At 45.5% G+C, this 576716-nt stretch overlaps 18 protein-coding genes and 1 long non-coding RNA gene across 43 annotated transcripts in view; 10 read left to right on the top strand and 9 right to left on the bottom strand.

The window, feature by feature from the left end:
- The first annotated feature begins 10229 nt into the window (after positions 1 to 10229).
- LOC119442159 (cyclin-dependent kinase 12-like) lies at positions 10230 to 109665 on the top strand. Of its 10 annotated transcripts, none has more exons than XR_007465666.1 (15): positions 10230 to 11658; positions 23534 to 24478; positions 25883 to 26019; positions 37884 to 38054; positions 45514 to 45703; positions 52696 to 52857; positions 56508 to 56834; positions 57788 to 58010; positions 72650 to 73140; positions 79795 to 80175; positions 94999 to 95040; positions 95443 to 95554; positions 95917 to 96246; positions 101278 to 101409; positions 103171 to 109665. XR_007465666.1 is itself a non-coding variant. In XM_049661931.1 (10 exons), coding segments are annotated over exons 1-10 (3561 nt in total). In that variant the 5' UTR covers positions 10230 to 10744; the 3' UTR covers positions 79796 to 81657. The 10 variants fall into 10 exon arrangements, 1 of the variants encoding a protein (XP_049517888.1); XR_007465664.1 differs by lacking the exon at positions 95443 to 95554 and having other exon boundaries at positions 103171 to 103364; positions 106761 to 109665; XR_007465668.1 differs by lacking the exon at positions 95443 to 95554 and having other exon boundaries at positions 103171 to 103364; positions 107822 to 109665.
- On the bottom strand, positions 95337 to 97494 carry LOC119442160 (M-phase-specific PLK1-interacting protein). Its single transcript, XM_037706924.2, has 2 exons — positions 97059 to 97494; positions 95337 to 96039 (listed from the first exon to the last, which is right to left on the bottom strand). The coding sequence occupies exons 1-2, from the start codon at positions 97374 to 97376 to the stop codon at positions 95719 to 95721; spliced, it is 639 nt and encodes a 212-aa protein (XP_037562852.1). The 5' UTR covers positions 97377 to 97494; the 3' UTR covers positions 95337 to 95718.
- A 3606-nt stretch (positions 109666 to 113271) lies between the features above and the next one.
- On the top strand, positions 113272 to 145079 carry LOC119442164 (inositol polyphosphate 1-phosphatase). The gene is made up of 6 exons (XM_037706926.2): positions 113272 to 114861; positions 123643 to 123742; positions 128060 to 128277; positions 129134 to 129395; positions 137878 to 138052; positions 141180 to 145079. Exons 2-6 carry the CDS (start codon positions 123718 to 123720, stop codon positions 141709 to 141711), a joined length of 1212 nt encoding a protein of 403 aa, XP_037562854.1. The 5' UTR covers positions 113272 to 114861; positions 123643 to 123717; the 3' UTR covers positions 141712 to 145079.
- Positions 115060 to 117483, top strand: LOC119442163 (NF-kappa-B-repressing factor). Of its 2 annotated transcripts, XM_049661933.1 has the most exons (2): positions 115060 to 115779; positions 115891 to 117483. In XM_049661933.1, exons 1-2 carry the CDS (start codon positions 115366 to 115368, stop codon positions 117322 to 117324), a joined length of 1848 nt encoding a protein of 615 aa, XP_049517890.1. In that variant the 5' UTR covers positions 115060 to 115365; the 3' UTR covers positions 117325 to 117483. The 2 variants fall into 2 exon arrangements, with proteins under 2 accessions (XP_049517890.1, XP_049517889.1); XM_049661932.1 differs by having other exon boundaries at positions 115062 to 117483.
- Positions 141710 to 159486, bottom strand: LOC119442166 (uncharacterized). Its single transcript, XM_037706927.2, has 4 exons — positions 159358 to 159486; positions 157741 to 157981; positions 155718 to 156226; positions 141710 to 141875 (listed from the first exon to the last, which is right to left on the bottom strand). The coding sequence occupies exons 2-4, from the start codon at positions 157833 to 157835 to the stop codon at positions 141862 to 141864; spliced, it is 618 nt and encodes a 205-aa protein (XP_037562855.2). The 5' UTR covers positions 157836 to 157981; positions 159358 to 159486; the 3' UTR covers positions 141710 to 141861.
- Positions 159487 to 160056: 570 nt separating this feature from the next.
- LOC119442168 (ras-related protein Rab-18) lies at positions 160057 to 171762 on the top strand. The gene is made up of 7 exons (XM_037706931.2): positions 160057 to 160270; positions 162607 to 162662; positions 163888 to 163949; positions 164624 to 164696; positions 165632 to 165750; positions 170501 to 170629; positions 171232 to 171762. Exons 1-7 carry the CDS (start codon positions 160200 to 160202, stop codon positions 171325 to 171327), a joined length of 606 nt encoding a protein of 201 aa, XP_037562859.1. The 5' UTR covers positions 160057 to 160199; the 3' UTR covers positions 171328 to 171762.
- A 1292-nt stretch (positions 171763 to 173054) lies between these two features.
- On the top strand, positions 173055 to 255023 carry LOC119442167 (collagen alpha-1(III) chain-like). 4 transcript variants are annotated; one of them, XM_037706928.2, is made up of 19 exons: positions 173055 to 173397; positions 173642 to 173758; positions 177976 to 178124; positions 181390 to 181477; positions 183012 to 183246; positions 197207 to 197463; positions 200261 to 200598; positions 206353 to 206550; positions 210161 to 210260; positions 216262 to 216635; positions 219508 to 219700; positions 220307 to 220413; positions 220586 to 221847; positions 239830 to 239896; positions 241846 to 241944; positions 249014 to 249209; positions 252993 to 253085; positions 254179 to 254264; positions 254994 to 255023. In XM_037706928.2, exons 2-17 carry the CDS (start codon positions 173642 to 173644, stop codon positions 253041 to 253043), a joined length of 3831 nt encoding a protein of 1276 aa, XP_037562856.1. In that variant the 5' UTR covers positions 173055 to 173397; the 3' UTR covers positions 253044 to 253085; positions 254179 to 254264; positions 254994 to 255023. The 4 variants fall into 4 exon arrangements, with proteins under 4 accessions (XP_037562856.1, XP_037562858.1, XP_037562857.1 ...); XM_037706930.2 differs by having other exon boundaries at positions 178006 to 178124; XM_037706929.2 differs by lacking the exons at positions 254179 to 254264; positions 254994 to 255023 and adding an exon at positions 249974 to 250111 and having other exon boundaries at positions 252993 to 253047.
- Positions 255024 to 255027: 4 nt separating this feature from the next.
- LOC119442171 (uncharacterized) lies at positions 255028 to 272331 on the top strand. The gene is made up of 5 exons (XR_007465671.1): positions 255028 to 255050; positions 260136 to 260240; positions 260907 to 261141; positions 263054 to 263246; positions 271908 to 272331. It is a non-coding gene; the product is annotated as an uncharacterized LOC119442171 (long non-coding RNA).
- A 4517-nt stretch (positions 272332 to 276848) lies between these two features.
- Positions 276849 to 289164, bottom strand: LOC119442169 (SPRY domain-containing protein 7). Its single transcript, XM_037706932.2, has 5 exons — positions 288954 to 289164; positions 287783 to 287899; positions 286152 to 286312; positions 283142 to 283244; positions 276849 to 280715 (listed from the first exon to the last, which is right to left on the bottom strand). The coding sequence occupies exons 1-5, from the start codon at positions 289063 to 289065 to the stop codon at positions 280618 to 280620; spliced, it is 591 nt and encodes a 196-aa protein (XP_037562860.1). The 5' UTR covers positions 289066 to 289164; the 3' UTR covers positions 276849 to 280617.
- Positions 289165 to 289354: 190 nt separating this feature from the next.
- LOC119442170 (RING-box protein 2-like) lies at positions 289355 to 291325 on the top strand. The gene is made up of 3 exons (XM_037706933.2): positions 289355 to 289533; positions 289742 to 289789; positions 290975 to 291325. The coding sequence occupies exons 1-3, from the start codon at positions 289383 to 289385 to the stop codon at positions 291091 to 291093; spliced, it is 318 nt and encodes a 105-aa protein (XP_037562861.1). The 5' UTR covers positions 289355 to 289382; the 3' UTR covers positions 291094 to 291325.
- A 5385-nt stretch (positions 291326 to 296710) lies between these two features.
- LOC119442172 (sister chromatid cohesion protein DCC1) lies at positions 296711 to 318345 on the bottom strand. Of its 3 annotated transcripts, XM_037706934.2 has the most exons (12): positions 318236 to 318345; positions 317847 to 318008; positions 317555 to 317726; positions 316030 to 316170; positions 315049 to 315139; positions 313074 to 313212; positions 311874 to 311920; positions 310467 to 310543; positions 309700 to 309777; positions 309182 to 309267; positions 297879 to 297941; positions 296711 to 296918 (listed from the first exon to the last, which is right to left on the bottom strand). In XM_037706934.2, the coding sequence occupies exons 1-12, from the start codon at positions 318247 to 318249 to the stop codon at positions 296807 to 296809; spliced, it is 1182 nt and encodes a 393-aa protein (XP_037562862.1). In that variant the 5' UTR covers positions 318250 to 318345; the 3' UTR covers positions 296711 to 296806. The 3 variants fall into 3 exon arrangements, 2 of the variants coding, with proteins under 2 accessions (XP_037562862.1, XP_049517893.1); XM_049661936.1 differs by lacking the exons at positions 309182 to 309267; positions 309700 to 309777; positions 310467 to 310543; ... (5 more) ...; positions 317847 to 318008; positions 318236 to 318345 and adding an exon at positions 305788 to 307259; XR_007465672.1 differs by lacking the exons at positions 296711 to 296918; positions 297879 to 297941; positions 309182 to 309267; ... (7 more) ...; positions 317847 to 318008; positions 318236 to 318345 and adding exons at positions 300893 to 301095; positions 302794 to 307258.
- Positions 318346 to 327496: 9151 nt separating this feature from the next.
- Positions 327497 to 340761, top strand: LOC119442174 (programmed cell death protein 10-like). Its single transcript, XM_037706935.2, has 8 exons — positions 327497 to 327636; positions 328179 to 328232; positions 328705 to 328828; positions 329690 to 329816; positions 330090 to 330171; positions 334129 to 334211; positions 337601 to 337699; positions 339248 to 340761. The coding sequence occupies exons 1-7, from the start codon at positions 327565 to 327567 to the stop codon at positions 337683 to 337685; spliced, it is 627 nt and encodes a 208-aa protein (XP_037562863.1). The 5' UTR covers positions 327497 to 327564; the 3' UTR covers positions 337686 to 337699; positions 339248 to 340761.
- A 14284-nt stretch (positions 340762 to 355045) lies between these two features.
- Positions 355046 to 382482, bottom strand: LOC119440579 (uncharacterized). Its single transcript, XM_049662973.1, has 7 exons — positions 382368 to 382482; positions 376835 to 376981; positions 372964 to 373071; positions 371154 to 371309; positions 362419 to 362518; positions 356225 to 356352; positions 355046 to 355080 (listed from the first exon to the last, which is right to left on the bottom strand). The coding sequence occupies exons 1-7, from the start codon at positions 382372 to 382374 to the stop codon at positions 355046 to 355048; spliced, it is 681 nt and encodes a 226-aa protein (XP_049518930.1). The 5' UTR covers positions 382375 to 382482.
- Positions 382483 to 409231: 26749 nt separating this feature from the next.
- LOC119442176 (dnaJ homolog subfamily C member 3) lies at positions 409232 to 419306 on the bottom strand. Its single transcript, XM_037706937.2, has 9 exons — positions 419107 to 419306; positions 418486 to 418596; positions 417337 to 417461; positions 417132 to 417206; positions 415018 to 415161; positions 412794 to 412975; positions 411776 to 412122; positions 410875 to 411150; positions 409232 to 409852 (listed from the first exon to the last, which is right to left on the bottom strand). Exons 1-9 carry the CDS (start codon positions 419180 to 419182, stop codon positions 409710 to 409712), a joined length of 1479 nt encoding a protein of 492 aa, XP_037562865.1. The 5' UTR covers positions 419183 to 419306; the 3' UTR covers positions 409232 to 409709.
- A 142-nt stretch (positions 419307 to 419448) lies between these two features.
- On the top strand, positions 419449 to 456777 carry LOC119442175 (ecto-NOX disulfide-thiol exchanger 2-like). The gene is made up of 13 exons (XM_037706936.2): positions 419449 to 419715; positions 419836 to 419971; positions 424430 to 424602; positions 425288 to 425423; positions 426578 to 426784; positions 429687 to 429920; positions 430685 to 430897; positions 436935 to 437041; positions 442304 to 442424; positions 442938 to 443167; positions 446073 to 446208; positions 447707 to 451087; positions 451481 to 456777. The coding sequence occupies exons 2-12, from the start codon at positions 419836 to 419838 to the stop codon at positions 447916 to 447918; spliced, it is 1905 nt and encodes a 634-aa protein (XP_037562864.1). The 5' UTR covers positions 419449 to 419715; the 3' UTR covers positions 447919 to 451087; positions 451481 to 456777.
- A 9081-nt stretch (positions 456778 to 465858) lies between these two features.
- Positions 465859 to 501177, bottom strand: LOC119442177 (ATP-dependent RNA helicase DHX33). Of its 3 annotated transcripts, none has more exons than XM_037706940.2 (24): positions 501065 to 501177; positions 499279 to 499936; positions 499105 to 499155; positions 496944 to 497015; positions 496818 to 496871; positions 496575 to 496630; positions 495877 to 495994; positions 492532 to 492630; positions 489625 to 489710; positions 489014 to 489099; positions 488076 to 488158; positions 487271 to 487368; positions 486035 to 486133; positions 485182 to 485256; positions 482742 to 482832; positions 480032 to 480097; positions 479480 to 479568; positions 477425 to 477491; positions 476841 to 476945; positions 475429 to 475562; positions 474194 to 474260; positions 473593 to 473702; positions 473167 to 473265; positions 465859 to 465996 (listed from the first exon to the last, which is right to left on the bottom strand). In XM_037706940.2, exons 2-23 carry the CDS (start codon positions 499894 to 499896, stop codon positions 473175 to 473177), a joined length of 2415 nt encoding a protein of 804 aa, XP_037562868.1. In that variant the 5' UTR covers positions 499897 to 499936; positions 501065 to 501177; the 3' UTR covers positions 465859 to 465996; positions 473167 to 473174. The 3 variants fall into 3 exon arrangements, with proteins under 3 accessions (XP_037562868.1, XP_049517894.1, XP_037562866.1); XM_049661937.1 differs by lacking the exon at positions 501065 to 501177 and adding an exon at positions 500767 to 500941 and having other exon boundaries at positions 473154 to 473265; XM_037706938.2 differs by lacking the exon at positions 501065 to 501177 and adding an exon at positions 500767 to 500937.
- A 73-nt stretch (positions 501178 to 501250) lies between these two features.
- On the top strand, positions 501251 to 503481 carry LOC119442178 (FAD synthase). Its single transcript, XM_037706941.2, has 2 exons — positions 501251 to 501480; positions 501592 to 503481. The coding sequence occupies exons 1-2, from the start codon at positions 501446 to 501448 to the stop codon at positions 503066 to 503068; spliced, it is 1512 nt and encodes a 503-aa protein (XP_037562869.1). The 5' UTR covers positions 501251 to 501445; the 3' UTR covers positions 503069 to 503481.
- Positions 503482 to 513736: 10255 nt separating this feature from the next.
- On the bottom strand, positions 513737 to 547990 carry LOC119442179 (uncharacterized). Of its 2 annotated transcripts, XM_037706942.2 has the most exons (5): positions 547417 to 547990; positions 543863 to 543930; positions 533150 to 533236; positions 517496 to 517588; positions 513737 to 513966 (listed from the first exon to the last, which is right to left on the bottom strand). In XM_037706942.2, the coding sequence occupies exons 1-5, from the start codon at positions 547592 to 547594 to the stop codon at positions 513937 to 513939; spliced, it is 456 nt and encodes a 151-aa protein (XP_037562870.1). In that variant the 5' UTR covers positions 547595 to 547990; the 3' UTR covers positions 513737 to 513936. The 2 variants fall into 2 exon arrangements, with proteins under 2 accessions (XP_037562870.1, XP_049517895.1); XM_049661938.1 differs by lacking the exon at positions 533150 to 533236.
- A 2184-nt stretch (positions 547991 to 550174) lies between these two features.
- Positions 550175 to 576716, bottom strand: part of LOC119442180 (uncharacterized) — an 88521-nt gene continuing 61979 nt past the window's right edge. For 3 of the 7 annotated variants that reach the window (XM_049661939.1, XM_049661940.1, XM_049661941.1), the window contains exons 4-13: positions 573816 to 573909; positions 572288 to 572410; positions 571884 to 571940; positions 570674 to 570808; positions 568520 to 569999; positions 566814 to 567048; positions 565227 to 565610; positions 563521 to 563788; positions 559193 to 559399; positions 550175 to 555520 (exon numbers count right to left, since the gene is read on the bottom strand). In XM_049661939.1, coding sequence (XP_049517896.1) covers positions 555239 to 555520; positions 559193 to 559399; positions 563521 to 563788; positions 565227 to 565610; positions 566814 to 567048; positions 568520 to 569999; positions 570674 to 570808; positions 571884 to 571940; positions 572288 to 572410; positions 573816 to 573909 — 3265 coding nt within the window. In that variant the 3' untranslated portion in view covers positions 550175 to 555238. Of the gene's footprint in view, positions 555521 to 559192; positions 559400 to 563520; positions 563789 to 565226; positions 565611 to 566813; positions 567049 to 568519; positions 570000 to 570673; positions 570809 to 571883; positions 571941 to 572287; positions 572411 to 573815; positions 573914 to 576266; positions 576409 to 576716 lie in introns of those variants that run through there. The other 4 variants (XM_037706945.2, XM_037706943.2, XM_049661942.1 and 1 more) reach the window with 4 other exon arrangements.

Consider the following 576716-nt stretch of genomic DNA (forward strand, 5'->3'; position numbering starts at 1 on the left):
GACCAGAAATTAAGATGAACTGCCTCTAAGTTTTCTTTGAGGATTGCTGTTTGGGCTTTCTGGGGATAAGGGCACAAAACTAGTATGTTTTGAACTTACAACGGCCAGATAAAAGAGGTTAATGTGCCAATGTTGAACTTAGAACTTTAACTTAGAGCTTAATTGAAAATTTAGCTCTCAACAGCCATGAGAAATCGGGGGTTTTCTTTGCAATGCAACAAATTTCACTCAAATTGGTTCAGAAGTTGCTTAATGAGGGCATTCTTGTTTTCAACATACATCTAATTGGGGAAAGCTTACCCTTAGCATTTTTCTAGCTATTACGTAAACTGTACCGACTCTTGGCTAACAGTTGCACTACTAGTACTCGGTGTTCATTACAAGATACAATTATGGTGCTATTTCAGCTACTGCTAGAAACCAAAATTTCCAAAACGTGTTTTTTTTTTTTTCTCCAGGCTGCTATAATGTCAGAATTATTGCATAAAGAGCAGAGAAATCAGGCTATAAATTTGGCCAGAAGCTAATGACAGATTAAAGCTTGCGCTGCCTGTCTTCAAGAATTGTATTAAGACCACAACATAAGGGGTTTTAAATTAGACCTTCTCCGTGGTTGTACAGAACCCATTTGCACAGAATTTGGACATTATTTCAAATTACTGTTAATATCATACAATGGTAACATCCTGTCGAATATTTTGGGCAAACGTATAGAGGTATTGTGCACCTACATCAAACTCCATTCGCTGGCACATTTGGTAAATCTAGGCTTATGTTTTCTGGTGTGTGTTTCAAAAAATCGATGATGTATTTTTGGTGCATTGTTGCACAAAAATATAAAATTGTAGCAGAAGGATGAAGGCCAAAAAAGGTAAGTGATGACAGAAGGAGATGAATTCTTGCATGTGTCTATAAAAGGAGGCTAGACAAACACACATTTCTCAATTTCAGAGATTATTTCTTTGCTCTATTCTCTATGCTTGGATTACCTTTCGGTAGTGCCACTAAATAGCACGACAGCATTAAGTAAGCACTACAGGGCAAAGTTAGAAAACTGCATTAACCCTCTGTAGTATGCGCTGTCACAACTGCAGCTGCTCACAGTAAGCTGGACGTGCCACAGTAGCTTAGTGGCTATGGTATTGGATTACTGAGCTTAATGCAGCGTGTTCGCTCCCAGCTGCTTGGCTGAATTTTGATGGGGGCAAAATGTAAAAATGCCTGTGTACTTAGGTTTGGGTGCGTGTTAAAGAACCCCAGGTGGTCAAAATTAGTCTAGAGTGCCTCGCTACGGTGTGCCTCGTAATTGGATTATGGTTTTGGCACATAATGCCTCGGAATTTAATTTTTAACATAGTGCAAGTGTGGAAATCAGGAAGTGGGAGGGGGGGGGGGGGGTGGCTTTATTTGCTCTGTGACCTAAATGCACAGCCTGTAGTTAAGTTTCACAAGTTCACAATGCCGCACACTTGCATGCAGAATTCTGCACTCAATTTAAAGGAACTGTCTACCACTTGTAACATGTCTTTGAATTGTGGTGGGAATGAGGCTACTGTCTGTTGTATTGGCGGATACGAGCATGCTTGTATCCCATAAACAAAGAATTACATTTTAATTTAGCTCTGAAAGTGGTGCAAGAATGACTTGTGGCGTCGCTCGATGGCAAAACAGCGCAACCAATCCGTGTACCGTCACTAACTAAAAAGCCGTGCAGGGAGAGTTATTTTGCTTGGATACAATATTGTATTGCCTGAAATTGTACTTTATGCACTTCTGCTAACTTTTCTTTCCATGGGAGAGTAATTTCTTCCTGGTTTCCAATTAGCGCGTGTTCAAAAGTAGTGGCGCCTTATGCAAACGAGCAGGTCATGGTGAAATGGAGAGCAACCTCCGAAATTGCTATTGTGTCCAGTAATCAGCCTTGTCGGCGTCTGTACACAGTTTTAAGAAGTGACTACCCAGATAGAAAAATTATATTTTAAATATTTCTACTCGCCTTCCAGAGAAAGCACTACACATTATCACTTCGAATGGTAGGCTTTCTATTGCGCTACAAAATATAAGGTCCTTAAAAAACGGTAGGCAGTCCCTTTAACAGATTGCAAGCATGGACAAAGATACAATATTTTAGCTAAGACACACTTTTTGCATTCCACAGAACTTTCTTGAGTGGGTGCTCATAGTGTATGCAGCACACATCATGCTTATGGAAGACATTCCTTTGGGTAATCAGCAAAAGTGTGTTGGTGTACCGACCGTGAGATAGAGGAAATGCGGTGTTTGTAGATAACCATTGCAATGATGTGCACTTAAGGCTTTCACCTTAACTCAGATTATATGTTCAATAGAGTGCCGCAACATGAAAATGAATTGCAAACCTTTACAATTTACAACTATATTTTTTCCATATTGGGACATAGTTTTTCCATATATATGCCCTAACTTATGTCCTAGGCATGCCCATTTATGTACAGCCAGGGCACATTCAAAACAGGATGTCCCCCGGACATCAGAATGGGATATGGAAGGAAGGAAGGAAGGAAAGAGTGGAGAAGGAAAGGCAGGGAGGTTAACCAGTTCAGTACAACCGGTTTGCTACCCTACACATGGGAGCGGGATGAGGGGGAATGAAAGATGGGGAGGAGAGAGTGAGTACATAACACAGCACACTCATCGTCAGTCACAGTCCGTCACTCTTGCGTGGTACATGACATCACTGTCACAGCCGCTTGTCCAAGCCCGTTTCTTTTAAAAACCTAAGTAGTCCCTTCGTCGCCTTCAGCTGTGATGTCTTCTGTCGACGACAGGTGAGAATTGTTTCAATTGACATTGGTCTATTGTCAAGGTGCGCTAGAACGGACGCCAGGGACTGTCTCGGAACATTATATTCAGGACAGTCGTATAGAATGTGTTCTAGCATCTCCTCGCAAAGACAGGCATTCCAAAAAGCGTTGTCGGCCATTCCAATGAGAAATGAATAAGATTTCGTGAATGCCACCCCTAGCCATAAGTAATAAAGCATAGTGGCCTCTCTTCGGCGGAGTCCAGTTGGCATACAAAGATGCATCAAAGAGGGCAGGTGGTATTGACGATTGCTCCGGTTGGTCTGGCTGCTTGGTGTGCACCATAGAGAGAGCTTGATCTCCTGTGCAAGCACTCGAAGTCTGCGGGCTGCGTCGGACCGTGAGAGTGGTATGGCCTCTTCCTGTGTATCGTCAAGAGCTGCCCGAGCGGCATTATCGGCGTCTTCATTCCCTATGACGCCGCAGTGACTTGGAAGCCACTGAAACGTCCCGTGGTGTCCTTTCTCATGTGATGTATGGAGTAGGTATATCATATTGAATACGAGCTGTTCGTATGGCCCGCGACGCAGAGCTGATAGCACAGATTGTAGGGCTGCCTTTGAGTCACTGAAGATTGACTATTGTCGAGGTGGCTCCCGATTGACGAAACAAAGTGCAGCGAGAAGAGCAGCTAGTTCCGCAGATGTCGATGTCGTTGGGTGGTCAGTCCTGAAGCTGATGGTAGTAGCTCTTGCTGGGACAACCACAGCACCGGACGAACACTGGAGGTTTGTGGAACCATCAGTATAAATATGTACACTGTCCGCATACCTCCCGTGTAGAAGAAGCAAAGACAGTTGTTTGAGCACAGGTGACGACAGCTCAGATTTTTTCGTGATTCCTGGTACACTGAGATGTACTGTGGGGCTAATAAGACACCAAGGGGGTATCAATGGTTTAGATGCAGCGGTGAATCGCGAGGGAAGTTAGTTGTTGTACTTGATGATAGTTTTAGAGAACGATGCTTGGCACCTGTCTGAAGGTAGTGTTGCAAGGTGGTGATAGGGGGCACGTGCAAAATGTCTGATGTGCTTTCTCAGGGCTTCCACTGTAATGCGAGTTTGCATGGAATAGTCCTGAGCAATCGCAATAGTTGCCTCTGTTGACGTGCATCTGGGCAAACCAAGGCAAACTCTGAGTGCTTGAGCTTGTTCCGCTTGCAGAACACGAATATTTGTCTTGCAAGTGTTGTTCAGTACAGGTAGACTATATCTTAAAAAAACGAGAAAGAGAGCTCTGTAGAGTTTCAGCATTGCGTCTACTGACATTCCCCACGTCTTTCCTGTCAAGTATATAAACAACTGGGAAGTTGCTGTCAGGCGCCGTTTCATGTAGGCCACGTGCGGGCTCCAACAGAGGTCTGGGTCAATGATTACGCCAAGAAACCTGTGGGTTCTGACATAGGAAATGGTCCACCCATTGATTGAGATGACATAAAAATCTCTTGTACGTCCTATGGACATCCGTGATAGATATTTAGATGGATGGACATTTTGACTTCTGACTGACGTAACGCGGATATCCGTGGTTGCTTGGGTAGTAATAAAGACTAAAAATGGAAGTGTTGGCTGAGGGAGGTACATTGCCCTTCCCTCTTTTCAGCATGTGTACACCACTGCTTATGCTTTCACCACTATCATTTCAATAGTCAGGTTCTTTGTTGCTAAACAGCACAATTGTTGAACCCTTAGTAGACAACCATGAGTGATGTAACTACTTACACCTCATTATAAGGCAAGCATGAAGTGAGCATTCTTTTCAAGCCACGATCTGGCTCACTTCATGCTCGCCTAACAGTGAGCAGTCATGTCACTCATGGGCGTCTTGTAAATGTGTGACAATTGTGCTCCTCATCAGTTCACTTTGGGTTTTTCTGGTGAAATTGGCTGGAATTCACTACTCTGCACAAATTAGTAGGGTCAGCTTTTTGCATGCTTGGAACCAGTTATGAACTTCGATGACAGGCTTCAAGTGTTGCATTAGGATCATTGTTCCCGACTCTTAAAAAGTACCCGCCGCCTCACCCACAACTTAGCGGGGAAGAGGCCACAGATTGGCATAAAATATAGACCGGGGTATACCCCCTTTTAAGATCGCTAAACGCCATGTACCCCTCTCGTTATAGGGCCAACTGTCCTTGGTGCGGTGACATCCTACCCTAATACATATAACCTGGGAGTGCACTAAGCACCCTCATAGGCCAAATACCAGTAACACAATGGAGCAGTGGGAGGCACAGCTCGCCCGCTCCGACCTGGCAAGACAAAAGTCCTTAATTAGCCAGGTCAGGCAGGCGGCAGAGGCCAGTGGGGCCCTGGACTGAGAGGCTCCAACCACCCCTCCTTAAAATCTTTTCCATTGCAATAAAGTTTATATGCTATTCAATCTCATTACTTGTCTAATTAGTGCTTTCAGACATTTTAAGATGCAATAAATGCAATTCTGCAAAAATCGCTTAGCACATCTTCCCTCTCCGAAATTTCGAACGTATTTTCAAAACGCTCTGTATATTGTGTCTGTTATACACAAAATGTCTGAAATTGTTGCTTATTAAATATTTCTGATAAATATAGGAGTTAGTACATACTGTATGAAGAATCCTAATTTTAAACCCCGACAGCTAGGAATTTTTCTGCTGTATGATAAGTGTGGACCTCAGGAGATAGTGATGCAATCAACAGCAGTCGAACAAAGGAACGTCGCTGAAGGCAATGTTTTGACAAGCGAACTTATCTTCATTGACCACTTCAAACATCCATCTTCATGCGAGTCTCTGTCTTGTTTAGCAGATGGTGACGTCATTTGATGCAAAGGGCAAAATCCCGAAAATGCACTGGAGCTAATTTATTTCTCATTGGCTTGAACACAATAATCTGCATAAATGATCAGCACACAGCACTGATACCATGTAGTATTTCTGTCTGTGAAGGCTGAACAAGGGGGAAAAAATAAGAAATAAAAAGTGTGCAGAAACCATCAACAATGATTGTCAATGTAAACGAATTGCCCTAACTAACGAGCGAGAGAGAGAGCAAACAAAGTTTTTTTTGCCGAGTCCGACCAACCATGGAAATGGCTGAAACAGCCAAAGAAAGCTATTCGCTTTAAATCTTGTCAGGCCAAGCAACTCAGCCAGAAACAGAACAACAGTTCTGCAGTGTCCCAGTAAACATTCCATCAACTTTATGCACATCTGTGTGAGCCATACTTGAATACAGTAATGCAAACTTTTGGAGTGTACCGAGGCCAATTTAAAACTTTAACACAGCGGAAAAAAGAGAGAGAGAGAGTTATAGACTGTAGAACTGCTTATATTGCAGTATGCTTGTAACTTCATTTCTTTTAAGTATTAGCAGCAGCTTTCTAGGCAACCTTTGTGTATATGTTTAACAACAAACATCTGTAGATTGCCAGTTTGAATATTGTATTCATTATAATAAGAATGGGTGTAGAATATTAGGAAACAATTAGTGTACAGCAATAAATGTTGCACTCCCTTGATATGTTTGTAGAAAGTCAACATATTCACAGTGCAGCATGTTAACAACTGATCAAGAAGAAACCATGACATGCTACAACACATTGGTATCGGACTTGCTTTTTTTTTTTTTTTTTCAGGACTGTTCACAGTCTGTTGTTTGCTGCTGCTTGGAGGAGCATACATGATCTCGTGCTCCTTTTGCCATAAACACATCCTTACACATTGACGTCACAGACTGGGGCCACTAGGCCAGATTGTCTCATGGTAACATCCCCAGTTACCCACCACGGTGGCTTAGTGGCTATAGCGTTGCGCTGCTAAGCACGAGGCCACATTTAAATGGGGGCGAAATGCAAGAACGCCCACCTCCCGTGCATTGGGGACACATTAAAGATCCCCTGGAGGTCAAAATTTGGAGTTCCCCACTATGGCATGCCTCAGAATCACATCATAGTTTTGGCACGCAAAACCCCAGAATTCAACATTTCCAGTTGGGCTCAAAGGGGAATTCTTGAGTCCAACTGAAGCCAGCAGAAACACACTGAGAATTTTACCACAGACAAATTATCAACTTGGTGCTTTAAAGCACAAGCCCTGAAACAAACAACCTGTGACAGGTTTACTCTAATGCAAATACTCAAGTTTGAAGCATCGAACGCAGGTTTCAGCCCCTTTCAGCCAAGCTCTCTCGCAAGAGACCCATTATTCTTGCAAACTCACTGATCTTCTATTGCCAAACACTGTGGCTATATATTCATCAGATAAGAACACTGAGCAAATTCTAAATGCACTGTCAAGGTGGGAATCTAACTCAGAGGTTGTATTTTCAACATCCAATCATTTAGTCAGTCAGTAGGCAAGATGAATGATAAATAAATCCCCTCTGCCTGGCGATCAGCAATGCATGGGCACACACACACCCACACAAATATGTATATACATGAACAACCCATGAATAACCCATGTATATATGCGTGATGACGCATATATACGTCATACAGTGGCTATGATTACGACCAAGAGGTAAGGAATAAAGATGCTAGGTCTCAGACGATGATGGTAATAAGAGGAAGCCTCACTTATCACACTCCTCGTTTCGTGCATTTGAGAGAAAAAGTCGCATATTGTAAGTCAATGTTGGAAGCAGGACTTTTAATTAGACCCTCACACTAATTTACAAAAATATGATGAAGAATGTAAAAATTCAGAAGACTGAAGCATTATGTTTACTCCTCAATAAAAACAAATGTTGAAATTCTGTAAACAAGTGACAAAATGCTTGAAGTGGACAGATTCAACGTACTTTAGATTGCACAGATTATCTTGTTTAGATGAGTTGTCCGTAAGTCTAATAAAATATAGCGAGAGAGGAAGAGGAACCGAGGGGCTCAATTTTTGGTTAGTCACAACCATATGAAGCCAACAGGCAATGGAGCCAAGGCAAGCATAGGGGAAATAAATGTGCTTTTTAATTGAAATAAGGAAATATAAATTAAAAGGATAATGAAAGTAGATGAAAAGATAACTTGCTGCCAAGCAAAACTGATAACTTGCTGCCATTTGTGTGCAAAAATAATGTAACTTTGCTTGCTTTAGACCTGTTATATTTAACTGCACACCATTTCTCAATAAAAAATAAAACTGTTTTCAAATCATGTAGCGGCTTCATACCTTTTTGGCAACACCAGATCTGGTGTAGTGAACAAGGCACACTTGTAGGCATTTAAATTGCAATGTGTTGAAGTTATTGAAAGGTAACATGTTTATAGAAACACGGCCCACTGATCAACACTTAGATCACTAAGAGTGATGCCACCTCGGTCACTGGCATAAACTTGTGGTGACAGTAGAAAGTCAATTTGTCGTTCTAAACAGCTTTATGATGTTGAACCTGTGTCAACTGAACAGAAAGTACGAGTGACTAAAGAAAAAAAACCATACAAGAAACTAGTTCAGTGAGACGTACAAAAGTCACGATGAGTCGTCCTCTGTTGTAGGGCCAAACAGGCTCTTGGAACTGCTGGGTGGCGAGCCCACACTGCTGAAATCACTGATCACATCAGTGTCACACGAAGAAAAGAGTTCACCTTCACTCTCAATTTCAAGGGATAGTTTTTCACCCAGAGGATCCAGCTGTGGTTGCAACACGTTACTTTCACTTTTGCGATTTGTAAGGTGCTTTTCGTTCTCAGCTGTTGTGGCTTGCTCGGTCGCGTCCATGAGCATGCTGCTGTCATTTCCAAGCGTCAATAGAGCCTCCATGGATTCCCTTAGCTCAAGGCAGGGCCTTGCGAGCACACCGAGCCCATGCCTCGAGAACCTGCTTTCGAGAACGACCCACCAACGGTTTCGTCCCGCATTTCTACGGACGGTCAGTCCGTTGAGCCGAACGTGCGCACCGAGGGGCAGCGCGGCGGCGATGCGGGACCACGGGCGAGCCACGCTAACAGACACAAGCTGCGGCCCGAGCAGCCTCCACGCCTCATCGTCGCGACGAATGAGTTCCGCAGTCTCGGGCGGTCTCGGCGGTTGTGTACCCCTCACCCACTCGGGAACAGTGCCGTCCCAGACGGTGAGGAAGACGTGCTCGCGGGGAGTCCAGACGCGGTGAACTGCAGCTACGACGCAAGCGACATCCACAGTGCGCAACTCGGCTAAACACGACAGCCGGTACTGCGGTCGCGGCTCCCGCTCCGGAAGTATAAACTTTGATTTCAAGTTGTCGACGGTTTCTTCTAGCTCTCGGAGTTTCTGCTGCTGAAGGTCATTCCATTTGCAGAGTCTGAGAACAGTGTCACTCTCTGCTTGGCCCTGTATTTGTAACTTTGCGTTGGAGCCCGGTGAGAAGGCCTCGACGCTCCCCCCTGCTGCCAAGGAGCTGTTCTTGAACACGGCAACGTTGGCGCACGCGACGACGACGGTGGGCGTCTTGCTGTACAAGAGCAAGCTCGCGTCACGCACTCGCAACACGTCGCCCGGTTCCGCGGGGAAGACGGTAATTTTCGCGTGGCAGTTTTTAACGCGACATGTCAGTGAGGCGACAGAGGGTTCAGCGATGTCAATCGTGACAGAATTCGTCTTTTTGTCTACGTTATTTGTGCTTCGAACGACAGCGTAAAAGTCGCCACGCCGCGCCAAGGTGAACCTTTCAACCAGGCTGCTGCAGGCGACAACTCTGTCATCTGTGTGCCTTCTGACTTGCCATATTCGGTGGCGCAAGTTGTGTTCGCGGCCTAAAACGAGCAGTAGCGTGGCGTCAAGTCCACGGTTCGGTTCAGTTCGAAAGCCAGACAAGGCAAGTCTCGACTTTAGGTTCACGTTGCAAAATACATCGTAAGAAATCGGACCAAAAATAAGCGTTGAGAACTGCTCCCCTGTTTCAGGCTCTCGAAGAGTTATCTTGATCCGCGCAGTGTCGGGCGCATCGATAGCTCCAGCGTAATGAGGGTGAATGAGCACGACATCCCCAACAATGAATACAGAGTTGTAGCTCTTATATTCTTGCAGATAGCTGACAAACGTCCTCTCAACTCCCTCAGCTATCCGTGCAAGCGAGAGCACTGAGTGCATGTTTAAAACAGAAAATTGTTGCCCAGATACCCCTTTTTACCAGGGAATAAAGATCAAGTGGAGCTGAGACAGGTTCTTACCATTTTAAATTTGCCCCTGCATGGCGCGTAGGTCGGCTAGGTTAACTGTGTGAAATGGGACTCACAAAATGTAAAACTTGAGTCTTACTTAGTGCATTATAACACTCTAGTTAAACGACAAGTAAACTTATTTCTATTACACATACAATTTTTATTTATAAATAATAATAAAATTTTGCTTATTGCTCGTAGCTTTCCGTTTGTGCTTTTTTCTAGGAAATGTACACACTGATGTGACGTCAGCATAGGCTTGCGAATCCCGTGGAGCTCGGAGCAGAAGCGATTGCGGTCTCTGGGAGATTTAGCATCCTTCGCAATCCTTGTAGAATATACATAGGTTTCGTAAACGATTCCAGAATTAAATACTTGCACTATCAAAGCTATTGAATGGTGTGCGTTTTGCGTCCACCAGCCCAGAATTAAAGGGCTTGCGAGATAAAAAAAGTCCTTCCCCTTGGTTGAAAAGGGTCCGTCTCGATTGGCGCTCGTTAGTCGAGCTGTACGAGCAGCAGCTCATTCGTGCGTTTTTTTGTATGCAAGTTAAGAAAATAAGTTGATCGGTGTAAATGCTGCCATTCGAGCCCGCACTGTAGGCGAGAAATTATTTGCGTCGCAATGAGACCGCAGTCACTCGTTTAGGCCTCGTTTTCGCAAATCCAATATGGAGGAAGCGCCACTGCGTCAGTGTATTTTGCTGTTGTGAAGGGCCCCTTCGGATCGTCTGGTCATGGATACGTGACGACGGCTCATCTCATCGACCACCAGCCACGATGCGGGGATCCGAAGAACGTTCGGCACGTTCCCGCGCCAAGGTGAAAGAGAAAGCTCGCAGTCCCGAGGAGAGCCGCCGCGTGAGCAGCAAGTCTCGGCACTCGTCCCAGAGCAGCAGTCGAAAGCACAAGAAAAGCCATCGGTCGCACCGACGAAAGCATGTAACGCGCGACTCGGAGCGAGCCGTCGTTGCCACCAAGCCGCTCGTCGAGTACGACGATGTGAGTTCGGACTCCTCGCTGTTCTCGGATGACGGCGGAGCGCCCGCCGAACACCTGTACCCGGCATCTCCACTGCCGGTGTCTTCCTCAAGCCGGCACGGCGGTGCGGACCGGCAATCTGAGCGGACCGACAGTGGCAGCAACAAGCGGCGGCACTCTTCGCGGCACAAGGCGAGCGATACCAAAGAGAGCACGAGTTCCTCGCGCTCTTCGAGTCGGCGGAACCACAGCGAACGGCCACCGTCTCCTCCGCCTCCACCGCCGTCTTCGTCGTCGCGTTCGTCGCGGGACTACACGACGTCGAGCGGCTACTATGACCGAGACGTGATGAAGGACTACGCGAGTAGCCGAACCTATATGAGTGCTTACAGGGAATCTTCGGGCGTGCTGGACCCGTACTATGGTGTGTCGGACTCCCACGGCGACTGCTACGGCAGCCGCTCGAGCGGCAGCCGTAAACGGTCCCTGTCGCCGGACCATCCGCGTGCCTACAAGAGCAGCGGTCGGAGCCCGGTGAGCTCGCCCAGTCCGCCGCCTAGCCGTTCGGCCAAGCGGCGGAAATCTCCGACATCCGACGCCCGCGAGAAGGACCGGCCATCGCGGAACTATTCGCCCAATAATTCCTCTAGTCTCTACTCGTCGTCGCGCAAGGCCTCCGCGTACTCGCGAAGTCGGAGCAGAAGCCCTGTCAGGTATGTGTTACTGAACCGCCATTCATTGTTCGGTGGGTGTTCTGGGGCTCTCGGTACGTTTTAGGCCACCTCATAACTGGCCTCTGTTTCGCACGATAGGCCTGCAGCTGCATGCTAAAACGAACATCACAGTGCGCGTAATGTCGGTGCCGACAGGCGAGGACAACAGGGCGTAGGTTACCGTTGCACTGCGCGTGACCACAGGACTTCCTTGTCGTTCACACCGCGTCGCACGTCTGCAGCATGGCATACCATAGCTGTGCAGTGGCCAAATGACCCAATCGCCCGTACAAACTGCAGATATGACCAAATTTTGCCGCATTTATGTACTTCCATTCCTTACCAGGCGTGCATAAATTTTAGATATACAGTTGCCCCATAGCTGTACATGAGTACGGACTCTTAAAAGGTGTTTTTATAGCCCTCAAGTGCCCATAGCAACAGATTATTATTCTTTCTTGCATGTAGTTCATTCTATTTTTGTAGTAGTTAGCATCATCAGGACTCACGGTTACCCTGCATTACATCACACATTAGAATGTTAGAGACCACTTAAAGGTCATAATGACCTTATCTGTCCGAGGAATTGTGGGCAATGCTGATGGTGTGCTTTAGTATTAAAACACAATAGGGCGAAGCCTTGCAGTTACTGTAAGGCAGTCAAAGGGTGAAGTCGATCCTTTGATTAGAAGCTTGGGCAAGTTTGTATGACCGTTTTATAGCAGCACAGTGAGAAAAAAATGTGCACACGAGGTAAAGGGACAGGACTAGTGCCGACTTCCAATGTGCCTTGAAGTCAGCATTTGTCCTGACCTTTCTTCACCTCGTGCCCACATTGTTTCTTGCTGTGCAGCTATAACACATTTTCTGATTACTCATTTTTATTACTACAGCTACAGCACATGTTGATGTGGTTAGTTCTGCAGCATGCTTTGTTGACAAAGAGCAGCGTACTGAAGGAACCTTTGTGTTCTAGTGACGTACTGCCAACTGCATATTTTAAGTGTCAAACTATGTGCATCTAGAAGCAGTGTATTAATAATTACAATTTAATTTTATTGTTAGGCTTTAGATACTGCTCCCGCCTGTGTCAGGGGAAAGACAGCTGTTTGTAATGGAAATATAGCTATGCAGCACTGTGCAGCAGGTTAAACACAAAAGGACAGTGAAAAAAGCACACAGAGTTTATTGTGTGCTGTTCTGCAACCAAATTATTGCTGTAGGAGTGTAAAGCACCGATTTTTCATTGCACTACATTTCACATCATTACAGTGGTGTGCTTAATTCACATACACTCATCCGTCACATTATTAAAAGAACTGCAATGTGGAGTGATACAATGAAAAAAAGGAGGTGGGAGTTGATTGTGGCAGCGTTGCATGTGGTTAATACTCTATGCAAAAAAATTAGGCAGGTTTGAACGTAAGCCTCATTGCAGATTTCACTCAAGTCTCTTGATTTTGAGACATTACAGCCAAAATTGTACTGTGAACAAAGCATTTGCTAGTTTCTTTAAAGGAAGTATGATGACATTAGGGTGACCTAGAGCCCCTCCATCCATGCGCCACCGACGTCAACCTTACCTGTATTCGTCACTCACACCAGCTCCGTTTCCACAATTTCCACTTGTTCTGCTTCCTAGATTTCCGGTTCATAAATTTTTGCTTGTTGCAGCTTGCACCTCTATGCAGCAGTGATGACGCTTCCGCTTAAAACCAGAAGCTGGGACTATGCAAGTTCAGCTTGACGCTGGAAGCTGAGGGGGTCAGCGAGGGTAGCTTGATGGTACTTAAATTGGTCCGCGAAAACGTGTATGGAAGGGCTTTAGTGGGGCCCATAATGTTCCACAGCTTCCTAGAAATCATAACACAGTCAGTGACATTGGAGTTGAAATGCGTGCTCAGCCAATTAGTCAAGTGTCCCACTGATTACTGGCCTTGGCAAATGAAAAGCATGATCACAAAAAGAGCTTTCAATGTTTTACTCGACTATGACGATTGCAGTGGGTTTTTGTCTCTTAGTGCATGTCCCAAGTGTCCCACTGATTACTGGCCTTGGCAAATGAAAAGCATGATCACAAAAAGAGCTTTCAATGTTTTACTCGACTATGAAGATTGCAGTGGGTTTTTGTTTCTTAGTGCATGTCCCACATGATGGTGAAAAAGCAAATCAACATTTCTTTCTACATAATTCTGCAGAGAATCTTATATAACATGCTCATCTGGAATAGTGTGCTATTATTTCTACGAGTAAAGTTAAAGCAAGGTTTTGTGTTGCTGCCAAGACTCCATGAACAATGGGTGGATTGGTGATGCTTATCTCTTTCCCGCTACAGTAAACATGCTACACTTTAGGCAGTTCTATCTCAGCATAGGAGCTGATCAGATTATGTGCATGCTGTTTCAAGCTTCGAATTTCACTCTGCTTTTGTAGACAAACTTTCCGTTTAAGCCAGTGTGCACATTGATTATACTGCACTTCATAAGTAGTGCTTTGGTTACTGCAGTGGCTTAGCACCTTCACCTCCTTTTTGCGTAGCTTAAGGCATTGTCACAGTTTTAACATTGAATATTCATTCTACAAATGAATATTGGAGGGGGGGGGGGGCAGCGTAAATTGCAAGCATCACCTGTAGGCTGGGTTGCTTTCCATGCTAGGCCATCTAGCAGCCTTAACTGCTTTCTGCTTTTAAGTGTCTTTTGTAGCGTACATAGTTTAGGTAGGGAAAAAAAGATTTGACAGTTTTTTTAAATATTTGTATTAGTGAGTAAGGGTGAAAAAGTTGCATTCCACAATTTGTAGAAAAGCCACATAAGGGACTTTATAGAAACTGCATTAGGTGTTTTTGAACATGCTCTGCAGTTTTTTTTCAGCACATTTTCTGTACGATGTATATTTGAAAGATTTCAATTGCAAAGAATATTCTCGGTAGCTGTAGATATGTGTGGGTGGTCACGTATGTGTCACCTTCTCGTCTCATCCTCATCAATTCATGTTGTTATTCGTTCACTATGAGCTGAAGATAACTGCAAACAATGTGCTTTTGGGCTTATCAGTCTATAATGTACCACGTTTGTGTTAAATGAAATGTGCAATAGAGAATTTTTGTTAACTGAGAAAATTACAACAGTAAAATGAGTGCTGCCATTGGAAAGCATGGAAGATATGTGTATTGAAAGATGAAAAGAGTTAGCTTCGCCACTTAAATCAGTTCATAAAAACTCGTATAAGCTCACGGATGCTATGTTTTGGCAGTATTGCATCAGTACCAAATCCTAAAACTTGCGTGTTTCAGAAGGTGGCAACAGCACATGCATGTAATCAGGCACACTGGTGAATTTTACATATATGCAGCGCAAAGTGAAAAAGAAGTGTTAAGGCCTAGAAGAGGCGTTTAGAAAAACTTTTTCTTGGTCTTGTTGTTACTTGCTAGGAGAACCAGCTGCTAAAAGGGCAGGTATTTAGTTCGCTGGTCATGCCTTTCACTGTCGAACACTGCTTAAATTGTATGTGTAAGCGTATATTTTTTACATATACTGTGGTCATTGTTGTATAAAAGAAAACTTAACTCTTGTGCACTTGGAGCAATCCATCTTTTGCTGTAGGTGAGGGGTGTAAGCAGTAGCTGTTGTATTACAGGGGGGGGGGGGGGCACAAACACACTTACGACAGTGAAACCTAAACAAAATACAAAGGTTAATTTATATGACCCTCTTTTATTGCAAGTTTCTCTCCAAGAAGGGTAAAATAGGTTGTATATAATTAATGAACAATAAGTACCATATTTGCACGTAAATAACAAGACCATGAATATAACGCTAAGGGGGACTTTCGGTCTCTTGGAAAAAGAAATACCAAGTGATGCCGCCAAGAAATAGAAACAATGCATAAACGCGGGTGCCCACAGGATACTTTATTCATCGTTACTGACCGTAAAATACAGTGAAAGGACGAGTGCATGCACAATTTACGCGTCACTGTTGAAAATGACGTCGTCTTGTATGCCACCAAAGTTATTGGACAGGCAACACTTAAGTGCCCGCGGCGCAATCAAACATGGCTGCATACACGGTAGTAGTACCTAGTGATTTAGGTCACTGCAGTTTGAAGCGCCGGGAGAAAAATAAAAACAAAGAACAAGAATATATTTGTGTCATATATGGAATATATGGGAGTAATTGTTATTAAAGTGTGGACTTCTGTAAACAGTGATATTTTGCAGCGTCGATAACAAAATTTTCGCTAGTTTTAGCATCATCTTTGCTGACAATTTAGTGTATGATAGCTGGCAAGCAGTGTTAACCACTGTTAGATACGGACCCTTTTCCTGGCATCACTAAAATTTCCCCACCACATCAAAACGCAGTCGCATTCCAATCGGGGTGCGTCGGGGCACATCAACCACGTTACCGGACCCGTCAGACAGGTTTGGCGACCCCCACCTCATGCGCTGCACATCGAGCTATTCTCTCCCCCCCTGCTTGACTCTTCCCGAAAGTCGACAGTGCAACGGGAGGCGGGCACAGTTCCAGCTAGGTTGACCTTGGTCCCGAGCAAAGCGTTTTTTTATGACTGTTCTTTACTTTGTGTTATCACTGTAAATAATGTAAATAAACTTCCATTTACCAAAGTCCGTCCTCGACGTCCCCCAACTCCCGCACTCAACGGCAAGATCTAATATCACCTACATGCGGAAAGAAATGAGATTATTGTATCATTAAATAATATTGTGCACTTCCCTCTATAGGATTCTAAGTATCTATTCACTATAAAAAATTAGTGCACTTGAAGCTATGCAAAAATAGCTCTAGTTGTAGCATAGAGGCACCAGCTTTACAAAGATTTGTACTTCATGGCCTTCCAATTACTTTTACGTCGTAATACTGTATTTGTTATTTATGTAAGCGTTTATCATTGGAATTATGATTTTCATTGTTATGATACTTCGATTTTCGTGAAGTTCTTGTTAGAAGCAATGTAAAAAAAAAACAGCAGCTGGACACGACAGTAAAATGAACTGCTAGAACAAGTGTAAGTTGGTTTCACGAAAAGACTGCAAACAAACCCTGCTAAGGCAAACAAAGCAGTTGTGATGTGTAACTTGGCAATATACAAGGGCTGCTTCAAAAAGACATTCAGATTTATAATTACATCCAGCCTGTCTTTAACCCTTTCAGTCCCGATTAAAGTGAATAGCAGGAAAAAAATCAATTCCTTTGTTATGAAGTTATCCTTGATTAAATAGTGGAGGAATAGTGGAGGCTCTTCGCACACTTCACACATTTATGGGCAAAATTTTGTTGCACAATTTCAATTGGAATCACTGGGACTTGTTGGTACTTAAAGGAGCGGGTCGTTGCATCTGAATGGTTGATAAGAAATGGTCAGACCTTGAAAGTGTGTTGTACCTGGGACATGTATCATGGGTGATTTTATTTTTGCTGTTTGCATGCAACCATTGTAGAACCTTTAACGAACTTGTTTTTTATCATTATATCAGCAACCATGCCAAAAGCTATCATATCAGTTTAGATAAAAGAACAGTACTATTTCTGACTGACATGATAAGCAGCATTCCTTTGTTTTTGTAATTACCTAATTGTCTCTTGTTCCGTTCGTACGTCTGAAACATTACATGGCAAAAAGATGCCAGCTTTCGGTTTTCATATCCTCCCTCCTCCCCTCCCTCCCCCCTAACAAAATGTAGCTGGTGTTTACCATTACAAAAAGTACAAATTCAGAGATAGCACGGGTGTACAGGAGAGTTAAAGGTTCCCTGAAACTGTTCGGATAAATTTTGTAGACACGTAGGATACAGCTACAATAAAACGTTCACACTATAATTTTAGTGATGTGTCTCATATTAAGAGAGCTGTGGACGATTGCAAGCCATACTTTTTCTTCTCAACTCGTTCGACGAGTGATCGGGGCTAAGCTCCGTCTTCTCTGGCTCTTCGACATGATGTGATGTCGTGTTGTCGACGTCCGGTTGTTTTGGAGCCAGCGCGAAGCCTCTCCAACCTGTCCGCTAGCCTCTGGCCGTTGATTCCCAGCGAGAGCTATAAAAGCAGTGTGTGTTGCGACCATTCTATTTCAGCGCTGAGCTTGTCCAGTACTCTGGTGGGCGGAGGTGTAAAAAAAGAAAGCTCCTCCATACTACTACAGCTGTGTTAAAGGAGCTTTAGCATAGGCTTAAATTGGCGGCCTGCACGATCCAGCCACCTGGTGGAGGCGAGATTAACCAACCAAAAACAAAGCTAATATTGCTGTAACCAAGCGTAAAACATTTTAAACATTTAAGAAGGCAACGTGTTAACTATTAAGCTCCTGCCAAAAATTTACACCGGCAGCAAAATAGAATACACTTGGTTACTGCTATATTAGCTCTGTGTTTGGTTGAGCTCTGTGCCACCGGGTGGGGGGCTGCACTGTGCAGGCTGTGCACATTTGCGCCTCAGCTCCGCCCATAAAATTCCCACATTAAGATAATTGGCAAGAGTTGGGGATACGTTAGCTAGAGAACTTTTGGAGGCCTATCACATAAAAGAGAGAGGCACGAGCTGTATTAGTGATACGTCTGTTTTTCTGTTTGACGAGATGCAGCTGCTAAAAACGTCGCTGTAATCGCCTTAGACGACACTGACACACGCATGCGCATTTGTTGAATCCCTCTTGCTCTGCTGTAAGAATAAAACATTTGAAGTTCAGCGCCTGACCTATCGTTTCCTACTTTTCTTTCCAAGTCTTTCTTTTCCTGTTCGCGCAACCATGCTTTCCTCAAATACCCAGTCCACTTGCGCTTGCGTTTACCCGACTACCGGACACGCTTAACTCGATTGTGGTCGTAATCCTTCAGCGTGAAGTGACAGCTGCAAACGCATATAAGTGCTGGTGCCGTTCGGATACCGACAGTCCGATGCTCTGCAACCACTCCGCTCATCTGCTGCATTGTAGAGGGACACAGCTTGACATATATCTACTGAAACCTAAAGCCTAAGGCACACATTTCATACATGCCTTGCGGAAACTACCCAGCAGATTCCAGTGATTCCAATTGGAATCATGATAGTCTGGAAGATTTTTCATGAACTAGGAGTGTTTTTTCTCCTAGAACACTTTGTTTGGGGCTGTTTTGAGGCTCACTAAATATAAATATGAGGAAAAGAAACAATTCTGAAGATGTTTTCTGGGCTGAAATTGGTGAAGAGCGCGAGGTGGTGCGTGCACGTGTGGAAACCCGCAAAAGTAGAATGTTTGCACTATTACACGAATGTTAGCATGTGACTGACTTGCACAAAGTTGTCAGTATACTCAATAAAGGCCTAATATTTCTAATTGGAGCAGTATTGTCTTGGAAAATTGAAGTGGTGAATTTTTGGAGTCAGTTAAATCATGGTGATCCCAAATGGAATTACTGGGCCTTAAGGGTTAAAGATATTTGTTATAACTTGCTACCAGGCCGGTGCAGCGTTCGGCCAGCCGGCCAGGAGCACAAGAACGGGAACACTGCGTGCGTTTATTCGGTGACAGCCCCTTTTTAAAGACGCTATCCCGCAGCTATGGCACGTGTGATGATGTCGGTCTGACGTCACGGCGGACGCGGTTTTCTGTCCTCGCTACCACTTTCACTTTGCAACAATATTCTTTACACATTACTCATTTTTCAATTCTGCTATTGACTGTTCTAAGAAATAGAGGCCCAAGTTAATGTGGTGTGCATAGTTGTGGTGTGCACAGTCCACTGATGGGAATAAATGAGTGCTCATGCTCTGCCATTTTATATTAAGGTTTATTGCCAACAAGAAGCTTTAGGAAACTGAGTGATAAATTTCGTGAGCAAGCACCTAATTTGAGGACTATCCAGACGTGGCCACATGAGCACCAGTGATGATCTCCAAGGAGGTCTACTACAGATACGAACTTCGGAGGAAACCGATTGCTCAGAGGAAGAAGATTGTCACTAAAGAGGCTTCAACTTAAATTGGGCAGAGCAAATAATGATTTCGAAATCCGGTCTTCAGTGAATCCTCGCAAAAGAACTTCACTACACAAAGTCTGCTGGCTGGGTTTCTTACCCTCTGCTGAAGCAGGAAGAGGAACAAGCTTGCGAGGAGTTTGTGAACCCACTCTTGCAAACATTGTAACTAGCTACGAAGCTTGTTTTTCAAAGTGGCAGCCGAACAGCTAAGCATGGTACTGCCCCACTGAGGGGCACTGCTGCCGAAAGAGAAATGAGCACTTGGAGCGAGGCTACTTGTTAATCCCATTTGGATGAAAACCGTATTGCTATCATCAGAAATGCAGAACTGCTAATTATAGGCTTGTAGTGCCCTCTCTGTGCTGCCCACTGACTTGCTAAGAGTGGCCAAGGATGGCTTTTGAGGTAACTAGTCGGTGACAAGCAGAGTTTCTGCACTGCGCTGTGAGACCCCCATATGCAGTGGGGCATTTTGATGATGGAAAGATAACATGCATTGCCACCTGTTTGTGGGAAACTTGAATTGTGAATAACTAACAAAAGAAATGCCGGTAGATTTCCAGAACCAGATTTTACTAGTCATGCTAAACTTAGTGTGCCTGTTGTACCCACGTGATGAAGCGAAGGACGTGTAAAGCAGCTAGGGGTTAGTAAAGTCTGAGCAAGTTGCTATTATGACTGGGACAGTTCGAAAGCACAGGCAAATTGTGACCTGTCAGGTATTGTGTTATTTCTTTCACACCACTTCAGCATGGAATTGCTGACTAAACAATGCCATGAATGTACTTGCCATATGAAGCAAATTGGTACATAAACATTGAACTGTAAATAGACCCTATGCATATTTGTGCAAGTGGGCATCTCTTGCATCTCGTTCAACACAGGCCAACCTTGTGTTTTATGCACAAGCAAGGCATGAGAATGTTGGTGGCATGCCTTCCCACCTTAGCTCCTTGCACGAAACCTATGGCGTCGACAGCACTTTGAGTGCAAGCTTGAAATTAGGTGGGAAAGCCTGCTCGCAGTTTTTTTTTTTTTTTTTTTTTTTTATAAAGGGCACTGCGTGAAGATGTGTGAACATAACAGTTCGCTGCTTTCAATCTTGACTAAAGGGGTTAAATGAAGGAGCACTTGCATCTGCATTGGCCTCTTTGCAGCCATGATTTTACAGTGTGGCTCACAGCTGTGTTGGTGCAGACCTAGCTTTTGTGTGTTTGTTTTATGTGCCATCGTTTTTTTTTTTTTTTTTTTTTCAGAGTAACTGGAAGGTGGGCAAGTTAATGCAGATTCGTAGCTATGTACTTGGGTAGTACTGTTGAACACAGACAAAAGCGGGACGACGAAAAAAACAGCGAGAGCATGCATTGTACCTAACCAAACTTTTATTAAAGAGAAACACTGGGTGCCCCAGATAACATTAGCCAAACATACAAAATATAAGAATGGTAGAGTACATGGTTATGAGACCTATACAGTGTACGGTCATCTGTCCTCTTCCACCACCAGCATAACTTTTGTGGACTCATTACTTCAGTGATTCGGAAAAAAAAAAAAAAAGAACAGCTTGGCAAACGTTAGCTGGGGCACCCTATATACATGGCTAACAGCTATGGAACATACAAAAGTAAGAGAATTGACAAAAATACTTTGACAAAAGCCAAACAGTAGCAAATCAATAAACCGCAGTACAGCCACTGTAACCGCAATCCGCGCTCGTTGAGTACTGCGCACGAGCTTCCCAGACATCTCTACGACTCCACCACCGAGAAACATTCGTCATGTATTTTAAGAAATTACATCAGCTGTTCATTGCAGCATGTGAGGGGAATGTTGAAAAGAGCCTGCGGCTCCTTCATTTCGGTTGTTACCCGCTGATAACACGTTGGGTATCATATTTGTTCGAGCTTTGTATGTAGTACATGTTGATGTATGCGGTCGTTCTGTGTTACTATTTTTGCACAGGTGCATCTCGGTGACTGCACCGTTATGTTTGCTTAGCTACGGACATAATAGGATTTGTATACCTGTTGGAGACAGGTTTGAAGTGCGGCGCTGAAACTTTCGAGCTTAATGATGCTTACCTACAGGGGTTTCGCGCACGACTTGCAGACTTCGGTAACAGCGATGTCTAGAAGTTCTTGATTGAGCTACGCGGCGTTTTTAACATAAAAACACCGATAGCCAATCATCGCCAAGTCATCGATAGTCAAGCAATAGCTAATCGATAATCGATCAATAATAATAAATTACGGAAAATTCTGGGGATGACTGGGTAGTGCTTAGCCTTACCCAAATATGTAGCCAATACCTTTGGATATCCAATCGATAGCCAATCAATAGCTAATCGATAATCGATCAATAATCAATAAATTCCGGAAATGCTGGGCATTACTTGGTAGTGCTTCGCTTAGCCCAAATACGTGGCCAATACCTTGCGATACCTAATCAATAGCTAATCGATAATCGATGAATAATCAATTACGGAAAATGCTGAGGATGACATGGTAGTTCTTAGCCTAGCCCAAAAACGTGGCCAATCATTGCGATAGGCAATCAATAGCTAATCGATAATCGATGAATAATCAATTCCTGAAAATGCTGGGGATGACTTGGTAGTTCTTTGCCTAGCCCAAATACGTGGCCAATACCTTGCGATAGGCAATCAATAACTAATCGATAATCAATCAATAATCAATAAATTCCGGAAAATGCTGGGCATAACTTGGTATTGCTTAGCCTAGCCAAAATACGTGACCAATACCTTGCGATAGGCAATCAATACCTAATCGATAATCAATCAATAATCAATAAATTACGGGAAATGCTGGGCATGACTTGGTAGTGCTTAGCCCAAACACATGGCCAATACCTTGCGACAGCCAATGAATAGCTAATCAATAATCGATCAATAATTAATAAATTTCGGGAAATGCTGGGGATGACTTGGTAGTGCTCAGCCTAGCCCAAATACGTGGTCAATAGCTTGGGATAGGTAATCGATAGCCAATAGCTAATAGATAATCGATAAATCTATAAATTCCGGAAAATCTAAGTACACGGGTGTTTTCGCATTTCGCCCCCATCAAAATGCGGCCGCTATTCGTCCCCGTATTTCTTCTCGCGCTGTGTAGTACCACTACCACCTATTAATCCGTTGGATCCACTCTCGAAGCTTTCACTCTTTAGAATATGGAACATCGTAAGGCAGAGAGACAAGGATAACACAGCCTATCACTTCTAAGTTCCATGAACTTTTTTTTTTCATTGGAACACGAACGAAAGTCTATTGCTACTTGTGTAACTGCTGCAAAATCAACTTAAGGAGCTTTGAAAAGCTGCACCTTGACACTCTAACAAAGGGACCACTTCCTAGACCAAAGGGTCTAGAAAATGGGCACATGTTTATGTACCAAGGTTTCAGGCAGACTGATACATTGAGTGTGAATTACTGACATGGAAGAAAAGGCAGGTTCTGCTCGCATTGCTTTCTTGGTTTAAAACAACACTGTAATGGAACTAAATTGCCTTGCTCACTTGACATGCAGGTTTCCAGACAACTAATAAGTTTTCAAAGCCAGTTTTCCTCTGTGCATTAGAGTGTGCCCTTCTGTCAACACTTCGTGCTCTGTTCCACATGCAGAATGTCAGAGTCCTGTGCCACTGTTCTCTCAGTTCTTTCTGTGGATAAATGACATTTGCAACCATAGCTGCATCAGTTGCTAGATACTGTCAAGCTTCTTGTAACCATTGCTGGTGTTTCTGCTGCAGATGTCCCACTTGTGGTTTTTTGGTGAGCATCCAAAGGGTGCACAAAAGTCACTGAAGACTTTTATGTTAAAAGGGTATAGGTCCTTCTTTAAGAAAAAGTTAACCTGGTATTGTGGCTCTTGGTTGCAGGTCCAGGCGTTCCCGAAGATCCAGAAGCCGTTCCCGAAGCCCCCCTCCTCAGCGCCCTAGGGTCGGCCGATCCCGGTCACCACCCTTGAGTCCTCCTGCTGCCTACCAGACGCATCGACGGCGGGAGCGCAGCCCCAGCTACGAAACCAAGTTCGCCTCCACGAGCCTCGGTGCCGAGTTGCGCAAGCATCGCAAAGGCCGCGAGCTTGAAAAGAGTCGTCACTCGGTCGGCAGCAGGGCAGCCCCGCCGCCGCCGCCGCCTCCCCCACCGCCGCCGCCACCTACTGCGCCATCCAATGGGCCTGCTTCTTGTGCAGACATCCCACCACCTCCTCTTCCACCACCACCTCCCAGCGATCCTACGCATCCACCACCGCCACCACCTGAAGCCCCACCGCTTCCTCCTCTGCCCCCTCCCCCACCCGCTTCTGTGGTGCCCTCTGCGGAAGCTCCACCACCAGTGCCTCCCAAGGCACCCTCCAAGCCTTGCACGCCCTCTGAAGGCTCCCCGGAGCTGGTCTCGTCGCCGGAAGAGGCAACCGCAGCACCATCCTCTGGTGGCAATGGGGACACTAGTGCTCCACACAGCAACAATGGGGTGTTGGAAGAGGATGATGAGGGCAGCCTGGGAAGTGGACGGTCATCTGCCGAGCAGGTGTCCGCACAGCCAAGCCCTACGCAGCCTGCAACAGCACCGCCTCCCCAGCGCAAGAGTATAAAGGAATTGCCTATGCCACCTGGCATGAAGGTGGAGGACGTGATGTCACCCGAAGTGGCTGACCGGGAAGAGGGATCATCACCTCAGCTGACTCAACAGCAACAGCAGCAGCAGATGAAACACGAATTCACCATGGCCACCCAGAGGGCATTGTCTGCAGCACCTGCTCCCGGAACCCAGCCACCTCAAGGGGCAGCTGCTTCCATGCAGGTGTTTCGCAGGCCAAGGTGAGAGCTACGTGCATGGTCACAAATGCATTTTTACTTTTTTTGGAACAAAGCTGTTGTTGCATCATAAGTACCGTATTTACTTGATTCTAACATGCCCTCGATTGTAACGCGCACCCATTTTCCGTGGCCAAAAAAGAAAGAAAAATCCTTTGCAGTACCGCGCACCTCATGCTTTCAAACAGAAATACAACTTTCTCTCATTTGGAAAAACAGATTTACTCGTCGCAGTTTCGCCGGAAAAGCGAAGCATCGAATGCGATAGCAAATTAGTAGACCGCTATACGAAGTAAGGATAGCAGTTTTATTGGCCGTATAAACTTGCAAACAATCGCTTACTAAATAAATTAGCAAGCATGTGTCACGCGCACAAGCACACATGAACACGTCTCGCTCGTTGACCGCAGAAACGAGCTGTCAAAACGCTGGAGTGACGAAGCACAGCCAATTGACCTTCGTGCTAGCATGCCTCTCGCTTCAACGCGACTTGTAAGCGGCAAAAACACAGTATGCGGCGGACTTTCCCCGTCGCAGATTGCATTCAAGATGGGGCCAATACGATCGTATCGCCGAAGTGGATCGTCGCAGATTACGTCCTGCTTTGGTTTACTGAAACTGTTCCGCATTGCTTTGCTGGCGAAAATCCTCTCCTTCTGTTTGCGCCAGTCCCGAACGCAAGTTCCTAACGCCCGTGATGCGGGCAGATTTCCGTCCGTCTCCGCACACATGATCGCTTTCCTTTTAAATGCGGCATCATGATGAACTCGGCACTTCATGCTGATAGAGCAGACGCAGAAAACGTGAAGACAGACGGTAGACTAATGCCTAAGCACATGTACTGCAGCACATGGAGCAAGCTACGGCAGCTAGGCTAGAGTGTACCTAGGCTCGACGCACGTGCGTGGCGGTCATTTTGAAATGCCAACGGCTATGTGGTAACGCAGATTTAGGGTCGTACTCGATTCTAATGCGCACGCAATTTTTGTACCTGTTTTATCGGAAAAAAAGTGTGTGTTAGATTCGAATAAATATGGTAAGCCAATTACCTAATCTGAGAGGTTTTCTGCTTCCTGCCCATATACGAGAAAATATTGGGAGTAAGTGGCTTCACACTGGCATTCTTGCATTGCAGTTTGAATGCTAAACACTTGAGGAAAGCTTGGCCTTCATTTTCAGTGCTAATAATCAGCTTTTTTTCTTGCAACGGAGTGAAAATAGGATTTTGAAATAAAACTTCAGCAGTCTAAATTGATTTCGTGCTTATTTACTGTTGTGTTAGGCAAAAAAAAAAAAAAAACTGTGTCTTCATTCATATTACTGATAGGTGATGGTACAATGGCATGTTAGCACTGCGTATAGTAAAGCATATCTTATGGTAACACTTATTTTTTAACATCTTTGCAGGATTCTGAACAAGCCTCCTTCTGATGATGAACGGTTTCCTAATTGGGGCGAGCGCTGCGTGGATGTTTTTGATATTGTGTGCCAGATAGGAGAGGGCACCTATGGACAAGTGTACAAAGCCAAAGATAAGGACACCGGTAATTTGCTCTTACTATTTCTTTACCCTAGTATTTTGTCTTGTTGAATGCATGAGAACAGGCTGAAATGTGACTTTCGAGGTGTAGTAACCTCAAGTCAGGGGTGGGGCTCCTGCACCAATTGCGACATTTTGATACAAACGCAGATTCCTGCTAAGGAGGCGCGTGCTGCGGTTGGTTTAGCGGACGGGCATCTCTATCCAAAGGGCCAGTATATCGTAAAAATTTGTTTCATGCCCATATGGGTGAGGTCTGAGCCATTTTGACACATCGCGAAGGGCTAATGACAGATTTGGAATAAAAAAGTCGTAGTTTCACCCGAAAGGTGACGCATTGATTGCGATAGCACATTAGTAGACAGCTATACAAAGTAAGGATAGTAGTTTTATCGGCCATATAAACTTGTAAACATTGGCTTACTAAATTAACAAGCATGGTGTCGTGCGCACAAGCAAACTTGACCCTATATAACTCGATGACTGCAGAAACTCGCTGTCTAAACACTGGAGTGAGGAAGTGCGGCAGCAGCAGCGAGCGAATTGACCTTCCTGCTGCTTCTTGCTTCAACGCAAACTAAGCAGCGGAAACACAGCGTGCACGAAGCTATGAGCACTTGCACTCTTCCCCCATCGTAGACCGTTTTCAAGATGGGGCCCGCGCCATACGCAGCAGCCACCGAAGAATGCCCCCCCTCCCCCTCTCTATTCCCCACACAGCGCTTTGCGCGCCACCGAAGACTGTGCGCTTCCTCCCATGCGCGCGTGATATTGAGCCACCATCGTCGGCTCACCCTCGGCACAATTTCACTCGCACATACGACAAGACGATGTTATTGCCCCAGGACTTTATACGGAACATCACGGCGACGACAGCGGCAGGGATGCACCTGGAGTGTCCATATGATTGCTATCGCAATAAAGACAAATAGGAATAGTGTTAAGTTAGTCAAACCTCGTTAATATGTAGTCGGCCGGGAACGACGTTTAGGTACGCACTAAACAATGTACGAATTAAATGCCAGTGCCAGTTTAGCGGCTACTTACCGGCCGGAAAAGACTTACGTCACGGTGCTCTCAAACACACGCACTCAGATAGGCTTTATTTGCGGGTACATATATAGGCAGCAAAAAATCTGTGATCTTCACTTGCCGCCGGGGTGGCCTTGCCGTGATGACGGCATCTTCGAACTCGATAAGGCCACGAGCCAGTTTGTCTATGAGGCCCCGCTTACAACTAAATTAACAAGCACGGTGTAACGCATGCGCAGGTAAACATGAACACATCTCGCTCGATGACCGCAGAAACTCACTGTTGGAACGCCGAGTGAGGAGGCGCGGCAGCAGCAGCAGCGAGCATGCCGTCTCTCGCTTCAACGCGAACTAGCCGTCGAAAGCGCAGTGCATACGAAGTTACCGGCGCTAGTTGCACTTTGTCTGCAGATCGCTTTGAAGATGAGGCCTGCCCGGGCGAGCACTTTTTCCACGTCGCAGATCGCTTTCAAGATACGGCGGACGCCGCCGAAGTAAACCCCTCCCTTTCTCGCCTCCCCCGCCATGCCTTGCGCGCGACAGAAGCAGTGCGTTTCCGCCCCGCCTTTCTTCCTTGCAAGGTTTCCCTCGCACATACAGCGTATGGCCCGCGGCCACGATGTTGCCGTGTTTGGACTTCATATGGAACCTCAAAGGGACATCCACAGTGACAGCATAACCCCTTCAGTCACGAATTATGATTGACTTTCGATAAATGTATGAAATTTACAAATATTTATGCCAAGGTACTGCATGCTCCATTGAAAGCAAATCTAGGTAGTGGAAGGACTCCTTGTGCATATTATGATGACTCATTATAATTATAGAGTTATCGAATATCTGCTTAGTGATCAGTCAGTCATACTACGTTTCTTCATAAAATAAATTTAGTAAACCGCTCGAATTACATACACAATTTAATTATTCGCTGCAAGCATTACTAGAAAGGAAAAAAAGTTATTTCACAGCTGCTACCAAACCGCTTCACGTCGAACAGCCCGTCAAACACGGTAGTGCCTTCACCAAAGCGGTCGTCTATAGTGACACATAGCACTCAGAAATAAAATGGAAGTGCGTTAGGGTAAGCGGAATTTTCAAGTTACTATAAGCTTAATGTTCGCGATCTATTCCTTGACACCACTGCAGAGAAATTGCGAAAATAAGTCGCGTACACAAATGTGTACGCCGTGACTGAAGGGGATAAATGCGCTTCGCAATAAAATGCACTTCTGCGCTGTTACTACTTGAATTGGATTCGACGATGATGATGATGATTTATTGGCATCCCCTTTGAAACGGGGCGGCAACTAATAGTCACCTAGCCTGCTTGATTTAAGGTGGTGGTCCCACTCCGGTGGCACGAGCCCCCCCCCGTTTTCAGTACTTTTGGAGCAACCGTGGCGGCTCTTTTACTAGAAATTGATTAATGTGATTTTGAAATAAATGTTCAAGGACAAGCATGAGATACATGGTTTTTGCGAACTGTGTCTGAGTTGTGACCATATTTAGAAGAAACTACCACACTTACTGCATTGCGGCTTGCTCTGTAGCTTTAGGACATATTTATCTAGTTCCTAGACGTAGCAAAATAATTTTGAATTTTTACTTGTTGGATAACTTGCTTTTGAAAATTGCCAAATAATGCAATCTTCTGTTGTAAACAGCCCGGCAACTACATGCTCAAGGAAGCTAAATTTTGGATAAAGTAGAGTTCAAGGAATTTCCATTTAGGACGCAAAATTTCATTGATGTACCTTTATTAGTTTTAAAGCGCAGCTTCGTAGCTTTATTACCTTCCCGCAAAAATGGGCAAAAATAAAACCAGAATTCTAAATATTGCTTAATTTCGGCTGCATTATTAGGAAAACTAATAAAGTTAATGAATGAAATTTTGCGCCGTAAATGTAAATTCTTTGAACTCTACTTTATCCAAAATGTAGCTTCCTTGAGCATGTAGTTGCCGGGCTGTTTACAACAGAAGATTGCAATATTTGTCAATTTTCAAAAGCAAATTATCCAAAAAGTAAAAATTCAAAATTATTTTGCTACGTCTAGGAACTCGATAAATATGTCCTAAAGCTACAGAGCAAGCTGAAATGCAGTAAGTGCGGTAGTTTCCTCTAAATATGGTCACAACTGAGACACAGTTCGCAAAAACCATGTATCTCATGCTTGTTCTTGAACATTTATTTCTAAATCACATGAATCAATTTCTTTATATTATATATAGTTGGAATCTACAAGAATTAAGCTTTTTATTGTTTATACGACAACTTCATATCCTAAGTAGAAGAGCCGCCACGGTTGCTCCAAAAGTACTGAAAAACGGGGGGCTCACGCCGCCGGAGTGGGACCGCCACCTTAATCACGTATACTTTACATGTTCCTTATCTAGCATTTTTGTATACCTCTCATTAATCTTTTTCTTTTTTTTTTTTTTCAAATTTACCTTGTACCGCTACCTATGATTTTAAGAGATCAGGTCGTATCCTTCTTTTCCCTGTTTTTTTCCACCATACTCTAATCGTCTCTTGCTTATTTCTACGGCTGATCTGTTGATGTTTCCTTCCACTTTAAACCCAAGCGCTTCTGGGAGTTGCAGATTACCTACGGTTCTCACTGGGTGGATCCCGTCGCATTCCATTAGGATGTGCTGAGTGGTCTCTGGATCTTTACTGCAGCATATGCATGCCTTACCTAGTTCCGAATATTTGCTCCGGTCGGCGACAATGAATTCGCACCCCCTACCGGCGGCTTCTTCGCATTACCGGGAGCTAATGTCGAAGGCCATGCTTTTGTGCGCAGCAATCGGCAACAGCTGCATGAGCATTAAATGCGTCATGGTGGCCACGTTTCAAGTTCACTATCGCTTGAGGTTCGTCCAGGCGTCGCAACTCGGGAATCGAACGTCTGCACACATGAGATTTTGCCAATTTTGTGCCTGCTCGTGTAGAACAAGAAAAATAGTACGCACTAACCGTTCAATGGACAATGAGCGACTAGTCAGCAAATACATGGGGTTCAATGGGGGCTGGGTGGGGGAATATTCACGACTACGTTTAAACCGCAATTACGCATTAAGCGGGTACGTATTAAAGAGGTTTGACTGCATACCAGCCCAGGGTTGAATGCGACTCTCTTGGTCTGCGGTGACATATCGTGACCGAGAAATTAAGTTAGCGCATCTATTGGACGCATACTTTGAGAACATTTTCCGCTGTCATCATGAACGCATACCTGCCAAGTCTCCGGGATTTAAACAATTTCTTCCGGTTGTACGGTTGACAGGAAAATCTCCCGGAAATTGCTGTTGTGTCCCGTTCCTGCGTCCAGCGCTTTGTCAGACCACATTGGCAAAAAAAAATCCAACCCAATCTGATCTAGTTAGAAGTGCATCACGCAAAACGTTAAGAAAGTAGTAGGGAAACCATATACATGGGCTATTTCGTAAACCACAGAGCCGCTCCTTATGCTGACGAGGTTGTTGGTGGGCCCTAGTGGTCCTAGTCTTATTAAGCTAGCCAGTGAATACTGCCTTCCGCAACTAACAACACTAGACTCTCCATCGTTCTGCTTGGCGTCAGCCGCTCTGGCATTGCGTAGGCCAGGGGTTCTCAAGCATGTTCATTTCGGGGACCCCTGCTAAGCTCCATCCATGAAGCGCTAAGGAAACCCCCCCCCCCCCCCCTGAATTAAAGTGTCCTAATTACACTAATGTCAAATTATCCAGAGTATCAAGAAAACAATAAATGAATGCTTACTACTTCAACACGCTTTTATTTACTGAATGCATCAGCAAATCTTGTTTCTATTTTGCACGAAAGCAGTGAGGAAGCTGAAATTACTTGTCATCTGATGACTGATTAAGGGCGAGCAGCAGCGAAGGCCTCGCAACATCCTTCGCAGCGCGGCCGCAGCACGCGTATTATCTGCAGACACTACCGCGCGCACATCCGGTTATTTTTTCGCTAGGGAGCTGGTCGCCAACAAATCGTCCGTCCATCGCGATGTAGCCAGTGCTCTTAATCTTTGACATTTTTGCACTGAGTCAAAGCACAACTACTGCTTGCCGCAACCGCTGCTGACTAAACCGCAGGCCGTTATAGACGCAATCATGGACGGCGACCTTGCGCTTCAGAAGGCAGGCGGCCGACGCACTCACCAAGTCAAAACGAAACTACCATTTGCTGCAACAAGTATGGACGAATCCGCAGTCGCTATCAACGCGATCATGGATGGCGACTACGCAGTTATGAAGGCACGCAGCCGACGCGCGCACTGAGTCAAAACGAAACTACTGTTTGCCGCAACCGCTGCAGACGAAGCTGGTGGCTATCGACGCGATTACAGATGACGATTACGCACTTATGGAAGCAAGCATACAGCTAGCCGCCAACGCGGTGTTACGCGCTGCGATTAACGCAACAATAAGGGCTTTGAGGGCACAGATAAGCACAAAGCATTCCGGCGTTGCTGTAAGTTGCGTATCGTATACGATTGCCGCTGAGGACCCTAACGATGCGGACTGCGCTGCTTCGTTTTTGGATGCTAGCGCTTTTTTGCTCTTTCGCGGTGCGCATTTGTGGTGCTCAGCGCATTAATTTTTTTTACTCCGACGTATATGTCAGTGCGCACGCTATCGGCACCTACCCTATCTACAAACAGGAGAAATGCGCATGTTGGTAAGTTACGGCCTCCGAGATTCAAGTGCGAAAGCTTAGGCACGCTGCCTGGTTTCGAAGGTTGGGTGGCTACAAGCTGCTTGCGGATTTATTGCGCAGTTCACGCACTGCTGTTATGTGCTGTGATGTGCTTTTTGTCACTCAGGCATGGGGAATAGAAGTTGTGTGGATCGGAGCGCACCTCTTGTTCGCTGTTTTAGCCACTTAATTGGCGAGCGCGGGACCACGGAAAATTTATCAGTGGCTCGCGGAACCCCGAGCAGGGGCCTGTGGAACCCACTTTGAGAACCCGTGGCGTAGGCCTACGGTCAGTCATGGCTTTGAAAGCAAGTAGCACTAGTGCAAAAAAGTGTCAAGTATTTTTAATGTAGTGCTCAGCCGAAGTGACGCTGGGTATTTTGTTAATACCACAGAGCAATGCGGAGTGCGAGCGGCAATTTAACATCGTGAAAAATACGAGGATGCAGTGCCGCTCATCCACGTGTCATGTCGCCCGTTCAAGACGCTGGGAAACGTCAACCTCACAAAATGTGAAAGAAACAAAGTTTCTTAAAATCAAACATTATCTGAAGAATTTTTGAACACCCTCCGTGGTTGCTTAGTGGCTTTGGCATTGCGCTGCTAAGCACGAGTTTGCGGGATCAAATCTTGGCCGCAGCGGCTGCATTTCGTTGGCGGCAAAATGCAAAAACGCCTGTGTGCTGTCCATAGGGTGCACGTTAAATAACTCCAGGTGGTTGAAATTAATCCGGAGTTCCCCACTGCAGCATTCCTCATAATGAGATGGTGGTTGTGGGTCGTAAGACCCAAGAATTTAATTAAATTTTAAAGAATTTTTTCAGGCAAAATTAGCAACAGCGAAATGCTTGCAAAAGTGAGACCTTCATGTTCATGGGGTCATTTGTATATCTGTAAATAAAATTGTAAGGAAGTTCTTCTGAGAGTACTTGAAAATATCGACATGATGGGGGGTAACCGACTGACCCCTCCCCTGGTCGGAAGATCTCTGGGATTTAGTTTCTCCGCACTTGGGCAGGTATGTGAACGTCGACACAAGAATATATAGTTCGATTGTAGTTCCACTGAAGTTCTCAACTTTACATGAAAGCATGCGCTGGGCCGCTGCTCGACCCACTCTTCCATATTCTAGTATGCTACAGCTACAAAGCATGCTTCTAGTCCGCGCTTTGTGTTTCTGTTTCATCGTGGTTTCGAAGTGGGCTGTCATATTCAATTATTTCACCAAAATTCAGATTGTCCTGCTCCAAAATGAAATTTACTCTGCGCCAAACTGCTTTTGCTCCAAAAATTGCTCCAAAATTACTTTGGGCAGTCCCGCCTCTGCAAATGCATACGTAACATTTGCAACTTGACAGTGAGCCCATAGCACATCAATATTGGGACGGGATTAGCCGCTAGGCTATTCAATTTATGTAACAGGTTATTCCCCGCACAATTTGTAAAAATTCTAAGTATGCTGCTACCTTAAGTTGCTAATATGAAAATGGCACAACTGCACTGTCTATTTTTCAGTCAGGCCCCGGCCAACGCGTTCCCACCATTGCCACGTTGATACTGCTCTGCCCGCAACGCCGCCTCCTCGGCTCGCCGTTGTCGCATGCGTTCGATATCTTGAGTTAGCTCGGCGTCGTGGTTAGCAGCATCTGCTCACCATTGGCGCTTGCATTCCACTTTGTGATTTCAACGTGAACGTTTCATCGCAGTCGAAGGCTAAGTGCCGCTCGAGAAACTTGGCTCCGGCGAACGCGTTCCTGCCATTGCCACGTTGACGCTGCTCTGCCCGCAACGCCGGCTCCTCGGCGTGCCGTTGTCGCATGCGTTCGATATCTCGAGTTAGCTCGGCGTCGTGGTTAGCGGCATCCGCCCGCCATTGGCGCTTGCGTTTCACTAAAAACACAAACATGTAACCAATAATTGAGAAACGCTTCAATACAGCATCGGGATTAACCCACTGCTAAAAACCGGGCCCGCACGTTTCAGCTTCGCTGGTAAACCATCTGTACGGAGTGCTTGGGCGGTGATTTTTTTGTAATGTTGTTAAGCTTCGCTTTTGCAGTACATTGTTTAGATTTGCATAAATGAGCACTTAATATAAAAATTGCTTTTCATAAAGAATTCCACAGTAAAACAATTTGGCCAATATTGGTTAAAATTTTGTATAATGGCTTGGCATGTAAAGGTTAACAGTCCAGCATTTTCAAAGTAGCAGTGCTTACAAATTGAAACTAAGCTACAGTTGCGGACCAATTTTTTGGATGCCTAGAACACAAGAATGTTTGACCTACTTGATTATCCAATTTTCCTATGACAGCCTCCACGTAATTCATAGAACCATTGTAAGATGACGCTTATTTTAGGGTCATTTTTAGTGTTTGGATTAACCAAGACCCACTTACTGCCTTCACATAGCTTGCCCACTGTAAAGTTCCATATACAGTTAAACCTGAATATAACGAAATTGACAAATTCTTGAAAAACTTCGTTATAAAGAGGATTTCGTTATATGCAGGTACGGCACGAAAATTCGAAAAATAAGCGTTTACCTATTTACTCGATTCTAACGCGCCCTCAATTGTAACGCGCACCCGTTTTCCGTTTTCGTCGAAGCACTCATCCTCAGAATGTCACACCAGGTACTGGATGCGTGGACACGTGTCGTTTCGCACACGCGCGAGGCATCGGAAACGAAGAGCGAGCGTGACACGATGGCGTCGTATAGTGTTACAGTAGAACCTCGCTGTTACGTTCCCGGCGGCTGCGTTTTCCCGGCTGTTACGTCGTTTTCGACTGGTCCCGGCACAGCTCCCATGGAACTCAATGCATTGGTAACCCCGATGTTGCGTCGCAACTGTGGGACCGTTCCCGCATCATACGTTGCGAACTGCCACCCCGCGCCGGCCCGAGCGGCCATTTTGACTTTTCATGTCGCTTGGCTTGGTGGCTTGACGATGGCATTTGCCGCCCAAAGTGCCGGGGGCGACAACTATGACGTATTTTCGGTTTTCGCCAGCAAAAGTATGGCCCTTGAGATCCGTATTTGCTATATAAAGATGGTGTCCATGACGCGTTGTGGCCCTAAAATTGGTTTTGGCTCATAGATATTCCGTATATAAGGGTACGGCCAGCGCCTTGCCGCGAGGCCACCGTAGCACGCGCATTTCACCGCGCGGCAGCGCGATAAGATCTCCCGCGCTCTCCGAACGGGCGAGCAACACCGCGAGCGCTCGTTGTTTCATGCGAGAGACGACGATCGTCGATTGAAAACCCGGCGCGGACCGGCGGCGTCCGGTTGTGATGGCTCCGTGACGTCACTCTCGTCGCTCTTAATTGGTTCTTCATCTCGCGGCACGCAGCATTTGCCGCAGAAATGGGTCTCGAACCCATTTCGCGCAGCATGCCGCAAGACCCCCGATTCCTGCCGCTTTTGCCAGCGCGCGGCATGACGCGCGTTTTTGCTGCGTGTTTTTGTCGCTAGCGTGACCGTACCCTAAAGTCCAAGGGCGATAACGCAGTCGCCGCGCGCCGTATGCTGTATGTGCGAGTGAAAACGTGCGAGGGGAGCCGACGACCGCATCTAAATCTCTCGCGCGCAAGAAAAGCAGGGAGGAAGCGCGCTTTCTTCCGTTGCGCTCGAGGCACCGGTGAGGGAGGCAGGGGGGTGAGATAGCGGGGCGGCGTGCGGTCGCGCAGGCCGTATCTTGAAAGCGATCTGCGTTGGGGCAGAGTCACGGTGTAAGATATATACTCTTTAGGTGAGGACACTCGCCAGACTCGATCGACCAGATAAAGTAGCGAAGGCGTGCGCCGATCGGCCCAGTGACGGCAGCGGATATCTATCGGCAGTACGACGCAACTTCAACACAGAAAGCTTTATATTGGTTTAATCTCCCCTTGTTATAGCAACCGGCGGTGCGCTCGCTTCGCATTCCATCGCGGCGGAGAAAGTGCTTCCGGTTGCTGCTCGCGCAAAAATGACATAATTTGGGGCGAAATCTCTAGGTGGTCGGAGGTGAAAATTAGTTATATCGAGGGGGTCTCCCGCTGCCACTTTCGTTACGTAGAGGTCTCAAATACATGTGCTTCTATGGAGTAACGGCGGGGAATCGAAAAACTTCGTTATATCCAGGAATTCGTTATAAGCAGGTTTAACTGTAATATAGTTTAAAATCACTCTCATCAACCTGCTCCAAAAGACCATTTTACTGCTCCTAAATGGCATGGGCCAGTAGCATCACTGAAATCTGAACTTCGCAACAGCTCTTGATACCCGTTGGGCTGCATGATGGGCAAATGCAAACGCATCCGCAGCATCGACCTTCACGAAATTCCAAGTAGACATTAGTACGGTCAAACGTCATTAGAACAAAATGGGACATAACAAAATAATTGATATAACAAAGTGAAATTCCCCTATACATCCCTATTGAGAAATTCATATAGCAATACATGCAATAATGGATATAACAAAGTAATTATGACTCCTCGTTGAACTTTGTTACAAGGAGGCTTTACTGTATTTCACTGGAGCACAACATTGAGCGCAAAATTACGAAAACAAATTTTTTGCTTTGCTGGCATTGTAAAAAGCAATATTGATTTTATCACAGCAATTCTCTCTTTTTTTGGATTGTCTGATTATGCAGACATTTGCGCAGCCCCGTCCGTGTCAGAACAATTGGTTGGTGACTGTACAGCTTTTCATTGGAGTATGAGAACACATTTTTTTAAAATCGTGAGTGGGTGCAAGGTAACTATGACGCAGCGCTAATTACTTGCAAGCACTGGCAGTCTAGGTAGTGTTTGTCAATGGTTCGGGAAAGCTGTGTAGGTATAGGTGGAAAGGCATGATTTCTTTCTTAAAAGGGTTTGTGTACCAATACCAAGGTGATCTAGGACATTCATAATATTTACTTTGTTCTAACACACCCTCAATTTTGCAATCTTTGATTTGCCTGTGGTGATCCGTTTTGTTTGCATAAGTCCTGTGCAAGCATGGCAAGGATTTGCACACAAACTGTGCAGGTTGGTATTGATCAGGCAGTCTTTCACGCAGGCCTCTGCATTTTTATTTTGGCAGCAACTGCTAGTAAAGCCAGGGGGGAAAGAAAGTGATGCGCCACTAGATGGTGCAACATGGCACTAGAGGGAAGCACGAAAAAAGTGTAACACTTCGTATTAGAGTGCACCTGCTAAGTGGGACATTTTAAGAGCTATTAAAGAGAAATTTAATTCTGGGCATTAGTCTGGTACCACATTGGACATCCTCTAATGGTCACTACAGTACCGTGATACTGCATTTCCTATCTCTTTCATGTACTTGGGAGATGCATAAATAGAACTGTATGATGACTGCGACGACTCCAGTGGCACTCACAAAAACTGCTAGATGCCACAACTGGATAATAAGCATGTGATTAGCTGGGGCTTTAATGTCTTTGTTCACTGTGTTAAAATAAAAAACTACCATGCTTCATTTTGCTTCCCCGTGTTCTTATAGGAAGCATTGATTTATTGTTGCTTATTTGCATGATACTTTATTGAATGCAAAAATAAGCAAGTTATGCCACTAGCCCTCTCAAAAAGCATACGGATCAGCAGTTTCATGCGAAAGAGCTTGGTTATATGTTGCTGACACCACAGTGGGAGTAGAACATGAGAGCTTCTGGTTCATCTGGTGATGCCTTTTTCTGACCAAACTTTCTAACTCGAATGCATTTATGTGCATTGAGTGGATCAAATGATACACTGCACCACATTGTCCACGCAGGTTTTGATACATCACGTTTAATGACATGCGCCATCATGGTAAACTAGCATTTGGCAGTGTGTATGTTGTGCAAGGAGAAAAAAGAGATTTTCTATGACCAGTGTACAAGTAACACAGTAGTCAATGGAACTTGTCTTGTAACCTATGTGTGATGCCTTAGTATTAGTTTGTGGGGTCTCGAAAGTTCTAGGAACAAAGGACATAGTACAGACCTGGATGCGCTCAATGCAAAACGTTCTTAACCAGTTGAATTTCAATGTTGGGGCAAAGAAACATGGTAGTGCAGTGTTATGATTGCTGCAGGTTCTAGTCTGTGGATGTGTCTTGTGATTCATGGTTCCTGATAAGGCTCCCTCTCTCTCGCAGGTGAACTGGTGGCCCTGAAGAAAGTGCGGCTAGAGAATGAGAAGGAGGGCTTCCCAATCACAGCTGTGCGAGAAATCAAGATCCTGCGTCAGCTCAACCACCCAAGCATTGTCAACCTCAAAGAGATCGTCACTGACAAACAGGATGCCCTGGACTTTAAGAAGGACAAAGGTGAGCACAACACGTGGAGTTAGCAAGACCATGCCTGGTAGGTTGAGCCTGTGACTATGTTTGGTGTGAAAGGCTGCTCTGGTGTGGAATTAAGCCACTATCCTGCCTTTTGAAATAGTTCCCACATGCCTTCTAAAGCACTATTCACACGGGGGACTTCTCCTGGGGATTAGGGAAGGGATCCTCCATGACGTATCCGGTGAGCCTCCCCTCCATCCCCTGTGAGCATCAAAGCCGTGTGCCACTACCGGGCACGGGCACGCGCGACGACTGGGCCCTTATCATTCCCCGGCCCTTGGGGAGCGTTTGTAGCTCTGGAACAAGTGCTCCCTGTCCGTACCGGGAGCTTCACGGGGCCGCGTCATCTGTTGAAGGTGTGACATTGTCATCATGTGGTGCACTCCCTTTGAAGCAGGGAGGTGTATTTCTTCGTGTGAATAACGATTAAGCCTCATATTCCACAAACTGTCTAGCATCAAGGAAACTGTCCAACTTTTATAAGGCAAGGCCTTTCAATGACTGTTTTCACATTCATTAGAATTGTTAATTATGTGTATTACTTGAAAGTAACAAATAGCGTGCATTACCAAAATTGTTTTTAAGGAGTAGGTAAATAAGTAGCTCTCTGTCACTTAGTGTTATACTGCTGAGCATGAGGTCATAGGTTTGGCTTTTGGCTGCGGCGGCCATTCATTCGGGGTGAAATGAAAAAAATCTCCTGTAATTACATTTCGCCATCATTATCCTTTATGTCCACTGCAGGACGAAGGCTTCCCCCAGTAATCTCCAATTATCTCTGCCTTGTGCCAGCTGATTCCATCTTATGCCTACAAATTTCCTCATTTCTTCACTTGGATTTTTTTAAAGGGGCCCTGAACCACTTTTTATCGAAGTGGAGAAAGGCATTTGAACTGAAAAAAGCCTATTTCAGAAATACCTTGTTGCAAAAAGTACTTCAGTGCATTCAGCAGAAGCTGAGTTATGGGCAATCAAACACGAACTGCGCTGTGCTCCCATTCCTTCTTCAATGCCTTGCACTGGGAAGGCTACGGTGGTGTGGGGCGTGCCCACAACGCTCCGCCTTCTAAACGTCACTGTGGCGCGCAGTTCAAATTTCATTTCGGATGTTCACGTAGACGCCACGACTTCCGATTTTGGTGCCCACGACTAAACGTAAGCCAAACGCGGTTGTCCTCAGCGAGCCGCATTGCGCTTAGCCATAAGACTCATGGCGGCCATGATATCTACGTTGCCTAGCCGACCGCAGCTACCAATAGCAGCCGTATATGGGAATCCACTTCATTACGAAATAAAGTGTCCAGAAGAGGGTGAGGAGCATTTGAGAGAAAGGTGACTTAGTGCTCCACATACGACAGCAAAACTTGGCTGATATGTCCACAGCAGCGTATGCTACCCGTGGACTACGTTATTTCACCAATCCCGAGGGGGTGGGTCAGGGCCCCTTTAAATCCCAGGTAGCCAAAGTTAATAGAGAGCCTACTGCTACAGTCTCATGTAGCTGTAATGTTGCCTTGGGACGTTGCAGAATAAGTGGTTCAGTGCCACTTATGGTAGTCTCATGTTGCCTGCTACACTGTCTAACCTTTATCTATTGCAGGCGTTCTTAAACTTTCTGGCCTTGGGGAACCCTACTAGCTTTCCCAGAGTGCTGCAGGACCTTTCCCCTCCCTCTTTCCACCGATGTGCTTATACACAGGCTCACTATAAGGGCTCATTAAGGCATAGGGAGAATGGAAGAGGGGTAGAGGGGCTCTTGGGGCTTGCACGCTAAGCACTGACGTGTCATGTCTTGGGGGAGGGGGCGGCAGATTCAGAGGGGAGATCCCCTCTGAATCTGCCGAACCAAATTAGCACTGCCGCTGCGTCTGCGTGTGGTCTCCATTATTTGCGGTTCGGCATGTTATCTCTAATCTCGAAGCTCATCACTCTTGATGAGGAACTCGATCACGATAACCCATAAACACGTGGTTTCGATCGGAGACCCTAACGCAGCGTGCGTCAACCATACGGCTTTCACTCTAGGCACCGCACACAATTAAACGGTGTCTTCTTGCAAACGAAGTGTCACGTACACAAAAACAAATGTCACAAGTCACTCGTGCTGCCGATTGCAAGGCTGTGCTGTATACCGATCACAAGGCTGAGCCTAAATGCCTGTGTCATCCAGCATGTAGCTTGTTGCCCCTTGCGTGCTTTGAAACGCTTTTCACGCATTTTTCTTACGCAGCCGATGCTTTGCAGTAGCAAACTGGTCTGTATCAAAACTGCACTATGCCGACACACACGCCTGAACCACAAATAATGCTTCGAATGCGCCCCATGTGTTCATTATATCATCATCCTTTGGCTAGAAGAGTCAATCAGGCAGACAGATGTCTCTCAGCTTGCAGAACTTCCCGAGTTCATTGCGCTCACATGTTGCAAATTGCACTTGCGAGTGTATATTAAAAGCGCTCAGCATGACACTGTGGACGCGAAAGTCGCGCATGATGAGTCTTGTAATTTGCTGCCGTGTGGGTAACTCGCTTTTGTAGACTACCGAAGTGTGAATGAGGCGTGCGATGGCTTCATTAAATGCAAAATGCAATGCAAAATTTTTTTTCTTTATATTGGTAAATTGTGCTAGTGAAAGGGTAAAAGCAGTATGGGATCGGATTCATGCTGACCGCTTGAGGAACCCTAAGGTTTGTGGAAACCAGTTTGAGAACCCCTGATCTATTGTATTTGTGCTTGCAGTACGAAATTTTGAGTTAGAATGTCTGTCAAAATTAAGGTCCATGTGCTTTCCAAATGTTCAGGCCCGAGTCTTTGAAGCCATGCATGCTGGACAAGACTTAAACTAGCACAGCAAAACACGGACAAGAAAAGAAACAGAAGACGAACTTCGTTTCTTCTCGTGTTCGTGTTTTGCTGCGCTATCCAGATACCATTCCATGATGACCAATCAACAAGCCCATATCGCCATTCTCGTCGATTAGCATCACCATTGTGTGAACTTTGGCCATCAGATGTTCATGCAGTCGAACTAGGAACTCAATAGTTACATGAAAAGTGGTCGTTGTAGCATTAGTTTGTTGTATGTGAACTCTCTCTTCAAAATGCGCAAAATTAACAACACTGCGCTTGACACCACTTGGTCCGAAAATAAGATTTTCGGTGCCATCATTTTGTTCCTAGCACTTCCCCACATCGAATTGCAAGTTTCTGTTCAAAACGCCATCTAAAGAACGAAATGTGGTAGCGTTGGTCCTTCGAAATGGCGCCCGGTGGTTCCAATCGCCTGCAATTTGAAACTACGAGTGGATTTGCTGCTGTTTTTTTGAGAGCTTGTGATATTTCACTATCAGCGGGAGATGAGTGGATTCGGCATATGATAGCAAAGTGTTTTAGTTGGCTGGAAGTGCAAACTGCTGCGGCATGCCGGAATTTTGTAAAACTCTTGTCATTACAGCTGCAGCATCAGCCATGCGCACTGATAGCAGTGCAGTTAGGTTTTTTAGGGGTGCGCAAATACCGAATAATAGATTTCAAATAGAATATCGAATTGAGAAAAAAAAATGAATATCGAATCGACAATTGCATATCAGAAAATTTAACACAATCTTTTATGCTTCCAAATTTCGTGCAAAAAGCACAGTCCAGCACATGCTCAGGAGACTAATCCCATTACTTAACACGAATCTTGCTATCTATCAGTAACCTAAATACCTATGAATCGAGATGTATAGTGTGCTCTACATTTATTAAAAGGGAACACCAAATTAGTATGTGAGCACTGATAACTCAGTTCATATACGAAGGTCTGGAAAATATTTTTTATTGATAGCATGTCAGTCAAAACTATTCAAGGGCTTTTTTCCCTCTGAAGCTGAAGAAATAGCAAAGTTGTCCTAAATATCACTGTGGTTTTCGGTTTAATAGTGGACCATACTGTGCTTAATGGCAATCTTCGTTGCTGCGACAGTACTGCATTCCAGTTTTCTTCCAGAAAACCAGAGGGTCTTTCCATCTTTATGGCAAGTGGTTTGTGTGGGTTATCATCAGCTCGATAAAGGGCCCCTCACCAGGCCACACAGCAAATTTTGGTTATATACTGGAAATTGTTATGTGCCCTCTAAGGGGTGTTCTACACTAAGAATTTTAAAAATTAGTTCAGTAATATCAGAGATAGAAATATTTGAAGTGCTGCAAACCCATGATTTCAGGAGGCGAGCGTCACCGCCAGCATACTCTCTCCACTTGCACCATCTAGCTTCCGCAAGTGAAATTCCTTCCCTGCGTTCTCTCATACTGGATGGAGCTGGAGGATCTCGTGACAATGCGTCACGGGTCCCGCCTTAATTTTTTTTCGCCCTCTTCCGCATTTTTGCTGAGTGGCGCACTTCTGTTGACTGTCTAGTACGCAAGCTGTTGTGTTTGTCTTGTTTCACACAGCAGACGATCTTGTGCGCTCTGCACGAGAACACCTGATTAGCTGTATAAGTCAGTGTTACAGTCGCGAGCACTGAGGCAGACACGAGAAGATAAGAGTATGATCGTGGCGCTGGAATACGGTAGAAAATGACAGTCTCATTCTCTGTGTGCGCGTGACTGCACGACGTGGGAACATGCAGATAAAATGAAAGAATGTCTTCTTACTACGGTACGAAGCAAAACAAGTGAACACACAGACATTCAGTTTGTGTGTTTTATTTCTCTAAACTGTAATGTATTGAAGCAACAGATGAAGCAAATAACTGATGTTGCCTTGAATAATTCTTGAAGTCGCGTCTCACTGAGTGATGTCAGCAGCACTGCCATGTACGTAGGCGCACTTGCACGATTGACGTTGATTCTTCGGCTCGGCTTCGGCTCGGCGCAGATTAGCCTGCTCCTTGAAGTTTCGTTTTCTGCCGTTATCTGGAAGTGAGCGTTTGCCGGCGTGGGTGCCAACGCCGCCGATCCGGCCGGCCCGGCGGCAGCTTAGGCCGCTCCCTGCAGTTTCGTTTTCTGCTGTTATCGGGAAGCGAGCGTTTGCCGGCGTGGGGCAGTTCGTTGGCCGGACTGAGCCTCCGCCGCTGCATGAAGGGGTCTCTCCTAAGCTTTTGCTCTATGGCGGTGTCGGAGCAATGCCGGTCGGAGGCGTCGCCACGTTATCTGGCGCATTGCTGAGAGCATTGTCGGTCCGCGGTATGATTTAATTAACCGTCGCAAATGCTTTCGCGTTCGAATTACCAAGCGTTTTCGCCCATTGAAATACACATAACTTTGATGGGACCAGAGCGTCAGTTCGAATTAGCGAGATTCGACTGTCCTATCTTTAACGTGCATTGTATGCTCTGTGCTTGTCAGCTCAAAATGGCCATATCTGCTGAGCAGCCTTTTAAGTTACTCTGCATCATAGGCAAAAGCGGGTAAAGCACATCACGTCACGCGGCACCGCTCTGCGCAGGCATATTGGCTTCACTCGAGTCGACCGTGGTCGCCGTCGACGGTAAAAAGCTCTCAAACTGCGAGGCCCACAACAAGACTACGCAACTCCCCCCAACCCCCTCCCCTTTTTTTTTTTTTTTTTTTTCTTCATACGCATCCATCTGCTGTCTAAATGCGTCGGAAGCCGGGGGTCTGGGCATTGTCACATGATATTTTCGAGCTCGCCATGTAAATCCAAAGCCAGTCGGAGGAGAAGGGTAGGCGGAGACGCGCAGGGTTCAACTCCTCTGGCAGTTGCTACGGACTTTGTGTGTACTATGGATGTACCGGGTTCATTTGGTGATAGAGAGGCCAAGCGCTGAGCTTGGACGGAGTAACATCTTTGTGTGTACTATAGATGTACCGGGTTCATTTGGTGATGGAGAGGCCAAGCGCTGAGCTTGGACGGAGTAACATCGCAAGCGGCGGCAAACTGGCACGAGTCGACCAACCCCGAAGTCGACGGCAAGCGCCGGGCATTCGCTGAACAAGACCGGCAAAAGGCGCGGGCTAGGCGTACCCAGGATGCTCCTGAAGAATGTCCTAGGCGGCTTGCAACAATGCGGGTGTGATAATAACGAGCCTTTAAATAAATACATCATCACTTGCACGCTTGGGCTGCACCTTGCTGTTGAAGATCCGGACAGACTTGCACCGTCTGTTGGTCTACTGCCAAAGACTTCGGCCTGGGGTTTCATCCTGCCAACCACATCTTCAGCCATCTTTAAAGCATTTCTAAAACATTCTATGTGCAATGCACACAAAGCGAATAGCACCCGTACATTTGCACGTAACCAGCGTTTACGAAATGAAACGTCACCATAACATTTGTTGTTCCCTCCGTTCGCGTACCGTTAATTGTTTCAATCGGTCCGGTTGACCTGGTCGAACCTTGTACCAATAGCTAGCGCGTGCCATGGGAACACTGTGCGCGTTAAGGCACAGACCACGGCCAGGTCATTCACTGGGTACTGATTAGTCAAAAAATCAATATATTCAAGTATTTGCACACCCTTAGTTTTTTATGTCGCTTCGGCTGAAAAGTGCAAAGTTTGAAAGGCAGAACACCCTCGTGAAGTGGCACCGCCCACTGTTTGCTGCTTCTACGTGGCAGTGGCGTGTTGTGCCGCATTCACGCAGACTGGCTGCATGAATATCGATAGCAACATTTGAGTGGTTGTTAATTCAAATTGGTTTAAATCATCTCAAATAGCGTACATAACATAGTGCACGTAGTGCCGTAGTTTCCAAGATTGCATGCGGTGCCACCAAGGTGCCGCACGGAGAACAGTGATAGTGTACCACCATCGTGGCCTCCAATCTTGAAGTCCACAGCCTCCGTATGCTGTACTTATTCGCCCTGAAGCACGCTTATCTTAGCATGGTTGAAAGCGAGTGACTTCCCTTACAGTTTCTGAAATTTGCATGTGGCGCTCGCCCATCTCGGCTGTTGAATCTTTGTCGCGGTCGGACTGGAGGAGCGGGGGGTGCGCTTCTGTGCTTCGGAACTTCACTGCACCCTTGCTTTACAGGGTCTGAAGTGTTCATTGTAACAGTGCGGCGCTTTTGAAAATGTTCCGGACTCAATTAAATTTTAAATGCCATGAAATATGGTCGTTATAACTGATAGTTATATCTGGGATAGTTATAAGTGGGTTCAACTGTAGTGCAGAGAGATAGCTGTTGCCTTAAATGCAGGAAGTTATGACAACATTGGAAAACCTGGGAATTTTTTCTGTATGGACAGAGTTATGTTCACAATTCATAATAAAGGGTTGACCGGACAGATTCTTACAGTATTGGTTGTATCACAGATTTGGTTGTAGCTTGTATTCCTGTCGCACATCTTCACTGCCCTGCACTCTTGACATAGTGTGCTACAGTCACATTCATTGCACACAATACAAATTACATGCTGTGATGTGGTCAGTGGTTCCCTTCACTGCCTATTTTTCTTTAAAGGAACATTGGTGTTGTTTGTGTGCAGGGGCATTTTACCTGGTGTTTGAGTACATGGACCATGACTTGATGGGCTTGCTGGAATCGGGGCTGGTGGACTTCAATGAGCTTCACGTGGCCTCCTTCATGCGTCAACTGCTGGACGGGCTTAGCTATTGCCACCGAAGAAACTTCCTGCACCGGGACATCAAATGCTCAAACATACTCATGAACAACAGGTGTGTATGCGTATGCAACAGGTCTCTATGCAAGTACTGAAGTACTTTCCACTTGAAACCTGAATTTAACTTTGATTGTTATCGTCACCATGTCTCCTTAAAGCCTATTCTAGTGATGTGCTGTTTGCAGTTGTGCAGCAGCGAATGAAACACCATTCATAGACCTCTGCAATGCCCAATTATTACAGCAAACCCAGCCTAAGTAGTAATGCTAAATCTCCTGCTGTAGACTACGGCCATTAACTTCCCAGCATGCATGCACCACAGTTTTAACAATCTCATCAGCACTTCGTTGCATAAATTTAAAGCATTATAGATATTGTGGCTTGCACTTCACTCGTAGTGCTTTCCCCAATTGGCACACAGTATACAGAAGGAAAGCGCAGTCGAGGACGGCAGAAAACTAGGTGGGGCGATGAAGTTAGGAAATTTGCAGGTGCAAGTTAGAATCTGCTAGCGCAGGACAGGGGTAATTGGAGATCACAGGGAGAGGCCTTCGTCCTGCAGTGGGCATAAATTTAGGCCAATAATGGTGATACAGTCACCGACCAATATTTCGAGCACCAATAATGGGGACAGCTCCGAGCCACCGCCACTAACCCCGTAGACCTAATGCATAAGGACGAACGAAATTTCGTACACCTTGCAGCTCACCCTGCGATAATTCGAACTATGACTGAACAACGGTGCACTACTTTGGCCACGGAGTCGAGGAGAGATGGTGATACAGTTAAACCGTGATGAACAGTCTGTAAAATTGGCAGTTTGCTTTGTTATATTGAAATGGGACCCTTTTATACAAATAACTAGAGTTGCCAGTGGATTTTTATTATAAAGAGGCCACAAAATTTTCCAAATCATTTGGCAATTGGAAAATACATTTTTCTATGAGAAAAAATTTCATTTTGTTGACTTTTAGAGTTGGCTATGAAAGGTGGTTTCATGCCATGTTGACGATATCTTTACATCGTCGGTAGGGAGCGAAGCCAGCCACGCTGTCACGTCCACCCTGCTCCCGCGGTGATAGTCGCGCCTGCAGTCAGACGACACTATCATGAAAAACGCCAGCATCCGGGAGTGAATTCTTTGTGTGCCTCTTGCTTTTACGTGTCTTCAAAACTCGAGATTACTCAACCTCCAGCACTTGATGTGCGGGAAGACAGCTGACATCATGCTGCGCATCTGCGCTCTCCCAGTTTTAACACACATGGCAAATATCCTCTAAAACAGGGTGCCCGGGCTGCAAGCGTATGCGCTAAACCATGCTGATAACCATGCGGAGCCACGGCTCGGCTAGAAAAGGAGACTCACGCCAGCCTTCCCCCCACTCCCTCCCCCTTGTGCCCCCTTTGATCGCGTTAAAGCGTGCAGCGCGCAATTTATGAGGTGCGTTTTCAAGCAGCCGCATGTAATTAAGCCATTCAACCATCTGCATCCATAGAAGTTTTCATTGATTGCATCGGTATTCCTTGCGGCAGTGAAATTTCGTTTGAAATCGTTTCTTTATACACACTTCATTATCTTGAGGTTCAATATACAGTGTAGACCACTTATAGTGTAAGTCATCGGAGTCTCGAATATCTGCACTATAAGCGGTACCGCAGCATAACCAAAACAACGATTTTATTGCGACACTCCAGGCTCATTTGTGCCGTCACTGTAGCCGTGAGGTTCTGTATAAAGTCCAAAGGCAATAGAATCGTCGCCGCGGGCCCGTAAGCTGTATGTGCAAGTCAAAGCATGCGAGGGTGAGCATGTGATCGCGGCTCAAGTCTTGCGCACACAAGGAAGGAAAGTGAGAAGGAAGCGCGCAGTTTTTCGTCTCACACAATGCTCCGGGGTTGGAGGGGGTGTCGTGCTCTACTGCGCTCTACAGTGCCAGACACACCGGTTGCATAATGTCCTTGGAGTATAGATGCTGGTAGTTTACTATCATGACGTCGTGGAGCTCAATCCACGCATTACGTCGGAGTGTATCTGCGGCTTAAAGGGAGTGTTCGCAGTGTCGGTTGACTGCTGAACTTCCAGGCAGCCATACTGTAACTGGTATTTCGTCTCCCGCAACTGCACTATAAGCGATACGCGTATACTACATAGAGTGCTATGGGAAAATTAACGGGAATCTGAAAAGACCGTATTATATCCGGTCCTGCTCTATATGTGGTTACGTTATAAGTGGTCTATACTGTACATGGTGTTCTATGGACAAGAAGTTATAGCAAGTTAAATACTTATATAAAGAACTTCGATATGTCGAGTTTTAAGTCAAACCTCATTAATATGTAGTCGGCCGGGAACAACGTTTAGGCACGTACGCACTAAACAATGTACGGATTAACCGCCAATGTCAGTTTAGCGGCTACTTACCGGCCGGAAATGAACTACGTCACGATGCTCTCAGACACACTCTCAGACAGGCTTTATTTGCGGCTAAGCAACAAAAAGTCGGTCATCTTCACTTGCCGCGACGACGGCATCTTCGAACAGAACACTACGACAACACCATGACCGCAAGCACACTGGCGGAATGAAGGAAAAAAAAAATGTTGCAGCTTCACTCAATAGGCGAAGCATCGATTGTGATTGCAAATTAGTAGACAACTATATGAACTAAGGATAGTAGTTTTATCGGTCGTGTAAAGTTGTAAACATTCGCTTACTAAGTTAACAAGCACAGTGTAAAGCTTGCACAGGTAAATATGAACAATCTCTCTCGATGACCGCGGAAACTCTGTCACAATGCTGGAGTGAAGAGGTGCGGCAAGAGCAGCGAGCGAATTGACCTTCGTGCCATCAACGTGAACTTAACGTCGAAAGCACAGCGTACACGAAACTACCGGCACTAGTTGCACTTGCTTCACATTGCAGATCACCTTAAAGAAGAGTCCCGTGCGGACGCACACTTTCTCCACGTCGCAAATTGCTTTCAAGAAAGGCACCCTCGCGCGCGTGAGATTGGATTGAGCCGCAAGCTTTCACTCGCACATACAGCGTATGGCGCGGCAACAGTGTTACCGTGTTTAATGGGGCTGGGTGGGGGATCTTCACAACTGCGTTTAAACCGCAATTACACATTAAGCGGGTACGTGTTAACGAGGTTTGACTGTACAGTGGAACCTCGATTATACGTACCCGGTTATGCGACAACCTACATCTTACGACGAATTGGTTTGGTCCTGGCAAAACCTCCATAGAGGTAATGTATTAAAAACCTCGATTATACGACGCAATTTTACGCCGACCCTGCCTCGTACGAGGCCTCTCTCTGTACCGTCCGAGAAAAAAGAAAAAAAAAAGAAAGCCTTAAGCAGACGCAGGCTGGCGCGTGAGTACACTGCAGCGGGCTGATAACGGGTGTGGAGTACCATATTCACCCGTATGTAACGTGACTGCGATTGTAACGCGAGGGGCGACTTTCCAGTCACGCGAAGTAATAAAAATATAACCACGAATGTAATGCGAGATGAACGGAAAGAGAAATGGTACCGTTATTCAAGGAATCTCAATTCGGAAACTTGTTCTCTTCTCTCATCATTGTCGTCTGAAGAGGAGACGGAGCTTTCCTTGGACAGTATTCTCTGGCGATCACTTTCGTAGATAGTTGCACTTTCGTGAAATTTTGTGTGACTCGGCACTGAAAGCGTCCCCACCAAGTGTTTCTGGCGCTGTCCTAAGCCACGCATCAGCGCCAAGAGCGCTGTCGGCCGTATATTTCGAGGGGTTCGGCGCTGGGACGAGCAGTCTCACGAAACCGAAACTATCTCTAGAAGTGTTAGCCCGAGAATCAGGTCATCATCTGTGCCGTCGAGCTTGTTTGAGATTTAAGTACTTCTTCAAAGACCACACAAACATTTCATTCAGGGTCAGTAACAGGCCACCTCAGCTTTCCACAGAGCCTTTCCGACTGGCATCGCACTTAAAGAGGGCCTGCCGCTGGTCCCGCCATCCACAATTCGTCGACGTCGAGACACCGAGCTTTCCGAGCTCCTCGGCTATCGAAATTGCTCGTCTCTCGAATCGGCCGTCATACCGAATGTGCTGCGTCGCCATAACGTCTCGAATGAACGGAGTCGAACCGTAAAACGCCGTATGGTATTGCGGCATCGTAACCAGGCACAAGCACAGCAAAAACAGCCTCAATTCCAATCAAAAACAGGTTCCGACTTCGGTTGACTTGTATATGGATTGGATCGAGACATAAAGTTGCAGGTTGCCAACGTAGCGCTAGAAATCGCGGCATTTATAGAATTTGTTTTAAAATGGCCAATTTTGTTGTTATTCGACTGTAACGCAAGGGTTGAGTTCAAGCAATGAAAATCGTAAAAAATACGGGCGTTACATCAATAAATACAGTACTTTCTTTATAATTTAATCTACCTTCCTTGGAGCAGTGCAGGTTCGTGCCGCAAGCTTATTCAGGCTGTCTGTACCTGTTTTTTTTTTTTTTTTTGGTCAACACTGAACGTCACTGCCTATATTCTTTGTCTTTCGATTATACGACGGTTTTGCGTGGTCCCCTGACCACGCAAAACGGGGTTCCACTGTATTTGTATTTTGATGCCTCACCAGTGCCTCCTCGAAACTGAAACTAGCAAAGCCAAGTGTCCAATCTAGTAGTTGCCAATGAGAATTCTGTGCATGCATTTATTGTACTTTTGTCTATCTGTACCAGTGGTAGTGGTACGGGCTGTGATTTTGTAGCAATGCCTTCCACTTGATTCTATGCCATTCTTATCCACTGTTCATGGCCGGCTGGTGCCATTGATAATGTGTGCGGAACGTCACTGTGATCACCGATCAAGTGCATAAAGCGTGAAACGAGGAGTGGCACTCTGTCCCTCTGTCCACTGACGAAGTATGGAAAGCATGAAACGGATTAGCACAGAATTAAGGATGGTCGAATATTCGGTATTGTCAAATATTGATCGAATAATTCTATATTCGTTATTTGCTTCAATTCGAATTCAGGTATTCGTTATATTCGAATAGGCAGCCAGAAGCCACGGATGGCCGGTACACATCTCGGAGGCTATGCTTCGCATCATGGCTGCCATACATCAACCATAAATCTCGAAAGCTATACGTTTTCGCATTAAAGAGCCCAAAATGTGCGACGCAAAAGAGCAGAAACGGCGCTAGCGTACAACCGAAACGAAGCGGCGGAGTCCGCATCGCCATAGTCATCAGCGGAAATCGTATGTGAATGATAGCAACGATGGAACGCCTCGTGTTTATTTGTGCCTTTATTGCGTTTACCGCCGCGCATAACAACGTGTTGGCCGCGGGATTTCATAGTCTCCATCCATGGGATCGTGTCGATAGCTGTCGCTGTTTCTTCCGCAACGGTTGCAGCAAAAAGTAGCGTGCCTAAAAAGCTGCTTAGCGGCCATCCATGATCGCATAGATAGCGACCGTGATTTCGTCTGCAGTTGTTGCAGCGAACGGTAGTTTCGTTCTGACTCGGTGCGTGCGTCGGCCGTGTGCCGCACCGCAAAGTCGCCGTTCATAATCGCGTCGATAGCGGCCGCGGTTGTGACAAACAGTTATTTTGGTTTGACTCGGTGCAAAGCTGTCAAAGATGAAGAGCACCGGCTACATCGCGATGGGCGTGCGATCTGTTGGCGGTCAGCTTACTGGCGAAAAAATAATCAGGATGTGCGCGGGGTAGTGCAAAGCGTGTCGCAAATGATGGCACGCGCCGCGGCCGTGCTGTGAAGGAAGTTGCGAGGCCTCGATCGCCGCTGCAAGAGCCAATCTGTCACGAGATGACGAGAATTGCAGTTTCCGCACCGCTTTTGTGCAAAATAGAAAAAGGATTTGCTCATCCATTACACTAATAAAATCGGGCTGACGTAAACATTTGCTTATTGTTCTGGGTACTCTGATAATTCGGATATTTTTTTTTTTCCCGTGAAATTCGAATTAACTATGTTTTACTGTAATATGTGATATATACTATTCGATTCGAAATTATTCGACCAAATCACTATTTGCTTCTAATTCGCCTCGCACCTCAAGTTCACTATTCGCCCATCCTTGCACAGAATGTCTAGGCCAAAGGCAAGCAATGCCGCGCGTCCTGCTGCCTCCGCAAGTTGTTCACCGGCGTGACAAATGGTTCGGTGGTGTTCCCTGCCTATCGCGTCCCGGTGTGCGCGCTTTGAGGGCTTTTTGGCCGTTTAAACTTTTCTTGAAGTAACTTTTCCTTGGCGGACATTTTAATGTTTTTTTGCTAGATTTATTAGCCATACAAGCTCCAAGTACATGCTTGAAATGGTTGAAAACTTTGTTAAATCAATACCATGTCACAATTTGACTGTATTTCAAACTTCCAATTATTCAGACTTTTTGGTGGGCGCCATCATGTCTGAATTACCGATCGGCGACTGTAGTTCTGCGGAAATTAAAAGTTTGTGCAAATCACTACTTTCTGTGAGTAACATATTGTTTGCACATAAGGATAAGGATGAATTAGGTATCAATAGATCAAGCAATCAATCACATTTCATTTCCTGTGAAAAGGAAGAGTACGGGACTAAAAGCTACAACAGCTTGACGAGGTCCTGGCCCCTTACGAGTTGGCGAAACGGCAGGATGACGATGAGTCATACATAAGAATTGCAAAGTTGACAAGCATTAGAGAGTGATGAGTAATAAAGAATGAAAGTAACGGATCGGCAGACATTCACACAAGCAAAAATGGTAGTACGAATAATCAACGTGAACAGCAGCGGTCAACTAGAACAGGAAAAAAAATGGAAGGCATATACTAGTCCTGCAAATAAATAAGCTGGCAAAAACGTTTGATAAGACAGTTTCGGTTACAGGAAGGATCAAAATTTGACGGTTTAGCAGTGAATGTAGTGTGTAAAGACAAAGAATGTTTGTCATAGGAAGTTCTAGGGGTGGGTTAGGAAATTCACCCACAGCATGTTGACGTTTCTCTATGCATGTTCATCACATCAGTAAATTATCCTGTTTCAATCTTTCAGAGGCCAAATCAAGCTGGCTGACTTTGGTCTGGCACGACTATACAGTGCCGAAGACAAGGCACGGCCCTACACAAATAAGGTTATTACACTCTGGTACCGGCCGCCAGAACTGCTCTTGGGAGAAGAGCGATACGGACCTGCCATTGATGTCTGGAGCTGCGGGTGAGTCGAAGCTCCTTGCTCGGCAACAGCTGGCTGTATTCATGGCACTTGACACAGAGTTATGATAGGATGCTGAAGCTAAATTTTACAAGTCGTAGCTAACAGTGACTTATGTGTTAATACTTTGTGTAGGGAAATCCACGTCCCACCGACATGGACTTGTTTGTATGACGCTTCAAATGCCGGCCGCAGCATGGACTGCCATGCATCTGGCCTTGATTGAGCGATCGTTCAAGAAAATGTGTCCCTTGCTTCAAGAACGCCGATTTCGGTACCGCCTAACAGGTGTCTCGTTCGGAATCAGCATCACCGGACGTAGATTTTCCCAAGGAGCCGTGTTCTCTGTCAATCGCTTTTGATGATAGACATGTCATGTTAGCGCCTATGAGTGACAACATGGGCTGGAGGAATGTTGTGTGTGTGAAACACTTTCTCCATGTCAAGTTGCCAGAATTTTTGCGAAAGTGATTGTATCCTTGGAAGCAATCGATTGAGAATTGCCGCCTGCCGTGGCAGCATAGCCGCAAAACTCGCCCGCTCGTTTCACATGAAAATGCCGGCCCACACTCAGTTTCTTATTCCGGTACCGGCAAATCCCCAACTGGATTGTCGCACGCCGCGTTCACAGCTATCGCCGCCAACCATGTTGCAATAAGCATCTTCACCTATCTGTTTGAGAGCGCGTGGTGCTGTTCAAAGCGTACTACATGCTTTTCAGCCGCTAGATCTCGCGTAATCAAGACAAGGTGCAAGGCGCGCACAGTCGAGAATAGTAGTCTCCTTTCTCACATGAAAATGCTGGCGGGCATACAGTTTCTTATTCCAGTACCAGCCAATCTCCTCTCAGGTTGTCGCATGCATTCACAGCTATCGCCGCCAACCCTTCTGCGATGAGCATCTTCACCTGTCTGTTTAACAGCGCATGGGGCATAGTACCGTTAGAAGCATACTGCACTCTTCTAGTAGGCGATAACACAAACGCACCGCAGTTCACTGCTGCAGGCAGCCCGATGTGAGCGTCACATTTTGATTCGGTGGCATCCGGCGTCGCCCACCAGCTAGATCTCGTTTCAATTTCCTATCACCGTCCTTAAACACTACGCAATAGAAAAACAATGAGAGTCGGGCCGCTGAGCTCCACCAGTTCGACGCACGTCAGTGTCTTGTGCCTCAATGATTTACACAACGCTTCGCATTACATAGATGTCAACTACAGTTAAGCCTGTGAAAATTTTTTAGTGCTTCGGATCGTACTTTTTTTCTCAAAAACGTATGACCAAGGTTCTCCTGAATTATGTGTGTATGAGATTTTTGTTCGATGTAGATAAGTATTCTTGCTTCAGCTTAACAGGCTTCCAAATTGTTTCTATATAAGACATAATTCAAAGAGGGCTGGCCACTATGCCGTGATATACGAGACGCTCATCATGCAAAACAACTGATAGTTTTGTGTCAACGTACCCTCTGAATGCTACTTTTTTCTGGCACATAAAGGAAGCCTGTGAAATATGGTAAAAAAGAAATTCATGCGTGACTGGGCTCGCTCACTATCGTATTGCAGCACTCTCAGCTGCGTTTCAACTGCCAGAACTTGTAGATACATGTAATTTTATGTGCTTATTTCAAATATCAGGATGCATTTTTTATTTGCGTTTGGTTCAGATTTTATTTAAGTTTACTCAATATTCCAGAAAATTTCTTTTGATGAATTGTTTTCACAGATTTTGCTAAACAGGGTATCGATTGATTCTGCATAGTTCAAGAAATCTATTAAGACCAATCTTATTGCTCTGTCTACCCTGGAACAAAGTTGCAAGCCAAGGTTAAACAACGAGCGTCTTGAAGTTTCACTTCTCATTCTGTTGTAGACTGAGCAATAAGATTGGTCTTAACCCTTTGAGGGTCGATATTTTTTTTGCAGATTTAAATTCTTTAGAGAGACCTATTTCGAAAAAAGATTTACCGTAATTTTTCTAAGGTGACTGTAAAGTGAGAAAAAAATATTTTGCATTGGTATATATGCACTGTTTATTCATGAATAACAGCAATAAAAATAGGAAATGAACTTGTAAGAATTAAAAATTTGATGCATTGTTATACCCATAGTTCAAAGGCTTAAAAAACTTGCACACGAGAATATTTCGCAAGTCTATATTTCGCACATCCATAGCGTAATCAAACTGCGTAGGTGAGCGCACTCAAGAAAACTGTTTGTGGGCCCGTCAGAAAAGCAAAACGTGCGACAAACTTCCGCCAATTCTTCATCTTATCACCAACCAGAGGCAATTAGTTTTCGTGAATCTCCAAGAAAGGAAACGTACGCACGGTGGCATCCTCTCTATGCGCACCCCTTTGAGCGATTAGTAACGAGATAGCTATCAGTTTTGCGAGCTCAAGAAGCCGAAACCGCGTGCAAAACAAAACCGGAACCGCCGCACGAGCAGTAGTTGACGCGCTGGAGTAAACAAACCGTACAACAAACACCGAAAGAGAGAGGCGCAAGAAAAAAATTCACTGTATTGCCCCCGTGGTGGCACCACATGCCAGGCAAGAAAAGGTTATGAAATTGGCGCGCTTTTTAAAGTTGAAACGACGCCGTAGATATACGGCATTGACCATTTTGTACTTGTTCGCGGCGCCGTGTATTTAAGTCATTGATCCTGAAAGGGTTAATGGATTTCTTGAATCATGCAGAATAATTGTGGTACTACCCTGTTTAGCAAAATGAGAAACTGATATTTAGTAAATTTAATAAAAAACGAAGGGACACCTGTAAAAATTTTGAACTAAATTAGATAAACGAAATAAATTATGCACCTCATATTTGAAATAAACACATAAAATTACACATTGTGAACACTGTTTGTGCATCTCACTTGTATTATACTAATCATAATCTTTGGGCTCGCCTGGTGCTCCGGCTGTCTCGTGCAGCTGCTCTGGAATAAAAGTATCTCGTCGGCCAGTGTCCCTGTTTATCAAGTTTTCATCACCTAACTCGAAGGGAAAGGGAAAAAAAGAAAAAGTGGGGAAAAAAAAAAGATTTAGAAAACAGCCTTTTCAAAGGGACACTGCAGACAAACATTAAATGAGCTTGTAGTGGCACCAGCAATGGCATTGCATTAAGACAGCTCATAAAGCTGATGTGTCTGTCCCTGTCTGCTCTCGAGTAGCTTTGCTTGTGCTGGTGGATTATTACTGAAGGTGATTATTACTTTAGAAAGTAAAGGCAACACTTCCCATTTTAAAGATTATTTTAATTGTAGTGTTGGGATGGCAGTATGATGTCGCAATGGCATTGTTGCCTATTTGACTCCTTTTTGTGCAAAGTATGGTTGTAGTTTTTACTTATTTATAAGCAAAGCATGAATGTTTTTTTTTTTCTTTCTTTTCTTACAAACAACTAGGTAACACCTAGTAGATGCATGTCATGGAAAGTTTGTTTGGGAATATAAAGAGGCTGTTGCCTCTCGTCTTTTGGTCGTTTTTGAGGCTTGACAGTGCTCCGCTCTTGCTAAAGCTGCTCAATTAGCAATTCTAGGAGTGCAGTCTGCTGTTCCTGCTTAGCTGGACATTTCTGTGTAATGTGAAACGGAAGGCCTTTGTTAAACAGCGCTTTGCTGTCTCCCTCCCATGTTTGCTGTGTGCAGGTGTATCCTGGGTGAGCTGTTCACGCGCAAGCCAGTCTTCCAGGCGAACCAGGAGATGGCGCAGCTGGAGGCCATCAGCAGGGTGTGTGGCACGCCCTGCCCAGCCGTGTGGCCACGGGTCATCCAACTGCCCCACTGGGCCACCTTCCGGCCCAAGAAACAGCACCGGCGGCGGCTGCGCGAGGAGTTTTCCTTCCTGCCAGGTCCTGCTCTCGATCTGCTGGACCAGATGCTCGAGCTGGACCCCGAGCGTCGCATCACGGCCGAGTCAGCCCTGCGCTCCCCCTGGCTTGCCCAAGTGCGGCCCGAGCATATGGCCCCACCTGAGTGAGTATGTGGCGCTGTCCTTGCCACTGTCTTGAGTCTTCCCATTACTGTAACCTGGTGTGGTTGCTCCTGAGCTGTCTTGCAGGCGTCGAACACGAGGTTGGGTGTTTGTGCTGTTATCTGCAATATACTCGAGAACAGACTGCAGGTACATACATAGATGACATGATATTAAAGAAGCCTTAATGGGCTAAATCAGCCTGTAGCCCTCGGCTATGGCACGCGCCTCATAGCCCAGCTGTAGCTTTAGGAACGTTAAAATGAATCAACCAAGACCTCATTGTCATGTTTCCTATAATAATCTTGGTAGGGTTCTCTGTCTTGCATGCTATTTTCCAAGAATTGATGAGACAGATGGCAACTGTGTAAGCAAGGTCTTTGGCCTCATTCTCATAGCACTGGTTTCCTCACGAAAATGTCAGTTTCTACTTCAGTGTGCATACCAGTGATGCAAGCTGCTGCTTTATAATTTTGTCACCACCTCAGTCATGGTGCCCCTGTCCATCAAAGACTGGCAAATAAACACCTGAGAGTGTTGTCTGCTGTTAAGAGCCCCCTGTGAACTTCTGAAACCACAAGTGCACTGGTTTCCATTGTCATGGCAGAAAGCTGTTATTCCCTGACTTGAAGCATGTAATTTCTTCAAGGAGTAGCCCAGGGGGCCTTAAAGTGGTGCTGAGGCACATTTATCTATCTTGAAATGCAAGCAACTTTTGCACTCAGTAGCATAATTATTTGTTTGCTATAGAAGTAAGCTGAAATGATTCAGCCAAACCAAAGTCTACTTTGAACACTGTAGCAAAATGTGCAACAGTTGGCAGCAGCACTGCCATCAAACACTGTTCAAACACTGTGGTTTCATAGGCTTGTATCTTTCCTTTGACAGTGGCAGGACCGAACAGGTGATGGTTATGGAGATGAGTCCTTACTCTGTGCCATCTGACTTCTTGCAGCCTCCCACACTGGCAGGACTGCCACGAAATGTGGTCCAAGCGTCGCAGGCGACAGCTTCGGCTAGAACAGGACATGGCAGGCACGTCATCAGGGCCCCTACCCTCCTCAGGCTTGCCCATGAACTTTGGAGGAGGCAGCAATAGTGTGCACTCAGCGCCAAGCACTCAGGACATCTCTCGAGACGATGGGCCCCACTTGGTGGACGGCCCCTTGTGCTCGATGGTGAGTAGTCGTAGTGCTCAGTTCTAGCCTGCCTTCAAGTTGTTGGTGAAGCAAGTACAGTTAAACCTCGATATAACGAAGTTGGCAAAGTTGGCAATTGCTTCGTTATATTGAAAGTCAACTTTTTACGAGAATAAGCACAGCCACCGATGAATTTTTCTTAGACGGAAGTGGCTGCAAAATTTTCCAAATTATCGAGCAATAGAAAAAAAATGCAAATTTCTTTTTTTTTTTTTTTTGGAGATTCGGCAACGAGTGATGGGGTTATCATGCTGTGTCGATATCTTCACATCAGCGATACGAAGCGAAGCGAGCCACACCTTTGCATCCACTCCACCGCCGTGGTTGATGAAACACGGTGGCGCTATCATAAAAAGTGCCGTCAGTGGCTTCATCTGCCTCTTGCTTCAATGCTTCTCCGAAACTTGACAACATTACGCAACCTCCAGTATCAAATGCACAGGAAGACATGATGCCACACCATCTTGGCACTCCTACTCCTTGCGCCAATAAAAACCACATACTACTTGACAGTTTTAGTTTAGCGTGGTTACCGGAATAGCGGGCGTACCGGAATAGCGGGATTGAAATACGCATGCGCAGAACGCTAAACGACCCATACCGTATACCGTGCGCACGCTATTTCTCAGAGTTAACTTTACCGTGTTAGCGTGGTATACGTAGTTTACATAGTCTACGTAAAACATGGCGGCGGTCCCGGTCGCCCGATTCGCACTGAATTTGGCGTTGTTTTTGTAGAATTTACTTAGTTCGTAGCAAATGACTGTGTAAACGGCTTTTGCTTAGTCTTATGCCGCTTCGCCGAGAGAGTGTTATGGCTAATCTTGACGAATTTTCGAGATTGCTTCTCGTTTCGAACGCGCCTAAGCCTAACGAGAGAAATTCTCTCCGAGATGCAAGCGCCACCTGTCGGTAAAGTCGGGAGATAGGCACGACGACTGCTTATGGCCTCTGAGATGGGAACATTTTGGAGGCTATGGTAGACAGCTTGTACTGCTTGTCTGTTTCGCTGCAGATCGGCGGACATGGGAAGTAAAAATACAACGCGCTCCTGGCTACCATTGCGCTGCCTCGCACTTTCCGGACGCACACACACATAGACTTAGGTGCCCTATGTATGCGAAATTCAAAGCGTAATGGAATAGCGTCCCGCATGTAAACTAAGCTATCACGCTATACTAAAACTCTCTTCCTGCAAAGTTAGTTTGCGGAACGGTAACTGTATTTCCCTTAACCCCGCCATAACGCTAACGTTAAACTAAAACTGTCTATTATCTTTGCACAAGATTACATCTAAAGCAGAGCACGGGCTGCGTATGTGCTCAGCTGCACTTTAAAAGTAGCTGCTTGTAATTCAACCATTTGACTATCTGTGTTCCTGGAAGTTTCCATTGTCTCGGTATTCCTTCGCAGCGACTGTAAAATTTTATTATATTGAAATCGTGTATGAACACACTTCGCTATATTGAGGTTCTAAATACATGGTGTTGTGTTGGGCTGCTGAGCATGAGGTCGCGGAATTGAATCCCGGCCACGGCGGCCACATTTCGATGGGGGCGAGGTGCGAAAGCACCCGTGTACTTATATTTAGGTACACGTTAAAGAACCCCAGGTGGTGGTCCAAATTTCTGGAGTCCCCCACTACGGCGTGCCTCATAATCAGATCGTGATTTTGGCACGTAAAACCCCATAATTTAATTAAAATACGTGCTGTTCTATGGACAAAAAGTTACAAAAAGTTATACTTCGTTATATGATAGTATTGTTTTGTTGGAGTTTGTTACATCGAGGTTTAACTGTATGTCAGAATGCGTGGGCCATGTTCTTGATTGATCTCGTTTGGCAGTGTGTTGCACCCAGTTTTAAATTTGAACAATTGTTTATGCAAGACACGGAAAAGTAGAGTAGAGCACGGAAAATATAAATGTTAATTGATGAGGGGGGTGGGGGAAATACTGAGTACGCACAATGTCATTGTAAATAAAGATCACCTGAGTACACTAAAGTCTTGTAACCGTGAAAATATATAAAATTGACTTTTTCAGTTCTAACTAATGTTCATTCATAAAAAATTTTTAAAACTGAGTTTCAAAATTTACATGCATGCAATGGTACCATATCACTGCTGTAGTGGACATCAGACAACCTTTAACTTGACCCACTGCAATGGCTGAGAAGCTGACTTTTTGCTGCATTGCACCCTCACGAGTTTGATTCCCGGCCATATTATAATGTGGCTGAACGCAGAAACGTTCACATATTGAATTCACTTGCAAGTTAACCCTTTCAGGGTCGTCGACGTACATGTACGGCGGCAAAAACACTGTACTCTGGTAGCAACTGCATAGTTTGTGCAGCGATGCGACGACTTCGGGGGCGGTCAACTCGCAGTCGGCCTGCCGCTGCTTGCGTTGCTGTTCCGTCCTTCTCGCACGGCGCTCGGGAACTCGATTACGAGTTCCCTCGGGAACTCGATTACGAGTTCCCGAGCGCCGTACCCACCACCTCGATAGCGTGCACAGAACCCGTAGCAATTAAGTCAACCAGCGCATTTCGCGTGGCCCTAACATCGAATCTGATTTTGACGGCTGATTTTCTAGGGAAAAAAACGTGCATGAGTCGCACCGTTCTATCAGATGCACCGACGAAAAATTCTGGGGGGAAAAAACTCCTCTTTTACACCGGAAAATATGGCAAATCCTAAATTGTCACAGCCGTACATGTTCGGCAGCAACTGAAATTTAGAAAAAGTGCGTTTTAGAAATTTTTATAGTGGTGCAGCTGCTCGGCTTCCATCAAAAATACTTTTTCACTTCGCTGCATGGTGTCTGCTCCCGTGGTAGTGAAGGAGCATTTCCGTGTTTCCTAGCTTATTGCCATGCACTGAAGCCCGCACTTGCGCAGTTTCTAAAGGGCTTTCGGGCATGTGTCGTTTCCAGTTAAGGGCATTGGGGAAAATTATTTGTATGTCAATTATTATTACTCAAAGCGGGACTGCAAGATACGTGCCATTCAAGCTCACGCGCAGGCACACGAATGTATTTTGTGAGGTGAGCAAGAACCCCCCCCCCCCCCCCCGCGGTCGTATGCTTTGCTGCATAACACTGCTGTATTGCGGCGAAGCTGACTTTAGGAAACCGGGTGCAGCTGTGTTGAGTAAAAGGTGTAACTGTGTTCGGTCATTTTCTTGTTCTTGATCACCAACATTGGCGCCGGGAAATCAAACGAAAGGCGATCATATCAACGAAGTGCTACTGTACAGTGCTATTAAGATAGTCCGACATTGCTACAACAAAATTAACAGGACACTTAACGCTTTAATTGAAGCAGAAATTTGAAGTCAACCTCCTCTCTCTTTTTTGACCTGCTCTATAATTCAGACTTTCACTCGCAACACGACCTCCTCCGAAGAACCAAAGTATGATGGCATTTTAAATTTTGGGCTCTGGACGGTGTGTTACTCAATTTTTCAGACTGAACTGCGTGTGCGATGCCACAAACATAGAGGCTGCAAACAAAGCTGCTGCCATTCAGGCCCATGCCCTCACTTCCGTTATGAAGGCAATTCCACGGCCTTTCCAAATACCGTACACTGGCTGCGACAACACTTTTATCAACTGGGCACCGAACTGTACCCTGTCTACTAAAACTGCATCCAGATATAACAAACATTTTCAAAAGCACTCCACTGTTACAATGAACACTTCAAACCCAGCAGCAGTAAAAGGAGGACGCACGCGAAGTTTCAAAGCACGCCAGCGTGACTCAACTGAGTGCAAGGCAGCACACCCCCCACTCCAGCCAAACCTTTACAAAGATACGACCGCCGAGATGGGCAAGCACCGAGCGTGAATTTCAAAAGTCACAAGGCATGTCACTCGCTTTGAACCGTGATAGGGTATTTCAAGGCATGCTTCAGGGCGAAGCAGTACAGCGTACGTGGCCTGAGGTAGCACTTGGCCTACAAGGTATCAGTTACTATGCCGTTACCAGGAGATCACAATTTGTCGTCCTTGTGTTTTATTGTGCTGCAGCTTTCGTAATAATGTACCAACACGCCCAAATCGCCATGTTAACCAAACTGTTACTTTAGGCTGACAAGGCGACACGTTAGGCCTAGCCAGCAGCTGTGGAGGGATTGACTGGGTACCAAACTGCAACTTTACGCTGACAAAGTGGCGCATGTTAAGCCTAGCCAGTGGTTGCAGAGGGTGGCCAGTCATTGCGGCAAGTTCGGCCTTGAATGTATGTACCTGCAGACCACAACGACGATCATGCATTTGATCACAGGCTGGACTGACAGTCAGGCTCATAAAGTGGAGCTTGTCTCCATGGGCAATCACCCGTCAACTACTGCTTACTGAACAGCCAGTAAAGCAACATTGTGGCTACGAGAAATGGCGCAGATTAAGGTTATTTTTGACCACCCAGGGATGAATGTGCACAAGCTTTTTTGCATTCATTCAGAACAAAATATAGGGTCCTTTTCAGATGACACATTCAGTTGTTACAACCATATGAAAAAAACAGACAATGCACTTGTAACTGTTGACCCTCTTCGCGGCGATCCCGTGAGCGCTGCCATGTTTGATCACGTGGTGACGCGTCCATTGCTTGCCTTAACTGCCTCCGTTGCCTCCGCGTTTACAATGGATGTGTATGATGCCGGCGCGGCTTACCAAAGCTCTGTTTTGGGAGATGTCGTACGCGGTGACAGGACGGACGACACGAAGCTTTGGCCGCAATTTCAGAGAGAACATGAAAAAGCGCCTTCGGAGCTGATTAAGCTATGTCCAAACGGCGCGAGCAGCGTATATTGTGCTTGCTCTAAAAGAGGGGCTAAATATGTATTCGAAGCTACCCAAACTTTCAGCTCATGAATTGAATCAGGATTACGGTGTTTTGGTTTTCGTTCTTTATTTGGCAAATATTTTGAAGCAACAGCTTGTCACGTTTCTGACTCTGTAGGGTTCCTCGGTGCGGTCACTATCTGATCATTTTCTGCCTAATCGCTCGTGGGTGTGTTCTGAGTTCCGTTGGATTTGTTCTTGCTGCACACAAGGCTTGAAACGTAACTGTTCGGCACATAGTAATACCTTGTACCAAATGCGTATTATCACTATAGTAACTCGCTTACTCTTGTGGACCGTCACGAAACATTTAGTTTCGACCATTCCTTCGTTATCGGTGTAGTACCGTCACTTATTGTGCATATATAGTGCGCATATATTCAAGTGTTCGCCCATTCACTTATTCTTGACACGTTGGCAAAAGAGTGGGTGTAAGTTTCCGTGCTGGTTGGGGTAGATGTGTGTAGATACTGTGCGCGAAACCTACTACAACAGAAAGCGGTGCTACTCCCATTATCGTTATTTAATGAACGGTACTCACTCTTGCCGACGTACCGGGGCTGAAGCGCTTTCTTTGAAGGTTAGCAACACAACGCTGGAGGATGAGCAAATTTGTGTATCCTCGACGATAGCCGTACATCTCGAAGTGTCAGAAACACGTACGGACAGTTGCAGCAGCGGTCCGCGAACTTGGCCCCACATTTTCATTACATTCCTTAATATGTCAGTCACTATTTTTGCAGCCAACTACTGCACACGTCTTCAATCCACATGATTCAAACCAACATGAATGGAGCACAGTGCGTTAGCGAAAACTCAGTGGCAATTCCGACAGCTGATCACACAGAAGCAAGGTAGAAGTGGTAATGGTTTCATATTCGTGTGCGGTCGCTGAGGAGACGTATGGCGCGCCGCCGTAAGCGCCATCTCGTTTCTCTAGAACAAACTGCTTCGCGAAAAGGGTTAATAACAAGAAATCAAGCCCCTTGGATCCTTTTAATAGTTTTGCTGATTCACTTTTATTTTCGGGGTCAGTGCAATAACACTTAAATTTTGATATAACCAAGTATTTAACTTCTTCATAGCTCAATGTCCTTAAACCAGTGAATTTTTAACCTCAGTGTAACAAACTCGAGGCCCTATGCAGCCTGGCCGAAACTACTGAATTCCTAATGAAATGTCTGAAAGAATTACTGCATTAGAAAATACTGCATATTCGTGTGCATGGGTCACAACGGTAAATGTGGGCCTAAATATTTAAATGAAAGGTTACAGTAAAACCCCATTAATAACTCCAAGTTAACCCGCCCTGGTTGCTCAGTGGTTATGGTGTTGGGCTGCTGAGCACGAGGTCGCGGAATCGAATCCCAGCCACGGTGGCTGCATTTCGATTAAAGCGAAATGTTTGCAAACACCAGTGTACTTAAATTTAGGTGCATGTTAAAGAACCCCAGGTGGTCAAAATTAATCCGGAGTCCCCCACTATGGCGTGCCTCATAATCAAATGGTGGTTTTAGCACGTAAAGCCCCATAATTTAAAAAATCATAGCAACTCTGAGTTTTAAAAACCGTAAAGTTTTCAATATAAACGAATTCACGGAAATATAAGCCCCTGGGCGCATTTGGACCTCATAGAGCTTTTTCGAAATCAGTGGCAGTTTCTGATAAATTTCTACTAAATGTTCAATATACCAAAAGCGGTATTTTCAGTAGATAACTTCTGCGAGATATTTTGCAACTCGGCACCCAACGCGTCGGGCATCTATGAGCAACGGCGATCCTCACACAGAGCCAAGCAAACACTGTTGCACGTAGGCACCGACTTGTCCAAAGCCTAGTCACACGAAATATCGCGGAAGTGCCCATGTTCTAAAAAAAAAAGTCATCGACTGGAAATACCGCCCCAGTGCCGCAATATTGTAGCCTTGCCTTCCACTCGCTTATACGCCACTGTTTCATCCACCATTCTAGGCTGGCTTACGTTGATAACGCGGGCAGAGCGTCGCTATGACCACGGACCAAGTGTGATCAGATACGGCATCGCTACAAGATCACAGCCTCGTTTTAAGAAAATGCCAAAAATATACCAAACTTTTGGCACAGCCGGCATAGCACGCTCCAGAAATGCGGAGCTCAGTGAATAAGCAAACTGACGACACTCTGCGCACACGTGAGCATGCATGTTGTGGAGGTCATGTGTACTTTCACTTGCTTGTCCCACTTTGTCAGGTGTAAGAGCGACACTCTGGCCGTGTTATCAATGAGATCGCAGCCGACCGTGAATGGTGGATAATAAGAGTGGCGTAGAGTGAAGTGATATTCGCTACAAACTTCGCGATTTTTTTCACTTTTTGGCAATATTGCAACTGCGCACATGCATGTTGTGCATACGTCGTTGCTTCTGTTCTTCCAAAGATTACATGGGTGTTTGACTGCAGCATTCTGTTCACGTTTCACGCGAGAACCTCGAGAGCTTTTCATCGTGTAATCTCGTGCACGGCGCGACTTTTGAGCAGCATGGTATTGGCACGGTGCAGTGGCATATCGCATGGCTTGTTGGTCTCCTCCTCGGTTGTTTCTACAGTCGTCGACTAAGCACCGGTCAAATTCGCATCTCAGTAAGTGTCCGATAGCACTGTGCATATATGTAAGCCACGTCACACACGGGCTCTTTGCACTTCATGCATGCTGAGGCACTTTTGTTCTACGTGGAAACTTTTGTGTGTGACACAGCGTGCATGCCAACATCTGAGACTGCCTCATCTTGTAACATAGGCTTACAGTGAACAAAATTCCAGTTGCTCCAGACATACTACTGTTTACGTGCTAGTGATTACGAACGGGGTAGCAAACAAAGCTAAAAAAAAGGCTCCCCAGGGTCGTTGCACACGGAAGTTTTTAAAAGCAGATACAAATTTATTAACTTCCTGCTTATGTAGGGGCCGCATCCATGAAATTTGGGTTCGCTACCGTCCCACTATTGCAAGAGACCTGTCATTGTTAGAGCTGAACTTTACAGTTCTCCAAACATAATAAAAGTTGTGTAACCTTTTGTTGTGCAAGCTGTTGCCTTCCTGCTGCACCACGTTACAACTTTTCTTGCAAACGACTGTTATGTTGCTGCACACCCACCACTCTCATGATGTGCATGTACGTCATGGTGCATGCAGTGTAAGGAAAAATGGTACATGCAAAATGAGACTGGAAGGAAAGGACAGAGTGCTGCTATCTAGTTTAATTAGTGCTCAATACCTTTCGTATTCCATATCATAAGCACCGTTTTCCTCACAGTCTTGTGCACTAGGCAAAAGAAGCTGTGTGGTTTCTTTGTATATCTGTAATCTGTGGTGCTTCGCCCAGTTCTTATCCAGTGGCCTGCTGGTTCTTGAAGACTGCGTTTCAGGGTAGCCATGATATGCGCTCATTCATCCCTTCATGTTGCTAACATTATGCGCGCCTCTCTTTACGGCTGCCTTTTAACGGGTGCCGGCCACTCTCCCCCTGTTTGTGTGTCGTGCTGCTGCCGTTCAAGCTCTGTGCTGTCACTCCTCCCCTCTGGTGCAGAACCTGACAGTTGTAAGTCTGCCGACGGCTCTGACAGCAACCCGGCTGCGCCCAGTGTGAACAGCCAGCAACTGCAGACCAACCTCAACACCATCACGGCTGCTTTCCAGAAGCATGAAACTCTCAGCATTGCCCAGCTAGCCAATTTGCTTAACATTAAGGTGAGCTTGTCGCTTGGCACAGCCCATTGATTTAGTTGTAGTTTTCTTTCCAAAAGGAAAGCAATGCAACTGTCGGCATTGTTACGGCTCCCTGCACTTTGTTCCTGTAATCCATCTCATCAGGTCCATGCTATGCAGCCATTCCTAGAGGCCACATATCCTCTTGCTGAAGTGACCACGCACACAGCGTGTCTCGAAGGCACGAATCTCCCCCATTATTGATTGCACGTGGTTGTGGGAGGCATTCATGATCTACCACTGCTTTGCATAAGAAGCATGCAACGATTTGGCCGTCTTACAATTTTTTTTTTGGTTGTTGATCACATGCACAACATGTAGATGATAATGGGGCTAAGCCAAAGAGTAACGGATGGCAGCCCACTGCTAAGCGGAAACCATTTGGAATGCATGTTTTACAAGTTCTTTGACAAGGCATCACCCAGTGTGCTCATTTAACACATTGTGGTTCTTGTGGCCAAAATGCTTGCTGTGGAGTATGTAGTTGCTTTCACTGATAACTGCATGGAACACAGTCTGGCTATATTGCCATGTTGTAATGAAAGTGCCGCAGCTAAGCTGAAAATGTGCCGGAAATATGTTCCATATGGTTAGCACTTTACTGCACCAGCTGTCACTTTATAGTTGTAGGTGTGCTAGGCAGGCCCCTGCCAATCCATTCATTAAACTACTCTTTTCTACTAGTTCATCTGCACAGCATATCACACAGTAGGCTGCAACGCATGGGTTTGGTGAGATGGGAGCATAGCTCTCAAAAGTATTAAATCATAACCTCGAGTACTGATAACTTCTTAGCCTAGTTTAATTATGGTGTAGGAAAGTTTAGAGCAGGCTGAAAAAGCAGACAGTAGGAAAGCTGTATGCTTAAGCCATTCAGGCATGACTTGCAATAAAATTTGGCATAAAGAGGAATGATTCTGCAGAACAAAAGCCTAAATATACCGGGGGGGGGGGGGGGGTGCAGTGGCAGGCATTTGTGTGACAGCATCTAGCATGAGAGCTTGGATTGGCTTACTTGTTTCACTACTGACAATTTTGCTGACAGTTGCCGACCAATTGGGACTCTGTTAGAGGGCCAACGAGCTGCTTCTAGCGCTATTCCAAAACTGAACGGCTCAGAATTGGTCCGTTCTGTTTGAATGTATACCCATTAATTGGGTACACTTCCAGAGTCTTGAAAAAGTAAAAAACAACCAAAAAACAAATGGAAGTCAACTGCAGCTGCTTTGAGTATAGCACATTCCCGCCTTCCTCTTGCTCTGCCTGCCTCACGCTGTCTCTCACGTTAGGTACCAAAGCAAAATCTGGTGCCCCTGTTCCTTTGCTTTTTCTTTAGCATTTTTCTGCCTCTGCTGTCCCCATGTTGAAAGTTTTGGAAACACGACCCTGAGGGTGGCTGTACCCACATTTATTGGTAGAGTGGATGCTGCGCAAGGATGGCTCTGGCTTCTCTTGGCGATATTGATGAACTACTCATAAAATAGCAAAGATAATAGTCTCATAAAAGAAAATTGGCATTAGGTAACTCAGGAAAGATGGTGAGAGTGTCAGTTGCAGGTTCCTATACCAGCTACCTTTGATGTAGCAGATTCTATCTCGTGCGGCCACTGTCTGTATGTGGTAGAAATAAAGGAAGGGAAGTTTGACCTTCCGTTTTGATATTCTTTGCTGATAATCTTTTTCCAGTGATAATTTGAAAATCTGATAGTCTGTGGATGGAAAACTTGCTCCTCACACAGTGTTTGCCATTTTTAGGGCCCTTTGAGCATTAGATGAGTAGTTCTCTCTTTGCAAACTTTTGAATGCACAAGTATCTGATTTCTGGACAATTGAGATTATGCACTTTAAAAGGTATTACGCCCTATGAGTTGTAAGTTTGTAATGCAAAAGTGTTTGTGTTCATTCGTCTGTGCACGTCTTTTTATCATTGTGTGCATGGTGTCTTTCTGTCTATACAGTGTGCTAGCGAGGGGAAAGACTCTGAAATGAAGACTATTCAGAATGGAAGACTATTTAGAAGTATTAAAAGTTGGGCGAGTCTGTATGAGCGTATTTCTTGGGTAATGGTGGCACAGAAAAAAAAGACAAGAAAGAAGTGTCTTCACTTCCAGTAATTAACGCTTGAGTGGGGGAGGAGTGGGACACTGGCTTGCAATATGTTATGTTTAAGTCATGGAGATGGAGTCCCATCCTGCCTCAAATGCTTTAACCCACCATTCTCATAGATTTGGCCAGTGGCTGCTAGCACAAGCTTTAAACAACCAGATCTTTTGGATGACGAAATGGAAGTTGGGGTTGGGGGTTGAGTTCACGGGCTCTAGGAAGGTAGTGGCAGAGTGCAAATTCAGTCGAGCCTTGTTACAGTGAAGTTGCATCGGCCACGAAAATACCTTCATTATACCCAATATTCATTGTAAGCATACACAGATATTGTCGGAATAAAAAATCTCGATCAGGTCTAGGCAGAAAAGAAAAATGCGCAAGCGTTGTGCCTCTGTTGGGCCAGCAAAAGGTCTCCTGCAGATTTTGATGGCCTGTCGGCATCTTGCCATGCTGATATGAGGCACAGGAGCAGCAATAAATACCATATTTTTCCACGTATAATCTGCATAACTTGCACCCCAAATACAGCAACCCAGAAAGAAAAAAATGCGTGCATATAACCAGCATAAATAGCTTCACACAACAACGCTCTAATCTATAAAAACATCTGACTGATGTACAACTTTGCCACGTTGTATTTTCAGCCAGCGGCTCTGTTCCCCATCTCTTTGGCGACGCTGATAATCCTCTGCTACACTGTTAAGACTGCTGCTGAGCACAGCTCTTGTGACCTGAATTCTGGTCACTGGTGCTGCCTGCCCTATTCGCCAGCTGCTCACACAGCGAAAATGCAAAATCATGAAACGGGAGACGGAGCTTCAACATTTGGGGATAGGCTTCTCTGGCACATCATGAAACTTTATTTAAATGGCGGAGAACTTTGCCTAGAGGTGTGCTTGTATGGCTTCGTGTCAGCACCACACAAAAGCCTCTTAATCAGCTTGCGCTTTTTTTAAGTAGCGTCAACCTTTGAGGAGGCGCCACCGCCTAGTTCCGGTTCCGCCGCTTCCAGTAGGCAGTTTCTGCACTGCTGTCTTCTGTCATGGCCTTCCATGATGTTTCCGCACTTGCTGAGAACACGCACACTCAAGCAATCCGTACGCATCCTTGTTTTCCGAGCATGAGTATACTATTTGTAGGCTGTCGCTCAGCCCCAAAGGGGCAAATAAGTTATTCTTTCGATCCTTCTGCAATGCCATACGCGTATCGCTCATCATCATTTTTCAGGCAGTGTCCATTCATCCCCTACACGCAGCTTAAATTTACCTCCCACACTACACACCTTTGGCACCATCAGGTCACGACAAAGCTTCATTACACTTCAACTTATGCACATACGACCGTCAGTATGCAGAAGAAAGCAGTGGCGGCTCGGCCATGGGCATGGCGGCACTGCTGCTTCTGTCGGTTGAAGAGGTGGAAAAGGAGAGGAAGAGAGCGGGTTGGCATTACGTAACTAACAGTGGTGGTGGTAGTAGTAGTAGTACGGAAGGGCCTTGCGCCACACATGGTGCCATGAAGCCACACCTGAAGGCAAAATGTGCATATAAGCTGCACCCTGACTCTACTGTTAGTTTGTTGAATTTTTGGTGCGAGTTACACATGAAAAGATACAGTACATGTGCGTGCCCTGCACCTCTGCGAATAGGCAACTGTGCATTTGGTGTCGTCAGATTGGCTTGCAGTCCAACCAGCTAGATCGCTGGCCTAAACACACACGCTTGTCCAATATGTGTTATTTCAAGTTGCTATTGCAGAGTTTCACCGCCAGCAGACTTTTCAGACATGGAGGGGACTGGGGATGGATTCGTACATCGCCGCTATGGCCGTCAGCGTAGCCTGTGTGTCTGATCTCGCTCTTGATTGCCTATGTGGCCTACGAGTTGGAACATATTGATGGCAAGCGCGCTGCAACAACTCGTCACCGGCCACTCTAAATTGTTAGATGACCGCATTGCTTAGGTCACTAGGCCTAGCCATTAATAAGAGGCACGTTCAAATTTGCATGCGCGATACAATCGTAATTGATTCTTCTAAACGAAACTAAATGATTCTAAATCAAAAAGGAAACCAATTTTTACATAAAAGAAAGAAAAAAGTTCAATGTATGGTAGCTAGCCATACTGCGATTGAACGGGTCTTCTGAAAAAAGCGACGTTCGGAGTCATTGCAAGGTGGGTCCATGGTGCGTGGAATGCCCTCTCGCAGGGGGTAGAGTCGTAAGCTTTCAAGAAGTGTGGCGTTTCTATTGCAATAAATGGAACTGAAGGTTACTCTCTGTGGTTCGTAGACAGCGAAAAGGAGGTGTCGTCAGACTCCGATAGCGACTAGCCGCTAAGATTCAGTTGTGTGCATGTCTGTGGGCCTTTGTATGCATGTCTGGGCCTTTGTATGTTCTAGTTTCAACACGGTACGCGTCGACTGCGGTTTCGTTACTTGATGTGCCGCGGTAGAATCGGCACCAAGTTTGATTTTTTTTTTTTTTTTCGGTAATATAACTGCACCTTACAAAGTGGCTCAAATATTGCCACCATGAATTCCTCACCCTGCCGCCATTGAACTTAATGTATTGTCTGATTGCTTAAGCCGTAGTCGCTTCGCATGCCAAATGGTCAGTGCATAGTATTTATACTTCATTTCTCGGCACATACAAGTTCAAAGTGCACTTTTACGCTCCGAAGGACATAGTCAAATTGCGACGCACGGACCTTTCATGGACTGCAGTCACCACCGATAGCGACATCAAAACATGGTGGCCATGCGTTTCCTGTTCCCGTAGCTTCTGGCCCTTCCATCTCGTCAACAGCGACGATGTGGATGATGGCCCTTCCATATCCAGCGCGGCGAGTGCGTTGACCATCATGAGGGCATTCGCGGAAAAGTGGGACCTGATGGAGAAACTGACTTGCAACCTTGCCTACCTGCTCGCCAATAAAAATTGTCTGCGTGTGTGAGTGAGAATTAGGACGTCATTTTTTTCTTGCTAGTAAGTCTGTAGTAGCTCATCTGCCGTTATCGGTTAATTAGTACATCGCTTAGTGCGAACCTGATCCAAGTTCCCTGCCAACTACATATTAACAAGGTTTTACTGTTATAATTTGATTCACCTTCAAACAAAGGCTTACTTCACTAGGACCGATACCTAGCTGGATAACACATTTGCAATTTCGTTTTGGCGGTAGAATACTCCATAGAAATAAATCGTGATAAAGTTTTATATTTTGTTAGGTCTGATAACAATAGTTATAGTTATGAATAGTTATGCTATTCTTGTTCGTTATGTCGAGGTTCGGCGGTACATGTATTTTATTCATCTAAGTTTTCATATGAGGGCATTGTTCTCCAGTTGTCTTTTTAACCCAGTTGGACACCGACTGAGCTACTGGTGAGAATAAACAGTTGACATTGCTCTCAGTTTGTGCACAGACTGGCCTTAACACTTGCCCAGTGTACATAACTTGATTATGGGAGTTGTTGGAACACCTCGGGTTGGTGAATGTTCAGTAGAGCATCCACTTTCTTTTTTAGTGAAGCAGAAGTGCTTGGAAGTCTGTGCATGCGTTATAGCTTGGTACCGGCGAGGTACAAACACGGTGTCATTTGGACAGAATAAAGTGTCATCATGGCCACTCCTAGTACAAGCAAGACATGACCTGTATAAGTGGTGCATGTGGCCAGTTTGCATGAAGCTCCTCTGGGGGGATAGACACTTTGCTGCAGGCCCAGAGGTTACTTCCTGCTTTCAGAGCAGACTATTGACTTGCCATTGCACCACTTTATGGAATTTTTGCCCCTCTTCAGTCAAGAACGATTTGACCGGGTCAACTTTGGGGCAGTATGTGCTCACCTGTGCACTGTGTTTTCACAAGGGTGCTCCATGCCGAATGAATGTTCCTTCCTGTTTGGTGTTGGCACTATGCAGGTTGATGCCTCCACAAGGCAGCTTCTTGAAAACCTGAACATGCAGCTGCTGCTGGCAGCAGCTGCCAAGCAGGCCCAAAAGGTGCAGATGGCCAGCCATCAGAGCAGGCAGATGCAGCAGCAGCAGCAAGTACCTCCGCCCCTTCAACAGCACCAAACGGCACCATTGCCACACACCCAGCCAGCTGCACAGCAGCAGCAGCAGCCATCCCCACAGTCTCTTGTGTCATCCTCCAGGCCTCAAGCGGACGTGTCAAGGGTTGACCAGATGGGTGGGGGCTTGGAGCATCCCAATGAGACAGGAGGGGGCCGCCTGGCACGGCCACTGCCGGCACCTGCGGTGTCGCCCCCACAGCTATCGTCCCGCAGGCCACCACCATCCCACCTTGTGGAGTCCCCCACACGTTCCAAGTGGAGGAGCGGCGAGTCGAGTCCCGCCTGCTGGCTCCTTGAGGCCACCTGTGCCACAGCACCCACTTCCACCTGCCTCTGGTGAGCCCAAGCCTGCTGCCTTGCTTCTGTGCATGCATCTGAAGTGTGTGTCTGGTGCACAGCATGCATAGAAGACCCCCCCCAAAAAAAAACCGCTTAACCTTGCACTTGGCCGCGCAACGCTTGAAACAGTGAAGCTGGGCGATCGTAGCCCAGCATTTTCCAGAAGTGCGCGCAAACTTTTCATCTTATTACTCATGAAGATGATATTTTCTTTTTGCGCGTATCGGACTTAGGGCCGTCACTGCAGGCTGCATAGCGCAGCTTGCAACATCGACACCGCGTTCCAGGAGACCCGCTCCGTGAATGCATCTCTCTCTCGCTCTCGCTCTCATAGTGCACAAAACCTCTTCACCTCGCAGAGCACAAGCGTATGAACGTGCCAGCTGTGGACGAAGACGACGACGCTCGAACGCAATCATATGGTTCGCATAAATGCATGTTCTGTAAGCGTGGCTGTATAGCCTAGTAGTTGCAACGCTCGCTTTGGGACCGGGGGTACGCGGGCTCGAATCCCGCCTCGGCAAGAAAGTTTTTTTTTTTTTTTTTTTTTTTTTCTGGTAGTTTCTTGATACACACCACAAATAACAGCTGGCTTAAACAGCTTCGCTGTTAAAAGATGAGAACACCGGTAAGGCCAACTAGTCTACCAGCACATTTTTACATTTACCATGGTAGAACATTTAATTTATGGAAGTGCCGGTGAGCACAACTGGCAGCCTTCAAGAACAACATACCAATGTTGATAATGCGCTGTGCCATTACTTCTTGCTTTTTGTTTGTGCACTGTACGAAATAAATATTTTACAGTCAAATTCCCCTACAACGAATACCGCTACGACGAAATTCCCCCCCCCACCGAAGATTTTCCGATTCCCCGTCAGCTGCCCATAGGAAGTAATGCAAAAAAGGTCCCTTCATAACGAAGGCGTCTTATTCGGTATTTCCGCTTAAACGAACTTTTCGAGAACGAAACTGGGACTAAATTGAAATTGGAACTGCCGAGTAGTCAAATTAGAAGGCCCTTCCAAAGCTGTGACAATCGTATGTCCGCTTGAACAAGGTTTTCGTGAATGAAATCAAATTCAAAGTACCGATTTAAGCCACTGCAATCCATAGCCACGCGTGGTCATCACGCGCTTGCGCGAGACTGCAGGAGATCACTGCAATTGATGCCGTTTTTCGAGGTCTGAGTCCGGTCGAAATGGCTAGGCCAACGAAGAAGCGTAAATTTCTCTCTCTGGGGGAGGAGAAGGCACATATGATCGCCAAGGCAGAAAGCGGAAGGAAAAATCTCCCAGTTTCGCCCGAAAGACGAAGCATCGATTGCGATAGCAGATTAGTAGACAGCTATACGAACTAAGAATAGTAGTTTTATTGGCCGTATAAACTTGTAAACATTCACTAACTAAATTACCGAGCATGGTGTCGCGCGCGTACAGGTAAACATGAACACAACTCGCTCGATGACCACGGAAACTTGGTGTCAACAGGCTGGAGTGAGAAGGCGTGGAAATAGTAGCGAGCGAATTTACCTCCGTGCCGTCTCTCGCTTCATCGCGAACTAAACGTCGAAAGCACAGCACACACGACTCTACCGGCACTAGTTGCACTTTGCCCACATCGCAGATCGCTTTGAAGATGAGGCCTGCGCAGGCGCTAAATTTGTGCATGTCACAGATTGCTTTCAAGATAGCGTTCGAGCGGCCGCGCCGCAGCCGCTGTTGTCAACAAGATGCTAACGTCTCGTCGTCTGGGGAAAATGACAATCTGCTAGCAAACCGACTCCGGCGACTGCTTTGAAAGTAATGGATCCTTTTCACCTCATCAGAAAAGTTATCAGAACCGACGACAATGGCTCTTTTAAAAATTATGGGGTTTTACGTGCCAAAACCACGATCTGATTATGAGGCACGCCGTAGTGGGGGACTCCGGAAATTTGGGACCACCTGGGTTTCTTTTACATACACCCAAATCTAAGTACACGGGTGTTTTCGCATTTCGACCCCATCGTAATGCGGCCGCGTGGCCGGGATTCGATCCCGCGACCTCGTGCTCAGCAGCCCAACACCATAGCCACTGAGCAATCACGGCGGGTGATGGCTCTTTTAACAGACTGTGAGACTCGCGTAACGCCTTTGCTTACCGTGAAGCGTAGGAAATCCAGGATGACAGAGTTCTGGAAATAAAACTTCAGTAAGCGCAAGCTTGCCAAGCTTGCCGACTTTGTCATAAATATGCAGTGAAATTGTGATAATTCAAACCGCTTCATTACGACGGTGCATGTGCCGCAAAATGAGTGTTTCGCGATCGGCCGGGCACGCGCGTTGGGTTAGGCGTCAGCTGACCCGCCGTGGTTGCTCAGTGGCTATGGTGTTGGGCTGCTGAGCACGAGGTCGCGGGATCGAATCCCGGCCACGGCGGCCGCATTTCGATGGGGGCGAAATGCGAAAACACCCGTGTACTTAGATTTAGGTGCACGTTAAAGAACCCCAGGTGGTCAAAATTTCCGGAGTCCCCCACTACGGCGTGCCTCATAATCAGAACTGGTTTTGGCACGTAAAACCCCATAATTTAATTTTTTTTAGGCGTCAGCTGCAATGTTATGGAAAATGCTGTAACAGCTGCGCAAAATGCATTCTCTCGTGAAGTTGACACTTGATCGAATGCCTTCGGTATGTCTCAGCCTTTGCTTCGACGCCATCGCAAAGATTTCCTGGACGATGGTTTCGGTTTCAATCGCAGCTTTGCCGTTTAGCGTACAGAATAGACATACCAATTTCACGTCAACGAAGTTCCGCCACAACATAATTTTTTACATGTCCTGTGAATTTCGTTGTAGCGGGACTTGACTGTATTTCAAATCTGTACGGTCAAAACTGAAGTACAAAAGCAGTTTAACAGCTTAATTAGCTTCATGTCAGTCGCTCATGTCCACTGTTACCAACTCGGCAACTCTGATAGGGCTAACCTTCTGGCTGAATACGATCGACATCAGCTCTAACTGTGTGTGCTGCTGGTGGGGGCTGAAGTTCGTGCTGCTGCCAGCAACGCAATGCTACCTGCCACCCATCAGTTGCCTGTCCACACAGAATGTAACTTCACCTGCCAGCTTCTCGACGCTGTTGGCGCTCTCGTCTGCGATTCATTCCTAGCATGCTCTGCATATGCCACCTTTTACGTCGTAACACAATGTGGCCAGTAGCTGAGGAGCAGGCAAGGCAGGTGGTTGAAAAGAATTAAACTTCATTTGCAAAAAAATTTGCCCAACTCTCAGACTTGCTTTTCTGAGGACCTTGCGGAAGTGTGCAGAGAAACATACCCTGCTAATTTCATTGACATCCGTTCACATTGAAAAATTGCCGCAGTTGCCCTTAACAATACCACTGTACGAAACATCCACACTTCAATAGTCACTGCAAGAAACCCATGTGTCAGCGGCAAGCACCACATCACTGTGTGATTTGCAAGCTCATGGTGTCCGCGCAAAGTGCTTTTCACTCGTTTGTAACATATGCAGGAATCAACTCTGTAAGTTCTGTAAGCTGCGAGCCACTTTCTAATTTAGCAGCGTCAGCCTAGTCTGCTGTTGTTGCCGACGGATGACAATATTGGCCATTGTGGGTGTCTCGTATACTCACAGGAGTAATGACCACCACAAGTTTCAGGCTTAGCAGTTGGCAGTGAGCGATTAATTGCCAACTAGCGCGCTGGCAACAAGCTGATGATTGTGATAAGCAAATCTATTCAGATTATGTAAATGGTGTGTCGATGCCGCTGTACAAGTGAAACTATGATGAGGCCCTCACTTGCTGCAAGTACTTGTCATTGGCACTAGATATTGTGGGATCTCAAATGTGCTCTTGGGACAAAGAATCGGCAACACAGTAGTGCAAACAATCACAGGGGCATTTATTCCACCTTTCCTACACCAGTGCCAGCTAGCCAAATCAAAACCAATAGAACATGCTGATGGGCGCTGACGAATCAGGAAAGTTCGGCTTGCCACGACATGATAGCGAGCGAATATGTCCTGTCCTTCCGAATGCTGGACACCAACGCCTATTCATTCGCGTGTACAGTTGCGCCAACGGTGGCATGTTCGAACGATCGAATTGGTCCATCCCGGTGCACAGCTCCGAAGGCTTTCTCAGGATGGTCCCACGAAGCTTGCCAGCCTCTAGCCAAAAAGAAACAGGCACCTTTTTGCACCCGAGTAACCCCGCCGCTAGGTGGCGTTAACAGCACAACACTCGCGCCATCTCTCGTACTAATCTGCAATTACACTGACTGCTGGCGGCGCCCTGCTATGCAGGCAAGCCGGATTACAGGAGATGCAAGAGCCATACAGGGAAAACATCGGGCCGCGTGAGAGTCGAGCGTCCCCATAATATGAATTCGAGTTACTGCACAGACTTTGTGCAGAATACTGTATTTTCGCACGCATAACTGGCGCCAACAATTTTTTTAATTTAACGGTAAAGTCAGGGGGCTGATTATATGCAAATATCACATTGAGGTCATAGGCGGGGCTTTAATAGCGAGTATCACTTGTCTAGTGCGGCCTTCGTTAGACTGAAAGTGTGACCCAGAGTCATGCCATCTATTGGAAGGCCAGTCACTATTGTGGTCTCTGTTAAATAGAGTAGCGCCCACTGTCCCATACCTGCCCACTCTTCCCTACACTTGTCTGAAACATTCACTCATCAGTCATCTAAAATCATCTACACCCATGTCTCACTGTTGCTGTGTGTTGTAGGGAAAGTTGCAGGTCCTGTGAATAGTCAACCAGGAATGATAACTGGCTGCACATTTCAGAAAGAGGGACTTGCAATCTTCTGGACCTCTTCTACTTGTGCTGCAGCGTTTTGCCAGCGGTCTACAATACAGTGTAGACCGCTTATAATGTAAGTCGCCGGAGTCATGAATATCTGCACTATAACCAAAACAAGATCTTCAAGCCCTGCACATACACATATCTAGACCAAGCAGCCGCGCGTATCCGAGAATCGAAGCGTGCGATTGGGAGTTTTGCATCCATTTAAATTTATGAACGTTGAAAGGTTAATGTCCAAGTACCCACGATCTTCGCATGAAGAAAGTAATAATTTTTATTAAATGTCTCAGTTTCGCCCGAAAGGCGAAGCATCAGTTGCAATAGCAAATTAGTAGAGAGCTATACGGAGTAGGGATAGTAGTTTCATCGGCTGCATAAACTTGACACATTCGCTTACTAACTGAATTAACAAGCGTGGTGTTAACACGCACAAGCAAACATAAATAGACTCGATGATCGCAGGCAACCATTGTCAAAATGCGGGCGTGGGGAAACGCAGCTGCTGCAGCGAGCGCAGGTTCGTGTGGTCTATCGCTTCAACGGAAACTGAGCGGCGGAAGCACAGCCCATACAAAGGTCAGAGCCGTGTGGAGATTGCTTGCAAGATACGGTGCACGCGACAACACCGACAGCCAGCACAGGCGCGAACGAATTTGTTGGCTGAGTAAAAGCAGCCCCTTCCTCCCATGCTGCCTTCCCATTTTGCTCCTTTCGCGTGGGAGATAGCGTCGCCAGTTCCCCTTGCGCCCAGTTGCAAGAAACGCATTTGATGCTGCAGCATAGTGTCGCCTCCCCTCGCTCCCTCCCATACCCCCACGGCCTTTCGCGTGATGGAAGTCGCATTTGCTCTCCACTGTGCGTTCGCTCTCCGTAAAGGCGCGCGTCTCCCGCCCGCTTTCACACGCACATACGGCGCGCGGCGACGATTTTGTCGCTCTTGGACTCATGCTCCGCGTCTCATGCTCCTCCTCCGCATTGCCCTCATTAATCTCTCCCATTGGTGGGCGCACTTCATTGAGAAGCGTGCTCGCTACCACCCTTGTCGGGGAGATTTTCCCGCGGAAGTCGCATTATAAACGGTATTTCGTCTCATGCGGCTGCACTGTAAGCGGTATGCGTATACATGGAGTGCTAGGGGAAAATTAACGGGAGTCTGAAAAGACCGTACTATATCCGGTCCTGCACTGTAAGTGGTTACGTTATAAGTGGTCTGTACTGTATTTTGTCTAGACATGCTCATACACAAAGTGACAAACAGACTCAGAAGAATTTAAAAATTTTGTACTTTCTTTCCCGTTTTTGTTCCGCACTGCATGTGTACGTCCTGTTCCTTTGTGCTGCTATGTTCCTTTGCATACTAAGTACTGTATTAGGTAGTTTCTTTTTGGGTGGGGGGAGTCATTGGTTGAGCATTTCATTGCATGTTTGCCTGTCCCTTGGGTAAACCTATCTTCCCCTGTTATATGCATAAAGTGAATTTACATTTCTATGGCATAGAAACCATGGTTTTGCATATATATATATATATATATATATATATATATATATATATATAAGGTACCATATCATATTCAAGTGTAACTGCAAAGTTGAAGGCAGCATGACCTCTATTAGACAAATGAATAATGGAAAATTAGAGATTACTTCTACTAGTAAGCAGCCATGTGGTTCCTCTTGCTTCAGATATTCATTGGAGCCACAGTACAGCTAAGGATAAGCAGCTGAAGGTCTTTGCCTATAGCAAAAATCTTGATAGGTATAACCTTTAAAGTAACATGGCTGAGTTCTTCTAAAATAGTGTGGTTGTGTGGTCACAGACATCCGTGGGCAGACCACCAGCCCTGGTGCCTACCTCTTCGATCGTGGGCCTCCAGGTCCACCCCTCCACATGGACGACACCCATGGTGACCGTGCCCCTCCTGTGCTTCCTCGGCGGGTTGAGGCCTCCACCGTGCACCGTGGAAGGCCAATGTCGCCTCCCATGCCTGTGCTTGGCCGAGGGTCAGGAGATGCCACTTCATACCACCGGAGAGGACCACCCGACGACACTTCGCCACCCTTTGAATCCGTGGGTCTGTCTGTCATGAGCTCCACCGCTGCGCAACAACAGAGCTACACCACTTCAGGCGTCAAGGCTGCATTGGCGCAGCTGCTGGAAGCGCAGGGCTTTCGCGTAAAGAATCCCAGCAGCCACTCAGGTATCCCCACTACTCCTCCCCCTCCCATTCGTACTCCGTCACACCAGCGCCACCACCACCCCTATCAAGGCTTTGAGCCACATGTGCGGGAAGAGGGAAGCGATGTCGGGTTTGGGGAGTTAAGGGGTTACAAGTTGCCAGAGTATGAGCGATCCTACCATGGTGGGATGGAGCCTCGCGGGGGCCGAGATTACTACGTCTCACCCCAAGCAGTGGTTGATGCGCGTGCTGCACTTATGAGCAGCTCAACATCACCTATGGGGCAGCAACGTCGGCACAGCTTGCTGCGGACGCCACCGCCTTCCCATGTGCACGAGGTGTCGCCGCCGGATGCGTACCCTTCCAGGATCGAAGTCTCATCCTACAGGGGAGGAGGCCCCCCCAGAGGAGCCGCACCAGCAGACTTCAGGGGTGGCAACCGCAGGCCTCTCCTCTAAAAGCACAGAGGTTCCTTCCTCTTGTTTCATGCTGTGATGAGAGCTGTCAAGGTTTTCAGGCATAACCAGCAGGTTTGGATGCTTTATTTTGTGGGTCTTTTGACTGCACCCTGCATTCTATTTCTTACATAGCCACTCCACGAACTGTGCACACTGTGGTGCCAAAGGAGTGCATTGTATGCGGTGGCCAACTTGATCCCTCAAGGGGCCGCTACCTAGCCGGAAGAATTCAGTGCTTCACCCTCCTCTCCTTGGAGCAGACCAGAGAGACTCATAAGCTCTACTGGACATGCTCCTCTTTTCTGCTTTTAAAATATGGAGGTGTCTTTGTTTTTTCAAAGTAATTCTGGTGTGCTACATCTGGCACAACAGTTCTGGCCAAAGGGTGTTTGTTTGTATTAATAGGGCCAGCTTTCCTATTTACTTGGCCAAATGGTGACAGCTGGACTGATTTACATGCTGCTGCTGCTGCTGCTGACGTCAGGTGTGACATCTGAGGGACTGCAAGATGGCAGCCTCATATTTCTGGCATTCCCCTACGTTTATTTCCCAGTGCATTGTACATATGTATCTAGCAAAGCATGACATGGTGTTGTGCTTTTCAGTGAGACTGGACACACTTTCTATGTGATTTTTTTTATTATTGTTATTTTTGTGTGTGTGTGTGTGTGACAGGAGCAGTATATGCCCAAAGGACAGCTTGTCAAGCTTTCAAGGTGTGCTTCCCTGAAAGCACAGGTGTTCTCCCATCCCTGTGAAAGTATCGATTTGATGAAGTTGGGCTACCAAAGGGACATGTCAAATCAAGGTGCTTCTTTCAGAGGCCACAGGGTGGAGGAAAGACATGAAATAGGTGGTCTTCAGGCTTCACTTTAAAGCCTCTACTACTCTGGTGCAAGGTCATCCAGAGGAGTGCACGCTGACAAGCATGCCAGTTGCAAGGGTGCTTGTTTGTTAGCCGTATGTGATTTTTGATTGCCGAAGGCTGCATCGTGTGAGTCACTTGTATGTAAAACCTGATTTGAGTAAAACAGGAGGTAACAAACATGTTTCTGTTTCATACTTTTTTTTTTGCGTAAGTGTAAGGTGAAACAACCACCCCTTCTATTTTTTATTTTACCCGCGAACAACAGCCCATGCTTCCATCTTGTACAGACATACACTTCTTCACGCTAAGGCATTGTATACATACACGGCGTCTGCCTTGAAGCTGTCATGTCAAAGCACTTGCAAACAAGTCTGGCTTGTGAGTTAGCTGTACTAGGTGGCAGTTTTTTTTAATAGTATGAGTCACGTCCAGAGAAGATTCATCTGAATGTAGATTCAGACAGATGGGAGAGCACAGGCTATACACCGCCAAAATCTTGCAACCTTGCAGTTTTGCCACTAAGTCACTTCGTCACACAGCAGTCTCTGGCTTTCACCTCGGATCTTCTGCCAAGCCACCAGGACTTGAGAACGCCATCGTGCCTTTCGACATCACTCCTTCAGACTGTGACGTGCGACATCTCTCATGACCGGCCAAGTGCGCGTGCTGCCTCTGTTTCTGTGTGTCAGTCCTGACTGTTGTGCAAAGACTCTCTGGAAGAGAAGTGCATCCCTCACATCCAAGGAACTGCGCTACATGTTTACTTCAACAAAAAAAAAATTGTTCTCCACTATAATCGCAGTTTCAAGGTGTCCTCGGAGGTAAGCATTGCTTTTCGTCTTTCCTGTGTTTCTTCAGCTAGGCGGTTCTGAAGTGTATAATGGCTGCCTGTGACTCTCCCAATACATTTATTTTCTGGTTAGACTTGCATTAGAAGTTCAAGAACTACCGTATTTACTCGAATCTAATGCGCGCTTTTTTTCCGATAAAACAGGACCAAAAAAAAAATTGTTGCAGTGGCTTAGCTCGGCTATGCCAGGATATACGTAGCGTTAGCAAAGGTTCAGCTGAAGGTCCGAGTCGCACTGGCGCTTTCGCAGAGTTTCACAGTATATTCAGTCGATCGGCGAGCCTTGACGTCATCGACGGCGTTTTGTTGTTGCTGCAGGGGTGGTCGGGCACGTCGCTCAGCCTCCTGGCGACGCCGCTTTGCTAGACGTTCGTCCCTTTGCTCCAGTGTCTCCGCAGCACGTTTAGCCTTCTTCTGTTCATTCCTCCTACGCTCAACCGCTAATTGCCAGGCAACTACTTCGGGATCCGATGAGTCAAGCTTCTCCGTTCTTCTGCGCTGTTGAGCAGCATTTGCGCTCTCCTTCTCCATGGCTATACCGCACTGGCAAACGCCAGTCAGAAGCGCAGCGGCTCCAGCGCAGTGTCAGACGGCGACTGCACAGCCACGTGCGGCCTGTCGCGTCGGGCGCGTTGCAATGGGAGCGAATGTGACAGCCGTAGTTGCATTGTCGGCCGCTTGGCTGGGACAAACGGCGCTAGTCATCGGCGATGGAACGCGCTGTCGGCTGGCACGCGCGACGGCGTTCCAAGCGCGTTCCTGACGCATTTGCTATGCCGATGCCAGACAGCAGCCCCCGACGTGTGGCGCCGCGGCGGATCACACCGTTTTCGATGCAAACGGCAGGCCGCACCTTTTTTTTATCCAGCGCTCTACCACGGCTACGACGTCACTACTCCTCTGGAATGCGCAGACCGGCGGCGGTGAGTCGCGCGCGGCGGCGGCGGAGTGCGCGAGAGGAGCCGGCTCCGGTGCGCAAGCCGTGTGACATCATTGATCCTTGCGCATGCGCAGCACGGCTCTTGATGTGCCGCGCGAAACGGGCTTGGCTAGGCCAGTGTAGCTAACGCTACAAAATTGCGTGCGCGTTAGAATCGAGTAAGACCCATCTGCGTTACCATATAGCCGTCGGAATTTCAATATGGCCGCCTCGCACGCGCGTCAAGCCTAGCTACTCTCGAGCCTAACTACCGTAGCTTCCTCAATGTGCTGCAGTACACGTGCTTAGACAATAGTCAACCGTCTGTCTTCACGTTCTCTGCGTCTGCTCTATCAGCATGAAGTACCGAGTTCATCATGAAGCCGCATTTAAAAGGAAAGTGATCATGTGGGCGGAGACAGACGGAAGTCGGGCCGCATCACGGGCGTTCGGAGAAACCGAAACTTGCGTTCGAGACTGGCGCAAACAGAAGAGTATTTTCGACAGCAAAGCAATGCTTTCAGTAAACCGAAACGGGACGTAATCTGCGACGATCCACTTCGGCGATACGATCTCCTTGGCCCCTATCTTGAAAGCAATCTGCGACGGGGAAAGTCCGCCGCGCGCCGTGTTTTCGCCGCTTATAGGTTGCGTTGAACCGAGAGACATGGTCGCACGAAGGTCAATTCGCTCGCCGCGCTTCGTCACTCGAGCGTTTTGACAGTTCGTTACCGCAGTCAACGAGCGAGATGTGTTCATGTTTGCTTGTGCGCGCGTGACACCGTGCTTGTTTATTTAGTAAGCGAATGTTTGCAAGTTTATACGGCCGATAAAACTGCTATCCTTACTTCTTATAGCGGTCTACTACTTCGCTATTGCATTCGATGCTTCGCCTTTCGGGCGAAACTTGCTACTTTTTTTTTTTTTACGCAACTTAAGTGCATTGGGAGGAAATCTGTTTTTCCAATATGAGAAAAAGTTGTATTTCTGTTTAAAAAAGTGCGCGGTACTGTAAAGGACGGTTTTTTTTTTTTTTTTTTTTTCTTTGTCACGGAAAACGGGTGCGCGTCGTGAGAATCGAGTAAATACGGTAATATTAGTGCAGTCCAGGCTTGAGTGCGGTTGGCTTGAGTGCAAGGTTGGAATTTCTGGATTTGAAGGTACACATTACATATTCTTTCGTAGAAAATTATAAACTACCAACCTTACTCGGGACAGCTTCTAGAACACATTTACCCTAGTAGAAAGTTGACGTGTGGGTAAGAAGGCAAGAAGCAATTGACGAGCACATCAAGCTGTGGCTAGCCATTCCTCTGTACCCTTGGGCATTGTAAACCGGAGCATTATCCTACTAAATTGAGTTAGCTCATGTAGGCTGTCTACCAGGCAACTGAACAAAACTATATGGCCAAATTGCACATAAGGCCACAATTCATTTGGACTGCATTACAGAAATAGTGTTCATCTATATACAACCTTGCACGGGGGGTTATTAGTAGTAACCGCTAGCGTTTAAGCATCATGTAGTTGCACTCTGGGCTGTGAGGAATGATGTAGTGGAAGGGCTACTGTATGCGTGTAACATAAGTATGTGAGTATTTTCGTTTTTTGCGCCCCTTGGAGTGCAGTGCACCATAATGCACTTGATAACGCCATTGCTTGCCAAGGTGGTTGTATGGGTAGCCGGATAACGTGTGGCCATTGACGGCCATACAATTTGGTGCTAGTTCATCATTCAGAGTGATATTGTTGCACAGTTTTGCTCACTTTGCCTGTCGGCGCACCCTCAAGAATTAAATCTCCGATTCGACAGTAGAATTCTCTAGCAGCACTGTTGCACACCTCGTTATATTGCGCAACGTTCTCATATCCAGCATATCCCCATTGACCTTGAGGCAGCTTCGTAGTGGCTAAGTACAGCCTGCCGTTTATCTTAACTAATCTTAATTGCCACTTGCAGCACAGATTTGCTGCATCGTATAATAAGCCTGTTCAAATGGCAAAAAAAAAAAAAAAAAAAAAAAAAAAACGTGTGATGACTGCTATTTCACAAGCTGCCCACTGTTGAACTTTGAGCCTCATTAATGCTGCCAAAGAAGTTGTCGAGCGGTAGGTGTTTCCGCGTGCGATGGCGGTGAGCCGCCGGCCGCGCCGGCGGAGAGCTTCGTTTTCGTCGACGGAAGGTGAAGCGTCCAGTCCGCCAGGCGACGATGTTCCCGACAGAACAAGCGTAGAAAGTTGCGCACGTACTCGGTATGGTTATTTCGTGGCTTTATTTAATGACATTCAGCACTCACCGAGCCGCCAGTTTGCTGCTGCAGGGGCACCGGAAGGGGGTTTGATGAAGGCCGCATTGAGGGAACAGCTGCTCGAGAAAGGACTGGCCTCTGGGGCACGCCAAGATACTTTCCGAGGGTGAGAAATGCAGATAGCACACCATCGGTTTCTCTGGCTCTTTTGCCGTTTTATCATCGGCAGAGCACTGAGCCATTGCGAACGCCGGGAACCGGGGCTCACCGCGCGACACCACATGAAAGGACACAATCGAGTCAACACTGCCGCTGCCCCTGAGCAAGCGCCTTGGTCCATTTATACAGCCCTCAACAATACACACACGAGGCATTTGCTGGCTGTTTCTCGCGAAGTCAACGTTTTTCGAGCCACGCAACACGCAACCAAACACCGTAGAGCGGAACAGGCGCGCGCGAAGATGCATTGACCAAAAACGAAACTACGATACTATCACGACCGGATGTATCGCCATGCCATTTTTTCTAATTTATTTAATTTTGTGCTAAACTTGTACTTCCTCGCTTGAAACTGTTTAAAAAGTTGGCAAATGCTGTTTATGTGCGTTTAAGGTGTATTTCATTTTGCGTTTTATTAACAGCGATAAATCGCTCTCGACCAATCGCGACCGGCCTGCATTTGTAATCTCCGACGTCAGAACGTGTAGTGCGGGAAATTCGAAGGGGCGTCAGCACCTATCCTTCAGTTTTTCGCTATTTTCTCGCCTATTAAACATCTGTTTGCAGTAAGAATGGTATGGCTGTGATTGTGAAAGGATAATCTACCATTTAAGCTCAACTTCCGGTTTCTCTTTAGTGTCCCTTTAACAAAGAAGTTGTGTGTTCACTTAGAAAAATATTTCTTCAGTATGGAACAGCATTTTGCATGCATAAATTGAGGGCGCGGTACTGTATTGTGTGCCTTTGCTGTTGCTGGGTCTTAAATATCTTTGGTACACCAATTTCAGAAGGAATCCACTGTGATGTGCATCTGGTGTGTGCTGGAAGACCTGGAGAGCTATTACATTTGCACTGTTTTACTCGTTGTAATCAACAGAGTGGCTGCACTGTATGCTAATAATGGTTCAACAACTTCTACCTGTGCTTGTAAACACAAACATTGCTATAACCATGCCGACTAAGGCAGGGCTTGATCAAGTGCTTTGACATGGCCAGCATGAATTAGCTCACAGCTCCTGTACTTTACTTGTCCGGACACAGAACACTTGCGTGCGTCGCGCGACTTCACGTGGTACATGGACCGAAAAACGCTAATCGGCTGGGCTGCGTTGTGTAACCGGCGTTGCGCATCTTTTTGTTGTACTTTTTTTTTTCTCTCCTCCTGCCATCGTTGGAATCCTGTACCAGGTGAGACCAACTCCCGCGATAAGTGGTGTCATCAAAACATGATTTAGCGTTGGCCTATCATGTGCGCAGGAAACATTTACGCGCAAGCTGTTGTCGTGTTTTGTAGATTAGTGCCAAAAGGTGGGGTACGTCCCCGCTGAATCAAGTGACTCAGAATTGCAGCAAAGAAGCGAATCGGCTTTCGCGTACCGCTATGTCAATACTAGCATGTACGCGCATACACCTATATCAGCGCCACCTACGACGACTTATTCACGCATGCGTGTTTACTCGACTAGCTCAACAGCTTCGAACTAAACTCTGCCTGAAAGAAACAGGCAGTGCAGTGATCCGTCATTGCATGCTGCATCTTTGACTCCTTTATACGGTTTGTTCTGCGTGGTATGTTCGCTGGGGCTACCAGCCGAGAATGCCGATGCTAGCAATTCTTATAGCACTGGCCGTAACACAACTGCGACGTCTCATTTTACAAACGTGTTGGCAACATTAGGCAGTAGCCGTTAAATTGTGAGGGGGGGGGGGGGGGGGGATGAAAAACGTGGCGCGGAAGCCAAATATTTGGCTCCCGCGCTTCCAAGTTCATTCTTGCTTCGAAGTTCATTTCGTTGCGATGTCGTACATTGCTTAAGGTATTGCTTACCGGCGGGTATCAAATCAATGAAGCAACCAAGATAAATAGGCAACTAAATGTGGGTACGATTCGAAACGAAACAGGTCTAAACTTCTGCATGTCCCGTGAAACGTACATCCAAGCAGGAAACACATGTATTAGGCGTTTCTTCGAATATTGTGCAGCGCTCACGTTGCAGTGAATTGTGTATGTTCAGAGTACAGAAGTGTTCGCTCGGCGGCAACGTGGCAATGATACCTATATTCGCGTGCGCATCTTTTGAGATTTTAAAGGCTGGCATCATGGGTTTATCGAAGATTATAGGGGATAGTGCTAATTGGCAAGTGAGAAGTGATTGTACTGCGGCTTCTGTAAACGCTTCCGTTGAACGAATAGCATATACAGGGTGTTTCATTTTAGCTGCACCAAATTTTTAAAGATTACCTGTGGCAGATAGCATAATTATAATACTTGAGCTAAACTACTCGATGAGGCGGCCATTACTTCCACGAGAAATAAAACCGCTTAATCGAGTAATTAACATAAATACGCTAATTAACTTTTTAATTTATTTTACGGCACATCTTTCAATCTACGAATTATAGCCCCTGAGTTCGCAAGGCGTATTCACTTGAAACGAATTCTCAGGACTGTGCCAGTTTCGAGATATTAATTTTCAAAGCGTCCCACGAAATACATGGGCGTTTCAGTTAACTTTGTGCTTCAATGCATAAAACAGCGTTTTCCTCAAAAAGTTAACTGGAACGCCCATACATTTCGTCGGACACTTTAAAATTAATATCTCGAAACTGGTTCAGTCCTGAGAATTAATTCCAAGTGGATACGCCTTGCGGACTCAGCGGCTATAACCCGTAGATTGAAAGATGTGCCATAAAATTATTAATTAAAAAGTTAAAAAGCGTAATTATGTTAATTACTCACTTACCCATTTTGATTTCTCGTGGAAGTAATGGCCGCCTCATCGATTAGTTTAGATCAAGGATTATAACTGTGCCATCTGCCACAGGCAATGTTTAAAAATTTGGTGCAGCTAAATTGAAACACCTTGTATAGTGGGTAACCGTAGAAGCGCACTGTGAATGGCAAAACCGCGCCTGGACAGATCAAGCTAACGTCGTGCTTTTTTTTTTTTTTTTTTTTTTTTTTTTTTTTTTTTTTAACGCACTGCATGTTATGCAATTGTTGAAGGTACAGTCACTGCGCGACGAAGTAGTCATATGGCGTCACATACGCCATTTTGTAGTCCTAATTCGCAGCTTCCAGCGTGGTGCTGAAAAGCTAATCTAGGTAACGCGCAACTTTATTACAATATGGCGACCGCGATTACGTCAGTTTATACCGCCCCTCTTGCGTTTAACAGAATGAGCAAGAGGTCCTAGGTTCGTTTCCAGGCAGCGGCGGCGGAGGAATGCAAAAACGCTCGTCTACCGCATTTCAGGGGTTCGTGAAAGAACGGTCAGTTTGTTCCTTCACTACGGTGATTCGCTTAACTGCTTAACGTTGTAATGTCATCAATCGGTCAAACCTGTGCGGAATTGATAAACAAAAAAGGGGGGGGGGGGGGATGCGTGGCATTGATGACTCTTCACGAGTCATCCAAGGAATGCACATCTTGCCGCGCTTTTGCGGTGGCCTACGGAGTATGCTGCTGCGCGCAAGGTCACGCGTCCTATACCCTGCCGTGGCGGCCACATAGTGCAGAAATGTTCGTGCACATTAAGTGTACATACGTTGAATAAACCCCAGCTGGCGAAAGAATCATTCGGCGCCCGCCGCTTTGGTGCTCCGGACGAATCGATTGAGCGTGAGATGATTCTCCGGAATGTTCCTTCCTGTCGCCGCACGTATTGTGGCCCTTTTCAGGTCGCAAGTGCAACATTGGTGAAGCGTTATTCCCTGGAAGCACCGCTGCCGAAGTGCCGGTCGTTGTCGCTTTGTTACATTCGAGAGCCAGGACAGCGATGGACTTGGGCGACGCGTTGTTGTCATTCCCTACTTCAGATAATGCTTAGTGTTTATCAGACGTGTTCTTGCGAACTTCGCCTCGTGTTTGAATGTGTCTCGGCTGCGAGAGGTCGTGGGTTCAGAACTTGCCCGCAGGGTACTGGCCAGCATGCAGTGTGTTTCGTGGATTAACCGCTCGAAGAACGAACCTTAACAGTGTATGCTAGCAAAGCTCTAAGCACAGCGTCAAACAATCCTCGTTATCTCCCGGGCAACTAACTACCAAGCGTTTCCTTCTGCTCCGTAGGCCAAGGAACGGCTGACGTTGCGCTGCTAAGCACGAGATCGCGGGTTCAAATCCCGGACTCGTTTCGATGGGGCGAAATGCGAGAACGCCCTTGTGCCGTGCATTGGGTCCCCAGGTGGTCAAAATAATCCGGAGTCCTCCACTACTGCGCCCCTCATAACCGGTGTTTTTTAATGACGTATTCGCACCGTGTGGTTTGAGGTTGGAATGCGTACCATGGTTCTGTTTGTGAAGCGCTTTTTTTATGCATATTCATTTTTGTCCGATGACGTTTTTGTTACCGTACACATTCAGTCGTGTAAATGCTCAAACGGCGCTTGTTAATGCGGGAAACAACGCAGAGCGAGCAGAGTTGATTTGTCGAGAGGATTCTACCTCTTGCACCCAAGTCCGCTGGTTTGGATGAATAGTGGTAGAATGTGAGCGTTGATTTCGAGTGCTCTGCACTCAGATGGATCAAATGGCGGCAGCGATCCACGCGCGCGCGCGCGGAGTAGCCCGTGTCATTTCAATTTGTTGGTATTTGCCGGTGGTAAAAACGTGGGCGCGATTAGTGACGCGAGGAAACCTTAAAGCAGCAGTCACATGACCGTTCGCGTCGTCCACGTAGTCTCTAGCAAGTAATATAGGTCTTTCTCGAAACGCTCCACGTTCTGTTGTATGCCCTTTGTTTGCTATTTTGCTTCTAGTGAGTGAGAACGTTGCGGGCGCGCAGCAGGAAGTGTATAGAGCTGGGCACTTTTCCGCGAACGCTTAGAACTCCTTTTCTCGCATTTTTTTTTTTTTTTTTTCGATCTGGATGCGCTACATTACGCCCTTATACACACATTCCTGTAAATGTTGCGGGTCCTTTACGCTCCACACTTTTTCTCTTTTTTTGTTTTTTTTCTCATGCATAACGAGTTTAGTAAAAAGCAAAACAAAGGTGGTAGGGTAATCGAGGCGTGCGTTCTGACGTTCCGCGTTAGTGCGTGTTCTCGACATCTGACTACACAACACGTGAAATAACGGTCATAATTGATGCGTGTCGTGATGTATGTCCAGATCGCCGTAACGACATTGCATAGAGGGAGGAAAAAGGGTGGGGGAGAGAGACGTGGCATAATTGGCAGTCTTATTTTTGTTTTGTAGTTAAATTAGTCACATACTTACGTCGTCGTTGCGAGAATGTCGAGAAATGACAACCATCTGCATTGCGGCGGTGTGGGCGCTGGACTACCGTATTTACTCGAGTAAGAGACGCATCCCGCACTATGCTGCACACAAATTTGCGGAATTGTTTATCAACGGGTATCGACGTTTGCGCCAAATCGGGCCAAGTTCGGCGAACGCGACTACGGGTGTATTGAAAACATTCTCTAGTGGGCCTTATTTGGTTGTGTGCGTATTAGTTTGCGACTGTCACAGTGCGGTATAATTAAGTGGTAACACAGGTAGTTGTAAACCCGACTCGTGTAATACTCGCTCCTTGCCGAGATACATATGCAGGAGCGGTACTTGCGCGAGTAGATACGGTGCACTCGTGCGGACACGATATGTCAGAATATCAGCAAATACTAAACGGTGTTGTGACGTCGTAATTAAGCAAATGTGAATAAAACGGCGATGACGTACCGTAGATATGCACTGCTCGCCCAGGCCACAGTTAGCATTGCTCACCGAAAGCGATCTGCGGTCGTCGGTACATATCGTGTGGTGCGGTGGAGTTAAGCCACTTGTTCGTGTAATTTGGTGGAAGGAGATTGTCGTGGGGTTTTTTACATGTCCTTGATTATCGCGCGCTCAGATGATATTTAACACGTGAGCTTAGGGAGGACCCAAATTGGGAGGAAGCTTGCTCTATATCTCGTTGAATGTGGAGATGTACTTTCTCAGGTCGCTACATTGTGTGTCAACATTTCATTGGGAAAACTTGTTGTAAGAGGTTCGGCGCCACTGTGACCTGCGATAAATGTCGAAAGCATGCGCCCGCCGTCACGGAAGTAGCCGGTCGCTATTGAGCACGTTGCCTCGAGAGTTCGTGGTAAAAATTGTACTAGGCGGCAGTCTTACGGCCTCTTTCGGCAATATTTACGGATGGAGCGCGAGCAGCGCAAATACTTGGTTGCATTTTCCCGCGGTTATGTCTTCTCTCTTTCTCATTTTACCAGTAAAAGCAAAATATGGCGGCTCGTCACGCAACCTCCCACGCCACTGCGTGATGACGCAGCTGGCGCTCCAGCCTGCTTCGAGATGGCAAGCGCTCATTCGCTTGACGTTCGCAATGAGGCGATCGTCGAGTTGCGTTTGATGTCCAGAATCGCGCTTGCTGCTTGTAGTTTTTTAATGAGAGTACAAGCTTGTGTGATATGCCGGAGATTAATAAAGGCAGAGGGCATCTTCGTCACTCGGGGTCGTCTCCGCAGTGGAGCGCTAATAGTGCAACGATATGTGCGTGTACCGAGAGAACACGTGAACTGTACCTCTGTAAATAACTACGTTGTGTAACATTCGCTTTTCTTGTTGCATTGATTATCGCTGCTAAAAGCGCGAAGGGACAAAAACGACAGAACACAAACTCGCATCAACTCGCCCAGTTCATTATATGAATTGCCGTTTAACGAAAGGTGCGTTTCGGTTTGAATCGCCACGTGCCGTGGCGACCTTGATCCATGACGTGCTTAACCTTCACCGATGGACCACGTGCCACATAGTCACGTACGTGCGGTCAAGAGAGAAAGACGTTTATAAAAAAAAATGTATTAAAAGGCCACTATCTATCCTAACATCAGCAAGCTGTTATTCATAGCTTTGCGGTGTTCAGGGGTCCCTCTTGGAAGGATCCAATCATTGAGTGTAAAACGACCAGCGAGGCAGGTTCTTCGCAGTGAGGATAAGCCAGGACATGTCCATAGCAGGTGGTTTGCTGTGGCTGGCGCACCCGCGGTGCAAGTTCCACAGGTGGGGTCAAGCGACTTGTCAATGTATTGGGCTTTGACCCCGTGAGGTTCTCTGACTCGAGTCTGATCCCCCCTGACTCTGATCCCCCCTGATCGCAGTTCAGTCGCCGCCGCTAAGAGTCCAACCGGCGACCTTGCTCTCGGCACCCAAAAGCCATAGTTGCCTAGCCGTCGCGGTAGAGACCATCTGCGAAACGTGGGATTTCTTCGTGTTCGCGATTCGCTCCTTCGCGACGAGATTTCCCGTGGCAAAGGCGGGCGACTTTACCTCTGTCTGCTTTGGTCTTGCAGGGTTGCGTGATGGGATGTGGAGACTTGCGCATTCTCCGACTACGCTGGAGCCCACGGGTAGCCCGTTGGGAGCGCGATTTTAACATTTTTATATCCACTCTGCTCAAAAGGGGAACAACTTGTAGTAAGAACTCCAGTATAAAGTGTGGGCTGTCGGCCTACCATGTGGGCAACACGTTCTGCTACTTCGGATTTTTCATGCGGGCACGCTGCAGCTGCAGCAACCCGACAATTCAACTTTTTTGAACAGTGGCGTTGAAGTTGGAAAAGGTGTATCATGGTTCATCCCCATTCGGTCGGCGCGTGCGCCGCATCGAAATTGACTCTCTTACAGACAAGTTTCGCAATCGACCATGTTTTTTTTTTTTTTTTTTCTTTTTTTTTTTTTTTAACAGTCCGAGATTCAGTAGCGCCCTTAGCTCGCAGTGTGCCGCGCTCGTTTCGCCGGTCTCGTGCCATGTGTGTGATAAAGAGGGGGGGGGGGGGGGGGGGCGCAGGCGCTCGCATGAGTAATGCGCGTGAAGGCGCAGTGTGGGCCAATTTTAACTTCCATGTTGCATTTCGCGGTTTAGACGAGGCGCGGTTTCCAATACAGCGTGCCCCACGGTAACCACATGAGGCGCATTTTTGCTCGTAGTCGACGCACCTACTTGCGCGCCGCGTGATAGCCGAGCCCTTTGAACTACATAAACACGTAGCGGGCTTTGATTCGAGTTGAAGAACTGCTTTTAGAAGATTATTCGTTCTCTGCTCGCGGAAAGCTTTATTGCGATAGCAATTGTATGGATTTATGGACACTCCAAGCGAATTTTTGTCGGCGCCGTGAGGTTCCGTATATATTTATATGTATGCTATATGACATGCGGTATATATGGGTTATATTATCGCACCATTCTAGCACAAATGTTCATATCAAGTCTTACATTCTTGCCAAAATGATTCCTCAGAATTTTGAGAATGGCAGCCCACATACAAATGTCGTGAAACAAACCACCGATAGTGCATGCCTTTTATATAAATCTTCTCAGACTTAATATAAATATTAAGAGTGCAAAACAATAGCAAAGCTCAAACTTTAAAATGTAATTTTATTCGTGCGGCTGTGCACTACCTCTGGGATCAGCTCAGGAAAGAGGTTTGAAACAAACGAAACGGAAAAGTGGTAGTAAAGTCTCTAAGAAAGACGTTGGCTTAAATTAATAAATGTGAATGAAATTTTCCGATAGCACGATTGAAATAGATGATCCCTGCACAACAGCTCATTTTTACTTGGTCAGCTTCCGTTAAAATTAAACGGGGTATTACATGCCAAAGCCACGATCTGATTGAGGCACGCTGTAGTGGGGGACTTCCGTTCAATTTCATACTGCCACTACAGCTACGAGTCTTACACTTTGTGTAATATTGTAACATGTTGCTATTGCAATCATTGCTTCGCCCTTATAACAAAATTGTGACATCTTTTTGGTTGATGGTGCACGGACGTGCGGTGGTGTGCTCATGCAAGATTGTGTAAAATGTAAACAGGCTGATGCAGTAGTTTGGAACTGTCGATTTATTACGTGCAACGGCTGGATTTTTTTCTTTTCCATATGAAAAATGGGAACACTTAATGAAAATCAAACATGTGCATGGGATAGTTGAACTTCCTGGCTTTGTCAGTTCAGTGCACTTTGGCTCTTACCAGTGTGGAACATCGAAACGTGTCATTGATGCATTTCAGTTTGGTATTTTTTACACAGGCATGTGAGGCCATTGTGACCTATATCGGTCTCATCTTACGCTTACATGTTACATTGCCAAGGCAAAAGACAAGGAGGTCTGGGCACCTTTGGTGTCTTTACCTGGTGATGGTGGTGGTGCTGGTTTGTGAAACCCCTGCTAAAAAAATTTCACTCCAGTCCTTGATTTCAGATATCTTTGCGTATTTAACTCTCGGTACAGGCACTAGACACTCACTGCCACTTTTGTCTGTGTTCAGGTACTCCAGTAAAGGCATCAAACAGCTGTGCTAGCTGAAATGGTAAGTTGTCAGACTACATTTCTTTTTGTGCATTCTTTTCTGTGTGCCATGCGTGAGCTTTTCTATTCTTAACTAGGAATCTGCTGTTCCATTCTAGCTACTTGGTTTGAGCTAGTACTTTTTGATGACCATCGAGAGTTGTCATTGCATTAAGAATGACCTTGAGGTTGCAGTAAGCACTACAGATTAGGCCTCAGTTAGAGACAGAGTATTTTTAGTAATGCCCATGTAAGTTGTATTTGAAACTCGGTGCACCTTAACGAAAGCAGCTCATGCACTTGCATAGCGGACAAACATTTTATGGAACTTGGGTTGTGCTTTAATACTGCAGTCCATTGCAGCCTTTCAATGTGAATATGAAATACAAACTACGAATGATACAGTGATGTGCTTTACTTACAGCTTGATGCAGTGGCATGGTACTTAACGTATATCAAGGAAGCAGTTCTTCCGAAGCATTTACATCTGTGAGCCCCATCTCGGAAGAGAGTAGAGCAACATGCAATTAAAAATGGTGAGCTGGCACTTATGCTGGGCACAAGCACACTACCACGCACTTGTGCAAGGTTCATGGGAGGCCAATGGCCCAGGTTCAACAAGCATGCCACACTTTGTGTGTGCACATGGGATGTTGACCTTCAGGAGAGCACATAACACTGGAGTAGTTTTCGGCCACTGCTAAGAGCACACATTTTCGTCTGTACTTGGCTGAGGTTTGGCTGACGAGTTGCTGCCTGTCTCGGCTGTACATTGCCCACTGTTGTCCGACTTTGGTGTGTTGACATCAGACGTGGTTCTTGCAGGTGACTCTTCAACAGTCTTGTTTGCGGACGCATTGCATGGTTGACCTTGTTTGACCTGAAGCATGTCTTGCAGCTCTGCCCATGGGTCTTCGACCATGGATGGCTTGACATAACTGTGGGAACTGCTGCTGGATCCGCGACTGGGTGAGGACTGGAACGGCGATCCAGACCAGCTGGATCCTCGGGAGCCTGAAGACTGCGACATCAAGAGAAGAACCAGAGAAATAAATGGCAGGCAGCGGCAAAGTGCACATGCAATGCTCTGCCGCTTCACCGAGCCAGGCAACGGCGCTGCACACTACATCGCGGAAGCAGCTGTACGCCGACGTGTGCACCTTTTGCTCCATTCTCATTGTCACCTTCCAACAAAACTTACTGAGAATGCTGCCAAACACACGAAAAGGTTTGTAGGACCAAACTGTCATTGATTCTAGGGGCATTTTCACAACTGTTGCAATGAAATCAGCACTAGGTATCATATACTGTTAATTCTCTCGTTTCATTCCCTTTCTTGTGGGAGTTGCATTTTAAAGGTGCACTGTTCCTGTCTACACTTGGGACTTCAAATGCCACAAAGCTGTTAGATTTCTCTGGGGCTTTAGTCATTTACTGATTACAAGATTAAGTGCCAATGAGGCGTACATATATTCTTGTCTTCTCCAAAACTTCAGTAATGAGAGAAGTGCTGCAAGACACCCGCCATTTTGGTGGCCTGTTACTTAGGCATTAGTGTGTGGCAAGGCAAGTGCTTGGTGGAAATGTGTATGAAAGAGACTTGTGCAGTGTTTGTGATGCCTTGTTGGATCCGGTTATTTAAATAAATTAAACTTAGTCATTATTATAAGGTCTCCTGGCATTTTGACGCGCAGATGGACTCGCTAGAAAAAGTAAGCACATTGAAAACACTAAATAGATTCTACTGACAGCAACCAGTTATAAATTACAAACGGCACAAAAGCAGTGCACAGTGATATCTACGGCCCATCTATGTATACATCGTACGGCAACGGTGATCGGAGGAACCGGAAAACTTTATGTAGCCGCGAATATGCAATGTTTTTCCTACTGCAGCTGAACATGGCAACTGCAGCAACAAGAAACAGCATTTCTTTTAGGTGGTTTATAATTACTCCGGCGCGCAAAAACGACCGTGTACCATATATCGGCAAGCTTTGGATTAGTGTAAAAGTCTTATGGGAACTCCAGAATGCCTACCCGTCGACTAGAGGAAAAGTGCTGGCGTGGTGTATAACCGTGGTAGCCTTGCTGTTGCCACGGCGATCGTGGCGAGCCGTAGTTTTCCCTTGGGTACTTGGGCTGTCTGGGGTGATGGCCATAAACGGGCGTGCTGAACCTTGGCGAGGAGAACGGCGATGGTGTACCCGAGTGTGCCTGATTTCTTGGAGAAAAGTTCGGCGGCTGCTGTTGCTGCCCGCTAGTCGGGCTCCGGTACGGTGATGCCGGCGGCGACGGATATATGACGCCTTGGGCAAACAGAGGCCGCTTATCGCGTGGAGCATTTTCGTTCTGCATTGCTATTTACGTGCTTGCGTGTCAAAAAGGCGCCAAAATGACTTACAGGCTCGCAACACGCACATGCGCCATATCAAACGGGCGCCATATTCAACTTTGTTGTGGCTGGCTTTGGCTGGCCAAGCGGCTTAGCTGTAACTGGCCGGCCGGCCGGCCGGCCGGCCGAGCTGCTGGCGCAAGCAGCGACAGTGATTTAAGGCTTGTCCGTAGCTTCGCATCAAGTTCTCATCTGCCCGCGCATCGTTTATTTTTATTTATTCTACTGTAATTCCCAGTTGTCTTAAAATTTTGAAACCGTAGCCGCAAGGCGCAGATGATTTGCCATGAAGTACGCGGAAAGCAAACGGGAGAGGGCGCGATCATTTTTTTTTTTTTTTTTAGCAGCGGATGCTGCATGGCATGGGCGTGATGCTGTCTGCAACGGTTTCATACATTTCGCTTTACTTTCTGTAAACGGCGACTAGAGGAATGGTAACAGCACCGGGATCGGCGTGATCTGCCAGTGCCATCAAGACCGCCGCGGCGCTTGAAAGGGCGCCAGCGTAGCCTTTACCCATTTGAAGTAGTCATCGCTGCCACGATTCGCTAGTCCGCGAACTTAGGTGTCACCGTTCAGTGAGACTGGTCGGAAGGCCGTCGGTCACATCTAGGTGGGTTCCAGTGGATCGTCCGGTTGTGGTGGACGAAGTTGCACTGTTGGTAGACGCTCGATATACAAGCAAGTTACAGGTACATCTTGTTTGTTGCCCTTCGCTGAGATGCACGCACAGTAGGATAGGACTATCGCAATTCTTTGTGGACAGAAGTTTGTTTCCAAGTGCGACCGGCCCGCCTTCCCAGCAGGCGGCTGTTTCCGTAGTTTACCGGCAACGGTGATGAGACCTGAAGACGTGAATGTGCAGTGACAGTGCACTTGACTCTTTCAGCTATTAGCTGCATTTCTGACCACGAAAGAAAAGCAAGGCCAGAGCGGCAAGAGTTCGAACCGTTCAGGGTTTGCACATGAGTTTAATCCAGGACGGATTTCCTTGTTGCAGAAAACTGTCAGCTGCAGTGGAGAAGCGTGTGATCCCGATCTACAGTCAAGATTTTTTTTTAAAGGTAGCAACACAAGGAGTGTGCTGTTAAATCATCACGGACATTAATCTTTATTCCTTTGCCAGCAAAACAAGACGAACACCTACTGTCGTGTAACTAGAATTATATGGCAGATTAGCAAGAACCATTTGTTGTTGATGTCAAAAAACGGGCTTGCAGAGCTACTGAAGCTTTTTTTTTTTTTTTTTTTTCATAAGCCAAAGCTTTGACTTTATAGCAATAAAGTGTGTTGTTTCCACGGGCAGTTGGAGTATGCGCCACGGTAAGTTTTGAACCAAAGCAACATTCTTCAGTTAACATAAGACGTTTGGAACATCACTGTTAAAGTTTGAAAAGCGTAATGTAATTTTGCATCCACAAGGGATTTGGAGATAGAACACATCTACATGCGGCTTTGAAAAGTGTCTCCCATGCTGCCAAAAAGTCTCATTGCATGCCACCAGCTGGGCTAGTTATGCTATTGCTTAGAATACAGGCAATGGTTTTGTTGGATAAAGGCACTGCAGATGTGGTGCAGTTTTCAAGAAAGGCTAGTTGACCATGCTAGCTGTCGGTTCTTGGCATGCTCGAATTAAGAGAGAATGACTCCAGAAGACCAAGGTGACCAGAAAGAAAAGCAAGAAAGTCTATAGAGATGCTTGCAGCTAAGGCTGGGCAAGGTAAACTACCAAGTAATTAGTGTTGGTATGGACAGAATGTCACAGTGAGGAGAACTTAGTATTTGCAAGTTCATCAGCATTGATCCAAACAAGAACAGGCTAACCCAAGTGCATCAGCTCATTTCTATAACCCTTTCCATTGTCAACTTGACCAGCACTTGTTGGAATTCGTGAACATGCAGGGAGATATTTAGTGTGCGTCTATTTCAAATAGGGACATGCTCCCATCAAGTTCAATACAATTTTCCAACCTTGCATGTAGTCGTCTGCGAGCAGAATTTGTGACAGTATGGCAAACCAGTACTTTATGTTGAATTTAAACATCGCATTCTTCCCTGATGAGTTAACCTTGCCCATGATTTGATCGCATTAGTCCTGAATTACTTTTCACTGGAGAGAGTTGAGGGCTACTTAAATCCTTTTCCAGCTCTGCGGGCGAATGAGCAGCTGTGTCTCTACAAAAACTTTGCCAACATTGTATTTTCTGCTAAACACTGTAGTTTGAAAAAGCATAAACTAATGACATTGCTCCCTCTAATTTTTGTTATAATGTGCAGGATAGCTTTAAAAAAAATAATCTCCCTCTCTGAATTTTTTTGATTTGATTGAATTTTGAAAGTCTTCCACTTTGCTACTGTAAAAGGGATAAACGGACTGCATCGCAAGTCAAGCCCTGGTGGCACTAGGCCAGAGCTTTAGTGCCTTGATCAGCAGCTTTAAAAATTGCAGACCCAATATATTGCAAATGCTGTCTACTCTGCTTACAAACAAGTTTAGTTGGACTTGGGTTCTGCACATGCATAATGGCACCATTACTATTTTCTTGGTACACTTTCTTGGCATCTGTAAACTGATGGTGCATGCTATTTCCAAGACTAAAAACTATGTGTGCATGGATTTTAAGCCGTTGCATTTCCAGCTGCCTGATATCGTTGTATGCTGGATACTTTCTCGAACAGCTTGTGAACAAGAAGATACCAAAAGTGTCAAGATGTGTCTTGCAAAAGGTTAGTAGAAAGAACAAGTAGAGAGAAAGAGCGCCAAACTTTCAGCTCCATCCATATGTTGTTCCTACTTTCCTTTTGCATGACACACCTTGACAGCTATTGTGCTCTGCTATTCTAACAAAAGTGCCTCAAGTCTTCCTTTGGCCAAGAGGGTGGATTCTCATTTCACGAGATCCTGCTCTCACTCTCCACTTGCCTCCTCAGCAAGCAACACCTCTTCAGTTGTGAGAAACTTCGGCTCAAACTTGGAATTGGCCATAATGGTCGCTGGTTTTTACTGGAGTCAAGTAAGCACAGTTGCCATAGTGAACTTAATGCTGCTGTGTGTGAACTTCGCCAAAGCCTTTTATATTCTGAATTTACTACACTAGCTTGGAGTGGCATGTGCTTGACATTAGGTGTCAGATGAGCAGTAAAAAAGTTTTATTGCTCTCACTCAGTAAAAACAATATGTGAAGCTATTGTGACAACTGCCAAAATATGTTGCTCATATAAATAAAGTTTATGGTGCTACCTTTGCAAGATAAATGTAAAGTCGTATGAAGTGGCTACATTGTGTCAACTGAATCAAGTGCTGATTAATGGAGGGGCTGGCATTCCATAATTATTAACTGGCAACAAAGCATGATGGCGTATGTGGTTTTATGACACAAAGGCCAGGAATGGCCAAATAGTGCCAAGATGGCGGCAAAGTAAGAGAAAGTGCTCATGTGAGAGAGTTTATCATGCCAGAAGTTGTAAGATCAATTAGTACACATGTTTAATAATGCCTTTGAAAGCAGTGACTGAAGTTGGTGTCTTCACTTTGACATGGAGTGCTTCACTTTGAGACAGTTGGTGAGGGTTCTGGCATACAAGGAGCACCATGCACCTATGTGTGCCTCTGTGTCCCTTGTTTGAAGGTGCAGCTGTAGTGAGTGCAGTGCCTGGTGGGAGTAGTAAAAGAAATGTTGCTGGCCAAATTGATTGCAGTTTCGAAAAGCATATTTAGAGAAGCTTTTCAGCGAAGTTTGTTTCACTCTGACTGGCACAGACAGCATCCTGGTTGCGGCATCTGTCTGCTGCAAACAGTGCACAGTGCCTTGCATTTGGATTGGCATAGCATTTGCGTAAAATCTTTGCACAACGTTTTTGCAGGTGTTGCCTGACTGGCTGGAGGACAAGGTGCCACAGACAAGCACGCTGCGTGCACAGCTGCCCAGGCTGTCGGCCCTGAAGTGACTGCAGAGGGTGTCATTATACGTCATTGGTGGCTTCCTGCAGGGAAAGGTGCAGGTTTTCTGCAAAAGGTTGGGGCCGTATTCTGAAACGTTGGCCTAGGCGAAATTTCTTTTTTTGCTTTCAGGCGTGCGCCGATTGGCTGTTTTAGCAAAATTGGATGAGCTGATTGGATGGTTGAGCCCGACGTCATTCAATTTTGCTCAACCAGCCAATCAGCGCGCACGCTGATTTCGCCTAGGCGAACGTTTTAGAATACGGCCCTTGAAAGCAGTGTTAATTAAGATGTGCTGTTTCTAAGTATAGACCTTTCCAACGAGAGCTTCTTGCGCACTGCCTAATGCCCTCTGGACTGTTGTAATCACACATAATCCCCCTGCAAAAGCACTGCAGAGTAGAGCTATCCATGTCTTTGTACTCCCATGCAACAGTCCAGAAAGGAGGTGCTCTCTTCACCGATGGAAAGGTCTATACGTAGTGATAAAATGCAATTGTGGTGCTTGGGTGATCTTGTACTACTTGAAGCACTGTTTAGCATGCCAGCCCTGGCACCAAAGACACTGGTGTCGTCTTCACTTCTCAGTTAGCCAAGGCGTTGCGCTGCTGAGCACGAGTTCGCGGGATCGAATCCTGGCCGATGGAGGCAAAATGCAAAAATGCCAGGGTGCTTGCGTTGTAGTGCACGTTAAAGAACCCCAGGTGGTCAAAATTAATCCGGAGCCCTCCACTACGGCGTGCCTCATAATCAGAACTGGTTTTGGCACGTAAAACCCCAGAAAGACGAAGAAGAGACAAGTCATCTTCACTTCCCATTGATGTCATGCCTTTGCAATTCTTCATATATAGGGCATCACTGTGGAAAAAAGGCTATGGTCGTAGTTCATCTGAAAACATAGCAACACGTACATAAACATGAAGCAGGCAATGGAGTGCTAAGGTTTCTTCTGATCTCTTATAATAAGTTTTCCGAATTGTCATTGATGTGCACTTTGCTTAAAGCTCCATTACTCTTTACCATTTTCATACAATAATGTATTGTTGAAAGGCTGGTAAACAACACTTCTGACTTGAAATTTGCGTGCAACAAGTCATAGGCAGATTATGAAACACCGAGACGCTGTATTACATTACGCTATAACACTGTTGTCATCCTTCAAGGTCTAGTCTTTATACTACCAGCTATGAGTAAACTAAAACTCTAGTCTGGTTTCTAGGGTCTTTTTCAAATGGCCAGAAGATGAGGCCTCAAGTGTGCCAAGGTCATGTAGGCCAAAAGAAATTTTCACCTGGGGCATGCTACCTCTTCAACTGTTTGTGAGTAGCACGCACTCCAAGAGCTACATTGGGCTTCTTCGATTGACTGTCCGCAAACTGTCCGCGGCTTCTGGTCTGACTAGCCCCGACAGATGGGCACGTCACAGTCACATGATCCAGCTGTAGATGACTGTCCGAGGTTTCACTCGTAAAGCGCCGTGACGGGAAGTCGCCGTGACGGGAAGTCATTCTCCTGGCTGCTGTCGTCTGCTCATAGCTACTTGTAGATAGCACCACTACTCGGCGTATTCATTATCATGGCCTCCAAGATGGTGCAGCCTGGGAGGCAGTGTTGCTAACACAACCATAACACTTGCATAGTATAATCGCAGCCTGAGCGCATAGAACATGCTCGCAAAGCGCAGTTTACGTCGGGCTCTCGCTCTTCAGGCCACTTAACTGCTCTATTTAAGCTCTCTCATTTCTTGCAAAATTTAAGCAGAATTCGCATACGAACCTCTGCAAAATTGCAATCGTACCATGTCTCTGTGCACGCAGAAAGTGCCCGCCAATATCCTTGAAGCTCGTGAGACAGTCTATGAAAGGCTCGACACGTGTCTCGGACAGAGCGCATGCACACCGTCTACTAATCCTCCACGTCAAAAAGCAAGCGCTCGAACTTGGCAACAGGAGAGATCAACCTATGTGAACAGCAATCGGCAAGGCTCCTATTGTTGCCATCCCAGCTACCGGTGAGAAATGGCCACCTATATGCAGTAGGATATGCTTCCCCATGCACCAATTTCACTCACCTGAAAGGCAAAATCTACATGTTTACTACATGTTTAGTGACGAGCATGACAGATTTCACAAAATGCATCAAGAGAGAAAGCATGTGTGCCTGATCACTGTGCTTGTCTCTTTTAAACAGCAGGACCAAAGCTGCAGAATTACATGCCTCATGAAAAGCTCGCATAATGGCACATAAAGCACCAATGTAAGATAGCTGAGAGCACAATATTTGCCGTCTGGCACACGCAAAGTACATGGAAGCAGAAGCCGTCTTTCTTAACATGGCGGCAAAGGCCTTGCGCATCTTTTTCAGACATGCGTCGTCAGCTAGCTGCTTGCGCTTGTCTGAGCAAAAATCTGCTGATCGCTCCGACAGTCCGTGGGCAGTCTGGAACTTATGGTCCGTGAGAAAACGAACATGCTTCTGACAACTCTCGGGCTAGTGGGTGGAGCTTCTGAAGCTGTCGGAGCAAAATCGAATGAAGGCACAGCAGTCCCAAGCAGTCCGGGACTGTCAGCAGCTGATAATCGAAGAGGCCCAGTAATAAATACAACTAGCTTTGCTGTCGCAGAAACCACTCGCATACCAAGGTAAAGCTTGTGTACATTGAAGCCACAGGTACATGTGCCTGTGTAGTATTGTTTAAAGTGTGAGGTGATTCTTGTATGACCTTTGTGTTAAGCACGTTTATATGGGGGAATCCACTTCCCAGTAAAAAGTAAGTAAACTAAAATTTAGAGAAGTGACCAGAACAGGAAGACAGGTTATTATTAATGCAAGGTCTTTATTTGGGCATATTCAAGCCTGTTAGGAGGGGTAGAACTCGGCAGCAAATATTGTGCCAAGTGCAATCCTAACTATGTGGTTAATGATCAGATTCCTACTTTAGGACATCAATGAGCACTTTCAAACAACCAGTAGTCATCAATAGAGACCGGATTTTAGGCAAATGCCTTTTTTGTTCCTTGCACTCCTATCACCCCACTTTGATATATGAGCATGAATTAGAGGATAAGGAGGGCCTTTATAGTGTTTTTATAGTGCCTATAAATGCCTATTTTGGCGTTTGTGCCTAAATGCCTATAAACGCCTATAAATGCCTATTTTAAATATCGGCGCCTATATGAACACGATTTAGCCTCAAATTTCGCTTTTGAGTGCAGTTAGAGATCGTTATTCCTGTTACCGGGAAACATTGTTCGGAACTCTATGGGGTTCAACCTAGTCCTCTAGTTCAACCAACTCCCGGAAAACAACCGCTAGCAGCAGTGAAATGGGACGCGCTGGCCAGTATATGCCGCCGCGCTGACATAGCGTGAGCGGTTGGCGAATGCGAAACCGCGGAGGGCCGTCAGGGGAAAGGAGAGTGAAGAGCAAACTAAGAAAGAAAAATGTGATGTGCATTGTTTTGTTTGTAATTTATTTTGTAAGGTGTTCACCGCCATTGAGCTTTCCTTCTCAGTGTACAAGATGCCAAGTGACAAGAGGCACAATTTTGAATCCAAAAATCTGGAGATGGTGATAGTTTGCTATTGTTTCCACAATCTTCACAGTGATTCTTAAACTACGTTCCGTGTGCTTTCCAAATAGATTTCTTCAAACATGTGCACTTCAAATGGGCGCAAGTGTATTTGGCAGTGTTGGGACGTGTTGCGTGTACAATTCGGATAATGTCATTGTATATGAGAAAATTGCCAGAGACCTAAGAGTCCTACTGTAAGAACATGTTAATTTCTTAATAAATTGTAGTCTCTTTTGCATTTATAATTTGTCTGTTTTTGGTGTATCTTAATTTAATTGCGTAAGGCAGACATAAAGTAGCACTTTTTTTAACCAGTAGTCGCAGCTTTCAAGTATTCTTTTTCATGCCTGTTTTACTAAATGAGACGCTCGAGTACAGTGGCCATTGAACATGAATATGAGCAGTGTGCTTGTTGAATTAAGCCAATTGATCGTCATTAGTCCAGTAGTTTTATGGGACAATTGCACGGCTATGTTCAACTGTTGGCGCATTTGTGCCATCATAAACAATAACATTTCTTGTTTTCCTTTCACAGATACAGGTCGCGCACGTCTTCGTTTGAAATTATACGCATTTATGAAAAAATTTATTGTGCCTATATTTACGACATTGGCCTAAAACAAAACGCCTGCGTATTTTTGGCGCCTAAAACGCGCTTTTTTACTGCCTAAAGATCCGGCCTCTAGTCATCAATACCACTCAGCAATGTGCTATGTGCGTCATTTTATATGATAACGACAGGCTGACCATGCTAGCAACACTTGTAATATAATCTGATATTGTGCAGGCATCTTGCACATAAGCAAACTGCGATAATACTCCAAAAACAAAAAGATAAGAATTATGACAAAGCATCCATGACGATATATTCATGCTGATAATGCTCAAATAAGCAGTTAACACTCACGCTTGCTTTCGTACAAAGGATGTACTTATTCGAATATAAAGCAAGGTTTTTTTCTCAGAATTCTTAGCCTAGTAGTCGCCCCCTGCCTTATATGTGAATTTTGCTTCACGCACGGCAGTGCAAATTACGCCTTGCAGTGTGGCTTTACGGCAGCGTGCACCACAATGTCGGGAAGCCACACCTAAAGGCTAAATTCGCATACTAACTCGCATGCCATGTGTTAAAGCTCCCTTTCCCCCTATTTCACAGTCTCCATTTTGCATTTTGGCTATGTTATTAATTCAGTATTTCGGGCAATCCCCGCTGAGTCTGAATAATTTGTCGGTGACCCTATACTGCTGTATATTAGTGTGCACACTTAAAGGGCCCCTAAATAACCTCTTACATTTTTTTGACACATTTCAAATAAACACTCGCATCGTGTATAAAATGCATTGACAATTATCTTTGGAGAACGTGGCAGAGCTACGCAGTGGGAAGACACTACATATCCAAAAAGCAATCCTGCACTCCTATTCTTGCCTTTTCGGTGCCTCTCTTCACATTGTGATGTTAACAGGGTACTCCAGGGGACGCCGACGGGGTTTGGTTGACCAACAAGAATGTACGACTTTCGAATGTACGTTCAAAAAAGAAAGAAAAAAGAAACATAATGCAAGTCCTTTCTTGCACCTATGCGATGCTTCAGCTTTTGTTTTTCTCGGAGGTGCCGATGATGTACACCCTGCAAACGGCAATAGCAAGTCTCTCTGGAACACGGCGGTACGGTATCGTGTTGCAGGTCTAGCAAAGTGCTGGCGAGTATTGGGGCCTCCTCCGTCCATTTGCTTGTACTTCCTCTTTTCTCTTTGTGCTGTGGGTTGTCGGGCCTCTAACAACGTATTTAAAACAAAACAGGCAGTGATCACATATTATCCACAACGCAGGGTCCAACACAGCACTGCCTTACAGAAGCACGGGGCACAGGCCAGCATGGCAGCAACAGCACATACCTGAAAAGTGTGGAGCCGTCGTAACCGGATGTGGACGGTGTTTTGAAACGAGGGGGGGGGGGGGGGGGAATAAGCGCGAGTGTGGCGTTTGTAACGATATAGTGTCCATGTGCCATGGTGAGGAGAGACCGCTCAAGGGGAGAGACACAAAGGAGAGGGAGAAACGAGCGGCAGTGGAATTCTTGATCATCGAACGCCTGTAACTGTGCTTCGATGGTATCATTTTCAGACGTTCTTGCGGCTGCATGCTTGCTTGGAATCTTACTTAACTGCCACTGTACAATAAATTTTCGACCTTTGGGTTGTTTAGGGGCCCTTTGTTTTTTGTTTTTCTTGAGTTCCCTAACTGGCACCCTTGCCTTATAATCATTACCACCTTATAATCAAATAAATACGGTATCCTAATGTCATAGCTGTCCTTAATGTGTACGTTAGGTACAACTGTGATACAAGGTGAGCCTGTGGTCAGTTTGGCATCTTACAGTTGCATTGCCATACACAATGTAAAGAGAAGCCTCAGCTTTAGGTAAGGTCTGGCAGCATAAGGTGCTGTTAGCTTGTAGCATCTGTATCTGAGAAACAGCTGGACTAAAATACATTTTATTGACAAAATGTAGCCCTAGCCAACAAATTCATCTGCATTAAAATAAGATCGGTGTGCAAAATGATTGTGCGAGCAATCTGCAATTTCTAGCAATTGAAGCAGGTGGCACCAACAGTAGCATTTGGCAGTAGTACCTTTTTACAGTTCTGAATTTTTATTTTGGTTTCACTCCCTGCGAAAACCAGCATTAGCATTGTGAACTGATTGGATATGTTGATGCACTGGCATTTGCTGACAGCATTATAGACATGCAGTGGCAAGCCACTTCAATGAAGAAGGGTACATCATTAGAAAGATGTAAGTGGGGAGCGGAAAGCAGGATGCTGAGGCGTGAATGTGCAAACTGACAATGAATGACTAAATCTAAACAGTAGTATTGTGGATATTGCAGCAAATGCTCAAGAGGATTGGCTACGGGATGAGATTAGCCGAGCAAGCTGTATCAACAAGAAGGTCACGATGATTGACTGTTGTGGTGCGACGAAATGAAGTCAATCTAAGAAGACGTGACAAGAAAATGCTGAGAAAGCTTTCAACACCAATGAGCTGGCAAAGGAGTGGGTGACCAATATAGTGAAGGGGGAAAAAAAAAAATCTGGAAGGACTCCATGCAGCAACTGTTCCCTGTATGCAGGCGTGCGCAGGATGGGAAGATACATTACAAATGTGTTGTCAGTAAAAATTGTCTGAAAAAGCTTTTGTGCTATAAGCTACCAGTAATTAAGAATTAACAAATGTGTTGACTAAGCATATACAGGAAGGCATAGAGATTACTGTGGTGCGGTGTTTCTGTACATTGGAGCACTGTGCCTTTAGATCTTCACACGGTACATACACGGTTATGTATGATCGAGATAGGCGGTCAAACAGCTTTTGACTGTGCGACTTTGTAATCAATGATATGTGCACAGATTGGGCTCTTATTTTTTGTGAGGCACATTTTCTTTGAACAGAGTTCCCACTGTAAACCAACTCTCATTCACGAATGTTATTTATAACTTTCGTTCTTTCTGCATGCCAGACATGTTATTCTCTTTACCTACCTCAAGAAAAAAACTGGTTTCTAGGGCTATTGACGTCGGAAGATATGATCACAATTATGCCAAAATCTAAAAGGCCAAAGACTCTCCCGTCTTTGTCACTCTCATGATGCACTTACGACTGCACGTCAGTTGGCAATCTTCATTCCAGATGTTCCAAGGAGAAAAGGCAGTTTCTTCCACATTTGTCTGCTTGTTTCATACTGTAAGCAGTAGCCCTAGTAAAGTGTTGGTGCTTTTTTTTTATCTCGTACATAATGACTGTGATAAATGGTATGACTGTGATTGCCAAGCCCATGTTCTCTTCTTATGTCTAAGCTTGGCATGTGTACAATTTACATGAAGCTTTCAGTGCAAATATGTAGGCTGGTTGCTTTACAAACCACTTTGGCCTCTCTGATTGTGTGGCAGCTTTTTATGCAAGCTGGCGATTTCATCTTTGATTGTTGCTATGTGTATCACGCGCATTTAAACGACCAACATCCTCCAGCGGTTGTTGCCGTTTTCACATTGTATGTGATGTAGGTGACTGGAACCACGCATTGGTCAATATGTAGTTAGCTTTTTTTGTGCCTATTGTTCATGTATACCTTTCTCTACGCATTGTTACAGTAAAAACTTTGATATTTTCAAGTGCTTTTGGTTACTGTGTTGCCACAAAACTTTTGCATTCAAGACATCACACAAGCTGTATGCTAGAAAAGGAAGTATACATGCCTGCTCACCTGCAAAATGGAAGTGTGAAGTTGACTTAGATTGAAGTCAGCAAACAATAGTATGAAAGAAAAGTGAGATTGCAAATTGTGATGTCTGATTGCTTGTGCTGTGTCAGGAAAATGACACAACAAGGCTCAGCTTTGCAACCCATGAGCTTAGGTTTACAAGCATTTTGTTAATTTTGATTCTTTGAATGGTGTGCTATAAACTGTGTAAGGGTGTATAGTAGAACTTCATTGATGTGTTTTATAGGCAAGCACTGAAAAAGAATGCATGATCCAGGAAAATGTAGTGTCTGATGAGCCAAAAAGCAATTGAAAACATGCTAAATAAAGCTCTCTATCACTGCCTGAAGGCTTAACTGAACATTAAACACATTCTTTTGTGTAGTTGAAGCCTTGAATGGCACTAAACGAAGCTTGTGATTTTCATCTGTTGGTTGGGTCGAATGTTCAATAAAACAGGTTTTTTTCGAGCACCCACGGCTCATTTTAATTTAACATGTAGTTGTGTGTGTGTGTGTGTATGTGTAATCTATAAGAACCCAACAAGCAGACACCAAGGACAACATAGGGGAAATTACTTGTACTTATTTAGTGAATTAAAGAAATTATAAATTAACGGAGATTAAAGTGGATGAAAAAACAACTTGCCGCAGGTGGGGAACGATCCCGTGTCTTCACATTACACGTGCAATGCTCTTACCAATAGGCTACCGCGGAGCCGTTTTCCCATCCACTTTCTGGGGTATTTATGTTTTACTACTAGATTAACTTTGGGAGTGTTAGCCAGCGCCACCACACACACACCGTGGCGACGGATGTGGAACATCCTTTCTGCCGCAGGCATCACGAGTGCGTGATCTTTTTGGGTGAAGCTAACTGGTCAATAAACCCACATATGCTACCTGAAGGCATCAATGTTCTGTAGTCATGACGCCTGCAGCAGAAAAGATGTTCCACATCCGCCTGCCAAAGTTTGTGTGTGGTGGCACTGGCAAACACTCCCAGGGTTAATTCTAGTAGTAAAATATAAATAGCCCAGAAAGTGGATGGGAAAATGGCACCGGGGTAGCTCAATTGGCAAGAGCATCGCATGCGTAATGCAAAAACGTGGGATCGTTCCCTACCTGCGGCTAGTTGTTTTTTTCATCCACTTTAATTTCCGTTAATTTATCATTTCTTTAATTCAATTAGTAAGTACAAGTAATTTCCCCTATGTTGCCCTTGGTGTCTGTTTCTTGGCTTCTTATAATATGATTACTAAAAATCGGGCCCCTCGGTTCCCTTTCTTCTCATTCATATATAGGTAAGAACACAAGGTATCGAAGGCCATGACAGCATCTGGGAATGTGCATGGGTGCAGGGCAACCGCTTGTGCCTGCGTCCACCTCTTCGGTTTTGTAGTCGCGAGCCACACAGAGATCGGTGACAATGCCCAACAAACTCTGTAGTCGCAGTGCCTCGGACCATCATTGAAGGACTCATATTCAAATTAGGTGACATGGGCTCTTTTTCGTGCCATAGCATCCTTTCTGCACCTTTTTGGCAGACTCGTTGGCATTATGAATGTATTGCACATCATCAGCATTTCCGTTGGCATTGCACCCTGCAACTGCTTGCCCTTGCCCATCCAAACCTTGAAGCCCTTTTGGAAGCATTGATGCATAGTCGCAACAGAGACCGTGTTCCATGATGTAGGGAGGAAATGCAATGCATCATCGGTTTAACGTCATCACAGTTTAAGACGTATGTAGCAACTTGGAACAATGTAGCAAAAGAAACACATACTCCTACGGGAACTAAGCAGGACCAGCATTTCAGAGGGCAAGAGCCGGAAAAATTTAACAGGAACATGCTAAAACTAACTTCAAGCTGGCAGATAGCATTAGTTAAATCCTGTTTCAGATTGTCTGTTTAAATTGGCTTACAGGTCCAATAATGGTTAATGGGGGATTGCTCCACAAACGTGCCGGTGAAGCTTTGCATACTGGGTCCATTTGCAAACTGAGTCTATGCATATTGCAAGCTGAGCAGGCCCATTTGTTGGATCACTCAAGGCAGCAAAATTCCTGGAACCAGAATTCATAACTGTTAGTAGCCAGCACGTTTAGGGGACGAAACACTGCAAAAATATTGGAGTGATTCCACCCTCGTAGCATACTCGTAGCATAGCTACGAGTGTGCAACACTAGTACCATACTACCAGGGAAGAAGTTTGAGCAGTGCTAGTACCAGAAAGAGAAGCAGTCAGTTGACAGCACCAGCGAGCACAACACCCCTCTGCTGCTTTGCAGTGCCTGAGCAGGCCCATTTGAATATAGGTAGGTTTTTCCTCGCCCATTTCAGCAATGCATGCGTGGAGTAAATTTCACATAACTGCTAGATGTTAATCACTACAGGCAATCGAAAAGTGCTGAACTCTCTTGCCAGCAATTTTTGCTTTAGGTACGTGTCTCGAGTCTGGAAAGAAAGGTGCCTTGAGACAGCAAGTACTGGCAGTGGCAATTAACTTGTAGGTGGAAATTGGTTGAAATGGCCCAGCCCCAATTCCCAGTTTACCTCGATCAGTCAGCCATTGATGGTGACATTGCCGCAAAGGGAGAGCCCACCACACTAGAATGTTGATGCAACAGTTCAATAATTGTTTTGCAAGATAAAAAAAATTACCGTAGCTTGCACTAGAGGTGCAATGCTAAAGAGACAGCGGACCTGATGGGCACCTAGCTAGTCCTGGCTTTTGGGCTAGGCTAAGCACTACCAAATCAACACCAGCATTTTCCGGAATTTATTGATTATTGATTGATTATCGATTAGCTATTCATTGGCTATCACAAGATTTTGGGCTAGGCTAACCACTACGAAGTCAGCCCCAGCATTTCCTGGAATGTATTGATTATTTATAGATTATTAGCTATCGATTGGCTATCGCAAGGTATTGGCCATGTATTTTGGCTAGGCTAAGCACTACCAAGTCATCCCCAGCGTTATCCGGATTAGTTATTGATTGGCTATCGATTGGCCCACATTTTTGGATTCAGCAGACAGTATGCCCGGCATTAAATCGATTTAGGCTCTATAGAAAAAATATTCATCGTGCGACGTCGAGCCACCGCGTGAGGAGCATAAGGTCACGGGCTCAGTCCCTGCTGCGGTGGTTCCTTTTCAGTGGGGGCATAATGCAAAAAGTGCTTGTTTACCATGCTTTGGGTGCGCATTAGAGACTCCCAAGTGGTCAAAATTAATCTGGAGCTCTCCACTACGGCATCTCGGGATACTCGGTATCTGAGGGATACTTCGGCATCCATCAGAATGCATCATCCACAGAGCTTTTCAGAAACCTCAACATAATGCCATTTAATGTCGTTAGGCAATATAAAAGTGCTACATTAGTACACAAAATAATTTACAAGAACACACCCTATCATTCATCAGTTTTAGTAAAACCCAGGTGTAACACTCGACAGGTGCATGGAACAAAAAAATCTTAATCTGCCGATAGTCCACAACGTTTACGGCCATCGAACAATATCCTTTGTTGGCGCAAAAATTTGGAACAATATACCTAGCTTGATAAAATGTCTGCCAAATATTGCGCCGTCGCTCAAGAGACTCTTTCTTTCAGGGAGCTACCAGTCACCATATTAATATTGTATTCGCAAACTCATGCCGCGTTGGTGCTGTAATTTTCATGTTAACATTGTACTCTCTAATTGATTCTGTACTTACACACCTTTTTGTTATGGATCCTAACTAGCCATATCGGCTATAGATCCAGATGCTGTCACAATCATTTGTGTATATCTTTTTAGTGCAATGATGATGAAAATGTATTTTTGATGATGAAAATGTATTTAGTGCAATAAAACCTTCTTAACCTGCTTTGCAGTTTCAGGACATTGAATCACACAACTTAATTTTAATTAAAAACAAAGTTATTCAGGACACTTGCACAAGCAAAAGATGTCCGCATGTTGAGTTCCTTGCTTGCTTTCTGTTTTTCAGAAAGATGACTGATTGACTTGCAGCTGTGAATCACGTGCCCTAAATACGGAATTTCAACCTGCCGTGGTTGCTTCGTGGCTATGGTGTTGGGCTGCTGAGCAATATAATGTACAGGATAAAACATTGTTTCCTCATTGTGACCAGAAAGTCAGTCCCAGTACAAAAAAGGAAGCACTAGGTCTCGTCACTTCCAAAAAATCAAGCCAATGCCACCTGAGTCTGCAACACTCAGCCGGCAAGGTTTTTTGGGACCAGCAAAAAGTAGTGATGGCAGGTTTTCTGCTAAAAAGTACCACTATAATAAGGACCTATTATGCCAACTTGCTGGAAACAATAACGGAAGCTATCGAAATTGACAGGTGTGGCATGCTATCGGAATGCATTGTCCTCTTGCAGCGCTATGCTCCTGCTCACAACTCAACTGCATGTTGCGCAAATGGAAGCAAAGTTCTCTGAATATTAAATTATTTACCATTCCCCGTGCTCTCGGACCTTGTGCCCTCGGGCTTCTGTCCCTTTTCATTTGAAGTTCTTTTTGAAAAGAAAGCAGTTCTTGATGACGTTTATTGCTGAAGTCAAGTCATATGGCCTCCTTGTCAAGTCGTGGCCCCAAGGCGAACTTCTACAAGAGTGCCATTGTACAAATAATGCCAGAAGTGTGCCAGTGCCTTTTGCTCGGCTGAAAAGTGGGTCAAGAGAAGTCTTTATTGAACGCTCGTGTTTTTGACGAAAAAACATGGCTATGCAGATGGGTACATGATGTGCTTGAGTAGAGCTGGATTTGCAAATTTAATGTATCGGTCACAACATTGTGTTATTTGAGAACATATAGCCTTGGGTTCTGTTCAACTGCTTTGCATGCATCCAATCTGTGGGCGCACAAAATTCGGTGGATGAGTCGCGGTATGATTCACATTCTGTGCTTTACATACAAAATTAATTCCACCTTCAGAAAGACGGCTTACTGATTCCAGAACAATGTTAATCCTGGTCAGCAGGAAATCCTCTGGTCGCGGGATGCGGCTGAACTGAAGTTAGTGTGCACCTGACCCCTGAGTTTGGCAACAGACTTCTACCACACCAGTCAGAACTTCGCCGCAAAAAGGTCCGAGTAGAATGTTGAACTGGTCCCGTGCGTACAAGTTGTATCCACTTGACTGTCCGACTGGTCCCGGTAAAACGCTCTCGCTTGAGCTACCGCCGCCAAATTCCTTTGCAGAATTTTGATAGGCAGGTGGGCCGATAAGTAAAAAAAAAATAAATAAATAAAAAACAGAAGAAAGAAATGGTGTTGGCAAAATTTGCTTCCGGCGTCGCCGCAGTACTCGCTTGTTTCAAAACGCCCGCCGTACTGCGCGCCCGGATTCGGAGCAGGATACCTGCCCCACCCCCTCTGCGTACATTTCTTGAACGACTTGCAACCGTGGCTGAATGCCGACGTTGTAGATTGTGGTTGCGCTGTTTGGCGCGAAGAGGGTCGAGGTGCCTCTTTACCGTATACGCTGGTTCCAATAGAGAATTGAGATAGTTAACGCTAAAGTCTGGCTATCCGGTTGTTTCGGTTTTGTGGCGCCATTCGAGTGATTTCCGGGCAGCCGCTACGGGAAGCCGAACAACGGGGCATCTGTCATCTAATTAGACGCATTTGTGCCTACTGAGCGATGCTGCAGGTAAGTGGATGCCCTTGTTTTTGCTATACTGTGAGCCTCGTTTGAAGCTCGCCTAAATGGTGGTTCTACCCGTTCTACTGCTGGTTCTGAATTGTAGACTCAACTTCTGAAAGACTGGTTCGTTCAACGCACCCATCGTTTCCCGTATTTGATTATTGCTTATTCGGAGACATTTCCTGAATCATAACTGCGCCAGTGTGCGCTTCGAAAAACTTTTCAGCTCGCGATATCTGCGATGGATTTTTATTCCGTCGTTCCAACTGCACATGCGAACGCTTGGATTCGCTGTAAAACTGTTCTCCCGTCGACCGATAACACTGAACCTACGAAACTTTCGCGAGTTAAGTCATTGCCTCCGCGGACCATGTTGTTACAGTTTTTTACAGCTTGATGGGCTGCGGCCAAGACGAGGCCATGCGCAGTGTAGGGATGCCTAGTTAAGGGCCTTTTTTTTTTCCCCTGAAACGGTTATATTTGTGTCCATTGCCGTGGTTGTCTAGCAAGATGGAAGACTTGGAACGGTTGCGGCAGCCGTGGGAGCCAAACGAGCACTGGGCCATGCGCCGAGAGTTCATCCGGCGGCACCGGAACAGATTTCCAGAGACCCGACTGCTCTGTTTGGCCCAGACATTTGTGAACATGGAACTGCTTGGGTGCGCCTACCCAGCTCGCGTAGCAGAGCTTGTGCGCGAGCTAGCGAAAGACGTGCCGAGGTCGGAGCGCGCCAAGGCTCCCGCAGTTGCGCCGGTCGCCTTCGTGAGGGCCAGCGACCTGTCGCCAGAAGAAGCTTCGTTACAAGCTACTGCAGAGTCGTATACCGCTGTGCCAGACAGACAGCAGTTTGTGGGCGGCTTTGCGAACAGGGCTGGCCTCGGATCCAAGCCGCGCAAACAACCGGCTGGCGGTGATGATTCTCACCTCAGCAACGCCGTGCCTACAAGGCAGCAGTTTGTGAGCGGCTTTGCGAATAGGGCTGGCCTGGGATGCAAGCCGCGCAATCAACCGGCTGGCGGTGATGATTCCCTCGACCCTAGCAACGCTGTGCCTACCAGGCAGCAGTTTGTGGGAGGCTTTGCGAACAGGGCTGGCCTTGGGTTCGAGTCGCGCAAGCGGTCGGCTGACAGTAGCGATTGTCCGGACTCTGCCAGCACCGCGAAGCTTGCGCGAAAGCCAACCGACAAGCCTTCGGAGAAGAGTGTCCTCGCGCGATCCGAAAGATCGCCGCCTCCAGTCGATTCCAAAGATTCTACTAGGCTCCCGAAATTCCAGGCCGCGGCGCAGATGATCAGAGACGACGTAATCAGCGGGCCCAACACGCTGGACAAGATGCAGCAGGTGTTCTCTAAGTGCGGCTTCAGTCTGGACGTGCAGTTCGAGGAGCAGCCTGCCCAGAAACAGAAACCACTCACGTTCGAATGTGTTGTATGCTCGGACGGTGAAACACTGGGAAAAGCGTCGGCCTCTAACAAAAAAGAGGCAAAGCGCCTCGCTTTCCAGGTAATCTGGGACAGTTTCTCCCGTGTTCCCGACAGCCCCAAGACTCCCGTACGCGTGCAGGCGCCGTTTCGCAAGTTCGAACAGAGTGGCAGCCGTGTTAATTCCGCAAAGCAGCAAACCAGCCCCGAGAAGGATTGCACTCAACAGAATTTGGCAGATGATGATGGCATGCTAAATCTAGAAACACTGGTTGTGGTTCAAGCATTGAATTCTTCCTGTGATGTTATGTCAACCTTGAGTAGGACAGCATGTGCAAACAGGCTGAGAGGCACTTTCGAAGTAGAGAGTACAGAATCTGGGTACAAATGCACATACATACTTGGGCACTGCGAAATCAAGCACGGTGTAGCCGAGACAAAGCAGGAGGCAAAGCTCGAAGCAGCCTCTGCATCCCTGGCATACCTTCAGAGTGTAGCTCCTACACTTAGGATGAAACGGCGTGTAGATGGACATGGTCCTGAGTTGACCAAGAACACCTTTGGCACTCCTGGTGAAAGCAATGCCCAGGAACAAATAACCTCTGAAAACATTGGCCATAAGCTGCTGAAGATGATGGGTTGGAGTGGTGGTGGGATAGGAAAGGAAGGTCTTGGCATTGTGGAACCTGTTATGCTTAAGGAAACATGTGGCCGGAAGGGCCTTGGCTTCAGCGGGGGCCCTGCCCGCATGGGTAGCAACTTCAAGACTAAGGTTCATCAGGTGCTCAAGGAGTTTGCAGACACAGTGGTGCTGCAGGACCTTGTGTTTTCGCCCGAGTTTGACAATGAGGAAAGGAAGTATGTGCACTCGGTGGCGCGCAGGTACGGCCTCAAAAGTGTAAGTGTGGATGGACCATCGGGCAGGTTTCTCACTGTGCGTCACAAACTATCTGTGCGGCAGCTTGTGGATACGATCCTTACCTCGGGACCAACAGAGAAGTATGAAGTTGTTCTGCCAGGACAGCAAGATTCTGACGAAGATAGTTGACGCTTATCACTGAGATGAGAAGTTGCTGCATAGTGCTGCACTGTATCGCGACAGTGAGTGAAAGAATGCGTTCCAGCAATGGCCACCGATAAAAATTGCACTGCAGCAAATGAAACCAGATTGCAATGATTGTGTGAATAAAATGGACTTACGCAAGCAGTTCTTTGATGAAGTGGTGTGAAGGAGGTAGTAGGGATTTGTGCCTAACACACATCACCATCAGTGGGGTTATTCCACCCCACGTAAACTACGTCCAGTATACTATGTCTGCTGTTTTATCATACATGTCACTAAATGAAGTAAGCATATGGCATTTATTTAGTTGTATATGCATACAATTTTGAGAAAATTACAAACATGAAACTTGCACTTATGTTGTGTGTTCACTGGGATGTTCAGTACATTTGGAAAATTGCAGAACTATAGGAAAAAGATGTATTCATAGCTACGAGCTGAAGCACTTCTTATGGATGTTCCATCAGAAATTTTCAAAAATACCATTCGTTTCAACCCTTTCACAAGTTTCGGGATGATAAATAGCAGGGGTGCGTAAATATTAGAAATTTCAAATACGAATAATAGTCTTTATATTCAATTCGTATGCAGCTCGACAGTTCACGATTTCAATTTGTCAAATATTCATTTTTTGTTCGGATATGAGGGATAACACTTATTGGAATCTCGAGGGACAAAAGTTCAATGCAAATGAGAACTACATTGAATTATTCTGCTGCAGGAGAGCTGTGGTAGTAGTGCAAGAGCACCAGTTCCTGGGCAAATGCACGAGACAAATGGCTGCTGCTTGTCTTTTTTACTTTGGAAGCCTGTTTTCAAGCATAATACCTCTTCTGCTGTGCATTTTCCAGTTATTCAGTAAGAATGCCTCACTTTTAGACAGCCCATATGCTGATTTGTCTAAATTTAGACAAAGCAATTTGTTATTGTGCAAGTCTTGCCATAGGCTTTCATCCATTTACAACAGTGTTCAGTGCTGTAGTAATATTCTCTCCTTCAATGAACACAATACGTGCATCCAGTGCATTTAACTATTCGAACTGCTGTTCCCTAGCTTGTTTCATTACTGTCATTGCCATAGCGCTTCATATTACTGAAAGCAGGTGTTTATTTACAAGCTCTCAGTTGCATTAATTTTCCTTAATTTTGCTGCAAGTGTAAACCTTGCGCCCACGTTCATCTCCTGCATGCACACATGTTGAAATCTGGCGCACGCACCTACGAGGAGGGGGAGGCGATAAGAAGGCGAACGCGGCACGCAGTCGCGTGACTTAACTAGGGACATCTCCGCCTCGCAAATCTAGGGAACCGCACAAGACGAGATCTGGCAACACTGGTGTGTTCTGGTGGGGATTTAGTCGCTCCCCTTTTATTCTCTTTACCCCTTTCCCCAGTACAGGGTAGCCAGCTGGTATTTACACTGGCTAACCTCCTTGTCTTTCTTTCCCTTTCTTTCTCTCTCTCTGTTGCATAATTCATGACATACATGTGTCAAATAATCTAAAGCTACTTCTTGTTTACAAAGTGAGTTGCACTCGCTTCATATTTTACTGTTTAAAAGTTAAAATTATTCAATATTTGGAGGCTGCTTTTCTAGAATATTTCGTTTGGAAATTTCAATATTCAAACACCTCTAGTAAATAAATAGTCAAATTGTGAAATATAGCAAGTATGTCTAGTATGATGCCTTGTGAACAGGCACATTGTCCTGCAAAATAAAACTTTTTTTTTTTCTGTGCAGAGCAAAGGTGCCTTTGTAATCCAAGTTTATTACGCGGTGAAAAATCGTGAAATTTTTGGATAGACAAAGTTTTGTAATATATTTCTTACGAAAGCTCTATAGTAACTGCATGGTAGCTCTCACTTCTGCAGAATTAGAGCTTTCACTTGTATAATACTATAGGGGGCTTTTCCTCATTTTCCTTCACAGCATTTACCTACTTCCATCAGTGCGTGCACCATAATTGCTGCGGCGAGTTGTATTAATTGTAGCAGCAGGCACTATGTTTGCTTTGGAATGGTATTTTTTTTTTGTGCGTTATTCCAGGCACTTTACGGCAGGTAGGTAGACGTAGTAGATTCCTGTCTCGCCTCATCTCAGACCTCTGTAATAAAGAGAAATGCATGACCGACAGTGGAATGGAACCTCTGCCTTTGAGCAGAGCAGCCCAATGCTCTAGCCAATAGGCCACATTTCTTCTAGTACTGAAAATGGGCAATACAAATCAACAACAGGGGAATCTATAACCAACCAGTACCTGTACTAGTCAGGGAACATGGCTGAAGGCTGTAGGGCTCAATGAATGCTGCTATTGATATGCAAAAATAAGCCTGTAGATAGTGTGCCAACATTGTCGTGTCTACGCACTATGTAGCCTCTCCATATCCTACACAGGCCCTAAAGCATTGTAACGTCAAAAGGTACGCCATGTTTGTTCTCAATGATATGCAATCTGATAGTGTGTGGGTCTAAATGAAAGTCCTCTTTTAAAGTGCTCTGTAGTATATCCCAAAAGAACCTTTCATATAGCAACAATAAATAAAGACATCCTCAGTGGTTCGAGTTTCCCACAAATAAAACAATTCATACCCCGCGCAACGAATATAATCCTTTTTCCTCCATCCAGGTTTTAACTGGCTGAGGACCTGTGTAAAGTTAAAGAAAAATGACTGCCTCAAGCGGGACAGGCATCATTTGAGAACGTCTTGCTCCGACCCAGAATTGTAGATAGACCGATTAAGTGGGACAGGCAACACAGAGTTTACTACAAGGTCTCTATAAAGTTGCTTTTTTGTCACTGAACTCGGGTACGTATGTCAAAGAAATATGCATGGTGAGCAACTTACAAGTGAAAACTTCTTTGAGGTAACTGAACATTTGCAGTAGAAATAGCAAGGTCGGGCAATGTCCATCCGAGCTGAACTTGACAGACCATGCGAAGAATTGGGTCCTAAGCCTCCCTCTCAAAGAGGAAGCGATTAATGATCTGCCATAGAGAGACCTGCACAGGAATGAGAATGCCTTGATGGATGGGCTGAAAAAGGTTTATGCAAGTCGTCCTCTCGCCTGCGCTTTTCTGTGATATTACGGAGTTCACTCAACTGCCACCTCCAGTACTGGTCACTGTGCCTGTTATTATTCAGCAGGACTCCCAAGTACCTGGGACTAGGCCACGATGTTGCACTTCTTGGCATGCTTTCTTGACATTTAGCACTTGTGTCACATGCCAGTTTCTCGTGTTCTTTCCTCGGGACAGCTTGCGCTTTGAGGTGCTGTGTGAGGCTGCACTGTCCTCAAGATCGGCAGCCATTTACCATTACTTTTCTAGAAGCAGCTAACACTACGTTGAAACTGTGTGATGTTGTACTGCCTTCATGATTGACCCAGGATGGTCACATTTTAACATTTCTTCACCTAAGTTCAAGTGCCATCAGCGTTTTGATATAGGCAACATGACACTTAGTGGCAGATCGCATCAGAATACGTGCATCTCTCACTTACACGCTTTAGATGCCTATGCAGAACTCATCAGTGAGCATGTCATATAAATTTGCGTCGGACGGACACACTAGGAATCATGGCATTGCCATCATATGATGATCATCCTCGTCTTGCTGCTATCATCGCACACAACTACTCGATTTACACTAGTGCGTTGGTCCACCTACCAACGCTTTGCAAAACCCCAAACAATGCTGGATGGCCAGCTGCCTGCAAAATGCTTTGTATAACATAGATTTCCATAGTGTGTGGGATCTGTGCAACTTTAAATTACCTTTGCGGCTATAGATCAGCTGAACTTGCTGCTTAAAATGGTATCACAGATGCAGCCGAAGGTGACCACATATCTCAAAGGTGGCGATTGACAAGTAATAACCATTTTGCTCAAGGATCTGCACATCTACTTACACTTGTGTCCAGTTTGTAATGGCCAACATGCCTAATGCACAGATGAAGCAAGAGATGCCATCATGTTTGCATAAGATTTTAAAACTCAGTGCATCTATTAAAAATGTGAAGTAGTTGTCTTTACATTGCATGTATTGTTCTATCCTTTCTTGCTTGTAGGAGGCTCTTGCATGCACGCTTCACTTGAATAAACTTCCACATGAGTGAATTCATTTTGATGTGCCTTCAACTATGTTCAAGGGAAGTTTTACTGCTTTACATCTCAGGAGATAACAATCATTAGTACCATATTTCTTGTGCTAGATAAGTGAGCTGTCATGGCCTTTTCTGGCAGATGCTTGAGTTTTGCGGGCAGTATTCAGAGATGTTCATATGTTTAAATTTATGTATGCATTAAAAACTCCAGGTTTGGGCACCTGGAGTTTTTAATGCATACCTAAATTAATCAATATCCACGACTACAGAGCCTGTCATATTTATTCCCTGTGTTGCTTTGAAATGTCAATCAATCAACCTATCAATCATCACTGCACACATGTATGAACATGCTTGCATCCTGTACATGCATGCTGGCACAATGACTGAAAGTGCTCACAGTGTTCAAAAGTGCAGGGCTTTTCTGTATCCTGTATTTCCTTATTCCTGGGTGTGCTGCTGCTCTGGTCTTCCTAGATTTAGGTTCACGTAAAAATATCAGGTGGTCAAAATTTATCTGCAACCCTCCACCACGGCATCTCTGATAACCTAAGTGTAGTTTAGGACATTAATTTTACCAAATCAATCATTGATCAATAAAGCAATCAAACAGTCTGCATTCTTCATACCAATGCAGTTATTCGTAAGCAGGCAAGTCCACACGTTCATACTGTATTAAACAGGATGCTGATACATGTTTATGTCACTTATAGCTAACGTGGCGACTCGTGTGTAGTTGGTGTTCCTAATTTTTGATGGGCTGCATTTTAGAGTGCAGCTTTTAGGCGGCCGTTCCTGCGGCGAGTGTTGGCGTCGTCCCTCGTAACTGAGCGAACGAGGGCAGCGAAGGAGGAAAGCAAACGCAGAGCGCAGCGGGAGATGAAAGACGGCGATAGCGAAGAGAGCGTAAGGAGGAAAGCGGAGGAGGAGGGTATGGCGAAAGCGTGAGAAGAAAAGCGTAGTGCCGTGCAAGACGGACTCTGCGGTGACGATGGCTACGAGATGGCGCCAGAGTAGCACACGTCGTCTGTATTGAAACAAAGCGCTGCATGAGCGGAGGTCTGTCTTCAGTGGTTGCTGGGAATCACGGCCATGTGTTGCCCATGCACTGCCTCTCGCGATCTTCCGATTAGCGAGGCAGTCACGCCACACTTCACTCCATTTGCAACGTTGCGCACGAGGCAGGTTGTCTGCGCCAGCCAATATATAGCAAAATGAAAACATGTATAGAGCTGCGCTCAAATTTTGCATTGGGGAGTATCGTAATCGTCAGCAAATATAATGCAAAAGCATTATATGCCCCATAACATGAAAATCCGGCGTTGTAGTCAGTGGCATCACCGCATGATGGTACCAAAAATGGCCAACAGTGCAAACAGTAAAAACACGTAAGAAATTCTCTGATAGACATTAAATTTCTTGGAGAGGTTCCTGTAAACAAAGTAAACTAATGGCTTTGAAAAGAAAATTTTATAAATTTCGCTCTGGGTGGGAATCGAACCCGGGCCTCCGGGGTGCGAGACGAGCACGCTTCCCTGACTCCATGGTGGCTCCATGGTGGCTCCATGGTTCTGGTTGACGAAAGTTGTGCCAGTGCATGCGTCATTGCACACGTCACGTCGCAGCCATCTGGCTTTCTAAATGTGTGGCCTAATGCGTGCATCGTTGGGCACGTGGCGGCGCAGCCAATGGCACCACGTCATGAGTGTATAAAGCGAGCGTATGAAATTTAAAAATCCATTAATAGTCCATTTCAACGGCGCTGAGCAGTCCTTAGAGTTATGAACTCCGCGCGGGTAAGCGAGTACGTTGAGACGCTTAGCGCGTTTTGACTCGGCCTTACCGAGGTGCAGTTAGAACGCAGGCACGTTCCTTGCGCAGACAAGGAACTTGCGGGGGGGGGGGAGGGGGGAACAAAAAAATTCCACCAAAGTGACTAATGCTTGCGCATTCCCACACTTAAGCATAAGCCTTAAGTGTCTGTTGAATTTTTTTTTCTTCCCGGTCATTACTCTTATTTTGGGGTTGCCTAAGTTAGCACTCTCACAAATGGCTTTGACATGTTAACTTAAACAACGGAGTAGAAAGCAGTGCAGCAAATTTTTGTTCTAGTGATGTACGGTTTAACTACTTTTTTTTTAAACAACACAAGTTTGTTCTGGCCTTTATGTTTTTCGTTCTCTTTTTTGTTGTTTCAGATTATCTTAGCTTATTGAAATTCAGGAGCTGACCTCTGGCTTGTCTGCATCCTAAAAGGATTTGGAGCAGAAGTAATGGCAGCCTCACTTGCATTACAAGGTGAGGACTGTGATGTTCATGTTGTATGCAGTTGGCTATGTCACTTTTTATATTACATTTTTACTTGTTTAGAAGTAAAGCTGGCCTGTCATTAATACCTGCCTCTCTCAGTTTAGATTAGATGTACTGAATGTGATTTTCTTGTTTCACTTTGCCAGCTGTCAGTGGGTCATATGCTACAGGCCTTCTGTGGCCTATCAGTGAGTTACATACAATGGAATCTCGTTGATACAATCTTCACAGGAACCAGAAAATAAAGTGTATCATCCGAAAATCGTATCAACCAACATATTATCCAACCAAATCATATTATCGGGAAAAGGGAAAAAAAAACATTTCATCCCGAAAAATGAATTATCAACAAGGTTCCACTGTACTGGGACTTGGATCCAACAGCATTAAGCATTTGCAAACATAAACTTGACGCTACATTGATCTGATGTTAGAAATTTTTGTTACCTTGCCTCAGTAGTTGCTGTAAGACACTCGTTACCGGCTGGCTTTTACTTGTGCCCAGTGTTAAGACATGACAAACACATGAATCACTTTCATGGACAATTGTGGCAGAATGTGAGTACAAACCTTACGCTCAAGTTTGATGGAGGTGGCTGGTTGCTAATCGGTGCTTAGCAACCAGTGCACCTCCTTCAAACTTTGTTTTGAGGTTTGGTCCAATGGCGCTTTCCAGCACGCAAATGGATTTTTTTCCCATGTGCCTCTTCATTTTCATAGGGATGGGCATCAATGAGGAAAGATGCATACCTGCCAACTCTCCTGCATTTTTCGATAGGTTTATGAATTTGGACTTGTTCTACGTACCATTTTATGAATGTTGTGTTAAGCTTTACAAAAAATAAATTCTGTTCACAATGTTTTCAAGCTCTCAAAAAATTAAAGCATGAAAAACGAAATTGTGATGGTACTAGTGCCGTATCAACCACAGAGTCAATTGGCAACAGCTAAGTCGCTGGAAAAGTCGCTGTTATCTAAAAATTTGTCGCTTGCCAGTACTGCCTGTTGAAAGATTTCTGCTGGTTGTATGGGGCTGAGTCTAAAGGTGCTTACTATCCCCTCGTCGTGTGTGCAGAGTTTTTGTGAATTTTATTGCGATAGCAATTATATGGACACTCCAAAGCAGATTTCTGCCGTCGGCGTCGCCGTCGCCGTTGCCGTCGCCGTCGCCGTGAGGTTCCGTATGACGTCAATGGAGATGAAATCGTCGCCGCGCGCCGCCGAACGCTGTATGTGCGAGTGAAAGGGCGCGAGGGACGCGCGCTTTCACGGGGAGTGAACCCACGGCGGAGAACAAACGCGCGTTCTGCGCCGTGCGTTCAGGCCTGCAGAAGTAGGCGTCTCTTTCCTCCTTTACAATCACCATATATGTAGAGCCAACGCGCCTTCTTCGGACGCACGAAAGGCCGTGGGGGAGAGGGGGAGGGAAGAGAAGCGACGTTTAGCTGCAGCACCAAGTGCCTATTTATATCAGAGGCTCCGGCAACAGTCACCAACGCCGCACGCATTTTGTGCGAACGCGGGCAAAACGCCGACGGTGTCGACAACAGTTGTGCTCATGGCCCGATTGCAAGGTATGAATATGTAAGTGTTCAGAGAGTAGCCAAATGTTAAATAATTACAGTTGGCTCTTGAGTCGCAGCAACTTTGCATCATGGGTCAGCATTGAATGTGGAATATTTCTGCTCAAACGCAAGCAAGAGATTGTCCAGGAAGTAGATGGAAGAAGCAGTGACCCATCTGACTCTCTCTCTCTCTCTCTCTCTCTCTCTCTCTCTATATATATATATATATATATATATATATATATATATATATATATATAAAATTTGGTGAACCATAGGGGCCTGAAAAATTATTTTGCTTTGCATTTATTTCTAGAAGCTACATAAAATCTTATGATGCAGGGACAATGGCAGTGAGTGCCTGACAGAGGTCTCTGATCTTGCCCAGTAGCAGTAGTGCAGCGCACATAAAAAGAGCACATTTGCTACAAACAGTTTCAATAATAAACAAAGAATTGTACTTGGTGTTTAAGTCTACAGCACAAATGTATCGCTAGTTAATGTAATAGTATTGTCGAGGTTAGGCACGACAAAGTACAATCAACATAAATGACTTGCAATATTCACAGGAAAAAAAGACAGCAGATGTGTGCATCCTTGGAGAATTACACCCAATTTCCAGCAAAGCTGTTTTTTCGAGCAGTTGCAATAAAAGTTTCAGTCCCCCGTAATTATATGACATACTTTAAAAATTTGCCCGTATATGACTGTTCCGTTTGAAACCTTGCCCGCGTATATTGCTTTGGAGCACTTCTTCTTGGAAATATATATAGGGATAAATTCTGCTTTGTTTGTAATACACATTCATAAAGCTCCGGATGGCTTGCATGCATAGTTTACTGTAAATGTCATAATTAGCCCCTGACTTTGGTGTTTGCCTACATATTGCGCATAACGTGCCCTTTATTTTTGCCAAATATAAACAAAGTGCTTTGTTTAGTTCAGCAAAGACATCGTTAAAACCAACTAGTATAGGCACGTCTATGACACATGAAAATAGGGAGAAAAAAAAGTTGTCGCAGTTTCACCTGAAAGGTGAAGCATCAATTGCGATAGCAAATTTGAAGACAGCTATACGGAGTAATGATAGCAGCTTTATCAGCTGTATAAACTTGGACATGCAGCAGCACCGGCAACACGCAGAACTGTTGTCGACGCCGTCGGCGTTTTGCCCGCGTTCGCTCAAAATGCTTGCGGTGTTGGTGACTGTTGCCGGAGCCTCTGATATAAATAGGCACTTGGTGCCGCAGCTAAACGTCGCCTCCCTTCCCTCCCCCTCCCCCCCACGGCCTTTCGTGCGTCGGAAGAAGGCACGTTTGCTCTACATATATGGTGATTGTAGAGGAGGAAAGAGACGCCTACTTCTGCAGCCCTTAAGGGAGCACAGAGCAGAACGCGCGTTTGTTCTCCGCCGTGCGTTCACTCCCCGTGAAAACGCGCGTCCCTCGCGCCCTTTCACTCGCACATACAGCGTTCGGCGCGCGGCGACGATTTCATCTCCATTGACGTCATACGGAACCTCACGGCGATGGCGACGGCGACGGCAGAAATCTGCTTTTGAGTGTCCATATAATTGCTATCGCAATAAAAAACGATGGCTTAGTAATTATTTGCAACGCTTCTAACTGGACAAGGAACGTAAAAATTGTACATTGCACTTCCCAGAACTTCTCTCCCTTTTCCTCGAAATATAAACCTGTTGCAACCTACAGCTATGTGGGGACACTGGGAAGCATAGCTGATAGCAGCCATAACATGCTATAACACTTGAGTAAGAAATTTTTTGCAAAGGCTGTATTTGATCCAACTGCATTTAACTTCGCACAGAATGTTTCCTTAGTGCACCACCAACTTTCGCTAAAATTGGTCTTGGTGGCATTTATAGTTCTCCCAGGGCAGTGGGCTCAATTCTGCCCTGCTCGTTAGAGACACTCGTAACGCTCTCGAGCCCTTGCATACACAATTTATTGCAAAAGCCCGAATTACCCGTCTATTTGATAGTTTACCTACGCATCAGCCATTACGTGGTCCTTACAGTCACTAAACATAAAGAAGCTTCCTCCTTTAGTTCAATGAGGCCACCAGCTGAACCTAATATATCACGCATGAAAAGGTAAAAAGAAAAAAAATAGGGTTGAATAATTATTCGTAACACTTGTGAATAAGCCAGAAACGTTAGCCTATTGCGACACATTGCATTTGAAATGCTGCTTATTCCTTCAAAGTATAAAATTTCTGAAACGCCGAGTTCTCTTGGTACATTGGGAAACATGGCTAATAACAGCAGCATGATACTTTCGAATGCTTGTTGACAATTTTTTTTTAAAGCTGTATTTGATCAACACGCATTTACCATCACACATAAACTTGGCGTATTGTTCCCCCTGTGTTTGCAAAATATGACCTCAGTTGTAGTTGTTATGCCAAGCACAACAGTCTAGGTTTTGCACCGTTCGTAACGCACGCTAATAATGCTGTGGACCACTTGCATACGTATAACTGAGAATGCCTACAAACAAGTGTACACACTGGTGTGACAGGAAACAGCATGTGGTTCATTACTCTCAAATTCAGGAGCTGTGCAACGAGTGTGGGATGTTGTGGGTGTATTGATTTGAGTGCTTTGAAACCCCATTTGTAATCCCCCCTTGCCTAGTCGAGCATTGTACTAACTTCCATGCAACCCTGGATTGAGAAAATAGTTTGTGTTTCATGCACCTGTCGGTGTTCCCTTGCACAGAGGACCAGATAGAGTGGTCCTTGCTGCTTGAGGCCCTTGTGTGTGCGGCTGAGAAGGGAGCCCAGCTGGCCAGGGCGTGCCGTGCAGAGGGGCCTCTGTTCCAGCTTCTGGTTGAGGAGAAAGCTGGCCCTGAAAGAAACCCACGCTTCGTGCACGATTTCAAAACCTTGGCCGATGTGCTAATCCAGGAGATGGTGCGACATGATCTCTCCTGCCTGGTGAGTCACTCACCTGCCTGTTGCATAGATGTTTCCATCCAAAGAACAGATTTCAGTTGGTAGTAGTTTATGCAGTACGTTTTTGCATCTCATTCTGCAATTCTTTCTTGTATTTTTTTTTTGTAACCTATATACTTCACTTGGACATGCTGCACCAACTAGCCCCTCTACAAGTCTTAATTACAAAGAAAAGAAGCGCTCAAGATAGGTGCTACATTCGAACTTAAAGTTTATCCAGAAGGCAAGCCATAATATATGCGCATTCACAACAAGAAAAGGTGAAAGGGAGAAAAGTGGTAAAAGCTGCCAAGTGTGTGAAGCAATAAATCCTGTGTGGAAGGAGGATCAAGAAGACTGGATGATATGTGTGTGCACATATCATCCATCTATCTATTTATCTGCACAGGTGGGTCAAGCATGCATAAATCACCCGTCTGTATATTTATCACAAGCATGCATCAGATTTCTTGAGGGTAAATAATGCATTGGTGGCTTCCATGGGGTGTTTTTTTACTTTGTGCAGTTACTGTTATTCAAAACATTTTAATGCCTTTTCTTGCATTTGCATTTAGTTGCTGCACATGAATACCAACTAGGCTGCTTGTCAGTTAGCTGTACCCGTGCCAGCCAGGTACTGGTGTAGTTGACTTGTACTAGTACTGGCTGGTTGGTACAATTGCCACATAGGTGTAAGTGCCGGTGTATATAAAGCTATTATTTTCACTATCCTACTGGCGTGTATATGGCTTGTACTAGTACACATGGCTTGTGCTGCTACTGACTGGTATCAGTGCCAGCAAGGTGTGAGGTGCCTGTGCACTTAAAAGGGTCTTTGTTGTTCTCCTTACAATTGCAGCATCCCGAGCTTGGCAAGTCTTTGCGGGGAGAGGAGAGCAACAAATTCACAAGCAGCCAGGGTGAGACCATATGCGTGGAAGTGCAGTCAACACAAGAGGAAACAGCGCGACTCTTGGAGCGTGTGCTTGATGGGAACACTGCAGCAGCAAGAAAGCTGGCCCATATTGTGCACTCAAACCCAGAGGTTTGCGAAGGCACAGAGCTCAACAATTGCCCTGTGGCCTGTGTTTCCTCTCTTGGAATATGGATAGACCCTATCGGTGAGTCTGCCTGCTACTAACATGCTGAGCACTGTTAGAAGGATAGTTCAGAAGGAAGGTAGCAAGATAAGTGCAGTATATCTGCTATGTCACAGAAGTGTGTCAAGATTTTTGTGCTGAACTTCCTTGCAAAAACATAGAAATGTGAAGTGCGGTGCAACTAGCACACATGGCTCTGGTGTTCGAAATGTGGGCTATGGGTTCACAGCTGCATGAGGATGCCATGGTGATCACACCACCACATCCACAGTTGAGCTTTGACTCAACGCTCTTACCTGATTTCAACGAGTGTATACCTTGACGTAAGTAGATGCTATGCTTTGTTAAAGGCACCCTGAACAACTCCTCGGGCTTGGTGAAATAACTTAGTCCACGGGTAGCATCTGCTGCTGTGAATATCTCGGCCAAGTTTTGCTGGCAAACGCGGTGCATAGAGCTCGCAAGCGGAGCGCGAAGTCACCTATCTCTCAGATGCTCTCGTTTCAACAGAAGCCATGCTCCTCACTCTTTTCTGGGTGCTTTATTTCGTAATAAAGCACATTCCTATACGTGGCTGCTATTGGTCTCTGCGGTCGGCTACACCACGGCCGCCGCGAGGTGCCACCACGAGTCCACTGGCTAAGCGCACTGCGACTCGCCGAGGACAGCCACATTTGGCTTACGTTTAGCTTGCAGTAGGCACCAAAATTGGAAGTTGTGGCGTCTACGTTAATATCCAAAATAAAATTTGAACTGAACGCCATGGTGACATTTTGAAGGCGAAGCGTTGTGGCGACGCCCCACTCCGCCGTAGCCTTCGCAGTGCAAGACATTGAAGAAGGAACGAAAGCACAGCGAAGGCTGCGTTTGATTGCCAATGACTCCACTTCTGCTGAATGCATTGAAGTGCTTTTTGCAGCAAAGCATTTCTGAAATAGCCTATTTTCACTTCACATGTCTGTCTCCTCTTCGATAAAAAGTGGTTCAGGGCTCCTTGGCAATTCTTGCAATCAGGAATTGCTTGACAACTGCATCTCTGCTCCAGTGTATTAAAATAGACAATCAGAGGACTTGATTATGAAATTTTACCTTGGTAACTGCCACAAAGTTTCATTATAAAGCACATTAACCATTCTACTTGAGGAGCTGTATTGCCCTTCAGTTTCTGGAGTTGAGGTGTAGTATCGAGTAGAGGAAGAATATGCGAGTTTGGATTAACTACAGGTGTTGTTTTGGACCTTTTGGAGTGTATTTAGTTTCCTTTTATACATGATAATGTGTGATAACCAATACTGTCAAATACAAGAAGATGTAGTACATATTTTGTATATACAATATAGAGTAGAGATGACACTGCAGGAGCCCTGATGCACATGTCATGAATCCAGACTTCCTGAACTTTCAGAAATGTTTCATCCTTACTTACTCAGAATATGTTTCGAAGTCCTATAAGTTATTTATTTATTTACTCTCACAACCAAGGCATTACAGAAAGGAGTGGGAAAAAAGTATTATGCAGAAACCATCGACGATGATTGTCAAATTAATGTAAGTTATAGCCCCAATGAACAAACGAGCGAGCGAATAAACGTTTTCCTTGCCGAGTCCGACTATGGACTAATCGCAAAAATGGCCAAATGAGCCAAAGAAAGCTATTCCCTTTAATAAAGGAAAAACTCACAAGTAATTACAATAGAGAGCAGGTACAATATTCACTATCAAGGCTTTTTTGAAGGTAGTGTTGTCACTGACCAAAGCCACAAAGGCAGGCAAGTGATTCCATTCAGTGCTAGTTTTCAAAATGAAGAATTAATGCATGAATTGGTACAGTTGCAAGGCACGTCAACTTAGCGCACTGCACGGGCCGTTATTATCGGCCCGGGCCCGACCCGGGCCCGGTGATTGTAAATGTTTACCCGCACGAGCCCGGCCCGGTGACTCAAAGCGAGACCCGGGCTCGGTCCGAGCCCGACAAAAAAGTTCACCTACCCGACCCGGCCCGGCCCGATCGCAAATCAGGCCCGACGGAGGCCCGAACGGAGGCCATCGAGAGCAAGGTGTTTGAAATAGCAACAACCAATGTTTTGTTGGCACATGCTTCGCTAACAAGTACTTTAACCTTCAGTAATTTATTTTACAAAGCGTCGTCGTCATGGTGGAAAAAGATGACCAGACATACAGGTACGAGGAGTGTTTATTCAGCTCCGGCATATTGCAGCTCCCTCTGCAAATACAGTGGTGGGAATCGTCAAGGGCGTTTTGGAGCAGATTTTGTATCAGGCAAAATGATTTGTAGAACCTGTCCCCACTTTAATAGCAGGTTGTCTTGTGGAGTTCACTCAGCTCCAGTTTCCCCTGCTGCAATTGTCCATGCATCGGCTGGAATGACCGTGAAATGCTTGTTCAGCTTTGACAGAGCAGACCGAGTGGCAGGGTAGATTGCCTCTCTTCCTCGAGCATGTCAGTTGCTTCTTTAAACGGTGCCAAAAATCAATTATCTCCTTTATAGTACTTTTGCTAACTTCCTCCATTAGCGAGCTTCCTCTGGAATCCAGACGTTCTACCACCTCGTACTGCATGTACACAGAATTCAGCATGGTGAAATGCTTGTTCAGCTTTGACAGAGCAGAACGAGTGGCAGGGTAGATTGCCTCTCTTCCTCGAGCATGTCAGTTGCTTCTTTAAACGGTTCCAAAAATAAATTATCTTCTTTATAGTACTTTTTCTAACTTCCTCCATTAGCGAGCTTCCTCTGGAATCCAGAAGTTCGACCTCCTCGTACTGCATGTACACAGAATTCAGCATGGTGATTTTTGAATTGCACCTGGTACTCACTTGATTTATACCGGGGGGTAGCTGGCTAGCCAGCCTGCTCTGCTTCAGGAAGGTGACGACGGCATTCACATTTTGCAACTGCCCACGCACGTGTGGTAGATGCTCATTCAAGAAACCATTCAAAGATGTGGCGGAGGATGGTGTTGAGGACGTGTGCGGCGCAGCTGATGCTCCTGTACGGTCGAAGTGCACTGATGACGTTTGCTCCTAACTGATGACATTTTCTCAAGGGGGGGGGGGGGGGAAATCATTCGTAAATAATAGCAAACTTTTTAGTTCCCGGTCGTCATTCACATAGTCAGCAGTGGCTGTGATGTACGCCGTTTTCTTATAATTGCCAGTTTTTAACGGCCTTCCTCCGTCACTGCCTTGGTCACTGGCCTCGGCGTTTCTCGTAAATCATCGGCCACTTCATCTGCCTTGCGGGACACTGTAGTGGGGTGCGCAAGTGATTCTTTGGCGGATATGGTTGAGTACCGCGCACCGGCAGCAACAAGCTCATCGGCAAACTTCAAAAAGCCATCATCTCGGACGACATCGAAGGGCCTCATATCTTTAGCGCACCATCTGAGGCACACTGTTGCCAAGCTATCTTTTAGGCTTGTAGGATTCGTTGGCTTTTTTTCAGAAAAGAAGGAAGTTAGCACAGCAGATCTTCCCGTTAATTTACACTTGTGCCTGTGTGGGTGAGACGTTCCGGTCTTACTGGTGTCAAAGCTTACAAAGGCCTTGCACTCTTTGCATTGCACACGTGCTGCTGGAGATAGTGTTGTAGTCAACAACCCAAAGGAACTTCTTCCAAGCGTTACCCTCTTGGCAGTGCTTTGACACAAGCTTCAGTTTCCCAGAAGCAAAGTACTCCTTCAAGTATGTATTCATTGTCCTCTGCATACGTGTAAAATTATCAGGTGCTGTTACGATTGCTGTTACGATTAGCAAAATATCAAGTTGGTTATTTTTGAAAAGGAATTCAGAATATACATGTGTGTTCTCTAAACATAAAAAATCAGCAAATTATTATTTGACAATTCCATTTGTATGGGGTACCTGTTATGCTCATATCGAAAATCTGTCTTTAGAAATTCTCTGGCTGCGCTCGAGCCATCTTAGGCTGATCTTATGTTGGGATTGGCCTATGCAAGCTGGAGTGATGCGCTGCTGCCTCACACGGACACGGTCAGCCTTTGTCGCCCTCAGCGCCCGATAGTTGAATCATTCAATACAGTAGCGAATACTTCCACGAGCTTCGACGGAATATCAGGATGTCTTGTGGAGACAGCGCTCTAAACAGTCATAGCAGCTAAAACTGAGCTGATTTAGGTGCCAACGACGCTATAGACAATCGCTTTCTTTGTCCACTTAATTTTTGTAAATCGAAGAAGCCCCTGCCGCATCCCAAGAGAAAACTCAAAACGCATAAAAAAATAACACGACAACAGTTGCGATGGCAACCACCTTTCCAGAGCCAGGTAGATGGAGATGATGAAACGACGCCGTGAGGAGGCAAGGCGAAGGGAAGAAAGTGCATGGACGGTGCAGTGCAGTGTTCAGTATAACAAGAGGTGTACCAATGCGAGCGCTTTGTTGGAGCTCCTGTATTTGTGACCTGAGTAGTATGGCTGCGCCTCAAGGAGGTTTTAGCTCTCGCGCATTTACTTCGTTGGGCTAGCATAAAATGAGCACTAAGATTTTGTCACATTGCTAATTGAACTCGTTCCTTGGTTATATCATCGAGAAACCGGCGAAGCATAGCATTCAATGTAAAGAGTTCCGTGCAGTTTGGTCAAAGTATACAGGGATGCACGCATTTATAATTCCTGAAGTGAATCGTAGTGAAACTGAAGTAAAATTGAAGTGTCAGGCATTCGTGGACGATGAAAGAATTGTGCCTTTTTTTGTTCACAACAGGAAATGTAAGCATGGAAAAGGGGCCCGTCCCGAAGCCCAGAGCAACGCCTCCTCTAGAAAGATGCCTGCGACGTCGCTCGCTCACCCATTGTAGCCGTCGTGCCTTGAGTTGCGGTCGGTTGTCAAGAGATGGCGCCAGCCACTTCCCTATCTCCGTCAAGGGGGTTGAGGTGGTGTGGTGTCGCGGCAGTAGCGGCGTCGGCGGCATGCTGTGGTGTGCGCATGCGCGCATTTGTGTTGCAAGTGACCACCGCAAGGATCGCTAGCTACCACTAGAAGTGGAAAGGAATAAAAGGGGAAAGGTAAGGGCAGCAGGTTTTTGGCGCACGCGGCAGGCATCTTTCTAGAGGAGGCGTTGCCTGGAGCTTCAGGCCCGGGCCCGGCCCGAGCCCTCCATGAAGGCTACTTACCCGGCTTTACTTGGCACAAGTTTTCGGATAGGCCCGAGCTCGTGCGGTATTCTACGTCAACTTTGAACACGTGGTCATTGCAGGCTAAAATATGTGGTGGTGCCTGCAATAGTGTCTTGAAGAGTTGAGTTAAAGTGGTGTATTTTGTGAAAGAAAGACGTTATATCTGTCAATGTAGTGAAAGTCTAGGTAGATTGCAACTTCTTTTCATGTGGCTGCTAGAAGTGGGGGAACAGTTAGAGTAAACAAAGCGAACAGAACAATTCTGTATTGCTTCTATACTATTTACTATTGAAATGACTTGTATGTGCATGCTGACAGTGCATAATTACAAGTTTAAATTGGACTAAAGCTTTGTGGAAAAAGAGTTTCAAGTTAGTATGATCCAATGAAAAGTTGCATCGAAGCCGCCCCAGTGTAAGGTTAGCATTTTTAAGAATACAGTTGATTTCTGTTAGTTCGACTCGGGGTCACTCGATTTTTCGGTTAGCTTGATCCTGACCAAAGGTCCCGGCCGTTACCCATGCCTTCCTATTGGACCAAGCTTTCGTTATTTCGATCCTAAAACTGGCCTTCGCCGGATAATCTGAACTTTACCAGTCAGCATGCACGTGCCTGACCCCTACGCTGACCCCAATAGTGACCCCTTTAGTGGCAGCATCTGTCTCTGTGGAGCTTAGGGGACAATGAATGCGTTGAACACACGTCATCTCCCATCGAAAACACCTATATTCGGCCTGCCCTAGAAAATTTTCAAGCAATAACCATAGCTCCCAATATCTGATCGCAGTATTTACCCAATTCTAACCAGCCTTTTTTTCCAGAAAATTTGCCTGAAAGTTGGGCGGTGCAATCGGACAAGACGAAACCTCCTTTGCGGCGGTCGGATACTCTACTGCATAACATTGGTGTATTGTGGCGAAGCTTACTTTAGTAAATCGGGGTTGTTGAGCAACACACATTAGACCCTTGCTCATTTTTGTTGCTAAAAAATCGGGTGCACGTTAGATTTCTACTTTGTTTAGGAGCTTTATGTCATTTCTGCATTAGTTTTCAACTTGGACACATATAAAGCAGGCACGTGATTGATTCGGAGGCTGTTGGAATCTGGAAAATACTGCCAAATGGCGTTTTTTCTGCAACTTGCTTAATTCCACCCACCCTATAATAGGATCAATTCCGCCGGTCTCGTCAGGATCGAAATAACAAAAGTCGCCTTTATTACTATACTCGTGGACTAGTTCTTGTGGCAATGAAGGAAAAGCTACAGAGGCAAAGCACGCATAAGAGCACTCCTGAAAAAAAAGAAAAGGTCCAGATTTACATTCGCGTCAGTTCAAGCTGGCAAAGAGAAAATATTGTTACGTGTAGCTTAACACCTTAATTACAACCACACTATAAGACAAAATACACAAGTAAGTAATAAAGTTCACTTATTTTTAGGCCTTTCTCTTCTGCATTTGGGAACATGCAAAACCACCGCAAGAGCTACGCTGATTCTGTATCTTCTCCAAGAAACTTGTAAAGAAAATGAAAGCACTGTAAAACTCTGCCGAACTACTTGGCACAGTAGCGCATGTGCAGAAGATCTGCCCATGTAGTTTTCCCTTCATTGTCACAGAAAGTTGTCCGCTAATATACACCAAGAAGAAATGTTATCAAATTCAGATTACAGGGTAATGGAGTCAGTAGCAGTTAGAAGTTTCTTCGTAAATCACAGCCACCTGCAAAAAGCTTTATTGAGGAAATGCCATTAGGTATAGAGTGTTAGTGTAGATAATGAATCACAGGTGTCACAGAACAGAACCCTGCCGAACGCTGCAAGTTACAGGAGTCAGAGATGAATTGCAATTGCTAGTGGTGAAAAACTGTGTGCTGTTAGAAAATAAACTTTCAATCCATGTTAGAATGTTATCTAGATAAAGAGCACTTTGTTTCAAAAGCAGTAACTTGTGACAGTCAAATGCTTTTGTGAAATCTATGAATATGCTATCAATGAAGTACAAGTGATCAATAACTGAAAACAAATTTTTTGTGAATATCAGAAGTTGTTTCACAGGAATAATTTTTTCTACAACCATGTTAATTATAGCAGAAGTTCTTTTCTATGAAAGTTACTGTCTGGCTGTAGATAACATGCTCCATAAGTTTGCAAGGTATCCTTGTCTGTGATATTTGTCTGTAGTTGTTAGGACTGGGAGTGTTATTTTTCTTTGCTAGGAGAACTACCTCATTCACCTTCCATTTGTCCGGGAAATTACCAGTTGTGGATAGTTCAGCAAACCAATTACAAATTCATTAACTATGATACTACTTAATTTGTACTCAAATGACATTTAATTGGTTTTTATTTTTCTATAAATGTACTTCCATGGTGAAAAATAAAGATGAGTTTCTCTGTTCTGATTTTCCTTGATGTCAAATGTTGCTTGGGCATTCTGGGGTCACATATTCGTTTTAAGGCACAAGTTGTTATTGGAAAGTTGCAGAGCATGTATGAAACATGCAATGAAGTTGTTTCCATGGCATTTTTACATGGTTCTTTTTTTCTGGGCTCTAAAGAAAGCGTGCACAAGATTTAAAAAAAAAGAAAGACATCCCTGTGCTCGGCCATGGCACTTGACGTACTTCAGAACATTTGTTGTGAAGATAGAATAAATGGTAAAAGATATGCTATTGCTGAACGTGAATGCAAACACTCTTGTCTGACTTCGTTCTGATATGGGCATGTGGGCTTCATTCTTTGGAAACCCTATCCATATATGCAAGAATGTAATGACGTCATATATTAATCTTTTGTGTACTTTCTTCAGAGTGCAGAAAAAAAGAAGCACATAAAAAATAACCTCAAGGAAATAACGTCGTTGGGTGCTTTTGGGCACGCTCTGAAATTTTTTCAATACAACTTCTGCCCTAAAACGAACATTTAATGTAATCAACTAACTAATCACACTTTGTAAAACAGTGAGTGATTTAGGGCGACTACGAACATTATGCTATTGGTTTCATTCACCTAAGATGAACTGCCTAAAATTTACTACCGAAAGTTTGGTTCAGATTACATGAAACACCTGGTATAGCCTCATATGAAGAGACAGGATAATGTGACCAGATGTTCAATGCGTGTCAAGCAGAGGCACCAGTCAAGCAGATGCATTTTTTATAAATTTTTTAATGAGCAACATGTTTCTTTACATTCTGTGTGGCATTGTGTTACAAAGTGCAACAGAAGTGCGAGTGCTCCTGGGTGTGGCATCTGATAGCGTGTAAACCAACCTAGACTTCACGTCTGATGTGACTGTTACCACTTTTGCAAAATACACTCTGGATTCTGTGTTCTTTTGTTTTAGACTCTACATCTGAATACATTGGTGGCAAGTGGGGTGATGAAGATGAGGGGAGCAGCATTATTAGCTCAGGTCTGCAATGTGTCTCTGTGCTGATTGGCGTTTATGACCGTGGAACTGGCCTACCAGTCGCTGGTGTTGTAAATCAACCCTTTCATCACCTGGACGACCTTAACAGGTGGGCTCCTTGTGTGTGTCTGTGTGTCACTTTTGTCATAAGTAACCTTGTTTTAAGCTCTGAGCTGGTGCAAAAGGATGAAAGCTAGCATTGATACTGAAATGAGTCTTATGAGCCAACAAGTCTGGCCACTGGATGGTCATAGCACACATCTCTAGTCATAATTTTAATGCTGATATATTTTATGCAAGTTAGTGATTGATTTTAGGCCTTTTTACAGCCGTGCTACGTACATCTTCCATTTGCAGTTCATTTCCCCATCGCGTAGACGATTCATTGAAAACTCATCACCACATGCATGGCGCTTTTTGGCCATATCTGGCCCTTGCGCCATTAAACCCCATACATCATAATCTAGTCATTGAAAGTTATATAGCTTTTCTTTGTTATCACATACACCTGCACCCTGATTTCTGATTGCATTTCACTTTTTGTCTAGAGTGAAATGTTAAAAGCAAATGGCAGCCACAGACAACTCTTTGTCACAATTGATCTATATTGGCACAGTATTTAGCATAATTGTTACTTAGCCACTCAGTGAGTGACAATATTGTTATGTGGTGGTGATGACAGGCACGCTGGCAGGCAGGTGTTGTTTGTAAACTAGCTGCTTATTACGTGTCCACCAAACAATGATGTGACTAGAAGGAAATAGCAACAATCACAGTTAGTGGGTTTAATGATTTGCCTTACAGTTGTTTCCTATCTATAAAGCATAATCATGTGCTCTATATGTCAGCAATCGGTGTGACTATTCAAGACTTTTCTACATGTGTAGTGCACATCTGAGAATGATGGACCTGTCATACTTGAAGCAGCTACTGTGTCTTAAGGGGGTACAATAGTGTAAATGGGTCATCTTGGTTTCAACTTGATATCTCAACAACTGTTCCATATTTTATTGTGAAACTTAGTGTGTTGAGTAAGAATGCTTTTGGCCTTTGCTTGAAGTAATTTTTTCACTGCAGCCTTCTTTATTATTATTATTATTATTATTATTATTATTATTATTATTATTATTATTATTATTATTATATTTGAGAACCAAATTTTGAGCTGGGGTGTAAAATTAAATGTAGCTTTTCTCATAAACAAAAAAAAATAATAGTACCATGAAGTTTTGCACACTAATCCCACATGATAGTGGCTTTAATCCGAACCTAAAAAAAACTGGGTTCCTACATTCATCTCGCAAGAACAAAAATGTTGCCCTCACTTGTCACGTACCTTGTGAGAGACGTTCCAGTTAATTTTCAGAGTTATAACTCGAACATTTTATCAGTTTTAGGTTCAGACTAGTTGCTTGGGATTTCAGTATAATCTGAGAAAATTTCAGCATAATCGGTCGGATAGTTTTCCAGAGAAGGTACATCAAGGTAAAAAAAAAAAAAATTCAGAAAAGTGGTTGTGAGAAAAATGCAATTTTATGTTTATTTTTAAATACAAGGACGCGTGCTTTTTGGCGTCATTTTTAAATGGCTTTGAGTGCTCCTCCATGCTCGCCACTGCATGGTTTTGCTCTGCACAGTGTGTATTGTATTTACAGCAAAGCTGTCAACGGCTAGTTCCCCCAGGATCGTGTCCGCATGTAGAAAAAAACTATCATCATCAGCATTGTTTGGCTCCATGTGTGTGTTGGTTTCCCGCCAGTTGTACCTTGGCACAGGTGTCAAAACGGATGATGGACGGCCCAGTGTTATACCCCTCACCCCCGCGATGCCTCTTTCACAAGTGTCGCAATACTCGGAGGTGGCACTTCCACCAATCGTGCCCCTTTGTCTCGTGATGTAGACATCACACTAGTGCTGTTATCAGCAGTTGCCTCTTGGACTCGCTATGGGACAGACGCTCATTTAACCACATCTTCCCAGATCCTGATGTCAGGATCCTGACGATGCAGTGTAGTCTGCTGTGGCTATGAACGCTGTGGCTTATACTCTAGTCTATGACGATGGGGCAGATTTGGCGCAGCAAATGCATTACTTGGCCATCACACCGGGTGAAAACAAGACACCGGTGTCCTTGCTCTTTGATGAACATACCGAAGGTGGTAAATATAGTCAATAATGATAATATATAAATTCAATATAGCAATATTCACTATAGCAGACCCACCATAGTCGCATCTTCGCTGGCTTCCATCTTCACAGTGGAAGGGCTCTGAATTTTTTTTTAGTAATGAAATTTTTAAGTCTTTCTTTTTGATGGAAAACATGTAAACAAGCCCTTGTGTCCATCATTTTTAAGTACGAGAAGGCGCGGTTTTTGGCGCATTTTGAAATGGCTTCGAGCACTCCTCGCGCCCACCACTTCATGGTTTTGCTCCGTACAGTGTGTATTATTTTTTAGTAATGAAATCAAAAAAAATTTTTTTAATCGATTTACCCTACCGTAACCCTTCAGGCAGAAGTGAAACGATACACTGACAACATGCCCAAAGGAAAAGAGAACAGCAAAATAGGAAGAACACAAGGGAAGTCAGTGCAGCACTATCTTGTCCTGGGCTCAGTGCTGGGGCTCCTGTTGCTTGCCTGGCATGTTAAAGCTTAGGAGGACGAAGAGATTTGCCCTTCTCTTTAATACACGCAGCTTTGGAGCAATGAGACTTTTACATGGGCCTCGGTGTGACAAGTCTGCTTACACACGCAGTGGCTTTGAAAACTTGTGACAAAGATTGTATACATTTTTTTCAGCCATTGGTTGTATCTCAAATTTTTTTAGCGCAGCAACGTTTTCTGCAAATTTGGCACCAGTTTGGAATGTAAATAACCTTTGTACAAATAATTTTTTATTAATGAGGCTTACACTGTCGGTACTAGAAGTAGCATGTACCGTCTAGTGCCCGATTTCATACAAGACAGTTTATTCTGTCGTATTTATAAGGGTTAGTGGATACCATGATTCACGGCCATCATTTCTAGGCATCTTTCTCAAGTGTCACTGTGAAGGCATCTCAATTCAGCCAGTTCATATAAGAGTATAGATTTGTAAAATAGCGCACATGAAGGAACAATACCAATGAGTCAACTTTCTTTTTGTTTGTTTGCTTGTTTGGCATTGCTAGTTTATTTGTTAAAAGAAGTAGCAAAAATTGTGGTAATCGTTTGCTGCATTTGGGTGCATGTAGGCCTGTAGGACGTTGCTACTGGGGCGTGGCTCTGGGTGCACACCAGTGGCACAGCCGGCAATTCTGTGAGGATGAAGACCCCGATCCGCTGCGAAGGCGCCACCATCCACGTGTGCTACTCAGTGCCAGTGAGAGCAGTGCCGTCGTTCAAGCCCTGGAAGCTGCCGGCTGTGAAGTGCGCTTTGCTGCGGGCGCCGGATACAAGCTGCTGTGTGTGGCACTGCTGCGTGCCGATGCATACCTTGTCACACAGGGCACGACTTTTCGCTGGGACACATGTGCACCGCATGCCCTGCTCCTGGCTCGAAACATGGGCCTCTTTGCGGCTGTTGAAGAGGCTGGCGTTCCTTGGTGTGTGCCTGCACCTGTCAGCTATGCTGATCCCGATGAGGAGCTCTGCAACAAAGTGTCTGGGGCCGCTCTCTGGCGCAACAGCCGGTGTCTGTTTGCCTGCCGCAACTCTTTCAACTCGAGGCTAGTTTTCGATGCACTCAGAGCGTCTTCTGTTAAAGTTACAAGTGGGGTGTCGTGAGCAGTTGTCGCATGGGCCACCATGGTCGGTATCAGAAGCACACACAAATCTTTGCGTTCACCACATTCCTGTGGCCAGACTGTGGAGAAGTCTTGCTAGAGTGTGTACTTTTAAAGCGGCCTGGATAAGGTAGCTTGGTAGCATTAGATTTCATACAGATAATGCTGAAAGGATGAAAATGAAGATAGTTTAGCAAGTTGCAGTTGGCGTGCACATGAAAAAAGTGAGACGGAGTTGCAAATGCTGCAATTGTGAGAAATCTGCGATGTCATGGTTTACTGAATCTGAAAGACTGCATTTTGTTATCTACAACTGTCGCCTAGTATTTCTTCGCAGATTTGCCTGATGGCTACAACACGTTGACTTATATAACAGTGGCGAACTTCAGATGCTTATCTGGACTTAGCTCACAGCATATGTTTTTTAGAGCAGTTCAGTAGATGTAACTGTGGAGATGTTTAGAGCCATGAGTGTTTCCTTCACTAGTTGGCTAAGCAGATGGAAGTGGAGATGGTGGTTGCATGCATTATAGACTGCACTGTTTAGTTTGTATTGTATTGTTGTTAAACTTTTTGTTCATCAAATGCATTTAACAGCAAAGTTGATGTTCAATTCTAGGCTTGCATATCTTGCTCCTTGTTAGCAGCTATGCAGTGGCAGAAGATGAAAAATTGGTAGCAAAGATAATGAACAGGACAGATATGTAAAACAGTAATAGTGATACTGTGATGCACAGAGTGTGGGATGTGGCATTTTGTTGTCACAATTACCAGTAACTGCATTCAGTGCATATGTTCGTGAAACAAATAGGACTGATCAGCATGTCCAGGAATGTTGCTTAAGGAAGCGTAAGGGTAAAACAGGTATATTTCAAGCATCATGCTCTGCTGTTCTTGATAACTTACTTTTGCTTGTCTTGTTTGGCTTACAATTTATTTTTCGCCAGGTTTGTCTGTCCTACAATGTTGCTGCATTATTAGCATTTTCGTTATGGGTTCAGGTTAGGATTTCAAGCTACATAAATTTAGCTTGTCATATTTATTGCGAGGAAAGAAGTGTTATTTTAATCTATAATCTGTTTTACAACTAATACTGGCATTGAACGAGAAAGAAGTGACACCATAAGAGTAACTATATAAGAGTAGCAAACACTCAGAAATTATTTTTAAACATGGAGGAAATTATACCTGTCACCTTCTGCGGTGGCTTAGTGGCTACGGTGTTCTGCTGCCAAGAACGAGGTCACAGGTTTGATTGGTGGCCAAAATGGCCTCTTTTCAGTAGCGACGAAATGCAAGAACATTTGCATACTTAGATTTACGTACACTTTAAAGAAACCCAAATGGTCAAATTTGATCCTGAGCCCTCCACTACAGCGTCCCTCATAACCCACTGTGTCGTTTTGGGACGTTGAAGGCCAGTGTTAAAAATATATATATATACTTGTCATTAGTCATATCTGAAACATTGCATCAAGTCCTGTGCCAAGAAGTGTTTACTTGCCGTGGCTCCTTCGAAAGGCCCAGCCAGTAAGTGCTGGACTTGTAACGAAACTGCGTACTGCATTTCTAATTTTAACTAAACTCAGGAACATAAAGGGAACAAGGAAACCGGGCAGTGTCCGCTTATGTTTCCAATGCGCATATATACAGAGTTCACATTAGCTGTGGTAGACATCATTCCATGTACAAGGAAGCATGCATTTTCACGATTGCATAAGAGAAATTATGAAAGTCGTGAAATGCAGTGTATTTAGTCTCGCCAGGTCCTTTTTTTCTATTGACGGGTGTGCGTCTACGCTTCTGTTATGTAAACAGTAGCATAACACAGTCTGCGAATATCACAGCGCAGGACTTGTACAAACAATCTGCATGTACAACCAGTCGTATTTTCTATAATCAGTCATATTAACATTCACTAGAGGTGGCCAAATTTTTCTTTTTCACTGTTTAAAGGACACTAAAAAGAACATATAAAAAAAGAAACAAATTTGACTCAAAGTGGCAGGTTATTCTTCCAGAACTCTTGTCTGCATTACTGTGACAGAAAGAGCCTTATGTCGTACCGAAATTGTGCCACTGACGATGTCAAGGCGAGGTCACGGGTTGTTTATTAGTTCCAACATTTTTGGGTCCCCTTTACTGGAGAAAGAAAAGTCTTCACTAGTTACCGCATTGAGTCTGATATTTCCTTGCTTTTTAATGCAATGTTGTCGATAAACCGTTATCATTTGATAGGCTGTTACCAGTTCTCAATTGTATGCTGCCGAAATCAATGATGCCTTGGGGAGCTGGTACGAGAATGAAAGAGTTGCATCACCATTTCTGATTTTGCATTATCTCTGACTGACCAAGCTTCCACTTATGGTAACACAGTCCTAATTGCAATACCAGAAGTCTTATCTACCAGTCTAATTAATCTAACCAAACTTAATATTTCATGTTTCTATTTAGTGTCCCTACCGCAGGGATGGCCTAGCGGTAGAGCATCCGCCTCGTATGCGGGAAGGTACCGAGTTCAAATCCCGGTGCCGCCGGGAACCCACCGGTTTTTCTAATGGGTAGAGATGTCCCCTGGCCTGGTGCTCGGCTGTCGTGGGGGTCCACATCTCGAGAGAGGGCCCAATAGAGATTTCAGCTCTTGTCTCTGGGCGCCTCTTGTCCAACCACAGATGGCCTTGTAGACGAGCCTCCGCCGCGGCTGTGGGAGGCAAGTGCTGCCGCCGGGCACCTACCGGTAAAATAGGTACAAGCGCGCTCCCGGCCTGGTGCTCGGCCATTATGGGACCTCAACGCTTGGAAAGGGGTGTTTGACCTCAACGCGAAGGCGGCCCCTACCTCAATACTTGGGGTGCCACATGGGAAATGACCGCCATGGGAGTGGCCCAGACATCACTTTTTTTCCGTGCTCACGTTGGTTTCGACGGGAATTCAGGACGCAGGCTCCTTTCCCGAGCGCATGACCCCAGAAGAAAGCCGAACGCCAGGCCGGGGCGCGCTTGTACCCATTTGAACCAGTGGGTGCCCGGCGGCGGTGGGAATCGAACCCATAGCCTCCCGCAGCCGAGGCGGGCGCTCTACCACTAGGCCACGGCTGCGTAAGTAGGACAAACAACACCAAAATTGAGAAGAGCCTCGAAGCTATGTGGATGTTGACATTGGCTGCCAAAGAGCATAGAAATCAGTTTAGCTGCGTGTTGAAAGCGGAGTGGTAAGTAAAATAGTTTAAGCACAACAAGGTCCATACTGCATTGTAGCATTTTATTGATGCTTTTAGCTCTTGTGTGTGTGTTCTCTGGAGATTTCTGTGAATTGAGGATGAAGCTCCACAATTATTGCCTGTATTAATGGCATCAGTCATACTTTTAAACTGGCAAAGCACATTGTTTAACCGTGTTCTTTAAAAAAAAAAAAAAGAGTTAATTTGACATGTTGGGCCATCACTTGAACTTTGTGGAGCTGAAGCTTTGTGGAGAGTGGGTATCATATTCACTTGTGCTTGATGTAAATGTAATATTGAGCCACATAAAGGTTTTTAAGCTTCTGTTATCCTTGTATATTCTACACAAAATGCTAACGTAAAACTTTTGCAAGAGGTACTCTGCATTTTGACACTGCAAATGTAATTTGTAGACAATGTGAGTCAAGAATTGTATGGGTGGTAGCATGTGACTACAGTAAACCAGCTAGCATTTAACATGAGTCATGATTTTAGTTTGTGCATGAACCTTTTGTGTGTAAGTTGTTTGACTAGTGTTGCGATTTCGCCGATTTGTGGCATACACATCAGGAAGCAACTTGCACACGAGGAACATGTAGGCACTTCTAGCATTTCACAAAGTTCACTTTAGTAATATTCCAAGTTCATTATCGTGTTATGGCTGTTGTACAAATTGTAGGTAGTGGTTTGTATACATCATTTTTAAGGAAGTGTTGCTGCACAACTACCCGCTGTCAGAAAGTGCACATTGAGTATAGGGGACTTGCGTAAGGCCGACAACTCTGTGTTGCAGTCAGGCGATGCTGGTTTTCGGCCACCATTTTGAAGATGGGTACGGGCCGACTCTATAGTAGCCAGTTGCTTACCACACCACATTCTTGTATGTTCTGCGTTGTTTCTCCAGCAACGCTTCACTGAAATTCCACATGCTGATGTACAGCTTCGTGCTATGCAACCACTGTGTACAGGTCCGGCCATAAGGTAACGTACACAAGTGTGCAGAATTCAATATGGTATTCAATGCACCGACTTCACCTCAAACTCGGCTGTGCATGGTTGTGCCGATCCTTTGCCCGTTTTCACACTAATTTTCACACAGTCACACGAGGCCAGTTATTCGTTTTTTGCAATCATGAGCCTACAGTACTGATGTAATGAACAGTGTCACTTGCCTAAAGCTATGTAGGTGACAGCAACCATGTTTCTCGAGTCAAGGATGAGATGCTGGAACACAGTGACTTGTGATAAGCTGACAGGATCGTATGGCCAAATACTCCAGCGTTAGCAAGGCTACACCTCATCCATACTAGATGACTGCACGGAACTGCTACACAAATACATGACATATCGCAGCATGCCGCGCTTCTTGGTTTGCAACCCGCCCCCCCTTCTTTTCCCTCTTACTCTGATGTAATCCGGAATGGTGTAAGACTACAAAAATGTGTAGCTCCTGCAGTCAGTCTCCTGATCACAGCCTTTGTCGACGCAACCATCATGGTGCAAGTGTGGGAGCATGCCAAGACATTCCGCTTACCCCTTTGCGGGAAATCAAGCTTACATACTCAGGATCGTGTTATGTGGCAAACACACTATGTGCATGCCAGAACACAGCAGCAAACTTAATGAGACCTGTAGCAGAGCGCGTGCTGCCCCCATTAACATTCTACATGGCTCCTGCTGTTGCCCGCATGTCTATCCTTCATGATTATGGCTGGAACCCAATGTGTACAGAGGGTTGTCGACATTATGCAGAAGGTCTATCGAAGTCATATCTATTACTGTTACATGTATTGCTCTTTTAAACCTTGAAACAGAAACATAACCTTTCAGAGTGCAGTGCAAATGAACCATTTGTATGAAAATAGACCTTTTTCTGCCAAGCAAGCGCCACCAATGGCTGCGCAAGCGCTTATGGGAAATCTGTGTACGCTGCGGAGGCGGGCATCATGCTTTCGCTTTCCTCCTGCGCCATACAAGCACCTATCAGCAGTAATATCTGAAGCAAATTTGGCAAGGTGGCACATGTTACTGCCTAATTCAAACAAAAATGTCTTATTTATAGTTCAGCTGCTACGGCCTCGCCTCTTTGCAATGCCAACCATCTAGCGTTCACGCACCACTGCCTTTTTTTTTTTTTCTTCTTTACAGCTGCACTGGGACCCCATTTATCTATTTAGTGCACACACCCTTCGACTCCGAATAATCCTGGGTGATGGCCAAAATTGAAAATTAGGTATAATAAACAAAGAGCAGATTGGCTACTAAACTCAGTACCACAGTTGCAGGGGCAACTGTCAGGTAGACTTGGTCTAGGTCCACCTTGTCTAATGTTCAGTTCTTTATATGTGAACATTTTTCAATGTGAGGTAGAGGGAGAGGAGTTCGCTTCACAGTTCCTTGCACTATTTTTTTTACGCTTTTCATTTTATCTCGTTCTGTTTGTGGTGCTGTAATGTAAAGCACACCATTTCATAAATGCCTAGTGCCACGCCTGCAAGTGATAATGTAAATTTTTTTTTACATGCTCTACAATGATGCACATGTGTTCTGACAAAGCATATCGACAAGTTGCGATTGGTGGTTTAATGTCTGAACTATGCTGTATATAGGATGTGCCCAAAAACATAAGGAGAAGGCCTGACTAAGTTTTTATGTAGTGCAGCTGATTAGAATGACTTTCAAAGAGATTGTCATTGTGAAGCAGTAACCTATTTTACTTTTGACCAATGCGCTCATATGAAACCGGTATTGCAACTTATATTTCCTAATTCTGGTGGATCGCGGCACACGAACATTACATATTTAATCGTAGCCCAATATTTTCTCGTGAAAGAGACAAGGAGTGTAAAACGAATTTTTTTTCTTCCTCTTTTAGTTTATTTTAGAAATAATAATACTATAGCACCCAACCTACGAGCAACCAACCAGCGAGTGCCCTTGCTGTTTCTAAAGCCTTTTAACATATATTCGCTTCTCTTGTCAGACCACTGTGGCAGTAGAAGAGGCACAAACACGTATTGTTTTAGGAAGCCATGCTCTCTTTGTTTACGCACTGTCCGACAATGCAGCATTTTAAAAAAAAATTTTTGAACGATGGATGTTTATGGCGAAACTTAGCTCTCCATATAGGGCGGCAGCTCGGTGATAACCGCATAGACGGTGTTATTTCTTTCCCATTTCTTGCATAGAGATACAAATGTAGATGCTTGTGGGCAGTTTACTTATGTCATTATAAGCGTCAAGAAAGAAGCGGCACCTTGTTTTTTCTTTCAGTTTCTTTTTTTTTACGGCGTCAATTCGGCGCACGGGTGCCCAGGCGAGCCTGCTTGCTGGGCATACACTCTTTCCCCATAGTGCACTGTGCGCCTGCAGAGCACTGTGGGATTGCCTGAAAAAGGTCTATTGGTTCTACCTTTCTGTTTTCATGCATAACTTCTTTTTTCTAGGTTAGGTAAGAAATACGTGTAGTCGGGTACAACTTCAGAAGGCAGCGGCATGTGCCGCTCAGAGGCGGATGCACACGAGCCAACATGAATGGGCGCACACTCTAGACTGACGTCATGAGCCGGATGGCCGGTGATGCCGCCGACGGACATGGCAGCCCATGCTTCAAACTGGGCCGAGTCACATCAGTGGGACTATTTCTTTAGTTGCAGAGGCAATTGGCTGCCGGGCTTCGGTCATTCGGGCAGGGCCTTTCCTGCCTTCTTATGTTGTACCTGACTATAAGCGATAACATCTTTAATCTTGCTTTTGTTTTATGTAGGATGGTATTGAATTTAATACTTAATATATTGTCACACTGCTAAAGGGCCCTTAAACATGTTTGTGCACGTGTAATGCTTGAGCGCAGTGCAGACCGAGGTACCTACAACTTTCTGAGGAAGTAGTGTATGCAGTTTGAAGCTCCTGATGAGGCAAGTTAAATTATTCCAAAATATCCTGCCAAAATGCCATCACTCAATAACATTTATTTATAAGATATGTTAAAATTTTGACTTGGCCTTGGCCATGACTTTTTCGAAGTTTTCTAATGTTTTAAAGAAAACTTCTGCAGGGTAACTTTGCACAGTACAGTGAAGCTATGAGTACATGCTAATATATTTTCAGGAAAACATGGTTCAGAGGCCCTTTGTCAGTTTGACATTATTGGAAACAAAATGGAAACAAAGATGTTATAAACAGTATTAGTCACTGCAGATGAATGCTGAGGGGTTTATTACTTATGTGGAAATTTATTTATATTTCAGTGTTATAGTGCACATTTTCTATTTCATATTTGTGACGACTGGACTGAACAAGTTTGTTATGCCAATTGCATTTGGCTTGATGTCTAGAGTTTTTTAGACCTATACAACTGCATAATATACCCACACTCTTATACACAAATATTGTATGTATAATCTGTACATTGTCAAAATTATTTACCATGTTCTAAGCTGTGCAGTGTGCATTTGTTGAATGTTAACTGTTGTCACTGTGATGTGCACGTCAATTTGTTTGCACGCTGTTAAGGTTTGTTTTCAAGTTTACACTGTTACAATCTTTTACATATGTTGAGGAGTAAAGTGTCTAATACAAGAATTTGCATAATAGCAGCCATAGTTGCCGATTTGCCCACTTTCATTATTGCAAGGCAACAGGCTAACAAGGCTTATTTATCCAATATGCACATACTTTTGGACAAGAGACAGTCTGCAACAGACATAGAGACAGACGGAAGTTGGAAGCAAGCATCAAATGCCCTCAAGAGGGCACTAATTCTGCAAGTTGTGAATCATTGTTCATTGCCAGCAGAACATGCAGAGACAGCTATCTTGGCCAGCTGTTGTTGCCCGCTGCTGTCTACAATACTCCTGTGAACATGACATGTCAGTGTTGAAAACGATTAAGCTTTAAGCTTCCAAACTCACGAAATGCTTCCTGTCTCTTGATGCCAAACAGTATCGCATATATGCAGATGTATGTCTGCTTAGTAGAAGTAGTAGCCTGTTCTTTTTTAGCTGACTTATTCCCTTGTCAATATTTGATCCCCATTTTTTAAACCTTGCTGACATTATTGCAAGCATGGAATAACAGGGCGTGACCGGAGCAAGAATTCTTGAGGAGGTGAGACAGCGCTGTCTCCCACATCCCAATGTCGCAGTGCAGGGCGTGGCATCGAGGTTCCATCTGCTGTGCAGAATTTGCTCGCGGCTAAAGGATACATGTGCAAATTCAAGGCCATTTGCTGCTTGCTACAACTTCACATGAAGGCTGTATTCTTGCACCTCTTCGATAATTCTAAATGTCTCGGAGTAACTCAAACAACTGTGTCAATTACAGGGCAAATAAAAGCATGACATTTTTCTTATTTTTAAACACACGATTTCAGTATTTGTCAGTGCTCGTACAGTTTTTGCCTTCTTTTCTGCAATAATGGATATCACAGTGATTAACTTGCAGGAAGCGTTGACCATAAGCCGTATCTGTTACATGCCGTTACAAAATATGGAGCTGCCATGAAATATGGAGCACTAGCAGAGTTTCTCCCCCTTATTTTTGCAGCAGAGCATTTAAATGATGCCGTTTAAATGATGGCAACATGCCTGACATGCCACATGTCATGCTACATAGGAGATTATGTACTTCCTCCCTTGCTTCAGAGTGACAATATTGGGCTGCTTGAGCACGCTGGTGTGGGCAAAGAGGTTCCTCCTTAACACTTTACCTGTTGTGCAGTATGAAGAGCCGATTTTTGTACATGTCGGATACTCCATTTTTATCATATGCCAAAGAAATAATATGGCCAAGGGAAAATGACAGAACAATGTGCTTTCTAGTCTCTATGGTCCTCTTGTTGCTGCTATGAATGCGTTGGCAGCCTACCTTCCTATAGGGTTGAATCTGCTAAGCATGTTAATTATACTGCATAATCTTATTCTGCTTCGAAAAAACTGTCGCAAGTACCAGCAACAACTTACCCATGTCTTGGTGTTTAGGGCACTCAAAGCCGGCACATCATTTCTGTCTTCCAAGCTTTCTTCTTTTTTTAAGGCAATACAGCATTTACTATTGCACTCAGTATGAGCTACAACACATGAGCGTGTAGCCAAGTGCTCTCCCAAGCTGAATACTGGTGTAGATTGGTGCCATGTTCTCGACTTAAAGGGAGAGGGTCCCGCTGTTCTTCGTTTAGAACATAGCACCTTTATGCTTGCTTTTGCACTCTCTCCCAGGCTTCAGGAAATCCTTGTCCCATGAAAATAATCAGAAAAGACCGGTGACTACCTTTTATGCGAGCTGTATGTCATTCATGCAACTGAAAATGAAGACTGCCGTCACCTTGGAATTTAGTGCTTGATTTATCGCTCCTCAATGCGTCATCACACAGGTTTCTGCATTACCGCTTGATGCCTACATTTGCCCTTTCCCTCCTTTTGTGTGCAATCGCAATATTAACGTCGCTGTGAGCTTGCTCTATCTTAGATATCTGATGTTTTACCGCACAAAAAGTGGCCACCGTCTGCCCTAATTATTTTTGTGAGACGAAGATTTGGCACATGAAACCCTGGGAGAGGGCGAGAGCAGGGGCGATGTTTGAAGCAACTACAGCATAACCCTTCTCCCTTTAAGTCAGGAACACCACACCGATAATGTTACTGTGCACCTCGGTGGACATACCATGTCCCTTCTAACAGGTCTGAAGCGTGTCGTTAAAGATTAACAGTACAACTTTGTATTTACAGATAAGACATTTCCTCCCCCGTTGCAACATGTTATGCAGTTTTTTCTACACTGCTGCTCAGTAAAGAGCTGCAACCATTTTCTCCATAGTTTTGTTTCGCACATGCATTGTAGAGCATTCCAATGTTTCACCTTCCTCCACTGTCCAACTTCTGCAACACCAAAACCAATAAGGACATCTCCTTGTGAATGGATGAGCACTTATTAATTTTCAACTGTTTACTGCTTGTGCACTTTTGCTATGACACTTGCTATAAACTGTTCTGCCATTAACCACTTTGGCATTTGTCAAGCTTTCCATTGCATGGTACAAAAATTTCAGTGCTTCCTCACTCAGAGAGATGTACTGCAGCAGCCAGAAGCGTCGTTTGTATGCACACAGTTTATCTAGCTGGAAGCACTGCCACCAGCAACTAGTCTTGTCATGTTATTGGCGCAGTCACCACATTGCTTGACATTATTCTGCTTGATGTGCAAGAAAGATGCCCCTTCAGGTGGCTGGCATGTTCTACTTGCTATGCTCGGGAGACGGCACAGTTCAGAGGTCAGCATCGTCAACTGGCACCTATTTTACTATACTCAAAATGCCACATTAAATACTATGAGCTGCCATGCCGGTTCAGTCTCAATGGTATTTTAGCATGGATAGCCTGATTTCATGGATGTCATAGATGCATGGCAACCACATTCACATGGGCATGGAATGCAGAAACGTTTGTGTGCTGGTTAAAATGAATCTAGAATTTGTAATAGCACACAGTGTTGGGAAAGTAAATATCAATTATTGTGGCACAAAGAATTCGGGAGGTGTTGCTACATACAGTGTAGACCGCTTATAATGTAAGTCGCCGGAGTCGTGAATATCTGCACTATAAGCGCTACCGCACTGTAACCAAAACAACAGCACGTAGGGAAAACATGTAGACCGCGCGTATCCGAGAATCGGAGCGTGCAACTGGAAGTTTTGCATCCGTTTAAATTTACGAACATTGAAAGGTTGATGTCCTAGTACCCACGATCTTCGCATGAAGCAGACAAAGTAATAATTAAAAAAAACATAATGACTCAGTTTCACCCAAAAGGCAAAGCATCAATTGCGATAGAAAATTAGTAGAGAGCTATAAGGAGTAGGGATAGTAGTTTTATCGGCTGCATAAACTTTACACATTCGCTTACTAACTGAATTAACAAGCGTGGTGTCAACGCGCACAAGCAAACATGAATAGACTTGATGACCGCAGACAACCACTGTCAAAACGTGGGCGTGGGAAAACGCGCCGCCGCAGCGAGCGAAGGTTCGTGCGGTCTATCGCTTCAACGGAAACTGCGCGGCATAAGCACAGCGCATACGAAGGTCGGAGCCGTGTGGAGATCGCTTTCAAGATACTGTGCGTACGACAACACCGACAGCCGGCACAGGTGTGAACGCATTTGTTGGCAAAGTAGAAGCAGCAATCTTCCCCTCCATCCCTCCTGTGCTTCCTTCCCGCTTTGCTCCTTACGCGTGGAAGATTGCGTCGCCAGCTCCCCTTGCGCCCGGTTGCAAGATACGCATTTGGTGCCGCAGCACAGCATCGCCCCCCCCCCCCCCCCTCGCTACCTTCCATACCCCCACGCCCTTGGACTCATGCTCCACGTCGCATGCTCCTCCTCCGCATTGCCCTCGTTGATCTCCTCTCCCATCGACGGGCACACCTCGTTGAGAAGCGTGCTCGCTACCGCCCTTGTCGGCAAGATTTTACCGCGGAAGCCGCATTATAACCGGTATTTCGTCTCAAGCGGCTGCACTGTAAGCGGTATGCATATACATGGAGTGTTATGGGAAAATTAACGGGAGTCTGAAAAGACCGTACTATATCCGGTCCTGCACTATAAGCGGTTACATTATAAGTGGTCTATACTGTACATGGTGCACAATTGAAATACAGGTGGAGAAAAATCGGAGATGCAGTTTGGTTGGCCTGAGTTAATTAGTGCACTCTAGCCTACTTACCGATTAGACATACCTGTCATACGGCATGCAGTATGTGCCTTTTTTGAAGGTTATAAAGTGCCAGAAAGAAATGCCAGATATTGCGACAAGCATTTGATGGAGATGTTTATCACTGGCTGAGTCATTGCAGCATATTCGGAATTGCAGAGCATATAGCAAAAATTAAGAACCTTCCAGGCACACTTGTGTAATTGTCACGAATGCCAAAAGCTCCTGAAAATTTATGAACTGCAATAAACTGTTTGTTGTACGTGCGGTTCCATGTTTACTACAATGCACAGCGTTAGGCAACTTCCCGAGTGCTCCCAATAGAAATGTTTCTTGTACAAGCAGTCTGTACTTGCAGACAGCTTGTCTACGATGCCACAATAGAACATATTCGCTTCCAGAATGCTGCTGTAGCCAAGCACACCAAGTTAAGGTGCAGCTTTATCACATGTTAATGGTATCCGAGTGTAACAGCTGTGGCAATGCTGGTGCAAGCCATCCATATATGCTGCAGCAGAACAGGCATTCTTGACATGCGCTCTTGCACAGTGAACTGAACACGTCTATATAGTCGTTACCTTAAAGGAGGTGACATTAGAGTGTCTTAGCATAGTGTTACCGTCTTGCCATTCCCATTATGGATACTGGTTGCCGTGACAGCGCATGCATGGAGTTACCGGGCTCTGATAAGTTTACCGAGACGGCTCGCACTGTTTACCATGCTTGTGTAACATGGCAGTGCCCAGGCTACCCAATTCATATTGTTGGCCCGTGTTACTCTTTGTCTGTCATGATAGCAAGAAATAAATCACAAACTTGGCCTTTGCTTACTCTCATCTCGCGCTGAGGACAAAGTGTAAGCAATGTCTTGTAATTATTGACATCAGCTGTTTGTTCTGAGGCTGCTAAGCCTAGCGAGAGGGCACAGAGATGGTAATGTGTGTCAGTTTACACCTAGCATATGGTGCCATATGGCAGGTGGAAATTGACTCAATTTCCTTGCCATAACAATTATAACAAAGCTATCAGCTATAACAAAGTAAATATAAGTTTCTCTGATATAAGCATGTAACAAATTTATGCTTATAATGAATATTGGATATAACAAATGCAATTTAATGTTGGATGCAAATTCATTATAACAAGGTTCAACTCTACTTTAAAATATATTGTATATCACTGCTAATTAAGCAGTGGCCACATTAGATACAAGCATTCAGTGTATCGAGGATTTTCAAAATGTCAAATTTGATAGGCCACTTGTAGGTGGTTTAATGCACTGTTTACCTCTTGAGGATCAACATAAGCTAGCTTCATGCAAAATATTGGTGTACACGCAAGAAATCCATATTTTGCTCTCGTGCGACTCTTCACAACGATGCTAAATAAGGTGAATTCTGATATGCTTCATCACGGTAAACAGTACGCACATTAGAGCCAATGACTGGAGGATAGCAAACAGCAAGCAAAGCATGCCAGGCACTTTCATCAATGCACCAAGGTGACCAGGGTCAAGATAACTTAGGACTATTTCAATTCATTTTTATTTCAAATTTATCATTAGCCAATGGCTGGGGCCTAGCCTATACAAGGGAGGCCCAAGCCATTTTGAGCTATCACGGAGGTCTAATGACAGATCTGGAATGAAAATAAATTGGAACAGTGTTACGTTATCGTGGCCCAGATGAATTCAGGGAAGCAAGTAGATGGCTCTCTCAACACAAGCTGGCAAAACATTTCATACAGGGCATTTATTTAAAACTCTCCTCGTTTCAATTAAAAATAAACTGCATTATTGTTTCACGCACTTTTTAGGAGTCAGGTGCGCCTTTTAATACAGTGCAAGAATGATCAAAATCGAAACATTTAAACTATTGTTTCTTTAACAGAAAAAAATGCAAGGAATGGATGGAATGACAACAAGCCTCGAAAGAAACTGGTACAAGTGACTCACTGAAAGCAACAAGTCACTGTAATGGGTAGCACTGATATATGCAAACAACCCATCTCTTCCAAAAGCGTGTGCACATGGTAAAAGTCGGGAGAAATTTACTCTCAAGTAAATTAAGCCATCACGTACCGCAAGGCCCCTGGTTAGAGCGAATCTTCATTTTTAACTGACAGTTTTCAGCATGTGCCTTGTTGAGCTGGCTTTGCAAGTCGTGGCACCTCTGCTTGAGCAACCTTATCTCGTCGCACAAGGCAGACATTGTCACTCCGGTCATTGTAGTCTGTGTCCCAAGTGTCCTGAGTTCATCTAGGCAATCTGCATCCAGTCCACTCAAAGCACTGCACTCGTCTGTGACTGGAGGGCACTGCTTGCATGTTGCCACTCTGACCACCAGTGGCCGCGTAGAGGCGGGAGCCCGAGCATCTTTTGAGGCTGGCACGTGCTCAAGGGTTTGCTGTGTGGTCGGCTCTATGGGCGGGGTATGTGGTTCTTTCATCGCCATGTTTTTTCTTTTGCAAGGCTTCTTAGCTGTAAGGCTGGTAGAGTCTGCAGCTTCGCTCGTACTGGTTGTCGAAGTGGTTTCCGCAGATGGCTTTGTATCATCAGAGCTATTGCACAGGAGGCGTTTCTTTGACCTGCTGGAGAGAAAATATAAAGAAAAACAGCTCTCGCAGCATTCTTAAATACATAACTGGTAGTCTGCAATGCTCAAGTATCAAAGGATAGCATGTACATTGATTTGCATTACTAGTCTACAAGAACAATGTTGTATGTCTGAAAATGTGAATTTTGTTAAATGAACCCTGACATGGGATTGTAAAGTTGAGCTGCTGCTATGATTCAATTTCAATGTACAGTCTTGCGCCATTCTCAGGCTGAACACAACAGTTCGTGAATAGACCTAATTTCTTTATGTAGCTAGTGTGGAAGCACTGTATTAGAACTGCAACAGGCTCCAAAGGACAAGCTAAGCACTTGTGCATTCATTTTAGCAGTGGACCTCACTGTAAGTGCATCTTCTAACATGCATAACAAAATCAGCAGTTTTTTTAATGTTAAATACTTTGAACAAAGTATCAACAACAGACTTTTGTTTCACGTTTAAAGGGACACTAAAGGAAAATATTAAATCGGGCTAGATTGAAATACTAGGCTTCTGTAATAACAAATTCATCATTCGTAGCGAGAACAGAGCTTTTGTAACAAGAAAATGATGAAAAAGAAAAACCGTACCGGTGCCACCTGTTGTGGGCTATGGTACCTTACATGTGACGCCAGCACTGATTCATAGAGAACATAATAGAGGGAGGTGTTCACTTGCATGAACACTGCACAGAATGTGTGCTGGCCTCATAAGTAGAATAAGACTGGCAAAAAATTGCAGATGCTCCAATTGATGGAATACAAAATGGGACTGCAATGGCTTGAACTTTCCCTAACGTTTTTGCATATATTTGCCTGCACCACCCTTCGTACCTCACCTTGCAATTATGACTGTATATCTTGGATGCCATTAACATAAATGAATGTCTGTCTGTGTGCAGAACTATCCTAATGAACCCACGCAGCATTGTTTTCCACCACAATGGCAGGGGTGTGAGCTCCCATAAAAAAATTATTGACAATATTGTCGCACTGATAAGCCCTAGGCTTTATTCAAAATGAGTACCACATCCACCATGACGTAGCAAGCTGAAATATCCATACTCCGATGTGATTCCACGTGGTCGTCATGTGAATTCATAAACCAATAAAGTGCCATATCTGTACCAGTTACACAGCTTGTCTTCCAGCCGCACACGTTATGCCGTGTTACCTTGCCATAAAGTGAGGTTGATGCTTCTTAGCAGGCTAGAATTATCACTGTCTTGGATATAGTAGGATCCACTGCATAACTGCAGGTTGGAAAGTTTCACTACTAACAGTGACAAACACGAATGTTGCAACTTGCAAATAGAGTTGCTATTTGTCTGTTCTATTTCTTTGTTTATAATTTAGTAACTTGGAGCTTTAGAAATCTGGCACAGTTGTTCAATAGTGATTTGTATCATGTGTTCCATAGCACATATCCAAAGTAAGATTTGCTTTAGGCCCGCTTGAACTGAAACTGCTTGAGATAAATGCAGGCATTGTGACAGGGAACTCCACTTACGGTGGGTGCGTCGAAACTGTAGGAAAAGCTTCTGAAAGGCGTCGCTGCGGTAGGGTGCTAGCCTTCCGTCTGATGCACTCAGCGGAGCGCTGCATGTAGGCAGGGTATCCCGGAAAGATGGAAGGCACTGCATTGGGCTTTAAGCGACGCCCTTTCAAGCACTCCTTGTAGTCCTCCAGCTTGAAGTGGATGCTGCACACCTTCGCCGTCTCGTGTGGCTGCCACAGAGTCTTGTTGGGACCTGGAACAAGATTGTGCGTTTACATTATTCTCCCTTCACATTAAAAAAAAAAGTAATTTCTGGTGTTTTACAAGTCACAACCAGGACATGATTGTGAGGTATGCCATAGTGGGGGACTCCGGATTAATATTGACCACATGGGGTTATTTGACGTACACTTAATGCATGTGACACGGGTGTTTTTGCAATTCGAACCCATTGAAAAATGCACATGCCGTGGCTGGAATTGGGTCCCGCACCCTTGGGCTTAGCAGTGCAAGCCAAAGCCACTACACCACCAGGACAGGTACCCTTCACATTAATAGCACGAAATGTGCCAAGGTGTTGATACTTATTACAGTACAAAAGAAACAGTAAATGTGTGTAAACAGCGAGCGTTTGGTATTACGTGGCACCACCTATTGTGTGGTCACTGACTTTATTAACAGGTTGCATCATCGCTCTGCTAAAGTGATGTGAGCCACACGTGCTTACAACTTTCAGTATTGCGAATCTAACCTGCAGATGCATCGAAACTCTGGAACCTTCTTTTTGCTTCATTACTAAGTGCAATCCATTTCTGCTGCACTTCTTAGGCACTAATATAGTGAGCAAGCTGTTCAACAAGGATGACAAAAATTTTTACATAAAGTAATAGTTGAAATAAAGTGTTAGGTTATTTGCTTTCTATTGATTTACAAGACCAAGAATGAGCAGTTCAATGACATTTAACAGGTGGTGCATTCACATTCGATGCAACTAATGAGAGCACCCCCATCCCCTCGCAATAAAATAAATATATGGTGTCCATGTAATTTAATACAATTAATAACCTCTCCAAGCCGACAGAAATGTGAGCACCACTTCAACGTGATGGTCATTCTCTAAAAATATGTTCACCCTGTATGATTATGGCTTACTACAGTGCAAAGGAAGAAAAAAAAAAAAAACTGTCATTATTGTTGCCATAATGCACAACTATGACAACCAGGTCACGTCTAGCTGTCCAACACAGGAAATCTATTTCTTTGATGTCAGTTAAGGCATACTAATCTATAGTGGACATTTCAACCAATACTTGACGCTAATCACACCACTTTTCGTCTGCAAAGCAACATGCAACTATTTATCTGCATGCAAGTCAATTATAACAATTAATAACGGTCCTGACGCATTACTTTTCAGGAGCCTTAATTCGCTGGCAACCATTCTAATGGGCAAAGTACGAATCAGAGCTATTCACGGGTAGTGTAGAGGAGAGAAATTTCAACAGTATTTGGCACAGGCTATTCGAAATCTGCGGCGACGAAGTCGATGCTGTGGAGGCCAACGTTACTAGATTGGTGGAGGCTATCGCGCACACAAAATGATCTTGTCACAGCAAGCTTTCGCCTTGCCTTCGCGTGAAATGGCTTTGATCCATGCTTCTCTAATGTCGGTCACAGGAAACTCGTGGAACGACACACTTGGCTTGCCAGTCAAGTCTTGATTTTCCCGTATATGACGAGCAGTAAGGCACGCAGCAAGTCATGATGCTTTCGGCCCTTTCGGTGCGACAAGCGCAACCGCGATTATCACAACTCTAGCAAAAGCATGCGTCAGTTATCAGCTGCCCACGTAATATAATCGACAATACTTCGGTCAAATGTGACTACCGCGCTGAAAAACTGCTTAATGAGTCCTACGCGTTCACTACAGCAAGCAACGCAGGCAAAGCGCGCATTAAACCGCCATATGAAACAGGCGAATCTAGCGAAACCGAGAAGTGCAGTAGAGCACGGAACATTTCTTTCTCTATGACGGAACAACATATGTTGGATCAAATAACAGTCGATAAAGTTGCGTATTAAGCCAATGATTAAGCTTAAGTTAAGATTAATTTGTAGTTATCAGTCATGCAAAGACTGATAAAAATGACAATAATACGTAACTTTTGCTAACTTAATTACATAATTACTAAATAACCATCGGATATTATTTTCTAACGACTTCGTAGTTTTTTTTTTTTTTATCTGCAGATATTGGCAGATCAGAGGCATTGGGCAAATATGCTAACCACGTGGTGCTGGTTTAGTGCCTTGTGACCACTTGTGACCATACTCTTCCAATAAACGTGTTTTTATTGTGGCGACTTCAGCGACCCCTCGCGTACGCTCGTATCAGCTGCTCGCCCTTCCCACTGAACGCACGCATGTTTACATCGGCGCCTCCCGAAAAATTCGCGCACTGACCAGAGGCCATGGACGAAGACGGAGTGCTCACGACGCTTAAAATCCTCATCATAGGAGAGAGCAACGTCGGGAAATCAAGGTGAGCGAATGGCAAGTCACCGCGATGTTGCCTTATCAGTTATTTCTTCCGGGTAAGCCTAAGGATTTTGTGATAGTTGCGCCCTAACGCTTGATTCATTGCTGTTGCCAAGTGCGTCGGAAGAACGTGACGTGCGTGGCTCGGATGAGAGACAGCATAAACAATACGAGACTTTCCCAATAGCCAAACTTCGCTGTTTATGTGCTGGTTATGTCTATGTGTGCGCCACTGTTTGACATGATTAGAGATCGAATTAGCATGTCATCCGTTCACCCCACTCTCCTCATCAAACGGTGGCCTGTCGATCATTCTAGCCATGACTCATAGGAGCAGCAGGTGATACTGCGCGCGGTGGCTTAATTAATGTCAGTTTTCTGTTGACCGTGTCGCGAACAGATTCGTATTAGAAACGGATACCGTATCGAGAAGTTTTGTTTTCGTTTTGAGATTTCAAAATTATTCGTATCGTGCCTTCGTGTCTCTTGTAAAACAAATTAAATGGTTGTACTTTTGTACGCAGAGAGAGCGCCGTCATTTAAAAATCAAGTTTCATAACAACGAAACGAAACTTTCTCGCCAACGTATATGCCTTTCTGGAGGTTTACGTGTGCGCAACGCGTATAACATAATAGCTTAACTGAAAACCAGAGTGCCTAAAAGGGATGGCATAATTTTCTGAAAAGAGTGCTATTATAGCGGGCCATTATGAGTTAAATATGGCCATGCACGCTGCGTAAATCCTCGATATAACGAATGCACTTTCAAATTTCCCATTCATTTCAATAATGTCATATATGGAATGTTCGAAGCGCAGCGCAAGCATATCATTATCGCCTAAAAATGTGAGCTACTTATATATGCAGAGAAATAAAAGTGTTGATTTTAGTGGCATTACTCAACACGACTGTCGTGATTGTGTGTGTGTGTGTTTATATAAAAAGACCTTCACAGACTTTAGGATGTGCTAACAACAATGCCTGCAGGAGTGGCCCTTTGAAAAATGCTTTGTATTTGCTATGTATTGTTGAATAAGCACAGCCACTGATGTACAGACATTTAGAAGAATGGAATGCTAGGCAAATTGGTAATATTTACTGAGGAAACTAAAGAACTTCCACACTCAGGAAGGGGCCGGGTGAATGAAGAAATGAAAGACAAGAGGAAAAATTGGCAAGGCAGCCTACAATGAAGAGCCGGGGCAGAAGTAGGCAACACCTGTCCTCCTAACTAAATGAGTATTGAAAAAATGTTCAATCTGGAGATATATTCATGGTAGAGAATATCATCATATACTCAAGTATTGCATCAAGCTATAAAGCAAGCCTGCATGAGTTCTGCCTCTTGTATGTGCCAGCCTTTGCACATGTTCCACCAAACTGAGCTGGCATTGTAGGCATAAAACGCTCTTTGTAGCATCAGAGAAAGGTATAACTTGCAGTGAAAAAAAAAAAAGAGCTTTATAAGGTGTGCTGTAAATATGCTGAAATGTCTGAAAAGAGGTGCTACTTGCACCTGAAGGAAGTGCTTACAAGGTACTAATTTCATCCCTTTATTATTACTACTATTATTATTATTACTATTAGTGCTGTGCACTTGTGGGAATCGGAAATGTTATATGTTACCAGTAAAGAGCATCTGTTCACATCTTGTGCGTTTCAGGTACTGTTGTCTTGTAGGAATGAAACTTCCTGTGTTGCTAGATCTGCTTTATGGCACCTTTGCTTTTATGTAAATGCTGCTTACAAACAGGACTGCAATTCTGTTCAAAGAAAACAAATCACCTATGTTATACTATAGTTAGCAGTTTAATTAGTTGATTTCTGGTATTTTATGTGCCAAAATATGATCTTATTAAATGAGGCACACCATAGTCTCTGGATTAAATTTTACCATGTGGAGTTCTTTAAATGGCACCTAAATCAAAGTACACAGGCATTATTGCATTTCGCCCCATCAAAATGCGGCAGCTGCGGTCAGAATTGAACTCGCCACCTTGACCTGAGCAGCTATGGCAATGCCATAGCCACTGGCTACCACGGCAGGTGTAATTAACAGACGCAAGGTACATGTTTTAGAAGAAAGGACAGTGCTACTGCTCGTTAATGAAAAATTCCAGGCCAACACAGAACCCAGATGGTTAAACCTGTATTCAGCCATAATGTAGCATCATTCTTTCACTGCCTGCTTTTTAATAAAACATTACAATTGGGCTAATCGTCTAGTAAGTAGGTAGCTGTCACTTGAGTGGCCTTCTGCATGTTTACATGATGTGCTGTCGCCATAGCACCATTGACATTAGTATGCACTAATGCAACTCGTCTTCCCCCCCCCCCCAGTTTACTGCTTCGATTTACAGATGATGTGTTCGACCCGAACTTGGCAGCTACCATAGGTGAGCATTTTTATTAATTAAGTTTGTTTTGGCTGTTGGAATCTGTGCTAATTTCTTGCACAGACATTTCGTGGTGTAAACAGTGATAGTGCAATGCTAATCGGCTATCTGTTGAGAACTTCAAGCTACACCTGGCAGGCAACTGTTTGAGCAAACTCTGTCGAGCTGAACAGTTTGAGGCTCCTTGTTTAGTTTCAGAGACCCGTCTGTTAAGCTTAGCTTCTGATAAGATTAACACATTTACATGATTCCTTTGTTTCTCTTAACTCTGTATGGCCTGATTTATTTTAAATCCAATTTAGACTGATCCTTCTTTACATTCAATAAATGTGCATATTAATTTTAAGCACCTGGCAATGAGGAAACAAAGTCTAGGTGTTTTACCACTTGGCAACATGGCACTGTTACACTGCACATGCATTTCATACTAAGTACCTAAGAGCCAATTATCCTGAATGCTTCTAAATGTGCTCACTAACATTTTTATGAAGCATACAGCACAAAAATGTTACAGAGAAAAAGAAAGTTATGGTCATGGTGAAGGTCATGGGAGTTCATGCATTGTTTTCATAAGCCGTCATTCATTAATCCTAAAAAGAAAAATGTAAAAATAATGATCATTGCAAGACTGGCATTATGAGAGAGTAGTGTGACAGTGCATTGGAAATGCATTGCAGCTACAGTGCACATCTCTTATGATTTCAAGAAATGTATATTACCAAATGGCAACGTGGCACCACAGAGGGTTAAAAGGAGGGGCCTAGTGTACATTCTCACAATTAAGCCTTAGTTAGTGTATTGTTGTACTGTTGGTTGTATGCGTTCACCTACATTTGCCTTGGAGGTAGACTTGTATGTTTTTTAAGTTTGCATCTATATTGTTGTGGTGATTTGTGGTAAGATTATTTTCACAAGTTATATTGATAATACCACGTTTCTTCTTTTTATCTCGACAAATAGCATGCCATGAGCCAAACAATAGACAACGTATGTCTGTGCATTGGCGATTGGTGTGCTAGGCCAAATTCCTGCAATAGGGGTCATATAAGATCAGAAAATATTGTGAAAAAAAAATGCTAAAAATAGCTTGCAAGCCTACTGTGTAACTGTAGCCTGCAACTAGCTGACTAATTTAAATGATCATCTATTGATTGTTTGTTTATTAGGAGCTAGCCTGTTGCCTTTCCTTACAGCTGATTGTTGTTTCCTTTCTCTCTTTCTGCAGGTGTCGACTTCAAAGTTAAAACTCTCACTGTAGATGGGAACAAAGCAAAGTTAGCCATTTGGGTATGATTGCATTATAAGAGTACTCCTATTTTGCACTTTTCTTTTGAAAAGTGATATTTGGAATATCTTAGCACATCAGTCATGTGTACCTGTTCTTTTACTGTGTGTTGTCAGTGATACGCGTGGCCGGGCAGCAGCAGCAAGTTCATAAACCATGAAGTCGACGCACAAAGCGTTCCCGAAGAATGCTGGTGGCCGATCTTGTCGAGGTGGATGCGAATTGCTGGGCTGGGTTTCCCGGGAGTCTAGATTGGACGTCTTCTCTCAAGCAGGTTGAGCTAACTTGAGGTGAACTACCGTGAGCTTCGTTGCAGACGCTGGTTTGACGTCTCGTACGTCAACAAGTTCCTCGGAGTTCCGACATGGCCAGGCGGCCCAGGCGATACTGGACGGCACTCGCCCCCCGATGGCTTCTCAGCAGCGCATGGGTTCAGCTTCTAGACTAATCAGCAGGGCCCAAAACATGCGCTTAAATAGCCTCTCCTTTCCCTAGTTCCCTAGGTAGGGAAACTGCCACTATGTAGCGTTCTCCGAATTCAGCGCTCTTAGCTCTCAACAATCTTGGCCGCACTCCTACTATGGACGAAGAACCGCAGATCAGCCTCTCTCCCACTGTCAAGGGCCAAGGTTGATCCCAGTGCAATCTCAGATTTCCTGTTTTATTTCAATTTCAGGATACAGCAGGTTCAGAAAGGTTTCGCACTCTCACACCAAGTTATTACAGAGGAGCTCAAGGTGCAATCCTTGGTATGTTGCTGTTGAACCAGCTTTGCTTTCTGTTTAACGAAGTCTCTTCCATTTCTGTTAAGAAGGATCTTTATAGCCCCCAAAATGACACACCCAAACAAGAACAGGAAGAATGAGTGCTACTTGATTGTCCACAAGTGTTGGTATAGCACCTGTTCAAGAGAGAGTGTTTGCAAAATTTTTGTATGTCTTTTTTGAGCTGCACTTCATGTCCAAACCTCAACATGTCTGCAGCTTGCGTCACAGTAAGTTGTCAAGCTGGGAACGCTGTCGGCTGACAGTAACAGTACTGCAGCAAATGGTCCTGATTGTGAGATCATGCTGCGGTAAATTGGAGCAGGGACTGTGTTTCACTCGGGAAAGTTGCTTGTTGATAAGTCCTTCGGTGCCACAACATTGGAGGAGTTGTACTTCAGTATAAACTGCAAATAAGTCATTCTCTTGATCAATATTACTTTACAAAGTTACTAGTTTGTCTTTATTTGCAACTTTCTCTACAAGCTAGGCTATATTATTGTGCAGATGGCTATGCATTATTTGTAGTGAGTTCTCATAGCCTCCCACATATTGCAGAATGTAGTGGTCAGACCTAAATTTTGTATTTCTCTGCGGCAGGAATCGTGGCTCGAATGGCTACTGCTGTATCTGCTTCAGTGATCAAGCACGCACCAGAGTATATGAAAATTCACATAACTGCCAAAGAGGAGAAATGTGTAGCTTCTCCAAGGCGTAACTTATTCCCTGCTGAAGCATATTGCATCATGTTCTCACTTTGTGCAGGTTCGAGAAATGGTAGCAAAAATGTCACTGAACTTGATAATCTGTGGGCAATCCTCTTGCCTGCCAGCTTGTAGTGCCAAGAACTGTACTTTCAAGTAAAGTATCTCTAAGGTGTGTGCTCTGTCTCTCTTGTTTGCATGTGCACACAAGTGCAGTGTACGATGTCTGCAACTACAGCACGTTCCAGAAGCTAGACCACTGGCTCGCTGAGCTGGAGACGTACTGTACACGGAACAATGTCGTCAAAATGCTCGTGGGCAACAAAATTGACAAGGTGGGTGAAATGATGGATGAATGAAAGCCATTGGAGCAGCAAAGTGCTCCTTACACTGTTTCTGCACTTGCCCGTGGAGGTGAGAGGTATCTGTGATCTGCAGAAATTGCATTGCTGTGTATGACAGATTTTCTCTTAAGCTGAACAGTGCTAAGCTGAATACCATTGTTCAGTTTCCCATACATGCAGGGTACCTTTTCTGAGATGAACTTCTGCTAAGGCAAACTTTCATTGGAGGGAACAGATTTGCAAGATGTCTTCATATTTGCATGAAGGAGAGTCTACTGTAATTGTCATTAGTTCTGCTACTATTTGCAAAATAGGACTACACAAGCAGTTTAGCATTCCATCTTTGTCAGAATGCAGTTACCATGACTGGTAATTGGACCCACCACCTTGTGCTTGGCAGCACAATGTCATTGCCACTTGGTTTAAATTTAAAGTGCTGCTAAATTTAACTACACAAGCACTTTAGCATTCTATCCCTCCCAGAATGCGATTACCTAGGCTGGGAACTGAACCGACGACCCTGTTCTCGGCAGCACAATGCCATATCTGCGTGCAATGAAACACCTTTATAACATAGGGCTTGGGATTTTCAAAATCCTTCATTATGCAAGTCGCTTTGTTGTAAAGGTTACGCACCGTGCTGTTCACAATATAGGAGGCTAAGCACAAAAGAACGCCTTTATTTACCATGAATTCAAGAGAGACTTAACGAAATAAGTCTGTAATTGATTATGCACACTTCGTCTGACAGAATGTGCGACTGCAGCCAACCTTATTGCACCGAGGTTCACGGCATGCTTCGTAAAGAAAAGTATGAGCTGCGCAAAGTAAAGCTGACATCGCCCATTGCGGCTTCCTCACTGTTGATTGCGCGTCCTTTCTGCACTTGGTGGCTTAATACCCCTGACCCACAGGCAAAAGTAAAGTCTTTTGCAGGAAACCCCTTTTGTTACTCCAAAGGACCCTTTGCAGAAAGGAGTTGCGCCGATGACACACGGCATCGCACTAACTTCTTTAAGTGGTTCCTCAGATGAACGCAGAAAAAAAAAAAGCTTGTTTGTTAACCTTTTCCCTACCGTAGACGAGCTGAGCTCGTCCACATGGTTTGTACCGCTCCCACCGAAGACGAGCTGGGCTTGTCCACGCTGAAACAAGCGCTTGTGCACTGCTGCCTTCAAGCTACCCTGATAAATTTTGCTTAATTCTCTTTGGCTTCAACAGATGGCACAGTAAAAAACAAAAACGTGCTCAAAGTATACATCTTTGCCGAAAAACGTTTCGATGCTGGCAACTAGGATTTAAAAATGGTGTCCTCCTCTGTGTGTGCGCGTGCCTACAATGGCTCCGCTTCGAAAAAACAAGTGGTAGAAAAAACGTTTATTTGTGGACGTTTTGCCGGACTCGGACAGTGAATAAGTTTGGTTCTCTTCCGAGAGTGGCAGCGACGACACTGAGCGGCATATCTTCTCGGGATCATCGGATTCTGACTACAGCGTCTCGACGTGTAGGCAGTGGACGCCAATAGATGTAAAGAACCCCCGATCGCCGCCGCCTAGGTTTGTTTTCACGGCCGCGCCTGGCATAAAGGTACCCGTGACAGAGGATGGAAACTGTGCGCGGTATTACTACAGAAAGTCGGACAATCTCCAATATACAGTGCAGTGAAGCCAACCCTCTCTATATTTTCAAAAAAATGTTTTGCGTGTATCTTGCAAATAAAGTGCCTTTAGGTATATATTTTGGTTGTTTCAAGATACATAGAATTAATTAGGCAAATAAAAAAAATCTGTATTTTTGTATTACTTTTGGCCGAAAATTGGTAAGGAAAGGTTTAAATAAGCAAGAGAGAAAACATTTATAAAAAGCTGTACATGTTGATTAATTCCATTTAGTGATTGTAAAACCTAAAAACATTTTTAATGATAATGCGCATATTCGGAATTGAACATAGCGGCGCTAGCGACGTGGTGCAGGCGTTTGAAAGTATAGCTAGAGTAAATCTTCACTGTTCGACAAGTCGCATTACCGCTAAAAATTTTAAAATTTTTGAAGGGAAAAAAGATACTTGCGGGCACCGTAGTTATGTAACAGGTTTTCTTCTATTGATTAGTTGTGCAAGCTGTATGCGAGAGCACACCTTTCCGTTCGAAAAGTAGATGCCCAATCTTCTTTCCCGCAACAGAACTTTGCCAGGAGGGAGATACTCCTTTGTTGTGTGTCACTGTGCTTGAACGCCTTTCCAGTAGATGTCCCCTTACCTAAAGGACTTGATAGAATGCCCATGTGTCAGGGGTATTAAAGACCTTGTCGGTCAGTTACGATTACATCGTCACGTCGTCATCAATTGCGTCATACATATTCGTATGCCTTATGACAAGCAGTGTATGAGTTGGCCGATTCCTGGATCATTGTAGCAGGATTACTTCTGATATTAGCATGCTCATCGAGTGCATAGATAGAGCTGCCATTAGTGCTAGTGCAGAGTGCACCGGTGATGTCCGTTTGGAGGGCATTGGCAGCACCAGTACGCGGCGTGCATTGTAAAGCAACAAATAAGCCGTCCAGGATACCTAAATTCCTTTGTTGTACGGACAAATTTGTTGTTGTGGTCTTCGTTGTAGAGGCGTTCACAATACAAAGGTAGGAATTCGGGCGGGACAAAACCAGTCTTTCTTCATGAAGCTTATTTTGCAGAGGCGTTCATTGCAGAACTGTTCGACTGTATGTAGTCATAGTCATATACAACATGTTTGAGGCATTATTTAACATAAAATATTGGAACTTCATGTAGAGACTAGCACTACTAAAACACTCAGTGACAGAAAAGACGGGAATGCAGCATCTTTCTGCTTTTCTTTATGAAAATTAGGATTGTAAATTTGTGTAGGATGATGGCAGGAGGTATACATTTACTTATATACTGTGACTATTAGAAAAACCTCTTGGGTTTTACTTGCCAAAACCATGATTTGATTATGAGGCATGCCATAGTGGAGGACTCTGCGTTAATTTTGTCCATCTTGGGTTCCTTAACGTGCACCTAACCATAAGTAAACTAGTCTTTTTGCATTTTGCCCCCATCAAAATGCGGCGGCTGCAACCGAGATTGAACCCAAGACCTCACGGTCGTCAGTGCAATGCCGTAGCCACTGGGATACCATGTATGCTGCGACTGTTCAAATTTTGTCAAGTGCTTAAGACTCACTGGTTGTCTTTTCAGCTTCTTGAAAGTTTATAATTCGGTGTTTTCTAGTGCAGTTTTGTCTATCAGTGACAGATGAAAGCCTTGTAATTTTGTCCCTCTGTGGCCTCTGCATTATGAAAATGTAAGAACAATTAATATGCTGATGCCCATTATGCAAATAGGTACTACAGTGTAGACCACTTATAATGTAAGTCGCTGGAGTCGCGAATATCTGCACTATAAGCGGTACCGCACTATAACCAAAACAACGATTTTCAAGCCCTGCACGTAGGCAAAACATGTAGACCAAGCATCTAGGCACGCTTTGTACTATCGCGTGCACATCGCGATTACGTTTTCGCCAGTGAGCTGGTGAAAACATAATCGCGACGTAGCCGGTGCTCTTCAAGCTTGACAACTTTGCACCTAGTCAAAACGAAACAACTCTTTGCCGCAACCGCTGCGGAAAAAACCGTGACCACTATCGACGCGATTATGAACGGCAACTTTGCGGTGCTGAAGGCACGCGCCCGACGCATGCACCAAGTCTGGACGAATTAACTACCATTCGCTGCAAGAACTGCAGTCGAAACCGCGGTCGCTATCTATGCAATCATCGATGGCGACTATGCAGTTTTTTAGGCACGCGGACGACGCGTGTACCGAGTAAAAACTAAAGTACTCTTCGCCGCAACCGCTGCGGAGAAAACCGCGGCTGCTATCGACGGAATCGTGGAGGACGACTATGCGGTTACGAAAGCCCGCGGCCAAGACGGTGTTATGTGCAGCGGTAAATGCAAGAATACAGGCTTTAAAGACACAAATAGGCTCGAAGCGTTCCGGCGTTGCTGTCGTTCACGTACGATTTAACTGATGGCTGTGGCGATGCAGACTCTGCCGCTTCGTTTCGGTTTAATGCTAGCGCCGTTCCTGCTCTTTTGCATCGCACATTTGCGGTGCTCCTCGCTGACCGAGCTCCGAAAGTAGTCCGAATTAACCGATGTGTGACCAAATAAGTCCAAATTAACGAGAGTTTGATTGCATTGAATAATGCATACGCCGGCCGGGAGCACGCACCTTATTGAGAAGCATGCTCGCTGCCGCTCTTGTCGGCGGGATTTTCCCACGGAAGCCGCATTGTAACCGGTATTTCGTCTCATGCAGCTGCACTGTAAGCGGTATGCGTATACATGGAGTTCTACGGGAGGGTAAACGGGAGTCGGAAAAGGCCGCGTTGTAGCCAGTTCTGCACTATAAACGGTTACGTTATAAGTGGTGTATACTATATTTCATTTGGATATAGTATTTTTCTTGCACATCTGTCTTGACTTGTACGAATTATTTATTCTACACCCTGCTTGCCCGCAAGAACAAAACTGTGGAAAATCTGACTTTTTGATTTTATAACTTGAAACACTCCCACCTCTACCAAACTCTACAAGTGGTCACACTATCTCCTGTATTTATTTCTATAGTGTGTTTCCCATCAATATGCCAGTGATGAACATTGACAAATTTGTTCAAACCTGCTTCCTCACTCTCGTTTGCCTTGCTCAGCATGAAAATCGTGTGGTGACCAAGGAGCAGGGCATGAACTATGCCCGGAAGCATTCCATGCTCTTCATTGAAGCCAGTGCCAAGACGAGAGATGGAGTCCAATGTGCTTTTGAGGAACTTGTAGAAAAGGTGATTTGTCATTCTTTCTCTCAAATTTGGACTTCTGTACACTTGTACTACAGCTGCCCTCCCAGAGCCATACATGGCTATTTTATACACCTTGTTCTCGCCTGGCAAAACCAAAACACTTTGTTAAGGAGCTTATGAACACTCGTAGCGTGGCAATACCTAACCTCAAGAACTTTAATGCAGCCAAAGAGAAAACCGAATGTTTATATAATGACACAAAATTTTAGATTATGCAATATATGAATCTGTGCAGAGTAAGAGCACATTCCTTAACCACGAAGAATTTAGCTTTTTCTGGGATGAATCGGGTAGCTTTTGGTGCATCCGCTTAGGTTATGCTGCTCTAAAGGTTTTAGGCTTTTTACTTTTAGAGAATTATTCTCTAATGATAGGAATATTTCTATTCACATGGCTAAATGAAGCTTCCAAAAAATCTTTTTTTCTCCTGCAGAAAAAATGCTGACCTTTTTTAAAAAGATGTTTATAAAATAATCAAAAGTAATAGTACACAATGAATGTTATTTGTACAGTTTATTTTACTGTAAAGAATAAATAGTATACATTCATGCTCACTTACACTTCTTTTTTTAAACATGTTTCAGATCATCCAGACACCCGGTCTGTGGGAGAACCTCCGCACCGATGCAATTCGGCTCGGTGAACAAGCATCAAAGGCTGGCAGCTGGTGCTACTGCTAACACTGGCTGTTTGTTGGTGTTTTCATGCTGCAGCTGTATAGACTGTTGTGCACGAGCAAATGTATATTTAACAACTGCGGCCAAAACTGTAGCAGTGCACCGTTCATTTTGTGGCGGGTCCAAAAGCATACAGCTGCGTACTGCTAGAGTTTTGGCACGTACACATTTTTAATATATGAAAAGTAAGAAAGCTTGATGTATTTTACCTGCTTTGTTTAGCCTTGTTTAGTCCTTGTTTACTGCACTGGCATACAATGATATTAAAAGAACTTGCCAAAGAATTTAAGCTCTTTGAATTACATCCGTTTGTTAATACAAGTTGTCTGTTAGTTTTCTTCTTCCTTAAAAAAAAAAAAAAAACGTACTAATCAGCTTGCTGCTGCTGCGCAGACTTGCGTGGCTTCATTTCATGATAATAAACACTTCATCGGTGGTTTTCTGAGTACTTGAAACACTTATTATTGAGCAAGAACTCCAATATGCGAACTGGTGGTTGTCTATTGACATCTTTTTCTTGAGCAATGAAGTTGACAATCTTTTCTTGTTAATTGCTTTTGTTGAATGAAAGTACTCTTCAGTTACACTTTGTCAGCTTTCTGCACATTTTAAAACTCTGTATGACTAATGTGGATCTGTCGACAGTAAGGTGGCTGGGGTATCTATACATTTGATCATTTAGTGTGGTTTAAAAAACTGCCGGATGGCTTAGGGAGATCGGACTCGATCGCGATCGAAAGTGGCTGTGTGGCAACCGTGTAAGATTGCCAGCAGCTCTGCAAGCATCGACCGCAACTGAAATGCATCCTTGCCAGCATCAGTGGACAGCTGTGCAGTCGAGATCAAAAGTCTGGAGTCTATATATGGCATTAGCAGAAGTTCATAATTTCTTCTAGCACAGTCGCGAAACGTGAGATTGTCTTAATGCTCGACGGTGGTGGAACTGGCACACGTAGGCGGTACCACTTTATTTCAGCCTTTATGTCTAGGTTTCAAAGTAAAAAGAAAAAAAAAAAAAGCCGGAATCTTTGGTTTATGTACACCTTTAGTTTATGTATAGGCCCTCTCAAAATCTGTGTTAGGAGTTGTCAAACGCTTCATTTTGATTGTTCGCCTTTACCCATTTTGTACCCTGTTGGGAGTATGTTTCAATTCATCCAGTGTGGCCAGTCCCCCTCGTGGGTACGAGCCATGTTCTGAGGCAACAACCACCACCACCTCTGGTTCACTAACATTTGCTCTCGACTGTACATCTACTTTTCCTTTATCTTGAAGTTTCTTGGATTGTGGGAGCCGAGACGTGCGATCAACCGGCTGGATTTCCTGGTAACCGACACGTCGTACGACACATTAAGCGGTTTTTCCATTCTTTAGAGGTACACACACCATAAGGAAACGTCGGCCTGTGTTTCAAGGAAGTCACGATTACGGTGGGCGGTGCGCCCTTGCTTACTAAACGGCGCGTCTTGGGCGCGTGGCCACGTGAAGCGAGCGCGTTGCGCAATCGTTCTAGTTGAGAAAACGTAGGTTTGCAAGTGGAAACAGCTTACTGCACCTTTCGAATAACGTGCAACGCAACTACAGTGTACTACCCTTCTAGTACACTGTAACGCAACTCCTTGTAAGTTTGTCCCACCCGAAAATGAGGAATTGCCTAGCCGGCGTTGCCTTGCCGGAAGTTCAAAAATTCGCGGTGATAACGTGATTCAGCATGTTAAGCTTCGTGTTCGAAATGCTTTCTTTTTAATGAATCCGACCAGCAATATGGCTTATATCATAAAACTTACAGCTCCGATGGTTGATACTGGCAAATTAATGATTAAAAAGAGACTTTAACAGGTTAGTCCGCCAGAGACCGCCAGGCTAGACATATTTGGCGGCGATCTCATGGCGTCGTCTATCTGTATTTTCGTGTGCCGTGTTTACTTGTAACCTTCTTCATGATTAACGTGAAACAGTACCCGTAACCACCTTCACCTGTTTGCATTAGTCAAGATTTTTGTGTAATAATATTTTCCTTCACCTCGAAGGAACAACGCCATGTGATGAACTCGGCGGCTGCAACGATCGAAGGTGAAGCACGCCACAGTTCTCAAACCTCCGTCACACTGAGATCAACGTCTAATGTGGCCGAACTGGTGCAATAATCGGGTCGATTACTATTCATAATTCATGTACATCTATTCCCGGATTCGTGGATGACAACTGTTCAGTATTCACAATTATCTTGCTTGGTGGCGACTTGTTCGAAGTCGCTTTGGCTTGTGCTCACGAGCGGTTCTAAAATCAGTGTTCCATTTGTCATCGCGCATTATAGATGTCAAGTAAAGTTCAACGCAAGGTAACAGTGGAGAATGTAAAGGAAAGCGGCGACGGCCCCAGAAGACCGAGCGTTTTTGATCGACTAGGACCTGGTGCTGTGCCGGCTCAGGAGGTACGTAAGCTTCTGGTTGGTTGCTCTCTCCCGGTTAACTTGAAGACGGGGGAGAAAAGAGAAGTCCTCGGCCTCGTTGACTTTGTCTGAAAGAGATTGTTTTCAATGGCGCTAGTGCGAATTTCGCGTGTGTCACTGCACTCAAACAACGATTAAAACAAGCCGCTAATCGGAGCTTGCAGGCAACACATGGGCGTGTGATACAAGACGTTGCTTAGCTATGTCGCCTGATTATCTTTGCATTTTATGCATTACTTTAGCATATACAGGACTTCGGTATGGTGTATGCCAGTGCACCTCAGTGACCACTTAAGGAACTGTACGTATAACGTGCGTGCTTCACACACATGCTTCAGGCTCATTTTACGAATGAAAAAAAAAAAAAAAAGTGTTTACAGTGGCAGCTAGTGGCTAACATTTTCGAACAGAATGCCGATTTCGACTGCTACAGTTGTTTGAAAGCGTAATTTTGATTAAGACATGCTCTAGGAACGTCAACAAGATATATGCCGTGAATTACTGTAGATAGTTACGTCAGGCAACTTAAGGTAGTAAACTTTTTTGCACAGAACAGACACCACAGAGAGGAAGACAGACAACAAAATGCCACATTGTTTTGGAAGCTTAATGCATGACATATGGTTCCAACAGCAGTAGCTGGCTCTATTAGCCAGCGAAACACATAGTGTAATAAGTGTAATGAAATGAAATACATTGGGCACTACAGCTGGACTTTATAATGAGCATTAACATATCAAATATTGCTTGTAGCGAAGTGAATCCCAGGTTTATTACATAATTCTGTCATGCTTTTACTGTAAGCAGTAAAAGTACTCAAAATCGGGTTTACCTTGTATATCAGTCCCATCTGTCCACATATTCCATTACACTAACGACTGTTGTCGTCGTCGACAGCACACGACAACTTCTGTCATCGCTAGGCCACCTCTGTAACCACTGAGCTATCGTGCAACAACAGTGCTAGGCAATTAGTGTAAGGCCACACAGACTCTGAGAGCAGTGTCACCTGTACATGTATTTTGGAAGGCAGAATCGCCATTAGTATAGTGGACAAGCATTACATTAAGTGAATTGCATAGAATCGTTCTTGGCGGCGTGCTTGTCATTGTAGTGCTCGTGTGTTTGGTGCATAGCACTTGCCCTGCCTTTACGTCCTCCCCTCTTGGTGATTGTGGATTGTGGCACTAAATTTTTGTTGTGAATTTAAGTTTGTTCATGTCAATTCTTTGTTGTCAAGTTCGTGAAAACAGCGGTGGTGGCACAAAGGAGGTGTACGTGACAATGATGATGATAAGCCTTAAACATGATGCACACCTGCAATGTGGTATGCGCCGAGAATAAGCTGGTTTGGTGGAAAACAATGTCTAAAGCATTGACAACATCAATGCCAACAGCGACGTCACAGCACCACCGCCACATAGTTCATACGGTAGCTAAAAACCAGGTGCCCTATATAGCAGCACTGCAAATGTAAAGGGAAAGTGAAGTTGTTCAAATCTCATAGGTGGCATTGTGTTATTTTGCTCATGTCATCAGTTGTTGTAGTTTTGGCCTCAGAGTTAATCTCCAGTCGGGACTTTCGAAATGTGTCATCGAGACTGAGAAGCAACAAGCCTTTGACACCCCACTGACTCCTGACCTGCGGTCCAAATATTTATTTACGCAATAACTGAATTTAAGAAATGGTTTAAGGAGACTGCATTCAAATTTCAAGGTCACGTCGATCAGGTATGCACTTGGACATGGACATACGAAATAGATGCGTGCTCACGCGCTGCTACTCAAGCGCCTCCAAGCGAATAGCCACGGTTACACGGCTTTACTAGTGGCGGCAGCTCGATACAGGGCTTCACGCTATTTGATGCTCGCGGCATCATGAGAACACGTCGTTGACGCATTGATAAGTGTAGTGGAGCCGTAAGGGGGGATTTTGAAGCCGGGAAACTGTGACGGGGCAGATCTGATGCTTATCGGAGCCATCCTACATGACGAAGCCTTGTACGATGCAGTGATAAACGAATGCATTCGTATATCTTTCAAAGGTTGCTTGGAGGCGCTTGAGTAGCGCGAGCGCGCATCTATCAAAAGCCTGCATATTTCGCAGGCTTTTGTTTTTTCTTAGAAAAAAACAACCAGGCACACTTCACCACGAAATAAATGCTTGATTCGGAGGTTTTTTTTGAGGTGCCCTACAACTTTGTAATTTGCATGCTTGCGATTCAAGCAATAATTAAAAAGTTCACTAATTAAAAGCAATTAATTAATTAATACTTCGTGATGAAAAAAATGCTGGCTGTAAGTACACACGACTGTCGCTACTATGCAGTTGGTATGATTTCTCTCGAGCTCTTGGTCTTTTTTAAAATCTTGGTCCAAGTTAACTGGGACATCCTGTATAGCGCTGATAGTTCGCTTATAACATATTGTTCATTTGTTTTGGTAAGGACAGAAAAAAAAATATATATATATGTATATACATAACGAGGGCTCGAATCCGGCAACAATGATGCCTTCAGGTAGCATATGTGGGTTTATTGACCAGTTGCCATCGCCCAAAAAGATCACGTGCTCGTGACGCCTGTGGCAGAAAGGATGTTCCACATCCGCCCTATGGTTTGTGAGTGGTGGCGCTGGATAACACTCCCAGGGTTAGTTCTAGTTGTAAAACATAAATACCCCAGAAAGTGGATGGGAAAACGGTTCCGCGGTAGCTCAATGGTGAGAGCATCGCACGCGTAATGCGAAAACGTGGGTTCGTTCCCCACCTGCGGACAGCAGTTTTTTCATCCATTTTCATTTTCATTAATTTATCATTTCTTTAATGCAATTATTAAGTACAAGTAATTTTCCCCTATGTTGTCCTTGGTGTTATTGTTTGTTGGCTCATTATGATATGCTTATTAAAAATCGGGTCCCTCGGTTCCCTTTCTTCTCGTTCACACACACACACACATATATATATATATATATATATATATATATATAACATTGTCACAACAGGCATACATTTTGAAAGGATAAAGAAACATTCTGCAGATGAACAGAACAGTGGGCCTCTTCGATTATCCATCTCTGACAGTCCCGGACTGTCTGAGAAGCTGCACACGTAATGCTCATTTGCTGAAAGCACTGTCTCGGGCAGTCCGCGACTGTCAGGGATGGATAATCATAGAGGCCCAGTGAGTACACCTTACATCACGTGGTGTCCATTTCATGTGCTTTGGTCCAATTCCTCTGCCACATTTGTTCCAGAGCTTTCTAGAGTTGGATTTAGTGCTCTTTATAAAAAAGTACTTGACATTTTTGGGGTGCTTGTTGGTTATTGCATTTTGTTATCCTCCAAAGCAAGCATATTACTGATTCTTTTTTTTTTTTTTTTTGTACTGTGTAACATGTCAACTGCAGATACAGTCGAATGTCGATACAGACGAAGTGCTTGAGGCCTCCAAAATTGTTCATTAGACAGGTCACTTCGTTGTAAAGGCTGGGCACCGCACCACTCACAATATAATTGGGACATAATTATTCCATCGTTATAAAGGTCATCCCGTTGTAGAGACGTTCAACTGTATAATGTGTGGAAGCAAACAATGGTATTACCGACTGACCACCACACAAAGTAGTGTAATGCCTGCAGCTCTTATTTCTTGGTTCTGCACTAAATGTTGAGGTGTAGGTACAATAAATAAGGGTAGATATGACAGATAAAAAGTTACTTCTTAAGTCTCAGGCTACTTTGCAAAGGCTAACCTCCTTGTCCTCACAAAATAAACTACTATACAGACTCATAGAGGCTGATACATGTGACACTGGCAAGTACAAAATGGACTGATGTACTACTCCGGCTGTGGCTTGATGCAGATAAACTGAACATGTTGCATTCCTCTCTGGAAAATAGCCCATTCCACAAACTACCTAAGGTTGGGGTGCGCAACCTATACACAAGCGAAATCTGAGGTTCCTTTTGCGGTAGTGTAATTTTATATTTAATTTAAGAGTGTGACATGCAATGCACACTCTGCATGCATGTCACACAATGCACTGATTGTAGCCCCACAACATGCCTAATCACCTCTTTTGGGGTGTGTGTGTGTGTTGTTTTAAGTTGGGTCTGTCTGGATGTGCATGACAGTCTCGTGCTGCATGACTGAGCATGCTGTTGTCTGTGTATGCCTGTGTCGGCCTCGCCGCAACAGAGGCGCAGTCGTGACGAACCGGTAGTGCAGTGCAAGAACTGGATGCGCAACGGAGCCTGCAGCTATGGGTCCCAGTGCCGATACCAGCACGAGGCATACCCGCCATCTTCATCATCTTCCTCGTCTTCCAGGCTGCCAAAGTCTGACAGGTGAGTTTGACCGTCACTATTAAAGGCATTCACACAAAAGTGTGCCTGAACCAGGAGCCACAATCTCGTCGAGCCAGATTTAGTGAAAATGTGCCCAGCCTTTGTAGAGAGCAACAACTAGGACAGCAATCTCATTGGATTGATGAGCATTCATTGACTCTGCAGTGTTCCTGCTGCTGGTCCTCAGTGTGTTCATCCATGTCACGTGAGAAATTACACTTACAGGAAGTGTGCCTGCCCTCGAGACGAATTTGTTGTGTCTATTTCCTCGTGCTTAGCTAATCAGCATGATCGTAAAGAGTTGCCCTTGAATGCAGTTGATTGAGAATACAGACTCAGGTGACAATATTTTGGGTGCACTGGACAGACTTTTGTGGATGGTTTCAACTGTGATGGAATGATGGGAAGGCTATTGTAAAGAAAGGCGCTGAAGACACATACAAGTGGGAATGCACAAGTTTGTTGTCAGCATTTGTGATGTCTTTTACTCAACCTTATCTTTTGCACTGTTTGCGGTCTGGATCTTAAGGGGACACAATGGGTCCTAGAAACAAAAAAATTCACTAAAATATTGAGTTTTTGTTTTTATTATTATTTTAATCCCCATACCTGGACGCGCCTGTTGGCAAAAAACTAGCTCTAGATGACACGTCGTTGAGGAAGAAAACGCTGTATTTGTCCAATGAAATGGTCAGTTTTGCCCATGAAAAGTGCCGACATGGTTCATTTTCTGTCATTTGACATTCCAAAACAGTCTATCATAGCCAGGCCATCTCGGTCTTGTTTGAAAGAGCATGTTTGTAGCTTGCGTTCCTGCCAAAACGAGCCTTCAATGCTGCTTCAGTAGGAAACTACCTGGTTTTGTAGTATAAAATGCTATTTTTGTGCTCTCTAATTTTTTGCATTTTTCTCAACAAATAATTTTTCCAAGTCTAAAATTTTGGGAGCAGCACTGTGTCACTGTTACTCATTCAATCTTATTGATTTCTTTTTTGCCTGAATGCTAGAGAGTCAGAGAGTGAATTCCAACTCTAGAATTGTATAACTGCAGCTAAAACATGGATATAATCATTAAAATGCAAGCTTGCACTCTTTGAACATTCAGAAAAATACCTGCTTAATTTTAGCTCTCTTGGTGGAGTACATTTTTTGCAAGTCACATCCCAAATTTATAACACATAAATAATTGGAACTTTTTTTTTTTGATTGACTTGAAAAAAACTAACCTTATATTTCTAATCAGCACACAGGGTTGAATATATCCTGAAAATTTCACATGTCTAGTGTCAAAAACAAAAGTGTTTTTATCCGGGATCCATGTCCCCCCTTAACTAGCTCAAATCAACACCTTAAAGGGACACTGAATAGGAATGTCAAATTAGTCTGTATTTGTAAATTATTTGTCTACAAACAGCTAAACTTTCGCTCTTCCTGTTAAGGGAGACTAGGTATGCCAGAAAAAATGCAAAAACAAAAGGCAAGCAGCAATGTGATGCTGATGTTTACGCTCTGGATTGCTGTCATATCATGGATTATGACAGTGTCATATAGAGTCTAGTTAATCATCGCAGAGAAGTACTGAATGTAATAAATACACCAGAAAAGAGGATAAAACGTTCGGATAAGGCAAAATTAAGATAGCAGTAGGGACTACTAACCGGGCCGCGGGCAGTTTCTAGGTCTTTAACTGTGCAGAAATCCGCGTTCTCGCCTGAAAGAGAATATATGTCAGAAATTGCTGAGAATAACAGTTTACTGACATTTTCAAATGTACACAATATAGCCAATATTTTCATTTAAGAATGTTTTTATTATTTTTTGGCGGGCAGTAGGTGTCGTGCTCAACTAAATCACCGCTGAGGCTTCCTCTGTCTTGACTTAGTTAACTTGCTGATAGCTACACAAGATGTTTCACTCGAAAAAAAAAAAACGCTGAACCTTGCACTCGGGCGCGCAACGCTTGAAACAGTGAAGCTGGGCGATCGTAGCCCAGCATTTTCTGAAAGTGCGCACAAACTTTTTATCTCATAACTCATGATGATGTTAATTTTTTATGGCGCGTCTCGGACTTACGGCCGTCACTGCGCGTTGAAAGCGCAGCTTGCAACACCGACACCGCGTTGCAATGTCGACAACGCATTCCAGCAGACTCGCTCCGTGAATGCTCTCATAACACGCAAAACCTCTTCACCTCGCAGAGCTCGAGCGCGCAAACGCGCCAGCTGTGGACGAAGACGATGACGCTCAAACGCAATCATATGGTTCGCATAGATGCATGCTCTGCAAGCGTAGCTGTATAGCCTAGTGGTTACGATGCTCGCCTTGGGGGACCGGTGGTTCGCGGGTTCGTATCCCGCCTCGGCAAGAAAGTTTATTTTCTTTTATTTCTGCTGGTTTCTTGATATGAACCACAAAGTACGGCTGGCTTAAACAGCTTCACTGTTAAAAAATGAATCCCGAGACTCCACTGAGCATGTTTTGAGAATGCTCTGCGCCAGAATAGCCCAAATATAAAAAAAAAGATATTTTGAAATCCGTGACATCACACTGATGTACCAGTACTCAGGTTTCAGCATGAAATTGGAAAAGGAAGCTTCCTCTCTTTGGTGCAGCTGCATTTAGGAAAAACATGTTTCGCATCCTATGCCATCATTGGAGACAGATTTGAGTGTCTTTAGGAAGAAGTTTAAGACACTGATGATTCCACACCACAAGCCTTGCACACCTAATGCCCTCCTATCCAACATAGTTTCACAAGTTTCATTTAAGCCCACTGCATGGTGCAGAGAGTGTACTAGAGGGAATTGTCATGCAAAAATAATTCAAAGGATAGAGGCATGAAATAGAAAACATTGTGGTAGCGGTGGAGCAATTGTGATCTGTTATGGAACAATCTTAAAGGACAGTCAAGAACTGTGGCGTTTAAATGCTTGTTGTCTGCTACCTATTTTTTTTTAGTACGGTGAAGCGCGAAAGACGGGACAAAGTGAGGCGAGACGAACGGGACAAACACTACTCACTTTGTCCCGTCTTTCGCACTTCACCATACTAAAAAATGCATCACCAACTGGCCCAAAATTACACTCTTCTGCTACATATTTCTTCAAGGCGAATAGGTCAAGCTGCTTTCTTCACTTCTGCACAGTGACTAAATTCGAGGTGTTGCTCCTCACCCTAATTTGTTGGTTTTATGAATACATTGCAAGGACACTAAGTATATGCCAGAGCAGTGTTTGCAGCCATGTCTGATAACCTTCTTTTGCAGGGACTCTTCTCAGAAAGACTTAAGGCACAAGGTACGTCACAAACAGCAAGATGCCAAGGAATCTGACAGCCGGTCGCCATCCCCCAAGGTTTGTGCGTGGATGCTAATGTGCCTTGACAAATTGTTGGTGACTTAAGTAAAACCATGGGAGGGAACCAAAGTTGTATGACACTTGTTATGCTCTGTTCTGTTATGAGCTTTAACTTTAGCCAAAAAGGAAGATGCAAGTTCAAGCTAGTATAGGCCCTTCACATTTCCCTTCATGGTTCTTTCACCTTAATTATGTGGTCATTTTTACTGTTTTTGCCTGCTGCTATCCAGGGCTATTGCTTAGTTGAAGTGCTCCTTTTCTCTTTCATTGGAGAAACCTGCCAGCTTTTAGAGTGTGTCGGGTAACCTTATTGTGCTTGTCTCCAACCTATGCAATAGAATGTACTACATTAGTCGGCATCAAAAGTTTACAAACTGTGGGATCTGAGAAAATTTTCTGTTTCCAAGCAGTCTGTGACGGTTGCCAGTAAAACCGTACAACACTATGTTGTGATACACAATGCTAGTACAGGCTGGAAATAAGAATACCAGGCTTGGTGCCCGGGCTGCGGAAATATTAAGCTTTGAAAGAATAGGTTTCCTTTCCTCTTTTGCCTGTTTTCGTGGTTGGCTCTGGTTGGTGGTCAGTGGTCGGCGGTACTTGACGGTCGGTGGTCAGATTTGCGATAGATGTGTTTTCCGAGCGTGAAAGAAGCCAGCGAATACACGTAAAATTTCCACGCGACTGGCCGCTCGAGGCACTTTGCGTGTATTCGCGGGCTTCTTTCACTCTCGGAAATACACTTTTATGTAGCACGTATTGCGCAACAGAAACCGTATCGGGAGTTTTTCATGTTGCTGTACAATTTTCTCATTACACATTTCATATAATTATAATATTTGAGAAGTTGATTAATTAAGACTAATTATGTAATAAGGCAGAATGCAAAAAATAATCTGAGTATCTCCAAGCGATGGTAAACATTACCTCGGTTCTGTCTAGCTAGGTGACATTTGCATATTTTTAAATCTTAGTGCATGATAGTTGGGATACCCTGTATGTGTGTGTATATATATATATATATATATATATGTGTGTGTGTGTGTGTGTGTGCGTGCGTATAAACAAAGTGAATGTTTCTTCGGATGATCCAGTTGCTTTAAAAACATACAAAAGGAAAAGGTGAATGTGCGCAATGTTTATTTGCGTTCGACGTTTCAGCCAGGGTCGCTCTTTGTCACAGAAATCTCTCCGTCTAACTGTGTGTGTGTGTGTGAGTGTGAGAGAGTGGGCGCAGGAGGCTTGCCCCCCCCCCCCCCCCCCCCTCCCCACTGGAAAAATAGTTTATGTGCCACCATCACGGGTTCGGTCCCGGCCTTGGTGGCCACATTTCGATTGGGGCGAAATGCAAAAATGCTCCTGTTCTACGGTTTTGGTGCACGTTAAACACTCTCAGGTGATCAAAATTAATCTGCAGTCCATAACTGTGGTGTGCCTCATAGTCAGATTGTAGTTTCGATACTTAATACTCCAGAATAGGTTTTTCTGCTCTAATCTGCGTATTCTTTTTTTTTTTTTCCCTCTCTTCCAGAGGAGGAAGGTATCCACCAGCAGTGGCGCAGGTGGTGGCAGTGTCACTGTCACCACAGCAGTGGTGGGAAGCAGTAGTGGAGGTGGCAGCAGCCGCAGTCGGCGTACAGATGCTGAAAGCAAGATCAAGTCAACTGTTGTGGTGACTCGACCACGGAGCCCTTTATCGGGCGAGGAGGAAGCACCAGCCAAGGACCCCAAACCACCCAAGAACTGGGAGGGGGCAGCCTCAGATGGTCAGTGTAGCAAAGCATTAATTTTTTTTTTATGTGATTAGCATTCTTAGCCTACTTTGCCCACTTTGACATGCTACGGCTGTCTGCTATCTATCCCCTGAAATGCTGCTCTTGCTTGCGAAACAAAAAAGGACATTACATGTCTGGCTGATGAAAGTGAGACAGCATTCTTTTAACTGGCAATGAAAATTAAAGTTTTATGCCTGAAAAAGACGCTTATGCAATCGCACCGTAGTTAATTTGAAATCATAAATGTTGAACCCCAATTCTACAATGCCAGTGAGACAAAACTGGCCGCTGTTGCGAGGCAGTGTTTAGTGAAACATTCTTTGGGGTATCTGAAGGTGGAGACGCTGTCGTCTGCAGCGACACTTAGGTGTATAATGGGATTAGCATTCCTAGCCTATTTCCCCCACTACATATTGTAAAAAGAAAGTGCCTTCTGCAATATGATATATCGCTACATTGCTTGAATGCTAATTGTGTTAACGTCGACAGCCATTGTACTGTACAACAAACTTTTGTTTGACTCCAGAAACTTTCATTATTTCAATCTTGGTTTATCTAATAACCCAAGATTGAAATAGAGAAGGTTTTGGCCCATATGAATGAGTGGATGGTGGCCAGGATCTTTAGTCAGGGTCAAATCAATGAAAAAAAAATTGTAATAATTTGATATTGACTGAAGATGCTGGCCAGGCATCATTCATTTCTATAGGCCAAAAATTTCCATATATCGATCTCAGGTTTGGCCCTCACCAGATAATTTTAACTTGATTGGTCAGCACACACACACCTAACACCACTGGTGACCGCACTCATCACTCCAACAGCTGCAGCGTTGGTCTTGGCAACGTCAGGGGACATTGAATACTGTATGTTGAAAACACGTTACCTCCTGCCAACCGGCCAATGTTCGGCCTGCCTTTGGCAGATGTCGAAGCGAAAACGCCAGCTCACATGAACGATTTCTATATTTTTAATGGATTCTAACAATCGCCTTTTTTCCAAGAAAATTGGTCCGTAAGTGGTCTGCACATTATAATTGGATAAGCAATCGAAAACGCAGAAACAGCATTTGTAACAGCCTACTCTCAGAGCCAGGGTCATTGCGCTTGTCATCACTAGATGGTGGCAGAACAAGTTTTTGCATTAGGTGGTGACACTGACACGCTGTCTTTAGGCTTTAAGTACGAGCTCACTCACGTGCTCATTCAAATGCAGAGCTAGCGGCAACGCGGTCACATCCTGTGTTGTCGGATGGCTCGTTGAGAAACTTTATTTTGTGTTGTTGGTGCTCAAGAGAATCGCACAGGTTGCAGGACCAACTAGTGACGTGGTTAGTCTAGGTACGGGCCACTATTGCGTTTTCGATTGTAACGGAGTAGTTCACAAAATGTGGAGTATCAAACGCAATGAAATGCAAGGAGGGCATAATTTTGTGGTCCATATGCAGCGATAGAAAGCTGTCTGCTATTTACGACAATAGGCGTTAAGCTTAAGGGGAGACACCCCACTTTTTTTTTAATTTTTTATTTATGGCCACAATTTGATCAAACTTCCATCACTTCAGTATTTTGACATGCTGATTTCAAATATGCAATTGGTTTTTGCATGCAACAAGTACTTTTCAAAATATAAGCAATTCATGTTTTTTTGTATGGACTAATTTGGAGGTAACTTCTCTCTACAATGCTGGCTGTTATGAAGGAGACTGGCACATCAAAATGATGTTGAATGATCAGAGGTTGCAGTGCTACAAGAATGAATGTTCTAAACTGATTTATGCCGAAATTACAGCATGTCAAACTTTTGTAAGCAGAAGGCATTAGTAAAACCCTGGAGAAATTATAACTTTTTCAAAATTTCTGTAATGATATTTGTTCATATTTTAGGCCCACTTCATTCCCAGTTTGTCGACCTTTCTGACAAAAAAAGAATTATTGCGATAAGATAAGTAGAACCAGAGATATCGTCACTCCAAAACTACACTACCATCAAAAATGTCGTTTTGAGAAAACGAGGAAAAACATTTCACGACATGTTTGTGGTGATTACGGCAAATGCTTGAACACTAAATTGATCTGGGATGATACAGGGGTCCAACCAGGCAAGAAATAATGTTTTTCACAAATTTGGACCAAAATTAGAGCATGTCAAAATTTTCAAAGTAAAAGCTAATGCAACTGCCAGGAAAAATTATTTTTAGAAATTTTCTGTATTAATATTTATTCATATTTTAGGCCTACTTCACTCACCAATTCACTACCTTTCAGACAAAAAAAGAATTACTGCGATAGGATAAGTACAACTGGAGATATTGTTGCTCCAAGACCATGACACCATCAGAAATGATGCTATGAGAAAACGGACAAAAATATTTGCGTTTATTGACAGACACCCCCACCAATATCTCTCAAAATGAACCAGGGGAGTAGTCAGGATGCATGCTGTCGTGGTGCTTTTTTTTGACTGCCTTAGCAAGGCCAAGTGATGCTGCCCTTTTTTTGGAAGAACTTGTGCTACGCCGCAAGTCCTTTTCTTTTGCCCTGCTGGACCCAGTGGGTGTTATATTCATGTCCAGCTGTGTTAGCACTGCTGCAGCTGCATACTCGTTGCCGGCATTAAAACGCAGCACAGCTTCTGCAACAGCTGCCTGTACTGCAACTAGAGACCAGTGCTGCTCTTTTGCTAGCAGGCTCCAGATTACAGAGTGCAGAGACTCGTTCGAATTCTGAGTCCTTCCCCTCAGGCACCTCTGCAGCAGGCTCTTTTCTGACAAGCGCTGGTACACTGGCAAAAGAGCTGCAGCCACATCACTAGGCAAATTATACTTGTGCCTAGGCTCTGGCTCCCCTTTGGCCTTTGCTGCATTGTGGGGGCACCAAGACTGCTCACCAGCCGGGCACAGGGCGTGGTTTGGGCAACTGTCAGTGGAAGTCACATGATAAAAAGTTGCCATCACTGCACGGCTCATGGCTTCCACATCACCAACATGCGATTTTAGGGCTCGGCCATAGTAGATAGCCAACCTGTCGACCAGCTCAGCTGTCAATCTCCCCTTGCCACCGAGGCTTCGTTTGCCTTCACCCTTGTGTTTCTGTAATAAGTTGCGGAGTGCAGTGCCCATGCGTTTTCTGACATGGTTAACGCAATCCTCTTTTTCTACTTCAATGTAACCGTAAACTTTTGCCTCTCTAATTGCATTGTATGTGCGGCTGTCACCGTCACACAACATGGTGGTATAACGAAGGTTATGTCGCTGAAGCGACCTCTCAAACAAGATTTTGCCTGCTTCTACTTCCATCTGGCCAGACTTGCAGCTTGTGTTTTTCTGGCACTGGTGGCTCAACTTCCAAAGGTCATAGCCCTCACTGTCTGGCTTAGGACCATTCTCGCACCCCAAACAAAAGTTAGACATCACATGATAATCGAGCACATATCCAGTGAAGAGCTCCACAACAGTTCCAACACCAGTATGTGAGGAATGTCCCCTTGTCAACCAAGTTCCGTCGTAGCACACGGCAATGTTCTTTTTGTGTCCAAAACAAATGTCATCATACAGTTCCGTGACTTCTTTCGCGCACCGAGTCATAACGGTCGCGGCAGCTCGGGTGGCAGCAGGCTCTAGCGTCTTCTTCAGGTGGCGCTGAAACGTTTTATTGTGGAGCCCCCGGCGCGAAAGCCCCATCGACGCGAAGATGTCGTTCATGGCTGTTTGGCCATTTCCACTGCTGAGCATTGCACGTGTGGCTAACATGTTAATCTCAAATGGATTACATGTCTTTTCACCATCAACTCTGCGCGAATTCCATTGCGCCGCAACTTCACCACAATTCTCGCACAACACGACCAGTTTCTTGGCGAGGCCGTAGTCACGGTCGCCCGTGACTAGTTTCGCACACCCTCCGCATACCTTGCACTGCAGGGCAGCGAGCAGCACATTCAGAAGGTTCAGGTCAACAATCGCGTATAAAGCAGCATTGTCCACGGCTGAGGCCGATGACGCGTCACTTGCATCAGTGAAAACAGCAGTCTTTCGCGCTGTTGCCGGCGTCGACTCGAGTCTATCAAGCGTGACTTGATCACGGGCACTCACTTGAGCTATTTCGCTGCTCGTGACAGTTTTAGCGTCAACTCTCACACGGCCGGTATTGGCGCGAAGGATGCCGTCGTTCTGCAGATCGGTATCACCAGCGTCGCCGCGAGCCGCAACTATCACACGGCCGGAGTCGGTGCCAAGGAAGCCGTCGTTCTGTAGATCGCTATCACCAGCGTCGCCGCGTGCCGCAACTATCACACGGCCGGAGTCGGCGCGAAGGATGCCGTCGTTCTGCAGATCGCTATCACCAGCGTCGCCGCGAGTTGCTTGCTGACCCGTTGTAGAGCCGCGCGAGGTTGTGCCCTTATTTAGCGGACTGCCGTTGTCGGATACCCCAGCACCACGAGTCACTTGCGCATCGGTTGCAGGGCCGCGCGATGTCGAACCGCTATCACCTCCATCGCCGTTGTCGGGTGTCTTAGCGACGAGGGTCGCTTGCTGATCCGTTGCAGTGTCCCGCGATGTCGTGCCCTTAGCGCGTTTCTTATTTTTCGCTCGCTTTCGGCCGAACTGATACACAGTGTGGAACTTTTTCGGTCCTCCAGGCATGTTCGTCGTAGCGCGGTCGCAACCAAAGGCAAAATGGCGCCTCTACCAGCCAGATTTTTCAATCCAGTGCCCTAAGCCAATAAGGTGACGCCATCTTAGCCACGTGATCCCAACTGGCCAATGACGACTTTCTATGGGCACTTTTTTTTTTTCCGTTTTATTTGTGAAGGCGGCGACAACATGGTTGCTTACCGAGTGATAAAAAGAAGCCAAACGCACAAGCTTTCCGACGATACCAAAATGGCCGCGGTGGAGCTAGCCGTTCGCGAGTTACAGGCAGCCGAAATAAGTGCGATTTGTCCACAATTTAAAGGTCTGTGGGTGTGCCAACGAATCTTTGAATTGCTGTTACGCCGTAAATACGTGGTATTTTTTAATAAAAAGTTGCAGGCAGGTGCGGGATGGTAGTAGGAACACAAAAATTACAATTCTGAGAACTCGATTTTTGGGCAAATTTTCGGCTCCTAAGAGCCGTGTCTCCCCTTAAATAATTATTTATTCACTGAAGGCAAACCCTGCAGGTTTCATGCTATCTCTTATTGCTAGGATCGGAGGCGTTCTACATAAATGTGTTATAAAAGCGGGTGTGCATTAGATTTGGTTGAAACTGTTTTCTTGTATGAACCCCCCAAAAAACAGGGGTGCGTTGGAATTGGATAATTAGTGCCCAATAAAGCAGTGATGTTTAGAAGATTAGTTTTCTGCCTGTTAATTGAACCCACCAGATAATTCAGTCAGTTCTGCCAGTCCTGTCAAGGTCAAATTAACAGAAGTCGACTGTAGTGAAGTTATGTTCAATATTAAATGAACTTGGAGGTTCTGAGTAGCATTGTCATCACTGCACCACCATAACTCCTAATGACAGACGTGCCACATGTAACTTACTGTAGTGTGTTGATCACATTTATTAAAACATTAAAATGGCTACAAAATGAGTCCTTGTCATGCTGTCTGGCAGAGTGATGTAGGGGAACAGTTTAATGTTTTTACAGTCGAATCTTGATAATTTGAACTCGAAGGGGCCTGAAAATTTTTTTGAATTAAAAGAAGTTCGAATTAAAAGAAGGACTTATTTTTGATGTATTTGTGCACCATAGCGCACGAACGGTGTGAGTCGTGAAATATCGCGACGCGCAAGCACATAGCGAGCAAGGGCCACGAAACTGCCCATGCCGGCCAACGCTCGCATCCCGATAGCGCCTCTTCCTCTTCACAACCCCAATCTTCTCTCTCGCATCCTGATAACGGCAGTGAATGAAACTTCAGGGAGCGGCTGGTGCCGGCACGGCGACGCGTGCGCGCTGAGACCGTCGAAGGTGAGAGAGGAGGGTGGCAGGGAAGTGCATTTGGCCTCGGCAACCCCGTCGCTTCAGTGGCTCCCCTCGCCCTCCCTCTCAACTCCCTCGTAGATCCCTCACCTTCGACTGTCTCCGTATGTGCCTGCCGCCGCTCCCGCCGGCCCGGCGCCAGCTTAGCCCGCTCCCCAAAGTTTCGTTTTCTGCCGTTGAAGCGAGTGTTGGCCGGCGTGAGCAGTTTCGTTGGCCGGACTGTCCCTCCGCGTTGCTTCCCTCTGCACTGCAGCCGCAGCGTTGGCTGAGACGTCGGCACGTACACGCGTGTTCCGGCGCGACGCAGAAATGGCGACCTTGCCATTTGAGAGAGTGAAATTTTCGCTGCGGTACTTTTTTCCTTTCTTTTTTATTTCTCCGCGCGGCGTTGAGGGGTTGTCCGAAGCTTTTGCTTTATGGTGTTGTCAGAGTAATGCTAGCGTGACCTACAATATTGGAGAGTGTCCAAAGCAACGTGTGAATGCATGGGAGGAGCGAGGACATTTTCTTGTGAACTTCCATGCCACGGCGCTGCTGTACCTGACCCAGTAGACTTTCTCCGCTGCGGAAACCGCGCCAAGGGGGCGGGCATCTGCTACGAGCCTGATATTTTGGTTGCTATTAGCCAACATCGGGATAATTTGGGATATATTAAGTACCACGTCACCGCAAGGTAATACCGCAGTGACTCACCGCACAGAGAACGCGCTTGCCGGCTTCGAATACGGGTATTTTGTCAATACGCTTCTAGCTCGCTTGGTCCGCGCTTACGCGGCTGTTTGAGTAACGCATTCCGCGCACTTACTTCATTTAGTTATGTGTGGAATTAGCAACGTGAACGTGCTGCAGAAGAAAATAAGCTGGAGATCGCAATGATAACCAGGAGAACGGGGCAGATATGGCTAGCTCATGCTAACGCCTTTACACCCTTCCCTTTCTTTTATTTCATGCATTTGATTTGTTTTCCAAGACTGCCTCCCGCGCTCTGCTGTTTCTGTATTAAAGCGAAATCGTTAACTGGCTCTTGGGAAGCGGAATGTGTCCGTCGGCGGAGCCATGGTACCAAAAATAAATACAAACCGCGTAACTCTCACATCTCGTTCACTTGATATATATACCAAAGTATAGCGTGAAAAGGCACAAATGTGTGACTAAGATGACTGATGGGTCATGGCATTAGTAACTTGACATACTTGCATTCACGTTGCGATTAACGACAACAATATGATGTGTGGTGCAAACCCACACTTTTCGGCCAGAAATTCCTCTGACGGTGTGGGTGTGACGATAAGAACGTGTTCAATTCCAAAGGGTACGCGGCAAAAAACAAGACAAACCAAAATAAATGAAACGCTAACAGTGCAACATTGTGTACGTATGCCTCATTTCATAATTACGAGCGAACGTCAGAAAACGAACGTGATGCTTTACGGATGTGCAACTCGTCTTTCGCCTTCTTGTGTTGCAAGAGCGCGAAAACTAAGCAAATTTTAACATGAAAGTAACTTTAGGAATATTTATTGCATATGCTCGCTGGTTCATACTCAGCAAATATGCTTACTGATAAATAATTAAGTACTTGCAATGTCGTTACGTAATGAAAGAGGCAACCAATCACCAGAACATAAACTTTTTGTTTTACTGATTGAAGGTAACTATTTTAGGGATATATAGAATCAATAGCGATATTTATAGTGCATCAAAGACAGTAATTTTCATGGCGATCTTCCACTCAATATAATGCAAGCACTAACATCGTCACGCGCCATGAATGCTTGTTAGATTGCGTAAAAAATCGCACGTTAAAGGGATACGGACACAAAATCGGAAAATTTTACGAAAATGCTGAAAATAAATTCTCAATGTGGGATTACATCGAAAAGAAGTAGGCACTTAGCTCATTTTTGAGCTGATGGCTTTATTTTTGGCATATTTATGAGCGCGCTGCGCCTTGCCGCCTGACCCACGGGAGTTGGAAGGCGTGACGTCACGACACCCTCGTCGGATAGCCAGCCGGCCGGCCGCGGTCATTCGAAGCGCGCCATCGTGAGCATGGATTCGAATTCTGGTGCGTCTACCAGTGATGAGTACATGTCTGAAGACGAGGACCATTCCAACTTGGCAAGAAATATTACTGCTTATGGTTACGAGCCTTCCACGTCAAGCGACGAAGAAGAGCAGGCGGCCGTGGAAGTGCCGGTCAGGTTTTCGTGAACTGTAGCGCTAAGATTTCGCTCTGCACCAGACACTTATGCAAGAATTATTGGTCATTTCCTGGTGTAAATTTTCGGCAGTGGGGTAATCGTGTTGCTGCCGAAGATTTACACCAGCAGCGAAGTAGAATACACTTGGTTACTGTGTAGAGAAGCGCTCTGGTTTAATTAATTAGAGTGTAGAGCACTGCAGGGGGGGGGGGGGGGTGAGAGGTTACACAGCTCAGGCTACACAGGCACAAAGCTTCGACCAACTCGTTGTTGTCATCGTCTTTCTCGAAGCAGTGCATACTGCTCGTTCTTCTTCAGTACAACTGCAATATTAGCTGTTTTTGTCTGTTTAAGCTCTGCGCCACCAGGTGGCAGCACCATACAGGCCGCTCGCGTTTATCGTTCCGCCCGAACGCTCCAACACCCACGTTTACCCGATTACCAGACAAGCTTAAGCTCTCTAATAGGCAAGTATCCAAAGTTTCCACACCTTCTCGTCTCTGGGAAACGTGTGCGACAGCGTGTCATGACCGACGATGCTGTTATAACAGCAATGTCTGGGCATTTCCTTCCACCTCGACGAACGCATCAATACCGAGCGACGACCGCAGGAAGCCTCATGTAAGACGCACCACCTGCGTGGAGTGCCGACGGGGATAGTGTTTCAGACGGACCACGTGCGAAGATCGCCGAAAGGGGTTAAACAAATGCTGCAAGAGACCGACACCCCTGGAAACACTGCGACAGCTGTGGCCGACCTTGGCCGCGGGTGGGTGTTATGACGTCAAAATTCAGCTTCTGCCGGCGGCTGCTTGGAGGCAAGGTGCAACAGAAAATCGCAAAAGAAATATGTTTCTCGTTCTTTTTTTCAAAGCAGCTTGTTGTATTCGTCATTTTCAACAATTCAACTTTTGTTCGGACGCAAAAAACCACCCGCCAACTTTTGTGTCCGTATTCCTTTAAGCAATAACTATGATATCATGAGAAGTTACATGTTGGTAATTTCAGAGATGATTCACGGATTATTAAAACGAGGCTGTTACACCAATAACTTTTGCATAACAAATGAGTAAATGGCTAGGCCTGTAGTAGCTATCTATTGATTTAAATGTAGAAAAATATATATTTGTTCACCTTTTTTTATGTTTGTTTATCTATTGGCTGGAATGGCTTTTCTTTCGAATGTCTGAATTTGAAACAAGCTTCGCTCACGATGAACCTTAAGGTACATCGTGCGCGAAGTTTGCATTGAAGAGATAGCGTACAGCAAGAATTGTTCGTGCATGCTATCTCTGAAGCGAAATAGGCCAACAATATTGCGGCATTAGGGCCGTCTCTGCTCCTTCTCTGGTTTCCCTTACACTTTCTCACTGCGCTCTGTTCATAATAAAGTATTGTCGAGGCTAAAAAATTCATGAATAAATACATATGCATATGGCTCTAAACCACTTTTGACCGTGAGTGAAAAGCGCGTAGTGGTGAGCGCAGTGGTCACTGCACGCGCGTAAGTATTTCACTTGACTTCGCGAGTAGTTTACTTTTTTCAGTACTTCTTATTCTTGAAAGCATGGTGCTATTGCTGCCCATGTAACCATGAGAATGACGTTTTTTTTTTATGTTCTTTCCCTGCGCGCACTCATTTAGGGCCTTTCTACACAGGCACAGTTACCACATTGCCATTCTCGAACTCTAGTGCCGGAGCTAGTCGGCGCTGATGAGTTTGACGCATTAGTTTTTGCATTCTCTTGCTGCCCAAGCACAAAGACAACGCTCAAAGATGGGTAAGCTCCATGCAGCACCATACCGTTAAGTTAAATAGAGTTTAATTGCTTTGCGTCGAAACTGAACGCAAAAAACTACAGCGTGTAGCAGAAAACCTTCGCTTCCCGCGCGCTTCGCGAGCGCGAAAAGCCCACAGGTCCGGAGCAGCAGCAGCGTAGCGCGGCAGTTCACAGAAAAAGACCCTCGCCGGAGCCGACGCTTTGGACACTCCCCTATTATTATAGGTCACTCCAGTAATGCCTGTTGGAGGTGCCGCCACGTGATTTGGCGTGCTGCTGAGAGCATTGTCGTTGCGCGGTTATGTTCGAATTAACCAGGCAAATGCTTTCGCTTTTGAATTGCTGAGTGTTTTCGCCCATTGGAATACACATAACTTTGATGGGACCACAGCGTCAGTTCGAATTAACGGGAAGTTCGAATTACGCATGTTCGAATTAACGAGATTCGACTGTATTACTGGAGTAACTCTAATGTCTTATACAATGGTGACATCAAGCATTTCACAATAGCTGTGCTGTATACGAAGGAACACACTTGCAACAGAATAGTATAATTCAATGTCCTTGTATTTATTGCTTCTTGCTACTTCGGGTCTTGAATTGCAAGATGATGCAAGCAATGTGCCTAGTGCTTAATCCCTGTTTAGTTGCTATTTAGCAGAAGAAGTTGTCTTTGCTTTCAGTTTGTGGTTATCTAAGTTGGCCCTCTGATTTGGTTATAAATTATTCTGGGGTATAGTGAACTCCTTGCTCCTAAATATGACTATTTCATTCTGGGGCTTTACTGTGAGGAGGGAAATGTAGTTTTCCATCTGTGTGTAGTTACTAAACAGTGAAAATGTGGAAGTAGTTGGGTCCAGTTTCGGCTCTGCAGTTGTATGTGCTTGAATTGCCACAAACAGAGAGATAGAAAGGGAACACAGCTTGATGTGCTGCTTTTAAAAAATGGCGATGTCACGCATATCAGTGACACTTCAACATAGTTATACACCAACAAGATTATGTAGCTTATTTGATCATGCGTTGGGCTTTTATGCGGGATGAGGGTTGATCTGACTAGCCTTTCTGTTGCTGTCTGTTGTGTGCTGTGGATTTTTCTTTTCTTTCTTTTCCTTTTTTCCCACAAAATTGTGCACAATGTATATGCGTGCATGTTGAGAGTGTGCCTGCTGTTAGTGGTTGCGCATTTCCTGTGTAGCCCTTGTTTAGCTGCAGGCAGATGCTACCACGTCCATGACATCACAGGTGGTAGGTGCAGGAATTTCAATTTAAATATGAAGTCACCAGTCATCCTTCACTCTTCTGTCCTTTCTTTCGCTCTGAGCCTTCACGAACGTTGTCTTGCCTGTTTGGTACATGTAGGTTTTTTGCCGTGTCCTTGCTTTTACATATGGCTTGCTGTTCACATATACACTGTACTGCGCGATACGTTTCGTATGCATATGCACTTCTCCCATGTACAGTGGAATCTCGATGATACTATCACGGCTAATACGAATTTCCGGATGATACGAATTTTTCTGTGGTCCTGGCCGAGCCCCATTACTTTGCAGCGTGCTAGAGAACGGTTGTTACGAATCCATTTTTGACCCGCGTCGGTTGATACGAATAAACGCCGCCCCACCGACGGCCGCGAAAGAGAACAGTGTGCAGTCACGCGCTTTCTCCCTTTCTCTTTTGGTGTGGAGGCACGGACGCGACGCCAAACAGCGCAGAGGCCGCGACTGGGCGCGAAGAGTTTGAAGCGGTGGCATTTTTGTTGCTTTTGTGCTTTTCCTCCTTTTCCGCGTGTCATCGGACGGAGTGGCTGGTGTGCTTCGGGCCACATTCTTTGTGTTTGCGCCATTTTGCCTAGTCGCAGCGAGCTATGTCTACCGAGATACGATTTCAGCTGATTCGTGTGGCCATACGGCGAGGCGCGGGAGCCTCCGTTGGCGTGTCTTCCGTCGACCGTGTTATCGGTGCCGATGGCACAGGGCGATTGTCAGTTTCGCTGCTGGAGTCGCGCGGTGCAAGATAGTGTGACATGTAATCCACGGTGCAAGGTAGCGTGTGCCGTTCAGTCGGGTGCTCCTCCGCTTCTCCCGCTAATCGCCGTATTTTTCTTGCCGTAGGAGGCTTGCGCTTCTGTATTCTGAAGGCGTGCTTCGTCCAAAATTTCTTCTCCAACGAGCGACGATCCATCACTAACTTGCGAGCTCTCAGTAATCCGAATTCTGCGTGGCAAGTGAAGACACCGGCGTGGTTTACGAAGCAGACAACTGCGGTTGCCATCTTGCAAACTACCACAGCAGCAACCAATGGAGAGACGCCATTCAGCACAGCAGCCAATCGGAGGCTCGCTTTCATCGGAGGGCCCGTGAGACTACCTATCGCAGACCCGCACTTCTTTTCTGTTTGTGCGTTTGTTACAAGATGGCGACGACGGACGAATTGAGAAGCGGAACGGCGAAACTTTGAGTTTTCGAACGATGCCAAGATGGCGGCGCTCGCTGGCGGGAAATACGCGATATGTCTCCGTGAACTGCGGTGTTTTTGCGTGATTTAAAGCTGTTTTCTCGCTCTGAGCACTGATGAATTAATGTTTTTTGGTCACTTTTAGTGCGTTTTCAGCCAAACCATTTTGACATAACGTAGATTAGGCGTTTGAGATACCGAAACGCGTAGTTTTCAAAAATTGATTTTTCTTGCGATTTTCGAGATCTGATCCCCGCGTGCCTCCTTAATTTAGCTAGTTTGAATTGTGTTTCGATGATACGCATTTCGGCTAATACGAATATTTTTCGTGACCCCGTGAGATTCGTATCATCGAGATTCCACTGTACACTTTATTTAGAATGGACTTGCTCACACTGCTCAAGGGAAGTGCAGGTCCAGCTGGTCTATATATAGCACGGCTGAAAGCGCCGCTCTTTGCTGGTTGAAGCAAGGGCAGTTGCAAAGAAGGTGCGTGATTGTTTTAGTGCAGCTGCAAAATTCTCATAGTGGACTATCAGCCATTCCAATGAGCAAGGAATACACATTTGAAAATACTACTCCTAGCCATAGACTGGCAAGAAGTCATGTTGGGAGATGTTGGCCAGATGTGTAATCTACCACTCTTGCTTACACGGTACACATAGCTTAGTATTTACTTGCAAAATGATCGTACACTCAACATGCAGCTGTGAAGCAGGAAACACAGTACGATTTGGCATCCTATACGGCGTACAATGTGACTGAATGGCAGCCAGATCTGAGGCGTTTTGTTGGGCCCTAGCGCCTGATCAGACGCACGGCCTGCAACAAAAGTAGGAGACGCACAATATGATGTGGTGTCGTCCGTTGCATCGGAATGGCCGCCAAATCTGAGGCGATTTGCTGTCCCATAGTGTCCCAAACCGCACCACGTGTTTCTTACTTTTGTCGTACACTGGGCGCCCGATCCGGCGCAGCGGCACAGCAAAACACCTCAGATCTGGCTGCCATTACAGCGCGTTGGACGTTGCATCGGACGCCGTATCGTACCTTGTGTCACCTACTTTTGTTGCACGCCGGACGTCCTATCTGGTGCTATGGCACATTGAACGCCAAATCGTACCCTGTCTCCTACTTTTGTCAGATGCCGGGCATTCGATCAGGCACTACGCTGGCAAAATGCCTCGGATCTGGCTGCTGTTCCGGTGCGTCGCACACCATATTGGAAGCTGAATCTTACTGTGTCTCCTACATTTTAGAAGTTTCCGCAAATGGCCGCGAAAGAAGATAGCTCGAAGTTTTAGCCTGCAGAATGATAGCACCTGCAACCTTGCGCAAATCTTCCGGGGAAAAAAGTGCATTCAATTTGTGTGGGCAGATACGGTACGTCTCTGTCGACATAATAAAGTTATGGTTTGTGTGCTGCTTGCTTTGGAACATTTCAGCACAGTCATTTTTTATTATTTACTGCCGCCATTTTCATGCAATCACTTTACTGGAGAGGTATCATGCTGAAGTTTTTGTTTGTGTTCTGGACAGACTGGCCCATTGATGATGCGCTTCTGGACTACAAGGAGGAGCTGTCCCTGGAGATGAAGCGCCAGCAGCTACAGAGGGAACTGGACCTTCTGCAGAAGGAGAACCATCCCTCAAGCAGTGGCAGTGCTGGCAGCAAAGGGGCTGCTGGCGGTGGCAGCGCAATCACTGCGGCTGCTGGTGCTGCTCCACCACCACCACCTCCCAGCCACACACCTGGCACCACTAAGGCTGCACGCTTGGCACATCCCCCTCAGCAGGTGAGCCTGTACTTGCTTGCTGTATGTGCATTGAAGGAATTTGTAGTAAAGCCTACAGGGGACATAAGCGGCTTTTATAATTATTTTACCACATTAATACGGTTGAACCATGATATAGTTATCATGGATATAATGAATTATCAAGTACAAAGAAGTAAATCTAAAATATGATTGTGGTTGCTAGGCAACACCGTGATGTCATAGCTCGGCGAGGTTTTGTGGCAGGCGGCACTATTTACAGTTGGCTTCACCCTGCCTAGGCGTCTGCCACGAGCTCTTGGGCTCTGGCGACGGCGGCAGCCCGCTGGACTGCCCACAGTTAATATTCTGGAGCTGAGCTGAGCAGCACAGCACACTAACACTTGTAGAGGCTTTCGCTACAGGCTGTCTCCTCGTTGCTACTCGTCAGCTCGTTGCATTCCCAGAGCATATGCTCAAGAGTTGCTCTTGAGCCGCGTAACTTGCATTCGTTTGTCTTGTATATATCTGGATGAATTACATTCCACATTACTGGATTACAGTATGTCCTTGTTTGTAACTGCCGTCACTGGACAGACTGCGATTCATTTAATTTTTGATGAGGTGGTGGATATTATATATTAATAAATAATTTATTTTCCAGACTTTCATATACTAGAACTGAGCTGTAGTCAGTGTAGGCATACTAATTTGGTGTTCCTATTAATAAGGGTAAACCATATCTTGATTTCTATGTACCTAAGTTACTGATAGATTGCTACATTCTTGTTATGCAATGCTAGAAGTCTCCTGAACATGTGCAGCACTGTATTTTTTTGTTAAAAATTTGTAAGCATTAAATTTAGTGAAAGTATTATTTTTCATATTCGATATTCTATTCAATATTTGGCTTTTATTTATTTATTTGATTCGACATTCGATTCGAAATCTACTATTTGGAATTCGCACACCCCACTTATCGGTGATCAAATGTGGGATCAGATGCACCGGCCAGATTTATGGCCGTAGTAGCCGAGTTCGGATCTTTGTGCGGTACCCTCTATGCCCAAAAAGTACTCGGCAGCGATACTCGACTGTAGAAACTTGAAACGGTGCATACGAGATGCATGTGCACGTTTTGACTAGCAGCTTGACTTGGTTGCACTGCAGTCAGCTTACCATCGTGCCAGTCCCCCTTGATAACACCACTTCCATGATTGCGTATTCAGGGCGGTGCAGAGTGCATGTTGGGAAGTCTCAAACGTGCCTTTGGACAAAGGAATGACAGCACAGCAGGGAAAACAAACAAAAGGGTATTTATTGTATCTTTTATACACCAATGCCAGTTAGCCGAATTACGACAGATGGAGCATGCTGATGGACGCTGATAGACGCTGATGAATTGAGGAAGTCAGAGTCATTGTGACAGGACATTGAGCGAATATGTTTGCCTCATGCCGGATGCCAACGCCTACATTGTTTGCAGATGAAGTCTTGCGGACGGAGGTGCCTACGAGCAAACTAGAAGGCGGTGGCAGGGCAGCCCTAGAAAGCGGCCTGTAGAGCACACGCGCTTACAGACCACATGCGCTGAGTTCTTGCAGGGAAAGGGGAGGGGCATACTTCCTTGTGCGCATGAGTATCCCCTCTGTCACGTGGCGTTAGCAGCGTATTATGCGCCATCTCTTGTACAATTGCGCAACTACGGACGCCGCACGTACCACGCAGAGAGGCCGGATTCCAGGAGACACGATAGCCATGTGGCGAAAACAACATCAGGGGACATGAGAGAGTCAAACCTCCCCACAACCTCTGAACTTTAAATCGCTACACACTCCTGCGAAACATGCTACATAGTAACATCAACGCATACTTCACGAACAAGATGCAGTACATGCAGCTATGGCTGCACCGAGAAAATGCCCTCATACTCTTGTCCATAACACCCCCCGACATTATTGCTGGTGCACTCCGCCGGCATCTGTTGCTCACAGAAGCAGCACTGCAGTCAGTGTGTCAGCAGCCTCAATGACACGACTCCAGGCCAGGACTCTGTAACGATGACAGTGTAGCCAGAGTGTCGCTCTCATCAATGGGCCTTCCCGTCGAGAGAGCTGCAGCAGCCTTTGGTGAGTGCTGGGCTCTGTCTCGCTGCTGAGGGTTAAGAGCCAACAAAGGCGGCCACTGTGCTGAACTTGCCACCGTCATCTCCATTGCCTGGGGTGGTCCGATCATAGTTCGAGGCAGCAGGTGGCAGCACGGACGATATGATATGATGTATGGTGATGCCACTATGCTGGCTGTCGTAAAGCTACATGTTGTGTAGCTCAAACGTGTTGTCTAGAAGTGCATTAAGTTTTACTACCATAGATGTTGTGCCAGTGATTAAAACTTACTCCCAGTCAAAAATAGGTTCGTTATTAAGACTAGTGGCTAAATGACACTTGGAATGCAGAGAAACTGCCCAACTGCAAGAAATGCACCTAGTTCTATCATTTACAATAGTGGCACTCACAGTATAGTATCCACACGTTTTGCAAAACAAACAAACTTCTGCTCAGCATGTGAGTTTTCAGTGGACATTTTTCATTGGCATGATAAACCACATTTTGGTGCCGGGTTTGAACTGCTGCTGAGCATGCGAGTTTTCATTGCCATTTCTCATTGGTCGAATTATTGGAGGTCTGCTGGTAAACAGAGGGATTGCAGGTTTTCACTGACACTGAGGTAGACAGGCGAGTTCTTGTGCTAGGGATAGGGTTAAGGAAGTTTCCTGTCATCAGTGAGTCTCAAGAAGATGGCTACATGGGTGGGGGGGGGGCATTGTGGTTTGTCCCAGGGCCAACCAAGTGGCAGCAGCGAATCTTCAAGCGAGTCTGATGACTCATCGTCTTCGGACTCTTCAAGTTCCAGCTCTGATGATGAAGATGACGATGATGACAGTGAGGATTCATCAAGCTCTAGTTCATCCGGGGCTGCATCGCCATCAGCTGGCCGTGGCAGTGGGGGTGCTGCACCACCGCCGCCACTCGCGGAAGGCCAGCGACATCACCGAGGTCATCGCGGCAGTGCGGAAGAGCGTGGCGCCACTGCACACCGTTCTGTTGATGGTAGGAGTAGTAGGCAGCCACCTCGTACTGGATCGTCTTCACGTGGACATGACAAAGATGCTGGCCGGTGAGGAAGCATGCTTTTGTTTATATGTTGGCTATAGCTTAATAAAAAAATACAGTTGAAACCCACCATAACGTAATTGGCGGGGGAAGCAAAAACATTCACTGCTGCGAAAATGTCATAGTTGCGAAAACAGACAGCTCGGGAATGCGTCGCGAAACTAAACATTACTGTCTAAATTCCGTGATACCAGCATTAGCGAGGTAGCCGCAGTGGATGACGCGCACAGTCTTGTCACCTGTAGCTGATAGCTGTTGGTGTCATGAGGGTAAAGGCAATGGATGATGCTTGTCTAGGGAAGAATGTTAATGGGAAGGGTGTGCACAGAGAAGCATGACACATGCCTAAGTACATTTAGGGCTTCTGTACCTTTTGGGTCACATTGGCATATTTCCTTGGATTGGTCAAGAATGGGCACGTACCAAGTGGCACATTGCCAGTTACACATATTCAGTGGCCCAAGTTGTTTATTCAATGAGAAAAATACCGTATTTACTCACATAATGAACACACTTTTATTACCGAAAAATATGCGCAAAGTTAAGTGGTGTGTACATTATGTGGGGTAAGCTTTTGAGCGATTTGATTTATGCGGCCACCTCTAAAAAAGTCGCAGTTTCGTCGGGAAGGCAAACCATCGATTGTGATAGCAAATGCGTAGACCACTATACGAAGTAAGGATAGTACCGTATTTACTCAATTGTAACGTGACCGCGATTGTAACACGAGGGGTGACTTTTCATTGTGTATATCAGAAAAAATAAAACCGCGGAAGTAACGCGAGGGGTGATGATTGCGTCCGGCAAAATAAAATAAAAAAATTACAAAGAAGAAAACCGCTGAAGTAACGCGAGACCACCAGATGCATAAAAAGCCCAAAAGGCGAAGCATCAATTGCAATAGCAAATTAGTACAAAGCTAAACGGAGTAAGGACAGTAGTTTTATTGGCTGTATAAACTTGGACACATTCGCTTACTAACTGAATTAACAAGCATGGTGTCAGCGCACACAAGCGCTGTCAAAACGCTAGCGTGAGCAAGCGCGCCAGTGGCAGCGAGTGAAGGCTCGTGCGGTCTATTGCTTGACCGGAAACTGAGCGATTAAAACACAGCGCGTGCAAAGGTAAGAGCGGTGTGGAGATCGCTTTCAAGATATGGTGCGCGCGACAGCCCGCAGCCGCGCAAAGTACAAGTACGCATCTGGTGGCAGATAGTGACTTCAGTGGCAGAGTACAAGCCGTGCCCCCTCCCTCCCTTGCTGACTTCCTGCTTTCCTCCTTTCGCGTGAGAGGTTAAGTCGCCAGTTGCCCTTGCGCCCAGTCGCAAGATACGCATTTGGTGCCCCAGCTAAACGTCGCCTCCGCTCCCTCCCTCCTATCCCCCCACGACCTTTCCCACGATGGAAGACTTCGCGTTTGCTCTCCGCTGTGCGTTCGCTCTTCGTGACGCGCGCTTTCACTCGCACATTTCACTTTCACTTGCACATTTCACTCGTTGATTAGAATTGGGTGCATCGTTGCAATTTTTAGACAACTTGAATTTTGGTATTCGATTGTAATGTGAGGATCGACTTCAGGTAGCAAGAATCTGCAAAAAAACTCTCGTTACAATCGAGTAAATACGGTAGTTTTATCGGCCATATAAATTTGCAAACATTCGCTAACTATGTAAATTAACAAGCATGGTGTCAGCGTGCACAGGCAAACATGAACACATCACACTCGACGACCGTGGACACTCGCTGTCAAAATGCTGGCGGCTGGAAGCGCAGCAGCAGCAGCGAGTGAAGTTACCTTCGTGCTGTGTATCGCTTCTATGCAAACTGAGCAACAAGAAACCGCACACATAAAGGTATGAGCCACCGGCAGATTCATTTCATGATAAGTGCGCGCGGCTGTGCAAAGTACGCAGTTGGTGCCGGAGTCAACCCCCCCCCCCCCCCCCCCCCTCCCTCCTGCGCTGTCTCCCGTCCTGCGTGCGCGAGATTCCCATGCACGCACTTGCGAAATACGGTGTATACTTACTAGGTACAAAGAAAGCTTCACTTGAGTAATGCTGCGCTGCTGAGCTCGAGGTCGCGGCTTCAAGCCCGGTTGGGGTGGCTACATGTCGATGGGGTGAAATGCAAAAATGCTGATGCATTTTCAGGGTTTCCGAAAAGTAATGTTAGTGATTATATTGTGAAGCGGCTATACGTTGCAGTGCGCTAGGCAGTAGCGTACCCAGGATCTCTGCCAGGGGGGGGTGACAGTTTGCCAATACCATCTAAATAGCACTAATTTCAATTTCTTCACGGGAAATTGTCAAAAAATGCGCTTTTGTGAGTGTGCAGACGATTGCGCGTCTTACATCTTAGTTGCAGTACTCAAATGCGCAAAGAAAGAAAAGGGGTTAAACAAAAGACGGGGGTTAACTCGGCCTCAAGGGGGGGTTACAACCCCCGAAACCCCCCCCCCCCCCCTCGTCGGTGCACCACAGGCGCTAGGACCGGTTGGGATTGGTGGAGGGGGAAGTTAGCTTACGCAAGCGCGGTCGCTTTATCGTCTGCTACCATCTGGAGAGTAAGGACAGGCTTTTCCGTGAAACTCGTTTTCATTTCCCGTGCAAGCCACAATACAGTGCTCGTTGGAACAAAGGATTGCCTTCAAGATTTGTGTGAAACTCAGCAAGTCCGCAGCAAAAATATTTCCTATGATAAAGACGGCCTTTGGTGATAATTGTTTGTAGAATGCAAGTCTACCAGTGGAGCTTGAAAACTCCCATGAAACGACATCATTTCGGGACAGTTTACAAAGTCAAGGAGGCTTGCACCAAGGCTCTAAAGGACATTCCGGAGGAGGCATACTGTTACGTCTTCGTTGCCTGGAAATCTCGCTGGAAGCGATGTATCGATGCAGGAGAAGCCTATATTGAACCCTTTTTATGTATTGTACTGATCTGATCAATAACTTCTTTTTATTTGACTCACTGACATTACTTTTCGGACATACAGTGTAGACCGCTTATAACGTTAGTCGTGGGAGTTGTAAAAATCCGCGTTATAAGCGATACCGCGTTATAACCAAAGGATGCTTTTTTCAGCTTTTCCTTATGCCAAACGGGCAAACCAGCTTTCAAACACAATTTATTACATATTTCACCCATACAACACAATCGCAACACAGCACAGAAACCAAGTTCTAATAAGTTTGGCATCAGCGGAAGAACGCTGTTATTTTCGTCTGGAGACTCGTCTCCACGCGCACGCCCACGCTTCCACTCCTGAAAAAAAGGGGGGGGGGGGGGGAGTGCGCTACCGTTCTACCCCGCACTACGCACACCCTGATTAGACGCTGCTACAGTGATCAAAACACGCGCCCTTATTCCTTCAGAGTCTCCCACCCTTTTCCTTCTTTTTGTTTCGCTTTCCGCCGCTGGTTTCCATGCGCGCGCCCACGCGAGAAAGAAAAGACAAAAAAATGCTGTATGCTGCTTTATGCCGTATGCTGTATGTGCGAGTGAAAGCGCGCGAGGGACGCGTGCTTTCACGGAGAGCGAACGTACGGCGGAGAACAAACACGACAACTTTCGTCGTGCGGAAGGCCGTTGGGGGATGGGAGGGAGGGAGGGGAAGCGACGGTTAGCTGCGGCACTCAATGTGTATCTTGCGACTGGGCGCGAGGGGAACTGGCGACTCAAGCTCCCACGCGAAATGAGAAAAGCACGAAGGCAGCGCGGGAGGGAGGGGGCGCGGCTTTCTGCAAGCCACTGCGTACTTTGCGCGCCTAAGGGCTGTCGCGCGCACCGTATCTTGAAAGCGATCTCTACACGGCTCTGACCTTTGTATGCACTGTGCTTTTGCCGCTCAGTTTCCGTTGAAGTGATAGACCACACGAACCTTTAGTTGCTGCTCCTGCCGCATTTGCTCACGTCAGCGTTTTTACAGTGCTTGTCTGCGGTCATCGAGTGCGATCTATTCATGTTTGCTTGTGCGCGCTGACACCATGCTTGTTAATTCAGTTAATAAGCGGATGTGTCCAAGTTTATGCAGGCGATAAAACTACTATCCTTACTCCGTATACTCTACTAGTAAATTTGCTATCGCAATTTATGCTTTACCTTTCGGGGGAAACTGCGACTTTTTGTTTCGCTTTTCGCCACTGGTCTCCACACGCGTGCCCACGCTCCCACTCCTCGCGCTTGCGTGCCTGCAACCATGCGGCCGTGCGGGGCGTGCTCAACGCCTTCTAGAAAAGGCCGTGCTTCGTGCACAGATTTCATGGTGGCGCGCTTAAAAGAACCGTGCTATAACCGGTATTCTGCTTCGCGCGCCTACGCAATAAACGGTCCGCCTATACATTGAGTTCTATGGGAGATATATCGGTGGCCAAAAAAACCCACGCTATAACCGGTCCTGCGCTAAAAGCGGTTACGTTATAAGTGGTCTGCACGGTAACCTGTACATTTAGGTGCAGTTAAAGAACCTCTTGGGCTATAAATTAATCTGGAGTCCCCCACTCATAATCATATCATCGTTTGGTGCGTAAAACTCCAGAATGTAATAAAAGAAATTGAAAATAATGCTGCTGCATATCCTTGTATAAAGGCCTAACATTTAATTACAGTGCGACTTCCAGAGGTGTATTCTGCACATTGTTAAAAGTAAATAAATGTGTCCTTGAAAATCAACTGGTGCATGCCGCAATATATGATGACCTGAAAAGCCTTTTAGGGTTGGTCAATGTGTGGTCGTCCTCATTAATAGTGCCCTGCGGAGCTGTGAAAGCAAAGAGGAGACGGGAGAGGAGCTTCCTTTGTGCAATATCCATGTGCACCACACCAATAACAGTGCAGAGATAGCACAACATGTGCAGCTTCATCAAATTTAATTTTGTTTGTACTTATTGTGCACAGTTGTGAAATTCGTTTCAACCATCATCTATTTTTGTTAGGTAGGAGAAGCACACAAGGATACTTTCAGTGTAACATTGTTTTGAAGCGTCTTTTCAGAACACTGGAGTAGGTCATACCATCTGTGAAATAGGCGAGATTAAGTCTGAGGCTTCTGAGTTGGGAGAGGGAATCGAGCGCCTGGGGAAGAGGGCACCTAGAGGTAGAGAGGAGGAGTGCATGCCATGGAGTGGGGGAAGAGGAAGGAGGCAGAGTGTCGCCGAGGAATAGGGTAGGCGGAGGCATGCTGGGTTCACCTCCTCTGGCAGTTGCTATGCACTCTATGTGCGTTATGCATGAAAATGTGCTTATGAAATTTTCCCATAAACTGCGCTCCAGTGTTCACTCATAAATTGCTGAAGCCAAATGTTTTTGAATACTGTTCATGCATACAACACAGGATATGTGTGTAGATTACATACATACAGTAAGCCATAGCAACAGTACTTTATATAAGCTCTACCATAAACAAGTCATGCTGCAATAACTGCAGCAGCAGAAAGGACCTGTGATTGACTGACATTCTTGAAATGGTAGCATACCACTGACTTCTGGACGCTGCTGCTATTTGACACTGCCATTGGTGTTACATACTGACATTGGTGATACTACCAGTGTGCAGTGTTTAACATCATCTCCCACGCTGTGAAACAATTGCATCAATGTACTTGTCACTGTACAATCAAGTAAACATGCCATCATTATGCATGATGATCAGAAAGTGCTTTGATACTGTCCATAATAATACTGTCCATGCTTTAATACTTTAATGTCCAGCATTTTCAACTTGTCAATGCTTGATCTTCCATGTGTCTCGACTTTCTGCAGCCATGGTCGTGACCGGCATCGGGGGCGGTCGAGGGAGCCGCCGGAAGCAGGCAGGATGTCGCCAAGTCGTCGAGGCGGTGGTCCTCGGGATGGTGGTGACTATGACGGGTACGCGGGCCGGTCTCGCGGCCCCCGCACCCCCAGCCCTGGGCCACCCACCGATTCCAAGCGCAAAGCCGCCAACAGCACTGCCCAGCCGTGAGTGTTTTCTCTAGCATTATGTATATTGTGGGTTTTGCAGCTTCACAACACTGCTGTGCATTGTGCTTTCTGCATTGTTGCTTAGAAAAAGTGCTGCATGGCTGCAACCTTATTATCTAAATACTATAAAATCTAGAATGTAGTACAAACCTGTATATGATGAGGGGTATTTTGGGGCCTAAAAGTTGAATGGAAGTACAGTAAAACCTTGTTAATTCGGATGTCACAGGACCAGAAAAAATGTCTGAATTAACCGGATGTTTAATTATTGAGGGTATAAAAACAGCAATAAACAAATGCTTACTACATCAACACACTTTTATTTACTGAATGCATTGGCAAATCCTGTTTCTATTTTGCACAAAAGCAGTGTGGAAGTGGCAGTACTTGTCATCCCGTGTCTGATTAGTGCTCGCAGCAGCAATGGTCTATAGACTTCCTTCGCAGTGCGAACGTAGGGCAAGACCTGCATCTTCATCCGAGACGTACTTTTCACTACCGCATGCACATCCCGATTATATTTTTGCCAGTGAGCTAATCGACAAGAGATTGTCCATCTATTGCGATGTAGCTCGTGTGTTTAATGCCAGAGTGAAGGTTTCGGTAGAATTACTCTTCATCCTTGACACCTTTCACAGTGTTTGTGCCATTGCGCACGCGTTGCACCGAGTCACACCAAAACTACTGTCTGCTACAACCGCTGCAGACGAAACTGAGGTCGCTATCGATATCATGTTGACTATGCAGTTCTATAGGCATGCGGCGAACGTGCAATGAGGCGACGCAGAACTACTGTTTGCCACAACTCCTGTGGACGAAACCAATGTCGCTATCGGCGTGATCATGGATGATGCCTATGCAGTTCTGAAACGTGGCCAATGCGCACTGAAAAAAGGGAAGCTACTGTTTACCACAACCACTGTAGACAACACCGTGGTTTGTGACTACACAGTTCTGAAGGCATGCAGCCAACGCGAGCACCAAGCCAAAATAAAACTACTGTTTGTTGCAGCCGCTGCAGACAACACTGTGGTCGCTATTGATGGGAGCATGAATAGTGACTGCGCAGCTGTGAAGGTACGTATGTGCCCAACGCAGTGTCATGTGTGGCAGTAAACTCGGGAATAAAGGCTATAAAGGCACCATAGGCACGAAGCCTGCAGACGACACCATGATTCTGAAGGCACGTGGACAACCTGTGCACCGAGTTGAAATGAAACTACTGCTTGCCGCAACTGCTGTAAAAGGCACCATGGTCGCTATTGACGGGATAGTTGATGGCAACAGTGCAGTTATGAAGACACGCAGCCAACGACGCGGTGGCAACCTGAATTTCGGCAAATTAGTGGCTGCCATCTTGGCGACATTGCACAGGTGAATCACGTCTGAAAATTTCAGTGACACAGCATGCAGCATCAAAAATTTTGGTCAGTCTTATACACTAGTTTTATGGAATAAGTGGCAGCGCCGTTGGGAAATCCAAATAATCAAGCAGGTCCAAAATACAGTTGTAACTACAGTTGTTACTTCAAAGGTGCCCTGTGTGCTTTGAGCAATGCTGTAGTGAACATATTTGTACCAGCTGGCAATTCTTGCACATGCTCCAAAATAGCCACTATTCTGCTCACAGTGTACCAGTGGTGATAGCCTTGTTTTTCTGGGAAAACAAAACTTGTAGTAAGTGAAGTATCTGGGGGCAAATATCTCAGTGCTATGTTGCTCTGTCTCAGCAGGACAGCCAGTCCACACTTTGACTGACGGAAGGAATTTGTGAACTGTTGATGAATTCTGAATGGGGAGAAAGTGACAACAAAGAACCAGTTTCTATGTAGTGTGAAATGTCTACTGAATGAAAATGCGGGAAAAAGATCGACAGGGGCTGAGGAATGGAAATTGAGCCATGTCATGGCCATTGTGGCAACTTGATCGCTCCAGACTATGACAGATGGAGGAATTTATGAACTGTTTACAAATACAGCGGAATCTCGATGATACGATCACGGCTAATACGAATTTCCGGATGATACAAATTTTTATGTAGTCCCGGCCGAGCCCCATTATTTTGCAACATGCTAGAGAACGGTTGTTACGAATCGATGTTCGACCCACGTCGGTTGATCTGAATAAACGCCGCCCCACCGACAGCCGCGAAAGAACAGTGCGCAGTCACGCACTTTCTCCCTTTCTCTTTTGGTGCGGAGGCGCGGACGCGGCGCCGGACAGCATGGAGGCCATGACTGGGCGCGAAGAGTTTGAAGCGGCAACGCTTTTGTTGCTTTTGTGCTTTTCCTTTTGTGCTTCGGGGGGAAGCGCGGCCGCTGCAGCGAGCGAAGGTTCGTGCAGTCTATCGCTTCAACGGAAACTGAGCGGCGTAAGCACAGCGCGTGCAAAGGTCAGAGCCGTGTGGAGATCGCTTTCAATATACGGTGCACACGACAACATCGACAGTCGGCACAGGTGCAAAGTACAAGAACACATTTGTTGGCAGAGTAGAATCCGCCGCCACCCCCACCCCCCTCCCTCACTCCCGCGCTGCCTTCCCGCTTTGCTCCTTTTGCGTGGGAGATTGCGTCTCCAGTTACCCTTGCGCCCGGTTGCAAGATACGCATTTGGCGCCGCAGCACAGCGTTGCCTTCTCTCTCCTCCCTCCCTCCCATACTCCCATGGCCCTTCATGCAAAGGAAGTCGCGTGTGCTCTTCGCTGTGTGTTCGCTCTCCGCGAAGGCGCGCGTCCCCCGCGCGGATTCACTCGCACATACGGTGCGCGGCGACGATTTTATCGCCCTTGTATTCATGCTCCATGTCTCATGCTCCTCCACCGCATCTCCCTCATTGATCTCCTGTCCCATCGGTGGGGCACCTCGTTGAGAAGCGTGCTCGCTACTGCCCTTGTCGGCGAGATTTTCCTGCGGAAACCGCATTATAACCGGTATTTCATCTCACGCGGCTGCACTGGTAGCGGTATGCGTATACATGGAGTTCTATGGGAGCGTAAACGGGAGTCAGAAAAGGCCGCGTTGTAGCCAGTTCTGCACTATAAACTGTTACGTTATAAGTGGTCTATACTGTACATGGTGCACAATTGGAATACAGGTGGAGAAAAATCGGAGATGCAGTTTGGTTGGCCTGAGTTAATTACTGCACTCTAGCCTACTTACGTGCCTGAGTGAGTTCACCTCAGACTCTTTAATTTAGCTAGTTTTAATTCTGTTTTGATGATACGAATTTCGGCTAATACGAATATTTTTCGTGACCCCTTGAGATTCGTATCGAGATTCCACTGTACTGAAGTAGGAGAAAGTTATGACAAAGAACTAGCTTCTATGTACCATAAAATGTCTATTGAACAAACATTCAGAAAGTAACAGGGATTGGTTGAGAAGCAGTTGGAAAAATAGCCAGTAGTCCTGGAACTGAAATGTGCACTCTGTACTTGTGCACACAATCAACGTGCAGAACACCCCAATCCTAGGTTGTGCCACAAAACCGCAAAGAATTTTGAATATTTTTTTCACTGTTCTAGTGCTCCAGAAATTTCTCTGGTCATGTGTATATGCAGCCTTCGTATATGACGTCGTATTGACACTGGCTCCGGTCTTGTACGCAGCAACAAAGGGCCACCACCACCGTACCCACCCGGAAAGCCACGAAAGAAAAAGAAGTCTGGCAAGAGGCGCAGGGACCGAGAGAAGCAGCTCAGGGCTGAGGCACGTGAGATGTTTGTGGTTCACGCAGGATTGACAGCCAGCAAAACATGGGCACACGCCTTTTTCTGTGTGGCCTGGCACTAAGTGTTTGACAGTGTAGGAAACTTGGGAGGCTTGTCAAAAGTTGCTATGTGCCACCCACAATCGACAAATAGGGTTCTTCTCTCACTAGTGAAGAAGTTTCCGCATACGCTATCAAGTGTCATTACAAGGTGGTTAGTCTGATGAATTAGCAACCTGATGCAGGTTTTGTGTCAGCTAGTTAAAATATTTTTTTTAGAATACAGAGGCATATTGTGCATTGTGGAACTTCATAGAAGGAATATCGACAGGAAAAGGGGCCTGGGGCTTTTTTAGCACTACGCTGGTAGCATTTTTTCATGAGACAGCATTAATCATTGTTGAAAATAGTTCGGAACACACCCAATGCTGTCAGGGAACGGTCGCCTTCAAAATAGAAAAAAAAAGAAAGAAAAATTCAGATCCTGTGCACTGTGAGAATCCGGGTAAGTGAAGGTTTGGTGAGCTGGCTAGACAGAATGGTGAATCATGATAAGAAATGCGCAGCGGATTTCGGCGACGAACGAGACTCTTAACAGTCATCAGTCATGGTGGTGTACCTTGCAGAGCAAAGATAAGTTCTTATTCATGGGCGGAATTTTTGAGCAATCATTTTCGGCGTTACTCTCAAGTTCACGAGATTCAAGTGATTCATCATCAGTCGTGTCGAAGTAGACAGGCGAAAGCATTCATGACACTGTGCTAAGATAATGAGCTTGGCATACTACAAGAAACGCTGCTGGCAGTGTTGCCAGGTCCAACGAGGTGACGTAGCCAAAAGCTAGAGAAGCTGTAGCCCAAATGTAGCCAAACAGAAAAAAAGTGCAAAATATTTTGTAGCCAAATATAACCATTTTTATTTACAATTTTATTTGTGTATACATTTTCACATTCGACTACGGCAGTGCTTTCTTGCACAACCCACCCGTCGTAACAAAATGTTCGTGCCGCAGTGACGGTCGGCCCTTTACATCGACAACAGCGACATCATGTTTGCACAGAACACTTTTTCGTTGGCTTTGGAAGCTCTTAAGTTCCAGCAAATCGCTGCAGAGGGCGAAATCAGTTCTTTTATTTTATGATAGATAGTAGCAAGTTATTATTTTTAGTTATTTACAGTAATATTAACTACGAACTCTACTTTTTAGCTGTCCTGAACGCAAAATAATGCTCAGCGCCATCGATCTCTCACGTTATCTACACCTACGGGGTAGAAGTTCAGCTGTCCTGCGATCTGCGACGGCGACGTGCTCACGGCTTCTTTTTTGATGAGCTAAAACAAGTCTTTCGCGCTATGATATCTCGCATTATTTGTCGCGTCGTCCTATCTTGTTTTCTTGTTCTTTTTTTGTTTTTGTTTTTCAATGAGCTTGGGCCGGATTAGCTGGGACACACAATACCTATATAGTGTCACTTTACATCAACGTGGCCGCCATCTTAGGTCTCTAGCACGCCAAGAACATGCGTTAAGAAAAGGGACAGGTAACAGATGCCACTCACTGTCTGAATAGGTGTATGCGGAGCTTTAAAAGATTACTGTGCAAACCGGCACACTAGTGTAAAAAGTGCGCAGTCGTTTTCGGCGACGAGCAACTCGCTCGAAATGGTAAAAGCCGCGACGGCACACAAAGAGCAATGGTAAACAACGAATTGATAACACTGGTAATGCTGTGAAAACTGGTTACTGTCAAAAAGCAAACCATGTTGATGGCTAATAATGTTTTAGAATAGGGGCCCTAAAGTTTGGGGCCCCAAAGAGCTTTGCAGGTGTTAGCGTCGGGGCATGCAGGAATGAAGAGTTTTGCAATAAGCGTTTTGCGTTTGCCGATAGCGTGTTGCGTTTGCAGCGTCACTACGGCATCAGAGAAAAGCTGTTATAAATATTAAAATAAAATATACCATTTTGTGATAAGAAAAGTAATTTAGACTTTCATGTTTTCGCCTTTAATTTCAATTTCGAACTTATTCTATTAGCAGCATGCAACTTGTTGCGCTTAGTTTTTAGGTAACAAACTTTACGCACCTTCACCCAGCCAAGTCAATCTGTGACAGGCCTACGAGCCATGAAATCGACAATTGAATTCGGAATCAGTGGCATATAATGAATCACTCTTCATTACACATGTTAGTTGAGAGAAAGCGATAACCGCAATCACTTCTATCTTACGAACTTCACGCATTATCACGAATCGAGCCCAGTGTTGTGCTAGGTTAGAGCCGCCGCTTAGATGGGCGCCGCCATGTTTGTTGACGAAAGCTTTTGGGCCAGCTTTTGGGACTCCCACTAAATCGATGAAATAGCGTGCCCGATGCAAAACCCATACACAGTTTCCGTCTTGCGCATGCGCAGTGGCTTCGACGCTATTTCTTTGGGGCCCCAATACATTGAGGCCCCTATGCTAAAACCCTAATAATTGCTGGGGTTTTATGCGCCAAAACCACGATATGATTGGGAGGCATGACGCCGTGGGGGACTCCGGAATAATTTTGGCCACCTCGGGTTCTTTAACGTACACCTAAGTACACGGGTGTTCCTGCATTTCGCCTTGATCGAAATGCCGCCGCCGTGGCCAGGAATCAAACCCGCGTCCTCGAGCCAGCAGCACGACACCTCACAAGCTAAGCTAACACGGTGGGTGACGTTCATGTGACGTGGTGCACTGATGTCATCGTGGCAAACATGTTTCGATATTAACAGAATGAGTATCTGCATCCTCGACGTTACGGGCAAACGATCTAGAAGTAAAAGCACCAAAACCCACCTTTGGCGCGGGGTCTTGCTCCCATTGTTTTTTATACTTTCTCGCATACTTGGCCCACTTGTCGCATACTTGGCCAACCTATCGAAATGAATATCGAATCTAAGCACGAAGAAAGCTTCATCTAGCAGGAAAAGGAAAATGGCAGTAAAGCTTCGCGCCAGAAACGCGGAGTATGTCGAAAGCTGTGCCCGGCGCGATACTTCATCCGGAAGACATGGCCATGAACACACTGGAGCGTATCATCCACCCGTGCTTCCCTTCTTTCATGTCGGCGCCACGATCGCCCGGAGGCCCCGACCCTACGTTATTGCTCTCCCTTCCTGAGCATAGCCATGTTAGTACAGTGTACTGTGAAAAACCCACTACTCCCAGGTTCATCCCGATGCCCGGGAATCCGGTTCCTAACGGTCAAGCAGGGTGTAAGTGCATAAAAGATCAAAGCCACCGGCTCAGACAACGGCATGGAGAGGGAAGAAAAGGCGGGCGGGGGGGGGGTCATTTCGTGCAAGCACACAAGCACAGCCACGCGGCCGGCTCAGCCAGCTAAGACACAGCCTTCAAGATTTGCTTCTACCCGATCAGAGCCACCTTTGGAGCATTGATTAGGGCGCCACTTATAGCCCAAACACAGCCAAGTCGCAGATTTTCAGTAGCCCGAATATAGCCACATAGCCAACTCGTCCAAGTCGACACCAAAAAATTTTTCCTGCAGCCCAATTTGGCTATATGTAGCCAAACCTTGCAACACTGGCTGCCGGCTGTGCAGCTCAATGCGTCTAGTGCCTGCCATATAGCGCGAAACTTATGAAAGTTTTCGTATCGCCGACAGCGACAGCTTCCACTCGGCAAGACAGCCGACGACAACATGTCAAATCGCACTTTGTTTTAAATGCCTTCAGTTCCTCTATAGGTTCCTTCGGTGCTAATAAATGTTATTTCTCTCTCTCTCTCGCTCTATGGTACTGCATTTAAGAAAACGCTGATAGCAGTGTACTCTTTAGCGTATTGCCTTTAGGCAATCCTTTCTTATCCATGGCTTTTGTGCTTCTTGCGCTTGTGTTTTCATTACAAAAAGGAAACACTTCTGATATGTTTTCTTATACCGTATTTATTCGCATAATAAACGCACTTTTCTTCCCGAAAAATATGCGCCAATTTGGGGGGTGTGTTCATTATGCAGGGTAAAATTTTTAGCAATTTTTTTTTCTGCGGCCACTTCTAAAAAAGTTGCAGTTTCGGCTGAAAGGCGAACCATTGATTGCGATAGCAAATGCGTAGACAGCTACACGAAGTAAGGATAGTAGTTTTATCGGTCGTATAAACTTGCAAACATTCGCTAACTATGTAAATTAACAAGCATGGTGTCAGCGCGCACAGACAAACAAGGACACATCACACTCGATGACCACGGACACTTGCTGTCAAAACGCTGGCATGAGTAAGCGCGGCAGCAACAGCAAGCAAAGTGACCTTCGTGCTGTGTATCGCCTGAGTGCAAACTGAGCGGCGAGAACTGAGAACGCACAGAGGTATAAGCCGCCATCGCATCGTCAGCCTCAGGAAATTTATTTCTCTGTGCCCCAACGCAGATCGCTTTCAAGATAGGGCGCGTGAGGCCCCGCAATGTGAAGTTGCTGCGCCGCCGCCCTTCCGCCCCTTCCCCTGGAGCCGTGCGCGTGACAGAATACGGCTTGCTCCCCGCTTTCCTCCCTTGAATGCGGGAGATTGAGCTGTGATCGTTGGCGCCGATAACTAAAATGCGCCTGGAGGATCCATATAATTGCTATCGCAATAAAATTTAAGACACACGCTACGATTCAGGGTCCGATACGGCGTCGGATACAATCGTACCCTGCCGGATGCCATATCAGGCGCCGAATTGTATTGTGTCTCTCCTGCTTCACAGCAGCAAGTTCAGGGTGCGTTTATTATGTGAAGAAAAGAAAGAAACACACTTCTTGATTGGAAAGGGGGGGGGAGGTGCGTTCATTATGCGAGTAAATATGGTATATAGCGATAAATTCATCATATGCAACATCTGGACCTGACTTTGAATATACGCTCTCCCATGTCGCTTCATCCAGATGTTGCTTAAAATTCTGCAGCGTGAATTTGTTTCTATTTCGAAAATGCGACGACACAGTTTGATTGTGTTTAGTGCAAGATAGCTCATGTTTGATGAACATGTAAATAAGTAAATGGTTGCTAAAATCAGCTGCTATAACACCAGAAGTTAAGATTTCTTATTTGTATTTGTAACGAACACGTCAAGTAAAGTTGATTTGTCAAGCGAATATGTGTAAGTAGGCAGGTGTATGGCACATTTGAAGGCGTTTGCTTCCAGTAAATGGAGAAGTTCAGTAGTTGAACTAGTTGCACGTAAAGGGACACTAAAGGCAAAAGCTTAAGTGATGGATTAGTGCTCGAGTATCTCTAAGGCATAAATATTATTGTGAACAGAGCCTTAGTATTCGAGAAGTTGAGGCAAATGCAGGACACTATTAGAGACTCCCCCGGGACATTCAAGTACTTGCCCGATGACGGAGGCACTCCTCATTTAAATTCTGTCCCTAGTACTCAACCACTCGTTATAAAAACATCATTGTACTGTATTATAAGACAAATGAAAATGCTACTTGACCAGTTATATTTCATTTTTAGAAAAAAGAACTCATTGACATTATACCGTTAACAACAATGTGGGCGGTCAAAAGGTTTCATTTTTGCGCGACTCAGTGCCGCCCACGCTTTTGTGTTTCAGTAGTTTTGTTATCGCATAGTGTTGCGCTGGTTTTACTGGCTCGCGAAACTTGCACAAACTGCAAGTAGTAGAGAATTCCACTTCACGCCACTTAACCAAAAGTAGCTGCAGCGGCGCATCGTACACCGTTTGTCGGGCGCCATTTTACTCACCGACGGCAGCAAAGGGGGGTGATGGCATATGCAACATCACCACTCCTCAGTTGGCGTGGCGGGAGATTTGAATTGCCATAAAGGTATTCAGACCCTTCAGATGCATATTTCTCGTAAACTAAGCAATTTCTTTGCACGAAACAGGCGTTGCAAGGTTTCTGGAATGGTATTTAAACAGTCTACGTCGAATTAGTATTTGCCTTAAGTGTCCCTGTAAGATGTTCAAATCACTGTTCAAATGTGGCCTCAATGTTTTGTTTACGCAGTGTGCCCGTGTTGCTCAGTCACACGGTGCGGCAGCGTTTCCGGAGAGTCCATCTCCTGAACGGCCATTGTCGCCTCCGTCGTCACGCCACCGCGGGATCCGCGAAGGAGGCATGCGTGGTGCACCACCCTCATCACGCAGTGGGCGCTACGGGCCGCCATCTTCTGGCCGCTCCCCTCCTCCTCCACGTGAGAGCTCAGCCGGAACCCCTGGACACAGGGGTGCTGGCCCACCCTCCAAGCGCCCTCGCCGAGAGACGCCCCCACCACCCCCCTCTTCAAACCCCCCACAAGGAGATGGATCTGTTCCTCCACCTCCGCCAGTCGCTCCACCTTCCCAGCTGTCATCAAGAGATTCTCGAAAGAAAGACGGCGAGTGAGTACTGCTTCATAGCACTTGTGAGCATCATTTATAAAGGAACGTTTTTGTCTGGTGTTTGCTGATTTTCATTACCTAAAGGCCAATTGCAATGAAATTTTACTTGGGCTAAAGTTGTTATAAATGAGTAGTACTGTATTTACCTGTCTGAAGTCCGCTTGTTCTCCCTTTTTTTTTTTTTTTTGGTGGTGCAGGCCTTGCACAAAGCAGAATTATGGCTGCTTACTGAAATCTCGAAGTGTGCTCGAATTGATATGGGGGGGGGGGGCAGAATGACGAAACCAATAGCTGCCAATCGACCTTGTTGGTTTTGCTGCTCTCGTCGTTTGGCAAACTCAACTCAACGACACCCTCCGAATGCTGGTCGTCATCCAAGATGCCTTCCATTACTGTTTGAGATTCCTATCACCTTACATTAGAGCCTTTGACGGCTGTCCTGAACAAAGCCACACGCCATGTGTTCAAAATCTATGCGCGCACTTTTTGCAGTGTTGGCCTTTCCATTCACCGGAAACCATGATGCAACTAAGCAGTGCATGCGCAGCAATTCAGCCAATACCATTGAAGCGTACTGCAACTGTGTTGCATGTGAAACTCACTTTTGCATTCTATAGTGGTGGTGTGTGCCTTACACGAGTAAATACAGTATATACTATAGGATCAGTCTTGGCAAAATGGCTGGGCTGGTAACTCTCACATTTTTATCAACAGACTTCAAGTAACACTTTAGCAGATATGAGCACCTGGAGCTATGCAAAACAGTCGTCTTCCCTAGGTAACTAGACTAGGGAATGTGATGACTGTGTCTTGGCCAATCATAATCGTCGAATCATTTGCAAAATCCCACCCATGACGTCGCACCGTTCCACTGTACTCTGCCTGCAATGTTGCGGGATCGCCCCCACGTACGAGGAAACCATGTGGCAATTTGGGAACCTGAAGTCGACGCAGTTGCCACGGAAGTCCTCGACGTTGGCCTCTTTGGCCTCTTGCATCAATTAGTGGGTTCTCCATAGATCAGTTTGTCAGGAGACTGGATTTCACGGTTGTTACCGCTTCCACGGAGGGCAGTGGTTGTTGTAGCCTCAATATGAGCTCCTTTGTTTGCGCGTCACGGTCTATGTGGGGCCCCGTTGCCATCTGGGCGGGCGCTGATGAAAAGGCTGCCTCGGGAGGAGCACCCAGAGAATGTGCACGGCTGATTTGGGGCGTAACAGAACATTGGGGAAAAGAAAAAAAAAACACTACATTGAAAACCTTTTCTTACAGAGTTTAACTAAATTGATGTTCGGCTCGTCAATAAGCACATGTGTACATGTGGAACTCAGTATGTGTGTCTTTTCTTGACTTATTTATTTATAGATTGATTGACTTGAACGTACCACAGCAACACACAAGCAGAGGAATACGTCATGACGTCATAATAGGTGTCTTTAATCTGATTTTGACCACCTGGGGTTCTTTAAGGGGACATGTGGGTCTTTGACCGAAGATTTTTAAAAATCTTTATTCTTTGAGTTATAGCACTGGAAACTCGTATGTATATGTAATTCTTTGTGCTTATTTCAAATATGAGGTCCATTTTTGTTTATCTCCTTTGGTTTCAATTTTATGCTAGTGTCCTTTAAATATTTTCTGCTAGATTAGCAAAATATCCGATGCGTATATTTCTCAAAATAGGGTATCAATGACTTTTGTATGATTCAAGGAATGCCGTAAGACCAACCTTATTGCTCTACCTTACCTAGAACATGAGTTGTGTGGCTTTGAAGCTGAAACTCGAAGGAGTGTTTTCCTGGTGCTTAACTTTGAAGTCTCGCAACTCGTGTTGTAGTTAAGGCAGAGCAATAAGGCTGGTCTTACGGCACTCCTTGAATCATACAGAAGCCATAGATACCCTATTTTGAGAAATCTAAGCATAAGATATTTTGCAAACCTACGCAAAAAATTATTTCAAGGAAGCTAATATAAAATTAGAACCAGGCGAGATAACCAAAAATGGACTACATATTCAACATAAGCACGCATCATTGCACATAGGTACAACTTTTCAGCACCATATCTCGAAGAGTAAAAATTTTTTTTATAAAACCCACTTCCCCCTTAACTTGCACCAAAATCAGAGTACACAAAAGCTTTTGCATTTCACCCCCACGAAAATACAGCCGCTACGGCAGAGAATCAATACCCACGACAGCAGGTTACTTGCACCTTCATGGTTGTGTTCGTGTAATGCTCATAGCCACGGTTTAAAAAGGAAGGTGGTCCGACGGCGGTGCGAGGCGCGGCCACTTAGTGTGACTCTACGCACGCCGCTGCCGCAAGGGGCAGCACCTGTTCTGGGGGCCACTTTTTCGCTCGCTTTGCTGGCGCTTTTATGGGCACGCGCGGCAGAAGTGCTGTATTTCGATGAATATATGTCGTTCGCCTGCTTAAAATGACTCTACTTGGTTGGAGGAATGTCCCTTTATATTTCTGCCGACATTCCGATTGACTCCGATGCGGCGAGCAGCGGTAAGTGCAGCGCACCGTCTGCTCGAGCAGACGATGCGTCTCTCTCGTGTTCGAAATGAGGGTATTTTGACTAAGTGGCATGAAACCTTCTACCTGCTCAGGATTTGGTGTCTAAATAACAAAAAATTGCATATCTTTGGGTATGGGTGTTTAAATGCTGACGGAGGTCGTAAATTATCCACTATTCTGCCGCTCCTCCAAGGCCTCCTGAACACGTGCTGCCCCCAGCGCGGGCGCACCGTCGGAACACCTATCTTCTTACACCGTGCTCATAGCTGCCTCAGCATGTCGGATTGTACGTTTGCCTCTATGGTATGACCTGTGTGGCAAACATTTGCTTCTGTCCTCGCACCAGCCGTCATGGGCGTCCAGAAGAGTATGGTGGGAGAGGTGACCCTAAAGGCTATGACGGGCGCTATGATTCTGATGGGGCTCGAAGTGGACGCAAGCGAGGAGAACCTGGGCGTGCTGACCAGCCACCGCCACCACCACCTCACAGAGGCAGCCGGCACGATCTGCCACCTCCTGAAGATGCTGACATGCTTGAGGTGAGTTTGTATATTCGTTGCATTTCAAGCAGTCCGCAATCCATCCTTTTTTAATGTGACAAGCTTAAAGTTGTGGGGTCTTGTTACACCAGACTATAACGAGTCCTCTGCAGTTTGATGCAGTTTGCACAAGTTTCTTAAGTCTACATTATTCTTCAAAGATGTCAATCATCTCTTTGCAGAATATGTGAATAAACTTTCTAGATCAGCCTTGGAAAGAATCGTACAAATTGCTTTCTGATGGCACCTGCTCTAAAACATTTAAAGTGGATTGGCTGGGTGTGCGACTGCCAAAACAATTAAGAGACATAGCTGCTTGATGCTACCTGGGCACCGCTACAAGGGTTCTCAAGGAGAGTGGGAGACATCAGTGTTAAGTGGGTGCACATTGCCTCTGTATTATTGCTAACTTTCACTGTAGTGCCAACTGTCAAGATAGCATGATCACTCTGATAAAACGTTTGGTTTGCGAACCCACATGCTGAAAAATTTGTGGGGCATTTACCACAACACATTTCCAACTGAAGAGGGTGGGAAGCGGCATGCCTCATTGTTTGTAAAAGGCAACCAAGTCAATTTTTACATCACTCCTGCCCTTTTTTTCAGCCAGGTGAAGTGCTGCCGGACCACACAGAGCGTTATGTCGCCGAGCGGAGCCGTTACGACCAGGGCAGGGGCCGTGATGGACGCAGAATGGATCACCATCGCTCACGGCATGTTTTATTATTGCTTGATTTGAGAAGTTTCTTGCACATTCTGCATTGTGCTCTACATGCATGTGTGCCTGAATGCAAAAGGCCTATCAGATGAGACAATTTAATGTGAATTGGTTGTGGGAACATGCTTGAGACTGGTGTCCTTATTCCAAGACTTGGATGCTTTCAGGTCACCGTCTCCCGCCCTGGCCGGCCTGCCACCGCGCGGGCGTATGGACGTGGAGATGCATCGCATGGACTACCCACACTCACCCCGCTCACGAAACCAAGACAGCAGGGGCAAGTCGGACTTGAGGGGCTCTGATGGACGACGTGGTGATCCTTACCTCCGAGGCGCTGATCCCAGAGGAGACCCAAGGGGGGACCTGAGAGGAGACCCGAGAGGAGACCTGAGAGGAGACCCAAGAGGAGACCCAAGAGGGGATCCGAGAGGAGACCTAAGAGGGGATCCAAGAGGGGACCCGAGAGGGGATCCAAGGGGTGATCTCAGGGGTGACCCAAGAGGCGATCTCAGGGGAGATCCCAGAGGAGACCCCAGAGGCGACCCTAGAGGCGATCCAAGGGGCGACCTCAGGGGAGACTTGCGACGAGACCCTCGGGGAGGAGATTCACGGGGAGACCTCAGAGGCGACCCGAGGGGTGACTCTAGGGGCGACCTACGTGGGGGTGACCCCTACCGTCGAGGAATTGATCCGCGGGGTGACGCAAGCAAGCAGGATCTTCGTGGTGGCGACTACCACGGCCGTGGCGATTACCATGGACGAGGCGACCTGAAGCCCGATTATCATGGCAGAGGCGACCCCTACTCCAGGGGTGGCGACAGCCGGGGCCCGTTGGACCCCTACGTGCGCCCTTCTGACTATCGCGATGGTCGCGATCCACACTCGCGCATGGACTTGCGCGGAAAAGACCTGCCCCCACCGCCGCGCATGGACCGGGGAGACCTTCCGGGATATGACCCACGTTCCGACGACTACGGGCGCCTGGCCGAGGACTACTACGCGCGCATGGACCGCCGGGACTACTACGCGGACGGCTACGGGCCGCACCGCTCTGAGCTGCGGGACCGAGGGCCGCGAGACCTTCGGCGTCCAGAGCATATGAGCCGCATGGACGCCCGGGGCGGAGGGGAGCCTCACCTGAAGGGTCGCCTGGAGCCCGGCGGAAGGGGCGAGCACCGCCGCAACGACTCGCGGGGTCGCGACGAACGCGGATACGGGTCGTCGCGCAGCCGGGGAGACCCACGGAGCGGAGACGATGGACCGAAGGCCGGTGGCCGCGGTGACCCGTACGAGCGCGGGGAACCGCCGTACAGGGGCGGCGGAGAGCCTGGCCACCGGGGCGAGCCGAGGGGCTCGGATTCCAGGGGGGATCCCGGGAGGAGAGGTGGTGGAGATTACAAAGGCCGCGGGGCCGCTCCTTCCAGGATTGGTAAGTGCCCACCCGAACAAGGTGCTTCAAAAGAGAAATGCTTTAGGCATAAAAAAAAAAAACTTCATTTGTGCTAGTAGTCTGTGCCGCACTCTGGGAAGGTGCACTTAACCATAGCGCGTAGTCACATTGCGAGAAAGCACACATTATAAAAGTGCGGTGCAAATGTCTTTGTTCGTTTCTTTTTTTTTACTTTGAAAAAAAAGCTATGTTGATTCAGAAAACTGGTATAGCGAAACATGTGTATTACTTACTTAAGCATATACACCAATCAACACCCAGTGCACGACCGTTCTTTAGGACATGCCCGATAATTCGGATGCAAAAACCCTTCACCAACCAATTTCCAGACATTTTGCCATGATTGCAGGTCCGAAACACCATTAATTGAAGCCACTACCACTGCCATTTTGATTATCTCACAGCCCGAAGCGGCACTCTCGCGCACAAATCTGCTGGCCGCCGTAGCCACCACCACAGCAACGCAAGGCCTAGGTGCTTCCACGTTGACTACCAAGCTGTTTGGTGCCAAGTTTTTCATTGAAGCAATTTGCCGCTGTCAGCAATTGCACCAACTCAGCCTTTGTAATCCTCGCCGATGGTTTCGAAATGCAGCGGGCACAACGCGTTGCATAATGTCGGTTTTTAAAAGTCAGTTTCACTGCAATACAGCGGTGTTAGGCGGTGAAGCATATGTGGTGTATTGTGGTGAAGCACACCAAGAGTGGAAAGGGGCCACTGTCTTGAGACACAGTATGTACCGTACTTTCCAGTGTATAAGACGCGCTTTTTTTTTTCAGAATTTTTCGTCGGTGCATTTTATAGGACGGTGCGACTTATGCACATTTCTTTTTTAGTTTTTGGAAAAACTGCCGTCAAAATCGGATTCGATGTTATGGCCACGCGAAGCGCGCTGGTTGACTTAATTGCTGCAGGTTCTGTGCCCACTATCAAGGTGCCGGGTACTTTCTTCTCATGATCGGGTTCCTGAGCGCCGTGGGAGATGGACGGAGCAGCAACGCAAGCGGCGGCAGGCCGAGCGCGAGTGAGCCGACGCCGAATTCGTCGCATCTGCAGATCGCTGTCTAGATATGACGCGCGCCGCTGCGCAAACTGCGCCCCTCCCTCCCGCGCCGCCTTACCCCTTTCTTCCCTTGTGCGCAATTCGGCTCACCGTCGGACGCTTTCACTCGCACATACAGCATACGGTGCGCGGGGACGATGTTATCGCCCTTGAACTTTATACGGAACATCGCGGCAACCATGATGGCAGAAATGCACCTGTAGTGGGAATATTCACGGAGTGAAATGTCACTGTAATCTTTTTAAATTGCTTACTGAACGAACAGGTGCGTCTTATACACCTGTACGACTTATATACATTTATTTCCCGTAAAAACTGCCGTTTTGAAGGGGGGGTGCGTCTTATACAAAGGTGTGAGTTATAGACCAGAAAATATGGTATGCCTTAATTATACACGCATATATAGAAAGAAAATCAGTTACATCAATACACTCGGAAAGAAAATCGGTTACATCATTCAAGAGTGCTGATGGACAAGTGATTGCTGCAATTTAGTGGGAAAGGCCGTTCCATTCTGATGCTTCGTGCAGAAAAAATGAAGATGAAGAGGTAACGGTGCGGGCACGTATGTGTGACACTTGCAGTTCATGGCCGATGCAATTGGATATGCGGACAGGTGATGCTATGTAGGGTGGTTGGCCAAGAGAACTGTAAATAAAATTATGGAACAAGGACAGCATGGCAATGTGACGGCAAAGATAGAGATTTGATAAACCGGATTCTGCTTTTAAAGCTGATACACTAACGTGGTATTGATAAGTGGAATGTATGAATCTAGCAGCGCAGTTTTGAACTGCTTCCAGAGCAGTGGCGAGGTACTGTACTAACAGGTACTGTACTAACAAACTGAAGGAAGTGAGTGAAAAATCTGGTACCATTGATAGTCTAAATGATCATGTCATGAGACTTCAAAACACTATCATGCAGCAACAAAGTAAGCTTACTGCACTGGAGGACCGAAATCGTCGAAATAACTTGGTTGTCTTTGGAATTACGGAGGGGCCGAATGAATCTGAAGAAGTACTTAGCCGCAAAGTTATAAAGGAAGTTTTTTTGATAACTTGGAATAAATTGCGAATCAGTAGCTAGAATTCACCGGCTTGGGAAATACTCGTCAAACCGTCCGGTTATTCTTTATTTTCAAGACTATCTTGAGAAACAGAAGGTGCTCGGCAGATCTGCAAAGTTAAAAGGGACGCACATTTTTATTCAAAATGATTACTCTTTGGAAACCCTAAGAAAAAAAAAACAGCTATGGCAAACTACGAAACACGAGAAAACGGGAAAGAAAGGGTCACTCGTAAATGATAAACATCGCATTGGAAAAACGCTTTACGTTATGGGATGATGCATCTTCCACACATATTCCAGTTCTAGCTGCTGACAGCCAGGCTTCCGAATCATAGCGATTACAGATATCTGACAAATTTTTGCGTATCCTTTCCTTGAATGCAAGGAGCATTGTCAACAAAATAGATAAACTGGAAATTTTGTTACTTACTTACGGCCCTCATTTGGTGGTTTTGACTGATACCTGGATAAATGAAAACATTTGTGATAGAGAAATTATTCCGCCTGGTTTTACGATATATCGACGCGATCGTGGTTCACGTGGTGGGGGAAATGCAGCGATTTCTAAGTCTGGTATAGATGTTCATGTCTTGCAACAAATCGAAGATCATGAGAGCTTGTTTCTAAACATCACAACAAATGAATTGTGGTTTGTACTCTGTGCGGTTTACAGGGCACCTGATGCTGATGTGTCTTTTCTTCCTAGACTGTGTAATCAATTGTTTAAGTTTTGCAAACGAAATATCAATTGGTTAAGTTTTGCAAACGAAATATCATAATAACAGGAGACTTCCACTTGCCATCCATAAACTGGAAACATTTGGCGTACGGTGAATGCGCTAATATGGATGCTATTCTTGATATAACACTTGCTTTGAATGTTGAACAAATTGTATGTGATTTTACTAGAGAGCACTGCTGGACCTTTTTTTTTTTTTGTCAATGAATCTTTTTATAAATGTACTATTGCTGTTGAGCTGGGTATTTCAGACCATACATTTTTTTTTTTTTCACCTGGTCGTGTCCCAGGGACGCAAGATGCAGTCGGTCTAGTGCGACAAATCATAGAGATTTTGAACGAAGTGATGATACCTCAATTATTGATTATATAGAGAAAATACTAGTTATTGATGCTCATTCTGGTAATGTTCATGGCCTATGGTGTCATCTTAAACAAGTAGTGTCATTCTGTACTAAAAACATTGTACCTATAGGAAGGACTACTAATAATCGCAAAAATCCGTGGGTTAGTCGTGAAATCATCCGCATTAAACGTAAACTAAAATGATTGACAAAAAAACAAAATATGTGTAAGAAGACCCTCATGGAACTGAGGAACAAATTGGCAATTAAAGTGCAACAAGCAAAGCATAATTACTTCACTTTTTCACTTCCAGAATTTCTTAAAACTGATCCATCAAAATTTTGGCGTTACCTCGAAAAGACAAATGAGTCTATTCAAAAAATGTCAGTAAATGATCACCTTGTCGATAACGCAGCTAATATAGCTCAGGCATTTAATGTATATTTTCACAGTGTTTGTTCCCCTAATGACAACTACAGCATACACAAGGAACTTTCGAAGACAGATATACTACCAGTGATAACAAGTGACGCGGTTCTATCTATGCTACGTAAATTGAACGAAAAAAAAAAAAGCGCTCCCCCGCAGGGGCGTCTGCGCAAGCATGCGTTTGGTGAGTTGCGCCACCACGGACCCGAGCACATGAGGGTTGGACCCTCCCGCGTGTAGCCGTGCGCGGCTGAGCCGTGTCTGGGGAAAGGGGGATCCTGGAGGTTGAGCTGATGCCGGGTGTTCGGACCTTTAAGGCCCCCCGGCGGAGGCAACACACCTCTTCGGCCTCTGCTTCACATAGACGGCACCCCTGGGCTGACCCACCCAGGGGAAATCGGCAGTTGCCTTTTCCTGTCCTCCTATTAAATCTTCGTCTTTCTCTCTCGCTTTCAATCTATCCTGTCTTCTTTTCACTTCCCTTTTACTTCCGTTTTCCCAGGCAGCTACAGGGCACCTGATGTGGGTAGCCAACCTTGGATACTTCATATTTGGTTATAGTAGTGGTGTACAGCTGGCGTTTGCAGGACCTGGCTTTTCCAGTCTCTGCAGCGTCCCCTCGTTGGGCTCCATGGTGGATGGCTGGCGTCGCTGCCGAAAAATGCACCAATACTTATGGCTGAACCATTCCCCCCACTCCATGATCACAGTCAGAAAAGAGGGCGCCCTGAAGATGTTTTCCAATTTTTTGGACGCCAAACGCATAACTGCCCCCGCTTTCATGTTATTCATTCTGAAAAATCGGATAAATCAGTACGAACAATTTCACCTTTTCTTGTCTCAAAGTCTTTGACGGATATTTTTGGACCAGGCTATAAAGCATCCAGGATGGCAAGCGGGGATCTCCTCTTGGAGCTCCGTGATCTGAAGCAGTACGAAAAACTTCCCAACCTAGTGTCATTTGGAGATGCTCAAGTAACAGTAACCCCGTACCGTACCATGAATACCACCCGTGGCGTTGTATCAGATGATGACCTGTTGCAGCTGAGTGAGGCTGAACTCCTTGAGGGTTTCAGTGATCAGAATGTCATCAATGTTAAACGGATTAAAATGAGGCGAGACGGCAAAGAACTCCTGACCAAGCATCTAATACTTACTTTCAACTCAAGTGTCCTGCCCGAATCCATCGAGGTTGGATACATCAAGCTACGGGTCAGACCCTATGTACCAAATCCTCTTCGTTGCTTCAAGTGCCAGCGTTTCGGCCACAGTTCCCAGAACTGCCGAGGCTGACAGACATGAGCTAAATGTAGTTCCGGTGACCATGCCTCTGAAACGTGCGAAAACACTCCACACTGTGTCAACTGTGATGGCGAGCATGCCGCCTACTCGCGGTCATGCCCGTCTTGGAAGAAAGAAAAAGAAATAGTCACGATCAAAGTAAAGGAAAACATAACTTTCAAGGAGGCACGCAGGTGGGTATCGTACCTGCCAAAAACCAGCTTTGCCGAAGTGGCGCGTCAGGGGGCAGCGACACATCGGCCCCCGGCGGCTGTCTGGCACACGCGCAGTGGGCCGGCGGCAACGCCATCCGCCCCCTCGGCGGGTGCAGCCAGCGCTGCTCTGCCATCTCAGAAGGGGCCATCGACCTCCGGGCTGGTGGCCTCCAAGGTCTCGTTCCTCGAGACGAGGTTTTCACGTCAAACTAACCGCTCGCAAGAGCGCGTGTCCAGCGCCTCGCAAGATGCGATGGACACAACCACCGGCCAGACGGCTCCACCAGTGCCTAAGGAGCGGCGAGAGTCTCTCGACCGCTCCAGAAAAGAAAGATCTCGTGTCACGGCGCCTGCAAAGGGCCCCGCGAGCTAATCTTCATCTCTTAAACACACAGCACAAACACATTTATCATTATGGAGACACAAATACTACAATGGAATGTCAGAGGACTTCTTCACAACCTCGACGACATTACAGAACTCCTACACAAACACAACCCAAAGTTGCTGTGTGTTCAAGAGACACATCTGAAACCCACAAACACAAACTTTCTCCGTCAATACACTATCTTCCGGAAAGACAGTGATGAGGCTAATGCCTTCGGCGGTGTAGCTATAATAGCAGATAAGTCTGTAGCCTGTCAACATGTCGCCCTTCAGACACCCCTTGAGGCAGTGTCAGTTCGGGCAATTCTTTTTAATAAATTAGTCACTATATGTTCCATATACATACCCCCAAACTATCATCTCGGAAAAACCGATTTCTATAACCTCATTGATCAGCTTCCGAACCCCTACATAATCGTAGGTGATTTTAATGCCCACAACACAATTTGGGGAGACTCGCGATGTGACGCAAGAGGTTGTCACGGATTTCGGTGGACTAAAGACAGACAGGGACAAGTCGTACGTTTAGGACAAACATTTATAATTGAAAAAACTAACGACAAAGAAAACAGCACGAAACAAACAATATACAGCACGAGTAAATTCTAGAAATTCCCCAGAGTCCTCAGATATTAAAATTCATAAGTCCAAAGTATTTACATTAAGTCCCTCGACGTGGCCACGTCACGTCGTCGTCGCTGCTTCCGGCGACACGTTGTTGGGCCCGCTGATGCGTCGTAGAGTCGGCGTCGCTGATTCCGACGTTCGGCCCTCGGTTGAGCTGGTCAGGAGGTCAGGATGGTGGGGTGACCAAGGCGCCTGGATCGCCCGGTCAACTCCGCAAGCCTGCGGATCGTAGCCGCAGGGAATCCGGAAAACGGTGCCGTCAGCCTGTAGCTGCGGCTTCCGGTGGAACGTCCACTCAGCTCGCGGGTCGTGGCCGCGGCAGCTGAAGAACAGCTTCCATTGGGTTGCCGCCGTCTCCGCGATCCACCCGTCCTGTTCGGCCTCCAGCTCCTTCTGCCCCTCGTCGTCCCAGAGCGTAGCTGGGCTGCTCTCTTCGGCTACGTGTCTCTTCTCCCATTGGCCACGTAGCTGCGCGTGCACTTTTGCGCTTCTTCTTCTACTTTCATATTGCATTCCTTTTATTCAGCCGCTCTTATTTTGTAACTTCTTTTTTCTTTATTTCTGCCACCAACTCCTCGTGTCTTCTTGTTCTCTACTTATCTTCTGCTTTTTCTTCTTCTTTCTTTCTTCATTTTGTGGCTCATGACATATGCTCACCTTCAAGAGTTTTTCCATTTGAAAAACTGCTCCTTCCTCCTTGTATCGTCGCCTTTATACGTTGTTCCAGCACTAACACTTGATGGCTTTCACCATTTTCGTCATTTGCACGAATCTGTACACTCACCGCACCTCACTTCACGCGTTCACTTCACTGCACACACCAGAGTTCACGATTTAACACGAAAAAGTCCTTGTCGCGCACTGCTGTATCACAGCACTACTATACCACTTGTTTCTGTAGCACTCAGTGGTCCACTGCTTCACACCAACACTCACACCGCTTAACCCACTACATCACTAGTGATGTAGTAATAACTTACTACATCACTAAAAAGCGCTCCTATAACACTGCTCACAGTTACCAATGAGCCTTCACACGACTATACTCATCCACACCGCCCACAACTGCATAATCTGCATTACTAAACTCTACAAATGGCAAAATACTATTTGTGGTTTTCGCCCCACAAGTACTTTACAACATATGCGTTTTCACACAGCATTACCTTAAATATATTCTTAGGATATTACATACCGCAATGATGGCAACATATGAGCATCTTTAAGAGGACTTGTTTTATCCATACGTACCCCTGCCGCGGTAACAACCACCGTAGATCCTAATGAAAGTATTTATTACATTCTACCCCCCAAATACCTTGGTAAGAAACATCCGAACCCAAATCGAAGTTACACTCTCATTTTATACGCCTAACCTACACTGTGTCTTAACCAGCACTAATGTTTCCAATCAATTTTTTAATCTATCCGCACCTCATAAGAGCCCGTGTCCTTTCCCTATTAGAATTCCGTTCGATACCCTCAATGTTGTCGAAGTGCTTTTCTCTTGTGTCGCTGTCGAGAATGCCTAGGGTGCTTACTTCTCTTCTCAGTTCTCTTTCCTGCGGCTGCACGGTTCCTGCCTGGCTTTGAAAGTCGCCTGTGTAGTTCAAGTTTCGCTTCCTTTTTCATTGAAGGACAATGTTTCCTGAACTCATGTTTGTTCATGCCCCATCTCGCTCTCAGCAATCTCTTCATCTTCCGTTTGTACTTTCGGGATGTCTGCCTTCTTGAGCGATTAGTGGAGCTGCTGGTTTGGTCCTTGAACTTGAAAAAGTCACTTTTTAAAACCTTTTTCTTCTTTTGGGGGCATGCTTGGGATCTGCAGTTAAATACTCGTCGCTCTTGCTCTGAAACTTTGCGACGTTCTTCGTAGTCATCATCTTCAGATGTTCTGCTGCTTGTCACCCCAAATTTAAATCCCCCTCTCATGGTTGCTTTGCAATGAGCAATGCCATAAAGAGTCGCCCATCGGTGCTTTCTTCGTGTCTTCTTCTTGGGTGGTGATTTCGTCTTTTTCTTTTCCTCGAAGCAATTTTTCGATCTGCTCTTTCTCTTATGCTTCTTTCTTTTCTCTTTCTCTGTTTTCTCTACTAGCTCTATCCCTCTGTATGCTGTCATCGCTTCCTCAATGCGCCCTTCTTTCTCGCCCCGCTTAAAACTTGAGCACCTGTGTTCGTCTAGACCAGAAACGTCTTGCTTGCTGGACACTAGCTTGTGTTCACAGGGGTTTCTGCAGTCGAAAGTCCCCATCTCTCCAAAAGCCTTGCCGCTGTCGAGTACTCTCCCTTCCTGCATGACATCGTCAATTGCTCTGCTCTCAACACACACCGTGTGCAGCGATGCGCTACTCCCTCTTTCTTCAGTGTCCTTTTGGTTCGTAGTTTCTGAGGATAGTTCGCCTTCATGAGCACGACCTTCTGGTGCGTATACTGCGCTATCGAAAATACACTCATCATTCGGGTGTTGTACCATTTGATCTCTAGTACAATAGAATTCGGTGGTATGGTCATCCTCAGCCTTACAGCGGTAGCTATTCTGTAGCAGCAGTTCACTTGTGCGAGGCTTCTCTTCGGGTATGCTACGATTGCTATGTATTATTTTTAATGCCTCTGGCATCTCTGTCTCCCTACCCTGGAACTGTCCCCTCTTCTCACATGCTTGCCGAAGAGTTTCAAGTTCCAAAGATCGAGCGGCACGGACACGGTTCATTTTATCCTCGATTAGTTTGAGGCCCTGCTCCTTGCTAAGCTTTTTCTCGCGAACCGTAGCTAATATGCTGTCCCAATCCATCTCCAGACCACCAAAAATCTGTGACAGGGCCGGAAATGGTGGAATATCCTGGCAGGCTCGCCAAATTGTCACGGATTTCGGTGGACTAAAGACAGACAGGGACAAGTCGTACGTTTAGGACAAACATTTATAATTGAAAAAACTAACGACAAAGAAAACAGCACGAAACAAACAATATACAGCACGAGTAAATTCTAGAAATTCCCCAGAGTCCTCAGATATCAAAATTGATAAGTCCAAAGTATTTACATTAAGTCCCTCGACGTGGCCGCGTCACGTCGTCGTCGCTGCTTCCGGCGACACGTTGTTGGGCCCGCTGATGCGTCGTAGAGTCGGCGTCGCTGATTCCGACGTTCGGCCCTCGGTTGAGCTGGTCAGGAGGTCAGGATGGTGGGGTGACCAAGGCGCCTGGATCGCCCGGTCAACTCCGCAAGCCTGCGGATCGTAGCCGCAGGGAATCCGGAAAACGGTGCCGTCAGCCTGTAGCTGCGGCTTCCGGTGGAACGTCCACTCAGCTCGCGGGTCGTGGCCGCGGCAGCTGAAGAACAGCTTCCATTGGGTTGCCGCCGTCTCCGCGATCCACCCGTCCTGTTCGGCCTCCAGCTCCTTCTGCCCCTCGTCGTCCCAGAGCGTAGCTGGGCTGCTCTCTTCGGCTACGTGTCTCTTCTCCCATTGGCCACGTAGCTGCGCGTGCACTTTTGCGCTTCTTCTTCTACTTTCATATTGCATTCCTTTTATTCAGCCGCTCTTATTTTGTAACTTCTTTTTTCTTTATTTCTGCCACCAACTCCTCGTGTCTTCTTGTTCTCTACTTATCTTCTGCTTTTTCTTCTTCTTTCTTTCTTCATTTTGTGGCTCATGACAGAGGTCGACTCATTGAAAACTTCCTTTTAAACTCCGGTGCGTGCCTGTTCAATAAAAAGGAACCAACCTATTATAATCTTCATCATAATTCTTATTCATCAGTAGACCTGTCGATTGGCTCTGCTTCTATTTTCCCTTACTTGGAATGGAATGTAACCAAAAATCCTTATGGAAGTGACCACTTTCCTGTAATGTTAAATCTAATACAGAAACACGATTGCCCACCACATGCTCCTAGGTGGAAACTAGCCTCTACCCAATGGAATCATTTTAAGCAATCGACTTACTTGTCACAACATTTTATTACCGATCTTACTATAGACGACGCAGTAGCGTATTTTACCGCTTTTATCATCGACGCAGCAAACAAGTTCATTCCACAATCAAGTGGTAGCTCATCCAAAAGACGAGTGCCTTGGTGGAATGATGAGTGCAAGGAGGCGCGGAAAAACAAAATAAAGCGTGGGGCATACTCCGTCGATCCCCAACTGCAGAAAATTTGATGGAATTTGAAAACATAAAATCACAGGGAAGGCGAACGCGATGACAAGCTAAAAGGGCAAGCTGGGAGAAGTTCCTGTACAGCATCAATTCATACACACAGGAGGCAAAAGTATGGAACGGACTAAGGAGGCTTAGGGGACAACAAGTTCATGCGTTGCCCGTGGTGGATAAAGAAGAAAACACGTTGGAAGACCAGGCCAACGCACTTGGTCAACACTTCGAGCATGTGTCTAGCTCCACCCACTACTCAGCAAGCTTCCTGAAGTACAAAGCAATAGAAGAATGTAAGCCACTGAACCGAAAATGCCGCCCAAATAACCCTTATAACCGTCCTTTTGGCATTGCCGAACTTAAAGCCGCCTTGTCAGCATGTCAGAGCTCTGCTCCGGGTCCGGATCAAATCATGTACGATATGATTAAGCACTTGCACCCCGACACGCATACCACACTACTCACACTTTTTAATACTATCTGGGCTGCTGGGTATCTGCCAGCTAAATGGAAAGAAGCTATTGTCATCCCAGTTTTAAAGCACGGCAATGATTCATCATTGGTGACTAGCTACCGGCCTATAGCACTTACGAGCTGCCTTTGCAAACTTTTTGAGAAAATGATCAATCGCCGTCTTGTACATTTCTTAGAGTCGAACAAAATTCTTGACCCATTTCAATGTGGCTTTAGGGAAGGCCGATCTACAACCGATCACCTCATTCGCATCGAAGCAAACATCCGTGATGCTTTTGTACACAAGCAGTATTTCTTGTCTATATTTCTTGATATGGCAAAGGCGTACGATACGACATGGCGGTACGGTATCTTACGAGACCTGTCGCACATGGGCATTCGAGGGAATATGCTTAGCACTATAGAAAGCTACCTGTCTAACCGTATTTTTCGAGTTAGAATTGGCAACGTATTGTCCCGCCCATTTACTCAAGAAACTGGTGTACCTCAAGGAGGGGTGCTCAGTTGCACGCTGTTCATTGTTAAGATGACCTCGCTGTGTGCATGACCTCCAGCAATCATCTATTCTGTCTATGTAGACGATGTGCAATTAGGCTTTAAATCTTGTAACCTAGCAGTTTGTGAATGACAGATACAGCAAGGCCTAAACAAAGTGTCTAAATGGGCAGACGAAGACGGATTTAACCTTAACCCCCAGAAAAGTTCCTGTGTCCTTTTCACAAGAAATCGAGGACTAGTCCCAGATCTTAGTATCAAAGTGTCTGGGCAACGAATACCTGTGAACAAGGAGCACAAGTTTTTAGGTATTGTACTTGATGCAAAATTGACCTTCATTCCACACATCAAATATCTGAAGGCAAAATGCCTAAAAACAATAAACTTAATGAAAATTCTCTCATACAACGTGGGGAAGTGATAGGAAGTGCCTAATTAACCTCTATAAGAGCCTTGTTCGATCACGTTTGGATTATGGTGCCATGGTATACCACTCAGCCGCGCCAAGCGCGCTAAAAATACTGGATTCCGTCCAGCATCTGGGTATCCGATTAGCCACAGGCGCCTTCAGAACAAGCCCTATTGAGAGTATACGTAGAATCAAATGAGTGGTCCCTTCACCTACAAAGAACATACAGCAGTTTCACATGTTTCCTCAAGATACAGTCTAACCCTCGACATCCTTGCTACAAACATCTTAACGATGTGGCATGTGCTCCACTATTCCATAATCGACCCTCAGTGAGAGAGCCTTTCTCAATGCGGGTCAGAAAACTTTCCGATGAAATGAATGTCCCAATCCTTGAACATTGCCTAATGGCTCCAGTAGAGATGTTACCGCCGTGGCAATGGCAAATCGTTGAATGCGACACATCATTTGTAGATGTAACAAAACACGCCCCAGAGGCGCACATACATATGCACTTTCGAGAGCTTCAGTCGAAGTGCACCTGTCCAGAGTTTTACACAGATGCTTCGAAATCACAAGCCGGCGTTTCTTACGCGGCTGTTGGCCCATCGTTTTCTGAATTTGACGTTTTACATCCTGAAACCAGTATCTTCATGGCAGAGGCCCATGCGTTACTGTCGGCTACTAAACACATCAAGAAAGCTAAGCTCCCAAAGGCCATTATATTCACAGATTCCTTGAGTGTCGTGAAATCTTTGAAATCGCTACGAAAACAGAAAAATCCTGTTATAAATAACCTCTATTCACTGCTCTGCAATATGTATGCTTCTAATCAACAGGTTGTAATATGTTGGGTGCCTGGGCACAGGTGTATAGAGGGTAACGAGCGTGCCGACAAAATGGAAACTTCCATAGCAACAAAACCTAGCAATTTGTCCATACCCGTTCCTGCCACAGACCTAAAGCCATTTCTACGCAAAAAACTCAGAAACTATTGGCAACACTTATGGGATGAATAAACACAGAATAAACTCCATGTAATTAAGCCCCTTTTGGGCAACTGGTCATCATTAACAAATTCACGACACACTGAAGTTCTCTTTTGCCGTCTTAGAATAGGACATACATATGGTACACATTCATACCTTTTAACTGGTGCTGAACCTCCCCTCTGTGGCAGATGTGGGGAAAGGCTGACCGTATCCACGTCTTACTGGAGTGTCGGGAAGCCGAAACAGAGAGAAGGAAACATTTCCATGTAGCGTACTACTATCATATCCCTCTTCATCCTATGATGTTTATTGGTGAAGAACCTCTTTTAACGCCAAATCAGTCCTCCGTTCCTTGAACGATGTTGTACTACACGTTATTAGCCCAATAAGTTCGTAGCGCATCCTCTCTCCAGAGGATGTTGCTGTGGTAGTTTTTTTATAGCACCTGCCTCCAGGTCCTTGTGTCTTAAGGGCTCTGTTTAGGCACTTGTGCTTCTGGCAAATTTTTGGATCTGTAATATTTTGTAAGTCATATCATTCCTCCGCAATGTATTGTTTATGTCTATAGTACACATCATTAGTCATTGCCATAATCTTATTACATATAGATTTTACGCACTTTACAGCGACTGATTTTAGGCCCCTTTACAGCCATGCCACATCTAATGTTCATATAATTGACTATTCATATACCACTAACAAACCATTACCATCGTCTTGGCGCTCTTTGGCCACATCTGGCCCTTGCGCCAATAAACAACAATAATCATCATCATCAAAAAAAGCGCTGGTAAGGATGGTATCCCTACTGCATTCTTGAAACGATTTGCAGCGCAGATTGCAGACTACTTGACACATCTTTTTCAGCTTTCTTTAACCGCTAGTGAGCTTCCTGATGACTGGAAGATAGCACTCATTGTGCCGATTTTTAAGAAAGGCGACAAGCTTAACATACCAAATTATAGGCCCGTGTCGATTATATCTACTTGTTCGAAACTTATGGAACACGTCATAGCTGGATATACAGTATAGACCACTTATAACGTAACCGCTTATAGTGCAGGACCGGATATAGTGCGGTCTTTTCAGACTCCCGTTAATTTTCCCATAGCACTCCATGTATACACGTATAGCTTATAGTGCAGTTGCGGGAAACGAAATACTGGTTACAGTATTTGTCAATGAAGTTTGCAGTTTTAACCTCCGGCACCTTCAGTGAAAAGGCCAGACAAGCCATCGAAAAGTCTTTTAAGAGTCACGAAGGAATTTCCATGCAGAAACAAAAAAGCGAAGTTAAGAAAATATGTTCGCGGCTCAACCTTGCACAGCTAAAGAAAAGCATAGATAAGAGTTGCAAGATCCATCTTGAAGTTTTCTTCACAGTTAAAACCCACAAAGTAGACGCCCCCCTTAGGGTCATTGTGTATGAATACGACACATGGCAGAAGGCAATGGCCAGGTTCTTGCAGAAAAAACTGGAACTTTTACCAGTTGACGACCCGTTGCTCATTAAGAACTCTAACGAGGTGTTATGGTTCATTAACTCACACCCAGCGAAAAATCTTAAAGGTTTTTCTATTGACATCACCGACCTATACTACAGTTTACCACATAAAGGTTTGTTAAGATGCGTGGACCACGCTATTGACACATTTGGGGGGGTTGCTTTTCAGAATGAGTCCGGTATTTCAAATGAACAATTTCTGGAACTTCTCCAGTTTTATCTCAAATCTACCTTCATCAAATGGGAGGACAGATACTACCTACAGAAAAAAGGCATCTGCATAGGTTCTTGCATAGCACCAGTCCTAAGCAATTTATTTTTATCACAACCTCACAAGTCGTTAGTCACTGAACTTCGACCCACTAAGGTGGTTAAAGGGTTCCGATTCGTAGACGATTTTTTATTTCTTTTCAAGTGTGACCCGACAGATTTTAGCCGAGAATCCGCAAAAGTTCTTGCTCTCGCAGAGAAATGCCTATATCTATTACAAATCGCCCATGAACTTCCAACTGAAGACAATATTCGTTTTCTTGATGTCAGTTTCGCTTTTAAAGAAAACTGCGTGTGCTGGAGCTATGAACCACGAGCAAACAAACCCCTCCTCCCGTTCAAATCAGCCCATTCAAAACTAATAAAAAGGGCAATCGCCAATCTCTGCCTTAAGAACGCCCTGGAAAAGTCTTGCCCACACATGACGAGCCGAAGTTTGGGCCAGCAAACTTCACGCCTTTTAGAAGCAGGTTACCCGAGGCACTTGTTAGTGTCCGTAGCAGAGAAGCAACTTAAGAATATCAGGGCATCTGGCTCCACCGTGGTCCCCACCTCCCAAGAGATGGAGAAAAAAAAAGGAAGTTCACTGTAATCCCATACATCCATAAAGTGTTGCACAACATCAAGAAGATCGGCCAAAAAGCTAATGTTCGAGTCGTGTTTTCCGCGCCGAATAAGCTTGAAAAAATTTGCAAAATTACTAACCCGAACAAGAAAGAAAAGAAAGCATGTGGCAAGAATCACCAAAACGAATGGGTGAAATGCAGTGTCGGCGTAGTATATAAGTTACCTTTATCATGTAAGCGTTTTTATGTCGGACAAACGGGCCGTTGCATCAACGACCGGCTCCGCGAGCATGCTAACAATGTAAATAACAAGACGGGAGGGTGGCTGGCACTTCATTGTGATGAATGCGGCTGTAGACCAATGTTCAAAGAGTGCATGATCCTTGAAAAGTCGAACAATGACATGACACGCCTCATTATTGAGGCCCACTGCATCACAACTTTAAAAGATAAGCGTATTAGCATGACATCTATCACCCTATCAGCTAAGGAAATAGCGTATTTGAACAGCACGTCACGCGCGTGTTGATTTTTTGTGTCGGTGTGGTTCCGTCCTTGGTGTCGTGCGCTGTACTGCCTGTGGCAAGGTATAAAAAGGTCACGTCTTCTCGCAATAAATCTGTTGATAGTTTGCGCTTCATGTGTGTTATACGTGTTCCCTCTTTTGTCCATGTCATTTTGCGCGCAATGATACACAGTTTAGGGAGACCAAAATGAAAGAATGAATATTTGGCGCAGCAAATTCCTTCAAGTAAGGGCTCTGAGCGGCGTAGTATTTTTTTCCACACGTGCGCATTACCTTTCATTTTCACTGCACGAAAAAGCCGCTTTTTATTTTCTAACCTTATGAGTGATTTTGTAAATCATGGCGTTAGGAGTTAGTGCGGAAAGTAATTTTAGGAGTATATTTATTTACAAGCTCGTCCATTTTAGTGTTGTAGAAGATCCAATTTAGTTTCAAAAAGAGGAAGGGACTCAATTAACTCGTCATTTATAGCTTCATAGTTGGCTTTGTCGTAGAGGCGAGTAGTCTTAAAAAGTGTGGCGGAACTGTCGAGGCTAAATGCGGCTTGAACAACTTTATGATCCCTTATTTCTTTGAGGTAAGTAATTGACTAGAAGCTTTCAGGACAGTTTGTGAGTGTTAAGTCCAAGATGTTTGCCGATTCCTCTGTGATGCGTGTTGGTTTTGATACTAATTGTGTGAGGTTAAAATTAAGGCAAACATGAATAAAATTAGTTGCTTTACAGGTACTATGGAAACTTGGTTACGCCAGTCAATGTATGGGTAGTTCAAATCACTGAAAACAAGAATGTTAGCATTAGGATGCGCTCCAACAAGCTGGATTAGTATATTAATAAGTTTCTCTGGGAAGTTTTGGCTATTTTGGGGGGGTCTATAGCATACTCCCAGTATGACTGTTTTTGGTGTAGCGCGACATAAAAGTCATATTAAACGCAGCACGTCAGCCGCTGACTTGCAGCGATGAGAACGTCTCCACCTCGGGAGACCTTGCGGTCATTCCAATATAGATTGAAGTTTGGCAAGTCAGCCAAAACTTCAGCGTCGCTTACGTCATTAGTAAGCCAAGTCTCTGTTAATACTAAAAGATTACTTGTGGATGTGGAACCAAGATTAGATATGATTTCTCATTTCGTCAAGAAGACAATGACAGAAAACGAAAGTTCATTTGAAGGGGTGGCATCGTACAAAAGGGCATTTTTGTTTTCAAGATGATTCCTAGGTGGTAAATTATTTTACCATTTGAGACTATGAGTCAAATGTGTAACGCTGCGATCTGATGAAAAGCATTTTGAATCGAAAGGAAAATAGAACTAATTTGGACTTGGAAAATGCCAGAAGGCGTGTGCGCGCAATGCATTTGGCACTGGAAGAATCTTCGACAAAGCTGTAGTTGGTTTCCTTGAATTCACAATCAAAGGAAAGAACTGTGCATTTAGTTTTATGAAAAGCGAACTTAACTATAATAGGCTGACATCAGTTTTGGGTGAATTTACAGAGACAGTGTGCACAATCAATATCTTTAGGATCTATGTTGGTATTTAAGTGGTTGAGACAGAGGTCAATAATTAGTTGTTAGGTGTTCCGATTGGGTGAAAATTTCTTTTGTGTTGGTTTCAGAGATGCCGTAAAAAATCTGGTTCCTGCGCGAGTGATTTTCGGCTTCATCCAACTGTTTGCAGACCTGTGTGGCGAAGACAATTGGATTAGTCATCATCATTGTGGCGTAGCCACCACGCCCACGAAGTGTTGAGCGCAGGGAGCGTTCCTTTATAGCTGGCAAAACGGGGACTGTTGATGACGACGGTGGTTCCCAAGCTGAACTGAGGATCGAGTGCCCAACAGACAGCGCTGTTGGAAGGGTGGCGCGTTCAGTGTGCAGTAGTGAGCTTGCTATAAAGACGAATGGATTAGTCGTCATCGTTGTGGCTGCAACGACAAATTTACTGATACTACAGCTAATAAGTGTACTGGCTGGCCTTCAGAGCTATTTCTGACTTGCTTGTGGCAAATTGAGTCCTTGGGGGCAGTAAAAGTAACTTGACGTTTTTTACATTTTCCCGGCCCTAGACAAACTGAAAAATCGGATGTTGACTGTATGTATTGAGGCCGGACGCCAGCTGCAGCACTACTACTTTGGTCGAACTTCTGTAAAACTCTTTAAGGGTGCACAAATAGCCTTAACACCTCTGGCCCATAATTATAACCTAAATTTCTTTTCTAGTAATTTCGGACACTGAGCATGGCCTATTGCTTTTGTATAACCAAAGCCACTTTTATTGGTTATCCGTGGACAGATCATGCAGTAGCAACTTATTCGTAGAACAGTTTTGCCAGTTGGGTTTAATGTTAATAACCCTGTTCATTCCTCACATGTTAGACCTTTTTACACATTTGTCTGTCAAAATTCTTTCTTCAGACGACTCTGGTCCAAGCCGTTACAGCAGAAGAGAACCTGACCCACTCCTTGACTCCAGAGACTCGAGGTAATAGAACGAGTGCAAATAACTTGCAATAATTTGAACTTGCATTATTAAAAATTACGGTTAATACAAACAATACTTAAGACTTTAATCTGCTTACAATGTTTTTATTGCATTTTAGAGTCTCAACGTTTTAGGGCAATTGAAACTTTTTGACATCCTAGAGTCTAAAACATGGAAAGTACTGATTCATAAGGCATGATTACCCAAAGTGTGTGCCAGCATTTGATATTCATGTGATGTAAACATTCACCACTGTGAAATAGTGCCACTGAACAAGCTGGATGTTTCGTAGCTGGGATACTTTAAGGTACAATTGCATTCAATATTAGCAGCAACACCAGTGCCCCTGCTCGGAGGAGCACCAAAAATGCACGTCAGCTCTGACATACGAAAAATTTGCCCAATAACTATCTGTAATTGGAACAGTGCTTAGTTCTGGATTTTTAAAAAATTTTTTTTAGTATGTTGCGCTGCTGTGTAGTCTTGGGGCACCTTTTATCGGCACCAGTATTGCGACTCATATGGAACATAATTGTACATGCAATGCAAGTGGCACCCTCTCCCTTCGACAACCAGGAACTACTACTCACTATTTTACATTATTTAATGGGCAAATCTGTTTATGTTGTAACCACTTATTATGCTTTGTGCTTTATTTTATTTGACATCGGATAATTATGTAGTTATGGTTTTTAGGTGTTCGAAGTAGCACGAGTCAACAGTACTTTTTTTTAAATGCGTTAGCCTTTCTAGTCTCCATTCTAACTTTGCTGCCTAGTTGCAGTGCATTACAGTATGCACAGAAGCACACCCGGCCAGACATTGAAAACGTTTTTTCAGAACTAGCACATCGCTGAGGGGATGTAATATGAAAACTGGGCACAGGGGGCAGCATAGATGTGGGGAAGAATGGGAAGGCATCCATCCGTGAACGGGTGGAAATAGACGGCACATTGTAATAGAGGAGAAGGCACCAACTGCTGAGTGCTACTCCTGAGGGCAACTCCGGCATTTTTGTAACCATTTAAGGATATTGTCATTTTCAAATGGCATTGATAATCCTGTCACCACGAGGGTAGTTCACTTTGCTTAGAAACTCATCAGTAATTTTAAATAATCAATAAACGAGATCCTGAAACCGAAATGGGTAGCTGGTTCATGAGACGTCGCAATGGGTCGATGGCGTCAGATCCTATACTACCGTAATGTAAACATGCTAACGCCAAAAATGCAAAACTGATAAAGTCTTCTGACGACATGGGGAGCTTTTACAGCTCTTTCGAACTAGACCGACAATTTCAGCGACCAATTCAATGACAGTATGAGCGCTGAAGGATCGCCGCTTGCTTTTGACCAGCCGCCGCTATGGGAGGCAGCTGACGTGCTCAAGCTCTAAGCATTGTGGTGTGGCAAGATGAAGAGAAGCGCCTGTTATCACGTCTGTCAAAATGATGATTGTGGGCGTCGTCTCGTAGCAAAAGGAGCCAGTTTTGTCGTTTCTAGGCGAAGTAAAAGTGTAGTCTCCGACGTCACACACACAGGGTGGCCCATAAAAAGTCGTACATTCATGGGGATGAGTCAGGAACACGCAACCAATTTTTAACATTAATTTTCCGCAAAACTAAATTTCTTGCAGCCATATTATTTGGCATAGATAATCAGAGTCGAAAGGAGAAGGTATATTCAAAAATATACAGTGGACATTGAGAAATCACGACAGTTGTCCTTTAAGTAACCTGTAAAAACAGTCTTACGGCGTTTATCTGGTTAGGCATTAAAAATTCTTGTTGTTTGTCTGGTGAAGCTAAAGATTATGCAAGTAAAAAAAAAAAAGTTAGTTTCAACAGTTGTTCTTAATGCCGTTCATGTTCGAACCTTTAGAATTGCCATTTTTCCATGTGTTAAAGCAAGCTGTATTTATCTCTGTGTTGGGGATCTTTCTACCGCAGGACGGGTACAAGCCGGGATGGACGCGGGGGCGGACGGTCACGTTCCGTTCGCCCAATCGCGGTTACGAGCGAAGGAGGCCGCCAGCTAGGAGCACCAAGGTGGCTGCTGTTTGAACTTGCTTGTGAACAGTAGGGCAGTAGGGCTTCGGGCAGTCCATGGTAGTCGCCATTTGGCTGTTACACATGAAATGGAGTTCTCTGTCAATCAGTCTTGGGGATATCACTTTCAGTGGACTCTCATCTGCTAACCAGTGGGCAAAACGCCTGTCACTCCAGTGTGGCATTGTGCCATGTGCCAGGTAACATGAAAGTAAAGCTGTTGCTAAGAGTGATTGACAGAGAATACAGCCCACAGTTGTGTGAGCCATATAGTTGCACTTAGCTAAGCTTTCACTTAGAATGGGCTAAGTGAGTAAGATTACTGCAGGGGAGTCATATTAATGGCTCCAACTGCAAGGGGATCGACACTGCTAAAATAAAGCATAGATTCGATTGTTCGGGGCCCCTTTGATACATTCTATAGTGAATTCTGCCATACCTGATGGTGCCACAGCATCACTCCCCTCCTCCTCTTGTTGCCAAATTGGATGCTGCAGCAGCTTGCCAACTATTCCGCAGAAATTGCTTGCGCACCATGCATCTTGTACAAGCTGTAAAAAAAAATGAGCATGTACTTTTTAATTCTAGCTTGCTTCGTTTCTGCAACTTCAAGTGTATGTCATGAGTGCGATTCTACAGTGCGTGTAAGCAATTTGGAAACAGCTGTATGTGGCCAGCCTGTGCTACCCACCGTTTTATTAGGCTGTATTCTTGAATCCAAAAAAAGTTACAAGGTGCCTGTGCACGTTAAGCACTGCACTTTATTTAAAAATTACGTAGCTCAAGTCAATTTTGCACAGGCAGCCAGGGCAAAGAAATGAAAGTCAACTGTATTAGTAATTGTTTTGCAAAAAAATATTATATTTCTTATTTGAAGTTGATTCTGTCCTCTTCTTAGCTGTCTATACAATAAACATTGTTTCGAAGTAGCACGTACAATGAAAGCAAGAAAAAAAGATTCAGTCAGTGTCTGCAACTACAGTAGAACCTCGTTCACACGTTTTGAAAAAAAATGCACAATGCGAAATAACTAAAAAAATCGACAGACTCAACTGTAGTTGACATCTATATATTGTGGAGCGTTGCGCGAATCGTTGCAGCACGTGGCAGGAGGAGACACTGACACAAGTCGTACTTGTGTGGGCATCGGCGACACGATATGCGTTTTGTTGTTTTCTTATTGAGCAGTGTTTTAAAGGGGCCCTGAACAACCCCTCGGGCTTTGTGAAATAACATAGTCCGCAGGTAGCATACGCTGCTGTGAACATCTCAGCCAAGTTCTGCTTTCGTACGCGGTTCGGGGAGCTCGCAAGCGGAGCGCAAAGTCACCTTTTTCTCAAACACTCTCATTTCGAAAACCCCATGATCCTCGCTCTTTTCTGTGCGCTTTATTTCGTCATAAAGCGCACTCCAATACGCGGCTGCTATTGGTCATTGCTGTCGGCTACACCGCGGCCGCCACGAGGTGCTGCCTCGGGTCCAGTGGCTAAGCTCAATGTGTCTCTCTGAGGACAGCCGCGTTTGGCTTACGTTTAGCGCGGCGTTGGCATCGAATCAAAAATTTGAACTGCGCTCCACGGTGATGTCTCGGACATCACGGTGACGTCTCCGCCGTAGCCTTCGCAGTGCAAGGCTTTGGAGGAGGAAGGGGAGCGCAGTGGAGGCCGTGCTTGATTGTTGATAACTCCGCTTCTGCTGAACACATTGAAGTACTTTTTGCAACAAAGTGATTCTGAAATAGTCTATTTTCACTTCAAATGTCTTTCTCCACTTCGATAAAAAGTGGTTCAGGGCCCCTTTAAGATGGTGATGGGAACCAAAACCAAATAGAGCCGGTGGGCAGTGCCAGATGCCACCGGAGTGAAATGGGACGCTCACATCGCACTGCCTGCAAGCAAGGAACGGCAGTGCATCTGGGTATCGCCTACTTAAAGTGTTTACAGTTAAACCTGCCCATAATGAACCTCCATATAATGAATTCCTGGCTAGAACGAATTTTTCGATCTCCGCCGTTACTCCATAGAAGCACATGTATTTGAGACCTCTACGTAATGAAGTGGCAGCGGGAGACCCCCCCCCCCCCCCTCGAAATAACAAATTTTCCTCGCCAACAACCTACAGATTTCGCCCCAAATTTTGTCACTCTTGCGCGAGCAGCAACCGGAAGCACCTTCTCCGCCGCGACGGAATGCGAAGCAGCGGCGGCGCGCTTGGCACGCTCAAATTCACGGTGACTGTGAGGCGAAATCGAGCGCGCATGTGCGTGCGTGCATGCTGCACAAGGCGGCCTGCATCCCTCGAGCCGGCGATCTGCCGCCGCGAGCGTGACCTTTCCCCCTCCCTCATTCAAGCTTGAGCCCGCCGCGTGCTGCAGCTGGCCTAGCCGCCAAGCCGCACTCTCCTTTTCCAGTTGATGTTGCCGAACGAAAAGAGAGAAAGAAATGTTTATTGTTTGCCGAAAGAAAAAAAGCTTTTTTTTCAAAAAATTGGTCAAAATTTCTGCGCGTTAGAATAGAGTACGGCCCTAAATTTGTGCTACCATATCGCCATCAGCATTTCAATATGGCCGCTTCCTATGCACTTCAAGCCTAGCTCCCGTAGCTTCGACCATGTGCTGTAGTCCGTGTGCTTAGGCATCAGTCTACCAGTTCAGTTAAACAGCGAATGTTTACAAGTTTATACGGCCGATAAAACCTATCCTTACTTCGTATAGCTGTCTGCTAATTTGCTGTTGCAATCGATGCTTCGCCTTTCGGGTGAAACTGGGACTTTTATTCATCGCAACTTTAGTGTATTGGTAGTATTATTTGAGCAATAGTTGTGTCCATATGAAAGCATGATGTGCGCAGTACTGTAAAGGATTTTTTTTCCTCCCTTTTGGTCACGGAAAACGGGTGCGTGTTACAATCGAGGGCACGTTAGAATCGAGTAAATACGGTAAGCGTTTTTTTTTTTTTCGAATTTTTGTGCCGAATCTGCATATAATGAAATCCTCTTTATAACGAAGTTTTTCGGTAATTGTCACTTTCGTTATATCCAGGTTTAACTAGTGCACTTCCGACGGCATGATGCTCCCTGCGCTGTAAAACAGTTAGGTGAAGATTGTGGGTTCTTGGTGTCTCACAGGAGACCAACCACCGCGGGTTTGAGCTTAGCGAGCCACAGGGCCGCGTCAGCCGTCGCCTCCAGCACCGCTCGCGCGCGAGCTCAGAGGCCGCAAGGGGCTACCGAGCGACGCACGCAAAAACACAGTAAAGCCCTGAGTTGACGGAAACTGTTTACTGAAACCGTCGGCACCAGCACTGCACAAACCCGCACGGAGGGGAGCCAAAGGGGTCCCGCACTGGGGCGAAAATACAATAACAGGCGCCTATAGCACGTCGCGGCGAGAGCACAGGCTCAAGCTAGGACACGCCGCTAGGAAAAGTCCCGGCGGCTATGCTACTTGCTCTGGCGATAACCAATGGGTCAACTCGCGAGAGCAGGGCAATATCCTTCGGCTTAGGCTTTCGGCAAGTGCGGCTCGGCGAGGTACGACCTCGCGCGAGCACTAATGGCACCGCTCGTCGGCTTAGCGTCGGGAAAGGATCAGCACAAAGTACGCGCTCCCCGCACGGGCAAAGGCACCGTGCGCGAGCTCAGTCCTAGTCACAAAGGTGTCGGCGGACGAGAGGAAAGCATGACGTACCGTGCGCTGGTCCCGGAGAGAAGTCCACGCTTCCCGCTAGCAGCCCACAACCGGCCGCGTCGTGACGTCAGCGCTCCGCCCTCACCGCAAACCGCCTAAAGCCCCTTGATGTTAGAAAGTAGCGACACGCTTGATCTACGCCGCAAACACCCTCGCCGGCGCGGTCAACCTCCTCTTTTTCTCCCCTCTTTCGCGGAGGGAGCGCATCCGCCACGCTGAATGGCTGCGGCGCTCGAGACTACCCCGTCAGGTGACCCTGACGTCACGAAAACGGCGCGAAACTTGCTTTCGCGCCGCCTTTAGTTTCTCCCGCTCGCCACGAGCAGTCCAAGTGGTGGTCGACCTGCCGCTCCGAACGTGTGTTTCCCAAGTTTTTCCATCCTTTCGTAGGAATCTGAGATTCGTTCTCGTGGAAATGCCTTGCTGCTGCGCGGTTCAATGCAGCAGCAGGCCAGAGAAGGGCAAGCCTTATTTTATCCCCGAGGTGAACGGAATGTCGTGCGTCGGAAGCAGTGGCTCCATAACAGGGAGAAGGGATTTCGTCCTTCTAAGCACGCCGTTCTTTGCGAGGTGAATGTTGCAGCTTTCCTCATATTTGTGGATGAAGTTGCATGGAGATTTTAATGCTCTTCGCCCCATAGCCGGACTCTTCGTTCAGTTCAATACAGAGCACCGATAACTGTGCCTATAGTTTTTTTTTAAAGTGAGTCGGCTGAAATTTTCGTTGACTCTTCGAGCCGTGACAAAGCTTTTGTGTTTTCGCTCGTGCGTTAGTTTTCAAATGTATGTAATTTGTGAGTTAATGCCTGTAACTCTATTTTGTCGTTGTGTGTGTGTGTGCGTGTTTGTGTATGTGCGTGCTTGTGTGCGTGTATGTGGTGCATGTATGTGTGTGCATGTATGTGTGTTCTGTATGTGTGTTCATGTATGTGTGTTCATGTATGTGTGTCATGTATGTGTGTTCATGTCTGTGTGTGCGCCTGATACTTGTGAAGCCAAGGAACTATTTTACTCTTATTGCGTGCTTATTGTATCTTTGCAAAGTTTCAATACTGCGAGCATTTTTTTTTCTTTATGTACTTTATGTTGCGAAGGCATGAACCGCAATATATAGGTAGATAAGTGGTATTATGTATTATTCGCGCATGCTCATTAAGTACAAGCCACGCGCTTCTGATAATCTCCCTCAATTCTGATAAACTTGACATCTTGAAGTCTGTAAGTTAATTATCAAGTGCCAGTCTTAGCAGTTTCCGTGTAAGCAATCAGCCTTTTTTTTTTTTTTTTTTTGAGAGAGAGACTTAGGTTACTCCCAGATGTAACCTAAGTATCATGGAATGTAATTTCTCGTCGTTTCATAGTGACGGAATACAGGTGCGTGTGTAAAGTTCTATGTTGGCTGTTTCGCAAACACAGCACGTATTTCGCACAGTGGCATTGGTACAAGGCTTTTGGCCACTCATTTTGGCGAATTCACTTTAAGTAACTACATTTCTTCTTGGTTACCTTCTCTGAGCCTTTTAAGAGCGAAGATAGTGAACCAAATTCTCGTTTATACTCGCTGCTTATATTGTTGCACCAATACACCTCCGCGTTACGGACAACCCAAGTGGCGACGTAGAGGTAAACAGCTCAGCCACTGCTTGGTACCAAGTTTTTTCGGAGCGCTTCCGCTTGTATTTATCGAAGCGTCCTAAAAGAATGGCACGACGTTCTATCGGAAACGTACTTTCGTCATGACAGTTTCACAAGGAGAAATTCCCATACAACGCTTGAAAGGGCCGAATAAACAAGCGCGCGCATTGATTCTAATGCGGCTGCAGCGAGCCACTGGAGGGGTCAGCGCCGCGCCGGCCCGTGAGGGGAGAAATCCGAGGAGAATTGAGGAGGAAAGCGCGCGCGTGGGGGAGAGTCGCTACTTTCTAACATCAAGGGGCTTTAAAACCGCGCGTGCGCAGCGCCAACCGCGGGAACCGGTTAGGCGGCGCGGGCGGAGAAGGAGGCCAGCGGGGAACGATGGCGAGGGATGGCAGAGCAGTGAAGCCCGATTGCCGGCGCAACCCTCAATCCCCACAAGATGCTTATCGCAATAGGGTTGGCGGCGATAGGGTTGGCGAACGACGGCATGCGACGACCGAAATTTGCTGATACGGAATAAGAAACTGAGTATTGCAGTGAAGCTGCCGCGGTGGGCAGCTACTCTACTCGATCGCGTGTGCCTGACGCATTGTCTTGTTTACATGGAATCTAGTGGCCGGAAAACGTATCATACGATCACAGTTTGTCTACGTACTGAACGTTGGTGCCGAAAAATTGTGTTTCCCGGGAATGTAAAATAAAAATATCCATAACTCTAATGCGTCTTTTTTTTTTTTTCGATTGCAAACGTTGGCGCCAAGATATTGTACATAACGGGATTGCATCAACGAGGTTCTACTGTATTTGAAAAAGAGCCCACATGCTTATAATATGTCTTTCGTAATCCTATAACATTTTATTATGTTGGCTTGATGAATATTGATATCATTTTCTTTTATCCTTGGGGGAGATATTGCGGTGCTCCTGGCTATTTTACCATTTTAGTTACAGTTACTGGGCACTGTTGTCATGAAGACGCTGTGCTGTTTCTGTAACACAGAAATATTTTATGACTCTTGCATTGAGTGGGAGCAACACGTGTGCAGTAGTATAGAAGAGGGCTCAATGCAAAATGTTGCTTTCGAAAGGCAAGTGAATACATTACAAAAGACACACATATATATTGATGGCCTTGACAATGATGCCAGAAAAATGACACTGTTACCATTTGCTGGAAGTGACACAGAACTCCGAAGATTCTTGGCCTGGTCCGGCACACCTGCTTGTTGCTTTGCGCGTAGAGCACATGTTTTGCGGCAAGTCCAAGGCACTTGCATATTTTGACACGGGACCCCTGTATGCCATGTACTGCCTGAGCCATGTACTGCCGCGTACTGCCCAGTCTTGTTATCTACTCTGTGGTCTACTCTTCAAAAGGTGTCACCTAACTGGTAATTAAGCCATTATAACTAAAGCATTTGGTCAGTTTAATTAGAAAAAACATGGCTGCTGTGACACATTGGGCATACAGGTATGTGTGTGAGCAGAATAGTCTGCATGCCTCCATGTCATATTGCAGCTGTATTCAGTGCTAGAAAACGTCGCCACTATAGCATGGTCACAGTTTTTTGGTTCTGGAAGCATCTTCATCATTTTGATGTGCACAAGAGAGCATTGTACTTACTTTTCTTGATTTGATGTCTTGTATTATGTCAGCTCACTGTAAAACTGATGAGCCGATTGTGTTAAGCAGCGGCATTAGTGTGTGATGGTATCCCATTTGCACTCACGCCCCAATGGCAGGAGGTATCCAAGCGCGGCGAGGGAGATGGGAAACCTGAAACGGATGACATCAGGGAAGGCGGATCAGGGGGCAGCCGTGGTTCATCTCCACGACGTGCCCGTGAGAAGGCGCCAGCAACCAAAACTAGCCGCAGTAGTAGCCAGGACGAAGCTGCCGAGAGACCTGACCAGTCACCTGATACCAGCATGCCTGAAGGTGGGTGCAGCAAGCTATCTGTCTGGATGCTTGTCTCTTAAGCTGCTGCATATTATTAGAACCTAAATTGTGTCTTCCAGAATACAGCATGGTGCACTCATTTCTCAGTTTTGCATTGCTCAGTACCTTACGCTCAGTTCTAGTTGTGTGCATAGTGTGCAATGAGGGTTAGGCAGCCGAAAGGAATTTTTGCCAATACAGCAGGCCAGTTAACTTTTCAGGCACTCAAATAGGCAACCGAAAAACGTCTTACCTTCACTTTGATGCTGTGGTTGTGTATGTTGTGGATCTGATGATATAAATATTTTCTGAGGTCCCAAGAAATCCGTATCATCGATTTTCTGTTCTTTGCGGTGTGCGCAACAAAGCTCTGAGCTCGTGTGATCACTGTGATCGAATGAAATGCTTCTGGTGGTATTTTGGTAGGAACACCACATTGCACGGGTGCTTGCCATACCAGTGCACCCACACCGCAGAGCAAATAGTTGGTATCGGAGACTGGGCCCGACCAGCTGGTTCTTCAAGCCAGCTGGTTTTGACATTTAGTGCCAGGAGCATCCTCTTTTTGGTTTGCACTTGAAATACATTTTGTCCCTTGGCTTTTTTAATTAAGTGATTCATTAATTAAACATTTAATTAAGTAGTTAAGAAACTTTGCTCTCACAGCCAGCCTCCTGTGTTTTGTGTGCTGCTGTGTGGAATGCGGTCGCATTGAGGCCCCCCCCGCCGTGATCCCTTGTTTTACTCTGGTGTGCTGCTCGCAGCGGCAGTCCCTAAGGTGGCGGTGGCATCCCCCGTGAGCGAGGAGAGTGGCGGGGAGTCACCCACCAAGGCTGAGATCTCTGACAGCAGCAAGCACATGGTGCTCGTCGAGGAGTGCAAGTCTGAGGATGACAATGAGGGTCTGTCTCGCTGGTGCTGCCACTTGTCCCCCCTGTCCACACTCCTTCTCTCGTCTGTAGGGTCCTATAGCACAAAGCACCCTTTTTTCGACCCTCGCGAGATGACTACTTTCCTTATGCGCTTCGCTTGGGCATGAAATGGGTATTCTGCATAGTGATCTCAAAATTTTGCAACTACTGGTAAACATGAATGTGTCAGATATCCCCGGTGTCTGCTTTGACATCTCTTGTTCTGCATGGCAGCAGCTACTTTTCTTGATTTAATTAAATTCAGGTCCGTTTATCAGTCAGGAACAAGTCCTAGGTTTAAAGCTGCATGCTTGTGGCTGTGTAATGTTGCATGTAAAATTTTTTGTGGCAGTAGAATTTACAATTTTCTTTTGCTTACTGCTGCAATCTCGATGGCGACACTCGTGGCTGTGCATACAACTTTCGAGTCTGGAAGCATTTTCTGACCAGAAGCTGCACTTCAAATCGAGGTCATAATTCTGCATGACAAATAAAGACACTGGTGTCCCTTCTTTCAGAGCTAACTGCTAGTGCTTGGTTGCATGTCTACATAGAGCTTAACCAATTTTCCCAATAAAAACTATTAATGAGTTCTATTGCTCAGCCAAATAAAATGTGCTGCCAGATTCTTGTGCAGATTAAAAACTCATTGAGAGGGACAGAGTTCATGGTAAATGGCTGATGATGTCGTTAAATGGAGCTCAGAATAATGTAACACTGAAAAATGTGAAACAACACTCTGTAAAGGTTGTCAGGCCTGCATACCTGTCACAGGTGCTCCAGTCTGTGTCCCCCCTTAATCGTTGCTAAATAGTTCTGCTTTTCATCAGGAATTACTTTTTGCCATGATCAAGGCTATTGCACTTTCGAGTGCATGCAGTTTGGCTTGCATGCCTCCTACATGCTTTCTATCCTGCTCTCCTTTTGATGCCCTTGTGGATTATATTTTCCACTTGCTTGTTGTCTTTCTTTTCTTACACTAGTCAACATCTGGCAAGTGCCTCCACCCCCATCATTCCTTCATTGTTGCAGTCTTTGAAACGCTTGAAAGTCCTTGATATTCACAATGCTATTTTCAAGGCCTTGAAAGCCCGAAGTTTCGGTGCTATAACAAAGTCAGTGACGTCCAAAAGCTGAGCCAATGCTAACCGTTTAAAAGCCTTGTGGTTGGTGGTGGTTTGTGCACTTCACCTTTTTCGAGTACCTTTATGATTTGTGTGCAGTTAAACGAAGTTAGCATGTTGATTTTTTTTATGGCTTTTAACATCTCAAAGCAACACATAAACTACAATTGATGCCTTAGTTAAAGGTTGTGATTACCGTATTTTCACGGGTGTAACCCGTCCTTGCATATAAACCGCACCCCTAACTTTGAACTCCACGAAAAAGAAAAAAATAACCTCGCGTATAACCCGCACGTGTATCCGAAAAAATGAGGACTAGGAAGTTACAACTACGTGCAGTCATCATTTCGTTTTCAAAACAAATTTATTTCAAAACGACTGCCGCAACGTTGTCAGTGCTGTCGTCCGATTCACTGCCAGCCATCCGAGGCTTCATCGACGCTCTCAAAAACGGAATCGTCTTTGGAACCATCTCGCAGCAGCTCTGTTGCCGATTTCTTCAGCAGCGGCTATGATCTTCAGTTTCTCTTTCACTGTGAAAGACTGCCGCCGAGGCACACTCATGATGCCTAAACAAGGTTGGCCAACTGTGCAAACTGGGCTTACGAGAAACAGCACCTGACTCATGCGAGAAGCATCTAACCAGACTATGGATGTGGATCTGACTATAACCTGTGTTGGTCTCTTATTGGCATAACACACGTCGATGTCCATAAGCATGTGGACAACGCGGACTCTGCACGGCAGGCCGCGCGTTGCCTTGAAGCCGACCCCCACCCCCCTCCCTTCACGAATCTTCGTAGATAACCCGTACCCCCACTTTTTAAGCATTTTTTTCCAATTCTTGGTGCGGGTTATATGCAAGAAAATACGGTATTTTTGACCATCTAGGTTTCTTTTCTTGTTTCTAGTTGTAGTCGAGAATGTTTTGTTTTTGAGCGTCCAAACATACATTGCTTTACTCATTCAGAATGCTTCGATAGGGCTTTCAATGTTCTTGAAAAGCATTAAATATCTTCGGTAAAAATTGCTAGAAACCTTGGAAAAGAAAAATGTCTCTACGCATTGGCATGTACATTATTTGAGAGGTCTGTTAAATTTGCTGACAATGACTATCCCGAATTTAATGATTATAGAAACTGCTTTCTTTTGCTTCCATGTTTCACTGTGGTCACTACCATAACTCTCAGTAAATAGTATTCCAGTTTCTGTGCACTGAAACTACCTGGGTAGAGAGAGAAACATGCTTTAATGTGATGCTGGAGATGTTACCCGGCTTTTCGCCTGATATGCTACTCCAGGTGCTGGGTGATGATTATGATATATACAGCGATAAAATTTAGCAGTACATACAGTCCACACACATGCATAGTACACCATTTACAAAGTTTCGTTAAGGTTTGTGGCCCACAAGAATGTTACGAGCGCTTTCGTGGCGCATAACGCACGATGGTGCTTTGCATGGGCCGAGAATATGCCACATTTCCAAGCTCGAGTCCTGTTTAAGGGGTAATGCCGCCTTTAAAGACTTCAAAGAACACTGAACACCCGGGTAGTGTATTATTGGGAAACTGCATAAACATTTTCACGCTTTTCTTTTTTTGTCTTGAATGACCACTGCATGTCTAGGTAAGTCAGCGATGAACCAAAAAGCAGCTCTTGAAAATTGGTTGTTGGTCCCTTTAAGAAGCTATGTGTCTGATACCATTTGCAAGCTTTGTGATGTGGGAAGTACTTGCGTTTTTCAGAAGGACAGGAAGCAAAAGCTGGTCCTGCAGACACTTACAGGACTGGAGTGATGACGACGATGATGACATCTCACAAGGGGCGAGCAGGCAGCGGTGAGCATCTTGCAAGTTGCTCTGCGTGAAAGAGATACTAAAGGCGTGTAATAAGTGCAAGTGTATCAGCAGATTGACACTTTTGCAAAGCAAAGTGGCCACTCTTCTTGGGAGAGGATGCTTGGTAACGAGAGAGAATTAGTGCAACAAAAATGCACGCGGGATGAAAATACAGACAAGCGCTTGTCAAGCGTTTCTTCCTGTGTACATTGTCTTTTTGTTTGCGCAAATTTTCCTCGTCGGGAATGCAAGACCAACTAGCCCAACAATTCATTCTTCTAGATGCTTGGGAAGCCAGAAAAACACACAAAAAGCGCACCTGCTTGCCATGACAGTATTTTTTACAGTGCCTGCTTGACTCTAGTTAGTCGTTTATCGGCAAAGAAAAACTGTATTGCATTCTGGAAAAACCAAGATGCATAACTAGTAAATTTTGAGAACATTTATTGCACCATTATGACCAGAATACAAGGAAATACTTTCAAATTTCAAACACCACGCTTGCGCACCAGCGGTGAGGTTTCAGTGCGAAATTCAAGAAAGAGAAGTTTGGCCCTTAGCTCTATCCACTGGTAATCAGCCCTTTTCCATCAAATGAAGCAAGTCAGCTATGGAAAGAACAATTTTTCAGCCTTTAGTCAGATACATCTTTAGAAGGCAGTGGAATTCGCTTCTCAAAGATGATGCACACGGGCCTCCACCAATGGGCATGCACTCTAGACTGACGTAATGAGCAGCCGGACGGGCAGTTACCCCGCCGACGGAAAACATGGCCGCGCGCACTTCAAACTGGGCAGAGTCGTGTCAGCTGTGTGCGTCGGCTTCTCGTCTGAATGAATTCCCAAACTGTTTGTAGTGGTCTATCATACCGGAAATATTATTGCAAGCTTATGATGCCCATTTGTCCGCGTGCGTTTGTTCTGAGCCGGGATCCAGCGAAGAAAGATTGCAGCCAGCATCGGTGAGATTCCAAGGGTCCCTTGAGGTTCCTTGATGTTGCAAGATTATCTGGCAAATAATGTCTGTGCAACTTGATCTTAGTCTTTGCCTATCTACTTTTTATGAATGTTGCTTTCTTTTCCACCCGCTGCAGGACCTCGACAAAAAGGATGCGTTATCTGATGCTCATATGGACACTGCCAGTCGAGACAAGCCAGAAGAAGCTGGAGACCCTAATCTGTAAGTTACCCACTTTGAAATTTGGCAGAGTTGCAAAAAGTACTTCAAAAAACAAATTAATGCTTAGTTATTCATTTACCAGGCTTTGATTTGTCAATTCCTATTGTACAGAAAGCTTTAGATACTGCTTGCGCCAAATTTATTGTTAGGGTTCTAAGCGTTTGTGCATATCTGGTAAATCTGAAAAACACTTGCTGGCAAAAACTTCTTGGAATCGTCATTATCCATAAAATGGAAATTTCGGTACTGTGTGTGCAGACATGACTGGCCTCTGCATATATTTCTATGGCAGTGGTTGTCATATACGAACTCGATGTTTGCTTGCTTCTATACAACTGTACCTTCATTAGTAAAGATGGGGTAGGATTTGCTGCTTTGTTTATTCTGCAGACATACCCGCCGTTCATTAATATGTGTAATACATAGAATAGTCAAATCTGACTAAAGCATTTAATTCAGAGTTGCCTGTCTGTGGCCCTGTCCCTTCATACATGCTTAAGGATTTAAACTGAATAGAGCTGCATGGCGTTATGGCACCTGCAATTCATTTCAAATCAAAAGCCTGCCTTTTTAATCATATCAAAAGCACAAGCCTCAATAGAGAAGATATGTTAAATTCCTCAGAAGCTGCTACTTTACCTCCTGCAATTTTTCTGAAATATTAAATTATTGTCAACATTGAAAAGCACCGTCTCTTCTTTCTTAGTCTTCTTTACTCCTTTATTTCAGCATTGAAGTGGATGCAGTGCCCATCAGTCTGACGGTCTCCACGTTCAGTACATGGAGGTATGTAGCCAAGCTGAATGCAGTGTAAATGTGTTTACTAGCATACATGCAAAAATTTCCTGATGCCACCAGGGTTCTCTCCTCGGTGCTGCCCACCGCTCTGGTGTACCGCCCACTACTTTGAGGGGATACTTTGCAATTAGATTAGCTGATTTGGTCAAAATTTCTGTCTCCCTCCTCCCCCCCCCCCTCCCTCTCTGCAATACTCGTGTTTTTCTATCACGTGGGGAACCATTAGAAAAAAAAGTTATGTATAAGTTGAGAAAATAACTGTTCCAATGCGCTGTAGACAAAAATCGGGCGTCAGAAGTTGCCATTGCACCGTAGAGGGCACATCTTTTCAGTGATGCAACACCGCCTTTTTGGAGCCATTGCAAAGAGGAAAAGTCGGAGCTTCAGATAGCCACACTGCCATATTGTGCCGTGCAAAAATAAAAAGCAGAAGAAGCGAACAAAAAGTGGAAAAATTTGCATCGTGGCTTATTACTGCTCCCACGTGGACTCCGAATATGCTTTGATTGGCTACCACATATTTGAATCGACTAGCCCATGTGTCGCGTACATTTTGACAGTCATTTTGTACATTTTGTCCCAGCGAAGTGTGGCGATCGTATTAGGATGCGTCCCTGGCTCACCTCTATTTCAATAATGTGTGCAAAATGCAACATGGATAAATGTACAATTGAAAATGGTAGAATGGTCGTATTGAAAAGAAAAAAAAAAGGTCGGGGGGGGGGGGGGGGGGGGGGGGGGGCTCAGTTGCGTGTGTAACTAAGCATTTTGTCCACCCCTAAAAAATTTCTGGGGATGGTCCTGCCTGACGGTCCTGCTTGACGCCTCAATAAGTTTTGTAGACACACTATGTGGTGAGTGCTGCAATGTAATTAGATGCCTTTTTGTCAGTGTTGTCTATGTATGAGCCCACTGCGCTTATATTTCTTTCATCCTCATACTTAACTCCATAGGTCAGCATACTCACTCACCAGTACACTGACTCATACTTGCTCTACACTCCTTTCACAGGTGTGAAATGAGCATTATTGAGCGACACAGGGTGTAAGCAGGGGGGGGGGGGGGGGTTATTCTGTAAGAGTCCACCTAGTGGACTGTCCACTAGGTGGAGTCTTATAGAATACCCCCCCCCTCCCCCCCCAAGATGTGAGCATGAGCAAATACCAGTGAGTGCCGGCTGATGTGAGTGTGAGTGCCGGTGAGGTGGAGTGAATGCGAGTATGAGAAAAATCAAAACAAATGTGTTTCTTAGTTACATTTTTTGCAAGGAATTTACGTAATATGACGTGGTCATTAAAATTGAGGATAAATGCAAGCTTCCGTGGAGCCACAGCTCATTATTGGCATCAAGCCTGGCTCCGGAGCATTTCATCCGTACGTTTTTGCAAATCGAGCCATGCACACCGCTATGATGCGCACTGTAGATGCATTGACGATAGCAAAGCGCTCACTACAGCATTAGTGTCCACGACTGTTTCTATTTGGCCTGTTGGGTGGCCTAGCCATGGTCCCCTCCCCCTCATTTGCAAAAGAAATTAACACTCACACTTTTTTTTTTTTTTGCTGGCACGAAAGTGTTTTATGCCGGGTTTCACAACTGATTTCCTCCAACGGATGGTAACGGATGTGACGTCGGCTCCGGTGCCACCATCTATGAGCGGTGAAGCAAAGTACTGCATCACGACACTAACGAGCGCCGATAGGTAGCGCTTCAGTGGTCACAGCGTAGCGGAGGCTCCAACGAAGTGTAGCCATAGAATAAAGAAAGTGTGGCCTCGTGCATAGAGTTTCATATAAATAATTATTAACATTGTCCTGGCAGCATTCGACACAGGACCTCTAGCAGAGAAGCCCGATATTGAAACCATTACGCCACAGACGCATGCACCGACAAGCGAGATAAAATGCCCTTATGGAATTAGCACGGGCAACCCGGTAGAGCTGCGACGCGCTCAGCTACAGGAATGCCAGTGGCAGAGTTCGTACCATGCGCCACGAACGCACGAAGGCGTTCTGCTTCACGCTGGCATGTTTCTCGCCAGAGCAAAGCGACATTCGCCCGGCAGTGGCATTGCCTTTCTGTGCCACTTAGCACAGCAGTTGTCTTAGGTGGTGCCATCGCAAGCAAAGCAGTAGGCGATGCACTGCTGATGCATGTTGAGGTCATTGAAGCAATGACACAAGTTCCATGTAGCAAACACCTCTCAACCAATGCTTGTGATTTGTTTGCTAAAGTCCACCACAAGTTGTACAAGCAGAAATGCATTGAGAGGCTTAGTGCATTTCGATTTGGCTACCCCGACAAGCTGAACCATTGTAATTAGTAGCGATTGTGCGGTTTCGCAACGTCTTCTACATTTCGAAAAGTATAGATTGCTCTGAAATTTACGACAATGAAGGCATATAAAGCACAATAAGCTAAGCCACAAGAATGTCTAAATCCCAAGCACAAACATCGGACATATCCATGTACTTCCCATCATTCCCATCGTGGCTGAATGATTACAGCGCCAGAGTCTGTGGCCTCGTGTAGGCAGCTACCGCACATGGTTTGGCTTCGCGTCGGATTAGCTGTGGCGCCTCGTTGCCTATGGATTGCGGCTTCAACATGCATCAGCAGTGCATCGCCTACTGCTTCGCTTGCAATGGCACCACCTAAGACAACTGCTGCGCTAAGCGGCACAGAAAGGCAACGACGCCACCGGGAATCTCGCTTCGCTCCAGCGAGAGACATGCCAGCGTGAAGCAGAACGCCTTCGTGCGTTTGTGCACGGTGCGAACTCTGCCACTGGCATTCTTGTAGCTGAAAGCGTCGCAGCTCGACTGGCTGCCATAGCCACTACGGAGCAGGACCACAATGCTCGCACCTTCACTGAAACCACTCGCCAGCAGGATGGCGCTCGCCAACAGGACGCCGCACGCCAAGCAAACCGCAATACGGCCAACGGCCCCCAGATCGTGTGCCTTTTGCTGCAGCAGACCGTGAGTTCTCGAAGCCATGCAACAGCTTCTGTGAAGACACGTTTCACTTTCGTGTTCTACAGATTCCTAAGAAGAGGGATCAACCGCAATTTTTCTCTCTTTTGGAAGGGGATGGGGGAGGTCATTGAAGCAATGACACAAGAAGTTCCATGTGGCAAATACCTCTCACCAATGCTTGTGATTTTCTGCTAAAGTCCACCACAAGTTGTACAAGCAGAAACGACAGAAATTCCTCAGGCATATCAAAGGGCGTGACAATAGAGGAAGTCGTAGAGTCGAATCCCCTACAACGAATGCCGCTACAATGAAATTTCCGCCGCAACGAAGATTTCCAATTCCCCGTCAGCTGCCCATAGAAAATAATACAAAATGTATCTCCATAACGAAGGTGCTTTATTCAGTATTTCCGCTTCAACGAACTTTTTGAGAATGAAACTGGGACTGAATTGAAATTAGAACTGCCGAGTTGTCAAATTAGAAGGCCCTTTGAAAGCTGTGACGATCGTATGTCCACTTGAACGTGGTTTTCGCGAACGAAATCAAATTCAAAGTATCGATTTATGCCACTGCAATCCATAGCCACGCGTGGTCATCACGCGCCTGCGCGAGACTGCATGGGATCACCACAATCACTGCCGTTTTCTGTGGTGTGTGTCCGTTGAAATGGCTACGCCAACGAAGAAGCTAAATTTCTCTCTCTCGAGGAGAAGGCACATATGATCGCCGAGGCAGAAAGCAGAAGGAAAAAATTTCGCAGTTTCGCCGAATGCGAAGCATCGATTGCGATAGCAGATTATAGTAGACAGCTATACAAACTAAGGATCGTAGTTTTATCGGCCATATAAACTTGTAAACATTCGCTTACTAACTAAATACCTAGCACAGTGTCACGCGTGCACAGGTAAACATGAACAATCTTGCTCGATGACCCCAGAAACTCAGTGTCACCATGCTGGAGTGAGAGGAGGTGCGGCAATAGCAGCGAGCGAATTGACCTCCGTGCTGTCTCTCGCTTCAATGCGAACTAAACGTCAAAAGCACAGCGCACACAACTCTACCAGCACTAGTTGCACTTTGGCCACATCGCAGATCGCTTTGAAGATGAGGAGCGCGCGGGTGCGCACTTTGTGCACGGCGCAGATTGCTTTCAAGATACGGCGGCCGCGCCACAGCCGCTGTTGTCAACATCATGCCAACGTCTCGTCGTCTGGGGAAAATGACCACGCGCTAGACACTCTTGACTCCGGCAACTGCTTTGAAAGTAATGGTAATGAATCCTTTTGACCTCATCTTAAATGTTAAAGAGCCCACAACAATGACATTGAGATCGCTCTTTTAACGGACTATGAGGCTTGCGTAACGCCTTTGCTTGCCGTGAAGTGTACGAAATCCAGGCTGACCGACTTCGGGAAATAAAACTTACGGTAAGTGCAAGCTTGCCCAGTTAGCCGACTTTCTCATAAACATGCAATGAAATTGTTTTAATCCAAACTGCTTCATTGCGATGGTGCATGTGCCGAAAAATGAGTGCTTCTATCGCGATCGGCCGGGCACGCGCGTTGAGTTAGGCATCGGCCGCAATGTACGAAAAAGGCTGTAACAGCGGCGCGAAATGCATTCTCTCGTGAAGTTGACACTTTATTGACCGCCTTCGTGCGTATCAACCTTTGCCCCACGCCATCGCGAAGATTTCCCGGACGATGGTTTCGGTTTCGTTCGCGGCTTTTCCATTTGGCACACGTATATACATACTAATTTCGCGTCAACGAAGTTCCTCCACAGCAAAATTTTTCGCGTGTCCCGTGAATTTCGTTGTAGCGGGACTCGACTGTATTTAACTTTTTTGTAGCCATCAAAATCATATGCACGTTACAATCAAGGTTGTGCTAGGATTAAGTAAATGTTAAACGTGTTCGAGGATTATGTGTGCTGAGAATTGCAGTAGCTGCAACTAGCTTGGTGCAGAAGGCTGTTTTGCTACTGCAGTAGAATGACACTTGCCCACTTCTGCTGCTTTTTCAAGTTGTCCTGGTTTGCCCTGGCACTAGGTAGGTCCACAGCTGAGCACTTATTTTAGCCATCTCTCTGCAGAAGGTGTCACCACCTTGGAAGATGAGTTTGATCCTATCAGCGATGATGAACTGGAGGCCCTCATTGATGAATCTCAGGAGAAGGAACCAGCTCCTGAGCCTGAACGTGAGTGTTCATTTGATGTCTGTACTGTGGTTTTGGTTCTGGTTTACGTATGTTGGGAGGAAGCGTTAAAAAGAGCGCAGCATTTGTGCACACCATCAAAATGCCTATTAGCAGAAAAGCCCAAGTTGCAAGCCATGAATATAGTGCACTGCCAGCTCATTAAGTGGCATGATGGAGTCAAACACATTTACTACCATAGCCACTAGAGTAGCGCTTTTGCTGGAGCAAGTGAAGGAGTGTATCTAATTTCTTATCGTTGAATCATAAGAGACCACGGAAGAACTTCCTAGAACATTTGAATTCAAATCTTCATGCATTCTTCCACACCTACAGCGTTTTCAGGATGTGAAACTGAAATCTCTCACTTTCACAATAAGGATTTGCCATCCATGTGTCAGCTGTCTTGATTTGACAAACTTAGTCATATTGACACATTACACAGATGTCTAATGGTGGAAGATTAGCTTTGTCCTTTCTTATTGTAGTAGTGCATAAAAGTGGGTTAGTAGGTTGGTGTTCATTCTTAGGCATCCTGTGTGTGTTTGCACTGTTATTGTCTTTGAGAATTGTGTTCAGTACAAGCTGTTACACCATTAAGCAGGGTAGCAGCAGCAGCAGCGAAGAAGCTTGTTTCCCTCCAAAACCTTCTGCGTTTGTTGCGTGCAGCGGCCATCTCAGACGTGCTGGACATTGACTGGTCAATCTTGGTGAAGGAAACCAGCCGGCCCAAGGAGGGCACCGCGAGCGAGAAGCGTGGCTCTGCTCGCGAACGCTATTCGGGAGCTCGTGTGCTGGCACGCATTGGCATCTCGCGAGACCTGGCTGGTGAAGAGCTTGCTCAGCAGGTAGTCGTTCTGCCAGAAGGAGCTGGCCAGCGACAAGAAGGAACCAGATGAGCAAGGTGAGCCCTTCAGATCTGTTTTGACACTAAGCATTCTGTGCTTCTTACCAGGTACTTGGGTTAGGCAGGTTCCCATGTCGCCTAGTGTAGGGCCTCTTCAATAAAAAATTATATCTCCGATGGTGAGATTTGAACAAGAGTTATGAAATTTAAAATTTCACTAGTTTTAAAACCTGACTTGGTGTTGCTTAGTACTTAAGGGGAACACGGGTCTTCGAGACCGAAAAATCGCGGGTCAGTCCTGGTCAAGTTGGATAAGGATTGAAGGTGACAAGGCCTGTGTGTATTTGAGAACCTCTCTTGAAACCTGACTTGGGATTGCTTAGTACCAAAGCACATTGGCAGGGGTCAGTGCTGGTCAAATTGGATAAAGATTGAAGGTGATGAGGCCTGTCTACTTAAAACTTTTGTTTCTGCTGTGCATGGTCATCCAAATTTTATGAGCTTTTTGTCCTGGATTTGGGAAATGGTGGGGGGAGCAGAGCACGCTAGTCCTTGGTAGGGCAGACACATTTTTAACCCAAGCTCCCCCCCCCCCCCCTTTTTTTCCTCTTCTGTTATTTGGGGGGGGGGGGGGGGAGTGGCTTTCTGGACGGTTTACCTCGCTCAGCCAACTGGCTATGGTAACCTTCGGATTGCATTACTTCTAGTGTTAGATTCCTTCGCTCTGCATGGATGGCTTTTTGGCTGAGTAAAGTGGGCCAATCCAGGAGACTTTATTAATCAATGGTGGTAACCTGGTGGACTGATCATGATACATAGCAGTGCATGATATGTGTCCTCACAAGGTTTTAATGTACGACGGGCTGATTCTGGGGGCTGTGCAATGCCACAGCACCCATGTGCCTTATTATCCCATGGGGCTAACCAGTAGGTGTCCCCAGGAGCATATCTCAGCAGGCCTACCAGGAAGCTGTCGCTTGACTTTGAGCATCATCCTCGATGGTTTCTGTCCAATTTTTTGTTGAGAGATGCGCTCTTCAAGGAGGTCAGAGTGGATCTTGGTATTAGCGCACTGCTACTGTCCTATTGACATTGATGACATTGTCCTATTGAGCAACAATGGAGAGGAATTACAACAAATGATTGAGGACCTTCATCGAGAAAGTGCAAGAATTGGGTTGAAGATGAATATGCAGAAGACAAAGATAATGTTCAATAGCCTGGCAAGGGAACAAGAATTCAGGATCGCCAGTCAGCCTCTAGAGTCTGTAAAGGAATATGTTTATCTAGGTCAATTACTCACAGGGGACCCTGATCATGAGAAAGAAATTTACAGAAGAATAAAATTGGGTTGGAGTGCATACGGCAGGCATTGCCAAATCCTGACTGGGAGCTTACCACTGTCGTTGAAAAGAAAAGTGTACAATCATTGTATTCTACCGGTGCTAACATATGGGGCAGAAACTTGGAGGTTAACAAGAAGCTCGAGAACAAGTTAAGGACCACACAAAGAGCGATGGAACGAAAAATCTTAGGAGTAACGTTAAGAGACAGGAAGAGAGCGGTGTGGATCAGAGAACAAATGGGGATAGCCGATATTCTAGTTGACATTAAGCGGAAGAAATGGAGCTGGGCAGGCCATGTAATGCGTAGGATGGATAACCGGTGGACCATTAGGGTTACAGAATGGATACCAAGAGAAGGGAAGCGCAGTCGACGGCAGAAAGTCAGGTGGGATGATGAGGTTAGGAAATTCGCGGCGCAAGTTGGAATACGCTAGCGCAAGACAGGGGTAATTGGAGATCGCAGGGAGAGGCCTTCATCCTGCAGTGGACATAAATATAGGCTGATGATGATGATGATGATGACTGTCCTGGTGGAACGTGTGGAATAGAGGTCTATACAGCATTCTATTTACTGTGCGAAAAAGCATGATCATTCCTGGTATGCATGTTCGTGCCCTTTGCAGATGAAGGAGCAGGAGCAGGGAATGGAGCAGCACAGAAGGACGGAGATTTCCAGCTGGAGAACCTGACGGCAGGCTTTCACGCGGCTGCTGTGGCGGCACGGAGGCAACAGAACCTGGCACTGGAGTCATGCGGACGCTACTGCCGCGCCCTCTCAGCACGCCGGGATCTCATGTGCGCCGGGCACTCTGCAAGGTGGGCTTGTCAGACTGTGCACGCCATCTATGTCCTGAACATAGCACTCAGAAACTGTTACCTTTGTTGTGTAGGGCAAACCGCGGATAACTATTTCTAGTTTAAAGACCGTGGAAAATGCATTACTTGAATTTCCTGCTTATCGTGACAAGAGATTTTGCCTCAGCGACAAAATGTACATAATTTGTCACGCTCCACTGACATTATGTGGAATCTTAGGTTCTATGCCCTGCCCTTCAAAACAATGAGCCTCGTCGATTTTCGGAGCTCTGGCAGCCCGCTGGCAGCCAGACAGCAGCCAGCTAGTTCCGGTCCTGATAGAAAGTCACGTGGGTTGGAATCCCAAGACAACCCGAAACTGCCTGAAGTTTGAAAAATCCAACGCCGGAACAGCTGGCCGCAGGATAAACGTTAACATGCTATCAGCACGGCAGCAGCCGGTGAGGCTTGCACGCACTCAGCGTAGTCGGCCCGTTTATGCGTTGCCAACTTGAAAATATATATAGTTAGTTGCATTCAGGGGTACAATAAATTTCGTGAGATTTTATTGCGACACGGCACAGGACGCGCACTGGTGCACCTCACTTTGCACAGCGCAACTAACAGCCTGTGATGCGTCCCATGCCAAGTCGCGAAATCACAAGCAAGTGATTGTACACCCGAAAAAGTCGCTCGAGGATGCCTGCTTGCAACGATCATGTTGACCAATGGCGACATTGATGAGTTGGTTCATCATTTGACAAGACATGAAAATGCAGGATATCAGGTACGTCTTATACGCATAAAATGCAATAAGCACCGAAGTCTGCAGTAAGCGACCAAAGTTTGCAATAAGCGGCCAAAGTTGTATAAGCAAGGGGCTGCACATGTGCACAGAGTAGTCGGTAAAGCACCCGAAGTAAAATTTTCATCAGTTAAAGCCTACCGGGAACCACGTACACTGGGCCAGATCCACTGAGTGCAGCATTACATTTATTTTGTAGCCAGCAAGGGTCTTATATGTGTAGCATAATCGCTGATTCTTTAAGTCAGCTTTCCCACATTGGAGCCGTGTTATGTGGTGAAGCATAAGCAAAATGTTGTAGTCGAGCATATTAGGAGTTGAAAGGGGCCACTTTCGCGAAACATTGTACATGTCCCTTAATTATTCAGGCACTCAGCATCTGCCTCAGTCGCAGTATGAGCGCTGAAACACCTAATAACTGTACTGGCAACCATTCGGAGCTGTTTCTGACATATCTGTGGCAACTGGTGGCCTTTTGCACAGTTTACTTTTCCCCGGCTGTTACACATTTATAAGCGGTCTCTTGAGAAATGTATCACGGGGTTCTAATCTATACGACGGAGAGACGGAGCAAACACTGGTTAGCTGCTACACCCTCGCTAATACAGAAAAGGGACTAATCCCGCATATGTGAAGCTATGTGAAAAGGGATACCACCAGAGAAAATTAACTGTAAAGTCACCGCAATGTGTGGGAATGAGTGTCTACAACTTGCATGGAACACAATGCCGATATAATATGCACGCATGAGAGCCCGCACGTTGTTCATATCTGGGAAGAAGCCTTCACGGGGACACACCCCAAAAAAAGCTTCAAATGGTTCGCGCACCCCTCCTCTCGCACCGCCTCACAAGGCAGAACGATGCGTTAGGGTCCTTAGAAGATACGCTAGAAGTAATGAAATCCGAAGGTGACCGTAGCTAGTTGGCTGAGCAAGGTAAAAGTCAAGCACCACCCCTTTGCAATCTGCCGAAGTCCCCACAAAGATGGCGGCAAGCAAATCATCACCTCTTTTGTCGTCTGCTAGCCAGAGAACTTCCAGAGAGCAGCTAGACGAAAATCGTCCTGGCTGGTTCTGGCAGCCCGCGGGTAGCCAGAACCATCCAGCCAGAATGAAACGAACGCCCAGCGGAAGTGCAATCGTGCAGCGGAGCGAAGCACACCCGAGAAAAATGAAGGCACTTTGGGCTGGCTCTGGCAGCCCGTAGGTTCTCAGAAGTGGAAAATCGAAGAGGCCCCAATGGTGGGCCTTGGATTCATTGTTCATTACGCTTCAGAAATTGGCCTTCTCAGAAAGCTTTAGCTAAAGTTCACTTGGTGATGTAGAAGGGCCTGAATTTTCTACCATTCTCTCACAGATAAATGTCCTTATCAGGGTTACTCATACATTAGAAGAATATTTTTCCCTTTTTCCACTCTTCCTCTGGAATCTTTTAATTATGTTCCTCCTCCCTATAGAGAGTAGCATGTCAGGGGTCATTTGCATGCCATCAAACATCTCTGCCTTCCAATAAAGAGCTTCTCTTCCATCTGGGGCATGCATCTGCTTACACCTCACTGTAAATTGGAAAGAGCTATGGATTCAATAACAGCAGGCAGGAGGGCAGTTGTCTGTGCCCCGGAGCAGTTTTCGCGAAGTCAGTCAGTCAGTCAGCCACTGATAAGCACTAACTGCACTTTCTGAACAGGTTAACCTCAAATATAATTAGTTTATTTGTGGATGCAATGTGAACACTCGTCTGAAAGGCATTGTAGACGTGCTAGATGCTGCCACTATTGAAATGAAGTGGTAGACTTGTATTTACAGTTAAACCTGGATATCACGAAATTGACAAATTCCCGAAAAAACTTCGTTAAAAGAGGATTTTCTTTATATGCAGTTCCGGCACGAAAATTCGAAAAAGAAACACTTACCCGTATTTACTCGATCTAAGCGCCCTTAATTGTAATGCCGCAATCGTCTTTCCATTTTCGTCGAGGCACTCATCCTTGGGAATGTCACACCAGGTACCGGATGCAATGGACGCGCGTCGTTCGCACAAGCGCGAGGCATCGGATTCGAAGAGCGAGCGTCACGATGGCGTCGTAGCGTCATATAGTGTTACGTAGAGCCCTGCTGTTACGTTCCCAGGGCTGGGTTTTCCCGGCTGTTACGTTGTTTTTCGGCCGTCCCGGCACAGCTCCCATAAACCCATGCAATGGTAACCCCGCTGTTGCGTCGCAACTGTGGGACCGTTCCCGCATCATACGTTGTGAACTGCCACCCCGCGCCGGCCCGAGCAGCCATTTTGACTTTTCATGTCGCTTGGCTTGGTAGCTTGACGATGGCATTGGCTGCCCAAAGTGCCGGGGGGCGACAACTATGACGTATTTCGGTTTCCGCCAGCAAAAGTATGGCCCTTGAGATCCGTATTTGCTATATAAAGATGGTGTCTATGACGCGTTGTGGCCCTAAAATTGGTTTTGGCTCATAGATATTCCGTATAAGGTCCAAGGACGATAACGCAGTCGCCGCGCGCTGTATGCTCTATGTGCGATTGAAAACGTGCGAGGGGAGCCGACGACCGCGTCTAAATCTCGGGCGCGCAAAAAAAAGCAGGGAGGAAGCGCGCCTTCTTCCATTGCGCTCGGGGCACCGGCGAGGGAGCGAGGGGGGAGGGATAGCGGGGCGGCGCTGTACTGTACTCTGGCATCAACTGCATACTGCGCGGAGGCGCGCGGTCGCGCGGGCCGTATCTTGAATGCGATCTGCATTGGGGCAGAGTCTATAGGCACCGGGCGGCCGTTGTAAGGCGCCAGCGGCACGCCGGCGACATGCTGGGGAACAGCGCCGCGAGCGGCAGCTGTCGGAGCACTGGCATGTGAAGCAAACGACGAAACGAAGGCACTCGGTGCTTCCATGATTTGGCACTGCGGGTTTTAGGGGCTGACGCACCGGAAAACGCATTTTCAGGTGTCTGCTTTTGAGAAAGGTCGTCACTTGTACGAGGCAGATCACATTCGTGGAATCAAGTAGTATATAAAGCAGAAAACGAGCGCAAATTGTGATGCAAATGCACCACGCGAACGGAGCTCCGCGGCAAGCCAAGACGTGGATCTCCAGCACTTATATTGCAGATGTTATTTTGCTGTGCGCGTTAACATTCTTGCGTATTTAATCATGTAAATAGGCGAAGAACACAAATATTATGGACAGAAAAGAAGAAAGGAGACATACGTCTTCCTTATTCTGTTTCTTGAGCTGCTTTGCCGATCGCACATGTGTCAGTAAGTTCCCGTTCTCTGTCCGTTGTAGTTCTTTTATCTTTGCAAACGATTACCCATTCTTATTGCTTATAAACTAGCCCAAGCTTCAATCATGGCTCATTTTATATAGCTTAGCGCGACGGTAGCCGTCGGTGGTGGTGAGTGTGAACACGCCACTTGCGTTGGCGTTCGCCGTCGATGCACAGCACAGTCATGTGCCGGGCGCAACCAGAGTTGGGAATTGCTAGAAAGGAAAATGTACATTAAAGGAAGACTGATACACTGATAAGACGGCAAAAATGACTACAAATCTGAGTGTTCGCCTTCAGTGCCCGCACTCCGGAGCCGTTACAACTGCGGAGGCGAAGACAGGCAAGTGGGAGACGAAGCTCTTGCGTATGAACGGCTCTTTTATTAACGTTAGAACAACTAGACCATACCAAATCAGGGTCCAAAATGTACAGTGCCCAGTGATTGAAGCACTGGCAGCGCGCGGCTGCCGCCGTTTTTTTTTTTTTTTTTTTTTTTTTTTTTTCTTTTTCGCTCCACATGTGAGCGCCGTGAGACCAAATGCAGTCATAATGCGTTAACGAAGGTTTCTCGCTTTCACTATAAACACAATGCATCAGTTTGGGCGTCCCACAGTCAGTGCAAAAAACCGCTGGCGACACAACCGCACATATACGACTTTCCGCCTGAAAAACGCGATGCCGCGATGAACAACGATTGAATTGAATGGCCTAACCAGCTTCAGTCATGTTTCAGTAACTGTTGGTGCACCTAAAAACGTAACATGTTTGATCAGACTTGGTTTCACACGGCAGCGCCTGCTGCGCGCGGCCCCGGCCGCCACATGCCATTACATTCGCGGCGCCGCCGCATAAAGGCGCCACCGGTCCAAATTCATCCCGCGCCCGGTGCCTATATCAGTATAGATGCGTCGGCGGCTCGTAGCTTTGTGCGTGCTGTGTGTTCTCGGCGCTCAGTTTGCGTTGAAGCGATAGACAATAGCGTATCACACATCACGAAGGTCACTTCGCTCACTTCTCCAGCGGCGCTTCCACACGCCACCAGCGTTTGACAGCGCGTGTCCGCACTCATCGAGTGTGATGTGTCACAGCATGTACCAGCGCGTCGGCAACATCAACTGGAAAAGGAGAGAGTGCCGGCTTGGCGGGCTAGGCCAGCTGCAGCAAGCGGCAGGATCAGGTTTGAATGACAAGAGGGGGAAAGGTCACGCCCGCGGCGGCAAGATCACCGGGTCGAGCGATGCAAGCCCGTGTCGCACACGTGCGCTCACTTCGCATTCCGTCGCGGCGGAGAAGGTGCTTCCGGTTGCTGCTCGCGCAAAAATGACAAAAATTTGGGGCGAAATCTCTAGGTTGTCGGAGGGGAAAATTTGTTATATCGAGGGGGTCTCCCACTGCCACTTCGTTACGTAGAGGTCTCAAATACATGTGCTTCTATGGAGTAACGGCGGGGAATAGAAAAACTTCGTTATATCCAGGAATTCGTTATAAGCAGGTTTAACTGTAGTATGTGCACCATTGAAGACAGGAAGGGATGCTTTGCAGTGTTTACTGTGATGTGAATTGTTAAGTGGGCATAATGGAGGTGGTCACATGACCTGCTTTGAATATATAGAGAGAAAACATTCCTGGTGACCACAGTGTTTGAACACAAGACCTCCAGTTTGAAACACCAGTGCCTTAACCAAATGTCTACTCCATCAATGTACTAGTATCTAGCAGAATAAATATCAAGCACTTGTATGCCATATGTTGAAAGTGGAAGCCGTGCCTCTTAATTGTAATGCTTGTTACAGCCTAGACTTCATCTGCAATAATATCAGTTTGAATTTTGATGTGGTCATATTGAAAGGTTAATTTCTATATTACCACGAAGCAGGCTGAACATACTGCAGTGGTTAAAAACTTTATATAGGACAACAGCAAAACCACTCCTATGACCTGAACAGGGGCTCTTGAAAGCCTCTCCAAAGACTTGCAGTAACGGGAAGTATGAATAACGAGATGACCAAACTTTTAGTGCGGAGATTGGCTCAAGTTTTTACACAGCCCTGTGTGTTTCTCCTTACACCTGTCATCCTGATACATAACTTCACTTTTACATTATTTGCACATTTGAGTTTTACTGCATGCAACTGATAACAGTAATGATGCACTTCATTGTACCTCACAAGTGAAATTAAATGACTGGTCATAGAAGATAATTATGCGAAAACTCACAGTAGTTTGGCTAGTCTCGACACGACTTATTGCATCAATTTAATGTCTTGGGGGTCTGGCCGAGTCCGTGACGTTGGCCGTCCATGGTGTGGCCGTCGACCTCGGCAAGTTCGAGTGAGGCTCCTGGACCGGCTGCAGCCTCTCACGGCAGGACCGGGCACCCCAGAAAGGACCCCTCTTCCAAGGCAGACGGCACGCTCGATGATCCCCGGAACGCCACGTCGGCACTCGGGAAAGGAGCGAGACGGAAGTAGCGGCCGAGGACGTCGCTAGGCCTAACCCGTCACCACTCCCTGCCACGTCAGCAGCGACCGGGTTATCCAGGCTCCTGAGAAGAGCGAGTTGAAGGACCGACCGCAAGGCAGCAACGACTATACGACAGTCGACGGAGGCACCGACATTAAGAAAGGCCCAACGAGATCCCCGCCGGGAGAAGACGAGCAACGAGGACGAACTCCGTAAGAACGACTTTCTTGCGTCGCCACAACAGTAGGCCAGTGATGCCAGACTTTGGGGTAGGAAGGGCCTAGGACTAACGGAGGCGAATTTTGTCAGGGAGCGGGCAGTTTAATTCCCGTATAGCTAGCACCTTTAAAAGTGCTGTTCCGCAAAGTTTTGTATTTAACCAAAAATGGTAATAAGCGATAGAATGGTTACATTCTAAAACTGCTATATATATATATGCACACTCTTCTGACTTCCTCAAAAATATCTTGGCATGATTTTTTGAAGTCTTTAAAAAGAGCACTGACTTTCATTTTCAACTCATCATTTTTTTGCAAAAAAAATTAAGGTCTAAATCCTCTAAACCTTAGAAAATGTACCAATTTCTATCTCTGAATCAGTTTGGTTTCTGTACTGGGGAGGTGGGTGTAGGTGCAATCATGAAGCCATGATACAAACGCTGGCTTGGTCCATTTCTGTAATCCCTGTGACTGCCACATACAAGCACAGCCTGAATAAACACGTGCAGTACTCAATCTCATTACAGCGAAGCTTTTTTTAGATACTCTGCCAGCTTTGCTTGGCAGTGGTTGTCTGGCATCTCTTGAGCATAGCGCTCACAGTACAACACACACAATGCATTTATCGTGCAAAGCGCTGTCAAACACAATAGACTCGAGCATGAACGCATCAATCATGCCAAGCAGTGTGCTCACGTGTTTATGGGCAATCTTATGGTACAAATCCGAGTAGTGGTGAGACGAGACCACAAGAGATACCTAGGCAGACCTCCAAAGAAGCGGAAAGCCGAAAGAGAACATCAGCACTATGCAGCAAACGTCAGGCATCAGCACCAGGCAATGAAGTCCACCCAAGCATCTCGAAAGTTTCACATTCTCATGGTTCCGGCACAGGCGTTTGACCTGCGCATTTTTTTTTTTTAATAAGGAATGCCATCATACCTAGCCTTAATGCTACATGGCTTCTTCAAATTTTGCTCTGTGTCATTACATCACGATAATATTCAGACAACTTTAGTACCAAATTAAAATATCCGATGTTTCTCAACCTTAATACTTGCCAGTAATCATGCTTTTATGTGTGGCAAGCCTGTGGTAGAATTTATATACAAATACAAAAATATGTGTGAGTACTTTAAATATTCACGAGGCATATTCTTGAAAACCTGTGCACAACCGTATTGACATTATTAGAGTGTTTTAGTTGAGCGTCTTTTACGGTCCGCTCCGCTCAGAGTTGCTCCCCACTAAGCCACAGCGGAGCGGCGGGGCAATTTTCCCGCGTTTTAGTTTATGCGTATAGCGTAGCGGAGTGGACCTTTCGTAGTTGCAGCGCCCTCTGGTCCAAATTCAGCGTAGTGAAACAAAATTTTTAAAAACGTTTGTCACTTTTACAAAGTACAACGAATATATATAACTTAATTGTTCATGAAGTATCTAGACGGGTGCTTGTAATGCGTTACCGGTGCATTTTATCGAGTGGAAAATGAAGCTTCGACTTGGTGAACCCCAAGTGATAGCCAGCGAGGTTGCATTTTGAATCCAATCCAATCCTTTGTGACGCCAATGCGCAGGCGACGTTTTTGTTAGCTGTGCGTTTCACTTTATTTCCTTAAAGAACAAGTTGGAGATGTATTACACAAGTTATTCGCGCTCGCACGACTGGTGCATCGATGCAAGGTGCTTCGTTGCACGCGCGAGAGAGGGCGCGTGCATCGCCCACCCTCGCTAGTGAAAGACGGCAGCAACGCTCCCCGCTCTGCTTAGGCAGCTTGTAAGCGGACCGTGATTCTCGCTCCGCTAGCCCGCTTGCGGCTAAGCGGAGAGCGCATGCGCATTCGTGCTTCCGCTCTGCTCAGCAGCTAAGCGGAGCATAAAAACGCTTAACTAAAACTGTCTATTCTTTACATGACTGCAGGTGTATGAGCCAAGTTCCACGGAGCCAGCTACGAATGTGGATTTGCAGTTGTACAAGCGCAGCCTGCAACTCTACCAATCTCGTACCCAGGTGCAGCTCGCATGTTAAACCTGCCCCTCCCCTTCTTCCCAGGCGCTATTTCTGCAGTTTCCACTTTGTTTCCACCATGTATTAATTGGTCTCACTGACAATTGCTGAACAATTGGCCCTTCTTTGCTCTGTTTTCCTTTTTTCTGTGCCTTCACAGTCGAGCATAAGTGGATAGAGCCGTGGTGGAGAGGGTACATTCTTCAATCAGTCTTATTAAGCTCCTTGGTGCTGCTTTTGCGTTCTTTACGTTTCATCTTTCACTTTGTTCTCTACCCGCATTTCATCCCTCTCATCATTGTTGCCCTGTCTGGAGAAGCATTAAAAATGTCAAAATCACCGCTGGTGTTTGGAGTGTTCATTTTTATATTTTGCCTCTGTGCAGCCATGGTGACCAAATTCTGATGAAGGTGGAATGCAAGATCAATTGATTGAACTTAGGTTCATGTTAAGGAACCCCAATTAGTCAAAATTATTGTGGAGCTCTACAATATGGCATCTGGGACGGCCCAAGTTTTCTTTTTGGGGCATTAAGTCTGTTTGATCGATCTTCAGTGAATCAATCAATATACATGATCTGCATTGTAGCACATATCTCTGTTATTGCATTTTTCTTCAATTACGTTGTTTTGCTTTGTTGCATAAGCAGGAAAGACAGCATTAAGGATGAGGGTAAAAGCTCCTACAAGTCTGGGAGGGACCATTGGTGTGAGTCATGCATCCGGCATTGAAAATTTGGTACTCTCAGCATGCCTAATCTATAGTCTACCACACATTTCAAACATTTCCACATGTCAAACATTTCTAACAATAAAATTCTGCTTCCTTGCTCACATTCCTGAATTTTTACTCCCACACCTACCTAATGTGGCATTGTGAAGTCCTGCACAACTGTTGAGAACCAACCTACCGAAGGCTAATCCCACCCCAACTGTGGGTTACCTCTCGCAGCTGTTGACATGCATGCATGTCTATACTGTTACTGCATCCATTTGCTGATTTATAACTGTGGGGTCCACTTGAAGCAGTTTAGTCTCTATGTATACAGGCCACCAGTATCTGCATCATCATGTTGTGATCGTGGCATTGTTGATGAGGTCAAGCAGCAGTGATTCGATGCACATGCTTGCATAAAAAAAAATTACAAGATGTGCAAGTGCATTAGTTAGTTTTGCCGAAATGTTATGTAAAAAAAGCCGGCAGGTCCCATGCCCTGTGGGAATCGATGTTATGCGAAGCAGTGTGCAGGGAGCCTATCAAGTTAACGAATCGATCATGAGAGCACCAAGATGTAGGTGGCTTTTTCATGACCTGCATGACATGCATGTCATGACATTCACGTTACGAGTCCTCGGGAGTCCCTTTAGCAACACCTAGGAGACCTGAAGGCGAAAGCCTTAGCCATGCTCAAGACTATGACTTCAACTATTGACCTTTAGCCTTTTCCTTCACTTAGTAGCACGTCCGAACCCATTTCAGTGGTTTTATTGCGATAGCAATTATATGGACACTCAAAAGCAGATTTCTGCCGTCGCCGTCGCCGTGAGGTTCCGTATGACGTCAATGGAGATGAAATCGTCGCCGCGCGCCGAACGCTGTATGTGCGAGTGAAAGGGCGCGAGGGACGCGTGCTTTCACGGGGAGTGAACGCATGGCGCAGAACAAACGTGCGTTCTACGCCGTGCTCCCTTAAGGGCTGCAGAAGTAGGCGTCTCTTTCCTCCTTTACAATCGCCATATATGTAGAGCAAACGCACTTCTTCCGACGCGCTAGAGGCCGTGGGGGAGGGGGAGGGAAGGGAGGCGACGTTTAGCTGCGGCACCAAGTGCCTATTTATATCAGAGGCTCCGGCAACAGTCACCAACGCCGCACGCATTTTGAGCGAACGCGGGCAAAACGCCGACGGCGTCGACAACAGTTCTGCGTGTTGCCGGTGCTGCTGCATGTCCAAGTTTATACAGCTGATAAAGCTAATATCATTACTCCGTATAGCTCTCTACAAATTTGCTATTGCAATTGATGCTTCGCCTTTCAGGTGAAACTGCGACAACTTTTTTCAGTGTTAATCTTTTTTCGCTGAGTCATGGTCATGACTATGGCTTCTACCACCATCCTTTAGTGTTTCCTGCACTTAGTACCCACGTAGGAAACCATTTAAGTGGTTTCTGAGTGTTAATCTTGTTTTGCTGAGTCATTGTCATTTTTGTTGTGTCATGCTCATGACTATGACTTCTACTACCATGCTTCGTGCTAAGAATATTGGAGGAAATCAGCAAATTCATGCTAAATCTGTAAAAAAAATTAAGAGCCCTTTCCCTGTAGAGGAAATCTGGGTAAGCGAAGCTTGTGGCAAGACGACGCTGTCGCAGGCGTTCTGCTTCGTTTGCCCTAACTCGGGGTCCGCGGCTCTTCGCTGACGTTTCGCCTGGGCTTCAGAAGCCCTCACGCTAGAATCGGCACATCTTTGACGAGCCCTTTCCCGAGCGAGTTCGCGGCGCCGTTGCTCAAACGCAGCTTGCTCCTCAGCGGAACGCACCACACGCGGCCTTCCCATCCGCACGCCGAAACTGATCCGAGGCGAGGGAAGCCCGGCGGAGCGTGCGCCAACCCCCTTTCCCTCCCCGCAACACCAAACGACTCTGATTGGCCGCGCGCACGTCACGTGATTTCGGCGCTGGCGCAGCTTTCCCTGCACCTGCTCTCCCACCCCCTTTTTATTTCTTGTCCCTGGCTCATACCCGCATATCCAATGCGGGTATGCGCCATATGTGACGTTTAGCGTGACCGCCGCCACCGAAATATGCAACGCAATACAAGCTTCGCTTGAAAATCCATCATCATCATCAGCCTATATTTATGTCCACTGCAGGGCGAATGCCTCTGCCTGCGATCTCCAATTGCACCTGTCTTGCGCTAGCTGATTCCAACTTGCACCTGCAGATTTCCTAACTTCATCACCCCACCTAGTTTTCTGCCGTCAACTGCATTCCCTTCTCTTGGTATTCTGTAACTCTAATGGTCCACCGGTATCCATCCTACGCATTACGTGACCTCCATCAGCTACTCGCATAGTGCTGAACAATTGCAGTGCCAGATTTCCCCTGGTATTAACATGAAACATCATGGCCACATGTGTTCAAATGACTGAACGTGCAAGTCTACAAGCAAGTGGCAAGGGCATCATCACAATTACTGTATGCTTATCAGCAACTCTGCGCACGCGTAGTATTCGCAGTGTAGCAGTTGAATGGCTACACTGTGAATACTATGCGTGCTTGCAACTTCCCTAATAATTCCTGTTGCTATCATAAGATGGTGCTGCAGACATCACTGGCTGCATAACTGCATTCTTTGCAACACACTGAACCAATTTCGATTCTGATCAGGTGTCGATAGAGCTGCGATGGTATTAATTTTTGTGTACTACAGTAGACTTCCGTTAATTCGACTGCGGTTAATGCGATCCCCGGTCGGCACCCACACATTTCTATGGGTTCAAATGTTCGTATTTCGACCCTAAATTGGCGAGAGTGAAAGCGCGCGAGGGACGCGCGCTTTCACGGGGAGCGAACACACGGCAGAGAGAGAGCAAAACGCGCATTCTGCGCCGTGCTCCCTGAAGGGCTGCAGAATTAAGTGTCTTTCCTTCTTTACAATCACCATATATATATATATATATATATATATATATATATATATATATAGAGAGAGAGAGAGAGAGAGAGAGAGAGCAAACGCGACTTCTTTCGTCATGCAAAAGGCCGTTGGAGGACGGGAAAGAGGCAGGGAAGGCGACGTTTAGCTGCGGCACCAAATGCGTATTTATATAAAAACGTTGCGAGGCGAGAATGTGGTAAAGACTTCCGACGCTGCTCGATGAGTGTCCCATTCTGATCTCATCGAAAACCTCCGAGCCGCTTCCAGAGGCACCGGCAACAGTCACCAACGTCGCGCGCGTTCGGGGCGAACGCGGGCAAAACGCCGACGGCGTCAACAGCAGGCCTGCGCGTTGTTGGTGCTGCTGCATATCCAAGTATCTACTATCTTTACTCCGTATAGCTCTCTACTAATTTGCTATCGCAATTGATGCTTTGCCTTTCGGGTGAAACTGCGACATTTTTTGAGCCCGTAGTAAGTAGATTTTCAAGCAATAACGGTAGCTCTTAATGTCTAATTGCGGTATTTAGCAGATTCTAACGCGCGCCTTTTTTTTTTTTTTTTTGAAAAAAATTGGGCCGGAAATTGCCTGAGCGGTGAAGTCGGATACGAAACCAAAACCGCCTTCGCGGCGTTCGTACGTTTTACGGCATAGCAAGAATGTATTGCGGCGAAGCTGACTTTAGGAAACTGGCCGCTGTTGTGCAACGTTTTAGACTCCTGCCAATTTTTCGTGCTAAAAAATCGGGTGCGCGTTATTCATTTGTTTGACAGCTTTAATGCATTTCTACGTTAGTTTTCTGCTTTGAACACACAGAACGTACGTTTGATCCGGGGGCATGCAAGACTCACGCAAATACTGCCAAATTAATCAGCGGTGCGCTTTGGCATTCATTATGCGCCGGATAATTCGATCAATTTCGTCGCTCCTGTAAGGGTCGAATTAACGGAAGTCAACTTATTTGCCTTAACTTGCATGCAAACTCTTCTGTCTACCAGAAAATTTGGGCAATTGAAGTAATGCTGCTGATTATAAAATAAAATGGCAACTGGTTTTTCATGGGCTAAGTTAGCTGTACATGTCCATATCGTTGCTTCAAAATGACATGTGAGCAGCAGTGGAAAAATAAAATGCCTCCAGACAAAAGGTTTTCAAGGTATGTTTTTCTATCATGAAATAGCAAAACGTAGGCCGTAAGAAAATTTATTGATACAATGAGACTAGCCCAAGTCCTGTAAATAAAATAGCTGACATGGTGAAAAATGTGTGAAGGACAATAGAAAATAGACAACAGAGGCTCTTTAATTCTGTCCTAATGTTCCCACTTTTCTTTTTCACGACACTTTACTAACTCTACAAGGCTGCTTTTCAGACATCTCACAAAAAGTTCACATTGGCATTTGATTGATTGGATTTTGCATCCCAAAGCTAAACTTATGCTACAAGGGACACTATGGTTCAGGGCTGCAAATTAATTTTGTGGTGCTGCAGTTGCTTATGTAGGCCAAATTCTCATTACGAGGGCATTTTTGCCATTCCACCACCTGTCAAACCCAACTATCCTTAGCAGCAGAAATCGATACCTGCCAAACCAGCATGGTTCTACCCAACTGTCTAGGTCAGGTGGGTAAAAGACATGGAACAAACTTAGCATGCTGAATAGAAGATGCCTTAGCCCGTCGGTGAGGTTACCAATTTTAACCACAAGAAAATCTCAGTGTGTTAATGTCTTTAATAACCAATAATTTCCAGCATTTCAACCTCCAAAACGATGTGATAGGAATGACAATTCTACGCATAAAACCAGCGCTAGTGCCTTCAGCTATATGCACAGGAAGCCTGAACTATTTACATGGCCATAAAAATGGGACAGGACATTGCATGGCTGCCAACAAGGGTGGCATTTTCAGGCAATCACTTTTGCAGATGCTTTCACTTTTGCAAGAGCAGCACTAGACACGTAGGCATCTATGAACAAATGTTCCTGGCATGCTGTCTTGACATAGTGCCAGAACACATTGGCCTGTAGATGCCATATGCATCCAGCGCTAGTCTCATGAAATCTTCCAAAAGTGAAAGTCTCTCCAAAAGTGATCATCCGAGAATACCGCCCCAGAATGACCATTTTGTTGCCTGGGAAAAAGCAGTTTCTTTAACAGTGCAATCACCTGGGCTCAAGGCTAATGCTATGATGCATGTTTGCATGCTTGCTTATTCTTACCTTGCTTTTAAAAAGACGGTGCTTAATTTTAGTTCGCTCAAATCTCTGAACCTCAGGCAGCCATATAGCAATGCTCTCTTGCCTGTACAAATGGGGCCATACAAGATAAAAACCATAATGTCAATAAGGGAAACCCACACACTAAATAGTTCTTCCAGCTAGACCACAGACTCAATTGTGACCAAATTTGTGAATTTTGGACAGTACCATGCTTAGATTCAGTACACATTGGTTACTTCCAGAAGAAACAAGAGTTTTGTTGGCAGTGATGCTGGACAAGAATGTAGGTAGCATGGCCAAGTGTGACAAAGCTGTTGCAACTTCTGAGAAAGAGAGGATTTAATTTTTTGACCTGGCATCAGCACAGATGCATGCACCTGTATTGTTTTCAGTGAAACAGCCAAGTCTTGCATCCAACTGCGGTTTATTAAACAAAATGCCCCTGATTTGAGCACAAGACAGTCCAGCAGATCAGCTGGAAGAACTGTTTTATATAGCTAGTGTCCTTATCACAATATTGAGTATACAGTGAACATAAAAATGAGCGCCAGCTGGCATTTGGCATGACCCGCTCTAACAAAGCCTTTCCGAAAGCATTCTGCCCACAGCAAAGACGCAGAATGGCAAGTGTTAATGGAGAAGGCAGTCCCACTTGTGCATGTAAGTAATCATAACCATTAACGATGGCAGGCACATTCCATTCACAGTGCCAGTTTTGTCTTCAGCCAAGCATCTACTTTGGATACCTGGACACTGTTCACACTATATAAATTATAATTGAATTATGTTACAAGCAATGTACACAAAGGTTTGCTGAAACTGTACAAGCAATAGACCCTTTCCAATTGTTAGGTTCCTTCGCATTGCATTCTTGACAAGCTAATCATGACTCTCATCATTGCTGAAACAAAAGACAAAGAAAAAATTGCATGTATTGCCACTTTCTGGCTGCAAATGTTGTCACAAAAGCCACATCACATTTGCTCTACCTCATAGAAAATAAAGTATGGTCTGCTGTTATGGGTCGAAATGGTGCATCACGTTGATGACAGAATACAAAACATGACCACAACCACTACAGTCAAACCTCGATATAACGAATCTCGATTTAACAAGAATCTCGATGTAACGAACTATTTTTATTTCCCCATTTTAGTTCTATTGAATTAACGAAACCTCAATATAACAAAGTTTTTCGATGCAAGTACAACTTCGTTATATCGAGGTTTGACTGTGTCATGCGGGCCAGGTATAAGGCAGAGCTGGTGGAAGAGAATGCAGACCTGATAGCGGGATGCATAGAGCACATCTGCACTGAAAGAAAGCCTGACAAGCAATAGCTATTGCTGCACCACCAGATGCTAGCCAATTGTGAGGCCATTCTTATCAAACCATCACCAATGATTTTGCCACAAAGACCACTTCCCATGAGACCTGCAGACGATTGGCCGAGATGTGCCCAGCTCAGTGCTCAGCAAGGGGAGTGCAAGAGGTTGGACGAGGTGAAAGTGAGCAACCTCAAGGTACCAGCAAGACCTTGAGAGTAGCATGTTGCACAAACTGTAGCAAAACCAGGCACTCAAGAAATCCTTCCTGTGGGCAGACATGTTCGGCAACAGGCTCATGCAAAAGTTACTGGCCTAAGGACAGATAAACAAGAACACACTGTTGTGAAGTCGATGTCAATGAAGCGAATCATCACTCGCCACAAGAATGCTGCACAACAAATGAGCACACCTAGAAGCAGGAAGTTGAAGTAAGCAACACTGTAGCCAACTTTCAACTGGTAACATAACCAACAACCTGCCTTTTAAGCAACAAGTTATGGCATAAAAAGGAATCTCCCCTGCATGTTGCACAACACCGTCTCATTCCAACCTGTCTGGTGCTGTGACAAACACTTTCGGTGCTGGTCTTTGCTGACAGTCTTCCAAAAAGAGCAAGACGACAATGAGTGGTGGTCAGTTGAGAAAGGAGAAAAGTTCTGGAAGCTGGGACATGGTGACTAGCATGAATAACAACCTTTGTTTGTGCCCACATAATGTTCACTGTAACAATATGTGCATATATCTTGCCAATTTAGAAATTCTGTTTTGCCATTAAGTTGACTAATTCCTTTACTTTTTAAAAAGCTGGTCCAACAATTAGGAAAAGGGTCTATTGTCTGGTGAAACCAGGATGCCCAAAACGGGGCCAACAGTCTCTGTACAAGCTAAAAGAATGTCCAATGCATACAAAAAGGTTTCTAAGCTCCCTCTGCACACCAAGCTCCTTACAGCATAGCTTGGTAGGCAGCACCCGACTTGAAACAAGCAAGCAGTACCAAAAAGAAGGCAACGTACAATAGCGGGGCTAAATTCTACGTTCTCACATTAAAGTTGTTCCACCTAATTATGCCTTTTTTTATCATGCATGACAATTCAAACAGCTTTCTTCATTTGCTGAACACCTAGCTTGCTTTTAAGGCTGTATCCATGCGATATCCATGCCTTTTACTAGCCCCCGTTTAAATTAATGCTAACAAAGCCAGCAAAGAAAAGAAAAACACTGCCAGCATGAACACATGACACGCTTTAGCAAGCATCAAAAAATAATCTGGGCTACAAAGTGACTTTGTGATGACAGCTCAGTGGCGGAGAACTTTGCACACTCAGGCATAGATGGCAACAGGCCCATTCCGCAGAGCAACACTACCACGAGTGTGCTACGATGTGCCAGTGATGGTCTGCACACAGATTAGTTTTTCACAGTAAGGACTGTTCCACCATGATTTGCTCAAAGCCCTGGGGTGGAGTGTGGAAGAAAGAAGAGAACACCGCATCCAAGATGGCTCCGTCGTCGACTAAGGGAAAAACATGAAAAGAGAAAATGTGGCAAATGTAATAATGGTTACAGGCTTTCAATGCAGCGTTTAACCCTTTCAGATGCGATGTACACAATTGTGTACACCAATGCAGTGCATCAACAGCAAAAACATTGATTCAAGTAACAATATTTAAAATGTGTCCTGTACATCTTGAAACGCTTCTGATTGAAATAGTGCTGCAAATTTCAATTACACAATCAAACTGTTTCATTAAAACAAGTATGAAGGCAGATGGTTGAGTCTTTTGCTTGGTGTGGGTATGTCATTGTATGTAACGGGTTCACTTCTTTCATTGTTTTTCACAATGTATTGCGCCAGCCATAATTTTCAAATGGCTGGATAGGTGTTTTTCAAGCCTGGTAGACATAAAATAGTTGATGTTCGCATATCTGATGTTTCTTTAGCGAGTTTTCACATGGAGTCCGCATTTTGTAAACTTGACAAAACTCACTAAAGAACTGAAAACCCTTAATCTATTCTGCAGCTGTAAGCATTTTATGATGCTGAAGATCTAAGAAATGCGATGAAAGTAAGTTGTCAATCAAGAGAACTAATTGGTGTCTGAAAGGGTTAATGGAAATTACTGCTAATGCCTTATTTACAAATAAACCAAGAGGGCCTTCTGCAATAAGTGTCTACAAGTCACGCATTATGGCGCACCCTCAAACTTACTGGAAAGTGAAAAAATAAAAAAATTTTACTCGTGCCCAACTAAATGCATGTCATATACTCAGAATTGCAGGTAAGCATGACTGTCACGGAGCGGCATATTTTCGAATGTTTTGGACGCTGATTAACGACACCCCGAATTACGAGCGTCAAAAACGTGGGCTCCTGACTGTGCAGCGTATAATGCATTCGACATCGACACGCCGAATTACGGGCGTCAAAAGCGTCGTGGCCGCTCGAGCTGCCATCTCGATTCCAGACGCGACACGCCGATTACGGACCCCGAAGTGTGCGTGTACAGCCACGTGGTAGTGCCGGGCTCGACCTTGGGCCTTGACATTGGGAGAGAGGATAATCTGCGGTTCTTCGTCCATAGTGAAAGGGCGCGGCCAAGATTGTTGGGAGCTAAGAGCCCTGAATTCGGAGAACGCTACATAGCGGCAGTTTCCCTACCTAGGGAACTAGGGAAAGGAGAGGCTATTTAAGCGCATGTTTTGGGCCTTGCTGATTAGTCTAGAAGCTGAACCTATGCGCTACTGAGAAGCCGTTGGGGGGCTAGTGCCGTCCAGTATCGCCTGGGCCGCCTGGCCACGTCGGAACTCCGAGGAACTTGTTGACGTACGAGACGTCAAACCAGCATCTGCAACGAAGCTCACGGTAGTTCACCTCAAGTTTGCTCAACCTGCTTGAGGGAAGTCGTCAGATCTAGACTCCCGGGAACCCCAGCTCAGCAATTCGCATCCACCTCGACAAGATCGGACCGCCAGCCTTCTTCGGGAAAGCTTTGTGCACCGACTTCCACGGTTTATGGACTTGCTGATGCTGCCCGGCAATGCGTATGACACCATTTGTTTTCTTTTGAACTTTGCTTTAGTGAAATACTGTTAAGTGTATTCTTGTATATCTGATCCGCGCCATGTTTCATATGTATATGTTCTGTTAATTGCTCGTATTTATTGGTCTTCATCATTGTGTGATATTAAGGTCAGGTGTGTTAGTCTGTCTTGTGTTTTTTTCTTAATATTTTATTTTTATGAACTTGTGTATATTTGTCAGCCGGTAAATATCTTGTTTTTTTGATTACTCCCGACTCTGACTCTTTTCACTGTGCTCGCTTGCGTACGGAACGACCAACCAGCTTGTCTACCCCGTCGATCGACTTCACGCCGACGACGAATCGGGGACAGCTGTGACAATGACATGCTTCCTCCTTGATCACAAACAGGTTATGTACTGAACCACCAGCTGCCTCGTTTTCTTACGTTTGTTTAATCAGCCTCTCATGCTGTGGTTGTCAATCATTACCATTCTCAGTGCTACGATGGGCTGATGACCTAATTAAAGAGTGCTAGTTTTGGGATTCTGAAGACACAGGTTCTGTTTGTGGTGATGCAGTATTTTATTTCAATTATCACCTGACTATCAGGCCAGGCTGTGTGTTTGGTTCCTGGCACAACCAGTAGGTGCAGAACTGTTGTGGCAGCCTTAAAATTATTTTGACAGGCAACCTAGTTTTTTTTGTTTGCTCTTTTTACATGGTTACTACTATGATGGTGTCGGCACCTGTTTCAGTAATTTTAAGATGGCAATATGATCAGTCTTGCATCATTTTTGGTACACCAAGTCCAGCACCTTCTATCAAAAGCGTAATACTCAATCCACCTTCACTTGAGGTTTTCCCTTAGAGTCCTTCTAAAACTGTCTTTTCAATCTTGCACTACTTTGCTACTTACCATAAAGAACAGGAAAAACTTCTCCTTTGACACCTGTCACAGGGATATGTAAATCTGTTCCATTCAGGTAAAAGTTCAGCTCCAGGTGGTCATACGTGATGCCCTAAAAAAGAGCAAGATAAGTGAGTGGAAATTAGCAGGATACCTTCGCAGAGATAACAGTTGCAGCAAAACTATCTAGACGTAATATAGATTAGTGGTTGCTCATACAGTTGGCCTCTATGCAACAAGGCTTGATTCTAATTTTCTATAAATCAATCCTGTTCAACAAAACCAATAGATGCCCATGCTTTCTTATGGAGAAAACTTGAAGCCCAAATCACTTGAAGCCACTTGAAGCACTTGAAGCCACTGAATCACTTGAAGCCCAAAATGGATGTCACTGGCAGCTGGTACATACATCACTAACTACAGTAAAATTACTGATAATTGTCAAATAAGTGTGGATACACCGCCAAAATGCCAGTGATCACATCTCTTACAATGAGTGTGGTATTGCACATGCTGTCATACGATTGTCTACTTGTAAGCACTGGTTGAATCCTTGCATGCTGATCTTCAGCTGCTTTCGGGCATCAGTAACACAAAAGAGTATGTAGAATATTGCCACACATTGTTTTCCATGCCTATTCTTGCTCTTCTTAGCCTTTGTATTTTACCAGTGTTACAACACTCTCAATTCCTGGTGAGACATGCTTGCAGTCTCAGGCCATTAATATGTCACAAATCTTGTAGTACTTAGTGCAATTAGCCCATTGTTATCAGACAGAACCGAAGCACACAGCACATTCTTGAATTGTGAAGGGCACTAGAATTTAAAATGAAGCTTTATATTTAAGAGGCAAGTGTTACTCTTTTTTTTTTTTTTTTTTCCCAATCGTCAGTGCTGTTGGCACCACAGGAGATGCTATTGAGTCGTGCCTTTTCTTTGTAGAGAAGAGTTCACACAGTGAAGTTGTCCTTGAAGATCTACATCACTTGCCTGTGTACCTGCACTTGTCACTGCCACATGACAGTATGTATGCCAAGAGGAATTGTGCTATAAACAGACTGACATGAACAGGACTAATTTTGCCTGCACCACACCATTCATTACCAGGCCTTCTAGAAGACAGCAGCTATGCTGACAAGAGGTCCAGCAGGCATGACTGACTGTGATTAAGCACAACTACAAGATCACACAAGACTAAAATGCTGACCAGGCTACACAGTGTGTCTTGCGAGAGATTATTTACATAGTGTGTGCTTGCTTACACGGGTATAAAACCATAACAGGCTTGCAATAAATTCTTAGTCCGATGCAACCATTGAATGTGTTCATTTCAAACTATGGATAGCATGAACCAGATTTGTGTATGTCCCTTCAAGGTTAAATGAATAAAAGCATGTGACTGTACATGACAAGTAAAACAATATCAGAAACGAGATAATGTCTCACTATCACACCTTAGAAAACAGGTCAGCACGAGGCTGAAACAAAACTGTGAACAACGAACTTTCCAGATATGAAATGGGGAACCGATCACTTTCAGTGAGCACATATGCTGCAATGACGGCATAATGAGACATTTGCACCTGAATGCACTCGGTGGCCTGAATACAGAAGGCTTCCGATGATGTTCCCAGAAAAATGCCATTTCAGAACACTTAGGACAATGAATTTGAAAACTAAACTTTCTAGTTTTTAATATGGACTGTCTTGTCAATTGCAAATCCATCAATAATAGCAAGGACACAAGCCCTTTACTGAATTAAAACGTAAACTTTATCACTTTTAAATATGTGCCTAATATTTGCTAGGGCAATGAAACCTTTTAGAGAAAACAAGGTTCAGAGCCAAAATCCTCTATCACGCTTGCCAATCAACCTCTGCTTTCATGACAAACTTCAAGTCACAAGTAACACATCATTTCAGTAAAAAGTCTGCGATGGACGAGGGAAAAAAAGAATTTCAAACATTGCAGCTGTTTATGAGGGAAAGCCAGGTTCCATGACTGAATTGTAGCACAACATGCATTGTGCTTTCTAAAGTTATGTCCAATGTTCACCTTTACCTATTGCAAAATGTCTTGACTTTTTTTCTTGCATGTCATTTACAGAACTGATGGACATGTTCTTCATGCTAATTGTCTCTGCATTACCCATGAATGGAGGTCATCATGTAGGCAATGAAATGTAGGCCACAGTCCCTGATGCTCATTTAAAACATGCATACCTCCTCCACACTATGACACCTGCCATGCTGACTCAATGGCTACAATTTTTTGTTTTTGCAATCAAAAGATTGCAGGTCGAAAACTGGGCTATGGTAGCAGCATTGTATGATGGGCCGGAAAACAAAACAGCTCATGCACATAAATTTAGGTGCACATTAAAGAACACCAGGTGGTCAAATCAATGTGCCCCCCCCCCCCCCCCACCATGGACCCTCTCATAGCCCAGGTGTTGCTTTGGGATGTAAAATCTAAAAGTGTTAATCCACACAATAATATTACAATGATATGGTGCCTATGAAAGCCTATTACTGCCTACGGATTACCAAGCAGTTCTGCAAAAAGCTATGCCCTCTGATGTGTCTGCAGTATCTTCCTGCGCTACCCTTATCATAGATTTCTGTGATAAATGTGCAATGTCTTCTCTTGACATGGCAAAACAAAAGACGATGATAGAGAAAAAAAGCTCTGTGTGCAGCAGATTACTGCAGCCAGCAACTGAAGCTATATCAGCAGAAGGAACAACAGATACAGAATCAAGTAGAAGTGCGAATCTTTTTCTGTCAGTACAGCAACAGTGCACAAGTGACATTGCAAGCGCTATTGTTTATATATATGGAGGAGGTCCGGATATTTATGCAAGCAAGTGTTTTGTGCACAGCTATGCAAACAAAAACTGGTCAGCAAATCCACAGTCAAACAGTGATTCTTTAGCACAGAGCAGTTACAAATAGCAAACAATAAGATGTGAATATTTTTATCTGCAAACTGCATAAAGGGCAGACAATGGGCCTTACTATGACGTCACCTTCTTGTACTGTCTGCTGGAGCTTGTGGAGCACTTCTTTGTTACACACCACAGTGCCCTCACTAGTGAGGACACAGCTCTCCAGATCTTGTCCAAGTGGCACCCTGTTCAGGTCTGTTTTTTGCGTGGCCACTCCCACACCCCACAGGCCTGAAATCCGAGGTATCAGAAAAAGAAAGAAAGATGTGATGCTAAGGCTGCACCAAAGCTACCTTACAAAAGCTTTAAGCACAACATTTGACAATTGAACAGCATGGCAGTACGTAATAAAATGTGGTGGAAAAAAAAAACGAAAGTAAAAAGAAGGCAAGAGGACATGCCAGTACATTAACCAGCCAACCCATGCATTCTTCTCAGCATAGAACTAGTAAATGCAAAACAATAATAAATCCTGTCCCAATAACATAATCATTGTATGTGTAGTTTTTATACAGTTAAAACTCGAGTTAATGAAACCCGATTTTACGAAGTTCCCGATCTAACAAAGAAATTTCCATTCCCCGGCAGGTACCCATAGGGTTCAATGTTGTCATCGACCCGAATCAACGGAACTAATTTGGCCACCAAACCCGACTTAATGAAGTTTTTCCTTAAATAAATTAGTAAGAACAGTTGATTTCTTTCTAATTTTGACACAGACGGGTTTTTCTCTGTCGAGTTAAAACATCATAGTGCCCTAGTCACGGCCCTAGCTTTATTTTTACGAGGCTGCACGCCACACCCGGAAGACCCCGAAGCTCCTGTGCCCACTCCAAGCCAGGTGAAGGATGCCGTCGATCTCTTGAGATGGTTTGCTGGGAACCGAGAATGCATTGAAAGAGCTTGGGGGCTATGAGAAGTGTGTATGCCCACTGCTGGTGAAGCGCACGCAGGTGAAAATCACATTTTTTTCACTGCTAAATACTAAATTCGCAGTTCTCTCCAGAACAACGTGTGCTGTTTTTTCTTTAGGTTTTACACAGAAGCAATTTCGGGCCACCCTCGCGGACTTTTCAGACGCAGAGGCGTGGGTTTGCGGCAAATACAATGCCGCGGTAGCTTTTGGGTGTCGCCATGTTGCAACTCTAGATTTCAAAGCACCGAACAATCCCTTTCTCAATTTACGAACTTCCTTATTTAACAAAATAATTCGACCGTGGTCATCATTTCGTTAAATCGAGTTTCAACTCAACATTGAACCACTAATACTTTCAAATTAAATACTGAAATCTCAGTAAAGGAGTGTTTTTTACTATCTCACTGCTTCAGAATGCTACCACTATGGCCAGCAATTTAACCAGTGACCTCGTCGCACATCACACCGGGGACATCAACATTTATGGCAACATGCTGATACGCTTGCCAGTTATCTTTCATTGTTTGCATCCCTATAAATGTCACAAACACATCACAAACATCTTGGCATGCAGTACACATCCTCTAAACAGCTTCACAACCTCATCTTAGTATAGCAGCATGCTTGTTCTCACCAGTGAAGCATCCACTAGTGGGAGGGTGCAACTCACTGATGTGAAATCTACTAAATGTGAAACACAAAATAATTCCGCATGTGTAGCATCAGTGAGTCCATTAAGTGACACAAAAAAATTCAAGGTTATAGACAAGAGCACTGTTTCTCACCTGCCTGTTGTACCTTGACTTCAAAATAGGACTTGTTTTGAACTAGAGGGGCATTAGCTAGTGCTGCACCACTGCCGCAGATCCTTTGTCCATTCTTTACGATTACGACATCCTGGCCTGCAAAAGATTGCATGTCCTAATCAGCCACACCTGGCATGCCTCAGACAAGTCAGATGCATTAAACACCACAAACACTTAACTTGTGCAGATAACACTGAGCCCGTTCAGAAGTTTTAGAGCACCTGCTTGTGTGCTCAGGCAAAGCTTTTGGCAGCAGTTTTGCCACCTACTTTCGTAGTGTTTGTACACGATCCGATGAAAGCATTTTCATATTAACCCATTACAGTGAAATGGTATGAGAAAGATCAACCAGCAGTATGGGACAATGTAGTTTTTGTATGGCAGTTGTCCTCACAAATTGTGGTTCCAATGAACACAACTATAAATGTGGTCCAGGAGCCAAGCTGACTTACATGGCAAGTGCAACCTCATATTTGGTCGCTGTCGGGTCAATTGCTTGAAGCAGCTGAAATTTGCATTTCTGCTCAATTTCACCACTCATAGACAGCTAAAACGAGATATCCAAAAGAAAGTAATACTGATTTCACATTTGGTCTGCCTAATTGTAGCAATTGCCAGTCCTTCCCTGTATCCTTTTAGCAAGGATGCTGGCAAACAATCACGAGAAAGAAACAGCAGAGCCGTTCAAGAAATCTCACAGTACCTTCGATTTAATTTTTTTCAAGGCACCACCTCGTACTTACGTTACAGGTCTCTACGCGCAGTGAAATCTAGGAGGTGCGCAGTGCTGCGCCTGAAATTCGGTGTTTGTGAACGCCGGCGACATGCACCTCGCGCGATAACTGTCTTGTCTTCGTATGTAAAAGTTCACGACTGGCACACGACAAGTGCAGGGGTGGCAGAGGCACAACTGATCGTCTGTCTTGATTGCAGGACTCTGCACATAAATATTACATGCCGGAGTTTACTGGCACGTTGACGTGCAATACAGCCCGCACAAAGATCGCCCACCGAGGAAGCTGCCGAGGAGGAGGCGGAAGGCAGAGAAACTAAATACATACATACAGAACATGAACGGTTATGATCTTCCACACAGACCACCGCACACATTTCAAAGAATCTGCAAATAGTGTTTTCCAAACATTTATACCCATATGAAGCATGTCCAGAACCACCGTAGGCAGGCGATTTCCCTGGGAACTGCTGGCGCTGAAACCGCCGGCGTTGAAACACCGGCGGATACAACCGAAACAAGTTGCCATCTGAAATGACACTTGGTGCTTCGTCCCTGTTTTACGATGGCACACAGCCCACACAGGAACAACACAGTAGGCGGCTAGCTGCAGCAATGGATAAAACACAAGACACCGACATAGAACGTAAAGTAAGCAAAGGCGCTGTTGAGTAAATTTTAAAGTTTGTGTAAGTAACAAATGGCTTAAATTATTGCAGTTTTATTAAGTGCTTGTTTTTGTTTTTAAAATTTTAGCTTTACCAGATTAAAGATACACTTAACTTTTAGTCCCAAACACACATGCGCAACTGACACTGCATCGCGGCAGAGAGCTGGCTTTTAAAAATGGCAGACGAAGATGACATCGACAAGGATGGAGATAATAACGGGCAAAAACCGGATAAAATGTTCGTTCTCAAAAAATGGAACGCCGTGGCTATGTGGAGCTGGGACGTAGAATGTGACACTTGCGCCATATGTCGCGTTCAAGTCATGGGTAAGTTTCTTGGCGCTGTTTCTCGGCTGATGCTTGATGTATCTCGCTTTGTTGCACCGTCACTCGGGATGTTTTGATAGCTGCTGTCGGTTGTCTCGTGCTTACAGCGCGCCGCTGTTGGTTCATTGTGAAAAAGTGGCGTTTTAATTACTTCCTTTGTTTACGGAGCAATCCTTTTTTTGTAGCTAATTTTTTTTTTCGTCTTTAGATGCCTGTTTGCGATGTCAACACGAAAACAAGCAGGACGATTGTGTGGGTAAGCAAACAGTTATCGCTTCATTGCCTTCACCGCTGTGCATTTTGTCCGGCGGGACATAATAAAAGTAGCTGTGTGTCTCAAAATGATACCTCTAGCGTGTGTAGCTGCTTGAGCTTGGCATTCGCGGCATTTTCTTTCCCAAGACAGTGAGCGTAAAAATTGGAGAGCCATATCTCCCACGTCACATCCACTACTTGCATCTTTGGTTTGCACGGCTATTCTATATATTGCTGCAGTCAGCGAAATGCAACCAATTAACTATTTGCTTTCGCCGACAAAGGGAAAGCCGATTCACGTTATGACGAAGCGAGTGGACAACGAAATTATTCGATGTAACCACTGTTTCGCACTGCTTTGCTTAGCTGACTGCTATACTACTTTTGGGCACCCAGTACTCAGTGACTGTTCGCAGTCTGGCAGGCTATTACGATGTGCTTGTTGTATTTGTGAGCATGACTTGCATATGCTCAAAAAACCTTAAGTTCGTCAGTGTTACACAAGTGGTCACACAAGTGAAAGCATCTTCAAGGATGCCTTCACTTGTGGGCGGCACATCGCCCAGGACAACGCTTCACGGGAGTGACGGGCATCCCACTACTTGAGGATTCGGTAACATGAAATTAATGCAGATGAGTGCGCCAGCACTGGTGTCGCATCTGCCTTGCTGTACTTTAATTAGCCATTCAAAGCACACTGAAGATTACACCACTCTGTAGATGCCATACAAATTTGGACTTCATTGTTTGCAAGAAAATATAAGATTTTATCAATGATGCAATATTGAATGCATTGACCCCCTTATGCACTTGCAGGGCTGCGATATTGTAGTGATGCCTTTTCCCAGTGCCTTTTGGTACTTTTGGCATTTGTGAGTAATCAAAACGACGCTCCTCCCATCGCCTAACAAACATGAAAACTGCCAACAGCCATTGGGGAAAAGGCATCACTACAAGATCATGGTCCAGTTTTGCTTTTCTCATTCTCATAGATTTGCACCATCTACAGTGCACACTTTCTTCAGGGCTTCTTGGCAAATTGCAGTGTGCGAGAACTGCTGGATGCTTGGCGCCTCTGATAATTTGGATCATGCACTTGTCTTCATTTAAGGCTGTTCAAATTCTAATTGGCACATGCTTACAGACGTCTAAGTAAACAAATGCTTTTTTTTTTTTTCTTTTACAGTGGTGTGGGGTGAGTGTAACCACTCTTTCCACAATTGCTGCATGTCCCTGTGGGTCAAGAAGAACAACCGGTGTCCTCTGTGCCAGCAAGATTGGATTGTACAGCGCATTGGAAAGTGATTGTGAATCGTCGCTTATAGTCTTCATGTGTGTGTGTACAGTTATTTGTATATGAGTGTGTGCGTGTGAGTAATACACAAGGCATCCAAGTCACCAGCTGCCCTGTGACGGCCAGTAAACCTGATACCACAAGGGAACTGCGGAATGTGATGCCAAGAAGAAATGATTTCAGTGTGTGTTGATGCCTTTACACATCTTTGTGAATGTCCGAAGTAAAACAGAATTGTTTTGATGTCGACAATTGTTGTTAAATTAGGCATGTAGTCTCTTCGATTTTCTTTTCCTTTTTTTTTTCTTGGCGATATTCTTTCTTCAATAAGCTTACACTAAACACCTTGAGCAATTATTGCATGTAAAGGAGGATGCAACAAAGAAATGCGCCTCTCAATAAATTGTTTCTTTTCAAATGTATTGAGAGTAGCGATACAAAACTATCGATAATATTATCAATAGTTTTGTCATTATAGAACTATTGAACTATTATAAAACATATGGTACCATCGATAGCAAACTATCAATAATGTAAAATCGCGTGACGTACCACATGTAAACGCTGCAGCATGAACTAGGCGATGTTTCCCTTTCCAAACTGCGTGAACTTAGCGTTACTGATGGTCAGTTATCACAAAATTTAATTATAAAACTATCGCAATATCGATAGTAGTATACTATCGATAGTTTCATGGCAAAATATTGTAATACTATTAATAGTAGTACTATCAATAGTCCTTTTTACACTGTCAATTGTTTAAAAAACTATCGATGGTCATTTTACCAATAGTTTTGCTTCACTAATTGAGAGCCGTTGCACTTCTATACAAATTAAAATCTTGCATGTGTCATTAATGTAATAGGTGCTTTCTTTTTTACTTGCATAGCCTCCTGCAAACTGAAACGGATTGGTTTAGATTCAGGATACCAGGCAACAATCCCGAGTCAAATGTTGGCACATTATTTTCACTTTGGCTGCCAGCTGCAGGTGTATGTAGTCACATCTCCAAGAATGTTGAATACTACTTGTTTTACTGCAAGGTCACGGTATGATGTGGAGGGAAGGCCCAAGTTCATGGGAACAGGTCAGCTCATAGCTTCAGTAGAGTGTAACGTGACATGCGGGCAGCTTCGTAAACATACTGTGTGTGTGGAACACAGCAATAACTTCTGTCCTGCTCCCTTCTTCTGTCTTAAATGCACTAGAAATAGCCACTAATGTCTCAGCTGCACCGTATACGACAGCACCAGGCACATTGCTGTGAAGACAAATACACTTGCTGAAAACCACTGGCTTATCTGTTCTCACTGTGAAGAAGCTCATGTTGAGTGTTTGAAGATCTCACTTATTGACTTTCTAGAAGTCCATTATTCCACCAAACATATAGGAATTTTTCTTTCTTTTTTTCAAGACAAGCAGAGTTCAGCACAATAACGCATGACTTGGTAGAGGCATTGCAGGCCTGTAGTTAGGCTGCCGATGCCTGTGCTGTGCATATATTGTGAATGACATCCACATCTGCCATGGAATATTTTCAAGCCACGCAGTTGACTTGTTTCTGCTAAGTTTAGTCCCCACTGTAGTTAGTCTGAAGTCGGTGATCAGCAAACAAAGTGAAAGTGATCACCAGACAAGGGGCACTATAATGTTAAGCTCTTTCAAACTATCTCTATTCCATGTCTGCCGTTAGCCGACTACAATTGGTAAAAAAATTTTAGGCCATGCCTACTTCACCTGTCTGTCGTGTGACATCAGGAAAACTGCGAGAACTGCCCATCTGATATGATGTGTACACACTGATAATGTATGATTAGGTCGAACAAAAGAAGAAAAAGTTATTTCCGATTCTACGCATTTTTCGCCAGTAGCCCTCCACTATTGGTTAAAATTGTTCGAGCTGCACCCACTTCGCCTGTCTGTTACGCAACCTTACGAAGAACTCGCCATGTCAAAGTGACATGCATGTATGCACTAAAGATGAATTGCTGCCGAACAGAAGTGAAAATTTTTTCGGAATAACCAGAGACTGCCGCGTCCCGAACGGCATACAAGATGGCTACCTGCCGATCACTGTGGCACTGGCTACTTGGAGCTGCCAGCAAGGATGAATTTCTTTGCATATAAATACAAATTTTTACATGGATGTATAACGCTGTCGTGCCTTTACGGCACCTATACGACATTGCCCTGTCAACTCCTCTTCCCTGAGAACCCGTTTTAACAGCATTTTTAACTCTGTTGCAAGCCGCCACGATTTTCAACCAGCGACCACAAGCTAAACAAGGAGAAGCAGACTAATTGCAGATGCAAGTACCACTCTCCTCACCTATTTATCTACTTACACTGAAACCTCCAATTCTGCATGCTCCTTGCCTCTTGTCAGCCTATTCAATAAGAAAACCTGTCAAGGTGGGCAATGCTGTTTGCTTAAAAAGGAAAGAAAAGTGACCTCCTATAAACAAGGAAAGCATTTGATTGAGCTATTCAAACAATGCTGCTAGTCGCCACCCGATGCTTGCTTCGTTGGTTATGTAAATTTAATGTCAGATTAAAATAAAACCGGAATGGAATAGTTTACGTTATACGGCCCCAGCTACATTTCTGCAAGCCTTTTGTGCTTGCTACATCTAGTTTCTCTATTTTACTTGTGTCCATGGTGCTACAATGCATCAACTAAACTTGCTTGAAATTTCTACTGCTCTCATACAGTTTACAAATGATTCACCCATTACTGCACCCCTAGATTGTACTACCTTATGTTAAAAGTCAACAAAGCTTTTAATAGCAGGAGCCCCATCACTTGAAAATGATTGAATTTACTAACGTAGAACTAATGCTAGTGTTGTCACAGTGCACATCAGCATGCCCATTGTTTGAACAAGTACAGTAGAATCTCAAGATTGTAAATGAGCGGGGTATAAGTGCTTAGCAGTATAAGAGCTTAGCAACTCTTGCGAAAGCAGGGGTTAAAGCTTTCGAAATGAAAGTTGAATATGTTTTCTTCCTGAAATGCAAATAGTACTACATTCCTATCCCCAGCCTTAAATATTTCTTCACAAGTGAAAATATAAGTATGCCGTCTTTTACTTTATCTGAAAAAATATTAAGGAAAAGGAATGTGCCACAGACCAGACCAATAGTTAGGCTGGCACAGAAAAAACTCATTTCAACTTTGCCCCTGCCCGTTGTAGTTGACTTCCTATACTGCCTGTTATTAACCCTTACCTTAAAGTTCAAGCTTGTTTCTTACATCTCAATGTTTTGCACGTATGTCATCATTATCATCAGCCTATTTCTATGTACAGTGCAGGACCGAGGCCTCTCCCTGTGATCTCCAATTACCCCTGTCTTGCGCTAGCCGATTCCAATTTCTGCCTGCAAATTTCCTAATTTCATCACCCCACCTAGATTTCTGCCATCCTTAACTGCGCTTCCCTTCTCTTGGCACCCATTCTGTAACCCTAATGGTCTTGTCCACCCTACGCACTACATGGCCTGCCCAGCCCCATTTTTTTCTCTTAATGTCAATGAGAATATCGGCTTTCCCCGTTTGTTCTCTGATCCACACCGCTCTCTTCCTGTCTTAACGTTACACCTAACATTTTTCGTTCCATCGCTCTTTGTGCGGTCCTTAACGTGTTCTCGAGCTTCCTTGTTAACCTGCAAGTTTCTGCCCCATATGTTAGCACCGGTGGAATGCAATGATTGTACACATTTCATTTCAGCGACAGCTGTAAGCTCCCAGTCAGGATTTGGCAATGCTGGCCATATGCACTCCAACCAATTTTTATTCTTCTGTGAATTTTCTTCTCATGATCAGTGTCCCCTGTAAGTAACTGACCTAGATAAACGTACTCCTGTACAGATTCTAGAGGCTGACTGGCGATCCTGAATTCTTGTTCTTTTGCAAGGCTGTTGAACGTTATCTTTGTCTTCTGCATAATAATCTTCAACCCCACTCTTCCACTTTGTCAGTTAAGGCCCTCAATAATTTGTTGTAATTCGTCCCCCATGTTGCTGAACAGGTCAATGTCATCAGCAAACCGAAGGTTGCCGAGATATTCGCCGTTGATTCTCACTGTCAGTCTAATGGCTTGAATACTACTTCTAAGCATGCAGTGAATAGCATTGGAGCGATTGTGTCTCCTTGCCTGACCCCTTTCTTGATAGTAACTTTCTACTTTTCTTGTGGAGAACCAAGGTAGCTGCGGAATCTTTGTACTAGGTATTTGCTAAGATATTCACGTATGGCCCCCTGCACTCCTTGGTTTCGCAGTGCCTCTACGACTGCTCATATCTCTACTGAATCAAATGCCTTTTCATAATCTATGAGAGCCATATAGAGAGGTGGATTGTACTCTGCAGATTTCTCAATTACCTGGTTGATGACATGGATGTGATCCATTGTAGAATATCCCTTCCTGAAGCCAGCCTGTTCTCTTGGTTGACTGAAGTCAAGTGTTGCCATGATTCTATTGTAAATTATCTTGGTGAATATTTTATACAATACTGAAAGGAAGCTAAGGGGCCTATAATTCTTCAATTCTTTAACGTCTCCCTTCTTATGGATTAATATAATGTTGGCATTCTTCCAGCTCTCTGGTGCAATTGAAGTCGTCAGGCATTGCGTATAAAGGGCGGCAAGCTTTTCAAGCATGATGTCTCCTCCATTTTAGATTAAATCGACACATCGATTAAATCGGTGCACATATGTATTCTGATTCAAATGTACATTGTGTAAAGCACTAACACCAGTAGCTTATGATAACATTGTTATATACAGTAATACTTACTGTTTTGGGCAGTATGAGCTGCAGAAAACATTTGCAGCATCACGCAATGTTTTAGAAACTTGCAGCTTTTGGTTTGTCCCCTTCTCATCCTGTCTTTTACTTTGTACCACTGGCTTCATTTCTTGTGCACCATGGCGTGCACTAATACCACTGGCTTGCTCATGAGCCAACACCAGCTTTGGTGCTCACACTTTGTACATGTCCTCCAAATACAGTTGCTTGAAGCATCCACTTTTGGAGGTGAAAGTTCCTGTTTTGATAGCACCTGAGGTGCCTTCTTTTCTTCGGTCTTTTGTAAACGGTTTACTGTCACCGTTATGCATGGTGGCAGTTCGGTAGCGCCTGAGGTGCCTTTATTTTCTCCAGTCTTTTGTAAACAGTTCACTATAGTGTTATGCATGATGGCAACTATTATCAGTAAACTATCAAAACGATTCTTTACAGTGAGAACCTACAGTGTCTCTGTGAAAGCAGTGAGGAGCCGCTATAAATGGGCTGCGAGTTGCTGCACATGCAGTTTTTTTTTTTTTTTATATTGTCTAAGCATATGATGGTTCACCTTGAAAAACTTGTTTTGCAGTCATTCAAACTATGAACTTCTTATGTCAGCAGTCTACTGGCACGCGTCCACTTTGTGCAGGCCTCGTAGTCCGCCATCAGTTGGATACTAGTGCTAGGAAAACAATAGGCTGCAGTAAAACAGTATGTTATTGCAGCACAACAGGACTAAGCAATGGTTGATGCTCATAACTAGACAAAAGAACACATACCAAGAGCACTTTGAACCATGGTATTTATATTTACATTGCTGAAAATTCTTCTTAGCAGCCACAGCTCAAGGCTTTTGAATCTCAAAAACTGAAATGTGAAGGTTTTTCTTGTTTCCAAAACCCGCATGCGAAGTGGGTGTGTGCTAAGGTGCAGCATGCTATCTGATGGGGCGCTTTGAAGTGTAGGTCCGCACACCACCTCTCATCGCTGCTCGTGCGTGCCTCATGAGAAGTGCATTCGCATCGCCCTTCTGGCCAACACAGAGATCTCTAGAGGAAAAACAAATGAACAAAACTGTGACACATTTCATGACTCAAGAAGCAAGGAGGTTGCTTAAAGCATGCTGTGTGCTTAATTAAGTCACTTGCTCTATTTGAGTGCTGCTGCTTAACATAGCTCGTACTGTAATGAGACAGCATCTCTGAGTGCCTCAGCACGGATAAACAATAAAATTTTCAAAACGTTAATGTTGCTTTCATGATTAAAAATAACTCTTGGTAAAAGTAACACTTTTGACATTTTGAAACATCAATAAATCACTCTAGCTTGACTTAATGTTCATCTTTAGCATCCCTTTAAAAGGGCTGTTCAACATATCTTGAATTCTGTAAGCATACCAGCCCAGTTTGACGATGTACTGATGAAAGTCTAAAACAGAAATTGCTCTTCTAGAAAATGCTAAAGCCTACTCAGAGGATGATAATCTTCTCCTGCAGTTGTTTGAAATTCATGCAATCCTTCAAGTGGCATGTTGTCAGCTTGTGAGACAAAAAATACGAGTTGAAGTATGACAATGTATCTATGAGAACAGAGCTTGACCTTGCTAGCTGGTAGTTGCAGCCCAGTGTGGCAGAATAAAGAGCTTAGAGGGAATGCTTATAAGGAGGGGAACAGCACCCTTTGTTTTTAAAAAAAATATGTTGGTGCAAAACACACTGAAATAATTCTTGCATAAGGGCATTTGTGGAGCGGTTCCGTTCTATAACCAATAAGCCTTGCAACTTTACTAAAAAGTGCTGCATAGACTCTTTAAATGCAGCATGTAATTCTGGTTATGGGGGGGGGGCACCATTGAAAAAGTACTTACACACCCTCTTCCTTGTGTAGGCATTGGTTTCTGTTTTCTAATGAATTGTATGAAAAGGCATAGCTCCACTAAGTTACCAGAGGTGTTAATGTGGCATAGTTAAACAAAATAGTGCATGCGGAAGACATTGAGAGGAACTTACTCTATGTACGGCTTTATCTCATCAAGTGTCCATCGCTCTTTTGTCCTAAAAAGGATGTCAAAGCTGTACCGGGTGAAGGGGAAAAAAAGAACAAAAAAAAAAAAAAACAAAGGAGAATGTAGAAGCAGAAGTAGTTGGCAAAATGTATCTTTCAACTTAATTGTGAAACAAAACATACATAACCCATTCCATTGAAAATAACATTTTATGTAAGGAACAAGCAATGAGGTGACAGAGTTCTATCCATTTCAATTCCAGTTGAACCCTCGCCTCTTTCCAAAGGAAACTGTGTGCAGTGTTTTCCATATTTTCAAGGTGCCATATTTATCGCTACAACCTGCCAAATGTGGAGCACAGCCACCTACCTACTTTGTGGGATCAAGCATCCGGTATGGGAGCGCCTGAGTCTAATTCAAGTACTTTGCCTAAAGCTCCTGCATTCAGACATTGTGCTTGTATTCACATGCACATAATGTGATGTGCAACTTAGAAGGTGAAGAAATAGAAGTATACGAACTACAGATATGCTAATGCAACTGTGGCCACTCACATGTGCAAGGGCCCACCCTGACACGTATCATGGTATCTTATCGCGTGACGTGCTAAGGACCACGATGCGTGAACATAATGCACCATACGTGTGCATGCCTGGACAGCTCCCCTTTCCTTGCAATCCCTACAACTTTGTGTCGACGATTGAAGTTTAGGTTTTTCTTTTCCCCGTGGAGAAAGGTTTCCCTTCCTCCTTTAAGTCTTCCATTTCCCTTCATTGCACTAAACTCACTCAGACCTGTGCCGACATTCACGCATTTCCAATGAGCACCGAAAGACTGGCTTTCCTGCACAGTGCAGTTGCATGGTGGTTGAGCTTCACATTTTGTAAGTGCTTAAAGAAACAAACAAATAAAAAGGACATGGTTCTGAACTAAACACAAGGTGACTTAGCAAGCTTCTGCTAACAGAAGACCAGATCCCTTGTTACATTAATTCAAATATGTTGCATCAAGCCAAAGCCACTCATGTCCTGCAGTCACTGGTGGATTTTCCCAACGAAGTGGGCAAGCTCACACTCTACAATTTGACCATTCCTCCTTGTCACCCTCATTCCCTAACCTAAGGCAAGCATGCTATTGCTTCGTATTGCTATCAGCCTGACTGTGGGTATTATCAGCATATCGATGTGCTTGTGCTTGCTTAGTAGAGCTTGCTGCAGTATTTGAATACATGACACTATGTACAGTCTGAATCACCCTTGTCTAGGTTGGGTCAGCCAAGTTGGCCGCTATATTTTGCAAAAAAAAAAAGAAAGCACATGCCAACACCCCCACTCGACCATGCTTGGTCATGCTGCATGCTAGGTCCGTGCGCTATAGGACATGGAACCTAGCAGCTACCGCAAGGTAGCAGCTGCAGCCAGCCACTCGACCACTGTAGACAAATGTGGTTCAAACTGTACTACATGAGCTTTCTTGCATCTTCCCAAAGGAATGTGGCCGCCACAGTGAGGGATCGATGCTGCGACCTTGTGTTTGATCAGCAACAGTATGCCATATCCAATGCATTGAGGAGAATTCTCGAAATGCCATCCCAACCATTTTTTTTTTTTTTTTAATTGACTCGCAACCACCAGAGCGACAACCCTTTCTACAATGACAGCAACAACTAAAATTGCACCAATATTAGTATCGGCTATACTTTTTGCAGAATGCTGTAATCGTGGTCATCTGTAAGGGAACAAAGCCAAAATGTGGAATGGCACCTAATGTAATGCAATGTCGTCAAATCTACAGGCTTATCTGGATATTCAAAGATTCTGTGGAGATAAGATTTAGTAGAAAGTTTAAATCTACACATCATAATGCTTCTATGCATTCATTTTCATGACAGTGTGCTTCAGGCATATACGCTTGTTACCTGGCCTGTCACATTTTGGTTTTTACTTAGCAGCATTGTCAGAAAACAATGTTCCCATTATTTGTTGTATATTACACGACACTGTGCTCTAGGTCTTTTGAGCACGAGCTGCAGTCTGGACATCGACAACTGCAGCCTAGACAGGAGAACAATTAGGACTATTCAGTTGGTTTTTGACATGTCACTTACTCTCAGAATGTAATCTATTGAGCACTTTAGCTCTGGCATTCTGGTGATGACATACTGACAACACTGGGTCATAGGCACCTTGCACCGACAATTACATGCTGTGGCAACTGGCCAACGCACTCTTGCAGGACCGAATATAATTGTAAATGAGTATCCTGTTGGCAGATTGAGTGAAACACCGTGCATTGGGACGCAGTTAGAAATGACCAATATCTAGAACGCGAGCTAGCACAAGCCACTCTATTGTTCCCATAAAAGTAAAGTTATCCAACTACCGTATATTCAACTTATGCTTAAGAACAAGCATGAAAACAGGAACACAGACAGCCCCACTAAAACGTTGCTTGTCAATGTGTCCTGCTGCTTATAGCATCACTGAAACCTGGTCCACGCTGTGCTATTAGCATGCTTCCTGGCTTGTTGTACTGTGGTCCCATGAGAAATGCACTGGAGGAGTTGCAGTCTACTTGTTTCTCAGCTTCTGTGCAGTGAAGAAAAAGCTTCTCAAGACTCGCAGCAATTTTCCAAGTAATAAATGAGCGGTGAATAACTGTTCTTGTGACCTAGTTCATTTATTCAAAGCAATCTAGAGGCTTCATCATTATTGTGCCATTGATTCAAAAGTTTTTTAGCATTCACTAAAAAAAGACATTCGGTTTCACCCATCATGCAGAGCAGGAAGCTCTTGCTAGCATAACATTACAGACACCAAGACTCAGACTGCTTGTGCACAGTATTATTTTTGGCATGATGTTCAGAGACACCCACTGTGGTATGACAGGAAAAAGCGGTAACATGCACACTGATGAATTTGGTGTTTTGTGGTGCAAGGGACAAGTATGGCCAAAGAGCGGCAGGTAACATGCACACTGCTGTGTGCAGTAGGACACCAACATGTTTAAGTTAAGCAAGTTTATTCACTCCAACACTGCAAGTACCACATTGTGAAAGCTAAAGTAGCTTGGTAATGGCACGCAGTACAGTTGCAGGGTCACTTTTCCTCCCGAGATGAGATTGAGACAGCTGCTGCTGTAGGTAGTAGGTAAAGCGCTGCCCGAAAGCATGTACAAACCAACTTCAATGGGAATAAACACAAAAAAAATGTGGTTGATCCCTCTTATATAGGAATCGGTATAGAACACGAAAGTGAAACGTGTCTTCACAGAAGTAGTGTAATGTTTATTGCACATTGATATATAATGTCTATTGGTGTTTTGTGGCTAAAGCGCCCTTAGGCGTTGATGCACCCACGCTGACGCCTGGTGGCACGTCTCCTCCATCACGACTACCAACGTCGATGACCATGAGCAACCGTCGTGCATATGGAAGCTGCACTACGCTGCACACGCTAGCACAACGCGAAAGACGAAGCACGTAACTGACACACTAATACAACGCGCAAGACAAAGCACGTAACTGAATCGTCACCGAGTCAAATCAGCGCGTACAGCGCGTCGTAATTGCAGCCTCCGCGATCAACTTCAGAAACATTTTCAGAGCTAATTGCGGAGGCCACGCTCCGCTGTGCTGAGTACGGTGAACGCCACCTAGGTGGCGTTGGTAGTGCTTCTTGATGCCAGCGTCCCTTCGAATGCTGGCATCGAGGCGTCGTAGTACTGAGACCACCGAAGCGTTCACTGTCGGTGCGCGTTAAGGCCGGAATACATGGAGCGAATAACCGGCGTCCGAGCGAAGAACTTCGTCGGGCGGCGAACGTCCGACGGCCGGCGTCAAGAAATTTGCCGTCCGCAGCCGATCTGCCTGTCCAAACATTTTCGTCGGGCGAACGCCGCCGCCGGAAGCGTCTAGCGCGCAGCGGTGGACGACAGCCAATCAGGAGGCACTAGTTCCGGTCGCAATGCATGCTGGTGTTTCGCGCGCGCGCGCCTTTTCGCGTCGTCTGCAATCGCGTTGGTGTTGCCGTGTCTGCATGTCTCTGCACCGATTGAGTAGTTCCTAGTATGATCTCTCAGGAATCGCGTTGTATTTGTACATCCCATATCCGCTGATCTGCGAGGAAACAGACAAGCAGTGCAAGCTCTCTACAACAACCTTCAACAGAAATCTTCTGATCTCAGAGGCCACATGCTGTCGTCATGCCTATCTCCCGACTTCCCCGATAGATGGCGTTGGCATCGGATATTTCTTTCGCTAGGCTTAGACGCGTTCGAAACGAGAAGCGATCTCGAAAACTACTCAAGGTTATCCATAATACTCTGTCGTCGAAGCGGCCTGAGACTAAGCGAAAGCCGTTTACGCAGTCATTTGCTTCCAACTAAGTGAATTCTACAAGGACAACGCCAAATTCAGTTCGAAGCGGGCGGCCGGGACCGCCGCCAACACGGCGGCCAACGCGCGGCGGCGTTCGCCGCATGTATTGCAACACAGCAAACATCCTGCGTCGTGTCGCCGCGTCGTTACTTGACGCGTGAAGTTCGTCGAGAAAGTTCGCTCCATGTATCCCGGGCTTTAGTGTCATAATGCAGTACTTCTCTTTTCTGCTCATAGGCGGCGGCACCGCCCCGAGCAAGAGCGCGGGTACACGGAGGAGTGTTAGATATATAAGGCGCGTCTGTGTAGCTCTCTGCGAATGCGTTTGTGGCGCAATGGGTTAAACGCTCGGCGATCTATCGTCGCGGACCGAGAGGTCGTGGGTTCAATTCCCAAATTTTGCATGTTTGTGGAACTTTTTCTTCTGGTTTCTTTCTTTGTATTATGTTCTATGACGTATTTCCGTGACGGAAATACGTCAGTGAAGTCTTGGTGGACCCCGGAATAAAACACTTTCGTGTTAAAAACATTCTTGTGATACATGACATCAGCACTGAAGTCTCTGGTAGCGAGTCCCAGTGCATTCTGAAATTATACTGCAGGGTTGTTCCGAATCGTGAACATGGTGATGTCATGCTTGAATATTCCAGGTGAGAGGTCCTTTCAGAGGTCCCCACAGCACATGTGTTGCCACAGCTTACTTGAGGGAAGAAATCCCTAGGAAACTCCTCACAATTCAAATTTGGTTTCCTTTAAAGGCTCATTACCAATACCACAGCCCTATGACTAGCTCACTTTGCAACATTTCTGTAGCTGTGCATCTTGAACCTCTGTCCAGGTTTCAGAGGGGCACAGGAATGTGATGGGTGAGATGTTCAAGGCACATGCAAACAACTTGACGTGTCATGTTCAAAGAGGACAGAGCCGGTTTGCGGTTGGTTGAGCAAGGTAAAATGCTGCATGCCGAGTGTGTCAGGGCAGCGGTCTTGAACCAGCAAAACTCGGAAGACAAGGCATGATCCGGGCTTATCTTCCCATGACAAAAGGTGAAGTTACATTCACGGTGGCCCTGCTATGGTGTATTTACATCCTCTATACCATCAAGTCATGCAGCAGCAGCATCAATTGTGAACATCAGAGAGAAAGAAACGTTTACAAAAAAATGTAAAGTTGCAGTAATCACACGGGGATAAATGCATATAACTAAAAATAACCTTTAGCTACCCTATGTAGAAAATAAGGTGAGAGCATGAAATGTGTGCATGAAGCCACAATCATGTTCTCGTCACCTGACCTGCACTTCACCGGTCTCAAAGTCCAAATTTCATTGTTAGTAGCAGCAGGTAGCCACCACTGTGTGGTGAATTGTGACAATTCGTTTTTGCTAGCTCAGTATTTCATCATTTTTGTTACTGACCACTCCAATTTCACCTAGTTTTAGTCAGTGCTAGTCAAGCGCTTACTATTCTTGCCTCTGAAACACACATGTACCCAAGAGACATTGCTGAAGGTGTGTCGTACACCTCGCGGTCTCCAGACGAACTATTAAATCGAACCTCAAGCGACAGCTCAGTAGCAAACATGTCTGCCTCTCGGTGGCACTAGAACACTGTAATCTCACCAGAGACATTTTACCGCAGCAGTTAATGGCTGGCTCTGCCATGATGTTATTTGAATACTTCAGAAAGTGACACTCGGTGACAACGTAAGAATTCAGTACGAGCTCAGCCCACAAACAACTGTGCCTACCATATGTGGCTCCTCACTCCAAAACATAGAAACCGAGAAACTGCAATACTGAAAAAAGTTTGCCTCTGCTGTGACATTACAGTAATAAGTGAATGTAATTGACTAGCACATCTATACAAACTTTGAAGCTGGCCAAGAGTGGATTTACCACTGTGTTCTTAGTTTGTCACCCACTGCCAGCATTACAACCGATGAATTAATGAAGAATACATACAGAAAGAAAGTGTAGGGACAGATACAAAAGCACCGATTGAAGGCTGTTTTACATGACAGCAATTTCTGCACAAAAGCGGTACGACAGCTATCGCGGGAGCCCCAAAGCCTCTTTTTCAAGTAGCGACAGCGTCTGAGCAATGGAGGAGCATCTGCAAGCAGCGACATGAGCACGTGACAGGGGTGTCATTGAGAAGCTTGCATGCTTGAGCTGACAACACTTCTCTAGCGGAACCAAATGACAGAGATTGATGGGGTGCTTCTATTCGCATGGCGTGAAATCATGCATATGCTGTACTATTTTTCTTTTTGCCATTTTTCAGATAGTGACACCCATATGGACAGAGAGGACTAAACGGCAACTTATGCTTCTCGTTCGAATTTCAAGCAGCTGTTTTTTGTTTTTGTTTTTTTTTGTTTTTGAAGGCTATGAATAGGCATGCTCTTAGTTGTGAATGTTTTTGTGTTTCTTCAGCAAAGGGTCGCTGCAAGCTGTACCACAACCAAATGGCTACCACCCTTGTGCTAAAATGACCAGAGGTAGAAAGGGAGATGAAAGATTGGTTAAAATCCGACTATGCCTCAACAAGAGACGCCGACAGGCTCATGTTTCACACCATTTCTCGATAACAAGAATTGACCCCTTCTTTCAATCCTCTTCAGCTACAGATTTTACTTTGTGAAGGCTTCGAGTCCTTGAAACAGGAACTAAAACTGAATTAAACATTAATATTAAAGTTGCATTAGCAGCTTGACACAGTGTCTATTTTATTCTAGCACCATTTAAACAAGGTAACACGAAGCACTGATGTCGCCTTTGGAGACGAACGAAGCCCACTGCTCATATGCGCTGAAGCTTGGAGCTTCCTCTCTGTCCACGTTTTACGAACTGCTTCACTGGTATTAATGTCACATCAACCGACCCAAGCATACATTCCAGTCAATATCATCATTTTGATATCTACTGAATCTTGCATTGGAAAGGAAGTTGGGTAGAAAAAGATTTTTCATTTAAACCACTAATGTGATTGTGCTCACACTTTGTGGTGCATTTCGTTTAATATTATGTTGGGCTGCAGTATTTACTTATCATGTGCGACAATACCAGACAAAATAATGTGGTCCACTTGCAGAAGGAACAGCAGCACCATATGTGTCACCAGAAGGGCAAAGCTGCTCTGTGCATATCTTATTTGCAGTGATTGCTTTGCCTACCTATGATAGAAGGTGCCACCGTAACCTTCATTGCAAAGATTACTTTTAATATGTGCACTGCAGTTGCAAGTATGTATAAGGCATAAGATGCAAAAGGAGACAGTGAGATGGAGGCAGAATAAGACATGCAAAGTGCTCTGTGTCCTCGTCCTTTTGTGCCTCAAGTTTGAAGATGCAAAACCAAGTTTCCCAAGTTTACAGACAGGCACATATATCTGGTTCTGTTTTTTCTTCAGTTGGCAAAATCCAGGATGTGAGAGCAAAAGAAACTTTCGGTAACTATGCGGCACGGAGGAAAGTGCTATGTGGCCCTATTTTTAAAATGAATGCCAAGTCTGTACATCAACTTCCAATGCACTTGCACTGTGTAATGCTCTGTAGGTCTGTTGTGCCACGACTGCTGGTAGCACATATAACAGCGTATAGCCGCTGCAGGCTCTCCACCATGCGTCGTCGTTGTTTTGAGCGCGCGTCATGTTCACGCACTGAAGGGCATTGACGCCGTTTGCAATGTGCTTCGGCCTCTTGCGCACGTACTACACGGTCTTGTCGGCGTTGTCGCCTTTCCTCTGCCTGTTGCTCCCGCCCTGCCGCCTCTAGCTGCCGTTCACAATGTGCCTTGGTCTGCTGCACAAGCACTGCGCTGCACTGTCGCTCTGCCTCTTGTTCCAGCGCTGCCGCGTCTTGGTGCCATTCATGACGTCCTTCGGCCACCTGTTCCCACAATGCCATGTCGTGGCGCCATGCACGATGTGCTTCGGCCTCCTGCTCCCACCACACTGCAACCTGTTTACACCATTTCTGGCTTTCTCCAGCCTTCTGATCCCGCACTGCCGCGCTTTTGGACCATTCGCGATGTGCTTCTGCATCTTGCGCACGTACTGCATGGTTTTGTTGACGCTGCCTCTCCTCTGTCTCCTGTGCCCACATTGCAGCGTCTTGGCACCGTTTGTGATGTGCTTCAATATTCACACGCATTGTGCTGCACTGCCGATGTTTTAACCTAGCCTCCAACTTCTGTTCCAGTAAAGCTGCGTCTTGGCACCGTTTGTGATGTGCTTCAGCCTCTTGCGCACACAGTACAAGGTCTCGTTGACGTTGCCTTGCCTCCGAGTCCAGCACTGCCGCGTCTTGGCGACGTTCGTGATGTGCATCACTATCCTGATCCCGCACTGCGTCTTGACGCCATTCGTCCTGTGCTTCGGTTTTCACACGCACTGCAGCGCACTGTCGATGTCGCAGCTTTTCATCTACCTCCTGTTCCCGCACCGCCGCATCTTGGCGCCGTTCGTGCTGCACTTCGGCGTTCACAAACACTGCAGTGAACTGCTGTGGTCTTGCCTCTACCTCCTGTTCCAACACTGCCGCGTCTTCGCGATGTGCTGCAGCATCCCGCGCACGCGCTGCAGCGTTTTGTTGGCGTTTTCGTTTTTCCTCTGCCTCCCGTTTGATCTCTTCTCTACGTCGTACGCGTTCTGCGGCCTCTTGTGCCCGCACTTCGGGTCTTTGGCGCCTCCGCCGTTGCGCTGCAGCGTTCATCGCGCGCACATTGGCACGTTGTTCCTCGGTCAGGGCACGTATGCGGGCGCGTCTCGCTTCGGCACAACGAAACCTCCGCTCCTGCTCCTCGGATGGCGTTCGCACGATACGCGGAGGCGCCATCTTCCCCGTTCTTTACCGCATATGCGTGATATGCTTCCGGTTTAGGGTTTAGTCACACCAACGAGTCACATCACACCAAGGAGGAGAATTTGCATCACTGCCTCCTCACACCTACCAAGTGTTGCACAGGCGTGCTGACGCGCGCAATGACGCGCGCAAGAAGCTCGTGACGCATAAAAGCGGAAGCGGCGGCGAAGGCGCTGCAGTCGCAAGCACGCTCCGACTGTTGCACGGCGCGCAGCCGATATTTCCAATATTTCTTTCTTGCAATCTAAATGAGAAGCGTACATGCATTAGTCTGCAACTTAAGCACCGTTCGTGGATTGTCCTGGGACAAGTGAAGCAGAAGATAAGGTGAGGCTCAGTGCATCCTAGTTTCGGACGCCTCGAAACGTCACCATAGTGGCGGCAAATATGAATGAGAATGCTAGCGCGCGTAGGCTTCTGTGCATGCGTTTGTGCTAGAGTGTACCATAATAGCTTGTGCCTAGCCCGAAGCCAGCTTTGGTGATGAATCATCGCCAAGAACTAATTATTGTCCTAAGCACGCACCTTCTGTGGAATACGTAGGCGCTATATATGACGATGATTTACATTTAGACACAGCACACACGTAGCAGCAAATTCGGAACAGCAGAGACTGACAAGTGACTCATTGTCTTGAGATCACCATGACTTTTCTGTGATTATGCCGCTGCCAATTTTGCCTGCTAAGGAACTTGTCTGAATAAACTCGCTTGAAACAAATTTTTCTCCTTTCACCATCGGAAGACTTCCAAGAATATCATAGACCGATGAGCGAAACTTTTTCGCGGGCAGAATTTTTCGCAAAGCTTGACGCAACAGTTGTAAAATTGCACAACGAGCCCAAATTCGTAAACATTACGGAAAATTCAGGAGAGTTGGCATGTATGTTTAAACAACCGTAGCTGCGCGGAAACAAGCAGTTTATTCTTAGTGACAAAAAATAATGCACCTTTCGGAGGTTTCTTCGATATCTGCATCGGGGATCTGGACATCCCTGTCAAGATCAGATTTGGCATTGTGGCAAGCTAGGCATGTTATGTACCTCAGCCGGCATCCTCAGCATGACTAGAGGGACTTGAATGCATCTAAATGTAGTAATCCCAGAAGAGTTGAACTGCATGGCACATAGTCATACCACTTCTGTATATTTTAATTAATTGAGGCATGCATTATAATGTAGATTGTTGCCAAACCTGGCCATCAGCAGCACACAGATATATGTATATATGGGTAGCTTGGACAAATATTTTGCCATCACTATTTTATAGTACCATTATTGCAAGAAAAATATGTTGCATTAGTTCAGCTTGTTTATCTCCAGTTTATCTGCAGTAGCATAGTGGGAACTGTGAAGAGAAGTAAAAAATGCCAGCTGCAACCTTCCATCTAAACTTGCATCATCCAAAAACAATGCACTGGCTATTCCTTCAAATATTCAACCAAATTGAAACTTATGGTACGTAGCAAACCCGAATAAACCTGGGTTAGCAAATGATGCGAGTATTGAGAAAATCTTTAGAGGTTGCATAACAATTCTTCGTGCATTTTCTCTCTCAACATGAGTCTGCTAGGTCAGCAGTTCTCAGTGAGATGAATTTTATCGCATGGCAAGCTTATATTGGCTGTTCTAGTACAACCCAGCATAACAACTACCACTTATCTATAGTACATAAGAAGTTCAAGAAGTATACTGACATTACATTTTCGACTATTCATTTCTTGCATTACACGAAGGTCCTGAACCTCAAAACCCTAGTAAAAATATGAATAAGCGTCAAAGTGCCCTAAATTCTAATAGCTTTTCTACAAATTAGTTTCGTTTCTCAGGTAGTGTATGTGTCGTAGCGTCACGACACAGACGGTGGTCATGTGGGAGGACATCATAACATTTTGGCACTCACTCTGGCTTGCTTGATCGCCTGCTATGCTGCTAGTCATTGTGCGGCCCAATGTAACAGCCTAACATACCACTGAGCAAGCCGGAATGAATGTCAAAACGTCGCAATGTCCTGTAAAAAATGTCATATGTGAGTAACCTTTAGAGACACAATGATTCCATGTACCGTTCATTTGCATCATCCGGCAGATCCCACTTGTCAAAGAGGTAGATGCACTCAGGTGTGGATGTCCGGTCTGTTAGGGCTAGCCCCTGCGATTAATAAAACAAGATTAACACAATTATGACACACCATTTGCCTTGCTTTCAGTCATTTGTGTATTGCTTTTGTTTAGTATTACTCCCTCTTACAGCTCATGCACAATTCTGACAGTGCCATTGTAAGATCGTCAACACTTAGAATGCCTGTGCAGAAGATGGTATCTAGTAAACAAAAGACAAAAAGTAAATTGGACAGGTTCTTTAATAATAGTATAAAATGTTACTCTTTGAATATACTAACTGCTTTTAAAATATCTCTTATGTGCATTTTTTTTATTGCTCACGCTTATTAGTTTGAAAAGGTAAACATAAAACAAGTTTGGGTTAGTGATGTTTTATATTTACTTCGAACATCATCAGACACTGTAGCAGCTGTGCTAGCTGTGGAATGTTGTGCTGAATAAATCGTAAGGTGGATTTTACCTCTAACTGCTTGATATTCGTCTGCACGCCTTCTGGAACACTGTTCTGCCACACCTCAAGGAACTCGCTCAGGTTGAACTGCACAGAAACATAAACAAGAGAAAATGATCACAAAAAAATGGATGCTTGAATTTATTAACAGTGCATAAACATGAAAAGCTTCAGCTTGGAGCAAAAATTTCAACAAGGGGACTTATCTTCGAAGTAACGACTGTTACCCTGTTCAGTGACGACTGTTCAGCTCAAATGAGCTTTCTATTTTGTGTTTTCAGTGTATTTCTGAAATAACTTCGACAGCGCTGTGTCATGCACAATGCTTGTTTGGTCTGACAGCGTGGATAACCAAACAAAATCAATGAGAGCTAGAAGACACTTCACTAAGTAGTGGTCGCAACAAATTTTTAAGTGCCAAAAACCATTCCAGCTGATGATCATATGTTGATCATGTCCAGGGCTAAGTTGAAACATTGCTGAAGAGGTTGCCAACACTCTTTTTGTTGGCAAACATGACCCCAGTGTGAACATGCGTAACACTTTAGCTGTGCCATCTCATCAGCGAGCACAGAGGTTCCCTCCACCACGACACCTCACCTACACAATGCCACAATCAAAAACAGTGATGTTGGGATATGCTTCTGCACCAGAAAATAGAGGGGTGTGGTGCAGCACGCTCTGAACTGGTGCACAAGGTGCGGTGAACCACTTGTGAATTTAACAGGCCATCTGTGGGCTTAGTACTTAACAGTGACACAACAATCCCAACAAACCTTTTCGACACTTCGAAGGAGCACATCAGCTGTTGCCTTGCAGATGATGTCGCCATTTAGGGTGTAGAACTCATCACCTGCAAGCAGCGCACAGCGATTGTGAGTGTTAATAACAAATAAGTAGAGCAAAAGATGAATAAAAATTACACCCTTCCTCATAAAATTAGCGCAAGAACTTTCATGAGATGTGCTGTTGAGGAGGCATGAAAGGTAGATGCTAAATGAAGCTAGTTTAATAAATTAGTGTTAAAAATAACAAATATGCTATTGTCTAGAGTAGTGCTTCAGTAAACAACATAGTGACTTAAGCATGAGGGAGGAGTGATACGACCACTTTGGAAATTCAGAACCAGCTTCCATTAGCAGGCGTAATTTTGGAAACAATTCGTCGAAAGCGATAAGCAATTGATAATAAGCATTGCAGTTGAAGAGTGAAGAAAATGCAGCTTGGCCACTTTTATCGGACATTCCTACAGAAAGCTCACCAACACTTTTTCTTCACACTGGCCTGCAAGCACCATTTGCTATCCCATAGCGCCCTCTATGCATCATCTTCTGACTCAAAGATCAACAGAGTATGATGTACAAGACTCTAGGAGCAGAGGGCAGTTCCTGCACTGTGTTGTATTGACATTTAAAGTCATGAATGCTCATTTTCATTCATGACCGAATAAAATTGAGGAAAAGACATTTAGTCGGAGGCAGTTCTGCCTCCGACTAAATCTTCTCTTGGCACAGAAAAAATTTTCCACAATCTTCAGGAATGTAACCCCACCGTGTCCCCTCAACATTAAAGAGACACTAAAGGGAAACACTAATTTCAACTCTTCCAAAACTATATTTTCGTTGACTTTACGGCAATAAGGTGATTACTATGAGAGGAAACCAAGGTCAAAGTTCAATTTTTTAAAATTTGTGCCGGAACCCCAGCGCTGGTACATCACTGTGACGTCACAAATTATAAGGCAACTTTTTCTTATTTGAGCCATTATGGATCAGTAAGAGTTCTTGAAATTCAGTAAGTTCATTCATTGCCTCTGTCAGAACACAATGTAGTCCATCTTGCAACTCAAAACATTATTAACTAGGCCTGTGCAGACGTCAAAATCCAGGACGTCACGGCGAGCTTGTGCAGTAGCTTCAGTGTGGCATTGCCACCAGTCTTTCGCTCCTGCATCTTTTCTGGCTCACCAAGCCTCTCCACGTGGCAAGAGTGTCTACTTTGATATCGCAGTAGGATAATTGACTAATACAGCTCAAATTATTTTCCTATTTAGTGTCCCTTCAACAAACCACTTGAAGAATTTGACGAAGAAAAGTTGATGTTTCTGCCACAGAAAATCGCCTCCAATTTTGATGTCAAATATAATGCATAAAACAGACAAGTCAAGAGAATTGCTTATTTACCACTGTTTGGGGTAGTGCATCTCCGAAACACTTCTGCAACAACCTCCCTGCAAGAAAAAAAGAAAGATGCATGTACTTTGCAAAGATTTCTATGTTTCAATCTTTACCAGTAAAGCTGCATTCTTTCATTAATAATTTATACACTGAAAGCATTGTCTACATCACTACATGGTATCTCATGCGCATGTATGTGATGTCTCTTTGGTTCACAGAAAAACAGGCAGTGAAGGTTAGCCTCAGGAACAAAAACTTCTTCCAGAAAGTAGGGTTTACACTAAGACACTATGAAACTGCCCATTCACAAACCGAAGTACAGTACATATTGACATCCGTACATTGTTTATATTTTACCGGTGATCCTTTTCAACGCTTAATCACTGTTACGAAGTTATTGCTCAGTGCAAGATGTGCATAAATTTATCTGAAATTTTCAAGCTGGTGTTGGCAATTCTAGAGTGAAAGAGTCTTATCTAATCAGATTGCTTGCGCAAGGCAAATAGTTGAACGTATCCTCGAACATATGTGAGCACCAGCGATTACGCTGAAATGTACAAAGACCGGGCACAGTAAGGAGTTAAAGAGTTCACCAAATAATGAGTTAGTTTCATGACTAACAGTTTTGGCTGTCTGCTTTTTCACCGTCACTGCAATGTGACAATATGTCATTGTAAGTACACACATACCGTATAAACTCATGTAAGGGCCGCACCCCCAATGTGGTAGCCGAAAATTTGGAAAAAAATTTTACAATGGAGAAGCAATCACGTTTGGTGCCCCGATGCTGCGCCCGCACACCTGCGAATTTTTGCATGCTGCGTACTTCCACGTGCCGCTACTAGATGGCGAGAGCTGCGCGTTAACCTCTGATGCAATTGTACATCCGGGGTTACTGGCTCGCCGGCACCATGTTGACCAAAAGGTTCGGTCCCGCATAAGGGCCGCATCTCGTCCAAATTGTGAGAAAAGAAAGTGCGGCCCTTGCTCGAGTCTACACAGTATGTACTGCTGCTACCGATAGTGACACAATGACCTTGCAATTTCATGGAACAAAGGAAATACAGACATGAAAGAGGTCTTTTTTTTCTTTACTACCATGAGATTATCTTTGGTATAAAATTTGAGTTTGTACAACTTGCATATTTTAGAGTAATTACAGCGAAATCACTGCAGCAAGACGACGATTGAGCAATGTTCAGCTACCGTGGTTCCAACTCCGAGATCTTGTCGACAACATCACCAGCAGGTATCTTGTCCAATTGTATGGACTCTGACTCGATGTAGTTGATGATGAAATTCTGCACTCGGTAGTAATACTCGCCATCCAGAAGCCTGTAGAACCCTGCGTGTGCAGAACAAACATTGAGCAGATGTCACCTTTTACTAGCAGCATGTACATGGTGACCTCTCCCAAACTGTCGAGAGTAAGAAATGTTGTGGAATGGGCAAATGAGGAGGAAAGGGCAGCAGAAGGTAAAAAGACACAGGGTGGTTAAGAGATCAAGTGAATGCAGAGAAAAAAAGCAAGGATAACAGCAGCAGCTGCGGCAATGAAACAGGAGGCCGAAGGATTAGAAAATAGACCGTGCAGTGATGGCATCAAAGGATCCAGCGCTTGCTGTGTATGTGTATGTTGGGAAGCACACAACTGAAGGTTATTGTACAGGGCTGTACTGAAGGATTTTACTGAAGGGCTGCTTTGTACATGAATGTACAATGCAGCACATTTAACTTCTTTATGTGTTATGGTATATATTATAAGAAGAGAGCTTTTGTGTGCATATGTAGCTCTATTTGATATCAGCATATAGTGAAGACACCTGCCAACAATGTTAAAAAAAAAAATTCACACATTGATGTGCCAACCTCAAGACCTACTTCAACGAGCACAAGCCACTGCTGTGTGTGTACTGACAAGATGATATTGGGAAGATCATTAGAGATGACTCAAAATGTTGCACAACGTATTGCATTCGAAGGTTTGAGAGTTGTATGCATTGATTACACCACACAACGAAAATACCACTCGCAAAGCTTTCCAAGAAGCAACCACACAAATTTCACAATCAAACCTATTGCCTGTCATCCTTCTTTGCAAGCTCTGCTGAGAGAACTGCAAGTTCTCTTTTTTCAGAATGTCCTGCCCTGGTATTTTAGCGTGGCATCCGCTCACTTGAAGTATGTGTGCCTGGTGTACTGAGAATGCAGGTTTACCGAATTTGCCTAAAGTAATAACCATAGGATTAGCACAACAGACACACGACAGGTGACAGGATAAACTCTATGTTAGCATTCATCCCGTAATCTTTCTTGTGTCTCTCGTGTTAACGCTACTGTTATTGCTTTAAAGGTCCCCATAACCACTCTGAGCTCGAAGGCGAGTGAGTGGTTTCTCTCTCACCTTCGTTACCCTTCCCACAGGTGCTCTCTCCTCCTTGCTATGTACTTCTCTAGAAGACACATGGACACTACTTCAGTACCAAACATCACATTAGCACTCTTTCGTGGTTCAAAACATCAACTTCCACTTATTGGGACTGCAAACAGTTCATCTAAACGCTGTTGCCATCACACACGCAGTGCAGTACATGCCACAGTTGATTGCACAAGACAGACAAGTGAGACGAAGAGAAAGAGCAGGCGGACAACTTCATGGCAAAGGAACGCTAGAAGACAATCGGACCCCCGTGTATGGACCAATGCACAGCTTTTACACCAGACACATTACATGCATGAACCTGTTGGCATCACAATGTTTGAATAAAAGGCAAGAGGAGAAAGAGGTCATGATTGTTTTTTTTTTTTTTTTTTTTTTTTTTGCTTATTCGAGGTGGTTTAAGGGTTCTTTAAAAGGTGTGAATTGACCAGCCCAAAAACATGTTCTTCTAAATCATTTTACTTGCTCTAACATGGCTACCATGCACCATGTACCTTTGGCACTTCACACACTCATTAGAGGCTAATGGCTGCTCCTAAACCCAACATTCAGCTCTTGTCAAAGCTGCACCCTAGATTACTGTCAACCGGCAGGGTGGTAATCCTTGTTACACACTTTATCTCATAATTTCCTTGACAAGGTGTCTTTATGCAAGATTAGAAAGGAAATGGGGAAGAAAGCCTGCACAAAGTATTTTCGACTATTCAGTTTCTGAATATGTGTATGCAGAAAAGGTCTCACCATCGATTTCAACCACTGGCAGCTCCTCAATGGCCTGTCTGATTTCAGCTTCGCTTGCTTGCACCCTTTCCAGTATGTTCCCGAGCGTATACTGGAAAATAAAGCAGATGAAGGGTATATTACACCGCTGTTGCAACAGTGCTTCACCGTATATTGCCATTTTAGTTAGTTTTCTTAATTGCAGTCATCATTTAAAGAATATTATACAAACTGTGATGCAACAACACCAGTCTTGCAGTTTTCTGGTTGTTCTAGCTGTCTAACTGGTTTTAAAGAAGCACTAAAGAAAAAGCCATTCAGACTGATAAAGTATTCTTTTTTAACTCTGCATTCGTTCATTCATGGCAATAGGTTGTATATTAAAGAGAAAATAAATGTCACTTTTTTTTTCTTTTTTTTTTGTACTGAAATCCCAGTGGCGGTACATCATTGCAACATCATAGATTTCAAAGTATTTTTCATAATTAGAATATTGTTGCTCAGTAAAAGGTTTCGAAATTTGCTAAGTTCAGTGTTTGAGCATTTTAGAATATGATGTAGTCCATCCTTGCCAAGTGAGTGAGTGAAACAACTTTATTGACGATCCGGCATAAAGGGGGGAAGGGGTAGGGGAATTAAAGCGAGACACTAGCGTGCTCGAACCATCCTTGCCAATAAAACAATAACTAGGCACAAGAAGATACCTCAAAATCCATGATGGGTGATGCGAGAACTTTAAGACAGCGTTGCCCTTCGTTTTTCGTTCTTAGGTCTTTTCTGCTTTACCAGGCCTCTTCTCATGGTAAGAGTGGCTTTGTCGGTATTGTAGAAGCAAACTTTACTAATACAGCTCAAATAATTTTTCTCTTTAGTCTCCCTTTAATAGAATAAATCAGATGCTCACTTACATAGACTGATGTTCAGCTGACCTTGCGTGACACATTTGTCAGAGAAACTGGCTGACAGGAAGTAAAGAGAAGTGGCAAAGGCAGGACAATGTACCTTAGGCGTGGCTTCATTGTCATCGATAATGTGCTCAAGCTCTGCGCCTTTGTATGGACTCTGGCGAAGTAGTTCCAACAGCTTTTTCAGTCGGGGGAAGCACTGGCGGAGCTCCAGGTAGCTGTGGAACGTCTGGAGAACCTGCGTGACACAATCTGTTTGTAGCAGTCCATATGAACTACACCTTCTTTTACTCGCGACATCTATTTCAAGGACATCATGGGGAGTGGAAAATACAAGTATGTTGTCATCTGTGGCACAAATCAGTACATTCATTTCAGAATCGACCTAGCTTTTGAGTGCAAGGCCTCCTGGAGTTGAAATTCCGCAGATAAGGACGCCTCACAGAGCAGCCCCAGGATAGTGTCCAGAATTCTTTTTCTGTGCTATCAATCCCCTGTTGGCTTCGTCCATTGCTGTAAACTTGCAAGACAGAGGGCTACGAGCTGCCCGCTTATATATAGTGTCGGTGCTGGGTGAAGGATGTGCAATCTCACTTTAACTTGCTCTATCTAAGTTCATCTTCCTCCCAAATGGTCACCACCAAGAAGGAAGGTTGTACCCATTTATCATAAATGAAGCACTTTCAGAAACAACTTTCTGGAGCAGCTCAGTAAGTATTCCCACAGGGCTTTTTCAATGTTGCTATCCCTGGACAAGAAAGTGAAAGGCAGCGCTGAGGTATTCAAGCGTGGAGCAAACATTGGGTCAAGGTGATGGAGGAGAAACATGGCTTGACACTTCCAGAATGCAGCTGCATAACGTCAATGCAGATCAGACTTGGCCAAACGCAAAGTGCACCACAGTTGAGGCAAAATGGCGACGTCTAGCGTTTCCTGAAGCATAGACATGTTCAGGGCACAGAGCACAAGGAGAGTGTGTGCACATAACTACAGGAACAGCAAAATGAGGCTGCAAACCCCCTTTGAAACAGCCATCAAGGAGCCAACACACAGCGCACATCGCACACTGCCATGTCCCGTACATTAGGCGTGTGCCACACAACAATAAAAGTACCAAAAGAATGCCTTCAGTCACAGTATTTGATCATGAAGAGAACTATAGTTTTGTTTTATTTAGGTAGTGTATTTTCAATTTTATTATTCTTTAGATTTCTAAACAAAGAAATATTATGGATTAAATATATTTTTTATTAGCAATCAACAACAAATGTTTCACTGTATCTCCCTAGTGCAAGGTTTTCTTGAATTTTTTTGTTTTTCTTTTGAGTAGTGGAAAGCGCCTGTTGTGATAATCTTTCATCTTCTCTGGCACTATCAACTCTGTGATAAGTCAAAGCAGAATGCCCCATCTGCTATTGACTGCGAACTTAATTCTGGCCCCCAGAAAACTTCATACCAATATTTCATCCTGATGGGTATCATGTGGCGTGATGTTTTTTTTTTTTTTTTTTTTTTTTTTTTTTTTTTTTTTTTTTTTTTTTACAATTTTCTGTACAACCTCAGACTCTGCCGTCCATTCGTGTCATGGCAAATTATATAGAACATGCAGTTTGACCATGTACCTGGCAAGAGCAAGCTTCAGGAGTCGAATCGGCGTTTCCGACCACCTCAGATGACAGCCGAAGCGTTGGCACCAGCAGGAGTGAGTTGGATATGTCCGCCTCGCGGACTTCGAAGGTGCGGTCGCCGGTGCACACGACGGCAGGAGAGTCCTCTTCACCACGAAAAACCAGCCTGATGAGTTCAGAGTATTTAACTTGTTTAAAACGTCATGAATACGCAACCTGATACGGACTGCGTAAAACTTTAAACGTCTGAACGTTCGCCTTTAAGGAAACTGCAAGACATACAAACCTCTCGCCTTCGCATATCGTCTTGAGCAGTTCCTTGTCGACCTCCAACAGCCGGAGTGTGTTCTGGTTTTCTTGCGCAAACCAAAGCGGCTGAGCGACGGGCTGCAGGTCGCTCCGATCCAACTTGGCGCGCTCCAGAAACGCTTGCACTTCTTCGTCAGTCCTTGAAGCAAGATGAACGCATTACGAGAAAATGTAGAAACGCACATTTCCGCGGAAACAAAATGCCAAGGACGGCCAACTTTGAACAGTGCGCCGCTATGTCCTAGCAGACGACAGCGCTTTAAAATCTGCAATAAGGCGTGCGCGTGCCAGAGTAACTATACGTTAGGATGAGAAAATACGGCTGCTTCTTGAAGTTTACGTTTTACATCCACTGTATAAGCTCACCTGATCATGGCCATATGTCTTACGCCAGATGTAATGTATTAACAGCGGAATTTTCCCGCGAGACATACGTCGGTAAGCGCAAATAAAAAGCGCGCGAAAGTGAGTAGGCATTGCTGCCAGACGGTTGACAAGCCCCGCCAAGGTTCGCAACTTATTTCGCAAAATAAAATTTTGACACCTTGCGTTTATAACATAAGTAGTATAAAAATTAAGGCTATAATAATAATGCGTAAGAAATGTCATTTTAAACGGTCGTACTTATACGAAACAGAAGCGAAACTATTTTTTTGTGTGTTTGTGTTTAGTGCCCTGTTCAGATAGTCCCGCTGGCCCTGCTGGCCGGTCTGCGTGCCACGTTGTCCGATCTGTCAGTGCCGTTTTCTTCTAAAGTGCAAAATTAGTGGAATGTAGAAGCAAGATTTAAGTTGCTTGTTACGTTTTATTTCAACTAAAACCTCACAAAATGAATGTGTAAGGATTCCGTTGTTAAAATTTGTGTAGGACGTAGGAACTCTTTTTTTATGGATGCGTATTAACACAAGGCAGCGTCGCAAGGCTCATATAAAAGCAAGTTCGGAGGCATGAGGCTTTCCTCCGCGTTACTTGCGTGAGAGTTTGTGATTCTGTGACTCGCCCCGCATCCCAAAACCACAACCTTTCACCATGGTCAACAGCCAGAGGATGCGCATGGCCAACGAGAAGGCCAGTAAAAACGTCGTACTACGAGGCAACGTTCCCAAGTCGACGGTAAGTAGAGCACGCCGGTGTCGCGCTTCTCCCATTTACCGAAAGCAAAAAAAAAAAAAAAAGAGTGGGGAGATCGCCCTCGAGCGATCATCAAACTGTTCGCGTACGCGAAATGCGTATGTCGATTTAATTGCTTGAACGCATTTGTGCATCAGCTCTGGCACTTCACTTCAGTCGTGCGCGACCGTATTTGCGTGCATTGACCGGAGAAGTTGCGGCTCGGCGACGCGTCATCTGCACCGTCGCTGACGTTGCACGCCGTTCTTGTAACGCGTCGTTTTAATTCTCGTGTGCCCTAAAAAAAATCCTGTCCGGCCTCCGCGTGGCAATCGATATTAAATATCTCGGTGATCCGATTTCACCAGTTGCCGGGTGTGTGCCGCTGTGCCAGTGAAATATGGTCGTCTGCGAAGCTAGACATCTTTGCCCGAAAAGATAGCGAGCGCGATAAAAGTATCGGCCGAGTTCACTTTCACTGTCGCCTCCTTTGCGTCTCGAAGACGAACAGTTTAGTTATATATCGTACGTCAGCTACAACTGCGAACTCCGGTTCTCCAGCTCTGCGCACCCCTTGTGCTCTGCATGTGCACTGCATGTGTACTGCTCGTTCCCCAGCTTGTCTTATCTTTGCTGTCGTTGTTTCTGTTCCCTTTTCGTTGTTTAATTCGCCACCGCTTGCGGCAGGAGGAGTGCGAAAGCGATCACGGACGTGTCGAAGGAGTGCGCGTTTTTCCATGTTTCCGGTGCCGTGCGAAATGCGAACACCTGTTTCGCTGTTGCGCATCTGTCTCGCTTTTTATGTCGTGCTGACGCACAACAGTAGCTTTTCCGTGCTGCCCTTGTTTCGCGCATCTGTCAGAGCATTTGCACTGACGTTTCCCTTATTTTTTCTCTCACTCTCTGCCATTTACGTAACAGAAACCCCAGGACGAAAAGTACCCGGTTGGCCCTGGCTCCTCGCATTCTTCATCTTCGTATCTGCGGCTCCGGTGAGTGACCCGACCCATATGGTGGTGCGTTGCACTCTGCCTCAGAACTGCGACGTTTTTTCTGCCAGTAGGCGAAATCCGGAAGCGCAAAGTGAGCGTGACATTTGCGACACACACGAAATCATCGCGACCAACGATCGCTCGATTCGATAGCAGACGTAAGTATTCGTGCCTTAGTAGGATGCTGCTAGACTTATATATATATTATAATATATATATATATATATTATATATATTAACTACTCCAATGCTTATATCTTCAGCATCTTGCATGCCTAATGCTACGCAGGATTTTCGAGATTAATCGTGCTTCACATCCTGTACAATCAAGGTTGTTCACCAAAGTTACTTGTTCACTAAATCCTTAGGTGTAACTGCAGTCTACTGAACTTGATTAAATGAGGGTACGTAGGTAAAGCTCCTATGCATGTGGTGTTCAAATGACAGTTTTACTGTACATTTGTCGTGTGTAGCTGATCAGCTGGCAAATTCTGTCCAAATTTGAGTCAAGAACTGTTCAGCAGATTGTGGCAAGCATAAACCCTGTGTAGCTCCTTGCACAGCCACACAAAATCATTGAAATTGCCATATGTGCCCATTTGTACTAGCACTGAGTAACAAAGGTGCCTCGCTCGCAGATTCTCCCTGAACTTTTCTGGCAATACGCTGCAATAAATAGTTCCAAAGAACACGGGCCTATCCGGTTATCTTTAAATGATATGCAGAAGTGGTGTATGTCTATAATGTTATAGATTTAAGAATCACTGAGGAGTGTTATAAAAAGCAGAACTAGTTAACCTCAATGGACAACACTGCTGCCTTCTAATCGGCAGATGTAAGGTATTGTGAACACCAAAGTAAATGTGTACTGTTTTGATGCACGACAGGGTGTGAATTGTATGGTTGAAGACATGGGGAAGAGGGGCATTGCCTCTGTAGAATTGGGTGAACTTGCATCAGCCACTGCTTTTTTGTCTTTCACCTAGAGAGCAGTGTTGGGAGAGGGAGGTGATAGATATCTTCACTGTCTTGCTTACCAAAGCAGTACCTCTAACATCTGGGCTTTTTCAATATACCATAGTGCTCAGATAGTGTTTGGAGCAGCACTTACTTTTAGTTTGGTTAACATGTGCGATTCTGCGGTAACTTTTTTAATTGTGTGGCTCTATGCCCATTTTATTGCTTCACACACACCCATTTACATTTTTCCACCTTTTCTTGGCTCCTTTGCAACCTCATTACAAGTTCATGAAAGTGTCTTAACCTTTCTTTAAGGTTTTCATAGCGCAAATTTTTTCTACTCTGTACCCGTGTGAATATTCCTGTTCACATCAGTGACTGTTGATACCACCTGTCTGGGACACATGCTGTTTTGTCATGCACAGAAGTACAGTCTATTCTATTTCTGCCCATTTAGCCTAAAACCGTGCATTTCATTTAGGGTGCTCCTTTTTTTTTTTAAATTCATGTGACTTTAGTGGCACAGTTTCATCCTGTTGCTTTAGCGAAATTTAAGCTCAGCTCATTAGTGGTCATCATGTGTGCATACATAGCTTGCATGCAGAGATTTGTAGTATAAACCAGCCAACACAAGCATAGTCATGAGAGCTGCAAGGTAAAATACTACCGTAGCTGTAGTATCTTCACAGAGGCAATGACTGGACAATGTCCAGCGTGGGTTAGTTTGTTTTTCATCTCTTGCTGCGCCACGCACCTGTGCTCCTGCAGACCAGTATGTGTCGTCAGTACCTGTTCCAAGTTCCCGTACACAGGTTCTCGTTTTAAGCAATGGAGTGCAATGGTGTTTTAGGTGGATCATGTACTTATTTAATAACGGCCATATGTGATGATCCTTGTTCACTGTAGATGCATAATGTGACACTGTCTCAATAGTGTTTGTCTTATCATTCTCCAGATAGAATGTGCCAGTTTCATTACTGTTTCCTCATTATTATTACGGCTTACAACTTAACCAAATTTTCAGTATTTCAAACCTACTTGTAATTTCTTAACAAATTGGCCATGTTCTTACTGAACTCTCTGTGTGTGTGTTTTTTTCTTTTTTTTTTTTTCAGCATTTTCCAGATAATTCAGAGCATCAGGTTCGCTGAGCGGCCTCCATTCCAGAGACTGTGGACCATGACAAATCTGCTTCCCGTCCGCAGTGGCAGTGAATGTGGAAAAAACAACACTGTCCCAGTAATGCTGGATTATGGAAAGACAAACTGAAAATTGTATACATTTAACTCAACCACGTCTACCTTTGTTTTAATACATTGTTACAAAGTGTGCTGTACAAAGATGCTCTGTGCTTCTGGTGATGCTTTTTAAAAGATATTTTCAGAAATAAAGCTTTCCTTTTTTTTTTAACTGTAACAAAGAACTGTGCTTGGGTAACTTGATTTTTTTTTTTAAGCAAGGCAAGTATGCAAAAAGCTTTTGCACATCACGACTTTTCTTCAGTTTTGTGCAAAGTTTCACTCATTTCTGCTACACCTAGATGTACTGAAGATCAGGACACTTAAATCTGTCGAGTACTTCGGTATAACATATTCCGGAACTCTGTGGCCATTGTAGCAACATCAGCATGGCATGTGATCATTTACAGTACACCACAAAACCTGTCATGCTGTTTACGTACAAAATGTGTGTGCAGCTGCCAATGAATGCAGCTATTAGTCGTGGTACAAAAGATGTGGCTTGCCAAACGGGATGGTAGTCCCTTGAGTGGTCCAGTAGTGTACACCTATGTTTGCGAGTCGACATTGCTTTTGAGTGGACGAAGCTTGACAAGGTCATTTGGACACGTTGGTACGACATGACCAAACTTGGGCACTCTTGGGTTTATTGCTTCCTCTGTCCGCATTTTTGATCCTTTACGTTTTTATTCATACTTGTTGCCACATGTCACATAGACTGACTTTATCTCCACTTTTTTTTTTTTAATATGACATCTGTATGGTGCAGCAATTATTTTTGTTAGTCGCGTCAAATCCACAAAGAACGTTGGTCCTTGGTAATGGCCATTTTACACAAATCTGGCTCGATCTTTCAACAGGTGAAGCTGTAGGTTCCTGACGGACCACTACAGACAAGAAATTCTCGCGTCTAATTAAAGATAAGTGACGAGTTACTCTGCACAGTTTGGAATAATGCAGGATAAAAAAAAGCTAAATTGAAGTCAAAGGACGCCGAATTTGACGATTCCATGCAGATGGTTATTGAAGGCCATTCTTCAAGCGAAGCAAAATTTTAAACTGTCGACTACACTAGCAAATATTTCTAAGTACCTGCACCAATCGTAGAAAAACTTCAAAGCAAATAAGCGTTGAACCTGGTGCAGTGTGTAAGAGTCAAACCGGCAGTTGGAAACAATTATGTGCACGCAGAGGTACGAAAGGGTGTGTGTGTCGTGACTTGTGAGAGAAGGGGAAGTGCGCACTATGCGAGCTACCACTAGAATACGGTCGAGTGGGACGAGCGGCTGGGGCGGCGCAAGTTGGTTCTTTATTCTATGCGCCCGATGTGGAAAAATACTGTGGCGGCGCTGCGATCGAAGTGGATAGGGCCGCATCAAGGTCGCGCCGTCTTGAAACTGCTGGCGATACTCGGCAGGGTCATTCGTACTACTTCGCGCGCTGATATTTGCGTTCAGACCGCTCAAATAGTGTTCATAATTGCATATGACATGTATTTACGCCTTAAGAATTCCTTGCTTTCTCTTCTTTATTTCATTTTTAATGCCGCTCGGTATGCGCGTGCATTGCGGCGGGCAGTGTCGGCTTCATTCTACTATGTTATTGTACGGTTCCCTTTGGCGAACAAATATTTTCTCGTTCTTCAAGCAGCATGTATCTCACGTGCGTATTGTTGCGCAGGTTGCGCATATAGTTTTCAATCAGTAGGTCTTGCGAAACGCAGACGGAGAAACACATGTAACCTTCCTGCTTGCCGCTTCAAACAAGTACACAGCATATCTGCCCCATCCGGCGCCTTGTACTCAGATTTACGGGAAGGATTGTTATAGATCTAAAAAAAAAAAAACAGTAAACTGCAGCGCAACATTCCATTCAAATTCCGCCTTCCTCGCGGAACAGAATGCGGAATAATTGGTACGGGGTCATTAATTGCGGTAGGACCTCGAGCGCCGAAAACAGTTTTAGTTAGTCATTCTATGGGCTCATTATTGGCCGTATATAAGCCGTGCGTGGAATTTTTTTTTCCTGTCACTCAAAAAAAAAAAAAAGGAAAGAAAGAAAGCATGGCGCGGTAGCCTAATTAGTGGATATATATAGTGTGCACGGCGTTGGGCTGCTAAACTCCATGGAAATCGCGGGTTCAATCCAGGGACGATATTCTGTAAGAGTCCAATTAGTGGACTGCCCATTTCGGCTGTCGCTCATTGGACTCTTACAGAATACCGTCCCAGGTCGCGGAATTGGAGGGGAGCGAAATGGAAGAACACTCGTGTACTTAATTCTATATTTAGGTGCGCGTTAAAGAACCCAGGTGGTGAAACTAAACCTCATAATCATATCGTGGTTTTACCGCGTAGACCCAAGAATTTATTTAAATTAAAGAAGAGAGAAAAAAGCATGTGGCTGCGTTCTTCGGCTTTTTTATAGGGGTGTAAACAATAAAATAGTTGTAAATTATTCTCGAGTCTGATTTCCGAAAAAAAAAAAAAAAAAACATGTTACGCTTATCCTATATTTCATACGTAAATGTAATGCCGTTCCCAAATGTATGACCGCTCAACTCAGCAGCTTGTATAATATAAACGGCTGCTTTCAGTTATCCGGTGCACTATCATAACGACCATCATGAAACAATTAAAGGACTCACATACACGTAGAGATATGTGCAGATCTGTTGCGTTCGTTGAAGATAAGTGTGGTACCACATGGGGCACCCATTTTTAATGGGTTGCAAAATGGTGAGACTGTCAAAAATTTTCCTTGCCTGAATCAAGTTAGCAGATTTACAGGCTGCCCCCAACGGGGGGTTTATATTGAATGACAGCTAGGAACTTGTAAGCAGGACTTGTTAACACCCGTGCGTTAATTCTCCCAGGAACTGCGCCTCTGCGCAACAGCCACGACTACCCGGCAGCACAATCATTCGGAATAACAGTCCTCACTTGCATCGGTCACTCACCTTTGAGACTTCATGCGCAATGGTTCTGTTATGCGTTACATTCGAAGGAAACGACTATTCGGCGTCGTACAGTATACAAATAACACTTGCGATATATATATATATATATATATATATATATATATATATATATATATATATTTTATATATTATATATAAGATGGTTTTTGCGTGCTATTGAATATTTCCTGCGAATGATAGGTTTAGTCAGTATTCCACTAAGAAGTGTGTTTGTTACTGCAACACGTGCGCTTATTCCGGTCGGAGTTCTCACTTTTTCAATTAGTGCATTAGAATATTTGTTATTTTTTTTCCGGTCCTTACACATATATCGTGCAAGATATAAGTCTATGTACCCTTGATTTAATTGCCGTGAAGTACATTCGCCCTCTTTCGCGCCACGCAGTTAATAAACCTGGTTTATTTCACTCTAATATTGTTTTTCTTCTATCATTGTCCCTGATCAATATCCACAAACAAGAAGCGCGCGTAAATGACACGATATCATAATAAATGTTCTTACGTAGCTTTATGTTGCAGAGATACCAGTTACTTTTAGAAGACAGTGGTAAAAACAGCAGTTCCCTTGGCTAAAACTACTTGGTACCGCCTCCCAGAGTCATGGCGCACCAAAGCAACTAAAACACACAAAAAATTTACTGCACAGACGTTTCTGCTACAGTGGCTAGTTCTGCAAGAAAAACTGGCGTCCACCATGTCCGCGTAGCGAACGCGCGCTCGCTAGCAGACGAGGCGCTTGACAACGACAGCAAAATTGAAGACGTTGCGTTGTATCATCCATGCCTAAAATATTATGTTGGCAAAATGGTGCAGTTGAAATAAACACTATTTAAGAGCGTACTATGCGCAATCGGCCTCGGCGCCCGCAGCGAAAGTACGTTGAATATGCCGCGAGCGCGTCTCCGCCCCAATCCATTAAATCTAGTGCGCTCGCAGCGCCCTCGCATATTTTTCCACACGCGCGCCTCAGCGGGAGAGCGCCGTTCGGCCCACTCGACCATTGTCAGTACACTCTACAACCGATCTCTACCATTGGGTGCTACTGCGTGACGTCACAAGCCGGTTTTCAGTTTTTTCTTTGAAAACCGAAACCAGTGAGTAAAGCTAATAATAATAATAAAAAAAAATGGGGGGGGGGGAGGCAGGCGCGTAGCCAGGGGAAATAGCCCCCCCCCCCCCCCCCCCCCCCACAAAATTGTGATTTTCCATGCTTCACCGAAAATAATTACTGAAAAATGTTTTCCCTCACATAGTCGAGGCCTTCAGCAAGTGCCCCCCCCCCCCCCCCCCCCCCCCCCCCCCGAGAAAAATTCCTGGCTTCGGGCCTGAGAGGAGGTTAAAGCTAAGTTCACAACGTGCTAGACCATATATTGCTTCATGCCAACAGCGCTTGTTTAGCTCATGTGTATTCGCAGCTGCATTTTTCGTGAGCGTGTGCGCTCCGTAGGATCCAGGTGATTCTCCCGCGGATTTAGCACGGGTACGCATGTTTGCCCTACGCAAGAGAGAGGGAGAGTATCGATGAAATCGAACGAGTATGTACTGTGCGTTTGCTTTTCGTCCTTTCCACGAGCTGTCGTTGTGCCGTGCGTGCTGCCCTCGCTACAACGGCTTTAATACAAGCGACAGGTCACGAAAACAGGTTCTTTCTCTGCTCTCCGCTTGCGTTGTGTCACCTACGGCGCAGCGATCGTCGTGATATAACTCTGACGGACGGAAATGTTTGATCAGTGTAAGGAAGGCTTCTCTAGAGGCACAGTAAGGGCAGGCAGAGGACTTCGCGCGCAGCGTAGTCACGGTTTCTTTTTTCTTTAATTCACTGACAAATGAATGTGGAGCTACCATCTGAATGTATGTTTCAGACCAAATAAATTGCTGCGTGCATCTTTAATTGATGGTCTACTTTCACTTGAAGTAGCACAAAGAAGTTAATGGCTCAGATCGCATCCAGAATTGTCATATTCTAGTTCGCAGATAATTCTTCATTTTCCGAAGTCAGTAAACCTCGTCTCTCCCATTCTTACTACTAATAAATTTTGCTTCACTGTTTTGAAAGATTGTCAGACTATATCCTGTTGGTACACTCTGGCAAACAAAGGTCAGGCGAGTGAAGTTTTGCTGTTACCACGAGCTGAGTGTGCTCCGACCAAAATTTGTGCGTTTGAGACACTGCAGCGCTTGGACGTGGAAATCTTTCGGTGGGCACGCGCAGGTAGCAGACGACGTCGCTTCTTCCGCTCCGACACCGAAGCAGCGCACGCGATTGACGCGTCACTAGGCGGCGGCGCGCCGAAAGTGACAAGTGGCGATGTTAATCGGGCCAGCAGCGTAGGTCGTCGGCAAAACTTCAGCTGATCGTGAAATCGATCTCGCTTTCTTCCGCGTGTCATCGGTCCAGAGCACAACACCCGAAGCATGACAATGGGAGAAGAGTCTCCTGTCTCGTCCCTCGTGCTTCCAGTGCTGATTCGTCCTATATTGGACAAAGTAAGTGCCGTCTCCGTGTCGTTTCCGCGGTGCCTTTCCGCTTCAAGCTGTCAACGATATCACTCGCCTACCGCAGCCACCAACGCTACACCCTGACTTTCGCTGTCGTATTAGAGAACTTGGCTGCATACTTTGTTTCGTTCTAGTTGTCATCGTTTCTTGGCGCCAGAATAATAGATATATATAATCAAGCTGCCGAAGGAGTACTTGGCTAGCGCTGCCTCTGTAGGATGTCCGCCGTTGGCCTTTCTGCGAGAGGGTTTTTTTGAGGTTTTGTTGTGGACTGACCTTCCGACACGAAGCGTTTATGCACAGTCCATTTCCACTGCTCATGTCCGTTTCTCTGCGTTTTACTTGTAACGTTGATGCGCGGGGCCTCTGCCGGAAGCGGGAAGAGATCGAAATCGCTCGTCCGTTTTGCTGCCGTAGCCTCTGGTCTTTCTATGTTGAGCGCTGAAAACTTCGTGATCTGCACTCCTCCATGCACCTGTGAGTGCTCCGAATGTGTTCTTATGCTTGATTGTCTGTGCTTTTACTCACAGTTGGAAAGAAAAGATCTAGGGGCAGCCCAAACTTTAAAAGGAGCCGTCACCAAGGTGAGCGTCCTCTGTCTTTTGATCTCGTCGATTATCTGAGGAGGCATGGCAGTATGTCACGTTACATTGCCAATGCTAGCATACAACTTGCTGCAGTAGGTGTCAACTGTACAAGTTAGAAAAGAAAGCCCAGCGCATGTTTGTGTGTAGAGCTCAATTGGCTACATTCAGCAGCATTATTCTGCAAAATAAAGAAAATTGCTTTGAATCTGAACTAAATATTTGACGCCACCATGACTAAGTGTCACAACTACACATTAATATGATTAAACCATACTAACCATGACGCCTGCAGTTAAATGGTGTATGATGTCAGGAACTAAGGACTAAACATTGTTGATGATTATTTACTCATTTAAACGGCTTAGCGGTGAAATCCCGTTGTATTAGATAACTGTTAAGTGTGTGGTAGCAAACTGTCATATGTCCTGTAAACCATCAGTTAATTATTTTTATTTCTTATTTTTTAAAGGTTGAAATGGAACATCCTGGCTTTTTGTATGACCTTGTAATGGGACTGATTAAAGAGACTGATGTTTCCGTGAATGTCACAGAGTGCCTGCTGAAACTTCAAGGGTCGATTCCTGACAATGAAGGTATGTACAACATAAGTGCAATCGCAACAATTTTCGAACTTCATTGTCAGGGGCCCCATTACCTGCTCGCAGGTCTAACTGTATGCTTGTCTTTACGTAAAGGTATTCCCAAAAGAGTCATTAAGCTAAGGCTGTGACAATAAAAAGCATACGTGCAGCTCCTAAGCTGCACATATGTTAATTCTTTACCTTTGATTACCAGTTAAGTTTTTCAGACAGTATGTTGTGTCAGAGGTTTCAAAATTGCAAGTCCCATTCACCATCAACCTGTCTGTTGTTTTTGATGGGCGAATGTGGAGAATGCCACTTTACGCAGATACTAATGCCTTTTTATTTTTGAGCTCAATACTTCACATTCACGGCATGTTCTTCAATTTTGGCAAAAGTGGCAGCCACTAAATGTTAAAATTGGAGGTCTGGATTGTGACACAAGTGTGAACAATTTGAGAAGCCACATCTCTCTAAATTGCGGGCCATGTGCACAAGCTATGCGAAGGCGTGGCAAATATTAAGTATATACAGGAAGTGTCTGCAAATACATTGTCGGATATTTTGCTTGCCCATTCAAAACGTAATGCTTGGGATCAGACTTTGGACTTTTTACAGCTGTCTCCATGTGCCCCTTGAACTTTCTATAGGACTCTTTGTTGCCGCAAACTGCAGTTCAAGAAACACTGCATTATTGAGGGATGTGGTAAAGATAAAGAGTTTTACTGGTACTACGATTTCAAGCGGTGTGAATAAGTAATTAATTACTGCATGGGAGTTTTCTCATGCTGTAATCTTTGTTGAGCAGTGGATAACCAGGTGCAAGCACTTTTCATGTGGCCTTAACAGCATTTCTAACTATTTACATTACAGACCTGAAGTGCTCTAGGACAGAGGATGCTTTCCAAGAATTCAACCGGCGTGCGTCATACCTCAAGAAAGTTCTCAGTCGAATCCCTGATGAAATCAATGATCGCAAGACATTCTTGGACACAATTAAGTGAGTGTGACATGTATCTGTGTTGTGCAGTCCAAGTTGTGAAATTTTTATTTATGTGCTGTATGGCATTCGTCATATTTTTGTTATGCATCCTGTCGAACAGCAGGCCGTAAGCCACAATAATAACCCTCAAACCGGCTATAAACATGAGCTCTGACTGAGATAATTGAAACTTGTGCCAGGATCAGATGTACCCTTTCTCTTTGAATTTGAGTAATTTATAGCCATGTTGTGGGGGCGTTTTTACTGATCATAAACCTCACTCATCTGCAGGGAGATCGCCAGCGCAATCAAGAAGTTGTTGGATGCTGTTAATGATGTTTCCACCTATATTCCATCTCCATACAGGAAGCAGGTGCTTATTCTTTTTATATTTTATGTATAATTGAGTGGAAATTGAAAAAGAAACTAGAATTACATTTACGCTAGATGTTTAAACAGTAGTAGTGTGCAAATATGTAGAATTTTTGACTGAATCAACTATCCATGTCGATGCAGGAGCAAGTGAGAAGCGAAACTAGGCGAAATAAGTGTTAACCTCTACCGAAAATTGGCCTAGGTTAAACAAAACATATGCAGATATAGAGATGCTGCTGGTTTACACTAGATTCTTCCACTTTATTAGTTTAGCACATCATGCTGAAGAATAGTGTAAAAGCAGAACTGAAGTTATAAGTTGAGTCGTACATTGTAACATTGAAAGTTATTTTTGTATGTCGGTGAAATGGAGCATTGTCTTCTGTTGTGCTCATGAAACATTCTGAGTGCAGGTAATTAAAATAAAGTCATACACTTCAAGACTGATATTGAGTGTTTTCTGCACATCAGTGTTAAAGTGTACTAGAACTGTCGAGTGGCGCGACCGAAGCCGGCGCACCTTGCATACCAGCGTCCCCTCTTTTGCAGAAAGTAGTGGTGGTGCTGGCGTCGCACACTCTTGAAGCAAGTTGGCGTATTCCGCTTTGTAATGCCTGTGTGTGCGTGCGCGTGTGCGAGCTCTGCTGCTCATTTGTGACTCAAATGAAAACAGAGTTCAAATCACTGCTATGCGTCCGGGTGCATGAATGGGTACGGTCGCACAGACCAAGGCCGCAAGGTATCGCTTTTTAAAGCTCCAAGAGATGAACGACAACTTGCGTGGGAGAGAAATCTGTGCAGACTTGATAAACCCCTCGACGGCGATTGCACTGTGTGTGAGCTTCACTTTGAGCCTCATTTCGTCGGGAGAGACTGTGTGCACATAATTAACAGAACAGAAACTCTAGTGCGAAGAGGGAAATCAACTCTTCGACCTGACGCTGTGCCGACTATTTTGCTGAATGTGCCTTCATATAACCAAGAATACACTGACCCAGCGGCCACTGACAAAACGGCGTCAGTTTGCTTCTGATAATGACGATTAAATTTGTTGCATGTAAGAGAGAATCAACTGTGTGTAGCAGAATTTTGAATTCAGACGCTGTACTCACTACTCACGAAATTAAGTGCGTTAAAAAAAAACTGAGAAAAGCTTATAAATCTGTAAATCTGTTTTTTTTTTTTAAATATATCGCAGCTGTGCAAATTGCATCTGTTAGAGCATCTCAAGTGTACAAATGCGGTAAATAAATGTACAGCTTAGATGAAATATTTACAATGTCCTTGCAAAATCCTTCTCAGAAATTATGGTGTATTTAACAGCAAATACATCAATTTTGCACACTGTAGACGTCCCAGTAGATTATTGCAGTATACAAATGTGGGATATCTTTGTTTAGTACTGAGTTAAATTTGATGCTTGACTTTTTTAGTTTCACAATATTTGTATGTAAAAGATTGACAGCATTAATAAAAATTCTGCTTCCTTAAGTTTGATAATTTGAGAGCTCTCTTTCAAACCCCATCAAAAACGGTGCAGTGCAATGGATGCTGAGCAAATTGATCTTTCTTTTCGCGAGCATTTAGGTAGGAGGTAAGTGTAAGCTTCTTGAAGTTCCAATAAGGTTTATGATAACAGACAATATCCACCAATAGCCTTTGGCAGAATTTCAACTAAATTAAGCATTATTATGCAGTCATTGCAATACTACTTGCTCTGCTGAGCTCATTAGAATGTGTTTTGTAGAGGAACTTGATAATAAACAGGCAATAAGATGAATGACTGGCACTGGTCACTGCAATAGTGACGTTTGATCCAACTTACGAGCAGCAGTTTAATAATACGGTTTTCTAGAATAACGTTAATGTCACGCTTCACCACAGTCAGTGATGTTTGCGCGTCATAAAGGAACCTCTCCGAGCCTGCCAGGTGCTCACCTGGCGCAGATTATAGTTGCAGCCGGGACAGTAATGTAGTTCAATTGTGGTGAAATAGTCATTTTCACGTTCCGTTTGTGGAAACTTGACATTTCTGCAAGCGCACCGGCAAGCAGCCGCCTGCAAGGCTGAGCGATGCTTTCAAGAGTGGTCGACTACAGCACCGCCGTTACTTTTCTAACGAAGAAGCCCTCTCCACGGCTGCCGGTCGTGCCACTCAATAGTTCTAGTACCCTCTATCAGTATTGAAGGTATGAGAGACATCTCCAACTCTGAGCTGCATGCTACCACCAGGGTAATGAACAGACAAAAATACTGCTTCAGGTTTAGCATGTTCCAATTTTTGTTCCGGTTCGGATAAATAAAAATTTATAACGGTTCGCAAACCAGTTTGCAAAACTGAACTGATTCGCGAACTGGTTCTGCTCAGTAAACTTTATTCTACTGTATGGCGTAATGCTGCAGAGCGCTGTCGACTTCTCTGCTCTTTGGCGCATGGGAGACAGAATCAGTGTTCTTTTTTACATAAATATCAATGAGGTTTAATGTTAAACATAAAGACTGTTATCTTAGGCACTGTCACTCCAAGAGTATGCGGCATGCAATGCGGCGCCTCGACACGTCCTCCCTCTTTCCTGCATTTAATTGTCATCTATACCGAGTATGGGCAAAACATAGAAACTTGCAGAGGTGTTCAAATAGCGAATTTTTTAAAATGAAATCACGAATACGAGGAGGGGAGTTACAGATTTGTAAACGCAAATTGTCACGGTCACAATTAATTTATTCAAAAAATTTTGTTTTCTTTGTAAATGACGCATTGCTATTTAGCGACATAACATTTCAAATTTAAGAAGGAAAAAAAAAACTGTCTTGTATGTGTATAGCCAAAAATAGCACACATTATTAAGTAAATTATAAAAATTTAGCACATCTCAGGGATTCCTCACTTAGTTCTCTCACTTTCTCTTCCCGGGACACTGTCTTTTTTGCGCTCTTTGTGTCCTGGCACGTGCGTTTTATGGTTTATCTGGTAATAGTAGCAAGCTGGTTGAAGTAGGAACTTCGACAGAAATGGCGATTCTGCGGTGCCCCTGAAACAAAGTTTCGGCAAAAGAATGTGACTGGCACGGCTGACTTTTTAAGTGTGAGTGTCTGTGCCGAGGTGGCTGATACAATGTTTAAGTTGCCAGAATGCAGCGCCCCCAAGCAGCGCTGCCCTTTTGTGTTGCTGCTGCGCCATGCCTAGCGGGCTAGTGATAAGTGGCCGCGGTAGTCGTCGTTCAGACGCAATAAACATGCGAGTTCATCGAGACTAGGCATGCTTGGCTTGTTTCTTCAGTGACTGCACTTAGCGGGCCAACTACTAGGCGTGCTTGGCCTGTTTCTTTGGTGGCTATACTTCGCGGGCCAACATGGTTCACATTCAGTGAGCCATACGCAATTGTACCAGTGGCTGTATAGTTACTGCACGTACCTATCGTCTGTCTACATTCTCGTACACAATGCAACTCATTGGTAGTCGAAACAATGTTCTCGTGGGGTGCGCCATCTGAAAAGTACTTATTTCGACTAATCACTTATGTATGAGCACCTGTTCGCACCCTATATGCTTGAACTGTTTCATGCTGAACCGGTAACCATTATCATTTTTTTTTGGTTAAGCTGCCGGCACATCCGAAGAATATTGGTTCGTGTTCACTTTCGGCTAGAATTCTGGTTTGGGTATGATTTTCGGTTCGGGTTAAGTTTGACACGCTGGCTGCCACATCTCAAAAACTTCTTTGAATGGTTGTCAGAACTCTGTACAGACTCACCTGAACAAGTCATGAACTACCGTGTTGTATGCAGTCTAACTGACATGGAGGCTTTTCCTATATTTTTAGAGATAAAATAAGTGGACGTACCTAGCACTGCCACACAGCTACAAAGACCACAAGTTCATTGTGTCTTTCGAGCTAGAAGAGAAACTGATGTGTGTTGTTTGCTTCAATATGTTTACCATTGTTTGTCACAGGCATTGGAACATCGAAAACGGGAGTTTGTAAAGTACTCCAAGCGCTTTAGTAACACCCTAAAGGAATTCTTCAAGGAGGGGCAGTAAGTGGAAGTTTGAAAACTCATTTTTTTTTTTTCATTTTCATTGTAGTGCACAATCATTGTATTTCAGTCATTGTATTTTCATTGTAATGCATGTACGTTTGTAAATACATACATGTGTATGTTTGCATGTGCACTCTTGAATCTTCAGCAGGATGGGAAAGTCAGGCTAGTTGGTGCAGTTGCACAATTTTGACAGTGCAGAACACACACGACAATTAATCAATAATTTCATCTTAGCATGTTTGCAAATCTTATGACGACTGGATCATGCTACTCGGAATTAGCATGGATTTGAAGCACATTGGTGATTGTGTAGGTAGGGTATACAATCAGACGCGACTTGGAGGCAACTGTTAAATAGACATATCTGAACTTTCTCACAGGGATTAAAACCAAAGTGATGCCCTTCTTTTTAACATATTCCACCTCTCTGCACACTGCCTTGTCTTGTTTTATTGCGATAGCAATTATGTGGGACACTTCAAGCAGATTTCTGCCTGTCGGCGTCGCCGTGAGGTTCTGTATAAAGTCCAAGGGTGATAAAATCGTCGCCGCGAGCCGTATATGCGAGTGAAAGCGCGTGGGGGACACGCGCTATCACGGAAAGCGAACGGACGGCGAAGAGCAAACGCGACTTCAGTCTCGCGCGAGAGGCTGTGGGGGTTATGGGAGGGGGGGCGGGGGGGCAACGCTGTGCTGCGACACCAATGCGTATCTTGCAATTGGGCGAAGGGGAACTGGCAATGCAATCTCCCACGCGAAAGGGGGAAAACGGGAAGGCAGCGCGGGAGGGAGGGGCGGGCTTCTACTCTGCCAACCAAATGCATTCTTGCACTTTGCGCCCGTACGGCTGCCGGTGTCATCGCATGCACCATATCTTGCAAGCTATCTCCACACGGCTCTGACCTTTGTATGCGCCGTGCATTCGCCGCTCAGTTTCCGTTGGAGCGATAGATCGCATGAACCTTCGCTCGCTGCGGCAGCTTCACTTGCTGCCAGCGTTTTGACAGTGGTTCTCTGCGGTCATCGAGTGTGATCTATTCATGTTTGCTTGTGCGCGCTGACACCATGCTTCTTAATTCAGTTAGTAAGCGAATGCGTCCAAGTTTATGCAGCCGATAAAACTACTATCCCTACTCCGAATAGCTCGCTACTAATTTGCTATCGCAATTGATGCTTCGCCTTTCGGGCGAAAATGCGACATATTTTGTGACAATTTTTATTACTCACCTGTACAACCAAAACTCTTTCTTATGTAAAGGGAATGACAGTATTCAGTATGCTTCCGTTATCATAGACTGTGCAAACAGCACTAAAAGTACATGATGTATGCTCATCGTTGAGAGATAAAGTGGTCATCGAATGGGGGGGTTGACCTCGTTTTGAACTGCCGAGGTTTTAAATGAGCAAGATCTGAATCACATTTGGCCTTTTTGGTGATGGTGATGTGAGAAAATGTTTACAGCTGGAAATATTGTTTTGCACAGATGCTCCTAGTATCCAGTAATTGAAATTTCTGATTGGAGAACACTGGTTCAGCTTTATATGTTCACTTCACATGTTAATTACAAGGGGTTTTCATCTTGGTGGGTGGTACACTCTATAGTCATTTACAAACAAAAAAATTTAGGAGGAACACCTCCTATTGAAAGCATGCTGCGCTTGCGGTCTGCCCCTCTGCACTTTAAAAAAATTGGCAGATTTAGTGATTCCTCCAGCTCTGAACTTATTTGAACCCATCTCTCCGAACATTGTGCAAACCTTCTGAAGTTCTGTGCGAACTCTCCAATCTGGGAGTGGTGACAACGCTGTGGCATGCTGATGACACTGCCATGTCAATAATGGCGAGATGACAAAGCCGGCGTGATACGAACGGCAGCATGACAGTGAAACTATGTTGACTGACATCTAAGACAGAGAAGAGCTGTCTTCGTGAGAGTAACAGAGAACAACTGCTACATCAACACCATCTACGCCGAGAAAGTGTGTTGCCTTCGAAATGTGTGTGCCAACGCCATACGTGTTCGAGTCTGCATAGTGCGCGCTAAAGCTCTGCACAAAGTGCCAAACATTAAAGCTCTATAAGAGTGGAGTGGTTGTGGTGTCTAGCTCCTAATCGTACATCTCCGCTATCTGGGCTGGCATGAGTTTAATGCCTAGTTACAGCAGTGGGCAGTGCTTTCGAGCACTATAGGGTAGAGTAGAAGAAGGTTCAATATCACAGCAACAATGATTGTGGTGGCCTAAAGACAACAACGGACAGGGCAAACTAAGTTGCGAGCTCTAAACAGCTGTCGCAGTAAATGTCTTCTTGTCTCACACAGACACGGAGGTGAAGACCCTTCTGTGCTTTAGCAATAAATGGACAAAGCATGGTCTGTTGCACACAGCCATGAGGAGTATACAAAATGCTTCACTTGCAATAGCACCAAGTGCACATAATTGTTGCAGCTTGAAGTGGAGCCAACAGGATCAAGCATAAAGCTGTGAGAGAAACAACCATGTATCAAAGATGGCTTAAGCACTCAGGATTGCATGTGCTGTACATGCACACACAGTGCATCTCATGGCGCAGGATCTGTGCCTTGAATGAGGAATCTGTTTTCACCATGTAGTGCATTGCACAAGCATGTAACAGATGACAGGGAAGGGCTATTGAAACAGCTGCATTGATGTAGGAACACAAACTTTTGCACTCCAGAAGAGATGAAATGAGCAACAGTGATTTGCATTACATTGAGTATACAGATTCCCTTTGATGTGCTTCCACTGTTGCATTCTTTGGTTGTCGCTGACTCGGACAGCAACCTTACTATACAGCATTTCATTTGCTCTGGGGAATCGTGGCCAACATGACTAGAGCTGTGACCCAAATTTAGATTGTATTTTCAAAATAACTCTAAATATTGGCAGACGTCCTAGCAAAGGGCTGAGGCTAACATCACTTGTTAAGCACATCACGCATGTGCTTAACCAACACAGATGTCCTCTACGATTGAGAAGAGCTTACCACCCACAATCAAAACTGCATTACACAAGCTTCTCTGTTAATATTATGGATATGTACAAATTGTAAAATTCATCAATCAGCTCACACCCCTAGTCATCTGTAGCTGGTTTGAAAATAATTCTTTACTTAAATTGTTGCGCCTCAAGTAGCATTACTTCGCAATGGCATATCAGTTTATGTGGTGTGGTTGATGTGTGGTAGTTATTGGTGCCACCGATGTCGGGAAATCTCGTACCAAAAAGATTGCCAGGAAATGTTTCGTGTGGTTGCAGCCATATTTGTTTTCATTCAGTGTACATTGAGGCTCATTTCAGCCACATTAAGTGCACAAATTGTAGCAGGAGCCTTTGCCTCACCTCCATGCTCTCTCTTCCAGGGTACAGGCAGTTTTTGTGAGTGCAGTGTACCTCATCTACCAAACAAACCACATTATGGTCACCGTCAAGAATGAATGTGACTAAGGGCAAATGCTGAGGTGAGCTGGCTGTTTCTCCCTTCAAGTGAAGGGCAGGAGCTTCCACGAGTTTGAAGGGCTGCTTCTGAGCTGATTGGTTCACGATTATTGCAGCATTTAGCCTAGGTTTGTGGACAAGACACACAGAAAGCAAGGCATCGCAATGCTGACTGACAGCTGGCATCTCTATCCTCTCTTTCAAGCAGGGGATGCGCTCTGAAGTTGGCTCATTTTTTCAGGCACGGAGAGTACCAAAGATGCACTCTGAAAAAAAAATCTCACAGAAAAAATTTTTCGTTGTTTTTTTTTTACAACGCAGTACGAAAAACTTGGTTACATGCTTTTGCTTAGTGTTGTGCGCCGGTGAAACAGCACCAGCTTGAAATTTCGCAAGAATAGAGGCTGTGAGGCTGTTTCATGCCTGCCCATCACACAATGGGTGTCATGCATAGCTACAATGCTGCAAAGTGTGAATGTCACATGCAAGGTTGTCACTGCACAATGCTGTCAGTTTAGGCTGTGTTGCATCGAATCCAGTTTGGAACTTTTTGCATACACACCAGCTAGGTGCCATACCGTGTGGTACTCATATGATCTTAGTAGGTGCTTGTAGTAGTTGGCCAGTTTCCATCAGACCCAATTGCCACTTTGACTGCTCAGACTAGACAGCCTGAGCATTATCTCAGGGCTGTTTGCTGCTAACACTGGTAACAACTGATACAAAGATATTAGCGACATGCTTTCTAGAACAGGTTGATGCTGGCTGGTGGTGAATTTGATAATCTGTATCTGGGCCTAAACAGTGCCATTTCATTCGGGAATCAGCAATGGAAAGTTGTGGTTTGGTACCAAATTGATAAATGTTTCTTCAGTCACCAAAGGGCACCCGGAAAGCAAAGTAATTGCATTGCCAATGAGGGCAAGGGTACAGACAAGGGTACTCAAGTGGTGTCAGCTTTGTTCACAGCTGCTATGTTTGCAACATTGTGCATGTATGTCTGAAAAATTGAGTGACACTATGCAGCATCCAAAATTTCAGTCGGCAATGTACATAGGTTCCACGGAGTATGTGGCAGTGCAACAGAGATGTCTGAATAATTGAGCAGGTCTGCCAAACTAGGCAACCAAAAATTTGATAGGCGACTATACATAGAAAGAAATTGGAAGTAAGGAAATAAATTTGTTCCAATAATGTTAAGGGCAGTCTATTATATCTGTGTAAAGTGGTGGTTTCCCTCCAGAGTTGCCCTCCAGGGTGGTTGTATATTGACTTTTGGGCTAAGTGAAATGAGTTGAAAGATATGGCCCGACATATTGTAGTTTGCAGTTGCTTGCATTGCAACGCTGGGTTGACCAGGCGCACAAGCTCTCGAAAGCTCCGAAACACCATTGCATTCAGCAGGCTGCTGTCATACAAAAGCATGACATCAGATGACAGTTACGCACAGATTGTTTGTGCATCACTGTGAATGTCTAGTGCTACTGAGCATGCTTCACATAATACTGCACAGTGATCGCAATAATTTGCTTGCACTTAGTGTGAAACTGAAACTTAATTTTTATTTGCAGGATAATTGCCAGCTTTCTGAATGCTGGTAAGGCGTCAGCTTCATAGTCCACGTGGATGTCAAGGAAGTAGAGTTGGTTGCCAGGGATCAGTTGTGGTGCAGTCATGGCTGACGGTGACAGTGCCCAAATCCCATCAGTGCTGTGGCTGAGACCCGATTGTGTTGCATTCGCATTTACACTGTATAGTGGAGCTACAGGGAGGGACACTAACAAGAGCTTTCCCACACACACGAATGTGTGATATAACACCAACATTGTGTCAGTGGGCCTTGTCTCACTCGCCTACGTTTCTTTGGTTGTGAACTCCTGCATTTTCATTTAATTTGTTCATCAACGAACCTAATCAGAAGGAACTGGCATTACCTGCTCACTAAGTTCCTTCTTTAATAAATAATTTTCTAGCAGTTGTGTATTTAGAGCAAGCAATTGTAAACAGGAATTGTTTTGAAATGTTACATTTAGCATTGATTGAACATATATGTTTTGTTGACAGTTACATTTATGAAATGATTTTCATGAATAACTAACCAGTGGCTTTTTTGGAAGGTTAGTTTTGCCAGGACAGAAATGTGTAATTGTTAAAAGGGTATTTAAAAGTGGGGTTTCTTTTGTGGTGGTAGTCTCGTAGACGAGAGCAGCTGGCGCAAGGGTGCAGATTATGAATGGCAGCTGTTACGGGTGCCCATTCTTTAAACATATCCGACAGGCTTCAGCTGCCAACTAGCTGTTTCTGTGCAGTTGTTAACTGCAGAGCATGTTGCTTGTACTAGCTTAAATATACTGACATTTCTTTAATTAAAGAAAGTTACCTTTCATTGAAGCCTGTGAATGCATGTACTTACCCTGGTCGGCAATTTCACTAAATCAATATGTTTTGTGCAAGTCTTCTAAAGGCAACAGTTGTAATATATTCTCACTATTCAAATGCACATGAGCAACTTTAAAGTGTTCTTCCTGGAAATTTGCTTGCCTGTGTAATTGATTCTTGAATGATGCACTTTCCAATATGGCCACATGTAATTTTGTTACCATAGAGTGCAAAACGAAGCCTCTGTTATGAAAGGGAAGAACAGGTCGCAACACATAACAGAGCAATAGATTGCAGAGACAGTTGTGGAAACTAAAGTTAATTTCTAGCTGTTTGCCAAAATTACTTTTATGACCCCCCTGTGGTCTTGTAAAATGGGCAAAAAGTAACAATAATCAAACTCATGTGCTGGAGATGGGGGCAGCTCTTTATTTTTTAGATACACAAGCTCTTTAAAGCAAGCTTTAAAGCCCAGCTCTACTGCTTTGGGAGTGAGGCATATTGTACTGTGACAGCCAAGTGCAACTATGCAACATATGTTGACTGTACTAGCGTTATTTTCCATCACCAGTGCATTCACATAAGATGTGGCATGCGTTGTTCATCTTTCCTCCCCCCGGTTGACTGTTGACTGCATGGGAGACACAGATGTTGCACGTCCACGTCTCTTCATTTGGATGTGACATTATTAAAGAAAATACCTTTACCAATGTGTTCAATGACCTTCACTCCTTGGATCACACTTTTCAATATTAGTTAAGAGATGCTTCTAAATTTTGCATTCATTTTCAAGTTCATTGTGTGGGTTGGTACTCAAGGAGTGATATAAGGTGTCTCGGTTCCATTTGTGTGATGACGGATAGGAGGCAGGTGCATCTTGCATTGTAGTACATTTGAACCTTGACATAAGGAACATGGATATAAGGAATTGTATATAGCAAAGCACAATTTTCATTGGCCATGCTTCCAACTGCCTTTAACGAAACCAAAAATACTAGATTCAAGACAAAATTGGTTTCAGCGAAGCGAATCGGCTTACTTGCAGCTCGAAATATGTATTCTGGCAGCAATGATGTCGATTTGGCAGTAAGAAACGACACTTTCTAGACACGCATCTGCATTTCGGCGACCGGCTTGGCTGGCCCACAGCCGGCAAGCCAACATACCGAAGCCGTGTGACCACTGTGATCGCATATCTGCATAATTAACTACGACACAAAGCACGTGTTTGCAGTCTAGCATTGTTTGCGTGCTATGTATATATATATGCAGTGCCGTCATCTGCTACTATGCCAGGTGCGCCCTCAGCTAGAACAACGAAGGAAATAAAGATGGTAATGGGGCATATAGGCTGTGATCAGCTCTTCAGCATACATGTCGTCGATCTTCCTTTCTCGCTCCATAGTGGTGACCTAGGACTGAAACATGACTGAACCTAGCGACAATGCTGCACGTCAAGGCCTCGCCTCCCCGATATCGCCGAGGTGCGATTTTGGCTGCCACCCTTTTGGATGCAGAATTCCCAGGTGTGGTTTCTACAGGCCTAAACGCAATTCCACCTGCACTGGATTGCTTCGCAGACTACATAGTACTAAAAATTGATCTCGTCACTAACATGTAGTAGTCAACGACCTCATTGATGTCCTCACCCACCCTTTGGGTGAAAACCCCTATGAGCGCCTCAAAGAAACGATCCTGATTCGTACCGTACATTTGGAACGCACTCGCCTGCAACAACTCTTGACCAGCGAAGAACTTGGTGATAGATGCCCCTCCAAAATGATCGACATAGGGAAATTACATGTACTTACTAATTGAGTTAAAGAAACAATAAATTAATGGAAATGAAAATGGATGAAAGAACGACTTAGACAGGCAGACAATGAATCCTTTTGTCATGATTTCATTATGCTACAGAAAGAAAAATCTCGCTGACACAAGGAGACCATTAAAGTTCAGCACTCGGCGTCCAGCCACGCAGTTTAGCAAGACGGCAAGTGTCTGAATGTTATTTTTCTGTAGTGTTTAATGAACACGTCTTGGTTACATTAAAGCATAGTAATTAATATGCATGCATCATGCGATGTTTATGTAACGATTGGTGATGAAGGTGGTTCATAATGTACATTTACAGCAGGCCCTGCACACTGACTGTCGAGAAAATTACATAGACATTTGCACGGCCTCTGAATAAATAATCAACGCAGATGAACAAATTGGTTAAAAATGGTTAAATTACTGCCTCGAAAGCACAACAGCCAGACATAACATCCCGCGTGCCTTTCTGCAGTAGACAGTCTGCATTCAGTGTACTTAGCAAAACTACGCAGGCTTAATCTTGCGGATGTCCTTTTGCAAACCGAAACCAGACATAATACTTCCGCAGGTCATTTTGGGCGGACGTCCATAGGATTTTCATTTTCGGACAAACAATATCGCCCAGACTTTTACGTCTTCCGATAATCCGTCGGACATCCGCTATCGGCTCCGGACGTTCGGTTCTTTCCCGGATGTCCTGCCGATATTCGTTGTCGAATGGGAAGTGGTGTGCTTGGAGAATGCAAGGAAAAGGAAGGGAACGAGCGCTGCAATTGAAGAGGTATCCTTGCGGTCCCGGAGTCGTGTGATCGCGCACCAGCTGCATCGCATTTAGGGAGTGTGTGTTGCCTGGGCAGATGTGTCCTCCAGGAGCTTCTAAGTGCTGTTCATCAACCAGGTGGCCATCGTAACACTGTCTTGGGGGGGGGGGGGGGGGGCGCTATTCGAACTGAAAGAAAACAGAGAGAGTGGAACTTTAGTATTCGCCAAGTTTAGGAGAAAAAAATGTGTAATACAACACCACTACTTCCAGGATTAGATAGTCGATGCCTTGAACGCGAAGCCCGCCTTATCACTGTCATGGAGGAAAAAAAAAAAAAAAAAAAAAAAAAAAAAAACGGGCGAACGATGCCTTCCTCGCGATGCCTGCTCCGCTGTTTCCCAACATCCATAGCAGAAGCTGGATGTGGATGACACGAGATGTGCTCCATCAAACTTGCGGTAAAAATGCACTGTCAATTCACAAAAAACGCCGTTTAATGGATTGAAGCACAACAGTAATTCAACCCCCAATGTATTTCTTTGCAAAGTTCCGGAATTAATATCTCGAAACTAGTGTCATCCTCGGAATTCCTTCCAAGTGGATCCTCCTTGCGAACTCCCCGGCTACAATTTGTAAGTTGCAACATGTGCCGTAAGGCCATTAGTTGAAAGCTTAATTCGGGATTTTTTTTAAAAAGTTAAGCAATTATGTATTTAGATTTTTTTTGTGCAAATAATGTCCGCCAATTGTAATCCCGCTCAAGGATAACAATTGTACTATTTGCCATAAGTGATCTTCAAGAATTGGTTAGAAATACTCGCCTAAACACCCGGTATATGGATCATTGACAAACGCCCGAATAAATAATTTTTAACGAGCCAACTTTCCAACCAAGTTATTTCTTTGGATGAGAAAAGTACGTCTGAATAATTTCGCTGTGCGGCGAAAAGGGGGGGGGGGCGAGGACTTAAGACACAAATACTACGCGCATCTGCAAGTCCACGTGTTTTTCTGTACTTCCAGTTAATTCCAGGATGAAATCTCGGGACTGAATCATCTGAAATAGACTGCCTACTTATTTCTGAATAATTAGTTTTAGGCAGTTGCTGCAAATAAACTGCAATTTCGGCTTGGCTTTAGAGGTTTTTACCGAAGGACCAAGGTTATCGTACCATAAAGGAGCTTTGAGAGAAGTGGCAACTTCAGCCTGATTGGCAGCTCACACTTTGCCGGCATTCAGCGGGCTCTCCGCACTACTAGATATGCGATCCCAGCACGCGGCATGCGTCGACGCGCTACCCTGCGGCAACGCCAAACACGGCGTACGCGCTTCGTGCAGTGGCGTCTTGCGAGGAAGCCAACAGCACATACGACGGGGGCACGTGGTGGGGGAGAAGGGATTCGCCTTCCGCCCTGCCCGCTTTCAAAAGCATGGTTTTAAGTCGCAGCTCTAACCATAGGTGTTAGCATAACCTTCCTATATATATGTATATATATTGTGAGCGCGAACCATAACTGACTCTTCTTCATCTCTACACATCATCACTTGTACAAATTCCTCATCTGTATTTATCATCATCAGCCGCACAGCTTGTTCTTCGTCGTAGCTCGAGCTCGGCTGGAATAAACGGTTCCTTAATTATAAGTGGTGGAAGGTGCCTTTCTTTCCCCGAGACCTATCGCTTTTCTCACTGGAGCTCCGCTAGGGTCACCGCATTCCACCTAGCTTCTGCCATGTCTGCCCAAGACAATCCGAGCACGTCCGCTACTACCACCCCAGCACAGCCTTCGCCATCCGTCGTGGCCATCCACAACTGCCACCGTGACCCACCAGTCTTCGCTGGTCTGCGGGGAGATGACGTCGAGGAATGGCTCCAAAACTACAACCTGGTAAGAGACTTCAATAAGTGACATAACATGGACATAACTCACAGAAGTTGCACAGTGTTGCCTTCTACCTCACCGATGTTGCAAAAACCTGGTTTTGGAGCCATCAGCCTGATCTCCCCGACTGGGAAACGTTCACGCAGCAACTTCGTCAGATGTTCGGCGCTTCCGGTGTCCGCACTGAGGTCGCGAAGAAGAAGCTCGGTGAGCGCGTCCAGTTTCCCGTGGAATCGTACACATCATACACTGAGGATGTACGTACGTACTAGCTTTGTACACACGTGTCAACGCCACTATATCCCAGACCGACCGAATACAGCATATTATTAAAGGCATAAACACCATCGTCTTGAGCGCACTCGCCACGCAAAATCCTGCCACCATCCAAGATGTAATAGCCACTTGCCAGCGCCTAGAGGAACTTCAATCTCTACGGCTATGCTCGGATAACACAGATATTCGTCTGTCTTCAGCAGTAAAATTGCGCACGATCATACGTGACATCGTTCGCTGCGAATTTGATGGGCGGTGCTCTTCCTCTGCGACAGAACCTGGCGTCGCCCCTTCTACCGGCTTACCCGAGATAATCAAGCAAGAGATCGCCTCTGCGTCGCGTCTAACGTGCGCCGACGGCCCCTGCGCTCGACAGGTGCCAACATACAGGTTTTTTTTTTTTTTAGCTGCACCAAATTTTTAAAATGAGAAAAATACATATCTTGGTCACGTTATGTTTACCATTCGAGTGCACCGATAGGCGGCCTCTAGATACAGAGAAATTTCCGCACTTACGTGTGTAATTAGCGAAGTTACGCTAATTAACTTTCTAATTATCAACAATAGGTGACTACAGCAAATGAGTACTTTAGGGCCCGTCCTCGACACTACCTATCCCAACGATCAAATTTTGAATAGCGGAGTTCATGTGGGAGCTACGCGAACACTTAACGCTTCAATGCCGGCGGGCCGCCAAATTTACTTCGTCATTCCGTCGGGCGCCACGTTGCGCTGTAGCGCCAACCCCGCTCCTTGGGCTTTTAGATACTGCAGGCACGGCGTCATATCAGTCTGTAGCGTCGACTGCGAACGCCGCAGACAGCAAGGAGATAACGCAAGCTGCTCGCGGGTCGGATCGGCGCTTACCTCGGAGACGTGACGAAAGGCAGGGTGGCGGCGACATCGACGACACAGACGCTCTTTTTGCGGCCAGTTTCGGTTTCAAGGAGCCTGCCGAGGGGAACTAATTGGTCGCGTAGCTCCCACATGAACTCCGCTATTCAAAATTTGATCGTTGGGATAGGTAGTGTCGAGCACGGGCCCCAAAGTACTCATTGGCTGTAGCCACCTATTGTTGATAATTAGAAAGTTAATTAGCGGAACTTCGCTAATTACGAACGTAAGTGCGGAAATTGCTCTGTATCTAGAGGCCGCCAATCCGTACACTCAAATGGTAAACATAACGTGACCAAGATTTACATTTTTCTAATTTTAAAAATTTGGTGCAGCTAAAAAAGAACACCCTGTATATGCCAACGTCGCGGCGCTCCCTCCGGTCACCGCGGCCCCTCTACCAACGAACCACTATGTTCCTGTGGCTTCATTGTCGCCACCAGGGCACGTACAGCCTTACCGCTCCGCTTCCTGCTCGACCCATTTGCTACTACTGTGGCTACCTGTGGCATATCTCCCGGTTTTGTCGACGGCGTCAACAGGATGAGATACGTGGTTATACACCCGAAGAGCGAACAGGCGTCTGTCCAGCAACGGGCTACCAGAGATCCTCCTACCGCTCTTCATTTCACCGATCATCCTCTCCTCCGTACCCTACCAACACGCCTCTGGGGAATCTCGCCGCATGTCGCCTTCTCCACGTTGTCGTTCCGTATCACCTCTCTGACCTACTTCTCATGTCTCCAACGGCCACTCGGAAAACTCTCCGATGCAGTTTTAGGAGGGGAAACTGCATCTACCGGACAGCCTACAATTCCTCCAGAGCGACCGTCGAACTTGTTGTCAGTGTTTACGGAAGGTGTGCCCGTCTAGCTCTCATTGACACAGGTGCCGCCATTCCGATTATTCGGGCAGACTTTTGTTCCCCCCTTTGGAAAGTGATGACGCCTTATTGCGGCCCGTCTCTTCGTGCAGCGACCGACGCCGTTCTTCGTCCCATCGCGCAATGTACAGTTCGAGTATTCATTGACGGAATACGTCATCACATTGTTTTTGCTGTTTCCCGAGTGTTCCCACGAAGTTATTTTAGGATCGGATTTCTTGTCTTCGGCGTTCGCTGTTATCTCTTGTCGCGAGCGTGTCGTGCACCTGAATGCCACCGGTTACTCTCTTCCTGATTATGAAGAACGCATGCGTCTAGTCACCTCCTCCGATTATGTTCTTTGGCCATCTAGAGAAGAAATTTTAAGTGTCAATTCCGGTGACATTCAGGATGGTGACGATCTCATTCCTCTTTACGGTCATACGCTATCTAGAGGAATTCTTATTACTCTTGGCCTTATTCGCTTCTATTATGGCTCTGCATTCCTCACCGTACCGAATTACCGAACCTCGACTGCTACCCCGCGGATCAAGTGTCACTTGCGCTGTTGATACACCGCCTAATGCAGTTGTTGCCCTTTTTACTGCGCTACCGGAGTCAACGTCATCGCCACTCACTGCCTCTTCCTCACCGCTGTCGGCAACCATAAGTCCTGACCTGATCCCTGCCCAGAGTCGCGATCTGCTCGCACTATTAGAAAAAAAAACATCGTTTCTTGTTCGACATCAATTCGCCAGCCCCCGGTATGACAGCTGCTGCGACCTATCGCATACACACTGACGGCTCCCGCATTAATTGTTCACCGGCGGCCATATCGCGTGTCTCACAAGGAGCGCGAAATCATCGAGGAAAATGTATTGGACATGCTTCGACGGAATACGATATATTACGACCTTCCTCGAGCCCCTGGTCCTCTCCAGTTGTTTTAGTGCAGAATAAAGACGGTTTAGTGCGTTTTTGTGTCGATTACCGTGCTCTGAACAAAATCACGCGCAAGGATGTTTACCCTTTGCCACGGATCGACGACGCACTAGATTCTTTACAGGATGCCGAATATTCTTCTTGTCTTGATCTTAGATCCGGCTACTGGCAAATACCGGTGTCAAAGTCCGACAAGGAGAAAACCGCTTTTGCCATCCCAGATGGGCTATACGAGTTTAATGTGATGCCCATTGGGCTCTTCAATGCGCCTGCCACCTTCGAAGGCATGATAGATAATGTCCTGCGCGGTTTAAAATGGAAGACCTGTCTTTGCTATCTCGACGACATCGTAGTGTATTCAACCACGTTCCCAGAACACCCGCAGCGTCTTGAACAAGTCCTAACGTGCCTCGCAAACGCTGGCCTACAGCTCAACAAGAAAAAAATGTACTTTCGCAGGCAAGACTATCAAAGTTCTGGGGCACTTAATCAGCAAAGAAGTCATTCGATCGGACCCTGAGAAACTTTCCGCCGTCCTTGAGTTTCCTCGTCCTCTGCGCCAAAAAGACCTGCGCAGTTTTCTCGGACTGGCTTCGTACTTCCGGCGCTTCATACGCAACTTCGCTGCGCTTGCGTCTTCGCTCCATCAGCTCCTCTCAAACAACGCGCCATTCGTTTGGTCCGCCGAATGTGAAAGTGCCTTTTTGACGCTCCAGCAATTCCTGACGTCCGACCCGGTACTGCGCCACTTTGAACAAAGTGCAGCTACTATCATTGACACTGACGCCAGCAGTCATGGTCTCGGTGCTGTTATCCTGCAACGTGACACCACCTTGCGTGAACGAGTCGTTGCTTACGCCAGTCAGACGCTGACTGCTGCCGAGAAAAATTACACCATAATCGAACAAGAGTGTCTTGCTGTTGTTAGGGCAATGCAATAGTTTCGGCGATACCTCTACGGCCGCCACTTTACAGTCGTCACTCACCATAACGCACTGTGCTGGCTATGGTCGCTAAAGAACCTATCGGGTCGCCTTGGTCGCTGGGTGATCCGTTTACAGGAGTATGATTTCGATGTTACCTACAGGTCTGGAAAGAGTCACCAGGACGCATATTCACTATATCTCGTTGCCCTTTGCGGAGCAATAATGACACAGCATCGCCTAATCGTACTGATATACAGCTCGAGTTTCCCACCAACGTGCCGACCCATACTGCCGAACTATTCTCGACCGCATGCAAGGTTCTGCTTCACCTCCGAACGCTCGAATCCGCCGACAACTTAAACAATTCAAACTTCACGATGGGGCTTTGCATCGCTATATTTATCACGTCGATGGCAACAAATGGGTACCCATCATATCACGTTCTCTGCAACGTGAGGTGCTTGAAGCCTTTCATGATGATCCGACGGCACGTCATCTCGGATACCGTAAGGTATACGACAGAATACGAAGTCGGTGCTCTTGGCCTGGCGTCTCTTCTGCCGTAGCCAGGTGCGTCGCATCATACGTTCTTTGTCAATGCCGCAAACGACGTTCGACTCCTCCTTATGGTCTTTTGCAATCTCTTCCTTGTCCCGTTTCGCCTTTCGAGGTCGTCGGAATATACTTGTACGGTCCTCTTCCCAAGACCTCCAATGGCAATTGCTGGATTGTTACGGCCGTAGACAATCTGAAACGCTACGCGGAGACAGCCTGTATACAATCTAGGAGTGCCGCTGAAGTCGCCTATTTCTTTCTACGCAACATCCTCTTACGTCACGGAGCTCCGCGCGTTCTCCTCAGCGACCGCTGCAAAGCCTTCCTCTCGTCTCTTCTTACCGAAGTTCTGCGCGCCTCAAACACCGTTCGCAAGACCACTTCGAGTTACTACCCGCAGACCAACGGTTTGACAGAGTGCTTTCATCGTACTCTATCGGATATGATTGTAATGTACATCAGCCCCGACCACACTAACTGGGACGCAATCGTGCCGTTTGTGACATTTGCTTACAATACGGCTGTGCAAAACACCACCGGCTTTTCTCCATTTTCGCTCATTATGGCCGCTCACCTAGTTTCGTTCTGGACGTCTCATTCCTTACGGCTCCCGTGTCTTCAGCAACGCCCTTCTCAGAACAATTTTTGTCTCGTCTCGAAGACTGCCGTCATAGAGCCAACATTAACACCGACATCGATCAGGATGTTCACAAGCATCGCTACGACTCGACTCACCGTGTTGTCACTTTTTCCCATGGAGACGAAGTTCTTCTATGGACTCCTGTGCCCGTTCCCGGTTTATGCGAAAATTTCGCCAGTCGTTTTATTGGACCCTACACGGTCATTGAGCAGACATCTCCGGTCACCGCGTTTCGACCCTTGGAATTTCTTCCGACCACCGTTGCCGTGGTACAGAAATCGTGCTTGTATCGCGCTTACCGTACACTCGCCGCGTTTCATCATAATGCCGCGCGACCAGGCGGCCGCTTCCACATTAGTGTGAGCGCGGCCCGTGACTGACTCTTCTTCAGCTCTACAAAGGCGTTGCCACGTTGGCTCTACACATCATCAGCGTTCGTGGACTGCCTCGATTGCGTGAGACGTCTAAAAAATCGTCGGGGAGGTCGGGGATTGCAGCACCTCCACCAAATGTGATATGACGATTTATCAGACGTCTCACGCAATCGAGGCAGTCCACGAACGCTGATGGTGCGCATAGCGACAGACGCAAGAGCACTTCTTCCTCTTATTCACTACAATATATATATATATATATATATATATATATATATATATATATATATATATATATATATATATATATATATATATATATATAAGCATGTCGCTAGCGTCCTCCCTCGGGAAGCGCTCTTCATGTAGTGCGCTAGTGGGCCTAACTGAAGCTTGGGAACCACGTAGCAGTTGTCGGTTGGTCAGTGAAAGAAGACGACGTGTCTATGCTCGTGGGAGTTCGCCTGTTTGGCGTAGTGCTCGCCTGAGTGGCAACGTCCGCCTGTGTGGCTATGTAATCTTCATTCTATTAAATCACCTTCTTCTACTACGACTTGTGCCTGAATCACCGACGGCAAGACTAACATATATATGACGTCAGAGTGCACAGGCCTTCTGGTGTCTAGCAGCTGTTGCTACAGGCTACACGAAGGCTGCACCACATGTCCGGTTTACTACGCTCAGTGTGCGTAGCATGCGTCACTTGCACGTAGCGGTGCGACGTGGCGCTTATTAGATGTATACGCGCTGAAGTGCCTCGAGATCGCAAGGGTGTTGTAACGCCAGCACAGTGAAAAAGCGGCGCCTTATTTCGATCCTCCTTTGTCTCCAGCTGCGAAAATGAAATATGGTGTACCTGTATCGTATATGAGAACACAAATCTGCCGCGCACCTGGCGATACAGGTTGGCGACACGTTCAACGGCAGGCACTTCTCGCCGTGACGTCGCTGCAGTGTGTGGAGGAGGTGAATCACGTGCCTCTTCGGTTACTCCTCTTGTCAGTTCTCACCGATCATAGGACATCTAGACGGAAACAAATTTGTAAGCATGAATGCAACATTTTATTGCGATAGCAATTATATGGACACTTCAACCGGATTTCTGCCGTCGCCGTCGCCGTGAGGTTCCCTATAGATAAAATCTTCGCCGCGCGCCGTATGCCCGAGCGGAAGCGTGCGGGGACGCCCGCTATCACGGAGTACGAACGCACTTAATCTCCCACGCGCAAGCAAGGAAGCAGGAAGCCAGCGCCGGAGGGAGCGGGAGGGGGGGGGGGGGCACTTCTACTTTGCCAACAACCGCGCTCGTCGCTCGCCGGCACCGTCTCTTATCTCCACACGGCTCTGACCTTTATGCGCCCTGCATTCGCCGCTCAGTTTCCGTTGAAGCGATAGACCGCACGTACCTTCACCCGCTGCTGCGGCGTATGTATGCGCTTGCTGCCAGCGTTTTGACAGTCGTTGTCTGCAGTCATTCAGTGTGATCTATTCGTGTTTGTTTGTGCGCGCTCACACCACGCTTGTTCATTCAGTTAGTAATAGTCGGGCCACATTTTCCAGCGCACGCTACACATGCAATGCTGCCCGGATCGGCAGTGCAGCGCTACAGGTGTGTCCCTTCGCACGCGCTGCCCACGGGAAGCGCTTCTCATCAACACCACCGTTTCACCCGCGCCTTCTCGTGGTCATCGATCTCTCTTCATGTCGGTCTACTTACGCCGCAGCACACCTGCTTACTTAATCAGCTCATGTTTACTACAACTCATATTGCTACCAAAGCCGCTCACCTTACTTCGTATGACATTGCTGTGTTGCTATCGCATTCATTGCTTCGCCCTTAGGGCGAAACTGTGACATTTTATTGCGTAAGCTGCGATAAATTGCGTTACGGTCGACCTATTTTTTCTATTGCAATAACAATCGCACGGCGCCCATAGTTGGAGGTCACGCGATCTGCTGAGCTTTTGGAGGCGCGGCACATTCAAATGGTGACGGGAGCGGCAGCATGGAACACAAGTAAGCGCGCTCCCAGCTCTTGGCGTTCACCGCGCCAGCGTTGCGACCACGAGTGGTCGCGGCCATCGAGTGAACTTTGTTCATGCGTGTCTTTGGGCGAGCGACACCGCACGTGTTTAATTAGTAAGCGAATGCTTACTGCAATTGTACTGGCCGTAAAACTACAAGCCTTACTTCGTGTAATATTCTAATCCCTTGCTATACCGCTTTCAGTAGTTCGTATTTCGGGCGAAAGTGCGACATTTTTCTAGTTTTTACGATTTGCGTAAATGTCCACGTAGATGACGTCAGATGATACTCACTTGCTGTCGCGAAGTTCAGGAAGCCTTCGCGCGCCTCTCGCGCACGATCTAAGTATTCAGGAATCTAGGTATATTCACTAGGCACGACACAAGCTCGTTCGATATATCGAATGAGCCGGGGCACTCAGTTTACTTTTACGTGTTATTTGTGAGTGTGTATGTCCGATATTCGGTATAAGCAGTAATTCGAAATATACGACTTTTATACATTTGCATTCACGAGCTCGCCTGTATTGCGCAGCGCAGCTGTAGAAGCAACACATACAACTCGTAGAATTCGCGTGGAGCCGTCCACTTACGTTTTAATCGGAGCCAATTTTAGTGTAGCAACTGGTGGTGCGCTTTGAGGCGAGTGTTTGCTTCAAATTTCACCATGATTAAAGTCACAACAATTAATATACGGCTCAAAATACGCCAGAATATTTTGTAACACTGACGCCTTGTCGCGACGATGAAGCTATAATTATCTGCAGTATTCTTTCATTACTACGCAAGTGACCTGATCGTGGACAAGACGTCATAATCACGAAATCACTGTCGCTGTGAAAGAACGCATTCTGTCGTGACGGTAGGTCAGATTTTACGATAATAGTAAAACTGTTGCTATAGCATGAATTGCAATTGGTGTTGACGTATGCAGCATTACGACTTATAGTACTACAAGATATCCGCTCTTATACGGCAGAAAATTCCCTTTAGTCTTTTTTTTTTCTTTTTTTTAGGCAGGGCATATACTATATCATTCCGAATGAGGACGCCAAACAGCGCCTGTGGCTTATGCTGTTTTCATGCCGTATCCCGTGAACAGTCGACCGCAAAGGTTTACGGGATGCTGGCTTTGCTGAATTCTCGCGATACATGCAGGCGCACAATCTCGAGTTCCAAATGTCAATCTGTAGTAATTTTCGCGACCAATACATGGGGTAATAGATAAATTAGGAGAGCCGAGCCTTAACAGCAGAGCAGAAATTCACATGTGTTGTGAAATCGGTTTTTCGTAAGCTTTTGTGGCTGACTTATTCCCGCACGTGAGGCCGAGTTGGGTTGAGGCGAAAGGAAGAAGAGGACGACGGATCTTTTTTGGGTGCGGAGCGCAGGACGAAACCGGTGCTGGACTGTTTTCCTAGACTCATCCATCACCTGTAAAAAAACACGCCTCATCCGTAATATGTGTATATATATGTATAAATATATACACACATATACATATAATACACACACACACACACACATATATATATATACTATATATATATATATATATATATATATATATATATATATATATATATATATATATATATATATAGCGAGAGAGAGAGAGAGAGAGAGTCTGAGTGCCGCAGTCATGCGTCAAAACGGCGAAACATTTTTGTAATTGACTTCAAATCTATTTATCTAGGTTGCGTTATCATTTCGTGGCTGTTTGAAGCCGACGCAGCTGCACTTGCTCAATCTTTACTGGAATAAATAAATAAATAAATAAATAAATAAATAAATAAATAAATAAATAAATAAATAAATAAATAAATAAATAAATAAAGAGAGGTTGCGAGCTCCGGTTGTAAAAGCGGCGTCTCGTAGGGGATGTTCTCACCCAGCAATTTTCGAGCCTCTACGCAACATGCGCTATTGATTTCTTTACTGTGCAGAGCCGGGATAAGGTTTTTAATGCTTACTAATTCCAAGTGTCCCCTGCTTCAAGCAAAATCTACACAATAGCTGTTAAAGCGTCCTTCCAGAACACGCTTCCCATTTCCTGCATCTGATGTCTGTCTGTTACCGGTCGTCTCAGTGAGGGTAATCCGCACCTGTTGGTGCATCCGTCTTTGATATGTTGACACATTATCACTGTAATATTAGCTATAGACTCACTACCTATTACCCGCCCTCTCTAAAGACTTCGCATTACCGATTACTGACTAGCTACAAGTTAGTTTGATGAAATCGTGATCAGAAAGGTTGCCTACTTACCTCCAACACTCGCAGGCGCTATCGGCCAACAGTGCTACCGCAACGCCGCTTGTGACGTCACAAAGTGCTCCCTCCATTGTCACACGTTGCAGCTCGGTTCCCGCGTGCTATAAACTGCTACAATGTAACATAGCTCATACCTTGTACCGCGTGCATCTCAAGTATTGAGCGGTAATTGTTTGTGGACAATAGGAAAATTCGAACAACAACAATCCAACAGATTGTACGCATAGGCGAAAACAATGAAATGTACACACAATGACTTGGACGGAAAGGTTGTTGTCGCAGGCTTTTAACGTATATACGCTGCAGTTATTGTTCACCGAGACCGAGAAAGAAAGAAGTACATCGAACGGTGCAAATGACATTTCTAACACATCATGCGCGCATGCAAGCTATATATGTTCAGACAATTACAGCCGCCCTTACAAAGTGACTGCACTTGTAATGCGCCATAAGACCAAGTGGCACTGCCACTATCCTTACCAATATGCTGAGACGCAGCTCTTTCGGCAGCTGAGAAATAAAAAAAAAGATATATAAAATTAGAGCCCGAGGGTTACCAGGGTGCGGGCATATATATATATATATATATATATATATATATATATATATATATATATATATATATATATATATATATATTAAAGAGTTGCAATATTTCACGTTCATCATTCATTACTTATTCAGCTGATATCGAGACGCCTGAAACAATATGTGCAGACCGGAACCTGGCTACTTATACTGTTTCGAGATCTACACGTTTATATGGATATCTGCAGATGCTGCAGATGAATAGCTGCAGATGGATACATGTGAAAGAAGCCCACAAAGGACTAAAGAAGAGACAGGCACAAGCACTCAAGGATGCGAAGCTGTGCAGCATAGTTCTGATATAAAACACACGAAGATCTCTCTCTCTCTCTCACTCTCTCTCTCACGCACACTCACACACACGCACGCACGCACCTGTTTATTGCACAAGCGCTGTCTGTGATATATTTTACATAAATACAATGCGTCAGCACCAACAAAAAATTATTGAAAAGTATGCCTGACTTCATTGTGGTGGTGTCTTCCTATCCGATTCTCCGGCTAAAAAAGTTATGCTTAAAATGAGCAAATAAGTGGTGGAAACGCTCCGGGTACGCGAGGAGGATTCGCTATAATAACGTGCTCTCTACACGTGGGTTTCTCTTGATACACTTGTCACGAGAAAGGCAGCTCTCGGTAAGCGCACGTGAAAGACAAGCCTGCAGTTCTTCGTTCAGCCGTCAAATTATTCTTCTCGCTGAAGATAATCTCGTTCTGGGCTTAGTTATCTCAATGTAAGAGAAGGTACATGTTCAAGAACTGGCTATACAACCACACCACCGATTTTATACTCTTAATGTCGGGCTCAGAGCTTGCAGCGGAAGATATTGTTTCACATATACGGTTGCTGGATCTTATAGCGTTACATTATACATAAGTCTTGTGTACCATATAGCGTGATACACTCGAGCCGAAGAGTTAAAATTGTCACCGCAGATTTTTAGCAGCGTCCCCAGATTTTCCAGTAGAATCCTCCACACATTTCTGCCTGAGCTCGTGGCAACACAGCAGCTACAAAGATCCACGTTTTATAAAAATAAAATGGTCCCCGGCTATCGTGCCCGTTTGTTCAATACAATCGGGCATCCGCTGTATGACGCAACCGGGCCGGAACATTTCTCGATACCAAGCCTCGCGTACGTGTACTGGTTTCCAAACCACTTTATCCCTCTAGGCTGATAAGCATCCGTCATAATAAAGCTTTATCATCATAGTTTGAGTGAGGCCGTACTCTCCCGAGGCGCACCTCATTCTATTATTATTTTTTTGATGCTGCCCCGTGTTACAAAACCCGAAGGAAAATAAAAAATAAGATAAGATAATGTGAACATTTCTTGCTCTCGACTCACCTGCAATGCGCGCGATGACCGACCGATAGGTGTAGGTGGTGCCCAGAGCGGCCACTGCGAGAAGCAGGAGGCCCGCGCATGCGCCCAGCACCACCACGGGCACCAGCCACCACGAGGTGACTGAGCCACTGCGAGCACTGAGCATGAAAAGACTACTTGACGCGGAACTCCGGTAGTTATGACGGGCGTCGGGCGATTATTACGAGAAAAGATACCTACCTCGTATCTGGAAGGAGCAAAAAAAAAAATATTGTTGCGATAAGATAGGACTTACTTTCCCGGCTACACTGAGATACGCAGAGAAGGATAATGACACTAGATTCATAACTTTTTATGGCCGTCAGGAGTTTATGAAGACCACAAACAGATTGACTATATATCGCCAACTTGTCCAGCTGTCCATCCCGCTGCTGTACGCGAGGTTATATAGTTCACGTAATACGGTTAAGGTAGGCAAGCAATCCTATGAATGTCTTATATGGTGAAACATGTGGTGCGTAAGACGACGACGTTCCACATTGTCGCGCGGAGCACTCAGTGTAAATACAAAACTCATCGCTCCGAAAGCGCGTCATGACGCTTCGTTCCTTTTACAGCGAATAGTTTTCTTTGGCTCTTTGGCACGTTTATTGTGGTGGTAGGTATAGTGGTCGAACTTTTTGTAGCGTGAGCTACACTGGCCGAGGTTGAGCAGTTGGACAGCCGTGCTGCGCTTGCGCGGTTGCGCATGCCGAGGTTGGGCAGCCATGCTGCGCATGCGCGAGGAGCAGTGACGTCACACGGCGCACAGCTGGCGCGCCGGGCGTTTGCGCTGGGCGTTTATTTACCCTTTTCGCGGAGTATTTTGCTCTAGAGGAACGGGATGGCGCTTTCGGCGGCGCGCCATACGTTGCCTCAACAAATGCGCACTAATACACGAACCTATTACTGCTTCTGTGCGATCAGCTGTCGGAAATGCAACTGGGTGTTCGCTAATGCACTGTGCCCAATTCATGCTGCAAAATGTGTTACGATAAAGGGAAGACGTGTGCGGTAGTTAGCTGCAAAAATAGTGATTCGCATATTAAGGAATGGAATCAACCTGTGTCGCCACTGCCACATGCATAAGCACTGCCATGTGTCGCCGGCCCTTCGCGATGCACGGCTTTCCTCGAGGATAAAAAAAAAAGATAATTCATCCGCCTGTGCTGTATAGCTAACCACTAAAGAAAGGACTTCAACTCCAGAACGTCCGCTCGTTACAAAAGGAAGTACCGCCACATACTGGCATGGTAAGTTTCTCGCACGTTATCTACACATACCCACCCCTATACTCGCACACAAACTTATATACGCCCACCCTATCACCAACGTATCAATAATAAGTGAATGAGCGCACACTTGAATCAATGTGCCGAAGCATGAATGACGGCGACTACACCGACAAGACAGGAATGTTGGAAGCTGAACGTTTCGTGACGGTTTTTTGAGCGCCACCTGATGTTGTTAATATACGTAGAAATTCTGTGTATATATATATATTTTCAAAATGTCTTTATTATTTTTATTTGTATTCCGCACAGTAGCGCACCCAGGATCTCTGCCAGGGGGGGGGGGGGGGGGGGTTGACAGTTTGCCAATACCATTTAAAGAGCGCTAATTTCACTTTCTTCGGGGGAAATTGTCAAAAAATGCGCTTTTTGCGAGTGTGCAGACGATTGCGCGTCTTACATCTTAGTTGCAGTACTGAAATGCGTTAGGAAAGAAAAGGGGTTAAACAAAAGAGGGGGTTAAGTCGGCCTCAGGGGGGGTTACAACCCCCGAATCACCCCCCGTCGGTGCGCCACTGATTCCGCATGCTCTTGCACATGCTCACTTTAGTCAGACTGGGTATATATGTGTAATTTCCTTCCAAAAATAAAAATGAGTTGCGAGTCAGCGCCTGTCTGTTACCTTTGCCTTATTGTCCTCGTTTCTTGTGTGCGCGCTGCAGTTTCATGATGAACGGTCCACAGAGTAAGAGAGGGACTACCGATAATACGCCCTTTGATTACAAGCTACCACAAAGTACAGAACATTTACATTCCAAGCTTTGTGCGCAGCAAGAACAAATCTATCGCAGCTGAGCACACCCGCGAGCGATTAGGCTGAAAATAACCAATCATTACTGAGTCAGAAACATGACAAGCCGCTGCTTCAAAATGTTTGCCAAATAAAGAACGAAGATCACACTGATCCTGATTTGATTCATAAGCGGAAAGGTTGGACAGCTTGGAATACATTTCTAGCCCAGCTTTTGGTATACGCTGCTCGCGCCGTTTGGAGAAGGCGTAATCCGCTCTGAAAGCACTTACATGTTCTCTGACGTTGTGGCCAAAGCTTCGAGTCGTCCACATTCATCGTGTACGATATCCGTCGAAACAGAGGTTTGCTGCGCCGCACCGGCGTCTTGCGCTTGCATTGTAAACACGGAGGCAGCTGAGGCAAGCAATGGGCGCGTCACCACGTGATCAAACATGGCAGCGGCCCACGGGAGCGCCGGGAAAAGGGTCAATAGCCACGGAGAAGGAGAGCGAAATTGCTGCTCAGCGGTGCAGAAGAGTGGAGAAGCGTAGCTCATCGGATCTCGAAGTAGTTGCCTGGCAATTAGCGGTTGAGCGTAGGAAGAACGAACAGAAGAAGGCTAAATGTGCTGCGGAGACACCGGAGCAAAGGGAGGAACGTCTAGCAAAGCGGCGTCACCAGGAGGCTGAGCGACGTGCCAGACCATCGTAGCAACAGCAACAACAAGACGCCGTCGATGACGTCAAGGCTCGCCGATTGACTGACTATACGGTGAAACTCAGCGAAAGCGCCAGTGCGACTCGGACCTTCGAGACGGACTTCGTAAACAATCCGTTTGGATATGTGTGCGACGTGTGTGAAAGACTGTGGCACATGAAAGACTTGACGCCGGTAAGTAGTGTCATGCGTGAAATGTTGAGTTTAGCGGCGGCGCCTGATTGGGGTGAAACCGTGGCGCTGGTTTGTACAACGTGCAAGAACTTTCTCGTTAAGCAGAAGAGTGGTCTACACAATCGCCCTGCTCAATGTCCGATCGTTGATTTGCCATATGGCGGACGTTTGTGGTGACCGTCTCTTGACCAGTGCTGATTTTCTCCTCTTTACAAAGGTTGGTGTTGCCACGGGAGTAAACTGTCACAATCCCTGAGTTTAGCATGGTTGCTTATGCCAGTCGTGTTGACGCTACCAGAAGCTCTGGAGTCTGTATCTATGTGAGGAATGGGATTGCTGCCAGTGAACTGCCAAACGTAGCGGTGCCCAAGGGTGAAGCCTGTGCCGTTCAGCTTGACGAAAGTGGTGTGGTCATCGAAGCCGTGTACGTGTCGCCGAACAATTCAGTTAAACACACTATAGACGTAGTGGCTAAGTCTATACCTAGTCGTGCGGCAAGTGAACTGTGTGTGGTGGCTGGTGACTTCAATCGTACTCGACTCTCTTGGTGTTCCTTTGAAGGACACGTTTAACCTGGACTTAGCCAGTGTTCCAACTGTACAGACGACCCAATGGGGAACCACCATTGATCTTGTGTATCACAGACAGACAATCAATTCAAAATACTGCGTTAGGGCCATAGAGACGGCAGCATGTTACTACACTGACCACCGAGCCGTCTTTGTGGCAATAGAGAAGCAACCAGACGTTCAGCAAAAAAATAAATATACATGTGTCACATAATGCGTATACCGTGTGTGTGTGTCATTGAAGCAGCAGTAAGCATGATAATCAAGCTAATCCTATAGACAACCAGGAAAGCTAAGAATAACCAGCTGAACCTTCGCTCACGCTACGTATATCCTGGCATAACCGAGCTAAGCCACTGCTAAAGGCTTGTGCTCCTGCGCAACCGAACTGCGGGGCTCGTTCGTCACCGAACGCCAGCTATTATAGCTCTTTGAGACGCTGTGGCGGCTGCGAGAGAGGAGGATGATGGTCGCGTTACACACCGGCGCTCCCGCCACCGGAGGCAGCACACACATGAATAGTCACTTAAACGACAGCTACAGATGTGCTGGTTAATGGCTCTGTTCTCAACGGAATTACGCTTACGCAATGAAACAACGAACACTGCCTAAACGTTCTCCCAGCGACAAATATATACGCCTTCACGCGCATCATTCCTTTAATAAAGCGAATAGCTATCTATAAGCTGCCTATAAGCTGCAGAGCTTGACCAGTTAGGCTGGTTAAGCTCCGCACCACCAGATGGTTGCACCGTGCAGGCCGCTCACGTTTACGCTGAGCCGCTTCATCACAGCGGCAGTAATATGGAATAACTTTAGTTTACGCCTCCGCCCATCCCTCAAAACGCCCAGCTCGCCTCCGGTTACCGGAATGCCGGGCACACTTGGCGCTGCGACAGAACGCTCGCAATGCGCACGCTGCTTGGATAGCTCTCGCGGGGGATCGGCGGCCAGGCGGCTAGCGGAGAGGTTGGAGAGGCTTCTCGCGCTGTCTCCAAGACAACCGTAAGTAGGCAACACGACGTCACATCATGACGCAGAGCCAGTGAAGGCGGAGCTCAGCACCGATCACTCGGCGAACGAGTTGAGGAGAAAAAGCATGACTAGGGAGGAGGGTATATCGTAATTGTCTGTAGCTCTCTTAATGTGAGACGCTTCATTTAAATTGTGGCGCTAATGTCTCACTGTAGCTGTACCCAACGCGTCTACAGAATTTGTCCAAACCGCTACAGGGGCGCTTTAAAGTATGAAGGAGACGACGACTTGCCAGAGCAATTACTATTTAACTCACGGCAACGCAGAACAATTCTGCGAGCACTAGGCAGCGTGGCTCTAAATATGTAGATGAAAAATGTCGATAGGGACGCATCTATAGACCGATGGGCTGTTTTTCACTCAGGAATGCGAGGAGAAAGTGGACGTCGTCGCCTTTCACAAGAGACGGATCGCATGGACGCTCAAAATACTTACGCTCAAGTGAAAAGAATTCTGCAATAAAAGTTCGTGAGCATCGCAGGGAAGCTTACATATTTCACTGCTACGTGCGCTGAAGCATCCGGCCTGTTAAGATGAGATGTACAGTGCTGTATCGATTAATCCGCTTAGCTTAGAAGCTTGTCTAGTGTGACGAATATCACAGGGGTAATGACGCGAGGCGAGGCTACATGTATTACACTGCCCGCGAAGATATAGTGCCACTTTATAAGCTTACGGCAATTCATCTCCACTGACAGCTCCATGTCCTGCAAAATTAGCCATTGGGGATGAATTGCCGGAAGCACTAAGGCAATACCTGATGAAGTTCACACTACCACCACACGTAACTGATGGCAATGCTCGCCTGTAAAGCGTGCTTTGCCTGCATCACTAGTAAGTTAAGCAGTGAACCAAAAATGTGCGACGTGCGACATTTTTAACGCAGAAATGTTCTATGGCTCGCTATATGATGGCTTCCCGATTCTACAATGGAAATGAAATCATAGATGGCGCAGATGTGAATAAATAAAAACAATGTTAAGAAAAAAAAGTAACAGATGGACCACTGTATGCATGTACGCCTTGTTACGCTATTGCCTGGGTAATTAATTGTTTAACATAAAGATAAACGAAGCAGGAATATTTTTGTCGTAACGACATTTTTTAGGATTGTTTTGAGACGCATATATGTCCGCACGACATAAATGTATGCGGTAACGTTATAAATTTTTTGCGGCACAACATGACGTCCTGTCGCCAAACAACGGTAAATTTTGTCGTAACAAGCTCTATTTTTATATAGTATGCTCTGGAGCTGTGCGACTGCAACAAAAATTAGAAGTTTATGTAACAATGCAGGCGTCAGGCACACTTTTAATTACCGCAATAATGCTAAACATATAACACCTCGCGATTATATGCATGTTTGATATACCTTCTGACGACCACAAACCACAAAGAAAATGCATTGCTGAATGCGTTTCAATTCTTTGCACCCTCCCCATGTTCGAACGTCCGGCATTTCGATCATAGTTCGGGTAATAGTGGTACTGTAGGATATTTATTGTCGTCTTCCTCAACTGAGATTCACCGTTTGCTTTTCTTCCTTCCGTGTTTATTTTTTTGAGCTAGGTTCTCGCGCATCGCTGGACAATTTCGCCTTTCCTGTTATCTTCTGCCCGTTGTCGTAGCACTTAGAGACTGAGTATGAGCCACCTTTTGTATGCCGATTGTTCTCTGTAGTTCAAAACTGAATTGTCACCTGTGGTGTGATGATTGTCGGTGGTGGGATCCTCTCCGTCTCCGGATCCAGGTGCTAAAGAGAGGCAAAAAAAAATGTAGTCGCCATTGGATACAGGGTCAGTTTATGGAGTTTACATAAACTCCAGAGGCGAGTTTATGGTATAGTCAGCCTCTTTTACCGCGAGAACTTTCAGGGAGAGAGGAGGAACAACACCAAGTGGAAGCTGTCCATCACAAAGCTATTGCTGCTGTCGCTTTGGTGGCACAACATAGCCTGGACTAATTATTTTTACCACACAATTAAACACATAAAAGAATCTAATTTCCGATCCGGTACAGCATGTTACTTTGTTGAAACCATACCTCACTTCAGGTTTTCTACGTAGGCGGACACGTAAAAAAAATAATAATAATGAGAGAGAGAGAGAGAGAGAGAGAGAGAGAGAAAAGTTAAGCGTGATTGTCGCTTTAGTCCTCCGCGCAAAATATCGTCCAAGCGTTACCCAGCTTATATGCATGCCACATACTACTTTGCCTTGTTCCTTTCGCTAGCATTTGTGTGTGCCTGAGTGTCCGTTGCTTGAGTACGATTTTCGCGTCCGTCATATTACCACGTCCTCAAAGCAACAACTCGTTTAGCAACGTCACGTTTTGCTAGACTTCCTTTCTACGTTTCAGGAAGTGTATGCTTCGCCCAGACATTTAGTCCTGATACGTCACCTCGATGTTTTATTCGGTTTCCGTCGTACGCTCCATTCACATTCCCGCGAAATTTTTATTGCTACTATTGCCCTTCGTCACCGGTCACGTGGTCGTCGCGCGATCGTCATACGCCTTCATCTCCCTTAAGCTTCCGTTGCCGCGTTCCTGTATTACATTAGCACGCAGGTAGGGACGCCCCACAGGGCCGGGATAATGTAAGGATTCTATTGCAATTATTTTTCTTTCCGAGCTTCGTCAATGGTACGAGCGCCGCTCCGCTCACGCTATCACCGCTCACGCTATTAAATAATAAAAAAGGGGTCCTCAGACCCTTACATTTTAATATAAGACAACTTATATTGCCCCTGGAAAAACGTCTTCCGAGCAATGCATTTCTGTTTAAAAGTGAAGCCGACTTTAAGGGGATCGGCGTAAGATTGGTCTTTGTAAGCTGGCTTTCCCACGTTCTGTGTTGCAGTGAAATCGACTCAAAGAAAAAATGTCACAGTTTCGCCCTAAGGGCGAAGCAATGAATGCGATAGCAACACAGCAATGTCATACGAAGTAAGGTGAGCGGCTTTGGTAGCAATATGAATTGTAGTAAACATGAGCTGATTAAGTAAGCAGGTGTGCTGCGGCGTAAGTAGACCGACATGACGAGAGACTCGATGACCACGAGAAGGCGCGTGTGAAACGGTGGTGTTGATGAGAAGCGCTTCCCGTGGGCAGCGCGTGCGAAGGGACACATCTGTAGCGCTGCACTGCCGATCCGGGCAGCATTGCATGTGTAGCGTGCGTTGGAAAATGTGGCCCGACTATTACTAACTGAATGAACAAGCGTGGTGTGAGCGCGCACAAACAAACATGAATAGCTCACACTGAATGACTGCAGACAACGACCGTCAAAACTCTGGCAGCAAGCGGATACGCCGCAGCGGCGAACGTACGTGCGGTCTATAGCTTCAACGGAAACTGAGCGCATAAAGGTCAGAGCCGTGTGGAGATAAGAGACGGTGCGAGCGAGCGACGATCGCGGTTGTTGGCAGCGTAGAAGTGCGCCCCCCCCCCCCCCCCGCTCCCTCCGGCGCTGGCTTACCGCTTCCTTGCTTGCGCGTGGGAGAGATAAGAGACTGTGCGGACGAGCGACGAGCGCGGTTGTTGGCAGAGAAGTCCCCCCCCCCCCCCCCCTGCTCCCTCCGGCGCTGGCTTTCCGCTTCCTTGCTTGCGCGTGGGAGATTGAGTGCGTTCGCTCTCCGTGATAGCGCGCGTCCCCGCACGCTTCCGCTGGGGCATACGGCGCGCGGCGAAGATTTTATCTATACGGAACCTCACGGCGACGCCGACGGCAGAAATCCGGTTGAAGTGTCCATATAATTGCTATCGCAATAAAATGCGATGTGAACGGTCCCGATAACGCTATCGCGTTCCACTCTTAAAGGCGAAGATTAAGCGTCCTCCAATTTTTTGTAGCGATAGCTTCATTACGACAGGTTTTCGCCTCTTTGCCGTCGCCGCGCTTTGAGCCGTGGCCGCACTGTGACGTTACACCACGGCCCTCGATTCTCCAGCAACTCGGCTCGTCGCGGTCGCCGCACGGCCACCGCTCGCTGCGCCCTCTGTATGACGTCATACCCCGCGCGCCGCAGCTGTGACAACCGGATAGAAGGGGAGAGCTCGCGTCGCCGGGGCGTCGCCGGGTAAGCGCAGCTAAGCGCAGCCGGGGGTCTGTAGCTGTCGCTACTCGACTAGGTTTAATCAGAGCGAAACCACAGCCAATTTTTCCTCTCAGTGTGAACTTGAATATTGGCTACCCCGGTTTCCACCATCACACTGCCGTCTTCCTGTCTCTTATCGTTACGCCTAACAATTTTTATTGCGATAGCAATTATATGGACACTTCAACCGGATTTCTGCCGTCGGCGTCGCCGTCGCCGTGAGGTTCCGTATAGATAAAATCTTCGCCGCGCGCCGTATGCCCGAGCGGAAGCGTGCGGGGACGCGCGCTATCATGGAGAGCGAACGCACTCAATCTCCCACGCGCAAGCAAGGAAGCGGTAAGCCAGCGCCGGAGAGAGCGGGGGGGGGGGGCACTTCTACTCTGCCAACAACCGCGATCGTCGCTCGCCCGCACCGTCCCTTATCTCTCCCACGCGCAAGCAAGGAAGCGGGAAGCCAGCGCCGGAGGGAGCGGGGGGGGGGGCGCACTTCTACTCTGCCAGCAACCGCGCTCGTCGCTCGCCCGCACCGTCTCTTATCTCCACACGGCTCTGACCTTTATGCACTGTGCATTCGCCGCTCAGTTTCTGTTGAAGCGATAGACCGCAAGTACCTTCGCCCGCTGCAGCGTATGGGCTTGCTGCCAGCGTTTTGACAGTCGTTGTCTGCAGTCATTCAGTGTGATCTATTCATGTTTGTTTGTGCGCGCTCACACCACGCTTGTTCATTCAGTGAGTAATAGTCGGGCCACATTTTCCAACGCACACTACACATGTAATGCTGCCCGGATCGGCAGTGCAGCGCTACAGGTGTGTCCCTTCGCACGCGCTGCCCACGGGAAGCGCTTCTCATCAACACCACCGTTTCACACGCGCCTTCTCGTGGTCATCGAGTCTCTCTTCATGTAGGTCTACTTATGCCTCAGCACACCTGCTTACTTAATCAGCTCATGTTTACTACAATTCATGTTGCTACCAAAGCCGCTCACCTTACTTCGTATGACATTGCTGTCTTGCTATCGCATTCATTGATTCGCCCTTAGGGCGAAACTGTGAACCTTTTTTAGTTTCATCGCTCGTTGCGTGGTAGTTAACTTGCTCTCTATAGCTTTATTTTGTTAACCTCCAAGTTTTGCCCCGTATGTTAGCACCGGTAGAATGCAATGATTGTACGCTTTTCTTTTCAAGGATAGGCGGAAGATGCCGGTCATGATTTGGTAATGCCATGCAGTAAGCCTTTCAACGCGTTTTTATCCACTTGTAAATTTCTTTCTCGTGAGGAAGCGTTAGCTATACTGCCATAATCTAAAACGCGAACAAGCGGGAGCAGGACTGCAACATTTCAGTGTGGTCGCCGCTTGTGTGATATGTTGTTCACGTCGGACTTTCGGTATGAATATTTAGCGGCCGGACATGAGGTGACAGAATGCCGCATTTTCAAGTAGCGTATTTATTAGATTCCGATGCGTGCTCTCTCTCTCTCTCTTTCTCTCTCTCTCTCTACATATATATATATATATATATATATATATATATATATATATATATATATTACTACAAAAAGGCATGCGTGTTAGATTCGAGTACAGTATCTACAATAGCGACAAAAACTATCATGATTAGCATTACTAAATTTTGCAATCCAATCCAATCTACACGTCGCTGCATCTGCATTATAGCTGCGGTAGGTTTGCGCCTGCGTCGGAAGGTCATTAGGCTATAGTATATTCTGGACACTATAGTTAAGCAAGCCATGTGGCCTTCAAGGCGTTTAAGAAATGCAGTATTTCAAATATCATAAACGGTGTGCCGAAGACGACATGATCTGGACAGTTCATAGCGATAAAGGAGGCCTGCGACAGCGACGATGAGTGGTGCCTGGTCAACTGTAGCTCGTATACCATAAATTTTCTTTTTTTAAGTGAGCAGAAATCGCCATTGCTCATTCTCTCTCACTCCTAAATTGAAAAACCGGCGAGTGAACTATCAAGGGTACTCATTCTATATATAATTTCTTGCAGTAAGGAAATCGGGACGCGTGTTACAATCGAGAGCTCGTTAGAATCGAGTAAACGCGGTAATCTCGGACATGCTCTGTAGTATTCAACTTCCTTCTTCAATGTTTGTGCACGGCCGCTAGAAAAAAAAAAAACACATTTTTTTTTGTTATCCAGCGGCCGCGGCTTGTGGTTCTTAAAATGATCGATTGCGTAATAAGACGCGCACTATAGTATATACGAGTATAGCCCAATTCATTAAATTCGTCTATTCCATCCCTTAACAGCAACCGTCAAACAGGTTGCGGGCTCTCGGCCATAACGATGGCGTGGCCACGGTCGAACCACTGAAGGGAAAAATATGGCATGAATCATTCACCGCCATCACATGATTCCGCGTGGTTTTTTTTTTGTTTTTTTCTCAAATGATCGCAAAAGACGCCATACGGGGGAATCAGTCAGATGTGTACTCGAAATGTTCAGATTGAGGCCCATAGTTGTTGCCGACGGTTCCAAAGCACGCGAGGAGATTACGCTATGTTGGGCGGCTAATATGGGCGTTGTCTCAAGCTGCAATAAAGCTTTCCACGCCGAAAGAAGTGCCGACGCCAAGAAAAATTGGAGGACGCTTAAGCTTCGCCTTTAAGAGTGGAACGCGATAGCGTTATCGGGACCCGTTCGCATCGCATTTTCTTTGAGTCGGTTTCACTGCAACACAGGACGTGGGAAAGCCAGCTTACAAAGACCAAGCTTACACCGATCCCCTTAAAGTCGGTTTCACTTTTAAACAGAAATGCATTGCTTGGAAGACGTTTTCTCAGGGGCAATATAGGTCATCTTATAATAAAATGTGAAGACCCTAGGACCTTTCTTTATTATTTTATTAATTATTTGCTATTGCCCTGACGCGCGCGCGTGTCCAAAACGCATTAGGCAGGCCAAGTCCCAATTTGACCTGCCGTAGGGTGCCTCGATGCCAGCGCCGCCGTTCAGGGTGGTGCCATCCTTTGACCGCACCCGCGCCGCCGCTTTCTCGCTGCGACGCCATCTTGAGTCACAGCGATCGGTTGCGAGCGCTTGGTGCCGGTGCTTAGTTCGAGACACGGTGCGCGCGAATGCTTCGCTGACGCTTCTACTTGCTGGACAGTGTTCAGCCGCATGAATGACAAGCTTGTCAAGTGTATCGAGTCGACATGACGGGCTGTTGTGGTCCCAAGTGCACCGGATTGACGCGTAAAGGGCTTCGTTGTTTACGCTTCCCCCGGGACCCAGAGCGAAGGAAGAGATGGGAAGCCCAAATAAAGCGGTATGACTGGAAGGCAACGGATAGCGCCTACATTTGCGAGGTAAGTGTCAAGAAAGTTTAGACTATCGCACCGTGTTTTTCATAAATAAGAAAGTATTCTCTGATCCTCGCTCACGTACCTACGTTCGCTCACGAACTAAGCACTGCACCGATGCTGTCTGAGTAGCCTATGGTTTGCGAGCGCGCGTCGCATAGGCTTTTGCCGTTTTGATCAGCGCAGTCTATGCGAGTAGTACCCTTATTTTAAGAACTGACGAAAATGCTTCGCCGCGAAATAGCCTTACATTAGCTACAAATCGTCATGTAAACCACCTATTTTACTTTTTCATGGGAAGCACACATCGTGTGTCTCTTGTTTCTTTTTTTTTCCCCAGTTTCTTTTTTCGCTACTGGTTATATGGGACTAAAGAACGCAGTGCTTCTTCTGGGGAGAGCGGCTGTTGTGTACGGGGCAAGCGAAGCATTGTGATTTTCTCTATTCTCAGCAGATATCTTGCGGATCTCAGGTTGTTACGTTATATAGCTGATTTTTTAGACGAATATATTTGTAGCGTGGTGCTCGTAAGCCGATGGTCATTCGTGCTCATTCCCGATCGTAGTGATTACTGTGACGGTCTTTAAATGCCTGTGCACGGTATGCCCAGGTGTAGTAGAGTTAAGGGGCATCATGGGACCAAAATGTTTCGGCGCTTTCTGGCATGGTGTCTGTTGTAGCCTGTGCATTTCTTCGAAACGTGTGAAGCGAGGTAATACAGCATTACTTCTGCGAAAATTTATTTTTAAGCACTGTAATGGGTTCTCTAGCTGTATTTACAAGGCAACTTTTCATATAAATAATCACTTTTGTTGTTTTACTTGTACTTAAAAACACTTTGAAGAGGACCAGTACGAGGGAAATCGACAGGATGGACGCCGTCTGTTAAAGTCAACAGCCTTACATCATCATGGACTATATTTTCGAAGTGAAAAACATTACTAATCTGTATTTGTCTGTCTTAGTTTCATTTACGGTTTTTGTACGCGATATGTATGCAGTGTTGTTTATTTTTTCAATGTAGTTATCAGTGTTCTAATGGTTATTTATAAAATGTTCTGCACTCGCCATTGATGTGTTTGGCTGATGCGACGTATTCGATGGTAGCTGATGTATTCTGGCTGTATATCTTGATTGTTACCCGCGGTTGCGTTTTCTTGTTTGCATTCTTGTTTTCTATTTATATTGGGTGTAATAAGGTTGATGTACTCACTTGAACACCCCCCCCCCCCCCCATGTAATGAATAAATTTTAAAAAAAACTCACTATCCCGAATTGTGTGTCGAGCCTACCTTGCGATTTTTTTTTATCTCGTCTTTCAACATAACCTTCAGGCGCCACACAGTACATATAATTTTTCATGGACATATCTGTTTCATGATTGATTGTACTAGACATTATAAGTAAATGTATTTTGTGCATCGTTTGGTTTCTTGTGTGTACTACGCAAGATTGACACAGACAAGTTACGTTACATGTTTCTCTACAGCACTAACTAAACCTTATTTTCACATCGCAGTTACTTTTACACCAGCTTAATCCTGTCAGCACACAGTTTTGTGGGCAAAAAAAAAGCAAAATTGCGCGTAGATATCGTCAAATAATTGCAACGAACGCGAAGAGCACGCGCAACGCAAGGGAAACTAACCGCCGTGCGCGAGTGGCTGGCTACGGTAAAGGAGGCGTGACGTGTAAACCAAAATACAACAGCGAAAAAGAAAAACTTCCACACACAAGGGGTCTCAAACCTTATATACCAAGCATCGAAGCGCAAAAAAAAATAGTGCGTATTTCAAACATACACACGACATGTTAAATGTAAATTGAATTAGGCAACTTGGGGCATGTTCCCGGCGCCATACATTTACGTCTTGGACCTTCGACGAGTTAACGGCTATTGGTTATAAAGATGTGCAGATGCGATACCGATAAAAAAATCCTCATCAAGGCAAAGCACTTGGAAGTGCGCCGCGAGTAACACTATTTATGAACGCAAGCGTAGCTGAGTCTCAGCTCGTGTGACTCAATATGGCGGCGCCAGCGGGGTTGTCTCCACCCTGGACGGCGGCGCTGGGCATCGAGGCACCCGAACCTGCCGAAGATGCGAGCGCCATCTGGATAGGATTTTCGCAAGTAGCCTACCCGAGCGGCCGCTGTTGGAATGGTAGAAATGCTGGCAAAAGGTTTGTGATTGAGTTTCCTTGTAACAGAATTATGTTTTCTCAGATTCAAATAACAGTCCGACGCCAACATGTCTGTAGGTTGTGGTTAAGTCGTACTTTATCATTTTTCTGACGGATTTCACTGTGAGAAATTCAATTTTTGTTCACTAACACCTTGCAACACGCGGAGGGCCAGCGCGGTCCGGGTGGTTCGGGATGATTTTCTCCGCCACGGACGCCGACATCCACGCCGACACCGACGCCGGATTTTCTGCGATGCGGGGCCTTTAACGCTATCGCGTTAATATAATGCCTGGGGGCATCTGCAGCTTCGAGCAGCAGCAGTATTAGTATACGCGCACGCTATTGCTCATTTCTTCCCACAAGTTTCCCTGCGTCTGCTCAGTCAACAACTGCACGTAGGACCTATGAAATTAAACCTTAAAGCGTTATATGCCACAAACTGCTTAATAGCCGTAAAGCAAGTTACAGTGGTCCAACAAGGAATCTATCATGATCCTGGAGTCAACGTTTCGACAAGGGGGACTTGTCTCCGGAGGGCGAACATTCCTTTGACACGTCCTCTTGTGCCAGAGAAGACATCTCTCGTTCGACGAACAAGTGTCGATCACTTCACGTTTCCTGTGCCTCTGTTTCGTATGGATTCATAGCCTTAAAGGCTTACAAGCGGCAAAGGCCCATTGCAAATATAAAAGCCTACAAGAAGCCTCAGTGTACGAAAGGGATTTGATAACACGGGAGAAAGGACACCGTCGTGTTCGGCCCACTCACGGTGCGGTTGCGACTCGACGGCCTCTCCCAACCCGGGGACCAGTTGCGGCTGGACGCTGTCGGGCGAAGTCAACCAGAAGGGGCTCTTGGCGCGGGCCGGGCCGGAGGCCGTGGATGCCCCGACCAAGCGCGTCGTATACGGCGTCGCCACCGTCCCTGCTGGACGGGCAGACGCCCGAAAGAGTCGTGGGTGAACGATGTCGTCGTCTTTGGTGAGTCGCATGCTTTAGTATCTATAATGCTAAAGCCATGGTGACAGATCAAGCGGACGCCAGAGACGAATTTTCCTCTGCGAGCGTTTGCATCAAATTTCGGTAGTTCTATAGCACCTGGGAAATCAAGAATGGGAAGCTACTCCTAACCGACCAAGTTTTCGGAGCACTCCCACATTACGTGGGAGTGCACGCTACACAACATAGAACACCATGACATGAACACCACGAAGGAGCAATGGGAGGCACTGCTGTCCAGCTCGGCTCTCGGCGACCAACTCAAGCTGATCCAGAGAGCAGGGAAGATGGCAAGAGCCAGCGGAGCCCTGGACTAGGGCCCCGACCATTAGCGATGCCCCTTCGGTTCAACACAAAACTCTGATTATTTTCTAACAAAGTTTATCTATCTATCCATGTAAGAGCATCGTCCGTTGGATATAAAGCACCGCTTCGAGAGGCAAACCACGCGTCGCAAAGTTTGGCGCTATATCTATGTTCAACGCTACGCTTGTAACGTGGAATGCCTAAGGAACCGGGAAAGGTCCATATGCGCGCAGTAGTGGGGTGTGCGTAGTTGTGATAACACCCCGATATACTGATGGTTCGTCTGATCGCCGAAAATAAAATTTAGAAAACAGCAAAGTACTGCTGTTGCACCTGGTTTCCCGAGCATCGTTCATGGCGTCGCATGTGTTGCACCGGACACTTATCGAGCAAGTTTGAGATTACTCAAAGCGAAGAGACGGCTATACGCCGATGGTGTTCCAGAGAACGTATACATATTAAAATGTGCTTAAAAGGACACTAAAGAAAAACACTGAATCAGTTTAGATTGGATGAAATATTCTTAAAGGATTCTAATTTCGTTGATTTCGCGGTAATAGGTGAATTATCAGAGGAGACAATGATGGTCAAAGGTTCCGTTTTGAATTTCGCGCCGAAACCTCAGGGTCACTACGTCAACATGACGTCACAGGATTGCAGAGTTTTTTTTTTTTAATTTTGGCCACTGCGGTTCAGTAAACGTTCTTGAAACTCTCGAAGTTCAATCTTTAGCTCTTTTACAATACAACGTAATCCATTTTTACTGATAAAAATTTAATTAGGGCCGAGTAGACGGCGTAAAAAATTCATGAAATCACCGCGTGCTGGTGCGGGAATTTCAAGGCGGCGTCGCCAGGCGTCGCCACCCGCCTATCGTTTTTTTTTTTTTTTTTTTTTCTTTTGTGGCTTACCAATTGAGCGTCTTCCCGCGGTAAAAGTTTCTTTTTTTGTATTGCGGAAGCGTAGCTGACTAACACAGCTCAAACAACTTTTCTATTTAGAGTCCCTTTAAACATGGACGTTCGTGATGCCTTATTCGAGACTTCAATTGTTTTGATCGACTAAAGGGGAGATAACGCAGGAAGTTTACAGTTAATAGGATCTTGTGACTGGCGTCACGGTCGCTACAATCTCGTTGGCCTACATGATCGGCCTGCGCTGGTTTCATGCGTACAAACGACCTAGCGGTTCCAAATTGCGCAGCTTTCTAAATTTGGCCCCTCAAATGTCACCGCTATCGGTGCACGCCGGTCGCCTATATGCAGTATACGTACCAGGCTTGGCGATTCTAAGGTCCGGGGCGCTGTGGGAGGGCGACCAAGGACTGGGCCTCCAGCTCGGTGGGGGGCTGATCACTTGCCGGACGGGACTATTGCTCACGGCTGCATGAAGAACACGAGAGAGAGAATGTGGCACCTTTATCAGATTTCCCGGCACTCGTGTCCGCTACACTAAGTTACGCCATCGAATGCAAGACGATTTGGGAATGAAAATATGTATGACCCTCAAAGCGCCTGGTAAATCGCGACCAATGCCGACATTATTTCTGCATGTATATAGGATGCCCCAGATAACGTTAGCTATATAAGCTGTTCTAAGGGGGAAAAATAGATATAAGGAACACTGTGCAAGATACGATATTAAGACCCACAGTGTTCGGTCGTCACAGGTGTAACTTGACATCGTATCTCGCACCATGTTCTTTGTAATCTTTTTTTTTTTTTCGTTGAACAGTTTGGCTAACTAACTGTGACACACGTATAGGTGATTCGCTGAGTGCGTACGTGAATGCGGTCAGCGAATCACCACTGCCGCGGTGTTCGTCTGGTTATCAATTATCACGTTGGCGGCTATATATACCGCCCAAACGAACGCTGTCCAATGACGAAAATGCTCTTGAAGAAGAAAATACCCGTGCTTATTTCGTAAAAAAAAAAAGAAAAAAACTTAGTTCTAATAATCTGGCTCCTTTTTACACCCTGGTTGTAAGTCCAGCATGTCCTATGCAGTGCCTCCTCTAGGCGCTGCCCTATGGCCTTAAATCTACGTCTCCTTTTTCGCAGGATTAGCTGAGCGTTTACGTTGCGCTCCGCTGAGACAAGTGTATCCTTATCAGTGGCGTAGCCCGAAATTTTTTTCAGGGGCGGGGGGGGCACGCCCGTGGGTGGGATGGGGGGCTTCGGTGTTCCACCCCCGGGCTATGCCACTCAGACAGAGCCACTCAGCCGAAACGCTGGTGCATGCACGTGCGCACAACGCTTGCGCCGGCAGATGAAGAGAAAACGCTGAAGCGAATAGCTTTCTTCGGCTCTCTCGCCTATTTTCATGGTCGGAGGTTGGACTTTCACCGCCGATACAAATGCGTCGATAAAAAGGGCGCGTGCTGCCGTTTGCGGACCGCGTTCGCCGCCGATCGCCAGCCGTTACAGCTCTTTGAGACGCACGTGCTGGCCACCCACCGCTCTGTTCTCTACCGAATTACGCAATGAAACAACAAAAAGGTTCCCTAAATACCCTCCCGGTAACAAATGTACGCCTTAAAATCATTCCTTTAATAAAGCGTATACCTTAATTCATAGAATTCGGCTGCTTGCATACACTGACAATCATCATCTATGCTTTCCGTACAATTTCTTATTTTGCAGCCAAGCTGTAAATGCGTCGCACTCGTCTCTGGGAGACACACAATAACGCGCTTACAAAAAAAAAAAAAAAAAAAAAATAGCCGACGATTATGATACTCCCTAATGCGAAATTTGAGCGCAGCTCTATACGTGCTTTGATTTCGCGATATATTGGCTAGTTTTTGGGCCCCTCGAAATTGAAAGAAACCTAAATAAAAGTGAGGGAAACCTGCATCACCAAAGGTATGGCAGGTTTAAACCAATTAAACATAAATAAAAAGGGGTATAAACCCCCCTCCCCCCCCCCCCAAAAAAAAAAGTTTTTAGAGAAAAGCCAATTAGGAAAAAAAAAAGATAAAAAAGACGCGAGATATAGCCGAACCAAATGTCGAAATGGGATACCGGTCGAGCAAAAGTTCAAGGCACCAAAGGTCAGCATCGGCATGATGGGATGCGTCTCGACAGCATTTATTACAACATACTAGGCAAAAGCACTAAAGGAAAGATGACGAAAGAGAGGGAATGAAATCTAAAAGAGAAGGCCGTTAAGATTGATAAGACAGGTGTCCAAGGCGGCAAGGCAGGCCACCAAGAGCAGAGGACATGCAGGTGCGGTCAGGTGGTGGGCAGGTGACCCAAATAGTCCATGGACATGGGACGTCGGTGTTGTGCTTTGAGATGGCTGAAATCTGGGGTACAACTGAAAATTAGGCCGAAGTAGAATCGAAACAAAAGACGTACCAATAGATATGATGTGCCATAAAAGAAAACGATGAGGAAACCGAAAGGCGTGGTCAGGGGGGGGGGGGGGGGGGTGAAACGAATGATGATGATGATGATAAGTATGAGAATGCAATTTAGTCGTTCCGCCAACAGTGTCCCTGGTGCATTGCTCCACCTTGGTCGGCGTAACCAAAGACACTAAAGAGCGAAAGCTGAATAAAGAAATGAAAGAGAAAGATTAATATGTGTGGGTAGGAGTGAAAGAAAAGGGACGCATGCAATGCTAAGTAAAAAAAAAAAAAATGAAGAAGAAGCCGGGAAGGTGAAAGAGGAAATGAGGCTATAAAGGCGCATTAAAAGTGCTCTCTTTCGTTGGCTGATTAGAAGTGAACTATAGTGTGCAGGTGTGGGAGAGAAGTCGCGGTTATCTTTAATTAAACGAGCAATATCGGAAGTTAAAGGGCAATGATTAAAGTAATGAAGTAGTTCTGTGCATGTATCTCCGCAGGCACAGTCACTGTGATGAGAAAGATGAAAGAGGAAAAAATAGAAAGGTAGGCGGGCGTGAGAGGTAAGGAGTTGAGCGAGAGGTTTACGTGGCGGGAAGAAGGCGGGTATCTTTAGGACATTTGGCACCCAGTGGTAAAGTGCCATGTCCGCTCTATCGCGCGACCAGGCAACATTCCACTGGGCGTACGAGAACGCACGCATTTTAGTCTTGATAGAGACCTGTGTAGATAGAATGAATCTGGAAATTCCACGTGATACGGCGGAATTGGCGATGTTGTCAGCACGTTCATTGCCGTCAACACCCCTATGGGCGGGCACATGGAATAAAACGACGCGACGCAATAAGAAGGAGCTGTTTAATTTCGTGGACATAGGCGTTCGTGGTGGTCAAAGCGGATATGGCATGAAGAAGCGAGAGGCAGTCGGAATAGATATGAAGCGGGGTAACATGAGTTAATGAGCGGACATAGGTGAGGGGCTCTAATAGCGCGAGGGTTTCAGTCGCGTAGACGCTAGTGGCCCCAATGATCTTATATCTACCAATTTTAGTGATATGGCCATGAGGGTGGAACAAGACGAAGGCAGAATCAGCGGAGGAAGAGGTGTAGGATCCATCGGTATGCAGGTGATATACAGGCAAGGATGTTACCCTACGGACCTGAGGGAGATTGAGAGGTTGAAAAGGAAGACGGAATTTAAGACTGGGGCGGACAATCTGTCTCGTGCGGCACTTTGCAAACGGAGCTATGTGTGGCGCGACTACCTCGTCAATCTGGAGATCGCGAGAGCCAGCGCGTGGGTGACGCGTGGGCGCGATTCACAGCAGCCGCCGCCAAGACCTCCCAGACGACGCGCGCTACTCTGGCGCCATCTCGTAGCCACCGTCGCCGCACCACGCTTTTCTTCTCACCCTTTCGCCGTACCTTCCTCCTCTTTCCGCCTCATGGTTCCACTGCACCCTCCTCTCGGCTTCCCTCCTCGCGTCTTTCTTCCCCCGCTGCGCTCCGCGTTCGCTTTCATCTTTCGCTGCGCTCGTTCGTTCGGTTACGAGTGACGGCGCTCGCCGCGGGAACGGGCGCTTAAGAGCTGCGCTCAAAAAAGGTGGCATCAATTCAGTTGTATAACACATCGCGGCGCGCGAAATGTGATCGCAGAGAGGACCGTAAGCGATCGCTCAAATAAAGCTACTATTTCAGCTGCGGTGATAAATTTCGTAAAACGTTCTTAGTGGCTCGGAAAAAGGCGGCAAACGCTCAGAAGCACTGAGCTGAGCAGTGGGCGCACTCACTTTCGCACGAGCGAGAACCTCGCGACGAAGGCGCCATGGAGATGGCGGCGGGACTGCCTCCGTCCGGAGACTCGTCGCCGGGGCTGTCGTCGTCCACCGAGAAGGGAGTCGACGACAGGCAGGCTTCCTCGCACTGGCGAATGCTTCCTGCAGCAATGAGTATCACGTTATATATATATATATATATATATATATATATATATATATATATATATATATATATATGGTCACGTTTGATGAACAGGCGACGTCTAAAAGAGGCCGTTAAGGTAAGTCCGAGTCGCCAAAGCGGCAGCGCAGCACCGACAAAAAGACCAAGGCGCTAGCTCGTGAACAAGACTCTCCTCGTCTTCTTCTGGGAGCAAGTGGCACAAGCGTGTGGCATTACTCCTCCTCCCAGAAGAGCATCGACTCGATGCTAAACAAAACATGGACGGGCAGAAAGACTTGTCCCAGGAGAAACGTAATGGTCCAGAAACCACGACTATTATGGTGTGCGATATGGTTTTAACCGCACTACGTGCACAATCTCGGGCCGCGGTTATCAGCGTCGTGCTGGCTGGGTGCCGTCCGGAAGAACTTCATAATTGAGGTCACTCACTCGCCGAAGCACTTTGTAAGGGCCGAAGTACCGACTGAGAAGTTTTTCCGAAAGGCCTTTACGGCAGACGGGGGTCCAAACTAGCACTTGCTCACCCGGTTGGTACTCAACTTGTCGGTGGAGATTGTAGTGTCGCGTGTGAATACACTGTTGTTTCCTGATGTTCACGCGAGCCAGTTGGCGTGCTTCCTCGGCACGTTGCACGAAACGCTCAGTGTCTTCATCAAGATTGTCAGAATTGTCACATGGTAACATGGCTTCTAACATCGTCTGCACTTCACGACCGTAAACAAGAGCAAACGGCGTGAAGCGTGTGGTCTCTTGCGAAGCGGTGTTGTACGCAAACGTGACGTACGGTAGTACCTCGTCCCACGTCTTATGCTGCACGTCTATGTACATCGACAGCATGTCGGTCATTGTTTTGTTAAGCCTTTCGGTCAAGCCATTTGCTTGAGGGTGATAGGCAGTCGTCTTTCGGTGCGTGGTGTAACTCAGCTGAAAAACTTCTTCAAGCAGCCTGGCCGTAAACGCCGCTCCTCGATCTTTGATGACACAGGATGGGGCGCCATGACGTAGTACGATGTTCTATACGAAAAACTGTGCAACCTGCATCGTTTAGTTTTCCGGAGACGGGCGTCGGGGCTGCATCGGGGACGGTGCACGACGAGCCTGCGGCGATAGGGACGATGGTCGACGACCTGGTGGCGAACGTGACTGGTGAGGTCGGAAGGACGACGAGGGACTGTTCCAAGTGGCACGATCGTCAATGTTGGGCTGTTGGGCGTCAAATGGCGGCTGGTAACGGTGTGGGCTCTTGTCGTAGCGATAACTGGCGAATGACGGTAGCTGAGGGGGAGGAGACGGTACGGTAGTTACAATGGCGAGCAACGTAACCGATGCGCCGGCAGGCAATACAGATTGGCCGTTCGTCTGCGGTTCGCCACTCGGATATGGATTTCGGTAGCGTGTAGGATACCGCTGACTATTGGATGGGTGAGGAGCACTAGACAGCTGTGAAGCGGCAACGGCGCATGCAGAATGAACTCCAAGACTAGCGAGTTCTTCGCGGACTATTGCCTGCACAAATGGCACTGTAGGCATGTTGTTCGGCTCACTGGGACAGGAAAGAAAGGCTGCAGGAGCCCTGACTTCAAGTTCTCCCGTACTATCCGCGTCAGGTAATCTGATGATGGTCGCTGCATTCCTATAGCCTGTCGTCACAAGAGGATGTCGCAGCTGTGTTCGGCAGACGTGCAAACGGCGTTACAATGCGGCGGCTCTTGGCCTGCTCAAAGCGTTGACACTCTTTTATGATGTCCTAGTTAGGTTAGGTTAGGTTAGGTTAGGTTAGGTTAGGTTCACCTGCTCAACCTGCTCAATGGAAAATTGTGAGAGAGTACAGCCGTACTCTCTCACAATTTTTGCACATGAGCAGGTTGAAAGCATCGTCAGCGATCCCCTTCAGTACATGTCCAACTTTGTCTGACTCGGCCATATCGATGCCGGCTTTCCGGCACAGAGCCAGCAGGTCCTGGATGTAAGAGACATCATTCTGTGTACGTTTGGACGCGGGTCATGAGTTCTTTCTTTGCGGTGCGCTTCCACCCCGCGGGACGCAGCCCAGCAAGTCCCTCAGCTTTGGCTTGCGCGTGTCCCAGTCGTTAAGTTATTCCTCGTGGTTATCATACCACACCTTCGCCGTGCCTTGTAGGTATAGAACACAAAGTTAGCCAACATAATCGTTGAATCCCATTTGTTGTGGGCACTTACACGCTCATGCGTGGCGATCTAGTTTTCCACGTCGAGGTGTCGGTGCCGCAAAACGTTCCTGTGTGCCGCGGCTGAGCCAGGACAACCGTCGGGTTTGTAGGCGTTGAAGTGGGCCGCGCCATTTCGGGACCTGTTTCGTCCATCATGTTGTCTTGTCCGAGGTGACGACCACTGCGGAGCTCCGTTGTCTATCGTGGGTGCCCCGCCCCTCCACCAATTTGTTACGTTGCGGAAGTCACACATAAAGATGTATTTACACTATTTACAAGGAAGGCAACGATATACAAACAATGTGGCTGTCAAGACCGATTACACCTCGACACGTCAAATCGTCGTCTTCTGACTTTGGCGCCACTCTTGGTTGCGCCGTAACAATATTTATTGTACGATATGTGCGATATTCGGAGAAGAGGACAGAATCTTTTTCTTGTGTGGGAGATGCCCGCCCAGCGCGTATCAGTGGTTTCATTGAAAAATACATGCGTACCTTGAAACGGGCAGCATTGCTTTTGGAATGATTACTCTGTCAACACACCTGCGAGGCCTGCAAAATAATTATTAAACCAAATGCTAAACAAGAATTACTTTATTCTATGAATAATCTTAGATATCATACATTTGAACATGTTTATCGTTGGGTAAATGTGAGTATTATGAATTTAATGGACTAGCACCTCAGTTTTCCCATAGTTAGAAGGCTGTATATTACGTGGTAGTCGGACACACACTAAAATTTCGAGGACACCTAAGCACTTCTCATGAGCTGTGAATGCGAAAACATTAGTGTCCAATTGAACGCCGCTAAGCGGTCCTTTGAGTTTTGCGCTACTCGTTAATGTGCCATAGCGGCACGTGCTGCCCAGCCAGCAAACAGCAGCAGCCCGCGGTGCCAACGCCAGATGCCATCGACGTCCTGCGCGACGAGAGACCGAGGAAACAGCAGCGGCCACCAACGCCGGCAGGCACGCTCAGCAGCTAAGCCCAGTGGGGGTGAGAGAGAGAGATAAGGACCGCGCGCCGGCTTCCGAGAGCGAGGTTGACGTGCCGTCGCGGCGATGCCCTCTCCCCTCACGCAACACCTGGCGCGCTATCGATTCAGCTGGTGTTTCCTTTCGCCCGCTCTGCTCCGTCGAGGCGCGCTCGTGACGTGGCGTCGCAGCCAATGGGACTTTAGGTGCCGTTTCACTGCTGCAGACTACACCGGCCTTTTCGCTCAATGGGTCATTTGACGCTTTCGCGTCAAAGTGATAGCGGGTTTTCCGTTGGCGTCCGTAAGCCCGTTACCGACGTATTACCCTTGTTAACTGATCTAGTATGCTTGATATATTCCAGTATACCCGGACGATACAAATCTAATAACTTCAAGACAGTCATTGCAATAAGCCACCAATTTCAAGATATGCGCCATCAAACTTGGCGTATATATGCGCTGCTGTCCCACTTATTTTTAACAGAACGCTCTTTCATGCATTGAAGCACAAAGTAACTGAAACGCCCATATTTATTTCGTCCCACACTGTGGGAAATATCTCGAAACTGGGGGGATATTCTGTAAGAGTCCACTTAGTGGACTGTCCATTTCGACCGCTGCTGATTGGCTGCAGATGCACGATTGAGGAGGAGACAGGTGCCCCTAGCCAGTCTCATTCTCGCTCGTACAGCTGCAGCCAATCAGCGACAGCCGAAATGGACAGTCCACTAGGTGGTCTCTTACAGAATATCCCTCCTGGTGTCATCCTGGAGATTGGTTTCAAGTGGATATGTCTTGCAAACTCACCGGCTACAATTCGTAAATTGCAATGTGTCCTCAAGTTATTAAGAAGTTGATTATTGAATTTTTTCATTAGTTGAATGTGTGTTTCAATTTCTCGTGCTAGTAATGTCCCCCTCTTCGAATAACCCAGCTCAAGGACAAGAATATGCTATCTGCCACAGGCGATTTTAAAAATTCTGAAAATTTCAAAATGATCACGCCGTATAATTGGCGCATAAGGATGTACCTTCAGCACAGATTTTTCCAAAGTTAAATACAATACCTTGTTACGAAGCGCGCGACTAGACCATCGCTGTCGTTAACAGAACACTAACCGCAAACATGCTACATAATACATCAACATTTCTAACATCTACACGGAAAACACCCCCAGACCGGCTGAACATGAATTCAGCTTGCCAGAAACTAAAAATGCGTACAGTGAACTTTTCGATCGTAACCTGTCGGCACCAAAAGCATCAATGGCCTATGGCTGCATAGTAAAAAAAAAAAAAAAAAAAAAAAAAATCCCGAACGTTGTGTCATCACCAAAACATCATGCATGAACAAACTGTTCTCTATATTCATTTGGAGATGAAGCGTTTGTTTTCCTTCGTAGTAATTTAGCAGCACGAAACTCGCTGACAATACGTATATCTCACACGAATGGCAGTACACATATTCCAGGGCGGGGTCAGGAAATTCTCAATGGCACCCCTCTTGGATCAGTGTCTGCCCTCATGTGCAAATCGCAGCAATTAAGCTTACATGACGTACATACTCGTCGAACGTCTTTGTTTAGCGTCGCGCTGGGTGTACGAACATTTCTTCAGCTTATTATTTTGCATGGACTAGTGCAAGACAGAAGGATCGACGATAGCGAAATTTGGAGAAAAGATGCTACAGTGACGTTTCACTTCGCGAACGCCGGTTACGCGCAAGCGTATGGACACCGCGAACATGCACAGCGAGCTCCGCGGCGTCGAAGCACAAACAGAAAGGGCGCGAACGAGGACGCTACATTGATCTTGACGGTGCGATGCCTGGTGTGCCACAGGGAAAACGCATATTGCGACACGTGCGAAGCGAGCACTGCAGCGCAAACGGAAAGGACGCGAACGCGCCGATTCTCTTTTCCACCTCCAGGCGCCTTCCTTCTCCGACGCTCACTTCCCTCGCGACGACAAACTTAATTTCGCCGATTTGACAGACAGGGCAACTACGCCTTGCGCGTAAGAAAACCCGATGACTTGACGATTGGAAGAAACAAGGACTTTCGTTTCGTGCACGACTTCTTGCTAGCACTCAAGCGTGCGTACGTGCGCTGAATGTTCACAGGGGCCGCGCATGGTTTCACTCGCACTAACACCGTCCTCCACAGAAGATCGTATCCGCCATGACGCTCTTACCGGCCATTATCCAAGGTACGCAGGTCCGGTCCAAGGTGCCACGGGCACTGGGTGCGATGGCTTCTGTCAGTGCTGTCACCTGGCACGACAGCGCTGGGTGCGTACACGCGGTGCTTGGCAGTGCCCGGATGAAGCGGTGACGTCAATGGTCAGGCAGATTGAATGGGCCCTTGCTAATGATGACGACAGGTGTAGCACATGACATATGATGATTATGATGATGATGATGATGATGATGATGATGATCTTAAAGACAGTGGCACCTACTCACTCAGGGGGACTGGCCGAGAATCGGACGGATTTAAGAAGTGTGTTAGCGGTATGAATTTAGAAAACTGTATAGTTATGATACTGTACCTAACTGGAGGTCGCAGGGAGAGGCCTTCGTCCTGCAGTGGACATAAAAGTAGGCTGCTGCTGCTGCTGCTGCTGATGATAGTTATGATAACTGCAAGCGAGAGGAATTTAGAGATGTTGCCCATCGAACATGTGGCTCATGCCCACTATGGGTATCAGGTTCTTTTTACAGCGTTAGCGTTCTTAGGGTACTTGACGCACTTTCCGGGGGCTATCATTATATGTCGTACGGTAGGACCCATACTTTATGTATTTTTGTATCTTGTAAACGCATTTATGTATGTTTGTATCTAACCGTTTTCCCGTCTACCTGGGTCGCTAGGTAGTCCGTCGTCAAATGGGTAGCGCATCGGGCTGCTGTGCTGATGTATACAGGGTTCGAAAGCAGTCATCGGACCAACTTGGTTCACCGAGTGTGTGGCAACGTGTACATAGGTGGCGCTCTTCAGCGAACCTCTTTCACGCCGCCATGGGTCACTGTTCTTATGAGGGACCGGGTAGGTACCGCTGTTCATAGAAGCTCTTTGACGCCGACATGGAGCATTGAATATGTGCCACTAGGTCTGTGCTGGTCTCCAATGAACCTCTTTGATGCCAACTTGGGTCACTGGTTATGTACCAGTAGGTGAGTGCCGCTCTTCGATGAACGTCTTTGACGCCAACTTGGGTATCTATATAGGCATGTGTCACTGGGAATGTATGTCAGGCCTTTTAATGCGATTAGCATCCTTTAGGTACTTAACGCACTTTCCGGGTCTGCCTGTCGTTGTTTCTAACTGTCTTTAACATCGGCTGCTTGAAGTATGGCGATGCCGTCCGCCATACCTCGCGCAATGAAGGACCTTGCCATACGACAAGAAGACGGGAGGCGTTTGGCGTCTAGCGGGCCTCCCTGGACATGGTGCCCACGGCCACGACCGGCGGTGTGCTCGATCACATATTTGTTCGCGGAAACAGACACGCCATCAGCGAAAGACGACAAGATGACGCAGTGCCATGCACTACAGTGTTGCTGAACCGATGGACATTTTATAGATGTATAGCAGACGCATATCGTGTGTACATGCGCAAATGTAATTATTGCCTATAAAGAATGCAATAAATAATGCTTTGGAGTTGAACATATACAGTTCTTTCTCTGTCTCGTTAGTTCCACCATCACAAGATTCCATCACGTATGATCATTAATTAAACACCTGTCGTAAGAAAGAATGCTGATCGCATTACCGTCACCAGTTATCTCTAAAGGATGAACGCACCGCAAATTTTTCTTCTTTTTTTTATTAGAAGACTGCAAAGAGGGCAGCAGCATCAGTAGTATAGTCATCATATGAAAGCTATTTCTCACGGATTAAGTAGTATATCTATACTGCATGCTTGGACAGATTCTTGACCAAACTCTCATCGTGGATCAGGCGTCATATATATATATATATATATATATATATATATATATATATATATATATATATATATATATATAGTTGTCAAGGCAACGCGACCACAATTAATAACTGGCCTCCTCAGAACTGATTGCTTCTGTAGGAAGGTTCTACAGATTATTGTCTGGTACGCAAGACTAACTGGGGACATTAAACGCATAGATTTCAGAAAATCGGGACATCGATAAAGCACGCGCCTGAATTACGCGAACATTGTATGAGATTTTCAGTGTGTGGGATGCGCGACTCTCACGCGTCCCCTGATGTTGTTTTCCCCGCATGGCTCCCGTTTCCTGTAATCCGGTTTCGCCGCGTGGCTTATGGCGGCGAAAGTCGGTGTGGTTGCGGCGTATTACGAGAGATGGCGCGAGTGTTGCGCTGCTAATGCCACCTAACGGCGGGGTTACTTGGGCGCCAACTGGCTCTCCTGGACCAAGCCCAGCGAACCGCTCGTGCCAGTGGAGCCCTGGACTAGGGGCCCTAAACCGCGGGACCTAAAGTTTCATTTTATTCATTAAAGTTTCTCTCTCTCTCTCTCTCTCTTGGGCGCAAAAGAAAGAAGGCGTTTCCTCTTCGAAGTGGGGTCGGTGAGCGATGCGGACGTTCCGCGCGTGCGCGGATCCACGCCTCGCGAGGCGACGGCTAGGAGCAGGGCAGCGGTATGGAAGAACACGGATCGTTCGAACGCGCCACCGTGCGCGTGACTGTACACGTGAACGATTAGGCGTTGCTGTCTAGCATACGGGCATACATATTCGCTCGCTATCTGGTCGCGATGAGTCGGACTTCCTTGAGCTGTCGCGCGCCCATGTGGGTGTTCTATGCGTAGTAATTCGGCTAGCATGCATTAGTGTATCAAAGGTGCAATAAATGCCCTTTGGAACAACTACCGTGTTGTCGTTCCTTTGTCCCTAGAGCACGTGTGAGACCCCACAAGTGTCACTTTTCCACGTGCGAATTCAAGGCGAAACGTGAGGGCAATATTTGTCGTTAAAGAAGAAGAAAAAAATAAGAAGAGTCGTAAAGATTGCATGCGTTTTGCCTCGCGGAAAAGAGGCTATGTAATATACGCCGTCTAAATGCGCCTGAATTCTTGATAGCACCTGTTGAGATAGTTGGGATCAAAACAGCTGATCACTTTTTGTGATGACGTGCATGAGAACTCATTCATAACTCATTCATGTGCTCATTCATAACTTATATTTAGCCAAGGACATCTTTGCGCATTAGGAATTGAGGGACAACCTCAATGTCAAGTTGCTCCACAGGTCCAGCCCCTTGGCGGCCAGAGGGCGCACATCTCAAACAAGGTTCCATGAGCGTTCAACTACAGGACATATATATTTAAGCACTGGCGACATAGCATGAAAAACCGTTATCGAAGTGCGAGGTCTACCTAATCTGGCTATACCAAGACGACTACACGCAGGAAATAAACACGGGCAAAAGAGAGTGGGAAGAACCATGCGAATATACTATATCTATATAGCGCGTTGTGTCTACGCGAGAGGAAGCCCATATAGCAGTAACTTCAGTTCGACTGGCCCAATGCATTCCAAGGCATTCAGACACAAGGCATTCAGACACAAGGCATTCCAACAGCATGAAGGGCAGCACATCTCAACTCTGTCCATAGTTCGAAGCCTCCTTCCATTTACAGCGCATGTCTCCCCTATGCCTCAGAAGGTGCAAGCGTTCTTGATGGCCATCGTTGAGCCCCGGGGACAGCCAAAGGCTTCGGCGAACGGCGCAAAGTTTCGCAGAGGCCCATTGACGAAGTACGGCGCCGGAGACCGGACGCCGTGGTGGAGTCGCTGGTGGAAGTAGGAGTCCTCGTACGACTCGCAGCGATCCAGGGCGAACTCGTAGAAGAACAGTCGGTCCGTCGGGTAGGCGTCCGCTCGAGAGTCGCGGAACTTGAGCCTGCGATTGGTCCCGCACTTGTGCCATTGTGATCTTAGCAGTATACCGGGTGTCCCAGCTATATATACATGAGAAGACCAACTTTATGATGTTAATTAGCATATATAGACCTGAAAGAAGCCTCCAGTGTTCTTGTCTTTAATGCGAAGCTTTCTTGGAGGAGCTTAGTCGCTTTGGCGTTGCGTTGCTAAGCTCAAGGCCACGGGTCCGATCGCGGCGGCGGCGGCGGCAGCCACATTTAGATGGGGGCAAAATGCAAACACGCTCATCCACTTAGATTTAGGTGCACGTTAAAAACACCATGTAGTCAAAATTAATCCGGAGTGCCTCCCACTACGGCTGGCCCCATAATCAGATCGAGATTTTTGCGCGTTTAACCTCAGAATTTATTTTTCTTGGTGTTGTCAGACGGGTTTAGATGCAGTGGTCGGGGGTGGTGGTGGTGGTGGTGATTGTGATAATGACGAGAATGGAGGAGTGGTTATAAGAGAAGAAATCCGCGGTATAACTAGCTGTCTCACTCAGCGTTCTTTTTTTTTATTAATTAAGTGATCCAAGGTGATCGGTGGTGACGTACATCTGACATGACATACATGTGGCCGATATGTATGTCATAACGGAGCTATAGTAGTTACATCGGCCAGACTCGCAGATGCCTTAACGACAGGCTACGTGAATATAACAGCAAAGTAAACAAATGAGCAGCCGGACGGTTTTATTGCACTTCACAGCAAGAAACGCGCCTGCCGACCAGTGTTGCCAACCACGTTTTCAAAAACCCTACATTATTCTACGCGGGCTTCGCCTTTACCCTACGTTTGACCCTACACACCATTTCCTCGTTAAAATGCTTGACTACACGATTCAAAACAACAAGAATGTTAATAATAAATAACAATTACGCTGTTAAAACAAATCACCGCAACTGTTAAATAATTTCAAAAGGCAACGTTTTCTAATAAATGAAGCTTCTTGCAACTTATATAGTGACATGCATGTACATTTATCAAGCAGTTTTTTTTTTTATTACTCAAATTCGGTCATTTCAGAACGTGCGTTTTTTTTTTCACCAGCTAAGAAACTAGAATCTGAAAAACTGAAATGTATTCTTATGTTATGTTTTGAGAATATCAGTCGAAGAAATGCACACGATCACGTTTTGAGTATGGTAACAAAGGAGAAGGCCCAATAAGTTATTAGCTACTTATTTTGAAAATTGTACTGTCTTGCTCGACCTGCACGAACCTGGGCCACGGAAGCGAGATTACCTGTTAAAAATTCGTAAAGCTCAAGGAAACTTTTTTTTTTTGTTCAGTACATGTATTTTCGATAGAGTATAATATGTTGCTCTTTCTTAGTCGATCAACGCTCACATTGTTAGTTCCAGCCAGTCACTGCGAAAGCTGATTTAAGAGGACGGCATTCAGGTTCTCAGCTCAAGTTTATCCTGCTTAATTGTCTTGTTTTGATATCACTCATGCTGAAGAGGATTTTTTTTTTTTAGCCGGAGCGTTAAAGGTGAGGTAAATTTAATTCTACGGATTGGGCCCAACGTAGACGTATTTCTCTCCTCTGTCCCACTAATAATTCTTTATAAATCCTTGATTTTTGGACAGAACGATGCTGTTCAGCTACGACTTTCTTGTCACATGCAAAATTAAGGCAGGGTTTGCCACTCTTGCTTGATTCTCCCTTGATTAGATAACAACGAAGCATTAATTATGCTCCAGAAATATGGGCAGCTTCGTTATATCTTCATACTAACAGCAACAGTTGCTAGATGCCACAAAAAAAAAATATTTCCGGAGGACAGCCGTGCTTTCTGAAGCTCGATGGCAGCTGTCTCATAATCGAACTGCTAGCGAACTCGGGGGTCATACACTTCAGCTTGACTTGCCAGCTCAAGGGAAATCTTTTCCTCTAGAGATCCTATCTAAATACATTGTAACGAAGAAATCGGTATGACCATTCACTGCGCAGATTTTGATCTGGTTTGTTGTATTTAAAGAAAAATGTTAAAATATTTGTAAAAAATTGTTCTGAATTGCAAATGAAAAACAAACGAAGCATCAAGTTTATCGCTATGGAGCGCAGTATCACTATTCTGCAAACTGCACCTGTCCCCAAAGGAGACAAAATATTTATAACTATGTGCATATCTATGAAATACGTGTACATACCACTACTTTAATTGCGACTGGGACTTTTGGAAGACCTCCGTAAACATTGTAATAATCTCGTGTAAGCTGAAAATTGATACATCATATTTTTCCGTTTAAGGTGGTCTAGCAGATGTTTACAAAACTGCGACATCTATTCCCAGTGCAGAGTTATGAATGTGTAAACTTCGTGCTCCAACATTTTTAGCTTGGTGCTTTCAGACAATTTACGTAAACATTACGAGGCGAAAAATTGAAATTCTGCTTGTTGAAAACAGCAGAGTTTAGCTTTCGCTCTGAAATGCAACCAATTTCATTCGAATCGGTCAAGCGGTTGCGTAATAAGAGAATTGTAGCGTTTTACATGTACTTGAATGGGTAAATCTGAGTTGGCCCCAAGCGAAAGCTTCAGCTTATCGCACTTGTCTGTGCAGTGCATTCAGTCCTCGCCAAAAAGTAAATAGCACTCGCGGTTAGACCAAGTTATACACGAAGGTCACCTTCCCATATTTTCCTGAAAATTCCTGATGTACTGTAGATGCATATAGGAGTTGAACGTCGTAACTTTAGTTTAGGCGAGTATGATTCGCCGGATTTTTTTTTTTTTTTTTTGCATTTCCTGACTTTTCTGGGGTTTGCTTCCGAGATCAATCGAAAAAATGCCAGAGCAGGACAAAATACCCCCTACATTTCATCGAAAAATATTCGGACAACCCTACGGCCCTACAAATAAGCGAAAATGGTGCAGAAATACCCTAACGTAGGGTAATTACTCTATGGCTGGCAACACTGCTGCCGACGAGTTAACCAGGCTAAAAAAGTTATAGTGTATTATAACAGGCTAATCATTGAAGCAGAACGCACAGCCATCTATGGTGACGCATGCACCGGCAAACCATCCATCTCATTATCAACAAATTTTGCGCATTTAATAAATGTTAATCACAGGATAGGTATCTTGCATGTCTCGATATGGTGTCGGTAGTATATGCTCCGTTCACCTGCTCTGTTATGCACAGGACCATATATATGTATGAACTAGTTCAAATTTAGCGCCTTTTGTGTCTGTTCTGGGTCTCTTTTTTTTCCCCTCTGTATGGTGCGTTGCGCATATGACTTTTATAGTATGCCGGAATGGAGACAGACAAGCACTGGATGTGGCAAAATGTATCGGCGCTCGGTCGGTAGCGGCAACAAGGTGGACCTTTTTCTCGCGAACCATTCCTTTCGAGTTTTCTCATTGGCTCCGACGCAGCCCGGGCAAGGAGCTCGGACAAAGTGTGACACGCGCTTCGAGTGGCAGATCTCATCGATGGCAGCGTCCAAGACAGTGAGGAAGCATGAAAACAACTAGATCGCGAAAATAGTCCTTACATATTACGGCCCCTGCATAATGTTTAGCGTTTTCCACAGCGAGCCGCCTGCGCTGCAGAGGAGCAGTGTGCATCGAAAATCACGAGCTCTCATGTTTCATCCGTTGCTGACTGTACACATATCGTCAGCGCTCACCTGAGGCCTCCGTGGGCGGCGTTCTGTTTGAAGACCTTTAAGGCCACCGGCAGAGCGAGCAAGTCGCGAGCATCTTCCCGCGCAGCCACTTCGCCGGGACCTCGGTCGCCATAGGACTGCTTGTGCAGGCAGCCCGCCAGCATCTCGAGCCTGAGGTGCGCAACGTATCCCGGTGGACCTAACTTCGAGACCGAATCCAAGTCCGTGAGGCGGGAGAACGCTTCCCTCGCTAAATCTATACCGAGCGTGGGAACGTGGCGAATGAAGAAAGCATCCTTGGTAAAATTTTTGTCGACGGCTGCCGGAGGGACGGCTAAGTAGCCGTTGTCACAGTCCAACCAAGGAGTGTCTCGAAGCGACGGTCCGCGCCAGAACGTTTCGAAGCTGCCGTTGACCATCCTCAGTAAGGTGTTGGAAATTGAGGAGTGAAGAGCTCCGTGCATCAGCAGCAAGCACGGGTGGCCACCACCTTGCCCGAAAAACCGGTGGGTGTAGTTGGCTTTCGGATCGCTGTTTCCGAACCACTCCGGCACAAAGACTTGCCTTCTAAGCTTGAACATGCCGTCGCGGAACCTGTTCGTCACCAGCGACGTCAGGTTCAAGTCTTCCCTAACGCGGCGCACGACCTCCGAAATTATGTCTTCGGCGAGGGCGTCCGTAGAATCCCTGACGCGGCGCTGGTTGCGCAGCTCTGCGTTCCAAAAGAGGTAGGCGTACGGTTCGGGCAGGCTCTTGGACAGGACCCTTAAACATCGAAGGTCGGCGGCTTCCTCTAAAGAGTCGCCGTCCTCCCAACCAGGAAGTCGCGCTCCGGCCAGTAGGGCTAGTTCCAGGAACTCCAGGAGGTTGAGAAAGGGCGAGTAACGAACGTATACCCTAAAGGCCAGGTAGTTGAGCACGTTGCCAGAACCGAAACGCTCGATAAGCGCAACAAGTGCCCTCTGGAAGGGATCACCCTTTACCGTAACCAACGTGGAGCTACGGACGCGCATCACTCCCTTAAACGCTGTGCTGAGAAAGCGAAGCCAGTTCCAGTGGTGCGTGTTTAGGAGAGCCGACACCGGGCGCACAACGTAGTTGTTCACTGCCATCCAGCTGCCGGCTAAGTCAACGAGTGCCTGCTCTATCTTGAGCAGATGTGTCATGTCTCGCAGCCCATGCGTCCTCTCCACGGCCGAGTGAAACCAGTCGGTGTTAACTTCTCGCATCTTGACGAAATCGCGAAACAGTGTCTTCGGAGGACCTATCCTGATGGCCCACTGAGCGGGTTTTCCTGGTCTGAGAGCGTGCTTCGTAATATCGACGTCTGCGAGAGCTGGAACGGCCGAATGTACCAGGACCCTAGCCGCAGCCTCGGACACGTCGCGCGTGAGATTGTCCCTGTAAGGATAGTCGCCCAGACCATGGACGTGAAGAAGGCGTCGGAAGTTCGCGAACGAGTCACGTTCCCCTTTCTTCAGCCGACAGGACTGCCAGAGATGCAGGGGCCACTTCAGGAAGCCGTCGTCTGTGCCGTACTTCATCTCGTTCAGGAGGACGTGCTCGAAATTCTTCAGACGCAGCGTTCTTGGGGACACAAGCGCGGACCCCCGCGGCGGTGTGTGGTTTGTGAGCCACTTGCCGCATACGTGATGGTAGAAATCGGTGCAAGGATGAACGTTGTCGTCAAGCAAAGCTTCCAGTTCGTTCACCAGCTGTGTACAACCACTGCCGTGGCAGATACGGGCGGAAGACTTCTTCGCAGATGACTGTTCCGAGGTGGGCTCAAGCTCGGTGTTGGAGTGAGCGGTAGACGAATTCGTGACATCCGTGTGCTTGAACGAGCCGATAGTAGTAGCGGAGTCGTCAGGGATCGCGGTTTCGGTATGGTATGGTAGCTGAGTCGTGGTTTGAGGTAGCCCGGCATCGCGCATTGTTGACAAACGGCGCGGGGGTGGGGTTCGTTTCGTGCTGGCTCGAGCGGTGGCAAGAAGCTGGCTGGGAAGCTGTGGCCTTGCAGCGAATTCATGCGGCTGTGGCACAATGTCGTTGTTGGGCTTTTCGCGAAAGCTGCGCACGAAGGTGGCCAGCAGGAGCACGACGGTGAATATGAACACGAAGAGGATGGCGTAGTCAGCCTTTCTCGACGAGTAGTCTTCGGAGCTCTGGAAGAAGCGCCGAGGGTACCAGGAGCTGTCGTCGGTTGTGTTCCCGCTGGAGTCACTCATACGGAACAAGGGGTACATCACGACGCGATGCCGACGCTTGTCTTTCACAATGCTGAGTCGAAAGCCGGCAGTCTTATTCACTCTTCGGCCTGCGCGTCGCGCACACCCAGTTCATTCGCCGTGCTTTTCTTCTTCTATTTTAACGTGTCGGCGCTTGCGATCACGTGTCGGGTGCCACGCGCGTACTTCCCGATCGAGCAGAGGCCGGCTTGCTTGCTTGCTCCTTATTTCATGGCCCTTGTCCACTACCGGGAATTGGCCAAGAAACCAGCTATTAAAGGGAAGGTATGCAGAGAAAACTTATATACACTGTTTCAGTAGTTCCTCGCATGCAGGCTCGCATGCAGCAGAGCCAGAGCTACAAGGCCTGTGAGCGCAGATTCTTGCACAGCGAGATTTAGTGCCATAGTTGGGAACCCGTTGCTTGACTACATATGGCCTTTACAAGTAGTCTCGTTACCACGTCTTTACTTGTAAGCGTATGTGCAGGTCGCAGCTGTGGCTTTTTGACCGATTTTTTCTCGCTTTTTGACGAAATATTTATTGAGGCTTTATGGCACTCAAAATAATGTTCTCCACTTGTTCGAGTGAAAACGTGCAAAGAACAAAAGAAACCAATGGAACGCTGCTGTATATACATTAATTTGCAATTAAGAAGTACAAACAATCTCCTTGACACTGGAAAATTCCATATGAGTTGTTGCCACAGCCGCAGCACCACAAAGGGCTCTCTTCTGGGCAGTGCTTCATTCTTCGTGAAAATGGCGTACGCAGACTCGCCGTGCGATATCGTTCCAAGCTGCTCTATTGCGCGAATGGAACGAAGCAGTTGACGTTGAACCTGCTTGGAACAGTGCGGGAAAAGTGCGGTAAAGGTGCAAGCACCAACTCTGTAATTAAGCAAACGGCTGCCCGTGCGAATCAGCAAGCGCATCCTGTGCAAGTGGATGTTACAAGAGGGATCGGAAGATCCCTCTAACCGCCAGATTCAGCGGGAATAGCCACATCAGCATCATCGTATCATGAGCGCGACGTTACACGCTGGCCGAGTGTTTCTAGCTTCCTTGCTAGCGTCCTATATTATGGCGCGTATTTATTATGGAAGATTGGCTAAGAAGCCGGCGGTCAAACGGGCGAGGGGAGAGAAAACTTGAGAGAGAAAGTATATGTCAGGGTATTGACCCTTTTCGCGGCGATCCCGCGGGCGCTGCCATGTTTGATCACGTGGTGACGCGTCCATTGCTTGCCTCAACTGCCTCCGTTGCCTCTTTGTTTACAATGGAAGTGTATGACGCCGGCGCGGCTTAGAAAACCTCTGTTTTGGGAGATATCGTAGGTGACTGGGTGGACCACACTAAGCTTTAATCACAGCTTCAGAGAACATGCAAAAGCGCTTTCGGAGCTAATTACGCCATGTCCAAACGGCGCAAGCAGCGTATATGGTGCTTGTTCTAAGAGCGGGACTAAATATGTATTCCAAGCTATCAAAACATTCCGCTCATGAATTCAATCAGGATCAGTGTGTTTTGCTCTTTGTTTTTTATTTGGCAAATATTTTGAAGCAGCGGCTTGTCAGTTTCTGACTCGGTGAAGTTCCTCGGTGCGACCACTATCTGATTATTTTCTACCTAATCGCTCGCGGGTGTGCTCAGTTCCGATAGATTTGTTCTTGCTGCGCACTATATAGGCTTAAAACGTATAGCTGTTTTGTACATTGTAATACCTTGCAGCAAATATACATTACTGCTAGTAACTCGCTTACTCTTGTGGACCATCACGAAACATTCAGCTTCGACCATTCGTGCGCCATCGGTGTAGTCCGTTATTTATTGTGGGTATACAGTGCGCATATATTCAAGTGTGCGCCCATTCACTTATTCTTGATACGTCGGCGATAGAGTGGGCGTAAGTTTTCCTTCAATTTTGGGATAGTTGTGTATAGATAACGTGTGCGAAACTTACTATGACAGGAAGCAGCGCTACTCCCTTTGTCATTGTTTAACGAGTGGTACTCACTCTTGCCGACGTTCTGGGACTGAAGCCCTTCTTTGAAGGTTAGCGATACAATGCTGGTGGATGAGAAAATTTCTGTATCCTCGAGGAAAGCGTACATCTCGAAGTGCCGGTAACACGTTTGGACAGTTGCAGCAGCGGTACGCGAACTTGGCCACACAGATTCATTCAATTCCTTAACATGCGCCAGTCACTATTTTTGCAGCCAACTACTGCACACGTCTTCAATCCACACGATTCAATCTAGCATGATTGGAGCACAGTGCGTTAGCGAAAACTCGGTTGCATTTCCGACAGCTGATCGCACAGAAGCAAGTTAGAAGCGGTATATAGCTTCGTATTCGTGCGCGGTCGCTGAGGAGACGTATGGCGCGCCGCCGTAAGCGCCATATCGTTTCTTTTAAACAAACTGCTCCGCGAAAAGGGTCAATAGCGTTTCTTTTGAATCCTCCGCCTCCGTAACCCTCGTTCTCCTCTCGAATACGTATATACGCCTTATCGGTGTGTGATCGTTTTAAAAACGGAGAGCTGGGCTGCTTATGATAACTATATAACTGTAAACCATCGGGGCCTAGAACAGAGATTACGTATCCAACACTCGCATCGTCTCTGTGATGTGTGTAGTGCGCGAGACAGTGCGGTGATTGGGAGAAGAAAAGAAGAGAGCGGGGGCGGATTCCGTGCAAGGTGAAAGACGACGACATTGAAGATCGTCAGGCACGAGAACGCGTGGCGCAAGAAGACAAAATAAAAGGAAAAGGATCCAATCGGAAGAAACCACTGTGTCCCCAGGGGCCAATCAGGAAATGACAAATCGGCCAGAGCGGCAGAAAAGTGAGGCGCACTGGCAGAAGAAAGGGGAGAAGTTCCAGGAAGCGACGCCATATCAGGAGAAGGTCGCGGCAACCGGACCGGGAGCTGAAGACGGGCTGTCGGGCTCCGGACCCGAGCCTCCAAGACTTCACCCGACCGCTTCACTTCTCCAAGACTTCACTTCTCCTGCCACCCCGTTCCCAGGAGTCACAACTCCACCTGATCACGGACTGCTGCCCGAGGCCGGCGAACTCGTCCGAGTTCTACACACGGCTGCCTGGCCAGAACGCCGCTTCCATCTGCAAGTGCCGCCAAGTCTCCTGCGTCGTTTCTTCAAGCCGGAGCTGCTACGCCCTGGTCGCTCGCTCGTCGGTCCAATCCATCGACATCTTGGTGAGACAAACGCCGCTTCGTTCGTCGCCTCGCCTCTACCCATCCACGTCGAACTGTGTTGCACGCGCTTACACTCGCGGCCTGCCAGAACTCGCGTGTTGTTGATACCGTTCTAGCTGTGCGCGTGCTTCTTGCTGTGATTTTAGGCATGAAATGCTTTTAGCTCCCGTTGTCGGCGACCTTCAAGTGACCTTGAGCCAAAAGCCAGAGCCGTTATCTGGGCACTCAAACGGACTCAAACGAGCACATTCCGGCATCGTTGTGAGAACAAAACGAGATCATCCGGGCAACCAGTCAAAACTTACGGAAATGCAAACAATATTTTAAATGACCTTGAGCCAAAAGCCTGCGCCGTTATCCGGGCACTCAAACGAACTCAAACGAGAACAAAACGAGATCATCCGGGCAACCAGTCAGAACTTAAGAAAATGCAAACAAGTTTCGAAAAATATTGCTTCCGATTTCTTCCTAATGTTTGTTCACAATATCGCTCAAGCTGTAACTTCTAGTACACAGAAGTTTTTGTCATTTCCAAAAGCGTCGTTCAAAAGGCATGCAGATATGCAGGGCATCATACACTTGAATGTCATCTTTTGGCGCTGAGACAGGGTTGCCTGTGCTCTTTTCAACGCCAGCGATCCGTGAGTTGGCCGCACATTTGCAGCGACCACTTCGACGCGACAAGAAGAAAAAGTAGCAACAGATGCTGAGCGCCCTGCACTGTTGGCAGAAGAAAAGCGGTTCTAGGCGGCGACACACAGGCAGCAAAAGACGCCATATATGGTAGCCATTTCATGCATACATCTACTCTCGATTACGGATATTAAAAATTTTGTGTGCGTTTTGGAACAAACGGCTTTGTCCTCAATTGGGTTCTCGGAGGTTCTGCATCAGGAAACCGTGTAGAACATTAAAGAAATAAAAGAACCTGCATCACAGTCTCCCACTTTCGTAAAGAAGTGAGGTTGACCGTCAGATGTATCGTCTCTCTATTTGCTCACTGTGTAGCTAAAAATTGCACACGTGCTCAGCGTTGTGCTTCCGTGGGCAGAGATGGCTCCAAGGCCAGAGAGCGCTAAGTTTGTGTTCGTTGCTATATAAAGCTTTGGAAAATGTCTACACCATTCCCAAAGGTATATGAGTGGCGGGCCATTTATGTATGCTAATGTACAAAGGAAAATTTTCAGCGTAATTAGCGACGTCTGCGTGATCGCGATATCTGAATATACTGATAACGGATATCAGTTGTTTCATGCAATAAGCGCAATAAATCCTGGAAATTATGGGACAGGAGTTGAAGCACGGGCTCCTTCCTAAATATACGAATCAAGGTGTTCATGCAGCAGTGCTAAGTGCTGCATTCAATGCCTGAAACTCCGGGAAACGCTAAATTCAGCTATAAAGCCGTAAAGAAAACAGTAAACTCAATTGTTTGCATTGCATAAAAGATAAAACTACCCGAAAGCGCCGATGTTCCGAAGACGCGCGGTAACATATGGCTCCGTTTTCGCCAACATGGTCCGCCTTCGTTCACGTTGTTTTTCGGTACTTGAGAACAGACCTTCCATTTACGCTGTGCTGAACAGCGGCGGCGTGAAAGCAGAGCTAAAACCTACGGCCTGAAATCAGATGTAAAAGCTGCTGTGTGAAAGCAGAAGTACATAAAACTGCGCGACTGAAAGCAGAGCTTTCTCCCTGCAGCAGGACAGCGCGCTTTCAGAGTGCACATGTTGGTGTCGCCTGGACCATGCAGTAGCTATACTCGCAGCCGCAGTGACAGATTTCTTTTTAGAGCGAAAGCTCTACTGCGCCATGTCTCGCAAGGTCCTTCATCGCGTCGCAATGACCTTGAGTCGCCGGAGCGCGAGCCGCCGGAGCGCAAGTGTGGCAGGTGTGACGTTACGCCACGTGATCCGCTGCGGAGAGACGTCACAGATGCGCTTGCTCGGAGCCTCGCCACTGCGGTACCACGTGACTAGGCGAGTGACTAGGCGAGGCTACTTCGCCGGCGCTTGGTCGCTCAGTCACAGAACACGCTGTCTCGCCATAGATGGCGCGCCGGCATGGGCCGTCTCTGCGTGCGCTTCAGCGCAAGCGACAGGTTGAATCCAATCATCCAGTAGATATAGCTAGACGGCAGGCTGCGAAATCTCAAGCAAAGGCAAAGTTGGCTGCTGAAACACCGGAGAAAAGGGAGGCCAGATTAGCATGTTATAGAGAAGCTTATACCAAGCGCGGAAGCGTGCATTAATGAAACGCTGTGTACATAGTCTTTTCAAAACCAAGCTAAACAGACCTTTCGCTCGTGATAGCTAGGTTTACAAGAGTTCAACCTCTGACATTTTTTTTTGTCGTTATCCAATTATGACGCCACTGGTATGGCCTTCCCCGCATATGCGGCATCGGTCACTTGATCGAGAACCATTACAGCGCTGTGTCCGTAACGCCAGTACTTGAGGCATTGTAGTTGTCGTAGAGCTAGGGGTTCAACTCTGTAAATTATAGTGGCCATGCCTTAATTTCTGATCGGCAAGACATCCCTGCAAATGTTACGATTACCGCTTCGGTAGGGACCCTCCTATAGTCTACTAGCTTATCGTCGGTGACAACCTAAGAATTATAAGGTTATATGCACACCGTCCAACTAAAACAAAGTTTGCATAGATGCGCCAGCCAACTAGATTCGCTTATCTACTTGACGTCAAGCGGTTTCGCACGCTGTTTTCTTGGTAAAGATCGGCCTTTGTGTCACTGGTTTGAGGATGAAGCATGAACGTCCACATAGGCACATTTTATAGGGGATCCCGATGTCACTGCTCAGCCTAAGGTAATATTTTAGCTTTAAAAAACTAGGTCTTATTTTTTAAATTAGCCTAGCATTTACATATTAGCCTACGAAAGTCATTAAGCTGTCGGCTGACTCCAGCTGGTTCAGCTCTCTCTCAGAGGTGAGAGCAGATGCACTGCGTTTTTGTGGGTGGAGCTTAAAGGGACACTAAAGAGAAACAGGAAGTTCAGCTGGAATAAAAGAGGGACCTTCAGGAATGCATGCAGTTTTTGTTGGGTGCAAAAATATGAGTTATTAGCGGAGAAATTCGTAAACAAAGACCCAAATATTTCTTCCTCAATTTCTCTCACCCCAGATTTGGCGCTGAAGCAGTGTCGTCACAGATTTCATTGCTCTCAGCGAATCAGAATGCGCCATGATACGTCACCGTTTGCGCAAACGCCCGAGGTGCTGGATGCATCATGGCTGCATGCATGGTCGCTGCGTTTGCGTTCGCCGCGATGGATACCGTTGCTGCCGCTGAACCTTGCAACGAAGAGCTCGCCAGGGAAGCAGGAGTGCATTTCAGCGATATTCAGTGAAACGGAGCGCGAAATGATCCTCCGTGCTCGAGTGGTAGGTGTTTCCGCGTGCGATGGCGGTGAGCCGCCGGCCGCGCCGGCGGAAAGCAGAACTTCGTTTTCGTCGACGGAAGGCGAAGCGTCCGGTCCGCCAGGCGACGATGTTCCGGACAGAACAAGCGTAGAAAGTTGCGCACGTAGTCGGTATGGTTATTTCGTGACTTTATTTAATGACATTCAGCCTCACCGAGCCGCCAGCTTGCTGCTGCAGAGGCACCGGTAGGGGTTTGATGAAGGCTGCATTGAGGGAACAGCTGCTCGAGAAAGGACTGGCCTCTGGGGCACGCCAAGATACTTTCCGAGGGCAGGATTATACATATAATCCGAGGGCGAGAAATGCAGAGAGCACACCATCGGTTTCTCTGGCTCTTTGCCGTTTTATCATCGGCAGAGCACTGAGCCATTGAGAACGCCGGGGAGCCAGGGCTCACCGCGCGACACCACATGAAAGGACACAATCGAGTCAACACTGCCACTGCCCCTGAGCAAGCGCCTTGGGCCATTTATACAGCCCTCAACACTACACACACGAGGCATTTTCTGGCTGTTTACCGCGAAGTCAACGTTTTTCGAGCCACGCAACCAAACACCGTAGAGTGGAACAGGCGCGTGCGACGATGCATTGACCAAAAACGAAACTACGCAACTATCACGACCGGATGTATCGCCATGCCGTTTTTTTCTTATTTATTTAATTTTGTGCTAAACTTGTACTTCCTCGCGTGAAACGGTTTAAAAAGTTCGCAAATGCTGTTTATGTACGTTTAAGGTGTATTTCATTTTGCGTTTTATTAACAGCGATAAATCGCTCTCGACCAATCGCGACCGGCCTGCATTTGTAATCTCCGACGTCACGAACGTGTAGTGCGGGAAATTCGAAGGGGCGTCAGCACCTATCCAGTTTTTTCGCTATTTTCTCGCTTATTAAACATCTGTTTGCAGTAAGAATGGTATGGCTGTGATCGTGAAAGGATAATCTACCATTTAAGCCCAACTTCCGGTTTCTTTTTAGTGTCCCTTTAATTTGTCATTCTTAGGCTGCCACCGACTACACAGCGGTATACAGAATCTAAACCTGTTGCAGAAAATATCTCTAAAATTTCAGTTGCACTCAAACATGTCCACACTGCGGACTACGCCGAGGGACGGCTCACCGATTGCGCAGCAAAATTCGTCGTGATAGCCATAATGAAAATGTCATTGTTGAGAGCAAAATAGTGTGACGTCAATTAAAGACGCTGGTGGCGATGCATTTTCAGAGCGGCTTCCCGTGCTTTGGTGCACGTGTGAAATTGATTGGACGACGGGTGAGTTCGTAGTCGTCAGCGCTTTGGTGGTTCACGTGAACTCCATGACGTCGGGTACACACGAATTACGTCACTCGGAGGTTATCCACACCTACTGGCGGGGATGTCGAGATGCGGAATTGTGCGATGTAAATCGATTTATATTAAATTACTGGGGGGACATGATCGCGAATAGGTTGGCCGCTGTTATGGTCCCCCTTTTTTAAAGGGAAAGATATCAAAAAGCACGATACGCACACCAACACAGGCGCTCAAAGAATGTCTTTACGGGCACCAGCGCCGAAAGCATATAGTCCAGTGACTATATGACGGTAATTAACAACGATAGCTTCAAAGCAAAGGAAACAAGAAAAAAAATGCAAAAACATGGCAAGAACAGTCACATTCTGTCGTTTGTATTGAAACGCATATACCTCGAATAAAAGTGAAGGCCGAATTATTATTTTTATATGTTCCTGATCAAAATATTAAATTATGTGGTATTGCGTGCCAAAATCACGGTATGATTGCGAGGCACGCCTTAGTGTGGGACTACGGATTAATTTTGACGACAAGGGGCTCTTTAACGTGCACATAATGCACGGTACACGAACGCTCAGATTGCATTTCACCCCCATCGAAATGCGGCCCCCGCGGCCGGCATTTAATCCCGCGCCCTCGGGGTTATAGCAGCGCAATTAATGCCGTAGCCGCTCTACGCCACCACGGCAGGTTTCACTGAACTCCGTTACGTGCATCTTGCGTGTATAGCGCTTATAAGGTAACTTCGGCCCCTTCACGAAATGTTAAAGAAGGCGAAAAATTAGACAAGCTTGCGCCAAATTAGCCGTTCCTTTTCCTCCTTAACATCTTTCGGCTTCTTTAATATTTTTTGCATAAAGTATACAGAGCTTAAATAAAAATGTATGAAGCAATGTCCCGGCCAGGCTGACGGCCGTTTTGACAGGTGGATATATCTTTGTTGAGGCGTTGATAATTATAAGCGCATGTCCACGTGACCAAACGTTCTGGGGCGCTTTTACTCTGTTTAATCTTTTTTCTGTTCATATTGTGCCGTCCCTTTAATTCTTTTCTTCAGCACACAGTGTGTGTATATCTCCAATTTACCGCTTGTACATGGCGACAAAGGTAGGGACGGCAGCTTAGAGGGGCTCATATAATATCCAGTGCTGCGGCGACACGCTCTCGCGGTGTTGGCGGACCGGTATTTCATAAGGATGTTCACAGGCGACCGTTCGACCACGCATACGCAGGCATGAGATTTTTTTTTTCTTCTTCTTCTTCTTTGTGCCGGATTGCACTGACGCGTCATACGTAGCTCGCCTTTCGATGTATCACGAGCGAAGCCGCGGCGAACGAGCGCAGTAGAACCAGTATGCATACGGTGAGAGTGGACGGGGAATGCGTTCGCATGCGTTGCGTCACCAGCGCAAGACAAGTCTCGTCTCGCAATCTCTCGTTTCTCAAAACTGGTTCAAGGAAGTGTACCGTGAGGCATCCGACGCCATGCAGGAATTGAAGAAGTCCCTGTAAAAACGACAGACTATCAAAATCTGCACAGCACTTCTGCGCTGAAAATATTAAGCGTGCCGTGATCTTCGGCAGTGGCGTAGCCAGAGGCGCCGGCGCCCCCCCCCCCCCCCCCGCCCCGCCCCACCCCCTTCCCCAAAAAAATTCTGGCTATTCCACTGCACTTCCACGTCAGCTCGTTCGGCATTTTAGCTCTCCTTCGCAAAACATCGGGTGGATGCATGGTCGTGGTCGTTGTTTTGAGTTCAATCGTGCAATTTTTCATAATGCAGACGAAAGTTCAGAGCTACACCATAACCATACAGGTTTTCTGTGCCATAAGGTGTTCCACAAGCCTTTGATTCTGTCATTCTACATGCGCGTCCCCGTGGAGGAAGCAAAGAAACTAGGAGGGAGCGTCCCATGATAACACTGAAGGCCATCGAACGTGGAGGAAAGAAGACTTTCTGCATGCCTTTTGAGACACTAAAATAAATAAATAAAAGGAATAAGGAGAAGGGACCGGCTTCACGGAATGTTGGTTTGCGAAGACTGAGTACGTGTGACGTCATGCTCTTCACGATAACGAATCCTCTCTCCGCTCGAATGTCGCCTACTGGTAAAGGAACGAAGATCCCTTTATGCATGACTGCAGTTTTCAGGGACTACGAAAAAGTCAAAAGATGCGATGCGGTTTTAAAAAATTGGGAGGACGCTTAAGCTTCGCTTTTAAGAGTGGAACGCGATAGTGTTCAAAGATCCCTGACTGGTACTCATGGTTCCCGACGACTGCAGCTTATGCAACCGTAATGGTTACTGGCAAACACTGGCGGCGAACGCTATAGACATGCACGTAGGCGAGCTTTCTGGTAGAAACGCGGCCTCTTGCGTGGGCCGATCCCGGAGACAGTGCACAACCGCGCCAAAGAAATACATCGTTTTCAGGTTTCCATATTTGTTTCGCACTTTTAATATTTAAGTCTGAGAAGATTTAACATAAAAGGCATGCGCTGTGGGTGTTTTGTTTCATGACATTTGTTTGTGGATTGTAATTCTCAAAATTCCGAGGAATAGCTTAGCCAAGAATGCAAGACAAGGTATAAGCAACATTAATGATAGAATGGTGTGGCATACCTAAACTTGGTTGGGGATGATTCTCTCGGCCGCGGGCGCCAATGCCGACGCCGGATTTTCTGCGACACGGCGCCCTAAACATATACATATATATCGTATATGTCGTAGAAGTACAGGTAAACACGCTACTTAAAACATGAGAACCGACAAGACAACCAAATTATCGCCATGCTCTGAATGTCATGAATGGCCGATGAGCAGCAGCATATTCTTCAATTTATTCAGCTCTCGCATACGAGATATGTGTCTACCTACACTTTAATATGGGTGGTGATGTGATACAGATCACAAGTTTTGAGAATATTATTGAAATGAACAAAGCTCACTTCGCCCACTGTGTTATAGTAACGAAAATTTTCACTTTAACATACAGGGAGCAATTCTTTTAAAATTTGGATAAAAATGTCAGCGGGTAAACAGACTGAATGAAATAATTTTTGTAAGTTTCGCTCAAGTACATTTTCTGCAGCAACACACACACACACACACACACACACACACACACACACTATATATATATATATATATATATATATATATATATATATATATATATATATATATATATATATATATATATATATAGTGCTGATTTTTAGTGCTGCCTGAGGCTTCCCTCGTGCCCTCTGTTGATCACTTTGTCATCTTCCTTTAAACTCTTTCCTTTGTTTTTTGTATGTTATGTCTTTATGTTACCTGTTTAGTTATGCCTGTTGTGTGTTATATGTGTCGTGTAATGTGCGCAATTCGCGCAATTACTCTGTTGCGGAGTGCCGACGCCGACAGTTGTGATGACGTCGTGTTCGCATCTTTGCGTCGGCCATCATATCGCAACATACTTTGTCTATCGATCGTGTTTGCTCAGTGAATGTTGCAACAAGTTTGCAATGTTTATATGATTCTCAGGCCAAGGCAAGTTATTGCAAAAGTAAACTCCTTTCGCGGGAGTCCAAGAGTGTAACAAATTACACCCTTATTAAATCGGAGCGGATGGCGAATGCTAACTCTGGGTACAGGTGTATTCTCATTTACAGCTGCAAACAAGTGCTCGGGCACACAATGTAAAACTACATGCAGCGTGAAATGCCAGCTGTGCACGACATTTAAGCATGGGGAAAAAATACAGTGGAACCTCATTGATAGGATTTTCGCGGGAACCAGAAAATAAAATGTATCATCCAAAGCAAACCTCAAAACGTAAGAAAACAGACTTACTTGGTGACAAACTCGCTAGCAAAGCTTCCTGTGGCGACATCACACGAACCGCACACACTCCAAGCGGATTTCTGCCGTCGCCGTGAGGTTTCGTATAAAGTTCAAGTGCGTCGCTGCGAGCCGTATGTGCGAGTGAAAGCGCGCGAGGGACGCGCGCTTTCACGGAGAGCAAGCGCGAGGTCTTTCGTAGCGCGAAAGCCCGTGAAGGGACCGCTAGGAGGGAGGGGCGGGTGGCGTTGTGCTCCGGCAGCAACGGCGTATTTCGCGACCGGGCGCAAGGGGACCTGGCGAGTGGTGACTCCATCTCTCGCGTGAAAGGAGGAAAGCGGGAAGGCAGCGCGGAAGGGAGGGGTGCGGCTTCTACTCTGCCAGCAACTGCGTATTTGTACTTTGCGGCGTGCGCCTTATCTTGAAAGCGATCTGCTTATAGCTTTGTGTGCACTGTGCTTTCGCCTCGCTGTTTCCGTTGAAGCGATAGATCGAATGACCGGTAGCCACTTTCGCTCGCTGCTGCAGGCGCTTGCTAACGCCAGCGTTTCAACAGCGAGTGTCCGCGGTCATCGAGTGTGATGTGTTCATGTTTGCTTTTGCACGCTGACACCATGCTTGTAAGCGAATGTTCCCAAGTTTACAGGGCCGATAAAACTACTATCCTTACTTCGTATAGATGTCTACTAATTTGCTATCGCAACCAGTGCATAAAGTCAGAGCCCCCCCCCCCCCCCCCCCCCCCCTCAATTTTCTAAGGAGGTGCTCGCCCTCCCTCGGCAGGCGAACTGCAGCACTGCGGCACCCATTTGACAAGCGCTGGAGGTGATTTTATTACCAGTAGTGACTTATGCGGGGCAATTGTAACTCACCAATTTTTCGATTAATAACTTAATCGCAATTAATGGGTTGATGTGGCACGATCAAAAACAGGAAAGATGGTGTTTCTGTGCTGCTGCATGCATTTACCCGAGGCACTGCACATGACGGTCACCACGTTTGTTCGACTAAGATTCTTGGCACAGCATACTGTTTCATGAGCCACCTGAGCGTGAAGGTACCTGCTCATGAATTAGTGAATGTTCACACCATTTAATTTTCATTCATTTATTGTGCATTACGAGTGCTGTGTTTTTCCAAAGACGCATGCATTCTGTCCACCTTTGTAGGTAAGTAGATGCAAAACCATAAAATGCATTGTTATAGTGCATGATGTCATTTAAACAAGGCAACTAAGGTTCTTTGTTGCAGCTAGACTTCATCATCATCATCAGCCTATATTTATGTCCACTGCGATCTCCAATTACCCCTGTCTACTTATTTGCTTTGAATTGCGATATCTTTAACCCTTTACCTCCCGAGTTATTTCTGAAAGGTCGTTTTCAAAATTCCATTTTTTTTCTGAGTGCTTGATTAAATCGGCACATTAAATAAATGCCCGATATACATGCAGAATGACATATTTATTTGCAGAACTCCTATAAAATTTGTTTAACTCGAGAGAAAGTTGGCTTTTTCAGCGCTAATAACGTAAATGGGAAGTGAGCGTGAAAGTGCTTATATATATATATATATATATATATATATATATATATATGGTGTGGAGACTTTAGACCAGCGATATATATATATATATATATATATATATATATATATATATATATATATATATATATATCGCTGGTCTAAAGTCTGCCTTCCCTGAAGGGAGACTTTAAGCCCCGATCGCAAGTGATGCTTTGAAACTGTGTCTTTTATTGAGCAACTTTAAAATAGCTCGTCAGTTTTCGCTGAACTTTCATTTTTTCGAAGTCCGTAAACAAGTTCTTTTGAAAGTTGAAAAATGAGACCAATAATTCCGAAACAAAGGAGCACCGTAGAGCAGCGTGACACAACGAGCGATACGACTGGCAGACGAGGGTAGGCGCTTTGTTCAGCCACATGACCGCATGAAGATCTCGCCTGAAAAGCCAACCAAAACAAGCGCGAGTGAAAGCTGACGCGAGCAGACGATACCAGTGCGAAAACAGCGGTCGGGCGAATCCGCATGACATCAGTTTCCCGCGCGTGCGTCACTAAAGGGGCAGCTTTCATTGATCTGCTTCGCTCGCGGCTCGTTTGCCGCCGGGCACGCAGCAATTTAATCGGACCAGGACCGAACCCCCCACGGCACGAAAAGGGTGCGACTGTTTTCACAACAAATCCGTGCAGGGGCGGGGCCTCGCCTCCGGTGACGTATCACCATTTTCATTTTTTCCCTCTCTGTTTGGCGGCGCGATCGGTTGTGCCCCGGTGCCGGGCACCGACGCGAAGCGGCGGTCGTTGGGGTGTTGCGGAGCGCAGCGTAGCAACACCCCAAATAAAAAAAATACTGCTTTAGTCAGGTAGACTGCTCCCTCCCTGACGGTGAGATTACATTTGGATCATCAAAACAGTGATGCATTTATTTAGGAATACCATCGATCCCTTAAAAGCAGCCACGTGTCTAGTCACGCCCAGCGTGTTCTCCGTTCCAAAGCCGGCTGCGTTGGAACGCCACCAGAGAGGAAGAAAAAAGAAAGAAAATGGTGATAAGTCATCGAGGCGAGGCCCCGCCCCTGTACGGATTTGTTGTGAAAACAGTCGCACCCGCAGGAAAAACCTGCTTTGCGGCAGCATTTGTGGCGTGCGTTTTTCCGCTAGTGTCGTTGACCCTTAACACGTTGTTCATGGGTCGTTGGAATGTAATTTATTCTAGTACACTAAGCTACGAGTTTCAGAAATACCAGTTTGCAGACGTATCAACCGATTTATCAACGGAATGGTATCAACGAGGTTCCACTGCATTGCCAGGCCTTTGATTTAGACTCAGAATGGGCCTTTCTCTCGGAAAGTGGCGGCTCACTCAAATTTCCTTATGCTTACTAATCAATTTAGGCGCGAGGCATATTTCTGTAGCGATGATGGCCTGAAAATATGGCGGACATATGTTACCAAGTGATTGTCACACAGCAGTGCTGAACGCCACAAAATAATGGTGCCGGGCACCACCAAGCTGCTGCAACACTAGAAAACAAGTGGCTTGCTTTAAAACACGGCTTTGAGCACACATACCTCCGGCCAATGTGCGTCTTGCGCACAAGTATTAGTTTCAGTATAACGCTTGTCTTAGTGCATACCATAGACAAATACATTCAAACACTTGGCACAGAGGGTGAATAGGACTAACGATTATTGTAAGCAGACTTGCCCAGTTCCTTGTCCTTAGCGTAACTTACGTATTCGCTGCATCATCTAACAGAACACTATTTTCCTGCTGCTAGCTAGCTTGGAGTGGTCGGCGTTTATTGTGCATATAAATTTCGGTCTTTACTCCTGCGTGTTGGCCAGCACCTTGTTAAGGAGCAGTCGCTCTTCAACGCAGCCATGTTTTCAAATCTTGAGCTGTTTTGAAGGTACCAAGAACAGCGCGTATGTCTGCAGTGGTTCACGGTGTTCCGACTCAAATACGTAGCGTTTTAGCATTTACGCTATGCCACAGGGTGTTTGCGTAACTTGTACTAGATCTATTGAGTAACTTGTACTAGATCTTGTCTCTTGTGTCGGGTGCCGGTTCGAACCCCACACCGGCACACCATTTGCCGGTTTTCCAGCTCTCCCCAAAATCAGTGTATGCGTTGCAAGCACTCTGTCGGGTGTTCATACATAACAGCTGAATTCCCAATTCCTTAAACTGTTCACAGCCGTGTTATTCGAAGTTCAGAGACATTGTGGCCCATCCTTTCACTTATGTTTAAACAGCTCCGCTGTTTAAGCCGGCCGTAAGTTGTGCCGCGAGCCGTAAAACCTCGCTGAGCTATGACGTCACTGCATTGCCTAGCAACCCTATACCAGCTGTGCAATAGCTTTTCGGAGCTGGGGAAGAGAGAGCTGAGAGAGAGTGAAAGCAGAGTATAAAAATAGCATCGCTCAGCACAGCGGATGAGTGAGGCATGTGGTAGTGGGACGCGCAGAGCTGCTGCCGACGCGGATCGTGCTTCCCTGTGTTCGCACTGAACATGCCCGGTGTCCACGACTGCAGCCGATGCCTCTGGCGGCGGCTCGGCAGGTTTCGGCCAGAGAACTGGACACTAGTTGCTTCCGAAAGACTGAAGCGAGAGCTAGGAAAGCTGAAACTAAGTGTCGCAGAAGAGAACATCCCGAGTTTAGATTAAGGGAAGCCGAGAGCTCGTTTAGGCGAAGAAATGAAGATCCGGAGGCTTGTGAACGTGGCCGGTTGATTCATCGCGATAATATGCAGAACATCGCGAAGATATCCTGAGCGCCAGGAAACTAAGTGTGTGGTTTGCCACTACTTTACTAGGCTTTTCCCAGCCCTGCTGGTCTCTGGTGTTTGCGGTAGCAGAGCCACGCATAATTTTTCTTCTGCCCTTTCTCCTCAGAGTCCAAAGGCTACTTCTGCTTCTGTCCGATTATATCTTCTCTGCAGCCACCCACTGATGATGCTTTTCGCGTCAACTGGCATGACCAGTCTCGGCACCGAGTCAAATGGGTGCACATTGTCCGTTCTTGCGCACAATTTTGTTGCTGCTTTCAACAGGTCGATTTCACGACGAGTTTACTACGCTGTCGAAAAGCATACAGGGTGTAGTAGTTCTTAGCAGGCAACTATACCTTCGTTTACATGAACTCGATGCAAGCGGGTCAAGTGAGAAATTGTGTTGACTAAGTCCAACCCAATCGCGTTTATATGCATATGGCTAGTGGGTTGGGCAAGTCAACGCTTCTCTTGTAGGCAGATTGACCGAACACAACTCGACGATTGCTTGGCCCAACCTGCTAGCATTTACATGAACCAGACGACCAGATCTCAGCCCCAACAAGGAGACTCAATTTTGTTAGGTTCATGTAAACGTTGCTTATGTTAGGAAGCATGCTGTGTTTGTACCAAGACAAACCTACTTGGCCCTTTAGATAAATACTCGGGGAGGTGACTATAAAAAAATACCACAATACGAGGCTGTATAGAAAAAGAACGAAGGAAGAGGGAGGGGTAGCTGCAGGCTTAGTATTGTCACTGCTAAAGTGCCGACTGACATTCTCAGGAGTGGGGGGGCAGTTCCTCCCTGTGTATCTGCCAGTGCCTGTGTGCACATACAAGAGATGACAAACGTTTCTGCATTCAAGTGTGCCCGAACAAATTTTGTGAGAGGAGTCAAATGGTTCCTCCTCCAAACATGCACAGAACCCACTCTTAAGTGGAATGTGCCAGAGCGACAACTTACAGTAACCAAGCACAGCCAACTGCTTCAATTACCCACAATGAAACCAACTCGCTTTTGAATTAAAGTTCTATTTTTTTTTCACAGATGTCTGTGTAACATGACTTTCTCATGGCTATTGGTTGGAGTTATACAAATACTTCTAATAGCTGTGTTTGGTATAGCAAGGCAAAAATGCATCCACACACTGACAGCTCAGACAAGGCAGTCATAGCAACAATGAGTATAAGTGACGTCAACTTGCTTTATTATAAAGCACAGCGACTAATATGTCTTAAATTTAATTAGATCTAACTGTACACAGGCCACTGGACTTCTCAAAAGCCTTACTTGTGGCATGGCAACGTGTTCCCACGGAACTAAAAGAAAATTTACAAAATGAACAGCTTGGAAGGACAACATTGCTGCGATGGTGGCACTTGACACTTTCCCTCCGTCTCTTGCGGGAATTTTGTGGATTCACTGGTGTTTTCTTCGTTTTTTAAAGTGCGAAGTGAGCAGCACAGTCTGTACACTTGTTGCCCTTTCCAGTGTGCGCCAGTCTATGACACGACCGGTCTGCAAATCCAGGTTTGTTTTTCTTTTCGCTGTAGTACTTCTCTCCCTAGTATCACCGTTGCATGTACGCCGCACCTTGAAGAGGTCATATACACGCACAACACTGAAAAACGTGTTTTTTTTCTCTCCTGTAGCACTGTCAGGTCTCAGTTGAAGACAAACTTGTAGGTGAAGCCACCGCCTGAGCCACTGCCAAAGGGGTTGAAACCCTGGAAGGGGTTGAAGCCCTTGCCTTGCTGAGACTCTGGATCCAGGGGATCCTCACCATTGTCAAATTGTTTCCTCTTTTCTGTAATGCAAGAAAAAAAAAAGGGGGGGGGGGGGGGGACAACAATGCTATAATGCAAATTACAACGAAGACAATGTAAAATATACGAAGAAAGATGAGTGAAACACAATGCTAAGGTGGACAAAGCAGCACGTGTCTTTAATATGTCCTTTTCACGACATTCATAGTGCATGTTACATTCCATTGTTCCGTGATGATGCAACACATTTTGTACACAATGGGTCTCCCCTAGCCTTGGCTACAGGCCCAGCATTTTCTGTGTGCTATACTGATGAATTATGAGAGAAGAAAAAAGAAAAGCCCACTTTCGAATGTGAAAAGGGAATGCAGTTATGAGAAACAAAGATATAACTGAAACAATGATGCTTCTTGCACTTTCTTGAATGGCATCAAAATTATAAATGGCTCGGAGGGTTGCACCCAACAGTCCTTCCCCCAGTGGAAGATGCTTTTAACATATATGCACTTTTTCGCCATTTATTGTGTGGTTTGTTTGTCCTGCTGCAACCAAGCGGAATTTGAATAGAGTCATACCAGTTTAAACACTATGAAAACAAGAATACTAGTTGGTTGTGGTGAATTAAACATGCTTCATACGAGAACATTTAAGTCACGAATGACATGTCAGCTTTTCTTGCTTTGCACTCAAAATGCAACGCCTACCCCAAAGAGAAAGCATCAATGCACCATGTACACTAGTGCACAAAGACACGCCCATGTGTTTTGTTTTTGCCTTCACAACTTTTCAGTTTGTATATTCTACTAATAAGGCTACAGTTTGCAATGGACAGACGTATTTACCAGCAGGCAAGAGCCAACAATTGTGCACATACAACAAAAGAATCCTCAAACATTTCCACAAGGAAACAATCGCAAGAAGAATATTGTTCTGACATAGAAGTGGGGCTCCCACTCAAGTACTCAAACTTGAGAAATGCATTCCATTTACTTTTGGTGTGCATGACACCAGCATGATGGCCCTCTCACAAAAGAGCAATGGAGGAAAGGGGAAAAACACTGACCAGGGTCAGTGAGCACCTCCTTCGCCGCTGCAATGTCAATGAACTTCTTTTCCGCCTCCTTCTTGGAATCGCCTTGGTAGTTGTCCGGGTGCCACTTTTGGGCCAACTTTCGATAGGCCTTCAGGATCTCCCGCTTCTGCGCCGAGCGCTTCACCCCGAGAATCTTGTAGTAGTCGCGTTTGTGCGACTGCTTTTCGAGCCGTTGAGCACGCTTGAGGCCCTCAGGTCCACACGAGTTCTCGTCCATGTTAGCTGCTTGCTGAAAGTCATGGGATGCTGCGTGGAATAGGGAGCTCAAAATCATACTCTATACCTACCCACAGATGCACATGACATTCACATAATGCTTGAGAATATAGTACGCTGTTTATGTACAATGCGTACCAGTGAAGCAATGGCCTAGAGGAGCACATGATGTCTAATGCATCATTTTGGGACGGCATCTGCCTCACAATTGTGTATTCAGAGGCAGCTGCTACTACTCTGAAAGCTTCTCCTTGGAGTGTGTTCTTAAAATGTGACATATGCTTTCCGATATCAAAGATGAACCCACAATTGCTTCAGACATGAAGTACCTATTAAGATAAATTATCTTCCAATTATTTTGACTTCTGTTTCTAAGCTGCATTTAAACAGTTGAAACCACACAGCTGCCTAAGTTGCATATCATTTTCTTTGAAAAGAAATGCTGCTTGACATGTTTCAGACGTGTCAAAATTTTAGACATTATTTTAAATTGGCTCTATTGGGTACGTGGTGGTGCCACAAAGCCATCCGAATTATCAGGCATGTCCAAAAAATTGGTTGTTGATTGTAATTCCCAACATGAAGCACAATAGTTGTCATTCAGCACTTAAAATTCTTTTCACTAGTCTGCGTAAGAAATGAGAGGGCCACTGACCGCGGTCATACTGCCCGTCCGCCAAGTAGGCTTCTGCTCGGTCGCAAAGGGCCCGTGTGTCCTCTGGGTTCAGGCGCAGGGCATCAGAGCAGGCCTCAACGGCCTCACTGGTATGGCCCGCCTTGCTGTGGCAGTGACAGAGGCGCCCCTTGACGTGCTGCACTATCTGGGCCACGTCAGGCTCAGTGCGCAGTGCCGCCTTTCCCTTCTCAACGCAGTCGTCAAAGCTGCCCTGCCCAATCAGCTCCTGGATGCTACGCAGTTGCGCTGCCAGCTTCTTCACCTTCTTGTAGTGTGAGAAGCAGTCCTTGTGGTCTGGGTCCAGCTTGAGGCACTCTCGAATGACACTGGATTAGACAACGAAAAAACAGAATGTGTCAATGAGGGGGAGCAAGTGAAAAGTTAATGAAGCTGCTGTGCACAACCAACATGAAGAAGGGATATAATTAGCCCAAATAACTAACCATTGCTTAACTGCACACCTCCTTTGAACTACACAACATTCACATTCCCGTTACAGTAAGCAAATTACGCTAGATGCTTCGTTAGTTATTCAGCGAAGCTTGAGAAAAGCCACCAGAATACCAAGGAAGGATTGGAGATTAATTTACTGTCTGTTACTTTTACAGGTAGTGTCAGCGAGATCAAGCTTGCTGCCCACTGTAGTTTTTATGGTCGCAGCCTCTGCTATAGAAGGCTCTGCCAGCGGTTAGCGGGAGGTGGCACATGGAAGTGTCAGGATCACAACAAGAAGCAAAGAGTGCTTCTGCGATGCGAGGCTACAATGCACTGATACATCTCCATAAAATGCTGAGAAAGCAATTCACAAATGTAGGTGAGAATACGAGCACAAGGAAGGGTATGACATGCAAGAGCACCGAGAGAAAACTTTCAACTTTAGTAGTTCTGTGGATGCTTAGACTGCATGCAATTCAAGCCTGTTTAAGACCCTTGCGATCTGTCTTAAAGGCAAGCTTGTGGGGAAATTAAGACAAGGAGTATATGAAAATTCACTCACTTAAGAGACTCGTCAGCGTCTCCCATCTTGTAGTACAGCTTGCTAAGTTTCAAGAAGCCAACAGTGTTGTCTGGCACCATCTTCGTTGTGGGCCGCAGGTCTGTGATGGCATTTATCAGGTCCCCAAGGTTTTCATAACACTGTGCACGCATCTCGCGAAGAGTCACATCCCACGGGCACTCCTAGAAGGTGACCATAAGAGTGAAGAGTGAGAAGACACATCAACACATCGCCCTCTTAAGCATGTCCATCTCAAGACACAGCCAACCATCTAATAGATTTATGCTAATCAGGTCTAAAACAAACACAGATGAGACCACCCGTAAGTTTTCTTCTAGAAACACAGCTCTGTCCTAGTCGGTAAACACTGAAAAAAAGTATGAAGCCTTCAAGTGGCATTTCTACCGGGTGCCAACTTACTGTGGCAGTGTAGCCAAAGATAAGGAGCCAAAGCACACACTTTTTTACTGCAAATTTTTCTGTAGTCTGCGAATGTAAGCAACTGGAAGCTATGCAGTGCAAAACAAAATGTACCAATTAACACTTTTTTGTTGCAAGATTTATTTCATAACAAATAAGAAGCTTGCTTAAGAAAAAGCATTGCATTTCATGCTGTTCCTAGTTTTGTGGCTTTATGTTGTCCATGCCTGGTTTTCCTTGTTCGGTAAACAAAGATGGCGTCACTGGGTTGGAGCGAGTGGGAGATGTGTGATGTGAAGCTAACACCACTAGCACAAGTGCATCGCTGGTCCGATGCGCAGGAGATGGCTACCTCAACATCGACAACCTGTCCCTGTACGGCAAGTCTACCAGGCATGGAAACACAATTGCACAATTAGAAGTAGAGCATAAGAAAACGTGCATTTCAATATTTCCATGGCATACAGTGTCAGTATTCTAGGTCGTTCACTGCCGCGAATATAATTACTTTCGGGAGACTTCGCATGTAGCAGTGTAGCACCAAAGGCATCAGTGTGTATGAGTGAGAGCATTCCTGGCACTCCGCGATGACAGCGTTCAACTTCGCAGATACAGTCACCTTTGCAAAGTTCCACCTGTAGCAACATGCGCATTGATGTCTATTATGTGAGCTACAGTGTTTCTTCTACTGTGCGAAAACAGCGTGCTTGGCCTGCGCAAGGAATGCTGCTGCCTGTGGACGCTAACAGGTTTTCTGCCCACCGCCATGACATCTCGTGAAAGTTATTGTATCTCCAAGTGAACTACCGTGAACACTGATGACGTATGCCATGGAATTTGTGAAATGTGTGTTTTCCTTTACGTAGGATTTTTGATCGCCCAGTTCCTGGATGGTCCATGGTTTTTCACAATAAAAATGTTTGCTTCAATAAAAGCGCTTGCTACACTCATTCAGAATACCAAATATCACTTGCCGTATAACATCATTACAGTACATTTTGTGCATTTGGACATTTAGTTCAATAGTGTGCGGCTTAGCGTAAGATAAGAAGTCATCTAGAGGTAATGCATTTTGGAAATAGGCTCAGCTATTTGTTCCTTCAGTGTAGCATTAACAAATTATATGAATATTTATGTTCGCTTTTGGAAAACAATATACATATCTGATTTACCTTGGCACTATTTCACAGAGAGTAATGATACACCGAGCTCACTCACATGAAAACATTTCAATAAAAAAAGGCTCATGTGCTACGCTGGTAAAAATGAAACTGAAGTCGCTAGCAAAATGTCGGCTCTACTTGGCATAGTAATACAAGAGCAGAAGCTGTGCACATGCGCATAGCTTTGCCTGTGCTGCCACAGAAAGTTGTCATCGTGTATAGAACGTGCTCACAATATCTTTTTCAAGTACACTTAGAATCAAGAGACTTGTGAGAGATCACAATGTTTTAGATAACAAATGCCAATTTGGCCACAAGGAGGATAGGAATAAACTTTATTTGCCCAGCGGTTAAGGCTGTTGGTGCCCGGAGCTAGGCTGCCAGGGGTCCATGGATAAATAAATTATCTACAGGCTTCCAAGCAATAGTTTCCAATGTAATGTTTCTCAGAAGCATCACTGCAACTGAAATCTCTCACAAGTGACAGCTTTTGTTCACAGCAATGCAATAACTACATTGATAAGTTGGTACAGCTACTCACAGTGAAAAAGAAAATAGAGGTATTAGGGGGCAAATAAGCACAATGATCAAGTTGCATTGTGTTACGCGAGAAAGGCACCCAAGAACAAGCAATCACTTACTGCAATCACCCTGGTGAGCACTTCAATAGCCCCCACGTAGTTTCGGTCATGAATCATCTCCTGTGCGACACGAATGTCTTGCTTCAGAGGTTCAATGGCCATGTACGCCCGATGTGCCTCGACATTGTTTGGGTCTAGTCGTAGCTGCAGGAAACGGTGCCAGACCATCAAAGCAATGCCAGAACTTTCATCTGCGATCTTAATTTTCCCACTCTAATGACAAGCACTAAAGCTACAGCTTCCGAGAACATGTCTGGAACTATGACACAATGTGGAGTAATTTGGTGTCTCTGAATGCTTAAGATGACTATTCCTTTGAGCAGACTAGGTCTATCATTGCTTTAACTTGCCGTGTGCTGCCCTTCATGCATAAGCTAGCCATTGTCACATAAAAAATGAGAAAGCATGAAACACCAGGCCAATATGTGAGCACCAAGCTAGTATGCACGAAGTCCATGACGACAATGACAATGATGTGTATGCAGGCCTTCTAACATAAACTAGTAGTTGCTTTATGATGCTCAGAGTGAAGGATGTAAAAAAACTTTTGTGTGAAAGAAACTGCTCCAACTAGCTTGTCTCCTGAAATTTTTTTTAGACAAACTCGCCACCACAGCATAAAAAGTACCAAGCGTTGATATTGCCACTGCTTGTGCTAAGATGATTATGCCCACACACCCATCTGCCTCTAAACATTGCAACATCAGATAGCACAAAGTGGCCACAATACATTGCTCAGTTTAAGACTTGCACACTATGTGCATTAGGAACATTAAGTGCAGACACTAGCAGTGAGAGGTGTACCCTATCATGTGGAGTGCACTGTGTTCATTTTTAAATAATGTATGTTCTGGACTATTTTCCTTCAGACTGACTGGTTGCTTGTCAATGGAACGATACATTCTACAACTGTTTAAAGTAAAGTTACACTGTGAGCCTAGAAACATAACACAGCTCCAACAGGCCAGCAGAATAAAGTAATGCATTTTCAGTAAAAAAAATTTCGGAGTAGCTTGTACTAGTGGCGCAAGGCTAAAGACACAGTGGAGCTGATCGGTTCCTAGCTCGTCGTGGCTATACGAAGTGATGCTAAGTTATACGAAGTAATGCCAAGTGATGCTAAGTTATACAAAGTGTATAAGCATTTACTCGTGGTCCGTGGCATCAGGGAACGCCTCGTGAAGCACTTGCAGTCCGAAAAGATGTAGGGGAAGTGCGGTGAAAGCTATGCACAGTGTACGGGTGGCGCGCAGCAGATGACACACCGGGATGACGTCACAGCACATGCGCAATAGCGCAACCGCCTCGGCGGAGCCGTGTCTGTGTCGGGCGAAGCAAGCGCGCATCTGCGCCGGCGGTTACTAGGCAACGCAAGGTGACGTCATTGTTACTGCTTCGGCGCATGTGCGGCTAGGCGAGGTTGGGCCAGGTGGTGCGCAGCTGTGGCTTGTTTGTTGCTAGGCAACGGCGCGGAGTTTTCTGTGGATTTTGGACGTTTCTCCTCCAGCTTTAACAGCTTCGCTGTTAAAAGGACACGTTATACAAGTAGCTACGTGACCCCATGACACACTAGCTGTAATGTGTACTGTAACTTCAAAGAAACACAATCAGAGATGTAGCGAAAAGAAACACAAAATTGTAGACCTGTGCACTGAGGTAAAGTTCATACGAACTGGCCTATCAGAAAATATGCCTGCATGATGTAGTGTGCAGCACTTCTCAGCACAAAGTTCTATTGCGCAGGAGGTCTCTAAGTCCATCACTTCAGACGTGTGCTACAGCATAGGCAAAATACATACAGAAATTACAGTGTGACAAGAACACTTTATTTATTAGAGATTAGGTCAGATTATGAAGCTGTAGCATATGCTAAGCTCCAGCATGAATTGCAAGAAATGGCTGCAAGCCTAAAGCACAATGGCGTGTTACAAGATTTATTCATAACTTGCCATGCATCAGGAAACCAATCCCCATCAGAAACACTCCCAAACAAAATTAACATAGGCACTTGCACATGCCTGCCTTCCTTTCGTCCACTTTTACTAAAGCTGCTGCCTATCCTTCAGAAGGAATGGGAGAACACAAAAAAAGAAAAGAAAAATAACTGCACTTACCACCCACTCGAAGTCGATGTGGGCCTCCTCTAGATTCCCTTGCTTGAGGAGCACTGTACCCCTTTGATGCCTTGCCTACGTGTCGTACACAAAGAGAGAGAAAACAAAATGTTCAATTTAAATGTGCATTGTACAACAGCCAGTGCGGAACACTGTCTATAAACAGGGAGTTTACATATTTAATGCTATGCAGCTAGATACTCACAGCAAGAAAGTCTGGCTTCAAGGCAATGACCTCATTGAGGTCTTCAAGTGCCGACTTGGACTTGCCCAGCCCCAGGTAAGCTGTAGCGCGCTTGTAATAAGTTAGGTAGTTATCAGGATCCGCATCTGCAATAAGAATGATGATAAGCAGAGTAATCTAAGCCTAAATGTTCAGAAAAACAACATGGCCGAATAGGTCACCTGGAAATGAAGGGTTAGAGGACCTCTAAAGTTAGCAAACAACAAACCCCTGAAAAAAGTATGACATGACACCAACTGCTTGCTTTTCGTTAAGGAATCTGTGGCTAAGCAAATAGCGAGCACTGGTCAAAATGCCAGTAGTCATGTTTCAGTAATGACACATCAGCATTACCACGTCCACAGATGTTACCAATCCATCATCAGGAAGTCTGCACATGCGCAGCATTAAAAGTCATAGCCTATACTCGCACAAAGAACAAAAGGCAAGCATTATTACAGCTGTTATGGACTGACAAGTTTCAGAACTGTAGTATTCAAGTTGGCTTAATTACTGTACTATAATGCAATGTAATCGATGCGCCCGTCCTCTCCATAGCAAAATAATTTGTTCTTACAAAGCAGTGTTCATTGGATATCACAATTAAATTTGCTGACAATATTTTGGTGCCATGAAAGCTTGAAACACACATGGACTCCCTCAAATAGCATGACTGCAGCACAACAATTTAATGATACGTAATATGACAAACTGCTGCCTATTCAAAACTTGGTAACTATGGTTATAAAGTGGTTTGAACAAGTTGGATTCCCAAAAGTGTAATTTAGATTATTTTTTGTTTTTATTCTAGGGAAACACTGTTTAAACGACACCTTGAGGACGGCAGAAGACAATCTGCTACAAGTTAATGCATATCTTGCCACACATCATCATCTTTTAGGGTGACCAAGCATCTGATAAGGAGGTGCGCCACCAAGCTCAGCAAAGCTGTAAGTGTGGCCGATATGTAAAAATGCGTTGAGACAACAGAAACCGTGTCTCGGCCATCAGTGGGCGCACGGCAGGAACGAACTGTCCGCACCGGTATCATCAAGACGATATCGTAACGTAGACAGGATCAACGTATACACCATGCTATAGACGCAGCGCTTGTGCGCCACGATAACTTACCGATGGCAGCGTGGTAATGAGACAAAGCGTCCGCGTACTGGCCCTTGGACATGAGTTGTCGTCCCATCTCAAGATGCCCCTCAATCTCTGCCTGCGTGATGCCCGCAACACCTGTGCGGCATGTAAAGAATTGAAAAGCACAATCAATGGGCCGAGTCAGCTGAAAGCGCCTCGCGGGCAAAGCCCACGGGATCACGCAAGCACATGCCACCTAGATTCCGTATACCCGTAATCTCGCATATTAAAACACGTGCACCTAAACGAACTCTCTCCAAGGCGATCAGGTCCGGCGAAAGTGTCGGACGTCCCAATTCACGGCGCGCGCACGCGGTGATGCAACAACTTCGCCGCCTATCGTTTGTCACGTACCGTAAATGTAGTACGAGACGCACGCTGCGGCACGATTGATGAGACGCTATCACGTACACTTCTAAACACACAGTTCAACCCGCGACGATGCCACAGAAGAAAGACGTCCGATGTTGCAGAAGCAGAGACGAACGCCAAAATGAGTTGAACGCGCAAGCTAGCTTCCTTCCAAGGCAAGCGCCGGCCTGCAAAGCGTGCGATCCGATTGTAAGGATGGTGGACCACCACACTGCACGGGAAAAAAATACTTGCCGATCAGTCGTCTCGTCGTCCAGGCGAGAACGTACAGGTAGGAGACGAGCTGGTACGCCGAAGGATAGCCTGTCATTTTGGCCGTAGCGAGCGCGGAGGATACAATTTATTAAAATAAATACTAGACCATAATTTCTATCCCGCTGCCCGAGCGCAAGTACAGCTCATCGCTCGAGTCGATGTCGACTGCTTGTACACAAAAATATCGTGTGCTTAGCTGATTGGTCGATGGGCTGCCCTTAGCGCAGCGAATCTTAAAATAAATGCAAGCTCGTTATTAAGTAATTTATACCATAAAGATATTATGCATGTATTGTGGCCTTATCGAAATAACTTTCCAGCAGTTTTGTTTGCTTTATTATGTTCAAAAAATCTCTTAAAATAAAATTGGGTGGTAGAGCGCGCTCCCACGCGGCAGCCGGTCACACCAGCGTATCGGATGTGCTTCCTGCGGGAGTTTAGTTTTCAACTTCGTTTGATCGTCTGCTGGCATAAGTGATATTGATCAAGCAAGAAAACACCTTCAGGCGCTCGCATGCTCTCTGATGGGTCCACGAATTAGAAGCGTTCGCGAGTAACCGCTGCGTTGTGCCTGATAGACGCATAGAGGTAAGCTGCGCTGACCCGCACTGATGCGTCCGCAGATGACAAAAGGCTTTCGGCCCGCTGAGCGCACCCCCCACTTCTTCCCATCCCCACTAAAATAGCCTACTGAATATCTGTTTATAGATGATGTCGGCGGCAGCAGCGGCGGTGTGCGGGGGATCCCCGGTCCTGCCTTCAAGTACGGTGGATCCGGCCACAAACGATGCGCCGCTGGAGTTTGCGGCACGAATCAAGACCACTGTGGCCCCCGAAGGGCTCGGTGAGCCTGACATGTTTACGCACGCGGTGTCTCTATCAAGTTCAAAGGCGGCTCTATTCCTCGCTTGAGAGCCTTAGCTGCCAAACACGCAAATGCATTTTTTTTTCTCGATTACGTGTCAGAAAATGCGTGCGAAAACCTGCCTGTTTACAGCGTATGCATGCCCGTGTCACGACCCAACCGAGACCGCGGATAACGGAGGTATAAAGAGCGCGATACTTCTACACTCGGCGGAGAGTTTCGATCGCTTTAACCGTAGTCATGAGCTGCAGTCGTCCGCATCGTGCCGTGCGCGTGTTGTTTACGAGGTCGCCAGGTGGTGTCCGCGCACAGTAGTTCGCGTGCTTTCTTATTGCCTTTTTGTTCATGTGCATAAGCGCGATCAGCACTCGTGTCCGATTGACGTTGCACCGCTGTGAGTAAATTTGGTCAATTCCCCCTTGTGTGCATTCTTCGTTCCTCTTCTTTTTCCGTCGGTTTGATTAAAGTGCAACATACTGATAGCAGACGTACGTACGTTATGAGGAGCGTTTCGTTTATGTATATTTTACACATGTTTTTACTGACTGGTATGTCCTAAAGATGCTCCACAATATGAACTATATTTTAGGATGCAAACAATAAAATTACTAATAACGTTCTCGATATATATTAAAAGAAATTCTGTCTTTATCATTGCGGCATGAATATATTTTAAGCTGACAGTTTAGTATATCTGTTTTCTTTGCCTACAATCTTTAAATGCTTCTACATTTGAGTGCTACAGATATCATTGGCTCCAAACAGTAGTTGAAAACACCGGCATATGGGCTTTGCATAAGTAGTTAGCACAGCTGGGCAAGTTATGCTCCAGTGACATAATTAAAAATAATTGTGAGATGAAAGAGAAGAAGAAGATGGTGCACTCTTCTATCGTGCTGCCTCTCAATCTTGATGACACGTGTCAGTGTTTACGCGCTTTGCTTTCAATTTTGTGCCTTGTTCTCATTTTTTTCTTTAAGCTGCTGTGGGCCAAAGTTAATCCTTTCAGTGTCACTGACGTACTGGTACGTTTTCGCATTTCTGTCCAGCCATGTCACTGACGTCACATAGGAATGTTAGGACCATACCAAGAGAGCATTTGCCATTATCCGTGTCATTTTTTCCCTTCTGCATAACCAAAAATAAACCATTGTGTCCCTTTTATAATATCCAAGAAAAAAAAACGAAACACTGGCGGTGCGTCACCTCTGAAAAAACACAACACGAAAAGGGTTAATGACCATGGACTTAAATATATGTACCTCTCTATAGTGGCGAGAACTAGTGGCAGTGGGAATACAATCAATGAAAATTGTATTGCTGTACCTCTTTTTGTATCCGGTGCTTCTGGATTTGTCTTTAGGAAAATAATATGCAGGTGATGTTGACTGCTGCACAACAGTTTTGGTATAGGTCAACCTATTCAAAGGTAAATTTTCTTCTTTCATCATATCTGGCACAACAACCCCATATTCAAAAGCTTTTCTTTCACAAAGCAGAATTTGTTCACGCCATAAGCATTCTGTTCTAGCGCGAAATGTTCCAGGACATTGCCAAATTCCTCGTGTCCTCAGAAGCTTATGTATAGTGTGGTCCAGTGTTAAGGGAAACATGTGAGAGTAGAGCACATGTAAATTTTTTCCCTCTCGAATATGTACAGTTGCCTAAATTCGCAGATGATTTGTGGTTGATGATGCTGGCCGCATCTTTTCCCACCCTTGTACAGTTCATTGACTTGAGTTCAGCCGGAACTTGGAGCTAGAACACCAGCAAAGTGAGATCCGCATGTTGGGGTGCTCCCTTTAGCAGTGAACCGTACTTTACCTGAGATGAACAGGAACACCCAGCCCGCTTAAAAGGAGCAGGAATTTGATCTGTACTATATGGGAAGAGTTATGAGAGAGCTTTACTTTTGAATAATCTGTCAATTCTTATGAAGTTATTGCTCATTTAATGGTCCAGAGGAATTCAGAAACTGAAATGTGAACAGGATTGTTACATGCAATTGCAATGGGCAGTCGCTCTGTAGCCAGTTTATACGACTTGTGTAGTTTCAAATATATGTCTAGGAGCCTAAATTTAGTTGCCATTACAAATGCAGGTGAAGATTGACTTGCAACAAAGCATGCTAGTTGCTTTTCACATGTTTGACCTTGAATTTATGCTGATAGTACAGATAAAAAAATCCTGAGGTTGTAGAATATGCAGAATTTAGTGTGTTAAAAGCTCATTAAAGTTCCACGATCTGTTGTGTTGATCGCAGTTAACTATTTGTTAGCAATGTGGAGAAACAGTATTGACATGCCAAATCCACTGACCCACCTTCTTCACCAAAACTGTAAAAAAGCAGTCTTTGTACAGGCATGCAAATATTTTGACGGTTGAAGCAATGAATAGAGTATTGAGGTACATATTCAGTTCACTGTTGGAAACAAGCAGGTAGCATTGAATTTTCCTAGTGGTTCTAGAATGTTTTGCAAATCTGATTTGAATACATAGAAGAATTTGGGCTTCAAACAACAGCAGTACAAAGTAACTGTAATCCACATTGAGTATCATTGAGTATCATCAGTATAAAACATCTTGAACAGCTTATCATCATCAAAGGACACTGAAACCTCATTTTTCTTTACACAAATAATTCCAGACCAACTGCAATCACTAATTTTTCCATATGGAAGGTTTTCACAGCACTGGGCCGGTATTTTGTAGCGATGCCTTTCTGGTAATAATGCCTTTTCGCGCTTATCGCGCTTTGTCCGTGGTCAGAGCGATGGTCCGCTCGCTTTATCAACGGGATCAGCCGGCCATGAGCGGCAGATGATAAGACTAGTATAGAATAAGTCATAAGGCATCGCTACAAAATACCGGCCCTGGTGGCAGACATTGTAGAGAAAAATTAATTTATGCCCTAACATACATGCAAGCTACATAGCAAGTGAAGAGCTGTTCTCTTATTTGCTGAATCAGTGACAAAACATGGGGAACTGTTTTGCACATATAATGCAGGGCAGCTTGTTTTCTTGCACAATTTGGTATGCCCTGAATCTCTCAATTAATTTAGAAATTGTGGTCCAGCTAATCGAAGCACCTCAGCTGGGCATACTGTTTCTGTGACTGTAGGTAAAAAAGTTTCTTGTATCCTCATCATTGTTTCTTTGACGCATGTGAAGGATTAAAGACAGCTTGCATTTATAATCTTTCTGCTAAAGTTCTTTGCTAACTGATGATGATGTGATGATGAAGTTGAAGCCTTTCTGTGACAGTTGGTAAAAAGCTTCTTGTATTTATAATCTTTCTGCTAAAGTTCTTTGCTAACTGATGATGATGTTATGATGAAGTTGAAGCCTTTCTGTGACAGTTGGTAAAAAAGGTTCTTGTATCCTCATTCATCATTATTTCATTGGCTTATGTGAAGGATTAAGGACAACTTGCATTTATAATCTCTCTGCTAAAGTTATTTGCTAACTGATGATGATGTGATGATAATGTTGAACTTTCTGTGCTAGTTCACTCTATAATTTCCATGCCACTAACCTCTGCTCTGATGGATTCAAAACTTCACTCATTCTAAGTTAGTTTAAGTGAGTATAGAAATAAATAGCAACTTATGTTCTGGTTGATTTAGAAGTCAGAAATGCAATCGCATCACAGTATGCTTAGCAGCTTCACTTCATTATTTTTTGAAAAATCACCGACGATTATGATACTGTCTAATGCAAAATTTGAGCGCAGCTTTATACGTCTTTCCATTTCATGATATACTGGCTGGCGCGGACAATTGGTCTCGTGCGGCATGTTGCAAACAGAGCGAAGTGTGGCGTGACTGCCTCACTAATCGGGTGATGCGAGAGGCAGCGCGTGGGCATGATTCACAGCAGCCGCCGCAGACAGACCTCCGCTCATGCAGCGCTTTGTTTCTATATATGGTATCGTTGGTGTCATCACTGAACAGACGACTCTTAGCCATCGTCGCCGCAGAGCCTGTCTTGCGTGGCAGTGCACTTTTCTTACACTTTCGCCATACCCTCCTCTTCCGGTTTCCTCCTCGCGCTCTCTTCGCTATCGCCGTCTTTCATCCTTCGCTGCGCTCCGCGTTCGCTCTTTCATACTTTGCTGTGCTCATTCACTTGGTTAGCCAAGGGATGACGAGAAATGCAAGAATGAATGCCTAAGAGCTGCGCTCTATAAGAACCATTGGGTGACTTTTGTAAGCCCGAGTGTTTCACTATTTGAAAGGTAATAGAAAAGCATACATGTTTGATTAGTTACCTTGACTATTTTATTTGTATTAAATTCTGTTTTGATGACCCATATTTGACCATGCGTAAATGTTTGCTTTGGTTTTGTTTATTTTGGGGTGAAGGAAACTTCCAAGGAGCTGGATGACAGCCATCAGCTCTCACAATGAAAAATTCTTCTCATGACTCTGTATAGGACGTCCTGTGGGAGCAACATTTGGGAGCTTTGCTGCTGGTCTGGCTGAAGGAGCCACTGGCCTCCCCTCATTGGCTAGCCTCATGGGCAGTCCTGCACCCTGGGGTGTGCCCCCATTTATCGGCCTGCCCGGAGACCATGCCCTTATGGGAGTGGTTTCCAGCTACAGCCAGGTAAGCATTAAAAATAATAAAAAATGGCTTTGACAATTTTTTTCAAAAACATAAATGCCATTCCATAAGGCATCAGCTTGCGCAAGCCTGTAAGATGTCGTTCACAGAATAGAGCAGTGTAAACACAAGATGAGGAAGGACAAGACATGATGCAGCGCCGACAAAGCGACTAATGGAAATCTTAACTTGTGGTTCTTTCATGCGTTCTAATTTTCACGTGTTCATTTGGTTATTTCCCTCTCTTTTTTTTATTTCATTCGTTTTTATTTGCTGTGTTCCATGATGTTGATGACCACCCCAGGTGCTTGTTTATATATATATATATATATATTATATGTATATGTATATATATTACCAACATGCTTACTTGTATGTTCTGACATCATTCAGTTTACTGTGCTGGTAGTCACAAGAAAGACAACACTAAGAGTACTAAGTTGTTTGTAGTTGTCCTTGTTGTCACTCCTGTGAAAATCAGTGTAGTAAATTGAACGATAAATGCCATGCTGCTTCTTTTCTTACACAACTTGGAGATTCTATGGAGAGGACAAAAACTTTGGACAACACTTTCACCTGATCACATTTTTGTGGGAAAGTGAAATGTACAGACATGTATCGCACATGATTTCATGCCAAACAGTGAACAGCTGGCAAGAACCCTGTAAAGCGCTTCATTTCCTCGCAGTGCCCACAGTTTGGTTTCCTAGGACCACCACCTGAAATTGGGCCCGGAATACTGCCAGCCACTGTTCTCAGCCCGAACGCACCTGTGAAGGAGCTGCTGAGGTTTCCAAGCTGTGTCCTGTACCCTCCAAAGCCAAGTGAGTGTTCGCCTTTCCGAGCATTCAGAATGGCTTGTTATACCTCAAAAGTTAGTCGCGCGCACAATATCTGTGCTTCACGATGATGCGAATTGCAACGGGCGCACGCAAACTAAAGACGTGTTCAGTGAGGAGTGCGCACCGCTGCCGTAGAGCAAAGGATTCTCCGTCGCCTAGATAACCACCGCACAATCCCCCCCGCTCCCCATCACGCTGCCGCTGTTTTTTTTTTTTTTCCTTCCTTGTTTGCTTACTCCACATCTTCTTTGCATCGTCCTCGTCGCTCTCCCCTCCCATCAGCCAGCGCACCTCGTTGAGAAGCACGCTTGCTGCCATGCTTTGTGAGATTTTCCAACGGAAGCCGCATTATAGTCGGTATTTTGTCTCACGCAGCTGCACTACAGTATAAGAGGTACAAGTATACATGGAGTTCTATGGGAGGGTAAATGGGAGTCAGAAAAGGCCACGTTATAGCTGGTTCTGCACTATAGATGGTTACATTATAAGTAGTCTAAGCTGTTATGAAGCACCAACAATGCTATTTGACCAAATTTTTCTTGTAACACATCTTTGAAGCTGCCTTGCATGACCATAGTAGCTTTGCCAGAGTGCTGCGAAATGATGATTTGAATATGCAATCAGTGAAGTTGGCACTGAAATGATCTTCGCTCTTCATGGTCAATATTTAGGCTTGACTGTCTCCTTGTAAACTTTACACTAAGCATTACCCTAGGCGTGTTTTCCTTGTTGACATGGGCTATTGAGAAGAAAAAGCTGAAAAAGAGCTCGCATTATAGTTGTATTTGAACACTTCGCATGTGCGAACGTCCGAAAAGCACAACGCCACATACATAAGCATATGGAAGTGTGCTAAATTTTCTTGTGCTCAGGTGACTTTAACATTGAGTTTTCAAGCATTCTGCACAGCCGCCATCTTGTTTGGACAGCAAAATCCTGCATGGTTTTGAATACAATACTGTTTTTGTGAAGCTATTTTGCTGGCTTCATCACAATTAGAACGAGACTAAACATGTCCGCTGTTCTGCTTAGTTGATTTAGCCCTCCACAGCAAGTAATGGAACACAGCCCACGTATTCATAAATGTGGTGCACATTAAGCGTCTGTCTACTGCTGGCATGTGTTCCACTGTGCAGATATGCCACCGCCAGCCACACGAGATCGACCTCCAGGCTGTCGCACAGTGTTTGTGGGTGGCCTGCCTGAGAGCTCTACGGAGGAGCTGGTGCGAGAGGTTTTCCAGCACTGTGGCACCATCACCACCGTTCGCATGAGCAAGAAGAACTTTTGCCACATCCGCTTTGAGACAGAAGAGCAAGTGGATCGTGCCATTGCCCTCTCAGGTCAGTCCAATCTGAATTAAAAATGTCATGTTGGCCAGTGCAGTGCACACATTTTTCTTGGTGCACAAGAAATAAATGCAATGTGCACTATCTCTTATATATATACTTTTTAGCATTGAAGACTCGCTATTTCACAGACTGCCAAATTTAGGCCTGAGCTTATTGTCTTAACGTTATATTGCAACATAAATGAAGTAGAAGAATTTTCAGGCTCAATGGTTTGTTGATCATCACTTTTTTTTTTGCAATCAAGTAATCATCTGCGTGTGCTGGAAGGCACTAAAACAATATGCGCTTTTCATAATTGTAAAGCTAGCTATCCTGCAAAGCAGTCCACCCAACTAATGGCGACGTAGTCATTTTTGCAAACAGCGTGTACAAGCACTGTTTGCTTGCATTGTGACACGGAAAATGTAGACGTGGCTTTCATGATGTAACCATGTGCAAGAGACAAGCCCCAGCATGTGCGGTTAGCACTTTTGTCTTCATTTGAACGATGACCAGTTCCACCACTAGTTGGGCAAATGTGAAACTAGTGCAGAGAAGCACACGTGCGAGTCGGGAAAATCAGTCTGTTGCGTTAAGTGTTTCCATTACACAAGGGAGTGCACAAGGCAAATGCAAATTCACAAGTGCATGAAAGTGTGAAATGATGTGATTCGTATACATGTGAATTTTGGTGTACAGTTTCTATATCTGTGACGTATTTCCTCTTTCTGTGCAATATCATGTTGTAGACCTGCTTTAATTGAAATTCTTACATTGCCAGGTGGATCCAAATCAGTGCCCAGATATCTGGATTGGCCAGCAATCTGGTCAGCAGTTCTTTGTAGGACAGCTTTTGTCAATCTGATTTTTACATTCAGCACGGGGTACAGCAAAAGGCTCCTCCTTCAGTACGCACATCAACTGTTTAAAAGTATATCAACACATATCATTTGTTCTCCCCTGCTGTATGTACTACATTCGAACCCGGATATATCGAATTATTGTTTATATTGAACAGTTGTAACATCCCCTTGGACATCCCATGCAAAAGTATAGCACTGTGCTATGCATATATCGAACGCTGCACCCCTGCAAGTGCGCTTCTCCTAACGAGGTTGCTTCTCCTTCTTGCATCATCGGAAATATTAATGTGGACGAAACGGCACTGTTTTGGCAGACGCTGTCAAGGCATTGAATATGTAAGGCAGTACATACCATGGAAGAAAAATGAGCAAGGTGCGTGTCTTAAAGATAGAGAGCTCAAGCAGCAAGGGTCTTATTTGCACTCCATAATGCCATACGTGCTTTAGTAAGCTTCACCGCATCACAGTCGTGTAATATAGTGAAACAGTAATAGCGGGAAAAAACTCACTGCTGTGCAGGGAAGCATACTACCTGTGGCCATTTCTAATCAAAAAGAGGATCGCTACATTTCTTTAGCAATGCGAAAGGCCTCCCAGTCCGATACATGCACTCCGAAAGAAATGCATGCCACTTGATCTTTTCACTGAATGGCTCCGAACATGGAACCGGTAAATTCCAGCTTTTCACATTCTCAGGAGACTGTCCAAGACGTGCAAAGTTTTCTGATGAGTTTCAGATAGGCATATCTTATATTTCAAATTACTGATATATTACGAACTATTTCACGATCCTGTTCGAGTTCAGTATGTCTAGGTTCAACTGTATTGCGTTCCCTATGAGCTGCACTGTGCAAACCGTGACTAGACCTCCCTCCCAGTCGAGCTGGTGGTGCTAAGTTGTAGTGCTCTTGAGAAAAAAGTGGAGAGAGTTTAGGCATTCCAGGAATGCACATATCCCTTTGCTTTCTGTCGTCTCTTTTCTTTGCGGAGCAATGGTTCTAAACTGGCCCGCCAAGCAGCTATAGGTCCATTCGATTCACCTGCACCACTGGGAATCATTTCACAACGGTGCATGAGAAGCTCACAAGTTGTTTAACTAGGCGATGCAGGTACAACACAACACTCTAATCAAATGTTGAGGTGCAGAAAGGGTGCTGGCGTTATGTTTTGTCCGCCTAATGAGCACTAAGTGCGTAAGTTTGAGATGATTGGCTTCTGTGACACCACACTTGGGTAGACACAGCAGATGCGCGTAAGCGGGGTTTCAACAGTGCTTGCACTTGTGTGCTGCGTCATCTGCTATGCTGCTGCTTCGTACCTGTATGTCTGCACTAACTTGGCACTGACAGTAGAGGGCGTGCAGCAAAATCGTGAACCAGCCCTGCACCTTTTGAAACGAACGGCATAGTTCAGAGGGCACCATTGCTGCACCACTGAAACGAATGGCAGGAGGCAGCACCTTGTGAACTGGTTAAGGTGGTGTAGGCAAATCGAACAGACCTTATATCTTTGCTGCAAAAGAGAGAGAGAGAGAAAAACAAGAATAGTTACCAAGCTAGGGCGGCGGTTTGCCATGATGAAGCATTCTGTGCTGCTTGGCGGGCCATTGTATTATGGCTCCACGAAGAAAGAAGACAATGGAAGGAATGGGGATATGTGCATTAGTGAAATGGCAAAACCCTCTTCACAATTTTCTAGAGAGTGTCGCACATTAGTGCCACTCAACCAGTAGAGCACTCCAGCCACGGCTCATGTTTGCAGCTCATACTGAATACGATAGTACATAACACTGTGTGATAACATTCATGTCCACTTTGTTGTTAGGTATACTGAAACGTCTTTGTTAGTGCCTGAGTGTAGGAAGTCTCTTACTCAATTTTTATTTCTTTTGCAAGCATCTTAGTGGAAGGAAGGGTGTTTGCTTTCTGCGGGGAAACAGAAAAAGAAATAGTCATGTTCGCATATTCACTCGGCTTCTTGTCGCCTCCAACCACACCAGCGAGGTTGTGCACCTCACCAATAATTATTTAATGCTGATTTCACTGTTCCAGGGTACCGGATGAAAATTCGAGACCAAGAGGAGGCCAGCCACACTGGACAGCTGCATGTGGACTTTGCACAGGCACGAGACGACCAGTACGAATGGGAGTGCCGCCAGCGAGCTTTGCAGCGTGAACAGCGCCACCGGGAGCGGTTGGACCGTGAGCGGTTGCGGCCGCCTTCACCGCCGCCAGTGGTCCATTATTCAGACCATGAGGCCCAACAGCTGACTGAGCGTCTCAAAGGTAGACAGCTGCAGGGCACGTGTGCCTCTATGTTGGAAAATGTGTGTCCACATTTGTGGACATGGCTTTCTGTATTTATTCTTTCTCTCAACTTCACTTTTTTAGTTTGGCATTAGAGAGTTTCTTAAATAATGTGGAATTCGTAAACATTGTGGTCTGAATGCACCTTGGGTAATGTGGTAACAGTATAGTTCAAGAAATAAGCTTTGAACTGACCCAATATTCCTGGCTTTATGCTTGTTAGCTGTGTTGCTATATGGCTAGAAAACAAACCTTAAACAGAACTGCATACAAAGATAACAGTATTTTAGCTGCATTATGAACTTTAATAGATAGCGGCATATCTGTTACATTATAGTGATTTAGTCGCAGCTACAGGGCATGCATGTCTACAAAGTCTACGCATGTGAATGACCTCCTTACAATGATGTAACTGTATTGCGACTGAGCTGCGCATCATCCCTGGAAGGCTAAATTATAGATGGAGTCTTGAGAGCAGCTTAATGTCATCATTCAGACTTTGCAGTCTGGACAAGATGACTCATGATGATCAGTCCACAGAAGACAAATACAGTAGGTAAACACAGTCTCGTGTTTTTTTATTTTTGTAGCATTTTCCATTGTACTGATCACCATTAAATGAAGATCTCTTCTCGTTAGACAACCACGCACATGCACATGGAGTCACGAGCTTTTGATTATTTATCTTTTGTGCCTGCAGTTAAGAAAGCTGGCTGGCTGGCTGGCTGTGCACTATCTTGCAGGGGACGAAAGCTTCCAGAAGGCAGTGCAAGTGCTGACAGTGTGGTTGGACCGCGGGGAGTGCACCAAGCGCAACGCAGGTCAATTTTACTCAATGCTGCAGACAGCCAATGGTCACATCCGCCGCCTACTCCAAGAGAAGCAGGATCACCAAGAAGCACTGGACAAGGCCCGTGTCCTATTTGCCCAGAGGCTCCAGGGGATCCTTGTCCAATGTGAGTTGTGTGTTTGCTGGTCGTTCTTTATTCACACATGGTGTTAACTCACTATAGTGGCCTGAATACTTAAGGTAACAACAAAGGATTTTTTCACATTTCAGTGCTCACTTGTTAGTGTTAGGACTTTACACAGAGATTGCAATTTGCAGCCTGATTTGTATATTATGCATTTGGCATTTATACTTGCCAGGCTTGCTTGGTAGATGTGGAAAACACCCATTCTCTGCAAGTTATATAGACTGTCATTTCTACTGGATGGAAAACAAAAAGTGCCCTGCCTGTCTGCCTGTTCTGTGCAAACTACAATGCACCAGTTATGTCTGTGTTGTCTTGACAGTGGTAATTTTCAAGTGTTGGGTTGATAGGAGCACGGTAATGGGACAGCCTTCGTAAAGGTTCACACACCAATGGAACTCTGTCATTAAAAAACTTCCTGCCTTTACATGAAAATGAGCATACTCATGTGGCTTACTCAGTAAGAGCGGTGTGCTGCATTGAATCAGCTCTGACACATCTTTTCTTCAAAGACATGAAACTAAAAACAGTGCATCTAATGAAACCAAACTTCAAACTGAAATCAAATTAGACAAGACTGAAAATCAGTCATCACACTTGTTCGTTTTCCAGTCCGCATGGATAGGAGAACTGTGCACATGTTAAAATTGAGCAGTATCTGTCCTACTGAACATCTTGGAGAAGCATTTTATTGGTTCGTTTTAGCTTAAAAATATAATTTGACAATATTGCCCTGACATCTCAGGAATGGCAAGCTTGATCAAATGCTCTTGCAGTTATGTTGCACCACATTATTATTTTCAATAGGAAGCGCTTCTATAGATGCTGCATTGCATCAAAATGCAAGTTCTGATGTGATCAGCTTAGAATATGAGCATCCTTCAAGCCATTGTACTTTATTCAGTCTGCTGCATTGCATCAATATGTATGTTCTGATGTGATCAGCTTGGAATATGGGCATCCTTCAAGCCATTGTACTTTATTTAGCCATGCACTTAATACTGATGACTTTGTAGTATAATGCTTTGGCCTTGCTCCTTTCTCTTGGTAACAAGAGGTAAGAGTTAGCTTTTAAATGTTTCTGGCAGCACTGTACAATGTTGCTGCGTGAGCCACGTTGCACAAATTCACCTCTGTTCAGCCAAATTTGTAAGTACGTGAAATGACATCGGCATTCTGTAGCACGGCAGCTCAGCAATGTTGGCACCTGCAACTGTTGCAAGGTAAGTGCAAAATACAGGAGCATTGTCATTGCACTGATGTTGTCAAACAAGACAACATATTTGGAGTATGCATTGCTAAGTCAACATTCAGCATGCACCGTTCTAGGCATAAATTGCATGCAGTTAGGTGATCTGCCTAAGCTGAAAGTGCGCCATTTGCTTTAACATATCTGTTGTGTGCGGCATCCATTAGCTTAGAATCCACATACATAGCACATGTTTGGCATGCACACGATTGCACATGTTCTTCGCACTCTGCAGAATGTAACACCTGTTTGGCCATCTGGAAACCACATATGCTGCTGCAAGTGCTTAATGTTTCAGGTTACCAAAAGACAAAAACCACCACAAGAAGGCACAAAAATGCTGAGCCAGCACTGCTGTCAATTAATTTTGCTGCCCTCTGTACAGTAAGCCACCAAAAAAAAAAAAAAAAAAAAGCTGGTGTTGTAACCATTCTGCTTGATGATACACAGGAATATAATGACAACGAATTATCAACAGCTCAAACCGCAACCAAGACGTGTAGTATAGTATTGGTTCTGCAGTAAAGTGGCACTCATTGCTGCAGGCGTTGACTTCACACTCGTCACATTTAAACATTTTTTAGACGTCTTCACACAAGCGGTGCATCACGCATGTTTCCCAGTTCTGAAAAGGCCAATAAACTGAACCTAAAGAATGCAAACTCAGCTAGGCGCCCCATCATACTATATTTTTAAACAAAAAGCTGCGTGGACATGTGGCTACTGTGTTGCAGGCTCACAATTTCAACAGATCTATTGCTTGTTATAATGGCATTTGTGGTTTGTGACAACTGACTTTTGGTGTAGGTATAGTCTGTCTGTATATCAAGTGCGCTCTTTAATTCTCTATGCTCGAACCAACTTTCATGTACTGTTGCACTCGGTGTGCAGCCTGCACTATGCAGTTGAACCCACTTATAACAATATTTGAGTGCCACGAAAATTCCATTGTTATAACCGATAATTGCTACAACTGGGTTGCGTGAAAAAAATCTGTATAAAGGGATGGCATAGCTGTTGTGAGAAAACTATAATGGCGGGGAGGCCAATGCCCCTCCCCACCACCTTCCTCCATCCGGATACTGATTGTGTTGACTCGTTTAACTGTTCAACTCTGCTTCCCCCACACTCCGATCGCATGTAACAAGCTGCGGCTGTCGGCATTCAGGAATGGCACTGCTATAACTGCAAAGCGGGGTAACGGGCGGCAAGTGACATGCAAGCTCCGCCGAGGCATCGCTTTGGTGGCCTAAAAAAATGCGAGAAGGTTGCCGCGGCAGACCCTCAGCTTGAGAAGTCCAGAAGAAACGCTGGGGCGAGATCGCCACAAGCATCTCGCCACGTACTTCTCACTGGCTTGCACGAGAAAACCCTATGTCCATCAGCTTTGCTTGCTTTATGCGAAGCTTGCCGACATCCTTCTCCAAGGCATCCCGGTGCTCCACTTAGTGCAGCGGATGGTCCCTCGTAAAAACGAAGCCCCGGAGGGACTGAATAATCTGCAGGGACTCCTCCGAGCACAACGTTGAGGCAGCCTGCCCTACCGTGTCATCGCTGCCATTGTCGCTATTTGACTCGGGCACGTTCGCGACGATCGGCTAGAAGAACTTCGTTTTCAAATCTATAGCAGTGCGCTTTCTTTTCACTAGCAACGTCGTGCATTGCTGATGATCAGCAGGCTGATCAGCCGTGTTCCATTTCGGCGGCGAGTCAAACGAGGTGGAGAAACCACGTGGCCAGGAACGACTTTGACACAACCAGCAAAGACGAGCCTGAGTGCCTCAAACCATTGGCAGCCGGGCAGCGCTATCAGGCTATCAGCGCAGTTGGCGCGATCCATTCGTGTTTCAGAGGGTTGTGCGGCATAGAGCTATGGGCACAGCCCATTTGTTTTTAGAGGGGTGGAAAGGGTGACGGGAGAGAGGCGCGCAAGGCTGGTGATGCGGAGAAGGCTGGAAAACAGCGCAGCAGCTCGAATTTCTTTTTTATCAGCGGAGCTGTTCTTAGTCGAGCCTTCGCTGTCTGTCCGGCGTCACACAGGTCACGTGACCAGGAGAGGAGGAGAGGCAACCAATGAGAGGCTGCACTGGGCGCGAGGAGGAGAGGCGATGGGTATAAGAGAACGTGTTTATGTGCAGCGCGCCCTTTCATATAACTGGGCTGCGATGCGACTATGGGAAGACCATGAGTAGTGCGTACTCCTGAGGAAGAGGCTGCCAACCGTGAGCTTCAGTGAGAGTTGGCTCATGAATGGGCTCATCACTTGCTCTCATTACTGGCGCACAAAAAAGGGGCAGCACAACTTGCATGCAAAAAAAAAAAAGCACACCAAAACACAGAGAGAAACCTCATGCGAAACACACACGCACGCACGCACGCACGCGCACACACACACACACACACACGCACACACACACACACACCACACACACACACACACACACACACACACACACACACACACACACACACACACACACACACACACACACACTGAGAGAACCGCAAATATGTAGCAGCACCAATGAGGCAATGCACAGAGCTGCTGCCGACGCCGTCCGCGTTCCCCGCGTTCGCGCCGAACACGCGCAGTGTCCGTGACTGCAGCCGATGCCTCTGGGGGTGGCTCGGCAGGTTTAGACCAGAGAACTGGACACTCGTCGAGTAGCGTCTGAAGTCGTTGCCTCGTCTCACCTCGCAACATAATTGCATCACGTGCAACATACGCACATGTAACACTCGATGTAACTAACACAGCTTCGCTGTTCGGCCATCTTCACGGAGTGGAAGGGGCGGTGATTTTTCTTTTCAAGGATTTCACATTCTATTAGCTTTTGGTACGGACACCCAGTGGCCAGGCTTCATTGTTATGACCAATAATGCGGCCTGGGGGCATTGTAGGAAGCGGGTTATTTCACCATAGAAAACATACAAAAGTTGACAGCGTAGCAGCTTCTCATTGTTATGAACTGATAAATTGTTAAAACCGGTATCGTTAGAAGTGGGTTCGACTGTAATACTAGAGTTAATTTAAGAACGCATTTGCGATTTGGATTGTGCTGAGGATCGGTGCTGTGCTTCTAAGTGGTGGAGAACAGGTTTCTTTCAAGAGTGATCAGTAGCACTCTTGTTCTTGGTTTAATCTTAGCTCTTTTGCATAATTGTTAGAGTGAACTACTTATAAAGCAGGGGCCGTCCTGCCCTTCTCTATGCAACACTGTTCCAACATTAATTGTTAAATTTATGTACCATAAAATTTTGTGATTGTTTATCGTAAGCTTCTCTGATTGTGTGGGGATCGAGGTGCCTTTTGAAACAGAAAAAGCTTTCTCTTTGTCAGTGAGAAGGCACTCTTATTCAATCAATGAAATGTAGGAATAAACGTAAGTATTTTTGTACACCAACAACACATGCACTTTTGTAGCAAGTCAAACACAGACATTCTCATCATACGGGGACACAGAAAAATGTTGCTCGAAATTGACATCTGGAATTCACCACGTAATTACAGAAGCATTTATTGTTTTCTAGCTGAGAGCACCCTTGAAAGTGAGGAAATTGTACCAATGCCTGTGGCTGTACGTTAAGCATAGCATTGTGCGAGGTGTCAACAGCTCCGCTTGTCTTTCTGGTGCTTACCAATTGTTAAGACGTGGGATGGCTGTGGGCAAAACTTGTACAGGGTGAAGGTGACAGCAAGCACAAGACTACTGAGCTATGCACAGCACAGATTGGTAAAGATGAAAGCACAGCACCCATCTTTACCCATATTCAACCTTGTGTTGTAACAATTGCAGCAGTACCATAAAAGCCAATTTAATGTAAAACTGACATGTATACCATGTCATTGTCTTGTTCCTGGGTAACAGGCCAATGTTGTGCCTGCACTCTTCCCCCGCATTCCCATAAACAGGCTTTAACACACAATTTCTTCATCCATGTCACTGAGCACAGCACAGCACTGACTCTTGGCCGGAGTAGGTACTGTGCTTCAAATAAATAATGCTCCTCAGCCATTCCTACATTTTGGGAATTGCTTGAGAGGCATGCCTATATTCTGCCGTGATTGGGCGGATGCTGTGAGTGACAGGTTATGAAAGTTTTGATTCATAAGCACTGTGGAGCATTACTGATGCACTGTGACTACCTCGATCAAAAGACTGTGTTGCCTTCCACTTTGTTTGTTATTATTTATTCATTATAACTGTCAGCTACTTACTACTGATATACAGAAAAGGCTCCAAAAGCAAATACACAGAGCAGCTAACAGTAAAGAATAAAATGATTATAATAAACACACACAATATAATGTATGGCAATGCAATAAAACAACCATTCAACGCAAAATACAACACTGTGAATAAAATACAAAACCAAGATTACATACACTAAAGTAATGAAACAGAAACATCTTGAAATATATAAAGTTAATTATAATTAGGCAGAATGTTCTGGAGTTGAAGTTGAGAAGAACAGATTAAAGGAACATTTAAGTATATTTAGAGTTGGTCATTGGAATTTCCTATCTTATAAGGCGATGGTAAGTGTAGACACCCTTCTGCAATCCTCTTATACCTGGTCTCTTTCTCTCTCTCTTTGCTCCACTTTACTCCCCATCTTTCTGCCTTCATTCTTTTTTCTTTGTTTATCCTCATGACATCATTTTCACTCTGTTCCCCCTACCCTTCCCAACATCCCCACCTGCTCTTCTTTGTCAACTGCGGTTGGCATCTATGAACCATTTCCCTGCTTGTGATCTGCGGCGCTTAGTGGGACAAATTGAGAAGGTATTTTCCATGGCCAGTCATCAGAAGGTTTGGGACCATTTCACCAAGGCCCAGCGCAAGAACATTGATACCTGGCGCAAGCAATCTGAGGTAAGCGTGCGTGTAGCTATATGTTTATGCTGAACACTAATTTTTCCTATGTCTGCGAAGCCTCAGTTGGCAGTAGTGTGGTCAAATAACTGAACTGGTTGAAAGTGTGAAAGTGTCAAAAGGCACACATGCAGAAAGGGATGCAACACAGCCATAGCATGAAAAGGTGGGCAAGGTTTAAGCACGCTTCAAAACATGACAGATGCACATCATGCCTGAGAATGACAGATGCTTCAAAAAGTGTGAGTGATGATAAGATGCAGATCAGTGAACGTGAAGCACGTTGGATTAACACCATGCTCATAATATATCATGTTAGCCCAGGTTACCAATACATGCAGAAAGTTTGACATATCTTGACAGACATTGACAGACCTTTGTAGTAGGAGAAAAAGCAGTCCTGGTGCTGCATTTTCAGTCAATCACTTTTGGGGATATCTCTTTCAATGCACATTCATTGGATAAGCCAGAAGGAAGGATGTCCATCTGCCCATGCATTTGCTACACTGCATGTCACGTCACGCAAAAGTGAAAATATCCCCAAAAGTGACTAACCAACAATGCAACCGATGATCTCCTGACACACCTAGTCATAGGCCTTGAGTTTCTCTTGAGAAGTCCCGACTCTTTTAGCAACCCAGAAGCATGCTGTGTATGGAAATTTAAGGATAATGCTTGGCAAAGCTGCATTAGACTGCAGTTATGTCTTTCTAGCAATTTGGTTTATTCTGCAGTTCATCGAATCGAACTTGCAAACCTTATGTGCACCAGTTTGCATGGATGGTTTCAGAATAGTGAGGACATGGATTTCTTGCAGTATATTGCTTTCATCAGAAATTACCCTAGAAGTCCTCGTGACTTTCTTTCCACTGTCTTTTATCTTCCCAGCAAATCAAAGGCTAGAAACAGCCATTGTAGCGACAAAAAAAAAAAAAAAAAAAAAAATCTGTCCAAATGTCTGGCCTAGAAAGACAGAACGTGGGATAGCTGCTAATGTTAAGCCATGGAGAATAGTTAATGCTCTTTGCGTATTGCAAAACACCTTGTTGTGAAATATTCTCTACATTGTGATGGTCAGGAGGCAGCTGAATTCATGGTGCCATTAGGCCACCTGTGATAGAGCTTTCACGCCATAGCATGGTATCAGAGAATGCTTACAAGTATGGTCCCTGTGTTAGGTCATGTATTGAATCGAGTGGGACATTAGAGTTTACTTCTTCAGTAGCTCTTAGAATCTCATATACTGTTGTATGCCATGAAAGCCTCAATGGATTGTGCCCAAAATCAACTTGGATAGCGATTATTACGGGCATTAGTCAGCTCAATATGGACAGTAAATTTACATTATACGCTTTGCACAATATTTTTCTTTATCAAGTAGAGAGATCGCGGGGTCAGAAACCGATTTTCTTTATCTTTGCTTGTGTGTGTGTGTGTGTGTGTTTGTTATCTTCTGCCCTGTGTGTGTGTAGCATGAAGCTCTGTGTATGTGTTCGTGTGTGTACTTATGTGCTTACATTAAAAGCACCACTTGCACTGCAGTAGCTGCTTTGCCTTGTGTGACCTATAAGGCATAACTAGATCAGGTAAGCTCTGGCCATTTACCCTGTGCTGACTTTCACAGTGAGTGTGCATGGTTGGGTATTTGCATGTATGCTAATAGCCCTGCAGGCCTGTAAGCAAGACACACATAATCTCTTTGAAGCAGTTTCTATGTCAGTGGTGGCTTTGTGAATTCATCAAGTTGTGTTGGCTATGTCTTCAAGGGAAATATAGAGGAAAATATTTAATTGAACTAGATTGGTAGAGAGCGCTTATGAAGGAGCAAACAGGTGACTTTTGCCAGAAGCAGAACCTTGGTATGCCAGAAAACAACATAAAACTGAAGCTATAGGTGGCCAAACCACCTTGAAGTTCGAGCACTGGCACACTGTGATGTCTTAGGTTGCGGCGGCGTCCATGCAAAGATGCTAAACTATTTACAAAATGGAAAGCAGTAAATTTCAGTTGAGCATTGCATTGCATTCGAACACGAAGGAGAGCGCACAGACACTGTGTCAACGAACAAGAGTACAGATTTATTATCATCATGTGCCTTTTAAACAGAGCTAGTTAAAGAGAATTCGATGGGGGCGAAATGCGAAAACACCTGTGTACATAGATTTAGGTGCACGTTAAAGAACCCCAGGTGGTCAAAATTTCCGGAGTCCCCACTACGGCGTGCCTCATAATCAGATCGTGGTTTTGGCACGTAAAACCCCATAATTTAATTTAAATTTAAGTTAAAGAGCAGAAAAGGGTGCACAATGTACAGCCCCCCCCCCCCCCCCCCCTCTCTATTTGCATCATGCATCAATCAGATTCGTCAGGCACATTCATCAGTTACTTGAGCTTCTAGTTATGTTAATCAGCTTGGTATACCATTTGTTTGTTTGCTATGGCAGTGCAATGGCTATTGTGTCCTGCTGCTGCACATTAGGCTGCAGGTTCAACTCTCGGCCGCTGCAGCCACATTCCAAAGGAGGAGTAATCTGAAAACACTCGTGTACCGTGCTTTAGGTGCATGTTAAAGAACCCCTGGCGGTCAAAATTCAGAGCCCCCACCCACCACTGCGGCATTCCTCGTGACTCACTGTGCAGCTTGGGGATGACGAGCACTTTATTTTGAAAAGGTTTTTAAAGAATTGCATGCCAGAATGCACAATACTGCCTGCTCAGCAGGATTACTCTAAGAAGTGTGCATTTTTCACATCACAAATTGTCGCGTGCCCTATAATTAACGAATTCCAGCAATTAACATTCAAATTAATTCTATTAAAGCATATGTTGCCATTGCCTTGAGGTGGTCAATGCTCAACGGGAGTACATTTAGTATGACTCCTGAGACTAACAGGAGTTTTGAGATCGTTCCCTAAAACATCCCAATCGTTGTCCAGGTACAAAGGTGGATACCTTTGGCCCACAGTGTATGAGGGAGGCTTTTGAAGAAAGTAATAGGTGAAACAATGCAACAGGACAGAATTACAAAATTGGCGCGAGCCTTGAGATGTCTGATAAATAGACAACTGCAGCATAGCCCAGCTTCCATTCTGCTTTTGCAGCTTTGCATTAAACAAAGTAAAAATGTGAATTGTGGAACTGCATTAAATAACTAATTGCACTTTGCCATTCTAGTAATGGCCAATTCAAGTAATCCACCTGAACAGGCGGAATTGCAATTTCTGTAATATCTGTACGAAATAAATTTTAAAGAACTGGTGACACATTCAATGGTGTTCTATGACTGATGGGGCACTTGGCATAGCAGTTTGAATGCCATTTGCTGAGTGAGAACACAAGTTAGTCTAGAGAACAAAAATGTGTAATGCATGCCAGAATTTGCAGGAGTGCTTATGTGACATTCTTATTGCGTAGACCTTTTTTAATCATGTTGTAGCAAATTAGAGTGCATAAGATGGATGCTATGATATGTTTTGACTAACAGCATGCTCGACTGCTTTAGTTGCATTGTTTATTTGCATTTCATGAACGTTTGCAGTCAGAATGCAGATGCAAAGGGCCTTTAAAGAAAACAGTTTGAAGTATATGTAACGAAAAAAAGTTGTGGAGGGCAGACAGATAGCCCCTCCACAATTAGCACTGTGCCCCCTCTGTTTCATAGAACTCATGTGTTTCATGAACTAATTATGGATTACAGGTTTCTGTGGACTTTACTAAGAGGCTTCAGAAGAACCACATATATGCCGTAACATATCCCACTATATTAACTAAAACAGATGATAAAATGAGGCCTATGTTCAAAATCTTATTTAGTTGTTTAGTTAGTTATATCTTATAGGCCCCACGGAGAGAGCATTGACTAAAGGGGGCTTACAGTAATATAGAAATAAATCAGCACAAACATGTTAGAGGGTAAATATTAAAACTTTTCACTTGGTGTCACTTGTGCATCATGTATTACAGTTGCAACCATAAGTTCACATGCTTGGAGATTTCTTTTAAAGATTTTAGTAGCTACAGTAAAATTAAAATTTTGTTTGCCTGAACTTTGCTGATCTCAATTTTAAAGCTACCTCCTGTCATTTCCTAAAAAGCAGAGCAGAGTCAAGCTGCACAGATGCAGCTTTTTTCTCTGGCCCCCTATTTTTGCAGTAACAATGTATTGTCTATGGTGAAAATAAAACTTGATTGATTGATTGATTAGTATGGCTACCTACTTAGTGCAGGCTAATTGTACATGTACCCACAGTAAACTTTTGTTCAGGGGCGCTCGTTTTAGATATACTGTCTTTTTGGTCTACAATTGCACCTTTGTATAAGTCGCACCTGCCTCAAAATGGCAGTTTATCCAGAAAAAAAAAAGTACATAAGTTGCACCGGTGTATAAGACGCACCTGTTCATTCAATAAGCGATTAAAAAAAAAATTACTGTGATGTTTCACTTCCTGAATGTAAGTAACACACAAGCGTATGGCTGCAATTTCCTATATAATTGTGATAGCAATGATATGGATACTCCAGGCGCTATTCCGCCATTGTGGTCGCCGCGATGTTCCATATAAAGTTCAAGGGCGATAATATCAACCCCGCACACGGTATGCTGTATGTGCGAGTGAAAGCGTGCGACGGTGAGCCGAATTGCGCACAAGGGAGGAAAATGGGAAGGCAGTGCGAGAGGAGGGGGGGTGGGGTGAGCTTAAGTGTACTTTGGTAGCAACTGTGTAGTATGCGCAGTGGCGTGCGCCGTATGTTAAAAACGATCTGCAGATGCGACGACTTCGGGGTCGACTCGCGGTCGGCCTGCCGCCGCTTGCGTTTGCTTCTCCGTCCTTCTCTCGATCACGAGAAGAACCCGGTACCACCATAGCGTGCACACAACCCATAGCAACTGCCAGAGGAGGTCAACCCAGCACGCTTCACGTGGCCATAGCAACGAATCCGATTTAGACGACAGTTTTTCTGGGAAAAAAAAAGTATATAATTGGCACCGTTCTATAAGACACACCGACGAATAATTCAGAAAAAAGAATGCAATTTATACACCGGAAAATACGGTAATTGTGTTACGAACGGCCAGGGTAGGTCTTCTGACTACACGTAATCTATTCTTTCTCGAGCTGGGTGCAGGAACTGCAACGTGGTGTGATAAAGGATTGTGCAGATGTAAATGCTCTGGTATCAAGCTCACCTGCGCTCTCACAGAAGCAATTCTCATATAAAGATGGCTGCCCCTTGATTTCGTGTTGTGGCCCCTCCTTGCAGGAAATCAAGTCTGCGCACTTGGCTGATGTGTTGGACAAGCGCCAGGAAGATGAGATGGATCTGAGTGATGAGGACGAGCCGCCACCTGCAAAGGCAGCCAAGATATCAGAGAGTGGCTCAGGTAACGACAGTCTCGTGTTTTTGTCAGTGTTGCACTGCATTTAAACAGTCTGCACGAGTTTTCTTAGCAGCGCTGTTGTCTGCCGCATGCATCACGTATTGAGGCACCACTGTGAACCCTTCGTGGTCTCTTTTGCAAGCATTTTTGCTAAATTTGAGGCTGATCTCCACCTGTGGTTGCAGGTATATAGCCACTGTCTCTAGCTCACTTTCTTTTTTCTTTTGTCATGGGGGGCTGTAGGAGATTACATTTTTGGTGAATTGGTGTGACTGAGGTGTCACAGTTGATTGAGTACTTGAGTCCTCACAGTTTCTGTCGGATAGGTTAAATAAAGATGCCCATTTGAGTAGAAGCAGCTGAGTATTATTGCACTGTGAAACCTGAGACCGTGAAAGTATCTCTTTGCTTTGCGTTTGTCTCCTAGGTTATTTCTAATATGGAAGGCTAAAACAGCCCCCCACTGTCATACCCGATTTTCATGAAAAGCTTCAGTGCTACGCCCGCTGCATGCAGAAGTTGATGGCTGCACTGCTCTGGCCGCAGAAGATGAATCAGCAGCAGCGACGCGACTGGCCCTGCAAGAAGAGTGCGACTCCCTCCGGTGCCAGCTGGAGGCGTATCGCAACGAGGCGCAGCTTCTCAAGGCTGAGCAAGAGCAGCGAGACCAGCAGCTGCACTTGCTCCAGCAAGCCTTGCAGGGCCTTCAGCAGCAGCGCGCACGGGATTTCCAGGAACTTGAAAAAGTGAGCAGACTCCTGTGGCTTCTCTTGCGGGCACACACAGTGCAGCTGCCATATGTTGTCACAGTGCACTGAAGGAAGGTCAGAGAGCAGCGCGGTACAGTCGAACATCGTAACGAAGTCGCATTCTACACAAAAATATATTCATTATATCCGATATGTATTCATTATAAGCATATATTCATTACACGCTGATATTGGCGATAAACATCTTATATTTACTTCGTTAGATCCGATAATTCATTATATCCGTGTTTATTAGTACGGTCGAGCCAACTTATAACTATACCAGTTTTAACAATATATATCGGATAAACAATGAGCAGCCAGTCAACAGATGCACAGTAAACTTTTGTACGTGATCTATGGTTAAAATAACCGCTTACTACTATGCTTCTATGCCATGTTATAGGTTATAACAAGTAAATCTGGCTACTAGCTGTGCGTGCTGAAAAGCAAAAGAATGCAAAATCCTTAGTAAACAAATACGAGTTGTTTAGCCACACTTGCCTTTGCACGCTTTTGTCGCTTTGCCTCAGGACTTTGGCGAGAGGCTGGAAAGGAGACGGGAGAGGGGCACGCGAGGCCGGTGATGCAATGCAATGAAGGCATGCCGTGTGAGGTGCGCAGCATAAAAGCAAGTGTGGCACAGCAGCTGGCGGTTTTTTTTTTTTTTTTTCCCTCTAGGATTTTGCATTCTTTTTCCTATTAGTGCACACACCCAGTAGCCATATTTGATTGTTATAACTGATAACGTGGCAACAAAACACACACAAAAGCTCACAGTGCAGCAGCTGCTCAATGTTACAAATGAGTATATTGTTAAAACCAGCAATGCTATAAGCGCCGACTGTACTTCTTTCTGTCCAACTAAAATATTTGAATGTTCGTCCACTCTGCTTTTTTCATGCAACCCAGTTATAATAATGGGATTTTCTTGGCACTTGAAAATTGTTAATAAGTTTGTTCGACTGTATATCAAGGCTCGGCCATGTGCTCCTTCATAGTTTCAAAGCAGCCTGAAGAAATGAGACACAAGGCGGAGATATGAAAGGAAGTAATCATCATCGACCCAACAGTAGCATGAAGTTATAGAGCAACCCGTATGGTATTCTCGGAGAGAAAGTTGTGCAGTTGGAGAAAAATTCATCCTGGTCTGGGTATTGAACCAGTTGGGTGGAAATTCAAAAGGCGGAGAGAGATTACTGAAAAAGAATGATTGTCATGAACCCGACATTAGCACTAAGCTATAAAGGAAACCCATGCGTGATTCTCATAACAAAAAGCTTCTCAGTTGAAGGAAAATTTGTCCCAGTCTGAGAATTGAACCCGGGACCACCTTGCCATGGCAGTCACTACCACCCATATAGAATCCCATATAAGATTTCTTTGTAGCTTCTTGCTGGATTACAAGTATTCCCATTCACAAATTTTCTTCCTCCTCGTAGATTTCAAGCACAGATTCAGTGAGCAATGGCTGAGGTACATAAGGATTGGACAAAAATCATGTCTACGCTTTATCAATGGGCTGTACTGCATACTGCATGTGGACTGGAAGCCACGTGTACCATTGTTCACATAATTTTTGGCATGAAAGTGTTATTACGCTCTTGCACAGACTGGGATAAAAATTGCACTTTTCTCACAAAATAAGATTACAAAGATTAAGGAGGAAAAATTATGTGACAGTCTAATCCATTTTACATGTGAGAACAATGGAGCAAACTCTAAATTATAATGGCCATGTGTTTTACCGTGCAATCAATATATGCCTTGTTACTTGCTGGTCTGTTAGTCCTGTCTGTGCACACAGGTACCTGCAAATAAATACCGAGGGGATCATCAAGAATAGGTAGTTTCAGGTGGAGTTTAAGGAAACTCAGTTAGGATGTAGACTCAAAACTAGTGGATGTAGGCTCAGTTTTTGGTTTTTAATTGGGCTGCAGCAACTGTGTGCTCCACCTGCCTGCAGAATGTGTATTCCAAGTATGTATTGTTTTAATCTGTGCAGTAAGTAGGCAGTATTTGTTGTGCTCTCAGACAGGGACTGTGGTTGCCTGACTAGCATGGCTCATTCAACAATCTGAACACATTTTGCAACGCCGTTTTTATTTAACTTGTAATAAACTAAACCAGCTGGTAAGGCACAGATATATAAACGTCATATAGCTCACCTTTGCAATCTAGCCAGATGGTTCTTCTGCGGGCCTGTTCTCCACAGTATACTCATTGGCAATTAAAAAAGTTTGCAGTTAAACTGCGGCATAGACCCACTTAAACATGTGAATTCCCGTCACACCTGGTAGTGCTGCAGCTGGCTATCTTACACCCTGTTGCGCACACACCTTCAAAGGCCATTGAAATCCATGAGCCCCACTGATTTCCCTCAGCGAGCTCAGACGATGTTGCTCGTGAGGCTTGTGTATGTGTCTTTAGTTTGTCCTGCATGCATGCAAGACTGACAGAAGCTGGTCTCCCTGATTATACACTTTGAATAGCATACTATTAATTGATTACTTTGTTTTGGGTCCTTGGCCTAACGCAAACAACACAGTCGTGATTATAAAGGCAGCTCTAACCTTTTCACGAGCCACTGGGCTAGACATGTGACGTTAGAGAACATAATGGACTTATGTAGTATATAGTACGCCTTTGCTTCTTTTCATCATCATCAGTCATTACCCCTTTTCTTCCCCATCCCCCTTCCCCAGCGTAGAGTAGCAGGCCAGAGCAAGCTGTAGCTCATGCTGACTTCACTGCCTTTCTCTGAATAAATTTTTCTCTCTCTCTCTATCTTGTGGATTTCAATGGTCATTGGTGTTGATAGTCTCGGAAACTATGCATGTGACAGGAGTCTTGAATGTTACAATGTGGCTAATCTGCTACTTGGTGGCATTTGTGTGCACAGTTGCGGTCATCCAAAAACGGCTCTACGCCAAGTCCTGAGAGAGAACCATGCTCAGCATCTGGTTCGCGGAATGAAGTGTCCTCGTCTACTCAGGTTGCAGGGATAAGAATCACTGAAAAGGATGCAAAGCTGATTGGTGAGTACCAACATGTACCATCATTTGTATCAGTGAGTTGTCTGTTTGTGAAGCTAGATAAGTAAAAGTTCTGAATATACATACTGTTCTCCATGCAACTTGTACACAGTAGCAATACTACATGTTATTTGTGCTACAAATTTAGTCTGTGTGTTAACTCCTTGAATTTTTTCTTCTTTTCTCCTTTCCTGGTATACGTTGCCCAATCGAGAGTAAGCTATCTTGGAGTGCAGCAATTTATATTGCTATTCACTGTAAAATTGGGCACAGAAATTGCCATAGGCTACTCTGTAATTTGGTGAGAGGCTGACTTATGAACAGTGCTACGATTTGAAAACTGCCATTTCAAAACTCGAGTTCCAAATTACATATAGAGCAGTTTCATACAGTAGCAGTTCCATTTGTAACGTCCCTTTAAGAAATGTGCGGCAGCCAATTGCACTCTACTTGAAGAGAGGCCAACCCATTTTCTTTGCTAATTTCGCATTCTGTTTGCAGACAGGAAAAGTGTCCTTTCTTGCTTTGTGTCCCGCGTTAGCACTGTTTGCTCTTAAAATTATGTACCAAATAGCTAAACCTAGTCGCGTTATTGCAAAAGTGGTGAGTAACTACACTTTCCCCTTTGTTCGATCTTAAACACTCAAAACCCATGCATTGCTCAATTTCTTTTGCTGCAACGTTGACTTTCACAGTTTTAGCTGAGTGCGAGCAAAACTTGACCTATACTCCACCTCACAAGTTTGCAGCACTGCTGTAGGTATGAGGCATACGCAGGTAGTATCCCTGTGCAGTGGAATATAGTTGTGGGCGTAACTGTCTGGTTAATGGTCGGATTAGACAGTTTTATTTTTGCTTGGTAATGATACATTACAGAGATACGTGACGTCTTAGTATCATTGCGCATGCACATCGTATACTGCGAATCACTGTAGCAGTGAGCAGATGATGCGACACGGATGAACACATCTTGAGGTGCATTCTGTCTTCCTATTTGCTAAGGAGCCCTGTAGCTGCCACAGTGCTCCAAACAACTTGTGAGATGGAGTATAGGTCATGACCAATGCAATGTCATGTCTTGAATTTTTTTTTTTTCCACAGCTTCAAAAATTTACTCGAAAATGCACATGATAGCTTTACTTTGTTATTGTTAAATAAATTGTTTTATCTTGTCATAGTGATGTTCCTATGTACTAGAGTGTAGGTGATCAGTAGTATCGGAAATTTCTCTGGAGCCAACGTTTGGACAAGGGGACTTGTCCTCAATGTCCTCTGATGCAGACAAGTAGTCTTGTCATAAAATTGACTCCAGAGACATCCCTTTTGAACAACTGTTGATCAATTCATTTCTCGATCTTCCTCTGTATCTGTGTCTTTTCTAAAGGGTAGGCGTATGTTGAAGCGATACTTTCATGTCATACTTTAAATATGTGGGTTTGGACCATTTTCTTGTTGGCACTTAACATCTTCGTATAACAGTGCCCCATTGTGGCCCCTTCAGGTTTGGTGTCCATGTTCCTGCATCTGCATCCGGACGGTGCAAGTCTGGACTACCTGTGGTCTTATGTGCACACTCGGGAGCCCGCTCTGCAGCCCTGTGATGTCGAGGTGCTCCTTTCGAAGTTCCCCACCCTGTTCCCGCTCGAGGTCACAGGTGTCGGTGCCACTCTCGAGAGACGATGGAAGTTTGGGGGATTCGCGCCGTCTCTTTGAAATGTTTTTCTCGTCTGTTCTCAACTCTATTTTTTTCCTCCTCCTTGGCGCCCTTCTTTGATTTTGCGTACTCTTCTGTCAAGGCTCTCTTGTCTTGCCCTCTTTCGGTGTTGTTCCTGTCACATCGGTCTTGATTGTCAAACACGAAAAGCATCGTCAAACACGAAAAGCATCTGCATTTTCGTTTTACAGATCATTCAGCATCACAGTATTATTTCAAGTATGTTGTACACGAAAGGTGTCTGTTGAAAATGTGGCTTGACCTACAATGTTTGTTCTGACTGAGCTGTGTCATCTATTTAAGGACAAACCTTATTTAGGCAAGCACAGCCTTGTTATGTCCTTAGAGCAAGGCTTGACTCATGGCCCATCAGAATTCTTACAGATGCTTGTGTGATGGACACTGTGATGAACTCGTGCAGCAGTCCATGGGCAGTTTAAATTGGTGCAATTTTCCATGTATAACGTGTCAGCTTATCAGCTCCTTGCACATTCAAACTGCCTGTGCATGGGCAAATTTCGATACGTACTGTTTCTTAGGCTGTAACCTAACACTTACACGATGTGCATACCTTGGTTGGTTGAACAGTGCATGCTAGTCAATGTATGGCAGCATTCTCACTCTTTATTAGTGTTAAATGCGTTCAATTGTAGGGAACGGCTTTTATGCACTTTTTTTTTATTATTGGTATTTATCTCACCTGCATGAAGGCATATATAATGCTGTGTACTATCCATCTGACTGTAACCCGGTATGTTGCATGTTTTGCTTACCCTTGTTGGTGGCATTTTACAGCAGCAGTGCAAGCTATTTCGGAGTTTATTTTGTTCCTGTTAAGCGCATTAGGAAAGTAGGATTGTGTTATTGAAGTGATGGTATATATAATGCTTACTGTCTCTAAGCTATCAATGATGTGGCAAATACAAGGGGCAGCAGCAATCCAATAGGTGCAGAATGCAAAATGATTGTGCACCATGCTTTGGATGGAAATTAACCTGTAGCACCCCAGCACTGCATCTCTCATAGCCTGTGTGCTACGACTGGATGGTAACCCCCATCAAACAATCAAGCTATCTTCATACAACAGCAAGTGAGCCAAGCATGCCTGGTCGGTTTTGTGATATGTCATCACACAAGCATGGACTAGCTGGCAGGTCAGTGCTGCTGACAAAATTGCGGCAGGAAAATGGGTGAAACTACCATGAAACACAGAATAACGCAGCCATAGTAAGCATGCCTAGCCTCTTGGTCAGGCCATCATACCTGCTGCTCACAATCTTCAATACATTGTTAGATGATTAGCAGTTATGAACCAAAGAAGATGCAATGAGCAGTGGTATGGGGGCTGACATCTTCAATTCCATTCGATAAACATTCGGTTCAGTTCAAAAATGCACTCAGAGGCTGTTGTAGTGCATGGCATTTCCTCTGTTGTACATTCAGTATGCACTCTCATTTTGCCACCGCAGTCCACCATCTGGTTTCAACCAGCTGGCCAGTCAGCAGTCACAAGGCGTCATTTAAAAAGAAAATTGGGCAGGTCAAAATCTCCTGCAATGCTTGCAACAGATGTTGCCTAGCTGCTGCACATCACATGCACATGTCAATTACGTGCACCACAGCAAATTGCAGATTTCTGCTTGTCATGCAGTATTAGTGCAGTTAGTGCAACTGCTCGTTGTACTATACAAAATTTTCACAGTACTCTTTAGAGCGCGCAATTCAACTGAAGTGTGTCGGTGTGAGAGGAGGCCATCTCCCTTGCTGCCAATGTGCACATCCTGCCACTCAGTGCCACAATCGTGGAAGTGGTCGAGCTGTGATAGCGTTAGTGCAAATGAGCCCTTTTACAGACCGCATTATCACAAAAGGTTGCTTCTGTATTAAAAAGACCCCCCGAGGTTTTTCATCGAAGCTGCAGCCTCTTTGTCTCTAAAGGGTTCCTTCTCTCCATTTCATTGCAAATCTGCTGGATGGCTATGCCTGAGCTAGCACTTGTAACAATTGTACTGCTTAGGCGGTTGTGTGTAATATTGTGTAACGCCTTTCTTTATCCTTCTTTTGCCTGCACATTCGTGAACATTCTGTTTTCTTGTGCAAAGAAATTGACCAATGCTGGCTTTCACCTTCTGTGAGGTGATCTCTTTACACAACGGAATTCTCACAAGATTGTGCAGTGTCTGGGAACACAGGGAAAGGTGAACAAAAATGTTTCAAGTTACCTTAGCCATAGACATTGGAAGGCCTGTCAAGACGTTGTAATAGCTTTTTATTTTTAGGTATAAAGTAGTTCCTCATTACTCATTGTTTTATAAAGATGTTTAAGTAGTAACATTAGGTATGGGCATGCCTTATTGATGTAGACTGTAATGCTTTATTAGCATTACATACTCCATTTCCGAATTTGCTGTTTGTTTTAAATCTGCAGTTATCATGCCATGGATTGGGTGATGTCCAAAACAGAATGACAAAGCCTTGTTTAGCGTAAAGCCTTGTTTAGATTATTCTAATCCTTGCATGAAGTAGACTGACTTTCTGTATCAAATACCTTAACCATAACACTTTAGCATTTTAGCTAAGTGTGTGAGCAAGAAAGCAGCTGCCAGCATTTCTAACTCGAGAACTGCAATATTGCATACTTCCTGTTTTAAATTTCAACCTTTTTAGAAGCACTAGCTCATGACATATGAAAAAATGTTCCAGAAGCCAGGGGAATTCATATTCAAACGTATAGCTTCACTGGCTTTACTCAACAATAAAACAATAACAAAACATAGACGTTTCGCCACCTATGCGGGTGGCATCGTCAGTACACAAATGGCATCCCATGAAAGAGTACATCAACTTATATCTTGCCGTAAACATCCGGCAAAGGACCACGATTACTGTTGCATGCATTTTGATTATGACGGATGAACCATGATTCGATGAATTTCCTTGGGCCCCATCGTTGTTCCCGTGCCAGCGTCGTCACATTATCGAAATCGATAATGTGACGACGCTGACATATAATGTGACGATTCCATGACATATATTATTAAAGTCCAAATAGCTATGATAAGGGAAGTAAAGTGATTGCTCCGAGATAGGCATACTGTACTGCCGCAGCTTATATTCTTGAAGCCATGCTTTTCTGTAGGTGTAGCAGCAAACACACTACCTGGTTCAGTAGCGCACCAACAGGGTTTGGGTGTTGTAACCCCCCACGCGTCCAGCCCCACCAGTCCAACGTGTACCTTCAGCGCTCTGTTCACATTGTCACTACAATTCAAGAGGTGGCTTGAGGTCGAATTTTCCTGATTAACAAAAACGTTCTATCACTGTCTAGTATTTACTTATTCACTCTTAAATCACTGAGTAAAACGCTGAAGAAATAAACATCATCATCATCCTTGGTGTCATTATTATAATTATTAGGCATTTTATTTGCTGTTGCATTACTCTGGCTAAAGCAAGGAAATGTAAAGCAAGCATATTATGTAAAGTGCTTGCTTCCCCCCCCTCCCCATAAAAAATGTACCCCCCCCCCCTGGCAGAGATCCTGGGTGCGCTACTGGTTAGAATACTCCCCATGCTGACATGCCAAAGATACAGTAACACTGCGTGCTTACTTATACAACATGCTTCAGCTTTAATAGCCAGTGTTTACATCTTTCCTATGGTCGAACTTCTCGTCTCAAAGTTCACACTGGCTGTGGTTGTCAGGAAGGTGAAGAATAGCAAATGTGTTCAGGACTATGCGCAGAAGGGCCAAATGTGTTGTGGCTATTGCAAAACACCATGTTGTTTTGGTGATAGCAAGTAAGGCTTTACTGCAATGGTGTTACATAGCTTTTAAAGTTATCTTTGAACAAGTAAATGGGCATTGCTGCTCAGCTGTTGCTAATGCTCTGCGAGTAACTGCAGCCAAACCTCATTGTAACGAAGTCATATTTGACATAAAAATACTCTTATATCTGATATTCTTTATAAGCATATATTTCTTACATGCTGATATCGTAAAGAAATATTTAATATTTACTTTGTTATATCCAATAATTTGTTATATCCGTCTTCATTCTATCGAGGTTCGACTGTAGTGTGAAGAGGCATTTAGTCTGTTGCAACTAGCTGTTGTAACCACAGTAATGAGTAGCAGTGTAATGGCAGCATTACAGTGGATGGCTACTAGCCTATGTAGTGTGTGTAGTTGGCTATGAGATTTTGTCTTTCTGCATTCGTAATTGAGATGGTCTGCTTCAAGCACTTTGCCTTCCACTGTGGTAGTAGTAGATTATTTTCCTTGTTAACATTAATGAAATGGTACTTCATCAAACCGGCATTTACAATCATGTAAGCACTATGCTGTATGACGACATATTAAAGGTGCGACTAGGGAATATGCAGAAAAAAAAAAAAACAAGCCATTCCACATGCTTCTTCCAGCATGTTTTCTGTTGAGCCTGAAGTAAACTCCTAAGTCGAACCATAGTGTGCATTTAGTCGTCACTTACTTTTATGTTGCATTTATGTAACATTTTAATGACTTAAAATTAATTTACCCAGAATGAAAATTTTACCCTGCATTACAGCAGAATCTCGGTTATATTATTAATCTTATGAAGCATAAAAAATATTGATATAATCAGATTTTGCATCATTAAGTAAGAAAACAACTAACTGAATCAGTTAACTACATGAAGAGCATGCATATTTTCAGGTTATTTTCCCTATTCATTTTCAAAGAAATTATTGAAGCAGCTTGGATGCAAAGCTGAAAATAAAGTTTACAAAATGCAGACCAGACAAACAAGAGTGACATTTGCCCTGTTTACTTTTTTCCTAATTTCCTCTACGTGCTCCTTCAAATACAAGAAAGTATCACCCGACTAGCCTGACAAAATGTTCACTCCTTCTGGTAACTTGGTTGACAATGTCATCTTGCTGATGCTTTAAGAGGTTTAATGTCTTGTGCATGCTTATGCAGTCATGCTTGCTTAGCTCAAAATGCAATGTGCAGCGTTTTAAGGCAAGTTGTGTTTACTGGTTGTTACTGGTAACATTGATTCCATGCGAGGGCTCCCATCAGCCCCTGACCATCGCAGTGACAGTTGACAGCAACTGACAGCGACACAGTTCCGATGTTGCTGTCACATAAACCGGTTTTTACATGAGCACAACAAATAAGCATGTTCGCGAAGTCCCTTCTTTGGTGATGCATATGCACTGCTACATGTTACTGTCTTTTAGAGTGGGAAGCCATGTTCTCATTGGAGTTGAATGCAAAAACATTCGTGCACCATTGAGCTTGGTAAAAATTAAAGTGGAGCACTTCTCTGTGGCATTGGGACATTGAACTTCATCAGTCAATGAATAAATCAAAATCAAAACTTTCTGATCAGTGGAAAAGAAGTATATGAAGACAAAGTTGACATGCTGAGATGCCTGAAATTTACCTGTCATATTGTTGCAGAGATGTCACCTGCAGTAGATCGGTGAGGAGCGCATTCACATCATCTTGAAATGTGACCCTTCATACATGCAGTTTCAGTAGTAACTGGGAGAAAAAAAATATTGTGCACATCATTGAGATTCTAATAGAGATTACACAGCTACAAAAGTCTGGCTACATTTTGTAAGCTTTCCTAGCATTCTTTTCAGCGCTTTTCTTACAACAACATAGATTGATTAGAAGTTTTGTATATGTAGCAAGCAGCGTTACTTTTTGTATTGTTGCCTTGAAATTGCTTAGTGCTGTTCAGATTACAGTGCATACAGCATTTTAACCTGGAGGGACATGTACTGTAAAGAAGTAACTAATTTCAAGCATGGTCACGCAGCTAGCGTTTATTACACCAATCACATGAGACTGAGCTATAGAAATTAACATTGTTTGTCACTGGAACACTCGACTCGCAACAGTGGGACTTCTAAATCTCAGAGTTTATTGTTACCCTTGGTGAAGTGCCATTTGTGAAAGTTTTTCAGGACTCTAGCGTATTGGGATTGAATTATTTTAGCCGTGAACACTGACTGTGATTACAGGTTGTGCACCCTTGAGGAAAGTGCGAAAGATTATAATTGCATAATGATTATAATTATGTAATGATTGTAATACTATGGATGATCATAATTGAGGGACTTTGTATTGGAGAGTAGGGCCCTGCTCACTGTATTACTCAGGTGCACAGGTTCCGAGGACATAAAAAGAAAGTCATAAGCAACATTGTGCAAAGGATTCTCAGCAAATTCACTTGAGTATTGATAAATATCTAGCAGAAATTGTGTGTAGTTCGCACAGATAAATTGGGCGGCTTTCAGAAAACATATGGCAGCATCTTAATATTCTGGCTTTCCAAATATGAAAATAAATGCCCTGCGTACACACTGTTGCTTTTTACGGGCAGACGGTATTGTGCCATGCTTTCTTCTCACACGAGTGGTGGTAGTGGCTACAATGCATCGCTTCAGGATAAAAAATTGTAATCCGTGGAATACGACCATTAGAACCATGCCTGCACAGAATTATAATGTGCTTGAATTCACGCAAAGACAGTGAATAGCTACATAGAATTTTACCTTGAGAACTCTATGACTGCATTTTTATGGTTATGGATGAATTTTACTTGAATGATCTGAGTTATGTTTAGAAGTTTGTGTTTTGTATTTCAGGATTTCTTATTTTTACCGTTTAGAACTTTCATGTGTGTTGATGGTTCCTGACATGTACTGCTTCTGTGCGCTGCATGATCTGGCACATGTGCAGTCACAACTGCATAGACGTATATAGTTGGCATGAGCAAAATTACTTGCGCTTTCAGGTGAAGGATGGGAGCTTGTGTCCGTCCTGTGATAAGTAGCTAAGACTACTCTAATTCATGCTTGCCCATAACTTGCACACATAATGGGAATGTACAGATACTGAGGAACCTTATGTAAGAGGAACTAAGTAATACCAAGTTGGCCGATAATTTAGACTACAGCTCTGGTTCCTTCGATAGTTTACTCCAATGTATCAAGAACATTGTCCCAGATTGTTAGCCCAAATAACTGCTCATCACCTGAAGAGCCTGTGCCACAGGCTCTTACTCCATGTGTGCTGTTTGCTACAGATGTTTGTCCTGTGTGTATGCTAACAAAGAGCATTGTATATACTGATCATATAGCTCATATGATTTTCTTGTGCCATTTTTTTAAACATTTCTTGTAAGAGATTTGCTGATATCGTCATAAGCAGTTATTGCCAAAAGTACACAAGTCATTCGCATGTGACAGGAATGCTTACTAGGGTGTGGTAATTGTCAGATTCTAGAGTAAATGCTACTAAATTTTCCGGTCTTGAGGGAGTTGTGCTACATTGCAACAAATGCTGAGAAACCACACTATTTCCTGCTTCTCTAGATGCATACAATGAAGATTTAAAATGCACAGCTCCTCTGTGACCACCCACAGTCACTCAGTCAGACAGGTAGGCAAGGTTTAGAGCAATAAAGTGATTATAGTGGCTATGCCGTTGCATTGCTAAGCTCAACGTTGCGGGTTCAATCCCAGCTGCCTCTGCAGCATTTTGATGGGAGCGAAATGCATAAAGAACACTCGTGTACTTAGATTTAGTTGCACCTTAATGAACCCCTTGTGGTCAAAATTAATCCGTAGGCACCGCAGTGTGCCTCAATCAGATCATGGTTTTGGAACACACAGCCTCAGAATTTTAGTACAATAAAGTAAATGTTAAAGCAGTGCTCATATGGCGTGACCAATACACATGCTTTGATTTGAGCAGGGGGTTACTTCAAAGCTCAGTGGCACCCAAAACAAAACTGAAGTAAACTTCTACATTTGCCTGACTTCAATGCTTTTTCATTCATTTTGCATATGCTGGTTGCCGAGAATTGCAGGTGTATGTTAGTGCAAGATAAAATAGAAGTGCAGCGTGTCTGCTGCTCTAAATACATGAAAAGAAGGAAGAGAGGGGCATCCATCAGTGCAAAAAATTCCTGTGAAGTTGAGCGTGGCAAGTCATTCTCGTGGCGGGATGCATCAGTTAAAATGCTGTTCCCAGGAGCCTCATTACACATTCTGAGTTACATGCCTGTGTACATTTGACAGTCACTGCAGTTTCTGTGTTTCTGCATACCAAGGAATTTACTCAGCATTGCCTATCTTGGGATCTCAAATGTGAAGAGGACAGCGAGTTTACACTTGAAGCATGGTTGTGATGATGCGGAAGCGAGTATGCAGTGTTAACCTAGTGTGCTGTGCTACCTTCAACTGTTGTGTATACTTTATTTATTACTCTTGCTCTAGGAATTTTTGCAGCGTGCAGCTTGTGTGTGTAATATCTAGCATGTTGCTTATTTCTGTGTTAATTTTGTGGTTTGTGTGTGTGTGTGTGCAAGTTTTGCAACAGCTTAGCTCAGTCATGTAGATTTGGGGGGGGGGAGTCATTGAGGGTGAAGGAATATGGGCTTATGGTGAGCAGTTTCTTAAGGCTGAGCTGCTCCTGTCTCAGTATTGCCTTTGCTATGTTTTCAGGGTGTGGTTTAGTGTATACATCACATGTGATTTTCTGCAAATACTGCACTTGCTGTAACTAAAACCTGTGCACTCTGTGCAGCGTCCATGTGTGCACATATGCACTTGCCTAAGGAGGTACTGTTTCGAGGTCTGTTGTTACCATTGTGCATAAAGCACAAATGTAAAGAGGACAGAGAGTTTACACTCGCTGTCCTCTTGATCAGCCATATATGTATTTATGAAAGTGGTTAAAACTTGGTCACTTGGTATCTGATGCCAAATATTACTGGTCATCGTTCTTGAATGCTAACTCTGCTAGAATTGTACACTTTGCTGCAAATAAAATGGATGATAAAAGTGTGTACTGGCCAGATTTGCAGCAGTATCTGTGTTCATGTCATGAGTCTTTGGAGGTTTGGCTTCAACAGCTGAAGGAAAAAAAAAAAAAAAAACTTGCAGCTTTTGTTAAGGGGATTGTAAGACATCACTGATGCAACAGAATGTTGAACAAAACTTGAACCTGAATTTTCACTGGAACTGAGTGAGCGCCACTATTCTTGGTAGGTAATGCACATATGCTAAAAGAAAGCAAGAATAGTCTCCAGTACTAATAAAACATGTAAAAACATAAAGGTACATGAGAGTCAAATGATGTCACCACTCTTACACTCTAAGGTACGGTAGGTCTGTTTTGCACAACTACTACTTCTCTGTAAAGCACCACTTAGCATCTGTTACGAATGGCAAGATGAGTTGAATGGTAGAACCAAGGCATGCTATGCAGTGCAGCACAGGCACCTCAGCCAAAACGCTTGTGCATTGCTGAGCTCTGTTATGCCAATTAACCCAACTGAGATGGTAAAGGGGCCCCAAAAAATTGTTGTTTTGCTCCAGGAGGCACTGGTAGAATTTGGGGTGTATTGGGAGGCGAGCACATACGTGTTGGGCACGAGGCATTAATTTGGGCTAGCTGGCAGTGCTAAAAGGACAAGGGCGAACATAAGAATGTAGTGTCATTTGTTGTCACTTTTATGTCCATCCTTTTGGCGCTACTCAGTTTCTTAGTATGCCAAAAGCAAAAGATTTGCATATATGGGTGAAAACGGGAAGCACCAAAGCGTGCTTGATTTCTCCTCTTCATGGCATTCTGTGATTGGTGAGCTTATATTTGGCAGGTCTTACAGAGCCACTGGAGTGGATAGCTAGCTCTTCAATCAGCTTTAACTTGCACGTATCCACATAGGTAATAAAGCATAAACTATGCAAAATTGCACAAGCTGGGTCTGTTCAATTCTGTCTGATGACCTCTGCTTCTTGCGCGCTTTCGGCTGTCCCTTCCTGCAACAATTTGCGGCTGCATACTGGGACCTCGCCGCAGCACGTTGGCTCTTCTGTACAACCGCAATAGCTGTTGTAGTCTTTTGCTAATGCCAGCGCACATAGTTATTAATACGCCGTACAACTCTATTACACTATTCTACATTGTAGATTGACATTTTTTTTTTAATTGGAGCCTTTAATTAAGAATTAACCTTATTTTTATGTGGTCAGGCCCATTAGCACAACCAGAAACTCTTAGCCACTTCTGCAATGTGCGATACTACTCCTGGAATGGCTTCCCGAGTGATGGGCTTGCCTTCTTGCCCGGTGCCGAGGCCCTCCGTACCGAGGCTCTTTTATCACGGCATGGTTCCGCGTGAAGTGTTCACTCACGCCGGGCGAAGAGGCCGAGCTTAAATCAATGGTAGCTGAATACATGTGCATCGGGCACACGGGGCACGTGCCCCCCCCCCCCCCCTAATAACAATTATAATAATGGGGTAATAATAATAATAATAAAAACAACAACGCAGTGTACCAGAATACCTAGAATAAAACGACGTGCAACACTGCCCACCTTCACCCTTCCTTCTCCTCTGGTCAAATGCGACTCCCCCTCCTAAAAAAAATTCCTGGTTATGCCACTGAAGGTCGCTCATATGCATGCGTGCGCAGCTTTCAAGACGTCACAATGTAGCAGCGTTAAGTTCTGGCCTATAGTCTTATATTAATGGTTCTGGGATCAAACTACACCCTAAAGTGTGTGCTAAAAGAGAGTTTACACCCTTTGGGACTTGTGTTTCCGCCAAGCAGTATAATTGACATTTAGCTTGTGTCCATTTCCTTTACCAATGGCTCAACCTTTACAAACGGATCAGCGCCAGCTACAGGTGGGACCTGACCCCTATGCTCGCCAACATGCTTTTTTACCTCGATGGCCCACTACAGGTGTGGTTCGAGACGCACGAGGCTGACATTACAAGCTAGGACTCTTTCAAAGAGAAGATCAGCGACCTTTTCGGTGATAGCTCTGGTTTTAGAACGCATTTCTTAGCACGCATTGCCCATAGAAGGCGTAAAAATTAAGAGTGTGCACAATACTATACTGTCACCTGTAGTAGTGGGAATAGGGGGTAATCTTCGGCGTAATCTTGTCCAACAATTCTCGTTGTCAGTCTCCGTGTCATTTAGTTAGCCCTGCACGACCAGCGACTGATACAAAACATTACTTCTATAATGCCCAGAATTCGTGGAAGAGTGCAAGACTTTGCTTGATGGACTGAAACATAAAGTCTCTCCGTGCACTACCATGGAGGAATTGATCTTCCCGTAAGGACACTAGATTTTTAAGGGAGAAGTGTTTCACCACCCCCTGAAGTTTTTTAAGGACACTGCCCCATTCAAAGAGTAGTGAAGTTTATCAAATGCTAAACTTTACCAATCGGGTAATGCAGTTGATGGCCCCATGGGCTATGGAGTGAATTGTGTGCTGTGATGAACTGTGTGTTCATATGTATGTTCATCCTCGCATGGTAACAGGAGACGCTCAGGCAAAGCAATTGCCGGTATGCCTTTGCAAGATTAGATCCACCCGTAGATGGCACCATCCTCATCCTCTTGGAACTTCTGTGTCGGAAACGCCATGAGCATCTCATGCGTGCCACAGCGTCCCTGTATGCAGGATTCATGATTATTGTTCTGAAGTAAAAAATGACTCCTAAAACAGTTTAAAATTTTATTGCGTAAATTCTATAGGCAGTTCACACTTTTAAGCATATCTTGTCCTCAAACTATAATAGTCATCTATCTTGCATGAATTTCCTTTCTTAGCGAGCGCAGTGTTCCTGTTGGGAACGCTATGGTATGCTGATACGTGCATGCCGTTCAAGACCTGAAATTACTGGAAATGCATGCAAGATAGATGACAATTATCGTTTGGGGAGAAGATAAGCCCCAAATAGTGTAATATTTTTCTTAGAGTGCGCCTTGGTACTTAACGCCTTTTGGGGTGTAAATTTGTTCCCCAACATTGAACTTCGACATTTTCCTACATATACCATTCATGACAATAAAGTATAGGTAAGGAAGTGCCCATCAGAATGATGATGATTACAGTTCACTCTTTAAAACGTTGCACCAATTAGAGTTTAGTTTGATTTCTGAAAGGCTGAGCACCCAGTACTTCCCTATCACGAACGCGTCTATGCGTCTCGTAGAGTTCCTGGCAGGAAAATAGCGGGTGCACAGCATCAAAGAAAAGAAATGTACGCGAGGTTGATGACGATTATCGTTATTTCAAAACTTGCAACCTAAAGGGAGTATTGTTCTCAATACTGTTGAGGGCCTAATTTAAACACTGAAGGGCTCACGTTAAGACTGCACCTTTCAAAATTTTGATCCATCTGGCATCTGCCCTGTGATTTAGAGAGCTCAGTGATGCTTGTTCAACATCACACAGTACTATAAATAAATTGGTGTTATACAGCGATAATTTTCATCATTATTGTGGGTGTTTTCCAGCCTCCAATGTTTTGTGCGTCAGTAGCGTTCCTTATAAAACTGCCCACACGGGTGTTTGAATTAAATTACACCCCAAATGATGGAACGGTGCCTAGTCCATTATAAATTATGCTGTTTGAGGGAAACGTGGTAGTTAATTCTTATGGGATTAAGTACGGTACCAAACTGCGTGCCAGTTAGACACCCCCACATATGCCCCATGAATTCCCGAGTATACATACCTCCGAGAATTTCACCCTGGGAATATGAAAGCATATTGAAAAACCAGTTTACATATTAAGTGAAAGGCAATAATTAACGATGACCACACCCCTCGAGCCACTTGCGCCATAATGTGCATTCTTCACCAGCGTTGATTGGGATCATTTCACCCATCACGCGACTATTGCAAGGACAACAACAGAATGCGACCCATGGCTGGCTACTTCGGAGTGAGGATCAGGACAACCCTACGACAAGTGAGCTTGACTTACGCACAGTCAACATATGGCTGTGGAATTCAACAAACAGCAAGCTACGACGCCCAGCAAGCTATGGCTCACTGACGCCCAACACGTATGCGTGCAATGATATACAAGGACTCAATTAGAGCGCTGCACAAGTTGAGCCAGACTCCTCAACTTGGGTCTCTGATTGACAAGATAAAGCTACCGCACACTCCATTTGCAAAATATCGTTGAGTGGCTGTGCCGGTAGACTGGGTGCCCGGACACTCAGGCAGCGTCGGTGTAATGGCGTAGCTCACGCCTTAGCAAGCGCGTTACTGAACCCCAGCTCGCTACACACATGGGCCCGCTTCCACACACGCGCGCTCTCTATATAGCTAGATGACCTGAAGAAAGCGCGCTTCACTCAACGAACAATTTCCATATTCAACTGTTCCAGCTAACCCCAAGAGTGCTGCTCTCGCTGCATGAACTGTCCCGAAATGAAGCAGCGCCACCTACTCATGTCTGTGCACGCAACTGCGTATAGGCTCGAAGCAGCTACGGACGCCATCCAAGCCGTTATGACAGTGGCCAAGCTTGGTCTCGAGGCTACACGTCTTCAACTGTTCTTGGCCATCGTTAACATCTCACAGATCTGAGAGCTGGGCGAGTTGGTGTGGTTCCGTCTTAACAAAACACAGTGCGAAAAGGAGGTAGACGAGCAAAGAAAAAATGCATAATGTGCATTCTTCACCAGCGTTGATTTGGATCCTTTCACCCATCATGCGGCCATTTCCATCCACCGTCAGACCAGAATGCGACCCATGGCCGGCTTTGCTCGTCTACATCCTTTTCGCGCCGTAGTTTTGTCAAGATGGTAACATCTCGTTGAAGTACCGCATTGATAGCTATCTGTTGATTGCCCAGCTCGGACAAGGGAAGCTGCCCAGCAGGCTACAGGTCGACCTCGACGTCCTGACTTGGGTGCATGGCCAGCCTCCACTGCTGCTAGTCGTGGTGTCGGCATCGTCCTGGGGGACAGCTTCCGACGTTCTAATTTGCACGCTTCTGGTTAGCGCGCTGGATGAACTCAATGTGGCAGCGAAGAGCAACATAAGCCTTGAGTAAATGAGTGCTATTACGGAGTGTTTTGGTAACAGTCGGGCTGCTGGTGACATACTTCAGTCAAGTATAGCTGTCCTGGGAAGCGTTGCACCAAACATGTCTGCAGAATACTGGAAAACCGCTGTGGAGATGGGTGACGAGATGAGCGAGTTTTGCGTTCATTCGCCGCTTGAAACACTAAGGGAAAGTTTCCATGCTCTCTTGAACTCTGCGAAGAAACATAGTTTCTTCGCCGAGTTCCTTCGACACCAGCTTCCCTGGCTTTCGTGGCGACCGAGGCAGCCGTCGTGCTAGCCCTCACCAATTTGGACCATAGCGACAGCTGGCACAGAGGGGATGCTGCAGCGTTCTGCACGAGCGCTGTCAGTGAGCTGGAACTGGTGTTGCTCCTGCACGACTTGTTGAGCATCTCGCTCAAGAAGGTCGACAACCACGCCATCCAGTGCACCTTCAGGACCATCGTTGCGACCGTCACTGAGCTAGTCAAGCGAACCGTAGACGGCGCTCGTGATGCGGTGGGCGTCAAGAAGACACTGAGCAACGTTCACCTCCTCCTGCTGAAAAACGTCATTCTGCCCTATCTGAGCTTGCCAAGCCTCACAGACAGCTACCTCCTGAACTTACTGAACATGCGATAACACTGCCTTACCTTACGGCGCTACTGACCGCCGCTCGGTGTAGATATTCAACTGGTGCGATCGCTCCACCATCTCCAGTGCCTTTACATTCAGGATCTCCTCGTCCTCCCCACGAGGCTGTACGGGGTCACGGCGGTATTGCTGACAGTGCACTTTCTCTCAATGGCGTTGCTCGGTTTCATTGTGGCCGACAACATCTGGACGATCTTGCTCAAGTCGACGTGGAGGAAGCAGAGCCGCAAAGCCTTCCGGCACCTCGGTTACGACCAGCCGTGCGTTGCGGGCAATACATCAAGCGACAGGTCAGGCCCTCGCCCCATCATCATGTGTTCAGGCGCTGGGCCTGTCAAAGTGGCACGAGCTGCAGGTACACGCGGGTTCCCTGCACACTTCATTAAGCCAGATGTTTTATAAACTGCTCGTGTGCTACTACTACTGCGAAGACTATCTTCACGACAACATCACTCTACAAGTGGACGTGTTGGCCGTTACCTTTTGCTCTGACGATTTCATGGAATGCTTCAAATGTTCTCGAAATATCTATCCGATCCCCTCGCAGCTAGATTGTGCAAAGAACCAGTCTCTTTGACCTCGTTTTCACCTGTACATTTTAACCTAATCAATTATAGCCTATTGACATTAATACCTACTGTGTAGCAGATATCCGCCCCTTGTTGAATGAACTTCTGAAACATTTCTCTGCAGTTAGTTGCTCTATATGTAACTCTACAAACCCACGAGTTCACATTCCACGGCTCACTGTAAAGCTCGTGCTCGAAGAGGGGGGGAAAGGAGGGCGAGGATCAATACAGTCTGAAGGCGTTTACTATGCTCGCAACACATTGAGTTGCCATAAAACACCACTTATAGAAAAAAGCCAGGAAAAGGCTGTCTTATACAAACAAAAAAATCGATACTTGCAGAAGCATGCTTCTCCTTGTACAGCATCTTATAGTGGCAAAGCCAGCTTCCGGGTACACCGCACATGCCTCGTGTGTGTGCGTGAAAGGAGAATATTGTCATCCAACCGACTGTAGCAGCAGAAATAATCATCACGTAATTTTCATCACTGTGTTAGCAACACAAGTGCGTGTCAGACTACACTTTCTCAGCTTTGCAGTTGTAGAATTTGTCCTGGTCTCATTGACTGAACCTGCGACCAACGCCTTTCCGGGGCAGTCACTCTAGCATATCTGAGCTAACCAGGAGGCTAGCAGATCACAGAGTGAGGCTGAATTGATAAACATAGAAGCACAAGGACACTAAATATAGCAAATCAGTTCTGCGGAACATCACAAGGTGGAGGAAGTTTCATACGACTCATGCAGTTGCACAAGTCGCAGAGTTATGCCTGTCGAAAAAACATGCTCCACCGAGATGCATGGAGGAGCGATAATGCACTGCAGGAAGTGCATACTGTTATGATCGGCTTGGAACTGCACCTCTCCAATGTGGGAAACAAGCCCGAGCACCTTTCCCATGACGAGATAATCCTCTTTCATCGCCGAGAAAGCGTCTCACCTCTACGTCCGGAGCAGACGCGAAGGGCGAGCTACCAAAGAAGAGGAACCGAGGGGGAGGAGGTCGTCAACTTGACCGCCCGACAGAGGACTGACACTTCCACAAGTTCCCCGAAGGAGTCATCGGCAGGTTATGATCTTCCTGGAAACTGTATCTCTCATGTGGGAAGCAAGCCCGAGCGCTTTTCCCGTGACGAGATAATCCCCTTCATCCCCGAGAAAGCGTCTCACCTCTACGACTGGAGCAGACGAAAACGGCGAGCTACCAAGAAGGAGGACCCGAGGGAGAGGAGGTCGTCAACTTGACCACCGGAGAGAGGACCACCGAGGGGATTTAAGGCCGTCCTGGCCCCCGTGTTAAACAGAACCGCTCGAGACTCGGATAGAATCAAAACCATGTACCAATGAAGTGAATACAATCCTTTCTATTTTTCATCATCACGATGCCCGCCTTCATCGTCGTCTCCTGATTCCTGCGGTGACGACCCACCTCACCCGGTCGAGATTATATCAATACTCATGGCCAGCCGGCGTTTATTTGGCTTATGGATGATGAAACGAGTTGTCACATGTAGCGTGAAATCACTAGTAGGAATCAGCCTTGAATTCACCTTGACCACACAAAGCCCAACATATCTTTTTTGATGTGCCAAGTTTGATGCCTCAAAATTCAGATTCAAGCACAATAAACTTAATGCAAAGTTCGTAGTGCTAGTTTTGATACTTTAGAGAGATTTAGGTTACGGATAGCTCAGCAAATCAATTACTATAATAATAATTCTTTTTTAGTAAAATTACATTTCACTGCTTTTTATTTTTTCGTGAGAATATATATATTCATGGCCAGAAATAAAAGTGAACAAGTAAAGTTCCAATTTTTCTTGATGTGGAATAGTGTTTTGGCTTTCCGAGATTAAGCTACTTCTTTTTTGGTAGCACGGCAATGACTACTCCTCTATTGATGAACATGCGAATGTCATGCGAACACATTGTCCATATGACCAGAGAGCAAGGAGTGGATGAATATGGTCTAGCAGAGCTGCTGTTTGCCAAAGCAGCCTGGAGTGTCGACGGAAGGGGGAGTGCTAGCAGCTAATGTGCACATCACAAGCCATCTTTGTGATAGTAAATGCGGCGACAAAATTACATTTACCTGCAGACTTTTATCACTACACTATGACCAATACATACATGCACTATGAATGATACATGCGGCGCAGTTTTGCAAAGTTGGGTAGCAAAGTTGGGTAGCAAAGTTGGGCCAATTCCCTCTTTCTTCCAGCGCCATTGATAGTGGTGGTATGCTGAGCTAGAGCAAGAAAAAACCCACATGTGCACGTTGGTTGTGAAGGGACTCATGGGTAAACATTAGGCTTCACTACATCCTAATTAAAAATTAAATCAGACTATACTCTTATCCCACTCTTCTGGAGCTTGCCAAGAAAAAAAAAGAAAGAAATGGATGCTTAGAAGGAGAAATGAAGTCCCCCTTTCAATTTCCTTATAAATGGCCATGCCCTAATGGCAGTTGCAATGACATTCACGTGACATCACAATTTTTTAAGGTATTTTATGGCACTAATCGGACTTTCCCGCACAGAAAATTTATGCCTTCAGAAGTGGAAAGGTTTAGCCCTTACTTAATTACAAATGCAATGTGATTCTTCTTATTTAAGGAACAACTAGCCTCACCTAGACATCGCCTCAATCTGTGACATCACATGAAATCGGTGTAAAGTTTTAAGGTGGCGTGTCACTATCAATCTTTCCTCTTTGCATTGTTCTTCAGATAAACTTTTGTGCCTAGTTTTTGTATGCAAAATGATAATGCCTTAGGTATGATAGAGGTACATTTCTTGATGTAATTTGCAGAACACAGGTTGTAGCAAGCGTAAACATATATAGATTATTTATTAACAATAAAGGTGATTGCTGCTCTGATGCTGATCATACAATACATGCGGTGCGTCTGTAATTCCTTAGGTCAGCAACGTGCTTCAGGCAGTGCGGTGAGTCAGAGATGGTACAACCTGGGTGAGAAAAGTGAAAAATTTTTAGGAATTAGACAGCTTAACGAGTGGTGTTAGCACGTTATGCACTGCACACTGAATTTACGTCCTAAGCTCATACAAACATGCTCCCTTATAGATTTTGTATACAGGCTATAGCACTGCACAGGCCAATTTTTGCAGCCCAGGCCCGGCCCGGGCCCGTTTTTACATTGGGCGGCCCGTCCGAGCCCGATCAAAACTTTTATGGCGAGACCCGGGCCCGGCCCGGGCCCCAAAATAATCTACATTACCTGCCCGGCCCGAGCCCGACGCCAAACCGGCCCGAGACCGAAAAAAACATGTTTTTCAGAGTTGAGACGCCCCAGAATAACTAGCTGCACGTTACATGCGCACCTCAAGAAAGCCCGTACCGGGCCGGGCCCGCGTGACAAAATCCCGAGCCCGGCCCGGGCCCGGGTCAAAAAGCACACGCCGTGTCCGAGCCCGGCCCGAGCCCGTGAAAAAACTGCTCTACCCGGCCTGGCCCGACCCACGGGCCGGGCCAGGCCCGGGCTTTCGGGTAAGCCCGAGCCCGTGCAGTGCTCTAATACAGGCGCTATCATTTCACCACACAACTCATACTAGTAGGAAATAGTTAAACCTTGATATAACGAATTTCAATATAATTAACTTCTCTATATAATGAAACGTTTATTAATGAAACTTTTTATTATTTCTTCTCCATAGAACACCACGTATTTCGGACCCCAATATAACAAGCGTTTATATGCATGATTTCAGTACAGTTGAACCCAGTTATACAGAACTCGCAAAGATATGCCTATCAGTTCAACAGAGGGAATTCGATATAAACCTGCTAAAGAATTCAAGAATTGGGCATCATAAAAGCACATACCATTTATAAAAGCACTTCACTGATAAAACTAGCTCAGTTTTGCATGAAATAGTCCTGCATTTTCTTCTACTTGAGCAACTTCGCTGCCTGTGACAGCATGCATTTCTCCACATTTTCCAAGAAGTTGGAGCAGCTGAGGCCAGAACCTTCCACATTTGCGCAGAAGCACTGGACTAGTGCGTGTGCACCAATCACCTTGGAGGATGTGGGCAAAGGATCCTCATTGCTTTCCTCAATGTGCTTGCTTTCACTTGTGTTCGGTAGGATGTCAGCAATGTAGTCCTCAAGGCGCAAACACAATGAGCAAAAAAAGCAGCGAGACAACTTGCACTTGCGCGATGAGAGCACAAGAACCTCTGATTGGCCAGGATCATTTTTTGCAGGAGGGTGCCGACGGCTTGCCCGACGCGGCTCTGTCACGGTAGGGAAAGTGGCTGGATAGAGGCGCCCATGCGCCACCAAGCTAGGCCACTTTTGGGCTGTGTTGGCAGATTTACCCGGCACCGCGACAGAAAGCCAACTTTTGGCGGCACTTCTGCACCATCTGAGGTTCGATATATTGGGAGTTGCTGCTATTTTTGCTCAATGTAACGGTAATTTTTGCTATATATTAACATTGTTACTCTACCGTGTTCAGAAATTGTTCGATATACAGGGTAGTTCAATGTAAACGGGTTTGACATAGTCGGGTGTGACTGTATAACGAAATTGGCAGTATAACGAAAATAACGCCAAGGAATACTGAGATGATAAATGGAAAGTGCTGCAGGCAGAGATTGTCAAATGGTTAAATTACATGCGGTTGCTTGCGAAGCGCACCTCTCAAATCGGGCGTCGCGCGACAGAGAGTGGGCGCCGAAGCGGGGACGATAACATGAGTAAAGGTACTAGTACTAAACGCAAGAGCCTCTTGCCATCATGTCCTGTATAAAGTGAAATTGCAATAAGATTCTATAGCACCCTGCGCAGCATGTGCTGTGGTAGCAATGTGGTAGTGAGTGTTTGCAGTCATCGAGTGAGACTTGTTCATGTTTGCCTGTATGTGCATGACACCCTGCTTTTAATTTAGCAAGTAAGCGAATGTTTAGCGCAATTTATACAGCCAATAAAACTATGAACCTTAGTGCAGTTGTTTAATACAGTAATCCCTCGTTATAACGAAATAAATGTACTTGAAATATCGCTTTATTTGAAATTTTTTCCGGTCCCGACCCAAACGCATGCATTTTAAGCCACATTACTTGAAGCGCACGAAGAGCTTGACCCACTTAGAGCGAAGTTGCGAGCGGAGGCATCGTTGCCGCCGAGCGACGGCCACCCTTTTTGCGCATGCAGTGTCAAATTAATACTGCCGACGAATTAGTCTCATGCAGGCAGAGAACAGGCCACAAAAGTACCAAACCCACAACCAACAACTGCCTAGTAACGGGTACCAAGCTAGTGCCGAGTGCTCCCAGCTGTTTACTGCAGAGCGAATGGAAGCTGTCAAATTCCATGAGGCAGCGCGCCCGAACCGTTAATCTCGGTCGCAATCGCATCGCTGGTGTCCCCTGTGATAGAATCCACACGAAAATAAGCTTTTCCTGACACTTTGCTATGCCAGAAAACCGCGGTCGCTTGGATACCGAAAAGTGTCCAGAAGACCGCGGGCAGACTTGCGCCGTACAATTCCATGGGGTGCGTTCGATGAGCAACCTTTTACCGCTCTTAAGAGCACTTCTGGTGCTGAAACGTGCCAAAAAGCACTAAAAAAAGTGTCCCTCCGATTATAAGTGCCATGTTCAACGTGAGGAGCTACGTTAACAAATCGGGAAGACGACTTTCGGGAAGCTGGTCTAGAAATTTGCTCGCCACTCACCATAATCCCTGCATCGTAATAAAACACCGCCCCTAGCTTCATTGCACTTTTTAAAAAACGGTGCAAATTGACCGATAACTTGCCAAAAACACGAAAAATCCGAGCGTCGCCAGCGGCGAGTCTGGCTGTCAACATATGGCAGGTCAACGCAAGCCAGTGTTTCCCCGGCAATTTTCTCGAGCCGTTCATGCTCGATTCGCGCCATCCGAATTTAGAAAAACGGTCTAAATGCGTGGTAGGGTCATTAAATTTTGTTCCTGGCCATTTGTCAATAGCGCGGACGTGATGGTGCACAAACACCGACACTCGAACCGTAGAATTAGCACAGTGTCGTCAACAACGGTGCACTGAAAAACTCTTGTTTTGCAAACTTCACGGCTGCACACCTCGGGAAAAAATTGCCCAGTGATCATGCAAAGCCCCTACTGCAAAACCGTTCAACGATCGCACTGCATAATCACAATGAGTGGCAAATCGTTTTTTAAGAACGATTAAGAACTCGCACCTTCGAAGGTCGCCAACTACTTTGCGCATGCCGGCTTTTCCTGTGCCGCCGTCAGCGACCCTGACAATGACCAGCCTGACGATGACCGGACTTGCAGCGATGTGTGTGAGGCTGCTCATAAAATTGCTGGCCAAGAGGTAGAAGGTGACTTCCAAACATTCACGTTGGCTCCTGTGGTGCTCCTGTGGTGACCCCAGCAACAGATGCGGAGATAATTGACACTGTTGGTGGCCCCGACGAGGACGAAGAGCCGGCGGACGAAGAGCCACGTGAAGTGCCACTATGGTGCAGACGCGGGAGTACCTACGCCTGCTGCGAAATAAGGTTGAATGCATGGGCGGCGGCCACGAACTCGTGCAATGCTTGGTCAAATTAGAGCAGGGGTTGCTCGTGCCACGTAAGAACTTGAAACAGCAAAAGCTCACTGGCTTTTTTTGCACCTAAATAAAGTTTTGCTTCACTGAATACATTGTGTTTTGACTTCCTCGCAGTTGTGGCGCAATTAAAGCTTGACTGCTGTAGCTTTTCTCGAGTGGTCGCTTATATCGAATTACCGCATATAAAAAATTTTTTCGCCATCCCGCTGACTTCATTATAACGAGGGATTACTGTACTTTGCTATTGTTATCAATTCCTTGCCTTTCAGGTGAAACTACAACTTCTTAACTCATAGGACTAATACTAGAAACAATGCATAATGGGTACAGAAATTTCGAACGCCATACCGGATTTGGCTTGATTTCTTGGACATAACGTGTGTGCAATGTCCCAAATTTACAACAACCATGGCAGCCTTAAGCAATAAGTGGTTGCTTGTAGCATTGTTTTCATGTGATTTTAAAGCGTCTTTTGCGGCCTACGACGGGTTTTGGTGGTGCATTAGTCGGACTGTGTATAGATGGACTCACTGATAGCATCGTCCAACCGCAGGTGACATTAAGGTGGCGGTCCCAATCCGGCCGCATGAGCCCCCTGTTTTCAGTACTTTTGGAGCAACCGTGGCTGGCTCTTCTACTTAGGATATAATGTTGTCGTATATACCATAAAAAAGCTTCATTCTTGTACATTCAAACTATATATAATATAAAGAAATTTATTATTGTGATTTAGAAATAAATGTTCAAGACCAAGCATGAGATACATGGTTTTTGCGAACTGTGTCTCAGTTGTGACCATATTTAGAAGAAAGTACCGCATTTACTGCATTGCGGCTTGCTCTGTAGCTTTAGGACATATTTATAATATTTATCTTAGCAAAATAATGTTAAATTTTTACTTTTTGGATAATTTGTTTTTGAAGATTGCCAAATATCGCAAACTTCCGTTGTAAACAGCCCGGCAACTACACGCTTAAGGAAGCTTAATGTGGGCAAATTATAGTTCAAGGAATTTCCATTTAGGACGCAAAATTTAATTCATGTACCTTTATTAGCTTTCCTAATAATGCGACCGAAATTAAGCAATCTTTAGAATTCTGGTCCTACTTTTGCCCATTTTTGCGAGAAGGTACTAAAGCTACGAAGCTGCAGTTTAAAACTAATAAAGGTACATGAATGAAATTTTGTGTCCTAAATGGAAATTCCTTGAACTATAATTTATCCAAAACTTAGCTTCCTTGAGCGTGTAGTTGCCGGGCTGTTTACAACAGAAGTTTGCGATATTTGGCAATCTTCAAAAGCAAATTATCCAAAAAGTAAAAATTCAACATTATTTTGCTGCGTCTAGGAAATAGACAAATATGTCCTAAAGCTACAGAGCAAGCCGCAATGCCGTAAATGCGGTAGTTTCTTCTAAACATGGTCACAACTGAGACACAGTTCTCAAAAACCATGTATCTCATGCTTGTTCTTGAACATTTATTTCTAAATCACATTATCCAATTCTTTATATTATATATACAGTAGAACCCCGCTGTAACGTTTTTCACGGGACCGTAAAAAAAAAACGTAAGAGCCGGGAAACGCAAGAGCCAGGAAACAGGAAAAATTGAGAAATGAGAGTAGTGTTGAATTGCACACAATATTATTTTAATTCTTACGTGCGACAAAAAGTAGTTTCGCCCGACAGCCGAAGTATCGATTGCGATGAGCTATACACAGTAAGAATAGTAGTTTTATCGTCTGTATAAACTTGTAAACATTCGGTTATTAACTAATTAACAAACACGGTGTCAGCGCCCACAGGCAAACATGAACACATCACACTCGATGAGCGCGGACACGCGCAGTTAAGCGCCGCTGCAGAAGCGAGCGAAGTGACCTTCGTGCTGTTGTCTATCGCTTCAACCCAAACTGAGCGCCGAGAACACGCAGCACGCACAAAGCCACGAGCCGCCGACGCACCTACACTGCGTAGAATCTGCCCCCACGCAGATCGCTTTCAAGATACGGCCCGCGGGACCGCGCGCCGCCGCGCAGTATGATGCCAGAGCACAACGCTGCCCGCTACCTCCCCCCCCCCCCCCCTTGCTCCCTCGCTGGTGCCTCGAGCGCAACGGAAGGAGGCGCGCTTCTTTCCTGCTTCTTTTTCGCGCGCGAGACGCGGTCGTCGGCTCCCCTCTCACGCTTTCACTCGCACATTCAGCATACGGCCGCGCGGCTTCCCTCGCAAGCTTTTACTCGCACATACAGCATACGGCGCGCGGCGACGTATGCTGTATGTGCGAGTGAAAGCGTGCGAGGGGAGCCGACGACTGCGTCTCGCGCGCGAAAGAAAGCATACGGCGCGCGGCGACGGCGTTATCGCACTTGGCACTTTTTACGGAACATCTATGAGCCAAAACCAATTTTAGGGCCGCAACGCGTCATAGACATCATCTTTAGATAGCAAAAGCGGATATCAAAGGCCATACTTTTGCTGGCGGAAACCGAAAATACGTAATAAATGTCGCCCCCAGCACTTCGGGCGGCCAATGCCATCGTCAAGCAACCAAGCCAAGCGACATGAAAAGTCAAAATGGCCGCTCGGGCCGGCGCGGTGTGGCAGTTCGCAACGTATGATGCGGGAATGGTCCCACAGTTACGACGTAACAGCGGGGTTACCAATGCATTGGGTTCTATGGGAGCTGTGCCGGGACCGGCTGAAAACGACGTAACAGCCGGGAAAACGCAGCACCCGGGAACGTAACAGCGGGGTTCTACTGTAGTTGGAATCTACAAGAATTAAGCTTTTTTATGGTATATACAACAACTTTATATCCTAAGTAGAAGAGCTGCCACGGTTGCTCCAAAAGTAGTACTGAAAACGGGGGACTCGTGCCGTGGAGTGGAACCGCCACTTTAAGCCATGGCGGCAGCGTGGACATGACAGATTCGCTTTGTAACTGTGGCATTGAGTGGTAATGCAGAAACCTGTGTGATGATGCATCAAGGGCTGATAATCAAACGTAAAATGCTCAGGCGTCCATAGTTACAATTTTCAGATGCATGAATGGTGCCTAGCTCACACAAAAGGTGAGCACGAGTCTGTTCAGAAAATTTTGTAAGACAAAGATTTCATTCTCAAGCCTGGGAGAATGGGCAAATGCAGGCATGAAGAGGCAATGGTCTAAAAAATAACAGTAGAACCCTCTCCCTTTAAGTTGGGAACACGGCAGCCATCAGTGCCACTTTCCAACCTGGGAAAGCGTTTTGCCATGCGCTCGCACGTAGTAGCTCATACTGAGCACAATAGCACCTGAAGATGCCCTTAACATAAGCATTAAACATGTTAATGGTTTCCTAAACGTCACTGTAAAATCAATTAAGATACGTAGTTTGCTTCGTGTATGATGCACTGAGTTTCAAAGGTGGCATCTCGATGAATCGGACTAGTCAATGAATACTCTCACAAAGACAGACTGACTATACAGACACCAATTTTAGTCAGAGCCACGCACATTTCAATTTCTGTAAAGAAGGAGAGAGAGAGAGGTTAACTTAAACAATGTACCTGTCTGGTCAGGACAGTGCTTTGGCACCAAGGCGCTTCTTTTTGAAATACTGTGGAGCAACATCAGGCAGCCAGTCAGGGTCCACCACAGTCAAGTTCCTGCAACAAGCCCCCCAAAATGCATTTGCATGTGGCAGAAGTTTACAAAAGAGACAAAATCGTTATCCACTTAAAAGTGGCATGAAGCTGTAAATGAAATCCATGTGGGTTCCTCAGATAGAAAGCTCAGTTGAACTAAAATAAGTTCTGGTCCAAAGATAGAAGCCGGCACCACCACTTATACAGGGCAGTTGCTCTACCAATTGAGCACTGTCCATGTGTTACGGTCTGTCACTTAATTTGTGCTCCACCCATGAAACCCCCTTCTCCTCCACAAGCCATGCCTAGGCACGTATGAAACTATTCAGAGTTGAATAAGCTGCTCACCTCATGTAGCACTTGGTTGTTTCGACCATTTCAGTGAACACCACGCATGCTGGTGATGATGAGAATAGGCAAGATGATGGGTGAATGTGGACTTTCTTGCGTGCATCCAGCTGGCAAAAAGAGAGAGAAATATTTGAACATTAGAATTTTATTTGACTTCCTTGGAATAAAATTCAGCTACATGAAGCAAAATTCAAAAATGATACATTGCATATTTGGTAAGTTGCAACTACCACACAGAATGGAGCAATCGTTCAGCAATTTCATGACCAATGATCTGTTGTGCTCTGTGTATTCTACACTATTATTATTACTATTATTATTAATATGACTTCGTTTAGCAATTTAAGTTATTTCCTCACTCATGGTAAAGCGTAGTCCACCTTATGCACTGTTTACAAAATTTAGTAAGCAATAAATCTCTTGGTAATCAAGTACTGGAAGTAGTCAATGGAACGGTGCGAACTCTGCAAGAGTTGAAAGTTTTCTTGCAGCTGGTATGCTAAAAGGCATTTCCTCTCTGTCACATGACATACTTACCAGCATATGGAAAATACTGGGGTGTAAGGCAGTTGTGTGCAATGTGTAAGAGGGCACTTACCGTTAGGTAATCTCCATTTTTCTGAAGTTCGGCAACATTGGTAAAGAGACCAGATGCCAGGCATTTTCTGTGAGAGAACAGTGCCCCAGTTTAGTGCAAGGTACTCAGGGACGTCAAAACTTACAAACTTTAAGTCTAGTTTCATCTACTACATTCTAAATTTCATTCACTAGCCCATGCATGCCTATTTTATACATGCATTGCAGTCAAAACAGAACACTAAGCATTACAAAAAAAGGATTACTTCATGTCAAGGATAGCAAACAATTCAGTGTGATATTGGCCAAGCCGCAAAGCCCATAAAGATGACAACAGTGCTAGTTTGTCCCCTGTCTTGTTGGAAGAGTGCATGTAACATTACGTTACATGAAAGAACTGACTCTGACAGCACCCATTTGTTGACTAAGAAACACATGTGACTGGCCTCATAATCAGGTTGTGGTACCACTACACCTTCTTATTTTAGCATATAGCTAATACATAACTAATCCCACATCAAGCTTGCCTTTGTTTCCTTTCATTGGCATTGCTTAGACTAGAGAGCGACGATGCCAGATAGTTCATGGTCAATTGGAGCCACTAAAATTTCTTCACTGCCTAGGTGTCATGCAATGTCCTATGGCATGTTTTTTTGGTCATAATGTGATGCTATTAATTAAATTGTGGGATTTGACGTCCTGAAACTGCAGAGTGGAGTATGAGGTACACCATAGTAGAGGGCTCTGAATTAATTCTGACCACATGAGGTTATGTGCATCTAAATCTAAGTACCAGACCGTTTTTTGCCTTTTGCTCCCATTGAAACGTGAGCGCTGCAGCAGGGAATTAAACTTGCAATTTTGTGTTCAGCAGCAGAACACCACAGCCAATGACAGTGTGGTGGGTTTCATAGCTGGATGGAATTCCAGAGCTTATTTTCCAATTTCACAACGTAACAAGTGTGAGTGCAACGTGGACTGCGACACTCGTAAAGCAGGCCAGCATTAAGTCTGGATGTGCTTTAGCTATCACAAGACTAATTTTCTTTCACAGGTGCTGCAGTCTGTAATGAATTGCATGTGTTGAACTTGGATTGTAGTGTCTCGCTGCCTCCATTATTTGTATGCACAGTCATGCACAATGCAAGTGCCTTCACATAGCTTGTTGATAGCAAAGCACAGCTTCATCTTTGGCAGGAGGCTGAACGTAGAAAAGTAAAAAACAAAAAAAAAAAGTCAATGAAAACGACACAGTACCGAAATGCCGCGCTATCCTGGCCGCATGATCTTGATGGCACACCTGCTTTCACACACAGGTCAGCCAGCTGGGACCTAATCTCAATGACCTTCAGCATGTTCTTCTTGTTGACAAAGTTTTCCTTGCACCAAGCCTGCATAGAAACATTATGAAGACTGCTCATTTGTAGATAATCAACCACAGGTATCAGACGCAAAAATTTCAGTGCCAGAAAAAAGTTGTAGTGATGTTTCACTTCGTGAACGCGGGTTATGCGCAAGCGTGTGGACGCTGCGAACATGCACAGCGAGCACTGCAGGATCAAAGTACAAACGGAAAGGGCGCGAGTGTGGTTGCGGATGCTACACTGATCTCGATGGTGCGATGCCTGGCATGCCACAGGGAAAGCGCACATTGCTACACATGCAGAGAAGAGACGCCACAAATATGCACCGAGAGCACCACGGCGTCGAAGCACAAACGAAAAGGGGCGAATGCAGTGATTCTGTTCTCCACTTCCAGGTGCCTTCCTCCTGTGGCGCTCGCTTCCCTCGTGGCAACAAACATAATCTCGCTGATTTCACAGACGGGGCTAATCTACGCTTGCGCGTAAAATTACGATATGATCAGATAACACTGAGGGGTCAAAGTGGGTTGCGTAACTGTAGCACGAGTACTGACACATAATTACAAGTTGTAGAAACTCTACCACATGCTTTCCGCACACAAAAGGACGACACTTAGCAAGCGTGAAGGTTGGGAAACATCAAATATTTAAATTTGATATTAAACTTGGTCTCACAATGAAGGACCTGGCATTACCAACATTCTTGTAAAATCATGACACATCGCAAAATTTGATTATGTTATGAAGCAAATAAGGTTAGGTATGACGATGTTGCTCATAAGAAGGTAAACAAGAGTACTCAGTGTGCATGTGGCAGCTGCAGCGATTGCAGGAACGAAGCTAGGTAACGCACATGACATCATGACGCATCCACTTCCTGGGTGAAACTGGTTCATAGAAACAGGAATATTATAGTAAATAATGAAGACTATTATAGTAAATTACTTAGGGTGCTAAGGTGCTTGTTAGTATGTTTTCTGGGGTTTAGTGGATGGTTCATAACACCATTTAACACAAAAACATAACAAGCTGAAAATGTCCGGTCAATACTACATCACAGACCTCATTGGCTACATGCAGAATTACTAAATAGTATGCCCAATAAAGAAATTGCAGCATTCATTTCAAGGCAGCCTGGATGAAGTCGATTCATGTGCCATGCAACAGAAAGAGTTGGGAAACAAGGGCAACAAGCATAATGCACTCAAGTTTTGATAGGTTCTACGGTTGTGTAACTACTACTCAGGCAGTGGACGCACGTCATTACTGGCTCACAGACATCACATTAAATTTGGCCCCTCTCACCTTGTTTCCTTTGACACTCTTGTAAGCCTTGTAGACATTCAGCAGCATCACGTGGTCTCCTTCGTTTGACTGAAATTTTCTCCAAACCTCAGCGGCACGTTCCCTCTGTGAGTAAGCAACAGAATAATCAACTGCATCAGCAAGCCCATGTATACATAATTCTGTGCAGTAATTTAGAATAATTAATAAATAGAAGGGACACAGTTTTGTGCACTGTTGAAATCTCTATATCAAAAGCAACCAGGAAGTTTGACTAGGCATCCAGGCTATTTTGATATTCATAAGATATCGAAGCATCAGACAGCAAATATGCTAAAGACACGATAGTGTGTCGGACTTGCGTGTTAAAATATGAGACTCTAAAAGAAATATTTGAACTGTAAACATGCTTTTCAATGACAGGCTTGTTGAGCGCAAATGCGCACAAACAGAGAGGAGGGCATAGGCGCTCATAGGCAATAACATACATGACAACATAGGAGCTCACTGTCCATACATCTGTGTATGTGTAATTTGTGCTCAACATGCCCATTGCTCAAGACCAATTAGTCCAACTTCAAGTCCATTTATGTAAGCATACTCACCTGCTTTTCATTGAAGTACAGCACGGAATCACCAGACAAGATAGATATTATTGTCAGAATCTCGTCCCTGAAGAGTTAAAAGACAAACAATTAGCAGTGACACAGCTAATTCAAAGTTCTGCACTGTGCACAATGCATTCAAACAAGACAAAAGAGTCACAGAAGATGAAAACTTGAATTGATTAAGAGAGCATGAGCAAGCGAAGTCTCAGACTAGAGCCAACTTTCGACAAGGGGTCTTGTCTTCATGACGGCAACAAAGAAAAGCCCATTGTTGAAGGAAGGGTTCTGGGATAATTTCCCTCGTTCATCCACTCTTAACTCTTTCCCTACCGTGGAGAAAATAGCTGTTTTTTGTATGTTACGGCAGATGTTTTTTTCTGAAGGAACTACTGCACTCAATATTTAATGTAATACATAAACAGAAAGCAAAATGAATACACTTTTCATGCATAAAGTTTTATTAACGAGATGTATGGTAAAAAAGATATAAATTGTTAAAATCAAGATTGTGCGATAAAATTGAACAAAATTTGTAGACACGCTTGCATCTACTAAGAAAAAAAAGTTCAGAAAATTTTGAGATATACAAAATGTGTTGCCATCTATTAAGCACTATCTCCGAAAAAATAAAATTTTTAATTGAACAGGTATTTCACAACAAAAATTGATCTGCAAGCACTACAGTTGGGCGTGCTGGGCTGCAGCCACTGATGTTCCGGGCTGGTTTGCGTCGTCGTCGCTTTCAGACTCAAAGTCTGATCAGCGTCCTCTGACTCGCGGCTATTCGATGTATCAATAAGATCAGCCACAGAGGCAGCAGAATCGCGATATCTGAGATCTCCCGAAGCACGTGTGCCGCTACGATCGCGAAACTTCAGATCACGTTTAAAGATCACCGCCTGGCGGGAAAAAGTGAACTGCTTAGAAAACAAAAATATACTTTCTCCTCCCTCACGTCCAATAGTGCAGTGTGTTCGTGAGCGGCGCGGAAGGTCTCGAAAGCAGCGTTTAAAACCATCGATAGAGGGCTAACCATGCCCAATTGGCGCGGTACGGAAAGAGTTAATCAGTGCACACTATGGGACTTTTATTACTGTACAAACAGTAATGGGTTTAGGAAGACCTTGCAGAGTGCAACGTGCATGTCGCATAAATTTTTTTCTTTGCATAACAGACAGTGTTGAATATGCAAAAGCCGACATTGTGCCGCTATCAGTAGTGGCAAAATGTCTAAAAAGCAGAATCTCTTGGCAGGTGATATGAGGTGATAAAGTATAAGGGATACATTAAGATCATTGTACTTTCTAACCAGAAATTGAGTATAAGACTGAAAATCACAAAATTAAAAGCCCAAAAGATTTTACCAGGTGCACAGTCTGCTACAAACTCATTGTTTTCATTTTCTTTTTACAGACATCGGTAGTGCTAGCAGCTCAGCTAACAAATGCACCCAACAATGAGAAGATTCATGCCACTGCAGTGTCTGAGCAATGTGAAGGAACATGAATAACAAGCAAATGGAAGCATCTGAAGCTATAAAGGCCCGCACATCTACACACGTTCTGCACATGTCCCCCTTGAAGTGCATTTGCTACTGCATTCTTCATTTCCATTGACTACAGATACAATACCACTGCTATGCATATTATGAGCTACATGCTTCCTAAGACAATGCACTAATAGGATGGTTTCCATAAAGATACAACAAAGAGGGAAAAACTGCGATGGTCAATAACTAACAGAGCACTCGCAAGAGTAATACAGGTGCAAGGTTTTGCCCATGTCCAGGCATTCAGCCATTGTAACATGCCCAGCATGATGCACTTTGTTGGCTCAACTATAGTACCTCAACTCTAGTACTCTAGTACCTCATTAACAGGTTAGCACCTGTTAATGTGGTACCAGTAATTCAATTTAAATGCCACCATTGCTGTCAAGGTGAAATGTTTCTACTTCCAGCGACTCGGGACGAACTTCGGAACTGATTAGCGTTACATCTAAAGGTACAGCTGAATATACCACAGCATGCCTTAAGATGATGAAATCACTTACGTGCATCCAAGCTCTTTTGAACACAGGATAATTTTAGCAAACCGAGGCTCCAGGGGGAAGGCAGCCATTTTCTTGCCCAGGGCTGTGAGCTGCAACAAAGTTATTTATTTACATGATGAAGGGTGAAACAGAAGAGCGACCCCGTTTCCCTTCAGTACCAGAGAGGTCACTTACAGAGGCTTGCGTTCTTATTGTAACAACTTTAAAAGAAGGTGTGCTAAAAGAAGTTTAATAGAAAGGTTGCATTTTCTGATCCGCATCATTTAATGACACACTTGGAAGACTATTACCCTGCCTAGCTAGCTCAAAACTAAACTATTCACTTTATTAAGCTGGGAGGCCACACACAAAAAGCTTTCTTTGAAATCAGAAGGCAGGGTAGAAATAACTTTTTTTCCTGAATAAGCATGTCTTATTTAACTTACCCAACTATTTAAAGTGCAAAAAATGGCTTATTTTATTTTTTGGCACGTAATTTCTCATAAATTGCGTCAATAGTGCAAGTCACACCAGCAATGATAAGCTTCTACCTGAAAAGTGGCAGTGACTTACCTTAACGTCTTCCTTTTTCTCAACAGCACCAAGCTGCTGTAATTTGACTAATGCTTCCGTCAGGTGCTGCCATACAAGAGAGAGAGAGAGCACAATCTGTGAAAACACTGCACAGAAATAGTTTCAACTTCTCCCCCAACCACAACACCTTCAAGTGCTGCTCCAGTTATGCACACCAATGTAATACAGTGGAACTTCGATGATACGATCACGGCTAATACAAATTTCCGGATGATACGAATTTTTCTGCGGTCCCGGCTGAGCCCCATTGCTTTGCAATGTGCTAGAAAACGGTTGTTACGAATCGATTTTCGACCCGCGTCGGTTGATACGAATAAATGCCGCCACACCGACGGCCGCGAAAGAGAACAGCGCGCAGTCACTCGCTTTCTCCCTTTCTCTTTTGGTGCGGAGGCGCGGACGCGACGCCGGACAGCGCGGAGGCCGTGAATGGGCGCGAAGAGTTCGAAGCGGTGGCGCTTTTGTTGCTTTTGTGCTTTTCCTCCTTTTCCGCGTGCCATCGGGCGGAGTGGCTGCCGTGCTTCGGGCCGCGTTCTTTTTTGCGCCATTTTGCCTAGTCGCAGCGAGCTATGTCTACCGAGATACGATCTCAGCTGATTCGCGCGGCCGTACGCCGAGGCGCGGGAGCCTCCGTTGGCGCGTCTTCCGTCGGCTGCGTTATCGGTGCCGATGGCACAGGGCAATTGTGGGTTTCGCTGCTGGAGTCACACGGTGCAAGATAGCGCGGCACGTAATCCACGGTGCAAGGTTGCGCTCGTTCAGTCGGGTGCTCCTCCGCTTCTCCCTCTAATCGCCGTATTTTTCTTGTCGTAGGAGCGCTTCCGTATTCCGAAGGCGTGCTTCATCCAAAGTTTATTCGCCAACGAGCGACGATCCATCACTAACCTGGGAGTTCTCAGTAATCCGAATTCTGTGTGTCAAGTGAAGACGCCGGCATGGTTTACGAAGCAGACAACTGCGGTTGCCATCTTGCCCCTGCCACAGCAGCAACTAATGGAGAGACGCCTTTCAGCACGGCAGCCAATTGGAGGCCCGCTTTTATCAGAGGGCCCGTGTGGCTACCTATCGGAGACCTGCGCTTCTTTGGTGTTTGTGCGTTTGTTACAAGTTGGCGACGACGGACGAATTGAGAAGCGGAACGGCGAAACTTTGAGCTTTCGAACGATACCAAGATGGCGGCGCTCGGTGGCGGGAAATATGATATATGGCTCCGTGAACTGCGGTGATTTTGCGCAATTTAAAGCTGTTTTCTCGCCCTGCACACTGATGAATTAAACTTTTTCGGGCACTTTCAATGCGTTTTCAGCCAAACCATTTTGATGCAGCATAGATTAGGCGTTGCAGATACCCAAATGCGTGGTTTTCAAAAATAGATTTTTCTCACGAATTTTCGCGATCTGATCTCCGCGTCCCCCCCTTAATTTAGCTAGTTTTAATTGTGTTTCGATGATACGAATTTCGGCTAATACGAATATTTTTTGTGACCCCGTGAGATTCGTATCATCGAGATTCCACTTACACAACTGGAATGCATTGAAATCTCAAGCAAGCAGCATTAAATAATGAGGTTGAGAATGTGTTGTCAAGAAGGAAGAACAAATACAGAAAGAGTACGGAACCTTTCCTGAGGAATTAAACAATGAACCTTGCATAAAACAAAGCCGAAACAAATAGATGCACAAAATTAAAAAATTGTACTTTGGCGAACTACATCTCTTCTATTAGTAGTGGCCCCTTTTAGGTTGTCTCTTACAAACGACCAAACTTCCAAATAATGGCGTGGCTATTGCGCAAGTAAACTCAGAAACGTGCAAGAATCACTGCTGTGCTCAGCACTGCTCATCACACAAAACAGCAAACATTAATGTCAACATGCTGTACACATGCCGCCACTTGTGTAACTGTAACATGCTGTTACAGGTACACAAGTGGTGGAAGACTTGTGCAGAGGCAGAGGTGCTTTGCTTCACACCAGATGTGTACAGCCCCCAGCACAGCATGGAAGGTAATAAAGGCTGTGTTGGTTAGACATAGTGCTACTCTCAGCATGAAAGATGATTCAAACAAATAGGATAAGATGGCACCTTCACTTGTTTCTTATAGTATTTCTCTGTGCTGTCCTTCACAGTTAAACATTATTAAATGGATTCAGCATCTTTTATGCCATTGTACACAATATGTTGTCGCTAATGGACATGATTCCCATTCATTTCCTGTGACCGCAGGTGTTCTCCTAGGCTTCATGCTCGGACCACTTCTTTTCTTCATCTACCTCAACAAACTTCCTGCTTCAGTTTGCACAAGTATAAGAATGATTTCGTCATGTCGAAGACTTGCCGTCGAAGAAGACTTGACTTGCATGTCGAAGACTTGCCTGACATAGGGTGGCGTGATGGATAAAGGAGTGAAAGCCAAGTGCAGAACCTGACAACACATGTTCAAAGTGAGCTGTCTCAAACCAATAACCTACAGCAGACAGTGAAAATGCATGTCTAAGCACAGGGAACACATGCTCAAACGAGTGTGCTGGAAGCTGTATACTATTAATAGGAAACACAAAGGGAGTGTTTTAGTGGCTTTGCTTGGTTTAATGATGCAATTCATCCTCTCCAGAAACACTAGATGTCATAGGCGACTGGAAGGTTGAAGCGAGTTTTTGCCAAGCTGAGTAAGTGTAGGCTAGGCCCACCTTTTCCGAGGGCTTGTCCATAAAATCAAATGAAAAGATGTCCTCAATCCCCAGGGCAAGCATCTGGAGAACAACACCTGAAAGACTGCACCTGAAACACGCAATCAAGATATACAGATATCAAAGCACAGAAGCGAGAAAACAAAATTGATGCACAAAAAACTGCAGCTGCACAGTACAGGCAACGCAAAAAGTAAATGGAGCATGCATTGCTCTGTCCTAAGTGCCCTCCTGCTTGGCCCTGCTGAAGAGCAATGTGTCTGCAAGTGCTACACTTGTGAGCCATTTGGGGTTCCCAATATCTACTGGGTCAAGCATAAATGTACAGTTATACCTCATTTGCTTTATTCATTTTGATGATTATTCCCAACGATGTTAGCCGAGATCACTATATTTAGATGTTCTTTTGTGTGTGCGTGACATGCTTGTTCATCTTTGTATATTAGTTTTTGCTCTTCCTTTTTACTGAAATAGTGCATAGGTATTTTGGATGCTTTATATGGTGCATCATTTGCCTAACTTATAGTATATGTCTCTTGTTATTTATTTCTGATATTCCCCCTACAATAATGCCCTAGAGGGCGCTGTAGGTATTGTATATAAATATATAAATATAACGAAGTCGGTAAAATAGGCAATTTGCTTTATTGAAATTGAAATATTGAAATTCGACCTTTTATGAAAATAAGTACAGTTGGCAATTAATTTTTCGTACATGGAAGGATCACAAAATTTTGCAAATTATTGGGCAATCCGAAAAAAAGCAAATTTGAATAAGAAAAAAATTCATTTTATTGAATTTGACAGTCGGTGATTAAAGATACGGTTTCATGCCGTGTCAACAATATCTTCACATCGGCAGTACAAAGCGAAGTCGGCCACACTTTCGCGTCCACTCCATCGCCGCAGCTGATAGTGTTGCCAGCAGTAGGACGATGCTGCCATGAAAAGCGCCCGCAATGCAAGTGCTTTGCAAGTGCTTTGAAAGCCTCCTCTTGCTTCAATGCATCTCTGAAACTCGAGATTATGCAACCTCCAGTACTGAACGGCACGGGAAGACACTCTTTGCACACGTGACAGATTACCTCTAAAACAGGGTGCAAGGGCTACGTATGTGCTCAACCTCCCTGACCACAATGCAAAGCCATGGCTGCGCTAGAAAAGAAGACGCGCGCCAACCTGCCTCACCCCCTCTCAAGCATGCATCGTATGTTACCACGAGCTTGCTTCGCTCCCCTCTTTCCCCTTGCTCACGCAGAAAGACAGCGCTCATCAAGCCACTATCCTTCTCATATCATCTTCGCACGCTTTCACTGGCACCCAAAGCATACAGCGCGTGGGGCACGACAGGATCTTATCACACTTAGACTTAATACTGAACATGATGCTTCCCCGCTTTGATTGTTGCTCTTGGTCGGGTGGCGGGCAATTTCAGAGGCGCGATCACAAACAGTCTCTTCTAATTCAACCATTTGACCATCTGTGTCTGCGGACACAGATGGTCAATTGTTATTTATTATCACAGTATTCCTTCGTGGGAGCAGTGAAATTTCATTATACTGAAATTGTGTATAAGAACACTTTGTTGTATATTGACATTCTAAATACATGGTGTTCTATGTACATGAAGTTATAAAGACAGATCAATGCTTCGTTACAGTGAGAATTTCATTCCACTGAAGTTCGTTATGTCAAGGTTCAACTGTAGTTAGAAAAGAAAATGAAGTTACATTTCTTTTTTGTGCTCACGGTAGGCATTTTACATACCAGAGGGTGAAAATTTAAGCAATTCAGGGTATTTAGGAGATTTCATCAAAGGAAGAGACGAGTAAGCACAGACCAATGAACAAATTAATGTGAATAGCATGTGGTGGCGTACAAGTGTATTTTGCTCAAATAAGACGTCTGTTATGACATACCCTCTAATATTGATCCATGGCTGCATTGCTTTTGCAGTCCACTAGAATAAGGTCTGTCTGTTATCAGTGTCCACAATGCAGTTGTTCTTTCTTCCTCTACTGCATAGCTCAATGAAACTTTGTGGTGCATTCAATGCCTTGGATGATTGAAGGCTGTGACGCACTGCCTTAATTTGTCACTCTGCTTTTGCTTTCATGTCTCTTGAAGCAGTTTAGGCTAAATGAGGTAAACAGTGTGCAGTACACAAATGACACTGCACACACCTTGACAACACTGGCCTCAACTTGTGCAGAAAAAAGAAGGGAAGAAATAAAGAAAAGAAACGTTCATCAGGCAGGTTCGCATAAGAACTGGAGCAAAATAGCCAGTACCATATATAGTAGTTGCTCGAGAATGCAGATTTTACAGGCGTTTTTACAAGTATGTAAGACATTTGCACACAAAGCGAATGTAAATAATACAGGGAGATGTGTTATAAGGCACCACCAATGGTTTCAATGCATGGTCAGTAATGTCGTACCTCTGTATTTCAGGAATGCTGTGTTCCCTCATTGCTTCATATTCAATCTTGGTGTACAGCCTGTAGCAAATGCCACTGAAAACACAGAAAGACGTATCGTACAGGTGATGCACATTTAAAATTTATTTTGTTTATTTGCGGAATCTAACACTCATGATTACAAGCACAGGGTTAATGCCGTTGATGAAATCACAGAAGCAAGTTAGTTTAGAAGCATAATTTCAAGAACTAAACCCTCTTTAATGATTCAAGGTTCGACACTCAATTGCATAACTAAAGCTTTGCTTTCTCAGCAGTGCTGTTTTTTTACATCAAGAAGCATGCTTGACAGTTGGTGTTAAATCTGAAGCCAAAACAATTGAAGCTGAATGGTGCCTTTAGATGAAATCAAACAGAAAATCATAACTTCTTTTACATTTACTGGTGCATGAAAAGGTGCTTCTACCAGCAAATAGTCAGCAAACTGTTTCCAGTGCATATATGCTCAGCGTCACATAAATATGCTGTGTGACAGGGATATCCTGAATGACATCACACACTCAATTGTTGTTGGAGCTCTGCAGATCCCTAATGCCACCAAGATCTAACACAAGTACACTTAGCTGCAGGCAGCACCATACAAAATACATTATGATTTAACACATTAGGCACCTAACAATATTGTATAAGCCCCATGGGATGGGTACACAGCCGGAATAAGTGCACAGTCCCCAAGTAATGTCGAGAAGGGCAGTAAATAGCAAGAGTGACACATAATCAACCAACACAGTCAGCTTTACTAGTACAGTACAGCGTGTATAAAGGTACATATGTTATAAAGCAATTAGTGGTTCATGAGGTGATGCCTGCCTACCTGCACTCACGACCTGCTCTTCCAGCCCTCTGCCATGCCTGTGCCTTCGATATCTTCCTTACTTTTAGCACCTCAAGACCTGTCCCTGGTTGGTATGTCCTAAAGGAGGAACAGAGTACAATATATCACAGCATAATAACTGTTTTTACAAGCCAGAACAGGTGTTGCCTATATTTACTCTGAAATTATAGTATATATACATAGGAACACTCCTAAAGGGACTCGGTATTAAACACAAACAAACACAAAGAAAAAAATGATGAACATGACGAGTGCCTGTCTGTGCCTTCTTTTCTTCTTTTCTTGTGTGTGTCATTCTTTGTGCTCAATCCCTTTTAAAGTCTAATCAACGGCACATTTTTCTGTAGAAACACATTGTCACACGATTGCCTGCACCAATGCTGTATTCTAAGTTTCTGATGCTCCATTGGGCACAACAGTTTCCTCTCATTGAGCAGCACACAACACCCTTACCCGTGAACTCACTAAAGTCCAGTCGACCACAAAGGTTTACAGGACATGCGATTTGTGAAAAAGCTGAATCCTGAGAAGACTGTGCATACAACCTGGAATTCTAAGTTTCATGTTTTGAAGGGAACAGCCCAAACGTCAGGACAAGCAAGTGGCAAGCACACATGCAGTGCTCTGTGTTTGTGTGTTTGCCACTTTCTTGTCCAGATTTTTTTCACTGTTCCCTTAAAAATATGATGCCTTACCAACTCACCTGGATTCAATGTGTAATAGTAGCCTTTACAACCTATACAGTGATCCATTAAATTAGAAGTGTGCCATGCCTTAACATTTGTTATGAGACATGTGCCCGTAAAGTTTTGTGGCTGACTGTACATAGCAAGCGTTCAATGAACTCTCCCTAATAGCTGTGCTAGCCACAGCTGTATTTAACCATCAGGCACTATGCTAACTCACCACGTTTCTGACTACCAGCTGAGATGTGCCAGTCTCTAAAACCACTGATTTCTGCTACTATCCAGCACTCCACTCTCTCACAATTTCATGTTGTTCCTCTAAGATATATTTGAACCAATCTGTAAGTGCACTGCTGACTGGCTTTTGCAGGCTAAGCCACTTGTCCAGCTTTGGTGCAATGCTGTTTTATGAAGTAAGGTTTCAAAAGGTGCGATTTACAGTCGAGCCTCTAATGCAGTAAACATTTAACAGTTATCACTAACCTACGCTGCAAGTATGAAGACCTAATAGATATTTCTTGCCTGTTACCTTTCCTTGACAACTCCAGTGTCGACTACATACTTGATGCCAGGAATTGTGATGGATGTTTCAGCTATGTTTGTTGAGAAGATTACTTTTCTCCATCCCTGTTTTGGAAGAAACAAAACAAGACACAAGGGGAAAATGCTATTCACACTTTCATACCCAGCGCAAAACAGAATGTTCAAAATGAGTGCTGAAAGCAAGAAGCCAAAGAAGGCTAGGAACCTGTACCAAATTGACATAAATAAAGCGTGATAGCGAGTACAATGCAAAGGAGACATTTTCATGACCCGTGAAAAATTATGATTAAATAATACAAAATAATGTTGTGTACTGGCAGCCATATCTGTTGAAATGGACACATTTTTAAGAAGTCTGCCCTGAACACACACCTTTTGTGGGATGCAGACGCATTTTATTAATGATGATTTACCTTTAGACACGGCACATAAAGAGCAGCAAACTTGGAACAGCATGAGCTGAAAAGCAACACACTGTTTTTGTAGATCCCAGTGACTTTTTCAGTGACTTTGATGTTGCCAATTTCGCCTGCTTCAGGAACTTTTCCAAATAAACTTCCTCGAAGGAGGTACCCTTTAGTGTCTTTTTCACAATTGGAAGACTTCCAAAGGTATGGTCAGGGGCTGATGCACGAAACTTCTTCGTGAGGAGAATTTATTTTACGCAAAACTTAACAAAAAAATTTGTAAAATTGTAGAACAAGGTCAAATTTGAAAACTTTACGGCAAATTCAAAAGAGTTGACAGGTATGCACCGCTGAATAAACAGGAGATTAAAAAGTCTGAAATACCTTTGCTGCTGGCTGAAACACTTTTAGCTGCAAACTTGACGGAAGAGCCGCATACAAAGGCAGGGCTAGGAGGTTTTGCTCCGCTACAAATGAAGAAAGAAGAAAAGGAAGGACACATTAGACACTGGTTCTGCTAAAGCATATTTTTTGTGTGCTACTATATAATCTATTCTCACACATGTGCGCACAAAACGCAAACCAGCAAGAGGCTCTAAAAGAAAGGACAATGCTCCGCCTGGTTTCCATAAACTGACATAAACAAAATGGCGAGCACCCCAGTCTATTTTTCTTTTTGTTAATCATTGAGAAATCTCAGGACCTCAAGGTTATAAGAAATCGCACTTCATAAATATCACTGAATGCTGCCAGTTCCCACTGCATTTGCATAAACCAAACGGTAGTTGGTGAGCATATAGTATACACATATGGACAAAAGTAAGTGGAGTAAAATTTGGTGCCTCAATTTCTCGCTGATGTGATCTGGCAAACACCCCGTGAAAACTGGGAAGTATTGCATCTTCACACGCAACTAGACTGCTGATATGGCCACCTCGGAGCGCATTATTCCCCCCTAACTTCTCCTAGCTTGGGCATTAACACCGGGAAGTGAAAATGTGAACTATTTAAATTTCTCTACGAATGTGCAAACACTTGTAGTATGCATAAAAGCAACAAGTGTATTTTGTCGGTGCAGTTACCATCAACTGTATATACGCTAACAGAGTCCAGTTTTGAGAAAGTCATTTTGCGCTTTCAGGAAAAGTAGTATTGTTTTTACACAACTACTGTATGTATGAATATTAAAGCTGAATAACATTAAACTTCTAACTACTTGTATGTGGCTGACACCACCATGCACACCTTACATTGCGGAACAACAGTTTTTGATACTTTTGCTCACGGTGATGTACAAGAACTCAGGTGCATTTTCACGGTACCTGGATCAAGCTGAAGCCTTGTTTCCCTGGCAGCTCGGACAACTGATTCAATTTCCTCTTGGCCCGTACAAAAGACGAGGATGTCCCTGAGAGGTAAAGGGTTTTGAAGATGCAGTGATATGCCGATTACTCTAGCACTGCAGTGAATAAGTGCTCCTACAGGATATCTTGCTAAGTAGTTTCATGCCATAGCATTCGCAAGCAACTAATCTTGCTAGAAGAAAGGATGTCATATGTTTAAACATCACTGATAAGCACAGCATAGGTTATGCAGATCAAACAAGCAACCACTAAATTTCCTTAGTTATAAAGATTCTCACAAAGTGTCCAAGCAGACAAGGCTATTTTTTAGGCATGAAGGACACCTCTGACGTGCTGATCAGCTTGCTTCATGCACTCAAAACAAGAAAGGTAGTAGCACCTATTAAAAAAAAAATGCCTTTAATTAACTACGTATGAGCAGCCCAGTATCCTGTGCTGCCTGCGAGTTATAAAGGCTATTTCAATGGCATAATTTACATACATTTAACGTAAATAATGGATACAAGGTGCTAAGGGCTTTTGTGATAAGTGGGTGTTTGGTAGGGAAGCAACGAAGACCAGGTACTTACCCAGGCCCTTGATTTCGATGTATCTGAAACACGGTGACTAATGCAGAGAAGACATAGTCCTCCTGAGGTTTCACAGCGTACATCATCTTTGGGAACACAGGAAGAAACGCATTGCTTTATTTTAAGGTAATCCACATCATGCAGCTAAGCAGGGGCCACATTATGTAGATGTTCTTTTTCTTTTCCTTCAATCCTATTTATTTATCGCCAGTCACACCAAGTGGCGGATGCTGGCAATAGTGAAGACCTGGCATCATGCCAGCCAATGAGGAAGGGCAAAATGAATAGAAAACGAAAAGAATCCTTATGTAGTAAGACCTCTGGAAATTATATATAGGGAGCCACAATCTTTTGTCCCCTTGCTAATTGTGTGTTTACTGATTTTCAGCTATTATGTACATCACACCATGCAATGCAAAACACATTTCTCCTTGCCATATGATAATGGAGCCAAAATTTGTGAATGCAATGCGCCTGTATGCCTATTGTGTAGGCAAAAATAAATGCTACATACAATTCGTGGCTTTCACATTATAACAAGAACATTCTCTTTTTTTTTTTGGGGGGGGGGGGGGGGGATTTCAACAATGTTTCGATTTAGCTAGGCACATTTTTGTGCAGATGCGTGTGTATGGCTAGCGCTGCACATTCTCTAGAAACTTGCAGTCTACCCTCAGCCCTGTAGTAATGTCTATTGAAACCATGTTGCACTTGTAGTAACAAAGCAGCAATAATGTGATAAAAGCAACATTATGTTATAAATATTATACTCAGGTGCTTCTACAATGAAATGGGACATTAAAATTTGTTACACATGTCACTACATTATAGGCATTGCTCCTTCTACTGCTCTAAAGAAAAACCAGGATAGCACTGGATAAAACCATACTTTGGATAAACTGCTCTCAATAATTGACACAGAACAGCTCTCTATAAATCAATACTAAACCAAGTCAGCCACATTAAATGCTAAAAAAAAAAGAATAAGTCTGCTAAACAGTTACATTGGTGATTCCTTATTAGAGGAGTCTATTTTACATATGCTCGTAAATGTATAACAAAATGAACTGTAGTAAAACCATGTGCAGAATAGAAAAGCTGTAATTCTTATAGTCTGTACGGTTACCTCCAAGCTTGATTTTAACAGAATCATAATTACATGAAATATCAAACTGCACATCCATTTCTGTTGTGAAAGCAATGATGTTTTCCAGTAACATGCACTTCAGTCACATCATTTACACACGAAAGCAACAACTCATCTAATTTTTTGGCCAGAGATAACAGGAAAGCGTGGTTCTGCACACTGCTGGCACAAATAAAGAAGACTGGCATTAACCCAAGAGTGACGGCACTGTGTTGGCAACGTGACAACATTTTACATGTACAGCTGTACTTATAACGATACTGGTTTTAACTATATACTGGATATAACAAAAAGCAGCTGATGCACCATCAACTTTTGTATGTGTTCTCTTGAAAAATAAACTGCTTACTACAATGCTCCCCATGCCACATTATCGGTTATAACAATTAAATCTGGCTACTGGGTATTGCGCCGAAAGGAAAGCAAAAAACAAATTGTGTGTGTTGGGGGGGGGGGAATGCCACACTCGCTTGCGTGCCCCACACCCTACACTGCGTGCCTTCATTGCACTGCCCTATGCATCATCGGTGGCCTCGTCCGTCCTTCCACACCTTCAATACACGAGTTGACTGCATTGATGTCGGAGGGGTGGACGGGAGAGAGGCACATGAGAGCGGCGATGCGTAGGGTGATGCGACATAAGCATGCCGTGTGGGGTGTGTGGCACAAAAACTGGTGGGGCGGCTCGTATTTATAATTTTTTTTTCAGGATTTTGTATTCTTTTTTTTTCGGCGCAGATGCCCAGAAGCCAGATGTAATTGTTACAGCCAATAATGTGGCATGGGAACATTGTAGTAAGCGGTTTATTTTACCACAGTGTCACGAAGATAACAAGCGAGGCTTTGGCAAAAAGGGCGTTCCTTTAATCATGGCTGTCACTCGGAGTGCTCGCATTCCACTACGCACTTCATCGTTCTCGTTCCAGTGGCCGCAGGTGCCAGCCTATCGTGCGTCAATAGTACAGACACAAAAGTATGTGGTGGGGCAGCTGCTCATTGTTACTTCCGAGTATTGTTAAAGCAGGCTATGCTATAAGTGGGTTCAACTGTACTTCTTCCAGCCTAATTAAAATGCTTCAATGTTTGTCCCCTCTGCTTCTTTCATGCAACCCAGTTATACTACTTATAAGTTATAACAATGAGATTTTCTTGCCACTTGAATATTGTTAAAGTGGGTTCAACTGTATTGGGAATTTCGTCTACTTTGATGTTACACGTACAGAACTACTCCAAACATTAGCATATTTCCCGCCCTCAACATGCATTGATGCAACTGCATGAAATGAATTCGAGGAAATTAACCACACGTTGAATGAATGTACTGACAACATAGCTGGGTGGATTTGTTTTGACACCATGTTTATCACACTGCATATTTTTTTTTTTTCGTGTGTTCCCCATGTAAGACATTCAGCAAGAGAACATTTTTGCAAGACTAATGTTACTATTTATTGCCTCGTAGAAATGTGTGCTTATTCAATGGACCATATCATTCCTTTATGGGCCACTCCTACAGGTAGTGCGCTGGACTGATCCCAGAAGCAGTGAGGGGCTTTTTTTTTTGTAATGCACAAGTATTCATATCATGACAAGATCGAGTGATCCAACTAAAGAGCTGCCATCGGTAAACGAAGCACCCGTAACTACTGCTTAGAGCTGATGAATCTATACACAAGAAAATGAATAGTGAATTCTGTTTTCCTTTTATCTGTTGACCAACTAAATGGGGCAAAGCACACATCCGGCACAAAAGAACTCACCTCAATAGGATGTTGCCTCCCCTCGAGTGTGTACACAGGAGCATTGTTGAAATAATGAGAAAAGTGGTCGACATCCATTGTGGCTGACATTACCACAATCTGTGAGGACAAACAAATCAGGAATAGCTTGCAGAGAAATAGGGTCTGGTCAGAATTACTCCAAGGCTAAAAAAAAATCTAAAGTGTTTGTGCCATGATCGACAACACAGGTGGCGTGAATCACATTATATACTGCAAACCATGCCAACATTAGTTTAAAGCAAAGCTTTCTCTGCCTCGTCCTTAGACTTTTCCACTGCTGCTGCTGTTGCTGTGTTGCAGGCCGCGTCGGGAGATGGTTCAGAGCATGCATATACATGGCAGAAGCATGGCAGAAAGGAAAAGCGACAAAAGAAACTCGTTTGGACCTTTTCATCGTGTCGCATGTGCACAATGCCCTCTGGAGCTCCCTGGCCGTCGCCACAATACCGTCTTGACAGCTGTAATTATCCATGACTCCCCGCAAAAGCATTGCAGAAACTGCAGTGCTTACCTTTCTACAAACGTGCAACAGTCCAGAGGGGAGGTAGATAGAATGGTAGAGAGGAGGTAGGGAGAGGAGGCAGGGAATGGGTAGAACCAATGCAGCCAAGAAATGAGTGAATAACAGCCTTGCCACTCTTCGATCGCAGTTCCCATACATGGGGGGAGGGTGGGAGAGGGAAAAGGCGATGTGAGAAGGCAAGGAAATGCTAATACTAGACACGACAGCAGTTGTGGACAAAATGGTTAAATTTAAGTTCAAGGTACAGTACGTTTCTACTATTTCTGAAAAATAAACACCATGCAAATTTGTGAAGCGGACAACTGACTCATGGTTTACAGATGGAAAGCCGCATTAAAGCACCATAGCATCTAGGCAACACTACGGAAGCAGTCACAGCATGTCAAATCAACTTCTGTGCTCCGTTGTGGCTGTGGCATCGCTTGAGATCACGGGTTCAATCCCGACCACGGCAGCCAAATTTCGACGTAGGCAAAGTACAAAAACGCCCGTGTAAATAGATTTAGGTGCTCCTTAAAGAACCCCTGGAAGCCAAAATTAATCTGTAGTCTGCCACTACAGCCTGCCTCATAATCCGATTGTGGTTTTGGCATGTACAGCCCCAAAATTCAATTAAAGTTTAACACTTCTGCCGCGACACGATGTGCCGTGTGAGGCACATCTTCTTCTTAGAGGTTATGAACAATGGCACACAACGCCCAAAGCAAACACGTCTCACTGTGTGTTCTGTGTACTACACAGACAAACAGCAGCGGTGCACACAAGGTAATGTTTAACATCAACTCAACACTCTCGTATTGGGCTAAACGCTGAAGAAATAAAAAATTCGCTATCAGCATTACCGCTAATTATCGTCAATCAAAGCAAATAGCAGAGAAAGCTTCACTTACATTGATTCCCACAGTGTGTGGGATCCGCATCATTTTTTCATAACCTAGGATTCCTTTTAGCAACCTAACAGTTAATATATCCTGAATGTACTGCACGCAACAAATGAAGTAAACAATATTAGCATTTAGCAAGACAGGTGAATGTGTGTGATCATGCATCATACGAAATAACGGAATTTAGAAAGGGGTCTTCAGTTTACTTGAAACCACAATTTTCAGCTGCCTTTGCATCCATCTTGTCACCAAGATGTGTCAATAAGAAATTATAAAGGCTGCCACGTTTTCAGAGTGCACATCACTATAGTTCCAATCATACACCTGGAAGCAAACTGGTATTGCCAATATCTACAGCTCAGCAGTGTCTTTGTATTCATTAGCCCATTTCTAGCAGGTCCACAGAAGACAATGCAAATCTTTAGGTGGGGCAGCGGGGACAAAATAAGCCTACAGGTCACACAAGATCGTGGCCCTCCACATATTCAATCCCTCTCCTTGTCCCTAGTTTAAGCATGGCATAGTTTCAACTCATTAGCTGTCACTATGTGCATAGCATAATATGCTCAATGTGAGTTTGACATGCCAAAAACACAAGGTCAAATTTGAAACATTATGTACACAGCAACACCCTCCATGACTTTCAATGCACCTACTCATCTACATGATTATCGTAATTAGGTAAAGTGGAAGAGAAACGCCCAATACTGGAAATGTCCCAATAACTTGTCTTGTCCCAATGTCTTGTGCAAAGTGAACCTACCTCATGTCCTCCTGTATTGAATATTGTCACTAATCTAATTCTCCACTACCCTTGGCCGTGTTTTCTTTCACATGGCATTAATTCAGCATGGCATCCGATCCCCCACTGGCTGCCTATTCTATGCAATTAGATGATAGGTGGAACATTAAGGGTTATGAAGATGGCAACATAGATTAAGGGTGCACTGTGGATTGCTGATATTCTAGTTGAGATAAAAGGAAGTGGAGTTGAACAGGTCATGTAATGCTTCCCTATATAAATGCATTAAATGACCCTAACAAGTTGAAAAGATTCCTCCTGTGATTTGTGCAGTGTTCATGAAAAAACGGTAACACAAAGGGAAGTGCACTGTTGATTTCCTTTTCCCCATTTCTGAATGGGGAAAATGAAAGCATACCAACTTGATCAGTTCTTGATCCTAATGAAATGTTGTAAATAACCACTTTTGTCTACAACTGGGAACTCAGACAACAAGGCAACAGTGTTTGTATGCCTCATTCGTACTTTTAACAAATGAGTTTGTTTCACACTTTTGTGCAGACATTATATTCTTTTGCAGCCTTGCCCTTGGAACTGATATATGCCAAGACAGATGTAGGAGTAATTTAATACCTTTATTAGGATGGCTACCATCAAAATTTAAAATTATATTGATTACATTCTGGGGTTTTATGTGTCAGAACGACGATCTGATTATGGAGCACGCCGCAGTGGGGGACCCTGGATTAATTTAAACCACCTGGGGTTCTTTAACGTGCACCCAATGCACGGTACATGGGTGTTTTTGCTTGATGGTTACCATCAGCAGCCGTTAGATTTAATCTCTACTGAAATATCCAACTGACACTGTAGTGGAGATGACGAATGACCTGCATGACTTTTCTGACAACACTTCGTGATAGCATGCATGATTATGCTAAATTAGTTGTAGCAGTAAGCTGTCATAATCTCCCGTGTTTTTCTACAAAGTAAACATTATTCCAAAATAGCAATTTAAACATTTATATACAATATGTTTATTATGAAGACACCTGTTGCCATGACAGCATAATAATTATGCTGAAGCTAGAATTCAGTGCCACGATGGAGCTGTAAGTGTGCCACTAACTGTTTTTCGTTGGTAAACAACCATGAAAGAAAGGTTAGCACAGTACCTTCAGTGGAGCCATGCTCAAGCGTTGCCGCTCCTTTTGAGCGGTCTTCACCACACCAAAGAGGATGTCCGTGTTCACAGTCCTCTCGTGAGCTTCATCTAGCACCACAACTGCATATCTGCAGTAATCGAAAGCCACATCAACAAGAAAGAACAAGGAAGAACAGTCTCAGTTGCACAAAACATTCAAAGCAGCACACAAACAAATTGTGCATCACCGCTACTTTGAAATCAAGCTTTATGTGCCACCAGAGAATGATTGTTCTTACCCCTTCCTGTTTTGTATTCTGTATTGCACTTCTTCATCCTTAATTTTTTTTTTTTTTTGGCACCAGTGTTCCATCAATATCATTGTAGTGCAGCTGGTTGATACACAAGTTCCAAGGTGGCAACAAACTAGGTTCAAGACTGGTTGTGGTGCTTTTTATTTTTACATCTTATTTTGCTGATATCGTGACATGATAATCTTGCCAGGGAGCTACTGTAGCAATGGCAACATATGCTGCTGTCACTAACGCAACTGAAATGTCCCTTTAACAGCTGCTGCCTCCCACCCTCCCTCCTCCTAAATTAATAATAAATGTGAAGGGGTTTATTTGCAATTAAAAACAAAGGGCTGTGGAAGATCCATTCCTATTTTATTGTTGTAAATTAGCAGCCTGAAACACTAAAAGAATATTTGGCCATTGTGCCACTTACCTTTGAAGCAGAGGGTCCAATAAGGCCTCTCGTAGCAACATGCCATCAGTCAAGTACTGCAATGTATCAACAACAATTTGCACTAAGGGGAACCCTTAAATTCTATTTGGATGTTGCAGAACAAGAGAAACTCCATTATCAGTCAGGCATGCAAATGTCTGCTTCAAAGCAGCCAATGATCTTAGGAAAGTGAGAATCTGCATTAAATCAATCAGACGTAGCAGAAACAAAAACTGCACGCACCTTGATCCTGGTAGCATTGCTAGTTGTGTCATCAAAGCGAACCGAGTAACCAACCTGCAAATGAGCAAAAAATGTTCAAGAAAATTGAAGATGTGATGCCGTTATGCTAGGTAAGGACTTACGCACCAAGCCACCAAGTTCGACACCCATTTCCATGGCAACTCTGTCGGCAACTGTGACTGCAGCCACTCTTCTTGGCTATGACAAAAGATGTTTTGGACTGTCACCAGTAAACAAAGAGCAAGCAAAGCACTTAACAATGACAGAAATTTAAAGCCATAAAAGACGGCAGAGGTTGGCCTGGAAAAGTTAGCTTGATACCGAAAAATGCCAGTACACTGTTTTGAGCAAATCAACAAAAATATGTGCCCACACCAGTTGCACAAGCTAGCACAATAATTGTTGTAGCAGCACCCATACAAATACTTCTGTCGACTTAGGTTCTGTCAGTATATTTAACTTGAATTATGGTCGATCTCAGACTGTTTTCAGCAGCTGACTGAGAACCTGTAAACAACTAAGTTGTGCCAGGATCTGCAACACTAGCCATCAACACAAAAAAAATTTTGTTTTAAGCGTTTGTCTCAACCCTCTTTTTTTGAAAATAGGTGGTCCCCTATAATTATTTCTGAAATACCCTTCAAACTGCGGGGTCTTGACCTATAGTTGCAACCAGACAAGGTTGACCTCTAATCTCGTATCATTGACCTACCCCCAACCCCATATACCTAACACTTCTCCAATGCAGCTGTTACTCCACGAGGCAGTTACTAATCCAACCAAGGGGCGGCACTGCCCTCTATATGCCCCCAGCTTTATTACCCTACTCAAACAAAACTTCATGTACCTAGCTTCACTTGAAGACCTCCAAATATTGTTTCATCATTAAAACATCACTTTAAATCATGCATAAAAGATTACCTATTTTTGCTTTTTTGCGTTGGATTGTATTTTATGCTGATGTATCCAAAACTAGCCACTAGGCTAAGGATCCAGATGATACTGTCAACCATATTGTATTACACCATGTCGGAATAAAGGTTCCTTCTACCCCGAGAACTCAAGGCACTCCATAATGTGAGAGAATGTTTAAGAATGTGGTAAATGATTATTGATTGCAGGTTGACCAGCAGTGACGACAAAGCAGAGAAAAAAATTAAAAAATTCTGGGGCTTTGCATATTAAAACTACGATCTGATTATATGAGGCATGCCGTAGCAGGGGACTCTGGATTAATTTTTACCACCTGGGGTAATTTAACGTGCACCCAATGCATGGTACACGGGCGTGTTTGCATTTCACCCCCATCAAAATGCAGCTGCCGCAGTTAGGATTTGATCCTGCGAGCTCGCGCTTAGCAGCGTAATGCCAAAGCCACTAAGCAAGCCACAGCGGGTACAAAGTAGAGCAAGCACACCAAATTGCATATCCACACTGACTTCAAACAGTGATAATGGCTAGGTTGCTGCTAACTCTTTTACATTGGCACCTCTCTTCAGCGACACTTAAAAGCATGAGCTGCACACTCATGCCTCATAGTAACTGAAAAGCAATTCACATCATAATAGCCCAGCCCTTCCCCCCCCACCCTAGTTGAGTTCTATTCAAATAATTTTTATTTTATTATGTGGCTTTTGTAAGATGACATGGATGCATGATCAATGGATATATGAATAAATACAGAAACAGTTCTGTGCTCATCTCCACTGGCTGTGTACCTCATGAATCAGACGATTGAAAATTGCTTTATCGCGGTAATAGAAGAAACAGCATCTGGCCACAAGTGCATAGGAAGACACTATTTTACAGCTTTCTCCGATTACAACCTTGAGGTACTGTCACATTGTAGTGACGGTGAAGAAGCAGACAGTAAGAAAAACTGTGACCAACAAAAACTAACTGTTTATAGGGTGAACTCGTGCCCAGAAAATCTAGTTACACTCAATGCACAACTATAACGGCGAGCACCAGTCGGCGTTCGGTGAAAATCTGATCGGCAGGTCAAGCGTGTTGAAAGGTTCCAGTGAAATCGCTGGTGCCTGTGTGCCTTCCAAAAAGTACAACACTATTCGGGTCGTGCGTACAATCTGATTACACAAGGTTTGGCGATGACATAGGCGACAAAAAGAATCAACAATAACATTATAGAAAGTTCCGGTGCATGTAGGCATGCCTTGTACCGAGCGATAACATTAAGTTGTTAATGCATGAAATGCGGTCCCCGGAAAAAGCATAAACAAGTACGCATGTCAATCGGCATCAATAAAATAGACCACCAGTAACACACCTGTGTAATGCCGATGATCCCTCGTTTTGTGAAGCCAGTGGCATGGAGATACTGCAGCAACGAAGTACAATGAAATTACCAACATACACTACACATGCTTGTAAACAAAAGAAAATAGCAGTCAAGCAGTTGGTCAGTCACTCAACTTAAGCCCTGTCTGACCAGGAAAAATACCTGTGGAAGCTGCGTCGTCTTTCCGCAAGCAGTCTCTCCTATAAGGATGACACAGTCCCTCTGCCTCACAACCCGCACCAACTCTTTTCTCACAGGGAAGATGGGCAATGCTTTACGCTGTTTGTGGAGGTGCGCCTTGATTCGGCGCCTTTCATTCTCTTCATCGTCTTCCACTGGGCCACTGGCGCTCACAGTACTGTTCACACGTGCCACAGCTGTGTCAGCGTAGTGCTCGATCACTGTGGATGGTGTGTCTTCAGAGTTTGTTCCAGCAGCACTGTCTGCGACAAAGTTGTGGTTCCTGGTACCACACAACGCGCTGGTGTCGGTGAGCTCTGGTGCACTGTCACTGCTCAGCCTCGGCTTTTTTACAACATCACTGCACAAGTCTGAACTTTCTGGTCCTTCTGTGCTTGAGAGTAATCTGCGCTTGCGATTTCGCCGCTTCTTCTTCTTCTGTTCCGGAGCCTGACTGACCGTCATTTTCGGATCTGGCTCAGCTGTCGGCACTGGAGTAGGTCTCTTGCTCTCCGTGATGACGGGGCGGTTTTTCAGGCGCTTTTTTTTCTTACTGCCACAGCGTGCTCTCCCAGCCTGATGGCATGTGTCAGACATCATCTTCTGTTGTTTGCATTGTTGAGCTTCGGTGTGGCCATCCCTGCAAAGGGAGCCAAATGTTATTACGGATACACAATGCTTCGAGTAACGACAGCCGTTTCCACATCAAAGCGGGATTCCCAAAATTTAACAGTCCTGAAGAAAAAAAACAGCGCAAAAGAGACGAGGACGATTAGCTGCCCATCAGTGGCACTTTCCGACAAAGAGATTGCCTTTTTGATGCGATAGGGAGGGAGTTCATGACATCACGGTGGTGCAATTCATTTTCATGTTTATAACCCTTGTTTCTTCACATAAAATTTTGGTTGGAAGTTAGCGCCTGTCTGTTGTACCTGTCTTCTCTTCGTCCTCATCTCTTTTGCGCTGTTTTTTTCTTCAAGTATGTTACACCAACTTGCCCACATCAAGCTCCTTCTGTTAACAGTCCTGGCACGACGAAGGAAGAAAATGGTGATGTAAGCTAAGACACGGGTGTGTTTGCATGCCGTTTTTTATCTTTCAGTTTTGACTAGATAACAGATAATTAATAATAATAGCCTCTCTGACAGATTTGAGTAGCAGGCACCGACAAAAGCCTACGTTTCTAGGCAACATGCTACTTTAATTTCGCAGAAAGGGTCTATCCCAATGTTTCTAATATTCACAATTTCGTTTCACGTGCAAGTGCAGTAATGCCGACTTTGAATTCGTCTGACGTCGTATGCAACTGTGACAAAAAAGTAAGAAGCGGAAGAAGCGGAAATAACAAGAACAAACAGTGTTCACTGGCACTTCAGCAAAATACGCAGCGTATCCCAGTAAAGTGATTAAAAAAGAACGTGTGAAGTTAGCAGTGACCCTAAGACAGGGCAGTAATAGACACGTGGAAACCTGTGCTGTGGAGAGCTCCACACGGTCAGCATTCGTTGCAAGCCTTCGAGAGAAAAGTATAACAAAGAGGCCGTGAAAACGACTCCAAAAGAAGCAAAGTATGCCACTACAATGCTTTTCTTCGTGAGTCAGAGTGCCGATTCCGGAAACGACAGTCCCAGATGCATCGACAAATGCTTGACCGCAGCTGCGTCTGCAAGTATCCTCGAACGGCAGGGCATAGCGGACGAGTATTTCTACGCGTGAATGCCGATTTCACGGGACCCCGCTCGCTAAATATGGCAAAATGGGCGCTTACGCTTTTCTCTTGAAGCGCTACCGACTGACATATTTCGCCTCTGCTCGAACGTCGTCCCGTTTTTTCTATTCCGCTGGGGGCTGACATGTTTTAGGTCACGTGTCTATAAATAAATGTACATACGCCACTGACGTCGCCGCAATCGCACGTGATGTGTGGATGAGTGCGGCCGCGTTCGCTCGCGAGACGTCGCCAACGTCGCGACCGTGGTTCTTCTCTTGAGTGTCCTTCGCTTCGTTTTCCTTCACCTTTACGTGAGGTTGAATAGCGGGTGGAGATTCTCGACGCATAAAAATGCGGCGCTATGCTTGACATGCTCAGTCTGCCGCGGAAACACGCCGCGAAAGGTCTGTTCGGCACGCCGGGTACAAGAGAAAAGCGATGTCGATGACTTCCTGGAGGGGGACGCCAAATGGGTTCGTACCGTGTTTCGTACCACCCGCTCCACAGCAGCTCGATCATTGATTAGCAGACAACACAAAAATGACTCTGAGGTCAGCCGGTTTATTTCCGCGTTTCTTTCTCAGGATCCGTCGCGCGATGTCCTCCGGAAATGATACGGCGGGTATCATTGTCATTGGCGACGAAATTCTACGTGGAGACATACGTGACACGAACGTGCATCACATCTGCTCGCGGCTGCGTGCTGTGGGCATCCGTGTGGAACGGGTGTCCATCATCCCCGACGTCGTGCCCGTAATCACCGAGGAAGTGCGCAAGTTCTCCGCCTCTTACAGCTACGTGTTCACATCGGGAGGCGTGGGGCCGACGCATGACGACGTCACGTACGAGAGTGTTGCCAAAGCGTTCGACGAAGACGTCTTTGTGCACCCCGAGGTGCTCGCATCTTACCAGACGCTCTACGGTCCCAGGTCTGAAGCCGAAATAGCGATCAGCAAGTTCGCGACCATTCCACGCTCTTCAAGAATACTCTTCGGTGACATACAACGGCCTAACAGGGTGCTACGGTTGCCTTTGGTGTGCGCCAAAAACGTGTACATGCTACCGGGTGTGCCTCTGGCACTCGAGGCTCTGTTTCCACTGTTCCTCAAGGATTGCGAGGAGAAAGGCCATAAGATCATGTATCTTACAGAGGTATTCATCAAGTCTGACGAGCTAAGCATAACAGCTACCCTGAACAAGGCCGTGGAGCAGTTCAAGAACAAAGTCAAGTTTGGATCCTACCCGACGTTGGACAGTAACTACTACCGCGTGCGCCTTGTTCTCGAAGGCGAGGAGGAGGAAGACGTGGCCGAAGCGAAAAAGTTTCTCCTAGACAACCTGCCAGCGGACTCGGTGACTCAGTTCGACCGTGATCCTTTGACCAATGCTTGGCAGAAACTGAGTACTTTGGCAGAGCGGAAGCCACACATTGCAGCAGCATTGAAAATTATTGAGGAGGCCGTCGCGAAGTACACGTTGGAGGGAGTTTGCTTGGGGTTCAGTGGTGGCAAGGATTGCACTGTTATTCTTCACATGCTATACTCTCTGCTTCAGAAGCAACTGAAGCCCGGTGAAACAGCGCTGCCGAAAATCCAGTGCCTCTTTATGCACAGTGAACACCTGTGGCCTGACACAATATCATTTATTCAGAACAGTGCAAAACTTTACAACTGTGAACTAACGACCATATCAGAAGGTAACTACAAGGCTGCTTTGCAGCAGTACCTAACCTCAAAACCCAGTGTCAAGGCTTTTTTTCTAGGAAATCGATCCACAGACCCTGGTGGTTCCAAGCTCAAGCCCTTCACTCCAACGGATGAAGGCTGGCCTCAGGTGATGCGTGTCTTCCCTGTGCTGGACTGGTCGTACAAGGATATCTGGGACTTCATACGTGACCTCAGTATTCCTTACTGTTCACTCTATGACCAAGGGTACTCATCAATTGGAGAGAATGAGGAGCCTAATCAAGTGCTTATGTACCTCGACAGTCGAGGTGCCAAGCGCTTCAAGCCAGCATACATGCTGGAAGATGCGAAGCTAGAGCGCTGTGGCAGGAAGTGAATTCGAGCAGGTACGCTACACATTGGAGGAGCTGTGTTGGTGAACTGGACTTTTTAATGATTTATATATGGCATTATTGTATAAAATTGGGTGTGCTTTACAACTGCCCTACTCTGTTAGGATATGTACATGCATGTGGTGGGTATAGCGTATTAAAATTTAGGATATTTACTGTTGTTGTTTTTAAGCTTTTTGTCTGCCCTTTCATTCATGAGTTAGTCAGCAACACAGGATCTGTGCTGAGTGGCCTTTTTGAATGTTTGCTTTGAGAAGGAAGTCCCAAACTCTCTGGCATATTTTATTGGCCGTGTGCATAATCTAATTTTTAAGTGCGGTAGGGTTTAAGCAGTGAAGAAAACTTGGTACACCAACTTACTTAATGATTAAATAAATGAAATGTGGTTCATACTGTACCTGAAGCAGCATCTACTTGTTTTCAAACAAGTTGCTTATTGTGTTTCTCGCTTGTGTTAAATGATGAACAAGTGAAAAACATTTTCTGCAAGTACTCTTTTTTTTTTTTTTCAATGGGAATGACGTTCTAATGACAAAAATACTTGATGCCATTTTCCATTTTATGCCGTGCATGCTGCTCTACCTTTGCTGAGCATATGCATCTAAAGCATCACTTGTGGGCTACAAAGCATGTCAGATGTGTACAAGCTACACTCCAAGTGGTACTTTATTTCTGCTGGTTAGAAGTAGGTCTCTTTGCATATGTGTGGCCAAATGTGCAGATGTGTAAATGTAAGGCTGTATAATTTTTTTTTTTTTCACCTTGTGAAATTTCGAAGAGCCAAGAGTTATAAGAAGACTTTGTAGGTGTGTATGGGGGGTAAAAGTGCATACACATCCTTGATTCTAAACACCATTTTTTTTTTCATAACAAAGAAATGTTTGGTTTATGATTACAGTTGATCGGTATTCACACTATGATTGCATGCCTCGAGCAAGGATCCATGTCATGACAGCTGCCTAAATGTCAACTCAGCCAGCAGTTCTATTTCTGTTATCTGAGTTGTCTAAGTATTTTCTGCTGCAAAAAACGTTCACAAATGACAAGAAAAACGAAATTCAGTACTTAGCAAGCATATGAGGTATTCATATCTGCACAATGATCTGCAGGAGAGGATGTTAAAAAAAAAAAAAAAAGCAGTCTGCACACCTTGCATCTCTGAGCTATCCCTAGGGAGTTTGTGTGTAAATGTCTCCAGTGCATGATTTCTGACAAATTATGGTTGAACAAGAGCATACCAAGATGTCGCTACCAGCACTTGTCTGCTTTTTTAGCACAGTGTAGTTTTTTTTTTTTTTTTTTTTTCTGCTGAACACTTAACAAGCCTCGAGCTAGTGCTGTCGAGATTAATGCACGGAAAGCTGGTGTGGGAATTCCAAGGTGACGTCGCCACCAATCTACTGCTCTTGCGTCCCCCCTGGCACATCAATCCCACAGTGATGAAGCCTCTGCTTACAGTAACACTGACCTATTTGGAATTCAAGCAATGTAAAATTCATCATATTCGGAACAAAGCGCCAACAAACAAGGAAATTCGAAAAGTAGACAAATAGCCGCCCATGTTTCAGATATATTAAAATCTATCAATCTAGCCCAACTTAAAGGGCCCCTACCAGGCCACATAGCAAATTTTGGTTACACGCTGGAAGTTGTTACGTGCCTTCTAGGAGTGTTCCACCGCAAGAATGTTTCAAATTAGTACATTAATAGCAGAGATAGAAATATTTGAAGCGCCGGGCGAACCCATGATTTCAGGAGGCGAGCTTCACCGCCAGCTCTCTCCACGTCATGGGCCCCTCTTTCTTTCTTTCTTTCTTTCTTTCTCTCTCTCTCTTTTTTTTTTCTCGGGCGTTTTTGCTGAGTGACACATTTCCGGTGACGGTCTCGCGCGCGAGCTGTTGCGTTTTTTTTTTTTTTTTTTTTTTTTTTTTTTGCGCGCTCTGCGCAAGAACACCTTTAGCGGTATAAGGATATACGTGGTAAATGTCTGCCGCAGTCACGAGCACTGAGGCAGACGCAAGCAGGTCAAAGAGCACGATCGCGCATTGGAACCCAGTAGAAAAGGGCTCATAGTTTCGCTGCCTGCGCGCGCGTCTTCAAGGGACACTACAGGCAATTATTAAGTCAAGCTAAAGGGATAGATTACTGCTCGGTAGCGTCACTATTATCGCGAACAGATCTTTTGTAACCGAGAAATTAAGGTAAATCCAGGACACAATTATAGTCTCCCCGGGACATTCTAGTACTAGCCTGATGATGAAGGCACCCCACATTATAATTCTATCACTGCTACTCAACTGCGCGTAATAGAAACATAATTGTATTTCATTTTAAGACGAAAGAAAATGCTAGTTGTCCGGTTATATTCGATTTTTAGAAAAATAACTCATTGACTTTATTATCCTTGACAACGACGCGGGCAGTTGAAAGGTTCCGTTTTCGCTCGACTTTCCGCCGCCCGTGCTTTTGCGTTTCAGTAGTTTCGTTATCGCGTTGTGCTGCGCTCGTTTGGCTGACACGCAAAACTCGCACAAACTGCAAGTAGCAGAGAATTCCACTTCCATGTGATGTCGCGGGATGCCCGAACCGTCCAACGCTCCGTCTCTGGGTGCGACTGTTTTCACAACAAATCCATGCAGGGGCGGGACCTCGCCTCGATGACCGCATCACTATTTTCTTTTTTCTTCCTTTCTGTTTGGCGGCGTTGGAACGAAGTAACACGCTGGGCTGTTGGTGACTATAACTGTGCCTTCTGTTAAGGGCTCGATGCTATTCCTAAATAAACGTATCACTCTTTTGATGGTCCAAATATAATCTCACTATCAGGGAGGGAGCAGTCTACCTGACTGGAGCAGTACTTTTTTATTTGGGGTGTTGCTGCGCTCCGCAACACCTCAACGTGTTGAGGTGTTGCGGAGCGTCGGCGCCCGGCACCACAGCTTCCGCCGTGGCACCGGGGCACAACCGACCGCGCCGCCAAACAGAGAGGGAAAAAAGAAAATGGTGATACCAAGAAAGAAAATTAACTTCTTGCCGAGGCGGGATTCGAACCCCCGTCCCACAGCGAGCGTCGTAACCACTAGGCCATACAAGCATTCATGCGAACCACATGATTGCGTTCGAGCGTCTTCGTCAAAAAAAAAAAATGGTGATGCGTCATCGGAGGTGAGGCGAGGCCCCGCCCCTGCACGGATTTGTTGTGAAAACAGTCGCACCCTCTGTCTCTGCTCAGTTTCTCCATGGCCGCGCGTTTGCGTTTTGCGCAGAAAACTGTAGCGCCTTCTATCGCGCGTCGTTTTACTCACCGACGGCAGTAACACCGTTACTAGGTAATCTAGTAACGTTGGGCAGTAAAGGGTGGTGATGGCATAGAGTTAATAAACTGACTCTAGAGGGAAAGCTGGGCCGAAAAGGGGGGGACCGCTAGGGCGCCGCCATCTGGTAACTTGTCAATGTGGCCAGCGCAATTATTTTTGAGAGATGAAAACGCCTTATGCTATGTCATAAAAAACGAATACCTGATGGCTTTATGATGGTGATGTGTGAATATTAAGCTTACAGGAAGTGCTTGCTAACGTAATTTATGCAATTCACGATGTACTCGTTCATTCAGTAACGCATAACGGAAGTTTCGGTTTCGGATATTTTTTATTTGTGTTTTCGGATGCGTGGTAGTTTCGTTTGGTATAGTTTAGCTTTGACATGTGATCGCGCGACGACATCGGTTGACGCGATGTCTGGCATTTCCCTCCACACGTAAGTAAACGTGCCTGGCTTGTTCAGAACACCACGCGAGTAGACAGCTTTCGTGATTCATCGCAATCGTTCGAGAAGCATCACAGTACAGCATCTTTTTTTACGTATTGCTTGTCAAGTGACACTTGCAACAGCAAACAGGGAAGCCTTAACAGCTGTACGGTATTTTCGCTAGTGCGTGACCGTTGACAACCACATACCGCCGGAAATTTTAACAGAGTTATCATTGGGTTTCGTAAATGCCAGCTGCCCGGCTGTACGGCCAACACCTCCCACACCCACGCGCACACGGCTGCACACATGCTACAATCTATAGGTTGCCAGATTAAAACTGATTACTATCGCCAAGTCTAGCAAGCGTTTCAGGAGCTGGCAACATCAGCGTATCATAATGGCGGCGCTCTTGCGGGGTCGATTTCAATGCATGGGCCCTATGGGCAGCTTGCCCTCTAGAGTCAGTTTATTAACTCTATGGGTGATGGCGTATGCAATGTCCCCGCTCGGGGGCGGGTGATTTGAATTGCGCTAAAGGTATCTGCGGACTCTTCAGACGGAATTTTCTCGTCAATAGTGTCTTTTCTTGTCCCGAAACAAGAGCTGCAAGTTTTCTGGAATAGAATTTTAACAGTCCACTTTCGACTTAGTATTTGCCTTCAGTCATGCCCTTAGTGTCCATTTCACGACGTGGAAACGAGCAGACGAAACGGAAGTACGTCCATCTTGCTACGGAACGGAGTAAAACAAAGACTCGTAGATATTCGGTTTGTAGGTTTTATTATTTCTCTAAACTTTAAATCGTCTGTTGAAGCAACAGGTCAAACAAATAACTGCTGTTACCTTGAATAATTATCGAAGTCACGTGTCACTGTGAGTGATGTCACAGCACTGCAGTTAAGTCGACTTTACGGCTCGGAGCGCGGCGCCCGTGAGGAGAAGGGCGCGCTGCGTTTGGTTTGAAATTTCAGCTCTTCGCTGCGCGTATAGCGATGTAATGCTGTGCAGACACGATCGTTAGCGCGCATTGTATGCACTGCGCTTGTCAGCTCAAAATGGGCAAACCTAGTGAGGGGAAGGGAGTACTGACATGACATTTACGACTTTTCATTTCTTTTTTTTTTTTTTTTCTTTTTGCTAAGTGAAGGTCCTCCACCTCTAATCTAAACCCCAGAAAGAATCCGAGGGCAACTAAGCACTGCTTACGTGTTGTGAATGCGAAAGCATTAATGTCCAATTGAACGCCGCTGAGCGGTCCTTCGAGTTTTGCGCTGCGAGTAATGTACGGTAGAGGTACACCCTGCCACAATAGTTTACGGACCACGGGATCTCAGAAAACATTCAATTCCCGCGCAGCGCCTGTAGCAGCAGCCAGTAAAACTGCGTACAAAAGTGTTAGCATATTCTATTCGAGGCCCGAAATGCAAATGCCAGGCCGAGTTGTGAGGCTGTGGAGATATTCAGTTTTTTTTTTCCCTCAGATTTTGTGGCCAGGCGTACGTACTGCCCGAGCCAGCAAGCAACATCAGCAGCAGCCTGCGGTGCCAACGCCACATGCCACCGAGGTCCTGCGCGACGAGAGAGCGAGGAAGCAGCAGCGGCCGCCAAGGCGGACAGGCGCGCGCAGCACCTAAGCCTAGTTGGAGTGAGATACAAACCGCGCGCCGATTTTTGAGAGCTCTGGTGACGTGGCGTCGCAGTCAATGGGAATTAAGGTGCCGTGTCGCTGCTATACAGACGCCGGCTTTTTCGCTCAATGGGCCATGTGATGCTTTCGCATCTAAAACAGGGGCAAGCTTGTTCAGTGTCCGGTGCGCTCAGTGCACTAAATAGCTTATAATAGCACTTGCACGAACCAGTTTCGGTTACGTTTTCCCGGAGGTAAACGTATCGTGAATGCATGTAAAGACGGTGGTTACGCAGGAGCAGGACATCAAAGAGAGAGAGAGAGAGGGGGGGGGGGGCGCTTTAGCACTCGATCCGACTGGCTCAATTGTCTGCAATGCGTCTATGCTGCGACTCATTGGGAGACGTAGGCAGCATCATCGAGCGAGCCGTATCGAGGGCCAGAACGTCGCCCGATGCCGTGCTCCCACGTGGCCACCTTCTGGGACACTCCCACATGATATGGCGGAAGGTGGCTCGGGGTTCCGCGTAGAACCTGCAGGCTGGAAACCTTTGCACATTGACATCACTGTTCCTATCACGCTCAAGGACACTGAAGGCGCCACTCCGAAGTCGCGCCACGAGCCACAAAATTTCGGGCATGCACGGCTAGCGCGGTGTGCACCCGTTGATTGTGGTGACCACCGGTAGGGAGCGATGAACGCAGTCGATCGAACAAAAATGGACAACTTACCCGCCGTGGTTGCTTAGTGCACGGCTATGGTGTTGGGCTGCTAAGCACGAGGTCGCGGGATCGAATCCCGGCCGCGGCGGCCGCATTTCGATGGGGGCGAAATGCGAAAACACCCGTGTACTTAGATTTAGGTGCACGTTAAAGAACCCCGGGTGGTCGAAATTTTCCGGAGTCCCCCACTACGGCGTGTCTCATAATCAGATCATGGTTTTGGCACGTAAAACCCCCATAACTTAATTCCTTTTTTAAATATGGACAACTTAAATGAGCACGGCGGTGATTTAATTGTTGCCGCGGAAGGCAGACTATACGGCTGGGAATCGGGGTATAGCGGCAATGCAGGTAGGGGATATACACCTTAATGTATAGGACAGCGCACTAGTACAGGTTGCCACTATTCGAGCGAGAAGGAAGAGAATCAAATGCGTCCTCGTTGCGGCAGGTCTTAATGTCATCGCACCAGAAATCGTAGGCCACGTGGAAGGTCACTTCATGACACATTGGCTAGCCACGAAATACAAAACTCCTGGAAAACTTACAGAAATGACTAGAAAAACGTCTGGACATTTTGAAGTGGTTTTTGAAAACGTTTGCAGGAACTCCACTTCTAGAGTATATTTAGATATTGTTGTTTTTGAGCGAGAATTTCATTGTACATTGCCGTGAACTTAACTGCATGTAGATTGTAAAATATTTGTGAAAAAAAAAAAGATATGTCCAGAGAGACGGTTTCTTGTACATTAAAAATGACACTCTTGATTCGGCGCATGCACTATGCGTTTAGGAAAATATTATTCGCACTTTGCGTGATGGCCACGTAGAAGGTTAAAAAAAAGAAAGAAAAAAGAAAAACCGAACGTGTTTTCACCTTATGGGCAAAGAGTATTCACACTACTTGCGATAAATGCGTTTATGCAAAAACAGCGTTCATGATCATTCACCATGTGGGTTGGAACGATATTGTGATGTGTGGAGGGTGCTCATTTGCCGTACAGGTTAATCAACATACGACAAATGTGGCATCTGCCATTTTGGGGGAATTCGCATTGGGTCACAATTACATGCAACGCCGGCGGCTCTCCCCGTGCGATGCACTTTCATGACAGGTGGCTGAACTTAGGCTCGATGTCGAGTTGGCACGTGCAGGCGGGGAAAAGGCTAGGCGGGCAGGCAGTGGTAAACTCTAGGGCCGTGCGAATAGCAGTTTTTGAGACCGAATCGAATACGCATCGAATAGTGCCACAAGCGAATCGAATAGTTTGCGAATAATGTAGAGCCTTCTCACCTTTAACAGCAAACAATTTTTTTACGTCCTAGTACTGAAAACATGATAAAGTTTCTGTCATTACACTGCACATTGTAAAGCATGCTTTATAAAAGCAGAAAGGGAACCCCCCTATAAGGCCTGACTCTCTGGGTCCTCCAGTAGCCGGCGTGACGCTATCAAAGCGAAATGACTGTCGGGTACTTCGGAAATGGGCTTTCCGATCAGTGAAACGTGCGTTCTCCGCACCGCCCTCTCGTATCGACTGCTGGCAAATTTCACACCCTCGGCTTTTCTATGCTTCATTATCTGTGTTACTTGTACCCTTTCCCCAAGATAAGAAAAAAAATGATACATTGACGCCGCCTACCCACTTTTTTCAGAACGTACCTTCCGTTAGGCAAGTACCCAAGCGCAAGATATTCTTTAGACCAAGTACGTGGGCATTCGAGGGCACTCTGTTGAAAAGTAACACGTGATTAGTTATATGAGCCACTACCTTCTGTAGCGTGGCCGGCGTGCTTATATCTGGATGTGGCCTACATTCCTTGATCTAGGAAATGGAGACCAACCCAGCTCCTGAGGCCAATTATTCCAATCGTTCAAAGCCCGCCGGTAATTTCAAACCTCCACCACCGAGGTACTCATATTTGCTTTGCACAATGCTCGCTGGTCGTGGATAAACAAAAGTTCGTCGTCATGCGTCTTTAACACATATAGCGCGGCTACGACGTCAAAATCGGTTCAGTCAAATCGTGTCAGGTCACAGAAAAAAAAAAAAAAATTGGAGGACGCTTAAGCTCTGCCTTTAAGAGTGGAACGCGATATCATTCAAAGATCCCTGGCTGCTTATCAGGCTTTTTTCTCGTTCATTCAAATTGCAGTCCGACGCTACCACGTCTGTAGGCTGTGGCTAAGTCGTACTTTACGATTTTTCTGACGAATTTTACCTTGAGAAATTCAATTTTTGTTCAATAACGCCTTGCGTAACGCGAAGGGCTTGCCCGCGGTCGGGGTGGTTCGGCATGATTATTTCCGCCAACTACGCCGGCGCTTACGCCGGATTTTTTGCGACACGGAGGCCTTAACGCTATCGCGTTAACAGTTAAAATCGTTTCAGGGTCCTTTTAACGCATGCACAGGAGACCTCACGGTCGCAGAGAACTTCTTTCTTGCAGACGTCGAACTCCAAGCCTCCAGAGCTGGGCAGTCACTGAAGGTAGTATACAATATACTCTTGCAAAATCGTGCGTGGTGTTCAATTGAATCTCAACAGAAAATATATTAGAATCAATAAAGAGTCAATAGAAACAAAAGCATCTATAACAATTTTCTAAGGGCATATCTGTGATGATATATATCATGAGTTACTTTCCGAGTACCTTGAGACTGCATAAACAATCAGGGAAGATACGTATCAGCATCGGCACTTACTTTATTATTTTCATTGTTACATTTAATAAAGCTGTGCTTTGCTTCGGAAGAAAATTCCGCTGCTTAAGTGCAATTAGCGCTCGCAAATATTCGCGTTGTTTAGTCTGCACAAAGCTGCGCGAATGCCGTTTTCGTTTTTTTTTTTTTTTTTTCTTACGCTTGCTTATGTTACACGCTTATTTTGTTACATGAGAAACCTCGCATTCACACGTCAGTTTTTCGTTGCCCAGCTTATAAACTTCTTAAGTGCTGCCGTTTTTTGTACTCGAACAGTCGGTGTAAAGTCACTCACTATACCTCCGATTATTACGGCACTTTGCGGTCGCCTCTCGCGCGAATGGTGCTCGACCAGGCGGTGCGCCGTTCGCGACGTAGACTTTCCCTCTGTGGTTGGCGACAAGAGGCTAGCTGACTCTAGAATGCACTATCGCTTTCTCGTCGAAAATTTACCAATGTTACGTGAAAGCAGCCATCGACGGCGTCCCTTTTTTTTAATAAAGCGAACAGATGTAAATGACGCATTCGGTGACATGTAACATACGCTGACCACTCTGTCACACTAACCGTCCGCAAGAAAAAGTCCATCTTGTTATCTGCACTTGCTATACAGCTAAAATGCACCTGGAATTACACTGATATGCATGGAAACTAAATTACACTTGTGCAACACTAGAAAGGCCAATCTCGTTATGAGCGGAGGCTTGGTATATGCCAGGAAAGGATGAGTGGTGACGTCATCTTAAGGTTATCGCACTGGCACCACGTGACGATACGGACTTTAATGAAATCTGCCAGGGAATAGTTATAACTGTTTATCGAAACGGAAGGTTTACGTCACGTTCTAAAAGCGACAAACACTAAACCCAACAAGCTTGGAAATATTAAATTTCTGCGCATGTACGGCTAGAAGGCGCAAAAAGGAGCAAGAAAAAAAAAAAAAACTTTTTGACACCACACATACATGCGGTGCTGTAGTTTGGGCGCAAAATAAAAATGTTCTTCTCTTGTGTGATCAGTCTTTCCCGCCGTATAAACGCACATAGAGGCTTCAAAGGATATACTTGGTTGGTATGGACTGATTTAGTGCTACGATTTAGTGTCCCTTTAAGAAAACACCGCGAACGTGCTGAAAAGTGCTGAAATATCGCAACTCGAAAATTTATTAAGATAGAAACGCATTTTTACGCGCACACGTGAACACTTCACGGGCAATATACGGGCACAAAAAACCGGGAACGAAGCATGATGCTAAATGCATTCAGAACCGCCATTGCAAAAGATTATAGTGAACTATTCAAGCCACCACCGAAATTGTGCGCAAACTATATATGCTGAAATCAGAAATGCCCCCGTTCGCTCTGTGTTTCCTCGAGATGAACACACGCGAACTTGCCCACGTCATAGTTTTCTTTAACGTCTTGGCTCAGCTGGCGGCAGACATCATATATAAAACAAAAAAAGGTACTGACGTCATAGCGGGGACGCTAAATTTTAAATACGTACGCTATCTCTCTACGTGTGCCATTTAATAACATATTCCATGGAAACTCGACGATGCTGAAAAATCACTAGCTGCGACTTTTCGCTGTAGATCTTGTTGACCTCGCATCTTACTATACTTGCACACTCAGACACTTGAACATTCAATCGCAAAGCGGCAGTATGACGTCTCCAAATTTGCATTTGCGAGCATTCGGTCGCCTGGAGGGTATATGGTTTCGTTGTTAACAGCTCTCACCATACTTCGTATGTGAAGGAGGGCAGCTTCCGTTTTTGATGCAGGATGTATACTGCGGGAGGTAGCTCAGTTACGTATGCAAACACTTAACGCATTCGAAGTTTTTTTTTTATTTTTATTGTGACAAGAGAAACAAGCTGATTGCATCGCGGATGCAATGTCAGCTCGTAACAACAACCGTCGCTCATCACGCGAAATTCCCATTGCATCGTTGGCCCTTTGCAGCACAGCGAAGTTATATGATTGTAATTAAGCCACGGCGCTCATTTGACTCATTCGAAGCAGCTGTCCAGCAGAAGGTCGAAGTTCAGTCCGGCGGAATCCTGTACTTGCAGTTCTGGAAGAAATGAGACATCACAGAGCGCGCGATTGATTCGGCAGTTTACACGCATAGCTGAGATTCCTCCACCTGTCTCTTGACGAAACACGCCGCCTTTCCAAGGAAAGGTCACAGCGCGCGGAATGTGCAGTTAGTGAAGTGTTTTACTTCTCATCTAACACGTTCTTGTCGGCGTGCATGTGAAATACTCCCATCCGCCCTTCTCAAGGAAAAAAAAAAAGTGTTGTGAGCATGCGGCAACACTTGTGCGTGCGCGTCGCTGTTGGGGGATTTCCATCGTGCAATAACGCACGCTAAATATGGAAGAAACCCGCCTTGGTGGCTCAGTGGCTATGGAGTTCTGCTGCTGAGAAGCTGGTCAAGGGTTCGATTCCCGGCGGTGGCATTTCGATGGGAGCGAAATACGGAAACACTCCTGTGCAATAGCTTATAGGTGCACGTTAAACAATTGCAGTTGATCACAACTAATCCGAAGTGTATACACTACGGCGTCTCTCATAACGCTAGAGTTGCTTTGTGACGTTAAACTCAATCAATCAATCAGTAAATCAATCAAAAATGCCAGAGCTGGCCTTTTGGATATATTTTAAGCCAGATTGAATACGACCACAAACTTCGTAAACCTCGTGCCTCTTCGAGAAGAATTTTCATCGTCAGACGCAACGCAAGAATATTTTGTGAGCCAAGCTTTCCGAAGAAGTTGTGCGTCGTAGACGAATGAGGCTAACGGCATATCGTTCGCAGTCGTCTTGATCAGCATAACATAGTCTACCGTTATGGTCTATCGTTTAGGAGAAATGATTCATAATTTCAAGCATCTATGTTAGATGATTATAGTTTCTTGTTACTGTCTTTTTTTAATTGCACACGTTACCCTAGGCATATGAGATCGCCCAAACAAAAGAGTACAGGCCCGACTTCCTCATGTAATATTTGTATCAGCGGCTTTTATAACATATCCACGAGCCCAACGCGCATAACTCTCAGTTTAATTACTTCGTAGGCTGGCAGCTTTCAATATATTCTGTTGCATAGTCTTCATTTTTGGGTATATCAACGTTAGGTGGTGCACGTTCTTCAAGATGCTGGAGCGGAACACTTAGCACAGCTTACGGGGTGTTCACTACGATTGGAGTCCATGTTCAGGTGTTGGGCCCCGTATCCAGCTAGGTGACAGAAGGTGTAAGGGCTACCCTCAGCGTGAGGTCGTCAAAAAAGAATTACTCTATCCGAGTGATGTGACGGGAAACGAGGCAGGCAAATAGAGGATGCTGAGATGTTGTGTCTGAAATAAAAGTGCTCGAGCGCTTGAAAACACTCTACATGCAGTTGTTTTCATATAGTTACGCTGATCTTTATTATTTCCAGCCTCTGATGAAAGCTCACGAAATACACCAAACAAATTACGTCACTGCGAGCCTTGACTGTATCGCTCTCGAACGTGCTTTAAGAGAACGAAGCTCTAAGGCCAACTGCGTATACAAGCGTGCCGAAAAGCATCGAATGCGCATGGAAGGATGTCAAAGCCAACAAAACAATATTGTTCGCAGCATTTCGAACAAGTTTGTAAAATGTCAAAGTTCAATATGCTACGAAAAGGTGCATGAAGGCAGCTAGATGACTGCTATACATTCGAGTGCATTGGTACTGCAAGTGGTCTCTCTCTCCCTCTCTCTCTTTCTCGTATCCCGTATCGTAAGCGATCACTTGGACTGAAACAGTGTCTTATGCAGACTCGGTGCAGATATGAAGAAACAAAGAAGTGAGAAGAGCAGCGTTATCATGTTTATCCGCGGCTGATATATCTGGCTCCTGTGACGTTTCGTCGCTAATACCGACGACCACTGCAAGTGGACAGTTACAGCGACCAGTCATGGCCGATGGACCAAAGCTGCCCTTAATAGTTAAGCTCTTGGCTAATAGTTAAGCTCTTGGTGCCCAAGGCATACCGAGAGAGATAGAGAGAGATAAAAGAAAGCTTTCTTTCGATCGGGCACGGAGAGGGGCATATCGAAGAAAAGCTTGCAAGCGACTAAAAATATGGTTGCGGACTTTTCTGCTCCAAACAAGGTATCGGTGCTGCTGTCGATGTTGTGCTTACGCGAACTGTATGAAACTTATCGTATTTGCTTAAAATGTGACTCTTGCGTCAAGTACGTGCGTTCTCAGATTGTGTAAAATATATACATCCTACACTTACTTTGTTAACATTCATGACGTTGCCTAGGCCTCTTCACGCTTGTTGTGGATATATCGTGTGAAACGTGAATCAGTTCGTTAAGCTATATAGTGCTTCGTTTGTCCAATTCGATTACCGTGTGCCAGAGATGTTTGGTCATTTTACTTTTCTTCTACAAATAGTTCCTGATCGATAGGGTGATGATAGCCCATAACTCGGTTTCGCCGTTTTTGGTAAACTTCGTAGTGAATACGCAGCAAAATAGCAAACTGATAAAGAGCACACTGTCAGGCGTCATGCGCTATGAGATATACATGGCGATACGACATACACATTCAGCGTCAAAAGATTGCGGACAGCGGTACCTGAGAAAACATGCGATTTCCGAGCAGTTTCGAAGAAAACCTAGTGCATATTTTTCTTCCAGTACAGTGCAGTAGCCGCAAGTAATCTTTTTCGTTTATGAGATTTAATTAATTAATTGAAATTATTATCTAACTCGAGAAATGTTGTTCTAATTATCAAAGTGGCAGTGAGAAAATCGTAGAGCAACGTTAAAAACTCCCGATACAGCTCTCTGTTGCTCAATCCGTGCTACATAAGAGCGTTTTTCTGAGCCTAAAGAAGTCCGCGAATACACGCTATAGCCTCGAGCGGCCAGTCGCGCCGCAATGTTGCGTGTACACGCGGGTTTCTTTCACGCTCGGAAAATCATTTTTATGTAGCACTTATTGAGCAACAGAAAGCTGTATCGAGAGGTTTTCATGTTGCTCTACGATTTTCTCATTGACACTTTTCCTCTAACCATAATATTTGAGAAGTTGATTAATTTAATTAATTAAGACTAATCTAATTAGGCGGATGCAAAAATAATCTGAGTATCTCCAACAGATGGCAAACGACATTACTATGGTTCTGTCCAGCTACGTGGCATTTGCATATTTTTAAATTTTGGTGCATGATAGCTGGGACACCCTGTAAATGCTACACCAAGTTCGACACCTCAATTTTTATTTAAGTTCGAGAAACCTATATAGCGCATAGCTGTAGCGTTTTGATTAGGCTGGAGCGAGTTTTCAGTTCTGAATAGTTCGGCAGAACAATTACTGATTAATGAATTACTGTACTAATTAACTTACCTCTGCTAAGATTTCATATTGTCATTTCTTTGCACTCGCGTACTCTCCATGGTTAGAAACAAAGGTGAACAAGTTGTTCTAATTTTTTTTTATGTGCAACTGTGTTTGGGCCACTGGAGGGTTAAACGCCGGCGGTACCATGACAACGGTCATGGGAACACACGGCTCGGCTGTCATGAAAACACATGCAGAGACGCGGCGCGCATACCCGGAGCATCTTGTCCACGTCCCTGGCGTCGTACATGACGTTCTCGTTGATGCGGTCCGAGAAGCACTGCATCAGGAAATGGTGCTTGTCCTCCTGCGTGTATAGCACAGCACACTGGCGCGCACACGAAAGCCGTCATTCGTGGATTAGTGACTATATTCACGTGACTCTTGGAGCTCACAGAGTGCGGTGCCCCGCACAGCGTTTAGATGAGTCGCTGTTTGTCTCAAGACAGTGAAGTGATTCTATCTATGATGCGTGCACCGCAGCTGGAAACACTTTCATTGTTATCATAGTTTGTCAGTTTGTGGCAAGGTTGCAGAGTGCCTCGGCGGATATTCTCGGCGACTCTCGCGACTGCATGTTATCTGCAGCTCGGTGACGCCAGGCTATAGATAAGGCATCTCGCAGTGAGGGAGGGGTCAGATAAACTTAGGAAGGAAAGAAAGAACAAAGGAACGAAATAAATAAATTAAAAGTGAATGAAGGAAGGAATGATAAGAAAGCAAGAAAAGGGAAATTGAATATTGAAAGATGGAAAAGTGCTCTCTGAAAGACAAACTGTCGATATGGCGGCACAGAGCTTGATTTGCGTAAACTGCTTAAAAATGTTATGGACTCGACAAAAGAGAAAATGCGGGAGTGATTCGTTTTCTAAAGTGTAATTTTATTATTATTTTTAGACGCTCATACTGTGACATCATCTCGTTATGTTTGGCAAGTTGGCTGTTCTATTTGAAGACTGGTCACGACCCAGTGCACCCTTAGCTCTTTCGTGCAGAGATATCATTTGATTTTTTTTTTTTTTGCGAAAAGCTGAATCTTTTTGTCGCTGAAAAGAAAGTGATGAAGAAAGCACCTATTTTTTAGTAATTATTTACTGAACCACCAACCGCCATGATGGAAGCAGGCCCATAGCCAGAGGGCTATGGGCCTGCTTCCATCATGGCGGTTGGTGGTTCAGTAAATAATTACTAAAAATAGGTGCTTTATTCAAATAGTCAACGCCTTCAGCAAGTGCCCCCCCGCAAGAAATTCCTGGCTATGGGCCTGGATGGAAGCGTTCTCTTAATTTCCTGTGTATAACATTACTCCGCAATGCAGTTTTCGCGTTTTCGAGAGTCCAACATTGCAACCTCCGCAAGCTCAAGTTACTCTCGGTCTTTCTTTCTTTTTTTTCGGTAGCTTCCATATCGAAATTCCATTCAAGTGCACGAGAGACTATGTGGCTGTTGTCGAGCGAAAAAAAGCGGGCAAGTTTGCACTCGGTCGCGCAAAGCTTAGGCACAGCGAAATTGTCAATCCTCAAGTTTTACTGGCTCCTGCTGCTAGGTATTAACTTGGTCGCTGCTAGGTATTGACTTCGTGTAACTTAACTACGCATGTAGGGAAGGTATTCTCGTACCTTCCCTTTCGCGACATTTCGCATGACTAGCGCTGGACGCGTCGGCGCCTACGAGCGACAGCGTTCCTGGCATGCCACAAACGCAGACAGGCAGGCAGGAGCCGTGTCTGTGTCGGGTGAAGCGAGCGCGCACCTGCGCCGGCGGTTACTAGGCAACGCGAGGTGACGTCATCGCTACTGCTTCGGCGCATGCGTGGCTAGGCAACGCGGACGGCGTCGGCAGCAGCTCTGCGCGTTGCCTCGTTGGTGCTGCTACAATTTCTCTCTCTATCTCGCTCTCATTTTCTCTTTCCCTCTCCTTAACGTCCCATGTCAAGGCAACATGTGCACGGCACGGAGAGGAGGCGAGGCACACGCCGCTCCGCGAGGTGGTTGCTAGGGAACGCAGTGACGTCATAGCTCGGCGAGGTTTTGCGACAGCAGGCGCCACTTTTTACGGTTAGCTAGACCAGCTTCACTGCTAATAAGAAGGAAGTTTTGGTAACAGGCGCAAGGGCAGACATAGAGTTACTATAGAGTCTGGAATTTGAAACAATAAGGTCGAGAAATAGTCCATGGGAGTGTGAACATATTTAGAAACTTCCAATACTTCGATTCGAGAATTTCATATCAGGTTCCATTGAATATTGGGCCCCGGCGGGGTTACTATACGATTATTTCAGCGGGCTTCGCACGGAAAGAGGCCAGCCATGTGGTGGCTGTCCTCCCGCTGCTCGACGTGCATGGTGTACGTATGTCCACATTGGTCAGCATTCGGGGAGATCGGTACAAGTTTCAGGCAGCTGACGGTCAGCGCTTAACATCTTGGCTTGCCGTTTGATATCCTTGATGAATGCCTACATCCACAGGTTGTGCGCCTCGATGCGACCAAGCTCATCGCGTTCTCCTTACTTTTTGTAGCGTTCTTTTTAAATTTCCTTTTCTTTTTTACAGCGAACCTGTTTATGTGGGCCCTGTTTATTTTTTAATGCCGCGCGGTGATTGCGCGTGCATCGCGGCCGCAGTGTCGGCTTTCATTCTACGAAGTTATTCTCCGGTTTCCCTTTGGAGAACAAGTATTTTACAGCGTAAGTTGTTATGTGCTCATTCCAATAGCCGTTTCGGTTCGCGATGGTGTACGCCGCCGCCGCCTCTGCCGCTGCCGCCGCTGGTGTCCGGAAATGCGAAACAATTAAGGTACCTGGTCACCGCCGGGATCGAGCCCAGGCCCGCTGCGCGGGAGTCGAATACTTCACCATTGAGCCACGCAAGCGCTTGCTATCAGGCAGCAGAAAAATGCCCTATAAACACGCCCTAGGCAGGCGCGCAGGCGCAGACGACGAGATGCGATTCAGACGATGTATGGATGGGATAACTTTATTGTAAGGTCCTGCGGGCTACGAGGCGCGCAATCAACGCGGTCCCGAGCCTTCGACAGTATGGTGGCGCCAACTAGTTAAGGTGCCTGCAAACGCAGCGTGCCCGACAAGTTGCATATAGCAATTGCATGCTGCATGTAACTGGACCTGGTTAACTCAAGCAGGCTAGGTGACTATTTGTCACCAGCCCGTTTTGAAGATTCCAATGAACAATCATGATGATGATGATCATCATCATTATCATCATCATCATCATCATCAACAACAACAACAACAACAACGTACCGTGCCACGGGTCAATGAATGTGAGATGTGCACTATATAGTGGATACGGCGTTGCGCTGCTAAACTGGAGTTCGCGGGTTCAATCCAAGTCGCGGAATTCGACGGGAACCAAATGGAAAAAGACTCGTGTACTTCTATTTAGGTGCGCGTTAAAGAACCCCAGGTGGTGAAAACTAAACCGGGTGCCTCATAATAATATCGTGGTTTTGCCACGTAAAACCTAAGAATTTGTTTAAATAATAATAAAAAAAAGAAGCAGATGGCTGCGTTCTCCGGCTTTTTTCTAGGGGTGTAAACAAAATAAATTATTCTCGAGTCTGATTTCCGAGAAAAACATGTTACGCTTATCCTATATTTATACATAAATGTAATGCCGTTCCCAAATGTCTGCCCGCTCAACTGGCAGCTTGTATGTTATAAACGGCTGCTTTCAGTTATTCGGTGCACTATCATAACGACAATAATGAAGAAATTGAAGGAACGGCATACCTCACATACACGTAGAGATATGTGTAGATCTGCTGCGTTCGTTGAAGAAGATAAGTGTGGTACAACATGGGGTACCCCGTTTTAATGTGTTGAAAACATGGTAAGAATGTAAAAAAAACAACGTTGTCCTTGTCTGAATGAACTTAGCAGGTTTACAGACTGGCCCAAAGCGCGGCGTTTATATTGAATGACATGCTAGGAACTTGTTAAGCAGGACTTATTGAGACCCCTGCGTTAATTCGCTCAGGAACTGCGCCTCTGCGCAACAGCCACGACTCTTTGGCAGCACAATCATTCGGAATAACAGTCCTCACTTGCATCGGTCAGTCACCTTTGAGACTTCAATAGTGCTAGCTGTTATGCGTGACATTCGGACGAAAATGACTATTTGGCGTCCAGTATATCAATAACACTTATATATATATATATATATAAGATGGTTCTGCCTGCTATGAATATTATGTCTGCGAATGAGAGTTTTATGTGCAGTATTCACTAAAGAGTGTGTTTGTTACTGCAAACACGTGCGCTTTGATTGTACCTTTGATTTACCCTTTGATTTAATTACCTAGAAATACATTGGTTATTCTTCGCGCCACACAGTTAATAAACCTGGTTAATTTCACTCTAATATTGTTTTCTTCGATCATTGTCTCTGATCAATATCCACCAATAAGAAGCGCGCGTAAGATGACACGATATCAATAACAAAATTTTCTTACGTAGCTTCATGTTGCAGAGATACCAGTTACTTTCAGAAGACAGTGGTAAAAACAGCAGGCGGGTAAGCAAATGGGGGGTAAGCGAAGCTTGTCGTGTTTGTATCTGACCTTCGTGAGGGTAACGTAATGATCACGACATGTCACGGTAATAAAACATAAACAATGATTAAATGTAGGAATCGAGGGAAGGAAACGTACAACGCAACGGAAGGAAAAGTTGCACGAAAGGGAAACAAAAGTAGACGGAAAGGAAACGAAAAGTAGTAGGAAAGGGAAGGGAAAGTAGTAGGTCAAGTACACACACGACAACCTTCGCTTACCCCCATTTTCTCGACAGGGGAAGGGCTGGTGATTTTCTTTCTCTTTCTCTCTCTCTTTCTCTCTCTCTTCTCTCTCTCTCTCTCTTTCTCTCTCTCTCTTTCTCTCTCTCTCTCTCTCCCTTTCTTTCTCTATGTATTTCTTTTTTGTCCCTGGTAAAGTGCCATTGAGTTTGGACCCTTTCTGCACTATCACCAGGATCGGCCCACTTTTCAGCGTGATACCAGCACCACCACCACCGACACTTGTGAGCCTATAAAGCTTCGCTTAAAATGTAGCACACAACTCGCGCGTCACACCACCAAGGCGGTGGTGGTGTCGCTATAGGGCCTAAAATATATCGACGGTGCCTACCGCTGTTTACAAACATGGTGTAGATCTATAAAGCTTCGCTTAAAAATGTACCGCACAGACGTTCTGCGAGAAAAACTGGGCGTCCGCCAGCGTCCGCGTAGCGAACGCGCGCTCGCTAGCACACGACGCGCTTGACAACGACAGCAAGATTGAAGACGTCGCGTTGTATAATCCATGCCTCAAATATATATGTTTAGCGAAATGGTGTAAACATAAAGTTGCAGTTGAAATAAAACACTATTTTAAGAGCGTACTATGCGCAATCGTCCTCGGCGATTGCCCGCAGCAGCAGCGCCCGCAGCGAAAGTACATTGAATATGCCGCGGAGCCCGTCTCCGCCCCTGTTTAGCTGTTTAGTTAGAGAGCCTATATGCAACGCTGTTTTAAACAGCGTTGCATGTAGGCTCCCTAAATCCAGTTCGCTCGCAGCGGCCTCGCGCAATTTTTCCACACGCGGCGCCTCAGCAGGAGAGCGCCGTTCGGGCCACTCGACCATTGTCTAGTACACTATACTGTCACTGAGCCGTGCCCCATATAAGAGGCAGAAAACAGTTACTCTTATCCGTCCATCATATTCGCTTGGTCTACCGCTAATGGAGCCTAGTGTTTATCCGAGTCGTTAAGAAAAGCTACCTTGACACCCTCAGTTCTTGCTCAAGGTAATTTTTAAGTATAGTCTGCATATATAATTAACCTATTTGGGCAATCTTACTTTTGATGATATTGTTGTGAATCACTTTAAAATTACCTCATATCGTTTAAGCTAACATTCGTTTTTATTCCTTGCATCGCTAAAAAAAAAGTTGCAGTGGCTTAGCTCGGCTATGCCAGGATATACGTAGCGTTAGCAAAGGTTCAGCTGATTATTCTTAGCTTTCCTGGTTGTCTAGATTGTCAAGGATTAGCTTGATTGTCATGCTTACTGCTGCTCCAATGACACACACGCGGTATACGTATTATGTGGCACATGTACATTTATTTTTGCTCAACGTCACGTTGCTTCTCTATTGCCACAAAGACGGCTCGGTGATCAGTGACGTAACACGCTGCCGTCTCTATGGCCCCAACACAGTATTTGGAGTTGTCTGTCTGTCTCTGATAGGCAAGATCAATGGTGCTTCCCCATTGGGTCGTCTGTGCAGTTGGAAGACTGGCTAAGTCGAGGTTAAACTTGTCCTTCAAAGGAACACAAAGAGAGTCTGGAGCACGATTGAAGTCACCAGCCACCACACACAGTTCACTTGCCGCCCGACTAGGTATACACGTAGCCACTACGTCTATAGTGTCTTTAACGGAATTGTTCGGTGGCACATACACGGCTTCGATTATCACACCACTTTCGTCAAGCTGAACGGCACAGGCTTCACCCTTAGGCACCGCTACGTTTGGCAGTTCACTGGCAGCAATCCCATTCCTGACATAGATGCCGCTAAACTCAACGTTTCACGCATGGCACTAATCAGCGGCGTCAAGTCTTTCATGTGCCATAGTCTTTCGCACACGTCGAGCACATATCCAAACGGATTGTTTACGAAGTCCGCCTGGAAGGTCCGAGTCGCACTGGCGCTTTCGCTGAGTTTCACAGTATATTCAGTCGATCGGCGAGCCTTGACGTCATCGACGGCGTTTTGTTGTTGCTGCAGGGGTGGTCGGGCACGTCGCTCAGCCTCCTGGCGACGCCGCTTTGCTAGACGTTCGTCCCTTTGCTCCAGTGTCTCCGCAGCACGTTTAGCCTTCTTCTGTTCATTCCTCCTACGCTCAACCGCTAATTGCCAGGCAACTACTTCGGGATCCGATGAGTCAAGCTTCTCCGTTCTTCTGCGCTGTTGAGCAGCATTTGCGCTCTCCTTCTCCATGGCTATACCACACTGGCAAACGCCAGTCAGAAGCGCAGCGGCTCCAGCGCAGTGTCAGACGGCGACTGCACAGCGAGCGCGCGCCGGCGCCAGTGCGTCTACCACGGCTACGACGTCACTCCTCTGGAATGCGCAGACCGGCGGCGGAGTGCGCGAGAGGTGCCGGCTCCGGTGGCTCCGGTGCGCAAGCCGTGTGACATCACTGATCCTTGCGCATGCGCAGCACGGCTCTTGATGTGCCGCGCGAAACGGGCTTGGCTAGGCCAGTGTAGCTAACGCTACAAAAAGCACGGCAAAAACACACACACACACACACACACACACACACACACACACACACACACACCACACACACACACACACACACACACACACACACACACACACACACACACACACACACACACACACACACACACGTGGCCATCTTCACGGAGTGGAAGGGGTGGTGAAATTTTTATTGCGATAGCAATTATATGGACACTCCAAAGCAGATTTCTGCCGTCGGCGTCGCCGTCACCGTGAGGTTCCGTATGACGTCAATAGAGATGAAATCGTCGCCGCGCGCCGAATGCTGTATGTTAGCGTGAAAGGGCGCGAGGGACGCGCGCTCTCACGGGGAGTGAACCCACGGCGGAGAACAAACGCGCGTTCTGAGCCGTGCTCCCTTAAGGGCTGCAGAAGTAGGCGTCTCTTTCCTCCTTTACAATCACCATATATGTACAGCAAACGCGCCTTCATCTGACGCGCGAAAGGCCGTGGGGGGGGGGGGGGGGGGAGGCGACGTTTAGCTGCGGCACCAAGTGCCTATTTATATCAGAGGCTCCGGCAACAGTCACCAACGCCGCACGCATTTTGTGCGAACGCGGGCAAAACGCCGACGGCGTCGACAACAGTTCTGCATGTTGCCGGTGCTGCTGCATGTCCAAGTTTATACAGCTGATAAAGCTACTATCATTACTCCGTATAGCTCTATACAAATTTGCTATCGCAATTGATGCTTCGCCTTTCAGGTGAAACTGCGACAACTTCTTTTTTTTTTCAGAACTTGTGCGGCTTGTGTAGTGATGAGATCTCGGTCCGCGGACTTTAACGCGGCAGCGTTAAAGGCCCCGTGTCGCAGAAAATCCGGCGTCGGCAACCGGCGTCGGCGTGCGATGTCGGCGGGTGGCGGAGAAAATCATCCCCAACCACGCAGGCACTCCGCAGGCCCTCCACGCCTTCTTATATGACACGCGGGTATATGCGGGTTATATTGCCACACTATTTTATCATTAATGTTGCTCATACCTTGTCTTGCATTCTTGGCAAAGCTGTTCCTCGGAATTTTGAGAATGACAATCCACAAACAAATGTCACGAAACAAAACACCCACAGCGCATGCCTTTTATGTTAAATATTCTCAGGCTGAAATATTAAAAGTACGAAACAAAAACGGAATCCTGAAAATTATGCTTTTTTTTTTTGGCGCGGCTGTGCAATATCTCCGGGATCACCCCACGCAAGAGGCCGCGTTTCTATACCAGAAAGCTCGCCTTAGTGCATAGCGTTCGCCGCAAGTGTTTCCCGGTAACCATTACGGTTGCTTAAGCTGCAGTTGTCGGGAAGCGTGAGAAGCAGTCAGGGATCTTTGAATGCTATCGCGTTCCACTCTTAAAAGCAAAGCTTAAGCGTCCTCCAATTTTTTAAGCGAAGCTTTATAGGCTCAGAAGTGTCGGTGGTGGTGGTGGTGGCGTCACGCTGAAAAGTGGGCCGATCCTGGCGATAGTGCAGAAAGGGTCCAATCTCAATGGCACATACCAGGGGCAAGAAGAAAGAAAGAAAGAAAGAAAGAAAGAAAGAAAGAAAATTAAAAAATGTCACAGTTTCGCCCTAAGGGCGAAGCGATGAATGCGATAGCAACACAGCAATGTCATACGAAGTAAGGTGAGCGGCTTTGGTAGCAATATGAATTGTAGTAAACATGAGCTGATTAAGTAAGCAGGTGTGCTGCGGCGCAAGTAGACCGACATGAAGAGAGACTCGATGACCACGAGAAAGCGCGTGTGAAACGGTGGTGTTGATGAGAAGCGCTTCCCGTGGGCAGCGCGTGCGAAAGGACACACCTGTAGCGCTGCACTGCCGACCCGGGCAGCATTGCATGTGTAGCGTGCGTTGGAAAATGTGGCCCGACTATTACTAACTGATTGAACAAGCGTGGTGTGAGCGCGCACAAACAAACATGAATATATCACACTGAATGACTGCAGACAACGACTGTCAAAACGCTGGCAGCAAGCGCATATATACGCCGCAGCAGCGGGCGAAGGTACGTGCGGTCTATCGCTTCAACGGAAACTGAGCGGCGAATGCACGGCGCATAAAGGTCAGAGCCGTGTGGAGATAAGAGACGGTACGTGCGGTCGAACGAACGACGAGCGCGGTTGTTGGCAGCGTAGAAGTGCGCCCCCCCCCCCCCCCCCCCGCTCCTTCCGGCGCTGGCTTCCCGCTTGCTTGCTTGTGCGTGGGAGAGATAAGAGACTGCGGACGAGCGACGAGCGCGGTTGTTGGCAGAGAAGTGCCCCCCCCTGCTCCCTCCGGCGCTGGCTTTCCGCTTTCTTGCTTGCGCGTGGTAGATTGAGTGCGTTCGCTCTCCGTGATAGCGCGCGTCCCCGCACGCTGCCTCTGGGGCATACGGCGCGCGGCGAAGATTTTATCTATACGGAACCTCACGGCGATGGCGACGGCGACGGCAGAAATCCGGTTTAAGTGTCCATATAATTGCTATCGCAATAAAACACCGCCCAAGCACGCCGTTCAGATGCTGAACCAGCGAAGCTGAAACGTGCGGCCCCGTTCTTTAGCAGTGGGTTAATCCCGACGCTGTATTGAAGCGTTCCTCAATTATTGGTTACCTGTTTGTGTTTCTAGTGGAACGCAAGCGCCAATGGCGGGCGGATGCTGCTAACCACGACGCCGAGCTGACTCGAGATATCGAACGCATGCGGCAACGGCGAGCCGAGGAGCCGGCGTTGCGGGCAGAGCAGGTACGACGCAGAGAACGACGTCACTAACGGCGCTGCCAATGGCGCGCGCGCTTGGGTGCGATGTAGAGAACGACGTAACTGATGGCGCAGCCACTGGAGACGTTTAGAGAAACATGGGACGAACGGTTTTTAGTTTCGCCTAGCCACATATACAGCTTTCGCTGTAAAAAAGAAAGCACGTGCGGCGCACAACCGCATTGGATATGCTACACGCGTGATCACGTGACACGCGCGCGCCCAATTAGGTTCGTTTGGTGTGTCGCGAGGCTCTTGGGACATGGAAGGAAAGCGGGCTGGCGCGCGCTCCTCCGGGCTTCCATCGCCTCAGATCAGTTCTGGCGAACAGATGGGAAGGCCACGCGTGGTGCGCTTTGCAAAGGAGCAAGCTGCGTTTGATGAATGCCGGCGTGAACTTGCTCGGGAAAGGGCTCGCCGTCAGCGAAGAGCCGACGATCCTCTGGCGAGGGCTTCCGAAGCTGAAGCCCGCCGTCAGCTACGAGCAGAGAATCCCGAGGCGAGGTTTTACTAATCCGAGGCCAGCCATATCAGCGTACGATCAGAGAATCCCGAGGCGACGGATTCCGAACGTTACCCTAACGAAGGTCAGATACACACACGACAAGCTTAGCTTACCCCCATTTTCTCGACGGAGGAAGGGCTGGTGATTTTCTTTTGTATTAATTACTAGAAAGAACAAGATGACAGACCAAAGAGACTAAATTAAAACAAAGACAAAGAATAGGCTGTGGCAGTATGAACAAAAGAAAAAGGAAAAGAGAATAGCGCAGGTCGCACTAGTTCAAGAAAAAAATTTAGTCTCTTTGGTCTGTCATCTTGTTCTTTCTATATATAGTACCCTTATTCCTTATTCACTTATTACATGTTTCACTTATTAGCCAGTCTCCTTCGTTTATGAGTAGCAAGAACTTGCGGAGTTATTGAAATCAGCTTCAAGAATTCGAAGGTTGGCGCGTCATCACCCGCGTTTCACTCGTACGTCGTGTTCTGGAGCACCAAGTCTCCTCCTCCACTCCGGATGAACTAAGCCACCTATTTGCCATTTCTGTCATTCCAGAAGGCTAACATTAATTTATCCGTCCTGTGTAACTTAACATAATTTCCTATAGCACCTCTTTGAGAGGTGATGTTCTTGGTTGGGGTTAAGGTTACGCTTTTTTTAAATGCGAATTATTTCTTGGCGAACATTTCCTACTTTGACAGTATCTATCTATCTATCTATCTATCTATCTATCTATCTATCTATCTATCTATCTATCTATCTATCTATCTATCTATCTATCTATCTATCTATCTATCTATCTATCTATCTATCTATCTATCTATCTATCTATCTATCTATCTATCTATCTATCTATCTATCTATCTATCTATCTATCCTATCTATCTATCTATCTATCTATCTATCTATCTATCTATCTATCTATCTAGCCGCCTACGTCTTTGTGCTCTCATGGCCGTTTCGTTAACTTGGTATGTGCCAAAATTGACATACTATGACAAGAGTCTCATGGTCGTTTCGTTAACTTGGTAGGTACCAAAATTGGCATAGTATGACAGGAGTGTATGACGAACATAAGTGATAGGTCATGACATAAATGTCATGACATGTGTGCCATGTAGGTCATGACAATGACCCACCGAAAAAGATTAACAATCAAAAACCACTGAAATGGGTTCGGACGTGGGTACTAAGTGAAGGAAACTCTAAAGGATGCTGGTAGAAGTCATAGCCATGAGCATGACTGAGCAAAGATGGCATTGACTCAGCGAAAAAAAATAATTAACACTCAAAAACCACTGAAATGAGTTCGGACGTGGGTACTAAGTGAAAGAAACACTAAAGGGTGGTGGTAGAAGTCATAGTCATGAGCATGACTCAGCAAAAATGAGAATTGGCCAGCGAAAAAAAGATTAACACTCAAAAACCACTGGAATGGGTTCGGATTTGGTACTAAGTAAAGGAAAAGGCTAAAGGTTGATGGTCGAAGTCGTAGTCATGAGCATGACTACGGCTTTCGTGTTAAGGTCTCTTAGGTGTAGCTAAAGGGACACCTGAGGACTGATGACATGAATGTCGTGGCATGCGTGTCATGTAGGTCATGAAAGAGCCGCCTACGTCTTGGTGCTCTCATGGTCGTTTCGCTAACTTTGTAGGCTCCCCGCACACTGCTTCGCATAACATCGATTCCCACAGGGCGTGGGATCTGCCGGCTTTTTGGTCATGCGACCATAACACGCGGCTCGATCTATACTAGCTGTGCGTCTATACCGCATTCGAAATGCAGGCTTTGTCTTTGTGTCACGTCAGTTTAACGAAGCCTCTATGCGGCCGTTTTAACGCACGCATGCAAGCACACACACGCGACAAAGGCAAGCCAGTAAGCGTGGCACCCCCAATCACAGGGTGCTATGTCTTCTGCTGTCAAGCTCTCCAGCAGCAGGTGTTGTTCCACCTGTCTCGTTGTGTGGTTCTCTCGCCGAGTTTTCATCCCACAGGTGGTGTTAGTGTGTGCGCTGGGAACCGTTATTCTTCTTTATTATGTTGTATGTTCCATCAAAAGCGGGCAAAGGTGGCTTTGTCTTGACTGCACGGCATTGTGCGCCCGTTACAAATGGTCGCCATTAAGTGCGCGCAGGATGAGAATGCAGACCGCACAGAACATTCTTCTGCGCTCTCCTGTTTACGAGCAGCTATACTGCGCACACTTTTTTTTTTCTTTGCGTTTTCTTTGTGTACGTGTTGTTCTTGACGCAAAAGGAAACTGACGTGCAGCGCTTGCTTGCCTGTCTCAGCGTATTGTTTTCGTCTCAGGAGCTATTTCTTTATATAGCAGCTATACTGACGTCATAGACACGTGTACCAAAGTTTTTATTATATATTTTTTTTCGCTCACGTGTGCCACTCGGAAGCAATAACGATCTCCTCAAATTAAACCTAAACGTGTCTGTATACGCGACGTAAATATAGCTCCAATACAGTCGTAAATGTTTAGTCTCGTTTTTAACGCCGGGATGTCGTAAAGAAAAGCAGACTAAATTGGCTTGCAGCCTCATCGTAAAAAGTTCCTCGTGGCGACCTCGTGCTGTAAAGAATCTGTCACCAGAGCGCTGCTATACTGCTTTGTATTTAGGGGTTTGGTGGCGCAGTGTACATTGAACTGTTCGGGAACGAATCTTACTTGCTTTATTATTGTTATTTATTTGTTTATTTTTGATATGTACGTTCACTTTTACTGGTATGTTAGAGAATAAATAGTTCTGAACCGTCTACTTTCTCTTTCTTTCTTTCTTTCTTTCTTTCTTTCTTTCTTTCTTTCTTTCTTTCTTTCTTTCTTTCTTTCTTTCTTTCTTTCTTTCTTTCTTTCTTCTTTCTTTCTTTCTTTCTTTCTTTCTTTCTTTCTTTTCGCGTATTTGCCTCAATTCGTATCAGCCACAGTAATCACCACGTGAACTTGCAAGGACTTCACGCTTAGCTTTGATAACGCTGTACTCTATTTGCCTCTTGTATACTGTTATACATACTTTCGATGCCTGCGAGAGAACCATTTAAGAGGGAAGGTCACTCTGGACACTTTCGGATACTAGCGAAATAGGCGCTACATCGGAGCTTCCCCTGCACAGCTCTGATGCAAAATCTGTGTCCGAGGTATGTGTACTATGACTTCCATCGCTCCATCGCTTCATAACACCATGTGCCTTCATGAAGGTGGTGATGGGCGCGACCATGCTTGTTCAACGCGCCGATAGCGACGCTATACCTTTTGGGTGCTCGAAATTACGTCGCGTAATTGAGCTTTTAACCGCTATCGACTTTCTGCGAGCGCCATTCCATTTGGGCCACACCTCTCTCAGTTGTGAAGGGCGCCCCCTCGGAAGATCCAGACAGCTGCGGAACAAGAAGAAACGACCCGAATCCGCGGACACGTTGTATTCTGTGAATAAAGAGACCTGCGCATTTGACACGCCATGCGTTGTGTTTCAATGCACCGTTCTCCTAAACTAAGAAAGTGCTTACATGGAAAGACATCACGGATGTGCTCTGCAGAATTTTTCTTTTTTTCACGACCTTCAGGCTCTGCACGTTTTACAGCGAATCTGTATACCTCTCGTTGGTCGGAAAATTTCGTGGCGTAAACTTAAAACGCCAGGTTAACAATTGAAGGCATATTTTTCTTTGCAATCAGGCATACAGCATATAGATAAGTTGTATGCCTATATATATATATATATATATATATATATATATATATATATATATATATATATACACTTAGTGACGCGTGACCACGCTTTCACATATAAAGGGGAGACCCGTCTATAGCAACTCATTCAGTTCATTATAATACCCCTGTCACACGGGCACTCGAAAGTCTTTTGAGCAAAAAGACTTCTCCCGAAAAAGAGTTTCGCCCGCAGACACACGACAGGGAGCGATCTCTCTTTCAGAAGCGGTCTTTTCTGGAAGAGGAGTTCGCCGATCTCCTTTACGGCCGTGGGCACCAGCAATTATGATATATTAAAGAAAATAAGCGAATGCATAATTTTCTGTCGCCTAGGCTCATCATAAAAATATTTTATATCTCGCAGAAGGTGTAGTAAACCCAGTAATGCTCATTTTCTTCTGTACTCTCGTAAGCAGGTCGAACTGTTAGACTACTACAATAAATCTTTATATTAACGTTTCTTATGTTAAATTTATTTGAAAGACGTGTAAACAATAAGTCTTCACTTTATATTTCAAGATACATAAGTTTGTTTTTTTTTGCCGATATTGTTTTGAACGCTAGCACCTCGCTTTCGGTAGCGTGTCCAGAAGGAAACACTAAAAGGAGATCGTCGGCGCCGTGTGTCTGCTGCGCAACACCTCTTCATTGAAAAGTCTTTCAACTTGGTAAAAGACCGCTTGCGTAAAAGAGTTTTTGCGTGCTCGTGTGACAGAGGTATAAGACTGCCATGGGTAGACCACGGAAATGAAGATACCAGAAGAACAGCGGCGTGAATGCAATGCTCGACCATGTGTGGTGTTTGATACAGCTTCGCTGGACATTCACGTTCGCAGGGCGGGATGGCAGGCCAACGTTTTTTTTTTTTTTTAATACTCGCATGGGTCTCTCATCGTTGATGGGGGGTCGATTATGGTGACTGAAATACTGCTTTGTCCCCGTATGTCGACAAAACGCGTTGTCTATAAGGACCTCAATGGGAGGGCTTCGTCAGTTTGCCTGTGTTTCTGTATATATAGTTATTATACAAGAAAGTTTTGCGAGTAACATTCGTGTAACGCATCCTTGCATCAAGTGCTAATAGCTCTCGGTATTCAATTGACTTTGCGGCTTCGCGGTTCTTAACGACCGCGCGCATGCACGATTTACGCACAAGCGACAACGACGATTTTCGCAGACAGACCACCACTATATGAATATACTGTTCAGCAAGGTGATGAACTGGGCTCGTCGGTGTTCCTTTGTTTTAAACTGCGCCGAGTGACACTAGTCACTGTAAGTATAACACAAACGGACACACCAGACAGGACGAGAGAGCTATAGCGCAACTGGTTAAGCCACAGTGTCCACAGAAAGACTGTTGTCGGACGCTCTGTCGCTATAGGAAGCACGAAGAAAATGTGTACCGTAACGCGTTTGCTGTTGCGTGGTGGCATGGCCTCCGACAACGCGTTGGTTACACAAGAAAGTGTCGGACATCTTGTCGCCCAGTGTGACGGGCCTTTACACTAAACTTTCTCATCACGGGTCCATTGCTGCGGTGCCCGAGGGTTGTGAATAGAGCTGTGCGTACGCGATGCGAGTGTCCCCTTCATACCTCTTTGTCCCCGCAGAAGAATCCGAACGCTTCCTCCCAGGTCTGCGTGTTCACGCTGCTGAAGCAGTAGTTGGCGTCGTTTTCCAGCTGCCGAGGAAGGCATTGGCAGAAAGGAAAGAGAAATTATATGCAGGTCCAATGAACACGGTGTAGTCTATGTGAAGAAAAGCTTTAGTGAAGCGCTGAAATAAATACTATATAACACTAACGGCGATGCGTGCGATCGCGGTTACATGATGTGTCCAGGTCTTACGTAGGAATTCATTTTTTTTTATTACGCAGAACAGAGGGTACTTAGGTGCACAACTTTAACGGTCGGCATACGAGGTTTATATAGGGTGCCCCAACTACGATGGACCGACATTTAAAGAGAGAGCAATTGCGTTACTCGAAGAAAACTCGAGAATCTAACTCGAGAAGTACTGTCCTAATTATTAAAGTGCCAATGACAAAATTGTAGAGCATCATGAAAAAACTCCCGATGCAGCTCTGTTACTCGATACGTGCGACATAAAAGTGCTTTACTCGCATCCGAGCCTGGGCCAGCCGACAGTAATCGGCTATTTCTTTGTAGCTGACCCGGCTGGGCCGGCTCACTTGCTCGGCGAGTGAAAGCCTTCGAGCTACACTGTGAGCCCCCTCGTTGTCGGGGAGAAAGGAGTTTCAAGACGAGATCTTTGGTAATCCACGCTGTTTTTGTAGAGCGTTCAAGAACCACGAACGTGGAAAAAAGCATACCGACAACTCAAATGTTCGTGTTTGTTCCTTTTCTTCACGAAAGTGTGACGCCTTACCTGTACAGAGATGGTATATATTGTAACAGCAGCGAAACGTTAGCGCACTTACATCACTGACTTGGGTAAAAACGACGCCCATTCAACAAGTTGTATATAACAGATAGGACACGTCATTAAATGCACGAAATAGTAGTAATATCACATCAAATGAAATAAACCAATTATAGCAATAAATATGCATTGATTTACCTGTAACAGTTGAACTGCCAAGCGGCAGAAGTCAATTCGAGCCAAAACAAAACATAAATAAATAAAAAGAAACCAACTACGTGTCACTAACGAACCGCTTCAATAAAGGAATTCAAGTTCATGTAGTGTTGTCTTTAAGGGCGGACTATTCTTAAATGACCAACAAGCAATAAAAAATTCATTATTTCTTTAAATGCGGAACGTAACCTCACGGCCCGGACGCCAGACGTTGAGTGTGAATATTTATTCATTTATTTGATACTTGTATTTACCTATCGAGGCAGCACACACTTGCAAACCTATCAATTTCATTCCATTGCTTGAGACTATTCAGTTGTATCGCAGTGAGAAACTTTCTGTCGTTCCCTGAGTGTGACAGTTCCGGCTTCTGTGTTCTGACACTCGTCGTCTATCACAGCCGGATGTGCCTGACCGAATGGACGATCAGATATTGAACAGGAACGGGGGCCTCTCCATCACTCGACAACTTGGCGATGAAATGGCGATGCCCACAAACGCTTTGTCGCTATCAACGCACGGCGCTTTCACACGTCTGACGCGTATATAAGGCTTGATCCAGACGTCCGTAGTTGCTCGCAAGTGTAATGGTAACATGGTAATGCTTCGCAGTAACCGCGTCCCGTCTAACATGTCTGCGCGTCTGTTTGACATGCCGTGCGTTCGGCAATGAAATGACGTGATACATGATTAACGGACGAAACTTTAGGCAGCGCTCTTTTCGGGGATTCTGATCCTCGTCGCTCGTTTATCGTGCCGTTTGCTAGCATGTCGCCATTTGGAGAGAATAAGGAGTATACGCGTGACGTCACGTCACGTCGCGTACGCCGCTTTGTTGTCCTATATTCACAGCTTCCACTCTGCTGCTCGAGATAAACGGATCGAGATAAAGCGCAGCATTTCACCGTGCTGGCTGTACAACAATGTGATGGCTTCGATGACGTCAGTGCATATATCCCCCCTCCCCTATAACGTGAGTGATGGCGGGGTCCGTCATATCTGTTCCGCGAGGTAATCATATGCGCTCGCTGGTTCAGTGTGATATACTCGCTGGTTGGTATAAACTTCCCAACCTGAGCTACGTGGCGCTACAAACGCTGCTGGGATAGGGTGCAGAAACGCTCGTTTACTTGCATTTAGGTGCACGTTAAAGAACCCGTGGTCAAAATTATTTCGAAGTCACTCACTATGCATAATAACCAGATTGTGGTTTTGGCTCATAAAACCACATAAATTATTCTTTTTAATAAGTGAAAAGCCAAAGCACTATAAATATAGTGCCTAAGTATTTTGCGGATAAAACACATTTGCCTTAGTTCAGTTATGCAACGGCCCATGATTAGCACAGCGATTTGAGAAAGGGAAACATAGTGACACATCTCACTAAAAGAAAGGGAATGTTTATTGCCGAAATATATCCGGGTGATCACTCTTAAGTGTTACGGAATTTTTAAAATTCGCCCGCTTCAGATAACATAATTCTAGTGATAATTCAGATAGGCAGACATCACTTGCATGAGAAATGAAAACACATAATCAAATAATTAAAAAATCACTAATAACTTCTTAATTACTTTACGGCACTTATTGCAATTTACTAATTGTAGCTGGTGAGCTTTCCAAGGTGTATCCACTTGGAACGAATTTCCAGAGTGACCCCAGGTTGGAGATGTGCGCCATCAAACTCGCCGCAAAAATGCACTGTTGTTCCACTTACTTTTTTGACAAAATGCTCTTTTATGCATTGAAGCACAAAAGTAACTGGAACGCCCATGTATTTCGTACCACACTTTGAAAAATATCTTGAAACTGGTGTCATCCTGCAGATTCATATCAAGTTTCATTTCAATCTCACCAGCTACAATTCGTAAATCGCAAAATGTGCCGTAAGGTAACTAATTATGAAGTAAATTAGCGAATGTTTGTTCATTTCTGAATACGTGTTTTGATTTCTCATGCTATTATTGTCCGCCTCTTCGGATAATCCAGCTCCAGGACAAGAAGTACGCTATCGGCATCAGGTGATTTTTAAAAATTTCCGGGAAACTTAGAAATGCCTCACCCCGCATGGCTGTCACTTGAGTAAAACCAGAGGAAGACAACCCCAAAACCGAAATGTAGTTCAAGGCTGCTCGCTAACACGTTCAGGCTGCTTGAAGCCACAGGACGCCATACACACAAACTCGAGAGTATTGACAAAGCAAAGCTCAAGTTTACATGCTTATTACAAACATCAAAACAGATCAGTTCAAGTTTACACCGGCAGCGGTTTTACTTCCACGTTCCATCTCCCTCGTTACGTCTGGCTGGTACAATCAGTGCAAGTATAAGGGCTGAGCCGCAAGACAAAACTCCCCAAGAACATTTTCCTGAAATTTGGATGCTCAGTGCATGAGATGTTTGTAAATGACGCAGTGAGATTAAGTAGGCTTCTAATCTCCTTGATTAAATGATTTAGACTGCAAACGCCTAATGCAACAGAAAATTTCCTGAAGACCGTTTCACACGAAGACAAATTTAAACATAATGGCTTAGATGAACAAGGTTCTTGTCGACTTTTTGCTGCGTTCTGGATCGTGGGGAAATATAAGACATGGGTGTCGTTTTTTCCGTAGCTTGAGCAGGTGCACAAAGGTACGTGGCATACGGGCACGACGGAATATTTATAGCGATAAAACTGTCAAGCACCTTTCGTCTTACATCGCAAGCCCGAAGAGACAACTTAGTGAACACGTGCGCAGGACCGTTGAAATAACAAACACCAGGCAACACGACCACACTGCACTGAAAGCACGCACATATACGGCCGCTTCAACAGCTCCGACACAATATGGCGGAGGAGTGGGGTGGGCCTGGTCAAAGGGTGTCACCACCATGTACGGCGGCAGGCGGCGCTGACATCGAGGTACCCTATGCCGGGGGTATTCCGTAAGAGTCCACCTAGTGGACTGTCCACTTCGGCTGTCTCGATTGGCTCCAGCGAGAAAGTAAGAAAGAAGCAGAAACGAAAAATAAATGGCACGCGTGAATAAGATGCAATCGTGACAGCCGAAGTGGACAGTCCACTAGGTGGACTCTTACAGAATAAACCCCCTGTGATGATGTGGATAGTGGCGTGCGGTGCCAAGCCAAAGTGCGTGACAAGTCAGCTTGAAGTGATGGTGATTGTATGGCAGCACCAAGAAGAGGATTGCTGATGATGACAATGGAAAAAGACCACCACGTGCCACGAACGAAGAAGCGACGAGAGCACGAGAGCGTGAGAGCGAGCGGCAGCCTCGAACGCAAGCTCGAAAAACGGCGGCTCCAGGCTCTGGTACCGGCGACCGGGTGTCCAGCTACCGTGCGGACCTGGTCGAGGATCCAGCTTCGTGGCTGGGCCTTTCCTGCGCGTCAGCGGCCTGCTGTGATAGCGGCCTGGTGCAGTGCTTCCTGCTTGGACCGGGACGCCTGAGCTACCAGCTACCAGCCTGCTGAGCGAGCCCGAGGACTGGCGACCGGGCGTCCTGCTACCGTGCGGACCTGGTCGTGGATCCCGCCCGTGGCTCTGCTCTCTTGTGTACCAGCGGCCTGCTGTGACAGCGGCCTGGTGCAGTGCTTCCTGCTGGCCACCGGGGCGCCTGAGCTACCTGTCCGCCGACCGAGCCCGACGTTATAGCGGCCGAGGCGTGACAGGCCAGGCGTTACTGGCCAGCTACAGCAGTGGCCTTTTATTCTACCGGCCTCCTGTTTTCCTCTTGCTTCCGCGTCGCGACAAGGTGCGGCGCGACAGCAGCGACGTAGCCACAACGACGCTCCACCGTCACAACCACCGTCACGGGCACCGCAACGACGAGGCACACGGGCGAGTGGTGGCGCATGAGTGCTAGGCACATGTTTATTTAGGACAAACGATTCGCGAACTATAGCCCACGTACATGTGCATGTAAATAGTCTGTATCGTTTAGCGTGTCTGTATAAAGTCTGTGTTTCGTGTAGCAAGCTCCCGTCTGCCGTGTCATTATTAAACGGATCCTGGGCCCAACTGGAAACCGGCAAGTCTGTCGTTTCCATCACAATCTGGCGAGCTTGCCAGGATCCGCCAGTAACATCCCAAACGCGGAGACCGGCATTCGGGTGTATACACGCAGCACTAGACATCCGATATGGATTTAGACAAGTTAGCCGCCACTGCAGCACAGTTAGGCTTGTCTTGCGCAGAACTTTGCGAATGGATTGAAAAAGAACAGGCTAGGCAGAGGGACGAACGAGTAGCTGAGCTAGAGGCAGCCAAAGCAGCAGCAGAAAGTCAGCGGTTAGCCGACGAAAGGCAGCGACAAATCTTGCAGCTGAAGCTCAAACTTCAAGAAGGAGCGCAGAGCGAGATATCCGCCCCAGCCGCGCCCGTATCGTCACCAAAGCTACCCTGCTTCAACCCCCAGAAGTTACTGCCACTGTTCGACGAACGACGTGATGACCTCCACGCGAATCTCCAAAGGTTCGAACGCGTAGCCACTGGAGAGTACGAGGCAGGTTGTAAGCTTGCAAATAAGGACAGAAAGGCAATGCATATAAAAGAATTAATCGAGATAGGCGAGAGCATGGGACTAGAGAAAGCGGAGTTGAGAGACTGGGTGGAACATCAGCGGTCATTGGAGTGTGAGAGGCGTGCTGCTGAAAGAGAAATGGAAAAAGCTCGCCATGCAGTGCAGCTTCAAGCTGAGCGAGTGCGTCATGAAGAAGAGCTATGCGTCCTCAAATTGCAGATCTCAGCTCGTGAAGCGTTCACTAGCGCTAAGACTTTCGGCAGCATGACTCCATCCGATGGTGAAGCTCAGAATGGAGTTATTGCCTTGTCTTCCCCGCCTCCCGCAACCAAGTCTTTGGGTTTGCAAACAGGCGATGAGGCGGCTGAAGGTTGCTTGTCGCGTGAGCAAACGTATGTTTTGCATGGTCACAGAGCTGGCAACGTCGAAAAAGCTAATGCAAAAACTGCCCACAAAGATAAATCACAAGAGTGGAATTGTGACTCAGCACGAAAGCAGTCTTCTGATTTTGGTTCTTTGTTGGATTCATGCACTTCAGTCGAGGAGGCTGCTCCGCAAACGAAAGTTCATGTGAGCCCCATCCTCCATGGCACTAAACAAGACGCAGCTTTGTACTCTGGCATAACCAGCGATAGTGATTGCCAGCAAACTCACCCAGCCAATGTCTCTCAATCTAGGAGAGTGGACTCATCCATGAGTTCTAAGCAAATGCCTAGTAACCAGGCAGTGACTCCACTGGTACATGACGTAAGCGTGATCAACCTATTTCACCAGCGTATACTAGCTGCAGCTTGCCAGGTGAACCCAAGATCTAACAAGAAACCACCTGTAAGACATACGGAAGCGCGTACTCACTCACCTTCAAATGTGAACAGAGACGACCAGACGAATGTTCCGAACCTTCCACTGAATCATGAGAAAGTTAACTCAGGGAATTCAACAGCTCATTTGCATTCTAAGATCCCAACAAGATTAGGGATACCAGACAATCTTTTTGTGCAAGGTTATACCACACACACAGGAGCGGCTGACCTCACACGACGCAGCACATCTGGCGTTCCTTGGCGTGCGCGGTCAACACATGAAAGACTGATAAGTAGGATTGAGACATCCGCGGTTCGGTTGATCTGGGAGCGGGTAACATAATTCAGTGTACCTGCACCGGCATGCTCTAATCCGGACTCTGACAATGATATGGTTTTTCTTGTTTCTTGGACACTATTACTTTGTGCCATCGTGATTGTCGCGCACAGTACTGCAGTTTTTTTTTATTAGAACTTTGAATTGTGTTATAACTTTCAATTTTCTTGTGAGAACTTTGGCTTGTGTTCCGAAGTCTCCACGTGTTTTGTCTTCAGTGTGTAAACATGAATTGTTTGAAAACCACGAACTTTTCTTGAACTATTCGCACGTGCCTGCACTCATGCACCCCTCCTCCTGTGTTGTTTAGAATAGTTACGGGCAACTATCTTAAGTGGGGGGCCCTTGTGATGATGTGGATAGTGGCGTGCGGTGCCAAGCCAAAGTGCGTGACAAGTCAGCTTGAAGTGATGGTGATTGTATGGCAGCACCAAGAAGAGGATTGCTGATGATGACAATGGAAAAAGACCACCACGTGCCACGAACGAAGAAGCGACGAGAGCACGAGAGCGTGAGAGCGAGCGGCAGCCTCGAACGCAAGCTCGCAAAACGGTGGCTCTAGGCTCGGGTACCGGCGACCGGGTGTCCAGCTACCGTGCGGACCTGGTCGGAGATCCAGCTCGTGGCTGGGCTTTCCTGCGCGTCAGCGGCCTGCTGTGATAGCGGCCTGGTGCAGTGCTTCCTGCTTGGACCGGGACGCCTGAGCTACCAGCTACCAGCCTGCTGAGCGAGCCCGAGGACTGGCGACCGGGCGTCCTGCTACCGTGCGGACCTGGTCGTGGATCCCGCCCGTGGCTCTGCTCTCCTTGTGTACCAGCGCCTGCTGTGACAGCGGCCTGGTGCAGTGCTTCCTGCTGGCCACCCGGGGCGCCTGAGCTACCTGTCCGCCGACCGAGCCCGACGTTATAGCGGCCGAGGCGTGACAGGGCCAGGCGTTACTGGCCAGCTACAGCAGTGGCCTTTTATTCTACCGGCCTCCTGTTTTCCTCTTGCTTCCGCGTCGCGACAAGGTGCGGCGCGACAGCAGCGACGTAGCCCAACGACCGCCCACCGTCACAACCACCGTCACGGGCACGCAACGACGATCACACGGGCGAGTGGTGGCGCATGAGTGCTAGGCACATGTTTATTTAGGACAAACGATTCGCGAACTGTAGCCCACGTACATGTGCATGTAAATAGTCTGTATCGTTTAGCGTGTCTGTATAAAGTCTGTGTTTCGTGTAGCAAGCTCCCGTCTGCCGTGTCATTATTAAACGGATCCTGGGCCCAACTGGAAACCGGCAAGTCTGTCGTTTCCATCACACCCCCCTACCGCCAGCGCGGCTGCGTAGGTGCGTTGTGTACGAGAGTACGCGGTCTGCCAGATTGTGTTTCCCGGGCATTTGACCGCACAAGCCTGCAGTTTAGTACCGCAACAGCCTCGAAAACACGAAAGGCCGACACCCGCCCGTGAAGAATTCGACATATTTCCGGGCAGGTATATAGTGCAAAAAAGAGAGGACACAGGCGTGCGCCACTGCTGTTGTTGGCAAATTAAAGCAAGTCGCGCTTGTTCGCTTTCGCATGCCAACTTATTCAACGTTCTCGAATGCGAAAGTCAGTCGAGGGGGCGCTCGTATGGAACTGGAGTCCATTATTAAAGGGGATACCGGGACTCGTATAGCCTCTGCTGAGCTCCGGCAGGAGCGCCAGCTTCGCGCAGGTGCAGCGAGTGGCGTGATGTGGTGCGATATCACTGCATATTAAAAACGAAAACGAAGAAAGAGGCAAAGGATTCGCCAAAGACTAAGAAAAGCGCGAATAAGTTCGCGTGGAAAGCCGCCTCACAAGTACCAAGAGAGATGATTTTACCTCTCGCAACACAACTCGTGGAGTCAAGATGTCATACAGTACGCGGTCCCCATTCCTTTTAGAAATGGGCTACCTATACTCTGTTTCAGCAGTTTCATGCAGCAGAGCCAAGGCTACGTGACCATCGAGCGCAGATTCCTGCGAAGCGAGATGTAGTGCCAGTGTTCGGAACCCGTTGCTTGTTTAAATGACCTTAACAAGTGGTCTAGTCGGAACATGTTTACCTCAAGGCTTCTCTGCATGTTAGAGCTGCGATATTTTTAGGCGATTTTTCTTCGTTTTAGAGCGAAAGCTCTAAAGGTCATCGCAAGGTCATTCATCGCGTCGCAATGAGCTTTAGCCACCGGAGGGCGAGCCGCCGAGCGCGAGCTGCCGGCCGGCAAGTGTGGCAGCTATGCGCACTGCGATTCTGCACGCCCAGAGAGAACACTGCGTCCGTAACTTATAAAATATTATTAAAGGCTAATAATTTCACTTCGACGCAATGAGTCGGCAAATACGACTAACGTAGCGTTGCACCACGTCGAGAGAGATTGGTAAGGGGAACAGTCTTCGGAGATGCTCCCGCCGCTTCCGCGCTGCAGCGCTCGCCGCTAGCAGACGACAGGAGCGGAAGGAAACATTTAAGATGTGTTCGTGGTCCTTATTGGTCGATGAGGCCTCTACCTTCCACAGTCCTGCACGGAACTACTGAAACAGAGTATAATCATACGCCTGTGCTAAAGCGTTCACAGCTTGCTACATTCTACTACAGAAATGTTGCCGATCAAGCGCACGCACTCAAACAAACTCAAAAAAGCACAATGTGAGTCGCACGCGAAAACCAGTCGACGTTCAAGGCGTCACTCAAAGCACGTCAAAGTAGAACTGCAGCGATATTCGTGTCGTTACGAACGAACGGTCATGACTGAGCTACAAGGCGAAGCAACAACGCTGCAGCGAATAATAAAATATTATTAAGTAAGCATTAAGTAAAACGGAAAACTTTCGCATTCTGACTTAAACAGGGGTATTACTTGATTCTGAGGACGGCGGTTATTCCACCTTATCCATGCCTGCCTGCGTTCTTTTCCATATACCATTTACACGGGAAACTGTAGAACTTGGCAGGTGGCTGCAGGCCCCGGTTGTTTTTATCGGTGTTGTGGCACTTCGCCACTCAACAGTACCGGGCACCTTGGCTACACCCGACAGCCAAACCACCGCGAAACAACGGCGACGCGAGGAGCAGTATTGAAAAGATCGCGGACATCGCGAGCGCCTCACGGTACCGTTGACCTGATACACGGTGACGCCGCTTTCCACCAGGGGAAGAAGTGGCGCTGGCGCATGTCGGCATACTTGAGGTTGGACAACTTTCTGTGGCAATGAAGGGACAGCTACAGAGGCAAAGCGCTCAGAAGTGAGAGCGCTTTGATATACAAGTGAGAGTATAAGACCTCTATCTCACTGATGCAAACTAAGTTTCCCATCGCACTGACACTAGCTACTTGGTCTGTCGCATTCAACGTTAGTTTATGCGTGTGTTGGCTCTTGGGCTGCGCATGCGCGCCTGGTTTTCCTGGGAGACGTGCTTTTTCAAAAAAGCGCAGTTGTTAGTCCAGTCGTTGTGTGTGCCACGTCTCTTCTCTGTCCTTCGTCTTTTGACTGGCTTAAATTCTCAAGAATATGTACCAACTGACCCAGATCGCAACTCTACTGCAAGTGAGAGCGCTTCTGAAAAAAAGTCCCACATTTTCATCCGCGCTCGTTTAAACTGGGGAAGAGAAAAGCTAAACACCCTGTTTGCAACAGCTAAATAAGACAAAGCACACCACTGAGTGTTGAAGCTGACTTATCTTGCGGTTTTTCTCTTCCACGTATAGGCAAATGCGAAACCGTCGCACGTGAAAGCTGCGTCTGTTGCGCGGAGGTCTGTTCCGAGAATCCGAAAGCGCTGTCAAACGCTGCCGGACTTCTTCGCGCGGTGACACATGGGCTGGAGCTCCGCCCCCGTAGCTTTCCCTTCATTGGCACAGAAAGTTATCCGCGGGTGTAGTAACTTGTGCCTTGACCAGTGCATGGTATTCATGCAGCCCAAGGCGGCGGCCTTCAAGAGCTCCAAACAAAATCGTCTGCGAGCACGTATGCAGAAGTTACTGAAGTTTTACTGTATACGCATGCGCAGTGCGTACTCTACCGATACGTACCCCGTACTCCATGAGGTATTCAACGCAAGCCAAATACCAGATCCGCCTTGTCAAGTTCTGGGTAGCCGCTGCGAATGTCAAATGGGGTGGGAAAAGGAAACATTTTGCGGTCAGAGATTCGCGGCTTAACGTGTTTCTTTCAACCGCGTTCGTCCGCGCAACCACGTTGAACAGATAAGTCGTTAGTCTGATGTTAAACGCTAAAGTGCAACTGCAATGCTAAAATGCAAAGTTATGTACATTCCTTTCGCATCTGCCTATATATACATTACTGCTCTATTCGCGTTTTCGTTTCTTAATGACATTTCGCATAGCTGACTTCAAAGGATTATCTAACTATGCGCAACACACAAATATTTCCAGTGCCTCAATGCGGCTGCGAATGAATTCGGTGATATCCTTCTGTGACGCACCACCTAACGAAATGTTTGGTAGCAGTTACGCTAAATATCCTGTGTGAGTGTGCTTTCGTAAGCAATAAGTTCATGCGTATAACTAAGCGCTGTCAGAGATTCCTTGTTTTCAGCTGGCGTTCGCCTTAGCGCTGTAGATTAAAGGTAACCCGTAAACCATAATAGTCCGAACGTCCGCCTTTAAGATAAGACAATATAAAGGTTACATGCGCTGATTTGGGAAGTTACCGGCAAAACACACACACACACACACACACACACACACACACACACACACACACACACACACACACACACACACACACACACACACACACACACACACACACACACACACACACACACACACACACACACACACACACACACACACACACACACACACACACACACACACACACGCACACGCACGCACGCACGCACGCACGCGGGACGAAGAGAGGGACAACCGAAGCGGTGCACCACTTCGTGTTGTCCCTTTGTTCGTCCCGTGTGTTTTTTGCGGTGACTTCCCAAATCGTGAATCACCAACTGGCCTACCGACACTCTTCTAAGCTACACGCGCACCATCTTATACAATCACTCTACAGGGTGACCATTTTTAAATTTTATGGAATTAAAGAAAATCGCCGGTGGTAGCTAGATATCACTATTATTGTCCTTGAGATGGATTATTCGAAGAGATGGACATTACTAGCACGAGAAACCAATACACACAATTAACTAATTAACAAAGATTCAGGTCTTAATTACTTTACGGCCTATATTTCTCTTCACGAATTGTAGCCGGTGAGCTTGGAAGATGCAACCACTTAAAATTAATTTCCAGGATGAAACCAGTTTCGAGATATTACCCAAAGTTTGAAACGAAATACACGGGCGTTCCAATTACTTTTATGCTTCAATGCATAAAAGAGCGTTTTGTTAGAAAAGTAAGTGGAACAACAGTGCATCTTTAGGGCAAGTTTGATGGCGCATATCTCCAAACTGGCGTCATTCTGGAAATTCATTCCAAGTGGATACACCTTGCAAACTCACCGGCCAGATTTCGTAAGTTGCAATTTGAGCCGTAAAGTAATTAATTCAAAAGATAATTACTGCATTTTTGATAAACAGCTGAATATGCGTTGACATTTCTCGTACATGTCCGCCTCTCTGAATAATCAAGCTCAAGGACTACATTTGTATTATCTGCAACAGGCTATATTTAAAAATTCCATAAAGCTTGAAAAAATGATCACCCTGTATATGTTGACCTCCAAAGTATAATTCGCACCTCCGTTGTGTGCCATCAAACAATACATAACGAAATAAAACCATGTATACATATAATGATCGCCGCACATATGTATCTCTAATGTACACAAACTTCTTAATATGATAGCGTGTGACACTCAACGGTTTCTTACGAAAATTCTTATATTTGGCCTATTCTCTTTGTCGGGCCACTGAGCATGTGCCCATTCCTGCATTCAATCCCCCAAAAGTGTGTTAAGTGTACTCGCACATACTGCGATATAAGAGAATTGTGCCGGTGAATATAAAGCATTGCACGAGATTACACGCTCCATAAAATGAACATAAAGACAATTAACGCATCTCGTTTAGTTGTGCATATAATTTAACTAACCGTTTCACGATAGGCTCGCTTCACATACACCTCAACATGTGCTTATTAATGTTTGAGCGCACAGAGACACGAACGGAACAGGCGCTAACTTCCAACTAACGTTTAACGCCAGATGTTCCGAATATATACAGAAAAACAGAAGAAATCATAACGAATCACTTGATCGCACTAACACGTGTGCGTTACTAAGCGCTCGCTACCAGCTGCCCTCGAGAAAATGTATTTCTTTGGCACATAGCAAAAGAGACGGTGAGCTGACGCAGTCGTAACTATGACTTTTCATTAGTGCAGCTTCCACAATATCGCGCGCGTAACGATCTTTGTCGCTGGACAAGACTTGTCAAGATACGGAGCACACCCACAGTCACGGCAGTGTGACACGAAGTGTCCCTGTCCTCCCTCTGCAACGTTCCTGCAGCGCTCCTCTAACCGGTCGTTTAGGCATCGTTCCGTCAGCCCTATGTTACGTCCTGCCACACGAGATACCGGTATTCGATACACAACACCTTCGGCACATGCAACGAATCTTTCCTTGTGCTTTACTACGCACCCCCTTTGGTTTTCTACCGGCGATGTCATCGTGCACAACTTAGTCAACTTGTGCGGCGTTGACATGACGACTTTCACGCCTGCATTTTCCCCACTATTATTTATTGAGACGATGTGACGTCGTGTGCAGACATGGAATGACGGCGGCCACCTTCTTTCGATCAGCCTCTTCATTTCCATGCACCCGATCAGTCAAGCGTATACTTGCTTCGTCTTGCGCAGAAGAGCCTCTGCCACTGCAACGGTCAAGTGTTTAGGATAGCCTGCTGAAGCTATAGGCGCTGCATATGTCCTTTACACGATGCACGCACGACTTCTTAAGTGCACTGTTATGCAGGCACGTCTGAGTCATCCCCCCCTTTTGCCAGCTTTGTGTGAGCCGACAGACACGGCAAAGTGGGTTTCCTGTTTTGTGGCTCGTTCATGCAGCATACATGGCCTGGGAAAAAAAAAAAAAAAAAAAAACTAGCTTTAAGTCACGAAACCCGAGCATACGGTTTTCAGGCACCTCGTGCGTTATTTGCAGAGGCTGGAGGCACATTTCAAATGTGCGGACAACGTTCACCACGTCGTTGTCGAAATGCTTTTCGTCGCTTCTAAACAACACAAGGAAATCGTCCACAAACCTGAAACATTGTATGGCCTTGGAACAGGATAGCTCTTCATTTATCTTTCTGTCAAGAGAGGTCAAATATAGAATTGCCGATCACTGGCGCTATGCATGAACACGTGCGCACTCCTGTTTCCTGCAGGAACACCTCACCATCCCATTGCACATTGCACGGTTCGCGCCGGTTCCGTTCGTGTCTCTGTGAGCTTTTTTTTTTTTTTCTACTCTAGAGCATAAATAAGTATGGAGTACCAACTAGCCCGAACCAACGCTTTGCTCAACATGTGCGTTAGATCTGCATAATTTTTTCTTTAGATAGTCTGATCGGTACTCACACGCGTCGACAACTTACCGCATATCACGGGCATCACTTGATTCATGAAGTCCGGCTCCTCCGCCGACACCACCAGGAGAATCAGTCCTGCAGCTACCAGCGAAGCAGCCATCGCCCGACTGGCCATAATTGTCCCATGGCGTCTTGCAGGGCTCCCGAACACTCGAGGCGAGAGAAAGAGCGTTTGGCCGGGCATATATATATGCTTCACTGTTTTTTTTTTTTTGCGTTCCAGTTATGCCCGTGGCCTTGTCAGCCCAAAATTAATAAGCCTCGATCCATTACTTCAGGTACCTGCACAGGGCAGACGACTGCGCTCCTGGTATCGTCCAAGCCACGTACCCGATCGGTAGGTTTGAGTCACATGGCATAACTATAATGCTCAGCGGAGGCTTTTGACCTTGTTGCGACCGGGGAAGCTGACGTCTTTACGGTGCTCCGAGCGGTGCTACTGTTGATCAAACTCCGGGCCTGACTGCTACCATTTGCTTATAGGTGTTTTGCGCTCGTAGTGGCCGGAATTCCTCGCCAAGGTCAAGGTGGGGCAGCTTCGCTGTTTCTGTTCCAGAAGGGCGAATCGAACGAACCTTGCTACGTGTGTCCCGACCGACACAGCCTATGCCGTAATAGCCAGTATACACACGGCTTCAGGGTACGGGCGCTCCAGAGCCCCTGCTGCGCGGGAGCTGGGCGAAGGCGCAGTTTGCACAGCTGACCGGTTCCCGGCAGAACATGAATGAAGAAACGGTTGGCTCCCGACAGCCCGGCCAGCGTTTTTCGCGATGTTGACCGTTGGGACCACTGCTACATCGATCACGTGCACCACCATTCCGTTGTGCACGCAGTGAAAGGCTTATTTGAACACGCGGACATAGACGGCGCGTCTGTATCCGCCCCGTCGTCCTTTACCCGTTGAATTGGCGCTTTATGGACAGGGCTCTCCAATTCTAATTAGGGGATGGGCAGTTAACGACGACTTATTACGACGACTTATTCGACGACTTATTCGACGATTAACGACGAAAAAGCACAATGTAAAATCTCCACGTGTTACAAAACACTTAGATCGAAGGGCTCCATGTCCGAGCCTGGATCACTCTCGCTCTATACTTTTAGAGGTGTGAACGCAGATACAACTGATTTTGTATTTCTTGCTTTATTTATGTCGCAATGTCACTTTTATGACGCTAGTAGAGCCACGTAGTTTGAGTGAATATCTGCCAAGAACGTCGAGATTAAATCGCTTGACTCTGTGTTAGCAGACCTTTCTTGAACACGACCAGAAAATAGAAATACAAGCTATATCACCTCAAACCATCGGACATTGTTTCTTCGGGAACGAACATCGTCGGGGTATTGAATACGCGGCTTTCAACGCACGTCAATCATCGACACGATGTAGTAGGTTTGATTCGTAGAGAGGGAGAAAGAAAATAATAAAGGGGGTTTTGAGGTAAACGAAGGAGACAAGCGCCAAGTGGACCTTATGCAAAAGTTCCACGCAGAAGAGATGGCAGGAACTGACCTCGGCTTGTGACAAAGTTGCTGTTTTAACCGTATTATGACCAAGTACAGTTCTATGTGAGGGAAAATTATAACAGCTTGTCCACCTTTGTTTCGGTCCATGGAGACTATGCAAAAGAACAACACCAATGAAATGTTACACGAGTTAAAGCTACAGCAAGATATATATATATATATATATATATATATATATATATATATATATATATATATATATATATATATATTCATTCTGCCTGAAATGAATTGCATGGGCGTTTCCGTTAACTTTGTGCTTCAATGCATAGAACGGCGTTTTCCTCAAAAAGTTAACTGGAACGCCCATGCATTTTGTCGGACACTTCGAAAATTAACATCTCGGAACTGGTTCAGTCCGGAGAATTCGTTCCAATTAGATACGCCTTGCGAACTCAGCGGCTATAATTCGTAGACTGAAAGATGTGCCGCAAAATAACTAATTAAAAAGATAATTAGCGTAATTATGTTAATTATTCAATTAGGCATTTCTAATTCTCGTGGAAGTAATGGCCGCCTCATCGAGTAGTTTAGATCAAGGATTGTAATTGTGCTATCTGCCACAGGCAATTAAAAAAATGGTGCAGATAAAATGAAGCACCATGTATAGTCGCAGCTAGACTGATCTACGCCATAAATGACTGGATAGTGTTAACGCACTAAATATTCACCTAATGGCTACAAAATTTTTTTGTTGTTATACATTGGCTCTATAACGTGGTGCCGATGCTGCGCGGATAGGTCCGTGTAATTAAGGGGTCCGAAAAATCAGGCTCTGAAAAATCGGTCAGCGAGTTTATTTGTATACCTTCGAAATAAGCATTGCCCTAAACAAGGCGCAAATGAAAAAAAAAAATTGTTGGTGTGTGTATACAGCAAGCGTAAACAAGCTCTAAAGGTCGGGCATGTTATGATAAAATTGTGAAACTTGGCCAATATACTTATAGGTAGCGTCTCTATGTATAGATCATGGTCGTAAGGGGTTGGATGGCAGCATCAGTACATCAAAGTTATAATAGCTAACGGATGATCATGGGAGGGAGTTCGTGTAGATGTCGATGGATAATCATCGAATGACCGGACGTCATAACGCCATGTATATATGGTCGCTCGGAGTAGGATATGCCATCAAACTGCGAGTTGTTGGTGACGGCACCCTTGTGTTGTCGGAGCTTTCGGTCGCAAAATTTGCTGCACACAGCGCGTAGTCGCTAATCAAATGATTGCGTAGGCAGGCTTCTCATTTGGAACATCTTTATTGTCTCATTGAACCAGAAGTTGAAGACAAATGTATACCGTAAACACGCTGGCACGTAAACACGATTCTCACATCGCTTAATGCGAAACGCTACAGGAAAATGATGATCATTGACCTTTTCGCTGCGTGATGGTGATGTATCACCTACGCTGCACCAAAATAAGTATCTATATACAGTGCGCAAAGCAACGCAATGCAGCGAGCTAAAGCCTCGCAGCGACGTCCCTGCCGCTGGACACTGTATTACGTATGTACACTTTCTTTTTCGCAGGCTGCAAAGCGTAAGGCACTCGATAAGTTTCAGAACGTCACACATACTGATGTTCACGATTCGGGCGTATTCACGCGTGAAGGTTCGGCAGTCGCTTCCACGCTTTACAGGCGGATGTCGCGGTGTACGTAGACGCGCGACTGAATTATAAATTGAGCTCAGGTCGACACGTGCTTTTCTCCAGCGAAACACACAGAAACGGAAAGTAACAACAGTTCTCGTCTACTGCACAGAACTAATCGGGATAAAACTGTTTCGCGAGCGATAAGGATCATTCAATAAACTATCCTATGTGACATATAGCGAGAACGATGGACGATGACAGTTCGATTCGTTCTCAAGCGCATGCACGTCGGGACGTACGCGTGAAGTAACCCACTTCATGTCTGGTTGCAATGTCTCTCGATGCACGCAATTGATGTGCGGCGAGATATTTGCTAGCGGTAGCGCGACTGCATTATCTGAAGGCTCCACGTAATACTGCATTACAGTCATACCACTGTGCCACATGCCACGGTGCTGGTGGAAATCTGACAAGCATTGACTTTACCTCTATTGGTGTACGCGGCATCCTTAGCATGTCCATAATTATAGGGTCCTACCCATCATCTTTAAAGATGGATCCGTAACGTGTATTGTACCACCTCCATTTTCTAGCTTGCAGACCGATGTTGATGGCATGCGTGTTCTAAATGAACTGCTCTTAGCGAACGAACGTGCCTGGTTGTTCAGGATAATCTTCGAGCGCAATTCTTCCGGGGCCAAACAGTTTTGTCCATAAAGACGTCGATGGCTCGTCGATCAAAAGGCAACGACATGTACATCGCTACCAGAGATCGCGAGTTGTGTTGAGAAGGGCGTTTCATTGCAGCGTCCGCGGTAGGTCAAACGTGATGCCGTCGCGCGCAAACTCGAGATATTTAATACTGCGCACACTGAACTTGATCAAAGACTTGCACAATTCCTTAAAGACGCCTCGAGTTACTTCCAAAAGAGCTAGTGGCATGACAAAAAATTAATGTAAGAATTCTTTCAGAATACCTGGGCGGGTATTCTGTAAATGTCCACCCAGTGGACATGTCCATTCGTCTGCTGCTGAAGCGCTGATTGACTGGGGACGTCTGTCTCTTTCTGACGCGCACCCCAGCCCAGCCAACCTCAAACCTTATTCAAGGACAGAAAGAGTAGAGCGACAGCAATCTGTAACAGTCCCTGTGACGATATAGAAGTCCAGCCGCGCCGCGTGCGTGCCTGATGACTTGGCGAGCTGACATCACCGAAGTCTCAGGACAGGTACGCAACAGCTTCGCCGACGTTTGGCACATCTTCAAAATAACGATGAAATCGCACTGCAAGATGAACCAGCCGAAATAAAAGCTAAGCATGGCTTACGCAGTGTTTTCTTGTAGCACCACGACGAATGCCCCAACCTGAGCGCGGAATGCAACCTCAATTTTATAAGCGACCGCTTGCAAGAGACGATGACTGGCTAAGCATATAAGGCGGCAAATATCGCATTAAAGGCCCAAGGCTCGAATAGAACCTTCTGATGTATATAAGGTGGTAATGCCTCGTACAATAAAAGTAATAGTGATCATAAAGTTTATATATATATATTTAGATATACACAAAGACAAGTTCACTAAAGGTACTTCGATATTACATACGTGTCCAAAAATATCCGACAATATTCTGTCCTTTCAGGTCGCCGGAAGTCTTAGCACTTAATGTTAAGCAATTATGAAAAGCACATCCAACGATACCATGTCTCGCTGTATATTTACAACGCACCTTGAAAACGATGCCGAGATGTGTTACCCGGGATTAACCGGATGTGATGATGATCGTACATAGGACAATATGACCCTGCACCAAATGCTGTTCTATAGCTGTGTACTACACTGCTGGTACTTGCTTTCAAGCACGGTCCAGAATTTTAGGCGGTGCGCATTCTATAGTTCAGCGCACAGTAGGAAGTAGAACAGCAGGCCACGAGATCAATAGCCGACACTTACCACTAAAAGGCCCGAGAGAGGTATACACAAATATATTTTGTATATCACTGCAGTCCTGAAATTGTAACAGTTTTAAAACTATCGACTGTACGTTGGCGTGCCTATACTTACTTCTTATTTTTTTTTTATCGTGTAGGAGAAAACCGATTCAGGAGCGAATATATATCGTTCTATACAATTATGACGTGATTACAGGATCCCAAACTTACGCCACTACAAGCGACTAAAAGATGCGATCTGCCTAGATGGGTATACCAAACAGGAGCGTACATGCCTCCAAAATGATGACGGTAGATAAGATAACAATCACAAGAACGTGTCATTTATATATCTATGAAAAGATTGAGTATTCTAAGGTATAGCAGGAACGTTATGCAGGACCACCGCCTTTTACTGTGTACACTTGGTGGCTTCATCTATGCACGTGTCACGAGATTCTCTAACCTGAGGTGTTGTTATGCTATTTAGCACCACCAGTCATCATTGGCATCATGATCATCACGTCCTAAGGGTTGGTAACGGGTGTGCGTATATTGAGGTGATAAGCAAACACGAAGAGGCTCGCGCTCCAGGCAAGAATCCAGAATATTTCCGATGAAAGAGGCAATCTGCGACCCTGCTTTCATATACATGTTTCCACATTCGTTCAAAGTGTTGCAAACGTGCGGTCACGAGCGAATAGAATGTGATAACATCAGACCATTGCTTATTGTTTACTGCGCACTGCAACATTACATGACTAGGGAGATAATGAACGAAACCGCGATACCAACATTAACTACGTTTTTTTTTAAACCTTGTGTGGGAGGCGCCGCAGGAAACGGCTCCGGATTGACCATGTGGGCTTGTTCAGATTCCATCAGAATTTGGGTTGCCGTAGCCTGGATTCGGACCCCAGACATCGTGTTCATTAACATAACGGCATAGCTGCAGGCTGCCACAGCGGGTATTGCAGTTACAGTGCTGGGCTCATGACATAACGAAGCGAAGGCCCCGATGCTAGGATTGCCACGTTTCATTTCTTGACTCTCGCGTTCCTATGCGCGTAGGGCTGAATGGGCTGCCACGGTCCACTTGTCTCCTACTAAAGCTAGAATATCACATGATCGCGTCAGATCCACAATCCACATACTGTTTCCAGCTGTCATTTTTGTCTTCAGATGCACTATCGTCAAATTCTTTTCATGTCGTGCGTCTCATGGGGCTTTCGACGAGACATCGCAACTCGAATGCTCACGTGTGCGCCAGCGGAATGCCTTTATATAGCAACACGAGTGGCCTCCCACATTGTTCTTGAGATTAGAGACTTGGCGGGAGCTAGAGGCTTTCCTCCTGTAGGCCCCATTGCTAATTTTTGTTCATGGCATCAACGGGTTCTGATCGTGAAAGTATAGGTTGACAATGTGAAAAGCGCTGCGCGAAAACAGGCCGAGAACAAAAGGCGGGCTTAGGAACGTCTGAACAACACGCAAACACCTAAGATACTCAAGAATGCGGTGATTCACAATCTCAAGCGCGAGTACGTAATTTACGCTGCGATTGAATGCGTGACCTCAGGAAAACAGCCATGATCAGGATGACTACTCCGCAAAATGAATGGCTGCAGAAGTGTTGTGCTAAAAGCCGCGCAACACAAGAACCATCTACACCTGAACCAGGTAGCCTACACAAGCATCGCAATAATGACGTGCAATCTGTGTCAGAAGTGAACGGGACACTGCGCGCATTACCGAAGCAGTGACGAAAGCCGTATAACGATCGAGGCTCCCAGTGCCCCTTGGTTCCATTAGTTATGAACAGCCGATTGCTTCCTGCAATCTCACGCAGCGCAGCATGCGTCACAGGAGACCCACCGCAAGGCTTTGCTAGAGCTCGCGTAAAACGTGCAGCATCGCGGTCACTTTTAACATGGGTTGTTCTTTCCAATTCCAGTGCGCAGAGTTGTGCTGCTACTGCTACCGTCGCCGGACTCGGGGACAGGCACACAAGTATACGTTACTGCCTGTGAGCCATTGAATTACAGAAAATAAAAGCTCTACATCTGCAGAACTGCCGCTTGTGCTGGGCCAAAACTCTACGAGGAGCGTACAGGCGTTTCGTGAGGACATTAAATACGCGACTGTTATTTCTCACCTTCTTTGCCAACAGGTGTCACTTTCTGACGAACCATGGTTGCCCGCCATGTCGCTCCGCTGCGCCATTGCGAAGCGCAAATTCCATGGGAACCTGTATCGTCTGTGCTCTCGGTTGTACGCCTCCTATATGAAGCTACATAGTAGATGAGAGAAAAATTACGTTTACCGTTACGACGCGGTTGAAGTTCTCGTAATTTGTACTAATCGTGTGTTTCGCGCGGCGCTGGCTTATCAACAGCTCAACGGGACGCAGAAGGCTGTGGAACTCAAACTGAAAGCAAACAGCGGACATGGGCAAATACTTCCCTGTCCAGTAAGAGGACTTATTCGTTCGGCCTTCAAAACAAACTAAACACAAACCAATACACAACGCCTTTTCTATGAACATACCAAAATATCTTTAAACGAGATTCTTTTCGAACGAGATATGGCTGCTTCGAGTTCAGCTGGGTACAGTCACACGCAAAAGAAAAGCGTGTCGAGTCCGTACTGAGGTCGCCGCTGACGCGTCACTGCCAGCTTTCCATACGTCACAAGAGCAAAGACAGAGGAGTCGGTTGCCACAGTGACGGCACCGGGTTATATCAAGTCCTTCGTTGCTGCACGTTCGTTCATTTTTCGTTCACTCCAGCGAGTCGTGGGTCTGGAACACGCTCCTGCCGCCGTCGCAAGTCTCGCTGGCTCTGGTGCGGCCTTTTCGGACAGGAGCTTGGCTCGGCGTTGCCGTCGTTGTCGCCGCAGTCGCGTTCTGTCCCAGCAGCTGGGAGAACAGCGTGGTGCCCATGCTGGACTTGTTGCGTCCTTCGTGCAACGCCACCCGATTCCGGCAGAAACGTAGTGTCTCGCACGCCAAGTCGCCCACCGTCCAGTGACGCTCCTCTACCTTGAAGCTCACCTGGGACAGCTGCAAGAGGCGCGAAGGAGATGGTGAGTGAGTGAGAGAGAGAGTGTGAGTGAGAGAGTGAGATTGTGAGAGACTGAGTGAGTGAGCGTGAGACTGAGTGAGAGAGTGTGAGAGAGAGATTGTGAGAGAGAAGTAGTGAGAGATATTGAGATAATGAGAGAGAGAGAGAGAGAGAGAGATCTAGTGTGAGTGATCAGACAGTGTGAATGAGATAGTGGGAGCGAGAGAGTGAGTGACAGTGAGTGAGGAGTGAGTGCCCACCCGCCATTAAGCATCGTTACCCACTGAACTAAACGAAACATGACAAAAAAGTATAATTTCCTTGCAGCACAAGCGTGATCACCTATAGACTATTCCACGTGGCGTGACCAGGCAGTTTTTGAGGTTGTCTGTTCCGAAAAGCTTTGCGAGTGCGTATACATGCCAAAGCGTTGATCCTTTATTTGGCATTTTATTGCAAGGTATAAGACTATACGTATGTCAACGACGATGAAAAGAATACAATGCGAGCGCTCACAAGTTTAAGGTAATCACAGTGAACAACAACGAGCGAAAACGTAATCGTCAAGCGCGAACCACATACGAAGCGCTTGTGGTGTCACATGGTCGCGCGGCGTCGCGTAGACCAGCGCTCCATCGGTGTAGCCAGAGACGCTTGCTTATATCCTTATACGGAATGTTACATGCCGCGAACGTCAACGCCCCAGAGCTATAATGGCAAATCACAATGGCAAACTCTGGGCAGATTATAACGTACACGTGAGCTGTTCATCTTCATTTGGTCAAGAACGCAGTCCTTTAGCACCTATACGCTTCCTACTATAGTATACTCACACATACACTGATAGCTCTTTACCGAACGCGCTTAGCATAAGTCTTGATGCCATTTAAATAAAGCTTACTGCTTCAGAGCTTGCATGTCCGCTCCCCAAAAGGCCCTAACATCTTGTTGAGGTGTTGCCGTTTCTGCCTGGCGCTTGCTGTGCATGCTTAAGTATCATGATACAGCAAGCTCGTGCGTTTTTTGCGATTATCTATAGGCTGGTAACGGCAAAGGCAAGTTATAGTAAAGACACGCTAAAATAACTTCACCCAGATGGACAGAGAGAGAAAGGATGCATAGACAGGCAGGGAGGTTAACCAAAGGTAGTTCCGGTTAGCTACCCTGCACGGGGAGAAGGAGTAGGGGGATAAGAAGGGAGAGTGGAAGGGGGAGAAAGAGAAAGACATGCAGAAACAAACCGCGTACGCTGTAGAACAGTAGGGGGCGGCGTTATTGAAGTCTATCGTGAAAACCCGTAGAACTCAAGAACCTTAGTAACCCGAGTAAGGAATTAAGCGCGGATGTGCAAAACTATGAGTGAGAACGTAAAAGCATCAAGCATTTTGTGGAGTGTCTGGCTGACCGGCGGCGAAGTACGACGTCCTTTTGGCTGTAGCCGAAGGCACGTCTGCCGAATAGTGGCTGCCGCTAGTTAAGCATCATTCAGTTTATTCGCCGTCGTGCGGTCCTTAATAACTTGCATCGCTCTGATTAACACCGAGCATGCCGTATAAATCGGTGCCAGACTACGGGGCGCCAGGTGACGCCTCTTAACGTCAGAAGAATACTGCTTACGTTTGACTCTTAAGGCCCGTTTATAGTCCGACCAAGTCCGACGTTATCGGCGCGCGCGCCAGCGTCGTCGCGGCCAGCCACGCTACGCCGGTTGCGCTGCGCCAGCATACACCGACGCGCGCGCCGTCGGCTGTTATCTTCGAAGCATGCGCAGAATGATCCCAAGCCCGCGCGCCGCTTTATTTATTTATTTATTTATTTATTTATTTATTTATTTATTTATTTATTTATTTATTTATTTATTTAACAATACTGCCGATCTCGCAAGAGATCATAGCAGGGAGGGCATACATATGAACGGCTGTCTGCGACCGTCGCCGAAGCGCGTGGGCGCGTTTATTTCTTCGCGCGAAATGCATTGTGGGTTGGCGCATTCAGCGCGACCGACGCGCGAATGGGTCAGAAGCACGGTGTGAACCCGTCGGTTACGTTGGCTGCGCCGGTGCGCTCGACTATTGACCCTTTTCGCAGCGATCCCGTGGGCGCTGCCATGTTTGATCACGTGGTGACGCGTCCATTGCTTGCCTCAACTGCCTCTATTTGCCTCCTTGTTTACAATGGAAGTGTATGACGCCGGCGCAGCTTAGAAAACCTCCGTTTTCGGAGATATCGTAGACGGTGACTAGGTGGACGACACGAAGCTTTGATCACAGCTTCAGAGAACATGCAAAAGCGCTTTCGGAGCTGATTAAGCTATGTCCAAACGGCGCAAGCAGCGTATATAGTGCTTGTTCTAAAAGCGGAGCTAAATATGTATTCCAAGCTATCCAAACATTCCGCTCATGAATTCAGTCAGAATTAGTGTGTTTTGCTCTTTGTTCTTTATTCGGCAAATATTTTGAAGCAGTGGCTTGTCAGTTTCTGACTCAGTGAAATTCCTCGGTGCGGCCACTATCTGATTATTTTCTGCCTAATCGCTTGCGAGTGTGCTCAGTTCCAATAGATTTGTTCTTGCTGCACACAAGGCTTGAAGCGTAGCGTTTTTGTACATTGTAATACCTTGTAGCAAATATATATTACAACTAGTAACTCACTTACTCTTGTGGACCGTCACGAAACATTCAGCTTCGACCATTCGTGCGCCATCGCTGTAGTCCGTCATTTATTGTGCGTATACAGTGCGCATATATTCAAGTGTGCGCTTATTCACTTATTCTTGATACGTCGGCGATAGAGTGGGCGTAAGTTTTCCTGCCATTTGGGACAGATGTGTATACATAACGTGCGCGAAACTTACTATGACAGGAGGCGGCGCTACTATCTTTGTCATTCTTTAACGAGTGGTACTCACTCTTGCCGACGTTCTGGGGATGAAGCCCTTTCTTTGAAGGTTAGCGATACAAGGCTGGCGGATGAGCAAATTTCTGTATCCTCGAGGAAAGCCGTACATCACGAAGTGCCGGTAACACCTTCGGACAGTGGCAGCAGCGGTCCGCGAACTTGGCCACACAGATTCATTCTATTGCTTAACATGCCAGTCACTATTTTTGCAGCCAACCACTGCACACGTCTTCAATCCACATGGTTCAATCTAGCACGATTGGAGCACAGTGTGTTAGCGAAAACTCAGTTGCAGTTTCCGACAGCTGATCGCACAGAAGCAAGATAGAAGCGGTAATGGTTTCGTATTCGTGCGCGGTCGCTGAGGAGAGGTATGGCGCGCCGCTGTGAGCGCCATCTCGTTTCTCTAAAACAAACTGCTCCGCGAAAACGGTCAATAACGTGACGTAGCGTGCGCGTTACGTCGGACTATAAACGGCCCTTTAAAGGGTAAGAAGGATGCGGCATTGATGTGCTCATGACTGACTAGCGCGACGGGACCATGACGCAGAAAAAAAGAAGAAAAGGAACGCGACAGCACACGTGGCGTTGTTTGTCGTTGCATCCCCCCCCCCCTTTTTTTTTTTTTATCCTGTGTCCTGGTCTAGTCGCACTGCTCGAGCAATGAACGTGCACCATCTGTTTCATTGCTGTGCCTCTCACACGCGACTGGCGGTATCGCATATTCGCATGTACGAAACGTGACTGGCACTGCGGCAAAGCCACGTGCCTACCTGCTCGAGACTGGGTAGCCCGCCGGTGTAGATGACGAGGCCGGGCACCCCGGCGACACTGGCGGCGATCCACTGAACGAGCGCCTCGAGCTGCGGGTCTCCCGACGGGTCGACGCAGTCGCGTGCCCACCGGCACGTGGCCACGGGGCGCAAGCCGGACACCGACAAGCGCATCGGGAACGACGATGGCGACGAATGCGGCTCTTCCTGCAGGAGGACATTGGGAGATAAGAAAAAAAAAAAGGAGGTCGCTTTTACCGTATAGATTAGGGTGACTGAGCCTTGCTCACACGACTGGCTGCCCGGTATCTTATATATGTATATATGTATACGTGCGACCTCTGCGCCAGCATTGTCGGTGCACGACTGTTGCAGCTAATACTGCAGCTCGCGACGGAAATAGGCGGTTCGGCCTCACTGAACAACAGCGGAATGAATTAATGAGTTAGGGAGCTCTCAGTCCAGGGGGCGCCACTATCACGCTGTCCCGAAACTACGCCAATGAAGTCACGTGTATCTCGTTTTCCATACCAGTTCAAGCGCTTGCACTGCGCCTTTCGACAGGTTTGTTCTCCATCGCGCGAAGCCAACACGCCCCTGGGCTGCTGTATTAGTTTCATTAAACCGAAAATAAAATAAAGAGGTTTAATGTCCTAAACCAATTCATTGCCTATGAGGGACGACGTGGTGGGTGATTAATTTCGACACGTATAGCATGCGCCTAAATTTAAGACCACGAGCGTTCTTGCTTTCCGCTTCCAGATTGCTATAGCAGGGAATCGAACCCGCGACCTCATTCTCAGTAGCAGAACGTGCCATAGCCACTGGACCACTGCGGTGGCCGTTTGTTTTGATTACGCCTATCAATGTATAATGTAGCCGTTTCCGTTAGTTGGTCGGTGAGTCCGTTACGCTCGTGCAGCTGGTTCGCATTTGGTGACGCAAACGTGTCATACACACGACACGGCAGCAAGAAAGTCATGCTGGCGGGAGAGCAAGCGTGCAGATGTTTGCGTGCAACGCTCACGCTAACGCTCGCCTTAATTATTCCGACTCGCGAGCTCCTGTCTAGGTGATAGCAGTACGGCGGTGATACCTGTGCGCGATGAGCAGAAATTGCCGGAAGGGGGGGGGGGGGGGGGGTTGCGTTTGCATGGGCTTTTACCCGCGCTGCGAAAGCCGAAACGCGCCGCGCAGCTGCGAGAGCATGGATGAGAGTGCATCGAAAATTCAGAACCCTTCCCCTGTCGAGAAAAAGGGGGTAAGCTTGTTTGTGGCAAGACGACGCTGTCGCAGGCGTTCCGCTTCGTTTGCCCTAAACGAAGGGCGGCTCTTCGCTGACGTTTCGCCTAGGCTTCGGAAGTCCTCACGCTAGAATCAGACGACAAGCTTCGCTTACCCCCACTTTCTCGACAGGGAAAGAGCTGGTGATTTTGTCTCTTTGGGTCCCACGTGTGACAAGAGTAGTTCAAGGGCGCGTTACAGGTCCCCGAGCCCACAGGGGTATGTGCCGTTGAGCTTGGATCCTTTCTGCACTATCACCAGGATCGACCTACATCACAGGTGTTTGTGCCATTGAACTTGGACCCTTTCTGCACTATCATCAGGATCGGCTCACTTTGTAGCCTGACACCACCACCACCGACACTTGTGAGCCTATAAAGCTTCACTTAAAACGTAGCACACAACTCGCGCGTCGTCGTCTAAGGCGCTGTGCGCAGCAGAGCTCCCTAAAAGATTGAAGAAAGTAGCACCACTTTTTATTGCGATAGCAATTATATGGACACTTCAGCCGGATTTCTGCAGTCGCCGTCGCCGTAAGGTTCCCTATAGATAAAATCTTCGCCGCGCGCCGTATGGCCGAGCGGAAGCGTCATTTGTAGATGAAATCGCGCGCGCGCCGAACGCTGTATGTGCGAGTGAAAGGGCGCGAGGGGCGCGTCTTTCACGGGAAGTGAACGCACGGCGGAGAACAAACGCGCGTTCTGCGCCATGCTCGCTTAAGGGCTGCAGAAGTAGGCGTCTCTTTTCTCCTTTACAATCACCATATATGTAGAGCAAACGCGCCTTCTTCAGACGCGCGAGAGGCCATGGGGGAGGGGGAGGGAAGGGAGGCGACGTTTAGCTGCGGCACCAAGTGCCTATTTATATCAGAGGCTCCAGCAACAGTCACCAACGCCGCACGCATTTTGAGCTAACGCGGGCAAAACGCCGATGGCGTCGACAACAGTTCTGCGTGTTGTTGCTACCAAAGCCGCTCACCTTACTTTTTTCTACAATCTCTGTCTCTCTCTCTAGGTTTACCTGAGGGATGCGTCGAGTAAAAGCTTGCCGTCTAGGGGGCGTGGACAAGGTATATCGAGCGGTAGTCGAAGGAGTGTGGTTGCTGGGCAATGACATATATAGCACGTAGGGGACCGGAGGAAGCGTTACGTGGCTTGTCTATACGGTATGTGCTGCGGCATCGGCCTCGAAAAATCATTTGCTTGGCGCAGTATTCGACTCCGGGCTGCTATGAGTCTGCGGCTTCTACATTTCGCTCTTGTGAAGAGCTCGCCATTTGAAAGACTTATTTCCTAAGATCTTGTGGAGACACGACTGACTAGAATGTGAACCTCATTTTGGCAGGACTAACTCAGGAGTCAGGTTTAACTTTCGATCAGCATGTGGCAGCTTCAAACTACTACTACAACGCAATGTAAACAAGCGTCGTGTCTTGCCAGCGGCAGGCAGTCAATACAAGTACTGCCTGCAGACCTAAAGAAGGGCATATACGGGCACAGGCATAAAGAAAAGACAGATTTAGCTTATGCTGTGGGTCCCGAATTTCTTAGAAGAGTTGACAACCATAGTGGAAACATGTAGGTAAAAAATTTGTCGCAGTTTCACCCGAAAGGTGAAGCACCAATTGTGATAGCAAATTAGTAGAGAGCTATACGGAGTAAGGATAGTAGTTTTATCAGCGTTATAAACTTGGACATGCAGCAGCACCAGCAACGCGCAGAACTGTTGTCGACGCCGTCGGAGTTTTGCCCGCGTTCGCAACGAACGCGCGCGGCGTTTTTATATAAATATGTATTTGGTGCCGCAGCTAAACGTCGCCTCCCCTCCGTCCCTCCCGTCCCCCCACAGCCTTTCGCGCGACGGAAAAAGTTGCGTTTGCTCTCTATATATGGAAAGGAGGAAAGAGACGCTTAATTCTGCAGCCCTTCAGGGAGCACGGCGCAGAACGCGCGTTTGCTCTCCGACGTGCGTTCGATCCCCGTGAAAGCGAGCGTCCCTCGCGCCCTTTCACTCGCACATACAGCGTCCGAAGCGCGGCGACGATTTCATCGCCGTTGACGTCATACGGAACCTCACGGCGACGGCGACGGCAGAAATCTGCTTTGGAGTGTCCATATAATTGCTATCGCAATAAAAGCGCGAAACTTCTGACAGCTCCAAATAGGAGGCACGCGCGAAGAGATAGAAGGAACAGAATCGACACACTTTTCTAAATCATTTTGCAGTCAGAGAAAAACAGAACATGCGCACCGAGGCGAACAACTCTGAAACGTGAGTCTTGGCTTATTATGCTTGAGCACATCGGCGCTGCGACTTGTCTGCAAGGACAGTGCCCGTGTTCCTCAGAGCGCTTATGAGGATCTGTATGATGATCTCGCAGGGAAGGGTGCATCGAAAAGTGTGTAGTGACTGTGTGGACAATTGCGAACGTATGTGTCCACCTGTTCAACGTAAACATTCGCTAGCTGTATACTTGTGAGACACGAATGCGTATACGCATTTCTGGTGCCGCCACTGATGCTTCTGAAGGGCCGAGGTCAAAACACAGACACAAAAAAAGAGAAAGGAATGACCAGCGGCAACTGACAGTAAAACCGTATATGTATGCCTAATTTCAGTAAAATAAAGGAAACAACTATACTGCTCTCTCTGCATGTTTGTGTGTTTAAAACCTTCTGCGCTTACGCTAAGGAAATTCTGCCACAGCGAAATGCAACGCTTTTCCGGATTCAGCAACCACGTTCAATCAAAGCTGGACCAAAGAGAAATTCGCTAGCACGTAATCAAGCTTTGGCGCTGAAGTGCAAAGATGGAGACAGGAAAAAAGCGCTCGAGCGCGCCAGTAATAACTGAGGAACCATGATAAACAAGTTGCCACAGGGCAACAGACGAAATCAGCTGGCGCGAAATGTTGGGCGATTTTTAGTGATATATGCTATATAGGCGCGCAGCGCAGATGAATGGGCAAGAGCCAGGAATGACGGCACAAGCACAGGGCTTCCAGAGAGTTTGTTCAGTGGACAAACGAAGGGGAGTGCGCTCACCGAATCCTGCAGAGGCTCTTCCTCAACAGACACGAAGCTCTCGCGCCTCCTCTCAGCGCTGTCGCCGCTGGCCGTGTCGAAGTCCTCCTGCTGCTCTTCGTCCTGCTCTCCGGGAGCGCTCTCGACGTCGTCCTCTTCGGAAGTGCCGGCCGAGAGATCGGGCGACACCGGCCGGAAGGAGTGCGCCTTGATGAAATCGGTGTCCTGGCGCGTCAGACCGACTGCGCAGGATTCCGCGTGGCTCGGTTCCTCGGAGGTCTTCTTGCACCTGTTGGAAGACGCGCAGAGCCAGAGCTGTTTACAGTGTGCGCTTGGGTTGTTCGAGCGTGACGCTTCACTTGTGGCCGAATGTCGAAGAGCGAATTTGAATACATTCTGGTGAGGCGAGTGATGATGCAGCATGCACAGTCACCGCAGTTAACGTCGGTACGCAAAGGTGCGTGACATAGGAATGTATACGAATCACAAGTGTCGTGAGAGATGCTGACTTTAATGATAATCTGGATATGTTAACCTGTATGACCGCCTGGCATGCTACACTAGATGCTGGGTGACAATTACTATAAACAAAGTGTGCATGTGCCTTGTCTGTAAGTGTAAAGGTACTGTTTGTTTGATCACAAGTGTCGTGTACTGTCAACGTGTGTTACGGCAGAGATCAACGGTCCGCGATTTCTTCTTACGTGGACTATAGCTGTTCGCTATAGCTGTTCGATATTGTGACCGCTGCTGACGGCGCACTAACCCAACACCAGTCAGGGACATAGCCGGGCTACTCGCCAGCGATGACGCAGGCTGAGTTGCTCATAAGTAGTGTTTCCTTCTTTTCTTGGCGAGCGTGTAGTCGTGCGAGCGATTGCGCATAGTCTGTTGCATTTCGTCGTCACAGCAGCAGCCGGTTCGCAAAGTAGAATGTTAGGTTTGAACGGAGGCATACTGAGAGTGCACGCTTCAGCTACGCGGGTCGCCTTTTATATTATGTATACGGACGCAGCACGTCGTCTACTTCTCACACTCGCTTCACATCTGCGCCTCTGCTGCGCCTGCGCGGCGCTTCTGACATGCGTCATACCTCACGTCGTCACTCGCGTCGCCTTCGCACTGGCGTCGCTGCACCGGCTCCATACCCACAACCAGCTCCCCGTGCACTGCGACGTTCTATGCGCGCGTCTCATATATGCTTCTAGCTGGGTTTCGAAATGTCCACGTCACTAATAACTGCATAAGCTACGCTTCATAGTTAAAAATTACGTTGATTTATTGAGTGGTCATGACGGAAAAATTGAGGCCTATTGATTGAGCGAGCACCAGCCAGGTAATCATATCGTCCTTTCAACAAGCCCTGTCTCCACACGTTTTACTAAACGCTTCATCCAAAGGCAACATCTGTGTACTTCCCTACTAGTCTCTACGCACTTCTGTCGTCCACCTCATGCGCAGGTCCTCTTGATCTACTCCAACACACCTACTGAGAACGTACAGGTATACTGCGCGTGACCCAGCTAACGTTAGCAAAACTATTCAACGAAAGAGAGGATTTAAAAAAAAACACACGTCGCAAGATACCGTTGTAAGACTTACTATGTTCAGTCATTAGCTGGAACACTCCATATGTTTGAATATGTGATTTTACAAGGTAGACGAAGCATCGTTCCGAGCTCATAGGTTCTTAGCGCATGGAGTAAAAGAACCTGACAACGGTATACCTGAACTTGGCCTTGAAAGGAACTGGCAGGTTTGGGTTGACACCGTCGAAGGAGTACGCCTTGGGCATGCCCTGGCCCGTGGTCATGACCAGCGTTTGTCGCCGCCCGGGCGAAGACGTCATGACCAGCTCGGAGGCGATGGACAGCGCCGGGAGCTCGCGCGCCGATCCCTTGGTCGGCAGCAGGACGTGCAGCGTGGGCTCAGAGTTAGCCGCGCGCACGGCGCACAAGGGAGCCTGGGGCCGCGAGAAGCCCAGTTCGGGATCCTCATCGATGTCGTCCATGTCGCTGCTGCCGCTAGAGTAGCTGGCGCGCAGGCTGCGGCTCAGCCGGCGAGCAAGCCGCCGGCCTCGACGGCGGATGCGACGCCGGAAGTCCTCGTACCTGCCATTGGCACACGAGAGGAATAACGATTGAAGAGAGTATACAGGAGAGAGAGAGAGAGAGAGAGAAAGGAAGAGAAAACAGGAGGGGGGAGGTAAGGATGTCGACCAGGACAAACGTCCGCCAATTGACTCTACAATACAATACAGGATAATAAACGAGACACTCATTCTAGCCTCCTTGTCTTTTCAATTACTTTCTCTCTCTCCTTCTTCCCGTGCAGATTATACGGCCAAAGCGCACTGGTTCAGGCCTACCTCTCCACTTTCATTTGAGTAAGCTCTCTACAATTAACCGCGTTTCTCGCTTGGCGAGCATCCTCGTTCGTAGAGTACTTCCGAGGCCTACCGCGCAATCCGCTAGGCCCCGGGCGAGCGTCCTCAGCCGTCTCTCTCGCTTCGCTAGGGACCATAGCTTTGCAGTCGACTGTCGCCACAACCGCCGCCGCGGGCGCTGCGTGACGTCAGCGACGCAACACCATGTTTTTCTTTTTTCTGTCTGCGCGCGCCGCGCGTTCCCCTCTGCATCAGCCGCTCGCTCAGAGAAGGTCACGTGGTTTTTTTGTACCACTCGACTAGACGCCGCGTTTTTTTCAACGCCATCGCGCAACGAGCCACTTAAGGCTTTCGCCTTAATAAGTAGTAGTAGAAGAAGAAGATGATGGTAAGAACTTGCAGAGAAAAGCACACCCAGTCCTTCAGATCTTTCGTTTTCTGCTCATCTTTCCGGCCATTCCTCTTTCCCCCAGTCAGCATCATCATCAGCCTATATTTGTGTCCATTGCAGGACGAAGGCCTCTCCCTGCGATCTCCAATTACTCCTGTGTTGCGCTAGCTGATTCCAACTTGCGCCTGCAAATTTCCTAACTTCATCACTCCACCTAGTTTTCTGCCGTCCTCGACTGCGCTTCCCTTCTCTTGGTATCCATTCAGTAACCCTAATGGACCACCGGTTATCCATCCTATACGCATTGCATGGCCCGCCCTGCTCCACTTTTTGCGCACTGGTTCAGGCCTACCTCTCCACTTTCATTTGAGTAAGCTCTCTCTACAATTAAAGCTTTACCTTCAGTTTTGTCTTTTCCCTTGCCGCTAAGACCAAACTGCACATCCTTTTCTAGCAAGTCATACGCTCCTCGCCGTGTCGTACACAACCATCGGTGCTCATCGTCATGCGTCACGACAACGACCACGCGTTGCTCACCTTTCGTGCTTGCTGAGCGAGAAGGCGATGTAGTCTTCGTCGTCGCTCCGGTAGTCGAGCACGAAACCGGCCGAGCTGGCCGAGTCGTCCCTGCTCAGGCGTTGAGACACCGACGAGAAGGCGCTCGAACCGCCGCCGCCGCCGCTCGTGTGTGAACGTAGCGAACGCTCTCGGCGCGACTTGAGGCAGCGCGTACGAGTCTCGCCCGGAAGGCCGACGCCGTGTCCCTCCGGGCCTGCGGTACACAACACGCGAGGAAAATGCCGCTGAACTCCGTATATAGTATATAATAGTATATACTACTAATAATAGTAAGTAATAGTATAATAGTATAATAGTATAATCGTATAGTTATAGTATATAATCACCGGCTGGTTGCCGGTGATTATATACTCTTGTCATCGAGATGCGGCAGCAGCGTGATGGTTACTCCAGAAAAGCTGCGGCCAGCACCCAAGTGTGCTAAGAAAACAATAGTATTTTTTGTTCCCGTAGTCGATTGTAGGTACACGTTCTCGATGTGTTCAGTTATGAGAAATACGGCTGGTGCATCAAGTTCATGTATGCAGCCTTTTTAAGAGTGTATTTAAATTCATTTATCAATGTACGTTTTAACTGCGCAGCAAGATTGGTTCTAGATAGAGGGTGTCACATGTTTGCAAGCTATTGCGATTTGCCATTCCCTTCGTTACACCTATAAATTTAGTGGCCTGATATATAGGTGAAGAGGGGAAGTATTTCGGGACCTGAGGTTAAACATAAGAAGGGTCCGTATTGATGAGGTACAGGGAGGAACCCCTTCCCGTTTTGTATACAGCTGGGCATGGCATTCGTGGCTGGCTCTAACTGACCCTTTAACTCAGAAGCTCGAGCCTCAGTCGCTCTTGTACCAAAATCGCCAAAGATCAATCCTATTCGGCTATGCCGCAATTGCGGAAATTGGGCCACGTTTGTCGACTCATTTCAGATCGTATACAGCTGAGACTGGACACTCGCGCATTTTATTTGCATTTTATTTGCATTTTATTTGCATTTTATTGGCATTTTATTTGTATTTTATTTGACTGTTGAGCTTCCTTTCTTTACCATGCGTTCAGACAAATATAGTTGAAATTTACACGTACATTGAGAGAAAATCTCTATACGTACGAACGAGATCTCTCATTGACTATTTTGGGTGGGCACGAAACACAAACAGCACTTGCAACCCCATTCTAAACATTTGGCGTGAATAAAATATAACACACTTCTTCCTAGGATATATCCCAGGAAGAAGCTAACAAATGACTATACAAACGTGGGAGCCCACTACTAATATACTAGATTGCTGGCTTATGTATAACTAAATAAGTGTTGAGGCAACTATTCGTAGTTTAAATGTTCTCGTACTGCGTTTGTCAGCCAGAGTAAATGTAACGACAACGACCCGGTATCATGAACAGCGTTCTGCTAGATCTCTCGCTCCGCTAATGCTTCTCCTCACCTCGCCAACCGTGAGCGGACTCGTTTACTGTCCACAAAACAATTGTACAGAGGCCGAGAACATCACATATACGCATCTATATTAATCCTAACTGCCCTGTCACGTGCCTCACATCATGCGTCACGAGGCGGTGATACACCGTGGGCATTTCCACCTTCTCCGTATGAGTACACTGTAGTAGGTACTCCTACTTACTAAGGCTGATAAAGACATGCACACTCACTGTCCTCTACGCTTTCGTCCGCAGTGTGGTAGACGTCGTCACACGACTTCTGAGACGGAAGCCGGGGCAGCGATAGGGTCGCCGTCGGAGACCCGTACGGCGTGGTCGAAGACCCAGACGCCGTCCTGCGGTGACCCCGTGCCGGAGCGCTCTCTTCCACCACTGGCTGCTGCTGCTGCTGCGTCCACACTTCCGTCTCCCTGGACGCCGCGGCGTCCGGACATCTCTGCGAAGATGGCGGCCGCTCGACACCCGGTGACTCGAGCTCGACGCTCTCTTGCCTGCGCCACACGTCGTCCTCGGGTGCAGACTCGATCGAGAGCTGCACGCGAGGCGACGAGACCGGAGGAGACGTCAGCACTTTCACCGGCGCGACCTTGCCGCACGCCTGCCTGGTGTTGCCCAAGGCGGAAAACTCGCAGTGCGGTAACGCTATCGGAGGCGCGGATCCGCCGCCGCTGCTCTGCCTTCTCTGGTCCAGGATACACTCGGTCGCGGGCCGGAAGGCAGACCGGCGGGACGTCAGCGGAGACAGGTTGACCGGACGAAAGACCATGGCTGCTTGGGAACCGCTGCCTCGCCGCTCGGGTCTCGGAGAAGGATGCCTCTGGGCGCATAGGACGGCCTGCGTCAGAAGCGGCGCCGACGACGACGAAGGTGTCGACGGTTGGCTCGCGGAGATTCTGTTAAGTATATTCTCCAGGCTTTTGTTCCTCTCAACGGATCCCTTGGAACCAGAGCCACCCAGAGACCGAATGCTTCTCTTCGTGGCAGGCGGCGGAGGCTTAGTCGCCAAGGGCCTCGCAATGTTAGGAACTGGGACAGCAGCTGTACTCGTTAACGATGGCGGTGCGTTCGAAGCTCTGGTACTCGTATCTGCAGGTGGTGCTGGACGAGTACTGTCGGGTTTCCGTGAGGTCGGGCTCGGGCTCCTGGAGGTCAGTACTTTGAATAACTTTCGAGGTGACGCTTGCGGCGGCACTGGCGGTTCGGGTTTGGTGGTCTGTGCCCCCACCTTCTTTCGTAGTGCCCCTAAAACACCGGCTAAGGTGGGTGCTTGACTCTCCAGCTGTTGACCCCGCTTGATCGGGCCCTGCAGGTCAGCTTTGTCACCTAAAATGGTGGCCGTATTCGTTCCCAAGCGGTCTGCGACGGTTGGCTTGCACTCTGCGAAGTGTTCGTGGCCACGCAGGTCCTGGAGATTGTCTGGCGGGGAGTCGGTGGCGTGCGCGCTGCTCCGGGAGGACGACGTCTTGGAAGAAGACAGCGAGTGGAAACAGGGTGGATCGTGGCCGGCCGCGCTCGAGCTCGAGCTCTGGCCCACAGGTGAGGGTCTACGCTGGGTGAGGGCCTGTCGAAAGGCCACGAGGCACTTGTTGAACTCGCGAAGCAGAGACGCGTCCTCGAACTGCGCCACCGGCCGAGAGGAATGGTCCTTGAAGTCCAGAAGGCACACGGAGCACTCGGAAGGGCCGAATACCTGCGGCGGGGACAGGCGCAACGAGAATTCATTCAGCGAGCCAACACAGCTGGTAAACGAGAAACAACACACAGTGGCCTCAATCCGCGCACTACTGTCAATGTATCAAATGTGTAAACTTCTAGAGATATTCGCTTTTGTCGCAGCGGAATAGCCTATTACATAGGCGAGCGGAGAAGTATATGCGGGCTCTGAAACTGAGCTTGCCTCGACGACTTCAGTTCATTGGGGCATAACAATCGGGAAATTAGAGGATGTGCGAGCGAAGCGGCATGTGTGCGGGCCTGCAGTATAACGAAGAACACTTCGCGATCACTGATATCTTGATTGCGGTAAACTATTCAGCAATGCTTTCAAGCTCGCCGCTGACGTATATTATAGAACAAAGTGTGCGGCGATTCTCGATAAGCACTGTATACAGAATGATTGATTGTTAGCCGGGCTTGATGAGCATGTTAATGAGGCAGTCAACGCAAGCACGGGACAATCACTAGAACATTAATCCCAGTGCCGCCCATTAGTATATAGTCTGTCTCGCGTTTGTACGTCTTCGCTGTTTGGCATAATATGTCACTGTACAGAGCTACGACAGTAGGCAGAGCAAATTTTCTTAGTTATTTCGGGTCGTACGTCGCGGTCTCTGTACAGAGGAATCAGGTTCACATTCGGCGTACCGGTTCTCCGTTGACCCGGGGCCTCGGGTCGAGTGGCAACAGGCCGTCCACGGTGAGCGCTTCGTTGTCGCCCAGAAGCTCGACGAAGAGCAGCGCGGCCAGCACCTCGGGACAGCTGAGGAACACCGAGCACTCCTGGAAACGGGATAGCAGAATGTTCATTGCGAGGCAGCCATGGCGGAAAGCTATATACGTTCGAGTATATATATATATATATATATATATATATATATATATATATATATATATATATATATATATACAGATTTCATGCATTGTGTTATTCAAGATAACATACCGTCTATTGAACTAGCACCATATTTTTGCATACGCTATGTAGGCATATTCAAAACCTGTTTTACCTGATTGGGGCGCTTCACAGATGTCTCACAATGGAAAGTGAAACACTTATAGCATTAGTAGTTTTAAAAGTCATGCAACATGTACATATATTCTGTTATGCTAATCCCTCATCCCCTTTCGTAACGGCCCAGTGGCGGTGTAACTGAAGCGTAAACTAATAATTAAGTGTATAACGTGTCCAGCTACACATTTATTCTATATGCATATAGACCTAGTAGACCGCTGCCACAGGTCTAAATTATGTGCGTGCGTGTTTATGTGCGATTTTCTGCTTGTATTTCCCATGCTTCTGATCTTGCATTCGTGACTGCAACAAATTGTTTTTAGAAAATCGTTTTTAGAAGTGCACTTTTTGCGGAAATCAGTGCGTAGTTGTCTGCGCCCGCCGGAGAGTATGGCGTGCTAGATGCACCACGATGTTCAACGGGTAATCGATAAAGCGCCATGATTTTAATGATAGAAGCGAGTTCTCTTGCATGATTAACGGCAGTGCGAGGTCGCGCTTCACCTTACATAAACTCGCATAAATATTTGAAGCGGGGAAGCGGCTTCGCTCTCATCTGTTCGTTTCACGCTTTTTATTACAACTCACGTTCTCAAAATGAAATACGAGTAAAAGATACAGTATATGTATCCCCGAAATACATAGGCGTCTACGACTACGAAGGCGCACAAAGTACCCGTATGTAGCACTGAACACGTATTATAATCGAACTCACTTATATATAACTCAGTCGACGCAATCGATTTTCTTCAGCTCTTATTGCAGAATTTAAATAAGTCGACCATTTACAAGTTGAAAGCAATCTTACCAACTCTTCGGGCCAAGGTTTTGAAAGATACGTACCATTGTGCAATTGCTTCCGAGAAAATTGCTTCCGGCATTGGCGCTAGATGGATAGCACTGCAAGAAACGGAAGGAATATATTTTGAAGGGGACAGCGAAATTGGCGTAAGCTCAGTGCAGCCTCGGCCATTGCGAACTTCTGCAGCTCGCTACAGGCATAACTACTATAGTTTGTGGGCGCGTCGAAAAGGCCGCGTCAGAAACATACGACTCTTTCGCAGTAAACAGCGCCGATGCGTGCCACAAATAGTAACGTATATGTAGAGCAAATGCTTTCGCAACCTTGCGCTCAGACCTATGTGTGTTTTAAATATGTTCTCAACTACATGTGTTTATGTATGCAGAGTTCTTGCGCGGTCTCAATGCATGACTCGCCACAGGTATTTAAAATGTGTTTGCCATACCTTGAGCAAGATCGGTTCGGCATCTTCGATCAGTCCTCGGGTGCGGACCATGAGCGGGCAGAGGGGGCAGTCGCTGCACATCCACTCAGGCAGCGACATCTGGTTCTTGGGGGCAGTCACCTGCTGGCCGCCGGTGAGAGCAGAGGTCTCGTGAGCAAGCGTGAGAATCTCGTTTACTTCCTATTGGTATACACAGCCAACCCTCTCGCGTGACGCAGCTGAGGCAACTCCTATAGTTCAATCTCTGGCCCTCTTTGTTGTATATCGATAGTATCCGTACGTAGGTGGCTTTTGCGCTATACCCTTCGACGTACGTCATCAGCTGTGATCGTGACTTGAACGGCCGAGTCCAATTAGCAAACCAGCAGCAAGTTACAGACACAATTTTCGTGATTCCGCAACACACAGGAACGCGTTCCGCGCCAGTTCGTGAATTTTGTATAATTGTGCACTGTATATACCTGCAGCCTCTGTCAAGAAAGATAGAAGGGCACGAAGGGTCTGTCAGACGCCCATCTTGTTTAATTAGTATTTTACACTAGGGGAGGGTGGATGATGCGAGAAGGAGAAAGAAAATACGCATGTCTTCTAGAGATAAAAAAAGGATGATTTAAGAAAAATAAAGAAGTAGAGGTTGGCCTGGAGAGCGCGTCTCTAGCCTGGTACTAGTCACATAGGTAAGGGGATATGGCAGACAGGGAAAGAGAGGTAGGTGGCAGGTGACCAATCTATAGGACAATGAGCTATATGCACGTCATCCAATACGCGATATGTATATACGCGCATTACACACACAAAGCGTTCTCGCGCAAACACATTTCGCACATTATCATCCATACTACATATGTTCTAAAGAGGAGAGTCTAAGCCCGTTTCACATGAAACGGTCTGTCGAATTCTGTCGTCTCCCTGGTGCTAAAAAGCCCCGGGGGACGAGGATGCCAGTTCGGGCCTCAATGTCCACAACGGGAGGCCGGCTAGACGCCTCATAGACAGCTGAGGTCGCGTGCGTGGTGGCTTCGTTTCTTTTGACAGAACCTGTACAAGCTACTAAGTGCCTAATGCGTCACTATAGGTTCTCCAACGTCGTCTGTAATGAAATTTTACGCCTGCGCTGTGAGAATCGCTGCAGCGGAAAGCTCCCCATTTTGTGCAACTGGGGTTTAAGGTGCACCGAAATCTCAGTCCACGGGCCTTTTCTGTAACCTATTCCCTTTACACTTTCACACATCGAAATGCGGCTGCCGTGACCGGGAATCGAAGCTGGGACTTCGTGCTCTGCAGCAAAGTACGATATATAGCCACCGGATGCCATATGGTGCTCCCTTCACGCAAACGCTGGGCTTCCTGCTGCGGTTATTTGGAGACACGAGCCTTACTTGCAAAGCTTTACTTTCTTGCGCGGTAAGGTATGCGTTTACCGAAGAACTCGTGCGATATAATCTACGGATCTATTTAATAAACACGTTGGTATGCGTGTCCGCCTTTAGCTGCTCTCCGCTTTGTATCTCGGGCAATCATTTCGAACCTGCCTGCAGAAGTACACGGTGCCCTCCGGTTCATCCTGGAAGGTGCAGTCGAAGTAGGCGAACAGGCTCCGCAGCTTCTCGCAGTGGCACGGTCTGCGAAAGAGAGAGAGAGAGAAAAAAAAAGAAGAAATAATGCAGACGTCTGCAAAGCAAGGTGCCGAACCGAACCCTAACCGAAAACCGCACCCGAACCGCAATTTTGGGCGAAACTGAACCCGAACCCGAACAGATATTTTCGGAACGTGCCTGAACCCGAACCGTACCTGAACCGAAAATTAAGATAACGCTCACCTGTTCGGCAAGAAAAGGTTCATGCATGTAAGGCGAAAACGGGCGCTCAACAGTTTACCCGATTCTTCGAGTGACTATTCCTTCAAACGGCGCACCCTACTAGCAGACTGTTACGACTCACGAGTTGCTTTGTGTGCGGGAATGGGGATAGACGATGGGTATGTGCAGGTAAGCTATATATATATATATATATATATATATATATATATATATATATATATATATATATATATATATATATATACGGCCGGCTCGGCAGTCTGAAGTCGGTCATCCAAGTTGTGTTCTGCGGCTGAAAAGTTGTTTCAGGGGTTCCGCGGAATAAACATTTCTGGTGACACTACCAAATCGGCCGTTAGGTCAACTTGCTATTAAAACTAGATACGCTATAGATAAACACGGAGAGCGGGAAAGACGACGTCCTCGAGGAGGAATATCATTGAGTTCAGCTGCATTACTTATTGTAACCATAACACTGAGGTCGCTCACGAAGGCCGTCACCTTCTCAATGAGCGGTTTACCGCGGCTGTAAACGGCACGCGAAATCTGCTTTTGTTACTTGCTGTGGTTCAACGCACGTTTTGTGCTTACTTAGCCAAGCCAGAGTATACAACGCTCTTCCAGTTGTAGAAATTATTCGTGGGGCACAGTGTGTGTGCTTTTCACTTCTTTGTCCGCCCTCATAGCCAGCGCAAGACTATACGCACCATGTACAAATGTGCAAGAAATATTGACGTACGGTTCAGCACAAACCGTCCTTGTTCATCGTTCAGAAGCACCAATGTCCTCACCTGCTTCTAAATAAGCAGCAGACTGAGCGGCATGTCAAATTCTGGTTTCTTTCTTTGCTACAGGTTCGAAGTTTCAAGCTGTAATTTATGTAATACAATGTGAATTTGCGCTGTCTTCGACACCCATAGATCGCATGCCACAGTTCGCGCACCACCAGTCCTGTAATAAAAACCTGAAGTAAAACGAAAATTAACATATACCCTGCTGCTATCAAAGTAACGAGTGTGGAAGGTATACGCAGACTTTACGCTGTCAGAGGAATTCTCATTAATTACCTCTGTCTTTAATATGTACTTGGAAATTCCGCCCTACATCTGTGTAATTCATTCGCGAATTTCTGCCGCCTCTTGATAAAACTTGCGCATACGCGCCATGCAGACAAGTCGATATGCGGCATAGTGCCATGGGGCATGCCGGATAAAATAGACTGCGCTAAAACAGTTTGCGAACCGGTTTGCGAACATGTTGCGAACCTGTTCGCTAACCCGTATAAATTTTTATTTCTCCAAACCGCAACTGAACCGGAACGAAATCGAAGGGCTTTGAACCCGAACCAAACCGGTATTTTTTTTTTTTTTTCGTTTCGACAACCAGCGGCAAAGGCGCATTGAAGTGTTTGTCACTTCATTAGTAGGCAGTTCCACGCATCTATATAATTTGCGGCATGAAGAAATGGGAAAAATTGCCGACGTGCAAGATACTATAGACAGATAGATCAGATATAATGAATAGACAGATTATATATATATATATATATATATATATATATATATATATATATATATATATATATATATATATATATATTATCTGTCTATTTATTATATCTAATATATCTGTCTATAGTAGCTTACACGACTGCAATATATATATATATATATATATATATATATATATATATAAGGAGAGAGAGACAACGCGAGATAGAAGCAGCGCTTCGCGGTTATCTTCGCGGTTTATTTGCCCAACAGTTTCAGTCGGCGGACCGACCTTTTCAATCAATCAATCAAAGCGGTAATAACACCACTTGAAAATGCCTAAGGGCCCACGTACATGACAGCGGTATTAAAATACATACTTTCAAAAACAAATTTACAATAAGAAAAAAAATGCAGGTAAAAAAAATTAAAAAGAGGTTGTGCAAATACAACAATGGAACAGTAGAACAAATGAGGTCAATATATAAGTACACTCCGGGACGGTTGGCATTTTTCAAGCTATACAGATGATGCAAAAGGAAAAGTAAGGGGTTTAAATCAGAGTGGTAACCTGGTTTGCTAGCCCACGCGGTGAATTGAAAACACGGATATAGAAAGAAAGGAGTTAAGCCGCGGATGGGCTTACAGCAAAATGCGTGCCACACTCACGTGCCAAGGAAGGGAAACAGCTCGGAGCAGTTGAAGTCGAGCAGCGTCGGGTGGGTCCGCGAAGTGCGCTTGGGGAACGTGGAGAAGAACGCGTTGGCCAGCAGTGAAGCCACGAACGGACGGCTTAGCGCGAACATGCCCTCTGCAAGAGAAGCCAGAGAGCACGGTGAACGGAAGTTGCGGCGACAACGAAGCGATTGCTACGGGGAGTGACCGCGGACAGAGGTCAGCTCCGAAAACTCGAAGGACGTGCAGAAGGCGGGAGGGTATAACACCCCCTATGCGACTTCGGGTTGACAACGGCGTTCTCACGACGCATCGCTACATCGCAGCTTTGACCATTCTGGGTTCCAATTAGCATGTACCGAAACCGAAGCACTCGGCCGTTTTTGTGTTTCGTCGGCATCGGAAAGCGGGCGGAATTCGACCTCCAGTTCAGCCACAATACAC

The sequence above is a fragment of the Dermacentor silvarum genome, chromosome 2, assembly GCF_013339745.2.
Source record: "Dermacentor silvarum isolate Dsil-2018 chromosome 2, BIME_Dsil_1.4, whole genome shotgun sequence".
In the NCBI taxonomy this organism is placed as follows: Eukaryota; Metazoa; Arthropoda; class Arachnida; order Ixodida; family Ixodidae; genus Dermacentor; species Dermacentor silvarum.

What these genes read in the sequence shown, in the direction of transcription:
- LOC119442178 (XM_037706941.2), top strand. Translation starts at nt 501,446, where the DNA reads ATGTCGATGACTTCCTGGAGGGGGACGCCAAATGG. An exon ending in TGGAGGGGGACGCCAAATGG is followed by an intron (nt 501,481 to 501,591) that starts GTTCGTACCGTG and finishes TTTCTTTCTCAG; the next exon opens with GATCCGTCGCGCGATGTCCT.
- LOC119442164 (XM_037706926.2), top strand. Translation starts at nt 123,718, where the DNA reads ATGGCAGCCTCACTTGCATTACAAG. An exon ending in GACATGATCTCTCCTGCCTG is followed by an intron (nt 128,278 to 129,133) that starts GTGAGTCACTCA and finishes TTACAATTGCAG; the next exon opens with CATCCCGAGCTTGGCAAGTC. An exon ending in AATATGGATAGACCCTATCG is followed by an intron (nt 129,396 to 137,877) that starts GTGAGTCTGCCT and finishes CTTTTGTTTTAG; the next exon opens with ACTCTACATCTGAATACATT.
- LOC119442176 (XM_037706937.2), bottom strand. Translation starts at nt 419,182, where the DNA reads ATGACAGGCTATCCTTCGGCGTACCAGCTCGTCTCCTACCTGTACGTT. An exon ending in ACATCGACTTCGAGTGGGTG is followed by an intron (nt 415,162 to 417,131) that starts GTAAGTGCAGTT and finishes CGTTTCCTGCAG; the next exon opens with CTACGACTAGACCCAAACAA. An exon ending in GGACGGGCAGTATGACCGCG is followed by an intron (nt 411,151 to 411,775) that starts GTCAGTGGCCCT and finishes TATTCCACGCAG; the next exon opens with CATCCCATGACTTTCAGCAA.
- LOC119442166 (XM_037706927.2), bottom strand. Translation starts at nt 157,835, where the DNA reads ATGCAGCGCTCCGCTGAGTGCATCAGACGGAAGGCTAGCACCCTACCG. An exon ending in ACAGTTTCGACGCACCCACC is followed by an intron (nt 156,227 to 157,740) that starts GTAAGTGGAGTT and finishes TTTTCTCTCCAG; the next exon opens with CAGGTCAAAGAAACGCCTCC.
- LOC119442159 (XM_049661931.1), top strand. Translation starts at nt 10,745, where the DNA reads ATGCGGGGATCCGAAGAACGTTCGGCACGTTCCCGCGCCAAGGTGAAA. An exon ending in GGACTTTAAGAAGGACAAAG is followed by an intron (nt 38,055 to 45,513) that starts GTGAGCACAACA and finishes GTTTGTGTGCAG; the next exon opens with GGGCATTTTACCTGGTGTTT. An exon ending in ATTGATGTCTGGAGCTGCGG is followed by an intron (nt 52,858 to 56,507) that starts GTGAGTCGAAGC and finishes TGCTGTGTGCAG; the next exon opens with GTGTATCCTGGGTGAGCTGT.
- LOC119442160 (XM_037706924.2), bottom strand. Translation starts at nt 97,376, where the DNA reads ATGCAGAACGAAAATGCTCCACGCGATAAGCGGCCTCTGTTTGCCCAA. An exon ending in ACTTTTCCTCTAGTCGACGG is followed by an intron (nt 96,040 to 97,058) that starts GTAGGCATTCTG and finishes TTGATGTCGCAG; the next exon opens with TCTTCAGGCTCCCGAGGATC.
- LOC119442174 (XM_037706935.2), top strand. Translation starts at nt 327,565, where the DNA reads ATGACAATGGGAGAAGAGTCTCCTGTCTCGTCCCTCGTGCTTCCAGTG. An exon ending in TTCGTCCTATATTGGACAAA is followed by an intron (nt 327,637 to 328,178) that starts GTAAGTGCCGTC and finishes TTTTACTCACAG; the next exon opens with TTGGAAAGAAAAGATCTAGG. An exon ending in TAAAAGGAGCCGTCACCAAG is followed by an intron (nt 328,233 to 328,704) that starts GTGAGCGTCCTC and finishes TATTTTTTAAAG; the next exon opens with GTTGAAATGGAACATCCTGG.
- LOC119442167 (XM_037706928.2), top strand. Translation starts at nt 173,642, where the DNA reads ATGTCAAGTAAAGTTCAACGCAAGGTAACAGTGGAGAATGTAAAGGAA. An exon ending in GGAGGGGGCAGCCTCAGATG is followed by an intron (nt 183,247 to 197,206) that starts GTCAGTGTAGCA and finishes TGTTCTGGACAG; the next exon opens with ACTGGCCCATTGATGATGCG. An exon ending in CTTGACTCCAGAGACTCGAG is followed by an intron (nt 239,897 to 241,845) that starts GTAATAGAACGA and finishes TTTCTACCGCAG; the next exon opens with GACGGGTACAAGCCGGGATG.
- LOC119442163 (XM_049661932.1), top strand. Translation starts at nt 115,366, where the DNA reads ATGGAAGACTTGGAACGGTTGCGGCAGCCGTGGGAGCCAAACGAGCAC.
- LOC119442172 (XM_049661936.1), bottom strand. Translation starts at nt 307,091, where the DNA reads ATGGCGCCTCCGCGTATCGTGCGAACGCCATCCGAGGAGCAGGAGCGG. An exon ending in CAGAGCATTACACAGTGCAA is followed by an intron (nt 297,942 to 305,787) that starts GTGCATTGGAAG and finishes CACCCGGTACAG; the next exon opens with CTTTGACATCCTTTTTAGGA. An exon ending in GAGATAAAGCCGTACATAGA is followed by an intron (nt 296,919 to 297,878) that starts GTAAGTTCCTCT and finishes TTTTTCCTCTAG; the next exon opens with AGATCTCTGTGTTGGCCAGA.
- LOC119440579 (XM_049662973.1), bottom strand. An exon ending in AGGTTCTCGCTCGTGCGAAA is followed by an intron (nt 373,072 to 376,834) that starts GTGAGTGCGCCC and finishes TTCTTCATGCAG; the next exon opens with CCGTGAGCAATAGTCCCGTC. An exon ending in GGTCATCGCGCGCATTGCAG is followed by an intron (nt 355,081 to 356,224) that starts GTGAGTCGAGAG and finishes ATCCATCTGCAG; the next exon opens with CTATTCATCTGCAGCATCTG.
- LOC119442170 (XM_037706933.2), top strand. Translation starts at nt 289,383, where the DNA reads ATGGCAGACGAAGATGACATCGACAAGGATGGAGATAATAACGGGCAA. An exon ending in ATGTCGCGTTCAAGTCATGG is followed by an intron (nt 289,534 to 289,741) that starts GTAAGTTTCTTG and finishes TTTCGTCTTTAG; the next exon opens with ATGCCTGTTTGCGATGTCAA. An exon ending in CAAGCAGGACGATTGTGTGG is followed by an intron (nt 289,790 to 290,974) that starts GTAAGCAAACAG and finishes TTTCTTTTACAG; the next exon opens with TGGTGTGGGGTGAGTGTAAC.
- LOC119442168 (XM_037706931.2), top strand. Translation starts at nt 160,200, where the DNA reads ATGGACGAAGACGGAGTGCTCACGACGCTTAAAATCCTCATCATAGGA. An exon ending in AAGCAAAGTTAGCCATTTGG is followed by an intron (nt 163,950 to 164,623) that starts GTATGATTGCAT and finishes TTTCAATTTCAG; the next exon opens with GATACAGCAGGTTCAGAAAG. An exon ending in TGGGCAACAAAATTGACAAG is followed by an intron (nt 165,751 to 170,500) that starts GTGGGTGAAATG and finishes TGCCTTGCTCAG; the next exon opens with CATGAAAATCGTGTGGTGAC.
- LOC119442169 (XM_037706932.2), bottom strand. Translation starts at nt 289,065, where the DNA reads ATGGCAACTTGTTTCGGTTGTATCCGCCGGTGTTTCAACGCCGGCGGT. An exon ending in AGTCAAGGTACAACAGGCAG is followed by an intron (nt 286,313 to 287,782) that starts GTGAGAAACAGT and finishes CTCGGATTTCAG; the next exon opens with GCCTGTGGGGTGTGGGAGTG. An exon ending in AGTTTTTCCTGTTCTTTATG is followed by an intron (nt 280,716 to 283,141) that starts GTAAGTAGCAAA and finishes TTTTTCCCTTAG; the next exon opens with TCGACGACGGAGCCATCTTG.
- LOC119442175 (XM_037706936.2), top strand. Translation starts at nt 419,836, where the DNA reads ATGATGTCGGCGGCAGCAGCGGCGGTGTGCGGGGGATCCCCGGTCCTG. An exon ending in CCAGGGGATCCTTGTCCAAT is followed by an intron (nt 430,898 to 436,934) that starts GTGAGTTGTGTG and finishes TGCGGCGCTTAG; the next exon opens with TGGGACAAATTGAGAAGGTA. An exon ending in GATATCAGAGAGTGGCTCAG is followed by an intron (nt 442,425 to 442,937) that starts GTAACGACAGTC and finishes CGCTGCATGCAG; the next exon opens with AAGTTGATGGCTGCACTGCT.
- LOC119442177 (XM_049661937.1), bottom strand. Translation starts at nt 500,798, where the DNA reads ATGCTGACCGTGTGGAGCTCTCCACAGCACAG. An exon ending in GGAGGCAACATCCTATTGAG is followed by an intron (nt 489,711 to 492,531) that starts GTGAGTTCTTTT and finishes GTGTTCCCAAAG; the next exon opens with ATGATGTACGCTGTGAAACC. An exon ending in CAGGATAGCGCGGCATTTCG is followed by an intron (nt 474,261 to 475,428) that starts GTACTGTGTCGT and finishes GTTCTCTCACAG; the next exon opens with AAAATGCCTGGCATCTGGTC.
- LOC119442179 (XM_037706942.2), bottom strand. Translation starts at nt 547,594, where the DNA reads ATGCCCGGCCAAACGCTCTTTCTCTCGCCTCGAGTGTTCGGGAGCCCT. An exon ending in AGTGATGCCCGTGATATGCG is followed by an intron (nt 543,931 to 547,416) that starts GTAAGTTGTCGA and finishes TGACATTCGCAG; the next exon opens with CGGCTACCCAGAACTTGACA. An exon ending in ACGTGGACAAGATGCTCCGG is followed by an intron (nt 513,967 to 517,495) that starts GTATGCGCGCCG and finishes CATTTCTTCCAG; the next exon opens with AACTGCAAGTACAGGATTCC.